At 49.7% G+C, this 562,666-nt stretch overlaps 18 protein-coding genes, 2 long non-coding RNA genes and 1 pseudogene across 80 annotated transcripts in view; 10 read left to right on the top strand and 11 right to left on the bottom strand.

Moving 5' to 3' along the window:
- The window catches only part of DOCK6 (dedicator of cytokinesis 6), a 54,863-nt gene extending 49,519 nt beyond the window's left edge, over nucleotides 1–5,344 (top strand). For 4 of the 6 annotated variants that reach the window (XM_084781588.1, XM_084781587.1, XM_084781586.1 and 1 more), the window contains 9 exons: nucleotides 437–568; nucleotides 658–672; nucleotides 2,235–2,360; nucleotides 2,449–2,538; nucleotides 2,761–2,997; nucleotides 3,463–3,606; nucleotides 3,710–3,816; nucleotides 4,395–4,556; nucleotides 5,089–5,344. In XM_084781588.1, coding sequence (XP_084637714.1) covers nucleotides 437–568; nucleotides 658–672; nucleotides 2,235–2,360; nucleotides 2,449–2,538; nucleotides 2,761–2,997; nucleotides 3,463–3,606; nucleotides 3,710–3,816; nucleotides 4,395–4,556; nucleotides 5,089–5,131 — 1,056 coding nt within the window. In that variant the 3' untranslated portion in view covers nucleotides 5,132–5,344. Of the gene's footprint in view, nucleotides 1–436; nucleotides 569–657; nucleotides 673–2,229; nucleotides 2,361–2,448; nucleotides 2,539–2,760; nucleotides 2,998–3,462; nucleotides 3,607–3,706; nucleotides 3,817–4,394; nucleotides 4,557–5,088 lie in introns of those variants that run through there. The other 2 variants (XM_084781589.1, XM_084781590.1) reach the window with 2 other exon arrangements.
- Nucleotides 5,345–7,069: 1,725 nt separating this feature from the next.
- Nucleotides 7,070–38,630, top strand: KANK2 (KN motif and ankyrin repeat domains 2). Of its 4 annotated transcripts, none has more exons than XM_084784163.1 (13): nucleotides 7,070–7,368; nucleotides 8,985–9,124; nucleotides 10,013–10,127; nucleotides 10,435–11,658; nucleotides 23,886–24,059; nucleotides 24,150–24,252; nucleotides 24,683–24,919; nucleotides 28,254–28,341; nucleotides 29,279–29,498; nucleotides 31,708–31,850; nucleotides 35,340–35,540; nucleotides 35,618–35,707; nucleotides 36,575–38,630. In XM_084784163.1, the coding sequence occupies exons 3-13, from the start codon at nucleotides 10,091–10,093 to the stop codon at nucleotides 36,626–36,628; spliced, it is 2,571 nt and encodes an 856-aa protein (XP_084640289.1). In that variant the 5' UTR covers nucleotides 7,070–7,368; nucleotides 8,985–9,124; nucleotides 10,013–10,090; the 3' UTR covers nucleotides 36,629–38,630. The 4 variants fall into 4 exon arrangements, with proteins under 4 accessions (XP_084640289.1, XP_084640291.1, XP_084640290.1 ...); XM_084784165.1 differs by having other exon boundaries at nucleotides 10,002–10,127; XM_084784164.1 differs by having other exon boundaries at nucleotides 8,887–9,124.
- Nucleotides 38,631–45,895: 7,265 nt separating this feature from the next.
- SPC24 (SPC24 component of NDC80 kinetochore complex) lies at nucleotides 45,896–51,651 on the top strand. Its single transcript, XM_084782594.1, has 5 exons — nucleotides 45,896–46,251; nucleotides 48,900–49,044; nucleotides 49,582–49,686; nucleotides 49,777–49,853; nucleotides 51,494–51,651. The coding sequence occupies exons 1-5, from the start codon at nucleotides 46,047–46,049 to the stop codon at nucleotides 51,598–51,600; spliced, it is 639 nt and encodes a 212-aa protein (XP_084638720.1). The 5' UTR covers nucleotides 45,896–46,046; the 3' UTR covers nucleotides 51,601–51,651.
- A 6,750-nt stretch (nucleotides 51,652–58,401) lies between these two features.
- Nucleotides 58,402–84,482, bottom strand: LDLR (low density lipoprotein receptor). Of its 2 annotated transcripts, none has more exons than XM_084784166.1 (18): nucleotides 84,190–84,482; nucleotides 77,604–77,726; nucleotides 77,108–77,230; nucleotides 76,037–76,414; nucleotides 74,482–74,604; nucleotides 72,361–72,483; nucleotides 71,698–71,817; nucleotides 70,630–70,755; nucleotides 70,088–70,259; nucleotides 69,751–69,975; nucleotides 67,711–67,829; nucleotides 67,252–67,391; nucleotides 66,208–66,349; nucleotides 65,855–66,007; nucleotides 63,643–63,804; nucleotides 63,102–63,179; nucleotides 61,695–61,852; nucleotides 58,402–60,589 (listed from the first exon to the last, which is right to left on the bottom strand). In XM_084784166.1, exons 1-18 carry the CDS (start codon nucleotides 84,254–84,256, stop codon nucleotides 60,554–60,556), a joined length of 2,568 nt encoding a protein of 855 aa, XP_084640292.1. In that variant the 5' UTR covers nucleotides 84,257–84,482; the 3' UTR covers nucleotides 58,402–60,553. The 2 variants fall into 2 exon arrangements, with proteins under 2 accessions (XP_084640292.1, XP_084640293.1); XM_084784167.1 differs by having other exon boundaries at nucleotides 77,604–77,723.
- Nucleotides 84,483–103,079: 18,597 nt separating this feature from the next.
- Nucleotides 103,080–196,006, bottom strand: SMARCA4 (SWI/SNF related BAF chromatin remodeling complex subunit ATPase 4). Of its 7 annotated transcripts, none has more exons than XM_084784135.1 (35): nucleotides 195,770–196,006; nucleotides 175,493–175,741; nucleotides 173,889–174,021; nucleotides 172,880–173,284; nucleotides 172,543–172,641; nucleotides 170,955–171,213; nucleotides 169,341–169,467; nucleotides 168,681–168,854; nucleotides 166,957–167,130; nucleotides 164,771–164,938; nucleotides 164,614–164,664; nucleotides 159,891–160,021; nucleotides 159,696–159,753; nucleotides 151,429–151,550; nucleotides 147,653–147,803; nucleotides 145,281–145,444; nucleotides 141,150–141,216; nucleotides 140,114–140,224; nucleotides 138,595–138,837; nucleotides 136,544–136,657; nucleotides 135,910–136,017; nucleotides 134,973–135,059; nucleotides 133,537–133,583; nucleotides 132,066–132,232; nucleotides 130,122–130,285; nucleotides 127,671–127,898; nucleotides 127,300–127,398; nucleotides 126,951–127,028; nucleotides 125,949–126,166; nucleotides 118,409–118,672; nucleotides 106,891–106,996; nucleotides 106,672–106,773; nucleotides 105,849–105,981; nucleotides 105,602–105,744; nucleotides 103,080–103,521 (listed from the first exon to the last, which is right to left on the bottom strand). In XM_084784135.1, the coding sequence occupies exons 2-35, from the start codon at nucleotides 175,712–175,714 to the stop codon at nucleotides 103,489–103,491; spliced, it is 4,950 nt and encodes a 1,649-aa protein (XP_084640261.1). In that variant the 5' UTR covers nucleotides 175,715–175,741; nucleotides 195,770–196,006; the 3' UTR covers nucleotides 103,080–103,488. The 7 variants fall into 7 exon arrangements, with proteins under 7 accessions (XP_084640261.1, XP_084640259.1, XP_084640260.1 ...); XM_084784133.1 differs by having other exon boundaries at nucleotides 106,891–106,999; nucleotides 195,770–196,005; XM_084784134.1 differs by having other exon boundaries at nucleotides 106,891–106,999; nucleotides 175,493–175,738; nucleotides 195,770–196,005.
- Nucleotides 196,007–215,125: 19,119 nt separating this feature from the next.
- On the bottom strand, nucleotides 215,126–220,532 carry TIMM29 (translocase of inner mitochondrial membrane 29). 3 transcript variants are annotated; one of them, XR_014779671.1, is made up of 3 exons: nucleotides 220,401–220,532; nucleotides 218,618–220,321; nucleotides 215,126–218,438 (listed from the first exon to the last, which is right to left on the bottom strand). XR_014779671.1 is itself a non-coding variant. In XM_084784179.1 (2 exons), the coding sequence occupies exons 1-2, from the start codon at nucleotides 220,510–220,512 to the stop codon at nucleotides 219,633–219,635; spliced, it is 801 nt and encodes a 266-aa protein (XP_084640305.1). In that variant the 5' UTR covers nucleotides 220,513–220,532; the 3' UTR covers nucleotides 215,126–219,632. The 3 variants fall into 3 exon arrangements, 1 of the variants encoding a protein (XP_084640305.1); XR_014779672.1 differs by having other exon boundaries at nucleotides 215,126–216,623; nucleotides 219,572–220,321; XM_084784179.1 differs by having other exon boundaries at nucleotides 215,126–220,321.
- On the top strand, nucleotides 220,316–225,135 carry YIPF2 (Yip1 domain family member 2). 3 transcript variants are annotated; one of them, XM_084784175.1, is made up of 10 exons: nucleotides 220,316–220,524; nucleotides 220,812–220,944; nucleotides 221,224–221,381; nucleotides 221,462–221,542; nucleotides 222,126–222,213; nucleotides 223,322–223,438; nucleotides 223,516–223,682; nucleotides 223,770–223,952; nucleotides 224,039–224,169; nucleotides 224,250–225,135. In XM_084784175.1, exons 2-9 carry the CDS (start codon nucleotides 220,914–220,916, stop codon nucleotides 224,150–224,152), a joined length of 939 nt encoding a protein of 312 aa, XP_084640301.1. In that variant the 5' UTR covers nucleotides 220,316–220,524; nucleotides 220,812–220,913; the 3' UTR covers nucleotides 224,153–224,169; nucleotides 224,250–225,135. The 3 variants fall into 3 exon arrangements, with proteins under 3 accessions (XP_084640301.1, XP_084640302.1, XP_084640300.1); XM_084784176.1 differs by lacking the exon at nucleotides 220,316–220,524 and adding an exon at nucleotides 220,553–220,736; XM_084784174.1 differs by lacking the exon at nucleotides 220,316–220,524 and having other exon boundaries at nucleotides 220,553–220,944.
- CARM1 (coactivator associated arginine methyltransferase 1) lies at nucleotides 224,340–271,879 on the bottom strand. 2 transcript variants are annotated; one of them, XM_084784168.1, is made up of 16 exons: nucleotides 271,585–271,877; nucleotides 243,485–243,610; nucleotides 240,680–240,786; nucleotides 239,729–239,833; nucleotides 235,752–235,862; nucleotides 234,715–234,892; nucleotides 232,169–232,259; nucleotides 231,884–231,965; nucleotides 227,560–227,645; nucleotides 227,284–227,373; nucleotides 226,789–226,926; nucleotides 226,606–226,695; nucleotides 226,422–226,534; nucleotides 226,240–226,317; nucleotides 225,898–225,966; nucleotides 224,340–225,768 (listed from the first exon to the last, which is right to left on the bottom strand). In XM_084784168.1, the coding sequence occupies exons 1-16, from the start codon at nucleotides 271,805–271,807 to the stop codon at nucleotides 225,629–225,631; spliced, it is 1,827 nt and encodes a 608-aa protein (XP_084640294.1). In that variant the 5' UTR covers nucleotides 271,808–271,877; the 3' UTR covers nucleotides 224,340–225,628. The 2 variants fall into 2 exon arrangements, with proteins under 2 accessions (XP_084640294.1, XP_084640295.1); XM_084784169.1 differs by lacking the exon at nucleotides 225,898–225,966 and having other exon boundaries at nucleotides 271,585–271,879.
- A 58-nt stretch (nucleotides 271,880–271,937) lies between these two features.
- Nucleotides 271,938–279,934, top strand: LOC311598793. Its single transcript, XR_014779673.1, has 3 exons — nucleotides 271,938–272,869; nucleotides 277,424–279,093; nucleotides 279,266–279,934. It is a non-coding gene; the product is annotated as an uncharacterized lncRNA (long non-coding RNA).
- On the bottom strand, nucleotides 273,646–310,287 carry LOC311598791 (protein HIDE1). Of its 5 annotated transcripts, none has more exons than XM_084784180.1 (8): nucleotides 310,163–310,287; nucleotides 292,947–293,034; nucleotides 289,062–289,382; nucleotides 284,275–284,382; nucleotides 279,951–279,978; nucleotides 279,374–279,417; nucleotides 278,343–278,380; nucleotides 273,646–274,321 (listed from the first exon to the last, which is right to left on the bottom strand). In XM_084784180.1, the coding sequence occupies exons 2-8, from the start codon at nucleotides 292,975–292,977 to the stop codon at nucleotides 274,190–274,192; spliced, it is 702 nt and encodes a 233-aa protein (XP_084640306.1). In that variant the 5' UTR covers nucleotides 292,978–293,034; nucleotides 310,163–310,287; the 3' UTR covers nucleotides 273,646–274,189. The 5 variants fall into 5 exon arrangements, with proteins under 5 accessions (XP_084640306.1, XP_084640307.1, XP_084640309.1 ...); XM_084784181.1 differs by having other exon boundaries at nucleotides 284,290–284,382; XM_084784183.1 differs by lacking the exon at nucleotides 278,343–278,380.
- On the top strand, nucleotides 309,390–312,082 carry TMED1 (transmembrane p24 trafficking protein 1). The gene is made up of 4 exons (XM_084784185.1): nucleotides 309,390–309,619; nucleotides 310,174–310,271; nucleotides 310,413–310,596; nucleotides 311,213–312,082. The coding sequence occupies exons 1-4, from the start codon at nucleotides 309,437–309,439 to the stop codon at nucleotides 311,429–311,431; spliced, it is 684 nt and encodes a 227-aa protein (XP_084640311.1). The 5' UTR covers nucleotides 309,390–309,436; the 3' UTR covers nucleotides 311,432–312,082.
- On the bottom strand, nucleotides 311,840–400,832 carry DNM2 (dynamin 2). Of its 9 annotated transcripts, none has more exons than XM_084784158.1 (21): nucleotides 400,486–400,832; nucleotides 362,943–363,016; nucleotides 352,310–352,459; nucleotides 351,210–351,413; nucleotides 348,620–348,718; nucleotides 346,033–346,193; nucleotides 343,979–344,121; nucleotides 342,105–342,240; nucleotides 340,577–340,644; nucleotides 339,912–340,050; nucleotides 337,330–337,416; nucleotides 333,286–333,356; nucleotides 329,698–329,749; nucleotides 328,861–328,872; nucleotides 325,236–325,349; nucleotides 320,848–320,957; nucleotides 319,683–319,794; nucleotides 316,586–316,750; nucleotides 314,852–315,084; nucleotides 313,924–314,175; nucleotides 311,840–312,218 (listed from the first exon to the last, which is right to left on the bottom strand). In XM_084784158.1, exons 1-21 carry the CDS (start codon nucleotides 400,644–400,646, stop codon nucleotides 312,179–312,181), a joined length of 2,583 nt encoding a protein of 860 aa, XP_084640284.1. In that variant the 5' UTR covers nucleotides 400,647–400,832; the 3' UTR covers nucleotides 311,840–312,178. The 9 variants fall into 9 exon arrangements, with proteins under 9 accessions (XP_084640284.1, XP_084640285.1, XP_084640286.1 ...); XM_084784153.1 differs by lacking the exon at nucleotides 311,840–312,218 and adding an exon at nucleotides 312,507–313,342; XM_084784155.1 differs by lacking the exon at nucleotides 311,840–312,218 and adding an exon at nucleotides 312,507–313,339.
- On the top strand, nucleotides 334,118–334,879 carry LOC311598794. The gene is made up of 2 exons (XR_014779674.1): nucleotides 334,118–334,206; nucleotides 334,335–334,879. It is a non-coding gene; the product is annotated as an uncharacterized lncRNA (long non-coding RNA).
- Nucleotides 400,833–405,557: 4,725 nt separating the features above from the next.
- Nucleotides 405,558–414,216, bottom strand: QTRT1 (queuine tRNA-ribosyltransferase catalytic subunit 1). 4 transcript variants are annotated; one of them, XM_084784171.1, is made up of 9 exons: nucleotides 413,940–414,214; nucleotides 413,709–413,777; nucleotides 413,482–413,575; nucleotides 409,128–409,322; nucleotides 406,922–407,060; nucleotides 406,521–406,596; nucleotides 406,272–406,381; nucleotides 406,107–406,194; nucleotides 405,558–405,788 (listed from the first exon to the last, which is right to left on the bottom strand). In XM_084784171.1, exons 1-9 carry the CDS (start codon nucleotides 414,180–414,182, stop codon nucleotides 405,636–405,638), a joined length of 1,167 nt encoding a protein of 388 aa, XP_084640297.1. In that variant the 5' UTR covers nucleotides 414,183–414,214; the 3' UTR covers nucleotides 405,558–405,635. The 4 variants fall into 4 exon arrangements, with proteins under 4 accessions (XP_084640297.1, XP_084640296.1, XP_084640298.1 ...); XM_084784170.1 differs by having other exon boundaries at nucleotides 413,482–413,620; nucleotides 413,940–414,213; XM_084784172.1 differs by having other exon boundaries at nucleotides 413,482–413,620; nucleotides 414,042–414,213.
- A 6,947-nt stretch (nucleotides 414,217–421,163) lies between these two features.
- On the bottom strand, nucleotides 421,164–461,396 carry ILF3 (interleukin enhancer binding factor 3). Of its 13 annotated transcripts, none has more exons than XM_084784140.1 (21): nucleotides 461,132–461,395; nucleotides 439,847–439,944; nucleotides 439,497–439,535; nucleotides 438,883–439,112; nucleotides 438,267–438,444; nucleotides 435,455–435,602; nucleotides 434,125–434,216; nucleotides 433,639–433,734; nucleotides 432,973–433,084; nucleotides 432,449–432,546; nucleotides 431,783–431,894; nucleotides 431,587–431,697; nucleotides 429,456–429,655; nucleotides 428,966–429,133; nucleotides 427,420–427,557; nucleotides 427,094–427,270; nucleotides 426,844–427,000; nucleotides 426,679–426,732; nucleotides 423,204–423,569; nucleotides 422,486–422,614; nucleotides 421,164–421,862 (listed from the first exon to the last, which is right to left on the bottom strand). In XM_084784140.1, exons 2-21 carry the CDS (start codon nucleotides 439,847–439,849, stop codon nucleotides 421,726–421,728), a joined length of 2,745 nt encoding a protein of 914 aa, XP_084640266.1. In that variant the 5' UTR covers nucleotides 439,850–439,944; nucleotides 461,132–461,395; the 3' UTR covers nucleotides 421,164–421,725. The 13 variants fall into 13 exon arrangements, with proteins under 13 accessions (XP_084640266.1, XP_084640276.1, XP_084640272.1 ...); XM_084784150.1 differs by having other exon boundaries at nucleotides 423,315–423,569; XM_084784146.1 differs by having other exon boundaries at nucleotides 427,420–427,545; nucleotides 461,132–461,390.
- Nucleotides 461,397–471,668: 10,272 nt separating this feature from the next.
- SLC44A2 (solute carrier family 44 member 2 (CTL2 blood group)) lies at nucleotides 471,669–506,305 on the bottom strand. 6 transcript variants are annotated; one of them, XM_084783182.1, is made up of 23 exons: nucleotides 506,186–506,305; nucleotides 489,213–489,261; nucleotides 486,205–486,278; nucleotides 485,997–486,081; nucleotides 485,731–485,815; nucleotides 485,503–485,613; nucleotides 485,349–485,409; nucleotides 485,139–485,262; nucleotides 484,958–485,041; nucleotides 484,755–484,867; nucleotides 482,325–482,456; nucleotides 481,689–481,788; nucleotides 481,514–481,606; nucleotides 480,915–480,999; nucleotides 479,721–479,983; nucleotides 479,543–479,637; nucleotides 478,691–478,794; nucleotides 478,348–478,421; nucleotides 478,105–478,175; nucleotides 477,878–477,966; nucleotides 474,084–474,168; nucleotides 473,532–473,700; nucleotides 471,669–472,971 (listed from the first exon to the last, which is right to left on the bottom strand). In XM_084783182.1, the coding sequence occupies exons 1-22, from the start codon at nucleotides 506,214–506,216 to the stop codon at nucleotides 473,579–473,581; spliced, it is 2,130 nt and encodes a 709-aa protein (XP_084639308.1). In that variant the 5' UTR covers nucleotides 506,217–506,305; the 3' UTR covers nucleotides 471,669–472,971; nucleotides 473,532–473,578. The 6 variants fall into 6 exon arrangements, with proteins under 6 accessions (XP_084639308.1, XP_084639307.1, XP_084639311.1 ...); XM_084783181.1 differs by lacking the exon at nucleotides 506,186–506,305 and adding an exon at nucleotides 489,759–489,905; XM_084783185.1 differs by lacking the exon at nucleotides 506,186–506,305 and adding an exon at nucleotides 489,683–489,899.
- A 2,797-nt stretch (nucleotides 506,306–509,102) lies between these two features.
- LOC311598690 (dolichyl-diphosphooligosaccharide--protein glycosyltransferase subunit TMEM258-like) lies at nucleotides 509,103–509,443 on the bottom strand (annotated as a pseudogene). The gene has a single exon. The product of its transcript is annotated as a dolichyl-diphosphooligosaccharide--protein glycosyltransferase subunit TMEM258-like (transcript).
- Nucleotides 509,444–516,295: 6,852 nt separating this feature from the next.
- AP1M2 (adaptor related protein complex 1 subunit mu 2) lies at nucleotides 516,296–532,144 on the top strand. Of its 4 annotated transcripts, none has more exons than XM_084784132.1 (12): nucleotides 516,296–516,452; nucleotides 519,744–519,900; nucleotides 520,116–520,183; nucleotides 522,861–522,991; nucleotides 523,069–523,216; nucleotides 523,309–523,435; nucleotides 525,579–525,721; nucleotides 525,818–525,889; nucleotides 527,918–528,076; nucleotides 528,927–529,052; nucleotides 530,722–530,797; nucleotides 531,731–532,144. In XM_084784132.1, the coding sequence occupies exons 1-12, from the start codon at nucleotides 516,411–516,413 to the stop codon at nucleotides 531,751–531,753; spliced, it is 1,272 nt and encodes a 423-aa protein (XP_084640258.1). In that variant the 5' UTR covers nucleotides 516,296–516,410; the 3' UTR covers nucleotides 531,754–532,144. The 4 variants fall into 4 exon arrangements, with proteins under 4 accessions (XP_084640258.1, XP_084640257.1, XP_084640256.1 ...); XM_084784131.1 differs by having other exon boundaries at nucleotides 525,573–525,721; XM_084784130.1 differs by lacking the exon at nucleotides 531,731–532,144 and having other exon boundaries at nucleotides 530,722–530,904.
- A 3,952-nt stretch (nucleotides 532,145–536,096) lies between these two features.
- Nucleotides 536,097–538,990, top strand: CDKN2D (cyclin dependent kinase inhibitor 2D). 2 transcript variants are annotated; one of them, XM_084784128.1, is made up of 3 exons: nucleotides 536,097–536,225; nucleotides 536,499–536,655; nucleotides 538,016–538,990. In XM_084784128.1, the coding sequence occupies exons 2-3, from the start codon at nucleotides 536,515–536,517 to the stop codon at nucleotides 538,373–538,375; spliced, it is 501 nt and encodes a 166-aa protein (XP_084640254.1). In that variant the 5' UTR covers nucleotides 536,097–536,225; nucleotides 536,499–536,514; the 3' UTR covers nucleotides 538,376–538,990. The 2 variants fall into 2 exon arrangements, with proteins under 2 accessions (XP_084640254.1, XP_084640253.1); XM_084784127.1 differs by lacking the exon at nucleotides 536,097–536,225 and having other exon boundaries at nucleotides 536,236–536,655.
- A 413-nt stretch (nucleotides 538,991–539,403) lies between these two features.
- KRI1 (KRI1 homolog) lies at nucleotides 539,404–552,486 on the top strand. 3 transcript variants are annotated; one of them, XM_084784123.1, is made up of 20 exons: nucleotides 539,404–539,550; nucleotides 539,652–539,728; nucleotides 540,741–540,846; nucleotides 541,351–541,425; nucleotides 541,749–541,863; nucleotides 543,239–543,293; nucleotides 543,371–543,420; nucleotides 543,569–543,665; nucleotides 543,754–543,825; nucleotides 544,640–544,758; nucleotides 545,429–545,555; nucleotides 545,660–545,755; nucleotides 546,527–546,697; nucleotides 549,402–549,477; nucleotides 549,555–549,643; nucleotides 549,862–549,988; nucleotides 550,068–550,198; nucleotides 550,498–550,562; nucleotides 550,629–550,727; nucleotides 551,707–552,486. In XM_084784123.1, exons 1-20 carry the CDS (start codon nucleotides 539,457–539,459, stop codon nucleotides 552,026–552,028), a joined length of 2,163 nt encoding a protein of 720 aa, XP_084640249.1. In that variant the 5' UTR covers nucleotides 539,404–539,456; the 3' UTR covers nucleotides 552,029–552,486. The 3 variants fall into 3 exon arrangements, with proteins under 3 accessions (XP_084640249.1, XP_084640248.1, XP_084640250.1); XM_084784122.1 differs by having other exon boundaries at nucleotides 543,748–543,825; XM_084784124.1 differs by lacking the exon at nucleotides 541,351–541,425 and having other exon boundaries at nucleotides 543,748–543,825.
- ATG4D (autophagy related 4D cysteine peptidase) lies at nucleotides 552,158–561,593 on the bottom strand. Of its 2 annotated transcripts, none has more exons than XM_084784126.1 (10): nucleotides 561,179–561,593; nucleotides 560,142–560,225; nucleotides 559,884–560,057; nucleotides 558,710–558,986; nucleotides 558,569–558,633; nucleotides 556,402–556,532; nucleotides 553,374–553,452; nucleotides 553,215–553,291; nucleotides 553,017–553,109; nucleotides 552,158–552,694 (listed from the first exon to the last, which is right to left on the bottom strand). In XM_084784126.1, exons 1-10 carry the CDS (start codon nucleotides 561,411–561,413, stop codon nucleotides 552,512–552,514), a joined length of 1,398 nt encoding a protein of 465 aa, XP_084640252.1. In that variant the 5' UTR covers nucleotides 561,414–561,593; the 3' UTR covers nucleotides 552,158–552,511. The 2 variants fall into 2 exon arrangements, with proteins under 2 accessions (XP_084640252.1, XP_084640251.1); XM_084784125.1 differs by having other exon boundaries at nucleotides 553,017–553,136; nucleotides 561,179–561,592.
- Between the last annotated feature and the right edge of the window lie 1,073 nt (nucleotides 561,594–562,666).

Genomic DNA, 562,666 nt, shown 5'->3' with positions numbered 1-562,666 from the left:
AGCAGGACCCCTGGGGCCAGGCTCGTTTTTTTTTGTTGTTGTTTGTTTTGTTTTTTTCCAAGACAAGGTTTCTCTGTGTTAGCCTTGGCTGTTCTGGAGTAGCTTTGTAAACCAGGCTGGCCTCGAACTCACAGCAATCTGCCTCCCAAGTGCTGGGATTAAAGGCATGCGCCACCAGGCCCAGGCCTTTTCCACAGTTCCACCAGGAAGAGCTAGTATGTATGGAGGCCATAGCTCTTAGGCCTTGGTAAATGTTTGTGAGAAGATGTGAAGACCACAGTGCCACATGACCCGTGCCACATGACCCCCACCCCTCACCCCCCAGCAGGAAGGCGTGTCCTTTCTGGAGTAGGGGTTGTCAGGGTAATGGGAAGTGGTGGGGGAGGGGCAGCCTGGGGTATTGTGAATCTTTTACCTCACTTCTCCTATTCCCCAGGGTGGTCTGTATGAAGCAGTGAACGAAGTCTACAAAAACCTCATCCCCATCCTTGAAGCCCACCGAGACTACAAGAAGCTGGCTGCTGTGCACGGCAAACTGCAAGAGGCCTTCACCAAGATTATGCACCAGGTGGGCCCAGGCTGCCCCAACCCAGGATAGGCTCTTAGCAGGCCCTTCCTTGGCCTGGCTCTGCTCATCTTCCTCCTCTTTTCCCGCAGAGCTCCGGCTGGGAGGTGAGTCGGAGGTGAACAGTGGTCAACGAACACTAGGGGGCAGCAGAACAGCATGACACCCCTCCACAGGGGCCTGGGCTCAGTGGGTGATGACTCACAGCCCCCTACTTACTCCCTCCCTCCCTCCCTCCAAATGCTCCCCCACCCCCACCCCAACAATCTCAAGGGCAGCCTGTGAGTCACCCAGCTGGGAACTCTCCAGAGACACCCCTCCCTCTGGTAGGGCCAGCTCAGTCACCACCAGGGATGGGGGTAGAGAGGGAGGGGGGCTATCTCTTTCCCAGTCTGTCGCATTCCTTTCCTCCACCCCTCACCATCTCTGTGTTAGGGTTCCCTGGCTCGCTCTCCATCCCAGTGTTCCCAACTCCCAGCTCTGCCCAGGACAACTACTCATCTCTTGTTAAGATCTTACCCTTACCCCCCTCCCCCCCCCAATCCCTCTTCCTTGCTATTTATAGGCATCTCTCAGTTGAGGGAGAATTTTCTGGCCAAAGATGGCAGGAACCCAGAGCCCTAGCAGGCTGGGTGGGGGCAAGCAGGGTGGGTAGGTCCCCGCCTTCCCTGTGTCCTCGATCTCCCTCTCTAGATGATGCTCACAGGGTGGGATTACTGGGACCCTGGGAGGGCTAACTCTGACCTCTGGTCTCTCCGATGACTGTGTCTCTCTGTCCACCACCCCTCCACTCCTGTTTCTGGCCCTCACTGTGTCTGCCCCGCCCTGTCTGGACCGGCCTTGGTGAGTGATTTTGGAGTGATCCCACTTCCTCCCCCATCGGTTGGGGGATGGTTTTTTGGGGCTAGGGACAGAGAGAAGAATGTTCAGGACAGGGGGCAGCCCAGAATGTTTCTTAGTCACTCAGTTACTAGGGCACCTGCTGGGCCTGGGTCCCATGGGTACTGGGTGAGGCTGTGAGCAACACAGCCCTAACCTAGTATTGGAATGCTGCTGCTGAACTAATGGAGGCCACAGAAACTCAAGTTTATGTTAAACAGCGAAGTTGACCACGAAGACTGGTGATGCTCAGAAGGCTCAGACAGGAGGCTAGAAGTCAAGAATAGCCTGGGCAACTTATTAAAACTGTCTCAGCCAGGCATGGTGGCACAGGCCTTTGAACCCAGCACTCAGGAGGCAGAGGCAGGCAGATCTCCACATTGGAGGCCAGCCTAGTCTACATAGTGAGTTCCAGGTCAGCAGGGGTATGTAGAGAGAGAGAGAGACCCTGTCCCAAATAAAAATAATAATTATTTCTAAGTAAAACAAAGAAAATGGCTGAGGGCTTAGCTCGGCCACAGAGTCCCAAGCTAGAATCTTCCAGCCGTGGAGTTTTCACCTCATATGTGGGTAACTCTGGGTTCAGTCATCAACACAAAAAGATGGTGACCCACATCTGTGACCTGAGTCGCCGGGCATGTTTGCCTGTTTCACTGTGTCTGCAGTCCCCAGATAGGCTCCTGAGATTCTCAGGGTCCCCCCCTCCTCTGCACCCCACCCTGAATGTGTCTGGGGTGGAGGACATCTGCAGAGATGCCTCCCTGCCAACCCCACTGGTCTCTCAGCCCAGCGTGTATTTGGGACGTATTTCCGAGTGGGCTTCTACGGTGCCCGATTTGGTGACCTGGATGAACAAGAGTTCGTGTACAAGGAACCGTCGATCACAAAGCTGGCAGAGATCTCACACAGGCTGGAGGCACGTCCTGGCGCTGGGCGGTGGGACAGGCCGTGGGCTCCAACGTGGGCTGCCCCAGCGGGACCCTGAGTCAACCCCATGTCTCTAGGAGTTCTATGCGGAGAGGTTTGGGGACGATGTGGTTGAGATCATCAAAGATTCTAACCCAGTGGACAAGTCCAAGCTGGACCCACAGAAGGTGGGTCCTCAGACCGTTCCCGCAAGATTCTATATTGAGACGTATACAAATACTGTTTGCGGGGCGGGCCAAGTCCTGTTTCTTGGGGGATTCCTATGAAGGGAGATTTGGGATTCTTGATCCAAATCCTTGAAGCCCAGAGGGAGCAGGGCCTCTGCCTGGAGCTGAGGTGTCAGGTAGGCCCTAGGCTACCTCCAGGCTCATACCTGCCCGGTGCCCCAGGCCTACATCCAGATAACCTATGTGGAGCCGCATTTTGACACTTACGAGCTCAAGGACCGAGTGACCTACTTCGACCGCAACTACGGCCTGCGGGCCTTCCTCTTCTGCACGCCCTTTACGCCCGACGGGCGTGCACACGGGGAGCTGGTGGAACAGCACAAACGAAAGACGCTGCTGAGCACCGAGCATGCCTTTCCCTACATCAAGACACGCATCCGAGTGTGCCACCGTGAGGAGGTGGGACCCCAGGCCTGGGGAGGAGAAGTTGGGGAGGCTTCAGACCCAGGAAGGGCGGTTTGGGGACTCAAGGTCCAGCCAAGAGATTTGGAGAGGAAAAGGCAAAAAACCCCCACAACAGTGCATTTCAGGGACCCTAGATTCAGGAAAGGGGTCAGAGAGCATGAGGACACCAGGCTGCAGCCTCCAGACTGCAACCCACTACCACCAGGCCTGACAAGGTGTGGAAACCTCCACCATACGGTCCCTAGACTCAAGGGCAAATAGCAAGTGAACCAGACCAGAAGCCCCAACGGAGTCAAGACCCATGCAGGGCACCAGAAATCCCCCAGCAGTGTTCATAGCCTGGGGTCCTTCCATTCCACAATCTCACCTACTTCGGGCTGGCTTGGAGCAGGACATTGCAGACCCCAGCAGGTACACCCACTCATGCAGGCACATGTACCCATAATGTACACCCCACAGACGGTGCTGACACCAGTTGAGGTGGCCATTGAGGACATGCAGAAGAAGACACGGGAGCTGGCGTTTGCCACCGAGCAGGACCCTCCAGATGCCAAGATGCTGCAGATGGTTCTGCAGGGCTCTGTGGGACCCACTGTGAACCAGGCAAGGCAGCCATTTCTGGCGCAGGGGAGGGGGGGGCGGGGTGCCGGCTACCACAGGCCTCCAGGTGCCATTCAGGACCCTCATGAATCTTCCCACCCAGTAGGGTCCCTTGGAAGTGGCCCAGGTATTTTTGTCAGAGATCCCAGAAGATCCCAAGCTTTTCCGACATCACAACAAACTACGCCTCTGCTTCAAGGATTTCTGCAAAAAGTAACTGGCTATTATAAAACCCTGCCAGCCTGACTCCCTGCTCTACCCAGCCTGACTCCCTGCTCTACTCAGCCTGACTCCTTGCTCTACCCAGCCTGACTCCCTCCTCTACCCAGCCTGACTCCCTGCTCTACCCAGCCTGACTCCCTGCTCTACCCAGCCTGACTCCCTGCTCTACCCAGCCTGACTCCCTGCTCTACCCAGCCTGACTCCCTGCTCTACCCAGCCTGACTCCCTGCTCTACCCAGCCTGGCTCCCTGCTCTACCCAGCCTGGCTCCCTGCTCTACCCAGCCTGACTCCCTGCTCTACCCAGCCTGACTCCCTGCTCTACCCAGCCTGACTCCCTGCTCTACCCAGCCTGGCTCCCTGCTCTACCCAGCCTGACTCCTTGCTCTACCCAGCCTGGCTCCCTGCTCTACCAGCCCTGATCCCCCGGTTAAATGAACAGGCCCCATCGTGGGCCTTTGTATGACTGTCGCCACACTCCTCACACATGCACATCTAAGGATTCCCTAGCCTCTGTTGGTTGTTGCTCTCTTGAGTGCCAGCCCTGAGTAGCCTCCTCTTGACCCTTCAGGTGTGAGGACGCACTAAGAAAGAACAAGGCTCTGATTGGACCAGACCAGAAGGAGTACCACCGGGAATTGGAACGCCACTACAGCCGCCTCCGGGAGGCTCTGCAGCCTCTGCTTACCCAGCGCCTGCCCCAGCTGCTGGCACCAAGTTCTACCAGCCTCAGGTGCCCATTATGGGGGCTGTCACACACATACACACGTATACACGCACCCTGTTTTTCTATTACAACATTTGATTTAGTGGCGTGGGGCGTGTAAGTGTCACAGTGCATGTGTGGCGGTCAGAGTACAAATTACAGCAGTCAGTTTTCGTCCACTGCATGGGTAGCAAGTGCCTTGACCCAGTAAATGATTGTGTGCGCTCTCTCTCTCTCTCTCTCTCTCTCTCTCTCTCTCTCTCTCTCTCTCTCTCTCCCTCTCCCTCCCTCTCTCTCTCTCTCCCTCTCCCTCTCTCTCTCTCTGTCACACACACACACACACACACACACACACACACACACACACACACACGGGGCGGGGGGGGGGGGAGCATGCAAAAATGTGATTTATTTAAAAGAAAAAAAATCTTCTGATCAGATCCAGATAGCTAGGAGAGTCTACACGGGTTTTTGGAGGAGCTGCACGATGACAGATGAAGTTGGGGACACTGTGGACCTGGGGGTCCTGTGGCCCTGCTAACCTGCCTTCTGCCCCCAGGAACTCCCTGAACAGATCGAGTTTCCGGAAGGCTGACCTCTGACCCCGACAAGGCTGAACGTTGTACCCAGAAGACTAGTGCCTACACCTCCGCTGTCTGTGCCTTTCTGGAGTCGTTCCTGCCCCTTCCTCCATGGGGTGACCACAAGTCCTTGGAGCTGGGTCCTCTGTCCCTCTGTCTGCACTGATGGATCCTAAGTTCTGTTTTGTTTTGTTTGTTTGTTTGTTTTTAATTTAAAATGAGTTTTATATGCAACCTGTGTGGTGTGATGACATAGTTCCTTCCCTTGGGGAGCTGACATTTGGTTGGAAAAGTGCACACACACACACACACACACATATGCACACACACTGCAACAAGTCCATAGGAAAGAGTGCTCTCTGTGTGTTCAAGTGTGTGCATGTGACGAGGGTTTGCAGGCACAAGCGTATGATGCATATGTATACCTCAGTCTCTCCACAGTTTTTTGTTTCGTTTGTTTGTATTTTAAGACAGGGTTTCTCTGTGTAGCCTTGGCTGTCCTGGACACGCCTTGTAGACCAGGCTGGCCCTCGAACAGAGATCTGCCTGCCTCTGTCTCCTGAGTGCTGGGATTACAGGTGTGAGCCACTGTGCCTGGCTCCTCTCCGCATTTTGTTTTGTATTTACTTTGCTTCTCAGGCAGCTCTGGAACTCTGTGTAGGTCACACTGGCCTTGAACTTACAAAGATTGAGCTACCTCTCTGCCTTTGCCTCCTGAGTGCCGGGATTAAAGTGGTGTACCACTACGCTCGGCTTCCCTTCACCTTACTTTTACTTTATTTTTAGTTACATTTATTTATTTATACATTTGTGTCTGTATTTATGGGTGCATGCGTGCTTCAGCACACATGTGGAGGTCAGAGGCCCATTTGTAGAACTCAGTTCTCCCCTTGCACCTGGGACCCCAGGGCTTGCCTTCAGGCTGTCCATTGGGTCTGGTGTAAGTGACCACCTTTACTTGGGAGCCCTCTCCTTGCTCCCACACTCACTGTTGAGACAGGTCTCTCACTGAAGCTGGAGTTCACAGGCCAGGAAGCCCCAGAGATCTGCCCAACTCCCAGAATTGGGATTACAGATAAATTTTTGGGCCCGACTCTTGCATGGATACTGGAATTCACACTCAGGTCCTGGTGCTTTCTGAGGCAAGCCCTTCCCCCACAGAGACACCGTCCTAGCACCGGTAGTGATATCCATGAAGTACCAGGCCGAGTGCAAAGCCTTGTGGCTTCCAAGAAGGTCGTTTCTTTTTTTATTTTAATTTTGTCCATTGTTTGTTTGTTTTTAGAGACAGGGTCTCTCTGTGTAGTTTTGTCTGTCCTAGACTTGCTTTGTAGACCAGGCCGGCCTCAAACTCAGAGATCCACCTGCCTCTGCCTCCCAAGTGCTGGGATTACAGGCGTGCGCCACCACACCTGGCCCTGCCCTTTGTTTTTTGATACAGCCTCTTGTAGCCCAGAATCACTGTAGCAGAAGGTGGCCTCGAACACCTGATCACCGTGGGTCCTCAGGTTTGATGTGCCGGGACTACAGGTGCGCACTACCACTGCCAGAATGGCTTTAGAAAGTTCTGAGCAAACAAAAGTAGTTCATCTCTGGGCTGGGGTTGTAGTTTGGCGGCAGTGTTTTTCTAGCTCGCAAGGAGTCCTGGGTTGCATCCCCCAACCCAAAACCAATAAACCGTGCCCTGTGACTTCTGGCGGCCCGTGAATAGTGTGAGGGGCATTTTCTGAACACAGGTAGGGCACATGACTGGCCCCATTTTATTGATGAGGAAACTGAGGCCGAGCTCCATAGCAGATAGACGAGGTGGGGTAGGAGATTGGGCTGCAATCTCCGAGTTTGCACCCGGCCTGCAGCTGGATGGCTTCCAGCCCCGGGCGGCCAACGGGGGAGGGGTGACCTCCAGTCGCCGCCACCGCAACCGCCCTGGAGCCGGGCGGCAGTCAGCTCCGCCCCCTGCAGCGCCCAGCTGCAAAGGGCGGGCACCAGGCTTGGGGAAAGTGGGGACCCTGTCCCGAGGGCTGGTGGCCAGGGACCGACTGAGCGCCCCTAGGACGTGCGTAGGCAGCAGCCAGAGCGCGTGCACTCCTGCGACCACCCCTCAACTTCTCCCCAGCCCCCGCGGCAGAGGCGCCCGAGAGGCTGGAGGGGCGTGGTCTTCTGCTGGGGGCGTGGCTACCGCGCTGGCCGGACTGGGTAGCGGCGGCTGAGGCGGAGCGCGCAGGACGCCTGGGACAGCGAAGGCTGGATCGCGCCAGGCGAGTGGAACCAAGGGCTGGTCGGGGTGGCGTGGGGTCTGGGCTACTCTAGGGGGACTATCGGGATTTCTAATCCACCTCCAAGCAGAGGCTACAGCTCACTCCTCTCTCTGAGCTAGTCCCTCCCAAGTCTCACAATCTGCGTCCAAACTTTCCAAACCGGAGCGTCTGGGTCCCCGCGCTCCTGTCCCCTCCCCAGCCATGACCTGGGCCCTGCTTCTCTTGTCTCTACCCCACCTCCATCTCTTTCTCCTTCTCTGCCTCTCCCCCTCTGCTCTGGCTCTCTCGTCTATCTCTGTCCCCTTCCCTGCCCTGGTCCCCCTTCTCGCAGCTCCTGGTGGCCGGGCCCAGCCCCTCAGCGGCGGGAAGGCATCCGGGCGTCCGACCGAGCTGGGCCTGGCTGCTGGGCGGGTGTGCGGATCAGCAGATGTTTGCCATTAGCCCGGGACCCCGCAGGCCCCGCCCCCTCCCCGGCGGGCCCTCCTCACCCTCAACTTTGGGGGCGGAGAGAGAGAGAGGCAGGAAAACCCCCAGATCCACCCAGGCTGTTGGGGAGGTGCACTCTAGGGAGACCCTGTGGCCCTTCGCTGAAAACTCCCACCTGTTGATTCCTCCAGTCCCCTTCGCCTCCCCCATCCAGGGATCTTGTAGGGAGAGAAAGGTCTTCTCCCAACCCCGCCAGCCACCGAGTCACCAGAGTGCGGTCACATGACTGGAGACCCTTAAACCTCAACCCCTCAGTCGCTACATCTGGGGAATGAGATGTGTAGAGTCGAGGGTGTGCCTTGGGCGAATCTGCCCCCGCTTAGGTTAACAACTTGTCCATGAAACTTGACCCTGGGCAAGTTTCACACTCAATGGTAAACTTGAGTGAAGGCTAGCCTCCCGGGGTTGTCATGGCAATTGAAGGGTTGGTGTTATCACCTACAATGGTGAAGGATACCTGCAGTCTCAACACTTAGGAGGCTTAGGCTGGACGGTAATGAGTTTGAGGCCAGCCTGGGCTGTATAGCAAGATACTCATATCTCTCTCTCTCTCTCTCTCTCTCTCTCTCTCTCTCTCTCTCTCTCTCTCTCTCTCTCTCTCTCTCCCTCTCTCCCTCTCTCCCTCTCTCTCTTCGAGACACGGTTTCTCTGTGCAGCACTGGTTGGCTGTAACTCACTCTGTAGACCAAGCTGGCCTCAAACTCACAGAGATCTCCCTGCCTCTACTTCCCAAGTGCTGGGATTAAAGACATGAAACCTGGGTTCTATCCCTGGCACATATAACTGGCTGTGGTGGTGCCAGCCGCAGTGCCAGCCCTTGGAAGGTGGAGGCAAGTAGATCAGTATTCCAAGGTCAGGCCCAGCCACATAGTGGGTTTGAGGCCAGCCTGGGCTACATGAGACTCTGTCTCAAACAATGAAACAATCCGGAAGGCAAACTGGTGTTATAACTGTTCATTTTTACTCATTGCACCTCAGTGCCCTTATCCCAGGCTATCCCAATTCTGCTTCCTACCTCTATGTGTCTCTTAGATCCCCAGAAAATATTCTGGACCAACTTCCTGTTACGGGACCGATTCTCCAGGCAGATGCAGAGCCAATTTTAACTACAATTGGTAACTGCATTCCAGGTGTTGAAGCCAGCAAAGCAAGAGACTCGGAGAGACCGACTGGAGGGACAGAGCTGTGGAGGGAGACCTAACAAGAGAGCCTAGGCTTGCTTTCATGCCCCTTGCCTTCAGCAGGTGCCCCAGCTGCTCAGTCCTCCCAGGTATCCACTGCGCTGCTGGCATCCACAGCCTAGAGTGGTCCACCCTGGAGGATGACATGGCTGGAGGTGTCTGCAGCAAGGTGGCTGGAGGGCAGACAGAAGAAAGAACTGACTCACCCTGGCTAGCCACCAGGGCTGAAGTGGTGTCAGCAAGTGGTCTTGATTGTCACCCCCACCACCATGTCCTACCCCCCACCCCCTCTCCCCCCACCCCGCCCACAGCCTGTAGACACCCTCTTTACTTCCACCTCTGACTTCCCAGTCCTCCACCCCGCTCTTTCCCTACTGCAACCCCCCCCCCCAAATCCGGACACATCCTGAGGGGGCAGGAAGTTCTATGTAGCCAGGCAGTGAAACTGTTTATTTTTAGAGAAAATTGTTTCCATAAAGAGGAAGGCTTCTTAGAACTTGTCTCCCTACCACTTTCCCAGCCCTCCACGAGAGGCCTGGCTCTCTGCTTTGGGGTTGATGGGGGGGGTCCCACCTTCCATGATCTCTCTCTGGCCCGCTTGTGCGATCCCCGCTGGAGCGTCCCTGTTAGCATCTGAGCCCTCCACCCATCCTTACCCTGCCCTCACTGTGCACTTTCAAAGCTGGGCAAAGGGGAGGGGGCACAGGAAGGGTGGGTCCCCCTGCCCCGGGGGCCATGTGGAGGCTGTGGGAACAGCTGGAGCCTGTCCAGGGCTGGACAGATGTGCACGCAGGCAGGGAGGTTTGGTTTCTTTGTTCTAGGAGTTTCTACTCTCAGGCAAGGGTAGGGAGGGGAGGTTGAGTGTTCAAGTATATGAGGGGGGTGCCTGACCTGTGTGGGGCCATCTGTGGGGGCGGGGTGGCCTCATCTCTATCCTTCTCCCTGAAGACTGTTCCTGACTGTCAGCCTCTCTGCAGGTCAGCCTCAGCTTGTGCTGCAGGCTGAGTGACTCACAGTTCCCTGAGTGACACCTGAGGAGCCACAGCAGAGAGAGGATGGCCCAGGTCCTGCATGTGCCTGCCCCATTCCCAGGTGAGGGGCAGGTGGGAGGGTGGGGGAAGGGAGAGGGTGCGACCCTGGAGGGCTTGAATGGGGAGGACACTCTGTGACAGTCCTGGGGGAAGAGACAGCCCTAATGTGACAATCTGCTAGGGAGGACTGCCCTAGTGTGAGGAAGGACAGCTCTGTCAGTGGCGTCAGTGGGTGACAGAGCCAGACAAGACCTCATTGATCTACTTGGGCTTCCAGCTCTAGCAGAAGCCAACTGTGTCCCTGGGCCATCTGCTGGGCAGAGAGGGTCCCAGCAGTACTTTAAGGCCTTGGCTTTTCCCCGCTCCAGGAACTCCTGGCCAAGCCTCCTCTGCGGCCTTCCCCAGCAGGGAACCGGACCCACCGTACTCAGTGGAAACGCCCTATGGCTACCGCCTGGACCTGGACTTTCTTAAGTACGTGGATGACATTGAGAAGGGACACACACTGCGCAGGGTGGCTGTGCAGCGCCGACCACGCCTGGGTTCCCTGCCACGGGGCCCAGGCTCCTGGTGGACGTCCACAGAGTCGCTGTGCTCTGATGCCAGTGGGGACAGCCGGCACTCGGCCTACTCCTACTGTGGCCGCGGCTTCTACCCACAGTACGGAGCCTTGGAGACCCGTGGCGGCTCCAACCCACGTGTGGAGCGCACCCTGCTGGATGCCCGGCGCCGGCTGGAGGACCAGGCGGCCGCCCCGTCAGGTGGCCTGGGATCCCTGACACCCAGCGCAGCGGGCTCCACCAGCTCCCTGGCGGGCGTGGGCCTACTGCCCCCCACACCTCGCAGCTCCGGCCTGTCCACCCCGGTGCCACCCAGCACTGGCCACCTGGCCCACGTGCGTGAGCAGATGGCAGGGGCCCTGCGCAAGCTGCGCCAGCTGGAGGAGCAGGTCAAGCTGATCCCGGTGCTCCAGGTCAAGCTGTCGGTGCTCCAGGAGGAGAAGAGACAGCTCACAGTGCAGCTCAAGAGCCAGAAGTTTCTAGGCCACCCCTCAGGGACACGGAGCAGGGGCGAGCTCTGCCTGGACCTTCCGGAGCCCCATGACGACCCTGCTGGCTTAGAGACCCGCTCGGTGGGCACCTGGGTCCGGGAGCGGGACTTGGGCATCCCAGATGGTGAAGCCGCCCTGGTGGCTAAAGTGGCCGTGTTGGAGACCCAGCTCAAAAAAGCGCTGCAGGAGCTGCAGGCGGCTCAGACCCAGCAGGCCGACCTCCAGCCCCAGGCCTGGCCACCACCAGACACCCAGGTTCCTGTGGACCCCGTGCGTGTGGTGGAGGGTCCCCGGGAAGTGGAGGTAGCAGCCAGCACAGCAGCTGGGACCCCTGCACAGCGAGCCCAGAGTCTGGAACCCTACAGAGCAGGTCTGAAGGCCCTGGCCACATCTGGGGGGACAGAGAACACCCTCGTGTTCCGCAGCCATGAGGTGGTGGAGACCATGTGTCCGCATCCCACAGCTACGGCCAGCAACGTGCATACCGCCAAGAAGATCAGTATTACAGAACGGAGTAGCGTTGGTGCAGCCAGGATGGCAGGTGAGTGACTGTGGTCACGGGAGTCCTGGTAGGGCCCTTCCTTCATCCTCAGCCAAACAAGTGGCTCCCACATATCAAAGTGGGGGGCATTCCATGGTGGGCCTCAGAGCTGTAGGTATTGGGCAGAAAAGTTTGGTGTCTTGGGGCCTGAGGAGAGGGCACAATTGGTAAAGTGCTTGCTGTATGTGAGGCCCGAATTCTGATACCCAGCACCCATGTTCAGAAAAAAGCCCATGCCCACTTGTAATCCCATTGTGGGGAGGCAGGGAGATAATGGGGCCAGCTGGACTAGGTGACTTGGTGAGCTCCAGCCTGTGAGAGACCTTGTCTGAGACAAGACGGGCCCAGCAAGATGGCTGTCGTTCCTGCCAATCCAGGTGACCTGCATTCTATCCCTGGAGTCGACATGGTGGGAAAGCAGAACTGACCTTTGACCTTTGACCTCCACAGGTGTGCTGTGGCACATGTGTGCCCTGGCCACATAAGAAGGTAAACAGTGCCTGAAGAACAATGCCATCTGTTTGCCTCTGGCCTAAACATACACGCACAGACAACATAATACACTCACGTGCATGCACACACACTCACACACATACATGCACAAAGAAATTGAGCATCTAGCGTATTGCCTTGTTGTGTTGATGGTTAAATAATCCAGAGCACTTGAGTTGTTTGGAGGTTGTTGTTGGTTTCATAGCAAAGTCCCTGAGTTGAATTAAGAAACGGCAGGAATCAGTGTTAGGCCGTGTACCCCCTAGACAGAGTGTGTTGTTTGTGGACAGCGTCAGGCATAGCTGGATCCAGGTCAGGAGTCACGCGGCGTCTCTCTAACTCATGGTTCTGTGGGACCTTGAAGTGATGAAGGAATCTGGAGCTGAGGTGTGCTCTCTCCGCTTAGTTCACATAACACCAGATAAAAACCCCAGGAGTAGCCAGCTCTCAGTGGCAGAACCAACCCAGCCCGCGTAGCTCTCACTGCCTGGCCTTGAGCCCTGAGCGCGAAGGAGACCCTCCCAAGCCCAGTGGCCTTCGGAAGAGGAAGGGGTGCACCCGGAGGAAGTGCCGAGTCCTCGTGCCAGGAAGGGCTGTGTATAGATCACCAGCTGCCCAGAAGCTGCCGGAATGATTCATAAGATTAGTGACAGCTGTTCTGCCTTGGCACAGGCCACGGGGTGCCAGCTGCTGTGCTAAGTGTCTCACCAAGTGGGGCTGAGGAAGATGGGCCAGCAGCCAGGTACCCGTGGTCCCATCACTGTGTCACCCCCTGCTGAGTGGCTCCACCTCCCTGGGCCTCCATTTTCCTCCCTGTGACATGCTCTAATACAGATACACCCTTCCAGAACCCTAGGAGTGAATGCATACAGTAAGTGCTCAAGCAGTGCTTCCTGCTGCCTTTGATGACAGTCATGGGGTTGGCTGGTTTTACTTGTGGTTGGTTGGTTTGGGACTTTTCTTTTGTTTCCCTTCTGGGGTATTGAGACCGTCTTGCTGTGGTGTACATTCCAGCCCCGAGCCCTTCCCTTCCGTTTCCATCTCTTTCTCTCCCTTCCCTCTCTCCCTGTCCCCTCCCATGTCCCCTCCTGAGTGCTGCGTATGTGGTATAAAGATACCTCGCCTGCAGGAGGCAGAGGCAGGCGGATCGCTGTGAGTTCGAGGCCGGCCTGGTCTACAAAGTGAGTCCAGGATAGCCAAGGCTACACAGAGAAACCCTGTCTGGAAAATCAAAAAAAAAAAAAAAAAAAAAGATACCTTGCCTGGCCTTGAACTCTCGATCCTCCCGCCTCAGCCCACTGAGTAGTTGGAATTACAGGGCATTTATTTATTCCATGCCCAACTTCAACTCTGCTTATAGCTGGGGAAACTGAGGCTTAGGGCAAGGAACCGCTGTGCCAGGGTTTGCACCCAGGGCCCATGGAACCCCACATCTCACCCCCAGGTTCCAGGGTCAAATTAGTGGAAGCACTGCTGACACCAAGGGGCACAGGCTGCAGGGCGAGGGCCCAGCTGTGTTTTCTTGCCTCCCTGCTGTTCCTGGCCAGCTACGGAAACCACCCCTCTGTTCTGTGTCCGTCCAAACACCCAGCCCTGAGGTTCTGGCCCCTGGCCAGGGGCCCGCCCAGCCCAGCCTTGGAATCTTTGAGAGGCACCCTCCATTCCAGACGTGCCTCCTAGGGCAGTCATGGGGCCTCATGCTCACAGGACATTTAGACAACACTATGTTCACTGCCACCCCGAAAGTGGAAACTGCCACCCTGAAAGTCCTCCCTCATGTCTGACTGCACTCCCTCTTGCTGCAGCGAGCTTACATCTTGCCCTCACTTAGATGGAGCTGAAGTGTGTTGGTTTGTTTCATCTTGTTCAACAGATGTTTAGTGCTTAGTCTCACAGGCACTGGGGACACAGCAGGAGAGCAGACTTAGAAATGTCCCTTTAAATGGCTCAATAGGTAAAGGTGCTTGCCACCAAGTCTGAGTTTGATCTCCGACCCACATTTTGTTTGTTTGTTTGGTTGGTTGGTTGGTTTGGTTCAGCTTTTGGTTTCTTGAGACAGGGTTTCTCTGTTAAGCCTTGGCTGTTCTAGATTTGTAGACCAGGCTGGCCTCAAACTCACAGAGATCTGCCTGTCTCTGCCTCCCTGAGAGCTGGGACTACAGGTATGTGCTACCATGTCCAGCTTGTTTGGGTTTTGAGATAGGGTATGACTATGTAACCCTGGTTAGCTTGGAGCCATGGAGACCAGGCTAGCCTCCAGTTCACCAAGATCTACCTTCCTCTGCCTCCCGAGTGCTGGGATTGAAGGCATGTACCACTGTGCCTGACCCAGACACCCACATAGTGGAAAGAACCAACCACATACACACAAGTTGTCCTCTGACCCCCACACATGCACTAAGCCATGGCACACACCCTCCCCTGCCAACTAAGTAAATAAATACATAAATAAGTGTAATTTTTTTTTAAGAGACAGGGTCTAATTATGTAGGCTAGGCTACTCTCAAATTCACAGAGATCCACCTGCCTCTGACTCTGGGGTGTTGGCATTAAAGATATGCACACCAGCATGCCAAGAAATAAATGTAATTAAAAAAAAAAACCTGCAGAAAATATGCAAGAGACCGCAATAAACAAGTAAAGTAAAAAAAAGTATCCACGTGAGAAATACGTGTTCAGATCAAAAATGAGAGAAACAGGACCTGGTTCAGTGGTGCCTGTGACTAGAATCTCCCAGTGAGGGGCTGGGGCGTGGCTCGTGGTACAAGCCCTGCCTAGAATCCCCCAGTGAGGGGCTGGGGCGTGGCTCGTGGTAGACCAGTTGTCTCTGTGAGGCCCTGGGTTCTGGCCCTAGTAGCCTCGCTCAGTGTGTGCAGTGGATGCTCCCAGCTAGCTCTAGGCCCTGTGGCATCTTTTGACTGGATATATCAGATGTGGTAGCACAAGTTTATAAGCCCAGCACGCAGGAAGCGGAAACAGGGGCATCACCTCAGCTTCAAGGCCAGCCTGGGCTATAGAGTGAGTCTCGACAAATGGCAACATCAGATGTGACAGGGAAAGATACAGCCTTGTGGGCAAAGAAGCAATAAGAGGCACCTGGCCAGGGCACAGCAGGATCGAAGGCCCTGGGATCAAGGACTTGGAGTGGTGAAATCTAGAATAATCTAGAAGGTGGAGGACAAAGAGTTGAGGTGTTGAGGGAATCTAAGCATCTGAGGGCAAGTGCCACAGACTCTGCTCTGGTGACTCGGTGTTCGTTTGCTGGGCTTGGTAAGACGGATGATCAGTCATGGTGGACTCTGGAGGAAGAGGTGAGGGTGACCTCTTTAGCATCTAGTTGGGCCTGTGTTTCTCAGCAGAGCAGGAGTTTGCTTTTTCCAGCTGCAGAGTTGGGGAAGCTGCCTCCACACAGACACATATACCCAGGCTTGAGAGAGGTAGGCAGGATGGACCCCACTGACACTACCCCACTCACCCAACAGTCTGCTATGAGCAGCCCTGTTGTGGTTTGACAGGCATCCCTGGGCTGGGGAGATGGCTCCGCTGCTACAGTGACCAGAACTGGATCCCCAGAACCCGTAGGAAAAATTCGTGGCAGCATACACTTACAACATTAATGCTGGAGAGACCAAGATGAGTGCATCCTGGAGCCTCGCTTGCCAGCCTAGTCTATTCTGCAAAGCCCCGCACAGTGAGAGATCTTGTCTTAAATAAACAATCAAAACCTACAAAAAACAAGGGCCGCATATAGAGGCAGTTCAATGGTTAGCGCTTGCTGTTCTCACATTACAGAGGACCTGAGTTTGGTCCCCGCGCGCACGCGCTCTCTCTCTCTCTCTCTCTCTCTCTCTCTCTCTCTCTTTCTCTCTCACACACACACACACACACACACACACACACACACACACACACACACACACAACATTAGTGCTTACCTTTAATCCCAGCGTTTAGGAGGCAGAGGCAGGCAGATCTCCAAGTCGGAGGCTAGCCTGGTCTACAGAGTGAGCTCCTGAGGCCCCGACTCAAGCAACAAGAAAGTGATTATAGTGTGTTTGTAGAAGGGTTGGGAAATGTAGAAAAATCTAGAATCCCAGAATCCACCTACTCCACCCAGGTGCAGCTGCTGTCTAGGTTGTTTTGTTCTGTTGTGTTTTTCAGGTTTCTCTGTGCAGTCCTGGCTGTCCTGGACTTGCTTTTGTAGACCAGGCTGGCCTCGAACTCACAGTGATCCACCTGCCTCTGCCTCTAAGAGTGCTGGGATTACAGGTGTGTGCCACCATGCTCGGCTTTAGCTTTTTAGATTTTTGTTTGCCTGTTTGTTGTTGTTGTTGGTGGTTGTTGCTGCTGTTGAAATAGAGTCCCAGTCGGTAATCCAGGCTGGCCTGGCCCCCACGGCCATGCTTACAGCCTCAGCTTCTCTGAGTGTTGGGGCTGCAGGGGTGTGGAACCAGGCAGAGCTCCTGCCTTTGGCTTCCGTGCCTTTCGTTTTATTTGATGCTGGGGATGGAACGCAGGCCTCACACATGCTAGGCAAGCGCTCTGCCTTGGGCCATGCTCCAGCCCTACTTTTGAAAAAAAAATCTTTTTTCCGAGACAGGGTTTCTCTGTGTAAACTTGGTTGGTCTGGACTTTCTTTGTAGACCAGGCTGGCCTCGAACTCACAGCGATCCGCCTGCCTCTGCCTCCCAAGTGCTGAGATTAAAGGCGTGCGCCACCACGCCCGGCCCACTTCTGAATTTTTTTAATTTTTAGTTTAATGTATTTATTTACTTACTTAGAGACAGTGTCTCAGGTAGCCCAGGATGACCTTGAACTCCCGATTTCCAAGCTTCTACCCTTTGAGTGCTGGGATTACAGGGGCAAGCGCCAGGCCTGGTTTACGGGGTTCTGGGAAGTGGTACTTGGACGTGCTCAGCACACGTTCTACCACTGCACCCTTGGTTCTGTTTTCGTGCTGTAGGAGTGTGAATTTGAGGCAGTTCTGTTTTGTAGCCCAGGCTGCTCTTGTCTCCTGCCTCAGTCTCTGGGTCTGGCTTGCCAGAGCTGGGATCTCAGACTTGAGCCACCACAGCCAGCCTGAATTTTTCCAGTGCATAAAAGAAAAGTATGTTTTTAATAACTGGCACCACAAAGCTGGTGGAAAGTATTGTTTTGCTTGGTTTTATTTATTGTTTCAGCTGTGGTTGAACCCAGGGCCTCGTACGTCCTGGACAAGCAGTCTGCTGCTGGGCTAAGCCCGCACCCCTGTACTTCTCATATTTTTCTTTTGATTTTCCCAGCCACATAAATATGTAAAGGCTACTGAGCATGGTTGTACAGGTCTGTAGTTCCTGCACTTGGAAGATTGAGGCAGGAGGATTGCTGTGAGTTCTAGGGCTACATAGCAAGATGTCATCCCGATAAAGGAGGAAAGGGAAAGAAAGAAGGAAAGGAAAAGAAAGAAAAATTTAAAGTATAAATAGGGCTGGGAGGCCAGGTGTGGTGGTGCACGCCTTTAATTCCAGTACTCAGGAGGCAGAGGCAGGTGGATCGCTGTGAGTTCGAGGCCAGCCTGGACTACAAAGCGAGTCTAGGACAGCCAAGGATACACAGAGAAACCCTGTCTCGAAAAACCAAAAAAAAAACCAAAACAAAACAAAACAAAAATAGGCTGGGAACACACTGGCTGGGAGAGTGCTTGTTGAACATGCGTGAAGCTCTGAATGTTGTCCCCAACGTCACATAGACCGGGGGGGGGGGGGGGGGGGGGTGTTGGGTGACTATCGTCACCCCGCTGGGGAGGTGGGGGCAGGAGGATCAAGAGTTAAAGGGTGAAAAAAAAGTGGAGCAGTGATAACGCACACCTCTAACCCCAGCACTAGGGAGGCAGAAGCAGGCGGACCTCTGAGTTCAAGGCCAGCCTGGTCTACAGAGTGAGCGCCAGGACAGCCAAGGCCACACAGAGAAACCCTATTTCAGAGGGAGAGAAAAAAGGAAGGAAGGAAGTTCCTTTGCTCTGTTTTAAGACAAACTTAAAGGGCAGGCTGGGATACATAAGACCCTGTCTCAAAAATATAAATAAAATAGAAATGAGGGCTGGAGAGATGGATCAGAAGCTAACAGGACCTCCTCCTCTTCCAGAGGACCTGTTTAGTTCCCAGCACCCGTGTCAGGCAGTTCATAACCACGTGTAACTCTGGCGCCCTTGGAGCCTCCCCAGGCACCTGTATGTACACAGACACATGCACTTTTGATTTAAAAATAAAAATAAATCTTAGGAAACATATACACATAGCTGTCCAACTGCACTGTTTACATAGTCTTTTGGGGGGGGGGTTGGCTTTGTTTTTTGTTTTTTGGTAGGTTTGTTTGTTTTGTTTTGTTGGTTTTGTTTTTGGTTTTTCAAGACAGGGTCTCTCTGTGTAGCCTTGGCTGTCCTGGACTCACTTTGTAGACCAGGCTGGCCTCGAACTCACGTCGATCCACCTGCCTCTGCCTCCCGAGTGCTGGGATTACAGGCGTGCACCACCACACCCGGCCACTCCTGACCTTTCTTCATGTGCCACCCCAGTGCTGGGGTCACAGATGTTCACCGTCATGCTTGGCCAACATACCTTATGTCCTTTTGAGTTACTCACGGACGTACTTATTTATTGTGGGTATGTGTACGTGCACGCACACGGGTGGATGTCTGAGCAGGCTTGGGGAGTCATCTGCCTCCTGTGGCATAGGTCCCAGCAATCAGACTTAGCATCTACTTAGCAGCAAGCTCCTTTATTAGCTGAGCCATCTCAGCAGCTCAGTGTTTTGCGTTTTGAAGATGATGTTTCTCTGTGCTACCCTGGCTGGCTACCAAGTAATCCTCCTGCCTCACCCTCCCCATTCCCTCGGTCCTCAGGCATGCACCACCACCCCAGGCCTTCTGATCCTCTTTAATGACACTGCTGCACCCACCTTCGGCAGCTTATTCAGATATTTCGTGTCCTTGAAAAACATGCCCTGTGCCTGCCTGATTTCCTTAAATGGTCTTGTTTTTCCGAAAAACAAGATTCTCTCTCTGTTTCTTGTTTTTTCCACTTTAGTTTTTTTCCTTCCAATGCTGGGATGGGGCTGTGGACATCCTGCAAGCCAGGCGGGTGCCACGCTGCTACACGCCTGTTCCTTTTTCATTTTCATTATTTTATAGCATCTATTGACTTTGTGGGGAGTGGTGCCTGTGCCGCAGTTTATGTGTGTGGAGGTTCGAGGGCAATTTGGGGGCATCTGTTTTGTTCTTCTGCATTGTGGGTCCTGGGGACCAAACCTCGGGTCATTAGGCTTGGCAGTAAGCACGTCTATTGGCTGGTCCATCTTGCCAGCCTTCCTCTGACTGTTGGTTGGTTTTGTTTTGTTTTGTTTTTTTGAGACAGGGTTTCTCTGTGTAGCCTTGGCTATCATTTTATAGACCAGGGTGGCCTTGAACTCACAAGTGATCCGCGCCTGCTTCTGCCTCTCTGAGTGCTGGAATTATAGGTGTGCGCCACCACACCCAGCACGTCTGGCCTTTTTAAAATTTTTTTATTTTTTATATGCATTGATGTGTAGCCTGCATGTATGTCTGTGTGAGGGTATCAGCTCTTGGAGTTACAGATAGGTATTAGCTGCAATGTGGGTGCTGGAACTCAGGACCTCTGGAAGAGCAGACAGTGCTCTTAACCGCTGAGCCATCTCTCCAGCCCATTTCTACAAGGACTCTGGGAATCCGAATTTAGGCTGCTAGGTCTTGTGGCAAACCTTCTGAGTCTTCACACCACCTAGGTGACAGAGACAACAGGCCTGGAGAGGGGTGTGTGTGTGTGTGTGTGTGTGTGTGTGTGTGTGTGTGTGTGTTCGTGTGTGCTATGTCTAAGGTTTATTACTATTCCTGTTCTTATTCTTAATCTTAAAATGGATGACATGTTTGGGGGGTAGGGCAAGAATTTGCCACAAGCCGGGCAGTGGTGGTGCACACCTTTAATCCCAGCGCTTGGGAGGCAGAGGCAGGTGGATCGCTGTGAGTTTGAGGCCAGCCTGGTCTAAAAAGTGAGTCCAGGACAGCCAAGGCTACACAGAGAAACCCTGTCTCAAAAAACAAAAAAGTATGTTGCCACAGAAGGTATGTCCATGTCTGACACCAGTCCTCACTGCCTTTTTTGAAGCAAGGTTTCTGTCTTGCTGCTAGTTCCCCAGGCTAGCCCAAGGGCTTCCGAAGATTCTTCTGTGTGCCTCCCATTTCAGGCTTCCACTACTGTGTGCAGCTTACACATAAGTCCACAGATGAGCTCAGGTTCTCAGGGCGAGCTCCCTTACCCACAGAGCTCTCCCCGGCCCCAGCACTTTAAATCCGGAGCTCTCAGTCAGGCCTAGCGGTGCCTGCCTGCCGTCCTAGCACTCAGGACTAAGGCAGGACGGTCCCCAGCACAGGGCCAGCCTGGGCTATAGAGAGAGACCCCAAAACCACAGAGAGAGCCTGAGGATGTAGTTCAGTTGGTAGAGCCTAGGCTCAGAACGCAGGTAGTTGTGGGTTCTATCCCAGAACTGGGGAGGTTAAGGGAGTGAGTTCAAGGCTAGCCTGGGCCACATGAGACCCTCCTTGTCTTTAAAAAGACAGTATGCAAGCCAGAGGCACAACTCAGATAAGAACACTTAGCTGGGCATGGTGGTGCACACCTGTAATCCCAGCACTGGGGAGGCAGGCAGAAGGGGATCGATGTGAGTTTGAGAGTTCGACGCCAGCCTGGTCTACAAAGCGAGTCCAGGATAGCCAAGGCCACACAGAGAAACCCTGTCTCAAAAAATCAAAACAAAACAAAAAAATCCTGCACTATTATACACAACTGGGGGGTTCCATCCCCAGTCCCACAAAAACAGTAATAATAAGTAAATGAAAGAAAAAAATTAAATGAGAAAGTTTCACACACCCAGCACTGGCTGGCTCACACCGTGAATTCAATTCTGTGTCATCTGGGGTCGCCATACCCTGGGCTATACTACTTTTGGACACATTTATACCCGAGTGTCTCACCCCACCCAGTCCTGTCCACACTCAGCCCGTGTGGAGAATGTACTTAAGTTCCTTGCAGAACTTGAGTAGCGCCCAGGAACTTCAGGAAGCAGTGAATTGCTTATGTTAGAGGAAAAAGAACAAAACAAGTTACTGGTGGTAGCTCCTAGCACTTGGAAAACTGGGGCTGGCCATCTCTGAGTTTGAGGCCAGCCTAGTCTACATATGGGGTTTCAGGCCAGCCACGAGTACATAAAGAGACCCTCTGTCCAAAAACAAAACATTGATATTTTTGGTTGTTTGTTTAAATGGCCATTAAAGAGAGCAGCCATTCTTTGGCCCTTAGCGGGTGCTGTACCCACAGCAGGAAGCACATGCCGTAAGGAAGGAGGGACAGGACACAAAGCTACAACAGGATGAGGAGCAGCAGAGGCAGCAAGATGAAGTGGAAATTGCACTGTGAGCCCACACTTGAGGCTTGGGTACTGCACGTCCTTGGAGACTGGGCCCAAGGCATCACTTGTGTCAGCGGGATGGCACACACCTTTGGTTTCAACACGCAGGAGACAGAGGCAGGCTGCTGGCTCTGATTTTGATCCCAGCCCAGTCTACATAGTGAGTTCTAGACCAGGCGAAGTTACACAGTGAGACCCTGTCTGAAAAAACAAAGGCTGGAGAGCTGGGTGGGCAGTTAAGAGCACTGGCTGCTCTTCCAGAGGCCCAGGTTCAATTCCCAGCTCCCACATGGTGGCTCACACCGTCTGTAACGCCTGTTCCAAAGGAACTGATTAGTATTCTCTTTCACGCAGGCACCAGCATGCACATGGTGCATAGACATACATGCAGACAAAACACAGGCACGCGCACAAATCCTTAAAACCTAGACTAGCCGGCTAGGCTAGGTGGCACACACCTTTAATCCCAGCACTCGGGAGGCAGAGGCAGGCGGATCTCTATGAGTTCGAGACCAGCCTGGTCTACAAAGGGAGTTCGAGGACAGCCAGGGCTACAAAGAGAAACCCTGTATCAAAACAAAACAAACTTGTACACTAAGTTATACGTGAAGTAAAAGTGCTCTCTTACATGTGTGTGGGCCTGAGGGGACAGGGCAGTGCTCGTTCACACAAGTCCGGCTAGCAGCCTTGTACAGCAAACACCTTTATCCACCTTGTTGGTAAAGCCATCTTGATGGCTCCCATTGGCCACTCCAGGAGCAGGAAGCGTATTTACAGTGATCTGCAGTTGATCCATCGTCAGAACTTTTTTCTTTTTAATTGAGACAGGGTCTTGCTGTGTAGCTTTGGCTGGCCTGGAGCTTGCTGTATAGACCTGCTTGGTGTCATATGCTATAGGCTTAGAGTGTGAGGGACTGAGTCTGCAGCCAGGACCGTGAGGCCACCGCCTGACAGCACTAAGCCATGGTATGTTGTGCAGCTCATTTGACGACATTTTCAGCAAGTGGCTGGGCCTCAGTTTCCTCCCTCTGTAATCAGAGCCCTTCACGGGGTGAGTTTGGAGGACTAGCTTGTCAGTCGGCAGGACTGTGTGGCACCCGGCCATCGTGAGTCTCCGGTGGTTTGAGGAGTTGGTTGATGTACTACTCTGGGAGTCAGGATGCCCCTGGTGGTCCCAGAGGCATCTAACATGGCCTCCCACAGGCCTGGGATTGACCAGATAGGCCAGGCAGGCTCAGCCAAGCCCGGCTCTAGGATGACGGGTGACAAGTGCATCGCCGTGTACTGCTTATCTGTGTGGGTTCTGGAGTCAGCTCAGGCCCCACACTCCAAGCTAGCTGTCCCAAGTAAGCCATCTCCCTTAACCTTTGTGTCAGTTCTTTCTCTTGTTTTGTTTGTCGAGACAAGGTCTCAAGGTGAAGTCCTGGCTGTCCTGGACTCACTTTGTAGACCAGGCTGGCCTCAAACTCACAGAGATCCACCTGCCTCCCCCAAATGCTGGGATCAAAGGCCTGAGCCACCAATGCCCAGCTATGGCCAAAACTTTGAAATTTGCATGTATTTATTTGGTGGGTGAGGTGTGTTGTTGTGTGGGGGTTCTAGGACGACTGGGGAGCTGGTTCTCTCCTTCCACCGTGTAGCTCCATGGCCTGTCCCTTGTTTCTGTGTCTGTGTGTGTGTGCGTGTGTGTCTGTGTGCGTGCATGTGTGTCTGTGTCTGTGCATGCATGCATGCGTGCCTGTGTGTCTGTGTCTTTGTGCTTAAATATTTATTGCTATTTATGTGAAAGGGGTGGCCACAAAGGCCAGAAAAAGGCATCTGATCCCCAGGAGCTGAGGTGTCAGGCTGTGGTGAGGCACCTGGCACGGACACTGGGAACACTGGGAACGGAGTTCGGGTCCTCTGAAGAGCAGTGCGTGCTCTTAACATGTGTTCAGCCGTCTCTCCCACCACCGTCCAAGCCTCAGTTTTTCACTTTGTTTTTTGAGACTGATCTCACTCTCTAACCCAGACTGTCCTCCAGGTTGTAGTAATCCTCCTGCCTCTGTTCCTGAGGCCTGGAATTGCAGGTATATTCCACCACCACACCTGGCTTTTGTGGTGCTGGGAATGGAGCTCTAAGCAAGCGCACTACCGTCCAGCCCAGCATTGTCTGTGCGTTTTGGAGACAAGATCTCACTCTGTAGCTAGTCCTCCTGCCTCTACCTACCCTAGAACAATAAGCCTGGACCTCTGCACCAGGCTCTCCTCCGATGCCTTATCTCTTGTCACACCAGGTGTTCCACAGTCTCCTGCAGGGCCTTGCTCTTCCGGTCCACACCTGCCTGCAGCCTGCACCACGCAGCCTGAGAACCAGGCAGTTGCCCGGGACACCGCTGCCCCAGACACCGCTGCCCAGGAGCCCACCAGGCCAGCCGCGTCGGGAGACTCGCAGGTGGCCGAGGAAGCAGGTAAACAGACATGGACAAGGGAGACTGGCCCCTGGTCATCCAGAGTGGGCTCCGAGTCACGCGGCACTCACCCTGCGCCATCTCTTTTAGGCGGAGTCTCTGTAGAAACGCAGTCCCCCACAAAGAGGAAAGAGGACCCTGCAGACCCTGAGGTTCACCAGAGGAATCTTCAGTTTGTGGGAGTCAATGGCGGGTGAGTGGATCTCCGGCCCTTCCCACTGTGACACTGCAGACTGGGGACAGGGGGCCTGAGCTTGCTGTGCTGCCGAGAGCCCCTCTCAGATAGGCCCGTCGCTGTTGATTCAAGTCAAAGCATAAGGGATATAGGGTTGGGAGACTGAGGCAAAACGATAGGTGCATCTGGCTGGGACCTGCCACCTGTGCCCCAGAAGAGCACTGCAGGTGCAGCGAGTGGGGCAGTGGAGGCTTTACACTTGCAGTGTGGAAATGGGGGACCGTGGGCCCTCGAATCCCCCAGTGAGGGGCTGGGGTGTGGATTTCAGATACCTACTTGCTTAGCGTGCCACTTGCCCTGCGTCATCCCCAGTGCAGAATGTGGAGGAACAGAGGACCACAGAGGCACTCTCCAGTTCCCATCAGTGTCCTCCCCTGTCCCTCCTTAGGTATGAGTCCTCCTCGGAAGATTCCAGCACAGCAGAAAACTCCGAACACGAGAGCACAGAGAACGAAGGCCCCGAGCCACCGGCAAGGGTTCCGAGCACAGCCGAGTGCCCGCAGCTCAGGCCTCCAGGGACTGCCGTGGCCAAGACCAGTGTGAAGGAGTGCCAGCTCTCCCAGGAGTCCCAGCGTGTGCCTGCAGCTGAGGCGGCAGCAGGGCCCAACCCAGAGGAGGAAGTTCGGTCAGTTCTCTGGGTGGGATGGCTTCCGGTGAAGGGTGGTTGACCTGCTGATGCTGATGCTGATGCTGATGCCTATGCTTATGTTGCTGCTGCTGCCTGGGACCTAACCCTCTAGGCCTCCTATCAGTCACTTACGCTCTAGTCAGACAGGAAGTCCTTGGTTCGGAGCATCTCACCTCACCTTCTGAAGGTTTTCCTTCCTTTTTCAGACAGGCTCTTGCTGGGCTTGGTGGGGCACACCTTTACAGTGCTCGGGAGGCAGAGGCAGGCGGATCTCTGAGTTCGAGGCCAGCCTGGTCTACAAAGTGAGTCCAGGACAGCTGAGGCTACACAGAGAAACCTTGTCTCAAAAACAAACCAACAACAACAACAACAAAAAGAGAGACAGGCTCTCACTTTGTAGCCTTGGCAGGCCTGGAACTCACTAAGTGGACCTGGCTAGCCTCAGACTCAGAGATCTGCCCACCTCTGCCTCATGCATACAGGTCATGTGTGTTCACATGTTTGTGGATGCATGTGGGTGTGTACATGGGAAGGCTCTCGGTCAGTGTTTTTCATTTGTTTGTTTAGCTTTTAGTTTTTCGTGGGTGTGTGTACTGTATGCATGTGTTTGCACATGAGACCATGTTTTTGTGTCTGTGGTGTGGTGCATGTGTTTGTGTAGGTATATGTGCACATATGTGTGCACATGGGGGGGGGGATCAGAACTGACATTCAGTGTCTTCATTCATCACTCTCCACCATATCTTTTATATATATATATATTTTTTTTATTTAATCTATGTACATTGGTGTGAGGGTGTCAGATCTTGGAGTTACAGACAGTTGTGAGTTGCCGTATGGTTGCTGGGAATTGAACCCGGGTCCTTCGGAAGAGCAGGCAGTGCTCTTAACCACTGAGCCAGCTCTCCAGCCCCCTCCACTGTATCTATTGAGTCAGTCTCTCCCTGACCCCAGCTGACTGTGCAACAGTGTAGCCGGATGGCTGCTTCTACAGCCCGCCTGTGTCTCCCGTGTGCTAGGGTTGCAGCTCCCTGCCACACTCACCTACCCGGAATTTCCGAGGGTTCCTGCCCTCACACCACCACCGCAAGTCCTTTTCCACTGAGCCATCCTCCCAACCCCCTCCCTTTTTTATTTTGAGATGAGGTCTCATTAAGTTGCCCTGGCTAACCTGGAGCTCACTCTGTAGCTCAGGCTACCTTGAATTTGCAGTCCTACCGCCTCCAGTTCCGGAATGTTAGGATTACAAACACATGTAACCAGCCTAGTTTAGGGGGTGCTGGGGCTGGAACCCAGGGCCTTGTTGGGCACTCTAACAGTCTAACCTCATCCCCATCTCCAGTCCACTCCTTGTACTTTCTATGTAGAGTTGCTAATTTGCCCAGGCTAGCCCTGAACCTTCAGTCGCCTTGCCTCCACCTCCATGGAGCTGGGATTCCCAGTCAAGTCCACCAGCCCTGACAGTGAACTTGTCCTAGTGAGCTTGAAGCGAGCACGGAACACAGGAAAACCATGTCTCTACAAATGGGGAGCGCGTCAGGGCGATGGCTCACCAGTTAGAAGCATTAGCTGTGCTTCCAGAGGACCTGGGTTCGATTCTCAGCACCCACATGTGCTGTGAGACAGAACTTTTCCAGGGGAGACACAACACTCGACCCCAGATAGGGACCCCACGACAGACCAAAGCACAGATACCACCAAAGTCCAACTTGGTGAGTTCTGTTGGGGTTACTTACAGGAATCTGGGTGAGGGGTTCCTCACAGGAGCAGAAGTGACTCACAGACAGCTGCACCACCAAAGCCCACCCAGCATGGGTGACCGCTCACAAAGCTGGGAAGCTGGAGCTCACTGCACAGCCTGCGGGCAGCTCAGCAGGGTGGACAGTGTCGTTTCCAAGGGACTCTGGTCTAAACCTCTTCCAGGCAGCTTTGGCTGGTTTCTGCTCCTCCAGGCAGCTGGACTGGCCTGAGTCTTCTTTGCAGGTCAGTTTCCAATCCTCTGAGAAGATTATGAGCTCTTACTGCTGACTGGCAGGAAGAGGCCAGGTGAATCTGGTCAGTTTCAGGGACTTCCTGAAGCCATTCTGAGCCATTTACCTTCCTGCTTTAGGAGTTTCCTGCAGGGTGGAATGTTTCAGTCTTGGGGAAAACTGTTAAACAACAGTGTGACAGCCAACAATCCCCTGTAACTCCAGTTCCAGGGAATCTAACACCCTCTCTGGCCTCTTCCAACAGGGGACATACAGTGCACAGACATACACACATGCAGGCAAAACCCCATACACATAAAATAAAAACGAATAAATCTTTTTAAAAATAAATATTTTTTTTTAGTTTATAATCTGATAATAACATTTCTCCTTTCTTTTTCCTCCTTTTAAACCCTCCCATATACACCATTCTGTTCTCTTTCAAATTCATGGCCTCTTATTTTTTCACTGTTACTTCATGCATATATGTATATGAATTATAATCCTAAATATAAACTGTTCAGTCTGTATGATGCTACCTATATGCATATTTTCAGGGTTGACCTTTAATCTCAGAAAAACCTTGTTTTGAAAAACAAAACAAAACCAAAAAGTAAATAAAGTAGCTTGAGAGATAGCTTAACAGTTAAGAGCAGTGGCTACAGCCGGGCAGTGGTGGCGCACGCCTTTAATCCCAGCACTCGGGAGGCAGAGGCAGGCGGATCGTTGTGAGTTCGAGGCCAGCCTGGTCTACAAAGTGAGTCCAGGACAGCCAAGGCTACACAGAGAAACCCTGTCTCGAAAAACATCAAAAAAAAAAAAAAAAAAAAAGAGCAGTGGCTACTCTTCCAGAGGACCCAGGTTCAATTCCCAACACCCACATAGTAGCTCACAACTGTCCATTAGTTCCAGGGCATGTGACACCACAGGCAAAAGACCAATACACATTGAAAGAGATTTTTTTTCTTTTTTTGGTTTTTTGAGACTGGGTTTCTCTGTGTAACGGCTCTAGCTGTCCTAGAACTCACTCTGTAGACCAGGCTGGCCTTGAACTCACAGAGGTCCCCCTACCTCTGCCTCCCAAGTTCTGGGATTAAAGCCGCCACCGCTGGCGAAAATAAGATTTTTTTTTTTAATGCCGGGTAGTGATGATGCACACCTTTAATCCCAAAACTCAGGAGGCAGAGGCAGGCAGATCTCTGAGTTCGAGGCCAGCCTGGTCTACAGATGAATTCCGAGACAGTCAGAGCTACAAACAGAAACCCTGTCTCAAAAACAAAATAAAATAAAAAGCTGAAAAATAGTAAGTAACTTTTTAGAAAGCAAAGTAATGTAAGCTCGCTCCTCTTTGTTCCCGGCAGGATGGATCTGAGCCCCGACCTCATCTCAGCCTGCCTGGCCCTGGAGAAGTACTTGGAGAATCCCAACGCCCTCACGGAGCGAGAACTGGTACAGAGGGTCCCAAGGGTGGCTCTCCATTCTCACCCCCCCCCAGGGTCTCTCTGCGCCTACTTAGTGAGGCTCCAGTCACCCAGGGGCTTAGTAGTGGGTGGGGCCTGAGTCCTAGGATTGGAGGTGGAGCCTGCTGTTGCCTGGCTTCAGCTTCATATTTTGGGATGTTCCTGAGATGCCATACTTTTACTTTAGAGGCCGTCTCTAACTGTCTTAGAGTCTATGGAGCAAGTGTGCACTGCATCCCAAGGGAGTCAGGGTCTCCACTGTGGCTCGGCCAAGGGCAGTAGCGTTTTGTTGGTTTTTTCAAGACAGGGTCTCTCTGTGTAGCCTTGGCTGTCCTGGACTCACTTTGTAGACCAGGCTGGCCTCGAACTCACAGCGATCCTCCTGCCTCTGCCTCCCAAGTGCTGGGATTAAAGGCGTGCGCCACCACGCCCAGTGCGTTTTGTTTTCATCTTTCTCCTTGTGAGGTCTCATGTAGCACAGGCTGTCCTTGAAATACATTTGTGGTTGAGGATGACCCTGAACTCCTGACCCTCGTACCTCCAGCTCCCAAGTGCAACGACGACAGGCCTGCACCACCTCACTGGATTTCCTTGTGTTTTGAGACAGGGTCTCGCTATAGAGCTGTAACCTGGCTGTCCTGAAGCTGCTATGTAGATCAGGCTGGCCTCTAACTCACAGAGATCCTCCTGCCTCTGCCTCATGTTTTTGTTTTCAGACAAGTTCTCAGTATGTCACCCCGTTTGGCCTTGAACTCTAGATTGTCCTTTCTTGGGCTCCCAAGCAGACAAGTGCCACCTCGCCCGATCAGAGGAGCCACTGTGTCTGCTGCGGGCTGGGGCGTCACACTTCTGTTCTAGGATCTTTGTGCAGAAAGGGATGGGTGTGTCTCTCTCCTCACTCCCCGCTCTTCGCCGTCTCTACCCAGAAAGTGGCTTACACCACGGTGCTTCAGGAATGGCTACGCCTGGCCTGCCGCAGCGACGCACACCCTGAGCTCGTGCGGCGCCACCTGGTCACCTTCAGGGCCATGTCTGCCCGGCTGCTGGACTATGTGGTCAACATCGCCGACAGCAATGGGAACACGGCACTGCACTACTCCGTGTCACACGGCAACTTCCCTGTGGTGCGACAGTTGCTGGACAGTGGTGAGCCTCCAGGCAGGACCAGCCTGGTGGGGGAGAGGTGCCTTCGCAGTCTGATGGGGGAGGCAATACACCTTCTAAGTGGGGTGTGGGAGAATGTGCTGTTCATTGACAGATGAAGGAGGCTTTGCCCTCCCAGTCAGATGGAGGGCGCTCTGTCTCCTAGTCTGATGGAGGAGTGTAGCCCACCCAGTCTGATGGATCAGGCCCTTACAATGTGCTAGGAAGGCTCAGCTCAGTCTTCTCCTTGGCGGTTTAATGAATTCAGACCTGGTACCTGTGTGATGGACACTCTGTTTCCAAAGCCCTTGTGTGAGGGACGGCTGTGGCCTCTGGGCAGGGGCTTGGACGGTAGACAGGGTAGTCAGCCAGGCAAGAAGAAACCTGTCTTTCCTGGTGATGGAGAAGACCAGAAGCTCCCAGTGTCTGAGGGAGGCAGCGCCCATGGACTGACAGGGGCACGAGTGGACCAGCTGGAAGCCGCTGCTCCTGTTCTCAGTGACATCAGCCAGGGATCCCAGGGCTGGGAGAGGAGGCACAAGCTCCACCTTCTTAGACCCCTCACCTTCTGGTCAACAGTATGACTATAGCAGATGGGACTCCCCATTTGTGAGTAGAGACCAGTCTGGGGGGGCTTAGTTGTAAAGTGCTGTCCATGCAAACATGAGGTTCTGTTTTACCTTCATGAAAAGCTGTGTGTGGGTGCAGGTGCCTGTGACCCCAGCACTGGGAAGGAAGACACGGGAGGATCCCTGGGGCTCCTTGGCAAGCTCCAGGAAAAAGAGAGAGACTGCCTGTAAAAAGAAAGAAAAGAGGGCTAGAGAGATGGCTCGGTAGCTAAGAGCACTGTCTGCTCTTCTGAAGGACCTGGGCTCAATTCCCAGCACCCACATGGCAGCTCACAGCTGTTTGTAATTCCAGTTCAAAGGGATCTGACACCCCCATACCGATGCACGTAAAATAAAATTAAGTTATTTTTTTAAAAAGAAAGAAAATGAAAAGAGTGGTAGCTGGAGAAACGGCTCAGTGGATAGTGTTTTTCCTGCCAGCATGACTGTAGTTCAGGCTTCCAACATTCAAGTTTAAAAGAAAAAATAATTTAAAAATGTAGGCGTGGAGGTATGTGCCTATAGCCCTTGGGACTGAGGCAGGGTGGAGACAGGGAGAGTCCCTGGATTTGCTGGCTGCCAGCTACAGTTCAGTGCCAGACCTTACCTCAAACATGAGATGATTAAGGAAGACGCCTGACACTGACCTTGGCCTCCACATATACCCACATAAGTTTCTTAAGAAGGTGGGGGCATCAACATGGCTCAGTGGGGAAGGACACTTGTTGCCAAGGCTGATGACCTGAGTTTGACCCCTGGACCCACACGGTGGAGGGAGAGAACCAGCTGCTGCAGTCTCTCCTCTGACCTCCACAGGATGCCATGGCGGCTACCCCCACCCCAACTAAAGCTAAATGGATGTAAAATGGTTCAGTGGTTAAAAGTGGGTACCACTCTGACGGAGGACCCAGCACCCACATCACGCAGCTCACAACTGTCTGTAACTCTACTGTGACACCCGCTTCAGGACTCCAGGGCACTGGTACTCTTGTGCACACATGTGTGCGCATATACAACACAAAGTTAGAACACAATAAATCTCTTTTTAAATAATTTTGAAAGATTTATTTATGTATTATGTATACAATGTTCTGTCTGCAAGTATGTCTGCAGGCCAGAAGAGGGCGCCAGATCTCATCTAGGTGGTTGTGAGCCACCATGTGGTTGCTGGGAATAGGACTCAGGACCTTTGGAAGAGCAGTCAGTGTGCTCTTAACCTCTGAGCCATCTCTCAGCCCCTAAAACAGAGTTTCTCTGTTATCTTGGCTGTCCTGGACTCGCTTTGTAGACCAGGCTGGCCTCAAACTCACAGCAATCTGCCTGCCTGTGCCTCCTGAGTGCTGGGATTAAAGGTGTGCGCCACCGTGCTCTGCAAAAATAATATTTTTAAGAACAAGCAAACAAAACAAACCCAAACCCAGGCGGTGCCTGACTTCTGAAGACACTCTCCGGTCTCCACGGTGCACGAACGCATACACAGAGACCTACTAAGCTGTGCCTACACAGAGGGAGGGGCGTGATCCCCAGCGCTCAGTGTGGTGTGCCAGGCTTCAGTCTGATCGCAGAGGCTCACCTCTACCCCGTCGCTCCCCCTCCCCGCACAGGTGTCTGTCAGGTGGACAAGCTGAACCGTGCTGGCTACAGCCCCATCATGCTTACTGCGCTGGCCACCCTGAAGACCCAGGATGACATTGAGACCATCCTACAGCTCTTCCGGCTTGGGGACGTCAACGCAAAAGCCAGCCAGGTACGCGGCTGTGATGTACCTTATTTGCCTAAATTATTTCCTAGTTGGGGACCTTGTGCCGTGGTGCAAGTGAGGAGGCCAGGGGACACTTTCTGAGACTCTGTTCACTCTCACTGTCATCTGGGCCCATGGACAGGTTTGGTGGCAAGTGCCTTGACCCAGTGAGTCCCCTCACTTGCCGCTCCCTAACCTCCTTTATTAACTCTGGGCTCTGAGCCAAGCCAGGTCATGATTATGTCCATGGGAACAGCCACCACTCTGCAGACAAGTGTTGAGACTCAGAGCAGCAGGATTGATTATTCAAGGCTCAAAGCAAGGAGTTGACCTCTGAACCTGAGTGGTTCAGCCTCAGAGCAAGCTCTGGATAGCTGGTGGATGATGCATTTACTCGTGCGTGCCTGCATACATGTGCGGTGTGTGTTGGGTGTCTGTGTGTCTTTGTAGGCTTTTTAAGACATGTCTCTCAATGGGCGTAGTGACACACACCTTCAATCCCAGCACTCGGGAGGCAGAGGCAGGCAGATTGCTGTGAGTTCGAGGCCAGCCTGATCTACTAAGTGAGTCCAGGACAGGCAAAGCTACACAGAGAAACCCTGTCTTAAAAAGACAACGTCTCTCACTAAATCTAGGGGTCGCCTAGACTGGCTATATAGGACCCTCCTGCCTCTGCCTCCTCAGTGTTACAATCACAAGCTACACTGAGCCTGATGATACATGGGTTTTTTTTCTTGGGGTGGCAGACTGTTTACCTACTTACCTACAAGGTATCTCTACCTCCCTTTTTGAGACAGTGTCTTCACAGTGTACCCCAGGCTGGCCTGCAACTCACAGAGATCCACCTGCTTCTGATTTCCGAGTGCTGGCATTAAAGGTGTGAACCGTCCTGCCTGGCCCCTTGGTTGGTTTGATTTCTCAAAATAAGGTTTCTCTGTGTAGCCCTGGCTGTCCTGGATCTCACTCTGTTGACCCAGCTACCCTTAAACTCAGAAATATGTGCCTCTGCCTCCTGGGTGCTGGGATTAAAGGCACACACCATCACCCAGCATATTTATTTATTTTTGAGACAAGGTCCCACTGTGTATACCAGGCTAGCCTTGGACAACATGCTATATACACCAGGCTGTCCTTAAAATTGCCTCTGCCAGCCAGGCGTGTTGGCACACGCCTGTAATCCCAGCACTCAGGAGACAGAGGCAGGAGGATCATTGTGAGTTCAAGGCAGGCCTGGTCTACGAAGAGAGTCCAGGACAGTCAGGGCTACACAGAGAAACCCTGTCTCATAAAACCAAAACCAAAACCAAGCAAACAAACCTGCCTCTGCCACCAAGTGCTGGGACTATAGGCACAAGCCACCACATTCTGCTAAGCTTTATTATTTATTACTCTTAGAAGACTAAGGGTTGGACTGGGGAGATGGCTCAGAGGTTAAGAGCACTGTCTACTCTTCCAAAGGCCCTGAGTTCAAATCTCAGCAACCACATGGTGGCTCACGACCATCTATAGTGAGATCTGGCGCCCTCTTCTGGTATTCAGGTGTACATGCAGGCAAAACACTGTATACATAATAGATAAATAAATCTTTAAAAAAAAAAAGACTCTAAGGGTTAAACCTGAGGCCCCCACATATGCTAGGTAAGTGCCTTAGCACTGAGTTACAGCCACAGGGCCCGCCTCTCTCTTTTGTTTGTTTGTTTATTTTGTTTTGTTTGAGACAGGGTTTCTCTGTGTAGACCAGGCTAGTCTCAAACTCACAGAGTTCTGCCTTCTTCTGCTTCCCTGAGTGTTGGGGTTACAAACATGTGCTATCTCGCCCAGAGTTCCTCTTCTTTTTTTATTTTTATATTTTTGTAAGATTTACTTATTTTTGCTGGGCGGCGGTGGCACACGCCTTTAATCCCAGCACTCGGGAGGCAGCAGCAGGCAGATCATTGTGAGTTCGAGGCCAGCCTGGTCTACAAAGTGAGTCCAGGACAGCCAACACTACACAGAGAGACCCTATCTCAGGGGGAAAAAAATGTACTTATTTTTGTTTGTTTGCTTGTTTTGGTTTTATTTAGCTCTGGCTGGCCTGGAACTTGTTATGTAGACCAGGCTGTCCTGGAATTCACAGAGATCCTCCTGCCTCTACCTCCTGAATGCAGGGATTAAAGGCATGTACCATGCTGGGTATGTTTTGCCTGCTTATATGTGTACTCTATTTGTGTTTGGAGGTCAATTAGGGCATCTGATTCCCTTCAGCTGAGCTACAGTGACTGAAAGCCAGCAACCGAACCTCTGCAGTGCTTTTTTTTTTTTCTCCTTGTTTTTCGAGACAGGGTCTCTCTGTGTTAGCCAGGGTCTCTCTATGTAAAAGCCCCTGGCTGTCCTGAAACTCACTTTGTAGACCAGGCTGGCCTCAGACTCACCACAATCCACCTGCCTCTGCCTCCCGAGTGCTGGGATTAAAGGCATGCGCCACCACGCCCAGCATCGCAGGGTCACTGAATACATGTAATCTGAAGCAGGATCCCACTGAGTTAAGCTGGTCTGAACTGTCCCAGCCGACCTTGAACAGGAGACTAGTGGTTCCAGGCCCCAGGCTCTTCTCCTTCCCTCCCCCACTTCCCCTACTCTCTCTTGTGTCTACAGAGATGGCACATGCCTATAATGTCTTAGGAGACAAAGAGTAATATCAGGGGCCAACGTCATCTTTAGCCATAACAAATTCTGCAACAGCCAGGGCTAAGTGAGCCCTGTGTAATAATAGGTAAACTACTACTACTACTGATGATGATGGTGATGATGATGATGATGATGATGATGAAGGAAACCTTGTACCCATTAGTACACTCTCTCTCCCAGGGCCCTGCTGGCTCTGGGCATGTCCTGTAAATCAAGTTAAAACAGTTCTCCAACTGTGAATCGGTGTATCCAGGAAGCCTCTTATCAATCAGGGGACTGAGACAGAAGGGTCACAGGTTCCTGTCCATCCTGGGGGCTCTGCAGTGAGACTCTGTTACCCAGAACACACACACCATCTATAATGTTTTTGTGTGTGTCTGGCTATATACTCAAAGTTTTTACAAGTTAGAGTGTCAGTATTCTAAACAATGTTCCTTTTCATGGCTGAGTAGTATTCTGCCGTATATCTTGATGTGGTTGGTTTTATCTACTTACCCACTGGTGATCATCCATTTTTAACTGTTTATTTGGGTATAACTAGTATATAGAAATGTATACAGATTTTAGTTGGGTATGCTTTTGTTTCTTTTATTTATTTTGGCTACGTTTCCCATAAGTTGACGCCTGTGAGTTGGGAACTCATAGTAGGTGACCACACAGGAGGACAGGGCTAGGAAAGCACTTCTGAGGAAGCCCAGTTTATGCTGAGATCTGGGGGAAGAGAAGGAGCCAGGGGAAGGAGGGGCCAACCCAGTCAGTGTCCAAGCACTTGGGACCAAGGGTATGCTGTCAACCACCACTATACTGTAGCCCTGTCTGTTGTCTCAGGCAGGACAAACGGCCCTGATGCTGGCCGTGAGCCATGGGCGGGTGGATGTGGTGAAAGCACTGCTGGACTGCGAGGCGGATGTCAACATTCAGGATGAGGATGGCTCCACAGCCTTAATGTGTGCCTGTGAGCATGGGCACAAGGAGATCACTGGGCTCCTGCTGGCAGTGCCTAACTGTGACATCTCCCTCACCGACCGAGTGAGTTGCCCACCCAGGTGCTCCCCAGGGCGGGTGGGTGGCCCCCAGGGCATCTCCTCAGCCGCGGTGCTTTGCAGGACGGGAGCACAGCCCTGATGGTGGCCCTGGATGCAGGGCAGAGCGAGATTGCATCCATGCTGTACTCACGCATGAACATCAAATGCTCGGTGAGTCCAGATCCCTGCACAGGAGGGCGGGGCTGGGAGGAGCTCTGGGGTAGGTAGCCCTGCCTGTCATCCAGGGGTGGGGAGACAGAGGGAGGGAGGAGGAGGAGGTAGGAAGGTTCCCCCATCTATGGAGTTGAGTTCTAAAAGCCAGATTGGGCAGCTAAGGAGACTTATTCTCAAAATGGAAAGAAAAAGGAAGGCCGGGCCTCAGGATAGAGCCTCTGCCTAGAGTCCCCCAGTCAGGGCAAGACAGCATACTGTCTTGAACCCTTTGCGTTAATATTTGGTTGTCTAAAACAATATATTGGGTTTTGTTTGCTTTTTCAAGATAAATATATTTGGCTGGGTATGGTGGCACAAGCCTTTAATCCCAGCACTCAGGAGGCAGAGGCAAGCCGATCACTGTGAGTTCGAGGCCAGCCTGGTCTACAAAGTGAGTCCAGGACAGCCAGGACTACACAGAGAGACCCTGTCTTGAAAAACCAAAAAAAAAAAAAAAAAAAAAAAAGATAAGTTTATTTGATTCTATTATGATCCTCCTGCAGCTGGGTGGTGAGTTTGAGGCAAGCCAGGTCTGCATATGCAACTATACATACGCACAAATATATATATAATGAGGAGAAGTGAGTGGGCCACTGCCTCAGTTTACTCGGTGGCTGGGGTCACATGACAGACTTTCCCAAGCCCCTCCAATCCTCGAGCTTCTGCCCGCCTTCCCATGCCTTCTCTGCAAGGACAGGTGACAGTGCATCACTGTGTCTGGTGCCGTGGAAGGCAGGGCCTGCCCTTCCTTTGCATCCGCAGCAAACCTCCTCGGGCGGGGGGATTTGAAAGTATTCTAAGAAAGAATCCTGCCTCTCATTACAGTTCGCGCCCATGTCAGACTCCGAGAGTCCAGCTTCGTCTTCAGCTGAAGAGTAAACACGATGAGGGCCCCGTGAGTCCCCAAGGACCCACCAGCCACACGGCAAACCGCCCCTCCCCCACCCCTGGTCCCTCTCTGCCCTGAGCTTCTTCAGCCCCCTCTCCGTGGCAGACCCCCTCCACCGTCCCTGGGGGAGCCCTGACATCTCCCAGACTCCAGCACCCCTGGGTTCAAAGCCAGAAAGCCAAGCTGCAGTCTCCTCCCCAGTTGGCGCCAGTTGCTGCCGCCCGCGCGTGTGGGTTTCTTATGGCGAGCATGGAGAACAATCAGCCGGCAGTTCCGGGAGGAGTGGGGGCAAGAGGGGAAATACTGTGTTCTTGAGTCATTGTTAGGGGAAGGGAGGGGCCAGAATATTCCAGTTGCTAAATTCGAATGTCACTGGAATGTTACAGTCTCCTTTGTCCTGACGTCACTACAGCAGGTCTCCACAAAGCCCGCTTCATGTCCTTTGTCGCCCCGGTTCATTGTCTGGTGTATAATGGGGTTTTGTCCACTGACCTCCACCTCCTCCAGACAGCTTTCTTGGGGGGCTGGGGGACCTCTTATGATTGCTCTCATTCTTGAGCTGCTCCCTGCGAAAAGCAGTGTTTTCATTTGTTTTGTTTTTTTTTCCTTTCACTGTCTGTGTCACCCACCACACACACACAAATACACACACACACACACACACTCAAGTCAGGGGGCTCATGGCCCTGCAGCTGGTGGGTCCTGTGACTTGGAAATGACCAACTTAAAAGGAGAAATGGTGCAGACCGACCCATTCCCCATAGGGAGGCCTAGGGACAAGGGACCGTTCCTAGAAAAACAGACAAAAGAGAAAAAGGCCATTTTAGAGTGGCTCCCAGCATCTGATCCCAGAACCGCCCTCCTCCGTGGAGAGTAAACAGAGGATGTGATACTGACCTAGCACAGGCCAGCACCAGAGCCCATGTGTTCCCCATTAAGAGCTGGCTGGCCTCAGACCACTCCCAGAAGTAGCTTAAAGTGACAGGCTTTACTGAAACCCAAAGGGCCAGTCGAGGAGTTTTATGTTTGTGTGTTTGTTTTTAATGCCCCGGAGCTCCTGCTGGTGACAGGGCGCAGACAGGCTTCCCTCTTCGGGGTTTGGTTTGTTTGTTTGTTTGTTTTTTCTGTTTCCAGAATCTCAGCTTTTTGTTGTTGTTCGTTTGTTTCTCTTGTCTTTCCCCTTGTTCCTTTTCTTTGTATTTAAAAAAAAAAAAAAAGGCAAAAGGGAACAACTTGTAAATGTGCTTCCTAGTCAGGAAGGACTCTCAAGTCTCCCTGTCTCACCCCAGTCAGAGTTGGACCCGCTGGGCCTCGGAGCCAAACCCCAGCAGGGCAGAGTTGGGGCTCACGAAGTAAGGAAAGTGCTGGCTTCTTTTCTAGACAAGTAGGTGTCTTGGCTTGCTGGAGTCTTATTATTGAAGGGGTTTGTTTAAGGTATAGAGGCTTGGTTGGCAGGAGAACATAGGATGGATGGACGGACAGACGGATGGATGGATGGACGGATGGATGCACGCATGCATTGGTGGGTGGCTGAGTGTGTGGACGAGTGATGGATAAGTAGCTAGGCAGCCGGTAGATGCATGTCAGGGTGGAGTCTTCGCACGTGTAAAGGACAGAGAACCAAGCTGCAGGGCAGTTGCTGGTGTCTGAGGGATGCGCACAGCCTAAGGCACCTCTGAAAGGCCATGCTCTGAGCTGAGCCTGAGTCCAGCCTTACAGCTGCCCAGGGAGTTTATTTTAAGGTTCTGGAAGCATCAGCTATGACCCCCTCAGAAGAGCCCCTGTGTGTTTCTGCCATTGCTTCTCTCTGCTTGGGGGCCACCAGGGCCAGACACTTGTCCGGCTCTCTTTTCTCGTGTATACTCAAGAGTTTCACTCCACTTTGTGACCACGGTACGCCCATGAAGACAGTGTGACACACGGAAATGAAGTATTCTTTTCTTGTAATCATGTTTTAGAAAGTAAAAGGACTTAATAAAGCTACAAACCATGCAGATGCCTTCGGTCTGTTTGTTTTCTGTTGTTGTTTTTGTTTTGGCTAGCCTTGAATTTCTGACCCTTCGTCTCCTCTTCTCACCTGGTGTGTTAATGGTGGCGGTGTAACCCAGTGTGGTATTCAGGTGAGGCTAAGGGAACCATATTCCCAGGCCTGCATTGTTTCGTCTCTTGCAGTACTTTGTATGTTGCAGCACTGGTGACTGATAGAACTGAGCCTTGTGCACACCAGGCAAGTGCTGTGCCACGGACCACACGCAGCTCATCTGTCTGTATTTTTAAATTTTATTATTTATTTTTCTTATTTAATGAGCACTGATTTGTGTTTTGCCTGGATGTGCATCTGTGCAAGGGTGTCAGATCCCCTAGAACTGGAGTTACAGACAGTTGTGAGCTGCCACATGGGTGTCGGGAATTTTTGAGGGGGAGGGGGTTTTTAGACAGGGTCTCTCTGTGTAACCTTGGCTCACTTTGTAGACTAGGCTGGCCTCAAACTCACAGGGATCCGCCTGCCTCTGCCTCCCGAGTGCTGGGAATTCACGCCTGCCTGCGGCCAATGTTCTTAACCACTGAACCACCTCTCTAGCCCTTATTTTGTATTCTTTAAGCTTTTAAAAACAGACCAGGCCGGGCGGTGGTGGCTCACACCTTTAATTCCAGCACTTGGGAGGCAGAGGCAGGTGGATCGCTGTGAGTTCGAGGCCAGCCTGGTCTACAAAGGGAGTCCAGGACAGCCAAGGCTACTCAGAGACACCCTGTCTCAAGAAGCAAAATGGAAAAATAAATAAATAAATAAAGGCCAGAACTTCTGGAGCCATGGCTCAGCAGCTAAGAGCATATATTCTGCCCTTCCAAAGGACCCAGGTGTCCTTCCCAGCACTCGTGTCTGGCAGATCAGGCAGGTGGCTCACAGTCCCTCTATCTCCAGCTCCAAGAGCGCCTATGACCTTTGTCGACTCTACATGCATGTGCGCAGATATACATGATCAAAAATAAGTAACTCTTTTAAAAATAATACGATAAGATGGACGCAGTGGTAAACTCTGTAATCCCAGCACACAGGAAAGCGAGGCAGGTGAATCTCTGGGAGTTTGAACCTACCTAGCCTGGTCTACAAAGTGAGCCCAGGACATCCAAGGCTACACAGAGAAGCCCTATCTAGAAAAACCAGGGTGGGGAGGGAAGGGCTGGAGAGATGGCTCAGAGGTCAATAGCACTGGCTCTTCTTCCAAAGGTCCTGAGACCAGGCTGCGTGACCAACCTGGTCTACAAAGTGAGTCCAGGACAGCCAAGGATACACTGAAAAATCCTGTCTCAAAAAACAAACAAACAAAACTAAGGTTTAAAAAAAATCTGAAGTTCAGAACATTTGTTCCCACACAGGTGTTGTGATGTGGTGGTGTTGATGGTGATGTTTCATTTTGTTTTTGAGGCAGGGTCTCGGGTGACCCACTCTGCCCCAAACTTACTACACAGCCGAGGAAAACCGTGAGCACCTGATCATCCCTGCATCTCCCAAATCCTGGGATGACAGGCAGGCATCACCACACCAGGTTTGTCCCTTCTGCCAGCTGCCAGGCGTGCTCCTGTGTCAGCTTCTGTTTTCTCCTAGTTTTAGCTCACACCTTTGTGCAACAATTGTGTGCACACGCGGACAGCGCTGTGCGGCTGGCAGGAAGCCTCTCAGCCCCACTGTCCTGGCTTCCCCAGGCAGCGAGGATTTCTGCCAGCTCCACCAATTTCTGGGGATGAAGCTGGGGCCCTGTGATCTTAACCACTGAGCCATCGTCGATATCTGTTACTTTAAGCAGGGTCTCCTGTGTAATCCAGACTGGCCTGGAACTACTAACCCGCCTGCCTCAGCCTCACGTGTGGGAATTACAGGACATCATCATCCACCAGACCAGGATCCCTGCTTCATGCTGATTATTACTTGGTTTATCATTTGTTGTTTGTTATTGTTGTTATTCAAGACAGGATTTCTGTGTAGTCCTGGCTGTCCTGGAACTCACTCAGTAGACCAGGCTGGCCCCCAACACAAAGAGATCCGCTTGCCTCTGCTGGCTTGAACTAAAGGCGTGGGCCACCACTCCCAGCATTAATTTCTGATTTTGTTTGTTTGTTTGTTTATATGTTGTGTGAAGGTATGTGGGTAGGGTACAAAGGAGGGGATGGAGGGGTCCTGCTTGGTCCCTTCACTCCCTTGGGAGATGCTCTATCCCTGAACCTAAGAGTTATTTAAGCTGGCAGCCAACAAGACCTAGTGAAACTTTACTATGGTGCTGGAGTGACAGGCGTTACAGACACTGGTGCAACCATGTCCAGCTCCTTTCTAGGTACTGGAGATTTGAACTCAGGTCCTTGTGCTTGCACAGCAAGCCCTAAGCCGTGGAGCCTTCACCAAAGCCCTATGCGTTTTTTTAAAGACAGTTTTAGGTGGCTGGGGATGTCCTCAAACTGGGACTACAGGTCTGCACCACCACACAATTTGTTAAAATCTTCTAAGATTGATTTACTTTATTTTCTGTGTCTTTTGCCTGTGCACCACATGTGTGCCTGGTGTCAGAAGGGGGCAGCAGATCCCCCTGGAATTGGAGTTACAGGCATTTGGGAGCTGGGAACCGAACCCAGGTCCTCCTGAGGAACAACCAAGGCCCTTAACCACTGAGCCATCTCTCTAGTCCATTTTTATTTAATTAAAAAAAAAAATTTTTTTTTTTGGTTTTTTGAGACAGGGTTTCTCTGTGTAGCCTTGGCTGTCCTGGACTCGCTTTGTAGACCAGGCTGGCCTCGAACTCACAGCGCTCCGCCTGCCTCTGCCTCCCGGAGTGCTGGGATTAAAGGCGCGCGCCACCACGCCCGGCTAATTTTTTTAATTTTTGAGACAGGGTTTCTCTGTGTAGTCTTGGCTGTCCTAGACTCCCCTTTGTAGACCAGGATGGCCTCGAATTCACAGAGATCCCCTTGCCTCTGCCTCCTGAGTACGGGGATTAAAGGTGTGCGCCACCACCACCCAGCTAGCCCATAAACAATTTTTGAGATGGAAAAATTCACATATACATAATTGGGTAAAATTGACCTATCATTAAGTTGACCATTGCATTTTTTCCTTTGGCGTTGAGAGCGGCACACAGAGCCTCACACAAGCTAAACATGGGCTCTGCCTTGAGCCCCAGTTCCATCACCCTCAGCATTTTGAAGTGCCTAGTTCAGCGGTGTTTAGCTCATCCACTCTTGTGTAATCATCTCCAAACTTTCATCTTGCAAAACCGAGACTCTGTCCCCATAGAGCACTAGCCCCATCCCCTAGTCTCAGCCACTGACCTCCAGTGAGTTTAGTATGTGTCACGCCTGCGTAGAGGTTGGCTCGGGGGCTCATTTGCTGCACTGGTGTTTCTTTTTCTTTCTTTCTTTTTTAAAGATTTATTTATTTATTATGTATACAGTGCTCTGCCTGCGTGTAAACGTGCAGGCCAGAAGAGAGCATCAGATCACATTATAAATGGCTGTGAGCCACCATATGGTTGCTGGGAATTGAACTCAGGACCTTTGGAAGAGCAGACAGTGCTCTTAACCTCTGAGCCATCTCTCCAGCCCCCCCCCCTTTTTGTTTTTTTGTTTTTTTGGGTTTTGTTTTTTTGTTTGGTTTTTCAAGACAGAGTCTCTCTGTGTAGCCTTGGCTCTCCTGGTCTCTCTTTGTAGACCAGGCTGGCCTAGAACTCACAGTGATCCACCTGCCTCTGCCTCCCTAGTCCTGGGATTAAAGGCCTGTGCCACCATGCCTGGCACACTGGTGTTTCTTTCAATCACTTCTCTCTCCCTTGTATCTTGAGACATGGTCTCCTAAAGGGCCTGAAGCTTGCTGTTTCTATAAACAGGATTAGCAAACAGCACAGAAGCTGCTCCCTCACCCTCACCTCTGGCATTGGGGGTGCAGATCCATGCTTCTTGCCTTGGGTTTTTGTTTGTTTGTTGGGTTTGTTGTTATTGTTGTTTTTGGTTTTGGTTTGGTTTTTCAAAACAGGGTTTCTCTGTTTAGTCCTGGCTGTTCTGGAACTTGCTTTGTAGACCAGGCTAGCCTCGAACTCACAGCTACCCACCTGCTTCTGCTTCCAGAATTCTGGGATTAAAGGTTTGCGTCACCACACTCAGTTTCTTGCCTGGATTATTAGTTGATTGATTGAGACAGAGTCTCGGCTGTCTTAGCTCAGGCTAGCCTCAAACTCAAAGAATTCTTCCTGCCTCTGACACCCCTTTTCCCCACATGCTGGGATTAAAGGAGAGTGCTTTATCTCAAGTCCCCTCTACTTCACTCCGTGCAGTGCTGGGGACTTGAAGTCGGGTCCTCCTGTTTGTCCCGCATACACTTTATCTACTGAACCCCCTCCTTAGACCTTGTATAGTTGCTGTTGTTTTTTTAAAGATTCTTTTATATGTGTGTGTGTGTGTGTGTGTGTGTGTGTGTGTGTGTGTGTGTGTGTGTCTGTATTTCCACTGAGGCCAGAAGAGGGCCCAGGGGGATCCCTGGGAGGTGGAGTTAGAAGTGTTTGTGAATTCCTAGGATTTGGAGCCCCAGGCCTCATGATTGAGCTAAAGGGCTCTTAACCACTCAGCCATCTCTCCAGCCCTTTGTTCTGCTCTGTTGGTTTGTTTGTTTGTTTGTTTTTCTGAGATAGGTCTCACTGTGTAGCCCTGCCTGGCCTCAAACTCTCAATGTAACCCTGGCTGGCCTTGAACTCACGGAGTTCTGCCTTCCTGGGCTTCCTAGCTGAGACTAAATAAAGGTGTGCGGGGCTGGAGAGATGGCTCAGAGGTTAAGAGCACTATACCAAAGTTTTTGAGTTCAGTTTACAGCAACCACATGGTGGCTCACAACCTTCTGGTTTGTGTGTGTGTGTGTGTGTGTGTGTGTTTCTGTTTTTTTGAGACAGGGTCTCTCTGTGTAGCCTTCGCTGTCCTAGACTTGGTTTGTAGACCAGGTTGGCTTCAAACTCAAAGGGATCCGCCTGCCTCTGCCTCCCGAGTGCTGGGATTAAAGGTGTGTGTGCCACCCACTCCTGGCTTGCTCACAACCTTCTACAATGAGATCTGGTGCGCTCTTATGACGTGTGGGCAGAGCATTGTATGCATAATAAATAAGTGTATCTTTAAAGGTGTGCCACCAAGGCTGGCCCTTTACTCTGGCTTTTGTTTTGATTGCTTTTGAGAGGGGGCTCTTATGTACCTCAGGCTAACACTGGTAGTATTGTTTAGCCAAGGATGACCCTGAACTCCTAACACCTTTGCCTCTGCCTCCCAAGTGTTGGGATTGCAACCCTGTCTGTGCCACCATCCCCAAACCGTGCAGTACTGGGGATAGAACCCAGGGCTTCCTGCATGCCAGGCCAGCTCTCTCCAAACCACCCGACACCCCCAGCCCTATTTTGTTTTGAGACAGGATCTCATGTAACCAGCGTTGGCTTCCACTCACTTCACAGCTGAGGCCTATCTTGAGAGCTGAGGGCTGGGGTTACAGGCAGCACTGCGCCTGCGCCTGATCTTACTCAGCGCTGGGGAAGGAGCCCACCGCTCCCCGCCTCCCTGCGTGCTAGGCACCGAGGGCCTGCATTTCTATTTTTGCTAAGACACCTGCACTCCTCTCCAGCTCGGGCGGCGACATTTTGCAGACTCAGCAGGGCCTGCCCATCTGTCCCCAGTAATCAGCACTTTACTTTCTAGGTCTTTTGAGGTATGTGCCTCTTTTGGCTGGGAGCTCTGGCCATGGCTGTGAGGTGGCACAGGCTTTGCTCTTCGATGGGAGGCCGGTGGCACTTTTGGCCAGGGGCATTTGTGTCTGCCAGGTCCTCTTGCTCAGTCCCAGTTGTTATCTCCTGGCCCTCCCCTGCTGATAAGAACAGGCTATCTTTAGCCCCAGGGTTTAGAAAGATCTGGTAGGAACCTGCCAAGGTCACTGGCTCACGTTGCACTGCTGGAAACTGAACCCTGGGTCCCCACCCCCAAAGCCTTAACCCCGGTCACCTGTGTGCTCGGAAATGGTTCCCCCACTGACCCAAGGTCTGGGCAGCCTTTCTTTCAACCCTGCACTGTTACGCAATTTACTGAGTTAGGTCCAGAAAAAGGTGGGTTGACCTGATAGTCACACAGCTGCCATGTGGAGATGCAGCGTTCTCTAGTGTGACAGCTCAGGGGTGCAGCTCACATCAGGATAATCAGATTGCCTACTGCCCTTCCTGCACCACCACCCCTTTCATTTTCACTTTCTTTTTTATTGCTTCAGATTTTTTATATTTCTCTTTATTATTAGTGTGGGGTGCATGCAACTTATGGAAGTCGGTGCATGTGTCTCGGGGGTTCACTTTGTAGTTCAGGCTGGTCTGGAACTCACACTGCACTGGAGGCTGGAATCCCATGACTGACGAGCCCACTTCCTTAGCTTCCGGGGTCCTGGGATGATGGCAGGGATGACCCACCATGCCCAGCTTCAGGCTTCCTTGCTCTTCCTGTTGTTGGGACAGGGCCTCTGCCTGTTGTTGCCCAGGCTGGCCTGGAAGTCACCCCAATCGTCTTGTGCCCACCACCTGAGTGCTAGGATACGTCCTAGCTCCTCCTTAAACGTTTTATTTGCCTTCTGAGACAAGGTCTCCTTATATAGTCCTAGCTGTTCTGGAGCTCGATTTGTAGACCAGGCTAGCCTCAAACTCAAAGATCTGCCAGCCTTTGCCTCCTGGGTGCTGGGGTTAAGAGCACTGGCTGCTCTTCTAGAGGACCCAGGTTCAATTCCCAGCAGCCACATGGCAGCTCACAACTGTCTGTAACTCAAGTTTCAGTGGATCCGGCTCCCTCACACGGATATTCATGTACACCAAATGCCAAATGTGCAGAAAAGTGCACACAAACCGCACCAGGCCCCTATTTAAACACAAGAGTCAGTAGTGGGCTCGAGGGCAGCCAGGCCTACGCAGTCAAGTCTCAACAGCCCACTCCCCACCCCATGCCCCCCTAAAAAAAAAAGAGAAACTAATAAAACCCATTTTTATGTATAGCTCATATATTTCTAAGGTAAACTCAAACAAGCAAAAATAATAAGTGATCCGCTGCTTCGCCCCTAGAGCCTAGCCTGCGACCAACAGGTGCAAACCATTCAAAGGTCCTGCCGCTTTCAAGTCTACGCATGCGCACAGTGGAAGAATTGACGCACGCGTACGAGACCAAACGCAACGCGGACTGTCCACCCAGGACACGCCCTCCCCATGATGATTGGTCATCACACATGAGTGACAGAAGAGATTTCGCGCAGGCTCTCCACAAAATGGCGGCTCATTCCGACTCGCGCTCTCCCCCCTCGCTGGTTGCAGAAGACAGACGTAGGAACCACCCAATGAGACCTAGCCGCCCTGGGAAGGGGGCGGGACCATGAAGAGACAAATTTGCGCGGGTTCGGACTCGGCGCGGCCAGTCATGGAGGCGTTCCGCGACATGGAGGATGTGAGCTACTGGCTGCTGAGCCTGCTGGGGGCCAACCGCACCGAGACGCAGCAGCGGAAGCTGCTCGGGCGTCACGAGCAGATGGTGGAGCGGCTGCTGGAGACGCAGGACGGCGCGGACCAGCAGCTTCGGGGTGAGGGCGGGGCCCTGGGGCCTCAGTTTCCCCACCTGACAATAGTTATCGCCCAGAGATGAGTGTCGGAGCTCACGGTATCTGGCTCTGCATGAACTCTGCGTGACTTGATCTTACTCCGTAGCTCAGGCTGGCTTGGAGGTCATTACGACCCCATCCCCTCTGCTCCCTACTCTCGAGGGGCTCCGGAGTGGGTGCCGTCACCCCCTGAGCCTCGGCCATGACAGTGGATGTCACCTAGAGCCTTAGAAGTAAGTATAGGAGATGGCAGGGCCTGACTCTGTCCTTTCCAAGACTCAGTCTCCCTCCTCCCCCTCGAGACGGGGGACTGTCCTGGACTCGCTTTGTAGACCAGACTGGCCTCAAACTCACAGTGCTCCGCCTGCCTCTGCCTCCTGAGTGCTGGGATTACAGACGTGCGCCACCACGCCCGGCCTGGCTGGGACTTTTTTAAAAGTTCATGTCTTCCCAGTAGATTGTTCTGAACAGAGCCTGCTGTGAGCTGGGCCCTGGGTGACTGCAGGGGACAAGCCCCTAGGGAGGTTGGCCTCCAACTGGGGAAGAGACAGGATAAACGTTTTATTGTGCAGCTATGGGCTGAGGTGACAAATCCATTCTGTCATTAGGAGTGGTGACATGGACAGGAGTATGGAGGGCTTTCTGCAAAGATAGTGGTACGGGTTTTTAAATATTTTATTATGTATACAATGTTCTGTCTGCATATACACCTGCAGGCCAGCAGACGGCATCAGATCATATTATAAATGGTTGTGAGCCACCATGTGGTTGCTGGGAATTGAACTCAGGACCTTTGGAAGAGCAGGCACTGAGCCGTCTCTCCAGCCCATGGTAAGGGTTTTAAAACGAAACATGTACTTTCTGAAGAAGATGGCGCACTCCTGTAGTCCCAGCACTCAGGAGGCAGAGGCCAGCCTGGTCTACAAAGTGAGTCTAGGACAGCCAAGGCTACACAGAGAGACCCTGTCTCGAAAAACAAAAAAGAAACAATATGATAATAAAGATTAAAATAAAGTAAGCTTTTGAAAGCCAAAGCAGGAGAGGCCCAATGGCTGTGGTGTTTCACTGGCCTGACGTACACGAAGCTCTGTGTTCCATGCCCAGACCAGCACTGAACAGGCATGGCAGTCCGGGCCTGTCAAGCCAGTGTTCCAGAGACGAGCAGGAGGGTCAGGAGCCTAAGCCTGTTAGGAAGTCAAAGGCAGCCTGATGTATACAAGACCCTGTGTCAAAAGACCAAAAATAAAACAAGAAAGTGCTAGGACTCCAGCTCGGAGAGAACACACATGACTGCATGACACCTTGGGAGCAAACAGTTGTAAAGAGGTCAGATATCTGAGAGCCGCCAAGATGGCTCAGTGGGTAAGGACACAGGCTGCCAAGCCTGGCGTCTGAGTTTGATCTCTAGGAGCCAGGTGGTGACGGAAGAATGACCCCACCATATTGTCCTCCCACCTCCATACACGAGCATGATTTTTTTTTCTTTTGAATGAGTCATTGGTGGCTTGAATGTGTAATCCTTTTTTTCTTTCTTCCTTCCTTTTTTTTTTTTCCTGGTTTTTTGAGGCAGGATTACTCTGTGTAGCCTTGGCTGTCCTGGACTCCTTTGTAGACCAGGCTGGCCACAAACTTACAAGGATCAGCCTGCCTCTGCCTCCCTAGTGCTGGGATTAAAGGTGTGCGCCACCACGCCCAGCCACATTTACTCTCAAAAACCTGATTGGAGCAGGATGGTTGCTGAGAATTCAAGGCCCGCCCGCCTCAGTTACATCAAGTATCTGGCTGCTGTCGGCTACGGAGCGACCCCTCATCAGCCTCACCCAGGTTCCCCCACACACACACAAGCTTTGTTTTGTTTGTCTTATGCTGTACTAGGTAGGAGAGTGCTTGCCTAGCATGGGTGAGGCCCTGAATTCAAACCCAGAACCATAAAGTAATTAAAATTAAGTAACTCAATGGCCATATGTTATGACCTGTAGAGCAGCTGGGGAGGATAAGACCGAAGGGATCTTTGAGCCCAGGAGTTTGTGGTCCACCTGGCATCATGGTGAGACCTTCATCCCATCACTCAACGCTCCCTCCCTCATAGAGGGGAAAGTACGTAAGAGAGGCTGGTAAGGAGCTGTGCACCAACCCTCCCAGCGTTTGGGAGGTAAGAGGCCAGCTTGAGGTACATGCGACTGTTCCCCAAACTGGATACAAAGTGCTGGCCTGGCTTCCAATCCCAGCACCATACAAGATGGATATGGTGGACTGCTTTGGGGAGTCACCTATGTCCCTCTACCCAGTGGGTCCCAGGGATAGGACTCAGTTCATCAGGCCTGTTGGCGTCTCAGCTGGCTGTTATTTTCTGTTTTGGCATAGGGTCCCTAAGTTTAACCCAAGCCATCGTAGAACTCCGCATCTTTCTGCTTCTGCCTCCTGGGTAATGGATTACGGGTGCTGCACAGTGCCATCCTCAGTATTGCGCGTTCTGGCAAAGCAGGCACGCAGCCTGGATTCTGGAAGGTGTTCAGAGGCTGCCGCAGACGGGGAGCGCGGCTCCGACTGGGCAGTGGCACATGGCACCTCTTCAGAGTCTTCCTGGGCAAAGGACAGAATGAAGGGCACCTGCTTCTGTCCCACTGCAGAGACCCTGGCGGTGGAGGAGGAAGCAGCTCGGAGCCTTCTTGAATTAAAGGAGTGCACACGCTTAGGAGGCACGGAGCTACAGCAGCTGGAAGTCGAGATCCAGAAGGCCAGTCAGGAGGATGCCTGTCTGCAGGCCAGGCTCTCATATCCTTAACTTTCCAGCAGCCTCCCTCAGCGTGCCCTTGGATTGTGTTAGGAGGCAGCTCAGTGCTAGTGCCCATGCCTAGAATCCCCCAGTGAGGGGCTGGGGTATGGTTCAGTGGTAGAGGCCCTGCCTAGAATACCCCAGTGAGGGGCTGGGGTGTTATTCAGTGGTAGAGCCCCTGCCTAGAGTCCCCCAATGAGGGACTGGGGTGTGGTTCAGTGGTAGAGCACCTGCCTAGAATCCCCCAGTGAGAGGCTAGGGGTGTGGCTGAGTGGTAGAGCCCCTGCCTAGAATCCCCCAGTGAGGGCCTGGGGTGTGGCTCAGTGCTAGAGCCCCTGCCTAGAATCCCACAGTGAGGGCCCAGGATATACTCCGATAGAGCTTGCCTGCATGTGTTGAATCTTGGGTTTCATCTCTAATACCGAAGGACAAAAATAGGAAGAAAATACTTGAACACTTAGTGCTCTGGCCTGGTGCTGTGTAGTGAGATGACTGTCCTTAGTCCCTCCTCAGCCGTGGCCTTAACTGACTTGCACTCAGCTCACCACAGAGCTGCAGGAGCTCAGGGAGATGGAGGCAGATCTCCAGCGACAGGAGAGAGACGTGGATGAGGACACCACCATCACCATCCCCTCTGCAGTGTAAGTTCTGCAGGCTGGGCCTGGAGCTCCACCCTGTGGCGTGGCTGACTTGAAGGTTGTGGTAACCGTCTTCTCTCCCCTCCTGTCTAGGTACGTGGCTCAGCTCTATCACCGAATTAGTCACATAGAATGGGATTATGAGTGCGAGCCAGGCATGGTCAAGGGCAGTATCCTTTGGAACCGCGTTGGGGTAGAGTGAAGAGCTGGGAAAAACATCCTCACAAGCTAGAAAGCCCGCCAGGCGCTCAGAGAACAGAAGCAGGCGGATGTCACTGGAGTTAAAGGCCAGCCTGGTTGACAGTGGGTTCCGGAGCAGCTGGGGCTGCACAGAGAAACCCTGTCTCAAAAACAAAACAACAACAACAACAACAAAAAAACACAAGGGCTGGAGAGATGGCTCAGAGACTTAAGAGCACTGTCTGCTGTTCCAAAGGTTATGAGTTCAATTCCCAGCAACCACATGTTGGCTCACAAACATGTATGATGAATCTGGTGCCCTCTTCTGGCAAGCAAGTATGCATGCAGACAGAATACTGTATACATAATAAGTAAATAAATAAATCTCTTTTTTTTAATGATTTTTTTCTTTATTTATTATGTATACAGTGTTTTGCCTGCATGTACGCTTGTATGCCAGAAGACATTACCGGCTCTCATTATAGGTGAGTGTGAGCCACCATGTGGTTGCTCGGAATTGAACTCAGGACCTTTGGAAAAGCAGCCAGTGCTCTTAACCACTGAGCCATCTCTCCAGCCCATAAATAAATCTTTTTAAAAAACAAAACAAAAACAAGCCAGCCATGGTGGCACACACCTTTAATCCAAGCACTCGGAAGGCAGAGGCAGGTGGATTTCTGTGAGTTCTAGGCTAGCCTGGTCTACAAAGTGAGTCCAGGACAGCCAAGTCTACACAGAGAAACCTGCCTCAGAAAAAAAAAAAAGGAAAGAAACCGTAAACACAGGTTCCAGCAAGGCCTCTTCTGGGGATGTGCTCCAAACAGTGGAAAGGGGGCCGTGAAGCCAGTGACTGTCATGTCCACTCGTGTCAGGTGGCCCCACCCTGTCATCCAAATGGAGACTGCAACAAGTAAAGAAAATGCGGTTTCTCTGGGCACTAGAATAGTATTCAGCTTTTGAGAGGGGAGGAGTAGACGGGAGATACACATGTGGTAGAATGTTTGCTTAGTGTTCCGCCCCCGGTAATGAGGTGACCCGGAACCTACTTGTAATCCAGACTCAACGCAAATCCTTGGCGAACCTCCCACTTCTGTCTCCGCAGTGCTGGGATTGTAGGTGTGTACCATCACAGCTATCAAAACTATCATTTCTAATTAAAAAGAAGTTAAGGAGGGGCTGGAGAGATGGATCAGAGGTTAAGAGCACTGCCTGCTCTTCCAAAGGTCCTGAGTTCAATTCCCAGCAACCGCATGGTGTCTCACAGCCATCTATAATGAAATCTGGTGCATCCAGGTGAAACACTATATATGAAATAAATAAATCTTTTTAAAAAGAAAGAAATGAAGGAATTGGCAGGGTGGGTCAGTGAGTAGGGCACATGCCAGGGAGCCCGATGACTCCACAGGGGCACCATGGCGTGTCTGCACCCACACACCCACAGAAATAATAAACATGAAAAGGAGTTAGCCTGGGGTAATGCCAGCACTTGGGAAGCTGAGGCAGGAGGAATCACCACAGCAAGCTTAGTGACTGGACTATGAGAGTCCATTTCAAAACAACAGAATTTGAACAAAACCCCTGTCCCGGGACCTGGGAGGACCTGTATCCTTTCCTTTCATCATGCCCTCAGTCCACCACGGCCCCACTGTGGCCCATCCCATCCACTTGGACAGTGCGCAGCTCTCACAGAAGTTCATCAGCGACTACCTCTGGAGCCTGGTGGACACCACGTGGTAGCCTTAGCCTCACACAAGTGTCCTCTAATATTAAACATCCTTATGTAAATGAGGTCGTTGAGTTGTCTGCTTGTTTTAAGACTGTGTTAAAGCAAGACAGTTGTTTGCCTGCCTGTGTGTGTGTGAGCTGTGTGTTCTGGTGGAGGTTAGAAGAAGGCATCGGGGCTGGAGAGATGGTGCAGTGATTAGGAGCGCTGTCTGTTCTTCCAAATGGACCGGGGTTCAATTCCCAGCACCCACATGGCAGCTCACAACTGTCTAATTCCAGTTCCAGGTGACCTCACACCAAGGCACATAAGATAAAAATATTTTAAAAAATAAAAAGAAGAAGAAGGCATCAAATCCCCTGAGACTAGAGTTGTGGGTGGCTGTAAGCTGCCATGGGGGTGCTGGGAACCAAACCCAGGTCCTCTGCAGGCGCTGCCAGGAAGTGCTCTTAACTGTCGAGCCAGCCGGCTCATCTCTCCAGTCCCTTAGCTACAATTTGTAAATGTTGCGTGTGCAAAATGGTGTGTGTGCAAGTATGAGAACAACTTGCTGGAGTTGGTTATTTCCTTCCATTCCATATTTTTTGTTTTGTTTTAAAGATTTATTTTTACATGTAAGAGTACTCTATCCACATGTACACCTGTGTACAAAAAGAGGGCGTCAGATCATGTAGATGGTTGTGAGTCACCATGTGATTGCTGGGAATTGAACTTGGAACCTCTGCAAGACCAAACAGTGCTCTTACTGCTGAGCCATCTCTCCAGCCCCCCCCCCCCATTTTATTTTTAACAGTGTGTCTGTATGGTTATGTTCATGGGTATGCTTGGTGCCTGAGGAGGCCAGAGTTAGCAAATCTTCAAACTGGAGCTGCAGGTCTTTGTGAGCCGCCATGTGGGTGCTAAAAGCCAAATTCTGGTCCTCTGCAAGAGCAGTCAGTACTATACAGTCTCTCCATGTTGCCAGCTAAAAAACAGCCTAGTACAGACTCTGAGAGGAGTTATATATGAGCCCAAAACAGGAGGCTGGGCTTTTTTGAGACTTGGTATTGTTTGACTGTTCATCACTTCAAGATGCTCCTAGAGAGAACCGCTCCAGGGAAGGCTTCAAGGCTTCAGGCTCCGGCTGAGGCTCTGGGTCCCGGTTGCTCCAGGTTCCAGCAGCAACCTTGGTGGAATTGCTGGTCTGCTGAAATCCTACTGACTGCACCAGGGGAATCGCTCCCAGGAACTGATAGCCAGAGGGGTTCGTTCTTGTTTTCTTTAATCTCCTTTCCCTCTTGTTTAGGCTAGTCGGGTTGTAAGGGAGGGACATGCATTTAATAAGTTCATAATAAAGTATAATTGTTAAGAAAATGGAGCCTACACCTCCAGCCCCTCCCACCTTATTTTTTTCGGGGGGGGGGGGTGAGGCTTGAACTCCAAGGACTTTCCATCTCCACCTCCCCAGAACTGAGTTTACATGCAGCTGCCACACTGTTTTAGGGTTTCAGGTCCTCACGCTTAAGATTCTGGAGAATTTCGGGGACTGATGGCTCAGAGGCACTGGCTGCTCTTCCAAAGGTCCTGAGTTCAATTCCCAGCAACCACATGCCGGCTCATAACCATCTATAATGAGATCTGGTGCCCTCTTCTGGCCAGCAGACAACACTACATAATAAATAATAAAATCTTTTTTTAAAAAATGATTCTGGAGGATTCTTGGCTTGTGCTCACCTCCCGAGCCACATACAGAGCCAGGTCACCCCACCTAACCTTGTGACAGCCAGCCATATGGTTTAGCTTTTGGGGACCCTCAGCACCATCCCTGACCCCCACTCACTGGATTCCAGTAGTGTCCCAAGAACAGGAAGTGTCTGAGCCATGGCTTTGTGTCCCTGGGGGAAGGTTACACAGTCTGCAGAACTTGCATTAGTCCCACGTTGCTGGCTGAGTCAACTGCTGTGGTCTTGTCTTTCCATACCAGGGTGAGGCAGGATATAGGACAGAACTCACGCTGCCCAGGCTGGTTGTGCATGCTGACCTGCAGACCCTGGTGCCTTGTTGAAAGCAGCCATGGGGGTCAAGGCCACCAAGCGGCCAAGCTAGGGAGATGGCTCATGGGTAAAGTCTAATGGCCTGAGTTCAAATCCCTAAGGCCTATATCTGCCTCCACCTCAACAGTTAGCACCAGCTGCTCTTCCAGGGGACCTGGGTTCAACTCCCAGCACTCATGAGGTGGCTCACAAATGTCTGTAACTCCAATTCAGGGTGTTAAATGCCTTCTGATCTTAGGCACTAGGCACCCACATAGTGGACAGACATTCACGCAAGCAAAACATTCTTAAAATACATACACAATCCACAAGCAAGTTCTGGCCCCTGTGGAAATGAACTGCCTTGCTTTGTCCTGGAAAGGCAAGAGCCTGCCTGCTCAGACCTAACACTTTGGGAGCAGGAGGATCCGCACCCATCTCCCCTCACTGCAGGAGCAACAGGGGCTGACTCCAGGGAGCCAGTGAGTGAGGACTGTGGCCAAGGGCCCTGGAGAGGCCCTAGCTCTCTGCATGCCTAGGCTCTGAGTCATTGCCCAGCACTGGCTGGCTGCCCAGGACATCCTGGGGCCAGGCCACAGCCTCCTGCCCAAACTCCTGCCCCCAGCCTGGCGTGTTCCTTGTAAGCCACTCTCATTTTCAATTCCAGCCATGATGAGAAGCCACATTGAAGTCACTACAAATGGAGTCTCTGACAGAACAGGCTTTGCCCCAGTGCCATTCCTAGTCCAATTTACAGATGAGGGAAACTGAGGCACCATTCCATCTGGCCATTTCCCTCAAGTCCTGAGACATTAATTGTATGAAGTTCAGGGGTTGAACCATTCACCTGGGCTCCGCTGCCAGCCAATGGGCGGTGGCGCCTCCAGCTAGGTGCCCCGTGAGGTGCCATTCTTCCCCTGAGGTGTCGCCAGGGTGGAGTGGTTGGTCAGGACAGTGGAGAGAGCACCCAGCCCCTGTCTCTAGTCTTTCTGCTCTCCCTGTGTCTGTGGTCAGCTGGGGCTAGAGCTGTTTGCACTAGGCAGGCTCACTAAGCCGAAGGACACGGAGGCCTAGGAAGTGAGCAGATGGTTAGATTTAAACCAGGGCAGCCAAGTTTGAAAACTGTCTCCTCGGGATTCGAGAGCTAGGTTGGTGGGGCACATGAGCACACACCTTCACCTGTGGCCTGCTCTGTTGTGGGGGTAGCCTACTGTCACCTTGGCCTCAGGACCTCCTAGTAAAGCCCTTTCTGCTGTGTATCATCTGTGGAGGGGGTGCATGTGGAGGTCAGGGGTCAGTTCTCAACCTTTACAAGGATTCCAAGGGTCAAAGTGAGATCACCAGGCTTGTATGGCAAGCATCCTTACCCCGGAGCCATGGCTTTGGAGGTGCTGGGATAGCCCAAGTATATGCTAGACACGCACTAAACCACCTGCCATGACAGCCCGGCCCACTGCTGGCTGAAAGCCTTGCCTGGCGGTTCTGTAGCAGTCGGACTTTCTTCAAATACTTTTAAGTGGAGGAGCTAGAAGTCGACCTAGCTGCACGGTATCTGGGGAGTGAAACTAAACCCAGGTGGCGGGTTTCTCCCAGGTCTCACACCTAGAAGGTGTCTGAACTTGGGGTGGGGGTGAGGAGACTTAATCTCCAGCTAGGAGTGAGCTCGTCATACCTGGTGACAGTGGGCTGAGGGGGATGAGATGCCGGGAGAGGTAGGGCTCCGAAGGGCCCCCGGAGGGATCTGGCCATTGAGCACAGGGGTCCAGTTGGAGAGTTGGCGTATGACACAGCCTAACAGATCTGGAGGAATGGAGCTAGGCGGGAAGAGAACCTCAGAAGGCGCCTTGATCAAACTGGGCCTGCAGTCCACAGCATAGGAGGGAAGAGTTTCACATCACCAGTGGCTTGTCCCAAGGACTGATGTAATTAAGCCCCACGTTTCTCCCCACAGGGAGAGAGAGGAAGGAAGGAAGAGAGGGAAGGAGGGAGGGAGGGAGGGAGGGAGGGAGGAAGGAGTTCCTCCTCCAGGGCAGGAAGCACTGGCCTGCAGGGGAGTCAGACAAGACACAGGAAGTCTAGGGCAACTTTCCCTACGCGGGCTAAGTGGGAGCGTTGCGTCTGAGACGGAGACCACAGTGGGGAGGTGGCCTAGCACTGGAGCTGGAGAATGCTGGCGGCCGAGTGAGGCACCCCCACCCTCCCCCACTGCCTCCCTCCTGCTGGTTTGGGCTCACTCGGTTTTAGGCTCCAAGCTGGCTCACCACAGACAGCTGTGGTTTAAGATACTGTGAGCCTGGGGGCTGGTGGTCAGCAGGGACCAGCAGTTGGTGTGTCGGAAGTCAGCCTCTGCCTGGCATTCCTCTTGTTCTGCACAGAACTGAGTCCACAGAGACAGGCAGGCCGGCAAGGCCACTGCCGCTTGCCCGCCCTGGGGTGGGTAGCTATGGCATATGTTGGAGCACACATCCAGGTCTGTCATTGGTCCTAGAAGACAGAAAACCAGATAAACAGAACCCTGTCCCCAAGGGCCGCCCATTCTTTTTTTTTTTTGTTTTTGTTTTTGTTTTTGTTTTTCGAGACAGGGTTTCTCTGTGTAGCCTTGGCCATCCTGGACTCACTTTGTAGACCAGGCTGGCCTCGAGCTCACAGCGATCCGCCTGCCTCTGCCTCCCGAGTGCTGGGATCAAAGGCGTGCGCCACCACCGCCCGGCTAGGCCGCCCATTCTTGTCAGGCAAACACTCTAGCACTGAGTTAAACACCAGTAAGGGGGTTGCTTTTGAGACAGATTCATGGACCCCAGGCTAGCCTCAACTACCTACCTCCCCAGTGTAGGATGATTTTGCTGGGCCTTGAAAAAAAAAATTATTTTTTTTTTTTAAAAAGCTGAAACCAAAGATCAGAAAGTCCTTTGTGCAGCAGGGTGGTGGCGGTAAACACTTTTAATCCCAGGACCCAGGGAGCCAGAGGCAGGCAGACCTCTGTGAGTTCAAGGCCAGCCTGGTCTATGGAAAGTTAGGACAGCTGGAGCCACACAGGGAAACCCTGTCTTGAGAAGGAGGGAAAAAGGAAGAAAGAGAAGTCAGCCCATCACCTTCCATGCATGATGCCCCTTGGCAGCCCCATTCGTACCCTGTAGTCTGTTCAGTGCCAGACATGCAAGCTTCCGTTATCCTGCTTGTCACATGACTCACTGAAGGCCTGTGCAGTTACAGGCTTCCCAGGCACCGCTCTGCTCAGTTTTCTCCCCCAGAGGCGGTTTGGCTCTCTCCCAAAACAAAATGCGGAAGGAAGGACGGAAGTGCCACCCTGTGGATGCAGAGGGCACGGCAGGCTCGGGCAGAAAGTGGGATTACAAAACTCTGCACAAGGTCACACAGAAAATTGCAACAGAGCCAGGGTCTGGCCCGAGGTGTGTCCCCCACCACTCTTTCCCAGACTCTCTCTCTGCAAGTTTCTCAACAATGCGCCTCAGGAGTGGGAGATGGGTTGATGTCCTTTTCCTCCTCCATCTGCTCCAGCAATGTTTCCTCAAGGGGTTTCCTTGCAGCAGCTCATTCCTACAGCCAGCTCCAATAACCCCTCAGCCCCCCATGGCTCTCCACCACCCCTAGACCCCCAACACTTCATCCCCACCCCTTCCATCTCCCCCCAGGGCTCTTTTTGTTCCTTTTGTAATTGTTTTTTTCGAGACAGGGTTTCTCTGTGTAGCCTTGGCTGTCCTGGACTCGCTTTGTAGACCAGGCTGGCCTCGAACTCACAGAGATCTGCCTGCCTCTGCTGGGATTAAAGGCGTGCGCCACCACGCCTGTCCGCCCCCCCCCCCGCCCCCCCAGGCCTTCAGTTGCACATCGCTGAGTGGCCTCAGGGTTCCCAGTTCTTTATAATTCTTTCCTTTTAAAACGTTTAATTTAAGCCGGGTGTGGTGGCGCACGCCTTTAATCCCAGCACTCGGGAGGCAGAGGCAGGCGGATCGCTGTGGGTTCAAGGCCAGCCTGGTCTACAAAAGTGAGTCCAGGACAGCCTAAGATACATAGAGAAACCCCGTCTTGAAAAACAAAAACAAAACAAAACAAAAAAAAGTTTAATTTTGGGGGCTGGAGAGATGGCTCAGAGGTTAAGAGCACTGGCTGCTCTTCCAAAGGTCGTGAGTTCAATTCTCAGCAACCACAGGATGGCTCACAACCATCTATAATGAGATCTGATGCCTTCTTCCGGTCCGCAGATGTACATGCAGGCAGAACATTGTATACACAATAAATAAATCTTTAAAAAATAAAATGTTTAGTTTTAGCCAGGCATGGTGGCACATAATCTCAGCACTCGGAGAGAGGGCAGTGGTGGTGGTGGTGGTGGGGAGAATGCACAGTCTAACCCCTGATTAACAAATGGAGGTTCTCTGAACACTTATAACCTCAACTCTAAGCAAAACAGAGATGGGCTGGACCTTGGTGGTACCAGACATAGCTGATGAAGCCCCAGTTCAGGGAGAGACCTTGCCTCAAAGGAAGAATTGTTGTTTCAGGACACCTGATGCCCTCTTCCAGCCTCCACACATGGCAGCGGCACACCTGCGCACACACATGCACAGAGACACATACATGAAAAACAAAAAACAAAAAAACCAAATGTGTTTAGCCAAAAGTGATCTTTGTACAAGCCTGAGGACCTGAGTTCAAGTTCTTGAACCTGGGCAAGTGCAGAGAAATGACTTGACAAATCTGTCCTCTGAGTCTTGAGCTGTGTGTGCCCCTGCATGCCACACCTCACACACCCGCACACAAAATGATGACAGAGTCTTCAAAAAAAAAAAAAAAAAAGAATTTAATGCATCACAGTAAGACATTTTCAGCCTATAAAAACATCTGGACAGTGGTTTCAAAGCAGTTCCCACACCTAAAGCAACACACACAGGCCTGAGAAGAGTCCATTCAAAGTCTTTGTACACAGAGCATCCCAGAGTATCACCCCAGCTTAAGCTGGAGAAATGTCACCGACAAGTGCAGCAATCAGGATTTGCAAAAATAAATAGATTTAATACATATATGTGATAACCTTGAGCAAATATACAGTGAAAACAGAACCAGGCGCTACAGGCACAGGCTCCTTTACAGTGTCCTAGCAGGCTGGGCAATATGTCCTCATGTCCTGAACAGTAGGGCCTTCCAGGTGAATCTGTGCAGGAATCCAAGAGAGGCCACCACTGTCATCTTGAGTTACCCATGTGACAAATTTGTGGCAATTTATAAGTATTATTCTGAGTTCCCCCAAATAACCTACATTATAGGGTTTCTTTTGGTTTTTAGATACACAGATCTCACTGTGTATCCCTAGCTGGCCTGGAACTCACTATGTAGCCCAGGCTGGATTGGAACTCAGAGATTTGCCTGCCTCTGCTTCTTAAATTACGGTATTAAAGGCATGCATCACCATACCTGGCTGATTATGGACTGAAAAACTGTGCAAGTTTCCTTTTTTTTTTTTTGGTTTTTCAAGACAGGGTTTCTCTGTGTATCCTTGGCTGTCCTGGACTCGCTTTGTAGACCAGGCTGGCCTCCAACTCACAGTGATTCCCCTGCCTCTGCCTCCCAAGTGCTGGGATTAAAGGCATGCACCACCACTGCCCAGCTAAGTTTCCTTTTTTTTTTTTTTTTTTTTTTTTTTGCCCCTTTCTTTCCCATTTTTCCTTTCTGAAATAGTGTTTTCATGTGTACCCCAGGCTGGCATCCAATTCCTGGCGACCACCTGCTTCAAGCTCCCCAGTGCTGGGATGACAGGTGGGTTACCACCACACCCAGCAAAGCCAGGGAAAGCTCTGAGAGACACATGCTCAGTCACTGCTAACATCAGAGGAGCTGAGCAGCTGAACAGATCCTGATGTCAAACCACCAGGCAGAGGTTTAAAGTAAACAAACAAACAAACAAACAAACAAACAGAGGCCCTGAGTTCCAGCCAGCACTGAAAAGGACAATGGCTTCGAGATGCTCAGAGCCTCGTCCATCTGACGTCTTCCTCCTTCCCTGGGAATTGTCTTCCGTAGGCAAGGACACCAGCCCCCTGTGGCCCGAGGTGCCATCCCATCATACCGCCAACACAGTGCCACCTAACAACAAACGTGGAACACGCAGGTGCCCAACTCTGAACTGGAAAAGTGCAAAGAGAGAAATGAAGTGCAGGTCCCATGCCCCACGCGGGCAGTTGCGGGGCCGGGTGTGGGACTAAGGTCTTGATGGTCACTCCCCAGCAGCAGGATGCTCAGACAGCAAAGGCCTCGACGCCAGAGCAGGGCAAACGGACAAGCAGGCACTTCATAGATATTAGGAGGTTGGCGGCTCAGGCTTGTCCCTGCAGGGACGGGTGACGTTTTTTTGGCAAAGGCATGAGCAGGAATCAGTCACTGGCAGCTGCTGGCCCCAAGACCCAGGAAGATCAGTACCGAATGTCACAAGTCACTTTCCTGGCTTCTGCAGGGCTTGAAAAGACCTGATGGGTTGGGCGGGGAAGGTTCGCAGGGCGGAGGTAAACGAATGTGTCCTGAGTTTAGGGATTGGCTGTGGGACCTGGGTCCCTGTCACTAGCACCTGCTGTGGCACGTTTGGAACAGCAGGCTTCTCTCCACCCGGGTCCCTTCCTCCCCAGTGTCAGGGAAGAAGACAAGACCGCCTCTTTGCCTTCCAAGGAAAGAAAGATGGAGGGGAAAAAAAAACCCAGGCAGATGTCCGGTCTTGAGCACAGCCAGGAGCCTTTTCTGCCCCCCAGACAATAAATATATAAAACAGAACCTGGGGCAGGCAGGCTGCTGAGCTTGGCCCCTAGCCCAGCTTTGCTCTTATCTTGCTTTGAGCAACGCAGAGGCCACTGAGGCAGCAGGCCCAGTCCTGGACAGGGAGGTGTGGAGAAAGTGTCCTGACTGCCCTGGGCAGCAACGGATCCGCAGAGATGGCTCTCGAAGCTATTCATGCCACGTCATCCTCCAGGCTCACCATCTGTCTCTGTCAGCAAACCGTAAACACAGGAAACAATCAGTATCACAGGGCTACACACGGCCAACTCCACAGCCCAGGAGTCCCTCTCCGGGCGCCTGCCTGGGCACGCCGCGCTCACGTGGAGCAGAGGTCCTGCCTCAGGCCAGCAGTGTCCTTTTCTCTCACTTCCAGGCTCTCTGATCTTGCCTCATGTTTCTTTTTCTTTCTTAGAATTATTTGTGTATGGGGGCTGGAGAGATGGCTCAGAGGTTAAGAGCACTGACTGCTCTTCCAAAGGTCATGAGTTCAATTCCCAGCAACCACATGTTGGCTCACAACCATCTATAATGAGATTTGTATACATAATAAATAAATTAAAAAAAAATTATTTGTGTATGGGGCTGGAGAGATGGCTCAGCGGTTAAGAGCATTGACTGTTCTTCTAAAGGACCCGGGTTCAATTCCCCGCACCCACATGGCAGCTCACAACTGTCTGTAACTCCAAGATATGACACCCTCACACAGACATACATGCAGGCAAAACACCAATACACATACAATAAAAATAAATACATTTAAAAAAGAATTATTTGTGTGTGTGTGAGTGTATATGTGTGTGTATGAGTGTGTGTGTGTGTGTGTGTATGGGTGTTTTATATGCATGAAAGTCTGTGCATCACACGTGTGCCTGGTGCCTGTGAAGGCCAGGTGTCAGATCTGACTACAGATGATTTTGAGCCACCATGTGGTTGCTGAGCCGCCATGTGGTTGCTGGGAATTGAACCCAGGTCCTCTAGAAGAACAGCCAGTGCTCTTAACCACTGAGCCATCTCTCCGGCCCCCACCCAGGCTTCTAAAACACATGCCCAATCTTATCACAGAGCAAGGGACTGACCCCTCCCCACACTACCCAACCCCCACTTGGGGGGAGCCTGACACCATCTCCTTCCCCAGCCCCGCACAGGATGGGACATGGAGTCACACATGCTGGGAAGGGTCTGCCTGTGGGCCACACCCCAGCCCCGCCGAGCTGTGCACGCCCCTGATTTCGGCTTCTTCTCCTCCACCCCATCTAACGTCTGTCCTTCAGCTTGTCTGGTGCCCCCTTTCTCCCACAACAGGGCACACTCACTGAGGGGTAGGTATAGCCGTCCTGGCTTCGGCAAATGTGGAGCTCGTCTTCCGTGGTCTTCTGGTACACAGGGTTGTCAAAGTTTATGCTGTTGATATTCCTCAGCCGCCAGTTCCTCCACAGCAGGATGGCCCCAAAGACAAGGAGAATGACCAGCCCTGTGGGGAGAGCGGGTTCAGTTGCGGGTGCAGAGGTCCTATGCCAGTCAGCCAGCAGGCATTCCCATCCTGGCCTTTATGTGACGGCGATGTGTTCGGAATGTAAAATTATTTTCACCCATCATACAAATAAAGAAATAGGGCTGGAGAGATGGCTCAGGGGTTAAGAGCACTGGCTGCTCTTCCAGAGGTCCTGAGTTCAATTCCCAGCAACCACATGGTGGCTCGCAACCACATGGTGGCTCGCAACCATCTATAATGTGATCTGATGCCCTCTTCTGGCCTGCAGGTGTACATGCAGGCAGAGCACTGTATCCATAATAATAGGTAAATAAATCTTAGAAAGAAAGAATGAAAGGAAAGAAAAGAAAGAAAAAAAGAAACAGTGGGGGGGAGGAGACAGCACTCAACCTGTGAGCGAGCACCTCAGAGGGATGAGGCAGGGGGATGCTGACTTCTAAACCAGCCTGGGCTTCTGTAGCCTGACCCCCATTATATCTTTTGAGTTTCTCTTTCAACTTTGCTTTGTTTTTTTTTGTTTTTTGAGACAAGATCTCACTGGGTAGCGCTGGCTGTCCTGGAACTTTCTGTTCCAGGCTAACCTCAAACTCAGAGATCCTCCTGCCTCTGCCTCCTGAGTGCTGGGATTACAGGCATATGTGCACTACTGTGATTTTTATTTTTACACAGAATCACAATTCCCTCACCCTCTTTCTTTTCTATTTTACTTATTTATTTATTTATTTATTTATTTATTTATTTATTTATTTATTTATTTATTTATTTTTAAGGTTTTTCGAGACAGGGTTTCTCTGTGTAGCCTTGTCTGTCCTTGACTCGCTTTTGTAGACCAGGCTGGCCTCGAAGTCACAGCGATCCACCTGCCTCTGCCTTCCAAGTGCTGGGATTAAAAGCATGCACCACCATGCCCAGCTCTTTTTTATTTTTTCAAGACAGAAACCCACTGTGTACCCCTTTGCCAGTCTAGAAGTCTGGAAGTAGACCAGGCTGGCCTCAGACAAACTCACAGGGGCCTGCCGGTGAGGTTAAAGTTGTGTACCAACTACCACAGAGCAGGGACACTCAACCTTCAGTGTAATGGATGAAGTCAGACGGGGGCAGTGGTTAAGAAGCGAGCAGGGACACCCCTCGGGCAGGGGCGTTCCATTCGGGTCACAAAGGTGAAGCGGCCCAGCAGGCTAAGCGTGAAGTCCCAGGCACCGACGTCAGCAGTGCAGGCAGCACTTACCAATGGGGAGGATGATGGACAGGATGCCCACACCCTGCGGCTGCTCCTCGTTCCCTCTGCCGGCCATGTCACCCTGGACTGAGGTAAGAAAAAGAAACAAAGTGAGGCGGCTCAACAGGTCAGAAGGAGACACACAAGTCAGAGTCGAGAGGACACCAGGAGGCAGGCAAGGAGAGTGCCTGAAATGTCTGTCACCCTCTTCAAGTTCAGGGGAACCTGCAGATGTGATCAAGGCTCACGTAAGTCACAGGGACTTAATCCCTAGCACCGCTGACCTCCAGGGACCACAGGGGGACAGTTCCAGAATCCCTAGAGATGCCAAACACTGTCACAAAACCTGCGCTCACATAGACACTTATTATAGTGGGGCCAGCGAGAGGGTTCACTTGTGGCCGAGCTTGCTACTCTGAGCTGATTCCAAGACCCACATAGCGGAAGGAGAGGACAGATTGTCTCAAGTTGTGCTTTGACCACACGGGCATGGCGGCATGGGCCCCAACCCCGTCAAATACATCAGGTGAAGGCCGCGCCTGTCCTTTACCTTGGCGAGACATTGTCACTGACTCCACAGTGCTGAGCGCCGGGACATCCACAGAAGTGCTGGAAGCTGACTGATCCTCATGCTTCGGCGGCCTGGTGGCTGCTGCGGTGACCACAGGCCTGATGGCAGATGTCCCCTGGGTGGTCAGTACAGGAGTGGCTTCTGGTGGGATAATAAACATATCTTGAGTGCCACGAGCCGGGGTGCCATTCATAACTCTGCTCCACGTGGAAAGCAGGTCACCAAGTCCCACGGGCACCAGGAAGTACATGAAAACAAGCCGGATGAGTAGCTGAGGGTTATTCCAGGAAGACCTCAAGCTTGGCATCCTCCTGCCTCAGCCTCCAGGGTACTGCACCCTGCCTAGCCTGTTCTTATAATAGAATCTGCAAATGCTGAGGGCGCTTCAGTCCTTGAGATGGTGAGAGTGACCCCAATATCTACATGTTGAAAACTCAACTACCAAATTTTACTGATGATAAAGATTTCTCCCTCCCTCCCTCCCTCTCCCTCCCTCCCTCCCTCCCTTTCTCTCTCTCTCTCTCTCTCTCTCTCTCTTTCTCTCTCTCTCTCTCGGGTTTTCAAGACAGGGTTTCTCTATATTCTTGGCTGTCCTAGACTCACTTTGTAGACCATGCTGGCCTCAAACTCACAGAGATCTGCCTGCCTCTGCCTCCCGAGTGCTGGGATTATAGACCTGTTCCACCACCACCCGGCTGATAAAGATTTTTTTTTTTTAAGTTTGTTTTTTTTACTTGTTTTTGAGACAAAGGTCTCACCGTATAGCCCCGGCTGTCTAGAACTCCCTATATAGACCAGGCTGGGCTCAAACTCAAGAGATCCACTTGCTTCTGCCTCCTGAGTGTTGAGGTCAAAGTTCACATTCAAGTCAGATGACAACCTGGGAGCCAGTTCTCCCCTTCCACCAATTAGGTTCTGAGGGACCAAATGTAGGTAAGCACCACTGTTCAGTGAGCTATCTCGATGGCCCCTCCTGGTGCTGATATTTAGAGACTCTTACTCACATAAGAGTCAATGAGGCGAGCCGGTTGGTGGTGGCACACACCTTTAACCGCAGCACTTGGGAGGATCTCTGAGTTTGAGGCCAGCCTGGTCTGCAGAGCAAGTTCCAGCACAGCCAAGGCTACACAGAGGAACCCTGTCTTGAAAAGCAAAACAAGAGGCTGGAGAGATGGCTCAGAGGTTAAGAGCACTGGCTGCTCTTCCAGAGGTCCTGAGTTCAATTCCCAGCAACCACATGGTGGCTCACAACCATCTATAATGTGATCTGGTGCCCTCTTCTGGCCTGCAGGTGTACATGCAGGCAGAGCACTGTATAAATAATAATAAGTAAATCTTTTTTTTTTTTAAACAAAAAGAGTAGATGAGGGTGGGGTCCCGTGATAATGCAGACCAATGGCATGAAAAGAGAGAAGTCTGGGAGTGTGGCTGTGGGCAGAGTGCTTGCTCAGCACGTCCTATGTCCTATGTCCTGGGGTCCGTCACAGCAACGCGCAAACCAGGGACAGCAGACAGATCTGCAAATCTAGCACCGAGGAGGATCAGAAATGCCAAGATCTTCCTCAGGCTCAATAGTGTTTGAGACCAGCCTGGGCTGCATGAGACCCTGTTTTGGAAAGAACAGAGAGGGCAGAGCCTGCAAGATGACTCAGTGAGTAACGGTGCTTGCCACTAAGCCTGATAACCCACACAGCAGAAAGAGAGCGCTGACCGCCCACTAACTGCCCTCTAACTGCCGCGCACACTGTGACGCTTGCCCTCTTACCAAAAAAATTTTGTCCTTTAAATAAATAAGTAACTAAAATGAGAGCATTTGCTTTGTGTCAACGTGTGATGCCCTCCCCCATGTCAGCAGGAAAAAAGAAGGTCCCTACCAGATGCTACAACCATGCTCTGAGACTTTATCCAAAACCAGCAGCCACACAAACTTCTACGCTTTATAAATTATCCAGCCTCAGGCAGTCTGTTTTAGCAACAGAAAATAGAGACTACTCCGAATTGAGCCTTTCTCAGATGATATCAGAGAAAGGGGGCCCTTCTCACCGGATACCCTGGCCTGAAGTCAAGACTACTTCCACACAGCTTAGCGACAACCAGAGCGGCCCTCAGTCAAAGTGTTCCCCAGAAAGCTGTGATGCCAGCCAGCTTCTACAGGCTCACTGGGTACAGCTTCAGGGACTTGTGCCCTTACCTGTGAGGCAGCTCCTCATGTCCTTGGCCAGCAGCATGCCATCAGGGCAGGCACAGGTGAATTTGGGGGAGTGGGAGTTGATCTGTGGGGCTGGCAGGCACAGGTACTGGCAGCCGCCATTGGGCAGTGCTGTTCTCTCACACCAGTTGACCCCTGGGAGGAAGAAGAGAAAAGTTCATATAGAATAAATCGATATCATCAGACATAAGGGCAAAGTCTAGACAGATTCTAGAGCAATGGTTAAACATTTTGTGATTGGCATAGGGAGGGTCCACCTTCAAATGAGCCAGAAGGTTCTAGAAAATTCTGGGGCAATGGCAGAGAAGCTTGTCTGAGTGCAGGACAGGGCTCACCTCTAGGCTGTGTGACGTTGTGGAATAGGACAATGTCCTCTGGGGACAAGAGGTTTTCAGCCACCAGATTAACATCTGAACCCGTGAGGCGATTGGCACTGAAAATGGCTTCATTGATGACATCCGTCCAAAACACTCTGTCCTACAAGGTGACACATGCGGAAGATGAGCAAGCCCATTGTCACAGAAGCAGAACCTACATCCCTATCCACCTTCCCCAGGTCTCTGGGGTCCTTCAAGCATAGCCAATGCTGGGCGTGGTAGAAAGTCTTTACCTCATAAATGTAGTGAAATCTGCATAGACTCTCCCATCCTAACCATTTTCTGTGTGTGTGTTGTATGCATGTGTTCATGTGTGTAGGGTGCATGTGGAGGCCACACGTTGATGTCAGGTGTCTCTCTCAGCCATTTTCTACCTTATTATTAAATTTTATTTATTTACTTACTTACGTGTGTGTGTGTGTGCGTGTGCGCACGCGCGCGTGTGTTCAAAATTTTTCAAGATAAGGTTTCTCTGTGTAGCCTTGGCTGCCCTAGACTCGCTTTTGTAGACCAGGTTGGCCTTGAACTCACAGTGATCCGCCTGTCTCTGCCTCCCACGTGCTGGGATTAAAGGCGTGCGCCACTGTGCCCGGCTATTATAATTTTTTAAGACAGATTTTCTTTGTATAACAGCCCTGGCTGTCCTAACACTAGTTCTGCAGACCAAGCTGGCTTCCCGGAGTGCTGGGATTAAAGGTGCCTGGCTTTTCCACCTTCATAATTGAGACAGAGTCTCTCACTGAACCTGGAGCTCACAGAGTTGCCTACACTGGCTGGTTGGTGAGCAACAGACATCTTCCTGTTTCTTTATGAACTCTGGGTTCCATTTGTAGCACCACAAAAAAAAAAAAAAAAAAAAAAACCAGCTCCAGGAAGCAGCTCCAATTCTAATAACCCCTCTCCAGATCGCTAGACAAGAGCTGATGCCCAAAGCTGTCCTGGCTTGAATGCATGGCCCAAACCTATGGTTGGACCAAACTCCCTCCCATTCCCAGGGTTTACCTCATAGATGGCCAAAGAGAAGGGGTGGGCCAGCCACTTTTCATCCTCCAAAATCGTCTTCCGGTTGCCCCCATTGACGTCGATGCTGGATATGGAGTGGAGTTTGGAATCGACCCAATAGAGGCGGCCACTGAGGAGATCTGAAGTGCACAGACCGACAAGGAAATGCAAAGGAGAGGTCAAGTGAGAGAGTAAGATCATTCAATCTGCCTCAACATTCCAGGGTGTTCTAGAAGATTCTAAAATGTTCCAGAAAGTCCCAGAACTTGCCAGAAATTTTTCAGGGCAGTAGAATCAGGGTAAAAGGTTCCTCTTTGGGGGAATGCCTCTACCCATATAGGAACCTGATGGCCACACTGTGGCTTTTGCCTCAACCCAGTAACCCTTGCAGCTGCATGGGCAAGGGTGATGGCAATGACATAATCTCTTCACTGTGCCCAGCCCCAGCAGGCATTATACCTAGTGTGATGCCATTTGGCCACTGGATGTCCTCAGTCACCAGCGAGTAGATGTCGACACCATTCAGGCCCCCTTTCTTGATCTTGGCAGGTGTCCCCCAGTCTGTCCAGTACATGAAGCTGGGAAAGACAACAGTGGAGACTGTTGCAGGAGACTGTCTGACTAAGGCAGGCTCTCACTAACAGCACAAGAGTCGGCTAAGCAGTTCTCACACCGGCCTCCTTGTACGTGAGCAGTGGGGCTTGAACGCGGGTGCTCCCACTTGCAAGGCACACACTTCACAGACTGAGACACCTTCCCTTCAGCCTGCCACCCTGCCACCAACGCCATCTGCAGGGTTCTCCTGGTCAAGGGTTATCACCCCGCGGTGGTTGGTCCCTCTCTAAAAGGGTGGCCTTATCCCGGGTGTGGTAGTGCACAGCAGGAACACCAGCCCCTTCAGAGGACGGTGCCGCAGCATGGAAAGTGCAGGGTATGCCTGAAGCCCAGACACTGTGAAACTATTCCTGCGTGGACACGGATGTGGCCGGACAAGGACAGAACACACTCGGCGGAGGTGGGTGGGGGTGGGGCGTGCATCTGTGTGTTGGGCCCTGACAGACCAGTCGGCAGTGAGTTCGTGTAAGCCTGCCTGACGTCCTTGGGCAGGGGAAGAGTTGTACTCCTATCCCTGAGTGTACTAGGCACTAACTTAAAGGAGGGACTCTGTATTTTGTTGTACACATGTGCGTGACATATGTACAGGAAAAGAGCAATCTCAGAAACGCTGTCCATGGGGCCAGCAAAGGTGCCTGCTGCCAAGCCTGACGACCAAAGTTCAATCTCTGGGACTTACGATGGAGGCCTCAGAAAACTGACTGCTGAAGGCTGTCCTTTGACAAGCCTAGCCTGGCCTGGGAGATTTGGGTACAAAATGACAGAGTTAGCCCAGTGTGTGTTTCTCTCTTTCTTGTACTGGGCGTGGAGCCCTGAAACCCAGAGCCTCCTGTATTCAAGGAAGGTTTCCATACTGTGCCACATCCCCAGCCTAGGTCACAGTTTGTTATGTCGTTGGCTTCCAGCCCATTTTAAACTTCTGACCCTCCTGCCTGTCACAGGGGTCCACGACACCATGCATGCTATATGTGGTCCCGAGGCAGAACCCAGGGCTTCCTGTATGGTACCTAAGCCCTCTACCACATGAACTACAGCCCTGGCAGCTTTAATTCATTCAACATTTATTTATTCATTGCAGGAACACATATATGTACGCACTCAGGCAACATTTTGAGGGAGTTGGTTCTCTCTTTCTACTGTATGTGTCCCTGGGATTAAATTCAAGTTGTTAAGCTCGAAGGCAAATGTCTTTACCCACTGAGCCAGGTTTGGTTTTGTTTCTTTTTAACATTTTATTTTGCCAGGCAGTGATGATGCACATCTTTAATCCCAGCACTTGGGAGGCAGAGATAGGTAGATCGCTGTGAGTTGGAGCCCAGCCTGAACTACAAAGCAAATCCAGCACAGCTAGTGCTGCACAGAGAAACCTTGTCTCAAAAACAAACCAACAAAGGATCTTTTGGGGGTTGGAGAGATAGCTCAGAGATTAAGAGCACTGTCTGTTCTTCCAAAGGTCCTGAGTTCAATTCCCAGCAACCACATGGTGGTTCACAACCATCTATAATGAGATCTGGTGCCCTCTTCTGGCAGGTAGGCACATATGTGAGCAGGATATGTATAAATAATAAATAAATAAATATTTCTTTTAATGATTTTTTTGTGGGGGTCTCAACCTCCTCAGTGCTGGGATTTCAGATTTGAGCCACAGTACTGAGCCCATCCTGGTCTACAGAGCCAAGTTTCAGGATAGGCAGGGAGAAAACCCTATCTCAAAATTCAAGCAAGCCAACAAGTAAACAAACAGAACAGACTTCCCCCTGATCTTTCCTGGGCAATCCACAGCATCCACTTGACTGTCTTCCTGCAGCTCGGGCGCCATCTTACTCAGGCACCACACCCTCCCCTGTTTGTCCTATCTGCACCCTCGGCTCTCAGGACACTCACCCATGCACAGGGTCCACCACAATGGCTCTGGGCCGAGACCCATGCTCTTGGAACAGCGTCTTCCTCTTCACACCCTTGGTGTCAGCCACAGAAACACTGCCTGGGACTGAGTCCGTCCAGTAGATGTTGCCGTGGATCCAGTCCACCGCCAGCCCATCCGGAGCGTGCAGGTCCCCACTGATGATGGCGTCATAGGACATGCTAGGGGCTTGGTCCAACAGGGCGCTGAGTGAGGCAGAAGAAAAGGACTTCATTAGAGCCTGGACTCCGGGGGGGTGGGGGGGGCGGGTCTCACTAGGGGACAGGGCTGTGACAGGATGATGGGGCTGCCACTCACCTGTAGATCTTTCTTTGGGACAGGTCTGACCAGTAGACTCTATTGTTGGCCACCTCCGTGTCCAGGGCCACCACATTCTTCAGGTTGGGGATGAGGCTGGTGTACTCTGTGCGGTCCAGGGTCATCCTCCGCACCTCATGGCGGTTAGTGAAGAGCAGATAAGCTACAGAGCCTGGAAAGCCACACAGGGCAGGGAGGGAATGGAGCTCAGGGTTTCTCCTGTGCCGAGGCTCGAACTCTACCTCCCAAGCCCCAGCCCCTGGAATCCATCTCTCTAGTCAGAGTAACTGGAGAGGTGAAGGTCCCTGGCCGTGCTCTGTACCCTTCTCCTCATCCTCCCACTCCGTCCAGGTGTGAAACAGGAAGGACAGAGTCCCCAAGCCTCAGCTGGTGACTCCCAGAAAGGCCCCGCAGCCCCAGGTCCCCGCTGTACTACTGCTCCCGTACCAGCCGGCACCCTCGAGAGCTACCACCCCCAGCTAGCACACGGCTTAAACAGTTCCCAGCCCCAAAGAGGAGCCCCTCAGCTTCCCAGTGCTCACCCACGGCCTTGCACACCCTGGTGTGGGGGTCCATGTGGAAACCGGCCCGGCACTCGCACTTGTAGCTGCCCTGCAGGTTCACGCACAGCTGGCTGCAGGTGTCCGGCTCCAGACACTCATCAATATCTGTGTGTTGAGAGAGAGGGGGTTTTTTGTTTTGTTTTGTTTTTGTTGTTGTTCTTTTGTTGTTTTGATGGAGGAACCATGTCTTTGGAGGTACAGAACTAAAATCAAAACCTGTACCCTCCAGCCTCTGGAGGGTGTCACCCTTAGCAGGACCCTGATCCGCTAATGACACATTTGCCTCCAGTGTTACATAACTGTGGAATTAATTCATCCACCCATCTTTCCTTTGCTTTATTTTCCTCCTTTTTTGGGGTGTGTGTGTGGATTTTCTGTTATTTATCATTAGTGTTTGTACCTCCCGCAGGCCCACAACTCGCTATGGAGACCACCCTGCCCTTGCACTCAGAAACCTGCCTCCCTCTGCCTCTCAAGCCCTGGGATTCAAGGACTCTTCTGTTTCTGTTGTTATTTTCTTAGACATCTCACATAGCCCAGGCTGGCCTCGAACTTGCTACAAAGAAGGTGACCTTGAACTTCTGATGCTATTGCTGTCACATCCACCACGCTAGGTTTACTATGTGCTTACTGCATATGAGGTAATTGTTTTAGCAACCAAGCCCCAGCTCTAGTATAGTGTTCTGCCTGCATGTACACCTGCAGGCCAGAAGAGGGCACCAGATCTCATTGTGGATGGTTATGAGCCACCACGTAGTTGCTGGGAATTGAACTCATGACCCTTGCAAGAACAGACAGTGCTCTTAACCTCTGAGCCATCTCTCCAGCCCTGAACCTTGACTCTTGATGACGGTCCCAAAAGGCAGGACTGCCAATGATCCCCACACTCCTTAGCTGTCATGTCAGCACCCCCTCGAACCCAAGAGCCCTAGGAAGCAAGGATCACACTCCCACCCACTGAGCACATGGGGGGAACCAAAGCACAGTGCTCAAGGGGAAAAGGCACGTGTGGCTCAGAGGCACAGCCTGGATGCGCTGCACACCCACCTTCACACCTGTGCTGGTCCACCAGCCGGAAGCCGCTGGGACACAAGCACTCATAGCCAATCTTGAGGTCCTTGCAGACGTGGGAACAGCCACCATTGTTGTCCAAGCACTCGTTGGTCTCTGCACAGGGTGGAGAAAACAGACTGGCTATTCAGTCCGCCCCCTTGGACTTGCCCGTGGAAACACCATGCCATTGCATTATCTTTGCAAAAAGCTTTTAAGAGAATGCGTATTTATTAGTTTTAATCATGCGTCGGTGTGTCTACATATAAATGCAGATGTCCTCAGAAGCCAGAGGCACTGGGGTCTGGTAGATGGATCCCCTGTAGCTGGAGTTACAGGCGATTGGGGGTCACCTGGCTTAGGCGCTGGGAACTGAACTTGGGTCCTCTGTGAGAGCAATATGTGCTCTTAACTGCTGAGCGATCTCCTGAGCCCAAGAACATGGTTAACACAAGGGCTCGGGTCCTCCTCCCCTAGCACCTCCCCCCCTCTTGCTGTTTTCCCCCAGAGACAAAGCTCTATCAGCTTCTATGATGCATACTGAGCCTTTTGGATGAGGTGAGGGTGCTGGCTGGGCTCATGACCCCACAGTGATTACATGTTGACGCTATGCCTGGCTCCCCCAAAACACAACAATCTGCCCGGTTTCCCAACACTTACTGCAGTCCTTGACGGGCTCATCTGACCAGTCTCGGCAGTCCCGGGCAAAGTTGCACACCTTGTCCAAGGTGATGCACTCACCGCTGTGGCACTTGAACTTGTCGGGCCCATCGCACTGTGTCACTGAAAAGGTAAAGAGAATAGTCAGGAGGGCATGAGCTACAGGAGCTTGCCTGTTCTCTATAACGTGATAGTTCAGAGCTGAGGGCGTGGCTCAGTAGTACAATCCCTGCCTAGAATCCCCCAGTGAGGGGCTGGGGGCGTGGCTCAGTGGTACAAGCCCTGCCTAGAATCCCCCAGTGAGGGACTGGGGGCGTGGCTCAGTGGTACAAGCCCTGCCTAGAATCCCCCAGTGAGGGGCTGGGGGCGTGGCTCAGTGGTACAAGCCCTGTCTAGAATCCCCCAGTGAGGGGCTGGGGGCGTGGCTTAGTGGTACAAGCCCTGCCTAGAATCCCCCAGTGAGGGGCTGGGGGCGCGGCTCAGTGGTACAAGCCCTGTCTAGAATCCCCCAGTGAGGGGCTGGGGGCGTGGCTTAGTGGTACAAGCCCTGCTTAGAATCCCCCCAGTGAGGGGCAGGGGCATGGCTCAGGGCAGCCCTGCCAGAAGTCTCACTATGTAGCCTCGATGGCCTGCGACTTCCTCTTGCAGTCCAGGACACTGGAATTTCTGAAGACCCTCCTGCACCAGCCTCCCAAACACTGAGATTACAGGGCTGTCGCCCCTACCCCATGCATGCAATAAAGAGTTTCGTGGTGGTGTGTTTTTTTCTCCTTTCCATGCTAGAGGTGGAGGCCAGGACCCAGCAGGCAGACAAGTGCTTGGTCAAGTGCCACGCCCCTGGCCGAGTGGGTGCTGGGAGCTGGGCAGACAGACAGGAAGTTAATATTTAATGGGAACAGAGTTTGTTTCAACTCTGCAGGGTCTAATAAGTCTTGGAGAGAGAGTACAGTGACCGCTGCGGAGATGTGTGAATTTGGGGAATAATTGGGTTTCTGAGATGGAGGTCTCACTACTTGGTTCAGGCTGGCCTCGGCCCTCCCGATTGCTGGGATTATAGCCTGTACCGCCACGCCCTGCATCATCATGCCCTGCACTGGCTGGGTAGTTAAAAGGTAACAAAAAAAAGTAACACAGCAAAAAAAAGTGAGAGCTGTTCTTAAACTCAGTGTGCTAGCAAGGCTGGCCTTGACCTCCTGCCTTTCTACCTCCCAGGTGCTGGGACAGAGGCCTGTACACACCAGTGCATGTGCTGCATCACGCATGGGAGGCAAGCCCTGTCCCAGCGGCTCAGCCCTAAGACCATGGTCATATTAAGTGTAATCTTCAAAGTTGCATGTCAGTGAGGTGGAAAGAGTGCTCCCAGGCCAGGCGACCTAGCTTGATCTCAAGTCACACGTGGCCAAGGAGAGAAGTGATTCTCATCAGCCCTGGAATGTTCTTTTCATGGAATCGGATTGCGTATGCCACTAGGGTCTCAAGGACAGAGTAGCTTTTCCTTGGCATGTGGCTCACTTGGTAGAATACTTATGTAACAAGCATGAAGTTTTGGGTTTGAAACTGAGCAGAGCAGTGCCCGCCTGTGATTCCAGCACTTGGGAGGCGGAGGGCAAGAAGACAAAGACTTCAAGGCCAGCCTCAGCTACACAGGGAGTTTGAGACCAGCCTGGCCGCGCTAGAACCTGTCTCAGAAATAAGTAAATCACAGTAGTGAAGCCAAGGGTCCCATTCCGCAGCCCAGCCAAGTGATGGGAGGTCAGACGGCTCAAGGAACTTTCTCAAGAAAACACAGTGAAGGCCGGGTGTGGTGGCGCACACCTTTAATCCCAGCCCTTGGGAGGCAGAGGCAGATGAAACGCTGTGCGTTTGAGGCCAGCCTGGTCTACAAAGTGAGTCCAGGACAGGCAGGGCTACACAGAGAAACCCTGTCTCGAAAAAAGGAAAACAAAGAAAAAACAAACAAAACAAAACAACCACGCCTCCTAGGGACCTGATCTCACGCACCCCGCTCCAGCCCCCCCCCCTCGCTCCGCTCCCCGGCCCAGCCGTACTCCAGCTTTGTAGGGATGCTTACTAACACCAGGCACCGCGGGCAGGAACAGCACACGGTGCAGAGGCACTCACCGTTGATGCAGCCGAGCTCGTCGCTCATGTCCTTGCAGTCATGCTCGAGGTTGCATTGGCGGCTACCGTGAATGCAGGTGCCATCCGCACACTGGAATTCATCAGGCCGGCAGGTGACTGCCACTGGAGAGGACAGGGTGATGTGGTCACGAGAGGCACCAACCAGAGGACCTGCTCTGCGTAACTGCAGCCCCAGGGCTGGCAAGGTGGCTCGGCAAGTTAAAAGGGACTGCCACCACGCCCAAAGACCCGAGCTCAATCCCTAGGCTCTCAGAGATGAAAACTGACTCTCAGAGTTTGTCCTCTGACCTCCACCTGTGCGCGCGCGCGCGCGCGCGCGCGCACACACACACACACACACACACACACCCATCATACACACTAATGATTTAGTTTTGAAGTAAATCCCCCAGGGGATTAAACCCTGAGCCTCACGCCTGTTAGATGTGGTGGTTTGAATAAGAGTGCCCCGCCCCCAGTCATATGTTTAAATACTTGGCCATGTTGGAGGAGCAGGCTCTGAGGCTTCAAGAGTCTCACCCTTCCCAGTTGCCCCCCCCCCCTCCCTGTCTCCTGTTGTGCGTCAGATGTAAGCTCTCAGCCACTGCTCCAGGACCATGCCTGCTAACCTGTTGCCATGCTTCCTGCCATGATGGTACGGACTCACACTCTGAAACTGTGAGTCCCAATAAACTCTTTCTTCTATAAGCTGCCTTGGTCCCTGCTCACAGCAACAGATAACTAAGTCACTTAGTTAGGTGCCTTACCACTGAGCCACACACCTGGCCCTTTTAAAAAGTCAGGGTTTGAAAGAATGAAAAAATGTTTTTTTTTAACCCATCTTTGGTTGATTTTTTTTTTTAAAAACTCGCTTTGAAAATTAAAAAAAAAGGGGGGAGAGGGGAGGCTGGAGAGACGGCTCAGTGGTCAAGAGCACTGTCTGCTCTTCCAAAGGACCGGGGTTCAATTCCCAGCCACCACATGGCAGCTCACAACTCTCTGTAATTCCAGTTCCAATGGCTCTGACACCCTCACGCTAAAATAAAATTTAAAAACATTTTTTAAAATTTTGCTTTGATTTTTTTGAGACGGTCTCTCTATAAGACTTTGGCTTTCCTAGAATTTATATAGACCAGAACTCACAGATAACCACTTGCTTCTAAGGGCATGTGCCACCATACCCAGCTCTTATCTTTGGTTGAATTTTAAAATTTAATTACACAGTATGTATGCAGTATATGTTCTGGTATACTCTGGCTCCTCCTTATTCCCTAAACTTGGAGCTAAACTGACACCGGCAAGCCCCGGGGGTTCCCCTGTCTCCACACCCCCACAGCACTGCAGTTACAGGCCTAAGCACGGCTGTGGTGCTGGAGATTTGGCCAGGACTTCATGCTCTGGCAGGAGGTGCTCTTACCCTCCCGGCCAGCCCCTTACCCAAAATAAATCAGCTTGCTTTCTGGGAGGTCTGGTATTGCTAAGCTCTAAAAGCACCTCACAAGCGGCCTGAGGAACACATCTCTCCTGCCCGGAGCGGGGTGGGGGGGGAGCTTACCACAGTGTTCCTCATCTGACTTGTCCTTGCAGTCGGTACCACCATCACACACCCAGCTGCGATGGATGCACTCGCCGCTGCCACAGTGGAACTCCAGGGAGGAGCAGGGGCTGTTAGATGAGGCAGTGTCTCGGCCCTCGCAGTTCTGGGGCCACTCGTCCGAGCCGTCCTCACAGTCCCCATCCCCGTCACAGGTCCACAGGCTGGGGATGCAGGTGGAGGAGTTGCAGCGGAAATGAGCCGGACCGCACGTGGTGGCCGGGCAGTGGGCCTCGTCAGAGCCGTCCAGGCAGTCTTGGTCTTGGTCACACACGAACTGCTGGGAGATGCACTTGCCATCCTGGCAGCGGAACTCGTCCTGGGAGCAAGTCTTGGGGGCTGTGGGGTGCACAAGGAGGACAGGGCCCTGTCATGGCGTGACCCCACACCGCCGCGCACCAGCCCATCCACCCATAGGACGCTCGTGCTTAAAAGGACCACAGCTCACTTAGCCGGGCCCTGGAGCGCCATGGTGGGAGCAGGCAAGGACCCAGGAAACCACAACAGACCCTTCTCTGCCTCGGTTTCCTCACTCACATGGTCAAGTATCAAGACAGCTCTGTACCACTGGGCCGCACCCAAGCCCCTGACTAGGGTATTCTAGGCAGGGGTAGAGCCACATCTTAGCGCTTTAGCCGCTGTGGTCAATAGCCTACCGTGCTAAATGTATAATTTGCACTCTGTTAAGGGCATGTAGGTATGGGGAACACACTGTATATGTATATAATACTCAGGGTTCAGCACTCTCGTGTCCTACAACCCACTGTGCCAGGTGTGGTGGCGCACGCCTGTAATCCCAGCACTCGGGAGGCAGAGGCAGGCGGATCGCTGTGAGTTCCAGGCCAGCCTAATCTAAAAAATAAGTCCAAGACAGCCAAAGCTACATAGAGAAACCTTGTCTCTGGGGAAAAAAATAAAAAAAATAATAGATCTGGGCTGGAGAGATGGCTTAGAGGTTAAGAGCGCTGTCTGCTCTTCCAAAGGTCCTGAGTTCAATCCCCACCCCAATCCAGGGGTCGAGGCAGCACTCACCACAGCCTTGTTCGTCCGAGCCGTTCTCACAGTCTGTCTGTCCGTCACATCTCCAGGAGTTAGGAACGCATCGGCTGACGCGGCCCCCACAGCTGAATTCATTGGCTTGACAGGTGACAGACACTGGGGAAGAAAGAGGAGCAGTCACTCAGAAGCAACACCCCAGCCCCTTAAGGTCATTTCCTGCAGCACTGTAGTGGAACAGGGCTGCGACTGCGAGCCGCGGCCCGAGGTCAGGTGTGGGATATGAAACACTTTTGGACATTTGGACCAGGGTTGGTCAACCTGAGGCATCTTCAAACTCATGATCAAACCCACTATTCCTGGGCTGCTCAGGGACACTGGGTGTTGGCACAGCAGGAGAGCCCCTGGCCTAGAACTGCCCCAGGGGAGGGTTAGGGACTTGGTTCAGTGGAGGAGCCTCTGCCTAGAATGCGCACGCAAAGCCACGGGTTCCATCCCTAGTAGCACCGACAAGTCCAGGGAGGGAGCTTACTGCACGTCTCCTCGGCCTCATCAGAGCCATCCGGACACTCAGGGCTGCCGTCGCAGACCCACTTGCTGGCAATGCACTTCCCGTCCCTGCACTGGAACTCGTTCCTGCTGCAGGCGTCTTCTGCTGTGACAGGAAAGAGGAAGGAAGGGTGTCTTAGCAGCAGGCAAAGCTGGCCACACGACATCCTGCTACAACAGCAGATGCGACAGAAATGCCAGCCACCAACTTCTGGAGAATTTACCCAGCACAGCCGGGGGCGTGGTGGCGCACGCCTTTAATCCCAGCACTTGGGAGGCAGAGGCAGGCGAATTGCTGTGAGTTTGAGGCCAGCCTGGTCTACAAAGCGAATCCAGGACAGTCAAGGCTAACACAGAGAAACCCTGTCTTGAAAAACCAAAAAAGAAAGGACCTCGAGAGAAAACAAATACACTCTGCTACTGGGACATAGCAACAAATGACTCCTAATGATATTCTCGCATATTGATAAATCAGTGCCCCACTCAACCATCACCAGAAAAGCTTCCGCCTACACTAGACACAAACACAGAGACTCACACCTAGACAGCGTGCCGAGAGTGAGAGACTGGGAACATTCAGTACTAAATAGGACCAAACCTGTCCCCTCAGGGCTCAGGGAACCCTCCAGATGAGGAGGCGGGACTCCAATAAAACAAGGCCTTCTAGGGGCTGGAGAGATGGCTCAGTGGTTAAGAGCACTGCCTGCTCTTCCAAAGGACCTGGGTTCAATTCCCAGCACCCACATGGCAGCTCACAACTGTCAGTAACTACAAGATCTGACACCCCTACACCAACGCACATAAATTAAAATTAAATAAAATATTAAAACAAAAAACCAAGGCCTTCTAGACACAACAGGACCGATGCACACGTGAGCTCAGAGACGGCTGGTAGCGTGCACAGAGGCTACACACGGCCAAGCCAGTGGGGGGTGGGGGGTGGGGTGTCCCAGAGCTGAGGTGAACTGAACCTGAGACCCCATCCTTAACCCTCTTACAAGGGAAAAGTTAGTTTTCTCCTATGGAGTGCAACTGAGGGCAGGGACCACACTTCCAAGGACAGGCCCCCACAGCAGTTCAACCAATAGGATGAGCTCAGTGGTGTGCTTGGAGATTTTTATCACATTTCCTTTGGGACTTTCTTTTTCCTTCCTTCCTTCCTTCCCCCCCACCCCCCACAACCTTACTGGCCTTTTGTTTGTATTAAATACAACCATTAAATGGTTTCCAATTATGTGTTTTTATAGATTTTTCGTGGATGAGTTAAGTGTCTTGAGTATGTGTTTCTCTTGGTTTTTATCCCGTTTGTTTGTTTTGTTTTATCTTCGTTTGATTTTTTTAAAAAACTTGTTTGTTTTCTAAAGAGAGAAAGAAGTCAGGAAATTGGGGAGACAGGGAGGGTCTGGGAGACGTGGGGGCAGAAGACCATGATCAGGAATATACTGCATGGAAACTTTATCTGCCATAGAAAAAAAGAAAAGAAAAAAATTAAAGTTTGGGTCACCATGCCTGGCTATGTTTTTTTATTTTTATTTTTTATTTTTTGTCTTTCAAGACAGGGGTTCTTTGTGTAGCTTTCGCTGTCCTAGACTCGCTTTGTAGACCAGACTGGCCTCGAACTAACAACAATCCACCTGCCTCTGCCTCCGGGAGTGCTGGGACTAAAGGCGTGCGCCACCACGCCGGGCTTAATTTTTATTTATTTAAAAATTTTCTGTTTTGGTTTTGTCTTTGGATTTGGTTGTTTTGAGGCAGGGCTTCTCTGTGTAGCCTTGGCTGTCCCGGAACTTGCTCTGTACACCAGGCTGGCCTCGAACTCAGAGATCTGCCAGTCTCTGCCTCCCGAGTGCTGGGATTTAAGGCGTGTGCCACCACCACCGCCCAGCTTCATGAACCTGAAGCTTCACCGACTGAAACCCCACACCCCAGCAGTCACTCCCGTACGATGGTAAGATGTTCACCGATGCCTCTCAAGGCCCAGCCCCTGCTCAGCTACATTTTAATTCTTTCTCTCTCTTTTTTTTCTCCTTGAACAGTGCACCAGCACACTCTATATAATGCTCCACTGCGCAGCTGCTGCCCCGAGCAGGTGACTCATCAGCCCGGATCTGGTCTGCAAAGGAAATGACTCAACGGCTTCTCTCTAACAGCTGTGGGTGGCGAGCAAGGGAACTGGAGTTCTGGGAGTGGCTGGGTCATGACGAAGGGGAAGTTCAGAGGGAAGCTGGCAGGAAAAAGCTGAGGCGTGAGTGTGTCACCCCATCAGGCTACGCAGGCCTGATGACACGTCATTAATCCATACTCTCACTTGAACAGCATACAAATAAGCATGTGGGTGTGGAAGTACCAGCCACGCCCAAAAGCCCTCCTTGCTGCAATGCACAAAGCTGGGGTGCCATCCCCAGCACTACGTGAATGAGGTGAGCTGGTACAAGCCTGCCAAGCCTGTCTTTCAGGACGTGGGTGGAGGCAGGAGGATCACCACCTTTGAAGGCAGCCAGGGTTACATAGCATGATCTTGTCTCAAGAACAAAACCAGGCCGGCCGGTGGTGGCGCACGCCTTTAATCCCAGCGCTCGGGAGGCAGAGGCAGGCGGATCGCTGTGAGTTTGAGGCCAGCCTGGTCTAATCCAAGACAGCCAAGGCTACACAGAGAGACCCTGTCTCAAAAACAAACAAACAAACAAACATTTCATAAGGTTTGGGGGTTCACATCTGTTATCCCAGGGACCCCTTGGCAGAGAGGCAAGATGTCTATTGCAAGTGTGGGTACAGCCTAGGCTAATGGCACCTTCAAGCCTTGCCTGGATTCACAAGGAGATCTTGTCTCAAACAAACAAACAAACAAACAAACAGAACAAGGCCAGCAAGCCGGACGTGGCGGGTAAAGGACTTGCTACCAGACTCACGGGATAGAAGGAGGGATCCTATTCTGCGTTACACGCCTTTAATCCCAGCACTCGGGAGGCAGAGGCAGGTGGATCTCTGTGAGTTCGAGGCCAGCCTGAGCTACATGGTAAATTCCAGGGCAGCCAGGGATACAGACAAATAAAACCAAGTAAAAGGTCATTGTTCTGTATAGCATACACTAAAAAAAGGACAGGCCAATCTAGTCAACGCGCTCACAGCCCTGCGGCCTTGGCCTTCAGATCGTGAACGTCACGAATGACAAACCATGAACAAGGCCACAGAAACCGAAAAGGGGAATTACTGAGCTCCATTTGTTTCCCACACACAAATAAGGTGGTCACTGCTTTCGAAGCTTTCTTCCCCCCCCCCCACTCCTCCCTCTCCCTCTCTCTCTCTCTCTCTCTCTCTCTCTCTCTCTCTCTCTCTCTCTCTCTCTCTCCAAAGCCTCAAATAGCTCAGACCACTGTCTATTTTCTTTCCCAAACTGAGGACAGATAACATGCAAAGAATCCTTTAATCCCAGCAGGACGCAGAGGCAATCGGATCGCTGTGAGTTCGAGGCCAGCCTAGTCTACATACACAGCGAGTTCCAGAACAGCCAGGGAAATACAGAGAAAAGCTGTCTCAACCCCCTCCCCTCAAAAAATATAAGAAACCAAAATAAAGGAGGTGAAAGTGCTGTCAGTGAAAGCATTTGCCTAAAACACAGGGCACTTTGGGCTCCACCCCAGTAACAAGGAGGAAGCAGCCAGGTGGGTTAACTTTCACCTGTAATCCCTGCATTTTGGGATGCTGAGACAGTGAGTTCAAGACCAGCCTGGGCTACATGGTGACTTCTATGCTTGTGTAACAATGTTTCCTAAGCATCAATTTTACTACTTCAAGGTTCTGCATGGAGATGGCTCAGGTGGGGAGGAGGCTGAGGGGTGAAGACCCCCCCACCCCCACCCTCGCCGCCAAGCCTAGGGAGAGTTCCATCTGGGACAACAGTCCCCCAACAAGTCTACAGCTTGTTGCTTAATTCCACTCTCTTAGCAACCAAAGCTGATTTGCTCCACATACCCAGAGGGTGCAGATGCTGCCGGTACTTAATGCCACACCGAGGCTCGGCCAAAGAGCCAAGCAACAGAAGCGGCTGGAGTGTTATCTGGTTGAGGCAGAGAGATAAAGAGTAGATGACCCGAAGCCAGGAGCATCACCTTCCAGGAGTGCAATCTCAGGAGTGCTGGCTCAGGTGTGCGGCTCCCGCGCTCAGGAGTCAGAGCTGAGCTGTGCAGCGAGACCCTACTTTTGTTTGGTTTGTTTTTCCAGACAGGCCTCGGCTGTCTTTGTAGACCAGGCTGGCCTCGAACTCACAGAGATCCGCATGCTTCTGCCTCCCTGAGTGCTGGGATTAAAGGTGTGTGCCACCATGCCCGGCTATGAAACCCTACTTTAAAAAAACAAAGAAGAAAAAGGAAAAAAAAAAAAAAAGGCTGGTGTAGATCGACTGCCACAAGTTCAAGGCTGGCCTGGACTAGATAGTGAATTTCAGGACAGCCTGGGTTACAGAGTGAGATACTGTCTCCAATCCAACTTGACCCAGTCTCGTACCAATCTTATTCAGCAAGAAATCAAATCAATGCAGCCACGGCATGGTCCCTGTGCTTGCAAAACTGCACTTTCTCTGTGTTTGGCCAAGGGTATGATACATTTGACACCCCATGGAATAGCTTCCTCAGGCTTCTCCTCCTAATGCTGTGAGCCCTGTCTCTCACAGAGGCCAGAGCTCACCTTAAGGCCAGGGGTGCTCCCAACGCTGGCGCCTCACATCTGCTGTTTGGAAGTGTCCTGGGAATTCCAACTCACACTTGCACTTCAAGCCCACCACCAGCCCCACCCCGCAGATCTGCAGCCTGAAGAGGTGTGTACTGTAAACCGCATTCTTTGTGTTTGTTTCTAGAGACAGGGTTTCTCGGTGTAGCCTTGGCTGTCCTGGGCTCGCTTTGTAGGCCAGGTTGGTCTTGAACTCACGGTAACCTGCCTGCCTCTGCCTCCTTGAGTGCTGGGATTATAAGCCTGTGCCACCGCCGCCCAGCTGGATCGTCCTGTTAAAGCACCGAAGCCAGAGCAAATTGTAGTCACCACTATGAACTAAGTGACATAAGATGCCCGGAGTCTGGGGACGTAAGCACAGCGGCTCTTCAGCCTTCTTGTGAGATGGAAAACTTTAGGTTTTGCTCAAGACTTCATATGATGAATTTTTTCTTAAGGCAATGATGCGTTTGTGAAATACAACTTATCGGGGCATCTGGCGTTGTTGGTAATCATAACTGGATGGTTGAGTGTTTGCCTCAACGTTTACCTGGCACGGGCTCACTGTATAGCCCAGGCTGGCCTGAAACTCACAGGTGCACACCTGCTTCAAGATGCCCAGCTCAGTCTTCCCTCCTCACCACCCGCAGCTGATTAACAGAAACATCTTCCAAGCTCCTGCTGGCTGACTCAGGACCTGAGCTAGTTCTGCGCTTGTCAAGGACAATTTCAAATGTCCTTGTGCCGGTTGGGCTAACACCAAGAACAGCAGTCACCAGACTAGGGCTGGATTCTGCCTGCCTCACATGCATGGCCCTGGGTTCTGTCCTGGGGACCTCCAAACCCAGGCATGGTGGCACAAGCCTGTCACCCCAACACTCCTGAGGTGAAGGAAGGAAGATTTCAGGACTTATAGGCCAGCCTGAGACCCAGTCTATCAATTAAGGGAGAGGTGGATGCTGGGAATATAGTTTACTTGTCCCAGTGTTTAATGCCCAGTACTGCAAAGTTGGGTGGAGCCAGTGACCTGATTATACGCTGTCTAGCCTCCTGTCCAAATTCCAACACCTCTCCTAAAATGAAAGTCCACTCTGTGGGGCAGCCCAATCCAACGCTTTCAGAGAGCCCTGGCCGGGTCCCTGGCCAGTCTTGGCTGATGATCTCGGCTACCGAGATCTGGGTGGTCAGAGGCACACGTATGAAGTTGACCAGGAAAGTGTGGACAGGGTGGGGACTGAAGCCTCACAACGCAGGGAACATGGGGTGCGGGGTTGGGGTGGGGGTGTCCTGGCCCGCCCAGATGTGCAGCCCCACCCAGGAGGCTCATGCAAGCTACGCCCCTGCACCTCATCCTCGGCCCACCATTGGACGAGGGGAGTGGCTCGAGGGTCGCCTGTTCCAGCTGCACCCAATAGAAGCTCGGAGGTGCGGTGGGAGGTGGGGCTGGGGCGGAGCTTTCGGGCATGCGGCCGCAGCAGCAGAGATCGGGTGCAGCAGTGGGGACCCCCAAGTCCTGTACCGAGAACCAAGGACCCCAAAGTTGGGCCACTGGGCCTAGGCCTCCCCAGTCCCTAAGACGAATGGTGGGAGCCCTCCTCTTGGACTCCCCCACACATCGCTCTGACAAAACACCCCTGACTTGGGAAAGCTCCTAGCCGGTTCCCCTAAACCCACTCTGACTCCCTACAACTCTGGCACCCCCTTACCAGAACAGCTCCCTTCAGCCACTTGGGAAGGACCTCACTGTAAGTCCTCACGAGTGATTCTACTTCAGTATTTTTCTCCCCCAAACAAAACCACCCGGGGCTCCCCGAGTTTAGGGGAGCTGGCCCTGACCCCGCGCGGGCTCCTGGAGCAAACCTTACCTGCAATCCCAGCGGCAGCCAGGAGCAGGGCGATGGCCCAGCGCAGCGCCAGATTCGCGGTGCTCATCCTCAGCCTGTGCGTCGCGTCTCCACTCGGATCACAGACCCCACAGTGTCCCCGCTACAGACAGGATCACGGGCCTCTCGGTGTCTCGGCTGCAAACCCGGGGTCGCGGACCCCGTCCTGGGTGCAAAGCTACACTGCACTCAGCCGGCCGGTGACTACACGCGGGCAGCCAGAGTCATTCCCAGCACTTGAGGCGAGGTTTCCAGGCGGGGGGGAGGAGTCTGCAGTGGGGTGATTTTCAAAAGTCTTCACCTCACAGCTCGGGGAGGAGCTTCGAACGGCCGATGTGACATCGCACTTAACCCCTGAAGCACCGGCTGCTCCACAGTAGCAAAGTTCCTCCCTGAGAATCCCACCCCACACCCAGGACAACCCACGTCCCTCCACACCCGGGGTCACCATTTGACGCTTTCCTTTCCACCTCCAAAGAAAACAGAAGTATGAGAAGCCCCCCCAGACCGCCCAACATTTGCTCTCTCTTTTTCTAGGAACTTGTGACCCAAGTACAGTTGCAGGGTTTAGACAGCGCCCAGCGCTCAGCGAGGACTGTAAATAAAATCAAGGAGAAATGCTACTGAAACTTGACTTGCCGGTGGGCGAGTTGGCTCAGAGGGGTGGAGGCGCTTACAGCCTGAAAAACCTGGCTTTGATCCCTGGGACCCACATACTGGAAGGAAAGAGCACCAACTCCAGCAAACTGTCCCCTAACTTCCCCATGCACCCCTCTCTTCACTAATTAATTAATTAGAAAAAAAAGAAACATTACCTGGTTTGGGGGTAGGAATCAGGAATTGGGATAACTATTTATGAAAGCACTCCATAACAGGATGTGGTGGCACAGTAACCAGGAAGCAGGCAGGCAGATCTCTCTGGCAGTGAGGTCCAGCCTGGTCTATACAGCAGGTTCCAGACTAGCCTGGACTCCATAGAGAGAGACCCTGTTTCAAAAGTTAAAGTTTAAATTCTTTAAATAATCCATCTCAAGATCAAGGGGGCTCATTAGCTTTCTTTCTTTTTTTAAATTATTTATTTATTTTCATTTTATGTGCATTGATGTTCTGCCTGCATGTATGTCTATGTGCGGGTGTCAGATCTTAGAGTTACAGACGGTTGTAAGCTGCCATGTGGGGTGCTGGGAATTGAACCCTGGTCCTCTGGAAGAACAGTCAGTGCTCTTAACCACTGAGCCATCTCTCCAGCCCCTTCATTACAATCTTTCTATGTTGAGGGAAATATCGACTTGTCCTTTTCCCATTTTCAGGCACGCAGCTCCTGGCACCACTTGATTATCCCTTTAGAAGAAGGAATTGAACGCACAGATGAACTTCTCTTCCCTCATGTGCCTCCCTGCCCCGCCCCCTGCCCCCCTGCCTCCCCACCCCCCCACCCCCACACTGGATGCCTATACTATACAGGCTGCCACAGGGAAGCCTTGAAGAATCAAAGGCTCTTGGGATTTGCATAAAGGGTCCCTGTGGGACTGAGTGTGTGGTCCAGCTGCAGAATGCTTATCTCTAAGGGATGGATGAGGTCTCAGATTCCATACCTAACTCCCAGCAAAAGAACAAAAGGAAGCTAGGGATTTAGCTTAGTGTGTGCAGCCAAGCCTCACGAAGTGAGTTCAAACCCAAGGACCCACATGGGAGGAGCAATCATCTCTTTCCTGGGACCTGCACATCTGTGCACAGTAATAAAAACATTAATAGATGAAGCAAAGAACTGTAAGGAGAACAGGACAGGCTGGGCCTGGTTGGCACAGTGCTTTGGTGGGTTTTGTCCCCAGCATCACATGATCCAGGCCTGTGGTCACAAGTCTGTGGTCTCAGCATTCTGGAGACAGAGGCAGCTTGATAGATACATAGATACAGCTACATAGACAGCTGAAGACAGAAGCCAAAAAGATGTGACAGGCTTATTCTGTGAGCCGATTTCTCTCCTTTTTTAAGGTTTTGAGACAGAATCTCTCTCTCCTCTCTCTCCTCTCTCTGGCTGTAGGCCAGGCTGGCCTTGAACTCAGAGGTCTGCCTGCCTCTCAGAAGCCTGTGCCACCCTCAGACCAGTTGAATTTTTCCTTTGTCTTTTTTTCTCTTGACTTTTTAGGGCACTTGTGTGCGTGCCTGAGAGGGTATGGAGGCCAGAGTTCGTCAAGTGTCCTCTTCAGTTGCTATCCACCGAATTAAAAACAATGTTATTGTAGTCTGTGCACGCACACACATGTGCACATGCCATTGTGACAGGACAGCCTGGAATACCTCTCTTGGCAACAGGAGATCACTATGAATAACCAACTCCTGGGTCAGCGAGGGCCTCGGCCTCCTGAGTACCTGGGACTGGATGATTCCTTTATCCCCCCCACTGGGCCTCTGTTAGAGTCACAGGGAAGGAACGTCCTCCGAGACATCAAGTTGTGTGCTGATCTTACCTGGGGGATCTTTCACAAGCTCTGAGAGTCTCCTCTGCAGGCCTCTGACCCCCAGGTCCTGCCTGGCCAGTTTTCCCAGGTCAACACCTGCCTGCAACACCTGCAAGCCTCTACTTGTCCCTGCTCTTGGATAATGGCCTCAGGTCATGAGGAGCTGAGTCAGGCTGTACTGGGCAACAGCCATAAAGAGTGGCTTAACCCAGCCTGACCGTTCACCTACAGAGACAATAGAATAAGCCCAGAGACTGACCAACCCAGTCAAAATAGCTGTAACTTCCTAGTGGCTGTGTGTGTGTGTGTGTGTGTGTGTGTGTGTGTGTGTGGGTGTGGTGTGTGTGTCTGTGTGTGTGTGTGTGGTGTGTGTGTGTGTGTGGTGTGTGTGTGTGTGTGGTGTGTGTGTGTGTGGTGTGTGTGTGGTGTGTGTGTGTGTGTGGTGTGTGTGGGTGTGTGTGTGGTGTGTGTGTGTGTGTGTGTGTGGTGTGTGTGTGTGTCTGTGTGTGTGTGTGGTGTGTGTGTGTGTCTGTGTGTGTGTGTGGTGTGTGTGTGTGTGTGGTATGTGTGTGTGTGGTGTGTGTGTGTGGTGTGTGTGTGTGTGTGTGTGGTGTGTGTGTGTGTCTGTGTGTGTGTGTGGTGTGTGTGTGTGGTGTGTGTGTGTGTGTGTGTGTGTGTGTGGTGTGTGTGTGTGGTGTGTGTGTGTGTGTGTGGTGTGTGTGTGTGTGGTGTGTGTGTGTGTGGTGTGTGTGTGTGTGTGTGGTGTGTGTGTGTGTGGTGTGTGTGTGTGTGTGGTGTGTGTGTGTGTGTGTGTGTGTGTGTGGTGTGTGTGTGTGTGTGTGTGGTGTGTGTGTGTGGTGTGTGTGTGTGTGTGTGGTGTGTGTGTGTGTGTGTGTGTGTGTGTGGTGTGTGTGTGTGTGGTGTGTGTGTGTGTGTGGTGTGTGTGTGTGGTGTGTGTGTGTGTGTGGTATGTGTGTGTGTGGTGTGTGTGTGTGGTGTGTGTGTGTGTGTGGTGTGTGTGTGTGTGGTGTGTGTGTGTGTGGTGTGTGTGTGTGTGTGTGGTGTGTGTGTGTGTGGTGTGTGTGTGTGTGTGGTGTGTGTGTGTGTGTGTGTGTGTGTGGTGTGTGTGTGTGTGTGTGTGGTGTGTGTGTGTGGTGTGTGTGTGTGTGTGTGGTGTGTGTGTGTGTGTGTGTGTGTGTGTGGTGTGTGTGTGTGTGGTGTGTGTGTGTGTGTGTGGTGTGTGTGTGTGGTGTGTGTGTGTGTGTGTGTGTGTGTGTGTGGTGTGTGTGTGTGTGGGGTGTGTGTGTGTGTGTGTGTGTGTGCGCGTGCACGCGCACGCGCGCAGAATTCCACACCAAGTGTCGTCTTTGATGTGTGTCCTCCTTATCTTTACAGCTGGTATGGACCCGGCCACTCTGCTGGGATAAACTCACTGGCCAGCTGGCAAGCTGAAGGAATGAGCGCCCTGTGGCCCCGCAGAGCCTGGCTCTTTCCCTGGGTGCTGTGGTCAGCTCGGGTCCTCAGGCTTGCTGGCTGGACACAAGCTAGAGAGGAAGGAGTATACGTTGAGAGAAGGAGAAGGCCTTCTAAAGACCCGGCTGTAGGCGCTTTCTTTTCTTTTCTTTCTTTCTTTCTTTCTCTTTCTTTTTTTTTTTTGGAGACAAGATCTCTCTGTGTAGCCTTGGCTGTCCTGGAGTCACTTTGTAGACTAGGCTGGCCTCGAACTCACAGCGATCAGCCTGCCTCTACCTCCCGAGTGCTGGGATTACAGGCCACCACGCCTGGCTGTAGGCGCTTTCTTAATTAGCAGCTGATGGAGGCGGGTCCAGCCCAGCCCACTGTGGGTGGTGCTGGTGGTCCTGGGTTCTATAAGAAAGCTGGCTGAGTGCCAGGAGGACCAAGGCAGTGAGCAGCACCCCTCCCTCACGTCCCCATCAGCTCCTGCCTGAGTTCCCACCCAGTCTGAGTTCCTGCCTTGGTCCCTCGGTTAGGATTCTGCCTACCTGTGATGTCTTTGCGTACCTGCCATGGGGGCGTGGCCTTGCCCAGGATAAAAAGGACAGACCTGCCTTACCCCTCCCTCTCTTCCCCCCCCTCTTCCTCTGTCTCTGTCTCTATCCTTTAACCCCAGCACTCAGAGGCAGAGGCAGGTGAATCGCTGTGAGTTCAAGGCAAGCCTGGTCTACAAAGCGAGTCCAGGACAACCAGGGCTACACAGAGAAACCCAGTCTCAAAAAAACCACACACACACACACACACACACACACACACACACACACACACACACACACACAATTAGTCCAGATGGTCTGTGACTGGGGATATGTAAGCCGGAGAAACCCTTTCCTCCCAACGTTGTCTTTGTTCATGGTGTTTCATCACATTAATAGAAACTCCTGCTAAGACAAATTTATCCTTCTCAGGTCTCTGGTCGGTTTGCAGATCAGTTTAAGAACAAAAACCAAGGCTTCAGCTGCCTTCTGAGAGGAGTGTAAAGTTTATGTAAGTTATGAGGATCTAAGAAAGTGTTTGAGGATCTAAGGATGTGTTTAAAGGTTGGTAAATGCAAACCATGAAGGCTGCAGGTGATGCTAACGTATCTGAGATTTACCCCTCTTCGTAAACTTAAATTCTTGTAAACTTCTGGGAAATACACTCGAATCCACGGGTCAAAGGACTCCAGATAAGCCTTGTCAATTAACAGCCTGTTCCCGTTCCTGCCCAGCCCTGGGTGTGGGATCTATTCTCCTCTCTCTAGTTTTGGGGTTTTGGGGCTCCCCTGACCTCAAGTGATCTCAAATGCATACCTAAACTTTTTGGTTTTTTTTTTTTTTTTCAAGACAGGGGCTCTCTCTGTAGCCTTGGCTATCCTGGACTCGCTTTGTAGACCAGGCTGGCCTCTGCCTCCCGCCTAAACTTTTTTATTTCACTCTCCCTAAACTCCTTCACTTTATCTTCTGCCCCTAACATGTGTCTATCCCAGCATCCTGCTGGGTCCAGTGCTGCCTCAGGAGCTGCGTTCAGAACGCAGGTGCACCAGCCGGGCCTGCACTTCCCTAGTCATAGATAGTCTCACAGATCCTGGACAGCAAGTACAACAGCCTGTTTTTCCCAGACCTGGCCAACATTTCAGCCCTTTTGTTCCGCCTCGCCCCACCCCCAGTGTCAGCAGGAAGAAGTCATACAGGAAGATGCTGTCCCTTATTCATTATCAACAAAAGGCTGAGATGTTGGGTTTCAGACCATAGGAAAGTGGGCTTGGCCTCCCAGGTTCTCCCAGCATCCCTTGGTCCCCACCTGCTGCAGGGCGTGGCCGGGATAGGCAACACTCTACCCTGAACTTTGCAGCCCCGGGGCAGGGCCTTCCCTTTACTATATAATACTGACATTTTGGTCCTCACTGCTCTCCTCTCTCTTTCTGTGACTCTCCTCCTCCCCTTCTCCTCTCTCTCTCCCTCTCCATCCCCCCTCCCTCCTTCCTTCCCCCTGCTTGGCAGCTGAGAGCTGCTCCCAAAAAAACCTTCATTTATATACTATGACTTCACCTTGCAAATTACCTCATTCCAGCATTTCAATCACTCAGGACTTTTATTTTTTAATTTTATTTTTATTTATTTATTTTGGTGGTGTTGTTCCCTTGTTTGTTTTCTGATTTTTTGAAACACAGTCTGTATGTCAGCAGGCCAGCCTGGAACTCATAGCAATTCCCCTGCCTCTGCCCCTAGAAGTGCTAGAAATAAAGGCTTGTGCCACCATGCCTGGTCCAAGATTTTGATTTATAAGACAGGGATTTACAGCTGGGCGTAGTGGTGCACGACTTTAATCCCAGCACTCTGGAGGCAGAGGCAGGTGGATAGCTGTGAGTTCGAGGACTACAAATCTTTTAAATAAATAAACAAATAAATACTGTTTCAGCATTTATTATTCTTTCAAGTATGTTCTGTGGAGGAAGAGTGGGGCTTGGCGACTTCTATGACCTCAGGCATAGGGAAGAGAACAAAGTTTTCTGCAGCCTGAGGAAACAAGAAACAAAAGCCTGCCAAGGTGGCACTTGTCTTTAATCCCATCACTCAGGGAGGAAGAAGCAGGCGGATCTCTGTGAGCTTGGGGCCAGCCTGGTCTACAAAGTGAATCCAGACTAGCCTGAGCTATCACATAGAGAAACCTTATCTTGGAAAAAAAAAAAACTGGGCCCTGGTGGCCTACACCTATAATCCCAACAGAGACAGGCAGATGGCTGTGAGTTTGAGATGAGCCTGAGCTACAAATTGAGTCCAGGACATCCAAGGCTACACAGAGAAACCCTGTCTCAGGGGAAAGAAGAAGAAGAAGGAGAAGAAGAAGAAGAAGAATAAGAAGAAGAAGGAGGAGGTGGAGGAGGAGGAGAAGGAGAAGAAACCACAACAAATAAGAAACCAAAACGAAAACCAGGCCGGACATCATGGTGGCGCACACCTTTAGTCCCAGCACTCAGGAGGCAGAGGCAGGAGGATCCCTGTGAGTTCGAGGCCAGCCTGGTCTACAGAGTGAGTCCAGGACAGCCAAGGCTACAAAGAGAAACCCTGTATCGAAAAAAACAAAACAAAATAAATTTTAAAAAAGTATTTTTTCACAATACCTTTGCATGAGCAGGTTCGGGAAAGGTTTGCTTTCTCAGTATCTACTCTGAACAGCATCTGAACTTGTTTGTACAAGTTCATGCCCACTACAAATACCAAGTGATGAGTAGTTTATGGTTACTGTTGTGTGTGAGTAAACAAACGTCACAGCACTGTGGTCAGAGGGCAACTTTATGCAGTTGGTTCTCTTCTTCCACCTTTACATGGGTTCCAGGGATAAACTGTCAACCACTGTGGAACCCAGACATACAGCAGGCTGCAAGCTGATGAGCCTGTGGAACACACACACACACACACACACACATACACACACACACACACAGCAGGCTGTAAGCTGATGAGCCTGTGGAACACACACACACACACACACACACACACACAGCAGGCTGTAAGCTGATGAGCCTGTGGAACACACACACACACACACACACACACACACACAGCAGGCTGTAAGCTGATGAGGCCTGTGGAACACACACACACACGCACACACACACACACACACACACAGCAGGCTGTAAGCTGATGAGGCCTGTGGAACACACACACACACACACACACACACACACACACACACACACACAGCAGGCTGCAAGCTGATGAGCCTGTGGAACACACACACACACACACACACACACACACACACAGTAGGCTGTAAGCTGATGAGGCCTGTGGAACACACACACACACACACACACACACACACACACACACACACAGTAGGCTGTAAGCTGATGAGGCCTGTGGAACACACACACACACACACACACACACACACACACACAGTAGGCTGTAAGCTGATGAGGCCTGTGGAACACACACACACGCACACACACACACACACACACACACACACACAGCAGACTGCAAGCTGATGAGCCTGTGGAACACACACACACACACACACACACACACACACACACACACACACTGGATGATTCAGAGCTGTGCAAGGCCACAGAGTCCTGACTTTCTTTGCATTCCTGTCTCTGTGAAGATAAGACCATTTTCCCCTCAGGGTACAGGGGAGGGGAGAGAACCCCTCTGGTGACCTGTGAGGCCAGAGAGCTTTTGCTCAGCAGCACTGGCGGGAGAGGTGAGGGGGTGCTCTCCCTGGAACTTAAGGGTGGAGGGCCGGGTTCATTCTGAGGGGATACAGGCCACCGTGGCAGGAGGCGAGAGACCGACAGCCATCTGCACAGGCTACTGGGGAAGGGCGCGTGTGGGTGCCCGGGAGCCATGCTGCCTAGAGGGTCAGGAGGATGTCAGCCTGTGTAGTTCTATACAGGGCTGTCTATGGCCACATGTGGCCAACATGACTGATTCGTAAGCTGCTCAAGCCACCTGGTTGTCCTTGGCTTTGTGTTTCCCCTTCATAAGAACATGGCAGCTGAGAATCCAAGGCGCCACAGCCTGAGCCATTTGGTCAACCCTGCTAAGCCTGAAAATCACAGGAATTCAAGGAGAATAAGCCTCGATTGCCAGTGTGTCAGGGCCTCATCTCTCGCTGTGCATAAGAGAGCCTGGATGATCCCTCTGCCAGCAGCTCAGTTCTCCTGGATTGCACACCGGAACTGTAGTATGAAGTCATACGGGGTGGGTGGTCATCCACTCTGTTCAGGGTGCCTGCTGCCATGGAGCCAACTTTGACTATTTTTTCAGAAAATATATGAGCCGGGCATGGTGGCACACACCTTTAATCCCAGCACTCAAGAGGCAGAGGCAGGCGAATTAATGCAAGTTTGAGGCCAGCCTGGTCTACAAAGTGAGTGTAGGACAGCCCAGGCTACACAGAGAAACCCTATCTTGAAAAACATAACAAAACAACAACAACAAAAGGATTCTTAGGGAGTTGGAAGGTATTTCATTTTAGAATAAGGTTCTAAATTTGCTGGTGCCAATTTAAAGGGGGAAATCTTGTCTACATTGTTTTAAAAATCATCTTATTTGTAACCAAGATTGTTTTTGAGGGAGACTATAGCTAAACAAAAAAAAAAAAAAAAAAAAAAAAAAGATGGCTTATACGTCTCAGACAAGGATTTAGTTTTCATCTCAGGAAGCTGTTGTTTTTTTCCCCCCATTGAGCTGTTTGTACACCTTTCTCTTGATCATTAAGCTCCTGGAACGTAGAGAGGAAAGCCTCTCTTCCCCAGTACAGTCACTGAGCTCATAGCTGGGGGCAGAGGCATTCATGCCTGATGAGGAAGTTGCTATTTTTTTCTTAGCTGTAAATACCGATTTGGGGAATTTGGAGTAAGCAGCCTTACTTTACACTGCTTGTCTGTGTGTACTAAGTCATGGGGTTGTTTGGAAACTCAGCTGTACCAAAAGCTTCATGGGTCGCCTCCAATAATGCACCAAACCTCTCCGTGCTGAGAGAGCAGCTTCAGGTTCACCCGCCCACATGGCTGCATTAAGGATGGATGCTGAGTGTTCATACACAGTAAAAGTGCTCATTACCACTGAAAATATCATTACCACCATAACCACACTTGTTTTTTTTGTTTGTTTGGTTGGTTTTTTTTTCTTTTTTTCTTTTTTTCTTTTTTCTTTTTGGTTTTCGAGACAAGGTTTCTCTGTGTAGCCTTGGCTGTCCTAGACTCACTTTGTAGACCAGGCTGGCCTCGAACTCGCAGTGATCCACCTGCCTCTGCCTCCCAAGTGCTGGGATTAAAGGCGTGCACCACCACACCCAGCTCATAACCACACTTGTTAACACACTCATTAGCACTGTTATTATCATCCTCATCACCACAATCATGACCATCCCCACCACCATTATTGCCGCCACCACCATCATGACCTTCACCATTACCACTGTCATCACCACCGTTATTTCATCCTTACTTTCACAATCATTACCATCACCACTACCATTATTAATCATCTTCACCACAACAGTCATTACCATCGTCATCATCACCACCACGTCACCATCGTCATTACTACCATCAACACCACCATTATCATGTTCACCACCACAATCATGAGCACCATCATTGTCACCACCACCACCACCACAACAATCGTGACCATCATCATCACCACCATCATCATTACTACCATCCACCCCATCATTATCACCATCCTCACCACCACAGTCATGACCATCATGACCACCATCATCACCATTATGACTGTCATCATCACCACCATCATCATTACTACCATCAACACCATCATTATCACTATCCTCACCGCCACAATCATGACCATCATCATCATTTTTTTAGCAATTCCTCTGTCAGTATTTATTTATCTCTAAGAATATATGCATATTGGTATTATTCTTCTAAGTCAACACAGCAAGAGCCACAGGCATTATACCATGATTGAACCTAAACATGATATTTTCTTTGTTTATATATTAGTAAAAGCCTTTTGTGTTTTGAAGGTCCAATTCAAACTCTTTTTTTTTATTAATTAATTCATATTACGTCTCAATGGTTATCCCCTCCCTTGTATCCTCCCATTCCTCCCTCCCGCTTTCCCCCTACTCCCCTCCCCTATGTCTGTGACTGAGGGGGACCTCCTCCCCCTGTATATGCTCATAGGGTATCAAGTCTCTTCTTGGTCATCACCATTTTGATTGTCATCATCACCACCATCATGTTGCTAATATCATCACTACCACAGTCACCATTATCGTTGCTACAATCACCACTACCATCATCATCATCACCACCATCTTTTTCATCCCTATCATCATCAATATCTCTGTCAATAGCTTTGTGGTTTGTTTCCATGAGCGTCTGTTTTGTGAAGGCAGAAATACCCTTCAGCAAGTGTACCTCATTGGACTTATCACCTCCCATAGGCCACATTTTCTAAGAACCTATCTGGACATTAGGTTTCCACATCTGCATTTTGAGAAGATGCAATCATAGCAGAGCTGGTTCAAGAATTCCTAAGAGGTGTTGTCAAGAAAAATGCTTTAAGTTATTTTGCTTTAATCTTTTTTCCCATTTTTTATTAATTTATTCTTGTTACATCTCAATGGTTATCCCATCCCTTGCATCCTTCCATTTGCTTTAATCTTTTTAACATCAATTTGTAAGATATCATCTTTTTTTTTTTTTTTTTTTTTTTGGTTTTTAGAGACAAGGTTTCTCTGTGTAGCCTTGGCTGTCCTGGACTTGCTTTGTAGACCAGGCTGGCCTCGAACTCACAGTGATCCACCTGCCTCTGCCTCCCGAGTGCTGGGATTAAAGGTATGCACCACCACACCTGGCTCCTATAATTTAACTTCTAATGTTGTGGAGGAAGATACAGTTTTGAAGATATAGAGATGCTGTTTCACGGTGTCAGCAAAATCACAGCAGCTGTTGCAAAGTTCTTTCTTGATTTCTAACCAGAGGGAATTTTCTGTTTTTTCTTTTTTTTTTTTTTACTGTATTATATTTTTTAAAAAGATTGGGAGAAGGACCAGTCAGATACAAAACCTGGAAGGGTCAGTAAATTCTATCATTCTGGAAAGGACTGCAGAGTTGGCTGTACAAATAGAGAATTTGCCAGTAGAGGTTGAAGCATTTGGAAAACAAAAAGCACCGTCGATAAAGGGCAAACACCTGGTAACTGAGAGCCAGTGTTTCCCACAATTGCTGCCTGACCCTGCTCCACATGTCAGGTGTTCTGAGCACCAGCATGCGGAAGGGGGCAGAGAGAAACGGGAAGCTGGAGAGGCTGTAAAGATTCTAGAGGAACGGGAAAGCAGACAGGCCGAAAGGGCCTTGGAGACAAGTGCTGCGACACCATCAGCTTTTCCAGTCTGTGCAACATATCCCTGCTAATGATGGAGGTGAGGCTTATGATGAGATGGCATGGCGTCCAGGAGATATGCTAGATTTAAAACATTTTAAAGAGGTTATTGTATGGTATGGAATGCATTCATCTTTTGTTAAACAAATGTTAAGTAACTGGGCTACACAGCATAGACTTACTCACCAAGATTGGTGTCAGCTGCGTTAGAAGCTGCTCAACATTTATCATGGTGGAGAAATGAAGCCACAAGAACAGAACAACAAAATATAACAAGGGGGATAAATGTTGTTAAAGATCAATTACTTGGTGAAGAGGTTTATGGTGACTTAAGAGAACAAACCCAATCTGAAGATGTAGTAATTAAACAATGTTGTGCTAGAGCCTTAAGAGCTTAGAACATGGTTGAGGAGCCTGGGAAAACAACCACTTCATTTACTAAGGTATTTCAAGGCCCTGGAGAAGCCTTCACAGAATTCTTACAGAGATTGGATTCAGCTCCAGATAGAGCCATATGAGATCCTGAGCCAGACAGGCATTTGAAACTGATTATGGCATATGGGAATGCAAATACTGAATGTAAGAAAGCAATTAGAGAGCCGGGCATGGTGGCACATGCCTTTAATCCCAGCACTTGGGAGGCAAAGGCAGGTGGATCACTATGAGGCCAGCCTGGTCGACAAAGTGAGTCCAGGATAGCCAAGGCTACCTAGAGAAATTCTGTCTTGAAAAACCAAAAACCAAAACCAAAACCAAAACCAAAAACACCAAACCAAAACAAAACAAAACAAAAAAACCATTGGTCTAAGGATTCTCAATCCAAGAGAGACATATGAGTCAATCTCTTGCCATTGGGAAACAAAAAGAGGACCCTGTTAGTTGGAGGCCTGCCAGCAAACAATAGGAGCCATCTTTCTTTGGTCAGCCAGGAGGCAACAAACTTGCAGGAAAACAAAGACTAGGTATCAACGATTTAATGCATGCTACTTGCACTTTGGGTCTGACCTCAGATAAATCTCCTACACTATCCCCACAGGTTGGATGTTACAAAATAACCATTGGTGTTTACGGTCTTTTACCTTCAGGGACAGTAGAAATAATCTTGGGAAGAAGTGGATTAACTTCTCAAGGCTTTATTATGCATCCTGGTATTATAGATGAGGATTGTAAGGAAGAAATTAAAATCACGGCATGTGTAAAGAAGGAGATGCAAATTAATGCAGGGGATAGAATTGCTCAGCCGTTACTAGTTCCTTACATCAAGGGAAAAGTCACTCCATTACAAAGAACAGGTGCATTTGGGAGTACTGGAAGATCTGTATTCTGGCAAACAATGGTTAATGATCTGAGATCTAAATTACTGGTACAAATGAATGGTGTTGAAACAGAAAGTTTGGTGGATACAGAAGCAGACGTCATGATCCTTTCTCAAAAGTACTGGAATCCAGATTGGCCACTTCAGAAGGTTAATACACAATTTAAGGAATTGGTAGATTATCTCAAATAAGACAAAGTGTACAGTGGATTAAGTGTGTGGAACCAGAAGAGCAGACAGGGAAGATGAGACCCTATATGGGTGACATAGTCATAAATTTATGGGGAAGGGATCTTTTCACAGAACTTCAAAGGTATTAAGTTTCCAAATTTATAAAAAGGACCACTGCTGATATACCAACAGCCTTGCCCCTAAAATGGATATCAAACAGACCTGTGTGGCAAGAGCAGTGGCCCATAACAAAAGAAAAATTACAGGCACTTCAACAGCTGGTACAAGAGCAGCTGGAGGCTCACCATATAGAAGAGTCTACCAGCCCATGGAATTTCCTGTGTTTGTTGTAAAAAAAGAAATCAGGAAAATGGATGGTAACGGATTTAAGAGCAGTAAATAGAGTAATTCAACCAATGGTTCCTTTACAGCCTGGAACTCCTTTACCTTCTTTGTTACCTGCATCATGGCCTATAATAGTAATTGACTTAAAAGATTGTTTTGTCAAGGCTGGGCATGGTGGTGCATGGGAGGCAGATGTAGGCGGATCGCTGTGAGTTTGAGACCAGCCTGGTCTACAAAGTGAGTCAAGGATAGCCAAGGACAGCTAACACAGAGAGACCCTGTATCGAAAAAACCAAAACCAAAACAATTCAAAAAGATTGTTTTTTCACAATACTTTGCATGAGCAGGATAGGGAAAGGTTTGCTTTCTCAGTACCTACTCTGAACAGTAGTAGTGGTCCAAAGAAGAGATCCTATTGGTTTTCTTTTTTTCTTTTTCTTTTTTGGTTTTTCGAGACAAGGTTTCTCTATGTAGCCTTGGCTGTCCTGGACTCGCTTTGTAGACCAGGCTGGCCTAGAACTCACAGCAATCCACCTGCCTCTGCCTCCTGAGTGCTGGGATTAAAGGCGTGCGCCACCACACCTAGCCAGTTGCAAACTGTTAATGATTTGCAAAAATTTATGGTAAATATGAACTGCCTGAGGCCTACACTTGGATTAGCTACTTATGAGTTAAGTAACTTGTTTTAACCATTACAAGGGGATTCAGATTTAAACAGTCTGAGGTGTCTAACAGTTGAAGAAGAAAAGGAGTTCATTTTGGTAGAACAAAAACCACAAGATGCATATGTGGATAGAATTGATCCTAAGCTTGATTGTATTTTGGTAATTTTGCCTTCAACTCATTTTCCTACTGGGCTCATTCTGCAAAGGGAAGATAAAATCATGGAATGGATTTTCCTAGCACATAAAGTAAAAAATTAAAGATATACATAGAAAAATTTTCTGAATTAATTATAAAAGGTAGAATAAGACTGATTATATAATTTCACACTTATTGGAAATAATAGCAATCGTGGGAATACCTACACAAATTAAGACTGACAATGCTCCTGCATATATATCCAGTAAAATGCAGAAATTTAAGCCGGGTGTGGTGGCGCATGCCTTTAATCCCAGCACTCGGGAGGCAGAGGTGGGGCGGGGGGAATCGCTGTGAGTTCGAGGCCAGCCTGGTCTACAAAGTGAGTCCAGGACAGCCAAGGCTAACACAGAGAGACCCTGTCTCAAAAAGCCAAAAAACCAAAAAAAAAAAAAAAATGCAGAAATTTTTGTGTATTATAATATAAAGCATATTACTGGCATACCACATAATCCTACAGGACAAGCAGTTGTAGAAAGAGCTAATCATACATTAAAAGAGATGCTTATTAAACAAAAAGGAAGGGTAAAGACCCCCAGGGACAGATTAAATATTGCTTTGTTGACTTTAAATTTTCTTCATGTTGGTGAAAAAGGGACAACAGGACTTGAGAGACACTGGGTTATAGAAAAAACCGAGGAACTAGGACAATCAAGATACTGCAAAGATCTGTTGACAATGGAATGGAAACCTGCAATAGTTTTGAGATGTGGATGTGGTTATTTCTGCTCCACAGGAAAGTCTGTCAGATATTTTGGGCTGGCAGGCTAAAGACTGGATGCCTGAACAATAGCAAAAACCCTGTGACTGTCCAGGCAGTCAGCTCTCTCTGTCCTGTCTGTGGTTTTGGAAATTGTTTGCCTGCACTTCCTACATGTTATTTCCTTCTTAAGTCTCTGATGGAGTTGAAGATTAGATAACCATAGTATCACTATATGCTTTAGTTTAAGAGCTAAAAACATAGGGACTGGAGAGATAAGTCAGTGGTGAAGAGAATTGTCTGTTCTTCCAGAAGTCCTGAGTTGAATTCCCAGCAACCACATGGTGGCTCACAGCCATCTATAGTGAGATCTGACTCCCTCTTCTGGCTTGCAGGTGTACATGCAGGCAGAGTACTGTATACATAATAAATACATTTAAAATAAATAAATACTAAAAAAAAAGAGCTAAAACATGTTTAGAGGTTGATAAAGGTAAATTATAATAAAATGATTTAGGAAAACTTTGGACACTATGACAGGACTCAGTAGGACAGGACAGACAGTGGAATAATTTCTCCAAGATTAATACAAATGGACTGGTCCTTGTAAATGTAACTTTTCCTGGATAATTCTCATAATTATTTTCATTGTATACAGTTTATTATTTTTTTAATAGAAAGGGGGATATGTAGTGGGGGTACATATTTTTGTTTTGATTCCAAGTGTGGGATGGGGAATGGACTTGTGAGAGAAGAGGTGACATTTATCCACTAGAAGATGAACCACCTCGTGCGGGGGTTTTTACCAGATGAAACACATCTTTGTACATGTGTTTCTGAGAGGAGATATTATATATGAGCCCAAAACTGGAGGCAGGGCTTTTTAGGTCTAGGTATTCTTTGGCTGTTCATCGCTCCCACTTCGAGATGCTCCTAGAAAGAACTGCTCCAGAGAACAGTTCTGGGCTTTGGGTCTGGCTGCTGCTCCAGGTTCCAGTAGCACCTTCGGTTGAATTGCTGGTCTGCTAAAATTCTGCCAGCTATGCCAGGGGAATTGTTCCCAGGAACTGAGTTTTAAAAGGTCTACTTCTCCTGTTCCCATTAACCTCTTTTCTCTCCTATCTAGGGTAGGTGGGTTGGAAGGGAGGTGTAAGGATTAAAGAACCTCAAATAAGCCAGGCGTGGTGGTGCACACCTTCAATCCTAGCACTCGAGAGGCAGAGGCAGGCGGATCACTGTGAGTTTAAAGCCGGCCTGGTCTACAAAAGCAAGTCCAGGACACACAGAAACTCTGTCTCGAAAAACCTAAAAACAAACAAACAAACCCAAAACAAAAACAAAAAATACCTGGAATAAAGTAGGTTTGGAAAAGGTCAAAGCCTACAGAGATCAGAGGATAACTTGTGGGAATCAATTTTTTTTCCCACCATATGGGTCCTGGAGACTGATCTCAGATGGTCAAAGTTGGCAGCAGGCTCCTTTACCTGCTTGAGCCATCTTGCCAGCCCTATATTTTGTCTTCGAGACAGGGTCTCACTATGTAGTTCTGGCTGGCTTGGAATTTACTCTGTAGACCAGGCTGGCCTCAAACTAACAGAGATGCCTCCTGCGGGCTGGGATTGAAGGCATGCTCTATTAGTTCAGAAAACAACTGAACTCTGGTAGGGAACTTTAAGCAAAAATTTTGGTGTATGTGTGTATGTGTGCTGGTGCCCGTGGAGATCAGAGAACAACTTTGTGGAATGCTAGCGTGGAGCCTAGGTCCTCACACAGGAAAGCTGAGTGCTCCACACACTAGATGCCAGACCCACTGTCTGTGGCACTTCTGAGGCTCAACTTTTTCTCAGTGCTGAAACCTGCCTGGATAAGGAAGGGGGGTGAAACTGGAGCCCTCTGGCAACAGCTCGTGGTGTGCCTCTTTGTATCACCATATGGCTTTCCTGCTCTTAGGTTAGGCTTCCTGTGTGACCCACAGCTATTCCTAAGACAGTGCCACCTTCCAGATCCCAGGCTTGGATCTTATAGTCTTGGAGAAGTGGCGCCACCTGTGGCCCCTGTGAAACGGACAGAATCCCTTAGGCTCTGCAATCTGCAAGGCTCAGGCACCGAGCGAGGCCAGCAGTGAGAAGGGGAAAGGCCACCTTAGGCCAGGAGGGGTGGTGCCAAAAGGGGCCGTCACCACCCTCAGGCAAAGGGCAGCTTGGGACTGGGCAGCAACCTTGACCTGTCACATGGTCATGGCCATGTCCCTATGACACCTGGCGGAGGACATGACACTGAATCCAAAGTGTGTGTGGTGCCTGTATTGGGTCGTTTCACTTTCTTCTAAATCCAGTCCTAGCTTCTTGCCTCTCAGATGAGCAAGGGCGCAGGTCCTCACAAAACGGCTCTTGTGTAGTCCATAGCTCAGAACAGTCATGTGTACGGTTACAACAAAAGGGAGAGACCCCTCATCGCTCTGTGAACAGTTGGAATATGGCCTAAGTAGCTGGGACCATGGCAGCACTTCAGGCCACAAGGTAGATGATGTGTGGGTGAAAGAGACATAGGAGCTGGTTTCTGACATTGACGTAGCAGCTCCAGACCTTTTTAATTTTAATTTTTTAAGGCAGGGTTTCTCTGTGTAGCCTTGGCTGTTCTGGACTCACTTTGTAGACCAGGCTGGCCTCGAACTCACAGAGATCCGCCTGCCTCTGCCTCCTGAATGCTGGGATTAAAGGTGTGCACTACCATGCCCGGCTACTTTTTCTTTTTTGAGACACACTGGCAAAGAATTTGGTTCCCAGGACCGAAACTCCAGCTCCAGGACATACAATACTCCTCTCACCTTAATGGGCTCTAGAAATGTGCATGATGCGGTACACATATATACATACATGCAGACACACACACATAAAATGCTTAATAAATTTTTTAGAAGATTTTATTTTATGTATGAGTACTCCATCAGAAGAGGGCATCAGACTCCAGGATAGGTGGTCCCAAGTCACCATGTGGTTGCTGGAGATTGAACTCAGAACCCCTGGAAGAGCAGACAGTGCCCTTATCTGCTGAGCAATCTCTCCAGTGCCCCATCTAATAATTTTTAAAAAAGAATTATTTTTGTGTATGTGTATGTACAGGTTCCTATGTTAAGGTATGTGCATGGAAGTCAGAGGGCAATCCTGGGCGTGGGTGCTGGCTCATGTGAGGCAGGGTCTTGTCTGTCACTGCCCTGGTGTGCTAGTTGGAGGCTGGGGCTCTCTGTGCCTCCACCTTAGCGCACAGGGCTGCTGGAGAACACTGGAGCCTGGCCTGTGGTGACTTTGTGCTGCAGGTATTTTCATCCTGGCCCAAATGATGGCCCACCCCATGTGGATGTCTATATGAGCAGCACGTGTATACATATTCAGCGTGTACATAGGCACGTGGGGGCCAGAGGTGGATGTTGGCATCTTTGACTGCTTCTCACCGTGTACACTGAGGTGGAGGCTCTCACTGATCTGGCTTGCCTGGCGTGTGTGAGTTGGTGGGGATGCAAACCCAACCTATATCACTGGCATGACCAGGACTTTGCCTAAGAGCTAGGCCCAGTTCCTAAAAGTCTTTTTTCTCTGAGGCCCCAGATCCTACTGACAGCAAGGAGTAAAGGAGACCAGTGGTGGTTTGTCATTGGTTTAATTTATTACTGTCTGACTCCAGTGACACTGACATACCCGCGGGGCCTGTGAGCCTCCCGGAGAGTCGGCCCTGTCCAGTAAGATACAGTACGAGGAGTGGACGGCACGCGCATGCATCCACGCTGAGCTACAGTGACTGGGGCCTGGGGAGGTGGGTGGTGCTCCCAAGAGGTCCCCTCTCTAGACAGTTAATGCTGGTAGAGACTCGAGGCCAAGCCAGGCCAGGGCTGACAGACAGGCCTCTTCTTCTCTGCCTAAAAGTGTGGAAGATTGCATGTGTACAGTTCTCCAAGTCCGAAACTACATCTGGTGCTACCCATCACGCTAAGGGCTACTCCATCTCGGCTGGGACGCGTGTGCGTCTCGGGGTCAGGACTCAGCAATTTCTGCTTCAGTCTTCCTCACTACCACTTCCTGAGCGGTCCTGGAGGAAAAGAAGACAGGTGTGAGTGGCTGCTGCCTGGGCACTGTCGCGAGTCTATGGTGGCTCCAATGCTGGGGAAGGGCCTATGGATCTTGGATCCCAAGAAACAAATCATCTTGATACAGCAAAAAGAAAACACATCAAAACAAGGCCCCTGCCCTGCCTGCTGTATGGAAAAAACAAACCAAACCAAACCAGGGTTTGGGGGTGTGAAGGACATGTTACCATGGAACCCGCTAAGAGGCAGCTGGCTCATGACAGCCATTCAGAGGATGAACATACGTTCTGTTTTCTGACTGCCGTTTTGGCATTTGTCTACCAGAGCTCAGACTGGTCTCAAACTTGCTATGCAACCAACGGTGGCCACCAGCTCCTGACCGTCCTGCCTCTACCTCCCAAGTCCTGGAATCACAGGTGTGTAGCACTATGCCTGCAGCCATTGTTTTATTAAGATCTATTAACAGGGCTGGAGGAACGGCTCATGGTTAAGAGAACTGACTGCTCGTGCAGAGAACCCGAATTCAGTTCCCAGCACCCACACGGCGGCTCACAACGTGCTGCAACTCTAGTCCAGGGGGTCCAATGCCCTCGTAGCCTCTATGGTCACCGGCAAACATATGAGACACATGCATGCATGCAGGCAGCATGTCTACATACAGAACCAACAGATACATCTAACATAAATAAACAACACTTAAAAAAAAATCAGGGTTTTTATGTAGCCCTGGCTGGCCTGGGGCTCAGAGAGCCATCTGCCTCTGTCTCTTGATGACTGTGAATAAAGGTGTGCACGAGCACATCTGGCTTACTGTATTTCTAATTATATAGTGCTGAGGTATGTGTGTGTGTGTGCGTGAGTGTGAGTGCCCATGGGGCTCAGAGGCCTGGGATACCTTGGTGCTTGAGTTACAGGCAGTTATGAGCTGCCAATGTGAGAGCTGGGAATTGAACTCTGGTCTTCCACAAGGACAATAGTGCTCTTAAACACTGAGCCGTCTCTCTAGCCCCTCCCATTATATATATACACATTACATTTTAGAGACAGGGCTTCTCTTTGTAACAGCCCTGGCTGGCCTCAAACTCACAGCGATCCACCTGTCTCTGTCTTCCCGAGTGTTGAGCTTGAAGGCGTGTGCCACCATGCCTGGACCATGTTAATTTTTTAAAATTATTTTTATGGGGGCTGGAGAGATGGCTCAGAGATTAAGAGCACTGACTGTTCCTCCAGAGGTCGTGAGTTCAATTCCCAGCAACCACATGGTGGCTCACAACCATCTATAATGTGATCTAATATCCTCTTCTGCAGTGCAGGCATACATGCAGGCAGAGCATTGTATATACAATAAATAAATAAATAAATCTTTTAAAAAAGTATTTTTATGTATATGAATATTTTGCCTGATGTGTGTTTGCGTAGCATGTGTGCCTGGTGGCTACAGAAGCCGTAGGAGGGGACTGGAATTATAGATATTTATGAGTCTCCACACCTGTGCTAGGAATAGAACCTGACTTCTCTTGAAGAGCAGTCAGTGCCATTAACCCCTGAGCCACCTCTCTAGCCCTATTTATTTACCCATCCACCCACCCACCATTTTCCAGACAGTGTTTTTCTGTGTAGCCCTGGCTGTCCTGGATCTCACTCTGTAGACTAGGCTAGCCTTGAACTTAAAGAGATCTCCCTGCTTGTCTCCCAAGTGTTGGAATTAAAGCTGTCTTTATGTGTCCCATATAAGCCAACCTGTGTCCCATGGCAACACAGAGCAAGACGGTTTGCAGTGTGGTACCTGTCTAGTGGCCCTGGTAATCACAGTGCTCCTGGCTCCCCTCAGACACAGATCGGTCCTGTCCTGTGTAGCTGCTCTGTGGATGGCACCAGGAGCCCAAAGCTTCCTGCTCGGGAGCCTGGGTGCTAGCAGAACTAAGCATGCTACTGCTGCCTGGGCCACAGACTGGTCTGAAGTGTACATGAGCTGGCTAGCTTACACAAGGCTGAGGCTCGGTTTACCCCTCCGCAGAGTGGCCTGGCCTTGGGACTGGCTGGGCTGAGGTATGGCCTAGCTAAGAGCTGCAGTGGCCTTACCTCTTCCTGTTCCTCCTCACTGTCATCATCGCTCACGACTGGCTTGGCCCGGGATCCCCTGCTTGGCCGCCTCCGGCCCCCCTTGAGTCGGTCCTGGGCCTTCTCCTTGCGGCCCAGCTTAATTTTTACCTTGACAGAGCGGGCTGTGGGACAGTAAGAATGTGAACTGTTAAGTGAGGCCCAAGCTGGCTTGCATCTCGGGTCATTGGGAGCGGCTGCAGCATCTCTGTCCCTTTCTCGTACTCACACTCAGACTCAGAGCCTTCCTCCTCGCCCTCCTCCTCCTCCTCGCTTTCCTCGCCTTCACTGTCGTCCTCCTTCTCAATTTTCTGTCGCACACTGGTGAAGACAGACTGCAGGACGATGGAGTCCTCGTAGATCTGCAAGGACACGGGGCTCATGTGGCTCTCTACCAAAGCCTTGCTGCTCAGCAAGACCATCCCACAACCCTTCCCTGGATGACAAAATGCACTAACGAGAGGGGGAGTTTTGTGTGTTGGCCACAGCTTCTCCCTTATTGAGCATACTTTTCATGGCCCTGATGTCTACAAAGATGAACGGTGTTAGAAACACACAATCCTGTTGGCATGGAGTTTCCTTGATCTAACAAACTAAAACCCAGAAATGAGTGCACTCTGCGGAGCCTTACAAGAAAGTCTATACAGAACTAAAGACAAAAGTGCTGCATGGGCTAGAGAGGTGGCTCAGGTTTAAGAGCACCGCTGCTTTTGCGTGGACCCCGGCTCTATTCCCAGCACCCACTTTGTGAAGCTCACAACTACTTGTAACGTTCAGGGGATCCAATTCCTTCTTCTGCCTCTGCAGGTACCAGTCACACATATAGTGCACAGACACCTTGCAGACAAAATGGTCATACATAGAAGATACAAATAAATCGCAAGGCAGACACCCTTGCTGGTAGGCAGCTGTGTGTGTCCCCTTATACTACTAGGGAAGGAGACACTGCCGTCAGCAATAGTGTAGCAGCTCAAATTGTGCAAGTCAAACCAACACAAGCCCATCAGCTGGAGAGGGCGAGCAGGTGGGATGACGGGCGTGTGGGTGCTCACCAGGGAACCCTCGAGGTTGAACGTCTGCGCATTCTGGCACAGCAGCATCACATCCTTCTCCAGGTCGTTGAGGCTGCGGTACTTGTGGTTACGGATGCGTTCCTGTGGGGAGGGAGGGAGGCCTGACTCTGGGCACCTATGACCTCCAGCACACCACGCTGCCACTGCTTGGCTGACCCAGTTGTCCTCCCACACCCCAGATGCATTGGCATCGCGCACCTTGATCTTCTTGAAGTCCACAGGTTTTCGGATAAGCTCATAGTACTCAGGAAGCTCCTTGCGCGAGGGAAGCTGGATGAACACCTCACTGAGCTGACGTCCACTACTGCTGCAAGGGGACATGGCGTGTGTCATTCCCGGGATTAGTCCATCACCCCAGAAAGACAAAGTACCACCACAGGAGGATAGGATGGGAATGTAAAGGCCTGGTAGCTTTCATCTTCTCACAAGCGGCTCACTATGCAGACTAGGCTAGGCTCAAACCCAGAGACCAGTCTGTGTCTGTCCTATTGCTGGGACTGAAGGAGAACATCCCATTATGTTAGGTCTTCTGACTGTTAGAACATTCCTGATAGACAATCAGGTCCACTGGCAGGACGTGTGGAGAGTCTGGTAACATCCCCAAGCCCAGGCCTGGAAGGAGCACCCCACTGCTGCCGCTCTCAGGGCACCCACCTGGACCATTCTCCTCCCCATCAACAGTCTCATTCTAGCCCAGGCTGGCCTTGAACTCACAGAGATCCACCTGCCTTTGCCTCCCAAGTGCTGGGATCAAAGGTGTGTGCCACCATGCCTGGCCCCTCCCCTACTTTCTATACTACGCAAGCCACACTTGCTTGAACACGAAAAGCCTGACAGGTACCTTCTTGAGGCCACAATCCTCACAAACATCTCTCCTGTGGGTGGCACTGAGAATATTTGGCACAAACCTCAGAGTGTCCTAGGCTCCTCCAAAGGGACCGCTGCTGCTTCCTACAAGGATGGAATGTGGTTTGGGACCACCTGGCAGCTGCCATGGCTCCTGCTCACCTTAGTGGCCCTGTGGCAAGCAGTGTACTAAGCAGGCTTTGCATTTACAAGGAGCAAGTGGGGCCAAGACCACCAGCAGAACAAGGGAGCCAGGCTTCCCAGGCTCTCTGCGTGGCTGGCGCAAGAGGCCAGGACTCACCGGTCCCGGGGTCCTGTGGTCACCTGACTCACAGCTGCCCAGCCCCTCCGCGTTCCCAAGAGGCAGGACAAGCCAGTGAGCAGGGTAGAGGAAGCCACGCCCACTGGGGCCAGGAAGCTGGGATGTGTAGGCAGGAGGGGGTCCTCGCGGCACTGAGATCTACCACCACCTCGCCAGCACCCTTGACCTCCTGATTATTGTTCTTCTCTTTCACATAGCGCAGGCTGGCCTCCAACTTGAAGTGTAGGACCTCCAACTTCACTATGTCTCTTCTTTTAAAATTTTCAAGACAGGGTTTCTCTGTGTAACCTTGGCTGTCCTGAACTCAATTTGTAGCCCAGGCTGGCCCACAACTCACAGAGATCCACCTGCCTCTGCTTCCCATGCTGTTCTGGTCAGGGCTCACACACAGCACCTGGCACCAGAGCTCAAAGCCCTTTCATCCTGTGATGAACAGCTGAGGCTGCTGGATGAAAGCTGCATTTGAACTGAAAATTCTGCTTTGAGCAAGTTAAGCCGCACAGCTCACCAGGCAAGCAGACACTTGCTTTTGTGCAGCAGACCCACATGGTTACAACATGCTCTGGTGCTACCTGCCACTATGTCTGCACACAGGGCAGGTAGTTATTGGGTGGATGCTGGCCATCCATTATAACCCAGTTTGGAAGGCTCACAGTTGTGATCAGTCATGAGACTTTCTTCCCAGAAAAATAACAAGGTACATGTCCTGAGGGCCTGAGGAACAACAGCAGCACCAGTGAGGATACAGAAAGGCCTACACAGTCCCCTTCCCTTTTCACAACATGAGTGGAGACCCTAGGACTGTGCACAGGCAAGGCACTCAGGCTGTAAGGACTACTTGGACAGTCACCAGCATAACACTTTGGGGCTAAAACTTTACAACTATGATGCTCTATCACGCAGGCACCATCCAAATTGCCAGTGAGAGCTGCACATCACAGCTTTTCACATACTTGAGTAGCCTCCCAAACTCTTCCCAGCTGCCCACTGACACCAGCACGGAATGCCAGTCCCCAGGAAAGCACACCACCTACCTTCCCTTGATGCAGTGTAACATCCTAGACTCCTGGCCCAGAGTGCTCCTAACTCCACCCACAGACTGCTTGTGACACTGGTGTTGAACCAGCCTTGCTCATACTAACCAATTCTCAGTCACTGTACTACAGGCCATGGTCCTGCCATCCCTGTGTCCTGGAGTTGCTCTGGGTGATGGGATTAGCTGAGCTTAGTCTCATCAAGGGCTCTGTGGCCTGCCCATATCTGTTCTGTTTACACTGATGTGGCCTCACAGTGACATCAGTGGGGCTGTGTCCACTAATATACACTTTTGGTTCTACTCATTCACGTGTGTAGGAAGACCTCTGTGGACCCTAGGCCAGCTTGGTCAACATCATAGAGAGAACCTGTCTTAAAAGAAAAGAAAAGAAAAGAAAGAAAGAAAGAAAGAAAGAAGAAAAAAAAGTGGGCCCCATTGGTGCACATCTTTAATCCTGGCACTCCGGAAGCAGTGGCAGGTGGATCTGAGCTCCATGCTAGAGCTGACAGAGTGTTCCAGGACAACCAGGGCCATATAGAGAAAAAGAAAGGAAAACACAACACAACCAAAAACCCAGCAGCCGTGGACACTCAGGTACAGGTGTCTGGCTCCCTGGAACAATGTGATGGCTGCTTTTGTCACCATGGCCATGGATCGGGTTGGCTGGTGGGCGTGATGGTGGAGGGCTGTCTTGATTGTAGTCACTGAGTGGCTGGGCCTTCCTACTGGGCAGTGAGCACTCATTTGAGCTCTGCTCTCGACTGTGGATGTGATGTGACTAGTTGGCATAAATTCTTGTTGCCTTGACTTTCCTCCTTGACAAACTGCAACTTGGAATTGTGAGCTAAAAGCCCCTTTCTTCCTTAAACTGTATCTTCAGAGTATTTTATCATAACAAAAGAAACAAAACCAGGGCAGCCCCATACTGGGAAAGGAACCCTCCTGGGCACTGAGTTGGCAGCAGATGGATGGCCCTGGGCTATGGTGTCCACTACAGCGCTTTTCCTTTCTTAGCCATTCTGGCATCTGCTATGATCTGTGTTTCTGGGTGCACAGCGAAGCTGAACACCATCCTGAAGGCTGCTAGCACCCTGCAGTCCTTTCCAGTCACTGCCGGAACCTCGCTTTGCTCATGCATTTGACACACTTGTTACAAACACTTGTGTGGTATGTGGCTCATTTGGTTCTCTTCATGGTGTCCTGGGATGAACAGACCGGAAGTCACTTACAGGGCTTACCGTCCTGTTGGTTGGGTAGAGCTATGTGTACCTTGAAAACGCCCACCACTATTCACATCATTAGGTTAGAATTGATCACCCTGACAACTGTTCTCAGCATTCGCACCCTGTCCTGCCTGCTTGCTTGCTGTCTCCCCACCCACAGAAAGCCACGAGTACAACTACTGTTCACAACCTACTAGCATGGGAACAAAGTCTGTCAAGATGGGCACAAAGGAAGAATGATGTGCAGAGAGGAGGCTGAGGACTACACTGTTCCTTGCACACCACCTCATCCCAGGAAGGTCCATGGCAGAGCTCCCTGCAGACACCGCTTCTGTGGGATGAGGGAAATGGAACCGGAAACCTCCAGGGTCTGCTAGGAGAGCCCCGCTACCAACCCAGGAGTGAGGACACAAGTGAGGGCCGTGGTCATGGTTTCCCAGTTGGGGACAAAGCCACTACCGCTGCTCTGCCTCTTCATGCCAACTCCTAGAGCAGAGACTGCCTCTATTTCACTCCCTGTCCTCTTTCATCATGACAGAAAGGGACACAATCTAAAGTCCGGGGTTCAGTTACTGAGGCCCTACCAGGGAGGACCCTGAATTGGTTTATGGGCCCTCTTGGGAGCCAGCAGCCTGGGTGGGGCTCTTGATTGTGTTGCCACCATATGGACAGAGCCTTCCTCCACACCAGCTCAGCTGTTCAAAAACAGCTACTGTCAAGTCTTTTCTTCTCGATTTTTCTTGTTAATTTTTAAATTTATTGTATTTGAGTACTTTATCATCAGATCACATTATAGATGGCTGTGAGACACCATACAGTTGCTGGGAATTGATTACTCAGGACCTCTGAGAGAGCAGACAGTGCTCTTAACTACTGAGCGATCTCTCCAGCCCCTTCTTTTCAGTTTTTCAAGGACAAGGTTCTTTGTGTGGCCCTGGTTGTCCTGGAACTCTCTCTATAGACCAAGCTGGCTCCGAATTCTGAGCTCCACCTACCTTTGCCTCCCAAAGGCATGCACCACCACCGCCAACAAATCACCAAGTCTTTTAAAGACAGAGTCTCTCACGTGTCCCAGACTAGTCTTTTTTATTCATTTAATTTTTTTTTTTTAAATTTATGTGCATTGGTGTGAGGGTGTCAGGTCTTGGAGTTACAGACAGCTGTGAGCTGCCATGTGGGTGCTGGGAATTGAACCCGGGTCCTTTGGAAGAGCAGGCAGTGCTCTTAACCACTGAGCCATCTCTCCAGCACCCCTAGACTAGTCTTGAATTCACTTCCGCCTCCACTCCCTGAATGCTGGAGGTTATGAGTGTGCACTTCCACAGTTCTGGGATGGAACAGCCTAGTTTTAGAAACAAAGATTTTATTACGGTCTCATGCTAGTCAGCAATGGAATCTAAGCCTAAAGTTTAAGAAACCAGGAAGAGGCAGTTAGTAGTGGCCCACGCCTTTAATCCTAGCACTTGGGGGGCAGAGGTAGGTAGATCGCTGTAAGTTCAAGGCCAGCCTGGTCTACAAAGAGTCCAGGGCAGCCAAGGCTACACAGAGGAAATCTGTCTCAAAAAAACAAAAAAGAAGCCTGGAAGACCTGTGGAGCCCAGTGTTGTACAGGACACAACTTCAAAACCTCCATTTGGTGAAGACATCCTGACTATGGCACTAGTGGAACAGGTGACCACAGGTCCATAGATGCCAAGAAATCATCTCGGGACTAGGAAGCAGATGCAAATGGAGAGCAGGCTGACTGAGGCTGGAGGAAGATGAGGGGGGCCCAGGGTCTGTCTGCAGTACTGGGAGACAGTAGCCCACACTGAATTTGTCAGCATTCCATCTGTTACTGTAGTAGCAATCTCCGTGTCAAACGATGCCTCAATTCTTTTTGAGGCATCAGGAACCTGGAAGCCTAGTCGTGGTCCAGCAGAACAAACGAGACGGGGAGTGGGGTAACTGGGTGCAGAGATCATGCCACAGAGGGGTGGCCTACACACCACATGCAAAGACTCAGCAAGCCGGACCTGGGGCCCTCTGTTGAATGGAACATAGGCTGCTGCTGACTCCAGGGGGACAGCGAGCAGGAGAGCAAAGGATCTAGGCATTCCAGACGCAATCCAGCACCTCTCAGTCCTGCCTGCTTGCCTGTGAGCTATAATCAGCCTGTGAGCCTGATTACCAGTCTCATTATCACTGCCTGCTTTCCTCCGAGTGTAAATGTTTGGCCCAGGGCATGGAGCACAAGATGAAATCTGCTTTATAACCCCAACAGATGGAGCTCACGGCCTTAGGTGGATAGACAAGGAAGTAGGCCAAGGCTTCCCCAACTGAGTTGCAGAGTGAGCTCTGCCTGTGGCCTGGCCTGGGGCTCACCTGGCCACCTTCTGGCCAAAGCCTGCTGCAGCTTCTGGTCCAGGTGCTACGCTAAGCAGATGGTCTTGGCCAAAGACCTGGAACTAGCAGGCAGCATACCCAGATGGAATGTGCTACACCCTTTCTGGCTATGGTAAGGCCAGATGCCATTCAAAGGCTGAGAGGCTGCAAAGCCTTGGGGCTAACTTATTTGTCCCATCTTCCCTGAGGACTGAGACACCACAAATTTAATGTCTGCCACAGCTGTGTTGGACCCCCGTTCCATGCGTCCCCCGTCCCCCCCCCCCCCACCCAGCACAGCCTCTCTCCTCTGAAAAAATATCTGCTTTCTGCCTCTCTACATCAAATAGGAGCTAGAAGGCAGCATGGCCCACTGAGAATTCCCAGGTAGTGCTGGTAATCCCTGGTTTAGTTCTGGGCCTGAAACTTTACAGCATTCATCTTTACTTTCCATAGGCCTGACGTCTCAGTCTCATTTCTCCATTTGGAAGCTGAGGTAAAGGGATAAAGTAGAATTCTAAGATCTACAACTTTCAACCTTCCAAAAACCGAGAAGATGGGGCCAGATATGCTCAGCCTAGGAGAGTGGGTATGAGCCCACCACCTTGGAGTGTCAATGCAGACACCATAATCCCCCTTTGTGCTCCAACCCACAGTGTACAGCTTGTGGGACAAACACGTCTCCATGGCCTCAGCACCAGAGTGAATACAGTCGACATAGCAGCAAGGATACTGGGAGGTCTGCAGCCTGGGGACAGCTGAGGGGTCCAAGGTGCTTGCTTCACTGGGCCAGCTGGCCAAGGTGGCAGTGGTGCCCTCTAGTGCTCTGAAAGCTGCCCCTATCCACTTGAAAGGGTCATCTTGGTGCTCTTGCTTTTCCAGGACAGGTATACTCCATCCATGTTTTGATTTCAAAGAAAATTTGCCTATTTTCCACTTCATTTCGGCAACAGGGTGTTTGGTTTGTGTGTGACAGTGCTGGGGGCACTGCTCAGCCCTGCATGTACCAGACACAGCTTTGCCCTGGTCTGGCAGCTGTGACATGGACAGAGGACTGAGACTGCAGGAGAGCAGTTCTGCTACAGGCAGCCCCTTACCCTTACACATTTCTGTCCTGAGACACCTGCACGCAGTGAGTGCCAGGACAGCCAGCGCTACACAGCCTTATGGGTATGAGTGTGTGGGGAAGAAGCACTGTGGTAACTCATGGTTACCTCAGCCTGCTGCACATCCGAGTAGATGGCTTAGGACTCGCTTTGTAATCCAGCCTGGCCTCGAACTCACAGAGATCCACCTGCTTCTGCCTGAGTGCCTGTCTCTGCTTCTCCAGTGCTGGGATTGCATGTGTGTGCCACCATACCTGGCTGTGATTGCCTAAACTCGAGGCCAGCTTAGACTACAAAGCAAGTGCTTACTTAAAAAACAACAAAAGGTTCAAATGTTTTTCTTGAATATTCCATTTGATGCTTCAGACTGCTGGCTGCTTTTGCAGAGGACCCAGGTGTAAAATTACTAACACCCACGTAGCAATTCACAATCACCTATAAATCCCCGTTCTAGGGATCCTATACACTCTTCTGGTTTCTGTCACAAGGCACACACCTGGTACATAGACATACACACAGGCAAAAACATACATTAAAAGAAAAAAAGTTTGATGCTTGCCAAGGCTACACAGTGAGCTCCTGTCTAAAATGAAAAACAAAAACAAAGTTTGATGCTACAATGTTATTTTCCCCATGTTCTCTCTAGTATAGCCAGTTACAGGGTAAGTGACATTGATTGGGCTTGATTTGTGAATACTGCCTGCCAGCGAGAAGCCAGTGCTGGCTCAGAACCTTCTGGATGACAGCTATGTCATAAAGAAGCTGTGGCCTCTACCCTTGGGTGCTGCAAGATGACCTCTTAGCTCTTAAAATGCCATTCTGGGCAAGGGGTAGGGCTGTGATTCACCTTGGTGACTCTGGTTCAGGCTGACCAGTAGAGGTGGTGGATCCATACGTCAGCCATGTAGGTGGCCAATTATGAACACACAAGCAAGTCCCAAACAAACCCCTGGGTGCCCAGCATCCCTGGCTATGTCACATCTGCAGGGAAACTGCCAATATATCTGATGCCACCAGGGAGGGAAGGACACTGGAGATGCTGCTTCAGAAACTGCAAGTAGAAGTCTCCTCAAAACTGTTGCTACTGAGGACAAGGTAGAGTTGCTCCATGACCTTCCATCAGCTGGCAGAAATGTGGATGTCCTGTTAGCTACTTCCCTTCTACCAGGATGAAGCCAGGCTTTCCCTAAGCTCACAACGTGCTGTCTCACAGCTTAGCTTGCCTTCCTATTAGCAAATGTAGTTAAGTGTTGGAAACATGCACAAAGTGAGTCGATGTTGTACCTCAACAGCGTTCTTTAAATTCTCTAACAAATGAGGTATGTATCTCACCATAAAAATGAGCCAAAGCTGCCTTTCCTCAGGTGACATGTGACTGTGGCCATCAGCATCCTATGCTAGGGTGCGTCTCATGAAAGCAGAGCTAACAACCCCCACCCCAACAGAAGGATCCTGTGACAATCCTTCCCTCTGGAGTCTGGGCTCCATGATACTGTCAACTCTAGGTGTGAGGCCACTCAGAATCCAGGCATCAAGCCCCATGACATCTTGACCCCAGGGTCAGATACAAGTACAGTCACTGCCCCCACTAGGTATTCAGCATCAGGTCTCACTTTTGCTACATAAAAGGAGTCTGGGCCCTCAAAAGAGCCATCCTGACAAAGCAACTCTGAGAGAGCCTTCACCTTACTAACTGGACTATCATCACATCTTCTGTGCCTGGAGACTGTTCTGTTCTACTGCCGGATGATCACCTGTTACTTCATGGATGCTTCCTTCACATGAGGTGAAGGAAACATTTTTAGGAGGGCACAGAATTTATGAATGACAAACTGGTTCCTCTGAAGGTCTTGGCACTTGGTTTAACTTGGTGGAAGTTAACAAACAAGTCTTTCACACATGCTGCTCTAGATATACTAAAGTAGCCCAGGGACGTAAGCACACTGTCCGCGCCCTTACTTTTAGTAGGCAGACGTCTAGAAATGAAGTTCAACACTCTTAGCTGCCCAGAGTCCCTCTCAGGCTCCAGGTGGAGGGACTGCTACTCACTGCCCAGCACCAGGGGTCAGGTTTGAACTTTATCCACAATGGAGTACACGGGTCTGCAGGCGAAGGCCTCTAGGTGGCAGCAGTATCTGATCTGTGTCCAGAGCTCTCAGAGGAGGTTACAGCTGCCAAAGAGGTTGCAGCATCCCTGCTGCAATGGACATGGGCTCTTGAGACAGAACAACTAGCACTGAGAGGAAAACGCATGCTGAGCTCAGTGAAAGAAGAGGCTGAGTTACTTCTTGACCTTGCCATCAACTGCCAAAACTCTGGATATCTTGGAAGGGACAACCTCTTGGTTTTTTTAATTAAAAAATGTTTAATTTAACTTTAGGATTTTTGTTTGCTTGCTTTGTTTGTCTTGAGACTGGGTCTCTCTTTGTAGAACAGGCTGGTCTCAAACTCACAGAGGTCTACATGTCTTTGACTCCCAAGTACTGCTGCGCCTGGTGGCACACACCTGTAATCCCAGCACTCAGGAGGCAGAGGCAGATGGATCTCTGTGAGTTCGAGGCCAGCCTGGTCTACAAGTGAGTCCAGGACAGCCAAGGCTGCAGAGAAACCTGCCTTGGGGGTGGGTTGGGGAAAAGCATCCCAAAGTGCTGGGACTAAAGGTGTGTTCCTGCAATGGCTCAATAGTTTTTTTAAAATTGCTTATGGCCGGGCTGGAGAGATGGCTCAGAGGTCTGAGTACTGGCTGCTCCTCCAAAGGTCCTGAGTTCAATTCCCAGCAACCACATGGTGGCTCATGACCATCTATAATGAGATCTGGTGCTCTCTTATGGCATGCAGGCACACGTGCAGACAGAACATTGTATACATAACAAATAAATAAATCCTGAAAAAAAAGTTTTAAACATTACTTATGGTATGTATATATGGAAGCCTGTGCCACATGCACACACATTGAGGTCAGAGAACAGTTTGTCATTCCTTGTCTACCACATGGGTCCCAGGTATCAAATTCAGGCTATTGGGTGTGGCGGTAAGTGCCACCCACTAAATCATCTTGCTGGCACTTATTTTTCTTGTTTTCTGAGACAGGTTTTCACTGTGTAGTTCAGGCTGGCCTCAAACTTGTAACCATTCCCCAACCCCTACTCCAGGGCTGAGTGCCAGGAAACGGAAGTCACGGTGGTTTTAGTGTGCACTTCCTGATGTTAGGATGTACACAGGAACCCTGGTACACCTTCCCATGGTGACTGGGACACAAAGAAATCCTTTCCAGAGGCATGTCCTCATACCTCTTGTCCAAGTTCATATCAACTCATCTTCTCACAGTCTGGCAAGGACCTATACTAGTCAGGTCCTGACATCAGTCAGGAGATCATGTTGCGGTGAACCAATTTTCTCAACTCTAGTTTCTCAGCCATTAATGATAGATGGCCTCTGTGTCCCACTGAAGGGACGAACCAAGAATGGAAGGTCATTGATTTTTTTACACATACCATTATCTAAAACAAGTATTCAAACATTACTCTCTCTACACAGTAGTTCTACATTTACTTTCTGTGTGGAACCTGCCAATAGGTAAAGGCAGCAAACTGGAGTTTTTAAACCACCCCCACTACATCTTCAGATCTAGCTGGGGCATCTGTGCTAGGATGTACATGTGGAGTCAAAGACCAACCTGTTGGAGTTGGTTCTCTCCTTCCACCAAGTGGGCCCTGGGGATCTAATTCAGGCAGGCAACTCCGCCCGCTGAGATAGCTCACCATCCAATTTGCGCTCATTGATTTAGGTGCCACAGCCGCTCCTCAACTGTTTTACTTCCTGACTCTTCCCAAACGAGGCGTGAAAACCTACAACTTGCTAACTTTCTCTGGATGACAAAATCCTTTTATAGGGGTTGGAGAGATGGCTCAGAGGTTAAGAGCACTGTCTGTTCTTCCAAAGGTCATGAGTTCAATTCCCAGCAATCACATGGTAGTTCACAACTATCTATAATGAGATCTGGTGCCCTCTTCTGGCCTGCAGGAGTATGTGCAGGCAGAACACTGTATACTAAATAAATAAACAAATCTTTTTTTAAAAAAAATTCTTTTATAATTTGCTTCCTGAGTCACAGAATACTGTCATCATAAAAAAATTCCATTAAGGGGCTCACACTGGTCAGTGTGTGTTAGAAAGGTAAGTTAAGACACCAAGCAATGAAAAGAGGAGCAAATCCCAAGCTTCAAGCTTCCCACATCTGCTAGTCAAGGCCTGCATGGGAACCCCAACCACTCACAGAACAGCAGCACAGTGTGATGCCGGCTTCGGCCATAGCCAAAAATATGCACTGCCTCATGTCTGGCCAAATCTCATCAGACACTCCACTCCAAGAGTGGAACCTGGCAAAACCAAGGCTCATAAACTCAACATCTAAATGACCCTTAACACAGGGAGAGGGAGAACTACCACGCTGCCAGACACACACCTGGAAAAAGAGGCTGTACATGGTCCACATCGCTACAATCCTAGAACCCATCATGATACCAGCGGTTGCACCTGCTGCTGCTACGACTTCAGGGTGTGCCCTTCCAGACCGCCCTGTCTCAGGCAGAGCAACTGTCACATGCCACTCTGCTGACATCCACACGCCTGCTTCTCCATCCTGCCATCTGCTCTTTTCCTGTCATGGTGGAGATACTTGTGTGTCTCCCTGCTTCAGATCACAACCCCTCTGAGGGCAGGTACCAAAAACCAGGCCCTCAGTGTCGCTGAGCACCAGGAACCTGTGCTTCCTTCACACGCATGCCCGAGGCAGCCCGCCACCACTGCCTCAGCTTACCTGTCCTTGTACTTGATGACAGCATCCACAATCTTCTTCATCTTCTTGGTGAGGTTAGGTGGGTTTGGGGACAGCTTCTCAGCAGGTGGCCGCCCACGCTTCTTCTGCTTCTTGCTCTCCTCGTCCTTGTCACGGCTGCGGGTGCTGGTGGTCGGGGTGGAGGAGCCGGCCTCACTGTCCCGCTTGCGCTTGCGGGAGGATTTCTTCTGCCGGACTTCCTCTTCGATCTCCTCCAGCGTGCCCTCCTCGATGGCCTTCAGGGTCAATAGTGGTAAAATAGGACAGCCAGCACCCAGGTCGACAAAGAGAGGCCGCGATGCACGCTCCTGGGGCCCGGCTAGGGAGGGAGGAGGCCCCCACACTGACATCTTTCCAGCATGGCTGGCTTAGGGCACAACATCTACTGGGAACCCCAACTTGTTTCCAGAAGGTAGGAAAGGCCTGTGCTCCTCCACCCAGTGCCCATCAAAAGACCACAAATAATCATAAATGGGCCAGGCAAAAGCCTAGCTACACGATACAAACACCAGGAAGACCTTGCTCAAGGTTCTGTCACCATCTAGTTTCATTTGTAGAAACATTTCATTATGGATTGCTGCTGTGTGTGTGTGCTGTATACACATGAGTACGGCAGTGCCATTGGGGATGGAGGTCAGAGGACAAGCTGTGGGGAGTTGGTTCTCTTCCTATCATGTGGGCTCTAGGGACTGAATTCAGAGGTCAGGTTAGTGGCCACCTCTCTAACACCCCATCTACTTTTCAAAACTGTGACAAGCTGTTTTAGCTGTTGGACAGTACAGAGTGCAGTGGCATCAAGCACCCACAGTGGCTAGCAGCCACCACTCTCAGAATCCTTACTCAGGCCAGTCTGTGCAGCTCACACAGCTCAGGCCTCCTGTGTTATGTGCACAGCTCGGGCCACCTTTACTACTATTATTACAGACACAATGTTCATGCAGCCCAGGTAGATCTTCAACAGTTGATGCCCCTGCTTCAACGCCCCTAGTGCTGAGTAAGACATGTGTCATCATGTCCAGCTTTCCTGTCCACTTCTTCCTTTTCTCATTCTTCCTTTGTGGTGCTGAGGATGGGATTCAGGGCTCGGTCCCAGCTAAGCAGTATCCTGATGTACAGTCTGTCTGTTCGGTCTTTCAGTGCACTAGCTGCAGTAATTCCAACCAGTTCTTGGACACCTTAAGCCTGTCTTTTTTATTTTTCCTTCCTTTTTTTTTTTTTCCTTTTTTAAAGATTTATTTAAAAAAAAAAAAAAAAAGATTTATTTTAGCCGAGTGTGGTGGCACACGCCTTTAATCCCAGCACTAAGGAAGCAGGAGGCAGAGGCAGGCAAATCTCTGAGTTTGAGGACAGCCTGGTTTACAATGCAAGTCCAGGACTGCCAAGGCTACACAGAGAAACCCTATCTCAAAAAACAAAAAAAGATTTATTTTATGGGGGCTAGAGAGGTGCCACATGGCAGCTCACAGTGGTTTTAGGGGACCCGACACTCTCAACACAGATATATATGCAGGCAAACCACAAATCCACATAAAATGAAATAAAATAAAATAAAAAATTTTTTTTCAAGACAGGATCTCTCTGTGTAGCCTTGGCTGTCCTAGACTCGCTTTGTAGACCAGGCTGGCCTCAAACTCACAGTGATCCAGCTGCCTCTGCCTCCTGAGTGCACCACCACACCTGGCTAAAAGAAAATATTTTCTAAAAGATTATTTACTGCCCTCTCTGTCTCTCTGTCTCTCTCTCTCTGTGTGTGTGTGTGTGTGTGTGTGTGTGTGTGTGTGTGTGTGAGAGAGAGAGAGAGAGAGAGAGAGAGAGAGAGAGAGAGAGAGAGAGAGAGAGAGATATCCCATGGAGCCCAAACCGGAATCAAATTCCCTGGAGCTGGAATTAACGGTAGCTGTGATATGGATGCTGGGAACTAACTGAAAGAGCTATAGTGCCTGACGCTGAGCCACGTCTTCAGCCACCTCATGCTGCAGTGCTGTGGGTGAGGCCTAAGACCTCACACAGGTTTGCCAAGGCCCCGGCCCTGAGCTACACCTTTCTATTGCTGCTTGGGCTGAGGGGAGACTGGCAGCAGACTTTCCTTAAATCATCTTCCTCAGGGTACAGCTACTGAGGTGAAGGACATACGAAGTAAGAATAGTTAGCTTTCAAAAGAATCTTTTTAGGTGACCTTGGGACCAGGGGAGGAGTTTGGATCCAAAAGACCTAGCAGTTCACTGTTTTACACCTAAGGCTCCAGACAGTCATACAACACAGTATGGTCTGGCCAAACATACGAAGTGACGACTGAGCTTCAAGCTGAAGCAGAGGGGAAAAGCATCTAGACCAAGAAAGCAGAGGAGACACAACAGAGGAGACACAACAGTGGGCTTCGCTGCATATACAGGAATGAGCAACTGTTCCCCAAATTCATGTCTACCCAGAATGTCAGAAATCGTGTACAGAAATGAGGTCCTTGCAATCAGCTAAGTATTTCACTTGACAGGGAGTAGTAGTGACTGAATCGTGGCCCTTAAGCATGCTAGCCTAGCACTGAGAAGCAGCCCTAGCTCTCTCTTTATTAATTACATGCATGTGTGGGCCTCAGATCTCCTGGAGCTGGAGATACAGCTGGTTGTAGGCCACCTGATGTGGATGCTGGCAACTGAACTGGGGTCCTCTGTATGAGCAGTACATGCCCTCCATTATCTTTGTGTGTGTGTGTGTGTATTGGGGGTGGGGGTAGGGCACAGAGATCAGATAGAGGTAGCCACAAACCAAGAGTTGCTAAAGCTACAGACTGAGAGAGCCAAGGATATTTTTCATAGGCCCCGAGGGAACATGACCTTGTCAGAATTTGCCTTCAGTGTCCCGGTTCTCCAACAGTGAGAGAATGTCTCAGAACTATGTTGAGTGCACAATTATGGTACTTTATTAGAGCGGCTCTAGAAAGTGAATACTGGGGTCAGGCCTGGGCAGTGGACAGATGACCTGGAAGATCTAGGACACAGGATTTTTTGAGACAGGTTCTCCAATAATATAGGGCAGTCTTCAATTTTGATCCTCCTACCTCTACCTTCCAGGTGCTAAGGTGACAGGCATGTGTCACCATACCTGACTTTATTTGTTTTTTGGGGTTTTTTTTGTTTTTTGTTTCTGTTTTTGCTTTTGTTTTTTCGAGACAGGGTTTCTCTGTGTAGCCTTGGCTGTCCTGGACTTGCTTTGTAGACCAGGCTGGCCTCGAACTCACAGCGATCTACCCACCCCTGCCTCCGGAGTGCTGGGATTAAAGGTGTGCGCTACCACGGCCAGCCATATCTGACTTTATAAACTGCAAATTTATTATAACATACGATTTGCTCATTGTGAAAAATATTCTCTTCAATAAACACTGCCAGGACAGCTGGATATGCACACAGTGTTCAAATTGGACCTCATTTTTTCATATTACATAAAAACTCAACACAAATTACAGAACTTAATGTAGGAAATAAAAGTTTGAGGGCTGGGAGCTATCTCAGTGGGAAAGTGTCTGTTGTGCAGCCGAGGCCCTGAGTTAGATCCCTAGCATTCCACATAAAGGCTAGGAATGGTGGCATGCATCTTTAGCCTGGTATGTGTGGGGTATGCAGGGACAGGCTGTGCTTCAGTTTAATGTCCAGCCAGTTTAGCCAATAGAAAACACCAGAACACCAGAGAGAGGATGGCTCTGCAGTTGAAAGCCCTTGCTGCTCTTCCGGAAGAGGCTCACAACCATCTATCTCTAACTCCAGGTTCAAGAGATCTGACGCCCTCTTCTGGCCTCTACAGGCATAGACACACATGCAGACAAACTATCCATATACACAAAAGTAAATAAACCTCTAGAGAAAAAATACCAAGAGGCACAAATTTTCTAAGTGTTCTTCTTCTTCTTTTTTAAGTGTTTTGCCTGCATACACATCTGTCCAGTATATGTGTGCCTGGTGCCAGAGGTGGTGAGCTTCCACATGGGTGCTAGGAATTGAACCCAGGTCCTCTGCAACAACAAGTGCTCTTAACCATTGAGCCAACTCTCCAGCCCCAGAAGTGTTCTTTTCTTAAAAGAAATAAAACTACAAAACTCTCAAAACAAAAGGCAAAAGTCAGGCCTGGTGGTATGCACCGATAATCCCAGCACCTGGGAGACTGAGGCAGGAGGATCACCATGAGCATGAAGACTCACGGAGTATATAACAACACCTAGGCCAGCTGGGGTTGAAACAGGAGATTCTATCCCACAAAGTATAAGGAAAAACCGAACCGAAAACAAGGCTAAATCTTTGTTACCTTGAATTTGGCATTTTGAATTTTAAATATATGTGAAAGCATAAACAAGAAGGGTAAATAGCACCAGCAAGATGGCTCACAAGAGCTTGCCTCCAAGCCCCAGATCACGTGATGGAAGAGAACAGACTCCTGTAAGTCCTGTCTTCCGTAAGTGCCATGGCCATGTGTGTGCCTGCACTTACACCGTATACATACACAATAATAACAATAATAACTTAAAAACATTCATGATTCCAAGGATATCAAGAAGGTAAAAGGGGAAGGGCAGGAGAGACGGCACAGGGCTAAGAGCTTATACTGTTTTTGCAGAGAGTCCGAGTTGAATTCCCAGCACCATGTCAGGTGGCTCACAATCTCCATCTCCTCCCCTGGAGCCCTATCTTCAGGGGATCAGATCCCCTCTTCTAGGCTCAATAGTTTGTGAGCGTGTACAAACACACCCAGATAAAAATGAAATGAATATTAAGAAAAATGAAAAGGAGATGAAAAAGAAACAGAGAAGAGAAATCAATTGCTAGGTGCATCTATGACAAGAGACTTAAAAGACCGATAAGGAGCCAGGCCTGGAGGTGCATGCCTTCAATCCTAGCACCTGGGAGGCAGAGGCAGGTGGATCTCTGTGAGTTCAAGGCCAGCCTGGTCTACAAACCAAGTTGAGTACAGTCAAGGCTACACAGGGAAACCCTGTCTTGAAAAACAAAAAACACAAAGCAAACAAAAGACCTATTGGGGCTGGAGAGAAGGCCCAGTCATCAAGCTGAGGACCTGATTTTTGTCCCCAGGACCCACACAATAAAAGGTCAGACTTGCCCGCTATCAAATTGTCCTTTACCCGCCACACATGTCGTGGCTTGGGTGGACCCCTCCCTACCACCATATACACAAATGCACACACACACCTCAAATAAACGAACAGAACATAAAGAGAAAGGGTAGGCACTGCTGTGTATGTCTATAACTCCAGCTACTCAGGAGGTTGAAGCAGGAGGATTTTTTTGAGCCATGATTTGGAAATCAGAATGGGCAACATGGTAAGAGTATTTTCTCAGAGGGGCAAGAGACACGAATAAATAGATAAGCTTCTATAGAAGATACAGGCATGGGCAAGAAGCATACAAAACATACAACCAAGGCAAGAGATGACAGGTGTTAGTGAGAGTGTGGCACATGTGTGACTGGCCATTTGTTCTATTGATACTATTCCCAGGTACACCCAAGTGACGGCAAGACAGGGCTGGAGAGATGGCTCAGAGGTTAAGAGCACTGTCTGCTCTTCCAAAGGTCCTGAGTTCAATTCCCAGCAACCACATGGTGGCTCACAACTATTTACAATGAGATCTGGTGCCCTCTTCTGGCATGCAGGCAGAGCACTGTATGCATAATAAACAAACAAACAAACACATTTTTAAAACAAAAAAAGACACACACACACACACACACACACACACAGAGACAGGCACACCACATATCATCCAAACAATCCCTAAAAGGAAGCAAGCCAAACATTCACCAACTGGGCGATGGGTAACACAAGGCAGCCTGCACAGGATACAGCACTAAAGTGCTATGCTCATAACAGTTACATAATTTGAAGCATGGTGCTTGCCTGTAAGAGGAGCACTTGGTAGGGTGAGGAAGACACAGGAAGATGAGTGCAAGGCCAGCCTGGGCTACACAAAACACCAAAGTACATCCATCGGTCCATTATAAATATGTTAAGCAGTGCGCATTGGCAGCACACACACTAAGACTGGCATAGAGAAGGCTAGTATGGCCCCTGCCAAAGATAACACAAGTTTGTCAAGTTTCCATGTTTAAAAACAAAAAAACCCACCAAGTGCACTGTGCTTGCCATGGCGAGGCAAACAAAGGAAAGGAATGAAGCAAGCAGAAAGAGCGGGGGTTTCTGAGATGATGCGGCCTCTCTAATGCTAACAGGAATACTGCCTGACTCTAGCAACGCCCATCGAAAGGTGCAACGTGTGGCCCATAAATCAAAAATCCATGCACAAAACTTAGCAGTTGCATGGGGCAGCACTGGTGCACTCCTTTAATCCCAGCACTTGGGTGGCAGAGGCAGGCGGATCTCTGAGCTCAAGGCCAGCCTGGTCTACAGAGGGAGTTCCAGGACAGCCAGGGTTGCAGAGAGAAACCCTGACTTGAAAGGAAAAACCAAACGAAAAAAATCTCCCACCAATCCTCATCCAAAAAACCCAAAACAAAACCCAAAACTCAAAAACAGAAACACCTCCCCCAAATTTAGCTGACTTCAATTTAAAGCCTCCTAGTGCTGTGTGCAAATGTGAAATGGATGAAAACTCCTTTAGGAGTGATGGCATTACTACAGAAAGGACCATCTTCCTGGGGTCCCTGTCCTAGTTTTGGAGGATTCTAGGAGTGCATAAGCCCTCCCAAGGTTTGTTTGGCTTCTTGGCAGGTTCTTTTCTTTGACAGGGGCTTGCTATGTAACCCAGGTTGTCCTTCAACTCTAGGTAATCCTCTTGCCTCAAGCTCAGGATTATAGGCCCGAGCCACCACACTGCTTCCCTGGCATGCTGTCTAGATGAGGCTCTTCTGAGCTTCCAGGAGGACCCAGAGCTGCCTGGGCACACAGCAGAGCAACATGGATCACCCCTGGACTGCCACCTGCCTCCTCCTAATAGCTGCTCTGGACTGTGCAGACAACATGTCCTCAGGGCTAGACTGCGAGTCACCAACACCAATGCTGGCCTTGATAGCAGACACTGCTCTGCTATGACCTCACGCATCATCTGCAGCTATTGCTTGGTCGGACAACTACTACGTATCAAATACTGTGGTCCTCCCATCTGTGTGCCTGGGGCAGTCAGCTCAGCAGCAGGCAAGGATTGAAACCTCAACCTTCTCCACAGCCAGCCTAGGAGCCCAGCTCCTGGCCTCCTCCAGGGTAACTTGCTATTCATTCATTAGGGTCTCTCATCAGTCAACCTCATAGAGAGGTGAGTATCCATACTTAGAGAGCCCACAAGAGCTGATAGCAAGCTAGCTGATGCAGGGTGACAGCATGGCTCCTTGTGGCACCTATACAGGAAGGAACTTAAAGTCCCTAGGTGCTATTGGAAACCATGCAGAGGTCAATGCAGCCAACAATGTAGGAAGGTATCAGCTTGGGATGACCCAAGAAGGTCGGCCTTTGCTCCCAGCCCTGCCTGGCATGGCCTGCGGCGCACAGCCCTCTCAGGCATGTACCTTGAGCCACTGTTTCTCTGTCAGTGAGTCGCTGTAGTCCACCTCCTTGCGGTGGCGGGAACCACGGCCAAACATCTTTTCCTCTTCTTCTTCGCATGTCAGCCGCTCCACCTCAGCATCGTCCTTGATGATCCAGGATGGGAGTTCATCTTCTTCCATCAGGCGTGGCTTCCGCTTAGGGTTGCGGGCCTCTTCACGCCGGCGGTCCAAGTCCATGCGCTAAGATGTAGGGTGGTGGGCAGAGAGCAGAGAGTCAGCACAGTAGTAACAGCCCCCGGAGTGGGCCTCACAGGGACCAGCTCACTCACAGCCTGTGGGGACACTAGGTGCTGAAAAATTAGCCAACAGTGCTTCATTTAGGGACTGCCTCAGCCTGGCTGCTACAGCAGATCTTGGTTCTAACCAAGTCAGATCAGGTTCTAACTTGGATTCCTTTTTTTTTTTTCTCTCTCTCAAAGATTTATTTATTACGTACACAGTGTTCAGCCTATATGTATGTCTGCAGGCCAGTAGAGGGCACCAGATCCCATTATAGATGGTTATTAGCCAGCATGTAGTTGCTGGAAATTGAACTCAGGACCTTTGGAAGGGCAACCAGTGCTCTTAACCTCTGAGCCATCTCTCCAGGCCCTTGGATTACAAGTATGTTCACAGCATGGCTTTGGAGGAAGACACAGGACTACTGAATTCGGATGGCACTGAAAGAATTCCATCTAAACTTCATACATGCACTTGGTAATATGGGGAAATCTATGGCCTAAATAGCCACTCTGTCCTGCAATGTCTGCTCAAGTCCTTTATAAAGGGGGAAGCCTTGTGCAAGCAGCCTACAGAATCCAAGGGTCACATACAGAAATGGCAGTGGGTGTCCCTCACTATCCCTCTAACACGAGGGGTCCGCTGAAGGCATAAGGAAGCCATGTGAGGAGGAACGGCAGCTCCAACAGCCACGGGGACCCCACTATCATCACTCAGTCTGTGTGGTCCCAGTCCAGGTGCTCACCATGAAGAGGTCAAATTCCTCTTCATGACGGGCGATCATCTGGTTGACAGTCTCATCATCAGGCACCTCATCTTCCTCCTACAAGATTGCAAAGCTTTAGTCTGACTGTGGTGGGGCCAGGCTGGGTGGTGGCCAGGCTCGGAGGCGAGCGGTGGCATCCGTCCGTCCGTAGGAGATGAGCTGATGAGCTGGAGGTCCCAGGCTGGCTGCGGTGGAGGAGCCCACGCGTCAGCAAGAGGCACACATACACACACGCACTCGCACGCTCGGTGGGGTCAGGCCCTTGCTGGCCAGTCTCAGCAGGAAGCCGAGAATTGAGTGGGCGTGGAGACTGAACTACCCCTCTCACCTTTAGAGGTGGCTCCTCCAAGTCGGGGTTGACGCCCGCTGGCGGAGGGGCAGTGTGGGCGAAGCTGGCACTGCCGCTGCCCGTGCTGCAGTGTCTGCTCTGTGGATAAACACAGGACTTCAGTCTCCAGAGCTGTCAATGCGGCGTCTGTCACCAGCAGATTCGAAAAAAACCCACTTCAAAGGGAAAGCAAGTGCGCATCCTCTTTCTGCTCAGCCCACACTCCCTTTACTCCAAAGGGACGCAAAAAATAAAAATAAAAAACCAAAAAACCAAAAACAAAAAACAAGAGTGCAAAAAAGGTACAAAACCGAAAACGAAAGCCTCATGCATCCACCACTCACGCTGGGCCACACCGGCGCCATGCTCACCTCATCCTGCTCCTCATGCTCCAGGATGGCCTGCAGGAAGGCACGCCGCTCATGGCTGGACGACTTCTGGTCAAACATGCCTGCCTGGATCACCTTCTGGTCCACATTGAGCTTGTATTTGGCAGCAGCCAGAATCTTCTCCTCCACACTGTTGACGGTGCACAAGCGGAGCACACGCACCTCATTCTGCTGCCCAATGCGATGGGCACGATCCTGAGCTTGCAGGTCCTTGGGAGAGTAGGCAGGTCAGTCTGGTGAGTTCTAGACATCATGACTAACCCTGGCCTGAGGCGTCATGAGCCAGGAACCAAATAATGGGACCTGGGACCTCTCCCTAGGGGCATGGAGGGGCCACAGCAGCTGTCTACTTTCCTAGGACCCAGCAAATACTCTTTCCCCCCACCCTGCAAAAACATTCCATTAAGTCTAAGTTTAAGGGTGTGTGCACACGCATGTACATATAATGTACCCACCGAGCACAGAGGAGGGTACCAGAGAACCCTGAGTTGGAGATGCTGTGAGGGACCTGACACAGATGTTGGGAACAAACCTCAGGTGCTCTGGAAGTATATGCTTCTAAGTGCTAAGCCACCTCTCAAGGTCCTGGATTTTTTTTTTTTTTTTTTTTTTTTTTTTTAGGTTAACTCCTAGGGCAACACTCTGAGCAGCCCTTGCCATAGCTCCGAAGCATGGCCCTGTCACAGCTGTGGGCTCTGGCACTTCTGGCTAGAGCCAAACTGTTATGAGCCTCAAATCTTATTATGCTGATTCGATACACAGGGCCTTTGCTCTCTCAGCTTTGGTATAGACTGAGTAGATTGGGTGTGAGGAGGACAGTCTAGGGACTAGGGTATTCAGCTCCTGACAGTGTGGCAGTCAGGCTGCCAATATGATTTCTGTCATTTCTAGAGAGTGAGACTGCCTGAAATTCTCTTTGGGCCAGGAGCTCTGAGGGCAGGTTGAATGTCCATAATGTTCCTCAATTTGTGACTCATACTTGATCATAAGAACAGAAGGGAATTGTTTGACAATTGGCCCCCAGGTACAACAGGGTGCTTGCTGACAAGGGTGGCACTGGTGATGTGCCCCTGGCAGGCCTACAGTGGTCCGCTTGACTACTGTTATTACCTGCCCATCTCTTAGGAAATGGCCCATCTGTAGCATATTGGCAGAAACTACACTGACACTCATCCCAGGAATGACACAGTGACCGCCTAGGCCATTTACCCATCAAATGGCTAATTTCTACTAGGTCTGCCAGGCTGGGGCAGGGACATGCCAGAGATTATCAGTGTGAGTGGTCAGCTACACACAAAGCGGCCAGCACCCAAATACAATGCCTCAATCCTGTGGCAACCACTTGTTTTCAGAGCTGATCTGACTAGAGCAGTGGTCCACAACCTTCCCAATGCTGCAACCCTTTAATACAGTTCCTCATGTTGTGGTGACCCCAACCATAAAATTAGTTTTGTTGCTACTTCATAATTGTAACTTCTCTACTGTTATGAATCGTAATGCAGATATTTGTACTTTCTGGTTATCTTAGATGACCTCCAAAGGGGTCCTGACTCACAGGTTGAGAACTGCTGGACTAGAGGGTTCTTGTAAAAGCTTCTCAAGAGGGACAAAGTTCCCTGGGGCTAATGGTCACTGAATAAATAGAAAAAATAGACACCTGCCCATGAGGCTAGAGGGAAAATGTCTTGGAGCTGCCAGATTCTGTGACACCTTGCAGCAGAGGCCGCAAATAGCTTTCTTTACATGTGCCCTCTGAATGGCTAAATGGGACAGGAACGTACCAGTACAGGACAACTGCATCACCAATGTGTCTGCCTGGCGGGTACAGCATGATGATGGGAGGAGAGACACCAGTTCACCTTGTATGTGCATGTGCATTACAGACTAAACAGAGGGCAACTTTGCTACTCATCTTCCAACTGTTACATGTACAAATCAGCACACCCTGACATCTTCTGGCAGGGGGCTTCATGGCAATGTGTTTAAGGAAGAGGAAGAGGTAACGAACAGAGCACAGAGCCTGCCCAGATCCGGCTTTACTAAGTGGGACTGTGTGGCTGCAGGACAGGGCCATGACAAGTAATCACCATTACTGTACACTAGCATGGTTCCTACTTTTTTCTCAGCTATACAATCCAAGAACTGTGTAGTTACTGTAATGTTAAGGATGAAGCCGGTAGCCTTACGTAGGCTAGACAAGGGCTCTATCCCTCAGCTGGGTACTACCCGTATGTACCTAGGAATAAAAATATGATCGCTGGAGGGTGTGAGGTCACTTCCCCTTTGAAAAGCAGGAGGGAAACCTGCATGGTTGCTCCTGGACCACTGTGGACCAGTGAATGTACTTTCCACGGCTCCAGGCTAGGAAGAGCATCCAGGAGGTAGTGGACACTAAGGCAGGAGCTATCCCCTCTCCTCTGCCAGTGCCTTTACCTGATGGGGATTCCAGTCACTGTCAAAGATGATCACAGTGTCAGCTGACTGCAGGTTGAGGCCCAGCCCCCCAGCACGGGTACTGAGCAGGAAAATGAAGTACTCAGAGCCAGGCTCATTAAAGGTTTTCAACAGCATGCCCCGGTCTTCTGCTTTTGTGGTTCCTGATAGGCACAGGAGAAGAGGGTCAGGAGGGTGACCTCGGGTGGGAGATCCAAAGGAGCTTAATGCCAGGGCATCAGAGATGGTGTTGCAGGGCATGAGAGCCACAGCTATCAGCGGTCCTCTACAGAGTATAAGGGCCAATCAGAAGGGACTTGGAGGTGTAGCATGCTGTTACTGAATGCCACCATGCCCATCTCAGGAGATTAAGAATGGGGGGAAGGCACTACCAGCTGTGTCCTGTATGACATAAGCCACTGGAAGAGGAAGATGACGGCAGGCTCCTGGGTTGTCATCTCCAGGTATAATGCCTCCTGACTCTTGTTCACTCTGCCCTGGATTAGGATGGATACCATGTGGCTGACAAGGGTGATGCTGTACCCTGACAAGGTACATAGTACCTCAGCATTAGTGGCTTAGTGTGGTAGGATGAGCTACTAGCCACAGGGTAGGCTCACTCTTGACCCTCCTGCAGTAAGCTGGATGTCTTAGAGAAAAATCCATGCATAAAAGCTGTGCCCACTGCAGTCTTCCTTGGGCTTCTAGCTCACTGAGGACTAATAGGCTTGCATATCTCATACTTGCCACTCAGGGCAGAAAGTACCCTGCCTTGTGACATTTCATCATGTTCCTGACCGTCCCCTGCTTCTTGAGCAGCTAGGCTTCCAGTGGCCTTACCACTAAATGCATGTCACAGCTGAGACCCAACAAATAAAAGTCCTCAGCCTCCTTTTTGGGTAGACAGGAACCAGCAGAAAGAAGGACCTGGTGCTCACAAGGGCAAGAGGGGGCAGGTGAAGAGGCCCAGCTACCTGGCCATCAGTAGTGTCTGGCCAGCATTGAGATGTGTGAACACATAATAGGATGCTGGCTCAGCAAAGGTGGTTCTGGAGCATTCTAAGGAGGCGCTGGGGTCAGACGGGTGAGTGGGAGTTTTGGTCAGCAAGTTACAGATCATACAAATGGGACAAAAAGATGGCATAATCAAGCCCAGGTTGGTAGACTCTGAAACCATCTCTCTCTAAGAGACAGTATAAAAGGTCCAGTGGATAGGGAGAGGAGGCATGAGGAGGACAGAGGTCTAGAGCATGCCATCCTAGCTCCTGAGCCCAATAAAGGCTCTGCAAGGAAAACAGAAAGCTGCTAAATCTTGTTGGCCGTGAGGTCCCCAAATCTATCTTCCCAGAATGACAGTGTGGGGAACTTCAGGACCTCCCAGACTATGTGCTCTGTTAACAATAGGAGCCTCTTCTTCCCTGAAGAGTCTCGTAGAGAGCAGGGAAGGTGGAAAGACACTCTGTGGCAGCTGGTACACAGAGCCTCTTGGGCAGCGCCTAAGTTTGCCTGCAAGCAGGCCATGATTCCAATGCAACTGGGCATCATTCAGCTGTGGGCCAGGCCTGTGAGAGGCCACGCAGAACAGTTCCGGGAAAGGCAGCTGGCCTGGAGTTGGACGAAAGCTGGTGTCTCTGTTGCCAACACTGAGCAGTAGTACAGCCAGCCTATCTAAGGATGAGGCCAAGAGCATGCACCTGGGTGCATTTGTACTGGAGCCAGAGAACTCTCATTTTAGCAGTGCTCTTCTGTTCACACACCTGTGACACGACACACAACCCAGCACTGTGGTGAAGATTCCAGCAAACAGGAGGCTAACACCTTCAGGCCTTGCTCCCTGCTCCAAGCAGCTAGGACGGTGTCAGACGCAGTGCATACACACTTGCCCTCAAGCCCACATAGGCAGGTCAGGGATGAGTCTCTCAAGCAAAACTGTCTTCCACTCACCATCAAGCCTGAGGTATTTGAAGCCACGGTATGCAAAGTAGTCTTCCATGATGGTCATGAGGGAGGTCATCTGGCAGAAGAGTAGCACTTTATGGTTCGTTGCACGGAGTTTGGGTAGAATTCTATCAAGAAGCTCAAATTTCCCTGAGGCACGGTACAGGTCCAGTCTAGGGCATGGAGGAAGAGGACAGAATGCTCAGACACTCCCCTGTGTGCTCATGGAGGAGATATGTACTGCTTCCAGGCTGCCGGCTGCCTCACAAAGTGGCTTCTCAAGCAGACCCACTCACAGCTACAGCTAATCTCAGGTCACTCTTAGTCAGGGTACATTACCAGCGATCACGTATGGACCTGTCACTTCAGCAGGTCACAAGGAGAATAAAGTGAGTGCGATTAGACATGATGCCTAGTGGGCTGGGGAGTTGGCTCAGGACTAAAGCATTTGTCCTGTAAGCCTCCTGACCTGAGTTCAGTCCCTAGAACCTATGTAAAGGGAGAAAGAGAAATGGCTCACAGAGGAACAATGCCGAGAAGGTGGGTCTGCTACCATCTGGTTAGAACAGCTCACACTAGGAAGTGGACTCTAGCCTAGAGGATCCCGGACTTTCTCATTTCCTCTCGCTTTAGGCCTGTGGAAACAGGCTGTGTGGCAGGGGCAATGGGACAGAGCAGGAACCTGAGATGCACTAAAAGCCATGTGACATAAATACATACAGGTCCACAGGGCTTTCTGAAGCTAAGCCTGGTGGTGCACACCTGTAATCCTAGCCACAGCAGAAAAGCTAAGACCAAAACCAGTGCAGAGGCCCTACCTCAAAATCAAGGGGGCTGGGCATGCACATAACAGTGAAGCACTTGCCTCGTATGGCAGGGCCCTGGGCCCAATCCCAAACACAGCAGAAAACACCACTGCCCTCCCAATCACACGAGGGCCTGAAAATATGTCTCGACCTCAAGAATGTCTGTGAAAAGGTTCTTGTGATATTCTAGAGCTGGCATACGAGGCCAACACCATGGACTTATAGAAGTGTGGTCTGGAACTTATAGAAGTGTGTGATCTATAGGTATCACACACCTATGGTCCAAGGCTTGGAAGGCTGAGGAAAAAGGACTCCAACGCTTTCAGGAGGGAGATGATTAGCCATCCTGGGCTATACAGTTATATAAAAGCCTAGCCCACACATTAAGACCATGTCCCAACAACCCAAAGGAAAGAAGTAGAGCCTGTGCTTGAAGCTGTAGGCAATGTGCTTACAGGGTATCACATGTATTTCTGGAGAGTGGGTAAATGTAGGATCAGGTATTACAGAAGCTGTCTAGGGTTACACTGTGGGTAGCAGAGCCATGGACTGAAAGCCAGTCTGCCTCAGATACTAGACAAATATTAACCACAGCAACAAAGCCACTGAACAAGATTATAAACCCCTCCTGGCAGGCTGCTGCCCATGCCCAGAACTGGGAAGCTTCTCACCCTTGCACGATGCCGCCGGTGAACCCCAAATGCTCAGAAAAGGACTCCTGCAATAGGACAAGAGATGGATCAGTGCCAAGGCAGGAAGGGGCTGCCCAGTCAAGCCCATGGTCCAGGCTGCTACTGCAGAGGACTGAGAATTCACACTTCGGTCAGCTGTGACCTGCAGTGACACAGAGCCTAGATATGGGTGTTGAGCTTGGCCTCAGTGCACCAATGACAACCCTTGTGTTTTTCCTGTGAAGCATGAGAAGAAGGCTACGTGATACTTAGGCCCCAATGTGAGCACCTCAGACCACCCTGAATGCAACTCCAAGGCAGCAAGAGGTCTAGAGTGACCCAGAATACTGTGCACCGACAATAGGGACTTGCGTGCTTCTCAGGAGCAAGAGTCCAAATGTTCCAAAACCACAGCTACTCGTGATGACTGTGGGCCGTGGCCACAGACCTGACTAATGTCCATGGCAGCTCTTCACAACCTGGGGGTGGAAAGCCCTGCCAGGGAGATGGGTGACCTCAGAAGTGGGAACATTTCCCAAGGGAGAAATCCCACAAACCACAGAAAACACTTAAGAGAGTCTCCTCATCAAAGAGCTTTAGAGACTGTCATTTTCAGTCCCATGATGGGTTTGCTAAGCACCTGTTGGACTGGGCACACCCAACGCCAGAGCACGTGCTTACAGGCATGGCCCTGGGGTAGGTCTCTATCAGTGCAGATGTACACACACACACACAAGCTAAGACCCAGCAAAGGGAACATTCAATGGGTAGTGAGGATATCTTATGCCTTTTTTTGTTTGGTTGTTTATTTTGAGACAGGGTTTCTGTCCAGGCTGAGCTAGAACTCGTTGTGTAGACCGGGCTGGCCTTTAACTCAGAGATCCACCTGCCTCTTGCCTCATGAGGGTACCATGTCTGACTGCCTTTCTTGTTTTGTTTGAGACAAGGTCTTGCTACATAGTCCTGGACTCACTTTGTGGACCAGGCTGGCCTTGAACTCACAGTGATCCCCACCTGCCTATGCCTCCCGAGTGCTGAGATTAAAGGCGTGCGCCCAGCCTATTCTTAAGAACTATCCTAAGGACCGAGGAGACAGATGCCTTTGTCCTTCACGCCCTGCTGTACAATCATGAGGACCTGAGTTTGGATCCCTGGCACTAGGTAGAAGTCAGGCTTGGTGGCTGATGTGCACGACCCCAGAGCTGTGGAGCGGAGAAAATCAGATCTGTGGAGCTCATCAGACATCTTGTTTATCCAATTAATGAACTGTAAGTTCAGTGAAAGACACTATCTCAAAACCTAGGTGGAGACTAGTAGAGGAAGAGACTTGACACCAACCACTGGCCTCTTCATGCGTATACACATATGCCCACAGACATCAGGGATAAGCAGACCAGCTCTGCCTCCAAGAGCCAGGTCACTGGGTGTGGCCTTACCTCAATGTGCTGGAACATGTAGGGGTGGTTGCAGATCTTGCGAAGCTGCATGATAGTGTTCATCAGCGTCTTGGTGCCACCTTTGCCCTGCAGAGGCACATGACATAGTCCAAAATGGGGTCCTGCCTTTGGGGCAAGATGGATGTGGCAGGGGATTGGGCAGGGTGGTAGGGAGAAGGGCCCAGAGCAAGATGTTGGTTATCTTTGTGACAGGGCCACTGGGAAGGAGAAGGCAGTGCTGTGTGATGACTCTCAGAAGTCCTAAGAGACTACCCGGCACACAGGATAAATGGAAGAAATGTGGCAAACAACTGATGGCAAGCACGGGCACTCTGTACAGCTACCATGGGAAAGGGAGGGTGATCCGTGTCAGGAAGGGAAGCTAGGAGACAGTACCTCAACGCACAGGTAAGAAAGGGGCTGGAAAATAGCCTGAGAGAACAGCAAAGGCACACTTAAGGCTATGGCTTGGGGGGACTGAAGGGATTGGTGTTTCTCTAGGGAACAAGGCCAATCCTGCTTAGAGGAGGAGGAGGAGAACACTCTGAGGGCTGGCCTGCCCCCTCACTCTTTCCAATGTCAGCATGGCCCCAGTAACACAAGAAGGGCCCAGAAGCCTTGACACTGAGGCAGCTCTTTACTTGCTGGGTAAGTGGAGCTCCCCAGTAATATTCCAACTCTGGATCAGTTAGCATGTTAGCATGGATCAGTTGTCATGAGGAAGGCCGTTATCTCAAACATGGGGAACTTCAGATAGCAGCCCAGTAAGCATCCCCAAAGACAACTAGCATTATAGCTGTAGCTGTTTGAATGCCTGAGGGCTCGGGCCAGGTGAGGCTTCCTGGGCAGAGTGCTCAATGCTCGGAATCCCATGGAGTTCTTGACCTCCCCTCCGCTCCTTAGACAATCAGGATGGAAACAGGGACTTGGAACAAACCTTCTTGTCCTTCTCAGAGCCGTCAGTCAACAGCACACCTTTGGCCTGCATGTGACGGTAAAGCACACGCTGCAGGGCTGACATGTCGCATTTGATGACATATTCTACCTGTGGAGCAAAGAGTACTCTCAGGCCACACACTCTCAGACTGAGCAGCCTGTGCCACCAACTGGAGCCTTGTGGCCAGCACTTTCCTTAGCACATGGGATCTGAGGAGAGAGCCATGAAACTAGGGAGATCTGGGATGAAGAGAAGATACGGGGGATTCTGGGCCAAAATGGGTAAGTTGCTCATATTCTGGAGGGCTCTCCATAGCTTGCCAGAAAACAAAGGATGAGGTGAGCCAGAAAGGCAAGCCAAGTGTGGCTACATGGGGCAGACAGCCCATACCACTGGGAATGCTCAGTAGACCTATCCTGAGCTGTGGCCGCTATCTGTGGACAAGAGTCAGGGCAGGGACACAGCAAACATGAATGAGACAGGGCTCAGTTCTGACACCCTGGCCCTGGCTTTGCTGCAGAGGTGTCAGTCACCACTGCAAGCCTGGGGAACCAGGTGAGGGAAAGACCACCCCACCACACCCACCCTGGAAACAGCCCGTTAAGTGGCACCTGCAGCTTCTTCCAACACACACCTTCTCAGGGAGCTGGGCTTCAACTTCTTTTTTGAGTCGCCGTAGCAGGAAGGGCCGCAGTACCTTGTGTAGGCGACGGATGATGAGGATGGTCTCCTCCTCATTCAGGTCCACCTGGGAGCCAGACAGTAAAGTCACAATAGTGAAAAATCTGCTGCCTTCCATGTACTTTATACAATGCCTAAGAGCCAGGTGCCATGCTCGCCCAAGAACACACACGACAGTTGGCTGCTGGGTCTCCCCAAGGAGTTACCAACTTGTTTACAGCATTAGCTGACTGAAGCCAGCCAACTTAGAGGGCGCTATAAGCAAGTCTGACCAGTGCCAAAGGCTGCTCTGACATCAGGGACCACAGCTTCCTCTCTCAGCCTGAAAAACAGTACTGCCTAAGAAACACTGCTTATCTAGGTTGCCACTCTTCAACTAAGACCCTACGTTGCTTAACATTTAAAATGTTTTTCATTTACTTGCCACAGTTGGCTCTTGATTCCACGCTGTGGTCCTGGGACTCATCAGGATTGGTGGCAAGTGCTTAGTTGCTGAGCTATCTTGTTAGCCAGGGCTCCATTTTTAAAAATTAATTAATTAATTAATTAATTAATTAATTCCATGCAGGTTTCTCTGTATGTGTAACCTTGGCTGTCTTGAACTTGTTCTGTAGACCAGGCTGGCCCCGAACTCAGAGATCTGCCACCCTCTACATCACCAAGCCAGGCTCCTAGGGCTCATTTTAAATAAAAACCAGGGGCTGGAGAGATGGCTCAGCCGTTAGAGAGCACTGTCTGCTCTTCCAGAGGTCCTGAGTTCAATTTCCAGCAACCAAATGGTGGCTCACAACCATCTATGGTATGATCTGATGCCTTCTTCTGGACTGCACATGTATATGCAGGCAGAGCACTGTATACATAATAATAAATAAATATTTGGGAAAAAATAAATGAAAACCAGAAAGGAGAGGCAACTACGATAGTATTGGCCGGTGCTTTTCTGTTGCTGTCTGGCCACCCATTTTAGAGCTTCAGCCCCATGAGAGAGAAGCACAACTCTGGCTTTGGGCCTTGGTCTGGGAGAGGAGCCTCAGAAGAGTCTCCTTCTTTCCCTCTCACAAGGGCTGCTGCCTCAGCATGCCTCTAGAGAGGAGGGAAACTTGTGGATGTAAGCAAGAGATGCCTTCTAAGGCCTGAGGAGGCATAAAGGGGAACAAATGGCAGCAGTCATCAGCCTCTGGCTTCTGCCCAGGCTAGTGGTTTAACCTTTTCACAAGGCATATCATGCCTTCCAAACAATCAACACCAGTGCTGTGGGCTAGAAGCTCAGATAAGGACAGGTCTTCACCAGGAAGACCTGCCCTCCCACTGTATGGACAACGTGGCCGGTGGACTCAGTCCCACAGATGTCCTTTTTTTTTAGTTTCATGGGCATTAGTGTTTTGCCTACATGTACATCTGTGAGGGTATCGGAGCCTCTAGAATTGGGGCTGCCATGTAGGTGCTAGGAGCTGAACTCACATCCCCTGGAAGAGCCACTGAGCCATCTCCAGCCTCCCTCCACAGATGTCATTTGTTTTTGTTTTTGTTTTGGCTGTTCTGGACTTGCCTTATAGACCAGGCTGGCCTCGAACTCACAGCAATCTGCCTGCCTCTGCCTCCCAAGTGCTGGAATTAAAGGTATGCACTACCACATCCGGCTTGTTTTTGAGTTCAAGGACAGCCTGGCCAAGACAGCCAAGGCTACACAGAGAAACCCTGTCTTGAAAAACAGAGATTCACCTGCATCTGCTTCCACGGGATTGCTGGGATTACTGGGATTACAGGAATGCGCCACTGTGCCCGGCTCTCCATAGATATCTTAACTAAACCTTCTGAGCTCCCTGGGACCCTCCTTGTGGGTCCCCACTGAGACAGCTAGTTTCTGCCTTGCTAGGGGCCTGGTAGCTGCTTGCTATGACAGCATGCTGCTGTGTGGCCACTGGGCACACACACGGTCAGTCTCAGGGTGGCCGAGTCTGGGATGGCTCCTTAGCAGCCACTTTCCACCCCAGGTGAGCTCACCTTCTCTCCAGTCATGGCAAAGGGTGCATTGAACCACTGTTCGAAGGTGCTGCAGCTCTTGAAAATGGTGGGCAGCAGGAAGTTAAGGAGTGCCCAGAGCTCAGGTAGCTTGTTCTGCAGCGGTGTGCCTGTGAGAAGCAGGCGCCGAGGGGCTACGTAGTGTGTGTTAAGGACCTGAGTCAGTTTGCAGTGGTGGTTCTTCATGCGGTGGCCTTCGTCCACTATCATATACTTCCATCGTATCTGCAAGAGGAGGAGGAGAGGGAGGTCATGGGGCTGCCAAGTGACCAGCATGTCTAGCCGAAAGCTACAGACACAGACTCTCCAACACATGAAGTGGAGACACATGGGTGAGAAGCTGAGCCTGGGCTGTGCTGTCAGGGGAACAGAGTAAAATGTTCTCTGGCTTTCCAAACAATGACAGGAAATAGAGCTCAGCACCTTACTCCCCCAAAATGGGCGGGGGAGGCTTTCTGAATGTGGCTTCCAGGTAAGGGCAGTACCTGGCCTTTCCTCCCAGAGTCTGTCAGTGACTCCACGCCCCAAGGACAGGGCTAAACAATGTGAGACTTCAGGTAGGAACCCCAGGAAAATTCCAGCTAGGTCTCCCATGACCACGACATCTATCTCTCACAACAAGCCTGTACTAAGTGAAGATACAGAAGCTCGGCATTTATGTCAGTGCGAATCTCTGCCCAGCAAGCAAGGGTGCTTTCAGGGCCTCATGCGTGGCTTGAAGTGGATTTGGTACACTGTAAGGTGGTGCCCTGTGGACAGCCTGAATGAAAGGCTGCACTGGGATCTTGGTATCCTCACCTGTCAGCCTAGGGACCTGCAGTGTGTCTACACATGACTACTATGCAGGAAAATGTGGCTATGGGTAGAGGACTCCATCCCCAAATGAGCTCCTGAACTAACACTCTCTGCTGGAATAAGGGGCCCAGCCTAGCCCCTCAGCTTACATCCCAGTGCAACCTAGGAAAACAGCTTGGGCAGATAAGAGATTGGGTGTCTTCATGCCACTTACAGCTCCCAGTGTCAGACAAGGCTGCAGCGTGCCTGGGCAGGGGCCCCATTCCAGCCCAGCACCCTAAGATACCCCCACCACAGTGCTTACCCTCAATCACTTCCCCAAGAGTGCACCAGAACCCATAGTCAGTGTTATGGGAGGCCCAATAGGACCACAACGGTAGCCTGGTCTCAGCCTGAGAGGTCAGTCAAGAAGGCCAGGAGGCACTGTGAAGAAGTTTCTCTTCACGGAGGTCATATGAGATGGGTAAGCGGCCCTTGTCCAGGTCCTACTGGGAATGCTGACCTGAACTAGGGCCCACTCAGGATGCTAAGGGAAGCAGGGCATGGCCTCCCTACACAAGTGCACAGCAACTGTGTTCTGCTGTATAAATGCAGATAAAGCACTGAGGGATCACTTGCAAGGAGCTATGACATAGGTATGACATCAGTCATCAGGAGTTTGACAGCCTGAGCCCTAGACCTGCTGTTCTACGAGAGGACACATTACCTTGGCCAGGATGTGTTTGTCTTTGATGATATACTCATAGGTGGTCAGCAGGACATTGAACTTCCCACTGCGAAGCTGGGGCACGAAAGCTCGCCTGGCCGCTGGAGAGCCCTGCAGAGACAGGGTGCAAACAGTTTTGACTTCTGAATAGTATTCCTGAAGAAGCAAACTGGTTCTTGCCAGAGGCACCCTGCGACGGTGCTGGGCAAGGCTGCTGGCTTGCTCTGACCCTGCCATGTAAAACATCAGTTTCAGGGGAGGAGTGGACATATGACACCCTGGGAAAGTGTGTTGCCTGTCCCACCATTAGCCACATTCCTGGTGACTGAGCAAGTCCTCTTTTCATTGGTGTGAAACTTAGGCCCCTCACTTGGAAGCTAAGGCCACTCCTTTATCTGGTAACAGGCACCATCATCACCTTGGTTGGCCTCCTCCCCACAGCTTGGTCTTTCCTCACTTCTAGTCCCCAGTCTCCTCCATGACACATCAAGCTCTTGCACACAGCAGCGCCCTTACACCACAGGCACAGGATAAAGAGCCTGAGGCAGAAGTAAACAGAGCGATGCATGGGTGGTGCCTTTCTATCTCAGTTCTGATGCCCACACCTGAGGGCGACAGGTCCCTTCCCAGTGCACTTGCACAACCCTGGCTAGGTATCCAGGACACGCAGCATCATACCATGCCCATGATCTATGTTCATTTTAGCCTCAACAGAAATGAATTTTAAACCAGAGATGAGCTGAAGACAATCCTCCAGGGAACTCACCCACATCTGTTATGTATCCTAATAATATATTGTTGGAACCATGTTCCACAAATGGAGCATGTGATTTTGACTTTAAAAAAGTTTTTATGTCTCAAAATAAGAAACCACCCGTTCTGCAGTCCCACTACAACCACATGTGTATCGCCTGAGCACCAGGCCTGGGAGCCCTGTCCGGACACACACTGGCTTCTCTCTTTGTGCTTCTCCACCCTCCTTACTTAAGCGCGTGCCTCCTAACGAGTTGGAGGAGACCTCTTCAGCCTGTCATACCTTGTAGGAAACCTTCACCACCGAGGGGGCCCACTTGTCAAATTCATACGCCCAGTTTGACAGCGTCCTGAAGGGAAAGGAAGAGAGAGTCAAGTTCTGCTATGCTAGGCAAGAGTGAAGCCAACAGGCCTGGTCTTTAGAACTGCCATAGTAAACTTTGTGTCCCACAGGAGCTTTGTGCACAGGAGTCAGGAGAGGTAGGGATGGCACCCTGTTCCAGGTGGGAAGAACTTACACACACAAAGATATGGTGCCGGTACAACTGGCCCAGGACAGAGCCAGGAGTAGGCCTCAGGCAGCCAGCCCAGTGGGGTGCACGGGCTTCAGTGATTGTGGCTGGCCTCCCAATGCCAGGGATGGTGGTCTAGCACATGGGATACAGGAGACATGGTGGTCCTGTGACCACTTTAGACTGAAAATGGAAGCTACAGATGACGCTGAGCCAGAAGGAGAACGTGGAGTGGGGGTGGGGAGCAGAGTCCAGGAGCACAGGGGAGAGCCTTCCCCCTTGGGAGAATCCTGGGAGGGGACGCAGGGGAAAGAACTGGCTGAGTAGTTCAAGATAGAGCCTGCTCCCCACTTTCGCTTTTCTTCCCAGAAATTCCATTGCTAGGCTTAAGCGTCCCATCTAATGACAGTTCAAGTCGCTGGCATCCTACTGACAAAGGGTTAACCTAGCTGAAATATGCTACTCAGGGTCCTTTACTCTGCCAGCCTTCTAGCAACCCAGGTGAGGTAATAGAGAGAGCTCGTAGTCACTTTGCAGCCACAAGGGAAGTAGCCTGCGGACAGCTGACACCAAGTAAGAGTGAATGACAAGAACACTTAGAGGTGGTGGCGCACACCTTTAATCCCAGCACTCAGGAGGCAGAGGCAGGTGGATCTCTGAGTTCGAGGCCAGCCTGGTCTACAAAGGGAGAGTTCCAGGACAGCCAGGGCTACACAGAGAAATCAGTCTTGTAAAACCAAAAGGAAAAGAAAAAGAACAGAACATTTCAGGAACCTGGATGCTGGCAGCACTGGGAGGTGCTGGGCCAACCTTCTGCCCAGCTATGAGGCTGTCCTTAGGAAGTGGCAGCCAGACCCTTGTGGCTGAGCTATTCTGGTCTCCTGCAGAGCACGATGGAAGAAAAGGAGAGGCAGGAAGAGAGGGAAGGCTGCAGCCAGCACGTCACGGGCAGGTACAAGAATACAAGGCCGCAAAGCACTCCCGTGGGAGCAGCGCTGCGGCCGACAGAAAGGGACAGCTGGGTACTGAACACCGAGGCGCTCCTCAGGGCACAGGGAGTGTTTCTAGCCCGGGGGAGTGGGATCAACAGCATCAACAGAGCCTGGACAGGAATCACGTGGAAAGGCTGCAGGCCAGGCCAGGTCACACCCACTGAGGAGGTAGCAAGGAGCTCCCTAACCACAGCAGTGGAGTGCTGTGGAGGGTGGAATGAGAACAGTCCCATAGGCTCGTATATTTGAGTATTTGGACTCAACAGCTGGAACTGTTTGGGAAGAACTAGGAGGTGTAGTCTGTTGGAAGAGGCGTGTCCTTACACATGTTACACACTTACACACCTAGAGATGTGAGCTTTGAAACCTCACATTATTTCCAGTGTCTCTCTCTGCCTTGTGCTTGTGCATTAGTATGTGAGTTCTCAGGTGTTGCTGCCACCGTGGACTCTAACCTTCTGAAATCCTAAGCCAAATAACATGCTTTCTTGTGTAAGCTGCCTTGTCACAGCAACAGTAAAGTAACGAAGACAGGCTCTCAGTATAAGCAGTGAGCTTCAGACAAAGCAGGCAGCCTGCAGCACCACCCTGCAGCGGGAATCAGTTGCTTACTGCAACTGGCAGAGGCTGCTTCTGAGGACACCACCAGGAGACAAACAGCGAGACGAGAAGAGGCCAGAGGTACCCGATCTCCTACACCTATAGTTAGAGGCAGTTCTAAGTAGTCTCATTTAGGGGTTGGGAACTGAACTCTGGTCCTCTGAAGAGCAGCGAGCACTATTAACTCCTGAGCCATCTCTCTATCCCCTTCTCTGTGTTTCTTGAAACAGGGTCTCACTTTATATTCCAGCTAAGCTTGCAACATCATGCAGCCCAGTTGACCTCAAACTTGTAAAAATCCTCCTGCCTCAGTCTCATGAGTACACAGCATGGTCTCTAGCATTGTGCTCCTTAGGGAAGGAGCTGGCCCAGAACTGGGGCAGGAAATGGCAAGAGGAGTCAGGGGAAATCAGCTGGGACACAAAAGCAAGAAGCGCTCTAGCTTAGGCTGGACCTGTGGGAGGGACAGGGATGGCAGCTAAGAGGGGCCAAGTCAGAACAACTGGAAAAACAAACAAACAAAAGACCAGTGTTAACGCATAGGCTAAGACATAAAACAACCACCCATATTCTCACTAATAGTAAACGGGATGTCAAAGGGGAAGAGCTCCAGATGCTGCCTGCAGCACCCACCTACAAGAGAGCTCCACAAACACTTGCCTAGCATTGTAAAACCCTGGCTCCATACCCAGCCCCTCAAAAAAAAAAAAAAAAAAAAAAAAAAAGGATCTCAGGAAGTGGAGGCAGCTAGGATACATAGTGAGTCTGTCTTAAGACATAAATGACAGTAAAAATATGTCAAAAACAAAGTATGGAAATATGGAGGCCCACGACAGCATAAAGGAGCCTAGACAGAGTAAAGAGCGCATGAGCGAAGCTAATGGAAGTGACTGAGATTAGAGTGCTGGCTCCCCAACTGTGACCAGACGTTAGGAACAAAGGATGGATCAAAAGGAAACTGAGAAGTGACTGGGCCTCTCAGTGACTCTGTGGCTGTTATCATCCACCAACAGAACAAAGGAATGAGATCTCATGTATGGTATTAAGCAAACGAGAGAAAGAGAGAGCTCTTCCTAGTGGCACAACGACAGTGAGCGTATGGAGAAGGAGCCATGGAGGCACAGTCATGTTTGGAACAATCACTACAGGCAGGGCCCGTACCCTGGCGTGGCTGTGATGTCTGCAGTACCAGAAGAAATGGGCATCAGCTAGAGCCTGGTGGCCACCACTAAACAATCCAAGCCAGGCATTGTGGTGCACACCTTTAATCCCAGTACTCACAGGCAGAGGCAGCATGTCTCTGTGAGTTAAGAGGCCAGCCTGGTCTACAAAGCAAATTCCAGGGTTGTATTGACCACTTCCACCTCCACTCTGACCCCTAGAAAAGGAAGTCCTCAGTTTACAGGTTTTTGTTGACACATTGAGTAGGTGGACCACAACCCCCAGAGACTTTAGACAAACCTTAACCCAGGGACAAACTTCTTGCCTAGGTCTGAAACGTGACAAGATTTTAAAGAACTAAAATTGAGACTAATGGCTCTGATTGAACATAGAGTGAGATCAGGGACTGCACTCTAAGATGAGGCCTAGTCACACACAGGGACAATAGGAACAGTCCAAGCCCTAGGCCAGGGACTGATTCGGGACCAGAAGTGTAACCTAGGCTAGGCCAATGAGAGCCGGTCCTAGGGAGGATTGAGGCAGATGAACTGTTTTTGGAAGACAACAGATTTCCAGACCTGCTGAAACCAAGAGGACACTGGAAGCAAGAAGTGGTGAGTGGGAGACTGTGGGATGACTGATACATGCAAGCGTGGGCTCCTGTGCTGTGTACGCCAAGCTGGGATATGTACCCGAGGGTGCTGGGCCCTGTGCAGGGTACAGTGAGTACAAGAGAGTACAACAGTTTTTGCTTAACAGAGACCAAAGCAGCCCTGCCAATCCCCCAGTAGGAGCAAGGGGTCACAAAAGAAGTCCCTAAGAGCTGAGCCATGAAATATGGGTGGGCTCCACATACCTGCCTCTCAAAACTAGAGGCAAATGGCAATAGACTGATGTGGTCTCCCAAACAGGCACTGAAGCCCTGATACTCAGAAACTCAGACATGACAGCTGTGTCTCGTCCTGATCTGTACTTAAGAAACAACCATGTACAACAGACAGACAGAAAGTAGCCACAATGTGAAAACTGTGTGAACACAGATGGAAGGTGGCCAACCCTGTGCCATGCTCTAGCCATCCACTGCCGCCCTGCAGGACAAAGAAACCCATGCTGCAACCAGGCTGCGAATGGAGTTGGGCTCATACATACGAGAGAGGCACGATGATGAGGAAGGGCCCATTGATGCGCTTGTGCTCCATGAGGTATGTGATGAGCGCGATGGTTTGGATAGTCTTCCCCAGCCCCATCTCATCAGCCAGGATGCCATTCAGGTTGTTGTTATAAAGGGACACCAGCCACTCCAAGCCCTTGATCTGAAAGGGCAGAAATGTAAGGGCCAAGTTGACATGACAAATGTGCTACCTGTGGCTACCCTACAAGGTACTCTGCCCTGGACTAGTCAATTTTCCTGGTGTGCTCACCCCCAGCCATACTTGCTGTGAAATCACAGGGGACTGTGCCAAGAATGACTATATATATTTTTGCTGTGTTTATTTTTTTAATGAAAGCCATCTAACAGCATTACTGTCAACTGACAATAATGTAAGAACTATCAAAAGCACAGGACTAAATGTTTCATGCCGTGTTTCCAGCAGAAAACATCATTAAAGTGCTGCTGCCTTCTCCATGTCCAATTCCTCCATCACTGCTAGCTGGAGCACGATGAGGTGGAGTCACAGTCCCTTGGCAGCATGATCCACCCCAGGCGTTCTTGCCTTTGTGGTGGGACTGAATCTCTAGTGCAGCATGGACCTGCACTCATCCAAACCACTACCCCAACCCCCACTGCTTATCAGCTGCTGCGGAGGCATGCCTGAATCCCAAGTTCTTTTACAGGCATCTCAAGATGAGGTTGGTGGCCTCACTATTACATTCTGGCCCTGACCAAAATATAATATGGTGGAAATCACAGAGACCACACGATGAGATGCCACCTCAGAAATTGACCTATTTATGACTAAATAGGTTTTAATTATTTTAGATTTATTTATTTAATAATTTTATGTGTATGAGTATTTGCCTGCATGTGTGCCTGGTGCCTGTGGAGGACAGAAGAGGGCATTAGATCCCAAGACTGGGCTTAGAGATGTGAGCCACCATATGGGTCCTGGGAATCAAACCCAGGTCCTCTGCAAGAGCAACAGCTGCTCTTCACCAAATGAGCCATCTCTCTCCCTCTTTAAATATCTGAGACAGGCTTCAGTACGTGGATTAGGAGATAAAGAAGAGCTTGTAAGATGCTCAAGTGTGGGCCAAGGAGACCTCAAAGGCTCATAAGTGTGGGCATATGTCACCTAAAACACCTATGCCTTTAATGTGTGTGATGTACAGACCACAGATGCATGTACATATGTATGTGGAGGCCAGATGCTGTTTGTCCGTGTTCCTTGATCACTACCAACTTCCTCAATATCTACTGAGGCAGGGTCTCTCACTGAAGCCAGAACTGTATACACTAGAAAGTCACTCTAGCCAGCTTGCCCTGGAATGCCATGTCCACCTCTCAAGTGGGGGGATTACCGGAAGCCACATTACCTGCTTTCATGTCAGTTCTAGGGATCTGAATCCTGATCCTCACTTAAGACAGGGTTTCTCTGTGCAGCCCTGATTTTCCTGGAACTCTGTAGACCAGGCTGGCCTCTGATTCAGAGATCCGCCTGCCTCTGCCTCCTAAGTGCTGGGATTACAGGCCTGCACTACGGCTGCTCTGCACTTTTTTAATTGAGGGTTTTCCAAAGCAGGTTAGCTGAATATGATACAAGGAAAGAAAGCCTGCACATTTTCTTTAACATTGTAACGGCCTGTGGAAAGTTCTAGTGACTGCTGGCTTGCCTCTGAAAGATGCACGGGCATATAATCTCAGAGTTCTCCTAGGGAACATGGCAAGAGCAGGTCACAACCAAACAAAAACAGGGAGCCATGATTTTTGGATGGATTGAGGATGGCTCACTTTTGGACCTCAGAGATGAGACAGGACTAACAGACATGGAAAAAAAATTAATTCCCAGCTAGCTGAAAACAGTTAAGAGCCATGGTCTCTTCACTCTCACAGAAAACCCTCCCACACGAAGGGCCATCCCTCTATGCCCAGAAGAAAATCCTGTTCAAAGCTCCAGGTAGCTTTGGGATTGAGTCGAGGTGAAGAGCATCCATGGGAGGCCCATGTCTGCTCTCTGAGATAGAAGTCCTCCATGCATACAACGCTCTCCTACCTGGCACCTGGAGGCTCACTGAAGTTTTAATACCTCTGGCAGCTAACCTACTTGACACAGATGCCATAGATGAGAAAACTATCTGGCTGTAGTAGTATACACTTTAGTTAGGCAGAGGCAGATGAATCTCTGTTGGTTGGAGGCCAGTTTGGGCTACATAGTGAGTTCCAAGCCATCCTAGAATGCACAGTAAGACCCTGTCTTAGAGGAAACAAAACCAGATGGGAAAATTGTGGCTCTTCAGGAAAAGTGAGTGTTGCCTAAGTCCAACCACCAGCCACCCAGCCTCCCTGCTGCCTATTGCCTTACCTGGTACTGCTTGAGGACGCCGTTGACCATGAGGGCTGACTGCTTGTCTACTCTCTCTGTGACTGCATGGGCCACAGCATAGTAGGACTGCAGGCCACGAGCAAGGGCCTGGGACACACCGTACTCGTCATCCACATCTTGCTTGGCATTCCTGGAGGGAGCACATGCTGTGTGAGGACAAGGCTCCCATCTATGACAACGTACTACACTAGCTCGAATTAGCCACATCTGCCTGTGACTTAAGGATTAACCAGCAAGGCTCAGAGGTGGGAACTACATTGCAGCTAGCAGCTGATCCCACCCCAAGAAGGACGAGATGATTGTTCCTGAGATGACGTAGGTCCCAAGCCCACCAATAAGGGCTCAAGTGGGTTCTGCCATTCCCCATAACAGAATGCATTTGTGGTAAAGGAGCAGCCGCTCACCTAGCACACTGAGCTGCACACAAACCAGGACTGTCTGTAACTGGATGCTTCCGGGACCCAACCTAAGCTCACTTTGATGCTGCAGTTTGAGATGATCTTTATCTTCTGGAGACACTGGCTCAATATGAAGCCCTGGCTGGTCTTGAATTTGCATTCTCCTGATTAAGCCTCCTATTTCAGGACCTGGTTCAAGACCTTTTCCTTCATTTTAACTTTCTGAGGCTTAAAAAAACACATTTATTTGTGTACATGTAGGAGTGTACACATGGTATTACAGACACGAAGAAGTCAAAGTTGTCTTCTCCTTGTTCCATGTGGGTTTTGGGGGGACCAATTCAGCTTGACATCAAACACCATTACCACCAACAGAGCCATCTCACTGGGCTCGCTCGCTCTCTTTCTCTCAACAGGGTCTCCTTACTGTAGCCATGGCTGGCCTGAATGTTTAAACCATGCTCACCTTGACTCCTGCCTCTAACTCCTGAGTGTTGGCATTCCTGAATCAGTAGATAATTCTTTTTCCTTTTAAGGATTTGATTTTTAGTTATGTGTGTATGTGGCAGAGGGGTACTGTGCTCATGAGTAAAGGTACCCTCAACGGCCAAAGGTGTGGTGCTGGATGCCCTGGAGCTTGAGTTATAGTTGTGAACTATTCAACACTGGCACTGGGAACAAAACTCAGGTCCTCTGCAATAGCGTTACGAGCTTTAAATTGCTGAGCCATCTCTCTGGTCCCTCTTTCTTTTGTGAGACAAGGTTTCTCTGTGTAGCTCTGGCTGTCCTGAAACTCGCTCTGTAGACCAGGCTGGCATTAAACTCAGAGATCTGCCTGTCTCTGCCTCCTGAGTGCTGAAATTAAAGGCGTGCGACATCACTGCCTAGCAAAGCCCTCTTAGTCTAACAATTATATATTTAATGTATATGGGAGGTACATGTGTGTGTTACCTAACATATGGGTCAGGGAATTAGAACTACGGTAGCTAAGGCCTGGCAGTGCCTTTACCAGAGGAGACGCCTCAATGGCCCCTTTTTTTCCCCCTGTTTAAGAAGTGTGGCACTTACATTTGTGTAGTTCAAGATTTGAAATCAGCTTGGGGTATAGTATGAAATCCCATCTCAAAATTAGAAAAAAAAACTTTTTAAAAGTCAGGCATTGTGGTACATGCTTTTGATTTCCAGCACTCAGGAGGCAGGGGCAAGTGGATCTGTGTGTGTGTTCCAGGCCAGCCTAGTGAACATACTGAGTTCAAGGCTAAGTAGTTACACAGTGAAATGCTACCTACAAAATCCATGAAAGAGTCACAGTAAGGTCTTTGTTTTCTTACTTAATGAGTGCTTTTCAACTGTGCTTATGTTTGTGTAAGTGTGTACACATGTGTCTCGCAGTGTATAAGGAGGCCTAAGTCTCTCAGTCACTCTCAACTCTCTCACTTGACTCCAAAGCTCACCAATATGGCTGGCCCACCTAGCCAGTGTGCTCTGGGGATCCCAGCTCTCTGGCTTCCATGAAGTGGAATTCCAGGCAGACCATGGTGTCAACCCAGCATTTATGAAGCTACTTGGAATCCACACTCTGGTGTTTGTGTTTGCTGCCTTAGATTGAGCATTTTCACTATTAAGCCACCCATGTCCCAACCTCTAGAAGGGAGGTTCTTCTCACAAATTGCTCCTAAATTTTAAAGTAGAGGTTGAACATTTCTTTTCTTTCTTGCAAATTTCTCCTTTTTTTAATGGATATCTGCCTGTACGTATGTAATGTATATACACTGTGTGTCTGTCTGGTACCCATGGAATCCTCTGGAGCTGGAGTTACAGATGGTTGAAGTTATCATGTGGGTGCTGGGAACTGAATCCAGGGCCTCTGCAAAGGCAGCAAGTGCTCTTAACTACTGAACCACCTTCCTAGCCCCAAAGGTTAAACATTTCTTTTCTCCCCAATCTGCTCCCCTGCCCCCCCCCCCTTTTGAGACAGGGTTTCTTTGTGTAGCCCTGGCTGTCATGGAACACACTCTGCTGACCAAGATGGCCTTGGATTGCTGGGATTTAAGGTATGGGCCACCAGCTGGGCAGTGGTGGTGCACACCTCTAATTCTAGCACTCAGAAGGCAGAGGCAGGTGAATCTTTGTGAGTTCGACCCAGCTTGGTCTACATAGTGTGTTTGAGGACAGCCAAAGCTACACAGAAACACCCAAAAAAGAAGGGGGATGGGAGGCAGATAAAGGGGGGAAGGATGAAGAGGGAGAGGAGGAGGAGAAGGGAGGGAAGGAAGAGGAAGAGAGGAGGGGCCACCACCTGGATGAACATTTCTTATCTGAAAAATTTTTAAATTTATTCAGATTACAACTCAATTGTTATCCCATCTCTTTTCTGAAAAAAAAATTTTTTTTTGGGGGGGGGAGGTTTTCGAGACAGGGTCTCTCTGTGTAGTCTTGGCTGTCCTGGACTCACTTTGTAGACCAGGCTGTCCTTGAACTCACAGCGATCTGCCTGCCTCTGCCTCCCGAGTGCTGGGATTAAAGGCGCCACCACGCCTGGCTTGAAATTCTTATGTGTTTAAGATTTTGGAGTTTTCCAGTTGGTGGAGTATCTATAGAGACCTTAATTTCACAATTCCCAAGGAGAAAATAAAAAGTATTATAAAAACTGGAACATTTGGAATTTGAACGTTTCAGATTTTGGATTTTCAGACTGGAGTAATGCAGTCTTCATTTTGTTTCTCTATCATGTTCCCCATCAACTTCTCACCACAAAGATCAAATCAGCACATTAATTTTTAACTGTGCTTCCAAGAGCAGAATGTAAGAGGAGCCTGCATGCCCAGCACCAGGAGCAAGCAGAGACCAGAGCAGAATGTGTGGCCATCACACTGCTGCACAAGGTGGCAGCAGCTCTCTACATCTGCACACACAGGGCCAGCCTCCGACAGATGCTTGGTGAGAAGTGATACACACCATAGTGCCTGGATGTATGTGTGCAATCAAAACAAAAAGGGAAAGAAAGTGCAGCTAATCTCTCTGGAAGTCGGCACAGGTTTCTTAGAGGAAACAGCAGGAGCCTGCTGTGAACAAGGGTAATGAGTAGGTCTGTGTTCTCACCCAACTGTATTTCACAAGCTTATGATGACCAAGGATCATTTTCTACAGCAAAGCACCACAGAGACAAATGGAATCCGTAGGAGATAATGTGGCCCTTCAGTGGCTGCTGGCAAGACTGGAGGAATGCCACCAAGGGAGAGGATAATCAACTGTGAGGCCAAGCACAATGAAAAGGGGAAAGCTGGGACTCTGGCCACTTGTTCTGCTGCCACTTTATAGAGAGCTTGCAGTTGGAGACACATGAGGACCTCTTACTCAATAATGTGTCGAGCATCCACCTCAGAGACGTCATCGCTGTCTGGGTCTGGAATCTTCTTCTTCTCCTCCACAGGCAGTGTGGGGGGCTGTGCAGGTTGGGGCTGTTCCTCTTCCTCCTCCTACCAAGAGAGGGGACATGTCACCTTGGTTCTCTGGGAGCTGCTGAGCTCCCAGAGGGAAGAGATGCTCTTTTAGTTTTTCTCCCTCTCAGTGCAGTAGTGTCTGCCTCTTACTGTCCTTCCCTTTGACCTTTAGTTTTCCTAACAGATTTGCAAGAGTATCTTGGGTCATCTCTACAACTGCTACCATCCAAAGAAGCCTCCACATCTTCACGCTCTACTAACTTGGGCAGTTTCCAGTTTCACACCTGTCTTCTCTAAATATTCTTGTGCTTTACCTCAAGTTCTTCCTCATCTGAAAACAAAAGGCATCTTAGCTTACACAGCCTCTGAAGTACTTGTAAGGTCATTGAATGCTTTTGCTTTAAAGGGCCTCCCTGCATTTATTGAGCAGGTGACACTGCAGATCATGTTCAACAAATACACAGTAATGCCTGTTCTACTATATGAACCATACAGGTCCACAGTAGAGTCTTCAATTATCACAGAATTGTTAGAGAGATTTTAAAATGCTGTGTGTGGCTGCCACATGCCTCTAACACCACCTAATCAGAAACTTGAGTAATGCAGATTATAGTTTGAGTTATCTGGGCAATGTAGTTGGATCTTGTCTCAAATTAAAATGAACAACCAGGGCCGTAACACATTGCTAAAGTACTAGCCTAGTGTGTGGCAAGGTTCAATCCCAATGGAACAAAATGTATATTTTTTTTCATAACTAATCAAACTGACAAGGCTGGAGAAGTGGCTCAGAGGTTAAGAGCACTGGCTGTTCTTCCAAAGGTCCTGAGTTCAATTTCCAGCAATCACATGATGACTCACAACCATCTATAATGAGATCTGGTGCCCTCTTCTGGCCTGCAGGTGTACATGCAGGCAAAACACTGTATGTATAATAAAAAAGTCTTAAAAACTCTGACAGTTTTCCTCATACCATGCAGCACAACGTCACACGGGAACAAGGAGGTCACTCTCACCAGCAAATGCAGAAGAGCAGCAGCCATCTAACAAGTCCCAGCACGGCTCAAATTAGCAGGTGTGGGACAAACAGCCAATTAAGGAGGAAAAGAGATTCCCTTCCCAGAAGACACAAAGTGAAAAAATAGGGGCTGGGCTTAATGGCGCACACCTGGGATCCCAGTACTCAGGTGGCAGAGGCAGGCAGATCCCTGTGAGTTCAAGGCCAGCCTGGTCTACAAAGAGAGTTCCAGGACAGCCAAGGCTTTTACAAAGAGAAACCCTCAAAAACAAAACAAAAAAAGAAGGAACGAAGGAAGAAAAGGAAAGAAAAAGAAAAAACTATTCAAGCTCCAAGAGTTAGGCAGGGCATAGCTTTTCATCTTGGAAATGCTGCTAACTTCTGGAGAAAGTAGGGCAAAAGATTGCAGCTTATTTATTTGGGGCACTGCAATCTCGCCACCCACAGTAGTCTGAAGTCTGCTGTGCTAGGGAGCCACGGAGGCGAACAAGGCTGACAGTTCCTATAACCAGTCTGGTAGAAATAAAGATATTCTATAAATAAATAAATAAATAAATAAATAGCCACTTGTGTCAATCTATCAGAGTACTGAAACAATAGACTCCAAAAAAACCCAACCGACCAACCAACCAAACAAAACAAAAGCAAAAACAAAAAAAGAACCTCCCCAGAATCTCATGCTGGGAGACACAGCACAAGTCACAACATGACAGGTACTGATGGATGTACACAACGCTGGGCCTCTATTTAAACTCTGACCTCACCCTGCAGACAGATCTGAGGGGGTTGTTGGTTCTCTTGTCCCCCTTCTGAATGTGGCCAGACCTAACCCCTGGGGCACAGATTGTGACCCCAAGTTTGAGAGTATTTCTACGATTTGGCAGCAGTGGTGACCCTGCCCACCTCAGGGCCAAAACCGTTGCAGTCAATCTCAGCCAGGGTGCGGGTACAAGCTGCTGCTACTACTAGGAGAGATGTGCATGTGACTGGAGGAAAGACGGCGGGGCCCTGGGAAGGCACTACCTTAGGCAGACACCGAAACAGCCTTCATCTGGAAGGCACTCCCTTGTACAAAGAGCCATGACAGGACACAAACGGCTCACTGGCTTGGTTGTTTGCACACAATTTCTGCCACATTGCTACAGGATCAATCACTTATAAGTGGCAGAGAAATAGGGCCTTTTCATAGGGAGTTAGGAAATGAATTAGAAAAATAAAGTTAGCCCAGCCAAAAATGGCAGCACCACCATGAAGAAAACACGAGCTCCCAGATGGACTGTCTATTCCACAGGCATCTGGCATTGCACTGGCTAGTTTTTGTCAACCTGACACCAACTAGAGTCCCGTGGAAGAAGGGAATCTCAACTGAGGTGATATCAGATTGGCCCGTGGCCATGTCTGTGGGTATTTTCCTTGATTGCTGATTGCTGTGGGTGCTTAGCCACTGTGCGCCATGCCACCCTGGAAGCAAGCCAGTCACAGAGCTCTTCTATGATTCTGCTTCAGTCCTCCTGCGCTCCCACCCTGAATTCCCTCAGTGGGAAGTGTGGGTTGTGGTCTGGGAGTTGTAATATCAAATAAACCCTTTCCTTCCCAACTGGCTTTTTAGGTCATGGTGTTTGCTGCAGCAACAAGAAACCTTACTAAGACAGCTACCACGGTCCTGGAAGGGGAAGGGGTCATAATTCTTCAAAAGAGCTAACTGGGAGATCTCTGAGCCAGTCTGGTCTACACAGCAAGTTCCAAGCCAGCCACGGCTACATAGTGAGACGACCCTATCTCAAAAAGCAAACAAACAAGAAAATAAAACTGTGTGTGTGTATGTGCGTGCGCATGTGTGCAGCAAAGAGTAAGAAAATAAAGAAGAAAAAACAAAACAAAACAAAAAACCAAAGGCGTTCAGCTGTTCCCGCTTCTTCACAGACGTGGAGGAATTCCAAACACAAGTGTCTCTCTCTAGTGTGTGTGCAAAGCTGTTGGAGGAGTCAGGTTTCTGCTCAAGTCAATGAACACGGAATCACAAAGGACAACCAGATTATCCACTTCCCACTGTGACAAAAACCAAAGTAATTCAGACAAGCTGGATACACAGCAAGAAGGATAAATATCAAGATAGCTTTGATTGCAGTCCAATAAAAAGCCAATGACAGAGAGATAATCTACAAAGCAAAAGAGACAAACAAAACTATCAGGTAACAAAGAAGAAAAGCAAGGCAACAGGTGGCTGAATTCTCCTCTGAAACAAGAGGAGGCGGCTAACAGGAGGCTCAAAAAGGCCTGAGTAGTTAAGAGCATACACCATTGCCCCTGCAGAAGAACCAAGTTCAGTTCCCAGCCCCATGTCGGGCAGCTCACAACTGCCTGTAGCTTAAGCTCCAGGGGATGTGCTGTCCTCTTTTGGTCTCGGCACGTGCACTCACGACTGCACAGAGAAATGAACAAGCACACAGAGAAACAAATATAAGGAAGTAAAGAGGCCAACTAAGAGTAGACACACATGCTCAGATGGCTGAAGGAACAGAAGGACAAAGAGGAGCTGTCAATGAAGAATGACACATTCAACTAAACTGTCCTTCCAAAATACAAAAACACCCCAGAAAATAGCCTAAATAGCCCTATTACAACTTTCTAAGAAGGCTGAGGTGTGGTTCAGCAGTAGAGCACCTGCCTATATGCATAAAGACCTGGGGCCAATGCTGGATGCAAAAAAGAACCAACCAAACAACTACTACCACACACACAAAATCTTTAGACACAAAAGGACATGCTAGCAGATAATTTAAATCCACGGAGAAAACAGCACCTGAACAGACTATAGGTACATTTCAAAGGTTAAGATTGCCTCCTGCACTTGTCATGCAAACACCTGAAACTCCAGGTCTAAGAAACCTGATTCCCTCTTCTGGCCTCTGCATGCACACGCACACATACACTCACACAGACACACAACACAAATAAAACAAATTCCAAAATAGTAAAAGACTCTAAAAATAAAAACTATAAAAATATTTTCACTTATTCCTTCTATACTAACATCTTCCAAAGGGCTGAGAATGCATAATGCATTAATTTCAAGAATATTGTGCTCAATTCTGAGCACTCACTAAGTTGAGACAGGAAGATCATGGGTTCATAACCATGCGGAGGGTCACATCTCCTGGAGCTGGACCATTACGACCCTATCTGAAAAATCCAATGGAGCTGGCAACAGTGGCTCACATCTCTAACTCCAGCACTCGGGAAGGTAGAGGCAGGTAGATCTCTTGAGTTCAAGGACAGCCTCGTCTACAGAGTAAGTTCCAGGACAGTGAGAGCTATACAGAGAAATGCTATCTTGAGAAAACAAACAAAAAAGTGGGGGTGGGTGTGGGTGGGAAATAATGAGCCAGGTGCAGTGGCGCACACCTATAATCCCAGCACTGGGGAGGCAGAGGCAGGCGGATCTCTGAGTTCAAGACCAGCTTGGTCTACAGAGAGTCCAGGACAGCTAGGGCTCTGTGTAACACGGAAACTCTGTATCAAAAAACCATAAATCAACCATGCCCCCTCCCCAAAGAAAAAAAAACAGGAAAGGAAGGAAGAAAAAAGTTACGCTGGTCACGCACACCTAAAGCACAGCACTCAGTAGGCTGTGGCCAGAGGACAGCCATGAGCTCAAGGCAGCTGGACACAGAGCAAACTGCCTCAAATGCTCACCTCCACACACACCTTCACACAAAGAAAAGAAATAAAAATGAGGAAGAAATAAAGCTAATAACCAATAGCACACTGGTTTTGCAAATGCTATTCCACAAGCCTACAACTCAAGTATTATGTCTGGAGCCTATGGCATGAGGCCTGACTCCTGAAAGCTGTCCTCTGATTCCCACATGCACAGGGCACATGCCTACCCTCACCCACACACATCATACACACCTGATAATAAATTGTAAATGCAGTTTTAAAGAATATTTCAGATTAGGTGACAACAAAAACAAAATATTGGGATTCTGGGTCCAGCTTCTCAGCCATTGGACAAGTCTGCCCTTTTGAGTGCTGTGTTATGTATGTATATTTCTGCTTTCAATAAAACTTGCCTGAGTGTCAAAAAAAATATTAATATAAAATACTGGCTGGAGCTAGGGCTCAGCAGTATAGAGTACTTCCATAGATTATGTGAAGCCCTATTTCAATACCAGGATCAAAAATGGACACTGGAGGAGGCAGAGGCAGGTGGATCTCTGAGTTCAAGATCAGCCTGGGCTACAAAGCTAGTTCTTAGATAAGTGAGAGCTACATAATAAATGGACATTTTCTCAAAAATACCAAAACAAAACAATCAACTAACCAAACTCATTAAAATTTTTGAGACACACAACAAAGCTTATCTTGCAATGTACAGGCCTAGGTTTTGGAAATGAGGGAAGAGTTAAAAAGTAACATTTATAGGCCAGGTGTGGTGGCACAGGCCTTTAATCCCAGCACTCAAGGAGGCAGAGGTAAGCCAATTGATGTGAGTTTGAGGCCAGTCTGGTCTACAAAGTGAGTCCAGGACAGTCAAAGCTACACAGAAAAACCCTGTTTGGACGCCCCTCCCCCCAAAAAAAAGGTAACATTTATGAAGCCAGATGTCACAGCATGTAGCTCGGGAGGCTGAAGCAGGGAGATTTAAGAGTTTGAGGCCATCTTGGCCTAACACTTCAAGGCAAGCCTGGGTTATACATAGTTAGAGAAAAATCTTAAAACCAAACTTTACAAGATGTAGCCAAGGGGAAATAGTGCTAAACATATAGGTTTAGGGGCTGGAGAAAAGACTTATCCGTTAAGAGCACATGTTGTTCTTCCAAAGATGTGAATACAAACCCAGCACCCATGTCAGAAGTGCATAACTACTGGCAACTACAGTTTCAGGATATCCAATGCCCTTTTCTGGCCCTGCTGATAGCAACAGACAACACACACACACACACACACACACACACACACACACACACACACACAGAGTTTAAAACCAAAACCATATAGGTTTAAACATTGTTTATAAACAAAAGCCTCACACCAATAATTTAAGCCTAGATCAATCAACAAAGTGAGAAAAATTACTCAAGTACCAAAATCAGGAATGCAGGAGTCATCACCCTACAGAATGATAAGGTAGTAGGAAACCATTAAACACGATGTTGGGAGTTAGAGAGACAGCTGGGTGAGTAAAGCACTTGCACACACATGTGAGGACCTGAGTTCCATCCCTAGAACCTACATAAAGCCAGGTGCAACCCTGGCTGTATGTCTGTGATCCCAGTGTTCCGTGGTGAGACGGTAGGAGGAGACAGAAGAATCCCTAAGCTTACAGGCCAGCTCGCCAGGAGTACACGGCAGTAAACAAGACACCAGGCTCAAGACAGAGGTGAAGATGGACATCTCAGGCTGTCCTGACTTCTACACATGCACTGTTGCGTGTGTGCCTACACTTACACAAGTAACACACACACACACACAATCTTCATATACAGAAAAAGAGAAACCAAGCATACTGAGAGAAGATATTTAGAAATCATACACTGGGTCAGAGCCATCTGTCTAGAATAAGTAAGGACTGAGAGCTCATTAAGATGGCAGCCCAATTAAGACCAGTCAAGACTTGAACAGACTTCCATTAAGGAAGATGGATGGATGGTTCATATGAAGATGCTTAACATCACTACTTACTAAGGTAACACAAATGAAAACCAAATGAGATGCCACCACACACCCACTAAAATGGCCATAAGTAAAAGGACAGACAATACCAAGTGTTGGTGAGGACGTGAAGAAACTGGAACCCGTGAAATGATACAGCCACTTTCAAGAACAGTTGGGCAGTCTCTTAGAAAGTAAACATAAACTTACCACGTGACCCAGCAATTCCACGCCTAGGCATCTACCCAAGAGAAATGAAAACATATGTCCACACAAAACACGTTTGCAACATTTTTCATCATAGTAAAAACGGAAATACCCAACCAATGGGTGGATGGGTAAATAAAATGTAGTATATTCACACAATGGAACACAACACAGCAATAAAAAGAACAATTTCTTGGTACACACAACACATGAATGAACCTCAGTAACATGCTACACACACATCGATGCTCCAACTCCATTTGCAGCACATGTCCACAAATGGCTCCTCTAGAGGGATGGAAAGCAGAGTGGTGAGCTGGGTGTGGGGAACACTGCTGTAATCCCAGTACTCGGGAGACTGAAGTCAGAGGATGAGTTTGGAGCTAGCCCTGGCTATACAAGGAGTCTCATCCAACAAGACAAAGATAGTTCGGTAGCTTCCTGGGGGTAAAGGTAGGGACAGCAGATAGGCATAGACAGCTTAAGGGTTGCTTTCTGGTTGACTAAGACATTGTTACATTGGTGTGATAGGCTAATCCACAGTTCCATATGTTAACTAAGAAACAAATGCACTTTTCAGTTTATGTAAATTAGACCTCAATAAGCTGTTTAAATTAGAACAAAATGTTCTCTGCAGGGCATGGTAGTACACACCTATAACTCTAGCACTTAGAAAGGCAGGAGGAATCCATGTCTGAGTTTCAAGACCCTATCTAAAATAAACAAAATATACATCTAACACTGGGGACGCTTAGGTAGACTCCAGCGGACAAAGAAACCACAAGTCCTCTTTCTAACAACTCAACTTAACAGAGAAAGGCTGGAGTCCATGCTGTACCATTCATTGGCCTAATGCTGTGAGGAGGAGGGAAACACATGGCCCAGGGAGAAAAGGGTGAGGACAGGAGCCATCAAGAAGCATGAACTAGAGAACACCGGGTGGCTGCCACATATACGGGCGGACGGGCACGCACAAACGCACGCACGCACGCACGCACAACTGTTGAATCCAGCACTGATGAAGAATGCAGAGAAGCAGCAGAGAATTCAGAGGAGTGAGGCTGAGCTTGAAATGTGGCCAGTGCAACCAAAGAAATGACCCAAACTAGACTGTCCTGAATGCAAACAGCCCACAAGCCAGCAAAGCCCTGAAGCAGCATCTCTGGGCAAGCCCAGGGCCTTGGCCGCCCTGCCATACCACACCCGGCCAGCACACAGGGCACAAGGGGTACAGCCCACTGGGTGATGGGCACAAACAAGGTGCAAAGCTCAATGACAGGAAAGATAAAGCGGCCTCTTACCTCCTCCTCCTCTTCGGATCCACTCTCTTCACTATCTGACCTGGGAGCTACTTCATACCTAGGAGAAACAGCAGTATTTGGACGCAGCTCTCCCTGCAAGCAGCAGTTTTACTTTCTCTAGAACCTGGCCTGACTCCCAAATGCAAGTACCATCGCCCCAGCTGCCAAGTCCCATGAAGGAGGCATCCAACTCACCCTGGGTTCATCTCAAGCCAGGCTTCCAGCTGCCCGGCTTTTGGGGCATCTGTGCCCGTGAGGATCTTGCCACTCTCCACATGGATCACCTTCACAGGGAGGTCGCTCATCTGGCTGGTCTCATCCAGAGGCTGAAAGAGAGAGACTGTCATGAACAAGACTCCCCAACTCTCACCCTGGGACCCAAATGTAGAGATCACAAGATAGAGGCTGGTTTGAATTATACAGTCTCAGAAAACAAAGAGAGAAGAAGAGATGTAGCAGATTACTTTAGAAAGGTTAAAAGGGCTGAGGCTTGATACTTCCTCTACCCTACAATTTGAATGAAGCTGCTCTGGGGCGAGTTTCGGTTTGTTTTTTAACTTTTTAGATTTTGCTTGTATGTATTTCTGTTTACCATGTAAAAGTGCTGGTGCCTCCAGAGGTATACCAGAAGAGGGCCTCAGATCCCCTGGAACATGAGTCACAGATAATTGGGTGCTGCCATGTGGGTGCTCAGAATTAAACCCAGTCCTCTGCAAGACCAGCCAGTGCTCTTAACTGCTAAGTCATCTCTATTTTTCACACCCACACAGCCATGACTGAAAAACGTAGCTGAGGCTGGGAATAAGCACCGAGTGGTGCTGGCACCATAAACATAGAAAAGTAAATGCTACAGTGCTGACTCAGCAAGACTGCTACGTTGAGTCTCCCATGCGGCTAGGAAAAGTGGCTCAATGGCTCACACATATAACCTGTGTGGTATGGAGACTTAGGCAAGAAGCTGAAACAGATGGGTTGCCAGCCTGAGCTAGACATTAAGACTTTGTTTTGGGCTAGAGAGATGACTCAGAGGTTAAGAGCACTGGCTGCTCTTCCAGAGGTCCTGAGTTCAATTCCCAGCAAACACATGGTGGCTCACAACCTCTATGATGTCATCTGGTGCCGTCTTCTGGCCTGCAGGTACAAGTGCATGCAGAACATTGTATACAATAAATAAATCTTAAAAAAACATGGTCTCAAACAATAAAAATAGAACAAGACACTATAACCACCCCCCCCCACACACACACATAGTAGCTTTGTGCTGTAATATGCTGGCCCATATTCTTTTACACTAATTCAAGAGACCATTTGTGCTGGCTGATGTTTTGTCAATACAACAGAACCTCTCCAAGCTGCTTCTGGTTCTGGTATTTGATCACAGCAACTGACCCTAGGCCAACATCTTAAATGAACACTGTGGAATGGCCGTTTCTAACATAGCCACAGCTGTCTACTTCTCTGAGACCAGCCTACAGAGACAACCATGCTACTGTTATGGCCTTCCTGAAATGCTTGGGAGGGAAGTACTTGCCTCAGAGAAGAGGACTAAGACAAGGCCCCTAGGGCCATAATGAAGGTGAGACTGATGGTGCCTACGGGTTAGCTTAGCTCAGCTGTACAACACGAGCTGTACAGTGTGCAAAGCTCCAGCTTCCATTCCTGACAGCCAGTTTGGCATGGCTTCTCCCTTTCCCTGCCATAAGAACATAGACAGTAAGGTAGGATGGCTCTAAAACTCAGGAGGAGAGTCTTCTTCCAGGAACCCACCACACCAGCACCTTAATTTTGCTGGTCCATCTCCAGAACAGTATGGAATGCTGTCCAGGCCCCAGTCAGAAAGCCTGACTTAGCTAGCTACCGCAGCCTGAGCTGAGCAGGACATCAAAGTATAAGGGGCACGATATACTCATAACAATGGACAAGGTGAGAGACACGCGGGAGGACTTGGGTATCAAGAGTTAAACACACGTATGACTTAGGCATGCAGCATGCCTGTTATCCTAGCAATCTGGGGGCTGAGAAATGCAGATCTAGGTTCAGGACCAGCTTTGGCTACACAGTAAGTTCAAGGCCAACCTGAACGTAACAACAAGAGCCTATATTAAAAACAACAGCCAAGCTGGGTAGTGGTGGCGCACGCCTTTAATCCCAGCCTTTAGGAGGCAGAAGCAGACATTTTTGTTAGCTTGAGGCCTGATTAGTCTATAAAATGAGTTCCATCCAGGCCAGGCACAGTTATTCAATTAATTATTGTCTTAATTAAGTAACATTTTAAAATTTAAAAAGTCAAGGATGTGTAGCCCATCCACACCTGTACTGTCATAATTCTGGAGTGAAAGACAAGATCAAAAATTCAAGGTCACCTTTGGGCGAACAGACTGCAAGGTAGCCTGGACTGTATGAGACCCAGTCTCAAAAGAATAGAACAGGGGGCTGAGGAGACGGCGTGTCAGCACAGTGCTTGCCTTACAGGCATCAACACCAGAGGATGAGCCCGGAATGAACAGCAAAAGCACGTGAAGTGGCACCCTGGTGATGCCAGCTCTGGGAGGCTGGCAAGCAAGTCTAGACAAATTGCTTAGTTCTAGGTCAGCGGGAAACCCTGTCTCAAAGGAAGTGTAAAGCTTCTTAGGACAACACTCAAAGCTGCCTTTTAACCTACCCATGCACACACACCTGTATATGTGCATAAAACAGAAAAACCAAAAGAATCCAAAAACAAAGCCAGGCGTGATGGCGCACACCTTTAATCCCAGCACTTGGGAGGCAGAGGCAGGCAGATCTTTTTGAGTTCCAGGCCAGCTTGGTCTACAAAGTGCATCCAGCACAGCCAAGGCAAGATAACACAGAGCAACCCTGTCTCAAAACCATCCCCCCACCCGCCAAAAACACAGAAATCAAAAAACGAACATCACGCAGACGGTCTCTATCTTTCTAATAGCTTCTAAAGAAAATACCTGAAATTAGCCTGACATCACCAGTCCAAAAGTGCAAATACAGTGAAACCAAAAGTTCTTATACTGCAGCCTCACAGAGAGCTTGCCCAAACACCCAGGAATGGAAAGCATCAAAATGTCTGGGCAGCGGCTCAAGACAAGCACTAGGGCAGCACTTCTTAGCGGAGGGGTTGAAGAATCCTTTCACAGGGTCCATAGGAAAACATAGCTTTTACATCACAATTCATCACACTACCAAATTACAGTTATGGAGTAGAAAGGAAATCATTTTATGGTTGGAGTCACCCCAACACAAAGAACTGTAATAAAGGGTTGCAGCATTAGAAAGGATCCTGGATTGTTAAGCACACAGGGTTGTCCCTTCAAGGGAAGAAACGAAGGCTGAAGCAAACACTCTTTTTACCCTGGTGACCTTTTGCACTGTCTTGGGACTAGAGACTTTTCCAGCATCAAGCCCTCCCCGAAACCCTTACTGTAAATTTGTTTTCAGTCAATCCCATCTTTAAGGACCTTATAAACAGTGTGATGTAGTCCATCCCATCTGTCCTCTGGGAGATTTATGGCACACTTTGTTGTGCATGGGGGACTGAGTTAATTACCACCAGAATAGCTGTTACCAGACTGTGTTGTACTTAAACACATGTTAAATAAACCACTTGGGTTAGACTCCTCATGTTTAAACCAATACTAGTTACTGAGTTGTGTTGAGCCAAACTGCCTTCTTGCCACACACAGCTCGTACCTCTGCTGGCTGTGAAGGTCTTAGAGAGCCCTGCTTATCTGCATGGGCCTAGTGCACTTGCCTAGAAAGGATTTTGAGTTTTTCCACCAAACATATGCCTTTCACGTTAAGTGGAGAGTAGCAACTTCTCAGGGGGCTTTACAAAGAACAAGATATGACCTGACTTGAAAAGACACCAGGCTAGGTAGGAACTAGCAGAGAGCTTGAGACTGCAAAGAGAACACCCAGGAGAGGCAACACCCCAGTTGGAAAGCCAGGCGTGGTGGTGCATACCTTCAATCCTAGCACTCCAGAAGCAGAAGCAGAGGCAGGTGGAACGCTGAGAGTTCAAGGACAGCCTGGTCTATAAAGAGAGTCTAGAACAGCCAAGTTACACAGAGAAACCCTGTCACAAAAAACAAAAAATAAAATATTAAAAAATTGGGAGCTGGAGAGATGGTTCAGTGGTTAAGAACACTAGCCATTCTTCCAAAGAACGAGGGTTCAATTCCCAGTACCCACATGGCAGTTCACAACTGTCTGTAATTTCAGTTCCAGAGGATCTGACACCATCACATAGACCTACACGGAGGCAGAACACCAATGTACATAAAATAAAATAAAAAACAGAAACAAAAAAACTTCAAATCATGCTCCTCAACCACAGATCTAAAATCAGAGGCTGACGTCTAGCTGAGAGACTTCCTAACAGGAGCACTGGACAAGTACTCAGAATGATGTTCTATGTGTTCTAGAACTAGACAAATATATAAATCAATAATTGGCTGAGACCACTGATTTTAGAAATATAGACAGAAGGGAAGCTGGGTCAGAGATAAACATATCTGAGTGCAACACCACATCCCTGCAGCCAAAACTGCCTAGGAAATGCCTGATGTACATTTGACCGCGCGCGCGCGCGCGCGCGCACACACACACACACACACTCTTATGTTTAAAAAGTGGAAGGAGCCTCAGCATAGTGCTCACACCTGTAATCCCAGAACGGGAGGTGGAAGCAAGACAATCAGAAGTTCAAAGTTAGCTCTGGACCAGCCAAATGACTCAGTGGGTAAGGTGCTTGACACAAAGGCCCATAAATTCCATCCCAAGAACTCACAAGGAGAAAACCTAACCACTGGCTCCCACTAAATAAATAAAACGTTTTTTAAAAGAAACAAAATGAGAGAGACAAAAGAGCACAGAGCTAGCATTTCTGTAGGAAAGCCTCCCTTCTCACCTCACCATCTGGTCCAATGGCCGGTGTCTGTCCTTCAGCATTTTCTGCCTTCTGCAAATAAAGAGACACTGTCAGCTTGATCCTATAGGCCCAGGGCACTAAGCATACAGCCAAGCTAACTCCGAGGGGTGCCTGTGCCTACTTAGGCCCAGCGAACCTTCTTTTTCTTTTTCTTCTTCTTTTCCTTGGCAACCTGGGCAGCTTTGTGCTGTCGCACCAGCTCTGTGAGGTTGGCCACATACTCGTCTGTCTGCTGCAGGAGGTAGGCCAGGCGCTTGTCCTTCTTCTGGTCAATGAGCTTGCGGTATCCCTCCTCATCTTCAGCCTGAAAAACCAAGGCAGGACGGAATATAGGCTTGTAGGGGTGCACACCTGAAGACTGCAGAAGCTCAGTTATGAGTGCCACTATAGCCCCCCCATCCCCACCCCCGACCTCATGCTGAACCTTAAGAGAACTGCTAGCAACACAGATCTTTATAGAGGAATGTTAATTCAGAACATGGCTGTTCTGGCAAGAGATCACATCCAAAGACCTTCTAGGTCTGTGTGACCCAGCTGGAATACAAGCATGCCTTTTATTTAACCCAGCAGACAGAGGCAAACAGATCTGAGTTAGTTCAAGGCCAGCACAGTATAGAGAAAGCTTCAGGTAAATAGAGAAGCTTAGGTATAGGCGTAGTGGTACACGCCTTTAATCCCAAACGAAGGTAAAGTTTGTAGAAGGAAGCACCCATGTGTAAAAGTGATCTCTAATTGAGTGGCAGAAAAGGTGACAAATCAGAGATCTGACAGATTAGGATCCGCCCAGTTCTCATGAGAAGAAAGAGGAAAGGGAGGTAGTTTTACCAGGACAGTAATAGAGACGGGTTGCAGAGAGAGGACTCAGGTGAAGACAGAACCAGCCAGAAAATGAGAAGAACAGAAGATTAGAACAGATTGCTGCGTTAGTTTGAGGTCAAATAGAGCAATTCCAGGCTAAGGGAGAAGCCAGATTAAATAAGTCAGCTGGGAGAAGAGTTTGAGCCAGAACAGCTGAGTTGAACCAGTCAGCCCAGAGCTCAGAAAGAACAAGTAAGGGTGAGCTTATTAAGCATAAGTCTCAGAGGCTAAAACATTCTAGGCCTAGATTAGATTGTACAGAGGCTAGAAGCTCCCAGGACTCTGCCTAGGTTATCAGAAGGAGGCAGTAAGCCTCCGAGACAACAACTGAAACAGGAAAATAAAAGACACTTTTACTGGTCTGTGAGCCACTCACAGAAGGCATAAGTGAATTTCAGCTGCGTAGTTATGGCTCACACCTTTTAGTCCCAGAACTCAGGGAGGCAGAGGCAGGCAGATCTCTGTGAGTTTAAGACCAGCCTACAGAGCGAGTTCCTGGAAAGCCAAGGCTACACAGAGAAACCCTGACTTGAAAAAAACACCAAACAAAAGCAATAAGTAATTATAAGTGAGTTCTAGACTCCCTCTCTAAAAAGTACCTTTCGAAGCGGGGTGTGGCAGTGCACGCTTGTAATCCTAGCACTCGGGGAGGCAGAGGCAGAGGCAGAGGCAGGTGGGATCTCTGTGAGTTCGAGGCCAGCCTAGTCTACAAAGCAAGTCCAGGACAGCCAAGGCAAGATTATACAGAGAAACCCTGTCTCGAAAAACCAAAGCCAAATAAAAACCACACCATAAATCCCAACCGTCCTCCTGATTTGGGCCCTATCTCCAGGAACCTCAGCCTTGGCCCCTTTGTGAACAAATGAGAGCTGGAGCTGGTGATGTACTTACTACGCCTGTAATCCCAGCAGTTGGGAGGCAGCAGCAGGAGATTCTCAGAGTCAAGCACAGCACGAGGTAGCTGGACTTTTGCTACGTTGTGAGTTCTGTTTCCCACTCATTATCACCTACCCTCCCTTTCACCCCCTATTACTAGACAGGACAGAAAGGAGGATAGAGCAGAGAGAGAGACACTTAGAGATCCTTGAATCTAATTTCTTTTTTGCTACTTTGTGAGTCTATTTTTCCCCGCCCTTTATCCTCCCTGGTTTCACAGCCATCACTAGATAGGAGAAAATGAAAGAAGAAAGGAGGGGAGGGGAGGGGAGCACTGAATCTAATTTCTCTTGTTTATTTTTTGACTGCAAAGAAACTACAACCGCCGGGCATGGTGGCGCACGCCTTTAATCCCAGCACTCCGGAAGCCGAGGCTCAGAAATCTGCCCCCCAAATCCACGGGGCTCTTCCTTCAGCTCCACTTCTAAGCCAAGGCACAGAACATGTAGGTAATCCTGCAGTGAGTAACCCGGCATTTGCCATACCCAGGGCACGCCAGGGACCAAGAACAGGAAAAGTGGTGTGTACCATAAGCCTCCGCATTCGCTCCTTCTCAATGCGCTCGTTTTCTTTCTTCTGCTCCCGCTCGGTGTTGGCATGGTAGGTGGCCACGGCCTTGGTAAGTTTCTGGAGTTTGCCTGTGACTGATCTGTGGTACTCCCTGAAGTCCTTGGCATGCTGCAGGATGCTGTTGAGGTACTCCTGCAGAAAGACATGGCGGTGGCTATGAAGCTTGAAGCATGAAGACAAACAGCATCTAGAATGGGCTCAGCGGCAGAGCACTTCCCGAGCAGCCATGGCGCTCTGCTTCCTTCGCTAGCACCTCAAGGACAAAGAAGTACTGATCACATAAGGGCCACTGTGTCAGCTCACTATGTAGCCCTAGCTACCCTGGAATTCACTATGTGGACCAGAAGAGCTTTAGACCCAAGAGAGCCATCTGCCTCTGCCTCCTGGGTGCTGGGATTAAAGGTGTGCGCCACTGTACCTGCCTCAAATCAATCTCTTGCCAGAGGCAAACTGACCCCTTGCCCGCATGCTTCCATGCTCCATCTGGAAATGAGGATGGGGTAGTGGGCAAAGCAAGCCACAGGGCACATGGTGGCTCTTGCAAGGAACCTGGGTTCAACCCCCAGCATCCACATGGTGGCTAACCACCATTTGTATCACCAATTTCAGGGAATATAATGTTCTCCTCTTCTGACCTCCTTGGGTACCAGGCATGCAAGCAATGCACATATATACAAGTAAAGTAAATATGCATGAATCTAATCAAATGCATCTTTTAAAAATTTACTTATTTTTATTTTATGCACATTAGTGTTTTGACTGCATGTTTGTCTGTGTGAGGGTATCAGATCCCTTAGAACAGGAGTTACAGTTGTTAGCTGCCACGTGGGTGCTGGGAACTGAACCTGGGTCCTTTGGAAGAGCAGTCAGCGCTCTTAATCACTGAGCTATCTATTCAGCACCCAAACAAATAAATCTTAAAAAAAAAAGAAAGAAAGAAAGAAAGAAAGAAAGAAAAATACACAACAGGCCGGGCATGGTGATGCACGCCTTTAATCCCAGCACTCAGGAGGCAGAGGCAGGTGGATCAATGTGAGTTTGAGGCCAGCCTGGTCTACACAGGACAGCCAAGGATACACAGAGAAACCCTGTCTCGAAACCTCCCCACACACCCCCAAAAGCAAGCAAACAAACAAAAAAAACCCCCCAAAAACAAAAAAAACCCACAGCAAAACAAATGAGCAGATGGATTCATTTACAAGCCCACTTGACTATAGATTTTCATTTCCTTGATGAACATTGTAAAAACCGAAATCATTCAGTCTTTCGTGGCTCCCCCTGCTCAAAGCAAAAGCCCAAACACTCCACACCCCAGGGTCCTCATTCACCCTCTCGTGTGGCCTTGCCTCACTTTGCCAACCACCCCATCCTCACTTCCAGATGAAACACGGGAGCCATGTTCCAGCCCCAGCACCACTGCCCCTCAGCAGCATGGTACCCTCACTCAAGTCTCTCCACTCTGCCTCCCCTCATGGAACTATCATTTAAGCCCCGTCTGCCTGAGGTGGCTCCTTCTTGAAGGGCGGCTACTCCTTTTTCCCCAGCTCTTGCTTCTTGGCTGCCCAATGTGATCACTGCTCATCTTCTCTTAGTATCTGGCCTAAGTCCCGGCACCCTGCTGCGCCCAGGGTATTGTCTGGCTGAGCCCCAGGGAAACTGAGCAGCCTGCAAGGCAAACGCACCTGGTGCTTCTGGCGGCGCTTGCGCTCCTGTTCAATCTTCTGCTGCTTCTCCAGCTTCTCGGTGATGCGAGCCTCCCGCAGTGACTGCCGCTTGCTGCGCTTGTAGGCCTTGGCGTTGAGGGCCGTCTCGAGGGCTGTGTCTCTGCGCATGCACACCACCACCTCCTGGCGCAGCTTTAGGGTGAAAAGTGAGACACCGGCATTAGGCATGATGGGCTCCTGAGGTCTGTGGTGATACTCATAAGGGATGACCACATGCAGGGCAGACCATTACTGCAGCAAGCCGCCTGGAATGCGCAGGACATTAGGCGGCACTACAGGTGGGGCAAGCAAAGAGCAGCACATGAAAGATGGACTTTTCTACAGCCACTCATACAGTTCCTGAAGGGATGTATAAAAGCACAGTACTCTCAGGAAGAGGCTCACCAGGCCTCCTGCCTTTCAGCTGACAACTGCAACCGCAGGAGCCCATACCTGTATATGCACAGCCAGGTCTTGCCACGGTGTGGACCATGAAAGTGAACTTAACTCTCCTGGGGTCCTGCTTACCCCAACCATGCAGGGATCCCAGATGACATCCCTCAAAGCACTCTCAGAACCCAGCATCCAGCATCCCCACTGGCAGAAAGGGTGAGCCCACAGGGAGGCAGTGAGACCCACCTGCCTCTGGAAGTTCAGCAACCTAAGGGCCTTGAGTTCAATGGTTGCTTTGGTTCGCAGGTCCCCAGCTAGGGACCCAGGGAGGTTTTCAAGTTCCTGAATTCGGTGTGCAATGCGAGCCTGCAGCCTGGGCAAAGACAGGAAAAAAACAGATGGTGAGGACTGTTTGTCTGCAAAAAGTCACCTGGTCCCTGTTGTTAAAGCTAGAGCTATAAAGAACCAGCCCCCCAAAGGAGGCAGACCCAGCACAGCTGCAAGAGAGGGAACACTTCAGAAAAGACTCCAGTTACAACACAGAACAAAGACAAGCAGCCTCAGAGTGCTCTTGCGAACAGGCCTGCTGAGACTACAGCAAGCCCACGATTTGATAGTAACTGTCATCCTAAGTTTTTATTGTCTTTGCCACACCTTGACTCACCTGGAAGAGGAAACCAAAACTGCAAAACTGCCTTGATCAGATGGCCTGCCCAAAGTGGCAGCATGATCCCCTACCAGCACCCCACCCCTGGCAAACAGGGTTTTTCTGGGTAGCCCTGGCTATCCTTGAACTCACAGAGATCCACCCACCTCTGCCTCCTAAGAGTTGGGATCAAAGGCGTGCCCCACCGTGCCCTGCCCTAGCAGCATGATTCTCAGAAAGGTGGGTCTGAACTATGTAAGAAAGCTATCTGCACATGAGCTGGAGGACAGGCCAGTAAGCAATGCTCCTCCACAGTCTCTGCTTCAGGTCCTGCTTGAGTTCCTGCAGTAATGAACTGTTAGCTGGAAACCTATGGTGAAATAAACCCTTTCCTCTCCAAGTCGCTCTGTTCAGTCTTTTATCACAGCAACAGAAAAGCAAACTAGGGGCTGGAGAGATGGCTCAGAGGTTAAGAGCACTGACTGTTCTTCCAAAGGTCCTGGAAGGCATCTATAGCCATCTATAAAGTGATCTGGTGCCCTCTTCTGGCCTGCAGGTATACGTGCAGATAGAGCACTGTATATGTAATAATAAATCTTAGAGAGAGAGAGAGAGAGAGAGAGAGAGAGAGAGAGAGAGAGAGAGAAAGAAAGGAGAGAACGAGCAAACTAGAACTGTGACTTGGCTAGGTGCTCATCCCGTGTGGGCAACGAGAATTGGGCTGTGGCATCATACAGCAGCACTGCTTCAGCATGAGACACGGGGCTGTGCAAATCTACACAGCCCCTGGGTATCAGTGCTCTGTCTACAAGTTAAGAAGATATATTCTTCCCGGAAACCCTATGTGGTTAAGTTCTCTACTGTATCTTCCTACGCTTACTTATGGAGCACCTACTCTGGACCAGGGCAGTTTCTCATATGGAGTCTTAGCAGTGAGTAGGGTCCACAGTAGCTGTCTGCTCTCCTGGGGCTCCCAGCCCCATTACAAGACTGACTATAAAGGGATAAAGCAGTGAGCGCTGGCAGCAATGCCAGAGCACCAAGTGCAGGGCAGAAAGGGAGCTGGACCAGCACCTCAGCAGTGAGGCCTGGTGGCCAGAAGATGCGCCACAGCCTGTGCAAAGGCTCTGGTCAGGAACCAGCCTAAGGAAGGTGGGAGAGCATTCCCTTGTACCTGGCCATCAACACTGGCAGCGCAGCACTTGGGTGCTCACCTGTACTCCCGCTCCTGTAGGATCTCCACAGGGTCCAGGCCCCGGGGCTTCTGGATGGGGGTGATGCGGCTCTGCTTCTGGTGCAACGGCACCAATGGAGCAGGCTGGGCTGGCTGCCCTGGGGACTGTGTTTGTGGTGGCATTACAGGTGAGGCAGCAGGTGGGACAGCAGGAGGCGCAGGTGAAGGGCGGCCTGTTGGTTGTGGGGGAATCAGCTTCTGTGGGGTGCTTGTGGGGGCAGCAGCATTGGCCATGGGTCCTGGAGAGGCAAGTGGAATATGCTGCTTGACCTCTGGGCCCACAGAACTGCCCTTCCTGCCCTCCACGTCTCACCCTCCAGCTCAGTTCTCCCACAGCTTAGCCCTATAACCATCCAGGGTTTGGTCCTTCTGTGACTGGCTTCACAGCAACAGTGTCTTTCCTTTACAGCAGTACACCCGTCTCCTTTAGCACATTCATCTCTGCCATTTCAATTACCCTTGGTCAGTGGCAGTCTAAAAATATTAAGTGGAATATTCTAGGAACAAACGACTACTAAGTTTCAACTATGTGCTGTTCTGAAGAGCTACACTCTAATCTACTTCTGCGTTGTTAACCGCTTCCTACAGCAACACCACAAGGGCAAGCTCGGTGCACACTGCCTGGTCGTTTTCCTGCTGCTTACTCTATCTTGACTGAGTTGTTTTATCATCAGCTTTTTGTTTGTTTGGTTGGTTGATTTTTTTGAGACAGGGTTTCTCCCTGTTAGCCTTGGCTGTCCTGGCCTCATTTTGTAGACCAGGCTGGCCTCAAACTCAGAGCAATCCAACTGCCTCTGCCTCCTGAGTGCTGGGATTAAAGGCATGTACCACCACACCTGGCTCTTATCATCAGCTCTTGTTAGTTTGTTTGATGAATGACTATTCATCACAGGCAGAGTGTGAAGAAAGCACACAGTATACATGGGGTTTGCTGTTATCTGCATGTTAGTTATCCACTGGGGGTCTTGAAGAGATTCTCTCTCAGATGAAGGAAATGACTCTATTCCATGTCCAAAGAAAGCAGATTTCAATATGCAATGATCCACCTCAGGTCCCAAAAGGACAGGCAGGATTCACCATCCCAACCCAAATGTAGACCTTGAAATATCCAGTCACCTCTGAGAAGACAGGGCCATGGCCACCAGAGTGAGCAGAGTTGACAGGATACTGTACTGTTTTGCCCCTTCTCTCCCTCCACTAGGGGTGTCCTCTAGAGAGGAAAACCATGCTGGACATGCCCCTCCCCCAAGCTCAGAAGCACCTTATGCTGAGCAACCTTGACTGTGGTCACAGCTATAGGCAGCCATCTCCTTGAGTGCCACAGTAGACACCAGCCCCTACCTTCCTCCATTGCTGACCAGAGTAAGGAGACTGCAGGACAACCCCCCCTCCCCCCCGCAGGACAAGGAGGATAGGAGTACTCTGCAGACTCCAGCTAAACCCCAGAGAAGTCCACAGAAAAGCCCAAGGGTTCTGGGGTGGAAAACTGTAGCTCATTATTTGGGGTCCAGCATAGCTCAGGCTTGCAACAGGAGGTAGGGCATGCCACTAATAGAAGAGACACTTACCTTCAGGCCATGGCTTCGGAGGCCCTCCCGGGGGTTGACCAGGCATCCCAGGGGGCACACCTGAGGGTCCTGGGGGAGGCATGTTGGGCCCACCCATACCTACGTTCAAGAAAACAAAGTACCATAAATGCCACTATGTTCAAACCTGACGGTCTACACTAATGTCAGCGCAGGGAGCACACCCACCCTCCACAATAAGGCGAGAGAGATGGAAAACTGTCAATTTATCTAGACATAACCCCACCCATGTAGGTACCACTAGCTGGGAGCCAGGGCTGCCTACCACTATCACCCACTGAGCATCTTCCCACTCCAGGGACAGAGACGTGGGCCTTACCATGGGGCCTACTGTAATTTGGAGGGGCTGGTCCTGGACCTGGGCCAGGGCCAGGTCCGGGGCCAGGGCCAGGTCCTGTGGCAGACACTGAGGGTGGAGGTAGTGTTGGCATCTGCTGCTGCATTCCAGGCATCGGACGCTTGCCTTGCACGGCCATCTGCAGGTGGTCGGGCAATGGTTGACCCCTGGCCAACATCTTGTAGGCCATTATCTGAGCTCTGAGTTGATGCAGCTGATTCTGGTTAAATGGGGTTGGGCCTCGGTTTTGCTGCCCCAAGGCCTGGGGGTCAGAACCATCTAGTGGGGCCCCTCCTGGCCCAGAGGACATCTGGGGGCCTGAAGATGGGCCGCTGGCTGGGACAGGACTGGAGGCATGTTCAGAGCCGCCCAGGGGTGAGGGGTAACCTGCAGAGAAAGACTAGTTCAGTGGTCACTCAATGGTATGCTTCTATGACGGCCAAAACACATCCATACCACCTAGCATCCCCAGACAGGTAACTAGGCAACATCTTCTGAGTCAAACGTGGCTGTGTGCTTGGGTACACTTTTGAGTACATGAGACAGATAATTAATGCAAAAGGTGAGACCTGCAAACCAGACTCCACCAGGCTACTTCCCGACTGTCATTGCTGTGAGACCCTAGGACCTTGCTTACTGGCCCTGGTGACAGCGAAGACTCCACAGGTCATCTACTATATCAACCATCCCCATGTAGAAAAGCCCACTTGCCTAAAGCAGGGTCCTAAGGCACCACTGGAGTTGCTAGCTTCAGGCCCCACCAGGCTAAGCCCTGACCTCAAACAGCATCCTCATCAACCAGCTATCTTTGTTCACTCTTGGAGGACTGCTCCAAGATAAGAGGGCTGTGCAGATCACTAGCCATACCTCACCAGGGAGGCCTCCCCACAGCTCAGCTGTCCTAGCTGTCCTTGAAATCCCCACTAAGGAAAGCAGATTCTAGGATCCAGCCACATGAACAACATGAGACAGAAAGTGACCCTGACTGTACCTTGGGAATGCTGGTCCATGGGACTAGGCGGAGGTCCCATGCCTGTGTGGGCCCCTGAGCGCATGCCCATCCCTTTCATCTGGTTGTATCGTGGGTCATCAGGCATGCCCTTCTCGTGCATAGACTCCATCGGCTGTGAGGTGTACAAGGATACAGGTCAGGCAAGGACAAGAGGCGGCTAAGCAAAGAACCATGAGGAAGACCACACAGAGATCCGCCCAAAGCTAGTTCTGAGGCACAGTCACCACAGCTTCTGGATGTGAAGACAAGAGACACAAAATCACGCTCCTGGAGAAGGTGACTACTTAGGCAGTGGAGACATGGAATTGTCTCGTGAGCCAGTGAGAACCCACAAGGAAAGGACTCGTGCCGCGCATCTCAGCACAAACGCCCTTATCCCTTGCACCCTGTGCCAAAAGGACTGGATGCATACGTTATCCTTGAAGACTATAAATCAAACGGACATGCCAAAAGGTCTGCACATAAGAGACTGAGCAACAGTGAGATGCCCTACTGTTCTCAATGCTTCAGCAGCTGCCAGCTTAGAACAGGCTATGGCAGCACTGTCCCACCACTGAGGCAGAGCAGTGTTAGCAGGCTGCTGGTACGCATAGAGTAGGCTGACACACGCAGCCCTTGGGAGGAATGCCTACCAGGGCAATAGCAAGAGTGGCTGTTGAGAGACACCACCTGGTTATCAAGCATCCTACTCTAAGGCCAACATGTGATGAAGCCGAGTGACCAAAGCCACTGTGCAGTACAGCTGTAACACAGGAAGCTGAGACAGGGACATAGGGACAGATTCCTATGGGGGTACAGGCGTGTGCAGGCTCCCCAGGACTGTTCATGCCGATTAACAGCTCGTCTCCAGCAGAGAAGGAGCTCTGTGTAGTTGAGGTGCTGTCAGCCAGGACTCCAGTAGCCAACAGGGTTCTAGACACATGCTAAGTGTCCAACAGGCACTTGTCCGAGGTGGTAGAATGTGTGAGCCATGCTAGGAGAAGGAAAATAGGTAGAGGGGCTGCAGCTGGCACACTAGAGGAGTCTCTAAACCAGAAGGTAGGCTCACTATGTAACCCACAGCTTCCTGCGTAGAAGGAAAATGGCCAAGACAAATGCTATACTAAGATGGCACAACAGTAAAGAACCAGGGAGCCAGAAAAGGGGACATCTTGGAAGCAGAGCCCAGCTGATGTACAAGGACTACCCAGACAGGGATGAGACAGGCATGTGAGGGCCTTCCTCATTTGTGGGTGGGGAACACAACCCAAACCTGGAAGCCTGCAGGGCAAGGTCAGGAGCAGACTGAATACCCCCCCACTACTTCAAGGAGGCAGGCCACCAGCACAGCCAGAGAAGGATTTGGAGGGATTTGGGAATTCCTTTATTAACAAAAGAAAGCTTTGGCACACCATTCCCAAACAAGGAGTGTGGGAAGGCTGCTCAGCCTCCTGGCTCAGGCCAACAGCCTTTGTTCAAAGCAGTACATCTTAGGGTGGGAATCTGAACCAAGCCAAGTCACCTCCACAAAGACCTCTCCCCTCTAGCGTAGGTAGGCAAAGCCTCAGGAGTGGAGCAGGGGAGTGAGGGCACAGGATGCCTACCTTGTGCATCTGGTGCATGTTGTCCTGGGGGTATCCTCCAGGCCCCTGGGTGGGCATGGGGTGTCCTGCTGAAGGAGGTCCTGGGCTGGGCCCCATCATGCTGTGGGCAGAACCTGGTGAGGGCCCAGGGCTAGGGCCCAGCATCGCACCAGGTGAAGGACCAGGGCCAGGGGAAGGGCCAGGCCGAGGGGTCCCACCAAGGGGTGGGTCTGGAGTGGACATCTTCACAGCTCAGGCAATGGTCTCCTGCTGGAAAAGAAATCCTGATCATCCTGAGATCTGGGACATGGGTTCAGTTAGGTCAAGAACAGCAAAGAAGGGCCCAAAGGGCAGTCAGATTCACCCAGGCCACAACACCCCATTCCCTGTATGTAGGGCCTACCCCAAACCTCTGCTCCAAACCCTTCTTCTATTATTTTTGGAGAAAACAATATTATCTCAGGAAGAGAAAACAGATAGAAAGCAGGGCATGATGGTGCAGGTCCACCACCCCAGCAAGAGGGAGACAGAGACTCTCTTAACTTGAATTCAGCCTGGTCTATACAATAAGTTCCAGGCCAGCCAGGGCTGCAAAGCGAGACCTTGCTGGAGAAAGAGAAAAAAAAGTTTTGGGCTCAGCGTGGGGGCACACACCTGTAAACCCTGCACTTGGGAAGCAGAGGCAGGCAGATCTTTGTGAGTTTAAGGCCGACCTGGTCTATGGAGTGAGTCCAGGATAGCCATGGCTACACAGAGAAACCCTATCTCTAAAAAACAAAAACAAACCAAGAAAAAAAGTTTTGGGTATTGCCCTAGCTTTGTCTAATATCACACGGCAGCTAAAGTAACAGACTGTTGAAACTGACCTTCTGAGTGAGGAGGCTACACTGATGTGGTCAGAGAGAGAATGCCCCCCTTAACTTCAACATCAGCTAGGCCCTAGGGGACTGTGGGACACCTCTCAAAGTGTCCTTTAACTGTGGGGACTCATCTGTTCTCTTGTTCATGAAGGTCACAGAGACAAACAGACAGGATCCAGACCACAAAGAAGGTCAACACGGAGGGAAAATTCCCTCCATACTTCCGAGCACAGGCACAGTCAGGGCCTGACTCGTCCTCACAGAGATAACAATTGGTAAAAGGAAGGCTGGAGGAGCCGGAAGTTCTCCTCAGGGCCCATGACCCTTGAGGAGCAGGCCTTTAACTGGCCTTTTCAGTACAAAGAGAAAATGAGTTCAGGCATGATGGCACACATTTTTAATCCCAGCAGTGGGAAGCAGAGGCAGGTGGATCTCTGTGAGCTTGAGGCCAGCCTGATCTACCCAGAGTTCCAGACCAGCTAGGGTGCCACAGTGATCCTGTATCAAAAACCAAACAAACAGAAGATCAACAAAAAGAAGAAGCAAAGAGAAGAAAGAACAAGAGAAAAATGCTGCCCAGATATAAGACTTCAAACTTTGGGTCACTGAAGAACCTGCCTACAGCACCAAGAGTTGGCTAGTATTTTAACCTAAAAGTTAGATGATGGAAGTCATCTGGGAGGAACATCACACGGTTCTAGATCCTCCACCTGAAAGCCTATCTTGAGTTCATCACTCTAGTGACCACCTTAGGGACCACAGGAAAACCAGGAGCCAGTGGATGGTGAGGCTACTGTGGGCCGATCAAGAGAATCTAATGGGGAGCAGGAGAGATGGCTCAGAAGTTTAGAACACTACTTTCTCCTGCAGAAGACTGGAGTTTGATTCCCAACACCAGAGTGGTACCTCCTAACCATCCCTAGCCAAGTTCCGGGCGATCTGAGACACCCTCTTCTGACTTCCTTGTGCACCAGACATGCCTAGGATACACATACATAAATGCAGGCAGGCAGAACACTCATTTACATAAGTCTCTGCCTGGCTCCTTCTAGTTCCTGTCTGGCATAATAACACTATCACTCTTGCCTTTTGTTCTTCTCCAGGCACCAGGCAAGAACTTCTTTCCTCCCTACACCTGGCTGTTCTTACAGAACTGCACTACCAGTGCACCTCTGAGGTCTTGGAAGCAGGCCCACTGCCGAGGCACCCTGACAGTTGAATTGAAGTTTGTGAGGATCTAATGAGCCTCCCTCAACATCTAGAAACTAGTTAGGGTAAATGATGCTCTCATACCTAAGATGCTTTTCTGAAGACAAACAGCACCTTGAACTTGCTGCTCTGTGAAGCAGGCTTCTTGATGAACTGTAAGCCCTGTAACTCTGTATCAGAAGAACTGTAGTAATAAATCTGAGCCTCGCCCTACAAACTGTACATAAGGGCGCAGTTGCCTTTGAGTTTTCTGCTTCAGTCCTTCTGGCTTTAATCAGCATTTGGCCAACCTCTCTCATCCATTCCCAACTACCTTATTCACCTGGAAGGCGTCAGATGGGTTATCACCCAATTTCGTAACAGCAGTTAGGGTTACTTCTTCAAAAGGAGAATAGCATGAAAACAGGAGATAAAAATTGGCCAGGCAATTTAGGATAAAAAGGCCACAAATAAAGTAACTAATTTTGCCTGGCGTGGTGGCACACACCTTTAATCCCAGCAGAGGCAGAGGCAAGCGGATCGCTGTGAGTTCAAGGTCAGCCTGGTCTACAAAGCAAGTCCAGGACAGCCAAGGCTACACAGAGACCTGTCTCGAAAAAACAAAACATAAAATAAAGTAACTAATTTCTCTCTTTGCTAAAAGCCATAAATGTCTTTGAGCCCCTTCAAGCCTCTTCTTTGCCAGACCAGAAATGCCACAAGTATTTTAGGTGCCCTGATCTCTGCCTTTGCTCCTCAATGACTGGAGGGACACCTCCTGGAGTAGAGGGGTGCTAGAATAACAGTAGAGGCCTGTTAAGAGAAACTCTCTCACGCTGGGCGCAGTGGCGCACGCCTTTAATCCCAGCACTTGGGAGGCAGAGGCAGGTGGATTGCTGTGAGTTTGAGGCCAGCCTGGTCTACAAAGCGAGTCCAGGACAGCCAAGGCTACACAGAGAAACCCTGTCTCGAAAAACCAAAAAAAAAAAGAGAAACTCCCTCAAGAAGCTGATCAAAGACCTGGAGAGACACTGCGCCCTTACTAGCACTGGCTGTGCTTCCAAAGGACTTGGGCTCAGTTCCCAGCCCACATGCTGGCTCACAAGCCTCTGTAACTCTAGTTGCAGGGATCTGACGCCCTCTTCCATCTTCCGCGGCACCACATACATGGTGCATGAAGGACAAACAGTCATACACACAAAATAATAATTCAAAACTCCTGGTCAAGGGACTACCCTTAGGAAGACTTCAGAAAGTCATATCTCACTGAGTGTAGGAAAAGAATCCATAATGAAACAGGTGATGTTCTGAGAGACTGTCTTTTCCTACAAACAGATTTAATGACTATGCGCCTGCTTTTCTTCACGCCCTGTCTCCCCAGTCCCTGTGCACTAAACCAAGTAGACTAAGAGGTTAAGCTCAGCCACAGAGGAACAGCCAAACCCCTCTTGTGCTAGGAAATAAATGACAAGAGGCCATCTTGGCCATATGTGTTTGCTAGCCCAGTTGGAAGCCTGGCACATCCTTTTCATAAAGAAGAAACTGCCTGCTTGGGTTATTTCACTTTGTGTGAGACTGAGATTATTCTCTTTTTTCCCTAAGATTTATTTTTTATTAATATGTATACAGTTCTCTACCTGCAGGCCAGAAGAGGGCATCAGATCACTTTATAGATGGCTGTGAGAAAGAACAGTCAGTGCTCTTAACCTCTGAGCCATCTCTCTAGCCCCCAAGATTATTCTTTTACAAGGTGGAAGCAGGGGATCTGAAGTTCAAGGTCAGCCAGGCATGGTGGCACAGAGGCAGATCTCTGAGTTCGAGGCAAGCCTGGTCTACAAAGGAAGACCAGGACAGCCAGGGCTGTTCCCAGAGAAACCCTGTCTCCAGGGTGAAGGGGGGGGAGGAAGGAAGTTCAAGGTCATCCTTGGCTATACAGTCAACTCCAGGTTCATCCTGGGCTACACTGTCTCAAAAACAAAAATAAGCATCCTGTGGTGGCTCCTACCTTTAATCTTAGCACTGAGAAGGCAAATAAGCCTTCAAAGAATTCAAAGCCAGCCTGGTCTACTTAGAGAGTTTTAAAACAGCCGGGGCTATAAAGAGACCCTGTCTCAACGAAGGAAGGAAGGAGAGAAAGAGAAAAGGAGGAGAGAAAGCTCAATCAATCAACTGGATCACAGTGTACGCTGAGAGGATGGGACACGGACGAGGCCTATACTTTTCCACGCCATCTTTCTGATCACAATACAGGGGCTGAGGGGTAGAGAGTGTTACTCTGCCCTTCAAACCTCTTAAGGCTTGCTGACCTGACTTAACAAGAGAAGAGGAAGACTAAGACTCAGACACGAAACTCTGCTCCGTAAGTTCAACAGAAGTAAACTGTTAGCAATGATACACATAGCCTTTCCAGAGACGGCCATGCGTGAAGATGCTGTGAAAAATGAATTTAGAGGGATAGGAGAGATGGCTCAGAGGTTAAGAACACTGACTGCTCTTCTAAACTTCCTAAGTTCAACTCCCAGGAACCACATGGTGGCTCACAACCATCTATGAGATCTGATGCCCTCTTCTGTCGTGCAAGTATACATGCAGGCAGAACACTGTATACATAATAAATAAATAAATCTTTTTTAAAAAATGAATTTAGGGCTGGGAGCAGCTCAATGGGTAAAGTACCTGTCATATGAACATCAGAACCCAAGTTTCAATCCTTAGCACTCATGGCAAAGCTGTACACAACAGTGCCCACCTGTAACCCTGGAATGAGGGCAGGATCTGAGGGACTTTGCTGGCTGGTCAGTCTAGCTGGATCACAGGGTCTGAATTCTGTGAGAGACCCAGTCTCAAAGAATAAGGTGAAGGAAAACACTATCCTCAGCCTCTACAAGCATACGCAAATACATACACTAAGAGTATATACATGTACTAAAAGAAGAAATAAATGTATTAACATTTTAAAGATAAAATTCAGGGCTAGGCGTGGTATTGTACACCCGAAATTCCACTACTCAAGATAGATGGGACATAAAGCTAAAGCAAGCAAAAGCTTATCTCAAAAGTGGGGGTTAGGGTGAGGGGGGCAGGTGGTAGTGGTGCATGCCTTTAATCCTAGCACTCGGGAGGCAGAGGCAGGTGGATGTGAATTTGAGTCCAGCCTAATCTACAAAGTGAGTTCCAGGACAGCCAAAGCTACAAACAGAGAAACTCTGTCTCAAGAAAACAAAAAGAAAAAATTTAAAGACTTTTAATCTGGCGGGGTGTGGTGGCACTCGGGAGGCAGAGGCAGACGGATCACTGTGAGTTGGAGGCCAGCCTGGTCTACAAAGTGAGTCCAGGACAGCCAGGGCTACACAAAGAAACCCTGTCTCAGAAAAAGAAAAAAAAAAAAAAAAGACTTTTAATCTGAAAGGAGGATATAATTTTCTAGATAGATTAAAAGTCTACATTGCTTCTGGGGCTGGAGAGATGGCTCAGCGGTTAAGGCACTGTCTGCACTTCCAAAGAAACAAGGTTCAATTCCCAGCACCCACATGGCAGCTCACACCTGTCTGTAACTCCAGTTCCAGGGGATACAATAAATATCTTCTGGCCTCTACAAGCACCAGTCAGGAAAGCGGTACGAAGATATACCATGCAGGCAAAACACTTAGAAACATTTTCTTTTTTAAAGTCTAAACTGCTTCAATTCAGTTTTAAAGCTAATCAGAAGAAAAAGCAGAGCAGGCAAGGCAGTGGTGGCACAGGCCTTTAATCCCAGCACTGAGGAACCAGGCAGAACTCTCTGAATTCAAGGCCAGCCTGGTCTACATAGTAAGTTCCAGGACAGCCAGGGCTACAGAGAGAAACCCTGTGTCAAAAAAACAAAACCAAGGGCTGGAGATGGCTCGGAGGTTAAGGGCACTGGCTGCTCTTCCAGAGGTCCTGAGTTCAATTCCCAGCAACCACATGGTGGCTCACAACCATCTAGAATGTGATCTGGTGCCCTCTTCTGGCATGCAGGGGTACATGCAGGCAGGACACTGTATAAATAATAATAAATAAATCTTAAAACAAAAACCAAAAAACCAAAAGCAAAAACAAAAAAGTAAGGTATCCTCTAGATGGCTGCGGACAGAGCAGACGTTGACAGCCCTCACCATGGCCCTAGCTACTAAGAAGGCGAAAGCCGGAGGACAGACAGTTTAAGGGCAGCTTGAGAAAAACAGAAGACCAGCAGAGGCGGCCACTCGCTCTCCTGCTCACCAAGCCCCACCTGCCAGCTCCCTTTCCCCCCAGTCAGCTTGTGACCACTGGAAGTCCAGCTCCCTGAAGTGCTAGAGCACCGTGTGGCTGAAGGTGGGTTAAATGTCACTCTCACTATCCAGCTGCCTATGCACAGAAAAGAAGGTGGCAGTAGCACCAGAGAGAAAGGAAAACCTGAGCCGGAGCCGGGCGTGGTGGCGCACGCCTCTAATCCCAGCACTCGGGAGGCAGAGGCAGGCAGATCTCTGTGAGTCCGAGGCCAGCCTGGTCTATAAAGTGAGTCCAGGACAGCCAAGGCTACACAGAGAGACCTTGTTTCGAAAAACAAAAACAAGTAAATAAATAAATTAAATTAAATTTAAAAGGTGGTTGCAAAATAAAGGAAATAAGACAGAGTTCAAGGGCTGAGGTCCAGGTGGCAGGGGATATGCTCCCCAAGTCAACTAAGGGGGCAATCACCATTGCCGGCTCTCCAAAATCCATCAAGTGTGACAAACGCCCAGGGCCCTCCATCCCCTGACAAGGATGTACCATCCCAAGCCCGTGAGTTCTCTTGACATTTTTGCAGGCCTCTACCGTCCAAAGACAGTATGCCATTCCACAGCCATATCTGACCACGCCACACCAGTTGGCAATGCAACAGTCTCATTTTTTCATGACCTCATGGCAACACAGAATTCACTGCAGGTTTGGGTGTACAAGCTCAAACTCCTTCTCAGGAACTTACCATTCCAAAAGATTTGATTGGCTACATAATTGGGTATCCAGGCACCAAAATCCATGAGACCCAAAAGATCTGGGGTGCAGATCAAAAATTTGAACTTAGGGGCTGGAGAGATGGCTCAAAGGTTAAGAGCACTGGCCGTTCTTCCTCCAAAGGTCCCGAGTTCAACTCCAAACAACCACACAGCTGCTGGGGAATGCATCTATAATGAGATCTGGTGCCCTCTTCTGGTACATATGTAGGCAGAATACTGTATAAGTGATAAATAAATCTTTAAAAAAAAAGATTTGAACTTGGTGGAAAGATCTGCTGACAGGATGTTACCATCACTGGATCTGGGGCCAGCATTAGCCCAGCCCAGTATCTAATCAATCACAAGTTTTCCTAGGGGACAGGTGGCACGGGGAGCAGCAGGTACAACAGCGCAGACTCATCCTTGATCCCATTCTGCTGTTCACCACCAACCTGTGATCCATCCGTGTGGTTTCTAAGCAGTCAGGGATTCCAGAGTTTAAGCCATCTGTAAATTTTTAGTTTCTACACACCTTACCATCCACTCATGATTTTGGCTTGTTTTTATCAGGGTCTCTCTGTGGAGTCCTGGAAATATGTAAAGCAGGCTAGCCTTGAACTCGGTGAGATCCGCCTTCCTTGACTCCCAAGTACTGGGATTAAAGGCACGTGTCACAGCCCGCCCACTCATTCTCTAATTAAAGCAGTTTAACTCCTTTCCCTGTTCAGCTGTTACGCTGATCTCCATATTTAGTTTATAAACTTCTCCCCTTTTTTCCTTTTTTTTGGGGGGGCTCATAAAATTTTTATTTGTCAAGAAAATGTAAAACTGAAAGATTTCAGTTTACTTCTGAAATATTCCAGTTTATAAACTGAAATAAGCGTTTCAGTTTATGTAATGTAAGGAATTTTTCAAAAAATAAAATAGATAGATTGGAGCTTTAAAAACAAAACAAAGTGGTAGTGGTGCATGCCTTTACTCCCAGCACTTGAGAGGCAGGTGGATCTCTGTGAGTTCAAGGACAGCCTGGTCTACAGAGGTTGTTCTAGGACAGCCAAGGCCACACAAAAAATCCATGTCTCAAAAACAAAACAAAACATTCTGAAAACTAGAAACCTAAGGACCAACAAACAAAGCTATAGGTGCTACCTAATGAGCATTACTCCTGGGGGCTCCCCCATTCCCTAGGCAGCCAGAGAAGCAAGGCAGAGCTGAGGCAAACATGCAAGCAGGACCAGGAAACTCTAGTTCACCATCTCCTTACAAGGCCAAGCCTAGTACAGGCCTGTTGGGGGACATTGTGTGACGGTGTGCTCTGAAAATTCAATTGTTGAGTGGATAGTGGAACTAGAGAGAGAGACAGAGACAGAGACAGAGAGACAGAGATTGAGACTCTGGGAGAAGAAAGGAAAAGTGGAGATTCACTAACGACACAGGTGAATGGACGAATGAACAGACATGAATGGAGCCGAGAGGTACAGCTAGCCACGAGTCAGGACATAGTGCCAGGATTATTCGGGGTCTGCTCTGCTAAAAGGCCCAAGCTTTAAAACATTAAAAAGCCTCCGTGTCATTATTTATACCGCTGGCAAGTCTGAAAGTCCAGCCATCCAAGCCAACTTCCCCTTTGTCAATGAGCTGAGAGTAAGGCCATTTGACTGCTATGGCCTCTGCTCCACGGTACCCTGAACTGACTTCATTCTGGTTTGGGTTTGTTGGTGGTGGTTGGCTGGCTGGCTGGGTTCTTGGTTGGTAACTCTGTCAGTGTGAATTAAGGGCAGCAAAATCTAGAGATCTAGCCTGGGATCTTAGTGAGTTGTAGAACAGCCAGGGCTGTTACACAGAGAAACCCTATCTTGGGGGGGGGGGTGTGAGAGGGAGTAAACAAGCAAGCAAACAAAAAACCCATGAGGCATTTAAAAAAGAGAGACTCTATTTTGGCTTATGGTTCTAAAGGACTAGGAGTCCACCATGTCCACGTGGACAACAAGTGGCAGGCATGGCAGCAGGAACAGAGAGCTGTGAGATCATGGCTTCAAGGCAAGCACAAAGCAGAGAAAGGATGGCAAGGCTCTCCACTCCTGAGTCCCTACGACCCGATCTACCTCCTCTAGCAAGGCCCATCTAACCTTCCCAGACAGCCCTGGGGCCCAGGTGCTCACATGCTTGAGATTATGGGGAACCATGATCATTTAAACCCCCACGGGAAGTACAAGAGGCTCTTGAAAGTGTCACTTGGGGGCTAGAGAGATGGTTCCATGGTGAAGAACACTTGCTCTTCAAGGAAGCCAGAGTTCAGTTCCCAACACACACACACACACACACACACACACGCACACGCACACGCACACGCACACGCACACACACACACTGTCCTACAACTCCTGTTCTAGGGGATCTGACACCCTCCTGGCCTCCTAGGGTACGTCTATACATCCACATACATACAAGTAAAAATCAATTTAAGAAGAGAAACACGCTTGCTCCTCTAGCTGCTACCTCTGAAACATCAAGCTGCAGGAAAGCCAGAAAGTGTGCAGGGCCACCATCAGCCAAGCAACCTACAAACCCTGAGAAGGAACAAGGGAGCTCCACAGACAACAGAAAGTAAAATATTGCAGTAAGGCAGCCTGCTTCAGTAAGGAAACAATACAGGGCTGGGAAGGTGGCTCACTTCCTCTGAAAGAAAGCATGCTGGCTGAGTTCCAGCACCCATGTAACTACTAAGTGGTTGTGCCTGCCAAGCAAAGGGGCTAGCCCAACCAGTGCATTCTGGTTTCAAAAGCTCAAAATACAAGATAGGCAGAAATTAAGGAAGATGTCCAATGTCAACCCCGGGTCATCACACCCGCCCTTGCACAAACATATCCAAGAATATATACACACACATGTAAACAATAAATAAGAGCCGGGTGTGATGGCACACGCCTTTAATCCCAGTACTCAGGAGGCAGAGGCAGGTGGATCTCTGTGATTTCAGAGACCAGCCTGGTCTACAAAGAGAGTTAGTTCCAGGACAGCCAAGGCTAACACAGAGAAATCCTGTCTCGAAAACAAAAGCAAAAACAAAACAAACAAACAAAAAGTTAGGGGCTGGAGAGGATAGCTGAATGATTATAAATACTTGCTTTTGGTTTGTTTTTCGAGACGGTTTCTTTGTGTAATTGCCTTGGCTGGCCTCAAACTCACAGTGATTCTCCTGCCTCTGCCTCCTGAGGCTGGGATTAAGAAAAGAAATTGTGTATAGTATCTGGGATCTTGCTTCCTTTCTGTTTTCATTCATGTGAAAGCCACTTAAGATCTCAGCATCATGGGCCCTGAGAGAGTCAGTTTGGTCTCATCCTCAGGGGGTTCTCCTTGAATGCAACAGTGATTGAAGGGCTACAAGGCTACAAGGACAGAGCACAGACTGTTAGCACTCTGCTTCAGTCTGTCTACCTGTGATGTCACTGCTTACCTGGCATAGGGGCGTGGCCCTGCCCAGGGCCATATAGAAGTCAGAGTCTCAGTCTCTCTGTCTCTCTCTCCCTCCCTCTCCCTCTCTCCCCTCCTTACTCTCCCTGTCTCTGTCTCTCTCTGGGGTGCCCCTTACCCTTTTCCTTCTTCCCTCATGCTCATTTAATAAACTCTACAACATAGTACCTGCTGCTGCCTGGTACCTTATTATACCTTATTACCTCAGATCTTACTACATTATTAATCATAACAGACACTTAGCATCTTTGCCCCCAGGATTGGCTTTCCACCACAGGCTAGCCTGTGCCCACTCCCCCACATCTGCAGGAACCCCAGCAGTTGCACAAACCAGTCCTGTCCATATCCTTTCTCTTGTTGAAGGTTGGGTGGTTCCACCCACTAGGCCTTTCCCAAGCTCCCACCAGCCAGCTGTATACAGGAGTAATGCAGGTGGGAGAGAAGTCCCTATCAGGGACACAGAAGACTGTGGATGACAGAGCAGCAGGGAGCACCAAGACAATGCCTACTGAGGTGACTGACAGGGACGTAAACAGCAGTGGTTACCATTGGCATTGCACATGCCCACCTGGATCCAGATTCAAACCCAAGGACACAGTGCAATTCTGACAGTTTTAGGACACGTAAGAGACACATCAGATGTCCCTGATCCACACCTGCCACTGTCACAGGTGATGCAGCAACTGTCAAGCAGCCACCTGTTTCCTGAACCAGTGAGGCATAACTCAGCTGGCAAAACAACTTAAAACTGACAAAGAGCCACTACTGTTAAAAATGGGCACTGCTACTTGTTTTTCTGTTGTTGGATCTGAGGATTTTGTTGGTTTGTGTTTTTGAGGTACAGTCTCCTTTGTAGCCCTAACTGGAACTATATAGATCAGACTGGCCTCAAGGTCATCTACCTCTGCCTATCTTTGGCTCTGAGTACTGGGATTAAAGGCATGCCCCACCACACCCAGTGAAACCCTGCACTTTTGATCCTCCTCCACCCCCAAGTGCTGGGGTCACAGACAGGCACCACCATGCTGGTTTATGCAGCGCTTGGGATGGAACGCAGGATTTCAAATACGCCAGGCAAGCATTTTACAAACCAAGCTACACTCCCAGCAATTTTACTGCATTGACTGAACACATGCAACAAAAGCCAAACTGTTAGCTTGAGAGCATAGTGGCACACAACTATAACCCAAGCACATGAGAGGGTGAGGCAAAAGGACAAACATCAAGGCTAACATGAGCTTCATTTGAGTACCAGGCCAGCTAGACTACATAATAAGACCTAAACAGTCCCCACCACATCCCCAAAAGAGTCAGGCATAGTATCCCACAGCTGTCATCCCAGCACTTGGGAGGTACAGGCTGGTGTTCAGGGTCATTCTCAGGCACATAATGAGTTTGAGGCTAGCCTATGTTGTATGAGTCCATCTCACAAACTCTAGAAACCAGCTTGGGGTGCACAGGACAGGAAGGGGTCAGGGCTGAACTGTGTCTGCGAATATCTACTTGTTTATTTCTGAATACAGCACCTTCCTGATGGGAAGCAAAGGGAAGCCAATAAGGGCCCTCCTTTCATGCAGCTGTGGGAACATCAACCCCAGACTAAGCCAAATACTTGGCCCTTCCCTAATTCACATGCCTCCCAACTCCACATAGAGACTCCACAGCAGCAGCTGCAGCTACACATATAACACCAAAATCACTAGTTGCCTTAAGCAGCTTAATACTTCCGCTGAGAGATGGCATCAGTAAGTTCTCTTGGCCTTGACTGGCAGGTCCTTGACATATCTTAGATAATACTGCTATTTTCACGCATAGCGTTTACACATTCCCTCTGGTGGATAGATATTATTTATTTTTAATTTTTTAAAAATTATTTTTACATACATTGGTGTGTAGTACAACTTACTGAACCCAGAATCAAATATGCTAAGCAAATGCTCCACCACTGAGCCACATTACCAACCCATTTATTTATTTATTTATTTTTTAGGGTCTCAAGAGATGGTTCAGGGCTTATTGCTCTCACAGAGGACAACAGTTCAACCCCCAGCATCCATGCAGGGCAGTTCACAGCACCTGTAACTGCAGACCCAGCCAGAGGACCCAACCTCATGTCCTCTTCTGGCTCCACAGGCACCTGCACTCACATGCATACACACACACATAGAGAAACGTAATTTGTAAAATATTATTATTTTTAACCATGGATTTCTGTGTGTCTGTGTAGTGGGTATGTGCACATACGTGCAAGTGTCCAAGAAAGGCAAATATACAAGACCTTCCTGGAGCTGGAGTTACAGGTGGTTGCGGACACGCAACGTGGGTGCTGAGAACCAGCCTTGGCTCCTATGAAAGAACAGTGCACACTCTGCAGCAGAGGCCTCCATTTATGCTTGTGTTTATGGATGAATGACTGAACTCTAGGACGTTCTGATAAGTAACAGTGAAAATACCAAGCAGTGGAGCACACCTATATTCCCAGCGCAGGGCTCTGTGAGTTCCAAGTCAGCCTGGTCTACAGAGTAAGTTTCAGGGCAGCCAGAAATACACAGAGATTTGAATTTTTGTTTTTGAAAAACAAACAAGCATTGCAGGGCATTCCAGAACTTGGGAGGCAGAAGCAGGCAGATCACTGTGAGTTCGAGGCCAGCCTGGTCAATAAAGTTAGTCCAGGACGGCCAAGACAACACAGAGAAACCCTGTCTTGAAAAACAAAACAAAAAACAAAAATTAAGACAAAGCAAGGTGGCTCAGGAGGTTAAGGGCTAATCTTATGTCAACTTGACACAAAAACTAGAGTTATCTGAAAGGAGAGAACCTCAGTTGAGAAACACCTCCATAAGATCTGGCTGAAAGGCAATTTTCTTAATTACTAATGATGAAAAGGGTCCAGCCCACTGTAGGTGGGGCCATCCGTGGACCAGTGGTCCTGGGTTCTATAAGAAAGCAGGTTGAGCTGGGATGTGGTGGCGCCTTTAATCCCAGCAGTTGGGAGGCAGAGGCAGGCGGATCACTGTGAGTTTGAGGCCAGCCTGGTCTACAAAGAGAGTGCAGGACAGCCAAGGCTACACAGAGAAACCCTGTTTTAAAAAACAACAACCAAAAACAACAACAACAAAAAAGCCAATATGCCAGCCATTTTTGCTTATTGTCTTTGCTGACATCCCTGTCTGCAAAATCAGTGTATTACAAAATGTCTCACTTGTAGTGTTTTACTTTGACAGAGTGAGGCTGTTTCCTACAATGGGAAGGTAGGCAATGATGCCCTCTTCTCCCTTTTGCATGCGCACACACAAAACAAACTGGCAAAATTTAATATACCCTAGAGAAATTGACAACCAATAAACAAAACAAACAAAATTCTTGCTGGAACTACAAATGGACTGTAAGGTGTTTGTTTGTTTGCTTTTGTTGGTTTTTTAGACAGGGTTTCTGTGTGTAACCCTGGCTGTCCTAAAACTCACTCTGTAGATCAAGCTGGCCTCAAACTCACAGTGATCGCCTGCCTCTGGCTCCACAGGGCTGGAATGAGAGGTGTGTGCCACCCCTGCCTGGCTGGACTGTTACTGTTTTAAAAGTGTTCAACATGAGGGCTAGGAAGATGGTTCAGGGGTTAAGAACCCTTGTGGAGGCTGAGTTCAGTTCCCAGTACACATATGTGGTGGCCACAACGTCCAGACACTCTAGATCCTAGGGACATGGTGCCTTCTTCTGCCCTCTAAGTGCTCTCTCTCACTCTCTTACTAAAACCTTTTATAAATAATAATACATGGAGGCTGGAGAGATGGCTCAGCTGTTAAGAATATTGACTGCTCTTTCAGAAGACATGGGTTCAATTCCCAGCATCCATGAGGCAGTTTACAATTGTCTGTAAGTCCAGTTCCAGGCACCCGACACCCTCATGCAGACATACATGCAATGCAGGCAAAACACCAATGTATGTAAAAATAATTTTAAAAAAATTAAAAATAAATAATATCTATCCACCAGACTGATAGGGTAGATTGTATAAATGATACTAGGCAAAGATGGGTTTGTTTTGTTTTGTTTTGTCTTGTTCCACTGTTTCTTTGTGGTACTGAAGCTGGGAAGGGAGCCAGAGTCAGCAGGCTAAGAAGTTACTCTGTCACTGCACTATGTCCCCAGCCCGTGCCTACTGTGTAGTCTCTGTAATAATTCTACAATTGGGCATCACTACTGCTCCCTTTGCAAGTAAGAAGCTGGGTGTTCGCTGAAAAGCAGGGCCCTGCCTACTCCCCACTAAGCCTCTCGCCCCTGCAGAGCCTGTTGTGGACACTCAATGCAGAGCTGTTCACTAGAGTTCTTTTTTCCCCCTTGGTTTTTTGTTTTTTTTTTTTTTTTAAGATTTATTTATTATATATAGAATGTTCTGCCTGCATGTACACCTGCAGGCCAGAAGAGGGCATCAGATCACAACATAGATGGTTGTTAGCCACCATGTGGTTGCTGGGAATTGAACTCATGAACTCTGGAAAAGGAATCAGTGCTCTTAACCTCTGAGCCATCTCTCCAGGCCCCTTCCTCCTTGTTTAAGACAGAGTTTTTGCTATGTAGCTCCTGGGGACTGGCACTCATTATGTAGCTCAGGCTAACCCCAAGCTCTCAACAATCCTGTCTCTGAGTGCCGGATTATAGGCATAAGCAACCACTGCCAGCTTGTTGAAAGAGGAAGGAGTTACTGGGTTACTTCCTGTGCTACTCCAGTGGGTATCACTCATGATAGGCTGTGTGTGTGTGTGTGTGTGTGTGTGTGTGTGTGTGTGTGTGTTGGGGGGGATTGCTGTTTTTGTTTGGTTTGAGATAGTCTCTCTGTGTAGTCCTGGAACTCAACTAGGCTAGCCTCAAATTCGGAGATCCACCTGTGTCTGCCTCCCCGGTGCTGGAATTAAAGGTGTGCAACACGACACCCAGTTCATTATAGGTTGTTAAGGACATACTCTATGCTATGCTAAACCCAATGACTGGGACCAAAAATGGCTGACACACCTCTGTATTCCAGGTAATGCCATCCTCACTTCTCTGTCAAAACCAAAAACTAACCCAGGCACTGTCATCAGACCCCTGGGTGAAGACTAGTCCTTTGAACTTTGGTGCCTTCACTGGAAGATGACTTCAACACACACAGACACACACACACACACACACAATACCTACCCCCTCTGCCTTCCCACATCCAACAAAAGCTAAAGCATGAACTGCTCTAGGACTGCCTCTCAATGAGAGGCTGCAAACAGCACTGGAAGTGTGCAAATAGTCTGCAGATGGCTGGGTGCTGCTCAAGGACAAGAAAAGCCACTGATCACCTCCACCGCAGCTCCAAGATGGCACGCTTCCACCTGTGCATTCACAAACCTGCAAAACAACACTTCCTGCAGCACTAGGCTACACACCAGGTAACCTTAGGGCATGGTGATGAATACTTACTTTCCTAATGATATGTTCATTGACCTTTTTTCCTTTTCTTTCTTCTTTGAAACTGGGTCTCACCATGTATCCTTGGCTGGCCTGGAATGCCTTATAGACCAGGCTGGCTTTGAACTCAGAAATCAATCTGCCTCTGTCTATCAAGTGTTTTGATCAAGTGTTAGCATTAAAGGTGCGTACCACCACTCCTGGCTCCATCTTGCATTGATTTTTAAAGAGAATATGCAAGGTATAACCAATATAGCAAACACATAGTTTCTGGGATACTGGATGAGTCTGAATTTTTTAGTTAGTTAAGGTTAATGATATAGTTTAGTGATAGGCAATGCAGGAGTGAGGGAAGCTCTAGGTCCATCCTCAGCACTACACAGAGACTAGAGTTAACTGGGCATGCTAGTGCATGTGTGCCTTTAATCCTAGCACTTGGGGGGCAGAGGCACCCTGGTCTATGAAGCAAGCTCCAGGACAGCCAGGGCTGTTATACAGAGAAACCCTGCCCCCCAAAAAATTAATTAAACAGGTGTTACAGGCTTGTTATCTTAACCCCCATAGGCATAAAGATATGGGCCAGGCATAGTGGCAGTGTGGAGAGGCAGAAGCAGGCAGATCTCTGTGACTTCCAGGCCAGCCAGGGCTATACAGTGAGACCCTGTCTCAAAAAGGGAGGTAGGAGGACTAGAAAGATGGATCAGCCCTGATCCCAAGTTTGGCTCCTAGCATCCACATGGCTGTTGTTGTTGTTGTTGTTTGATTTTCCAGACAAAGGTGTCTTGGTGTAGCCCTGGCTGGCCTGGAACTCTGAAGACCAGGCTGGCCTCAAACTCAGTGACACACCTGCCTCTGCCACCTGCACCAAGTCCTAGCAGCCATACAGCATCTTACAACCTTCTGTAAACCAGACACAGGAGTGCACGCCCGTAATCCCCGAACTCGGCAGGCAGAAGCAAGTGGTGGATCTCTGTGAGTTCAAGGCCAGCCTGGTCCACAAACCAAATCCAGGACAGCCAAGGCTAGACAGAGAAACCCTGTCTCTGGAAAAACAAAAACAATCAATCAAACAAACAAACAAACAAAAAAGGCCTAGGCCAGTAGACGGCTTAGCTTAGCAAGAAAAGGCACTTGCTGCCAAGTCTAATGACCTGAATTTAACTCACAGGATGCACATGACAGAAGGAAAAGACTTAGTCCTGCAAGAAGGATTCGGAGTACACATCACAGTAAATAAATTCACGAAAAAAAAATTATTTTAAAGAATTCATGGGCGAGTCCTGGTGACACGCACCTTTAATACCAGCACAGAAAGGCATAAGCAGGGGGCTTTTCACGAGTTCCAGGCCAGCCAAAGCAACATAAGGAACTATCTCTAAAACAAAAACAAAAAAATGGCCGTGGTGGCACATGCCTTTAATACCAGCACTACGAGGCAGAGGGATTGCTCTGAGTTCGAGGCCAACCTGGTCTACAAAGTGAGTCTAGGACAGCCAAGGCTACACAGAGAGATCCTGTCTCGAAAAACCAAACAACAACAAAACAAAGTTCATGACTCAAAAGTGGTGTTTGTGGCATAAAATCCACATAATGTGGAAGGCGTGAACCATCTCCACAGAACTGTCCCCTGACCTCTACGAGCACGGTGGCACACTCTTATCCCCCTCCCCACACACGGCTCACAGATGTAATAACTGTTTTTTAAGTCTGAGGCAAGTCTGAGCAACAAATCAAGCCCCTACCGCAAATTAAAGTAAACGAGAATAGGAGTGTAGACTGTTGTTCAGTCACACAAGCAGGAGGCAGCGAGAGCCTGGGCCTGGCGCCCCCACCCCCACTGAGCACCTCCGCTAACAAGGCCACACATCTTAGCCCTCCCGCCATCTTTGAAACATGTGCCCCTCTGGGGGTATTCTCACTGAGACCACCACACCTGTCAGGTGTGAACTCTGTGGTCTCCAGCACCACAAAATCAGAATATTAACTTTAACAAGCAGGGTCCATGCCAGGGGGCAGTCACTTACACCTTTAATCCTAGCACTCGGGATGCAGAGGCAGGCAGATGGAGGCCAGCCTGGGCTACACAGAGAAACCATGTCTGGAAAAACAAAAAAAGTAACAACAAAACAAATAATGTCCCCTACAGTTTAGTTCGCAGATTGCCATGTTATTTGGTTCAACGCTGTTTCTCAGGTGAGAGCCGGGACTCTAGGGCTGCCTATGAACTAGTGAGCTCTGAAGAATTAGGACCCTTGGCAGCGAGAAGGCTCAGCAGGTAAAAGCGTTTGCTGTCATACGGTGACCTAGACTTTAATCCCTAGGACACACGATAGGAGAAAATACACTGCTCAGAGTAGCCCGCTGGCCTCCACACATACCACACATTAAACAATACTGGTTTCAAGTTCAAAAAGGAACTAACACCTTTCACCACCTCCCCCAAACTATCAGACTAGGACCACAGACTCCATCACTTTTGAAGCAGTGACATCTGGGGCTAGGGGAGCTACAGCCTGGAAAGCTCAAAGCTAACCAAAAGCAACCAGTGTTTACTGTTTTCATCATCCCTCTCGAGGACCCTCCTCTTGTCCCTCTAGCCTGCCTCCAACTGCAAAGCCGCCACCAGACAGGGCAGCAGTGGTGATGGCACTGCTCCACTCCCAGCATATGGAGGTTGGGGAAACACACTCTTCCCTCATTTTGAAGGAAGGTTCCTCCCCCAGGGCCGACTCCCAGACTTAAGCCCATCACTGCTCACTTTACAACCATTCTGTCCCTCCATAGGATAGGTGGTAAGGGTTAAATAGCAGACCAAAGAGTTAGGTATATATACACGTATATATGTATACACGTGTATATATCTCACATTGTCTATCAAGCACAAAGCCCTGGGTTCCAGGCTGGACAACACCCAAAATGAACTAACAAAAACAAAACCCAAAACAAACAAACAAACAAAAAAAAACCCACATTCATAAAAATAAAAGATAAAAATAATGCTTACTGGGTAAGTGGCTGAGTGGCAGAACACTTGCCTTTCAAGCACAGGGTCAATTTTAATCAATGCCACAAAAATTAAACACACTTAGCCAGGTGTGGTGGTGCACCTCTTTAATCCCAGCATTTCGGAGAGGCAGGTAGGTAGATCTCTGAGTTTGAGGCCAGGCTGTCTACAAAGCAAGTCCAGGACAGCCAAGGCTACGAAGAGAAACCCTTTCCTGAGGGGGTAAAAAATGAGGAATTCAAGGCCAGCCTGGGCTACGGAAGGACTTGGAGTTCAGCCTTGGTTGTAAGAGGTCCTGTCTCCAAACTCAGAATGGTGGTGGTGATGATGATGATGATGATGGTGGTGGTGGAATTATTTGCCCTGTTTTTCCCAATCCTATCTGTGAAATTAAGTCCCTTGTACAAAGGAGAAAAAACAAGGGGTTCCGATAGATAAGGCGACTTTGCCTAAGGCCACACAGCTAGATGACAGCCGGCCCTGGGCATACAACTCAAAACCAGTCTGTCAACTCAAACCAAAAACTTGTTTCCATTCCTGAGAAGCAGCTAGTAGTCAACAGAGGTGAAGGGGATCAAGTCGATGCCTTCGATGTTTTAAAATAAAAAGCCCGATCTGGATATGTGGGAAAGGGCCGAGGGACTGAAAACAAAAACAATGCCGCCGTGGACAAACCTTCCCAACCACCTCTGACTTTTTAGGTAAACATATCAAAGTCACCTCCTACATAGAACGGAAGACATTCTTTATTTTCCTTAAAAATCTGCAATAATAAAATTTCTCTCTCTTTCGCGCTCTCTCTCTCTCTCTCTCTCTCTCTCTCTCACACACACACACACACACACACACACACACACAGTGAGGTCTAGGGACCGACGAGGATTCATAACTGGGTCCCAGCCACACTGGACATCAATGTCCGAGGTAAAATGCAGCTCCCCCGACGCGCGACCATACAGCATGAGGGTCGCACCCGTTACAAATCAGCCCAGAAAAGCCCACGACACCGAGCCATTGTTGAAAGTTGGGGTACAGAAATTAAAGTGGGGAATCTGGAGCTCTGGAACGCGTGAGGGAGGGAGCTTTGTCCCCAAGATCCTACGAGAACGCGCGCGCGGCCTCCACGCGGCCCAGGGCCACCCGCCTCGCGGGCCACGGAGCTGGGAAGCGGCCGCGGTCTCGCTGCACCGCGCCCTGGAGCCGCGCGCGAGGCTTCTTGACCCTCAGGCGCCGCCGTACCTCGACCCCGCTCTGGTCGCCCAGCTGCCCCCTCCCCCCTCCCGGCACCTCGGCTTCATTCAAACCGTCTTCCCCCCAAGCCCCGGGCGCCTCATTCCGCCCGGGAGGCTCGGTTCCTTACCCGGAGGGACCGGCGCCGTAGCCTTCCTGGCGCCGCCCCCAACCCTCCACGAGGGGTCAGGGACAGAGTGGGCGTCTCGCTTCTCCTCACGAAACAAAGAAGCCGTCGCCGCCGCTGCCAGGCGAGTGGGAAAGCCTCGTGCGCGTGCCCGCCCGGCTTCGGCAGGCCGCCCCCCCCAGCACACACGCAGCCCGCGCGCCCGCGCTGCGCGCCCCCGCCTCCCTTTCTACCCAATCCGCCTCCGCTGCTTCCGCTGCCCGCCGGGCCTCGTGCGCGCGCCTGCCCACCCTTCCGCTCCCCGTGCGCATGCGCCGGGCGCACGCGCACCGGCCCTTTGAGGGAGAAGAGAAGGTGGGCGGGCCCAAAGGCCGCACGGGCTCCGGGTGCACCGCCCGCGTGGGGATCTGCGCAAGCGCACACCTGTGGCCGAGGCACGGAACTGGGGCCCCAAACTGAGGAGCATGCGCAGAGGGATTGCCACTGCGGCGACGCTTAGAGGTTGGGGGAGGGAGCCATGACGAGAGATAGTAGTGATGAAAGCGAAGCCCTCAGGCTCGGAAATGAGCCCCTAGGGCGGAAAGTGAAATCGAGAGGCCATAAGACTGTCCAAGAACGGGGCAGAGCCCATGCGAAGCCAAGGACGAGCCTGGGAAACGCTTTGATCCCGGCGCTGGCGAGGCCCTGCCTGCTCTGCAAGGCTCGCCCTGGCCACGTTTCCTGCAGAACCTGCTAATGCCCATTAATTAGCCTTCCAAATATTCCTTGAGCTGCTGTCAGCTCCTAGCCTCCCCCTGGTTCACAATCCATGGGTCGCAGGATGAATAAGTGAAACGTGCAACAGCCAGCCAGGGTCACAGTTTTCCTTAGAGTTGCGAGGGAAGCCATTAGCTATGGAGGAAGAGGGCAGATTTCTTTAGATCACATTATGGTTGTGAGCCACCATGTAGTTGCTGGGAATTGAACTCAGGACCTTTAGAAGAGCGGTCAGTGCCCTTAACCTTTGAGCCATCTCTCCAGCCCAAGGATCCAAATTCTGTTCCCAGCACCTCAGGGGCTTTACTCATGCAGCCAGGGTAACTCAGGGTCCTCCACCCCCTTCTCCTCAGTGCTAGGTGTTAAATATGCGCCACACAACACACATGGTTTAAGATTTATTGAAGAACCACGGGGAGAGAAGGAAAGGGGGGAGCGCCCCAGGGGACAGAGAGAAAGACAGAGGGAGAGAGAGTAAGAGAACAACGGATGTCAGTTTGTACTTTTTATCTTGGGCCCCTGGGGTGGGGGGTGGGGGGGCAGCAGGTGATGATGTCAGAAGTCGCTGTGCCACCTGGAGGCAGGCTTGTGAAGCTAACACTAGGATTACAGACATCTTGTGCAGCTCACACACTAGAATTGTGTTTTTGTCATTTCCTCGTTTTGTGGGGTTTGTTTTGTTTTGTTTTCAAGACAGAGTCTCTCTGTGTTGCCTTGGATGGCCTGGCTTGTGATGTAGATCAGGCTGTCCTCAAACTCATAGAGATTTACCCACCTTTGTCTCCAGAGTGCTGGGATTAAAGGCGTGCACCACAGCCGGGCGTGGTGGCGCACGCCTTTAATCCCAGCACTCGGGAGGCAGAGGCAGGTGGATCGCTGTGAGTTAAAGGCCAGCCTGGTTACAAAGCGGGTCCAGGACAGCCAAGGCTACACAGAGAAACCCTGTCTCGAAAAACCAAAATAATAATAATAATAATAATAATAATAATAATAATAATAATAATAATAATAATAATAATAATGTGTACCACTACTGCCTGGCTAGGTTTCTTTTTAAGTGTCATCTGTGGGCTGGGAGTATAGTTCCCTCTCGTAGTGCATGCCCAGCATGTATGAACCCTGGTGCCATCACCAACACTGAGCTAAGTTTGGTGTTACATGCCTGTTGTCTCAGGAATAAAGATGCAAAGGCGCGGAGATCACTAGTGCAAAGTCATCCTCAGATACAGAGCGAATGTGAGGCCAGCCTGGCCTGTGTGAGATTGCTTAAAAAGGTAAGCTAGAAAGAAAAAAAAAATTGGGTCTTTTGGGGCTGGAGAGATGGCTCAGTGGTTAAGAGCACTGCCTGCTCTTCCAAAGGTCCTGAGTTCAATTCCCAGCAACCACATGGTGGCTTAAAACCATATGTAATGTGATATGGTGCCCTCTTCTGGCTTGCAGGAACACTGTATACATAATAATAAATAAATACATCTTTTTAAAAAAACAAAATTGGGTCTTTTCCATTCCCAGATAGATACCCACCAGGACAACCATAGTCAAGAGTCCAAATACACGCTAAAGCTGGACTGAGTATAAGCCAGACATCACTGTTGGCAGACAATATCCTAGGCCCCACATCAGGCCTTGCATTCTCCACCTGTAAAACGAAGCAGAATTTTTTACCGGGAATCCTCAGGAGCAGACACACTGGCAGCTTTCTAACTAAACCTTATTGTTGAGTAAGTGGACAAGAGGTGTCTGGACCTCTGTATTGTCCTGGTAAGATTTTATCGTCAACTTTACACAACCTAGAGTCACCACGGAAAGCTGGACATGGTGGCTCACACCTTTAATTCGAGCACAGAGGCAGAGGCAGGTGGGTCTCTGTGAGTTCAAGGCCATCCTGGTCTACAAAGCAAATCTAGGATATCCAAGACTACACAGAGAAACAGTGTCTCCAAAAACCAAAATAATCATCATCATCATCATCATTATCACCATGGAAAAGGGAATCTCAGTTGAAGAAGTACACACATTGGACTGGACTGTGACCATGGCCATCTGTGAAGGATTGCCTTGACTAATGACTGGTATTGGAGGGCCAGCCCACTATGGGCAGCACAATCCCTATACAGATGGGCCTAGGCTGTGTAAGAAAGCTACCTGATCTGGGCAGCAGTGACAGGCAGTGCTGGCACATGCCTTGAATCCCAGAACTCAGGAGGCAGAGGCAGGTGGATTGCTGTGAGTTTGAGGCCAGCCTGGCCTACTAAGTGAGTCCAGGACAGCCAGGGCTACACAGAGAAACCCTGTCTTAAAATAAAAAAGGGGGGGGGGCTGGACAGATGGTCCAGTGGTTAAGAGCACAGCCTGCTCTTCCAAAGGTCCTAAGTTCAATTCCAAGCAACCACATGGTTGAACACAACCATCTGTAATATGATCTGATGTCCTCTTCCAGCCTACAGGTGTACATGCAGGCAAAGCACTGTACACATAATAAATAAATAAATAAATCTTTAAAAAAGAAAGAAACTCTGAAAGTTGCTTTGGTCTATCATACACAAAAGTAATAAAAACACTGTTTCCCAATTGCTATTTGCAGGTCAAATGATGTGACAATTGGGTTCATCACAAAAAGAGGGGGAGAGCATTTGCTGACCTTGAAGAATATGGTAACTGCACAGGGAGACAGAAAACAAAGTAGATCACTGAGGGACAGGGAGGCAGCAGGAAGGTTTCTCATTTGTGAAACTCGCTGATTTATTTAGCTGCATTTGTCGGGTTATTAAAACTTATAACATTAGCTCAAAGTTTACAGAATTGAAAAAAATTCATTTGAGATACCTATTGGTTTTTGCATCTTGGGAGTAAAGAGAATGTACATGTGATCTGTGGTTATCTGTTGAGGGACTATGTCTTAAGTCACCTACCACCACCACCTCCCAAAACTGGGCATTTGGACTTGAAGGTGGATGATGTCCTTGTATTTAAAATGCATTAAATGCCATATTAAGTAAAAAAACAAAAAACAAAAAACAACAAAAAAGCCCCACTGTTTCCTTTTTCATTCAATTTTTTAAAATGTCTTGTTTTATGTGTGAATGCTCTATCTGCATATACACATGTATGACAGAAGAGGGGGTCAGATTCCAGTATAGATGGCTGTAAGCCACCATGTGGTTGCTGGGAATTGAACTCAGGACCTCTGGAAGAGTAGACAGTGCTCTTATCTGCTGCGGCATCTCTCCAGCCCTTCATTCAATTAAAATAAAATTTTTTTAAATTTTATTATCTATACAGTATTCTGCCTGCATGTATGCCTGCATGCCAGAAGAGGGCACCAGATCACAAGATAGATTGTTGTGAGCCACCATGTGGGAATTGAACTCAGGACCTCTGTGTTCTTTTGTTTGTTTGTTGGTTGGTTGGTTGGTTTTTCGAGATAGGGTTACTCTGTGCAGCCTTGGCTGTCCTAGACTCACTTTGTAGACCAGGCTGGCCTTGAACTCACAGCAATCCACCTGCCCCTGACTCCTGAGTGCTGGGATTAAAGGCGTGTACCACCACACTCAGCTGCAATTTTTAAAATATACTTTATTACGTGTGTGTGTGTGTGTGTGTGTGTGTGTGTGTGTGTGTGTGTGTGTGTGTATGAGAGGGCCATGGTGCTCATGTGTACCTGCAGAGATCAGAGGAAAACTTGCAGAAACCAGTTTTCTGTTTCTCACTCTGTCCAGGCTGACCTTGTGAGTACTGGAATTGCAGTGCCCTCCACCACCGGATGGAAGCTTTTATGCACTCCCACCCTCGTGGTGAGCACACCCCGGAGCAAGGCACGATGGAACCTGCTGGCAAATACCACCTGCTCTTCTTCTCTCCTTGGCCACTTCTGCCTCTCCTTGTACATTCTTCTTCCTTTCTTTAGATAGCCTCGTTCTGGTTTTAGGGGGGAATGCATGTTTGGTGGGGTGCACAAGAAGAGATCAGGGGATAATTTGAGGGAGTCTATACTTTTCCTTCCACTGTGTTCCACCATCTAGGAATCCAAATCAGGTCATAAGGTTTGGTGGCAAGCACTTCTTGCCCCACACCCATTTTTGTTTGTTTGTTTGTTTGTTTGAGATGGAGCCCTGTGTAGCCCAGACTAGCCTTGAACAACTAGCTAAAAATGACCACCAATTTCTGACCCTCTAAGTGCTGAGATTATAGGTGCACAGCACCACTCCTAGTTTATTCAGCGCTGGGGAGTCACTACACCCCCCGGCCTCTGGCACCAGGGTAAAGCCTAATGGGCCGGGCCTGTGAGACCGGGTTAAACAGGTTATGCAACCTTGAGCTAGTACAACCAGAAACCACCCTCCCCAAAGCCTCTGACAGGGCTGGAGAGATGGGTCGGGTGGTTAAGAGCAATGGCTACTTGTCTTCCAGGGGTGCTGAGTTCAATTACCAGCACCCACAGTTGTTGGGGTAATATCTTTGTACACTGTGTATTCAAATGCTAATTTCTGTGCCAACACAAGTCTGGAAGGCATTTTGAAACAGAGATCATTTGTAAACCAGTCTAGACTCTCAGCAAAACTGACTAAGGAGCTATGCTCAAGGCCCAACAAAAAACATGAACCATTTGTTTCCTGTTCACCAAAAGGGATTATTCTAAAAGACAGCAAGAAAATTCAAGGTCTGATAAAACAAAATAGAGCTACTGAAGACTTAGAAAACCCATTTAATGGAGATAATAATGCCCCTAGAGATAAAATAAAAGGTACTGAAGATACTAAAAACAAATATTTTGGCAAACTACTATTAATGATAAGAGACCAAAATTAAAATTACAATTAAATGGCATTGAGATAGCGCAGATGTCAGTATAATTTCCCAAGAATCCTGGCATCCAATTTGGCCACTTCAAAAGGTATCTACACAGATCCTAGGAATTGGAACATTATCTCAAATAAGACAAAGTGTCATATGGCTTAAATGTACAGGGATAGAGGGTCAAACAGGAAAATTAAGGCTATATGTGGCTGATATGGCCATAAATTTATGGGGAAGAGATCTGTTACAACAATGGAAAACCCAGGTTAACATCTCTCCAATTTCAGAAACAAGATAGAAAACAGGTGATGCTCTTGATAAAAAATTTAAAACTAAGCCGGGCGTGGTGTCACATGCCTTTAATCCCAGCACTCTGGAAGCAGAGGCAGGCGGATCGCTGTGAGTTCAAGGCCAGCCTGGTCTACAAAGTGAGTCCAGGACAGCCAAGGCTACAGAAAGAAACCCTGTCTCAAAAAACCAAAAATAGAAAATTGAAGCTATAAAAAGGGATTATTAAATACAGCTACAGTCTGTCCAGGCTGTCCATAAACAAGATACAATGGGATGACTTTTCTAAAGTATATTGGAGCCGGGTGGTGGTGGCCCACGCCTTTAATCCCAGCACTCCGGAGGCAGAGGCAGGTGGATCGCTGTGAGTTCGAGGCCAGCCTGGTCTACAAAGCGAGTCCAGGACAGCCAAGCCTACACAGAGAAACCCTGTCTCGGAAAAAAACAAAAAACAAAAAACAAAAAACAAACAAACAAAAAACAACAACAAAAAGTATATTGGGAAACCACTGCTGAAAAAACACCTACAGCCTTGCCACTAAAGTGATTGACTGACCAATCTATGTGGATTGAACAACGGTCTATGGTCTATGACTAAAGACAAATTACAGACACTAGAAAAGTTAGTCTAGAGCCGGGCGTGGTGTCACAGGCCTTTAATCCCAGCATTCGGGAGGCAGAGGCAGGCGGATGGCTATGAGTTCGAGGCCAGCCTGGTCTACAGAGCGAGTCCAGAACAGCCAAAGTTACACAGAGAAACCCTGTCTCAAAAAACCAAAAAAAGAAAAATAAAAAAAAAAAAAGAAAAAGTTAGTCCAAGAACAACTGGAGGCTCAACACATGGAAGAGTCTAACAGCTCTTGGAATTCTCCTGTATTTGTCATCAAAAAGAAATCTGGGAAATGGAGGATGTTAACAGATCTCAGAGCAACTAATAAAATTATTCAGCCACTGGGAATTTTACAATCTGGAATCCCATTGCCTTCCTTGTTACCTAGGGAATGGCCTATTACTGCTTTTTCATGATTTTTTACATAAACATGATAGAGAGGTTTGCCTTCTCAGTACCTACTTTTAACAGAAGCTGCCCAATAAAGAGATATCATTGTAAAGTTTTACCACAAGGAATGTTAAACAGTCCTACCTTGTTCAATATTTTGTACAACAGCCATTAGAGATAATTTGCAAGAAATTTCCTCAATCCATAATCTACCATTATATGGATGATATCTTATTGGCTGATTCCGATGCAAGTATATTAGAACAGATTTTTGATGAAATAAATAAAACCTTGCTTGGTTGGGGATTACAGATTTCCCCCCACCCCAGAAAAAAATACAAAGAGGGAATTCTGTTGATTACCTAGGATGAAAAATAGGCCTACAGAAAATTAGATCACAGAAAGTACAAATCAGGAGAGATCAATTAAGAACTCTTAATGATTTTTAAAAATTGCTGGGAGATACTAACTGGCTTCGGCCTACAATAGGTTTAACTACACAAGAACTAAGTAATTTATTTCAAACCCTACAAGGTGATAAGGACTTGAATAGCTTAAGAAAGCTATCATCTGGAGCTGAAAAGGAAGTGGCTCTGGTTGAAAGTAAATTACAAGATTCATATATTGACTGCATTGATCCAAAGAAGGCATGTATTTTAGTTATCTTGCCTTCTGCTCATTCTCCCACAGGAATTCTTATGCAAAGGGAAGATTGTATCTTAGAATGGATATTTTTACCACACAAAGTAAAAAATTAAAAACCTATATAGAAAAGGTTTCTGAATTGATTGTAAAAGGAAAAAATGAGACTTTGCCAGTCAGCTGGAATAGATCCGGCTGAGATGGTGGTACCTTTTATTAATGCTGAGATTGCCTCATTATGGGCTGACAATGAACATTGGCAGAGGCCTTGTAGTGATTCTTTGGGAAAAATTAACAGATACCCCCAAAGCAAGCAATTTTAATTTCTAAAAAGAACTAATTGGATTCTTCCTCATATAGTAAAGAGGATTCCAATTTCTGGTGCTCCTACATTTTACACTGATGCCAATAAGTCAAAAAGAGCAGGCTATACATCAGAAAATATAAGTAAGGTAATTGAGAGTCCTTATGATTCAACTTAAAAATCAGAATTATATGCAATTCTGCTGGTGTTATCAGAGTTTGAAGACTCTCTTAATATAGTTACTGACTCTCAGTATGCTGAAAGAGTTGTGCTGAATATAGAAACAGCTGACCTAATTCAGGATGGTCCTGAATTAACTTCACTATTTATTCAATTACAACAAATGATCAGAAATAGAAACCATCCATTGTATATAACTCATATAAGATCTCACACGGGTCTACCAGGACCTACAGCACAAGGTAATGATGAGATTGATCAACTATTGATCGGAAGTGTGTTAGAATCATCAGAGTTTCATTAAAAAAACAAAACACCATGTTAACAGCAAAGGTTTAAAAAAGGAATTTTCAATCACTTGGCAACAGGCCAAGGAAATTGTGAAAAAATGTCCTACTTGTTCTATATATAACCAAACTCCATTACCTACAGGAAGTAACCCTAGGGGTAATCAAAGAAATGAAATTTGACAAATGAATGTATTTGATATTATAGAGTTTGGAAAACTGAAGTATGTGCAGCATACTATAGACACATATTCAGGATTTCAGTGGGCAATGGCTGTAAGTTCTGGAAAGGCTGATTCTATTATTACCCATTTATTAGAAGTCATGGCAATTATGTGTGTACCTAAACAAATTAAAACTGATTTTAATTAAAATTAAAAATGCCTCATCTTATGTCTCTAATAAAATGAAACATTTTTAAATGTATTATAAGATAAAACATGTTACAGGTATACCACATAATCTTACAGGACAAGCAGTCATTGAAAGATCCAATCGTACTCTAAAAGAAATGCTCATCAAACAAAAAAGGGTGGCCCATGAAAGTCTTCATTTACCAGGAAAGTGGGACAGAGGGGAGGACATCCTATTGGGAATTTAGGCAAGAGAAGCATGGGAGAATGGGGAAATAGAAGGATCCAGAGGGTCCTAGAAACCTACAAGAAGAATATTATGATGGGCAGATCTGGACCCAGGGGTCCTGCTCAAATTATGACACCAGCCAAGGACAATATGTGCGGTAAAAATTGAACCCCGACCCAGATCTAGCCAATGGACAGGACATTCTCCACAGTTGAGTGGAGAGTGGGGACTGACTTTCACATGAACTCTGGTGCCCCATATTTGACCATGTCCCCTGGATGGGGAGGCCTGGTGGTACTCAGAGGAAGGGTAGCAGGCTACCAAGAAGAGACTTGATACCCTATGAGCATATACAGGGGGAGGAGGTCCCCCTCAGTCACAGACATAGGGGAGGGGAATAAGGGGAAAATGGGAGGGAGGGAAGAATGGGAGGATACAAGGGATGGGATAACTATTGAGATGTAAAATGAATGAATTAATATAAATAAATAAATAAAGGAAAAAACAAAAACAAAAAAGGATATCAAAGACCCCAAGAGACAGATTAAATAATGCCGTATTGACTTTGAATTTCTTGAATGTTAATGAACAAAACATGATAGCTGCAGAGAGACATTGGATTTTAGAAAAATCTGCCAAATTAGATCAGCCTATTTCAAGGACATCCTGACCTCAGAATGGAGAACAGGAAATGTGTTATGATGGGGTAGGTTTTGCATATGTTCCTACAGGAAAGGAAAATTTGTGGGTTCCATCAAAAATGATAAAAATTATGCCGGACGGTGGTGGTGCACGCCTTTAATCCCAGCGCTCGGGAGGCAGAGGCAGGTGGATCGCTGTGAGTTTGAGGCCAGCCTGGTCTACAAAGTGAGTCCAGAACAGTCAAGGCTACACAAAGAAACCTTGTCTTGAAAAACCAAAAAAAAGAAAAAAATTAGATATGACAGAGAAAGACCCCCTGAAATCGTACATACAACCTTGATCCTAACACCATGAAGACTAAGACAGACAGATCTCTGTAAGCTGTACACCAGGCTGGTCTCCATAGGGTGTGACCCCTTTGCTGATAAGTTATTTGCAAAAACAGCCTAGGATTTAAACCAACAATTTTTTCATTAACAGACATGCAAACTGCATGCCTCCCACGTCGAAAAGCCTTTGTTTGCTGAGTTAAAGTGTCACTGCTCTGGCAGCTAGCGTATCCCTATAAATGTGAGCTACTTTCAAGGGGAACAGGTGGCAGTCACACCACATGCAAGAAGATACTGAGGACTTACAGGTGACAAAGTACATGTCACCCTAGTTAGATCCCCAAAACTCAAAGGCTAAAGTTCATATACCTAAAAGGGTAACATTAATGCCTCTTCGTTTGCTCAGGGCAAGCGGCTTGTCTCTAAAATGGTATACATTTTCTCAGGAGACAGGTAGCAGCCTAGCCTATCCATCAGGCACCAGAGAGCCTAGAGAAGGACATTTAGTTTAAAAGGCGGAAGTGTCCATTCCCTAGGGAGAGAAGGCATGAGACAAAAACACCTGGAACAAATGTAAGAACCCAGGCACAAGACGCCTAGGGTATGTATAAACTCTAAAATGGGAGCTTATGTAAGTGTGAAAACCCAGGTACAAGACGCCTAGGGTATGTATAAACTCTAAAATGGGAGTTTATGTAAATGTAAAAAACCCAGGTACGAGATGCCTAGGGTATGCATAAACTCTAAAATGGGAGTTTATGTAATTGTGAAAACCCAGGTACAAGATGCCTAGGGTGTGCATAAACTCTAAAATGGAAGTTTATATAAGTGTGAAAACCCAGTACAAGACGCCTAGGGTGTGCATAAACTCTAAAATGGAAGTTTATGTAAATGTGAAAACCCAGGTACAAGATGTGTAGGGTATGCATAAGTTTATTTAAGGCTTAATGCCTCTTCTTTTGCTCAGGGCAACTGGCTTGTCTCTAAAACAGGATACATTTTCTCAGGAGACAGGTAGCAGCCTATCCTATCCATCAGGTGCCATAGAGCCTAGAGAAGGACATTTAGACCTACACAATCTTGTTTTGGTTTCTTTCTTTTCTTTTCTTTCTTTTTTTCTTTTTCTTTTCTTTTCTTTCTTTTTTTTTTTTTTTTTTTTTTTTTTTTTTTTTTTTGGTTTTTCGAGACAGGGTTTCTCTGTGTAGCCTTGGCCATCCTGGACTCACTTTGTAGACCAGGCTGGCCTCGAACTCACAGCGATCCGCCTGCCTCTGCCTCCCGAGTGCTGGGATTAAAGGCGTGCGCCACCACGCCTGGCCCAAAATGTCCTTATTTTTTGCCGCAGACAGATTCTGCCTGAAATGGGCAAGCTTGGATGCAGGTGGAGTTGACAGCCTAACTCTGCCAAGACAGGGTAGGCAAGTCCTCAGTAGTCCCTGCTTCACAAATATGTCTGTCAGATATATTGGGTCAGAAGGCTGAAGATGATGCTTCAATGTGTTAGAAAGTTTTGGGTGACTGTTCAGGCAGCGAGGTGTCTCTGTTATTTTTTTCATTTTGAAAGCTGCTAACCTGCATTTCCTATTTACTCAGCTAATTAATTTTATTCATTCTCAAGTCTCTGATGGGTTTGAAGACAGCAAAACATTATGAGTATAACATGAATATAATGATTGTTTTGTGCTTCTTGCGTGTGTATATTGTATATTGATGTAATAATATAAACGTATAGGTAAAAGGTTTTTTTTTTTAAATTAGGCTAAAAAGGGGAATTGTGGAGGAATGTCGTGAATGGATGTAACAACTGTCAATAAAGCGCTGTTTAGCCAATAAGCTGGGCAGAAGGACATGAAGTGGAAGGCGGGGCTTCCTGGAGAGAGGGTGGAGTAAGGATGGACAGTTGAGAAGGCATCTTAGGCTGAAGCAATACATTTTTAATGTAACAGTCCTACAGCGCTGCTCCATAAGTGTGGCCTCATCTTTCCAGTATGCCTGCCACTGTAATTGGGGACCCGGCTCTAAGATGGCAGTCATTAAATCTCTCCAATCTTTTGGAATTATGCAATTCTGTGTGGCCCAGTTATTAAGTATCTGTTTAACATACGGTGAGTGTAAACCATAGCTGCTTATTGCCTCCTTAAACTCTCTTAATTCTTGTGCCTCTATGGTTGCCAATCAAAACCCTGATAACCTTGTGGATTTTCCACATATCCTAGTAGTTCCCTTATGAAGGCTGGGAACATCTTTTGGTTTTTTTAACAAATAATGACTGTCTTGTAGTCTTGTTACAAAGTTGTGTTGTATGTCCTGGCCTTTTTTCTTCAGTTTTTATCCCAATATTATTATTATTATTATTATTATTATTATTATTATTATTATTAGTAGTAGTAGTAGTTATAAGCCTTTCTAAGTTCTCTTCTAAGGTTTCATATTTTTCATTTTGCTGTGTCTACCATACCCTAATATTTTCCTTAGTCCAATCTATAAATTTTTGTAATTTTTTCTAAAGCCTTTTCCTTTCTCTCAGTATTATTATTGTTAGTTATAAGTCTTTCTAACTTCTCCTCTAAGGTTTGTTTCCAAATTTCATGTTTTTCATTTTACTTTGTCTCAGATAACCTAGCATTTTCCTCAGTCCAATCTATACATTTAAAAAAACAGATTTATTTTATTATGTATACAGTGCTTCACCTGCATGGATGCCAGTACATCAAAAGAGGATATTAGGTCACAGTATAGATGGTTGTGAGCCACTTATTTGGTTGCTGATAATTACACTCAGGACCTCTAGAAGAGCAGACAGCACTCTTAACCTCTGAGCCATCTCTCTAGCCCCCAATCTATAAATTTTTGTCATTTTTTTCTCTAAAGGCTTTTCTTTTGAAGAATTATAGAAACCTAGAATGATTAAAATAAAAATAGTAGTCATAATCAGTAGCATGATTTCTCTATTTGTATCACAGCATCATTTAAAAGAGCATTTAACAAAGCCCAAAAACTTTGTGTTACTGTGTCTTCTTTAAGCCACCAAGTTATAACAGTCTCTATTTTATTACTTGGGTTTTCTCTTTGGGAGCTATCCCCCCTACATCCACCCCCCCCAAACTATAACAAAGCATGCTTTTTCTTTTCTTTTCTTTTCTTTTTTTTTCTTTTTTTTTTTTTCCGAGACAGGGTCTCTCTGTGTAGCCTTGGCTGTCCTGGACTCATTTTGTAGACCAGGCTGGCCTCGAACTCACAGTGATCAACCTGCCTCTGCCTCCCGAGTGCTGGGACTAAAGGCCTGAGCCACCACGCCTGGGCTCAGCATGCTTTTTCTTTTTCTTTTTTTAAGACAGGGTTTCTCTGTGTAGCCTTGGATGTCCCGGACTCATTCTGTAGACCAAGCTGGCCTCAAATTCACAGCAATCTACCTGCCTCTGCCTCCCAAGTGCTAGAATTAAAGGCATGGGCCACCACTGCCCGGCTAAACTATGCTTTTTCTTTAAAAAAAAATTTTTTTTAAATTTAACCTATGTGTGCTGGTGTGAGGGTGTCAGATCTTGGAGTCAAAGACAGTTGTAAGCTGCCATGCAGGTGCTGGGAATTGAACTCGGGTCCTTTGGAAGAGCAGGCAGTGCTCTTAACCACTGAGCCATCTCTCCAGCCCCTAAACTATGCTTTTTCAATGGTGTGGATACACTAAATTCGTTAGGTGCCAATTTATTACAATAAAATGTATCTGTTTGGCCTAGGAAGCTAATAACTGACACAAAGCCACTGAAACGTAATTCAAAACTGCTAGCACTGTTTGAGTTTTTTGTTTTGTTTTTGGGTTTTTTGTTTTTTGTTTTTCCAAGACAGGGTTTCTCTGTGTAGCCTTGGCTGTCCTGGACTCACGTTGTAGACCAGGCTGGCCTCGAACTCACAGTGATCTGCCTGCCTCTGCCTCCCGAGTGCTGGGATTAAAGGTGTGTGCTATCACGCCCAGCTGGTTTGGGTTTTTTGTTTGTTTGTTTGTTTTTCGAGACAGGGTTTCTCTGTGTAACTGCCCTGACTGGATTGGACTGGCTTTATAGACCAGGTTGAACTCACACAGATCTACCTGCCTCTGTCTTCTGAGTGCTAGGATTAAAAACATGTAAGCCACAGGGTGTGGCACCTGTAATCCCAGCACTTGGGGAAGGCAGTGGCACGCGTATCTCTGAGTTTGAGGCCAGCCTGGTTTAGAAAGCAAGTCCAGGACAGCCAGGGCTGTTACACAGAGAAACCCTGTCTCGAAAAACAATGATTCAAAAAAGTGAGCCACCTTGCCCAGCTGGGATTTTGTTTTTGTGTTAGTATTTTGTTTTCAAGCCAGGCTCTCAGCATCTCAGGCTGGCCTAGAATGCACTGATCTTGAACTGATTCTCCTGTCTCCACCTCTCAGATTACAGGTATGAGTCACTACCGCGTCTGGAATTCCATGTGCTGGAGATGAACATACGCTGGGCAAACATTCTCTCAGCTGAGCCACATCCCCACCGAAATTCTGTTTTGGTTTGGTTTGCTTTTTATATACCAAAGAAGCTAGTCTACCTTAACCCCCCTCATCCCAGGGGATGTTTTTTCCTGCTCAGCCTTGGCCAGGGTTAATCACAGAAGCAGCTCCAGCTGGGCAGGTCTCTTCCAGGGAGAGAGAAGGCTCTGGCGCCCCCTGGTGTTCATTAGCTCAAAACGTACACACCCCAAAGTGCCCTCTTCTGCTAGGGAGTGAACAATGTCTTTCTGCAAGCTATGTAAGGTGCAGGTAATAGGATATGGAGTAGTGGGAAAAGCACTTGCTGTTCTAATATAAAGACCCAATTTGACCTCTTGGGCCCTGTGAAAAGCTGGACTGCACAGGCTGTAGTCCCAGTACTGGGGGCAGGGGGAGTGGGTGCACAGGTTTGCTAATCCTGTAGCCTTGGCTGCCCTGGACTCACTTTGTAGACCAGGCTGGCCTCAAACTCACAGTGATCTGCCTGCCTCTGCCTCCCGAGTGCTGGGATTAAAGGCGTGTGCTACTACGCCCAACTGGTTTGGCTTTTTTGTTTGTTTTTGGAGACGGGGTTTCTTTGTGGAACTGCCCTGGCTGGCAGTTTCTTTGTTTTTCAAGACAGGGTTTCTCTGTGTAGCCCTGGCTATCCTGGACTCACTTTGTCAGGCTGGCCTTGAACTCACAGTGATCTGACAGCCTTTGCTGGTGTACCACCAGCCCAGGGATTAGTGGGCAGCCCATCTAATTTAGAAAGTGCGCTACAAACTGCCTACAGCCAGACCTTCTGGAGGCATATTGTCAACTGAGGTCCAGTCCTCTCAGATGATGCTAGCCCCTGTCAAGGTGACATAAGACCTTCCAAGTATGGTGACCTTCCAACTGACAAGCAAGACAGCTGTGCAGCTAGGTGGCTCCTGAGAACTGGCTTACACAGTGTGGCTCACACTCCAGGGAGGACAAAGTGGAACTACAGAATGTCTTTATTCTACTCTGAATGCTGTATATTTTATGCTATTTTTCTTTCTCTTTTATTTATTTATTTATTTATTTTTTCTTGGTTTTTTGAGACAAGGTCTGTGTTAGCCTTGGCTGTCCTGGACTCGCTTTGTAGACCAGGCTGGCCTCGAACTCACAGCGATCCGCTTGCCTCTGTCTCCCGAGTGCTGGGATTAAAGGCATGCGCCACCACGCCCAGCCCTTTTTTTTTTTTTTTTTTGAGACAGAGTTTCTCTGTGTAGCCTGGGCTATCCTGGACTTGCTTTGTAGACCAGGCTGGCCTCGAACTCACAGTGATCCGCCTGCCTCTGCCTCCCAAGTGCTGGGATTAAAGGCATGCGCCACCACGCCCAGCCCTTTTTTTTTTTTTTTTTGAGACAGAGTTTCTCTGTGTAGCCTGGGCTATCCTGGACTCGCTTTGTAGACCAGGCTGGCCTCGAACTCACAGCGATCCGCCTGCCTCTGCCTCTCGAGTGCTGGGATTAAAGGCGTGCGCTACCACACCCGGCCTTCTTTTTGTTTTTTTGAGATAGGTTTTCTCTGTACAGTCTTGGTTGGTCTGAACTCTCTTTGTAGACCACGCTGGCTTCGAACTCACAGAGATATGCCTACCTCTGCCTCTGAGCGCTGGGATTAAAGGCGGGTGCTACTACCTCCCAGCCCCCCAGTCCCCTTACCCCTCCCACCTCCCCAGCATTCAGGAGGCAGAGGCAGGAGGATCTCTGTGAGTTTTAGGCCAGCTTAACAGCGTGTACCACCACACCTGGCTGGCTCACTTTGTTTTGCTTTGTTTTTCGAGACAGGGTTTCTCTGTGTAGCTTTGGCTGTCCTGGAGTCTCTGCCTCCAGAGTGCTGGGATTAAAGGCATGTGCCGCCATGCCCAGCTTCAAACAAGACTTCTCAAACTGAATGGCCTTCCCCTTCCCTTCTACTTCCTATACATCTCTCTATCCGTCTTCCTGACTCCCTCTTATTGTGTTTTTTTTCTTTTTTTCTTTTTCTTTTTTGGTTTTATGAGACAAGGTTTCTCTGTGTAGCCTTGACTATCCTAGACTCACTTTGTAGACCAGGTTGGCCTCGAACTCACAGCGATCCGCCTGCCTCTGCCTCCCAAGGGCTGGGATTAAAGGCGCCCAGTTATGGTTTTTTTTTCCTTAATAATCCCATGTTCACTTCCTGTCCACTGATTGCTCTGCCTCTTGACCTATGGTTAACCTTATTTAATCTCATTTACAACATTCAAGCAGAAAGCTCTTGGGTCAAAGATGTGTGTAAAGGCTGAGCCACATCACAACTAGAAACAGGCTTTTCCAGCAAATAATACAATCTCGGGCTTTATAGTGTCATCAAATACTGTGCAGCCCGCTAGAAAGACAGATTCATATTTGAACATGTACTGCTCTTGCAGAGGGCCACACCAGGTGGCTCGCAGACACCTGCAAATGTTACTCCAGGAGTCTAGCATCTGATGCCCTCTTCAAATATAACTTCCTTTGTGCCATGTGCATATACATGGCACACACATTTTAAATTTTAAAATATTTATTTTAATATAGTAGTGAGGGGCTGGAGAGATAGCTTAGGGGTTAAGAGCACTATCTGCTCTTCCAGAGGTTCCAAGTTCAATTCCCAACAACCACACAGTGGCTCACCACCATCTGTAATGTGATCTGATGCCCTCTTCTGGCATGCAGGTATACATGCAGACAGAACACTGTAAACATAATATTTAAAAAAATTGTAGTGAGCTGGGCATGGTGGCACACACCTTTAATCCCAGCACTTGGGAGCCAAAGGCAGGTGGATCTCTGTGAGTTCAATGCCAGCTTGGTCTACAAAGGAAGTCTGGTTGTTATACAGAGAAACTGTGTCTCAAAAAATTTTTTTAAAAAGAAAGAAAAAGAATTATAGTGAAGCTGGGCACAGTAGTGCAGGCAGAGGCGGGAAGTACCACATACAGCAAAGCTCCAACCCTCGGACACTTGTTAACCATCAGGCTAATCCTCACCAGAGCAGTCCACGGGTCAATAGTCCCGTTCCTCCTCTCAGGGTGCATGACAAGTATTTCCTGTTTCTCTTTTTCACTTAAGATAGTTTTTGAGCCAGGCGTGGTGGCAAAAGCCTTTGATCCCAGCACTCGCGAGGCAGAGGCAGGCCAATTGCTGTGAGTTCGAGGCCAGTCTGGTCTACAAAGTGAGCCTAGGACAGCCAAGGCTACACAGAGAAACCCTGTCTCCAAATAAATAAAATAAACCTTCCAACAGTTATGGGTGTATATCTACTCAGACACGTCATGGTCTGAGTGGAGGTCAGAGAGGATAACTGTGGATTCAGTTCTCTCCTCCCACCTTTGTTGTTGTGAATTTTTGTGTTTTCTTCCAGACAGGGTTCCTTTGTATAGCCCTGAATGTCCTGGAACTAGCTCTGTAGACCAGTCTGGCCTAAAACTCAGAGATCCACCTGCTTCTACCTCCCAAGTGCTGGGATTAAAGGCGTGCACCACCACTGCACAGCTCCTCCCACTTTAAAAAATATGTATATTGCCAGGCGCGGTGGTGCACGCCTTTAATCCCAGCACTCGGGAGGCAGAGGCTGGCAGATCGCTGTGAGTTCGAAGCCAGCCTGGTCTACAAAGTGAGTCCAGGACAGCCAAGGCTACACAGAGAGACTCTGTCTTGAAAAACAAAAACAAAACAAAACAAAAAATTTCTGCTACCAGACTGGAAGCTGGGGACCTGTGCATGCCAGGCAAGTGCTCCCACAGCCATTATCAGCGTCTCACAGGGTCTTGTTCCATAGCTCAGGCAGCCTCTACTCTGTGATGCGCCTCCTGCCTCAGCCTCTTCAGGGCTGGGATAACATGTAAGCCACCATGCACATCACCCCCGAGGTGTCTTCTTGGAGTCCAGGCTGTCTATAGAACAGGTGTCCTCATGCTTGCCTCTTTTGCCAATCAGGTTAGACACAGGCTCCAGGAATGGGTGTGGCACCAACTTCTGCCACCACATGCCATTCCTGGATGTCAGTAAATGAAGCGGTTCTTTCTCTGTGCCTCACAGAACAGGAGCCATCTGGGGCTACACGAGCCATTCCCGCGAGGGTCAGCCAGGCCTGGACGAAGCAGATGAACTGTGAACTGAGCCTCTGGTGCCCTCTGCCTGGCTAAGAACAGCAGGAACATGGTGGTGGCCAATCCCTGGCCTGGCCAGCAAGGATTATGGTTTCTCTCAAGAAGGCAGCTGAACAAGTGTGGAGTGAGCAGCCCTGGATCTGATGTGCAACCCAAGGATCTAGAAAAATGGCAGAACCACCTGCTCCCGCACCATCAATTTTGCTTCATTGTCGTGACAACCTCATCTGGCATCATGGACCATGAAGGAGCGTGATGAAAACATAAAGGAGGGAAAATCCCAGGATTCTTGTTCTAGAGATGTAAAACATAAGTAAAAAGCCTCCGTGGACTGCGGGAAACAATATTCAGGCAGGATAAGCGCGTTTGCTGCTCGTGCAGAGGCTGGGTTTGATTCCCATCCCTCACTCACTGTGACTGCAGGCCACCCAATGCCCTCTCCTGACCTCGCTGGCGACCTGTGCATACATGCAGGCAAAATGTTCCTACACATAATTCTTAAAAAATATTTTAAGACAGGGTAGGTAGTAAAGTGGCTCATTGTGTAATGGTGCTTGGCACTAAGCCTGACCTAACGACCTGATTTCAACTCCTAGGACCCACATGATGGAGCAAAAAGTGGACGGCCACAAGCTATTTTTTTTAGATTCACATGTCCCTGACCCCCAAGTGCCTATGTACAGATACAGACAAGTATACATATGTACAAGAAAAATTGTAATAAAATATAAAAAAATTTTTTTTTTGAGACAGGGTTTCTCTGTGCACCCTGGCTGTCCTGGACTCACTTTGTAGACCAGGCTGGCGTCCAACTCACTTGATTCACCTGCCTCTGCCTCCCAAGTGTTGGGATTAAAGGCGTGCATCACCAACACACGGCCTTAGTTTGGATTTTTATGGCTGTGAGAAAACACCATGACCAAAGGGATCTTGGGATGGAAATAGTTTATTTCAGTGTACAGTTTCAATGTACAGTACATTGTCAAAGAAGTCGGGGCTAGAACGAAGGCAGGGCAGGAACCCGGCAACAGACCCTGAAGCAGACGCCATGGAGGAGTGCTGGTTACTTGCTTGCTCCTCAGGCCTTTTTTACCCCCGAGACAGGGTTTCTCTGTGTAGCCTTGGCTGTCCTGGACTCGATTTGTAGACCAGGCTGGCCTTTAACTCAGAGATCCACCTGCCTCTGCCTCCAGAGTGTTGGGATTAAAGGTGTGCGTCAACACGTCCAGCTTTTATAGTTCCTGCCCGGCCCCCCTTACTACTAATCAGGCCCAATGAGACGGCTCAGTGGCAAAAGGGCTCTAGGACAATAAATACTTCCATACATGTCACCTGCTGTCAGTGGGTCTTTAAGCCCTCCCAACATTGCCTAAGGTATTAGTGAGGGTTCTCTAGAACAGAACTTATAAGCTATTCTAATAAATCCCCTTTATAAAGGGGATTTATTTATATGTATTCTAATATAATCCCCTTTAAATATAAATTCTCTTTACACACACACACACACACACACACACACACACACACACACACACCATTCTAATAAATCTCCTTTCCACCTCAAGGATCCAGATTACAAATAGGTCTTCCCATTTCAAATTATTTAAGGAAAACAAAAATCTCTCACAGATGTAGCCAGCACCTTAGGCTTAAGTTCATTCCAGATATAGTCAAGTTGAAAGTCTGTGCACAGCACCTGCCTGCCATCCCAGCACTCAGGAGGCAGAGACAAAGTAGTCAAGGTCATCTTTGGCTACACACCAAGTCCTGGACCAACCAGGGATACAGATTTGTTGTCTCAAGACAACAGAAGAGCAGGGTTAGGATTTTGGACAGAGTTGTAGGTAAGGACTAGAAGTTAGATTTTTTTTTTCCAGTTATGTGTGCTGTATATGTTGTGTAGGAGTGCTGAGCAAGTATGCCACATTGAAGGTCAGAGGAAAACTCAGGTTCTCAGGCTTGAGGAGAAAGCACTTTTACTTGCTCAATCATTTGCTGGTAAGCCTTAAAGTGGGAAGAGCACTGGCTGCTCTTGCAGAGGACCTGGTTCAGTTCCCAGCACCCACATGGCAGCTCACAAGCAGACACAGGGGAGCTGATGATTTCTTCTGACTTCTGTGAGCACTGCACTTATACATATACATAAAACAAACCTTAAAAAATTGTGTATCACCATGTGTGGTGGCGCACGCCTTTAATCCCAGCATTTGGGAGGCAGAGACAGGAGGATTGCTGTGACTTCAAGGCCAGCCTGGTCTACAAAGTGAGTCTAGGATAGCCAAGGCTACACAGAGAAACCCTGTCTCAAAAACAAAACAAAACAACAACAACAAAGAAAAACTGTGTACCATCTGGAAGGGCAGGCACATTGTGTCTCGGATGCTTGTGGAGGTCAGAGGACAACTTCTGGGGATCAGTTTTCTTTTCTTAAATAATAAAAAAAAAGATTTATTTATTAAGAATATATTTATTAAGTCGGGCGTGGTGGCGGGCGCCTTTAATCCCAGAACTCGGGAGGCAGAGGCAGGTGGATCGCTGTGAGTTCCAGGCCAGCCTGGTCTACAAAGCGAGTCCAGGACAGCCAAGGCTACAGAGAAACCCTGTCTCGAAAAACAAAACAAAACAAAAAAACCCAAAAATATATTTATTGTTTTGCCTGCATGTACATGTGAATGCCAGAAGAGGGCACCAGATCTCATTATAGATGGTTGTGAGCCACCATGGACCTCTGGACCATGTAGACCAGATAGGAATGGAACTCAAGAGATCTGCCTGCCTCTGCTGCCTTACTGTTGGGATTAAAGGGCGTGTCGCCATGCTCTGGAACTGGAATGAATGGATGGTTGAGAGGCAGCCACCATGTGAACATTGGGAACTAATCCCATGTCCTCTGCAACAGCCAATGTTCTGGACCCCTGAGCCATTTCTCCAGGCCCTGCACACAGGGTTTACTTATGGAAGTATTTATTGCCTTCTAACATCATCAGCTGGCCAGCAGACTTGGATTTAAAGCCACCATAGGGCAGATGCGGTGGCAACACCTTTAATCCTACCACCCAGGAAGCAAGGACAGAGAGAGTTCTTGAGTTCTAGGAGAGCTGAGTGTCCAAAGAGAAACCCTGTCTCAAAATACCAACCAACCAAAACAACTTTCAGTCTCTCTGATAATGAATGAAAGAGGCAAAACATACAAACACACAGCACTAGGACTGGGGTAGCCCAGTGGACAGCACACACTTAGTCTGTGTGAGGCCCTGTCACCATAGACAAATCTATGACAAAGATGACTATTTGAGTCCCCGCTTTCGCTGACTAGCCACAGACCATCTGATACAGTCTTGCTTTCCTAATATTTTAGCTTGGAAGGTAATGACTAGACACTTGCCAGGTCCAACCTATGTGCCCACCCTGGTTCCTTTCCACAGAACTGTTCCCAGGGTCCCTGAAGTGTCCTGACAGATGACTGCACGTAAGCTCTGGGACAGAACACCCTCTAGCCTTCCACCATGCTTGCAATTGCTGCCATACATATATATGGTAAAATCTGTTAGCCTCTGTACCCATCTCCTGCAAGGACAGTAACATACAATGTTACTAGTTAAGACAAGTTAGGCCAAAGGTCAACCACTACATAAGGTTATCAAACAAACCAAACCTAAGAGGACTGAGTGTACAATGCTTACTCTTATGTACAAGACCCTGGATTTAATGTCTAGCACATAACAGAAGTACCCATACAACAGAAACATTTCACGGGCCACTTGGGAAGTGCAGGCAAGAGGATCATTCAGTCATCCTTTGCTACACAGGGAGTTTGAGGTTGTGAGACCACTTCTCAGAAATAAACAAAAACCCCAAAAACCAAAACATAAAAAAAAGAAAAAGAAAAAAGAAAAGAAAACAACAAAATTTGAGAGGTAGCCTGGCGTGGTGAACATCTTTAATCCCAGTTCTTGGGCGGCAGAGGCAGGCAGATACTGAGTTCGAGGCCAGCCTGGTCTATGAAGCGAGTCCAGAACAGCCAGCCTGTCTTGAAAAACCAAAAATAAAAAATAAAAAATAAAAAAAAAATAAAAAAAATTGAGAAGCAGATAGATCTCTGAGTTTAAGGCAAGACTGTTCTTCATAGCCAGTTCCAGGTAAGCCAGCGTAACACAGGAAGACCTTGTCTCAAAGAACAAACTAAAATACAAACAAAACCCAAAACGTATACATTTCAGCTCCAAATGAAAAAGAAAAATCTAGCCGGGCATGGTGGCGCACGCCTTTAATCCCAGCACTTGGGAGGCAGAGGCAGGCGGATCACTGTGAGTTCGAGGCCAGCCTGGTCTACAAAGAGAGTCCAGGACAGCCAAGGCCACACAGAGAAACCCTGTCTCGAGAAAAAAAAAAAAGAAAAGAAAAAAAAAAAAAGAAAAACTTGAGGTTAGGCACACTGGCGCATGACTATAGTCCCAATCTTAGAAGGGCGTCTGGAAGGACCTTTTTTGGTTTTGGTTTTTTGAGACAGGGTTTTTCTGTATAGCCTTGGCTGTTCTGGACTCCCCTTGTAGACCAGGCTGGCCTCAAACTCAAGAGATCTGCCTGCCTCTGCTTCCTGAGTGTTGGGGGGGGGGGAGGAGATCATTTTTTAAATGTTATGTGCATGAATGTTTTGTTTGTATGTATGTCTGTCCACATGCCTGCTAGTATCCGTGGGACACAGAAGAGTACTGATTCCTTTCATTGGAGTTACAGATTATTTTGAGTCCCTGTATGGCTGCTGATAATTGAAGTAAGAGTCAGTACTCTTAAATACTGAGCCGTCCTTCAAGCTCCCAAAGCAATCACTTTTGCCCATGAATGCTAGACTAGCCTGTGCAACACAGCCAGACCTTCCTGAAAAAAATACACACACCCCAAACAAACAAACAAACAAAACCGGTCTGAGGATCTTGGGGGTCACTGGCATTCAGGATATCTTTGTCGCTCCATGACCAGGACTTATGCATGGGCAAGGTATACTGTAGTGTCCTGGAGCTCCATGAAGCAGGAGGCAGGGCCAATCTGGGCATATGAGAGTTCTATTCTCAAAACCCAACCAAATAAAAACCCAAAAGCTCATTCTTGTTGTGTCTGCAGGGCTGGAAACGGAAGCCGGGAACCCGGACATGCTCAGCAAGTCCTCTACCCTTCAGATACATGCCCAGCTACAACAGCTACACAGTATAGGCTCCTTATTAGTAGTTCTGGCGCTGATAACCATAACAAGGTCACAATCTTCAGCTCTTCTCTATCTTCAAGACCCGTAAGGCTCCCATTAGCTTCGGCTAACGGGACAGACACACCGAGAAGGGCTTCCCACAAAATCACATTTGAGTGTGTTTATCCCTACCCATTTCACCAACTGCACCATCAGTTTGTTTGAGCCTGGACGCCCGGGAGCTCCTTGGGCTTCATCTGGAAACCTCGGGCTGCACCAGTGAATCGGCCTCGCTCAACGCCAGCCTATCCTTTTTCTCCTTCTGCAGCACCTGCTCCTCCCACAGCGCCTGGTCCACCTGATCGTCCGTGAGCACAACCGGCTTGTACTTCTCCTGGAACAGCCGCTCATTGGCCTCGGAGTGCAGCTGGTGGGGCGCGAGGACGCGGAGGTGAGCAGGCAGGTGGAGGAACTCGTCGTCGTTGATGTCGCAATCACGCATGCGGCTCTCCAGGATCCACCAGCGGCCCACGAACCCCACATCAAGGACCCGTCCGGGGAAGTCGACCCAGCGTGGCTGCAGGTGGCGGCAGCGGGCCTGGTAGAGGCTGGCCTGGGCGTCGAAGGGCGCCTCGTAAACCAGCGAGAAGAAGCCCAGGTTCACGTGGCGCAGCCGCCCGCGGCCCCTCAGCCACAGCAGGCGCTGCAAGAACGCTTCCGAGTGGCGGTTGCGCGTGGCCGGCGCCAGCAGCAAAAGAGACCCCGAGGCGTCGAGCAAGGCCTCCTCGAAGGCCGCCTCGCTGGGCGCCCGCGCGCAGCACGCCGCGGCACCGGCCAGCATGCCCACGTACACGGCCGCCCGGCCCGGCCGAGCTCGCGCCGCAGCCGCCGCGTCTCTGCACGCCTCGGCGTAATCCCGAAGCAGCGCGCGGGCCCAGGTGCCTGGAGGGGAAGAAGCGCTGCGGTGACACTGATTCAGCCACTCGGGTCACCCACTCTGCCTCCTCCTGCCACTACTCACCCAGTCGAGCCCAAACCCCTGGCTTTGCCGCCACCGCTACAGCACCGCTCGCCTCTCCTCCCACGTCGCTGCGCCCACGGGACCAGAATCTCTTTAGAGCCGCTGTCGCCATCCTTTCCCTGCGGTCCGTTGACCGAGTGGAAATGACATAGGGTGGGAACGAAAAGGTCTGGAGGGTAGTTTCTGCGCAGTCGCAGGATACCGGAAGTAGTTGCTCTCTGGAAGACCATCGGAAACGGACTGGCGCCGGATGTTGCCGTTGCGTCGAGAAGGGTGGGCTCTGACGGGTGGGCGGGCAACGCGCAAGCGCACGGAGGACGGGCCACGCCAGCTTAGGTAGCCTCAGGTGAGGAGGGCGGGGTGCAACGGCAGGGCTCCGGCTTGGAGCTCAAGACTCACTCGGTGTGGTAGGCTCCAGACAGGAATCGAGACGGAAGCTTCAGTTTCGGGGAGCGCTGTGGGACTGATCCTGTTCGTCCACAGAGAGAGATGCGGTGACGCTTCTAAAGAATCATGGCAGCGGCTGACGATCTGGCCTTCCACGGTGAGTGGGGCCCGGAAGTGGTCTGAGCTCCCACTCCTGCCCTAGGCCTGTTCCTCGGGCAGCTGGGACCCGGAACTCAGAGGCACATGGGGGCCTCCAAGTCTGCTCAAGACCTAAACCCCATTCTAGTACACGAACAGACCTCCCTATATACCAAACCTGAAGAAACCCAGCCTCCAGAGGAAGGATGGTGAGGCAACCACGCCCCAGCTGAACAACAGTGGCCCCCAAATAATTTTCGAACTCCAAACACCCGTGCCCTATATTCCCTCTCCGTAGAGTTCCAGGAAGCCACAAATCTTCTGGCAGAGACCCCAGATGCAGCCACCACTAGCCAAAGTGATAAGTTGACCTCACGGGAGCACGTGGCTGTGGTTGTGGGAGCAGGTGTTGGCTATGGAGCTGAAGAGGAGGAGGAAGAGGGCGACAAGACATCAGTGAGTCTTCTAGCCCCCCATGCCCCGCCTCTGGCCTTACCCTGGCTGAGCAGGCGGTTCTGAAAGTCTGTGCCTTGTAGCTTCTACAGGAAGAAAAGCCGCAGCCCAGATTCTGGACATTTGACTACTATCAGAGCTTTTTTGATGTGGACACCTCCCAGGTGAGGCCTGGGACACTGGTGGAAAGGGCTTGGCGTTGCTTAGGGTTCAGCCACTGTACTTGGGGCACTGACTGCATGGGGTGGGTGTGCTGGGCCTGGATGGCAAAAGCTAAGGTTACAAAGTAGATGGAGATGAGTTTGTCTGTCTTAAAGCCAGTGTTTGCCAGCCAGGTCTTGTACTCCTAGGTTTAGTGATCCTCTTGCTCAGCCTCCTATGTAACTAGGGGCACAGCTGGCACCACTAGGCCTGGATGCAAGCTCTGAAGTCTGGGTTTTGGCTTGAGGCAGTGGGGAGTCATGGACAAATGAGTGGAGTGAGCAGATATGCATGTGGACCGCAGGCCAGCCTGACATAAACCAGGTCTACTACTGAGAGGACATTCTGGAGAAGCTGCTAAGCTGGGGCAGGCCGAAAGCCCACCTTCAGAGTAGTGACATGTTCAGCAGGAGCCACAGATACCCATGGACAGCCTAAACGGGGCAGCCGAGCTTGTTGACATAGGATGTGATGGCAAGGTAGTCCACAGGTGATGCCTCTCAGGATGCCAGGATTCTCATTCTGGACCCTGGCTCTGCTCTCCAGGTCTTGGACCGGATCAAAGGCTCGCTGCTGCCCCACCCTGGCCACAACTTTGTGAGGCACCATCTTAGAAATCGGCCTGACCTATACGGTAAATGCGGGTGTATGTTTGAATATGGAGTATTAAGTCAATATGGGACTGTGCCAGGCCCTGAGGAGAGCACTCACTCATGAGGAGACAGGAAGCAAAAGGTGAACTCAGAGTGAGAGGGAAGTCAGGAAGGCCCCCGAGTAGGGTAGGCATTGGTGGAGAGAGGCTAAGAGGCCCCAGAAAGCATCTTAGCCCCATGGTGGAATCAGTCACTAGAGCGGAAGGAGGCCATGGGTAGGTGATGAGTACAGAGGTCCCAACCATTGTGTGCTGAGAAGGGATGTTGCTCAAGTATTTTTAGGATTATCTCTGGCACTGGAACCTAAAGGTGGAAGCCAGCAAGAGCAGGCAGTGGACAGACCAGGGTGGCTTTCTAGGCAGTCCACCAACAGTTGCCATGACTGGAGAGGAGCAGGCATAAGAAGCAGATCAAGCCAGGTGTGAGGGCACACTCCTTTAATTCCAGCACTTGGGAGGCAGAGGCAGGCAGATCTCTGAGTTCAAGGCCAGCCTGGTCTACAAAGTAAGTCCAGGACACCCAAGACTACACAGAGAAACTCTGTCTTCAAAAACAAAAACAAAAGCATATCAAGTGTGTAGAAGCCTAGAAGCCCAGATTCAAAACATAAGCATGCAATTCAGGGAGTGGACACCTATAGATGGCATGCACAGGTCTGAACAAGATCCTGATGTCCACAGTGGAGAAGCACCAAGCTTTTGTTTGTAGACAGGGTTTCTCCGTTTAGCCCTGGCTGTCCTTGAACTCACAGAGCGCTGGGATTAAAGGCAAGCACCACCACTGCCTGGTCACCAAACCTCTTGTTTTTGTTTGTTTTCAAGACAGGGTTTTTCTGCATAGGCTGGGCTGGGATTAAAGGGGTGCACTACCACGCCCAGTCCCAAGCCTATTCTTATACCCATAGAGAACTTTTGTCTCAGGAGAGAAAAAAGCCAAATGATTGAGGCATTTGAAAGATGCCCAGAAAGATAGGATGAGCCCAGAGGCAGCCTTTGTCAGCAATGGCCTGAGGTTTTACTACATTTGATATAGGACTTAGCCACCTTTCTCAGGAGCAATTGACCTGGGGTTCCATGTCTCCCATTGCAGGCCCCTTCTGGATCTGTGCTACTCTGGCCTTCGTCCTGGCGGTTACTGGCAACCTCACCTTGGTGCTAGCACAGAGACGGGACCCCTCCATTCACTACAGCCCCCAGTTCCACAAGGGTAAGCAGGGTGGGTGGACCCAGCTCCTGGTTCTCAGGTCCCAAGGCATGCAGTGACCGCCCACATTGCATCCCTAGTGACTGTAGCAGGAATCACCATCTACTGCTATGCGTGGCTAGTTCCATTGGCGCTGTGGGGCTTCCTCCGGTGGCGCCAGGGCACGAGGGAACGCATGGGGCTATACACCTTCCTGGAGACTGTTTGTGTCTATGGCTATTCACTCTTTGTCTTCATCCCCACTGTGGTGAGTATGGTTTGGCCCTGGGGACTGGTGGAACTGCATGGCCCATCCTGTATGGTCACCAGCTATATAACTAACTTGTCATACTAGGTACTGTGGCTTATACCAGTGCAGTGGCTGCAGTGGCTCTTTGGAGCCCTGGCCCTGGCCCTGTCAACTGCTGGGCTGCTGTTCACGCTGTGGCCTGTTGTCCGAGAGGACACAAGGCTGGTGGCTGCGGCACTGTTGTCTGCTGTGGTGCTGCTTCACGCCCTCTTGGCTCTAGGCTGTAAGGTAGGTTCTAGGTGGTCCTCAGCAGGGCTGTGGAGTGAAGTTTGCTCCCACCAGCCACACATTCACCCTGAGGTCTCTCTCTGCAGCTGTACTTCTTCCAGCCACTGCCTCTTCAAGACCATGTGGTACCAGCACCCCAAGCCACACCTCTATCTCCCAAAGACCTGCTTTCCACCCCAGCCCGGCCCTTGACAACCTAGGAAGGCCAGGTCCACAGGTGAGGGACAACTTACTGTTCCTGCTGAGGGTGCCCCCTCTTCCCCCCGGGGACCATTCCTAGGAATCTTTCTTTTTCAGGCCAAGTGCAAGGGGGATCCTCCCTGTCCTGCCCTCTCTGTGAAGACTGGAGGATTTGGATCCTGAAGACCACCCTGCTATTCTGCAGGCTTTTCTTACAAAGCAAACACTTTTATTTTCTATGCAAAGGTGATCCAGAGAATTTATATAAAGGTGGGGAGGGGCAGCCGAGCAGGGAGTATTACTGATAGACAGGAGAGAGCCCCGTTTCCCAGCTGCTTGTGGGTCCTGTTTCCCTGACAGGTCAGGAGGGTGGCACAGAGCAGCTCCAGCCATTGCCAGGGGTACCTGGGGTGGGCATCGACCAAGCCTGAGATCTGGCCACTGAGGTGGGGACTCTAGGGAAGGGAACAGGGGAGAAATTGCCTGTGCTTAGTCACCTTTCCTTACTTGTTTGCTTTTCCTTTCTGTCTGGAGTGAGATGTCCCTGCCAGACCCCTTCCCAGAGAGGAGGAAGTGGAGTATGAATGTAGGGGAAACACACACACAGGCCTATGTTAGCCATCACTGAGAGGATGCCTTCCTTCCTTCTGTGACAGATCTTTGAGTTTTCTGTCTGCCCCAGTGGTTTGGGGCAATTTTCTCTCTGGGATACCTGTTACAGCTTTTGGTGGAGGGACCTCCAAGGCTCAGGGCAGGACAGTAGCAGAAAGCAGGGGCTAGGCCTTTGGACAGCTGGGTAGTTTGTACATTCAAGTGTGAGGTGAACCCTTTGGTGGGAGGGGGCTACGCCCGCCCTGAAGGCTCGGCAGGGCCACCCCTCACCTAGAACCTCTGGACCTAGGGGCAGGGGCTGCTGGCTGGGCCCGGCCAGCCGGGTTTCTCAGAGGGTCTGTGGGTTGACACTGGTTCTTTTCGTAAAAAAATAAAATTAAAAAAAGCAGCATGTCACGCCCATGGTGACCATGTGGCCTGGTAGTTGAAGGAGAGGTCCAGCTGGCTATGCTGCCATCCCAGGTGAGGAGCAGGCACAAGGACGGGTTGGGGGTGGATGCTGCCAGGTCTGTGGTGGCAGCTGCTGGCCTCCTCCTGCCTGGTCAGGTGCAGCTGTACGGGTTGGGGTGGAGGGCTTGCCTCTTCCAGCAGATGTCAAAGCCAGGTCAGAGTAGAGAGGACAGAACAGGATGAGGGCAGCCCCGACAGGACCTCATGTAAATATGGCAGCAACACGCGCTCGGGGCCAGAGGGTGGGCTGGGGGTACTTCAGGGCAGCGGCGACATCGTGTACAAAAGTGTCCAAGTTCCCATAGCAAAGAGGGCTGTGACTAGGTGTTCACACTTCTCCAGAACAAAGGGGACAGCCACCGGCTGTGCCGGGCGTGGACTTCATTTGGTTTCCTGGTGCTGTCAGTGCGCAGTGGTGTCGCAGCTGGAGGCACCTAACTCCCATAGTGCATGGTGTTGGTCGGGATGGACATGGGCGAGGCCATGGAGATGGCGGGGCCACCCATGGTGAACTGGTTGTTGACTGCATAGTGGGCACTGGAGCCACTGCCGCCTCCCTGGGCACCTGAGGAGCCTGTGGGGCAGGTCATGGGCACTGAGGAGCTAGAATGACTCCTGAGCCTGCCTGGCCCCCACTGGTAGCTTGTGCGTGTGCGCAGGCCAGGCGGGACGTCCCCCGCCCACGGCCCCGCTACCCTGTTACCTTGGACAATGCCTGTGCTCATTATGGAGCCCATCCGAGAGTGGGTGTGATTGACAATCCCTGTGTTGGCTGCGCAGCGACAGGGAGGAAAGAAGGAGGGAGGGAGACGTCACCGCCCCCAGCCTGCCCGGCCCACTCGACTTTCATGGTTGGTGTGGGAAGGGCAGATGGAGTGATGATAGGTCAAGGCAGAGAGGCACACAGGGCTAGAGTCCCCAGGAAGAGGAAGAGGTGACCATGACAGCGACAGTGGTGGCAGAGGACCAAGCACTGGCTATTGAACTGGCCACTGGCACATCCCAGTCCTCCCTTGCCATGCCAAGGACCCCAGGGGACACTCACCTAAGGGAATCAGGTTGTTGTGACCCACACTAGAGCCGCCAGCAATAACACTGCTCAGGTCGTAGGCAGTAGGCATTCCTAAGCAGAAAGTGGGTGTCAGGGGTGGGGCATGCTTTGGGGATCTGGGGTCCAGGCTGCCACCAAGGGCTCCCCGCCATGTGTGGAAATAGCATCAGACTCACCGGCCACAGCCACTCCACTGCTGAGATTGTAGGTGCTTCCTGTGTTCCACATATTCTCCGATGGAGACGTGTAGTGTGAGCCAGGCGGGGGCGATGGGGTTGTACCTGTGTATCTATGGCAGAGATTCACTGTGGGCAGGGCTGTGGGGCTCCTGGTCCCCTCCCCCGACTAGAACCCTGCTACCTGAAGAAGGGGTTCTTTAGGTCCAGCAGGTTACTGGATTTGGAGCCTGTCTGGTCCACCTGGGCCACAATACTGATGTCATAGCTCTGTCTGGGGGAATAGAAAGGGTGGCTGTGAGGCACCTGGGCTGGCAGACCCCTGTGCCACTGCCCTATTCAGCCCTTGGTGGGCAGCAGGGAGCACCTTTTGTTGGCAATGAGCAGACATGTCCCTGAGAGCGTGTCCCCGGCCTTGGCAAACAACGGTGACTGGAAGAGGCACCGGACCTGGTACCAGTGGGTCAGGGGCTCTGTTGGGGCTGTGGATAGCCACACGGTCATTCTGTCAAGAAGAGATGGGTACACTTCACTGGGTTGGCCACCACCACTTGTGCCACTACCCCACATACCCAAGGTCCTTTCCTGGGTCTTAGTGCTAAGACTGGCTGGACTCCAGGCAGGCACAGACAAATATGTGCATAGCCAACCCATGGCCATATGGTGCCTATTCCCCCTGACATCCATGTACCGAGACAAACACACATAAGGGACAGGCACTCAGGGTAGCTGCTTTTGAAATGACAACTACATCCCTCCCCCGTGGTTCTCCCTGGGTTTTGGATGGAAAGAACAACCTAAGGACTTATGACATAGGCCTAGAGGCCATGGCTGCAAGGATCCCCAGCAGTGCCATACTTACATGGAGCCAATGAAAGCAACATCGAACCAGAAGGCCAAGCCATGGACCAGCCCTGAATGCAGCATGTGGAATTTGAATGGGATTTCTATCCTGCAAGGCAAAGGGCATGGGCTACTGTAGAAGCCCAACCTGACTGGGAGGAGACTGGGAGGGGTAGCCAGAGGACAGCAGCTGGCCATGAGTGGCCAGCGAATGATGGTACATGACAGGAGAGTGGGGATGGGGGGATATGGCAGCTTGTGGGGTACGTAGCAGTGCCCAGGGGATGAACAGTACCTGTGCAAATCACCTTCTTTGGCTTCTAAGAAGTTCACTGTGTACTTGACAGATTTGGCCATCAGGATCCGGATGTCAAATGTGTCCTGTAAGATGACAGGTGTGACCCAGCTTGTGCTACAAATGCCAAGGAAGAAGGGGAAAGCCTCAATGCCCTTCCTCCATCCCCCAACCTGGCAAGGGCAGTAACCTATTCTAGCTTGCTAAAACCAGCTTGCTCTTCTCAGACATCTTAGGTACAACACCAGGAACAGCAACTAGTCTACACCCCTCAAAATATTACAGAGTCAGGTGGATCTCTTCAAGTTTGAAGCCAGCCTGGTCTACATAGTGAGTTCTAGGCCAACCAGAGCTACAAAGTTAGACCCTGTCTCAACACCCAGGGCTATACAAAGAAATCCTGCCTCAAAAACAAAAACCAAACCAAATCCAACCAAAAAAGCATAGTCTTGGCAATTTTCTGAGTTTAACACATTTATGTGGATGAGTAATATGCGGAGTGTCTCGTCTAATCCATGGTTGTTGTTCCATAGATAACTGAGTACATAAAGAATGAAGGAGGAAGCTCAAGAGGCTGGCTGGAAGTGCTAGAGAGATGGCTCAGTGTTAAAAGCACTGCTAATTATTCCAGAGGACCAGGCTCAATTCCTAGCACCAATGTGGCAGGTCATAGCTTCTGTAATTCCAGTTTCAGGGGAACTCTTCTGCCCTTCCTGGACTCTAGGCACAACAGTGGTACAGGCAAAATACCATACATATAAAAAGGTTCTGGAGGTGACTCAGGTCCTCAAGCTTCTATAGAAAGCACTGTCTTGTTCTTGCTGCGCACACTGGGAATCCCCAGTGCTCAGGAGACTCATCAAGAGTATGAGGCCAGGCTGGGGAGAAGGCTTAGAGGTTAAGAGCACTGGCTGAGCCAGGTGTGGTGGCACCTGCCTTTAGTCCCAGCACTCTGGAGGCTGAGGCAGGTGGATCTTGAGTTTGAGGCCAGCCAGGGCTACACAAGAGAACCCGTCTTAAAATAAAACAAAACCCAAGCAATTGTATATATGTTGTTTTCGATGGACAAACCTTAACTAGTGATGTCATATACAGATTTAAAGTAGAACAGAAAAAGACACAACCAGAAGAAAGTGTCCTTGCACTATTATTAGCTAAAAAGAGACTTTAAAGCAAACAATAATATAAAGATTTCATAATGACAAAAGGATTAATCCAACAGGATGTTAAAATAATTCTAGACTTGTATGTATTTACTACAATTTTTAAGTATATAAAGGAAAGTAAGGCTGAAATGGAAAAAGAATGGGAAAAATACCCCAATCTAATTAATGGGGGTTAAAAATACCCCACTATTTAGTAAGTGGGGGAAAAAATTCAAGTAAGTTACACATAAGGGAAAAGGAGAATCAGCTGCAAGGTCAGGCATGGGGGTGTGCACACTTTAATCCCAGCATGTAGGAACATCTTTATGATCTCAAGGACAACTGAGGTCTTCATAGTGAGACCAGCCTTAAGGAAAGTAATGAGACAAGACCAAGATGATTAAAAAATACAACCTAGCCAGGTGTGGCGGTGCATTGATGTGAGTTTGAGGTCAGCCTGGTCTACAAAGTGAGTCCAGGACAGCCAAGGCTACACAGAGAAACCCTGTCTAGAAAACAAAACAAAACAAAACAAAACCCAAAAACCAAAACAAACCAAAAACCCAAGAAAATTAAATATAATAACAACACACACACACACACACACTGTGTGGACATAATCGACATGGACATAAGGCTGCACTAACTTGACATACATCTTTTCTTTTTCTTGTTTTTTAAGACAGGATCTCACTATGTAGTTGTGCTGCCCTGGAATTCACTGTGCTTGATTTGAATGAGACTCACCTGCCTCTGCTGGCCAAGTACTGGGATTAAAGGTGTGCACCACCAAACCCCAGCTGACAACCATTTTTTGAGACTGCACATCAGACTTCAAGCAGGTCTCAACTGTCCAAGGTCTGACAGTATTAGTGCATGTTCTTTGATAACAGACAAAGGAAGGCACAGTAGTATACCAATTATGCTATATTGAGGGAAAGTTTTAAAATACACATCTGATTGCCAGGCATGGTGGCACACACCTATAGTCCCAGAAATCAGGAGGCAGAGACAGGTGGATCACTGAGTTCATGGCCAGCCTGGTCTACAAAGCTAAGTCTATACAGAGAAACCCTGCCTTGAAAAAAAAAATACTGAGGGGATAACAATCAGGATGTAATATGAATAAATAATAAAAAATAAAAATCAGAATGGAGCACAGAAAAAAATGCATCTGTAAGCAAACATTTGAGTGTTCAACTTTCTAAAATTCTTACTGTTTTGTGTGTATGGGTGTTTTTCCTGCATGTGTAACTATATACTACATGCCTGTCTGGTAACCTTGGAGAACAGAAAAAGAAGTGAGATCCCCTAGAATTGGAGTCACAGTCCTTGTGAGCCACCACATGGCACTAGGAATTAAACCTGGGTCACCTAGAAGAACAGCCAGTGCTCTTATCCAGAGCCACCTCTCCAACCCCTCAGGTTAGGCTTTTGAATGAGCCAATGCTCCTACAGGGAAGGGTTCTGTGCCACCAGCTCTTTCCTTTCTGTTCATTATTTGTTCTTGATCAAGCAGAGCTCTGAGTTCCAGGGCAGCCAGGGTACATGTTGAGAGCCTGTCTGAAATAAAGTTTAAGTTTTTTTTTTTAAAGAAATATTTATTCATTTAATGTCTGTTTAATAAAAATTTAATTTTATTAGATATACTTACGTATATGAGTAAGTGGATTCCCTAGAATTGGAGTTTTGGATGGATGGAAGCCACCACAAGGGTGTTGGGAACTAAACCTAGATCTTCTGCATAAGCAGAAAGTGCTCTGAACTCCTAATCATCTCTCTAGCCACCCATCCCCCCCCCCTTTTTTGTTTTTTGAGACAGGGTTTCTCTGTGTAGCCTTGGCTGTCCTAGGCTCACTCTGTAGACCACGCTGGCCTGAAATTTACAGCGATCCATCTGCCTCTGCCTTCTGAGTGCTGGGATTAAAGGCGTGCGCACCACCACTCTTCTCTGGGCAGCTCCCAGTTTCTTGACTTTTATTTTTTGTGTGTTTTCTCTGCATGTTCGTACATGGTGTGCATGCAATGCCTGTGGAGGCCAGGAGAGAGTATCTGATCCTCTGGAGCTGGAGCTGCCACATGGGGGCTGGGAATGAAGCCTGTCTTCTGCAAGACCCACTAGTGCTCTTCACTGTTTTCTTTCTTCTCTTTGTACACCAGGCTGGCCTCAAACTCACAGAGATCCACCTACCTCTGCCTCCTGAGTGCTGGGATTAACGGCGTGCGCCACCAACTCCTGGCTACTTTTTTCTTTTTTCAGAGCCAAGGACCGAACCTAGGGCCTACCATTGAGCTAAATCCCCAACCTCTACTTTTTTCTTTAAATCAAAACAAATTTATGGGTCTCGAGATAGCTCAGTGGTTAAGAGCACTGGTGGCTCTCTCTCAGAGGACTTGGGTTCAATTCCCAGCATCTACAAGGCACAGGAGATCCAACATCCTCTCGTGGCCTCTGTAGCGCACAGGAATAAATGCAGGCAACCTACTCATTTTTTTAAAAAAAAAAAATTTCATTTACTTATGTGTGTGGATGTTTTATCTGGACACCACATATCTGGTGTCCCGTTATGGATCCTCATGACATGGTTATGAGCTACCACATGGGTGTGGGAAATTGAGCCCAGGTCTTCTGGAAGAGTAGCTGGTGTGCCCTTCACCCAGTGGGAGATCTCTCTCCCAACCACAATCGCCCCCCCTCCTTAATCGCATTTCTCTGTGTGTTCACTTGAGTGCAGGTGTCCTCAGAGGCCCTTGGAGTTGGAGTTAAAGGCCACTGTGAGCCATGTGATGTGGGTGCTAGGAACCAAACTCAGGTCCTCTGCAAGAGCAGCAGGTGCTTGTGCTTGCTGGGCCATCTCTTCATTCCTGTTTCTTTTACTTTTTAGCTTGTTTTTATGAGGAAGATCCCAGGCCAGCTTGGATCTCCTGATCCCATGCCTCCACCTGCATGGGGTTACAGGCCTGGGCCACACTGCCTACTTGATTCCTGACACTGAACCATGGCTCTATGTATTATTCAGTCAAAGGACTTTGCTACAAAGCCATCTTGCTGGTGCATGTGCTTTGCAGAGGAAGTGAGGGCTGAGAAAAGCAGAGGTGTCTAGACTCCAGAGCTTGTACGAGGCCCCAGTGAGGCCCAAGCCTCTGGAGTCCAGCAGTGCTCTGTACACATTACTCACCACCACAGGTTGCCGGAAGTACTCATCCACAGCGGCGCCTCTGAGGGCTGACAGGTCCACTCCATGGAAGGATGGCTGGTACCTATGGAAATCCCAAACCCCCCCGCAAGGTCACCAGCAGTAAGAGAGGCAGGTGGAATCACCTGCTTTCTTTCCTAGCTGGCCTTTGTCTAGCCCATGTCCTTTAGCTCCTACTGAAGAAAAACGAGGGCCCACCCGAGGACTGGGTTCATCTCCGAGCAGACAGGCCCCATGGCCTGGCCAGGACACCCAGGGCACACTCACCAGAAGTTGGCCTTGGTGAACTGCTCCATGTAGAGCTGTTCATCGGTGAAGGGTGCGAGGTGGACGTCACCAATGGTGGGGAACATGTTTCCTGGGAGTGGGGAAGGAGTAGGGAGGAGTGCTGTTGTCAGGGCAGCACCTCCTGCAATGCTGGGTAGAATGTCCAGACATCTCCAATCATGGACTTTCACCCACCGCCCACCCATCCATGCATGCATGCATACATGCTACAGCATGAAGCACCATTTATCCATGGCTTCTAGAAGTGTGTGAACTGTAGCATAGCCTGAATACAAACCAAGATGGCTTACTGCTTTGTTTTGTGGTGCTAGGGATGGAACTTGGTGACTCTGAGTTTAAATCTCTGACATAATTTTTTTGTTGTTGTTATAGTGTTTTGTTTGGGGGTTTTGGGGAAGGGGCAGAAAGAAGAGAGGAGAAAGTCTTATCTAGCCCAGGCAGGCCTTAAACTCCAGACTCAGCCTCTACCCAAGTGTTGGAATTACAGGTAAACATTTGTACACTATAACCCTAGATTGCTTGTCTTTTTGAGATGGGGTCTTGCAGTCTCAGGCTCCCAGATGCTGGGATCTTACATATGTGACATGGTATTTAGCCTAAGTATGATAGGTTAGGGGCTTTGTTCAAGATTTTCCTATGTAGAGCCAAGGCACCCAGATCAGTTAACTAGGGTCAGTTCATCTACTACCAGTTCACACTCTCATCAGCATACTTGCTCTCACCACACTGACCTTCATCCGTCTCAGTAAGTGAGTGGGCCTATCCCTGTGTCCCAGTGCTAACACTGGGAAGCAAGAAGGCACCCTACTAGAGCCTCTTGGTGTCCAGCATGCCTGGACAGGGTGAGAGAAAACCCTAGGCTGTTTAGGGGTTTGGTTTTATCAAATACCAGGCTTAGCATGTGAATGAGATAGAAGTAGAGGGTCCTCCTCTAGAGTCATAAGCAAGCAAAAGGGACTAAGCTGGCAGCAGGAAGAAGCAGGTAAGGGAAGGCTGAGACTGCACAGGATCAATGCATGGTCTAGAGATGTAGGCCTCCCTCCAGCTCTTCATGGAGTTGGGGAGGTCCTGAGGCACCCCTCACAATTTATACTAGGTTAAAGTGCTCAACTGTGACCAAAGGGACAACAAAGGCAGGTGGGACATCATGTAAGGAATCCATTTCTGGCCCTGACTTCCAAAAGGCTGCCTTTAATCTTCACAGAGGCTTCTAAGGGGTTGAAAGCCACCTCACAGGTAGGTAGTCTCCAACCTGACCCCTGCCTGGCCTCACACAAGGGTCAGCTACTTCTACCCCACAGACTTAGCCATCAGCCATACCAGAGGTGAGGCAGGAAGACCAGGGGTAGCTGGGGAAGCCTGGAGTTCCACACTTACACACATGGTAGAAACTGAGCCAATGCCGGCTCCAAGGCAGAGGAGTCATAGGAGACACACATTCACCAAGGCCGCCAGCCTGGCTGCTAATTTCTACCCCAGGCTACTGCTAGACCAGGGTCCCTGAGCTCCTACATACACATCCGCACCTGAAAAGAACTGTTCACGTACAGACATATTCTTAGAGCTCATCAGACAAATTTCTGCACTGCTGTGTTCAGAGTGGAGTGCAGAGCCTAACATGGACTGACAGTGTAAACCAGACATATGGGCAGGAAATGACACATATCCATATGCCCTCATATACCTACACGCATAGCACACATCCATTGCCCTTACACACACATCTTCAGTGCACACCTACCTGCCTCTTTACCCTCAGATCCCATACCTTCATATATACATCTACACACATAATTATCCGGACTCTAACGTGTAAATACGTATCTTTAAACACCTATAAACCATCACACACCCCACTCCCTCAAATATGCACACACATATCTACCCATAGACCCTCACCATCCACAACTCCTCACACAAGAATACCTTTACACAAGGCATATCCACAAGCCCATGCACACACCTTCATGTGAATACCAGAGACAGTATAGTATGTACATCCTCATCTATACACCTGTATATATTCCATACATCGTAATACATATATAGGAATTGTATCCTTAGGCATGTACACATTCCTACCTGTCCAACATCCTAGGTCTTAAGATAGCAGGCTTGTCACACTGCCCTGGGCAAGGTTTCTTAATTTGAGCAATAACAACCCTTGGGAGAGCACCAGTGACAGACCTGAGTTCCAGCCCATCCCTGGACTCCCATCTCTGCCCTATTATGGGTGGCTCTATGGCAAGCATACACGAGAGGTGCCAGATATTTTCTATGGGTTTACAGTGGGCCTGTCAATGCCTAGTGGAGTGAGTGGTTTCTTGTTTGGGGGTCTGGAACTTCAGAGCCAGAGCCAGCAGGTAGGGTTGAGGTAGGAAGCAGGGGAAAACCCTTACTCTGTACCAAGATCACTGAGAGATGAGCAGGACACAGAGCCACCTATGGGCTGCTGATAGCAGTGGGGGCTTGCCCCGTGGGCCAATGGCTCCACCCTTCAGTGTTCCTGAGCATGGGACACTCACCGCTGGGCTTCAGGTACTTTTTGGCATGGAGGTAGCTCTCAAGCATGCGTTCGTTGAAGAGCATGTAGCCCATGGGCTCTGAGATGATAATGTCTACTTGCTCAGGCAATGAGACCTCCTCTACTTTGCCGGGGATGACCACGATGCGGTCTGTCAGGTTGTTACTCTTCACCAGGACCTGTAAGGGGTGGGAGAAGGCTCCCTGTGCTTGCTTGGCATAGGCCCTTGTCAGGCCCTCAGCTCATGAATGGCCTCTGATCATACCTGGTGTGAGTCACCCCCTCTGCCTTACCTGTGGACATCCTAACTATGGGGGAAAAACTCCTGAGCCCCCGAGGTCCAGCTTTCTTAGGAGCCAGTGTCCTTGCTGCTGGGGGTAGTGCTCACCCCCAGAGCTGGAGCCTAATCCTGGCAAACTTCTTTCACACACAGTGGGCCTGATAGAAGGAGCTGCAGTAAGGCTCATAGTCCCTGGGAACACCAGGAGCAGCTGGCAGTGCCCCGTTTGTGTGAGATGTAGGCTGTGAGAAGGGGAGCCAAGCTCATGCATGTATCCATACAACAGTCTCGAGGAACCTAGGAGACTCTCTTTGTCTGGTAAAGGACCTGAGCAGTAGGGAGCTGGGGATATGGGAAGAAAGCAGTGTCCGTTCCTTTGCAGCTTTTCAATTCTGAACTTAAAAATTAAAGTTTTTTCCATGAACAAAAAGGGGGAGGGGGAGGGGGAGTGGCAAGGAGATGATGAAACAAAATCCTGTTGTCCGCTGCACAGGATGTATGGTGCTCCAGCAGCTAGTACTCAGGACAGCTGAGGTGTATGACCCAGAATCCCCACCAGGGGCTGTCTTTACCACTCCGCCCCAGAGGCATGAGAGTTCATCCTGAAGATGCTTGGTTAGTCACTGTGGCTTTGCCTCCACAGGTCGAGTGCCCAACCCTAGCCCTACCGTACCTGTGACCACTTGCCTCTAGAGACAAAGAACAGCAGTGATGAAGGGCATGAGAAGGAAGGGCTTAGGCCCCAGCAGGACACTGACCTCGGCATGCTGAGCCATGGTGCTGGCCTCCACCGCGTAAATTTTCCTGGCTCCAGCTTGAGCAGCAAAAAATGACAGGATCCCAGAGCCACAGCCCACGTCGAGAACAATCTGAGGAGATGGTGTGCATATGAGGCTACAGATAGCTAACCAGCACACACTGGCCGTCACACACAGTAAGTAGCAGCAGAATTACTATGTGTCAACAAAAGGTGTTTCCAGGGGGCGGAGAAATGGTCACTCTTCCAGAAAACCCAGGTCCAATTCCTGGCGCTCACACTGCAACTCCAGATCCAGGAGATCTGATGCCCTCTTCTGGCTGTACAGGCACTGCATGCACATGGTTACACACATACACATAGTAAAATAAACACACATAATAAAAATAAATCGTAAATGGGTAAGGGCACTTGCTGCCAGATCCAACAATTTGAGCTCCACACTCTGGGACCCACATGGTGCGAAGAGAAAACCAGCTCCTGCCAGCTATCTTCTGATCTCTACATATACATTCTCAAACAAAAATAAATGTAATTTGAGAAAAAAATGTTTTCATTACTATAAAGAAAAATCAGAAAACAAAACAAAAGGCATTCTTGTATAATTCCAAGTGCCTATAATGCCAGCACTGAGAAGGCTGGGGCAGGAGAACCATGAGTTCAAGGCTAGCCTGAATTACATATTAAAACATGGCTGAGCCAGGCGTGGTGGCACACGCCTTTAATCCCAGCACTCGGGAGGCAGAGGCAGGCGGATCACTGTGAGTTCGAGGCCAGCCTGGTCTACAAAGTGAGTCCAGGACAGCCAGGGCTACACAGAGAAACCCTGTCTCGAAAAACAAACAAACAAACAAAAACAAAAACATGGCTGATTTGGGAAGCACAGAGAGGTGAAGGCCAAAGAAGTGCTGGAGGAAACGTCCACGGTGCCAGAGTGTCACTGTCCTTGCCCACCTACCTGCTTGAAGCAGAGACACAGAGCTGGTATAGGTAAGCCAGGCAGGTAGGTCCTCATTTTCAGGAGCTGCCCCATACAGGCTTGGGGTCAACATGGAGATAAAGCCATAGGACAGGGGCTGGAGAGATGGCTCAGGGGTTAAGAACACGGGCTGCCTTTCTAAAGGTCCTGAGTTCAATTTCCAGCAACCACATGGTGGCTCACAACCATCTATAATGTGATCTGGTGCCCTCTTCTGGTGTGCAGGCACACATGAGGCATAATACTATATAAATAATAAATAAATAAATCTTTAAAGCCGCGGGCCAGGCTTCTAGGAAGAAGAGCCTGGGTTTGTTGCTCAGTCCCAACCCTACAGGTGGTTGGAGCATCTGGGGCACAGGCCTTGGGGTAGTGTGGGGTGTGGGCTTCTGCAGGCAGCATGTCTTGTGCTAATGCTACCTCTAATCTACCAAAGCAGCCTTGGCTGGGGCAGGTGAGTGGTCCAAACCTGAGGACCAGCTGAGATGTGGCAGGTGTTTGGCAGAGGCTTCATGTGTGGAGTTGCTTCCACCTGAACAGAATAAGGACAGATATTTCTGGTGGTATGTGAGGACTTTCTAAGGAGAAATGGCCTGAGAGCAGCGTCAGCACTGCTGCTAGGACCTTGGGTCTTTTTGTTTTGTTTTATTTTCCGAGACAGGTTTCTCTGTGTATCCTTTGCTGTCCTGGACTCACTTTGTAGACCAGGCTGGCCTCGAACTCACAGCGATCGCCTGCCTCTGCCTCCCGAGTGCTGGGATTAAAGGCGTGGCCACCACTGCCCAGCAGAACCTTCGGTCTTAAACTCTGGATAAAAGTGGAATTGGGCCCAGCCGGGAGAGCTAGAATGTCACCAAAAGAACGCGTGCTTTGACGGCCCCAAGCCCTGGCTCAGACAAAGGACGCTGTGGTGGCTGAGTGAACTTAGCCAGGAGGCCTGAGAATGGTGCACTAATAGAACTCCTCAAGGGCCTAGAGGCCCTGGATGATGTAAATCCACAAAGAGGATGTCCTCCCCCGACCCCACACAAACACATGCTGACCAGTTATAGGGGTTCACACCCATGCTCTCAGTCCCCTAAATGGGACATGGTGCTGAATGTCTGTAATTCAAGCACTTGGCAAGTAGAAAGAGAGTTCACGGCAAGTCTGAGCCACCTCACACAACCCTGTCTCAATTTGCCCCTCTCCACCATACAAAAAGAGAGAGATTAAAGGACCTTAGAGATGTGCTTCCATTCACAATGGGACCACATCCTTATGAAGCAAAACTGCATTCAATCCACCTGCCTACCAAACATCTCAGCTTTGCATGGCTAGAGAGACACATGTTCAAAACACCCATACAGCCACAGTGAGGCCAAATCAAGTCACAGAAAGCCTACTTCATAACCAAGAGCTGACTACCTCACACAATTTACTGCAGAGACCAGAAAGATTGTACATACACTGGGAAAAGCAGCAGCTCTGACACCCATGTTGTTTTGAGTTTCACATAGCCCAGGACGGCCTTGCCCTCCTAACTTCCTCCTGCTTCAGCCCCTCAAGTGCTGGGACTATAGGTAAGCACCACTAACTTGGGCTGAATAGCAGTGAAAATATGGGGAGTGAGGTGGTATTGGGGGAATGTCCAGGCATGGTGCAGCAGGCTCCCAGGAGGCTGAGGTAGGAAGACTGAGTTTAAATGCAGATTGGACAACACAGTAGGGCAACTGTCTTCAACAACCTCCTGCTCTCTCCTCACCACACCAACACACAAAAACCACTTCAGAAGGGTCCCACCCTACTTTGTGCTTGGAAGAGGGGTGCTAAAAAGGTCAAGACATGTGGACAGGCCTTGCTCCATTTTCTCACCAAGCCAATTAGCATGCCATCAACAATGGTGGCAGAAAAGGCCTGGAGTCTGCATTCAGACAGATGGGTAGAAGCAGTGAGGCCACTCTCCTTCCACACCGTTCCCAGTGTCTTCATCCCATCCTTTGGAATTCTGTGATAAGCCAGCAAGCACATTTCCCTCAACTCTGTGAGCTGCTTGGGTAAATAGCTATTGGGGGCACCCCAATACAGAGCCACTTGTCAGAAGACTTGGGAGAGGCAGCTGGGGCTGGCCCTGGACATCTCAAGTTGAGAGATGGGGCTCTGTAGGGTTGGAGTGCCCAGTCTATGGACTCTGCCCTTGCTCTAGGTAAATGAAATGGATGAGAGAAGGCTAAGCTGGGGTCCACTACTACTGCAGAGCTCAATTACTCCCCAAAGGAGCCATCAGTGTGACTAGGAGAGGGGAGTGGCTTCATGATTCTAAGCTTGTTTTTCCCGTTCCCTTTTCTAGAGAAGGACTCGCTGTGTAGCCCTGGCTGATTTTCAATTTAGAGATATACCTGCCTCTGCCTAGATCAAAGGTGCATGCTGCCACACCCAGGGTTTTATAACACACACATCCAAACATCAACTTGCCTAGCTAAAGCTGCTTTATTTTTCTGCAATGCTAATGAAAGTCAAAGTCTTCTTCATGCTCCCAATTCTACAGTTAATGTCCTCCTTGGCAACATCTCCTGAGTGCTGGGATTCGAGCTAGGGTCCATGTAAAACTTCTATTTATCTAGTATAGCACAATTTAGCTAAGGCAGAAAACAGTATGGCCAAAGACATGTTAGAATAGGTAAAAGTATTCTCTATAGGAAAGTGAAGAATGAACATAATTTTAACTAAAAGAAAATGAAACTGGGTGGTGGCAGCTTACACATTTAATCCCAGGACTTGGGAGGCAAAGGCAGGTCTATGAGTTCAAGGTCAGCGTCGTCTACAGATCGAGTTCCAAGACCACCAAGACTACACAGAGAAACCCTGTCTTGAAAACCAGACCAAAACAAACAATAACAACAAAAGGAGGGCTGACTCAAAGGAGGTAACAGGACTGGGAGGGAGGCAAGGGTGGCCCTGCCCAACCTCTCAAGCACCCTGCAGCCTCTGTTCAGCATGCTTCCTGTACTGATGGTTACCTTGTCCTTGAAGTCAGTGTGGTTCTGCAGAATTGCACGTTGGTAGGTGCCTGTCCGCACATAGTCCTGCATCATGTTCTGCTGCTGGGACAGGTAGCCATAAAACTGGAACAGAAACGCACTAATAGTACATGGCCCATGGCAGGACAGACCGCCACAGCCCTGGCCACCCTAAGATGGAGGGAAGGCCTGACAGCATGACCCTCTCTTAGGAGGTCATGAACTCTGCCAGCCTGAACCCAAATGACAAGAGCCAGCAGTTCCACAAGTGGGAGCAAGGGCTTGAGGACCAGTCTCTAAGAGGAACACTTTCACTGCCATCATGACTGAAGGACACAACTAAATGCCACCTGGACTGGAGGTCACCCAAGAAGTCACAAAAATTGTCATGGGTGGTGGTTCTAACATCTGGGGGCCAACTGTCCCATCTTAGGGCCCCAAATAAGAAGAGGAATGGATGGAACAAAACCCTAGAGCTCAGAGCGCCAGGCAGGTGATGTGCGGTGTCTCTCTGTAAGACAACAGGCGATCAGGAGGCAGCATGGCACCTGGCAGGGCCACAGGCTTGGGCATCAGGCAGACCTGGCTTTCCCATCGTGGCTCTGTTGCATAAGAGCTGTGTGACTTGGAGCAAAGTCACTTAACCTCTCTGAGCCTCAGTTTTCTCATCTGTAAAATGGGGACAATAACAGTTGTTGGGAAATTCCAAGTGTTTCTGAGCATGTAAGAATGCCTTACACTCATCAAGGGCTGAGGACATGGCTACAGTTCAGTCATTACTCTAAACACCTGGGGACTTGGGCTTCACAGATGAGGAAACTGAGGCCTAGCAGGTGGTGGACACTGCGGAGACTACGCAGCTAATAAGGGACAGAGCCAGGATAAGCACCCATGTGGGCCTAGCCTGTGCTGCATGACTTCCTGTCTGGTCCAGGGTAGGTGCCAACTCACCTGGAAGTACTGCACAGCTGACGATTCCTCTGTCCGCTCACTGAACACAGAGCGCTCCAGCGTGTGGCCCCGGCAGGTTTTCAGGATGTTGTAGAAAGAACAGAAATCTGGAAAGGGGGAGCCAGATCACTGGGAGGCCAGTGCTATGGCCCTCCACGAGAGTCCATTGGGTCTGGGCATTTGCTCTTCCCACCTGGCATTCCTGACTTGTCTACCTTGAACACATGGAACCTGGTGACCTTTTTCCCCCCAATACAATGTTCCAACTGAGACGGAAAAAGAAGAGCTGCCACTCAGACTGACATGAGGGCATGACTGCAGGTGGCATCTGGTGAGGACAAGCCTGGGCTTCCTCCCAGGCAACATGCAGGAGGCGTGGGGAGGTATAGGGTACCAGCCCTATATCCACCTGGAGCTCAGAGTAGCATAGCCTCTGGGTTTAGCGCTGGACACAAGGGACACCACCTCAGTGCTGAAGACAGCAGGAGAGTCCTGTGGACCCAGAACAGCATACGGAGAAGCTGTTTACCACCGTTCCCCAGCACAGTGCTATGAGGTTATTTGAATTGATTCATACAGAATTGCTCAGAAGGCAGGGAGCAGAGAGGGACTCAGCAGCTCCACCCCTAGCTGAGGAACTATAAATAGTTGAGGGCTGCTGGGGAGGAAAAATCAGTTTTCTCTAAGAGTATATATGTGGTCTCTATTCAAGTGGATGGCCACGTACATGGACAGCACAAACTGGACTGGGTGGGTTATCTATATTGAAGGGGGAGGAGGGAAGGGAGGAGGTGGCAGGAGGGAGGAGTTAAGGTGAATATGTAACAATACATGGTAGGAATGTGTGAAAATCTCAAAGAATAAAAATACATTGTTAAGACCGGGTGTGGTGGCGCACGCCTGTAATTCCAACACTTGGGAGGCAGAGGCTGTGGATCATTGTGAGTTCGAGGCCAGCCTGGTCTACAAAGTGAGTCCAGTACATCCAGGGCTACACAGGGAAACTCTGTCTCAAAAAAACAAAAATAAAATAATAATAATTTAAAAAGATTCCGTCTCAAGGCAAAAAGGACCGACAGCAGGTCTTCTCGCCTCCACACGAGCACCATGCACACAAATTAAGCAAATCACCAATGAATCTGGATCCCAGCTGTCATCTGCTCCATTAGCAATAGATGCTAAGACGGCCCTGAAGTGGCTGAAGTGGCCCTGAGTGAAGCGTCCATGAGCTACAGTGCCTGTGCAGGCAGAACTGTGAGTGTTCATTTAGCTCAACTAAGCCACTGTGTAAACTCTGTGTCCAACAAAAACACTTCCTTCGAAGAGACAGACATGGCTAGCCTTGAATTTGTTATGAAGGTAAGGATGGCCTTGAACTCCTGGACTTCAGGAGTAGAGACCTCATGGGTGCTAGGACTGCAGGCCTGTGCTGGCTGGAGATGGAGCTAGAACTTCAAGCATGTCAGGCAAGGGCTTAGTCTAGTCCCTCAAATTTAAAACAATTCTCAGCTTTTTGGGACAGTATCTCACAGAGCCCAGGCTCCTTTTTAGATGAGGCTGACCTTGTGTTCCAGATACTTTTGCCTCTGCTCCCTAAGTGTTAGGGTTACAAGGAAGGGGAGGGGAGGGGAAAGGAAATGGCAGGGAGGTCAGAAGATGCTTGTGTAGGAGGTGACAAGGTAACAGCTCTACTATAGGCACAGGTGACCGCCTGCTGAGAGAGTGACGTGCTCTGGGGAAGCCAGCACCCCTCCCCTGCACCAGCCACCAGGTTCACCCAAGCACTCATTCCACGGACCTGTAACAGGACAGTTACAGGCCTGGCCATTGCTTCTAAAACCCAAAGCCTCCAGCTTTGCTCGCCTGGGTTTCCATAAAGCCCTCCTCAGCAACCTCAGGTGTCCCTCTTAAGCCTGATGAGAGTCCTGCTCAGGGTCCCTAGCAGCTGCTCTAAGGAGAGTGAAGCCTCTATTAACCTCCAGGCCCCATCTCACTCCTCCCCCAGGGTCCAAGCACAGCCTACTAAGGGCTAGCCACAGTTGGGAAAGCTGGCCTCAGGCCTGACCCAACCAGCTCTGTAGGATGGCCCTTCTGGAGGAAAGGACAAAGTTCTTAGACACAGAGGATCCACAGCAGCCACCGAGGAGCAAGGGCAGGGGCAGGGCATCTGTTTAACAAGACTACATCCTACTGAGCACATGTCTTTTCATATGGCTGGTTTTTTCCTTCCTCTTTTTTTGGAGCAAGAATCTTGCTATGCTGGCTGCTCAGGCTCATTTCAAACTCTTGTACTCAAGCAATCCTCATATCCTAGCCTTCTGAAAAGCTAAGACAACAAATATATGCCACCATACCTAGTTATAACTATAACTTTTGTTTGTTTGTTTGTTTTGGTTTTGAGACAGGGTTTCACTGTGTAGCCTTGGCTGTCCTGGACTCACAGAGATCAGGCTGCCTCTGCCTCCTGAGAGCTGGTGTGCGCCATCATGCCCGGCTTTAACTTTATAACTTCTTTAGGCAGAGATTCTTCTTTCTGCCTCAGCCTCCTCTGCAATATGCTAGTGCTGTGTGTGTGTGTGTGTGTGTGTGTGTGTGTGTGTGTGTGTGTGTGTGTGTCCTCTCTTTGTCTCTCCATCCTGGAGCTCTCAAGAGGCAAGGTTGGCTGGCCAGTGAGTTGCAGGGATCCAGCTGTCTCCATCTGGTGCCGAGGGCTGAGCTTAGGTCCTCATGCTTGTGTGGCAAGCCCTTCTATTAACTGACCATCTCCCCGTCTCCTGGGCTCTACCATGGAGCCAGAACACATACCATGAGGTGTGGCGAACTGGATGAGGACGCTGTTGCAGCCCAGCGTGATGATGAAGGACTGCCTGCCCACACGGCTGCACTCTGTTTCTCGGGACACGGAGCATTTGAACACACATACATCTTCATCTGCAAGAGAGGAGGATGCTGGCATGAGTGACGGTGCCCTGGTGATTGCCTTGTTTTAGCTGTGTCCCTGCCTCCCCCATCCTTTTAGCACCTCTAAATCCTTCTGGGGTGCCTCATAACCACTTTGAAGTGCTGTGGGGTACTGTGCCTGCTTATGTCTCAGTAAAGAGGAAGAGGTATGGGCCAACTGCACTGCAGGGACAGCCAGGGTCCTTAGGAGCTCAGTGTCTAGGAGGTAAAGAGAAGCATGTTCCCAGGGGAAGAGCTGAGCCCCAGAGACACCCTGTCCACGTATGAACTAAGACAGGTAGGGAGAACATAGGTAGGGTCACCCTTAGGAAGACACCGACAATTAAAGGCTAATGAAGGGGTTGGGACTCTGGAGTCTTGCTGCCAAAGAAAGGGGCATTCGTTCAGGTCCTTTAGAGTCACATGGGGTCAGTGGCATTTACAGCGATCAGACCGTTTTGTGCTCGCCCCTTGATCTCAGGTGCAATGTCTGTGTTCTTGGGCATGGGAGCCATGCAACCTAGACTTCTGTGCCACCTATAGCTCCTCAGTAAGATACAGCAAGCCATGTGGCCTTTTCAGAATGGTGTCTCTCATATTTCATGAGGCTGGTGATGGTGCAGGGACCCAGCAGGCTACTGTGTATGCTCACTTACATGGCCCAGCACCCAGGAAGCACTACATGCTGATCACAAGCATGCTTTCTGGTCATTAACTCAACAAGAGTCTAGTACACTGAAGAATGAAGCCAGTATCCCCAGGAAAAGGATTGTTTGATCTGCCAGTGCTGTGTTATCCCATGGCACTTGTGTAGTACTGTTTTTATTTTAATTTTTTTTCATTTTATTACTGGGGTGTGTGTGTGTGTGTGTGTGTGCGCGCGCGCGTGTGTGTGTGTGTGTGCGCATGTTGGCAAGCATGAGGACAACCTTCAGAAGTTAGTTATTCCTTCCACCATGGAGTCTGGGAAACAAATTCAGGTTGCCAAGCTTGTGCAGGAACATTTCCCCTCGCTGAGCCATCTCCACAGGCCCTCTGTAGTAATGTTGACCTTAACTCATAAAGAGATGATAGATACCAGCAGATACAGGAAGTGGACCAGCCTGCAAGATAACTGGCCAGGTCTCCTCAAATGGTCAATATCAGGTAAGAGAACTGCTGACAACTATTCTAGAGTGAAGGAGATACAGGAAAGACAGCTATGAAGTGCCCAGGGGACCCAGGCCTGGATCCATTACACCAGATGGATGGTGTAAAATGAGACACCGGTTCTTTGAGTGCCCAAGAATACTGCTCCTATTCCTTTTTGAGACAGGGTCTCAAGTAGCCCAAGCTAACCTGTAACCCTATGCAGCTGAGGATAACCTTGAACTCTGGCCTCTCACCCAACCAAGTGCAGGCTCATAGGTATGCACCTGTGCCCTGGTTTCTGTGGTGCTGGGACAGAGCCCAGGCCTTTGTGCATGTCTACCACCTGAGCTACAGCTGCAGCATCAGGACGAAAGTGCAGCAGTGAGCTCGCTCGCTGGGCCCATGGGACTATTCTCACATGGCTCACCAAGTAAGTGGTGAAACAGAAGAAAGGCTGGTGAAAATGTAGCTGAAGACATATTTCCAAGCACCCCGAGTAGCCAAAATTAGGTGGGAAAGGAAAAACAAAAAAAACCTCACAAAAATTCAGTAATCAAACTTTAGTCTTCACAAAGCATCAGATAAACCATCAGAATAGAGCCGGAGCCTAGAAGTAAGCCCTGACGTCATGGGTCAGTAGACTTCCACAAAGGTGCCAATGGAGAGACAAGAATATCCAGTAAAGGACCACTGACACAGCTGGCCACTCACCCAGAACACTATGCAACTAGATCCTTTCTTGTTTTGTTTTGTTTTTTCGAGACAGGGTTTCTCTGTGTAGCCTTGGCTGTCCTAGACTCACTTTGTAGACCAGGCTGGCCTCGAACTCACGTCAATCTGCCTGCCTCTGCCTCCCAAGTGTTGGGATTAAAGCCACCATGCCCAGCTTTTTGTTTGTTTGTTTGCAACTAGATCTAGAACTCATACCATAAAGAGCTAACTGAAATGATTCTGACCCAAACCAAGGTTTGAAGTAGACAATTCTTGGGTTGTGAGTGTCCTGTTCCTCAGTGGGTAATGGCACTGGCTACCAAGCTTGACTACCTGAGTTTAGTCCCTGGGAGCCATATGATGGAAGGAGAGAACTGACGTTTACATGTGTACACACACAAATAAATGGATTTTTGAAATGTAATAAAAAACTTATAGAGCTCTTAAAAGGAAACACAGGGGTTTCCTTTATTTAACAACTGATTCTTAGCTATGAAACTAAGAGTACTAAAAGTATAGATTGTAACTTTAAAAAAATTATAATTTGCCAGGTGCCATGGCACACACCTTAATGCTAGTACTTAGGTGGACTGATGTGATTCAAGGCCAGCCTGGTCTACAGAGCAAGTCCAGGACAGCCAAGGCTACATAGTGAAACCCTGTCCCAAAAAAAAGAAAAACAAAAACATTATAATTTTAAAATTATAAGTTTGGGGGGAAGCTGAAGCATGCCCACTTAGATCTAGACATATAGGACCAGCGTGGGCAATGTAACAAGATCCTAGCTCAAAAACAAAACAAACAAAATGACCCAGGTACATGTTTGTCCCTCAGAACTCTAGAACCTGTAATGAGGACGATTTTTAATTCTAGGCCAGCCTGAGCTATACAGTGAGACACTGACCTTGGGCTAGAGAGATGGCTCAGTGGTTAAGAGACACTGAACTTAAAAAAAAAAAAAAGTGGCAGAACACTTAGCTGGCAAGCACAGGGCCCTGGAGTCTATCACAGCAATAAACAAAACAAAGATGAAAACAAAGAACCCCAACAACTCCCTATCAGATGTCACTTCTCATAGTGTCTACAAAATGTCTACAACTTAAACAGCAGTGACATGAAGCAAGCAGAACATCTGTAGAGGTGATGTAGCCAAGTGAGCACACTGATCGCCCACACAGCAAGTCCACCCAACAAAGCACAGCAGGCAAGGCTTCAGATAAATGTTTGTATGCAAACAGGTGTGGTGGTTGTCATAAGCCGTGACTCAGTCGGGAGGCTGAGGCCAAGAGACTTCACTGAATCTTAGCTGAACTGGACAACAGCAAGATTGCAAAAAATAAGAAAAGAACATGCTGGGGCCAGGGCACAGTTGGCAGAGTGCTTGCCTGGAATGCAGGAAGCCCTAGACCCTATCTCCAGCACAGCACACCCTACATAAAGCAGCAGGGGTGGTGCACAGCTATCAAAAAGCCTTTGCGAAGTGGAGGTAGGAGGCTCAGGGTTAGAACAAAATACACACACGTACAGAGTCAGAGACAGACAGAGGACCATTTAGTCCCAATAGTCACTAGACACAACTCAGATTCCACCAACTGATAAATGATAAACAAAATCAAGACCTGCTACAGCCTGGGAAACTACCAGAAATACTAATGTGTCATAAGGAGGGGCAGCCACAACGGCTGTGCAATAAATACTGCATTCGATGGAATAGCCAGAAGAGTAAACCCAAGGTGGCTGAGACAGACTTTCAGTTGCCAGGGCTCTAAGAAGGCAGTGGGGGAGCAAGAGCTTCCTGGTGTGGGGTTTCCTTTGGGGTGATGACAGGGTTCTGGAGATATCTAAAGGTCACAGTTACATAACACCAAATAAGCTCCATGCCATTGAATTGTACTTTTAAATGGTTTGTGTTAGTTTGTGGGACTGTCACTTCAATAGAGAAAAGAGAAAAATGATCCCTACCTGACAGTACAGTGCAAGAGGCCTGCAGTACTCACAGGGGCCCTGGCTTCCCTGCCATTCTGTCTAGCCCAGAGAAGACTCCAGGAAGGGACTACGCCCTCCTGGGACAGAAGATAAAGGTGATCATTGGGGCCAGGTTCGGATGATGATAAGGCCCTGGAGTGCCTGTTTACCCAGTTGCCCTATGTGCCTCTCTGCAACCTGGCCCCAGGCAGACAACCACAGTACCTGTAGTGGGTGGCAACAGGACAGGGCTGGGGCCAGGGCTCCCGGGCTGAGGGAGTCAGACAGCACAGATAAAGTAGTCAGCATTTCTCTGGTCATCGCAGCGAGTCCCTCAGGCCTTTCTCCCGAGCACAGGAAGCACCAGGAACCTTTCTGACATACCCATGCAAACCAACAACCCAGCTACACCACAGTTCCCTGTTTTTCAAAATCCTGCATTAGGAGCTTGGAGCACAAACTTAGCTGTGAAGAATTTGCCTGGCATAGGGAAGTCCTGGGTTTCATTTATCTCTAGCACCACAAAAATAAACCAAAAGTAGACAGAGCCGGCCGTGGTGGTGCACGCCTTAATCCCAGCACTCAGGAGGCAGAGGCAGGTGGATCACTGTGAGTTCAAGGCCAGCCTGAGCTTGGTCTGCCATGTGAGTCCAGGCCTGCTAGGCTACACAAAGAAACCCTGTCTCGAAAAAAAACAAAAGCAAAATAAAAAACCAAAGCACACACATACACAAAAGCAAACAACAAAATGTTCCTTTGGCAGAAGCCCCCACCCACCCCCCTTTTTTGCAGTGCCCTTCCTCCCCATGGCACATTCAACCCGCTAGACCCAAAGGCAAGGCTCTGGGCCTTTGCACATACTGGCCTTCCCATCTCCTAACCACTTTCCACAGATGGGCCCAGCGCGATCTCTGGCTCCGTAGAGAAGACATCCCATACCATAAGGACAGAGCTGCAGAGCAAGGCTCCTCTAAAGAGCATCTGAGCCTGGATGAGGCAGTAGCATTAAAGTGTCCCTACAACCTCAGGCCTGCTACTGTCCCTGGCCATGTCACTGCAGCCATTGGTGAGGGAGCTACAGCAGGAGCTTGCCCTCAAGACCCCAAGACTCAGAAAATCTCCAGCGTACAATCTGTAACACACCCACCCAGCCTTCTCCATGAGGCTATAAGCATGTGGAGCAGAAAGAAATACAGGCTGGAACAACACAAGAGAGGGCTCAGGCGGTGGTTCACTGCTGTTAAAGTCACCACTTGGGAGTCTAAGACAGGACTGAGGTGAGTTCAAGGTCAGCCTGGGCTGCATAAATGAGTTCCAGGCTATCACGGACCATAGAGTGAGACACTATCTCAAGAAACTTTTTTTTTCCCTTAAAATAGAGGAGGCTGGGCATGGTAGTGCATGCCTTTAGACCTCAGCACTCAGGACGTGGGAGTAAATGGATCTCTGAATTTGAGGCTAGCCTGGTAGACACAGGGAATTCCAGGGTAGCCAGGGCTACATAGACCATCTCTCAAAAAACAAAAACAAAACATATACACAAAAAACAACAGGGAGGAAGGAGTGGTGAGATGGTTTAATGGTAAGAACATTTGATGCAAAAGCATAAGGACCCACAGAGCATGGTGGCGCATGCCTTTAATCCCAGCAAGCAGATCTCTGTGAGTTCAAGGCCAGCCTGGTCTACAGAGAGTTCCAGGACAGCCAGACAGAGAAATCCTGTCTGGAAAACAAAACAAAACAAATGCATAAGGCCCTGAGTTATAACCCTCAGCACCAATGTGAAAGTCAGGTATGGCCACAAGCATGCCTCTAAACCTAGCCGGCCAGATTCAGTATCAAGGAAATAAGGTGGGGTGATAGAGCAGGACACCCCGTGTTGCTCTGGTCTCCATGTAGGTACACGCCTATGTACGCACATGTAACTGACACACACTCCTGGAGGGTTGAGCTGCGTTGCCGGCTCACATGAGTCACACTCAGGCCAGAGTTATGGCTCCTTTCTTCAGAGCTCCCAAGAGGGAATGCAGGCTCTGGGGTGGTAACATTACTCCTTGCCTGGGTGGGTTCTCTAATGGGTGTCAAACAGAGCACAAAGAATGGACCCTCCACTGACAGGCTGGAACTATGCTGAGGACACCAATCTAGGCTACCAAAGCCTGATCATTTTAAGTCCTGTGGCCAAGGAATGAGAGTCTAGAGTGACAAGGGACAGCTGTATAGGGCAAGTGGGGGAACAAACAGATTCCCCACGGTAAAAAGACCTTCAAGACAGCTTGTGCTGCTCTCTAAAAAGAAATCCCTCATTTATTCATATAATAAGTTCCCAATTTCCACCATGAGACAGCCACCTAACACTTTACAAAGACCCCTCATTTCCTCAATATGTCACCAATTCAATCAGAGAAGGCTAAGAATCTTATGTAAGGTTGCACAGTAAAATGGACCCCGGTGACTGTCTTCAGAGCTACTGCTCCTGACCAGTGTGCTAGGACTTAAGAGCATCCTGGAGTGACCACATTTCCCTAAAGCAGAGCCAGATAATGACTATCAGCTAGTTTAGGAGTGAAACCGAGTGGTAAGACTCTTGCTAAGCATGTGCTCAGCCCAGGACCTTATCCCCAGCACTGTTATTAAAAAAAGAAATGAGAGACATTTTTTTGTAAGATTTTTTTTGTCAGCCAGGTGTGGTAGCGCATGCCTTTAATCCCAGCACTTGGGAGGCAGAGACAGGTGGATCCCTAAATTCCAGGCCAGCCTTGTCTACAGAGCGAGTCCAGGACAGCCAGAGCTCAAAAACAAAACAAAACCAACCCAACAACAACAACAACAACAAAAGATGACCTGTAGTAGACTTCAAGAAGTAAGCCAAGGGGGCTGTAGAGATGGCTCAGAGGTTAAGAGCACTGGCTGCCCTTCCAAAGGTCCTGAGTTCAATTCCCAGCAACCACATGGTGGCTCACAGCCACCTATAATGTGATCTGATGCCCTCTTGTTGCCTGCAGGTGTACATGCAGGCAGAGCACTGTATACATAATAAATAAATAAATATTAAAAAAAAAAGAAGTAAGCCAATAACCATGGCTATGTCAATACAACTTTATTGACAAACCCAGGCAGAAGGCCGGGTTTACTTCACAGGACTGTCATGCCTAGAATTACAGACATGTTTTAGAATAACAGGTAGTGTTAAGCTCTCTTTCTACTCACTTCCTCATTTGCTCACCAGACATGGGTAATGAGGACATCTACTTCCCATCACAGACACAAGGGACTCATGGCACTAAGCTATGCAAGTCAGGATATGCACCAAACCCAGCCTGGCTAGGAAACTGGGGAAACCCCTCAGTGAACAGTGAACAGTGGTTCTCAGCCATCCTAATGCTGTGACCCTTTAATGCAGTTCATGCTGTAGTGACCCCAACCATAAGATTAATGTCATTGCGACTTCATAACTTTGCTACTGTTATGAATTGTAATGTAAATATTTTTTGGGGGGATACAGGTTTGCCAAGGGGGTTACAGCCCACAGGTTGAGAACCACTGCTGTTGGAGGAGGGCTGCCAAGCTGAAAGGCGGGATGATACCTAGGCAGGCATACAGTTCCAGAACCTAGAGGCTCCCACAGCCACAAGCAGCACCAAGAAAATCCTTCAGCTAGGAAGCATGGAAGGGAACTGGGTGGATGTGGATGAGTGGGGGATGCAAGCTATCCCGTCCCCGCCTGCCAGAGAACACCTCTAATACCTAGCCCTGCTGCCTTCCCCAGGACAGCAGTATCTAGGGGACCCTAAGGTCCAGGAGCCCCTGACCAGATCCCAGGGGACATCACAAGCAGCTGTAACTTTCTGGTCTACCCAACTAGCCATGCACTTTTGGGGGGGGGGTTCAAGACAGGGTTTCTCTGTGTAGCCCTGGCTGTCCTGGATTCGCTTTGTAGACCAGGCTGGCCTCGAACTCACATTGATCCGCCTGCCTCTGCCTCCCAAGTGCTGGGATTGAAGGCGTGCGCCACCATACCCAGCAGTCATGCACTTCTAACTCAGCCCAATTGCTGGGCTTTTCTTTGCTTAATATCATGCCCACTGTGCACACTCAGGAAGCAGAGGTCAGGGGATCATTTGAGCTCCTAAGTTCAAAACCAACTAACCTGGATGGCATAGTGAGACCTTTCTCAAAACAAACGTGCCAGGTGCAGGGGCTCACACCTAGTACCTAGCATTTGGGAAGCTAAAGAGCACCTTGGAGAATCACCTTGAGTTTGAAGCCAACATGGGATATGTGAGTTCAGGTCAGCCTGAACTACAGAGGGAGACTACCCCCCCCCAAACAACAACAACAACAACAACATGGGCTGGGATATGACTCAGTGGTTAAAAGCATTAACCAGCCTGAGTTCCATCCCTAGAACTTTTCATGTGATAAAAAGCCAGGTGGATGGTCTGCATCTGTAATCCCAGCATTCCTGCAGGGAGATAGCTGGCAGAGATAGGAGAATCACCCAGAAGTTCACAAGCCAGCTTACAGTATATATGGACCGAAACAATACTTTAACAAGGAATAAGGTCAGAACATTGGCCCTGCCCATACCTATGGCTGGAGATCTTCCCATTAGTGGTCCCCAGCCCCTGTCTAGGAAGCAATAAGGCAAGCAGGAATTCCTTGATGCCCAAGGCTGTCATGCTAGGTCAGTGAGAACAGCAGGAGTGGGCATGACCTGAAGCAAAGCTCTTCTCCAGTAAACTTTCTATCTGCACACATTGAGGGAAGGGCAACAGGGTGATGCTAAAAAGTAGCTAATTCTGCAGGTGAGACAAAGGAGAACAGCACCTCACACCTTTGATTTCCCAGCAGGAGGCCATTGCCGCCTCCAGTGGAGGAGCAACTAGAGCTGCCCATCTTGGACACTTGCTGGGAGGCACACATGTGGGCCAAGTATGAAGTCTTTCCTTAAATCACCTAACACTGCCAAGTACAACAGGGCTCTTCACTTTCACTCTTTCAGAAGAGCCATTCCACAGTGACAGGAGGCCTGGGGGAAAAGAAACCCCCTCCTGGGGTTGTAGACTCCACAGCCCCCTACCAGCTTGTCCCCAAGATGAAGATGAAACCCTGAGAGGACTCAGCCAGTGCACCAAGCACAGACACAGGGTCCAGCTGTGAATAAATGGACTAGGTCTTGTTTCACATGCTGAGAGGCAGTGGAGGCGGGAGGCAGCCGGTGAATGAGTGCTGGAAGGGAGGGAGACAGGCTGATCACAGGGATGGTGGTCTAAGTTGTATTACAAACAGCCCTGTCCCTCTCCCTCCTCCAGCCCCTACTGTAACTTTGCCTTCAAACCACTGGCCACCAAAGGTTTCTCCTCTGTTTTATGGGGCTAGGAGAGCCCTGCGGGGCTACCCAGCTGGGAAAGGGCTAAAGTGACCTCTCATCTAGGAGGACCATGGCCAGCTGTAACCCTAGGTCTTGGTTCGCAGGGGAAGAAGACTGACAACCCCCAGAGAAAGCCAGGCAGCCTATGGAGGGGTGAAAGCAAGCTGCTCACAGTGTATCTGTGAAACAGGTGCAGAGGGAACGCCCTCCTCTGCTGTGTGACAGAAAAGAAAGTGGCTATCATCACTGCTTAATACACAAGTAGCCATGATGGCTGTCATCAGTGTAGGTCACCTACTGTCAGCTAGATATTCCTGTAAAACCTAAAGCAGATGATCTCAGAGAGGCTAGGAAGCAGCTGTGACCACAGTCTGCCTGCTCTGGGGCATCTGAGGACTATGAGGTCACCCTGGGCTCTTCTGTCCTTGCCAGGTGAAACAATGACTCTCTTCTCAGGCCTCTAGACCAGAGAACTTCCTTTGCCTTCCTTATCCTACACAGCTCTACTTGCAAACTCGCACAGAGACATCCTCAGATACAGTATAAGAAAGTCCCAAGCACCACAAAAGCTAATACTAGATGAATGAACAAGTGAAGGGCCAGCTAAAAGGAGGATGTTCTGACCTGTGGTAGTGCATGCCTTTAATCCCAGCACTGCAAGGTAGAAGAAGGTGGATCTCTGAGTTTGAGGCCAATCTGGTCTAAATGTCAAGAGTTGAGAGGTCCAGGACAGACAGAGATACACAGAGAGACTAAACCTGGGCTGAGGTGATGAGTCAAGTCAGTACAGTATCTGTCATGAAAGCCTAAAGACCTGAGTTCAAAACCTGGAACCCACCAGATGGTGGTGGCGCATGAGGCAGAGGCAGATGAATTACTGTGAGTTCAAGGCCAGCCTGGTCTATAGAGTGAGTCCAGGGCAGCCAAGGCCACACAGTGAAACCTTGTCTTGAAAAACAAAACAAGCCAAAAACCAAACAAACAGCTGGGTGGTGGCAGCGCATGCCTTTAATCCCAGCACTTGGGAGGCAGAGGCAAGCAGATCGCTGTGATTCCGAGGCCAGTTTCATCTACAAAGGAGTCCAGGATAGTTAAGGCTACACAGAGAAACTCTGTCTCGAAAAACCAAAAACCAAACCAACACAAAACAAAACCCCAAAAAATAAAATAATAAAAAAAAGAGAGAGAGAGAGAGAGAGAGAGAGAGAGAGAGAGAGAGAGAGAGAGAGAGAAGCCAAGCCAAACCAAACCGAAAAAAACTAGAACCCAAATTTTAAAACAACTACAGTGGGCCAGGCTAACACTCTCAATCCCAGCACTAATCCCAGCAGAGGCAAGCAGATCTCTGAGTTCTAGACCAGCCTGGTCTATACAGTGAGTCTAGGACAGCCAAGGCTACATGGAGAAACCAAAGGGGGCTAGACAAATGCTTGGCAGTTAAGAACACTGCCTGAGCCAGGTGCAGTGGCACATGAGCAGAGGCAGAGGCAGGGGGATTGCTGTTGAGTTTGAGGCCAGCCTGGTCTCAAAGTGAGTCCAGGACAGCCAAGGCTACAACAGAGAAACCCTGTCTCAGGGGAAGAAAAAAAAAGGGGGGGGGGGAGAACCTGTCTGTTCTTCCAGAAGATTAGAGTTCAGTTCTTAGCATGCACATGGCAGCTCATACTGGCTATAACTCCAGTTCCTGGGTATCTGACATCTTCTTGTGGCCTCCATGGGCACTGCATACATGTGGTATATAACATACACAGGCAAAATACTCACACATATAAAATAAAAGTAACTCTTTTTAGAAAAAAAAAAAATAGGGCCTGAAGAGATAGCTCAGATGTTAAGAGCACTTGCTGCTCTTCCAGAAGACCTGCATTCAATTCCCAACATGGCAGCTCACAGCTGTCTATATAACTCCAGTTCCCGGGGCTCCAATACCCTCATACAGGCATACATGCAGGCAAAACACCAATGCATGTAAAATAAAAACAAACAAATCATTAAAAAGAAGAAGAAAGGGATGGAGAGATGGCTCAGAGGTTAAGAGCACTGTCTGTTCTTCTAAAGGTCCTCAGTTCAAGTTCCAGCAACCACATGCTGGCTCACAACCATCTTTAACAAGATCTGCTGCCTTCTTTAAAATCTTTTTAAAAAAGAAAACTGGTGTGGTAGTACACATTTGCAATCCCAGTGCAAGGGAGGCAGATTCAGTCAGTAAAGAGGTTTTGGGGAAAAAAAATGAAATGACAAAGCTGTCCTCTGACCTCCATATTCACACCACAGCATAGATTACCTAAACCCACAACACCGGTTTGCAAACACAATGATTACTAATACTTTCTTTTAAAAGATGTATTTTTTTTAAAAAACTATTTACTTATACAGTATTCTCCTTGTATGTGAGCCAGGAGGCCAGAAGATGGCATCAGATCACATTATAGATGGTTGTGAGCAACCATATGGTTGTTGGGAATTGAACTCAGGACCTCTGAAAGAACAGACAGTGCTCTTAACTGCTAAACCATCTTGCCAGCCCCAATGATTACTAATACTTGTTTTTTTTTTCTTTTTGTTTTTTTGAGACAGGGTTTCTCTGTGTAGCCTTAGCTGTCCTGGACTCGCTTTGTAGACCAGGCTGGCCTCGAACTCAGAGCGATCCACCTGCCTATGCCTCACAAGTGCTGGGATTAAAGGTGTGTGCCACCACGCCTGGTTTACTAATACTTTTTAACCTGAAGAAGAACATCACTGGAGGTCACACTCTGGCCTCCATACGCACATGGGGAAGACAAACATATGTACATATGCACACATGCACCAAGCCACATGCAATGTAGGGTGTTTTGTTTTTTTAAAAAAGGGGCAAGAATGGAGGGAGTAGGAGGGAAACAATTCCAATAAACACTTGTGGCTGCCCCAGGAAGGGAATACTTTTCACACCTATGCACACAGGGCAGTGAACACTGATCCAGCTTGACCAGGGCAGAGTTCCCAGAGGAGTGTACATGACAGAAGAGACAAGGGAAATGGGACATTGGTGCGCCTGTGTCCCTCCCTGAATGACTGACCCAAGGAAGGTCACAGTGCACAGGGAAGATTGGTCTGGCTTTTCATGACACACCCTCCTGAGTTGGTAGAATTTCTACCCTGTACACAGAAGATAACTATAGTGTTGGCTGCTGTAAGGCCTGACTCTGGACCTGGACGCACTGGGGAGATCAAGGGGCGCAGGGCAGCTCTGCTCCTCTATGCATGGCTCCTCTAGAGCCAACAGCACGCACTCCCCTCTCCCCAGTGGGTAAGATGGAGGTGGACTGAGCTGTACCAGTCAGGTTGCCCCAGGCAGCCTAGGCTGCATTCCAAGCAGCTGTCATCTGGAAAAGTGCCCCACCTCCTTTATGGCCAAAGGCCAGACTAGCTCTGGAGTCAGTCAGAGCAAACTTAAGCTTTAATTGTCTAGAAAAATCAAACCACTCTTGACCCAGTGTGTTGTCATGAGGATGGACACACCCTGTGCCTATGGGAGAACTGCAGGGTAGGGTTAACACAAAGAACCCAGCTCAGCACAGTGGCAGAGACAATGAGTGGAGAGGAAGGCCCCAGAGAAATTCTAGGCAAAACAAAAGAAAACATAGCATAGGTGTGCCTTCACCCCCTCACTGCATTTTGCAGCTCATCCATCAAATGCTGACTTCTAGACCTAGCTTACCTGGAAGGCTCTTATAGCCAAAGAGCTGACATACGAATCAGTTCTACTTTTTCGTTTTGTTTTGTTTTTCAAGATAGGGTTTCTCTGTGTAGCTTTGGCTGTCCTGGACTTACTTTGTAGACTATTCTAGCCTCAAACTCACACCCATCCACCTGCCTCTGCCTCCCGAATGCTGGTATTAAAGGTGTGCGCCACCACGCCTTTAGGTATGACGTGGAGATGGTGCATAAGGCTTTGAACATACTGACTGGGCAAGGTGCTCTACTGCCAAGCCATGCCCAGTTCCTCACTTGGGAGTTGGGGGTGGTGAGAGTCTAAGCAGCAGCATTATCACTGAGCCATGGCCAAGTCCCTGAAGGAATTTAGGTGGGTCTCTGCTGTTGGTTTTCAGCCATTTCAATAGCTGACTCCAGCATTAACATATGGTGACCCCAGCATTAACATATGGTGACCCCAGTGGTACCTGTAACACTCGGCAGGTATTACACCACAGCACCCATGAAGTCTTTAGTGGACAAGACACTTCCAGAGGCCTAAAGGCTAGGGTAGGATGAAGCATGTGGGAGAGCAGTAGGAAGGACCTCAGGGACCTCAGGGCTAAGGGTGGCTGCTGAGAGATTAAACTGCCAGAAGCAGGAGGCTACACAACCCACCTCAGAGAAGCGGGAGTCAGGTAGGGAACAGTAGTTGTTACTAACTGTAGGCCAGGTCCTGTGGCTGCAGGGCAACCAGAAAGGCCTCCATTAGGCCCTTGAGGACTCCAGGAGCAGAGGATGTTTGGGTTAGAAGGGCTACATCCCACCCAGGCTCAAAGGCTGCCTCTCCAGATATGACTCCAAATGTCGTGCAGGCTAGAGGGAAGCCACTGCTGCCTGTAGTGCCAGTGAAACACAGCAGTGCAGCCAAGACAGGCGCTTTGCTTGAGGAACTCTGGAACAGTCTGCCTTGGCCAGTCAGTGACACGTAACAAGGATGGGGATCTCTAAGTAACTGTGTCACCAGAACCTAAGGAGTGAAAGGAAGTGAGAAGAAGAGCAGCTTAAGAGCTGCAGGTCTGCTGGCTAAACGCAGGCTATGGGGACCAAACAGCTGGCATCCACTTTTTGCATGTGTGAAAACAAGGAGAGCTGCATCTACTGGGGCTCCGCATCTACTGGGGCTCCTTGGGAGGACACGCCAACCTTCAAGGATGTTCAGATCGTGAAAGACAATCAGAAGGGACTGAGGAAATGGTTCAGTGGGTAAAACTGTTTGTGGATAAAGTGCAAGAGGACTGAATTCAAATTCTTAGTGCCTATGTAAGAGCTGGACATGACCATGAATGCCTGTAACCCCAACACTGGCAAGCAGAGATAGGTGAATCCCAGCTGCCTGCAGACTAGCCACATGACAGTGACAGACCGTGTCTCAAAAAATAATGTGTAGCGCATTAGAGGAAGTCTCTTGATGTTCCTCCTCCTCTGGAATCTATGTGCTCGTGGGCACACACATTGGAACACACACACACACCACACGGTCAGTGGAACTGGGGAGCTGGTTAAGTGAGTAAAGCATGAGCCATACAAGTCAGAGGACCTGGGTATGAATCTCCAGAACTCATGTAAAGCTGGACACAAATGTAATCCCCGGTAGCCCACAGGCCGGCTAGCCTCTGGCATATAACTGCAAATAAGAGATCCTGCCTCAAACAAGGTGGAAAGTGGGGACCAACACCCAAAACAGTTATCTGACTGCTCCCACACACACTCCAATATGTACACAGTTTAAAACAAGAAAAAAGAAAAAAAGCTGGGCAGTACTTGGGAAGCAGAGACAAGCAGATCTCTGTGAGTTCAAGGTTAGCCTGGTCTACAGATCAAGTTCCAGGACAGGCAAGAGAAACTCTGTCTTGAAAAACCAAAAAGAAAAGAGAAAATACACACAAAAAAGCAGTCAATGGACTTCATCCAGGCATGCTGGCTGCACTTAACATTAGCTAGGGCCTGGGTGCATTGATAGGAAGGGCACAGCATGTGCAACCTGTCAACCCACCTACAGACTCAGGCACAGCCTCGAGGGTGGAGAGTAGCGAGGTGTTCCTCAAGGGCATATGACAGAAACCTAAAAGTTCCAGAAAGACCCTCCATCTTCCTTTCATTCCCCTCCTGGGTCTGGAAGCATCCCCACCCCCACCCGACCTGCTACCCCATGTGTCTTTATTTATTTCCTGCCTTTTTTGCTAGCACTCATCTACTAGGGGCCTCTGGACAGCATCCCTCAGGCTCCTCCAATCTGTGCTGATGGGCATGCACCCAGTGAAAAAGAACCCCATCTTGGGGAACAGCCAACAGTACTAAACAGCTCTAATATAATATCTTGCCAAAATATGGGTAATGAATGGCTTTAAGGAGGTAGACAAAAATATGGGTATGGGGAGGGGGCTCTCAGGCTGAGTGCAAGGAATATAGCCTGGAAAACCAGTGTGAACTTATTTCTAATGGGTATCCTGGAAGGTGACAAGCTCACTGTAGGGACAGGTTCGTAGGCCGATCCTGGGTTACACAGATGCTGGGTGGCCACCACTGTCAAATCCAACTCCACAACTTCAGGCTGTTGATTCAACAGGCAAAAAATAAAATAAAATAAATAAATAAATAAATAAATAAATAAATGAACACACAGAAAAAGGTCTCTCAGTCAGGCGGTGGTGGCCACACCTTTAATCCTAGCACTGGGGAGGCAGAGGCAGGCAGATCTCTGTGAGTTCGAGGCTAGCCTGGTCTACAAAGTGAGTCCAGGACAGCCAGGAATACAAGAGAAACTCTGTCTTGGTGGTGGTGGGTGGTGTCTCTCAGAACCTCCAGGCTCTGCCTCTTCAGGTCTCAATTTCCTTCATGAAGCTGCTCATGGGGGCAGGGTTTGGTGGCACACACCTCTGATCCTAACAAGAAGCTGCGCAAGATTGCTACAAGTTCAGGGTCAGCATGGGTTAGCTACAAAGTGAGGCTCTGCCTCAAAACAGGCTCTGGGGAGATGGCTCAGTGAGTAAAGCACTTGCCATGGAGGAACTAAGGGTCCCAAGGCTCCAAGTAAATGCTGGATAGGCATTACACGCATCTGTAATCCCAGTCCTGGGAGGTGGAGACACGATTCCTGGGATCAGTGACCTCTGGCACAAGGAAGGGACTGGCCTCAGTAAATAAAGTGGAAAGTGATTAGAAGATTCCCATGGTGGGCTGGAGAGATGGCTCGAGGTTAAGAGCACTGTTTGCTCTTCCAAAGGTCCTGAGTTCAATTCCTAGCAACCACATGGTGGCTCACAACCATCTATAATGAGATCCGGTGCCCTCTTCTGGCCTGCAGGTGTACATGCAAATAGAACACTGTGAATATTTTTTTTAAAAAAGGGCTCCCATGGTCCATCCAGGGCCAACCTCTGGATTCCACACACGTGTACTCACATGCACACACACACCACACACACACAAGGGGTCAGAGATGTGGCTCAGTTGGTAAAGTGCTTGCCTAGCATACACGATACCCTCCCTGGGTTCTAGCTCCAGCACCGAAAGAACTGGGGTGGTGGCTCATACCTGTAAGCCCAGTACTCAAGAGGCAGAGGAAGAGATGGGAGGATCAGCAACTCAAAGTTATCCTTGGTTACACAGTACATTTAAGGCCAGCCTAAGCCACATTAGATCCTGTCTCAAAAACAAAACAGAACAAAACCCTCTTGGCTTCAAGGAACAGGACAGATATCAGTGTTCAGTGAGCAAGCCTGGAAGGATGCTGAGGGCCCCATATTGCTATTTCCAGGACCTTAGATCCTGAAGCTACCCAAGCAGCTTTTTATTTTAATTTTGTTTGTTTGTTTATTCATTCATTTGTTTGTTTTTTTCAGGTTCTTGAGACAAAGTTTCTCTGTGTAGTCCTAGCTGTCCTGGAACTCACTCTGTAGACCAGACTGGCCTAGAACTCAGATATCCACCTATGTCTCCCAAGTGCTGGGATTAAAGGTGTGTGCACCACCATGCTTGGCCTTATTTTTTTTTTAATATTTTACTTATTTTTATATTATGTGTCTGCATCTTTTGCCTACATGTATGGCTATGAAATAGCTGTGTGCTTGGTGCCTCTAGAAGGCCAGAAGCAAGCACCAGGTCCCTTGGAACTAAAGTTACAAACAGGTATGAGCTACCATAGGAATTGTACCCAGGTCCTCTGGAAGAGAAGCCAGTGCTCTTAATCACTGAGCCGCCCCTCCATGGCCACTGCTGCTGTCCCCTCCCCGCCCCCCAGCAATTTTGTTTGTTTGTTTGGGGGTTTTATTTCTTTTTTTCTTCTTTTCTTTTCTTTCTTTCTTTTTCTTTTTTTTTTTTTTTTTTTTAGGTTTTTCCAAGACAGGGTCTCTCTGTGTAGCCTGGGCTGTCCTGGACTCTCTTTGTAGACCAGGCTGGCTTTCAAACACACAGGGATCTGCCTGCCTCTGACTCCTGCCCCAGCAGTTCTTAAAGGTGACATATGAGCAAGTTCTAGGGCAAACAGCACAGCTGGCTGCAGTGGACACATATCCCTTTGGGGCCATGTGTTAGGTTTATGACCATTATTTACTATCTGTACTACCTAGAGCCTCAAAACCCATTATTAATGGAGGATTTAAGAACTGATTCATGGGGCTGGGCGTGGTGGCGTGCGCCTTTAATCCCAGCACTCCGGAGGCAGAGGCAGGCGGATCTCTGAGTTTGAGGCCAGCCTGGTCTACAAAGCAAGTCCAGGCTACACAGATAAACCCTGTCTTGAAAAACCAACAACAACAACAAAAAACAACCAACCAACAAACAAACAAAAAACCTGAACTCATTCATGCCAGACAGTGGTGGTGGCAGTGGTGGCCACCTTTAATCCCAGTGCTCAGGGAGGCAGAGGCAGGTGGATCCCTGTGAGTTCAAACACAACCTGGTCTACAAAGTAGGTCCAGGATAGCCAAGGCTACACAGAGAAACCCTGTCTTGAAGAGAAAAACAAAAACAAAACACAACAACAACAACAACAACAACAACAAAAACCTCATTCACTTAGCCAAGGTCACAAGGTCAAGGCTCTACTACACAGGTCCTCAGCAGCTTCTGGCCCAGAGGCTGGCCAGAGAGGAGAGCACTGCCTAGCCTGCCATGACAGGAGCCCCAGGAGAGAAGACTGAGCGTCTGAGGCAGTGCGGCCCACTCCAGAGTGCCTTCTTGTCCTCCATTCTCCTGATGTCCCAGCCCCTGGCTAGCCTAGCCTTTCCTCTTAGCTGCCATCCTCCTCCATTGCCTCTCAGGCCGTTCCTGGCAGGGACAGAGGGAGGGACAGGTCCTTTGCTGGCATTTGTCTGCCTTAAAGACAGGCGTCCACTAGATGGGAGCTTGCATGTGGCTTTACAGGACTGTGAGTCTGGATACAGAAGTCCACCCTGGCCAAAGCCACCTTCAGCCAGCTGGCTGTCCCCAACAAGATGCTGACATTCAGAGAGTTTTAGATAATGGCCCAGTTCTGCACTTTACTCTGAGAGGACAAAGGGACAGCGATGTGAGCCCTCCTGTACCCCACTTCTCCATGCAGGTCTCTCTTACAACAAAGCTCCTGCCCTCCCTGCTGCCCTTGGCCTTGGCCCAACCTAGCTCACTCCTAATGCAGGTCTGTGGAGACACCTGGGCCACACTCTAATACTTGACACTCTTGTCAGCTTGCCCTCATAACAATCCTCTGAGAAAGATGTGAAAATCCAATTTTACAGAAGAAGAAGCTGCAGCACAGCAAAAGAAATGGTAAGGACAGTGACCAGGAAAAACCTAACAGTGAGGCCTGAGTTCCACTGTGCCATGGGCTTACTCCAAGCAACTGTAAAGCTCCTCTTCCAGAGACCAGCGACCAGCCTCCCTCCAATTTTAGAAAGGGATTCCTGAGTAAGTTCCAACCTCTGAAGAACAAGCAAGGTTGAATTTGCTTGTTTGTTGCAGTGCTGGGGACAGGAGCCAGGACCTCCAGCATGCCAGACAGGCGCCTGACCCCTCAGCTCCAGCCCCACCCAGGCCAGACATACAAGCTTAAGTGATAACCAACTTAGCAAGTATGGGATCTGGGTATTACCTCAGATGTCTTCAGACCCACGAGATGCCCAGAGTAGTGACTTTCACTAGTGGAAAGCAGGGGCACTCTCAGGCACATGTCCTCCTTGGGATAATGAATGAAATATGAACTACACCAATGTGGCCACACCTCTACAAACTCCACCATCACCCTGACCTCTAGAAACTCATGCCTGCTCACTGGGACTCCATGGTAGGCTCTGGGGCTGCTGACCTCTCTTGCATTTCAATTTTTCTCCCATTCTTCATGCATGAGCCCAAATCAGGCCTGGTCAGCCCTTTCTCATTCATGAATTCTTCTCAAAGTCGGCTAGAGGGTCTGCCCAAGAGCTCACGGGAGCAGCAAGCCCAGCTACAGGGATGATGCAGATGAGACTGAGCTAGACACTCTGGACAAATTCTTAAATGTCTCCACACCAGCCCTGAGAAGCACAGCTGTCACCCATCTCTATAGGTGGGAGGACAAGTGAAACTCATAGGACGGCCTAAGGTCACAGCCACTGACTTTTGACCTCACACCCCAGCAAACTGGATTCAGTCTTGGAACCCCACAGGCTGGGAGTACAGCTCAGCTGTATAGCACCTGCCTACACCTGTAAGTACAAGGCCCTGAGTGCTACCCCTCAGCACTGCAATAAATACACACAAAATTTTGAGGGGCTCTGCAAAGGCCAGGTTCAGAGACCTGGGCAATCTCAACTCCCCACACAGCACAGCTGGCCATACCCTTCCACTCACCCCATCCCCTCAGAGTATTGTTCCCTGGGTTCTCCAGCAGACTCTGGGGATACAGTGGATGCTCTCGGCAGGAACTGTAGCTGCTAGAGGGTCTCCTGAGCTGCCCCCATCTGTTAAAGCAAGCTGATCCCTTGTGGAGTCATATCCTGTCTGCTCCCCTGGTCTAGGTACCCATGTGGAAGCCTACAGTCAGTGCTTGCTATTCACTATCTCACCAGGTTCTGAGGCCATGGGTGTGTCTGAAGCACAGGATGCAAGTCACATGTTCTATCCTCCAGCTGTCTCCATGACATACTCAGGCAAGCTTAAGTACATCTGTGTGGAGAAATGTGTGACTGACTACATGAGTTGAATATGTAAAGATTATAAAGAGTCCCACAGGGCAGCTCAAGGAAAATTCTATAAACATATAAGTCAGGTTCACAGAACACTGTCCAATGACAAGAAAACCAAATTACATTATCCATGCTCAAATCACACCTGAGACTGTGGGTCTCAACCCCTTTGGGGTCACATTTCAGATATTTATAATTCATAACAGAAGCAAGATTATAGTTATGAGGTAGCCATGAAATAATTTTATGGTTGGGGTCACATCATGAGGAACTATATGAAAGGATTGCAGCATCAAGATTGTGAAGATTTGGGTCTAGGCAAGGGCTGGAGGGCAGAAACCAAACTCAGCTATTGGCAGAGAGCTCAAACTCAGCTGCCTAACGGGAAGGGCTGCACCTAATGAGAAAATATTATGTACACATAGGAAAGGACACCTGAGTTCAAAAAGCTGCTCTATGGGACGTACCATATAGGCAAGGTTGGGGTGGTTGTAAAGAGAAGAAAGGCATCACACCTTAGCTGACTCAAAAAGCCTGTGGACCAGGACTGACATTCAGAACAGCTGTTCAGAAGCACACAGTCAGACCTTGATATGAAATCTTCCCAGAAATAAATAAGGTGGGGAGGGGTGCTGGAGACATGGCTAACCACTTGGAGCACTGGCTGCTCCTGCAGAGGACCTGGGATCAATTCACAACACACAGATGACTCACAACCTCCTATGACTACAGTTCCAAAAGACCCAACACCCTCTTTTTACCTCTACCAGTACCAGACACTGATATGGAGCACATACATACAAATGCAGACAAAATACTCATAAAGTAAAAAATAAATCTAAACAAAAATTTTACATTTATTGGGAGGGTGGGGTCACCACTATGTGCCAGACACTTGTGGGAGTCAGTTTTCTCCTTCCATCCAGCCTTGATTTGCTTTACCTCCACTATATGAGTCCATTTATTAGTGCAGTAATAAATTTGAAAGTCTTAATCAAAAACTCCTTTGTACATTTATTTACGTACAGGAATGTTTTGCCTGCATGTATGTATGTATGTGCCTGGCTCCTATGGAGGTCAGGATGTCTGCGAGTCACTATATGGGATCTGGGAATCAAACCTGCAAGAGCAGCAAGTGCTATTCATGGCTAAGCCAACTCTCCAGCACCTGTAAAACATTTCAGGGGGGAAGAAATGGTAAGCTGGGCGTGGTGGCGCACGCCTTTAATCCCAGCCCTCAGGAAGCAGAGGCAGGCGGATCTCTGTAAGTTTGAGGCTAGCCTGGTCTACAAAGGGAATCCAGACCAACCAAGGCTACACAGAGAAACCCTGTCTCCAAAGACTCCAGCTATTAAGGAGGCAGAGGCAGAAAACTCTTGAATTAAAAACTAACTTGAACTACCAGTGAAGAGGGCAGAAATGAGACTCGGCAGCAGAGCACTATCCTAGATGGGCCCCATCCCCAGTACCACAGGTATTTTTCCTTTTGAAAAAAGAATAAAGAAAATTAGTGTTTGCCTGGACTTGGGTTTTGAGGGCAGGTTACTATGACCTCAGGGGATCTAACCTTTTACATTGATTTTTAGATGTACTTATTTTATGTGTTTGGGTGTTTTCCCTGCATGTATATACCATGTATATGCCCACGGAGGTCAGAAGAGGGTGCTGGCTCCCTTAGAACTGGGATTTCAGGTGGTTATGAGTCACTATGTAGGTGCTGGCTCCTCTGGAAGAGCAACAAGCGCTCTTAACCACTGAGCCATTTCTCCAATACTCCACCCTCCATCCTCACCAAATTTGAGAGAGTTTTTCACTGCATACAGGCTGGCTTCCAATTTCAGGCAATCTTCCTGCCTCAGCACTAGGATTTCAGAGCTGAGCTATCACACCCAGCTTCAATAGGCTTTGTAAAGACACACAGAGGGCCCGTGTCACCCAGAAAGTATAGCTTTGTTTTATTTAGTTAAAGTCTGACCCATGGGGACACATGAAAATCTAAAAAGATTTCTGGGTTGTCCCAAGCCTAGCTGAGGCCACATTCCTCACTGGAGGACTCCTCCTGTTTGATTCATTTTTCTTCCTTCCTTCCTTTCTTTTTTTGGGGGGAGGGGGAGACGAAATTTCTCCATGTAGCCCTGGCTATATTGGAAAGCAATCTATAGACAAGGTTGGCCTCTACCTCCCAATAGCTGTGATTAATGGTGTGTGCTGCCACTACTGGCTCTTTTTCTTTTCTTGAAAGGTCTCAGGTAGCCTAGGCTGGCCTTAAATTTAACATGTAACTGACCTTGAACTTTGAATTCAACATGTCAGGTGAGTTTAAACTTCTGGTCCATTTTCTGGGCTTCCACACACATGTTTATACAGTGCTAGGGATGGAACCCAAAGCTTTGTACATGCTAGCCAAGCACTGAGCCTTACTCCAGCCACATGCTGCCTCACTCTTTCACCCCAGGGTTTACAACCTTTTGCTGTTGAAGAACCACAAGTAAACATTACAGGTTGTTTTGGGGTTTGTTTTGTTTTTGTTTTTTTGAGACAGGGTTTCTCTATGTAGCCTTGGTTGTTCTGGAACCTGTTCTATAGACCAGGCTGGTCTCAAACACCGAGGTCCATTTGCCACTGCTTCCCAAATGCGGAGATTAAAGGCATGTGCCAACACCAGCAGCCAATACTACAGGTTTTATAGGACAAGATGGTCTTGGCTGACTATTCTTTGGGGACTAGTGATTTTTTTTTCCTACCCCTACACAGTATAAATGCTTCTAGCTCTGACTGTATAAAAATAGGCCATAGGCTCCATTTTGCTAACAGGCCAGGTTTACTCTGTTCTTTCCCTGACTGGCCCCAAGCTCAAGCGCTTGAGTTGGGCAACAGGAGCTCATACAGAGCCTGGTATAAAGTACAAAATAAATGACATCAGACATAAGCAATGTGCAGGTGACAGAAGATGATTATTTCTGGTATTACTAATGTTTCAACTACATCCTATTTTGACAATAAAGCAGACTAATGCCTGGGCTCATAACAAATGCTCAGGAGATGGCAGAGGGAAGTCACAATGACCCCTGGTCCTGTGACTGCACAGCCTAGCTGTATCTTAAGTCTGACTTTGAACTCACTATGTAACCTAGACTGGCCTTGAATGCCAGATCCTTCTAGTTCAGTCTCCCCAGTGCTGGGATTACAGGTGTGCAGCAGCATGCCTCCTTGATACAGGGGTTATGTAAGGTTGTTTGTTTGTTTTTAATTTATTTAATTTTATGTGCATTGGTGTGAGGGTGTCAGATCCCTTGGAACTGGAGTTACACAGACAGTTGTGAGCTGCCAAGTGGCTGCTGGAAATTTAACCTGGGTCCTTTGGAAGAGCAGACAGTGCTTTTAACCACTGAGCTATCTCTTCAGCCCACAAACCTTTTTTATACATGTTAGACAGACACTACCAACTGAGTGACAGCCCAACCCCAACACAGGGTTTTCTTCAGCCTTTTCCACAGCCTTTTCTTATCAGACAGGGTCTGTTCAAGACATCCCTTCCTAAGAAATTGAGGAGCATGCAGGACATCATCCAAACTCATTGTTGCTGCTCGAGACAGAAAAGTGACTGGAGCATCTCTAGATGGGCAGGAACAAGTCAGCCCTGCTCTCCCCCAGCCAGCTCAGGCTGGGCTTTTCTGAGAAGCAGCCTCCTTCCAGGGCTGGCAGCCTGTATTCCTGTAGAGGCTATGCCAACACTTCCTCAAGGCCGGGGAAAACCCATGCCAGGGAGAGTGGCCTGGTTTCGGTAGCTGCCTGCCATGTGTCCAACCTCATGGATAACAGCCAGAGTGACTTTAAATGACTAGGAGAGTTGGGGAGGGTAACCACTCTGCAGAGAGACCAGAATGATGCCTCTGAGCTAGCTGCCACATTTCCCAATGAAAGGCAGAGCTGCAGAGAAACAGAAGCCCAGGAACCTCTCTCCCACCATGGGGTACAAAGATAAAGGGGCATCCTAGAAAACCAGCTCCTCCCTATGCTGCCCTGATGATATGGCTGGGGCTGAGGCTGGGTGGGTAGATGCTTCCTGCAATACACGAAGCCCTGGTTCCAAGCTCAGCACTGCACAAACCAACATGGGGCTGCTTATCTGTAATCCCAGCCCCGGAGAGAGTCAAAAGGATTAGGAATTCCTGGTCATCAGCTACATTGTAAATTTAAAGTCAGATGGCAACATAAAACTTTGTCTCAAAATACTAGTAACTATAATAATACAAAGTAAGACATCTGTAAAAATGTTGTTGGGTGTGGATATGATCTAAATACATTGTATTCATATGTGAAATTACCAAAGAACGTATAATTTAGAAATGCACTGTTGACAAACACTTGCTACAAATCCATCCTCTGGACAGCCCACCAGAAGGACCCCAGGTTATGGGCAGAGAAGTGCTGCTGCAGGAAAGGAAAGGCTGTAAGGGTGACCAGTACATGTCAGATTCTGAGTTCAGTTCAGGGCTCTTAAGTGGCCCACAGAGATCTCTATACATCTGAGATATCAAAAGGTTCTTTCAGGTGTTTTGACAAACTCTCCTTACAGCCCATGCACAAATTCAGATCCTAGGGTCTGGAAACACAGATGTCTGGAAGCACGCAGCCTCATAATGACAGAAGGCAGTCAGCCAAAGCACTGGGGCCCAAGAAGTCTCTATATGACATCATCTCAATTTAAAAAAAAAAAAAAAAACAACCCAAGTACAAGAAGACGGAAGGAAGGAAAAAAAACAAACAAACAAGTGCATGAAGATAAATGAGAAGCCAAAGAAGTGAGGGGTGTTTGGAGTTTGGCTACACAAAGCCAAACAGTACCTGGAGCCACAGGAACCTGTAAGAAGGGAAGCCATCTTCCCTCTGGAGACACCTAGAGAGAAAGTGGCCTTGGACACACCTTGATTTCAGAGTTGTGGCCAGGAAATGAGAATTATCCCAACTGCTCTAAGCCACCAAACTAGTGGTCATTTGTGACAGAGACCCCTGGGAATCAACACACGAAGTTTAGCTGGCCTTCAGAACCCATGTTTAACCACACCCAAAAGCCAGGCATGGCGGGACTCGTCTATAATCCCAGCAGGAGGGAAGCAGAAGTAGCATGATGTTTAAGGCCACTTTAGGCTATATAGCAAGTGCAAGGCCAGCTTGGAAAACATAAGATTGTCTCAAAATCGGCTCAATGGCTAAGGGCACTTGCTGATCCCCAGGACCCACATAGTGGAGAGAACCAACTCCTACAATGTGTCCTCTAATCTGCACATGCTCACTGTGGCACCAACTCCCACACACAAATAAATGTAATAAAAGATGGAGGACTCCTCACTCCAATGTCACTTTAGCCTAGAGCAGTGGTTCTCAACCTGTGGGTCAAAACCCCTTTAAAGTCCTGCATATCAGATATTTTACATTACAATTTGCAACAGTACCAAAATTACAGTTGAAAGTAGCAATGAAATTTTACGGTTGGGGTCACCACAACATTAGGAACTGTATTAAGGGGTTGCAACATTAGGAAGGTTGAGAACCACTGGCCTAGAGGTGAAAATTCTTTCTGGCTCCAAGAATATACATGGGACAGAGGATCTTAAGAAACATGAACTTGCGGCTGGGCGTGGTAGCACATGCCTTTAATCCCGAAAACACTCAGGAAGCAGAGGTGGGTGGATCTCTGTGAGTTTGAAGCCAGCCTGGTCTATAAAGTGAGTCCAGGACAGCCAGGGCTACACAGTTTAGAAACCCTGTCTCGAAAAACAAAAACAAAGAAAAACATGAATTTTCTCTTCAACATTATTTCATCTATGCATGCACCGTGTGTACATATAGATATGCATATAGACATGCATATACATATACATATGTATATGTACATAGTTCTGTATAACTTTCAACATTGTCATGATTTGGGGCAGAAGAGAATCAGACTCTCAAGCAGCACAGGATGGCTTGAATTTCTGCCCCTCTTTCATCCACCTCACATGTGCTGGGATTACACTCTCTTCTCTGAGGACAAGATCTCACTTTGTAGCCAAGCTGCTCTTAAACTGAGCTCCTCCACTTAGGCACGGTAACACACACCTTTAATCCCAGCACTTGGGAGATAAAGGAAGACGGGTCTCTATGAGGCCAGCCTGGTCTCCAGGACAGCCAGCACTACACAGAACGGCCCTGGGACAAAACCACTAAAACACTGACCTTCTCTTGCTTGGGTCTCCCAATTGCTGCGATACAGGCCTGGTTTTTTTGGGTTCTGGTAGTGCTGGGGATCTAACTGGAGACCTCAAGCATGTGTTCTACCTGAGCTATATCCCAATCCATGAATATCTTTTTTATTTATTTACTTTTATTTCACCGCTGCGAACAGAACCCACATCCTCACCCATGCTGAGGCCCCAGTCCACTTGGGTAATTCTAAGAAAACAAGAGCATAAACTGTAAAGACTTCTGTTATAAAGTAAGCTTCTGATAGAGGAAAGCTGAGTGTTAGGAATTATGTGGGAACTAACAATTCTGTAAAGAAAGTCTAAAAACAAGTATTTTTGTCAAGTTCATTAAACGACCCAAGCCACCCAGAACTTTGTCCTAGTGACTGAGACAGCATTTGCCCATGTTGCTCGAATTGCTTTGGCCTACCAGGAGTTGGGCCCACAGGCTTGTACCAGGACACTTTTCAGGGTACCAGTACTCTGGCTTGCCAAACACAGTGGCTTGCTTAGGGGCCTGGGGTCCTTCCTTTACCAGCCCTAAGCTCCCAATCTATGAAACTGCCCCTTTCTCTTATGTGATCAGGTAGACCCAGCTCTGCCCAAGTCCTTGTGGGTACCCCACTCTTGGGCACCAGACACACTTCCTTTCTCCAGTGTTTTCAAAGTCAAGGCCAAGAGAGGAGAGTCCATTTGAACAGGCTGCTACACACATTTCCTTTCCCAACACCCCATTACCAGGGAGGGGAAAAAAATTCCCATAGGCCAAAACCGATCCAGTCTTCTTTGGTGGCCTCTTAAGAGCATCAGTGAACAAAACCCTGGGAGACAAAGACCAATGAAACAGAATAGCAAAATGCCACCGAGGAATCCGCCAGAGGAAAGAGTAACCAGAGAAAGAATACAAGGTGGAACTACAAAGCTTGAGGGGGGAGGGGGGCTCGCTTCAGAAACACACTACTGAGCCCCCTTATTTCCCTCACTGAAACGTCAGTTTTTGAAGCAGTTTCTGATAATGTCACCAGCTTCTCACGTCCTTAAAAAAAAAAAAAAAGACAGGAGGCGCGTGAGGGAGGTGGTGTGCTACCTCTTGACTTCTAAAGCCGACCAACGGCAAGCCAGCCTTTCCCTCTTCCACGTTTCCATGGGGGATGGGGACTCTCTGGGAGGGTTCTGTCCCCCCAGTTCTAAAGTTTACCCATCGAAGTGGGTGGGTAGGGGACCCCAAATCTCAAATCCTCCTCCACAAGGGCGGCACCCAGTCTTCCTGGGGCTCCAATACTGAAAGCCACTTTTCAAATGTGTGTGTGTAGGATGTCCCCCTAAAACGAGATCCACAAACCACACCCGCTGAAAGCCCTCCCAATCGCTCCCTCACTCCAGTCCACTCCGCATCCCTCCAGAATCCTCGGGGGCCCACACTTCCTGCCACGCGCCCCCCTCCCCCGCTGCAAATCTCAGGCCCGCGACTCAGTTTCCCGCGCCCCTTCTTCGGGCTCCTCTGTCCCCGTGCACACCCTCTCTGCCACCTCGCCCGCCGGCTGCCGGAGCCGCGTGCACAAGCTCGGCCCAAGTCGTCGTCGTCGCCGTCCCCCCCCCCCGCCCACCCCCTCCCCGGGAGCCCGCGCTGCCGGCCTCGTGCGCCGCCGTCCCCAGGGTGTCCCCAGCACTCACGGCTGTAGAGGGCGATGCCCGCCGCGTCTGGTCCGGCGCGCACCTCAAGACGCAGCGCCTGCTGCTCCGCGTGCCTCTGGATCTCGCCGTTCGCGTCGCCGATGGTGAGGAGGCGGGCGCCGGGGAACACCGACACTGTCGCGCAGGGCCCCGCGCCACCCGGGCCCGCCACCCCCGCGCTCCCCGCACCCGGCCCCACCGCCGTCGCTGCCGCCGCTGCCATCTTAGGTCCGGCTCCAGGCCCCGCTGCCACCACCGCCGCACCCGGGCCCAGGCCGCCGCCGCCGCCGCCGCCGCCGCGCAGGCCGAGGCCGAGGCCGAGCCTGGCAGCGCGCCGCCTGCCGGCCACGCGCCGCCTCGCCGCCGCCGCCGCCGCCACGGGCCGGCTCGGTGGCGCAGCGCCCCCTGCCGGCGCCTGAGGGAGCCCGGCGAGCGCGAGCACGACGGGGGTGGGGCCGGCCCCACCCCGCGGGAACGGTCGCTGCTTTGTGAGGTGGCTTAGCCGCCCCGGCACGCCGGCTGAGGGAAGCCTACGTCGGGAGGCGGTGCTTGGCGCGATGGCCCGCCCCTAAGGGTGCTAAGCCCCGCCCCAAGACCGCGCTACGTGAACAGCTGCGCTTTGTGCCCCGGCTCAGCAGCTCTGGAAGATGGGCAGGGCGTACGTCAGGAGGCGGGGCTTGGCCGCTCAGACACGCCCCCGGGTGGATCGGGTGCCCCGCCCCTTCCCCACCCCCACCCCCCCCCACCCCGGCTGCGGCGTCGCGTGAACAACAGCGCTTTGTACCACCAAGAGCCACTGTGTGCGTCCGGAGGCCGTGCTCGGCACTCGGACACGCCTCTGGGAGCCAGACCCCGCCCCTAGGCCGGCAGCACGCGAACGACCACGCTTTGTGCCATAGTCCGGTAGCTCAAGAAAGATGGAGGAAGAGGGGCATGATCGAGAACTCAGAAGAAATGTTCCCTCGAGGGTTGGGCTCCACCCCTAGGCCGCCGTACTGAGAACGACCATGCTTGGGGAAAGGCGTTCGTCAGGAAGAGGTCCCTATGTACTTCTGGAGGAAGGCTGGCTCCGCCCCCAGGGGGGCCGCCTAGTAGCCAAATGAAGGCGCTCTAAGTCAAGGGGCGGTGCTCTGCTCCATGGACCCGCCCCCGGGAAGGTCGGGCCCCTTGTGGGTAAGACACTGCACTGACCTCTCCTGGCCCTGGTGAATGACGAGGACCTTTTCCAAACCCAGCAGTTCGGCCACGCCCCCAAGGTAAGGTTCCGCCCCCCCCTACGTTTCAGGTAAGCTGCGCCTTGTTCCCATCCCACTGGTAGGACCCTGTGGTGACTGGCTTGGACAGGCTTGCAGACACACCCTTAGCTTCGCCCCCGCCCCGTGTTGCTCCAGTGTAAAGGCACTTTGGCATTACCATGAATATTCAGTTTTTGAGGAAATTCTGCAGTTTCTCTACTAGGACCTCTCCCCAGTTCAACAGTGCGAACTGCTGTTCACTTTTGCTTGGCCTCTACCCTAATTCACTTATCCTCTCCTGGGCCATTCCTGAACCTCCAAACATTTCTCGTACTTCACACTGGCGGAAGCACAAAGGTATGGTACCTCCAACAAGTCCAGTTCACCTCCCTCCCCACTCCCCAGCCATGCAATCCGAGGCTTAAAGATTACCTGAGGCCTTTAGGGTCACTTTAACAGGAGCTGTGATACCAGCAGGACTCACAAAACACCCAACCGTTTCCCAAATTTGCATCTAATGGTGCAAACCCATAATCTCAGAAAGAGGAGATTGTGATTTCAAAGCCTGCTTGAGCTACAAAGTGAAACTCTGTCATTAAAAAACATACACCCTGGGCTGGAGAGATGTCTCAGCGGTTAAGAGCACTGACTGCTCTTCCAGAGGTCCTGAGTTCAATTCCCAGCAACCACATGGTGGCTCACAACCATCTGTAATGTGATTCGATGCCCTCCTCTGGCTGCAGGTGTACATGCAGGCAGAGCACTGTATATATAATTAATTAATTAGTTAATTAATTAATTAATTAAAAAAACATACACCATGCCAGGAAGTGGTGACACTAGCCTTTAATCCCAGCACTCTGAAGGCAGAGGCAGGTGGAACTCCATGAGTTTGAGGCCAGCCTGTTGTACATAGTGAGTTCCAGGACAGCCAGCACTACATAACGAGACCCTATTTAGAAACAACAAAGAGAAAATACACACACACACACACACACACACACACACACACACACACACACACACGCTAAGCAACCCAGCTGGGGAAGCACAGGAGGGGGGTACAGAGTTACAGAGTGTAGAGATCTCTTATGCCCAGCTGGGTGCCCATTTCCCTGGTGATCTGGCCAATCTGGGAGTCTACAGAGCGGCTTCTGGCTTTCTGTCCAGCCTCCAGGCTGATTTCCGGGCTAATTTTCTTGTCTTCTGTGAGGAAGGTCACAACACCAGGAGTCTCCTTCCTTGGGCCATTCCATCCCTGGCTTGACTGCCCCCCGGCTACTGCGAAGTCTCTGGACAGGTGTCCTGCTTCTGCACCTGGGGGCAGCGGCGGGGCTGGAGCTGGACAAAGGGTCCCTCATTCTTCAGCCTCACTGGCAGGCCCGGAAAGTGCTGAACTCGGGGGGCTCCGGAGAGGATGATGTAGAGGTGGGTCTCTTTCGGGGCCCTGAGTTGCTAGGATGCGCATCCAGGGTTGCCACCAAGTCTTCCTGAGTCATTTTCTTTGTTCGTGGAAGAAAACAAAAAACAAAAACAAAACTGTGTGATTTGGGGTGTAGGGGTCTGGGAGTTCCCCTACCCCTACCCCAAGTTCTCAGGTACTGTGGGCCTCCGCTAGGTAAGAGGCTGACCTCTCTGGAGAGCCAGTGCAGGCCCATTCTAAGAAGTTGGACTCCCGTTTCTTGCGCGTGACTCTCACTCCACCAGATCTGGTAACTTCAGATTTTGTAAGGAGTGCCACATAAATCCTAGGCCTGACCCTTTTCTGATAAGGAGCTTTAACAAGCACAGGGAATTCCTGGAAGTACCCCACCCTATGCTGAGATCTTAGCCTCTAGCAAATGACCTTTAATCTTACCTACAAGTCATCCCCTCACACATAGGACATTGAAGTACAGCCCCCACCCCTTAGCCTTAGCAAATGAGACACAGTCACCCTCAGAGCCCCTCCCCACTGCCCAAGGTTCATAAATAAAGGCTGGTTGGCTTGCTGGGGGTTGCTTGTACTCTCTCGCTCGCCGTTCCTCCATCGTCGCCTTCTAAGGATCCATTTGTGGAGGCGGGTGCCGGGCACTGGAGGCCCTGTGGTCGGGCAGCGGCAATGGTAGAACTGCCTTTGTAGCTGCTGGTGGGGGGCCTGCTCCACCAGTGCCCAAATCTTGGTGCTGAGCCCAGTGAGTTCTCTCTAGACCTGCCTGTCAGTGTGTGTCAGACATCTTCCTACCTCCCCTGCTGTAGCGTGGTGTGCCCCTGCTGCCTCTTCTCTGCAGAGGAGGGAGGCCTTGAAGCTAGGCCTCAAACTCCACTCCCATCCCTTCCTAGCAGCCTGACCTCGCTTGAGTGACAACCTCCTTTGCCTCAGCTTCAGATGATAGTATCCAACTGCTAGGGACACTGTGAGGCTTGAAAAGGACATGTACATGAAGTTGCTGGTGCCTGAAAAGCTAGCTCACCTTTGTACCCACCCCTGTCAGGGCTCCTAAAACCTTCAAAAACTGGATCCAGTTAGTGAGGAAGGCTGAGATGTACTCAGAGCTTTGGTCATCTCTGAACAGTGACCCCAGTAAGATCCCTGTGCAGCCATGGGGTCTTTGTGAAAAGTAAACACATGAAGGCGTGCCTTTAATCCCAGTCTCAAAAAAAAAAAAAAAAAAAAGAAAAGAAAAGAAAAAAGAAAATGAAAGAAAAGAAAAGAAGGCCCAGTGGTGGTGGCACTCGCCTTTAATCCCAGCACTCGGGAGGCAGAGGCAGATGGATGGCTGTGAGAGGCCAGCCTGGTCTACAGAGTTAGTCCAGGTTAGCCAAGGCTACACAAAGAAACCCTGTATCAAAAAAAGAAAAAAAGGGGGGGGGGACCTCTTCCTCCCCTTAGGGCTTTCCAGACTGTTCCGTGTCAGGCCCTGAGAGGGCAGGCAGTGAAGAGGTACCTGGCTACTTTGTAGTCATTTCTACCACATAAAGCTTTCTTTTTTGGAAGATTTTATTTATTGTTATTGTATGGATGTGAGTACTTTCCAAAATCTTTTTTTGTTTGTTTGTTTGTTTCATTTTGTGTTGTTTGTTGTTGTTATTTCTTTTCCCCTGAAACAAGGTTTCTCCATGTAGCCCTGGCTGTCCTGGACTCACTTTGTAGACCAGGCTGGCCTCGAACTCACAGAGATCCTCCCGCCTCTACCTCTCAAGTGCTAGGATTAATGGTATGTGCCACCATGCCTGGCTCTTTCCAGAACCTTTAAGTGCAGCTTATGGGGACAGCTAGGGATTTCCTGGAACTAGACATAGAGTTCCAGGCTAGCCAGGGCTACCTAGTGAGACCGTTTCTGAAGGAGAAAAAAAGAAAAGGAAAGGAAAAACTAAGACCAAAAGCAAGAGGTGAGACATTTGCACACCCATGTTCACAAAAGCCAAAAGGTAGGAGAATTGCACGTGTCCATCAATAAACACAAATCAGCAAAATGTGGTATATCACACTCTGGAATAATATTCACCCTTGAAGATGAAGAAAATTCAGAGACAAGGGCTGGAGAGATGGCTCAGAGGTTAAAAGCAGCTTCTGCTGGCTGCTCTTCCAAAGGTCCTGAGTTCAATTCCCAGCCAACCACATGGTGGCTCACAACCATCCATAATGAGATCTGATGCCCTCTTCTGGCCTGCAGGAAGAGTGCTGTATACATAATAAATAAATAAATATATTTTTAAAAAATAAATGAAAATTCAGAGACAAGTTTCATAGGATGAAACAAAGACTATACTATCTGAGGTGGGACCAGCCACTCTCAAAAGTAGAAATATGCTTTTGTTCATATGGGATTAGGCAAATCAAGAAAGGCAGGAAATAGGGCTGAGCCCAAGATGGGGGAGTGTGTGTGTGTGTGTGTGTGTGTGTGTGTGTGTGTGTGTTATACTGCTCTGGGGCTGTGGGAGGAATGACTACATACTGAGACCCTGTCTCAAACAAAAGCAAGGAAAGCATGTGACCTGAACCGGATATGGTGGTAATCCCTGCACCTGGGAGGTGGCTGCAAGATGATCAAGTATTCAGGGCCATTCTCAGCAACATAGACAGACCAGCCTGTCTGGAAGTAACAATATCCAAATCTAACAGCAACAGCAATAAAAAGAAGCCTTAGGGGCTGCACAGTCCTGGCTGGCCCAGGTAAGACAAAGCTGCAGCAGCTCACATGCCTCAGCCTCCCAAGCGTTGGGATCATAAGCATTGGCCAGCACGCTTAACCTTCTGGGTTTATCTGGACAGTTCAGGATTAATCAAGAGCTGAAACCACAACAGATGTAACAGGCCCGTGCGAACCTCTCTCTCACCATCTCCCCCCCCTCCCCTGTTTTTGTGTGTGGTGCCCAGTAGGGAACAGCGCTTCAAACACATTAGGCTCTCACCTACCAATGCAGTTGTGGCTCCAGCTTTGTACTTTGTTTTGTTTTGTTGGCTTTTTGAGATATTATTTCCCTGTGTAGCCCTGGGTATCCTGGAACTTACTCTGTAGACCAGGGCTAGCTTCAAACTCAGGATCCACCCGTCACTGCCTCCCAGGTGCTGGGATTAAAGGCACGTCCCACTATGCCCTCCTCACTGCTTTCTTTTCTAGGACAGGAAGACTCAGACTGGTGAGGTGGCTCAGCAGCTCACGGCACTTGCTGCAAAACCTGATGGCCTCGGTCGGATTCCTGGAGCTCACATGGAAGGAGAGAACCAACTCCAGCAAGTTGACCTGTGACTTCCACGTGTATGCTGTGGCAACCCCACAAACACACGATAAGTAAAATGGGGGCTAGGGGCGGAGACAGGGATTCTGCAAGCTAGGTTGACCTGTAATTCATTATGTAGCCCAAGCTAGTCCTCCAACCCTTCTCCCACCACCTCCCAAGTGCTGGGACTTTACAAGTGTGAACACTACACTGACTTAACAATAAGGAGAAATAATAGCTGGGCATAGTGGTGCAGGCCTGTCATCCCAGCACTTGGGAGGCAGAGGCAGGCAGATCTCTGTGAGTTCAAGGATAGCCTGGTCTACACAGAGACTCTGTCTATTTAAAAAAAAAAAAAAAAGACAAGCCGGGTGTGGTGGCACAAAAAAAAAAAAAAGACAAGCCTGGCATGGTGGCGCACACCTGTAATCCCAACATTCGGGAGGCAGAGGCTGGTGGAACACTGTGAGTTTGAGGCCAGCCTCATCTACAGAGTGAGTCCAGGACAGCCAAGGCTACACAGAGAAACCCTGTCTCAAAAAAAAAAAAAAAAAAAAAAAAAGACCATAAGGAGGAGACTAGAGCATATTAGAGTGTCACAAGGTTCCACAGAGGCCCCTGAAAAGTCACTCCAAACTTTCACCATTCTTAAGGGTGTAACCCTTCCCAGTGACAATACAGCCCCAACCCCAGGCTTATGGGCAAGGGCCTAGTTCTATGACTCTAGGTGGATCCGAGTCCTCAAGCTCAGGGTCAGAGGTCTCCCAGTGACACAGCTCCCTGTCCCCTCTCAGCGGGCTGGTCACCAGAGCTACTCACCGTGGAGATGGCAAACAAAGAGTTATCAAAGGACAAGTCTGAAACAGAGAGAGCAAACTCAGCAGGGTTGGGTCCACTGCCCGCACCCACCCGGGCCTTGCCCACCATCTCACTGCCCAGAGTCACCTCTGCAAAAGGAGTTGGGGTTCGTGGCCCAGCAGCCCCTCCAGATTCTTGTCAGTCACTCTACAGGGTGAGTTGTGGACATTAAAAGGCAAGAGTACAGGTCTCCCCATGTGGAACAGGCTGGGAGCCAGTGAGATGGCCCAGTGGGTAAAGGTGTTTGCAGCCAAAATTGTCACCTTAGAGTTAATCCCCAGGACCCACTTTGATAGAAGGAAAAAACTGACTCCTGCAAGTTGTCATCCAACCACACATGCACATCACATACAAGTAAAATAGATATGCAAGCTGGATGTGGTGGTGCACACCTGCAATCCCAGCACTCAGGAGGCAGAGGCAGGTGGATCTCTGTGAGTTCTAGGCCAGCCTGGTCTACAAAAGTAAGTCCAAGATAGCCAGGGCTATTACACAAAGAAACCCTGCCTCAGGGGGAAAAATACACACATACACACACACACACACACACACACACACACACGGCTGGTGTGGAAGTACAGTATAGAGCCTGTCTGAGGAATCGGTTTCCTGGAGGGGGTGGCACAGAGAGAGTGTTCTAGGCCGTGGGTAGAGCCAGTGTAGAGACTAGAGACAAAAACAAAGTGAAAGCGAGCAGAAAGAATGGGGACAAGTGCCGGGCGTGGTGGCGCACGCCTTTAATCCCAGCACTCGGGAGGCAGAGGCAGGCTGATCACTGTGAGTTCGAGGCCAGCCTGGTCTACAAAGAGAGTCCAGGACAGCCAAGGCTACACAGAGAAACCTGGTCTCACAAAACCAAAAAAAAAAAAAAAGAATGGGGACAGTGTTTGGACCCCAAGAGCAGCACAAGGCCACAGAAAGGTCCAGGTAGCAACAGAATTCTTACTTCACCCAGGGAAGAAGCATCATTGGGCATAAGTGACATAACGGACCTGTGTTGGTGACATTGATCTGAGCCCAGCAGGATTCACGCTCCCTGCAAAGGGATCCAGAAGAAAAGATGATGCCCATGAAGTAGAACACTTGTTCTAGAACATCCCCTAGCAAGACTTGACCTGATATGGCTTGCTTCTTCCCCTTGCACAGCCCCTGCCCACAGCAAATACCTGCACACTGAAGGTGCTCATACCCCCTTTCCAGAGCCATCACCTGGGTGGCCACTCTCTGGCTGTTAGGAGCCAGGGACACCTCCAGGCAAAGTCTAACATTGCACATTCCCACTGAGAGTCCTGAAAAAATGCCACTGCAGCTATCTAGATTTCTGGGACAGTATTGTGGGAGCCAGCAGGGAGCTTTGGGCCTCAGTTTTACATCTGAAAAAATGGGTATCATCTGGACTACTAGGAGGAAGCAGTACCCATAGGTTTTAGAGCATCCTACTACACAGCAATGCTCAGTAAATAATCCATGTTCCATACATTGATCAGCCCTCCCACCAGGGGGCACTGTGGGGAACGATGCATTTGCCCAGCTAGTAAAGTGCTCAAAGATCACCTGGCAGGGTCTCACCTCTGCTTCTGTAAGTTTCTGACTTTAGCTGGAAGAAAGATGGACAGGCATTGGTTAGATTGTTCTGGATCTGATAACAGCCGAGAAATGTTGACACCCGTGAAATCAAAAGTTCCCTTGACCCCTGTGGGACCAGCCTTGCCTCATCCATGTAGAACTTCCACTGAGTACAAAAGCTGCTATAAACAGATCTCTCTCAGTTCTTTCTTTTCTAGGCAGAGTTTCACACTGTAGCCTGGGTGTTCTGGAACTCACCATGTAGACAAGCCTGTAGGTAGTGATCTGCCTTCTGAATACAGGGATTAAAGGCATGTGCCAACATACCCACCTTTGAAGGAGAGATAAACATGTTTTTTGTTATGATCCCAAGAGTGGGATGAGGAACGGGCTTGTGAGAGAACAGGTGATGTTAATCCCCTAGAAGATGAACCACCTCGTGTGGGAGCTTGATCATTGCCAGCTGAAAAACATCCGTGGACAGATTCTGGGAGGGCTTTTTGAAAGACTTGGCATAGTTTTGGCTGTTCATCGCTCCACTTCAGGACGCTCCTAGAGAGAACCGCTCGAGGGAGGCTTCAGGGCTCCTGGCTCTGGCTGAGGCTCCAGGTTCTAGCAGACGTCCTGCTGACTATGCCAGGAGAATCGTTCCTCGGAACTGACATCCTTAAGGTTTCATTATTGTGTTCTTTAATCTCCTTTTCCTATTGTTTGGGTTAGTCAGGTTATAAGTGAAGTACTCTTGGTTAATAAGATCATAATAAAGTATAATTGTTAAGAAAATTGAGCCTACACACCTTCTCTCAGTTCTTTGTTTCGTTTTGTTTTGTTTCTCTCGGTTTCTCTCAGGCTCGCCTGAACTCACTAGACACCCGAGGCTGGCTGAGTCCTCCTACGTCTGCCTCCTCCATGCTGGAATCATGGGTGTGCGCCATCTGTTTCTTTGAGGCAACAGGCAGCTCAGGTTGGTCTCTAACCCACAGTCCTCCTCAGCAGCCTTTAGAGTTCCGGCATTACAGGTGTGGGTGACCATTTCACCCAAATGTGTTTTGTGTTTTCTTTTGTTTGGGGACATGTATTTACTCTGTGTATGCATGTTTTGTAAGGGTATGCGTGCACACACCATATGTAGAGGCTAGGGAAAGTCGTGTGGAGTCAGCTGTTCTACCATATGAGCCCAGGAGTGGAACTCAGGTACTCGTGCTTGGCAGGAGCATCTTTGTCTGCTGATTAATCTTGCTGGCCCTTATTTTTGTGTTCGATTTATGAGAAATGTATGTTCACTTAAAAAACAGAAACTTGAGGGGCTGGAGAGATGGCTCAGCGGTTGAGAGCACTTGCTGCTCTTCCAGAGGTCCTGAGTTCAATTCCCAGCAACCACATGGTGGCTCACAACCATCTATAATACGATCTGGTGCCCTCTTGTGATGTGCGTGAAGACAGTGTACTCATATACATAAAATAAATAAATCTTAAAAAAATAAATCTTTAAAAACAAAAACAAAGCCGGGCATGGTGGTGCACGCCTTTAATCCCAGCACTCAGGAGGCAGAGGCAGGCGGATCGCTGTGAGTTGGAGGCCAGCCTGGTCTACAAAAGTGAGTCCAGGACAGCCTAGGATACATAGAGAAACCCTGTCTCGGAAAAAAAAAAAAGCAAAAAACAAAAACCTGAAGCATGGTACTCACTGCTGTAATCTGAGCAAACTGAAGCAGAGGCAGGAGACTTGTCTACACTTCAAGGCCAGCCTGATCTACATAGGAAGTGGGGTCTCCAGACCAGCCTGGGCTGTGTAGTGAAATCCTGTCTCTATAAAGCCGGATCCAAACAAAGCCTTCAAAATTGTGTAAACATATAAAAATCATTTTTCTAAAAAACTATGAATTTTTCTGACAATTTCCATCACAAGCCTGTAGTTGTAGCATTAGAGATGTGGAGGCAGGAGGATCATGAGTTCAAGACCGCCTTTAGCTACACAGTAAGGTTGAGGCCAGCCTGGGCTACGTGAGGCCAGCCTGGGCTATGTGAGACCTGTCAAAATCAGGGGGCAGAAGGGGGCTGTCAGTGAAATGGCTAGTTAAAAACACTTGCTGTCAAGCTTGATGTCCTGGATTGGATCTTGGGGACCCACATGGTGGAAGAAGAGAACTGAATCCTGCACAAACATCCCCCATAATAATAAAGTCATCTTTTGGCTTTGGGGGTTTTTCGTTTTGTTTGTTGGTTGGTTGCTTGTTTTTTCGAGACAAGGTTTCTCTGTGTTAGCCTTGCCTGTCCTAGACTCACGTTGTAGACCAGGCTGGCCTCCAACTCACAGTGATCCGCCTGCCTCTGCCTCCCAAATGCTGGGATTAAAGGTGTGTGTCACTGTCGCCCAGCTCTAAAGTCAACTTTTAAAAGGAGTTTCCACTGTTGCTGAGAATGAGGCTGGAGCGAACAGAGAGCCACCACCTAAGTGTAGAGGTTAGGCCAGTGGTTCTCAACCTCTGTCTCCAAACATTTTTACATTATGATTCATAACAGGAACAATATATTTCTGAAGTAACAATGAAAATAATTTTATGGCTGGAGGTCAATACAACATAAACTATATTAAAGGGCCACAATATTAGGAAGGTTTAGAACCACTGGTTTAGAGAATGAAAGTTCTGGAAACAGATGAAGGGAATGGCCAAACACAAATCAGAATGAATATACTTCTGTTCCTGAGGCAGCATTTCATGTAGCCCAGGCTAGCCTGGAACTTGCTATGCAGTGAGGCTGACATTGAATTCTTGGTCCTCTGACTTGGGCTAGTAATTGCTGGCGTAACAGCACCTGCTCTGCCTTTTGTGCAAGAGACTTGAACCTCCACAGAACTTGATGCCTGGTGGTGGGGGCAGAGGTGTAGAAACAGTCTAGTTCCCCTTGAGTACCCAAGGACCCCATATGTCAGTGTCACCTCACTTGTGTTGGTGCCCCACCCCTAACTGCTGAGTTCTGGGGAAAGAATTCTCCAAATCAACTGTCTCTGTGCCCCTAAAAAAATAGATGACAAAGCCGGGCGGTAGTGGCGCACGCCCTTAATCTCAGCACTTGGGAGGCAGAAGCAGGTGGATCGCTGTGAGTTGGAGGCCAGCCTGGTCTACAAAGTGAGTCCAGGACAGTCAAGGCTACACAGAGAAATCTTGTCTCGGAAAGAAAAAACAAAACAAAACAAAAAAACACAAAAACAAAAAATGACAAAGCCAGCCCTGGTGAGGTAGGGGGTGGTGCGTGGTTAGGAGCCTGGCTGGTTTCCAGGCCGCAGGCTCAGAGCCAGCATCACTGTGTAGGAGGCACAGGGGCCATGTGCTCCCAGATCAGCACCAGGGGAAGCTGGAATGTTACATACACAGGGTTGGTCCTTCAAAGGAAGGGATGTTATCAGCCCAGAAGGCTGGCGGCAGAGGTGGCTAATAGCCTGGTGACCTTTGTGACATCTGTGTGACACCCCAAGATCCTTCTCGTGCATGAACTTGTTTTTCTCTGTCAATCTATAGAGCCCATCTTTTTTGGAAGGTGTCACGTGTTCTTTACAGAGTTCCCATGTCATGTTGTAAGATGTATTGTGCACATGGGATTGCACCAGGGATGCACCAGGAAAGTTTTCACCAAACTGTGTTGTGCTTTCTAGATATAAAATAAACTAGTCAGGGTCAGACTCTAGGAGTTTGAGCCAACACCAGCTACTTAGTCATGCTAACCTGAACTGCCTTGTACCCCGCCCCCCAAAGATCATTACTGGCCATGGTGGTTGCAGACACCCCCACACTCCATCCCCCCAAACACATGGTGGCTCACAACCATCTGTAATTCCAATTCGAGGGCATTTGATGCCCTGTTTTGGCCCCTGGGGTCTCTGTGAGCATGTGGTGTGTAAATATGCATGCAGGCAAAGCACCCATAGACATAAAATAAAAAATAAAGGGAAAGTTTAAATAAAACAGTTGTCCCTATGAAATTGTAGCACTTGGGAGGCTGGGGCAGAAGGATTTCAAGTTCCAGCCACACACACACACATAGCCCAGAAAAGGAAAGAAAACGCCAGCGAATGGACAGGAGTTCTACATCAGCCTCAATGACACGACTGCGAGAGGGGGAAAGAGGAGAGGGAGTGGAAGGGAGCTGGGTGTGGTGGCAATGCCTGCGTGCCAAGCGTAGAAACAGTAGATCTCTGTGATTCCCAGACCAGCCTGAGGAACATAGTGGGCTTCAGGGCAGCCAGGGCTACATAGTGAGACCCTGCCTCTAAAAATATAAGAGAAAGATGAAGAGCAGTTCAGAGCTGCCAGCTGGCCGTGCTTACTTGGTGCCCCATTACCTTTCCTGACCACCACAGCGACGGCCACCAGCCCTGCGAGGAGTAGGACAGCTCCAGCCAGGCTCAGGGAGAGCGCCAAGATCCAGGTGGGGACTAGGAAGAAGGAAGACAAGGGGGCAGGTGAAGGGGCTGCGAGGGCACGGGAGGGGGACAGCCGGGGGTGCCTTTCCGAAGGCCACGGTCACCCAGGAGACACTTGAGCCAAGCGCCTTGGGTGTGGTGGGCCTGGGACCTTAACAAGTCTGGCACATAGGCAGTTAGCAGACAGTGAGGACTTCTGCTGGGCTAGTAAGAAAGCTTATTCCATCTGGGGAGGTAATCCCATCCCAAACCAGACTACTAAACTCCCAGAAAGCTGAGGAGGATGAATGTGAGTTCCAGGCCATCGTGAGCTAGAGAATTCAATGCCAGTATAAAATACAGAATGACCTACCTACACACCTACACACACACACACACACACACACACACACACACACACACACACACGCACACACGCACACACGCACACACACGAGAAAGGAGCTATAGTTCAAGATAGAAACCTTGACTAATAGCCAAGCACTGTGGTGCACGCCTTTAGTCTCGGCACTCAGGGAGGCAGAGGCCGGTGGATCTCGCTGGAGTTTGAGGCCAGCCTGGTTCACAGAGTGAGTTTGAGAACAGCTGGAGCTGTACCAGAAACCCTGTCTCAAAAAACCAAACCAAAACCAAACCAAGCCGGGCATGGTGGCGCACACCTTTAATCCAAGCACTCGGGAGGTAGAAGGAGGCAGATCTCCGTGAGTTCAAGGCCAGCCTGGTCCACAAAGAGAGTCCAAAACAGCCAAGGGTACACAGAGAAACCCTGTGTCAAAAAATAAAAACAAAACAAAAACAAAAAAGACATGTTTACATCCACGACACTAGTCATTTAAACTTCTTATTACATTTGTTTAGTGTCACACACACATACAAGCACCACAGTATGTGCATGGAGGTCAGAGAATAACTGTGGCAGTCTACAAGGAGAGTTCCAGAACAGCCAAGGCTACATGAGAAACTTTGTCTCGAAAAACAAACCAAAACAAACCAAAAAAATATTGAAGCTGGCATAGTGGTGCAAATGTCAGACACATAATCCCAACACATGGGAAGCTGAGGCAGGAGAATTGCTATGACTTTAATGCCAAGACTCAAGAGCTAGACCTTACCTAAAGAAAGAAAGACATGAGCCGGGCGTGGTGGCGCACACCTTTAATCCCAGCACTCGGGAAGCAGAGACAGGAGGGCATGTGAGTTCAAGGCCAGCCTGGTCTACAAAGCAAGTTCAAGACAGCCAGGGCTACACAGAGAAACCCTGTCTTGAAAAAAAAAAAACCCAAAAAACAAAAAAACAAAAAAAAAGAAAAGAAAAAAAAGGGAATCAGTGGGAGGGGACAGAGAGGGTGACAGGTGCATATGAACAAAATATATACACGCATCATGACAATGTCATAATGAAACCCATTGTTGTGTATAGTTAAAACATGCTAAGGAAAACACTGTTTTTTATTTTTTTTCCTTTTTAAAAAAATATTTATTATTTATACAGTGGTCTACATGTATATCTACAGGGCAGAAGAGGGCATCAGGTTACATTATAGATGGTTGTGAGCCACCATGTGGTTGTTTGTGCCACCACCACCTGGCTGAAAACATTTTAAAATATGTAAAGCTAGGTGTGGTGGCCCATGCCTTTAGGCCCAGAGAACATTTTTTAAATTATTGATGAAGTAGGGACCAGCCCATTGTGGTGTTGCCATCCCTGGCTTGTGGTCCTGGGTTTTATAAGAAAGCAGGCTGAGCTCTCTCTCTCTCTCTCTCTCTCTCTCTCTCTCTCTCTCTCTCTCTCTCTCTCTCTCTCTCTCTCTTTCTCTCGGGTACCCCTTTGCCCTTTCCTTCTCCCCCCATGTCTCCGGAGACGGTTTCTGTATCCCCTTATTAAACCTCTTAAGTGGAAAAAAAAAAAAGCAGGCTGAGAAAGTCATGAGGAGCAAGCCAGTGAGCAGCACCCCTCCATGGCCTCTGCATCAGCTCCTGCCTCCAGGTTCCTGCCCGACTTGAGCTCCTGTCCTGACTCCCTTCAGAGATGGACTACAGTGTGGAAGTGTAAGCTGAATAAACCCTTTCCTCTCCACCTTGCTTTTGGTCATAGTGTTTTGTCACAGCAATAGAAACCCTGGGTTAGTGCTTAAAGGCACTTGCCACCAAACTTGACAACCTGAATTTAAGTCCCACATGGTGGAAGGAGAGAACAGATTCTCACAGGTTGTCCTCTGATCTCCACACATGCACACATGCGCGTGCACACACACACACACACACACACACACACACACACACACACACACACACACACCCACCAGGGGTTTTGGGATCTTTGGGGGGAGGGGGTTGATTTTTTGCTGTTGTTGCTTTAAAATTGGAGGCTAGAGAGATGCCTCAGTGGTTAAGAGCACTGGCTGCTTTTCCAGAGGACCCAGGTTCAATTCCCAGCACCCACATTGCAGCCCGCAACCATCTGCAAAGCCAGATCCAAGGGATAAGACCCTTCTTTTGGGCCAGGTGTGGTGGCACACGCCTTTAATCCCAGCACTTGGGAGGCAGAGGCAGGCGGATCGCTGTGAGTTCGAGGCCAGCCTGGACTACAGAGTGAGTCCAGGACAGTCAAGGCTACACAGAGAAACCCTGTCTCGAAAAAACCAAAAAAAAAAAAAAAGGAAAAGACCCTTCTTCTGGCCTCTTTGGGCATTGCATACATGAGACAAAGACAATATATGCAGGCGAGAAACCCATACACATTACATAAATAAATAAGCAAACAAATATGTCCATTACTAATTTTTTTTCGTGCATGCAGTGCCTGTGATGGCCAGAAGAGGGCAATGAATCTCCCGCAGTTGGAGTTACAGGTGATTGTGAGCAGCCAGCCATATAGGTCCTGGGAACTGAAGCCCGGCCCTCTGAAAGCATCGTCACTGCTCCTAACTGCCAAGCCATCGCTCCAACCCCTCCATGTTGTGTTTTTGAAACCAAGTCTTGTTCTATGGCCCAGGGTGGCCTGCGCCTTGTTCTGTAGGTCATGCTATACTCAAACTCCCTGTGTAGCCCAGGCTGGCCTCAAGTTTTCAGAATCCTCTTGCCTTAGCCTGTGTCCAGCTGCTAAGCCATGTTGAATGGGTTTTTGTTGGTTGGTTGGTTGTTTTTTGTTTTTTCGAGACAGGGTCTCTCTGTATAGCCTTGGTTGTCCTGGACTCGCTTTGTTGACCAGGCTGGCCTTGAACTCACAGCCTTTAATCCTAACACTCAGAAGGAAGAGGCTGACAGATCTCTGGTCTACAGAGCAAGTTCTAGGACAGCCAGCACTACACAGGGAAACTATTTCAAAAAAAGTAGTCAATGGCATCCACCCTGGCTATACAATGGGCTCTGACGGCTACCTAGAAGTCCTCTCTCAGCACAGGCGTCCTATGGCAGCATGGCACACACACGTCCTCGTCCCAGCACTAGGAAGGTAAGAGCAGAAGGACCCGAAGCTCAAAGTCGGTCACCCACAGCCACATGGGGAGCTGGAGGCCAGCCCGCACCTTCTGTTTGTTTATTGAACTAGAGTAGCCCAGATTGGCCTCCAACTCATGGTAATCCTCCTGCCTCAGTCTTCAGATTGCTGGGATTACAGACTGCCACATGTCTGACCTTGTCTCCTCCCTCCCTCCACATCTCTCTCTGGTTTTTCGAGACAGGGTTTCTCTGTGTAGCCCTGGCTGTCCTGGAACTTGCTCTGCAGATTACACTGGCCTCAAACTCACAGAGATGCTCCTACCTCGGCCTTAAAGGTGTGCACCACCACTGCCTGGCTGACCTTGCTTTTTACAAATAATTTTGTAATTATATTTTTGTGGCAGGGTTGGGGGGAGGCGGTGCATATATGTCACTTCATGTGGGTAGAGTGGAGGTCAGAGGACCAAAAAACAAAAACAAAAACAAAAGTCAATGACATCCACCCTGGCTATACAGTGGGCTAAGGAGTGGTCCTTCCTTCCATGCAAAATCTAAGAGGTGAGCTGGCCATGGTGGCGCACACTTTTAATCCCAGAACTTGGGAGGCAGAGGCAGGTGGATAACTGTGAGTTCAAGGCCAGCCTAGTCTACAAAGTGAGTCTAGGACAGCCAAGGCTACACAGAGAAAACCTGTCTTAAACAACAACAACAACAAAAAAAAAATCTAAGGGGTGAACTCGAGCCAAGCTGTCAGGCATGGCAATAAGCCGCCCTAGGACACACACTTCGCCTTCTGCTCTTGTCTGTTGAGGGCTTGGGTCCTCACTGACTACACAGAGACTAAGCAGGCTCTTTCCAGTCAGCTCACCCCAGGCCCATTGGCCCATCCCCGGGGCTCCAGACCCATAAGGCAAACCCGTCCATTTCTCTGGGAAAGAGCACAAAGACAAGGTCTCACAGGCTTGGTCAGATGAACAGCTGGTGTCTGCTGTGGCCCACTGTTCCCTAGAACGCCTCCCTGCCATGCTTGTGCGCATGTTCATCCTTAATCACTAAGCTTCTGCCCTTTGGGAACTGTGCAGATTCAGCCCCAGAGCCTTTGCACACCTGTTTGCCCACTCTAAGTCCTGAGTTTACCAGGTGGCTGCTTCTCTTCCTTAGATCAGTCGACTTCTCTGTAGACTTGAACTTGCTACAGAACATCCCAGGGAAGGTGAAGGCAGCATGCCCAAGGCTCTGCGGGGTCTTACCTGGGAAGGAGATCTGTACCGGCTGGCTGAGGTCTGACATCTGGGGCTGGCTGTGTTCACCCATCACGCCATATTGACAGTGGAAGTTGCCCCCAGCAGCCTTAGCGCCATCACCACCGCCACCACCAGTCACATTGAATGTTACACCAGGCCTGTCTGAGGGGGCCTGCAGGAGCTGCACCACCTCTCTCCCTCGGTACAGGGTGAAATTGGCCCCTAGGAAGTCCTCTGGGGCTGTACACGAGATGTAGATGGGATCATCTTGGCTGCTTGGGTAGGGGGGCACCAGGAAGATGGACGGTGCAGGGATGGCCAAGGAGCCTGTAACGAAGAATGCCAGCTTGAGATGGCTCTGTGCTCTTGGGATCAGATCACCTACTCTCCAGTGTCCGAGTGCATGTGTGTATGTTCCTGCGTGTGCACACCTGTGTATGCTGGGGAGCAAACCATCCTGACCTCTGAGAAGCTGCGCCTCCAGGCCCCGAGCCATGATGTTTGCGTCAGGACACTGCTGGCCCCTAACACTCACCATGGTATAGAAGATTGGGTGCTGGGCACGTGTGAGTGTCATTGTTTAAATCGTCTCATCGGCAGTGGTGGGGATTATTATACAACAACACAATGTTGCTCACTCAACATTACCATGCATCAGGCTCTGCAGTGGTTGCCAGGGACAAGGCAATATTAGTCTATAGAAAGGAATAGAAACTGGGGCTGGAGAGCCAGCTCAGTGGGTAAAAGCATCCACGTGTTTCTTGGCATCCACGTGTCAGCTCACAATTCAGTCTGCATCTCAGATCCAAAGGGGTTTGATGCCCTCTTCTGGCCTCCACAGGGACCAGGCATGTACATAGTGCCCAGACATGCATGTAGGCAAATCACCCACACAGAATAAATAAAATGAGGGGAGAAAGGAAATAAATAGAAGTGCTGACCTCAGGAAAGTACAAGAGGAGTGTGGGGTAATGGAGAAGGCTACTTGTCAACTGGGGTGACCTCAGAGGACTTCCCAGAAGAGGTGACAGATAAGCTGGGCCATGCTGGTGGAGAAGGACCACTGTTCAGCCTGAGGAAATGCTGTGGGAAGAAGCCCAGAAGCTGGATGGGGCACACAGAGGAGCTGGGGGGGGGATGTGACTGAGTGGTAAAGCCCTGCCTAGAATCCCCCAGTGAGGGGCTGGGGTGTGGCTCAGTGGTAGAGCCCCTGCCCAGAATCCCCAGTGAGGGGCTGGGGTGTGGTTCAGTGCTAGTGCCCCTGCCCAGAATCCCCCAGTGAGGGGCTGGGGTGTGGCTCAGTGGTAGAACCCCTGCCCAGAATCCCCCAGTGAGGGGCTGGGGTGTGGTTCAGTGCTAGTGCTCCTGCCCAGAATCCCCCAGTGAGGGGCTGGGGTGTGGCTCAGTGGTAGAGCCCCTGCCCAGAATCCCCCAGTGAGGGGCTGAGGTGTGGTTCAGTGGTAGAGCCCTGCCTAGAATCCCCCAGTGAGGGGCTGGGGTGTGGCTCAGTGGTAGAGCCCCTGCCCAGAATCCCCAGTGAGGGGCTGGGGTGTGGCTCAGTGCTAGTGCCCCTGCCCAGAATCCCCCAGTGAGGGGCTGGGGTGTGGCTCAGTGGTAGAACCCCTGCCCAGAATCCCCCAGTGAGGGGCTGGGGTGTGGTTCAGTGGTGGAGCCCCTGCCTAGAATCCCCCAGTGAGAGGCTGGGGTGTGGCTCAGTGGTGGAGCCCCTGCCTAGAATCCCCCAGTGAGGGGCTGGGGTGTGGCTGAGTGGTAGAGCCCTGCCTAGAATCACCCAGTGAGGGGCTGAGGTATGGCTGAGTGGTAGAGCCCCTGCCTAAAATCCCCCAGGGAGGGGCTGAGATATGACTGAGTGGTAGAGCCCCTGCCTAGAATCCCCCAGTGAGGGGCTGGTGTGTGGCTCAGTGATAGAGCCTCTGCCCAGAATCCCCCAGTGACAGGCTAGGGGCAGTAGAGCTTCTACCAAGCATGTGTGAAGCCCTGGATTTATCTACAAGACCAGAAAAGAAAAAGAAAGTCCAGGAGGTGAGCTTATGTTGTTTGGTGAAGGGTGAGTAAGGAGAGTCAGAGTAAGACAGGAGCATGGAGGAATTTGTCCTGGTGCTGCCTAAAGGGTGAGGGTGGAGTGGGTCTTCCTGTAGGAAGCAGCCTCTGGTGAGACCAGTCTGTTGCTTAACTGCCACAACTTCCTGACCAGAAGGTCAGAGGTAATCTATTTTGTCTTTTTTAAATGTATTTTATGAGCCTGGCTTGGTGGCACATGCCTTTAATCCCAGCACCCAGGAGGCAGAAGCAGGCAGATTTTTGTGTGTTTGGGGCCAGCCTGGTCTACAAAGAGAGTTACAGGACAGCCAGGGATTTTACATAGAGAAACCCTACCTCGAAGAAACAAAACAAAACAAAAAAGCTAGGCAGGGGTGGCGCATGCCTTTAGTCCCAGCACTTGGGAGACAGAGGCAGGAGGATTTCTGTGAGTTCTCGGGCAGCCTGGCTTACAAAGAGAGTCCAGGACAGCCAAGGGCTATTACATAGAGAAACCCTGTCTCAAAAAGCCTTTAAAAAAATTTTAGGGCCGGGCAGTGGTGGCACATGCCTTTAATCCCAGCACTCAGGAGGCAGAGGCAGGCGGATTGCTGTGAGTTCGTGGCCAGCGTAGTCTACAAAGTGAGTCTAGGACAGTCAAGGCTACATAGAGAAACCCTGTCTCAAAAAAAGAAAAAATAGAAAAAAATTATTTTATGTGTATGGGTGATAGCTGGGTGGTGGTGGTGTACACCTTTAATCCCAGCACTCAGGAGGCAGAGGCAGGTGGATCGCTGTGAGTTCGAGGCCAGCCTGGTCTAGAAAGCGAGTCCAGGAAATAAAAGTGCAAGAAGCAAACCAAACCAAACCAACCAAACAAACAAACAAAAACCCAAAGCGAGTCCAGGACAATCAAGGCTACACAGAGAAACCCTGTCTTGAAAAACCAAAAAAAAAAAAAAAAAAAAAATTTTATGTGTGTGGGTAATTAGCCTGCCTGTATACCTGGGCACTATCTGGTACCTGTAGAGGCCAAAAAAAAGGTGTTAAATCCCTGTGGAGCTGAGTTAAAGTTGTGTTCTACCATGTGGGTGCTGAGAATTGAACCCAGGTTCTTTGGGAAAGCAGCCAGTGCTCTTAACTAACTACTGAGCCAGCTCTCTAGTTCCTTGTTTCATCAATTTTCAAAAAATTAAATGTATTCATTCACTGTGTGTGTGTGGTGTGTGTGTGTGTGTGTGTGTGTGTGTGTGTGTGTGTGTGGTGTGTGTGTGTGTGTGTGTGTGTGTGTGTGTGTGTGGTGTGTATGTGTGGTGTGTGTGTGTGTGTGTGTGTGTGTGTGTGTGTGTGTGTGTGTGTAAATCAGAGGACAACTTACAGGAGATGGATCTCCTCTTCCTCCGTGAGAGTGCCAGGGATAAAACTTAGGTCATCAGGCTTGGCAGCAAGTGCCTTGACCCCTGAGCCAAGTCACCAGCCTCTCTTTAAAGAAGTACACACACAGAACCAATCCACCCCGGGCAGGAACTCCACCCCAGTGTGTGCCCCTGCCTAGCCCTGAGCAGGGCGCCTTCAGTCGACCCTCCACAGAGCTGTGCGCTACCGTCTCCTATAGTACAACTCTCTAAGTCTTGTCCTCTGATTGCCACAGGCCTGGAGGCCCACGGGGCTGAGTCAGGGGCGGTGGTGCTGCTGGAGGGATGATCCTGCTACAGAACCTGCCTCTCAGGGCCTGAGAAGGCTCAGATGAAAAGGCTGGCAGTCCCACTGTGCTTTCTGCCGCACTGGGGAGCAAGGCGGACAGGGATTGGGGCAGCTGGATGCTTCCCCAGGGGCAAGCTTCAGACTCACCAGATGCAAACAGCAGAATGGTCCAAGGCATCTCTCCTCCAGTGTAGGGCTGGGAAAGCGGGCTCAGGCCACAGGGATCTGGGGCGCCCTGCCAGCCAGAGACCACAGTGGAGAAAGGAGAAGCGAGGGTTGGTTGGTTGTACGGTTTCCTCAGTGGCAGGAAGTTACACACAGGCTTGGGCACCAAAAGAGACTTTCTCCTGTCCCCACCCCTTCCCCAAACACACAGCCGGCTACCCCATCAGTGCTCAGCCGCCCCCCTGGCTACAGTTCTGTACACTGCAAGGGGGAAATGTTTGTTTGCTTCCTTCCTCCAACCCTAAGAGGGAAGCCTCTACCCAAGACACAAAACAAGCGGCAAAACAAAATGATGTGGTGGCATCCAGGGGGCAAGGCTCAACCTGAGTGTCTCAGGCAAGATCCCAGTACTGTGATGGCTCAGCTGCTCTGGAGAGATGAGAGTAGTGGATACTAATTAGATGGCAGAACTTGGAAGAGCAAATGCAACAGTGTAGTCAAGGGGCCCGGCTCCCCGCCTAAGAATGCTTGCCCCGAACCCCCCAGTGAGAGGCTGCAGCATGGCAAGGTGGAAGAGAAAGCTAGCTGTCAGCAGCTGCATGCCAAGCGCTTTGCAGCATTGGAAAAAGGCCTCGAAGCTTCCTCAGAGAGTTGAAGGAACAACAGATGGAGAAAATGGAAAAGATGGCTGGGTAAATTCCTGTACAGTTTATACATTTTGAAATTAATGATATATGTTTTATTTGGTTTCCCAGTCAATCCTGAACTGTGCCTGCAAGTCTACACCAAGGTGTAAACTTTGGTCAGTGTGGTGTTTTAAGAGAGAATATCTCCATAGGCTATGGCATTTGAAAAGGACAGTTGGCATTAGTTGGGGGGCCCACGAGGCACGGCCTTGCTGGAGGAAATGCACTACTTGTGGCAGGCTCTGAGAATTCAAACTGCTGCCATTCCCAGTTTTTTGTTGTTGTTGTTGTTGTTTTGTTTTCAGAGACAGGGTTTCTCTGTGTAGCCTTGGCTGTCCTAGACTCACTTTGTAGACCAGGCTGGCCTGGAACTCCCAGCTATCTGCCTCTGCCTCCCAAGTGCTGGAATTAAAGGCGTGCACCCCCTTATTTATTTATTTATTTATTTATTTATTTATTTATTTATTATGTATATACAATGGTCTGCTTTGTATATAGCTGGGAATTGAACTCAGGACCTTTGGAGGAGCAGTCAGTCAGAGCTCTTAACCTCTGAGCCATCTCTCCAGCCCCTGCCGTTCCCAGTTTGCTGTTGGCTTCCTCTTTGTGATTCAAGACATCTTGCTCCCAGCTGCTGTTCTAGGCACCACACGAGCTGCCTCCACTCCACCATCATGGACTCTACCTCTGGAGCCATAAGCTCAACCCTTTCTATCGGTTGTCTCGATAGTGGTATTTTATCACAGCAACAGAGAAGTGACTGGTGAAGCCGACCCTGGGCAGGAGAGCTGGGTCAGTGGGTAAGGCCTCTAGCTGTTCCCCCAAAGGACCTAGGTTTGATTCCCAGCACCCACATGGCAGCCCACACGCTGGTTTCAGAGGATCCACTGCTGTCTTCTGGATCCTTGGGCACTACAAACAGGTTGTACATACAAGCAAAACACCCATAAACAAATAGACCTGAGAAGGTAGCGTGTCTCGGGCTGGAGACATGGCTCAGCCATTAAAGACTCACAACCAAAACTACAGAAAGCACATCTCAGACTCAGTTCAAGGGCAGCCTGGGCCGCACAGTGAGGCTCCCCCCCCTTTTGAAATTTGTTCTCTGTGTGTCTGGATGTCCCGCTGAGACTTTGTCTCAGAACAACTAAAAACAACTTGCCAGGTATAATGGCACATGCCTTTAACCCAGGACTTGAAAGGCAGAGGCAGGCAGATCTCCGTGAGTTTGAGGCTAACCTGGTCTACAAAGAGAGTTCCAGGACAGCCAAAAAGAAACTCCCATCTTGAACCCTTCCCCCACCCCCAAAAAGAAAAGATTAACAAAGGTCAATTATAAAAAAAAATAATTAAGAGCCAGGCGTGGTGGTGCACGCCTTTAATCCCAGCATTCAGGAGGGAGGCAGAGGCAGGAGAATCGCTGTGAGTTCAAGGCCAGCCTGGTCTGCAAAGTGAGTCCAGGGCAACCAGGGTGACACAGAGAAATCTTGTCTCAAAAAACAAAAAACAAAACCCAAATCCCTTAGAACTGGAGTTACAGTTATGAGCCACAGTGTGGGTGCCACTGTAAGACTGTCAGAGCTCCTGACGCTGAGCCAACTCTCTTGCCCCACAATAAACAAAATTGAACAACAACAACAAAGAGAGGGTTTATCTGCCATTCCAAATACCCGCAGTCTGTTTCTTTTTCTTTCTTTCTTTTTTTTTGTGTGTGTGGTGTGTGTGTATGTGTGTGTGTGTGGTGTGTGAGTCAAAAATTTATCACCTAGGCCTTTAATCCCAGGACTCGGGAGGCAGAGGCAGGTGGATTGCTGTGAGTCCAAGGCCAGCCTGGATTACAAAGGAAGTCCAGGACAGCCAAGGCTACACAAAGAAACTCTGTCTCAAAAAAGCAAAAAAGAAAAAATTTGAATTTACCCATTTCTTGCATTGAAACCCTCCTCAGCTGGAAAGTCCTTAACCACTCTACAACTGCAACCGCAACCAACCACTTTCTGTGGCTTCCCCTCTCAATTGATTTCACAGAGGCCTACCCAACCCCCCAGTTTCTTGTGGTCATCAACCTTAATGAGGGTGACCTGGTGCTCAGCACACAGTGCCTCCACCAGCTGGCCATGCGTGGGCTCATCGCAGTTGGATGCCAGCACAGCAAGATGGGTCTGGCCTTGTCTAAGGCTTTGGCAGCTTCGCCTATGCCACCTGCTAGGCCATCGTGGATGAGGGCGGCCTTCAGAACCACTTGTAGAGCAGTCTTGACGTCAGTTACACCTCCAGCAGCAATGCCTTCCAAGGCCATGGTGGAGGATTACTGGTAAGGCTGAATCTTGAAGGAACCTGAGCCTCTGCCTCTGGGCAACTCAGAGACCAGCAGGGGGGAAAGTTGCAGTTTGCTTTTTCAAAAAAAAAAAATTGCCGGAAGTTGGGCTTGATGCTGCATGCCTTTAATCCCAGCACTCTGGAGGCAGAGGCAGGAGGATCTCTGAGTTCAAGGCCAGCCTGGTCTACAGAGCAAGTTCTAGGACAGCCAGAGCTACAAAGAAACCCTTACATTTGACATTTGTGTGTGTGTATGCGCGTGTGTGCGTGCGTGCGTGTGTGTGTGTGTGTGTGTGTGTGTGTGTGTGTGTGTGTGTATGTGTGTGCAATCACATGGACCTGAGGGTATTCATAAAACATGATTAAAAATTAGGGTGTGGTGGTCTGTGCTTATAAACTCAGTTCTGCAGGGAAAAGGAGCCAGGTGGGTTCCGTAGGGCTTGTTCGTCAGGCAGCTCAGCCTACTTCCTAAACTCCAAGCCAATGAGAGACCCCAACTCACAAAAGCATGGGGCATGGTCCTTACAGAATGACATTCGGGGTTGCGCCCTGTCTTTCTCATGCATGTGCACACATGTGAACTCATGCCTTTCCCAACTCCACAAAGCTGTGTGTGACAGGTGTTATGGGCTGGGTAGAGGGTAGCTAACATGCTACAGGGTCGGAGGGCTATTGCTGTCCCCAATATCCCTGAGAGGAACCAGCCATGGGTGTTAGTTGAAGATGCTGTCATGGCAGACTTTGGCAGAAGCCAGGGGCGACGACTAATCTCAATCACCAATTTGACTGGATTGACCAAATGTCAAGGTCCTCTAGTGCCATCACTCAAGAAACTGAGGCAAAAGGATAGTTCTCAGATGGCCTGAGCTAAGTATCAAGACCCCACACAAACAGAAGCCCCAACTAGGTGTGGTGAGGGATGTCCCTAAGCGCAGCCCTTGGGAAGTGGAGACAGGAGGCTTGCAGCACAAGACCCATCCTTGCTTACACAGGGACTTGAGAAAAGCCTGGGATACATTAGACTCTGCCTCAAACGGAACACAGGTGACCAAACAGCAGCACTTAATGCTTTCAGACACTTGCGAACAGATGTCTTCCTGCCCCTTAGAAGACAGCGCAATTGCGAAATGGTGAAAGGCAGTGGGTGAGCCCTACAGGGCAAGCCACTGGGGACATGCCTGACTCCTTCCTGTCACCTTGCTCTTTGCTTCCTAGTCACCATTGTGTGAGTGCCCTACACGGCCAGGCTCTTTGAGCAATGGAGTGAGATCTCCGGTTCTATGAGCCTAGACAAACGCTCCCTTGAGGTGACAGGCACTTCAGAGCATGGGGGGGGGGGGTTGGTGAGTTACAACCACGCTAGGGAAGATACGCCTAGTCCCCTCTGTGCCGCCTCAGATGATCTTGAGGGAAGCCACTGTAGGTGAGGGACGTGGAAGCCATGCTGCTCCTTCTTACATCGGTCATCAGCCTCTCGGGACTCAGAGCTCTGCAGGAGTGGGAAGAGCAAACAGACTGCTCTGCTCAGGGGACAGTGACAGGATCCAAACCAGCTAAGGAGGGAGCTGGTAAAATCCCCCTGGTAACAGGATTTTAGATTGGGTTAGCCATGTGGAAAGACCCACCCTAAATGTGGGTGGTGCCATTCCCTGGCCTGGGGTTCTAGACAAAATAAAAGAGAGAAAGAGGCCAGGCAATGGTGGCACACGCCTTTAATCCCAGCAATCGGGAGGCAGAGGCAGGGGGATCTCTGTGAGTTCGACACCAGCATGGTCTACAAAGCAAGTCCAGGACAGCCAAGGCTACAGAGAGAAAGCCTGTCTCAGAAAACCGCGGCGGGGGGTGGGGTGGGGGTGGGGCGCAGAAACTGAGCAGCAGTGTTCATCTCTCCCTGCTGCCTGACTGGACGCAGAGTGGCCAGACACCATGTCCTCTTCACCACGACACACAGTAACCCCTTGAAATGTGAACTCAGACCTGGGCATGCCATTAACTCCAGCACTCAGGATGCAGAGGCAGGCAGATCTCTGCGAGTTCGAGACCAGCCAGCACTACATAAATAGACTTTGCCTCAAAACAACAACAAACTAGGGCTGGAGAGATGGCTCAGTGGTTGAGAGCACTGGCTGCTCTCACAGGGAGCCTGAGTTCAATTCCCAGCAACCACATGATGACTCACAGCCATCTATCATGAGATCTGGCGCTTAGGTTTGGTTCTGCATTTCCCCACCATGGTCCCTTTCTTCCCTTTGAATGGTAATATATATTCTGTACCATCATAGGTTGGAAGTATGAAATGTGATTTTTTTATCTTACGAGGGATTACAGTTAAGAGAAGAGAGTTGGAGTTTGAATGTATAAAGTCTTTGTAAAAGTCCTACCTTGCTGGGCATGGTGACACACGCCTTTAATCCCAGCACTCGGGAGGAAGAGGCAGGTGCATTGCTGTGAGTTCGAGGCCAGCCTGGTCTATATATCAAGTCCAGGACAGCCACAGCTACACAGAGAAACTGTCTCAAGAACCCCTCAAAAGAAAGAAAAACAAGCCGGGTGTGGTGGTGCACGCTTTTAATCCCAGCACTCGGGAGGCAGAGACGGGAAGATCGCTGTGAGTTTGAGGCCAGCCTGGTCTACAAAGTGAGTCCAGGACAGCCAAGGCTACACAGAGAAACCCTGTCTCGAAAAACCAAAAACAAAAAACAAAAAAAAAGAAAGAAAGAAAAACAAAAAACAAAACAAACAAACAAATAACAAAAAGTTCTACTTTTATTTCATGTGTGTTGGTATTTTGCCTGCATGTATGTGCATCACATGCATGAAGTGTGTGCTGGAGGACGCCAGAATTCCCTGGAACTGGAGTTGCAGACAGTTGTTAGCTTCCATGCTGCTGCTGGGAATGGAAGCTGGGTCCTCTGCAAGAGCAGCCAGTGCTCTTAACTGCTGAGGCATCTCCCTAGCCCCCTTAAACAGTCTGGGGACTGTGATAGACTGTGGGGACTTCTGTAGTTGGACTGAAAGCTTTTCTGCATTACGTTATGGGTGCAGCCCTAAGGGGGCCAGAGAGCGGATGAGGGTTTGAATGGGATGGCCCCTGAGGCTCATATTGCATGCGTGGTCCTGAGTCGGTGGACGTGTTTGTTTGGGAAGGTCTTGCCTGGGCAGGTCCTGGGGTGCTGCCCCTCTGCCTTGCCTTTGCTCTCTTCCATGGACTCCAACCCTCTCCGACACTGTAGCCTTTCTTGTATGAATCGTCCTGGTCATGATATTTTATCAGAGCAACAGAAAAGTAGGAAATACAACTCCTTTCACCATTGTGATCCCACCTTTCTGTTTATTGATTGATTTCCTTCCCCCTTTACTTACTTTCTGGGTTTTGTTTTGCTTTGTTTTTGTTTTTGTTTTTGCTCTTTGGTTTGTTTTTTGTTTCTCTGCGTAGCCCTGGCTGTCCTGGACTTGCTTTATAGACCAGGCTAGCCTCGAACTCACAGCAATACACCTGTCTCTGCCTCCTGAGTGCTGGGATTAAAGGCATGCGCCACCGCGCCCGGCTTTTGCTTTGTTTTTTGAGACAGAGTCTCACTATGCAGACCAGGCTGGTCTCAAATTCAGAGATCTGCCTACCTCTGTCCCCCAAGTCCGGGATTATGGCCAAGTGCTACCATGACCCGCCTTATTCCTATAGCTTATATTTCATGACTTTATGTGTAATGACATTTAGTCCGCATGCATGGACGTGCACCTCCTACATGTGGTGCCCAAAGATTCAGAAGAGTGTCTTGGATCCCCTGGGACTACAGTTGGTAGGGAGTCTCCATGTGGATGCTGAGAACAGTCCCCAGGACCTCTGAAAGAGCGGCCACCAAGCCGCCTCTCCAGGCCCATGGTTGTACCTCTCACTTTTGTGATGTCCCGCTGTCACTGTGGTGGTTCGTGTTGGTTTGAATTGTACACCTGAATTTTCTTAAAGATTTATTTATTTAGAGGCAGGCAGATCTCTGTGAGTTCGAGGCCAGCCTGGTCTACAAAGTGAGTCTAGGACAGCTAAGGCTACACAGAGAAACCTTATCTCGGGGGGGGGGGGGGGGAGAAAAGAAAAGAGATTTATTTATTTATTTTTTTTTAATGTATATAGTTCACTACCTGCACTCCAGAAGAGGGCACCAGATCACATTATAGATGGCTGTGAGCCACCATGTGGTTGCTGGGAATTGAACTCAGGATCTTTGGAAGAGCAGCCAGTGCTCTTGACCGCTGAGCCATCTCAAGACAGGGTTTCTCTATATAGCCCTGGCTGTCCTACAACTTGCTCTCGTATACCACAATTTGCTCTTGTAGACCAGGCTGGCCTTGAACTCAGAGATCTGCCTGTCTCTGTCTCCCAAGCGCTGGGTATTTTCGGATTTGCTTTCAGTGTTATTTAGGAAGTAAATGTTGAGTTACGGTAAACTTGTAACTTTTAGAGGAATTACCAGTGTCTGCCTCCTTTCCCATTAGTGGCCGACATGCTGCTTCCCGTTAGCACCAGGCCACTGGCATTTAGCTTCTGTTTTATTTTCACTGTGGAAGTGGCCTCTCATGGTTTTCACGTTTAGTTCCCTAATGACTCCTGAGTGAGCATAGTTTCCTGTGTTTGTTAGTTTTTTTCAGACGGAGTGTGGAGCAGCCTGAGGCTGGCCTCAAACCAGCTCTGCAGGGACTTCTCAGCCATACAGTGCCTGGCCTCAGCAGTTGTTACAGTGGGAGACCCCCCAACCCTGTACACAGAACCCTGGCAGCGAAACCACGCAGCCGCCTGCCTGAGATGGAGCCTGGCCCCTTGAATCACATCCTTTGTTTCTGCCTTTTAGGAGTAGAACTTCCTTCTTTCAGAGTTGGAAGTTTCCTGGCCGGGGGTCATGCCCTGAGAGCACCTTTTCCTCCATTCCATGGCCGACCAGGCCTCTCCCACCTTAACCTCCTCGACTCAGCTCAGTCCTTGGCTGTGGTGTCCTCCTCCTCTGCACATTTACTGTTCCTTTCTGCCCCTTTGTTCTTTCTCGTCACAGACCTGAATGAACTGTTTACTAACAGCCGTGTGATGGGATCAGTATTAGGCTGTCTTGAAATCTCTCCCACCAAAGATGTTAGTCTGCTGCTTTTCAGCTTAGCCTCAGGCAAGTTTGTGGGACCAGGGTAGAAAGCAGCCACATTTTTTGGGGGCCAGAACCATCACTAGTCTAGTCGCTAGTATTTTCCCCTCAAACCTCTTGAGCTGGGCCTCCACAGTCCACACAGCTCTCAGTCCTGCTGTCCTCCAAGCTCCTACTGGGAAGGTTCAGGAAACTCTCCTCACAGCATTCAGCTAATTCCCAAAGTCTTTCCAGTGCTCAAAACAGTAAAACAAAAAGCCACCGACATGGTCGGCTCTGCACAGCAATAACCACTCCCCAGTGGCAACTTCTGTATTAGTTACTTTTTTATTACTGTGATAAAATGCCACAACCAGGGCAGCCTATAAAACAAAGCCGGTCACTGGGCTTGCAGTCCCAGCCATCTACGACAGAGTTCAATTCTGCTGTATGCAAATGAAAATGGAAAGTGATGCTTGGTGAAGGAAACTGGATGCAAGGTAGGCATCACATGATTGCATGATTTTTTTTCCTGAAACAGGGTCTCTCTGTGTAGCCCTGGCTGTCCTGGACTCTCTTTGTAGACCAGGCTGGCCTTGAACTCACAGTGATCCACCTGTCTCTGCCTCCCGAGAGCGGGGATTAAAGGTGTGTGCTACTGCTTCCGGGCCTTTTCTCCTTCTTTCCTTGGTTCTCTTTTTAAAAAAGGGGGTGGTGGTGCTGGTGAGATGACTTTTGAGATGAAGCCACTTGCCACCAAGCCTGACGACCTGAACTGGACCCCAGAACACACCTGGTTGAAGGAGAAAGACAGCTCCTGCAAGTCGTTCTGTCCTGTCCACAGCGGTGGTGCGGCACAGCCACACTCACTCAGGCAGGAGATGAATCAAAACACAGGGTTTCTGTGTAGCCTTGGCTGTCCTAGACTTGATTTGTAGGCCAGGCTGGCCTTGAAATCGCAGAGATCCGCCTAATTCTGCCTCTCCGAGTGCTGGATTACCTGTGTGTACCACCACCACCCCAGCAGCAATTGACCCTTGAGATAGCTTCCGGGTTAGGGATGGGGAGGGGGGCTGAAGTCCACTTCTGTTTCTCAGCATTAGGATCCCATCCAGCTCGAACCTGTGCATGTTGCTGCAGTCTCCGTGAGTTCACATGTGCATTAGTCCTGTTGTGTTTAAAGGGCCTTGTTTCATTGGTGTCCTCCATGCCCTCTGGCGCTTACACTTTTTTTTCCCCTTTTCTTTTCTTTTTGGTTTTTCAAGACAGAGTTTCTCTGTGTGTAGCCTTGCCTGTCCTAGACTCGCTTTGTAGACCAGGCCGGCCTCAAACTCACAGCGATTCACCTGCCTCTACCTCCCGAGTGCTGGGATTAAAGGCGTGCGCCACCACGCCTATCCTGGCTCTTACACCCTTTTTGCCTCCTCCTTCACGAAGTTCCCTGAGCCCTGAGGGGAGGAATTTGATGGAGACATCCCATTTAGGACTGAGTGTTCCAAGGTTTCTTAGTCTTTGCACACTTTCCAGTTGTGGGTTGCTGTACATGTTCCCTTCTTTGGCAGGAGGAAGGTCCTCTACTGTAGGCTGAAGAAGACACTGAGTGATCTACCTGTATAGAAGGATGCGATTGGGACTCAGTTTACGGCTCCATGCTGTTAACAGGAGAGTAGTGTTTGGTTTTCCCCTAGGCCCGTGGCCTATTCAGTCTGAAGTTCTTGGCCACTCGAGCAGTGACAGGTATGGGCTCCATCTCGTGGAGTGGGCCTTAAATCCAATCATAGAGTGGTTGGTTACTCCCACAAATTGTGCCATGATTGCCCCAGCATAGCTCGCAGTGAGAAGTCACCACTGTAGATCTAAGGGGCTGTAGCTGAGCTGGTGTTCCCCTTTCTCCTTTCATAGCATGCAGCGTACCATGAACTGCAGTCAATAGGGGTGCAGCCTCTAGGTAGGCACCGGCACGTCCTCCGTGTTCGGTGAGATGTGCGTGGTCTTCAGGCCCTGACCATCTGTTTGTGAGGAGCATCCAATAGCCGTGGAAATAGCTTAAGCTGTGTGGGCATTTCCACGGGGCTGCCTCTGGCCGACAAGGCAATCAGATGTATGTATATAGTTTAAGAAGTTTCTACTGGAGTAGGTTTCTGTATGAGCCCTTAAATGGCCCTGTAGTGTTAGCCCCCCCCATTCTGCTCCCACCCTTCCCACCTTCGCCCCTCCCCCTCTCCACTTAACCCTCCACTTCCAGTGTCTCCTCTCTCCATAACTGTGTATTTTATTTCTATTTCCCCCTCCTTGAAAGATGCTCTCCTTCCACTTAGTCCCTTACTCTACAGATACAGATAACCTCTATGGGTATACAGCTGTAGCATGCTCACGGAAGGCTTATAAGCTAGCAGCCACACATAGGAGAATCCACACCATACTTATCCTTCCGGTCTGGTTGCTTTAACCTTCACTTCCATCCATTTACCTGTGAATTGCAGGATTTCATTTTTTTTAAATAGCTGAGTGCTATTTTTGCTGTGTAAATGTACCACACTTTGATTATCTACTTATCTGTTGATAAGTACACCAGGGTTGCTTTCAACTTCTGCCAAAGAAACTGTAGGGCAGCAATGAACATGGATGAGCAAGTGCCCTTTCTTTTTCTTTTTTCTTTTTTTTTAACTTGAGACAGGGTTTCTCTGTGTAGCCCTGGCTGCCCTGGAACTCGCTCCCTGCCCTATAGACCAGGCTGGCCTCAAACTCAGAGATGTGTCTTCCTCTGCCTCCTGCATGCTGGGATTAAAAGCGAGAGCCACCGCCGCCTAGCAAGCAAGCGTCTCCTTTTGGTGTATGCCCAAGGCAGGTGCAGCTGGGTCTTGAGGTGCATCTAGTCCCTTATTCCCAGATTCCTGAGGATGCACACTGATTTCCATAACAGCTGTACTAGTGTGCACTCCCATCAGCAAAGAACAACTGTTTCCTTTCCCCACATCCTCATCAGCATAAATTGTTGTGTATGTTATTGAACTTGGCCATTCTGATTGGTGTAAGGTGATGTCTTTTTTATGCCCCGCCCCCCTAAGACAGAGTTTCTCTGTGTAGCCTTGGTTGGCCCAGACTTGCTTTTGATTTATTTATTTATTTATTTATTTATTTATTTATTTATTTTTGGTTGAGACAAGGTTTCTCTGTGTAGCCTTGGCTGTCCTGGACTCACTTTGTAGACCAGGCTGGCCTTGGACTCAGAGTGATCCACTGCCTCTGCCTCCCTAAGTGCTGGGATTACAGGCATGTGACAGGTGTGTGCCACCATGACTGGCTTGTAAAATGAAATTTTGTGGTTGTTTTGGTTTGGTTTTTCAAAACAGGATTTTTCTTCGTAGCCCCAGTTGCCCTAGACTCGCTTTATAGACCAGGCTAGTCATGAACTCACAGCAATCCTCCTGCCTCTGCCTTCCTGGGTGCTGGGATCATAGGAATACCTCACCACAATCAGCTTCTAAGATGGAATCTTTTAAAAAAAGATTTATTTATTATTTGTATACAGTATTCTGCCTGCATGTGGAGGGAACCAGATCTCATTACAGATGGTTGTGAGCCACCATGAGGTTGCTGGGAATTGAACTCAGGACCTATGGATGAGCAGACAGTGCTCTTAACCTCTGACCCATCTCTCTAGCACCTAAGATGGAATCTTGAAATAGGTTTGATTTGCATTTCCCTGATGACTAAAGATGTGGAACATTTCCTTAAGTGTTTCTCAGCCATTTGTGTTTTATCTTTTGTTTGTTTGTTTGTTTTTCGAGACAAGGTTTCTCTGTGTAGCCTTGGCCGTCCTGGACTCACCTTGTAGACCAGGCTGGCCTCGAACTCTACAGAGATCCGCCTGCCTCTGCCTCCCAAGTGCTGGGATTAAAGGCGTGCGCCACCACACCCGGCTTGTGTTTTATCTTTTAGGAGCTCTGATAAGCTCTGTACCAGGTTGGCCTCGAACTCACATCAATCTACCTGCCTCTGCCTCCCAAGTGCTGGGATTAAATGTATGCACCACTATGCCCAGCTCTCTGTACCCCATTTTAAATTGGGGTCATTTATTTTCTTGATGCAACTTTTTAGTTCTTTATATATTTTAGATATTAATCCTCTATCAGATGTAATTGTAAAGACATTTTCCCTTTCCATAGGCTGCCTCTTTTTCTGATTGACAGGGTGTCCTTTGCTTTACAGAAGCTTTTCAGTTTCATGAGGTTCCATTTATCCTAGAGCCTGCACTAATGGTGTTCTGTTCAGAAGGTCTTTCCCTGTGCCATCGGTTCCAAGCCTATCCCCTACTTTCTATATGGTTTAGTGTTATCTGGCCTCATGCTAAGGTCCTTGATCCATTTGGAGTTGAGACTGTGCAGAGGAGTACATATAGGAGTCTTTTTGCTTTTTTTTCTAAATGGAGTCAGTCAGATTGATGAGCATCATTTGTTGAAGATGCTGTCTTTCCCCCCAGTGTATACGTCTGGCTTCTTTGTAAAAAATCATGTATCCATAGGTGTATACCTGAGTCTTCAATTAGATTCCACTGATCAATGTATCTGTTTTATGCCAACACCATGCTGGGTTTTTGTTGTTGTTTTGTTTTGTTTCTAGATAAGTTTTTTGTTTTGTTTTGTTTTGTTTTTGTATAACAGACCTGGTATCTTGGACTTGCTTTGTAGACTAGGCTGGCCTCGAACTCACAGTGATCCACCTGCCTCTGCCTTCCGAGTGCTGGGATTACAGGTGTGTGCTACCATGCCCAGGTTGATGTATTCTTGGACTTTGTATTTAATTGAGTATTTCTGCGTCATTGTTCATAAGGGGACGTGGTCTATAATTCTCTTTCTTTGTTGAGTCTTCATATGGTTTAGTATCTGGGAAACTGGAGCTCCATAGAAAGAATTAGGCAATGTTCCTTTTGTTTCTACTTTGTGGAATAATTGAAGGAATATTGGCATTAATTCTTCTTTGAAAGTCTGGTAGAATTCTGCGCTGAATCCATCTTTCTTTTTTTCTTTCTCTCTTTCTTTCTTTCTTTCTTTTTTTTTCTTTCTTTCTTTCTTTTTTTTTTTTTAGACAGGGTTTCTCTGTGTAACAGTCCTGGCTATCCTGGACTCATTTTTGTAGACCAGGCTGGCCTCGAACTCACAGCGATCTGCCTGCCTCTGCCTCCTGAATGCTGCGATTAAAGGCGTAGTTGGGACACTTTTAATTACTGCTTCTATTTCACTAGAGATTATAGGTCTGTGTCTTAGGGTCACTGTTGCTGTTAAGAGACACCATGACCATGACAATACTTGTTGTTGTGTAAGAGTTATTTATGGGGCTGGAGAGATGGCTCAGAGGTTAAGAGCACTGGCTGTTCTTCCAAAGGTCCTGAGTTCAAGTCCTAGGAACCATATGCTGGCTCACAACCATCTATAATGTGATTTGGTGCCCTCTTCTGGCCTGCTGGCTCACATGCAGGCAAAATACTGTATACATAATAATTAGTAAAGATTTATTTACATATTTTATGTATATGGGTACTTTGTCTGCATGTACATCCACATACCAGAAGATGGCACCAGGCAGCTGGGAGCTGCCATGTGGGTGTCGAGAATTGAACTCAGGACCTCCAGAAGAGTAGTGACTGATCTTAATCACTAAGCTATCTTTCCAGCCCAAATCAACTTTTTTTTCTTTTTAAAGATTGGTTTGCTTTTATTTTATTTTTTAAAGATTTATTTGTTATTATGTATACAGTATTCTGCCTGCATATACACCTGTACGCCAGAAGAGGGCATCATATCACATTATGGATGGTTGTGAGCCACCATGTGGTTGCTGGGACTTGAACTCAGGACCTTTTGGAAGAGCAGGCAGTGCTCTTAACCTCTGAGCCATCTCTACAGCCCGGTTTGCTTTTATTTTATGTATAAGTTTCTTATGCGTATAAGTGCCGCTTGTGTGCTTGGAAAATGTGTTAGAAGAGGAGACAGGATCCTCTGGAACTGGGGTTACCTACTACTGTGAGCCTTCCTGTGGGTGCAGGTCCTCTGGAAGAGCTTTAGTAGTTTGGAAGAATATAGATTGTTTTCCTTTGAGACAGGGTTTCTCTGTGTAGTCTTGGCTGCTCTGGAACTCACTCTGTAGACCAGGCTGGCCTCGAACTCACAGCAATCTGCCTGCTTCTGCCTCCTGAGTGCTGGGATTAAAGGTGTGCTGTGCACCACCACGCCCAGCACAGATTGTTAAAGTATGTTAAAGATTGAGATTTGAATCAGGCATCTTTGCCCTAAGGCCTGCACTCCTGACCTTGGCTGTGGGTGTTTAGACTCTCCTAATTTATTTCCGTTACTGTGAAGAAATATCCTGATCAAAAGAAACTTAGGCGACAAAGGGTTAATATAGTTCACAATTCCAAGTTGCAGTTTGTCAGAGCAACAGGAACTTCAGCCAGACAGTCACATCACATTCATAGTCACAAACAGACCTATGCTCACTACAACACAGTTCCGGACCCAAATGCAGGGAACTTCCCACAGAGGGCCTGTCTCAGCCAACGCCAGGAGAAGTGCTTCTCAGCCGATTGCGTCAAATTAACTACCATACTGTCCTTCCTGACCCAGGGTCACATCACTGACTTTTGGGGTTTGTTGGTGTATGTGTATTCTTTTGTGATCGGAGTTGAATCTAGGACCTTGCTTATGTAAATAGTCTGCCACCAAGCTATTTCCCCCTTAAAAAAAACAGAAAAGTATTAAGAAATAAGGTTTCCTCTGTGTAGCCCTGGCTAGCCTGCCTGGACCTCACTATGCAGGCTGGCCTCAAACTCACGTGGTTCACTTTCCTCCCTCCTGAATGCTGGGGTTAAAGGCATGCAGTTTCTTCTTATTATATTGTATTTTGTGTGTGTTTCAGTTTTATTTCTATTGCTGTGATAAAATCCATGGCCAAAATCTACTTGGGAAGGAAGCAGTGTGCTTAGCTTGCATGTCCCCATCAAAATGACCACTGGGGGTTCAGGGCAGGGACTGTGGGATGAAACTGCTTATGGGCTGGTAAGAGCTACTTTTGTCCTATAGTTCAGACACCCCTGGCCAGGGACAGCATCATCTACTGGGCTTGGCCTTCCCGCATCAATTAACAATGAAGAAAATGCCCACAAGACAGTTGCTCAAGTGAGATTCAGTTTTGCCAGATTTGTTGTGTCAAATATAGATAAATAGATTGCCTTCTTAAAAAATACAAGATAAGCCGGGCGTGGTGGTGAACACCTTTAATCCCAGCACTCAGGAGAGGAACGTGGATCGCTGTGTGAGTTCGAGGCCAGCCCAGTCTACAAAGTGAGTCCAGGACAGCCAAGGCTACACAGAGAAACCCTGTCTGGGGGGGGGGGGGAGGAGGGTGTGTGTGAAAAAAAAAAGATAGGGTCTTTGTGTGTGTGTGTGTGTGTGTGGTAGGGGTTGGGGCGGGGGAGGGGAGGGTTTCTCTGTGCAGCTTTGCCTGTTCTGGAACTCACTGTGTAGACCCGGCTGGCTGGAAGTCACGGAGATACACCCGGCTCTGCCTCCCTTAGAGACAGGGTCTTTATTCTCTATCCCATGCTGGTCTGAAACTAAGTAGCCCAGGGCGGCCTAGAACTCTTGCCAAGTCCTGCCGCAGCCTTCCAAGTCACAGCACGTGTCAGCACAGATGTATTTGGACCTGTTGGCCCTAAGGTTTGAGACGCACTGGTTGCAGGGTGGTGTTCTATACACTACCTAACAAACATTCCATCACACCCACCTTAAGACACCAAAACCCTTATAAAGTTGATGGTATAAAGTGTAGAGAAAAATCAGGGGCCAGCACTGAGTCTGGGGAGTTCATTTTCAGTGAACTAGCCTCGACAGAACCCCAATATTAGCTTACCAGCACTGGCCGGCCTCCTGTAGAGCTTAGCCTCACTATATGAATGAAAGTCGCGAACAAGACCCAACACAGACTCCGCCACAGGCCGGCCCCGCCTACAACTGAGGAACCAATGGAGGGGGCCGTAGGAGGACTCCCAAACCTCCCCGCTTAGTCAGCCTAATTTTTGCCTGTTTAAAAAAAAAGCTTCACTATCTCAGACCTGTTATCCTCCACCAAATCCAGTGGCTAATAGCAGCCACAAAGAAGTTTCAGGAGATTCACAGCAGCGTTAAGTGTGTTTTCTAGGAGATTAGGCATTCACCCGGGCAGCTCGCCTGTCTGGGGCCCTTCACGCGGCAATCCGCGGCTTTAGGGGCGAACAGAAGCTTCAGCCAATGAGCTTTGCCGAAATGAGCGGTGGGCGGGACCAGTTCTTAAAGGACCCACACCCCGTCAGTAGAGGGTGACCCGGATGATGGCGGCCGGCGCGGCTAAAGCCCTGGCCCTCTGGCTACTACTGTCAGCAGTAGGAGTGGGGGAGGCGGGGCCGCCGCCCATCCAGGATGGCGAATTCACATTCTTGCTTCCCGCCGGGAGGAAGCAGTGTTTCTACCAGTCCGCGCCGGCCAATGCTAGTCTGGAGACCGAGTACCAAGTGAGAGGGTCCCGGGCTCGGGGCGGCGGACCCGGGAGGGGGCGTGGTCAACAGGCGGGAGGGGCGGGGAGTGGCCAGAATGCTTATAGCCTTGCTGAGAAGGGGCGTGCTCGGCTCCTAGTTCTCTTAGTTGTGTTTAGGCAGAGCCCTGGGGGCTAACTAAAAGTTCCGCGCTCAGGTAGATGGTCACTTTGGACTGCCCTGGGGGGCTGCGGGGTGGCCGGACAGACCTCACCTGAAGGCGTCTTAGGGACCGGGAAGGGACGCTGCCCCTGCTCTGATAGGCCCTTGGGATAAGCCAACGGCCAGAGTTTCCTAACTCTATGGTAGTAGAGAACGGACTTCTGCAAGTTGTCCTCTGATCTCCACAGCGGCTCCTCCTCTATCCCAAATACGTGGTTTTTTTGTTTTTTGCTGTTAATTGTTTTTTTAAAAGAGATAGGTTCCTGGTGGTCTTACACGAGCCATTCCTGATTTGGTTCGACTCAGGCCTTTTTGGGGAAGATACGCCTGGCTCAAACCTACCCATTCCCACACTCTTACCTGCTCTTCAGGTGATCGGAGGTGCAGGGCTGGATGTGGACTTCACCTTGGAGAGCCCTCAGGGTGTGCTGTTGGTCAGCGAGTCTCGAAAGGCTGATGGGGTGCACACGTGAGTGAAGTCCTGCCCTGTCTTGGTTCAGTTACAGCCCTCCGGCTCCCCAGTGGCCTCAGGTTACCATCCTACTGGCTCCACAGCCCAGCTGGCTGGTCACTCCAGGGTCACGTCTGTGTTTCTCATCTGTCTGCCCAGGGTGGAGCCTACTGAGGCCGGGGACTACAGGCTATGCTTTGACAATTCCTTCAGTACGATCTCAGAGAAGCTGGTGTTCTTCGAGCTCATCTTTGACAGCTTCCAAGATGATGAGGAAGTAGAAGGTTGGGCTGAGGCTGTGGAGCCGGAAGAGATGCTTGATGTCAAAATGGAAGACATCAAGGTGAGTTGGATGTGGTGATGTATGCTTATAATCCGAGCCCTCAGGAGGCTGAGGCAGGATTCGAAAGAGTTCAAGACCAACCAGGCTACATAGCAAGATCCCATCTTACGAAACCAAAAGAAAGGGCTGGGGATAAGCCGGTTGGCAGAGCACTTGCCCAGGACACTCCAACCCTTGGGCTCCCATACCCAGCATTGCATAAGCTGGGTGTGGGTTGTTCAGGGAGGCAAGAGGCCTGCAAGTTCAAGGTCATCCTTGGCTTGTACAGAAAGACCAGCCTCTAACTGGTGAAGCAGCTCAGCAGGCAAAGGCAGTTGCCACCAAGCCTGAGGACCTGGCACCCACATGGTAGGAGGAGAGAACTGACTTGCTGCAAGCTGTCCTCTGACCTCCACGTAGCATGTGTACCCTCTGCCCTCTTAAAAAGAAAAAGGAAAGGTCGTGCCCAAAGACAAGTGAGAAACACCAAAGGGAGACAAGGAAACAGATGCTGGCCTTCTAGGGGAGGTCCTGAGACCAGAGGTAAATGAGGTGCTGATGCTCACAGAGCCGGGAGGTGGGGGAGTGAGGATTCTGACGGAAGTAGCCTGACCCCTTTCTCTCGGTGCCCCTGCAGGAATCCATAGAGACCATGAGGACCCGGCTAGAACGGAGCATCCAGATGCTGACTCTCTTACGAGCCTTTGAGGCTCGTGACCGTAATCTTCAAGAAGATAACCTGGAGCGGGTCAACTTCTGGTCAGCCGCCAACGTGGCTGTGCTGCTGCTGGTGGCCGTCCTGCAGGTCTGCACACTCAAGCGCTTCTTCCACGACAAGCGCCCTGTCCCCACGTAGCCCCTGCCACAGAGGGTGAAGGAAACAGCAGAGGGCCGCAGGCATGTGAGACTCTGAGGAGACATGCATGGGTGGGTCCTGAGCAGTGGCCCTACACGTCTCCCTGAATGAGCAGGGAGTGCCAATGGCTTGAAGACCCTTTGGAAGGGGGACGCTCAGTAATAGTGCCTGTTTCTTGGCAGCTAGAAATGTTGGTCACTTCAGTGTGGGGATATGTGGCCCTTGGATGCCCTGGTTTTCTCCTCAAATCGTGCCTTAGCTTCAGTCTTCCAGCCAACAGGATGGGGTGGGGCCGTGTGGCTACCCTTGGCCTTTCCCAGCTGGATAACCTCTATCCCCAGTGTCTCGCTTTGCTCCTGGTGGTAAGCCTACTTCACTAGGGTCCGGGAAGGAGACACATCTGCAGAGTTCTTGCCAGGACAGTCAGTTTTATTTGACAGGAAGGAGCCCTGGTCCCTTTGTCCAGAAGGAAGCCAGCTAGTTGAGGGTCTGGTAAGAGGACTCCAGGAGAGGACCCCTTCTTTCTCTCTGAGTGCAGGACCTCACACAGGGCTGAGGTGCAGCCATGCCACCGCCTGCCTACTAGCCTCAAGGAACAAAGGGCATCTGTCCTGGGCACTGCAGTCAATAAATTATGGTCAGAAAAGTTAATGGTGCCTGGTGACTGGGGCTCAGGGACATCAGCTTGGGACAGACCTAGCCCCAAGCCAGGGGCAGCCAGGAAGGGGGAGGGCACTCCCACGAAGCTCAGAAGAAAGGTCGGGCAGGAGCCGATGGAGGTGGTCGCCTGGCATGAAAGAAAAAGATCATAAAGCAAAGTTGAATCGTGTCCCCTTTAGAGCTAGCCGGGGACCTGGAAGTGGGCCTGGCCACAGTGCCGCTCAGCAGTGGCTAGAATTCTGTTCGCTGTGAGCACTGTGTAGGGCTTGGTGGTGATGGGGACAAGAGTATTTGTTCTCATCTCTGAAATGTTTACCGAGGGTCTGGAACAGACGACAGAAGACTCAGGAGAGTGAGTGACGTGTGGGCAGCCCCCTGACGGGGTGGACAGACACAAAAGGCCCACACACACAGCCACCAGAGGGGCTTCCCTTTATTTTAGTTTATTAATATGATATACAGAGGCAGGCACTTAACAGTGGTCAGACCAAGCAGTGGGAGCAGGATCTGCGCAGAGGCACTCAGGGCCCACCCACCCTTTGGGGGATGTCTGGTTGGGAGCCAAGAGGCCCCTGATGTCTCCACAATTCATATAGCCCAAATTGCTCTGGGGCTGAGGAGAGTGAGGCACTCCAGGCCCGAGGAAGGCACAAAGGCACCTCTGGCTGTCAAGACTGGGCTCAGGTTGTGTGGTTAATATGGCCAAAGACATATATAATATATATATATATATATACATATACAACTTGAGCCAGGTGGGTGGCCAGCACTGGGCCTATTGGGCCTGGCTCACTCCTGAGGAGCCCTTAGGAAAAGGTGGACAGTTCCTGTACCCCAAGAAAGAATAGGCGTACAGTCTGTGTGGAGAAGCCCCTGATAGAGTTCTCCTACACCAACCTGGACCTTTCTTTCTAGATGGTCCCCAGAATGCAGTTCCCACTCTGCTAACCAGAGATCCTCCTTGTCCCAAAGTGCAAAGGCCCCACCTGCTGCTGTCTGGGACTCCTCCCCAACCTCTCCCCTCACTGTCACGTCCACCAGAACTAGGGAGCAAAGGGTAGGTACGGGCTGCCCACAGGGAGCCTGGTCCCAGCATGGGGGGCAGTTGCAGGGCCCAGACCACCAAAGCTCTCCTGCACTGTGGGTGCACGAGGTCCCCACAGAACTTTGCCCCCTGCAGCCTAGTCGAGCAGGGAAGGCTCGGCTGGGCGGATAATGGTGGGCCGGCTGGGCGCAGCGGGCGCTCTTCTGCTGCAAAGAGAGTAAAGACATGGGGAGGTGGAGGGTAGTGAGGCCAGAAGCAGGATGAGAGCGAGGGCCCAGCCCTTCCAGCCCACCCCAGGGTGCTCCCAAGAGTTGGGGCACCAGCAGAGAGCATGTCAAATCCAGATTGTTTTCCTAGGGTTCCCTGTCACTAGCTTGCTTGGGTATTATAGGCAAGTTGCCTGACTTGGGAGAAGCTGGTCCTCTCCTTCACCATGAGCATCCTGTGGACCAGACTCATCAGGCATGGTAGTAAGTGCTTTTACCAGAGGCATCATCTAACCTGCTTCCCTGCTCTTGAGGTATTGGAGCCTTCAGCAGGGTAGACAGTGGTGAGCTGCCCAGGGCTAGGGGCACATGTGACCTGTTTAGGAGCCCTGGCATCAGGTAATCCACTACTCTGTGGCACTGGCTAAACAGGTTGGCCCCTTGGGGCTCAGTTTCCCAGCACACAGGCAGGAATGCGTGTGCTATTCAATGTCCTTTTGGGGCTACAATGGAAGTCGTCAGAAGGGGTGAGGGTCAAAGTCAGCACAAAGGGACCCTAAGATGCAGGCTGTGGGCCTTACCTGGGCACTCCTGGGGGAATACCAGGGGGAATCCGTGCTGGCCGAGATGGTATCTGAGGTGGTGCCGAGAAGGGGTCGTTGTTGGCAAACACGCTCTGTGGTCCAGGCCGGGATGGGATGGGGGGCGCTGAGAAGGAGGCTGCAGCCCCCACAGGCACAGGAATCAGGGGAGGCCCAGGTGTGGGACCCCGCACTGCTGGTGGCCGGCCTGGTGGGTGTACGCTGGACGCAGGTCGGCGCTGTGGAGTGGGGCTATGGAGGAAGGAAAGGCTGTAGCCTGGGAGAAGGCTACTGTGCACACCCTCTTCAAGACACTGAGATGGGTAGAGGCACCGGGAACCCAGCAACCAGAGCCACAGTAGCCCATGCTGCTGGGGACAAGGCTGCAAACCTCCTGGGCCCTGGCCCCACTGTGTGACTTATGCCTGCCCTGTTCTCCACTGGATCTGGGGACCTGAATCTTCCTTGGACTGGGTGCTGCCCTTTCTTGAGGGCTCCAGTGTCTTGCGGTCTCAGTGGGTCCCTAGACTGACAGTCCCTTGATTGTTCTTTTGGTGCTTAAATGTCTCTGGCCCATGCTCCCCATCTTGAGGCCAATGGAGTCCTAGGGTCTATGGGCTAGAGGGCCCTGTTTGCTTTCTAAAACTTTCCCTGTACCCCTCTCTATGCTCTGGGAGCCTGACCTCTATGGCAGCTGTCCCCTGGACTTCACCCATGGATGAAAGGGCTAGTGGGGACTTATGGTTTGTGAGGCTCTCTCCTCCAGGAATTTGACTCAGAGTGGTACTTGGAAGTCATGGCTTCCCTGTGGTTTTAGGCAGAGCAGTGTTTAGTCCTACGTGCCATTCAGAGTTAAACCCTTGGCCCTGCCCATCTCCCAATGGGACTAGGGAACAGGAAAGGTGGAGCTTGTATGGGCCCTTCAGACCTGTGGCCACTGGTGTTCTGGATCCAAGTGTCATCGACAGGCGGGGGCACCGGCGTGGAGACAGTACTGGTACTGATGTCCCCAATGATGTTGAGTGCTTCCTTGAGTGCATGGTACATGCGTAGCATATCGTCCCTGCGCTGAGCCTGCTCAGCAGACTCTTCCATGAGGCTGCTCTGGTCCGCTGATGAGTACAGGTAGGCCAGCAGCTCATGGTGGATGAAGGCCTTGGTCTGCGGACAATGGTGAGAGAGGTCAGACTCTATGCTACCCAATAACTCAGAAGCCTAATGTGATTGGAAGAGCATCCATCACAGGCTGAGTGAGGGTCAAGTCTAGACACAGAGCCTCTGCCTAAAATCAATCCCCCAGTCAGAAGCAGGGGCACAACTCAGCTTAGAGCCCTGCCTGGAATCCTCCCAGTGAGGGTCTGGGCATGGAAGTCATTCTAGTTCCCCCTAGTGGGGCTGGGGAGTGGCTCAGTGGTAGACCCCTGCCTAGAATCCCCTAGTGAAGGGGCAGAGGTGCAGCTCAGTAGTCCAGTACTTGCCTAGCATGCACCATGCCCTGGGTTCAAGCCTCAACATCACAAAACCCAACCAACAAAAAACAAAGCAAAAAGCCACCTAAACAAACCAACTTGTTCTAACTTCACAGGGCTTTTTGTTTTGTTTTGTTTTGCTTTCTGAGACAGGGTTTCTCTGTATAACAGCCCTGGCTGTCCTGGAACTAGCTCTGTAGTCCAGGCTGGCCTTGAACTCAAGGAGATCTGCCTGCTTTGCCTTCCAAGTGCTGGGATTAAAGGCGAGCACCGCCACCACCACCTGGCCTTTACAGGGCTTTTTAAAATTAGGTTTGGAGCCAGGTGTGGTAGCGCACGCCTGTAATCCTAGCACTCAGGGAGGCAGGGGCAGGTGGATCTCTGAGTTCAAGACCAGTCTGGTCTACAAAGTAAGTACAGGACAGCCAAGGCTACACAGAAAAATCTTGCCTTGAAATAAGGCTCCAGCAAAATAAGGGCTGGAGAGATGGCTCAGCAATTAAGAACAATGTCTGCTCTTCCAGAGGTCCTGAGTTCAATTCTGGCCAACCACATGGTGGATCATAGCCATCAATAATGAGATCTGGTGCCCCCTTCTGGCATGCAGGTGTACACACAGGCAGAATACTGTATATATAATAATTTAAAAAGAAAAACCAAAATAAAATAAATAAATAAAATTAGGTTTGTTTTAGTGGGGCGTGGAGGTGGCGCACATGCCTTTAGTCTTTAGTCCTAGCCCTCAGGAGGCAGAGGCAGGCAGATCTCTTTGAGTTTCAGGCCAATCGGGTATACAAAGTGAATTCCAGGACAGCCAGGGCTAGAGAAACCCTGTCTTGAAAAAAGCAATTAAACAAAACAAACCCAAACAAAAAGGTTTGTTTTAAAATTAATATTACTACTGTGTGCATGTGTGGCTGTGTGGGTCAGGGTGTACATGTCTGAGGAGCTCTGAGAAGTGAGTTCCACGGATCAAACCCAGGAGGATTGTAGGGTTAAGTGCCTTCACCTCCTGAGCCACCTCACCTGCCTAGGGTTTGGGTTCTTCGACAGGGTCTCACTTAGACTGGCTATGTATCTGAGGATGATGGGGAACTTCTGATCCTCCTGCCTCTGCGGTCTGGTGCTGGGTCTGAATCCCCACCCACTGGGCTTCTGCTAGGAGTCTGGGTGACTTGGAACCTGCCACTCACATTGTTGATCATGAGGTGCATGATGGTCTTTGGCATGAGGTCTCGGATGGACTTGTTGATGATGGCCACGTAGGAGTCCACCAGGTTGCGGATGGTCTCCACCTGCCGTTCCAGCTGTGGGTCCATGGAGAAGGTGTTCTCTTGTGCTCCATCCTCATTCTCTGCCTGCAGGGGACACAGGGGGTGAGGGTACACTGTGGTTGGACAGCTGTGGTGAGTCCTGACTCTTGGAACTACGAGCCTATCCTGTTGACAGTCACCCGCTGGAGTGGGTTCCTGACACCTTGTTACACCATGTGCTCTGGGCTGGGGTATCACTGTTAGTCATGCTGGACTCTTCCCAGGGGACGGGAACACAGTGCCCCGTTGGGTGTCCAGGATCTGTCACCCCAAGAACAGAAGGAAAAAGGAAAACAAGGCAGAATCCTAAGACCACCTGCCTTCTAAGCCATGGATTCTGCTGTAGAACTTTCTGGAAACAGATGAAAAATTGTGCCCAATCTGCTTTGAGGGTCTTCACTAGGGTGGTGTTAAGAGTTTGAATATGGGATGTCCCAAGGGCTCAGGAGTTGGTCCCTTGGGCCCCAGCTGGTGGCGCTGTATTTTTTTTTTCTTTGATTTTTCGAGACAGGGTTTCTCTGTGTAACCTTGGCTGTCCTGGATTCCCTTTGTAGACCAGGCTGGCCTAGAACTCACAGAGATCCACCTGCTTCTGCTGCCCTGAGTGATGGGATTACATGAGTGTGCTACCACGCCTGGCTTGTATTTTTTTCTTAAGAGCTATTTTTACAGGGTTGAAAAGAGGGTTCACAGGTTAAGAGCACTGGCTGTTCTTCCAAAGGTCCTGATTTTAATTTCTGGCAGCCACATGGTGGCTCATAACCATCTATACTAGGATATGATGCCCTCTTCTGGCACGAAGGTGCACATGCAGATAGAGCACCCATACTTTAAAAAAATAAGTCACCATGGTGGTGCACACCTTTAATCCCAGCACTGTGGAGGCAGAGGCAGGAGGATCTCTGTGAGTTTGAGGCCAGCCTAGTCTACAAATTTTGTCCAGGACAGCCAGGGTTCTGTTACACAGAGAAACAACAACAAAAAACAAAAGCAAAATATTTTTATTTATGTGTATATGGTATGTATATGCCATGTGTGCAGGTATCCACAGCAGTCAGAAGAGGGTGTCAGATCCCCCATAACTGGAGTTACAGATGCCCGTGAGCTGCCATGTGTGTGCTAGGTAGGGACTGAACTTGGGTCCTCTGCTCTTCCAAAGCAGGTCTCCTTAGCTCAGGAGGTCTGGCTTAGCTGGAGGAAGTAGGCCACTAGGGTGTACCCACATGCGTTCCCCTTTGCTTCCTGCCCATGGGTCTGATACAACAGCCATGAGAGATAGCCTAAGCACATGGGCCAAGCAGCTACAGGCTGAGTCCTCTAAAACTGGGGGCCGAACTGAATGCCTCTTTCCCTTGGCTGTGTATCAGGTATCTACTAATCTTTGTTAGTGTGCATGTATGTAGCCATGTGTATGTGTACTTGAGGACCATCTTTACAAGCTTCCTTGACTTCATCTTTACTACCTCAACATTTCATTTATGCAATTATGTGTGTATGTATGTATGTATGTATGTATGTATGTATGTATCTATCTATCTATCTATCTATCTATCTATCTATCTATCATCTACCTATATGACAGGTTCACTCTATGTAGCTCTGACTGTCTTAGAGATAACTATGTAGGCAAGGCTGATCTCAAACTAAGATTAAAGGTGCACACCAATAAGCCAGGACCTGTTTTGAAGTTTTTTCTTTTTAATCTTATTTTATTTTTTAGTTTTTTGAGACAGGGTTTATCTGTGTAGCCTTGGCTATCCTAGACAGAGTGCTGGGGTTAAAGGCATGTGCCACCACACCCAGCTTTATTTCTTATTTAATTAAATAAATTAATTAATTTTTTATTTTTTGGCTTTTCAAGACAGAGGTTTCTCTGTGTAGCCTTAGCTGTCCTGGTCTCACTTTGTAGACCAGACCAGGCTGGTCTCGAACTCATTGCCCTCAAGTGCAGGGATTAAAGGTGTGTGCCACCCCACCCAGCTCTGTTTTTACATTTTAAAATTATATTTTATACCAGCTGTGGTAGTCCAAAGCCTTTAATTCTAGCAGTCAGGAGGCAGAGTGTAAGTTGTGAGTGTAAGTACATAGTGGGTTGTGGGCCAGCCAAGTCACATAGCCACCTTACAAACAAAACAAAACACATTTGTGTTTTGTACATATATGTAATTGTGTGAATACATGTATGCCATGGCCCAAGTGTGGAGGCCAGAAAAGAACTTGTGGGAATTGGTTCTCTTTCTACCAAGTAGGTCTTGGGGATCAAAGTCACATCATCAGGCATGGTAGCAAGCACCTCCAGTCCTGTTAGCCCTCTTGCTGGCCAGCTTTTGGAGGCAGGGACTCTCAACTCAGTCTGCAGCTCACTTAGTTTTCTAGGCTGCTTGGTCAGTGGGCTTCAGGGATCCGCACTCCTGTTTTCACACCAAGTGTGTTCACTATGCAAGGCTAGGGTTACAGGCACACTGTCTGTACCTGGCTTTTTTGCTAGGGTTCTGGGGATGCAAACTAAAGCCCTCACGCACAGCAGGAACTCCATTGTCTGAGCTATTTCCCTCACCTCTTTCTATTTTCCTGACTGATGGCCTGTTTTTGACACAGGGTTTCAGTGTGTTGTTGGCTGGCCAAGAACTGACTATGAAGATGAGATTTACTCTGGGACAAGGCCTCTCGCTAGGACCTGGGGACCACTTAGTGCCACCACTGGCTGGCTGCTGAGCTCTGGGGCCCTCCTAGCAGAGAACAAGTGTGCTTCACTACCCCTGGCTGCAGCCTGTGTGAGTTCTAGGGTCAGCCCCGGCCCTCATGCTCGTGTGGCGGCACCTTCCTACCAAGCCATTTCCACAGCCCTGGGCAGGAGCTTTTACCATAGCAAAGAAAAGCTGGCTGACACTAGTGACCCAGAAATGAACGGTCTCTTCTCCCAGGCGGGGTCAGCTTAGCACCTGGTGTCACACAGGCAGGGAAGGTGGCTCCTCACCTGGTCCTTCTCTGGGTAGACCCCAGCTCGCAGGAACGAAGCCTTCCAGCTGTCCACATCTTCCTGGGAGTCACAAGCCAGCTCGATCTGTCGGAGGTCCTTGTAGACATTCCTGCAGTGGGTGGTAGAAGGGGACCCGGGTGGTCACTAAGAGCACGAGCTTTGGAGGCTCTCTGCCTGATCTAGGCTAAAGGGATTCCAGTTTGTTAAAGGGTTTCTAGGTGTGTCTGCCGGGTATACTGTAGCACCAAGTACCATATATACATACACACACTACCATCAGATCAAGAGTACCTGGCACAGAAGTGTTGATAGCTTACTACTCATTTATTTATAGCAGGGTCTTGCCACACAGCGAAAGTCAGCCTCAAACTTCGAACTTCCTGCCTCAGCCTCCTGTGTGCTGGAATTAGAGGTGTGTGCCACCATGCCCGACTTCCCAGCCTGGTATTTGGGTTCACTCATTTCTCTCTGTGACAGTTGGCTTTAACTCTCAACTTGACACAACCTGGGATTCCCTGGGGAGAGTCCCCACAGGGATCGTGTGCAATCATTCTGTCTGTGAACTGGCTTAAGTTAACTGATGCAGGAGCCTCAGCGCAGCATGAGTGGCACCATGCACTCCGGCTCTTCCTTGGGAACTCTAAGCAAGGATTCTTCAATGGGGATTTTAGGCAGGTTCTCTACCACTGAGCTTCATCTCCTGGTGGCCATACATGAGGAGTGAGGCCAGGGCAAGTCAGCAAGTCAGCTGTGAGTATGTGCGTGTGTGCATGTGTATGCAGAGGCTTGAGGTGCACACCAGGTGCCTTCCTCACTTTCTGTGTACCTCACTCGCTGCTGCACTGGCCTGACGCTTGCAGATGTGGCTAGCTAGCTGGCGGGTCAGTGACCACCGGGGGTCCTCCTGTTTCTACCTGCTCGGCAGCATGGCAAGTCTTCTTCTTGTAGGTGTGTGTGGGAGGGTGGGACTGAGGTCCTCATGCTATTTCATCCACTTTCACCTGCACCCATGGTGCTCTCTGCCCTTACCCCCACTACACAGAAACACCCTGGGAGTGTTTTCAATTTCACTCCCTTTCTAGAATATGGGATCCTGGGGCAGGGACTCAAGAGTGAGGGCTCAGAGTTCTGTGGAAGGCTGTGAAGATGGCAGGCTCCTCACCTCTGCTCTGTGTTGAAGATGGCGAACACGTGCTTGTTGGACATGAAGCCCTTCTCTACATCGCGGATTTTGAGGTTGTCCAGCGGCAGCATGTACTTCTTCTCTTTCTCCTGAGGAGAGAGCGCAGAGGCTCACCTGGGCTGCCAGGGCAGAGCCAGCAAAACCCCGACAGCTAGTGCCAGCCAACACCTGGCACTTGGTGTGCTGAGAGCTGTTACCCCCTTGTTCACGTGAATGTTCCCTCAAACTCCAGGTCTCCTACCCCTGAACTTTTGTATGTTCAAGGCCTCTGTCCAGAACGCTCCCATCCCAACACCCTATCCTGTCCCCTGCTGGCCTTCCTAAACAGAAGGTACCTCAGGCTGACCCTCATCCTACCCTACTACAGACACTGTGCCTGATGACCTAGATGACTGCCTGTCACCCTGCTGATCCAGCAGTTCCCAGACAGAAAGCCTGCCATCTTGTTTTTCATTCAGAGAACACCTATGCCATGGGTGCTCAGCCCTAACCTCATGTGTAATGTGACCACTCGGCATGCTCAGGTGGTCCTCCCCACTATCTGGTTCACACCACCGAATTATGGTGACAATGTACTCACAGGGAGGGGGACTAAAGCACACAAGGCCATTGCAGACGCCACAACTGGGAAGCTGATTTCCCGGGCGCCAATGGCACACAGTGTCAGTGGCTTTGTGCATGCCAGGCAGTCCTCTTTTTTTCTTGAAACTCCAATCTGCCTCAGCCTCCCAAGTAGCTGCAATGATAGGCCTGTGCCACTTGGTCTGTTATGTCTGCTCAGAGTAGGAAGCTGTCTGCCTAGGGGCACAGAGCAGGGCCATTGTGAAACCTAAGTATGGCTGTAGACAAAGAGTCAGCTCTCTGGGGATTCTCCGCACCGTATAGACTTTTATTTTATTTTTTTAAAAACAAAATCTCAAGCGGGAAGAGTTGGCTCAGTGGTTAAGAGCACTGTCTGCTCTTCCAAAGGTCCTGGGTTCAATTCCCAGTACCCACATGGCAGCTCACAACTGTCTGTAGCTCCAAGATCTGACACCCTCACGCCAATGAACATAAATAAAAATTAAATAAAAAAATATTTAAAAAAAATCTCATATATCCCAGGCTAGCATCCAATTCCCTATACAGCTGAAGATGATCTTGAATTTCTGGTCCTCCTGCATCTGCCTGACAAGTTCTGTAATGAATTAACAGGCTGCCCACGAATCACACCCAGTTATGCAGTACTGGGATGGAACCCGGGGCTCTGTGCATGCCAGGCAAAAGCTCTAACAACCGCGGCCTAGACTCCGTCCCTCACCTGGACATTTTCTCTGTTTTTGCAGTGTACACATATGTTGGGGGAGGGGGGGACATCCATTTCCTTGAGACAGGGTCTCTCATTAACCCTGGAGCCAGGCTGGTGGCCAGTGAGCCCTAGCCATCCTCCAAATCTGCCCATTACACTGCTGGGGTTACAGGCACCCACAGCCTTTTCACGGGTGTTGGGGATGTGAACTCAGGTCCCATGATGCAGTGTAAGTCCTCCTGCCCACAGTGCTATCTCCCCAGGTGTAACCTACACATCTTTCATGACTCTTCCGGATGGTTCTGGGCACTGCACTATCACAAAGCCCTAGAAAGAAGCCTTCTGGAATATCTCCTCTGAATTCATCAGCAGTGATAGTTCTGAACAGGAGAGTAGGGCCAGCCCAAGCACTGTGAGTGCCCTCTGCATTAGACACGGCTGCCTTTCTAGGCTGTGTGCCATGGGACATGCTGCTGCTTCTCTCTATGCCCCTGTCCCCCCTGCTGAGGAGGGGGGAGACTCAGCCTTGGGGAGGGTGGCACAGCTGGGGCTGAAGCTTTCCTCTTATTGCTCTCACTGGCTTCCGGTCAGCCTCACCGGGTCTCACTGCCTGAGTGGAGCACAGATGGAGAGGCTGTGGTTGTGGAGGGTGAAACGCTGGCACTTACACGTTACATGCTGAGAGCCCCAACCAGAAAGAGCGGCCCTCAAGTCTGTCTGGTTATAAAAAACAAAGCTGCAGGGCTGGAGAGATGGCTCAGAGGTTAGGAGCACTGTCTATTTTTCCAAGGGTCTTGAGTTCAAATCCCAGCAACCACATGGTGACTCACAACCACCCATGAGATCTGGTGCCCTCTTCTGACATGCCGGTACACATGAGGGCAGAACAATGTATAAATAAATAAATAAATCTTGAAAAGAAAGAAAGAAAGAAACAAACAAACAAAGCTGGAAATTTGGGAGGGGGTCCTTAAAGGAGCTTCTGTTTCCTGAGAGGGGAGGTTCCCAGAAGGAACTCTATGGCCTGCACTCTATGGTGTCATGAGACAGGAAGCTTCCAGCCAGCAGGCCTGGGCCAAGTAACTGAGTCACAGACATTCAGGCTTGCCACATCTGGAACTGTTTATATGTGATTCTGCCCAGGATTGGGCAGCTGCTGTCTCACTCATGCGTACGAACAGGCGCATGCGCTTGCTCTCAGAGTGCACAATTACACAGGGACCTCCTTCTGCAGCATGGGCCACTGACCGAAACCCTCCTCCAGCCTGCTTTCAGATTTCCTGAAAACTCCAACTTTCTCCAGATGTGAGCCAGTCATCCTGGCCTTGCCACGTCAGAAGAGCCCAGGGTGCATGGATGAATGGAGGATCCTGGGAGAATCAGAGGGTCCCAGCCTGCATGGTGACCACTCTGAGGGACACAACAGCCATCCCCGCCATCCCAGTGTTCAGACTACCTGTTCAGGAGGCTATAATATGTACAGTAGTCTGCACATTGGTTAGGCTGGGCTTGGGCCGGCAGCAGCAGTGAACAGACCACCTAAGGTGAGTGCTTCTCCATGCTGCTGCCTCCATTGGGTAGAGACACCCAGGGAATATTCTAGAAGGAGGAGGAGGGTGGGGAGGGTAGCCCCAGGACTGAGAGAGCCCTGGGGTTGGGGAGGGATATCCTCAGCTGAACTAGGCCTTTCTCTTTGCTTTCAATTGGCACTGTTTCCTACTTGTTTATTTCTAAAATAAAGAGAAAGAGCCTTATGGTCTTTATTGAAGGCTTGCTTACAAAAGTGGTCTGGTTCTCAGAGATGGCTGCTACCTGTGATGCTGAGGGCCCCTTCCACGGCCCTTAAAGGTGTCAGGGTCCCCATTGCCCTTCATGCTCAGCCTGCTTCATCTTTGGCACATACAGACTCTTTTCATTACTCTTGCTGGTGGGATAGCCCTATTACAGGGCTTGTCTACAGTGAGGCCCAAATGCTTGCTTTCTGTCCCCAGATGAGGAGCAAATGGAACAGTCTTTCCCAATACAAAGGAGAGAATCTCTCCCGTGCCCCCATCTCTTTGGAGACAGGGTTTTTCTGTGTAGCTCTGGCTGTCCTAGACTCGCTTTGTAGACCAGGCTGGCCTTGAACTCAGTGATCTACCTGCCTCTGCCTAGGATTAAAGGCACGAGCCACCACATCCAGCCAGGGAAAGAAGCTCTTAACTTGTCTGCTAGGCCCAGCGCTGGGTCTCTTTGCAATGGCCTACCCATCACAGGACCCCGGAAACAAACAAACACACACACACACACACACACACACACACACACACACACACACATGCTGGGAATCTGGCCCTGTGCAAGGCCTGGGACTAGGATGCCCCCTCAGCTCCCATACAATGGTAGGGAACTCAGGCCAGGGTCCATTCTTCAGTTTTATATAGTCTAAGCTGCCCATGAGCTAGCTCTACGTACTGCAAGATGGCCAGGAGCTCCTGAGTGCTGGCATCACAGGCATGTACCACCATGCCTTGCTTATATGATGCCAAGTAGGGATAGAACCTAAGGCTTCACCTATGCTAAACTACACCACCACACCCCATTTCTTCATTATTTGTGTGTAGGTGTAAGGACATTTGTGTGTGTAGTTGCATACACATGTATGTGCATGTGAAGGCCAGAGAACCACTTCGGGTGTCATTTCTCAGGTGCCACCTTCTGGCTTTTTGAGACAGGCCTCCCATTTGCCTGGTACTTCAATCAAGGGGGAAGCCTAGCTGGCCAGCAGCTGTGTGTGCCTTGCCTTTTGGGAACATGAGCACACAGGTTCTGGGATTAGAATCAGGTCTCCTGCACTTTACCAGTTGAGACCCTTGTTTGAGATGGGCACTTCTGTGTAACCTAGACAGGTCTGGAACTTACCACATAGCCCAGGCTGCCTATATTTCCCCCTGGTGCTGAGATCCCAGCATGTCACCATGCCTGACTCTAACTTTCTCAAGTGACTGAGGGAATGAATGAGTGCTGGCCAGGGGGGATTGGTTTGGGGATCACCTTCCTCTCCTATCTCACCAGGCCACCCGTGTGCCCGACAGCTTACCTCCTCATCCTTGTACCAAGACAGTGACTCAGCTGTCAGCACGAACCAGTACTCCTTGGAGCCACCCTTCATCAAGCTGATGTTGTTGATGGTCAGCCAGCCCCTGCGGATCACCTGGTGGGGAGGACTCGGCTTAGCAGGGCGGACAGCCCTGTGCCCCACCCACTTCCTCCCCCCTGCAGGAGAGAAGCCTGGTGTGTGGCAGGAATACCTCCACCCCAAGCTAGGATCCTAGCTCCATGTCGACCCAAGCATTCGCAGCTGGGGATCAGACAGGGAGCCAGAGCACATGTGGGGATGGATGGAGATACAATCAGACAGATCTCTAGCCCAAGGATGAGCTGACCCCTATAGCTGAGTCCCTCTGTGGTTACAGTGAGTGACGTGGCTTGCAAGGGGCTTAGGCCAGGAGGCTGGGGCTAGGGGTAGGACACTAAGGAACTGCTCTTCTTTGGGTCAGACAAGGTAAGCAGAAACACCTCACTGGAGGACCCACAGCATGTGATAGCTGTCACTTCTTTCATGGGACTGACCCAAAAAGGTAGCTCATTCACATAAGCGCTTCTGTGAGTAGGTGACCAGTGTTATGGAGACATTTCCACCCAGAGGGCTGGGGACAAAGAGAGAGCCCAGAGGACCACTTCAGAGACCCTGAAGGGGGCAACAGAGTGGGACTGTGTTTCAGCTAGCTAGAAGCCCAGTGAGTGCACTTTTCTTTTTTTAAGTATTTATTTATTTTTATGTTATGTGCATTGGTGTTTTGACTGCATGTATGTCTGTGTGACGGTGTCAGATCCCCTAGAACAGGAGTTACAGACAGTTGTGAGCTGCCATGTGGGTGCTGGGAATGGAACCTGGGTCCTGTAGAAGAGCAGTCAATGTTCTTAACCTCTGAGCATGCATGACAACTCACTGTCTAGACTGGGAGACACTCCATGGAAAGGGCTTGTTGGACCATAGCTGCCATCTGAGTAAGGGACAGAAGCCAGGTCAGCCTGGGGACTCACCTGACTGTTAGGCGCGGGCAGACTGGGGGGGGGGTCACGTTTTCATATTCTCATGATCCCTGGGACATGGAGGCACATGGAGACCTGAGCCCCCCACCCCCTGACCTGGGGACTCTGGGGACAGCAGGAAGCAGGCAGAGGTGGCAACAGGGACGCCTGGGACTAAGACAGCAACAGATGGCTAGGCTGCAGAGAATGTGCTGTCGACAGCTGTGGACAGCTGAGGAGGTCGGTGTTGGGTCCCCAGAGAGGATGGGGCAGAAGAACCCAAACCAGGATCTCCCGGGCCCAGGCTGGGACATGGATTTGAGGTCTCCTTGTCCTGTTTGGCTCCAGAACTGGCAAACCTAAGCAGGGCCCTTGTCTACCTACTCTGCTATATAGCAGGTGCACGTGGGCTCCAAGCTACAGGCCATGAGGGCCATAGCAGCCTCTGAAGGTTCAGGAGTCCCTGCAGCCCACGAAAGACCCTTCTCGGGTCAGGAACAACATGAGCTGCTACTTGACACCCCTCATGAAAGCCGAGGGTACAGATTTCCCCCTCCCTGGGATGTCAAGAGACCTTCAGGCCCCTAGAGATGCCTGGAGCCCAGGGAGGGCATGAAATCCATGTAAACACTGACTCATACAGACTCATTCCAAAATGGTCTGGGCTCAGCTCTGGAGGTTTTCAGCATTCAGAAACACCCCTGATCCCAGGCTACCTAGGCTGGCTGGTGAGGTTGGTAAGGCTGACTAATTCTGGGAGATCACCCAGCCTGAGGTGAGTGGGATCCTGTGGCTGTGTTCTGTCCTGCCAGAGATGGGTGGAAGGTTCCTTTCAGTTAAGTCTTAGCCCGGTAGCCTAAGAGCTTATTGGGCTTTGACTCAGTCACCTCATGTCAACCAAGGGAGAGAAACTTGGGCCCAAGCTGCCACTGTACCCCAAGAAGAGTAATCCCACATGGTGGGGTCTCTGTACTATTGTGTAACAGCTCTCACTCTGTCCCACCAAGCTGCCTCCACTATGGCACATGGGCTGACAAGAGGCCCCAAGGCACCCTTCCCGTCCAGCCCCCTGCCTATGTGGACACCCCAGTGCAGTCTGATACGACATCCCTGCCCTCTGAGTATAGACACAGATTGATCCTAGGGAAGAGTAAAGAATGTGCCTCCTTATCTCCAAGGCAGACTGTGAGAACCTAGGGTCACAGCCTCAGGGACGTGGGGTGAGGAGGTGTGGCAACAGGAAAGGCAGCTAGGGTTTCCATTTCTGGGGTGCACAGTGACAGGCATGCAGGCACACAGAAGAGAGAGGGCCCATCCCAGTGGCTTGGGCAGCAAGCGGCAGCAAGGTGAGCTCAGCAGGAGCCATGATGGTGAAGATCACTTGGAAAAGCAAGTATGTCTTGGGTACCCATAGGCTATGACCAGCCATGCACATGGCTTTGTGGCCAGGAGCAGCAGCCATCTGGGCAGGACCTGCTGGGCTGGCTCCAAGCCTGAGGCTGACCTAGTCCCAGGCCTGCCCTAACCCTGGCCCATCAAACTCCTGCCACCAGCACAGACCTGGCTCCACCTTTGCAAAGGCTCCAAACACCAAGAATATCTCTGCAGAGGACTGTGGTGGCAGCAGAAGAATATTCTGGAGAAAGGGGCCTGCCAGGCCTAGGGGCCAAGCTGCTTGCAAGGAGCACCTCCACCTAGACTCAGCTTTCAGCGGGGGTGGGGTGGGGTGGGGCTCGTACCCCTCTGACGACGCAGGTCCCAGCCCGTGTGAAGGAAGATGAGTTACCCACAGTTAGGATGGCAAATACGATACACACCAGCTGATGGTTGGGAGCTGCCCAGGACTATGGCAACAGTTCTGAGCAGCAGAAAAAGGTCCTGGAATCAATCAGAGATGTCTGTCCTGGGCAGTGGATAAGAAAAGTGGGAGAGTGGAACTGAACATCCACACTAATCATCCTATCTGTCATGGGGCAACCTGATTATTCATGCCCATCGTAAGGGGTAGGATATCACACGGAAAATTTTAAGGAAAAAAAAAAAAACTAGTCAACCACAACAGATACAGAATGGGGAGTTGATGGCCTGCATATTAAGAATGCCATGATAGATTAGCAATGTCTGCCCTAGGCTCACTGTGGAGGAAAAAATCACAGGACAGAGTGAGGCATCATTTAGTAATAATGTCTGCCACAGGCATAGAAACACAACTTTCTCCATGTGGTAACACATGATCTGGTCAGTCAGTGGTGTCTACATAGAAGGGAGGAAGGGTAAGGGCAGGCATCAGCAAGAATGAACTCCAGCAGGACCTGAGCACAAGCTTCCATCTCCAGGAAGCTGAGGGGGACGGAGGCAATGTGTGAAGAGCGTATGTGCCATCTCTGAACTACAGGACTCCAGGAAAACCTGCTAGGAACCAGCAAGAGGGGTGTGCCTCCCAGAAAGGGGCAATCAGGTTAGTATTTTTTTTAAGAGCAACAGATACCCAGGACAAGAGGTCCTGTGACAGCAGTGACATGTGGCTCCCAGGTTAGTTCAAGTTTTAGTTTTTTGAGTAGAGGGTGAAGGGCAGGCCTCCTTTACTACTAAGTTCTCTAAGTTAGCTACCACACTAAGCAGGTACTTACCAAGATCTCTCCCTTTGAGAATGTAAAGTTAGGGTTGTGGGTCAATCAAAGAAGAATAGGAGGAGGAATGGAAGGGACGTGAAGGGACGGAGAAAAAGCAGGAAAAAGCACAAAGACAAGAGAAAGAAGAGCAGAGGAATAAAAAACAGCAAAAGAAAAAAATTACATGCTATTAATTATATTCACGGTGTTAATATTTAATTCATTATCTTCTTCAAAACAAAAAAAGCAACAACTTATGTACTACCTATGGCAAGCACAAAAGAAACTCAAAATCATGCATTTGTTACATTTCTCCCCAATCTGGCTCTAAATCGTGCAAGATACAACAGCACAGCACCCCACCCTCACCCAAGCCTGACATGGGAAGGGAATTGGGGGACAGTGGCAGAAACTGGATAGAAAAAAAAGCTCAACTAGACATATAACACTGCATTTATGAATCCATTCATAAATATGCAACGCCTCGGAAGCTGAGGTAGGATGTAAAGGAGGCCTGGGGGTGCTCCCGGTGCGGGGTACGGAATCAAACCACCTCCATCTTCCCTGAGCTGCCTGTGGCCCCTCCCATGGCTTCTCCTACACCTTGGGGTGATTGTTACACATCCCCTGCTTTGAGGGTCAAGCTCTAACTGTCACCTTAGATGTCAAATGAGACCTTAGGGTGTTTGGGATTTGCCCCTAGGCCCTGTGGAAGCCATGGTCCTAACAGCTATGTAGCCCAGAGGCTGGCAGAACGAGTGGCCTGGTACTAAGGTGTCAGTTCCCAAATCACAGGGTGTAACGGGCTCAGTGTGCTCTTGTCCTCAGGAGTGACAGCTGAGGCTGGGGAGCTACCTGATTGGGTATGGCCCTCTTCTTGTTCAGCTGCGTGCTCCTCTGCTGGGCACTGTAACAGAAGCAGAGAAGACACATTCAGATGAGATGTGGGAGGAGGTGAAGAGGCCCTGGGGGCCCAGGCTGGGGTTCTCTCCCTAGGGGCCCACAGACCCGCTAAGGGCAGAGACAAGGACATGGCCCTACAAGCGGAGAACAGCCAGAGCACAGGATACAAGAGCAACACGTCTGACTGACCCTGGCTTCTAGAGCCTGCTCCCAGCCACTCTGGAAGCACCAGCCATGGCCCACAAGCCACTGGAAGTCAGAGCTTCAAAGAAGAAGTGCAAGAAGCAAGGGAATGGGACAGGGAGCTGGTTCCAGGGACCGGAACACACCACCCCTGGGCCTTCTCTGTTCTCTTCCCACCCCTGAGCCTTCAGCAGCCTGGAAGTGGCTCTCATGGCCAGCCCTCCTAGTTCTGGGCGTAGGGCTGGCTAGAGGAACCCGACTCAAGCCAGAGCCCACCCAAGCCCATTGCGGGAGGTTTCTGCATGTCTCCTCAACAGCCACACTCCCCACCCTCACCGTTTCAAGGGGGATGCAGCAGACCAAAACAAGGCCTCATGCATGCTGGGCTAGCTCTTCCTGACAGAACCATAGCAATTCTAGCTCCCACCCAATTCCCTCCCCCCAGCTATGTAACCCTGGCTGTTCTGGATCTTACCATGTAGACAAAGTTGGCCAGTATCTCATAAGAGATCCGCCTACCTCAACCACCCAAGTGCTGGGATTGTGCACTATCAGCTTTATAATCTGCTTTGAGATAGGGCCTCAAATAGCTCAGGCTGGCCTCAAGCTCTATCTATGTGTAGCCCAGGATAACCTTAACTCCTGATCCTATTTCCTTCAGCGACTGAGTGCCTCCATACCTGGCTTATGAGGTGCTGGGGATGGAATGCAGGGCTTTGTGTATGCCACGCCAGGCAAGCACTCTGCACCCAGTGCCTCTAGGCAGGCCACTCCATCTCCCTGAAGCTACTTACCGCTGTGTCACTGGTTTTCATGTATGCTCTGTTGTAACAATTCCACAGCCACCTGAAAACAACTGTGACCTCCCATTTCTCTATTATATTCTCTTCTTTTAAAAAAGCGTGTGGGTGTCTGCATGAGTTTATGGGCATCACGTAAGTGCAGGTATGCCTGGAGGCCAGCGGGCACTGGGATCCCTGGAGTGGCAGGTGGTTGTGAGGCACCTGATGCGGGCCCTCTGCAGAAGCAGCCAGTGCACTTAACTACTTTGTCTCCAGCCTCATTTTACTGCTCTAGCGGGGAGCTGCAGAAGGACGCTAGTAACAACACAGCTTGGCTTCATTACTCACTGGCTGCTCTGAGGTTCTGCCTATAGTTCAAACCATCCGAGTCTCAACTGGGAGTTATGTGAGAATTCAGATCAGTAACCCCAGCAAGTGGAAGCTACGGCTGGAGGAGCATGAGTCTGAGCCTAGCCTGGGCTACCTAATGAGTTCAAGTGGCCTACACAAGGACAGTGGTCAGCTGCTAGACAAGCAGTGTATTGGAGGACATGGGCACTTTACTCTAGATGGGTAAGGGCTCCAAACCTAAGAACTGATGTAGAATTCCACGCAGCATTGTCCCAGGGCTTGCTATATTTATTTATAGCAATAGGGAGAGTCTCCTTTGGTCTTGGCTGGCTTCTAACTCAGATGTACAGCTGAGGATGACATTCAACCAATCATCCTGCCTCCACTTCCCTTGGGGTGGGATGACAGGTGTGTGCTATCGTGTCCCCTTGATTTGGTGCGAGACTTCATGCATGCTAAGCAAGTGATCTATCAACCACACCACATCCCTCTTAGGGCTTTTCCTTTGCCTCCTGTCTGTCATGATCCATAATGAAAGAGGTAAGACTAAGCTAAGCCATCACTTACAGTACAGTGACAAGGGCCCAGATGTGCTACATCAGTGTTTTGTGGCTCCCTCAAACAGCAGCATGGTGATGCCTATCCTTGGCCCTAACCAGTGACTTTGGGGACCTCAGCAGGGAACCTAAATTCTTCTCCTCAGGCTACAGGGTCCTCCTGGCAAGGGCGTGGCCATCAGTTACTGTTTCTATCCTGTCTTATTGGCTGGTGGTCCTGCCTCTTGGTCCAGTTGTCTGTAGTCCCCTGCCTGACACTGTTGTCATGACTTCTTTGGGGAGTTTCATCCCTCATGCTTTTTGCTACTGTCCTCAATTACCCACTCACGCCCCGGTCTGTGTGCCCTTCATGGGCAGGCACTATGGTGTCTTACCCATTGTCCTCTTCACAAGGCAAGGCCTGGCTGGGCCCCTGGCTGAGAGAGTGGCTGATGTAATTCAGGGGCTTCTGGAACATCCCCCACAGGACTGAGGCTCCCCAAGGAGGGTACCCCGGGTCACACACCAGGAAAAAAGGCACACAGCAGGCAATACCCACCCTGTGACCAGCTCCTCAGTATAGTAACAGCTGGGTAAGTGGGAAGGCCCCGGAATCCAGAGAGAAAGAAGTGGAGTGGTCAAAGGAAAAACAGGAGAGATTGTGAGAAGGAACTGTGGATCAAGTGTGAGAAGCAGAGACACTGAGGTGAGGAGACTGGCAGCAACCACTCGGGGTCACTCCACTGTCCATGCATGGCTGGGAGAGCAGGATGTAAAGAGGCTGCCTTCCCCAGCCCCTAGCTGCAGACCGCCCCAGGGGAGAAGTGACCCACTAGGACCCTGTGCTCCTGTGCTCAGGGAGGGGCTTCTGATCGCTCATCTGCCGGTGTCCCCGAGAACAGATGCTTTATCAGCTCTGTCCAGAGCACCAACACGCAGAGGGCCTGGTGCCCAGCAGGCCTCCTCGCAGGATGTCTCCAGAACCCAAAGGTCAGGCCGCACAGCTACCCTTTGGACTTTCAGGAGCCCTGAGCAGACAGTGTCCTGTCTGTCTTTGCAGGCAGACCTGGCCTAGATCGTTAACTGCTCCACCAGAGAGTCTGGCATGAAAGTACACAAAGAAGACGGCTTCTGGTGTGTGGCAGTGTCCTAGTACCACAGCTAAGAGGACCTGCACGAGCTACCTGAACACCCCAGTGGCACCTGAGCGCTGACGGTTGACCCAGGACCAGATAGCACACTTGGCTTATGTGGTCTAACCCAGGGCCTCGTGCATGTTACAAGTGTGCTGACAATGGAGACACACCCCCAGCCCAAGGTTCTGGTTTTGAGTCTATAATGTAGATGTGGAAGGCAGAGCACGTGAGGTATCGTAACTGTGGAAACACCAGGGCTGGGACATATGTTGGCCCATGAAAAGCTCTGAGAAGTCTTGCAGGATGTAAACCCGGCTAGCCTCCCACTTCCCTGAGAATGACCACAAAACAAACACTTTGTCCCTGAGATGTCCATAGACAGCATGCTGGGTGAGGACATTGTGACTGAAGTCACAATTAGCCCAGAAAAGCATCAAAGCACACCCAAATGGCTCTCCCTTTGCCCAGCATCCCCACCAGGCAGGCAGATACTCGGGTCTTGGTGCTGAGGGTGGGGATAGGTGCTGCCCCGCGACACTGCTGTATACGTACTTGGCAAATCCAATGAAGTCTTCATGGTTTGTGTTGATGTAGGACTGCTCAATGTCGATCAGAAGAAGAATCTACAGGGAAGTAGTGTGGCTGTGAGTAAGAGAGTCTACAGAACAGATAGGAAGGCAACGAGCATAGTGCTCTATGTACACACACAGAGCAGAGGGCAGCAGGTACACTTGCTGCACACACACACACACACACACACACACACACACACACACAGAGCAGAGGGCAACAGGTACACTTGCTGCACACACACACACACACACACACACACACACACACAGAGCAGAGGGCAACAGGTACACTTGCTGCACACACACACACACACACACACACACACACACACACACAGAGCAGAGGGCAACAGGTACACTTGCTGCACACACACACACACACACACACACACACACACACACACACACACAGAGCAGAGGGCAGCAGGCACACTTGCTGCACACACACACACACAGAGCAGAGGGCAGCAGGCACACTTGCTGCACACACACACACACACAGCAGAGGGTGGCAGGCACACTTGCTGCACACACACACACACACACACAGAGCAGAGGGCAGCAGGTACACTTGCTGCACACACATACACACAAACACAGCAGAGGGCAGCAGGCACACTTGCTGCACACACATACACACACACACACACAGCAGAGGGCAGCAGGCACACTTGTGCACGCACATACACACACACACACAGCAGAGGGCAGCAGGCACACTTCCTGCACGCACATACACACACACACACAGCAGAGGGCAGCAGGCACACTTGTGTACGCACATACACACACACACACAGCAGAGGGCACATACACACAAACACAGCAGAGGGCAGCAGGCACACTTGCTGCACACACATACACATACACACACACACACACACACAGCAGAGGGCAGCAGGCACACTTGTGCACGCGTGCACGCACGCACGCACACAGCACATCCCAGAGGACAGCAGCCACATTTGCTGCAATCCCACAGCTCTCCCAGAAAGAAGCTCAGCAGGAAGGCTGAGTCACCAGGACAAGGGTAGATCTGCTGGTGTAGAGTCCCATAGGAAGCTTGGGCTAAGAGGACAGTACCTGGCAGCCCAGTGTGGTGGTCATGGGTACAGCCTTGAGGGCTGATCACCAGGACTTGTGTCCTCCTTTGGCCACTGACTTGCCTGTGACCTGGGGCCTAATGTTAGTAAGTTATGGAAGTAGATTTGGGTTCATTCTCTTCTTTCTTTTTCTCTTTTATTGGTACTGCTGGGGCTTGAGGTCAGGACTTATACATAGTATGCAAGCGCTCCACCAATTCATATGACTTCAGATTAGCCTTTGGGATCTCGTTAGTGCTACTTTCAAACTGAAGCATAAGCATGCATGCAAGCACACCCACATGAAAATATGTATATATATTGCATTGAACAAAGAAACAAACAGCCAGGTGTGGTGGCGCACGCCTTTAGTCCCAGGACTCAGGGAGGCGCAGGTGGGTCTCTGTGAGTTTGAGGCCAGCCTGGTCTATAAGACCAAGACAGCCAAGGCTACACAGAGAAACCTTGTCTAAAACAAAAACAAAAACAAAACAAACAAACAACAAAAACAAAACAAAACAAAAAACCAAAACCTACACAAACATTCACAGCTGCATTCTGAGTTCAAGCCAGCATGGGTGATGTGTGGCTCTGTTTTCCTTTTCTTTCCGAGACAGGGTCTCATTATGTATGTATTCCTGGCTGCCCTGTCTTTGCCTTCCAAGTGCTGGGATTAAACACAAAAGATATGCATTACCAAGCCTGGCTCATATGTGGCTCTGTTTACAAGCATATTAATGTAAAATTAAAAGTATGGCTGAGAGCTGGAGAGAGGGCTCAGTGGTTATAAGCATCTGTGCTTCCAAAGGACCCAGGTTCAGTTCAAGCTCCCACATGTGGCTCACACCTGTCAATAACTTTGGTTCCAGGGGAAATGATGCCCTCTTCTGGCCTCCACAGGACCTGACATCAATGTAGTACACATATATTACATGAAGACAAAATAGCCATTACCATATTTATTAATTTTTTTTCTATGTGGCCCTGTCTACACTGGAAGGTGCTCTATAGATCACTTGTTTCTGACTCGGAGATCCACCTACCTCTGCCTCCTGAGTACTGGGATTAAATTCATATACCACTATGCCCAGCTAGTAAATCTTAAAAAAGAAAAGAAAAAGTCGGGCAGGAGCTTTGGTCGAGTGGTGCGTGCAGATGGAGCTCAGCACCACACACACTAAAAGCTTAGTCACATTCGTAGGTGCTTCTGCATGTGTGCACCTGGGAAGGTTGCACTCTCCAAGCTAGCAGAGAAAGACACCTTCAGCTAGTCCATTGCCAGCCCCGTGACTGCCCTGTCTGCTGGTATTCGTCTGGTCCTAGTTTGCACAGGCTTAGGTTGCTCCATGAACAACATTGACTCAGGCAGCTTTCTACCCTAGTTCCCTTTAAGACCAGGCCAGGCTGTCTGGGCAGAGAAGCTTGGGTTCTTCAGAAGGTGTCCAGGGGTCTCAGGCCAGACACTCCCTGGCCAGTGTGCGTCTACGTCCTCAGTAATAAGCAAGACCTAGGAGGTTTTTGGGGGAGGGCTGGGTGCTGCATGCAGAGTCCCTGAAGCTGGCTCTGTAAGGCCTGAGCACTGTCACCCCACAGCTCTGATCTGAAGCCTGGAAGTGTCCACAGCAGGGCAGCATGCATGCTACAGCCTCAGGAGCGGGGCTGGAACCCCAGATGCTGTGTGCTGGAAGCGCTCTGCCCGTGTTTTATCTCAAGTCAGGCTTACTATGTAACCCAGTCTGTCTGGCCTGGAACTCTTCCTCATCCTGCTTCATCAACCTGTACTGTGATGACAGGCCTGCACACCAAAGCGCATCTCCCAGGCCAGGGGAGCCATGGGGTCACAGACAACAAGAGGCCCAGCGCTAAATGAAAACTCAGGACAAAGGAGCCAATTTCTTCACCATCAATGGTAAAGGTATGGCCAGGGAACTCTCACCACAGGAACAAGCAGACGCAATGCAAATACTTACAGTAGTTTAGATTTAAGCACCTGTAATCAGGCCCCATAATTGGATTTATTTATTTTACTTTATATACATGAGACCTGCATGTATGTCTGTTCACAATGTGCATGCCTAGTACTTGCAACATTAGAAGTTAGTATGGGATCCCCTGGAATTGGAGTTATGGGTGAGTGTGAGCTAATATGTGAGCACTGGGAACAAAACCCAGGGGTGCTAACCACAGAGCCACTGAGGCATCTCTCTAGCCCCACCCCTTAAAGGACTAATGAAAGCCCAGGGTATGGAAGGGGACAGCTGAGGGGGCTGCAAGGCTGCAGCTACTCCTCCAGAGACCCCCAGTACTCCTCCAGCAGGTAAGGGCAGCCCTAGAAAGGTACAGTATATTTACAGTAGAAAATGTCCCAGCAACGAGAAAGCCAACCAGTGCCACCACAGGTCACCCATGGACCCTACACATTGGGCCAGGGCTGGACAGAAATCAGAGTCACATGGTGTCTCCCCAGAGCACTGTGGGGAAGGGCCCTGGGTCTTTAGAAAAAGAACCAAGACTTAGCCACATCACAGAACAATCTAATCTGTGGCTGCATAAAGACATTGCTACAACCTGAACAACCGTGGTGGAAGACTGCTGCTCAACACATGCCAGGGAGGCCAGGATAGAGGCCGGGCAATGGGGATGGTGGAGTCATGGCCCCAGGCCTCAGAAGCATCTTTGGGGCTGCTGAGATGGCTCAGCAGGTGAAGATGCGTGCTTTGGAAACCTGGTGACCTAAGTTTTATCCCAGAACTTCTACATAAAGAAAGGAGAGAACCAACTCCTTAGAGATGCCTCTGGCCGCCACATGCATGCTGAGGAAAATACACTTGGAATAAATAATTGTAATTAAAAAACAAACAGGCAAAAACCTCACAGAACGAAACTCTCTATATTTGCTAGACATGAACTGAGGAAAAGAAAACAGTGAACCGGTACGATACCTGGTCCTTGGTTCTCCCTTCTCGTTCTCGGATGTAGGTCGTGACAATTCGCTCTGTCTCCTCTCGCAACCGGGGGTAGGAACTGAGCTGGGGGGCAAGTAGAAGAAGGGCTGAGCTGACAAGGTCTTCATAGTCAGACCAGAGAGAAACATAAACTGAGCGCAAGGATGAGACAGAGGGAAAGAAACGAGGGGCCACGAGGTCCCCACTCTGCTCTTGCCTCCCAGCTGCAGGAGCTGGGACACAGGGGCAGGCCAATCAGAAGCATGTGGAGTGAGGAAGGGGAGAGGGTGCCATGCATGCTGAGAGCCGGTTTGCAGAGCCAGCAATCAGAGGTGGAAAGTGGTAGAGAAAGTGAGTGACATGCTTTTGCCACCCAGGTGCCAGACATCCCCCTCCCGCCCAGGACTAGGTGAAGGCAGGACAAACGCTCTCACTGAGCGTTCAAATGAGCATGGTGCCCTGCTCCTGGATAACAGGGGCAGCATCTGGGTCATCGAGCTCAGGGAACCCTTTGCTGGAACCTGTACCCTGATCATTGGGAATTTGGCCCCCTCCTTTTTATCCAGGTGACCTGAGCCACACATTTTGGGGAGCCACACCTTCCCCAGTGGGGAGAGATGCTACTAAATGCACCCGTTCACAGGGACACACCATGGACACGGTAGTGACAAAGGATGAGAACTAGCAGTGGGAACTGTTTACAGTGTGCTCAGACATGTCCTCTGACATCGGACCCCAAAACTGACAAGGTGGGACGTGTGTGTGGTACACCTCCCCCATTCAGTCTACCATCCAGAGTTTGAGATGGCAGTTAGGATGGGTATGGGTGACCACTGTGCCCAGCAGGGATCCCCTCAAGGCAGGATTGCCCAGATGCTCAGGGCTAACACCAATGAAGAAATGATGAGGTGGGAACTGATGAGGGACAGGAGGACCAAGACCTGTTACCTTCTCAGCACACTTTTTAATGACCGTGGCTAGCTCCGACACCACCAGGTCAACACACTTCAAACTTGGCTCTTTGAGTTTTACAAGCTGTTTTTTCACGATGGCTTCAAAGGCCATGTCGGGGGTGAAGAGCCCCGTCCTGGGTCATGCGGAGGAGGGCGGGACGAGGTTGAGAGACACCCAGGGGTAGTGCAGGCCACACGCACAAATGCACACATAGAACGGGGGATGAAGAGAGAGAAAGAGAAGAAACGAGAATGAGCTGATTAGTGCATGCGCAGAAAAGCCTGCGCCCACATCTCTCTTGGAAGCTGCTGGGGATCAGCAAGGCCTGGGAGAGAACAGGCTGGCCTACAGCTCGAGGCTAAGTGCTACAGGACACTGTCATAGGTATATGAGGAGATCTCAAATCCTCGCATCTGTGACAATGGCCCCTAGGATGATAACCAGCAGCCACTCAGAGTTTTGGTTTTTGAAATGGTCTTGTAGCACAGGTAAGCCTCCAACTTAGCACAGGACTGAGGATGACCTTGAACTTCTTTTTTTTTTTTTTTTTTTTTTGAGACAGGGTCTCTCTGTGTAGCCTTGGCTGTCCTGGACTCACTTTGTAGACCAGGCCGGCCTCGACCTCACAGCAATCCGCCTGCCTCTGCCTCCCAAGTGGACCTTGAACTTCTGATCTTCCTACTTCCAACTCCTGAGTTCTGGGATCAAAGGTATGAGCCACCACATCTGATCTATATGATGCTAAGGATGGAACCCCGAGCTTCGTGCAAGCCAGGCAAGCACCCTACAAACTCACCCTAACCCCAGCCCTTGCTTGGCTGGTCTTTTTTTTTTTTTTTTGCTCTGTTTCCAACTGGAGAAGCTGAGGAAGCAAATATTCCAGTAGAACAGGCAGCTTAAGCAGAAGTTCTTTGCCACTTCAGAGAGCTGGGAATGTCAAGGTCGTACAAGCAGACGCCCCCCCACCCCTTCCTTCCCTCAAGCTTCCAGCTGCTTGGCCGGAGCGTGCTGTCCTAGGACATAGCCCTCCTCCCAGAGGAGCCTGGTGGGTTGGGCTAAATGGAGACAGTGGCCCAAGAGGAGTGGGCCATAGGTCTTCATGACCAGGGAGACTGAGCATGGATTTACCTGGGATGGGGTGGGATAAACAAGGGCAGCATAGGGTGCAGCGAAAGCCAGAAGGGCCACTGTGGAGCCCAAGGAGCTCTGTGAAGTGGGCACTGAGCTCATTACGCCACCAGGGTCTATGTTCTTTCCAGTGCCGTGGGGACAGAGAAGTGACCCTCTCTAGAGTAGCCAGGCATTTGTCATTTGTTGAAGGGGACAAGGGAGCTTCAGAGGCTTTGGCCTCCAACAGCTGAAGTGGGGAGCCCTGATCTGCTTCCCTAGCAAGCAGCAAAGCAACACAGCCAGATGACACCCCATTCCACCATATGCATGCTGGGCTTGGTATCAGGGTCCCAGGAGGCCTGTCACCAGTCTAGCTGGTTTAAGAAGCCCAGCGCCCCCCACCCCCTCCTGAGTGGGTCCAGACTGACACATTCCCATGCCTGCAGGGTGTGTGGAAATGAGGTAGCCTGGGGCCTGATACCAAGCCTGTGGCGCCATGTCCGCGGATGCGGTACCTTGCTGGTGCACTGCCTAACTGTACTGATTAGCTCCTGGATAACCAAGTCCACGCATTTCAGACAGGGCTCTTTCAGCTTGACCACCTGCTTTTTCACAATGGCCTCGAACGCCAAGTCCGGCGTGAAGAGCCCAGTTCTAAAAACATCCAGACCCAGTGGGTAAGCGGGAGAGATAAGTCAGAGAGAAACAAAGGGCGTGGTCAGCCACTTTCTAAGCATGGCTAGGTCCCAGACAAGGAAGACTATCCCACCTCAGCTGGGGGCAGGAGTTACCTGAGAGTCCCGACTGAGGAGCCCTCAGGGGAACCCAAGGATCTTGGGTTGCTAGAGAATGGGGTAGACTTCACTGATTGCAATTAAGGAGGGGACCCCAAGAGGACCCACGATGATAAAGTTCCTTTGAAACCTTTCCACCCAACTGTTTCCACCCAACCTCTGGTCACTACAGACTGCACAGGGAATAAGGTCACACAAAGCTGTGTATTTATTATCCCAGGGGACACAAGTAGCCAAAAGACCCAGGACAGCCACAGAGCCAAAACACACACTGTACGTCCTGGAAGACTAAGATGTTTATACAGTACTGAGGACTACCCATGGACCTTCTAAAGGCCTCACTACCAGGAAGAGGAAGGGAACATGGGACTTCCCCTGGAACTTGCCTGACTCCATGGATGTTCTTAATAGCGTAGCTGATCTCTCGCCGTAGATCTTTCTCATCAAACTCCATCTGAGAAGAAACAAGCCAAACACATGGAGTGAAGTCTCAGGGTCTCCTCAGAGCATAGGCAGATTCTGAGATGGCTGCTTCTATTCATGACTACACTTCACAAAGCAGCTCAAAATGAAAACAACTGAGGGTCATAAAGATGGCTCAGTAAGTAAGAGTGCCTGCCACTGAGCCTGAGGACCTGAGTGCATCTAGGTATACTGCAGCCGTCTAGGGCTGTAGAGATGGCTCAGCAGTTAAGAGAACTGCCTGCTGCTGCAAAGGACCCAGGTTCAGGTCCCCAGCCCCCACACAGTGGCTCACAACTGTCCCCAACTTCAGTTCCATGGGATTTGGTGCCCTCTTGTGGCCACTGGGGGCAATTAGGCACATACGCTTAGGCAAAATACTAATAAACATAAACTCTTTCTAGTCAGCAGGCCTGGCCTAATGGTTACATTTCAGGCAAGTGGAGATCCCGTCTCAGAAAATAAAGCCAGAGCAGGGCTGCTGCCCTGCTGGCTGAGTGCTTACCAGCCATGCATGAAGCCCTGGGCTCCACCACAACTCAGAATAAACTGGATATGCTGATGCACACCTGTACTCCTAGCACAGAAGAGCCAGGTCACGATCATGCTGGACTACATAGAGAATTTGAGGCCAACTTAGGTTACAATGAGACCTTGCCTTAAAAAAAAGCGAGTAGTAGCAGGTGTATGCTTGTGTAGGTGTGCATGGAGGCAGAGGCAAGCCGACTTCTAGGTCTGAGGTCACCCTGGTCTACAGAACGATTTCCAGGAGAACTAGGACTACACAGAGAAACTCTGTCTTGAAAAACAAACAAACAAACAAACAAAAAAGTGAGTGGGAACTGAAAAATGACCCTGGAGGTTGTTTTCTTATCTCCACACTGGCACGCACACCTATGAATGTGAGACAGCCACTGCCTCTAAGGACAAGGACACAAATACATAGCTAGAGTTACTTGTTTGTTTGACTGTTTCAGATTTTGATATAGAGTCTTATATAGGCCATGTAGTTTCAAGCTCAGTCTCTTCGTGCCTCAGCTTACAGAAGTCTGGAATTACTGGTACAAGGCCAGCATCATGCATCATTTTAAAAGTTACATTTGTATGTTATATGTGCAGGTGTGTAGCAGGGCCTGCGTTTCACGGAATGTGCCTGGAGGTCAAGCTCAGGTAGTTAGGCTGAGCAGAAGGTGCCTTCACCTACTGGGCTGTCCTGCTGGCCCTCAGGTACCGTAATTCCCCCATCAGTGGAAGAAACATGGATTTTCCTACTGTTCTGCCCAGAGCTTCTAAGCTGTAAGATCTGGGAAGACAGAGACCATGGGGACATGTCCTTCAGGCCAAGTCGGCTGGCAGCCGCATCCAGCATGATGCAGGAGCTCATGACATCGTGGTTTGGATGGAAGTTTAAGGCCAAGGCAGAGAGCAAGCCTGAGGTGTCTGAGCACCTACCTTTACCAGCTCAAAGGGAAAGCGCTCATGGAAGATACGGTTGATGCGGGCTCCCCCAGACAGCTCCAGTGTGTCTACTTGATCTCCAGAGCCTTCTATTCGCTTCTCAAAGTCCACTCCGAACTGCTGAACCATCCTTTGAGGACAGAAAGGACAAATGGTCAAGAGGTTTCTGTAGAACCCTGCAATTATATGAATTGTGGTAGCCTACGTTTTAAAAAAGGTTTAGGTTACATTTACTGGGGGACGGCATGCCACAATGTATGAGTAGGGTCAGAAGGCACTCATGGGAGTCAATTCTTTCCTTCTCTCATGTGGGTCTTTCTTGGGGTAGAACTTAGGGCATCAGTCTTGGCAGCCATCTTGCTAGCCCTGTGGCTAATTTTCTTGTCCCTCATGGTTTGTTGTTTCTGAAGACAGGGTCTTGCTGTGTAACCCCAGCTGGCCTTGAAGTAAGGACCCTTTTGCCTAGGCCTCCAATGTGCTCCTAGTACAACTTTGTATGCCACCCTGTTTGGCCATTTTTCTTTCCTTTTAAATATCCCTGTTTAACAGCCAATGTATGCATGTTTTTTAAAATGAGCAAAACAGCACAGCTCCTTCAAGCAGCTTGACACCATTCTCGAGGACTCTATAGATCCATTATTCCTCCCTATCTAGATGGAATTTTGAGGTCCCAGCTATGCAGCCCCTCCCCAGGGCTCAACCTGATTCATTGCACAGGTGAGTGTCAAGACAGCTGCTCCAGACAGGCAGGGGAGCACCTGTAGTTTCTGCTACCTCTCTACATGGCTGCATAGGAGCTCCGCCGTGGACCAGCTGGGAAATCTCGATTAAGGGTACTGGACTGTGAGCCGTAGTTTGCATATAAGCAGAACAGGATAACAGGCTAAGCACTGGAGAGCCTGAAAACCACAACAGTTTACGTAACCACAAAAAAGAAGAACAAATGCCACCCTTGGACCGCCACGCTCTGAGCTGTAAGATGTGCAACTGCAAATGATTCACTTCAGGTTCCTGACATGACAGCTTGCTTTGTAAACTGAGGCTGGCCTGGAGCTCAAGCAACCCTCTGCTGAAGTGTGTGCCATGCCACCACACCCAGATGATCACAATGTATTTCTCTCCTATTCATCAGACAGAGAGAGTCTCTTGTGCCGTCACTGTCTTCCTAAATGCCTCTCTACCCTACTGACCGAGCTGCCGCCTCCCCAACCACAGGGGGCGCTACAGGTGCGTGTGACATGCTTACTGGATGCTGGAGAGGTCACTTTACCAATTGAGCTACCTTCCCAGGCCCTGGCTTCAGATAATTTTTATTTTTAAATATTTATTTTCATTTATGTGTATATGTGTCTGGGTGTCCTGGGTATAGAAGAGGTGCTACAGTTCAAGGTGGCTGGTAAGCTGCCGAGTAGGAGCTGGGAACTGAACTCAGGGTCTCTGCAACAGCAGCAAGTTAGTGTCTGGGCCCCTGTGTGCCGCAGCGCATATGTGGAGGTCAGAGGACAAATTCCAGAAGTGGACTCTGCCCTTCCACCACATCCATTCTAGGGCTGACACTCTAGCCATCACACTTGGAGGTCGCTCTTTCACTTGCTAGCCTACCTTCTCAGCTCAGGAACTTTCCATTTATCTTGCTGCCTCCACCTCCCGAGGCAGAGATAATGGCCTCAAATAGCACGCCCTACCCAGATGTATGCAACAGGGCACAGCCAACACAAAATGGTAACGCATTCCAACATTGTGCTTGTAATGCAAGTGCATGGCCTCATGTTCAACTAGCAACCTCAGGGGCTGCATAGGGCAGGGCCTGAACAGAGAGCAGAATGAATTGGCCAGGCAATGGAGTGTGGCTAGAAGTGGGTACACACTGCAGCAGGGCTTTGGTCTTGCGTGTGGGGTCATCAGGCCGGAAATTCTTGTACTCTTCCACTTCCTTCTCCAAGGATAGCAGTTGGCTCTGCAGCTTGCTGCGCAGGGTGGGCAGTGACTCCCGGATGTGGTTGGTCAGTTGCTGTAGGGGAAAGGAAAGGGTCATACAGGGCAGCCCATGCCTGGAGGTCAGGAAAGAATACAACTCACCCTCACCCCAGACTACCTTGGGTGCAATCCAAAGAGAGCCACAAACCTACAGACAAAAGCATTAGGACAGGGACAGAAGCGAGAACCAGAACAGTGAGCCTGCAGGCAGATGTCAGGTGACATGTGGGGCTGTGGATGGAGGGACCAGTACGTAGGCCTGGGATGGCCCTGCCTGCTCTAGGACCCAACAGTGCACCTGAGAAGTACGGGGTGGGTGGGTGGGGCACATCTGGAAGGAGACAGGAGAGAGAGGAGGGGACAGAGTAAGAGCAGTAAGAGCAGGTGGATTCACATCAACAGAGAAGAGAAAGTTCCTGAAGGCACCAATGCTAGAGGAGAGGAATGGAAGAGACTCCTGCCTGTGGTGAGTTCAAAGCCCTCAGGAGCCAGGGGCCCTAACCCTGTTGTGCAAACCTTGGTCCTACAGGTCTCACAAGGCAGGCTGGATGCTTACAGCTCTGTGGACCTTTTAGAATTACAGTTTCATGGTGCCCATTGTCTCCTTCTACCTTTATATGAGTTTGGGTAACTGAAATCAGGTCTCAGGCTTGAATAGCAGGTGCTGAACCTGCTGAGTCACCTGTGGACAATAACCCTGAGCCCATAAATGGAGGGGCAGGAATAACCACTGCCCCACAGAGTACACCTTCACACAAGGGGGCCAGCCAGGATATACACCTTCTGGTTCTCAAGCAGCCCCAAGCCCTGTGGAGGGTTTTCCTTCCTGTCTCTCATGCTCTGCCAAGGCCCAATGGCTTCTGGCTTTAGGTCTCTTCCTGCAAGACACACTGGCCAGTCCCTGCCCCACTTGCTGTAGGGCTACTGCTCTGAGTTCATCTTGCAGTGATCCCCAGCTGCAGCTAACATTTGACTAGGAATTTATCTGATGGCTCATTTAACAGCTGGCCTCCCACAGGACCTTCCCTAAGGACAGTGGCCCCTGCACACAGTGCCAGCCCATGAAATAATGGAGGGATTTTGCTGTTGTTTTTTGATTCAAGGAAACTCTTACTTATCCCAGACTATGTAGCTGAGGATGACCTTGAGTTTCTGATCTCCTGAGTGCTAGGATTACAGATGTACAACCACACTGGATTTATGTGGTGCTGGAGATGGAGCCCAGGCTTCCCACATGTGAGGCTGGCACTCTACTGCTGAGCAACACTCCCAGCCCCTCCCTGGACGATTCTAGACAGGTGTTCTACCATTGAGCCACACCCTCACACCCTCACTGGGGGATTCTAGTGCTCTACCATCGAGCCACACTCACACCCTCACTGGGGGATTCTAAGCTGGTGCTCTGCTCCTGCCTGCACTTTCTAGTTTTCTTACTGTTTCATCACTGTGAGAAATGAGGCATGAGGCACGTGGCAGACACTGGATACTGTTTCCTCTGACACAGGTATGTGCCCTGTGCGGGATACTCATGGCCCCACTGACTCCTACCCTAGGAAATACAAGGGGCAAGCACACTACCTTGATGGGCAAGAGGAGGGTGGTGTGGAAAAGCTGGGCTAAGACTCCTTGCCCCGAGGCTGGGCATTTAGATCCCAGCTGTCCAGACTGCAGTGCCTTCCCACTTAGCTGCAGCCACCAGTCTTAAAGGACCCGGTTCCAACCTCAGGACTGTCTTTAGACTTCTGGACACGTGAGTAAGTTAATTACTGCAGGGGCATTTAAACCACCAGTGACACTAACAGATTAAAATAGGCACAGTACCAGTTTACGACTCATCCAGTCCTTAGGATGGGAGTAACAAGATGGACTGACGGCTTTGCTACTTGCTGGAGCCTGAGAATGGCACACGTCTAGGTCTGCACTGTTGTACAATAGTAGGCTGTACCTGATTCAAGGTCTTCTGCAAGTGTGGGGTACCCATGCGGTCAGCCATGTGCCTGTAGGCCGGGTGCGAGAGAAAGAACTTCCTCTCAGCTGCCAGGGCGGCCCGGATGTCCTTTTTGCCCTCGATGTCTTTCTGGCTGCGGTTAACCACACCAATGTAGCCTAAAGAGAGAAAGCCAAGGTACGCATGACGCCAGGAAGGACGCAGTGCTGGGGCTTCCAGTGTTGGCCTGGCTCAGGTGGGCCAGGTGGAGGTTAGAAGAAGATTGGCCCCATAAATCACTCACAGAATGGTACTGACACTCCACTAAGGATGTCTATATAATTGAAGGTAGCTGGGGAAAGCAACTTAAAATATGGGAGAAGGCAAACTTTAAGGGCTGAAGTTGCAGCTCTGCAGAGACAGCCCTGCTGTGCAGTATGTACACAGCCCTGGCTTCTGGGACTGGCAGGGAAGACAGCTGTGCAGTTAGGGCTTCCTGCTTGTGCCGGGCGGTGTTTGTTGCTAACACAGACTGGAGTTGTGTGGAAGAGGAGCCTAAGTGAGGAGCTGCCTCCGTCAGATTGGCCAGTAGGCATTTTCTTCATTATTGAGTGATGTAGGAACATCCAGCTCACTGCAAAGAGGGTCACTACTGGACTGGACCCTGGATGTATAGGACTAGCCAGGCATAGTGGTGCACGCCTTTAATCCCAGCACTAGGGAGGCAGAGGCAGGCGGATCGCTGTGAGTTAAAGGCCAGCCTGGTCTATAAAGAGTCCAGGACAGCCAGGGCCGCACAGAGAAACCCTGTCTTGGGGGAAAGGAAGGAAAGAAGAAAGAAAAAAAGAAAGAAAGAAAAAAAAAAGAAAAGAAAGCAAGCTGAAGTTAGGTATGGTGATACATATCTTTAATCCCAGGACTCATGAGGCAGAGGCAGGCAGATCTCTGTGAGTTCAAGGCCATCGTGGTCTACAGAGTGAGCCAAGGCTACACAAAGAATGGCTATCTCAAAAAGCCAAAACAAACAAACAAAACAAAACCAACCAAAAAAACCAAAAACCAAACCAAAACCCCATACCACCACCACCACCACCAACAACAACAACAACAAAAAACCTCACTACAGCCAGCAAAATGGCTTGGCAGTAAAATAGCTAGGCAAGCCTGGTGACCTGCGTTTGACCTCCCAGAATTGACATGAACAGAGCACTGACTCTAAAAAGTTGTCTCTGACCTCCATATCTGAGCTGCTGCACCCGCCCCAAACATCATGCATAAACCCACACTCACATGCAAATAATAAAGTAAAACCAACTACAGTCGGGCTTGGTTGCCCATGTCTGAGAAGTCTGAAAGAGGAGGATCTCAAGTTGAAGGCGGCCTTAGGTTATGTGGTGATCACCACTGGGCATATACAGTCTTTAAAAACAAGACATGTATACAAATAGTTTCAAAAACTAAAAAAAAAAAAAAAAGAAAGAAAAGAAAAGAGAAAAAAGGAAAAAAAAAAGCATGTATAGGCAATGCAGAATCCCAGCTGAGGCAGATGCAAGAGGTTTAGGTCCGGCCTGTCTCAAACGACAAACAAACAAAACACCACATAAATAAAAGATGTGGTGCTCAGGGCAAGGAACACAGCAGGTGAAGACAGAGGTCACAAGGGTCCCTCCAGGGGTCTGAGTCTGCAGAGGAGGGGGGAAAGGCCTAGTGGGAGAACCCTTCTGCTTGTCGTAAGGTTTTCTGTGGTGCTGCAGACCAACCAGGGCCTTATGCATACAAGGCACATACATGTGCCTTGCACTAGTGGGCTCCAGTGGGAGGGACTCTGAAGTCATACGGGAGAAAAGTGAGGTCACAAGATGAAAGGACAGCACTCATGAGTGAAGAGGCTGAGACAGATGACACTCTTGGGGAGACAGGAGGCCAGGTGACCGGGCCATCAAGGTGAAAGAGACGGATGAGGTGCTCAAGTCCAAAGGGATGGTAGTGCCTGTGGGTGCTGAGCTCCCCCTTGGTCTAAGAGGGGGACCCAAAGTGTCTGGCAGCACTCACAGCTGGTGGAGGGGACAGAGGCAGAGGCGTCGCTCCCTCTGTAGTCCTAGCATTTCACCCCTCATCCTTCATGGGCCAGGGAGGCACTTCTCAGCCCCCACTTTTTGCAGCAAAAACGTTTTCAAAAATGGAGGTTGGGGGGCTGGAGAGGTGGCTCAGTGGTTAAGAGCACTGGATGCCCTTTCAAAGGACAGAGAAACCCTGTCTCAGAAAGAAAGAAAGACAGACAGAAAGAAAGGAAGGAAGAAAGAAGGAAGGAAAGAAAGAAAGAAAAAAGAAGGAAGGAAAGAAAGAAAGAAAGAAAAAAGAAGGAAGAAAAGAAAAGAAAGAAAAGAAAAGAAACAAGGTCTCATGCAGCCCTGACAGAGAACTTGCTATGTAGCTGAAGATGACCTGGAATTTCTGATGCTCTGTTTCCACTTGAGAATGCTGGGATTATAGCATGCACCAAGACTGGCTGCCAGAAAACAGCTGTAATTCAGAACCATTGTGTCCAGATGATACTCTCAAAACAAATACCCATGCTCTCACAGCCCACCCCAGCCCTGCATACCTCTTCTCAAGGGTAAGAGCTTGTTTTCCAAGACATCCCTCGCATCTGTGCCTTCATCCATCAGGTCCAGCTTGGTGATGACACCAATGGTCCGGAGGCCTGAAAGAGCCCAGAGGTCAGAGGTCAGAGGGGTGATGAGGGAGGGCCCTGGAGCCCTCTGACAGGCCATGAGACAAAGGACAAGCCACACTAGGAAGAGAAATGAGCGGGGAAGGGCCTGAGGCATGGGCTCCAATGAAAATGTCTGTTGACGAGAAAAGATACAGTGAGGATAAGGAGCAGCTACCTGGGCAATGGGGCCTCCCCACAGAAAAACACACTATCACTACAGTGTAAAGTAGGGCTGGCACACCGGCTTGACCTATTATCCCAACACTTGGGAGGCAGAGGCAGACAGAATCTGATATTAAGACTACCTTGGTCTGCCTGGTGTGGTGGCACATGCCTTTAATCCCAGCACTCTGGAAGGCAGAGGCAGGCAGATGCTGTGAGTTTGAGGCCAGTCTGGTTTAAAAAACAAGTCCAGCAGCTGGGCGTGGTGGCGCACGCCTTTAATCTCAGCACTCGGGAGGCAGAGGCAGGCAGATCACTGTGAGTTCAAGGCCAGCCTGGTCTACAAAGTGAGTCCAGGATAGCCAAGGCTACACAGAGAAACCCTGTCTCGAAAAAACAAAAACAAACAAACAAACAAACAAAAAAACAAAACAAGTCCAGGATAGCCCAGGCTACACAGAGAAACCGTCTCGAAAAGCCAAGGGAAAAAAAAAAATAAGGAAAGAAATTCGTTTACGCATAAGAAAGACTCTGTAAGCAGTGTGGCCAGGGCTGTCTACATGGGAGAGGGGAGCTTTGTGGGCTCTTGACTTTTCTATGATGACTTTTCTGTAAAAACCGTGAGTACTTTCAAAGGCTATAAAAAGAAAAATTATAAAACAAAAACAAAAACTAAAGGAGGCCAGTGTGCACATAATGGTGCCTCTCTGTAGTGATGTGCACACTGCACTGCTCTGTCATGGTCACGTCCATTCTGCGTGTGGACAGTAGATGACATGACCGGCTGGAGGAGGAGGAGGAGGGCTGCACAGCCCTGTACTCTTCCCTCCCAGAGCCCCACCCCTCAACCTCTAAGGCTGTGCGTGTCCTTCTCTACCTTCCCAGGTTTGGTTTCCTTTTTTATTTAAGAGAGGCTCTCATGTAGCCCAGGCTGGCCTCTCAACTCCTATGCAGCAGATAACGAGCATGAACTTCACCGTGGAGTTCTAGGGTTATGGTGCAGCTCCACACCAGGGTCATGCAGTGCTGGTCCATGGTTGGCAAGCACACTGCCAGCTGAGCCATATACCAGGCCCAGATGTTCACGTCTCACCATAGGGCTGAACACTGTGGACAGATGTGTCTGGAATTATAACTGCGTCCTGGGAGGCCTACTGCTAAAGACAGGGTCTTAGTGATTTATATTTGCTATGGCTTTTTATTTTATTAGATCAACTTAGTAAAAAATTTTTAAAAAAATATTTATTTATTACATATCCAGTGCTCTGCCTGCAGGCACATCTGCAGGCCAGAGGAGGGCATCAGATCACATTATAGAAGGTTGTGAACCACCATGTGGTTGCTGGGAATTGAACTCAGGATCTCTAGAAGAGCAGTCAGTGCTCTTAACCGCTAAGCCATCTCTCCAGCCCACAACTTAGTAATTTTTATGTGTATGGTTGTGTCCCACATGCATACTTGGTATCTGCAGACGTCTGAAGAGGGTGTCAGATCTCCTGGAACTAAAGCCACAGATTGCTGTGAGCCATCATGTGGGTGCTGGGAACCGCGTCCATGTCCTCTGCAAGAGCAGTAAGTGCTCTTTTATTTATTTTTTTAGACAAGGTTTCACTAAGTAGCCTTGGCTGGACTTGAACTCACATCTACCTCTGCCTATCATGTCCTAGAATCAAAGGCCAGTACCACCACACCCAGCAGAAAGTGCTCTTAACAGAAGAGCCCTCAGATCAAACCCAGATTGTCATTCATGCTGGGCATCTCTGACCTATACCCTTAGCCCCTCACTGGAGTAATATCTGCAGACTAATATTTGAATTTTAAATGTCCCTCAAAAGCTCATGTGCTAAGGTGTCTGTAGGGTAGAGCAACTGGGAGGTGGTGGTGGTGCCTTTATGAAGTGAAGTCTGCTTGAAACCTACACTGCAGTCACATGGAGCCCCACACGCGTAGGTCCCTTGTCCCGTCTGCTCCCCACATGCACAGTGAAGTGCTGTCTTCTCACAGGTCCAACAGCAACAAACCAGCAACCACAACAGAACCTTAAATAAACCTCTGCGCTCTTTAAAAGAGGATGACTATGTCAGGGTGTTGGCTGTAGTGATGGAAAACTGACTCTACAGCTGGCAGAGGAGACCCCACCAGTACTCAAGGAAGAGCGAATGTCTAGCTATTTTTAAGTGTCACAGGGGCTGCCCACCACAAAAGGGATGCTGAATCTCAGGAGGCCTCTTTCTAACAAAGCCCTGTGACAGAAAGCACAACAGGGAGGAGACTAAGTGCTACTAAAAAGAGAAGGTTCCCTAGAGCTGGGGGTCACCTTGGGGGTCCACTTCCTTGGCCAGCTTGAGGGCATCCGAGTTGGCCAAGTCCATGTTGGCAGGTGTGACGGCAAGAATGAGGCTGCTCTCTCGGCTGATAAACTGCAGGATCATGTCCTTGATCTGATACTCAATGTCTGGTGGCTGGTCCCCCACTGGCACCTTAGTGATGCCCGGGAGGTCGATGAGGGTCAAGTTCAACACTGAGGGGAAAAACAAGAGGCAAAGGTGGTCAGAGCTTAGGAAAGGGTTTAGAGAATACACACAGCCCAGGCTGTAGACACCCAACAGACATCAGCAAGCTCCCAAGGCGAGTCACATCTCAGGACCACTCCTAACAGTCCTACTAGAACAGACTTCTGTGTATACTTTCTGCGTTTGTTCGTTGGGGCCCTCATGGTCACATGCACGTGGAGGTCAGAGGTCATGCAGGTGTCTTCCACATTGTTCTCTACCATATTTATTCTTTGTAAAATTTAATATGTGTGTGTGGGTGTATGGGTATTCCAAGGTGCATATGTAGAGGTCAGAGAATCCTTAGTAGTCAGTTCTCAAACAGGTGGGTCCTGGGAACTGAACCTGGTCATCAGGCTTGCCAGCCTGTGCTTTTGCTAGCCGAACTATACTGCTGGCTCCTATACCTAATCTTTTGAGAATGGGTCTCCCCACTGAGCTTACAACTACCAACACAGCGACATTCAGTGGCTCCCCAGCACCAGCTTTTGTAAGTTTAGCTGAGGTTGGCATCAAACACTGTCTTTATGTCTTAGGCTACGCTAGGATTAGGTGTGCACACCATCATGCCTGACTCTTTTTATTTTAAATGTGGTCCTGGGGATTGACTTCATATATGCTATATAAGTGCCTGACCACTGAGCCCCAGCCTCAGCTCTAACTTTTTTTTGCTGTTTGAGATGGGGGTCTTACTATGTCCCTTGACCTTCATCTCCCCAGAGCTTGGATTACAAGTACGTGCAGTGCCCATGCCTATTCCTGCCCACCACATCCAAGTCTTCCTCGTCCATAATGCTTTTCCCAGATGCTTGGGAAGTGGGAAGATCCTCAGAATAGGAAGAGTGTACCCCGCCAAGCTCCCTACCATGTGGTGAATAGACCCGCAGGTTGATGGGCACTGGGGAGATGCCTTTGTTGGTCCCTGTGACCCGGTCGGTCTCCGCTTCAATCTCCTGCCGGACTTCATCAAAGTCTGTAAACTTTTTAGACTTGCAGTGCAAAAACTCCGCATATTCTAACACGGGAAAGCAGATGGTCAAGGTGAGAAAGGGAAGGCAGGATACATAAGAACATAAGAACATGCAGCACCAGGAACAAATAAATTCACTTCCATTCCTACAGCAACCTGAGGAACACAGCACTCATTATTGGTTTGGTTTCTATTTTGAGACAGTCTCACTATGCAGTTCTGGCCTTGAGCTCAGATATTCGTCTATCTTTGCTAGGATTAAAAGTGTGGCTGGGTACAGTGGTGCACGTCTGTAGTCCCAGCACTCGGGAGCCAGAAACAGGCAAACAGCTGTGAGTTCGAGGCCAGCCTGGTCTACAAAGCGAGTCCAGACAGCCAGGGCTACACAGAGAAACCCTGTCTTGAAAAAAACAAAAACAAAAAACAAAATAAAAGTGCACATCACAGCTGGGCGTGGTGGTGCACGCCTTTAATCCCAGCACTCGGGAGGCAGAGGCAGGTGGATCGCTGTGAGTTCGAGGCCAGCCTGGTCTACAAAGTAAGTCCAGGATGGCCAAGGCTATACAGAGAAACCCTGTCTCGAAAAACCATTAAAAAAAAAAAGTGTACATCACCAAGTCCGGCTCATTCTTCTTTTAAAATTCTGTTTCATGCATATGTGCACCCACACATGTGGTGGTCAGACATCAGCCTCAGATGCCCTTCCTCTACTGCTGTCCACGTTACTTTTGGAGACAGTGACGTGAATGGGTCTAACTGGGCTAGACTGGCTGGGCATGAAACTACAGTGATCCTTCCATCTCTACCACCCCAGCACTGGGGTTACAAGTGTGCACCCTAACACTTGACCTTTTACAAGGATACTGAGAACCAAACTCAGATCCTCATACTTTGTGGCAAGCCCTCTACTGACAGACTGTTTTACTTTGGATAAAGGGATTTGGTCCCAGGCTGATCTGGAGCTCAGTGTGTGGTCCGGGTAGACTGATTGTTGAAATCCCATTGCCTCTGCCTCCCAACCTGGGAAGAGCTGGGTATTTCCGCAAGCACCTATAACCCTGGTTATAGGCAGAGGAAGAATAACGAGATACAGGAGAAGCTGTCTGACCACAATCAAAAGGACAGGTGTCTGTGTTTGGACTGCAGGGATGAGCTGCCATGGGATCTACATGCTTGAGTTTGCAAAGTAAAAGGCTGGGGAGGTGCCATCTCTTGTCTCAAAGGTTGCAAGAACAAACTCCAGTTGACACTGTGAGGCAGCAAGGGCCCCTTCGGGGGGAAGAGCCAGGATCAACACTGTGTAGAGCATCTGAGAATAAAAAGTAATCAAAATCACAGGCAAATTGCCTCAAAGAAGAGCAGGCACGGGGAGCTTGGAACCAGAAAGAGAAAGAACCTCCACAATAGAGCTGGACCCCAGCACTGCATGTGGGGGACGGGACCCCAGCACTGCATATGGGGGATGGGACCCCAGCACTGCATGAGGCAGTGTGGTGGCAAAGGCCCAGATCCAGGTTTGTGGAGGCAGAGGGATTAGGAATCCAAGACCAGCCTGGGCTACATGAGATCCTGTCTCAAAAACAAAAAAGCGCAAAGCACGGGGCTAGAGATGACTCAGAAATTTGTTGTGCAAACAAGGATGGAAACGGGATCCCTACACCAACCAGGCATCCCCACAAGTGCCTGTAAGCCCTAGCCCCAAAGGGCATGGACAGTAAGAGGCTCACTGGGGCTTGCTAGCTTCCAACCTAGCAAACACAAAATATGCCCAGCATGGGGGTGCACACCTTTAATCCCAGCATGCAGGAGGCAGAGGCAAGGATTTCTGAGTTCAGGTAGGCCAAGGTTATACCGTCTCAAACAAATAAACAAAAATAAGACCCAGAGGCCCTGCCTCAAAGGAATAAGTAGAAAGGGAGGAAGAGGAGACCTGACATCCTCCCTGCTCTAGCCTCTGCAACATACAGGTGCACATCAGCACACATGTGCATGCGTGTACACACACACACACACACACACACACACACACACACACACACACACCTCAATGCCCATTTCAGACATGGATTCTGAGGCCCAGGGAGGACCTGGAAGTTGATGTAAGCTCAGTGGTGCAGCAGGCACTGGATAGGCCAGACCACTTAGCGGTAGTGGCTCTTAAAACCAGTGACCTCAGCAGGACCAGGTGTGTGTCTAATGCAGGTGCTGGGCCAGTGAGGGTGTGGAAAGGAAGCTGTAGAACTCCCTCTTACCCCAACACACACAGTCAGCTGACCCATTTCCCAAGGGCAGCTGTGCTCTGGCCTTCTAGGGGACAAGCAGAAACATTCTCCCTGCAGCTGCCACTAAAAATGGATCAGTCGCCCAACCCCCACAGAACCTAGTTCTCTTCTGGATCAAGGCTGTAGGAGAACGAGGGCCAGGGCCAGTCTGGCTCCTCCCCTTCTCCCACTCCCTGCACGGCTTCCCTGCTTGTCACCTTTCCATCTAGGCCTCCCTTACCATCTGCATGATGTCTGTGGGGCCGGAACCTGCTGGTAGAGCAGCAGTACCCAAGCACCCAGTGTTTGCTGCAGTTGTTGGCTTAATTGGCCCTGGAGGACCCTACCTGGGCCTCACCAACCTTGATCAGCAGAACAGACATCCCAACCAAAGAATGGCAGCCAGCATCTCTGCCATTTAGGGAGTGGAGAACCCCAAGATGCAGCGTGGAAAAGAACTGGGGTGGAGAGCTCTGTCATCTCCCTGTCTTACCCCATGAGAGAATCCAGAGAGATGCCGTACATATAAGCCACACAACACCTTTGGCAGGTCCTAACATAAATGCCTGCTTTACGCTCATTGGGGCAGCCCATGCCTGCAGGAATAGTCAGTAGCCAAAGGCAGTTAGAGGCCAGCCTGGGCTACACAGCAAAACCTAGCCTTGAAAAGAACCTCTCAAGGGTGAGGTCTCAGTCAGTGAAGTGCTCGCCATGCAAGCCTGAGAACCTGCATTTGATTCACAGAACTCACAGAAGTACACAGGTGTGCTAGTGCATGCTTGTAACCCAGGTGCTGGGAAGGCAGAGAGAGCTCACTGGCCAGGCAGCTAGACCCAGGCAGAGAGAAAGACTGCAAATGTTACAAATGTTAAATCAAAGCATGCTGGATGCCTTAAGGTGGAGTTGCTTGCCAATTGGTCATCAGTAGCCCAGCCACGCCTCTAACTCCCTGGTGACAAAGCCAGTGCCTCTGGTCCCTGGGCCAACACTCCAGCACTCTGACAGCCACACATCCATTGGCAGCAGAGTGGACTCTCCTTGGCCCTGTCCTACACAGTGAACCACACAGGCTCTCCCCGGGGCTCTCTCAGCTGGCTACACAGAGTCAGCCCAGGGCCTGGTGCACAGCAGGGTAAGGAAAAAAAGCAAAGGTGGGTCTGGGTCAGCACTCATGCTGCTACCCTGGTGGGCCACCAGCCTTTTTGCCAACGGCTTCCCAAGGGCAGCCTCTCTGTGTGCCTAGGAGATGAGCTGGGAAAGGCATTTCTAAATAGCTTCTACCTGGCAACAAGGATGTGACTATAGACTTGAGTCACTACACTATCCAGCACCTGGTCCTGCTGTTTCCTTTTTTCTTTCAAGATGCATTTATTTATTATGTATACAGTGTTCTGACTGCCTACATGTATGCCTACATGCCCGAAGAGGGTTGTTGAAGTTATTTTTATAAAACAATGTTTGTTTTTCTTCGCTTCTTTCTTATCTCTGCTATCACACAAATAATTGAGGCTCTTATAACACAAGGCTTCAAACACAGTCTGAGCAGCTCAAGTCTGTTCTTAACCTTCTATGCTAGCCTGTCTTACTCCCAGCAGACATCCCAGCAACACTTGCACTTTGTAGCTTTCCTGGCCCTCCTTGGACCTCTCCTTTAGCTCAAATTCCCTAACTCCTCCTCCCCTGGCTGGCAGGAAGTCCAGCCCTATTCTCTGCCCTGCTCATCAATTGGCTGTAAATTGCTTTGAGTGACATAATAGGGGTACAACTGGGGACCTCTGAAGCGCAACCAGTGCTCTTAACCTCTGGGCCACCCCTCCAGCCCTCTGGTTCTGCACTGGAAGATGGAAGCAGGCGGATTGAGACTTATCCACAGCTTGGCAAAGAGCAAAGCCATGGTGGCCGACTCCTGATGTCTACGCCCCTGAATCTGCCTTCTTTAGACTTTTAGCATTGGCATGCATGTCTGAACAAGAACCCCTGGGGGCTCAAGCACATGTTGGAGACCCCTAGACACACCCAACAACCAAACAGGAGCTGTCAACCTGGAGGATTTACACGGATGGAATAGGTTAGGCAGTTAAATTCCAGTCTTGAACAAACCAACAGGGAACTGGAGAGTTGGCTCAACAGTCAAGAGTGAGTTCTGTGTGTGCGCACAGGGAAACCCTGTCTTGAAAAACCAAAAACCAAAACCAACAACAACAACAACAACAAAAAATAAAACTCAATTTTGTAAAGAACCTTTTGATTCTAGCACCACATAAACCCGGTGTGGTGGCACATTCCTGTAACCCCAGCACTAGGATCAGGAGTTCAAGGTCACCTTCAGCTACCTAGTGAGTTTGAGGATAGGCTACAGGACATTTTGCCTCAAAATAAAACAATGTTAAGCAGTGGTGCACACCTTTAATCCCAGCCCTTGGGAGGTGGAGGCAGGTAGATCGCTATGAGTTCAAGGCCAGCCTAGTCTACAGAGTGAGTTCCAGAACAGTCAAGGCTACACAGTGAAACTGTATGGAAAAACCAAAATTAAATAAGTAAATAAATAGCTTTTAAAAAGAAAGAAAAGGGCTGGAGAGATGGCTCAGAGGTTAAGAGCACTGTCTGCTCTCCCAAGGTCCTAAGTTCAATTCCCAACAACCACATGGTGGGCTCACAACCATCTATAATGAGATCTGGTGCCCTCCTCTGACATGCAGGCAGAATATTGAATAAATAATAAATAAATGTTTTTTAAAAAGAGAAAGAGGGGCTGGAGAGATGGCTCAGTTGTTAAGAGCACTGGCTGCTCTTCCAGGTCCTGAGTTCAATTCCTAGCACCCACAACATAGTGGCTCATAGCCATCTATACTGGGATCTGATGCCCTCTTCTGGTGTGCATGATCATATACATAAAATAAATTAACTGAGAGAGAGAGAGAGAGAGAGAGAGAGAGAGAGAGAGAGAGAGAGAGAGAGAGAGAGAGAGAGACAGGGCAAAAAACCCCAGAGGATTTGTGGATGCAGGACTTTTCAGAGCCTTAGACAGGAACATGGGCACACAACATCCGAACTGTTCGGATCCGAGACAAGTAGAGACTGTATCCTTGTCTGAGATACCCTATACTGAGGTGAGCACACGGAGGCAGTCATCCAGACTAGCCCATGACTTTAGCCACACCTGCTTTAGGCACAGTTTTTTTCTTAGACCCAGAAACATCCTAAAGTATGGTTTTTTTCTGTTACAGGCCTCAATCTTCCAGGCCCTGTACAAATGGAAGACCAAGGTTTAGAAAAGGGCTGTCATGGCCAAGCAGCCTAGGGGAGGAGGCACCCAGTAAGAAATGGGGCAGAGCTCCACTCACTTCCTAGCCCTCAGCCCATGGCGATGGCACACTGATGAGGGACACAGGCCCAGAGGCATCAGGCAAGTGTGGTCAGCAGGCTATTTTGGCATCCCCCTGCCTCACTGTACTTGCTATACCAGTGGGGAAGACACAGAGCCAGACATGGCAAGGCACGCCTGTAATCCCAGCACATAGGAGGTAAGCCAAGAGGAACAGGAGTTCCAGGCTAGTTTCAGATATAAGCAAATTCAAGGCCAGCCTGGGCTCCATATGAGACTTGGTCTCAAACAAAACTCAAGAAAGCCCAGTTTTGTCTAACAAGTGACCCTGTAGAACATGGTGAGGGCCAGAGGTGAGAACACAGGAACTTGAGGGGGAGCAAGGAGGCATGGCTGGCTCTGGTGGGGCCTAGCCGTGTCCTACATCTCTTTTTTGGCCCAGTAATCACCAAGCAAGGTCACCGTGAAGGATGGGGCTGGGAGGGAAGCTGCACGGCCAGAGCTCAGCGGGATGATTCTGGGTGAGGGCAGGGTTCATCCATGGGCCACTAAGCTTCCTGGTGCATGTGGTCTTAGGTAATCTTTAAACAGCACCAGTCATGGCTCAGCAGACTAGCCTGAACAAGAAGCCACAAAGTGTCTGAAGGGAAGGACTGGGTGGGTCTCACAAGCTGCATCTTCAGTCCGCCTCAGAGGTAAGGAAGGACAGCTGTCCAAATCCCTTGCTCTGCAGCACGGGTCCCAGCTCTAGTATAAGGAACGTGTAATCTCTAGGGCTCACCTCTACCTCTCCAGCTTCTCCCCTCCACTCACAGCTCTGCACGCACTACTGCTGTGACCTAGAATGTGCTCCCAGAGGCCTGGCCCAAGGGTAGATCTGATGCCTGAGTTGATCTCTAAACAGCACAGATAATTCTCTTCAGCCAGATGAGTGTGGTGAATGCATGTCTGAGGCATCTCCTAGGCCAGGAATGGGAAATGGGGCAGCATGGTGACAACACAACACACCCTGATGGAAAGACAATGGCTACCTCTCCAATGTCCCATCAAGGCCTTGTATAGTATGGGCATCGGCCTAAAACCAGGAGACTGGCAATGCACCATTAAGCAAAGGGTCAGGGGCACTCAAGCTTAGAGGACACAGGACGGAACACTCCTGAGAGTCCCATCTCCACAACTGTCACCCTGCCCCAGGCAGCCACGCCTCCTTCCATGTGACCCACTTGACACTAGTCTAAGGTCCCCTCTTGCCATAGCTACATAGGTCTTGTCAAATCCCCAAGATTAGCTCCAACAAGGATCTAAGGTGTAGACCTCCTATGCATCCTCAGGAAAGAAGTGGGGAAGTTTGAGCTTCCCCCAAGGTCAGGAACTGATTTGACCTTTTAAGCAGGTCAGATATAAGCAAGTGTCCCCAGCTCAATGGTTCCTTTCATGGAACTCATGACCTACCCAGACCCAGAACACCTCAGGCATCCAGTAGACTTTGGCAGTCCAGGAGTCTCCACAAATACCACAAATACCAAGTACCAGGACCCCCAGTTCCCTGCACATGCCAGCCAGGCCTCAGGGTGTATTGTTCCAGCTACTTAGGTGGCTGCAAACGGAGGATCAAAAGTTCACAGCCTGCCTGGAGTCCAGTGAGGTCAAAGCCTGCAAAATGAGACTCTGTCTCAAAAGAAGTGAAAAAACAACCAGGTGTGATGGCGCACACCTTTAATCCCAGCACTCAGGAGGCAGAGGCAGGCAGATCTGTGTGAGTTCAAAGCCATCTTGGTCTACAAAGTGAGTCTAGGACAGCCAGGGAAACCCTGTTTCGAAACCTGGCCCCCTCCCCCCCAAAAAAGAAGTGAAAAACAACCAGGTGTGATAGCGCATGCTTTAATCCCAGCACTTGGGAGACAGAGGCAGGCAGATCTCTGTGAGTTCCAGGCAAGCCCAGTCTACAAAGCAAGTCCAGGACAGCCAAAGCTACACAAAGAGAAATCTTGTCTTGAACATAAAAACAAACAAACGAACAAACCCAACCAGTGAAAAAAATGTAACTGAAGAGACTGAGGCTGTAGCTCAATAGTGCTCACCTAGTTTGCATAAGGTCCTGGGTTCCATCCCCAATACTCCATAAACCAAGCAGGGTGGTGCGTACTATCACCCCAGCACCTAGTAGGTCAAGATCATCCCAGATACAAGGAGACTGGCCTGAACAAATATAGATAGATAGATAGATAGATAGATAGACAGATAGATAGATAGATAGAAAGAAGGTAGGTAAGTAGGTAGACAGATAGGTAGGCAGGCAGACAGCAGGCAGGCAGGCCAGCTCAGGATGTAGAGCACTTGCCTAGCACATGCAAAGCCTGAGGAGTGCTCCCAGTACTGGGAAAATGTAAAGTAACTGCTAGAAGCAGTTCCAAGGCTAGTTCCTGAGAGGGGCTGAAAGGTGTTACCCTTCCTGTACTTTCCCCAGCATCTTTTCATTGGGAGCACAGGGTAAAATTCAGTCTCTGGACCAACTTTAGATAAAATGTAAGCGCTCAGTGGACCACTGATGGTGGCAGCCTATATGACAAAAGCAGCCACCTTCTGAAGTAGGGGTCAACTGATCCCAACAAACTGTCCTCAGACAATCTGGCAACCGCAAGCATAAAACCACAGTAAATGGACCAGAGAGATGACTCAGCAGGTCAAGACACTTGCCACCAATCCTGACAACCAGAGCCAGATCCCAGGGACCCACAGGGTACCAGGAGAAGATCAACTCAATGCAAAGTTGTATTTGACTTCCACACACAAGGCACTGAGGGGGCGCGCGCGCACACACACACAAATATAAAAAATAGGGCTAGAGAGGTGAATCAACAGTTAAGAGCATACACTGCTCTTACAGGATCCAGGCTTGGTTTCTAGGGCCCAAGTAGGGGGCCTCAGGAGCACCTGAGCTCCAGGAGATCTGGTGGCTTCAGACCTCTGTTTGCACCTGCACACACACGCACATGCCCCCACACAAATACATGCATACACATAGTTTAACTAATAAAATAAGGGGCTAGAGAGATGGCTCAGAGGCTAAGAGCATTGGGTTTGATTCCCAGCACCCATCCAGTGCTCGCAGAGCCTGTAATTCCTGTTCCAGGGATCTGAGGCCCTCTTCTGACTTCCACAGAGACCAGGCAGACACATGGTGAACAGATATACATGTAAGCAAAACATTCATACAAATAAAATTAAAAATGTAAAAATTTTCAAAAATAAACAAAACTACAGTAAAGTCGAGCACTATCACCCTAGCACTCAGGCTCAAAAGAGCTGGAGGCCAGCCTGGGTGCCAGCTGTCCGGACAGGCTAGCAATGCTGCAGGTCCACAGAGGGCACTGCTCACTAAGGGCTGCAGGTCCACAGAGGGCCCTGCTCACTAAGGGCTGCAGGTCCACAGAGGGCACTGCTCACTAAGGGCTGCAGGTCCACAGAGGGCACTGCTCACTAAGGGCTGCAGGTCCACAGAGGGCACTGCTCACTAAGGGCTGCAGTTCCACAGAGGGCCCTGCTCACTAAGTGCTGCAGGTCCACAGAGGGCCCTGCTCACTAAGGGCTGCAGGTCCACAGAGGGCCCTGCTCACTAAGGGCTGGCTCAGGGCTGACTGGTGTTTCCATTATCTCCACCCTGCAGGCATGGTGCCCACAAAGGGAAGCCAGTCCAGAACCCAGGTAGGCTTCCCCAGGGTGGCCAGGGACCAGAAGCAGCAACAATGCAGGATGGTATCTCATGAAATAGTGCAAAATAAGCGGGGGGTTGGGGGTTGGGGGTGGGGGTAAAAGGGAGGGGGTAGGGTGGCGGTGGCAGCACATGTCCTCAATCCCAGCACTCAGGAGGCAGAGGCATGTGGATCTCTGTGAGTTCAAGGCCAGCCTGGTCTACAGAGCAAGTTCCAGGCCAGCCAAGGCTACACAGAGAAACCCTGTCTCAAAAAAAAAAAAAAAAAAAAAAAAAAAGAAAGCACACATATACATAAAATAAGTAAACAAATGACAAACAGAAAACAGAGAATATGGCCTGGACCTCAAATACCAGGCACAGTGGTTCTGCTCTATGACCCTACAGGAAATACAAGGTTGGTTGACATGCAAGACTTTGGTGCTACACAGAGAAACCCTGTCCTGAAATAAAAACAAAAACAAAAGCAAAAACAAAAAACCCTCATATAAAATTCTCTTCTAATAATTATTTATAATTTCAATGTATGTATATACAAAATATAGAGCCAGATTTTTACATTATTACATTTAATAATAGTTATGGCTTGAAATTTTGAGTATTTTAATAATATAAATGTTTTGGTTAATTAATTATTAACAAAATTTTAGTCATTTTTATTCTTCAAAATAAATAAAGTGGAAAAAAAAGGTTCAAAAGTGACTCTGGGCACCTGGTAGCTTGGCCCTCCTTGGGACTCGGGGCTGCAGAAGGTGTCCGTGGGGCTGTTTACTAGCTTCCCTGTACACGTGGGACCTGTGATCCAAACCCACACAACCCAGCTCTGACTCCTCCTTAGGGACACCTTGCTGCATTAAGTGTGTCACTGTAGGGGCAGTTTCCAAGTCTCCTCCTCGAACCACATCCGTGTCTACACCGGGATATGGCCTCCACATTGTACATGCTGGTTGTTGTTGCTTGGAGATGGTCATCCTGAACTCTATGTAGCACAGGATGACTTTGAGCTCCCGATCTTTCTGCCTCTACCTCCCTGGTGCTGGGATTACAGGTGTGTACCAACCACCATACCAGGTTCATACAAAGGTTGGGGGAGGTGGAACCAGGGCTTCCCACATTCGAGCAAGCTGTCTGCGAACTAGCCTGCCTTAGCATTCCTTACTTTATTCACTTATTTAAATTTTATTTTTAACTTTTCTTGGCTTTTGTTTTTGAAATTACTATTTCTCATACCTGTTTTGGAAAAGATGAGTTGCAGAATGAGAGGCCTCCGGGTGACAATTCCTGATCCACGTGGAAGGAAGTCCCTGGGAGAAGAAAAAGCAGTTCAAGTGACTCACCGTCTTGCTAGTGAGGCAGGAAGTGTGACCACAGGCAGTGAGCAACTGTCTCGTGCAAGCTTTAGCAATCGCACCAACCCCAGCTGGATCCCGGGGAGCCCTCAGGTTATGGAGGTTCTGAGGGAACCTACTAAGGTGGAAGACACAGGGCTTCCTGCACAGTGTTCTGGAGCTCTAGCTCTCCCACTAGGCCTTCCTCCTACTGTATTCAGACAATCATGCCATGGTAAACAGAGGCACAGGAAAGACTGGGAGATGGGGATCAAGTTTGTGCTGGTTTGAATAGGTTTGGCACCCACAAACCCATGTGTTTCAATGCTTGGCCTATGGGAAGTGGCACTATTGGGAGGTGTGGCCTTGTAGGGGTGTAGGGGTGTCACTGTAGGGGTGGACTTTGAGGTCTCCTAGTGCTCAAGCTCCACCCAGTGTGGACGAGCCTGCTCCTGGCTGCCTGTGGATCAAGATGTGGAACTCAGGTGGGCGCAGTGGTATCCACCTGTAATCCCAGTTCTCTGGGAGGCAGGTAGATCGCTGTGAGTTTGAGGCCAGCCTGGTCTACAAAGTGAGTCCAGGACAACCAAGGCTACACAGAGAGACTCTGTCTTAAAACAAAACAAAGAAAATGATGTAGAACTCTAGGCTCCTCCAGCACCATGTCTGCCTGCACGCTGCCATGCTTCCCGCCATACCTACAATGGACTACACCTCTGAGCTGTCAGCCAGCCCCAGTGACATGCTGTCCTTTATGAGAGCTGCCTTGGTCTGGTGTCTCTTCACAGCAGTGGGAACCCTAAGACAAAGTTCAAGGCCAACCTGAGCTAAAACAGACAAACAACTACCAGTCACCCCAGTACCCTGAAAGCGGAGACAGGCCAGACAAGACTGCATAACAAGATACTGTCTCAAAATAAAACAAGGGCTGAGGGTGTGGCTCAGTTGGCAGAGTGCTTACCGAGCACCACAAGGCACTGGGCTGGACTTTCAGCACAGAAGAAACGGGCATGGTGGCTAATGCCTGTACCAGCACACGGGGAGGCAGAAGACTCCTGAGTTAGGTCAACAGCAGCACTGCACCTGGCTGACCAGTAGTTATTTCTGTGTGGTCTGCCTAGTTTGGTGTAGAAATGAGTACAGCTGCTAGGTGGCGGTGGTGGTAAATGCCAGGACTGGGGGTGCAGAGGCAGGCTGAGCTCTGTGAGCTCAAGGCCAGCCTGCTGTACAGAGCAAGTAGGGCTACACAGAGAAACCCTGTCTCAAAAAACAAACAAAAACAAAAAACAAGAAACGAAGAAGGCCGGGCATGGTGACACACTTTTAATCCCAGCAGTCGGGAGGCAGAGGCAGGTGGATGGCTGTAAGCCTTGTCTACAAAGCGAGTCCAGGACAACCAAGGCAAACACAGAGAGACCCTGTCTTGAAAAACAAACAAACAAACCAACCCAAAAAGCAAAAATAAATAAATAAATAAAAAGAAGAAGAAAGAAAGAAAGAAGGAAGAAAAAAGGAAGCAAAGAGAGAAGGAAGGCCAGCAGGCAAAAAAGCAGTGAGTGCAGCTGTCCTGGAGACCCCATGCACACCATCTCTGGCATGCGTCCCAGGCTAGAAGCTGGCTCATAGATGGACTTGACCCTGAACAGGCTAAGCTGGTCCTTTGTGATAGGGATCAGGGCAGAGGGAGGGTTTTCCTTGGACAGGCAGGGAAACACATGACGAAAACTTTCTAGGGAGGTACAAATCAGCTTCAGTGCTGATCTGTCCAGTGATCAGCAGTGTTTTATTTTTTTAAGTTATCAGAACTATCAGGGTGTGTATTTACGATGTATGCTTAACTATATCTCTCGGGGAAGGTCACTAGCAGGGCATTGGAGGCAGGAGGATTGTAAGTTCATGATCAGACTCAGCTATATAGGAAGCCCAAGGCTATGAGACCATCTGGAAAAACAAAGCAACTCAGATCTAAAGAATTTGCAAGGGTTGGGAGAGATGGCTCAGTGGTTAAGGGGACTGACTCCTCTTCCAGAAGACCCAGGTTCAAATCCCAGCACCCACAACCCACATGGCAGCTGACAACTGTCTATAACTCCAAGACCTGACATTTTCACATAGACGTGCATGCAGGCAAAACACCAATGCATATAAAATAAAGATAAATTAATTATTTTTAAATTTCAATTATTCTTTAAAAAAAAATAGGGCTGGAGAGATGGCTCAGAGGTTAAGAGCACTGACTGCTATTCTAGAGGTCCTGAGTTCAATTCCCAGCAACCATATGGTGGCTCACAACCATCTATAATGTGATCTGATGCCCTCTTCTGGCCTGCGCTTGCAAGCAGAGTGCTGTATACATAATAATAAATAAATCTTTAATAATAATAATAATAATAATAAAAAATAATTTGCCAAGTGATAGAGGACGGCAACGCCCTTGTATAGTGTTTGTGAAGCCCCAGGTTCAATCCTTTACAGAACACAAAAAGACCGCAGGCTGAGTGCCTTCCAGAGACGCACGTGACAATTCTGAGGGAACTCAGCAGCAGAAGAATCAGCATTTGGAGGTGAGCCTTGGCTACAACACAGGTGCTAGGTCAGCCTGCACTACATCAACAACACAGCACCTGCCTAGCATGGGCAGCTAATGGCCCCATCCCCAGCACTGCAGCAGAAAGAACTAAAGACAGGGCAAAAGTGACTGCCCGCAAGGCTGATGACTGAGCTTATTGTCCAGCACTGAGATGGTGGGAAGAAAGAGCCAACGTACAAGTGGCCCTCTCACCTCCACACATGCACTAGGACAGGCACAGGTGCACACACAGATGCACATATGCACACACACAGTACGGAAACAAAGTGTAACCTGTTAAGTGTTTTCACAGAGGAAGTTAAACAAAAGCTTTACAACTCAGCAAGAGGGAGCCAGTCAATGCTGACAGCCATCCAGAGGCTTGGGCTGCCAGACACATAAAAGAAAAAGAGCCTTTTTTCTTCTCACAAGGAACTTCCGCCTGGGTGGACCAAGTAAAGAGGATTTGTTTTGATATTAAAGAAAACACAAATGAACTACAATAGAGCCCACGGCACTGGGGACCATCGGGAGGGGTCACCACATGACCCCAAACATTGTTGACTCTGTCACGGGGTGCTGATTTCAAAGGGTCTGTGTATTCAAGGCCATACCTAGCTACACAGTGAGTTATGGGGTTATCAAAGACCCTGTCTCCAAAATCAATTCATTAATCTAGGTAACTACATCCATAGGTGCTGTGGAACAGTCACTACCGTGTGATGAGTGAGAAGCAGAGCACTTGACATGGATTCACCACTCAACAGGGATGAGATCCTGCCAGATGGCTCAGATGCCTTCATCTCACAGAGCTGAGTGAAGTGCAGAGACTGAGACCTGCCTGAGGCTGCAAAGCATCAGCAAAGCCAGCAACTTAGGCTGAACCACATGAGGTCCACCTGAAGACTTTGGCCAACAGGACCCAGAACTGCAGCTCCTACCCTACAATGCAGCCTCTCAGCGGGGGATTCTTGTCACTGACCCACCACCCAACCCCCACCTCCAAGACCAGTAATCACTAGGATGTGTCACAGTGACTTTACAGTGAGTGCAGCTGAGGTGATGGACACCCTGAGGACAATGGTGATGCCCCAGACATCACCAGCTTTTGTGCCAGACAAGGGACACAGAGAGTTTCAAATGATGATACTGTGATGCCCAGGACAAGCTCCAGTTCTCACAAGAAAAGGCTGGAGCCTTGGTGACCAACATAGAGGGCAGCAAAGGAGACCAAGGAGGGAGAAGCTGAACAGGAGGCAACCAGTCCCGCCCAGCCCAGACCTGATGTAGTGCTGCTTCCTCGAGCTCGGGGACTGAGTGCACAGCGCCTAAGACACCCGCTTAAATCTCTCAGGGGTAAAGGCATTTGCTGCCTAATCTGAAGAGCTGAGTTCCATTCCTGGGTTTCACCTGGTACAAAGTTGTTCTCCAGTCTCCATTTTCATGCCGTGCCAAGCTACATTCCCCCCCCCCACCCCTCAATAAATGATAAATTAATACATAAATGTGCTTTAGGTCCCCCCTTTTTAAAAGGTGTCTGAAGCTGGGCATGGTGGTAGGAGACAGAGGCAGCAAATCTCTGAGTTTGAGGCCAGCCTGCCTGGTCTACAAAGTAAGTTCCAGAAAGCTTCAGAGAGACCCTATCTGAAAAACACACAAACACACAAACAAACAAACAAAAAAGTGTCTGGCGTTGGAGGCTCAGTGTGGTTAGTCACTGACTGCTCTTCCTGAGGACCCAAGTTCAGTTCCTGGCACCTGTCATGGTGGCTCATAGCTGTCTCTAACTCAGGGGATCAACTACCTGGGTTCTGACTTCAAACAGGCACATAGGTTGTATATGAACAGACACACATGCAGTCAAAACACTCATACACATAAACATAATATTTTTTTTTTCGAGACAGGGTTTCTCTGTGTAGCCTTGGCTGTCCTGGACTTGATTTGTAGACCAGGCTGGCCTCAAACTCAGAGAGATCTGTCTGTCTACATAAGCATAATTTTTATGTGTGTCCTGGGCAGAGGAGCGAGTCAGCCACTGCAGCCTCCTACGCAGCTCTCTGAACTGGAATGGAAATGACCTCCAGCTTCACTATGGCTCCGCCCCCCCCCACCCCACCCCACCGACCTCCCACAGGCATGAGGACCTTTCTTTGCTGTTGCTATGACATCCCAGTTTCCCTCTTAGCCAGTTCTGTGCTATGTGACCCTCACCCTCAGGTCTGGCTTTCCTGGCTAGTAAAACTCTGCCAACTGTTGGCAACAAATACATGGGGGATGGGGAGGACTCTGGCTCAAAGAGAACTCCCTATACAACAACTCCATACAGAAGCACAGGATCAGTTCCTCAGGACGGGGTCCACTCTTCTGTGTCTCCAGGCCAGGCACAAGGACAGCACATGGCAGATGGTCAGTTAAGTGTGTAAAGTGTTACATTATTTCTCATTCCCAGACAGAGCTGCTCCCTTCTGTTTCCTTCCTTTCTTTTTCTCTCTTTCAGCACAGTGACTCATGTAGCTCAGGCTGTCCTCAAACTCTATGCCGCAAAGGATGGTCTTGAATTCTTCATCTTCCTGTTTCTACCTCTCAAGTGCTAGGATTACAGGTGTGCACCATGCCTGGTTTATGTGGTGCTGACGGACCACAAGATTTTATGTATGCTTAGACCAACACACACACACACACACACACACACACACACACACACACACACACACATCTAAACACAGACCTCCAGAAAGCTCCCCTACAAAAGTCCTGTACCCACTCACAACTGGACCAATCCGGTCTATTCTCCAGAATATCTAGGTCCCCCAGCGGCCCTCTGAACCCTTGGCTTCACAGGGGTTGTTCCTTCTGCCAGGAAACACCTCCCTGGGGAACTGCTCACCTAGAAATCGTCAGAGGTTTTATCTTGAGCCTCTCCTTCCTTCCTGATTACACATCCCTCCCCAACTCCTGCCAGCTCAGCCTCAGGAAAGACAGGAAGTTGGTCCTGTAACAGATCAGCGCTCCTGCACAAGTCTGGTCAACAGCAACCTGAGCAGAGCCTTACAAAGAGCAGCTAGAAGGCAATGCATGTCAAGCAGACAGAAGGCACATGAGCTCTTGGGTCAGATGTCTCTCTGGGCAGTGGCTCCGCTGCTTATGGGATAGAAGGGCATGCCTTGGCCACAGGACTAGGGACAGGGACCACTGTGCTTCTCCCTCTCGGAACCTGTAGGGTTCTAAGCATTTGGGCTCCATGGAAGATGAAAAAGGCTCCTGGGAGGGGACACAGAACAAGTAGCACAATGGATGATTCAGAAGCCAGGTTTGTTTACTTTTTTTCTGTGCAGAGAACCGAGCTTCACCATGAGAGTGAAGGGGGGAGGGGGAACAGCCATGTGAACCAGCCTGCAGGGGAGGGGACCAAACACAAGCAGAAAAGGATGAGTCAGCCAGGAACCATCACTTACGTGACCTGTCTTCTGGCAGGATGTAGGTAAAGGTCCTGGGTGGAGACCCTTCCGCATCACCTTTATTCCCAAGACCTCAGAGCCTGAAGCTGCTACACTAGAGGTCATCCCTGAGCAGCTCACCTTCTATCCTTCAGCATGATTAGGGCCTGGGGGATCTCTCTCAGGGCTTTCACCTTTCTCAGTTGGAAGACTTCAGCTATGGCCACTAAGCTCTGCATGACCCCTCCCTGCTCACAAAGACCTCCATGTTCCCCAGTCACAGGCCAGTCCCATTTCTACATGCTTCGCTGGCCTGGGGCTGGCGTCCTGCAGCACTCCCAGCTCTGGCTGATGATTCCCACCTAAGCTGCTTCCTCCCTACCTCGCCATCTGTCCCTGCTGCTTCCTCCCAGCAGCAGCTACACCATGGCAGGATTCTATGTTGGACTTGGCGCTCTCCCTGCAGTCTCCCGCAACCAGCCACCCAGAACTGGGCACACAACAGGTACTACATCAGGGTGGGATGTAGGACTGACGAGGAGACAGAAGCTCAGGTGGAGATAGTGGCACCCTGGCACCTGCTTGGCCTTGTGAGCTTAGGCCTGGTCCTGCTTACCTCCCAGCTTCCACCCAGCAGTCCCTCCCTAGCCAGGAATCCAGCAGGACCCAGATCCGTCCCGCCCTTGGCACTCAGGCCTAGTGTCACCTGCCTGTGATCACATCTGAGGGCCACCTTGGGCGGGGAACAAGAGCAGGAAATAGCCACAGTGACTTATGTGGTGGTGGCTGTGGCGCTGGGACTCTTCAAGACCCAGATGTAATCCAGATCTTGGATTACTTCTAGAATCTTCCTGGACAATCTGGTGAGTCAGGCCACCTCTTGCTGCCTCAGCTTCCTCATTGGTTAAGTAGGCACAATAACACCTGCCCCAGAGGTAGTATCCCAAAATACAGCATTCCTGGGGCTAGGGAGTCGGTTTGGTCAGTAAAGTGTCCACACACACAACCTTGATGAAGAACCCCAGTATGGATCCCAGCACCCACACAAAGCCAAGAAGTGGCGCACACCTGCAATCTCAACACTTCAGGGGGGGCGGGTGGAGAGAAAGATCCCTGGGGCTCATGGGGTTCTGGGGCAGCCAGCCCGGACAGAATTGATAAACACCAGGCTCAGTAAAAGACCCCAGTCTTAAGAAATATGGTGGAAAACATTACTACAGCAAGAGATACCCAACAGTGATTTCTGGCATGCACACCCACACCACACCCACACAGGTGACAGCACCCATCCTAGACAAGGTGTAACCTGGAACCACTCCTCTGCTCATAACCTTCAGGGGCTCCCAATGTTCCCCAAGGGCCTCAGAGGCCCTGTGTTCACTCAACAATCACCCCACTCCTTCAGTTTCTCCCTCTAGCTGGATTGACAGTGAAGGACCCACAGAGAAGCCCGGCATGTTCCTCCTGCCTCGGGGCCTTTGTTCACCCTCACACGGTGACCTTTCTTAAGATAAGTCCGGTTCCTCTGTACACTGAGGGCTCAGCTGAGATGTCCCTTCCTCAGAGAGGCCTAGCTGCTCCCTGGTAAGCCAACACCCACCCTGAACCACCTGTTTTTTCCTCACAGAGGCATCCTCACCAGTCTGCACTTTCTGGTTCATCTACTTATCAAGTGATCCGCTCCAGCCGGAACACGAGCACCTCCAGGGAAGGTAGGACATGGGTGTCACTCTCTGAGGGGCCCTGCACCCATCCCACAGCCAGGGACCAGTCACTGCCTACATGAGTTAACAGGACAGATACCAACCCCTGTCCAAGAGAGAGACACTAATGACCCGAGTGTCCGCCCAGCAGGGAATGGGCTAAATCAGCTTTGGCATCTGGGCCAGGTGTCTTCCAGAGTGTGGAGCATAGAGCAGAAGCCCACTCCATATTTAGGAAACGTTTTGTTTGAGATTTGTTTTCTTTATTTGAGGTAGAATCTCGTGTAGCCCAGGATGGCTCTAAAGCCTCTCTGTAGCTGAGTATGACCCTGAACTCCTGATCCTCCTGCCTGTACAGGTGCTGGGGTCCCAGGTGTGTTGCACTACATCTGGCTTACAGATGGAGTCCAGGGATTTGTGCATGCCAGCTAAACATTCTCACTACTAAGCCTCAGCCCCACTCAGGGGCTTTCGCCTGCTTGTATCTTTCTGCAGAAACATCTGGCTTGATGGCGGGCACAGTATCTGCTTCCCTGGGTGTGGTAGCAGCATGTGATCCCAGTACTCCCTGGTGGTAGGTGAATCTGGAATTCAGGGGCATCCTCAGCTACACAGTATGCTCGAAGCCAGTCTGGGCTCCATGAGACCCTGGCTTAGAGAGAAAACTCAGAGTGGCTGTACATGTATGAAATTTCTTGCACGCAGGAGGCAAGATTACTGCTAAAAACAAACCTGGGCTCTATGAGACTTTGTCTCAAAGCAAAACATAACAAAACAAAAAGCTATGTTTTAGTCTCCAAGGTGATGTGAATTCCAGGTGTTTGCAGTTCATTTGTAACTTTATAACAGGCAAATATTTAACCTGCCACCATCCAGCTATATGGACGACAGGGAAGCAGGTTGAACTGTGGAACCATGGATCTCAACCCCACCCTTCGAGGGCCTTTGATGTCTCAGAATTGCTAACACAGGGGTTCTGTCCACGTCCTGCCCTGCCGTGTGTCAGTTAAGTGACCTTGGCAGAGGACTCTTTCCGGTCCTGGGCCAGGTGCTATGCTGTGTATAACCAGGGTGAGGTGGGGATCGAGAGAGCGCCTGCCACCCCTATGGCAGCTGCTGTGTGTTAGATGGCTGGCTACATGTGGCTTCCGGCTCCACGGGCCCAACTGTTCCCTAGGGATGAAGGAAAGCCGGAGCCTCTAGTCTACAAGAACATTCCCACCAACCTCACAGGCTCATCCTTTTTTCAGACCCCTGCTCTGACTGCCCATGACCCACATAGTGTCCCTGGATCTGAAGTCACCTGTCAGCTCCACAAGCACAGGAAGATTGTCAGTTGTGTTTAGTACCATGGCCTAGTAGTGGCTGCCACTCAGTGGGCAGTGTGCTTGCCTGAGTTCATCTCCAGGACGGCATAAAATAGATATGGCAGCACATACTTTTCATCCCAGCACTCAGGAGATTGAGGCAGGAAGAGTAGAGTCATCCTTGGCTACATAGTGAATTTAAGGCCAGCCTGGGTTACATAAAACCATTCAAAACAAAACAAAACAAAAAACCCAACCACACCTGTTAATACATGGCCTATGCAGAGCACACACATCCCACAGAAGCTGGGCTGACTGCGGACGAGGGAATCTTGCTGTGCTTCCATGGGGCTCTTCCTGTCCCCATTTGGTTTTATGGTTGTTTAAAGATCTAATCAACCCTGACTGGTGAAGCACTGACCTAAGCTGCTACAATCCTGCCCTTAGCTTCTAAGCGCCATCTGCTTGTCCCCAGCACAACTGGAAACCAGGATGAAAAGGAACCAGTGAACCCTGAACCACTGCAGCTTCCTCCTGGCACCAACTAAGAATGAGGGCTGCCACCACAGGCAGAGTCTGCAGCCTGACAGTTCAGCCACAGCCACACCATGTGTGACCATTGTGGCCAGCACAAGGACATCACTGTCCCACTCTCTCCATCTGCAAAAGAGGCCCTCACACTTGGACATGCCCTGAGGCTACCAGGAGGAGCAGACAGGGAAGCTGGGTGTCTGACACATGCAGGGTGCTGCCACAAAGGCAATGGTGTTGTGGGGGGATGTCAACCTCCAGAACCACCACAAGAAGCCCTGTGAGGACTTCAGCATTGCCTTTCCTGTCAGGTGAGGCAACACAATCCTAACCCCACTTCCTCCTCAACAGTTACCTGCTTCCTTCACAGCACTCACACACACCTGGTGACCCGCAGGCTCTGTCAGGAGAATGACAATTAGAAACAACTAGAAGCCCATGTAAGAAGGTGACTGGAGATGTGGCGGGAAAGAGTCAAGGAATACTGTGTGATGTGTAAAAGGATGGGCAGCGGAATTAGGTACTTCAATAGGTGTGATAGTCAACACCCTACTTTTTCTTTTTTGCCTGAGTGTGGGTACTGTGCACTATGTGCATCTGTTTGGGAGCATGTGTATGTGTGTGAGCACATGGACTCAAGGCTCATGTCAGTGTCTTCCTCCATTGTTCTTCACCTTACTTCCTGAGGCAGTGTCTCTCATAAACTCAGAGCCTGTAGTTCAGCTGGTCTAGCTAGTCAGCTTCCTCCAGGGACTTCCTGTCTTTGTCCCGCCCCTCCACCCCCCCCAGGGAAGCAAATGATTACATCTACCCAGCCTTTTCTTGTTTTTTCTTTTTCTTTTTCTTTTCTTTTTTCTTTTTTGTTTTTTGAGACAGGGTTTCTCTGTGTTGCCTTGGCTATACTGGACAGGCTGGCCTCGAACTCACAGAGATCCACCTGCCTCTACCTCCTGATTGCTGGGATCACACATGTGTGCCACTACCGCACACTTTATTTATTTTTTTTAAGGGAACAAATGAGGTTGTGCAGGTTGGCACACATCTTTTATGCTCAGGAAGCATAGGCAGGTGGACCTCTGTGAGTTCAAGGCCAGTGGTCAACACAGTCAGGTTCCAGGCCAGCCAGGGTGATGTAGTGAGACCCTGTACCAGAGGGGGGGGGGAAGCGAATGAGAGATGAGTAAGGAAATGAAAAATATTTAGAGTGAATACTACCAAAAAGCAACAAGGTAGGAACTTGGACCCAAATCCACCCAGCAGCAGCAAGCCCCACTCTCTGGGGGTTTGTTTGTCTACTTTTCCTTCACGATGGGCCAGAACTCAGGGTCTCTCACACTCTAACTCTTGCTTGCCCACTCAGCCATCTTCCCAATCCTCCAGTGCACAAAGAACATCCTCCAAAAGAGACTGCACGCTCAGCCATGGCAGAGAACCTCACAGACTCGGGGAAGGGAAGTATGTTCCCTAACTTCAGCAGAAAGCTAAGTCAGAAGTTAAGACAGAGGGGTTGGGAAAATGCCAGTCAATGTATGTGGCCATCAGCCACTGTGTGCCTGCAGTCTACTCAAAGCTCAAGGGCACAATGCCCCCGGGTCCCCTCCCCAGCACCACGTAACCCAGGCATGGGGGTGCACAGCTGTAATCCCAGCACTAGGGAGTAAGAGACAGGAGACACAGGAGTTCAAGACCATTTTTAGATATCAACGAATTTCAGGCCAACCTCTTTTTTAAAAAAATGTCGGGCGGGGCAGGGGAGAGGAAAGAACCAAGACTTCCCAAGGAATAAATGGAATAAATGTAGGAACATGACAACTACCCAAAAGGAATAAAAAGGAAGAGGGGCTGTTGAGACGGCTGAGCAGGTGAAGGTGCTTGCTGTGCTAGGCTTGATCCCTAGAACCATGTAAAGATGGAGAGCGTTCACTCCAGTGTTGCCCTCTCACCTCCCTGTGCACATTCCTACACATCACACACACACACACACACACACACACACACACACACACACACACACTTTCTTTCTTTCTTTTTTTCTTTTCCTTTTGAGTCAGTATCTCACTCTATAGCCCTAGTTAGCCTGGAAGTTTCTCTGTAGACCAGGCTCATTTTGAACTCACAGAGCAGAGCTGGGTAGTGGCGCCCGCCTTTAATCCCAGGGCTCAGGAGGCAGAGGCAGGCGGATTTGGAGTTTAAGGCCAGCCTGAACTCAGAGAGGGAAAAAAAGATGTGCACCATTACAGCCAGCTTAAGATTTGCTTATCTTTATCGTATGTGTATGAGTGTTTGCATGTATACAGTGCACCATATGTATGCTATGCAGTGCCCTCTGAGGCCAGATGAGAGTGTCAGATCCCCTGGAACTGGAGTTACAGAGGATTGTGAGCTGCCATGTGGGAGCTCCACAAGAACAAGTGTCATTAGCCTTCTCTCCAGTCCCCTGAACTATTATTCTAAAAGGCTAATAGAACACTACAGAAGAAATTGAAAACCTTGAGGGGAATGGGGCAAAATTTAAAAAACCTAAATGACTGAAAGTGGTAAGTCTCTGGAGACTTAAGGGAATAAAGAGCCTGAATTAGTCTTCAAAAACTTCCCCCAAAAAAGCCCAGAGCCAACAACTTCGTGGTGATTCTAAGAAACACTAAAAAAGGAACAAGCAGCAATTCTTCTGAGATTCTTCCAAAGAATGGACTGGGCACGTCCGAGCTCACTCTGCAAGGCCAGCATTCTCCTTGCTACTCAGGAAGTCAGACGGAAGCATCAGAGGTTCCCTCCTCAGACTGTTGGGGTAACTAACCACAGGAGGCCCACTCTACAGGAAGAAACTTGTGCCCAGCTCTGCAAAGGCCACAGGCTCCAGGATTTGGGGGAGAACTTACTACAGGTTTTTGTTGTTGTTTTGGGGTTTTGTTTTGTTTTTAAATAGGGTCTTTCTATATAGTCCTGGCACTTGACTTGTAGACCAGGCTCGTCATGAACTCAGATATCCCATCTTCTGTTTCCTGAGGGCTGGGAGTAAAGGTGTGCTCCACCATGCCCAGCTGAACTTAGTACTGTTGTTTAACTGTCAAACTAGATTCTAACTGCTTACATCTTTAACTTTGGGTTAGCGCTGCTCTCAGCCTCCATCAGAAAAGCTGGTCTCTGCAGTGGGCAGCATGCATGCGGAGATGCACAGCTGGTCAGGATGGAGAATGAGTGTAGGGTGCTCAGACCACACCTGAATAGGATAGCTATATCAATACCTCCAAGCTCAAGAGACATTTGGAATCAGGAACAGAAAGATGCTAAGAAGCCAGGCTTATGTTTCTAATCCCAGCCAGCACTCAGGAGGCAGAGACAGGTAGATCTTTGTGGGTTTGAGGCCTATATAGGGAATTCTAGAACAGCCAAATCTACATAGAGACTGCCTCAAGAAAGCAAAAGCAAGACAGGTATAGTAGTACATGCCTTTAATCTGATCTACAGAACAAGTTCCAGGACACGCAGGAAACACAGAGAAAGCCTGCCTTGAAAAACGAAAATAAATAAATAAATAGCAAATAAAATTAAGATTACAAGACCCAGAGGACTTGGAGTGCTCAGAAAAGAAATCTTCCTGACAGGATATAGCCATAGCTACCTGTTTAACCCCTGCACAGGATTCAGCCTGCCACATTTCATTATGCATAGAGGAGGGGGCTTTTGAGGCTTCACCCCTCCCTGAGGGACTACAGGCAGTGAAAGAGTTCTGGGAGGCGGGGTCGTGTGCAGTAAATACCCTAACACATACACACTCATCCCTTGGCAAGCAACCATAGTTTAATCAGAGGTGGGGGAGAGTGTGGGTAAAGACTGCTTCGGCTACTTTTCTTTTTTTCCCTCTGAAACAGGGTCTCGCTACTTGCCTCTGGCTATCCTGTAATTCATTCATGTAGATCAAGCTGGATCTTCCTACCTCTGCCTCTGGAGTGCTGGAATTAAAGGCATGTAACAGCACGAGAAAGACAATTCACAGGCCGGGAGGTGGTCTTTAATCCCAGCACTTGGGAGGCAGAGGCAGGCAGGCCTCTGTGAATTTGAGGCCAGCCTGGTCTACAGAATGAATTCCAGGGCAGCTAGAACTGTTACACAGAGAAATCCTGTCTCAGAAAAAAGAAAGAAAGAAAGAAAGAAAGAAAGAAAGAAAGAAAGAAAGAAAGAAAGAAAAGCAGGCAACTTATAAAACAAAGCATTTAATCTGGGGTTCATGGCTCCAGAAGGTGAGTCCATGACCACCATGGCAGGGAGCATGGCAGCAGGCAGGCAGCCAGAGCGCTGTAGTAGTACATCTGTGGGCTGAGAGTTTACATCCGGTCTACAGACAAGAGCAGAGACTGAGAACTAACTGAGAATGCTAAGGGCTTTTGAAACCTCACAGCCTACCCCTCATGTTTCAAGCAAGAAGGTGAGTATGTGTAGTTAGTATAATAAAGTTGAGCCTTATTGTGCTAAGGGTCATCCTAGGCCTGTCTCCCCGAGATTGCTCACTGTGTGACTTATCTTAGACACTCAGCTCAGGTCCGGTCTCTAACTGAAGTCTCTGATTCGAGGGTTAGGATGCTGGAGGAGACTCCCAGCCACAGGACAGATCAAGGTGGCGTTGCTCCAAATGTGCAGAGTAGAGCATTGCTCTTAGTCTCGGTTTATATACTGTGCAGTGGGTGTCATGGGGTTCTAGGACGATGTGTGGTTAGCCTGAATGAGTGATGTCACTGAGTTCTGGTTATCAGGTACAGCCCTTGGGTGTAGTGGGGATCCTAAGCTAATTTGACATGTCTAAACGGCATTTTTTTTAACTATGCTCATTACACCCAGTGACCCACCTCTTCCAACAAAGCCATACCTCCTAATCCTTGCCAAACTGTTCTACCAACTGGGGACCAAGTATTTAAGAATATGAGCTGGGCAGCAGTGGTGGCAGGTGCTTGGAAGGCAGAAGCAGGTGCATCTCTGTGAGTTCGAGGCGGCCAGCCCGCTCTACAAAGTGAGTTGAGGACATCCAGGGTTGTTACACAAAGAAACCCTGTGTGTGTAGGGTGCTCCCCTGTAATACCAGTGCTTAGAAGGCTGAGGCAGGACAGTCAGTCACAAGTGTGTGGCTAACCTGGGCTATACAGCCAGAACTTACCTCAAAAACAAAATATGAAAAAGGCTTGTGAGGCCCCTATTCACAGCGTAAGGAGGCTGCTAAGGGGGAAAGGGTCATTATGCTATAGTGACATGGACACTATTAGGTTGTCCATGCCCCAGTGAATGGCCCCTCACACCCATGCATATGTAGGCAGTACTAACTGGACACAGGAAGTGTGGTGGGGAATGTGCTACAGCATTACAGGGAAATTAGAGGAAGTGTGTGTAACTGCAATCAGAAGACGTTATATGGCCTGGCATGGTGTCACACTCCTTTAATTCCATCACTGAGCCTAGGGCAAAGGCAGAGGCATCTGTGAGTTTGAGGCCACCAGGTCTAAACACTGAGTTTCAGGCCAACAGGGCTATACAATGACACACACTCTCAAAAAAAAAAAAAAAAAGCCAGGCGTGGTGGCACACGCCTTTAATCCCAGCACTTAGAAGGCAGAGGCAGGAGGATCATGTGAACTCTGAGGCCAGCCTGGTCTACAAAGTGAGTCTAGGACAGCCAAGGCTACAGAAAGATCTTGTCCCGAAAAACCAAGACAAATAAATAAATAAATAAATAAAACATTTAAGGGCTAGCACCGTGGCTCAGTTGATAGAATGCAAGAAGCCCTGGTTCTACTTCCGGCACAAGATGAGCAGGTGCAGTGGCAATACTAACCCCCCAGCACTGAGAGCGCAATACTAACCCCCCAGCACTGAGAGCGCAATACTAACCCCCAGCACTGAGAGCGCAATACTAACCCCCCAGCACTGAGAGCACAATACTAACCCCCCAGCACTGAGAGCGCAATACTAACCCCCCAGCACTGAGAGCGCAATACTAACCCCCCAGCACCGAGAGCGCAATACTAACCCCCCAGCACTAAGAGCACAATACTAACCCCCCAGCACTGAGAGCGCAATACTAACCCCCCAGCACTGAGAGCACAATACTAACCCCCCAGCACTGAGAGCGCAATACTAACCCCCCAGCACTGAGAGCACAATACTAACCCCCCAGCACTGAGAGCTCAATACTAACCCCCCAGCACCGAGAGCGCAATACTAACCCCCCAGCACTGAGAGCACAATACTAACCCCCCAGCACTGAGAGCGCAATACTAACCCCCCAGCACTGAGAGCGCAATACTAACCCCCCAGCACCGAGAGCGCAATACTAACCCCCCAGCACTAAGAGCACAATACTAACCCCCCAGCACTGAGAGCGCAATACTAACCCCCCAGCACTGAGAGCGCAATACTAACCCCCCAGCACTGAGAGCACAATACTAACCCCCCAGCACTGAGAGCACAATACTAACCCCCCAGCACTGAGAGCTCAATACTAACCCCCCAGCACCGAGAGCGCAATACTAACCCCCCAGCACTGAGAGCACAATACTAACCCCCCAGCACTCAGAGCACAATACTAACCCCCCAGCACTGAGAGCACAATACTAACCCCCCAGCACTGAGAGCGCAATACTAACCCCCCAGCACTGAGAGCTCAATACTAACCCCCCAGCACCGAGAGCGCAATACTAACCCCCCAGCACTGAGAGCACAATACTAACTCCCCAGCACTGAGAGCGCAATACTAACCCCCCAGCACTGAGAGCACAATACTAACCCCCCAGCACTGAGAGCACAATACTAACCCCCCAGCACTGAGAGCACAATACTAACCCCCCAGCACTGAGAGCGCAATACTAACCCCCCAGCACCGAGAGCTCAATACTAACCCCCCAGCACCGAGAGCGCAATACTAACCCCCCAGCACTGAGAGCACAATACTAACCCCCCAGCACCGAGAGCGCAATACTAACCCCCCAGCACCGAGAGCGCAATACTAACCCCCCAGCACTGAGAGCACAATACTAACCCCCCAGCACTGAGAGCTCAATACTAACCCCCCAGCACTGAGAGCGCAAGGCCAGGTTGGACTATATGATGAGATCCTGTCTCAAAAACCAAAAACGAGGCCTGAGGGTAGAGCTCAGTGCCAGAGCGCTTGCCTAACACGCATGAAAGTCAATTTCCAATACCAAAAAAGAAATTAAGTAAGCAAATAAAATAAATAAAGGCCCTGGGCCTTGATACAGCACGGAGGAATGGTGGGCTCTTGAAAGCACTAAGGGAGAAGACCAAGGAGCCATTCCTGGGAGGCCACACCGACACAGCAGAGACACTTCGCACTTTCACCTAACGCAGCAGCCAAGCAGCTTGGTTATGAGATGAGCCAAGTTGGCCAAGCACAGGGCACCAGTGATGTGTACTGTGCACACGGGGCACGAGTGGTGTGTGCTGTGCACACGGGGCACGAGTGATGGGAAGTACACACGGGGCACGAGTGATGGGAAGTACACACGGGGCACGAGTGATGGGAAGTACACACGGGGCACGAGTGATGGGAAGAACACACGGGGCACGAGTGATGGGAAGAACACACGGGGCACGAGTGATGGGAAGAACACACGGGGCACGAGTGATGGGAAGAACACACGGGGCACGAGTGATGGGAAGAACACACGGGGCAGGAGTGATGGGAAGTACACACGGGGCAGGAGTGATGGGAAGAACACACGGGGCACGAGTGATGGGAAGAACACACGGGGCACGAGTGATGGGAAGTACACACGGGGCACAAGTGATGGGAAGAACACACGGGGCACGAGTGATGGGAAGTACACACGGGGCACGAGTGATGGGAAGAACACACGGGGCACGAGTGATGGGAAGTACACACGGGGCACGAGTGATGGGAAGTACACACGGGGCACGAGTGATGGGAAGAACACACGGGGCACGAGTGATGGGAAGAACACACAGGGCACGAGTGATGGGAAGAACACACGGGGCACGAGTGATGGGAAGAACACACGGGGCACGAGTGATGGGAAGAACACACGGGGCACGAGTGATGGGAAGAACACACGGGGCACGAGTGATGGGAAGTACACACGGGACACGAGTGATGGGAAGAACACACGGGGCACGAGTGATGGGAAGAACACACGGGGCACGAGTGATGGGAAGTACACACGGGGCACGAGTGATGGGAAGTACACACGGGGCACGAGTGATGGGAAGAACACACGGGGCACGAGTGATGGGAAGAACACACGGGGCACGAGTGATGGGAAGAACACACGGGGCACGAGTGATGGGAAGAACACACGGGGCACGAGTGATGGGAAGAACACACGGGGCACGAGTGATGGGAAGAACACACGGGGCACGAGTGATGGGAAGAACACACGGGACACGAGTGATGGGAAGAACACACAGGGCACGAGTGATGGGAAGTACACACGGGACACGAGTGATGGGAAGAACACACGGGGCACGAGTGATGGGAAGTACACACGGGGCACGAGTGATGGGAAGAACACACGGGGCACGAGTGATGGGAAGTACACACGGGACACGAGTGATGGGAAGAACACACGGGGCACGAGTGATGGGAAGTACACACGGGGCACGAGTGATGGGAAGAACACACGGGGCACGAGTGATGGGAAGAACACACAGGGCACGAGTGATGGGAAGAACACACAGGGCACGAGTGATGGGAAGAACACACGGGGCACGAGTGATGGGAAGAACACACGGGGCACGAGTGATGGGAAGAACACACGGGGCACGAGTGATGGGAAGTACACACGGGACACGAGTGATGGGAAGAACACACGGGGCACGAGTGATGGGAAGAACACACGGGGCACGAGTGATGGGAAGTACACACGGGGCACGAGTGATGGGAAGAACACACGGGGCACGAGTGATGGGAAGAACACACGGGACACGAGTGATGGGAAGTACACACGGGGCACGAGTGATGGGAAGAACACACGGGGCACGAGTGATGGGAAGTACACACGGGGCACGAGTGATGGGAAGAACACACGGGGCACGAGTGATGGGAAGAACACACGGGACACGAGTGATGGGAAGAACACACGGGGCACGAGTGATGGGAAGAACACACGGGGCACGAGTGATGGGAAGAACACACGGGGCACGAGTGATGGGAAGTACACACGGGGCACGAGTGATGGGAAGAACACACGGGGCACGAGTGATGGGAAGAACACACGGGGCACGAGTGATGGGAAGAACACACGGGGCACGAGTGATGGGAAGTACACACGGGGCACGAGTGATGGGAAGAACACACGGGGCACGAGTGATGGGAAGTACAAACGGGGCACGAGTGATGGGAAGAACACACGGGGCACGAGTGATGGGAAGTACACACGGGGCACGAGTGATGGGAAGAACACACGGGGCACGAGTGATGGGAAGAACACACGGGGCACGAGTGATGGGAAGTACACACGGGGCACGAGTGCTGGGAAGAACACACGGGACACGAGTGATGGGAAGAACACACGGGGCACGAGTGATGGGAAGTACACACGGGGCACGAGTGATGGGAAGTACACACGGGGCACGAGTGATGGGAAGAACACACGGGGCACGAGTGATGGGAAGAACACACGGGGCACGAGTGATGGGAAGTACACACGGGACACGAGTGATGGGAAGAACACACGGGGCACGAGTGATGGGAAGTACACACGGGGCACGAGTGATGGGAAGTACACACGGGGCACGAGTGATGGGAAGTACACACGGGGCACGAGTGATGGGAAGAACACACGGGGCACGAGTGATGGGAAGAACACACGGGGCACGAGTGATGGGAAGAACACACGGGGCACGAGTGATGGGAAGAACACACGGGGCACGAGTGATGGGAAGTACACACGGGGCACGAGTGATGGGAAGAACACACGGGGCACGAGTGATGGGAAGAACACACGGGGCACGAGTGATGGGAAGAACACACGGGGCACGAGTGATGGGAAGAACACACGGGACACGAGTGATGGGAAGTACACACGGGACACGAGTGATGGGAAGAACACACGGGGCACGAGTGATGGGAAGAACACACGGGGCACGAGTGATGGGAAGTACACACGGGGCACGAGTGATGGGAAGAACACACGGGGCACGAGTGATGGGAAGAACACACGGGACACGAGTGATGGGAAGTACACACGGGGCACGAGTGATGGGAAGAACACACGGGACACGAGTGATGGGAAGAACACACGGGGCACGAGTGATGGGAAGAACACACGGGGCACGAGTGATGGGAAGAACACACGGGGCACGAGTGATGGGAAGTACACACGGGGCACGAGTGATGGGAAGAACACACGAGACACGAGTGATGGGAAGTACACACGGGGCACGAGTGATGGGAAGAACACACGGGACACGAGTGATGGGAAGTACACACGGGGCACGAGTGATGGGAAGAACACACGGGACACGAGTGATGGGAAGAACACACGGGGCACGAGTGATGGGAAGAACACACGGGGCACGAGTGATGGGAAGAACACACGGGGCACGAGTGATGGGAAGTACACACGGGGCACGAGTGATGGGAAGAACACACGGGGCACGAGTGATGGGAAGAACACACGGGGCACGAGTGATGGGAAGTACACACGGGGCACGAGTGATGGGAAGAACACACGGGACACGAGTGATGGGAAGTACACACGGGGCACGAGTGATGGGAAGAACACACGGGACACGAGTGATGGGAAGTACACACGGGGCACGAGTGATGGGAAGAACACACGGGACACGAGTGATGGGAAGAACACACGGGGCACGAGTGATGGGAAGAACACACGGGGCACGAGTGATGGGAAGAACACACGGGGCACGAGTGATGGGAAGTACACACGGGGCACGAGTGCTGGGAAGAACACACGGGACACGAGTGATGGGAAGAACACACAGGGCACGAGTGATGGGTAGTACACATGGGGCACGAGTGATGGGAAGAACACACAGGGCTCACAGCACTTGCAGGCTGGTGTCAGTTGGAGTTCACCATGAAGGGGGTGACCCCATCTCAGATGGAAGAACTATCATCTCTCTTATCTATGGCTCCTACTTTCTTTGTGACAGGGTCTCACACGATAGCCCAGGTTGAACTCTTGGCAATGCTCCTGCCTCAGTAGCCCTGCTCAAGTTCGTCCTCAAGGCAGAAGCATGCATTCTTTTGTAGCTGTTTGGCAGGGGATGGGAAAGCTGGTTTCTGCCTCGGGCTTAACTGGCTTCCCAGAAAGTGCATCACGGGCCTTGTGATCCGCTGGTTTAAGTGGCTGCTGGGGTTTTGTGGATTAAACTGTGAAACTCTTCCCACTGATTTCAGGACATTTCAATCTTCCCCACACTCTATGTCCAACAAGCACTTATTTCCTTGCCACCTCCTGTGACCACGTCCTAGCTGTCTCTGGGAACTAGCCTGTTCTGGAATGTTCCTCCATGTGGATTCATGTGGCTTTTGTCCCTGGTTTCTTTCATATCTTTCTATTATGTTTTTGGAGGCTTTTTGTTATTTGTTTTTACTGTATACAATACTGTGTTCTGGAAGGGCATTTCCATATGTGCGTATTAGATGTTGATTACTTCCCTGCCCCTCCTCCCCTTAGTCTTCACGCCTCTAAACTTATATTAGCTTGGTTTTCACGACACACACACACACACACACACACACACACACACGACTTTATGTCTCTGTATAAACTCTAGGACCATGGCTGGAGCTAAGCTTGAGCTGGCACTTGACTAGCATATAGGAGCCCTGGGTTTCACCTCAGCACCCCAAAAAGCAGATGTGGCATTTAAAAATGTTTATATTACTTTAAAGATTCATTGACAATGAGACAGGTTAACTCCTGACAACACGTAGCCCACCTCACAGAGGATGATGAGCATCAAAGAACCTCCTTATGGAGATGGCTTCAAATGTGACAAACAAGCCACTGGGCAAAATATCCTCATTTCTACCACAGACAGAATTTTGCCTAAAATAGGGCAAGCTTGGATGCAGGCAGAGTAGATGGCCAAACTCTGCCAAGACAGGGTAAGCAAGTCCTCAATAGTTCCTGCCTCACAAATATGTCTGTCAGATATATTGGGCCAGAAGGCTGAAGATGATGCTCCAACGTTATAGAGAGGATTAGGTCATCCAGCACTGGAGAAGTAGAGAAGAAAGATCAGAACTTTAAGGTCAGCCTCCTCTATGACTGGGGCCTGCCTAGGCAACATGGGACAAAGTATCAAAACCCCCACTGCAGCCAATACTAAGATCAGCAGGAAGGCCTTGGCTGTGCTTACCTTAGCCAATCCTCATTTGCCTGTCCTGAAGCTTTGTAGCTTACAGTCCTGAGCTAGAGCCCTGGTGTCTTTTTGTTGTGTATGGCACTGAGCGTGCTGGTTTGGCCCAGCTGGGTGGGGCCCAGGTCACAGTGTGACAAAGGACTCATCTGTCTCCTTTGCTGAATGACTCTTAGTGACTAAAGCATAGGTGGATGTAAAAAAGTGACACATGGAGATGGGCCAGGAACCTGCAAGGCAGGGGCACATCCGGGAAGAGGAAACTTTAGGTCAAACAAACAAGGAGTATAAACACTTCCAAAAGAAATTACAGGTGTGGGCCGGGTATGGTGGCACACGCCTTTAATCCCAGCACTCGGGAAGCAGAGGCAGAGGCAGGTGGATCACTGTGAGTTAGAGGCCAGCATGGTCTACAAAGTGAGTCTAGGACAGCCAAGGCTACACTGAAAAACCCTGTCTCGGGAGATAGATAGATAGATAGATAGATAGATAGATAGATAGATAGATAGATAAATAAATAACAGGTGAAAATAAAATAAATTAAAATTAATTTTTAAAAAAGAAATGACAGGTATAGCTAGGTGTAATCCCAGCACCCGGGAGGCAGAGGCAAGTAGATCTCTGTGAGTTCAAGGCCAGCCTAATGTACAAAGTTTATCCAGGACAGCCAAGGCTACACAAAGAAATTCTGCCTCAAAAAACTAAACCAAAACCAAGAAATTGCAGGTGGACAAAATGACAAGGTGGTGACATGATAGCAGAGGGTCTTGGGATTGCCCTGGGCTCCAGGGACATTTCTGTGGAAACAGGAAGGAGGCAGTAAGTGAGCTGCAGAGCTGCCTGAGGGACAAACCGTGATTAGGGAGTGCAGACAGCATTCAAAAAGATCCTAGTGGAGGAGGAAAAAAAAAAAAAAAGATCCTGGTGGAGGAACATCAAGGCCCAGTGGGGCTGAAAACAGAATAAAGAAGGGGTCTGTAAGATGGCTCTGCAGGTAAAGGGGCTTGCTGCCAAGTCTGAAGACCTGACTTCAATACCTGGAATACACAGAGGAAAGAGAGAACCAAAGCTTGCAAGTTGTCCTTTGACCAACACGAGTGAGCGCGCGCGCGCGCGCGCGCGCGCGCGCGCACACACACACACACACACACACACACACACACACACCCCTCTCAAGTTTTTAATGGCTGGATGTGTTGTCACATGTCTTTAAACCCCAATAATTGGAAGGCAGAGACATGTGGATCTCTGTGAGGAGTTTGAGAACAGCCTGGTCTACATAGCAAGCTCCAGAACAGCCAGAGCTACATAACAAACACCCAGTCTCACAACAAAACAAAACAAATAAACAAAATAAATGAAGACTTGACACTATTAGAAGGATCTGACCAGGCGGTGGTGGCGCACGCCTGTAATCCCAGCACTTGGGAGGCAGAGGCAGGCGGATCTCAGAGTTTGAGGCCAGCCTGGTCTACAGAAAGAATTCCAGGATAAGCAGGGCTACACAGAAAAACCCTGTCTTGAAAAACAAACAAGCAAACAAACAAAAAACAATTCCATCTATAGTGAGCAAATATGGATATTTTCAGAGTGGCTATTTCCTGGCAATACACTTCACCCATTTCCAGCATTCCTGGCACCAGTGCTTGGCACAGGCCTGCTCCACCATATGTCCCAGCGCTTGGGGGCAGGCTCCTTCCATGGGGGTGGAGTAGTCAAATGGACAAGAGTGAGGCAGCAGGCCATGCAGGCCAGTGCTGGACAGCTGGCAGAACAGGACAGCAATCAAAACTAACAGGAGGCTAGGGTGCAGAGATAGGAGAGTCCCCATTAGGGGCCACCTGGCCTGTCATCAGCAGCACTAAACAGGAGACCCAGTCTCAAATAAGGTGAAGGCCAGAACCTATACCTGGAACTACCCCCCTGACACCCACATCCACAAACACATGTCCACATAAGCATAAAAATGAATTTAAAAAGTCCATGCAGCTGGGCGGTGGTGGCGCACACCTTTAATCCTAGCACTTGGGAGGCAGAGGCAGGTGGATTGCTGTGAGTTTGAGGCCAGCCTGGTCCACAAAGTGAGTGCAGGGCAGTCAAGGCTACAGAGAGATCCTGTCTGGAAAAAACAACAAAAAAAAGTCCATGCCCTCACTGGGGCTGGGGCTCACTTGATCAAGTATGACACTTGCCTGACACACACAGTCCTAAGCTCTGTCCTCAGCACCATGGACTAGGTGTGGGATGCAAGCTTGTCATGCTAGCACCTGGGAGGTAGAGGCAGGATCATCAGGAGTCCAAGGTCATCTTCGCATACAAAGCCTGAAGCCAACCTGGACAGGATGTTGTTTCAACTAATCAGAACAAACACCAAACAACATGTCTTTGCAAACAGAAACAACCTTTCTTATCTCTTTTCCTTTATTTAATTTATTTATTTAGGTGCAATAGATGGCATCCTGGTCTACGCTTGACTAGGACTCCATCACTAAGCCATAGCCTTAACCTTTTATTTTGTTTGGTAGAAATCCACAACAAGCCGGGCATTGGTGGCTCACGCCTTTAAACCCAGCACTTGGAAGGCAGAGAGGCAGGCGAATCACTGTGAGTTCAGGCTAGCCTGGTCTACAAAGCCCGAGTCCCAAACAGTCAAGGCTACACAGAGAAACCCTGTCTTAAAAAAACAAAACAAAACCAAAAAAAAAGAAAGAAAGAAATCCACAACATAACTGGAGTTAGGGGCCCACACCTTTCATCCCAGTACTTGGAGGCTGATGTTTAAGGTCAACCTGGTCTATACAGTGAGTTTCAGGACTGCCAGAGTTGCTTAGTGAGTCTTTGTCTAAGATAGGTGGACAGACAGACAGACAGATAGATCAATCCACAAGCTGACTATGCACCACTGATGTAGAAGAGGCTTAAGTTCCAGGTCAGTGTGAGAAACAAGGTAAGAATTCTCAAAACAATAAACCAACAGAAAGAAAATTAATGTTTAAAGGGCCTAGAACATCCAAAACAATTGAGAAAAAGAACAAAGAGTACTCACAGTGCCTGATTTCAACACTGAGCAGAGAACTGCAGTCATAAACAGATGTGGCTTGGGCAGATGTGGGAACCACTGGGCATCCAGCAGTGTCCAAAACAGACCATGCCCATCTGACAAAGGCCATCCAATGCAACAGAAAACTGCACAATGCTTTGCAAAAAAATACCAAAAACAACTCTCGACTTTCACTTTCTAGTCTATATAAAATGCAACAGACAGCTAGGAAATGGCCTTCAACAATAGCGTGCCTATTTAGGATCCCCCAATGAGGGGTTGGAGGTGTGGCACAGTAGGACCCCTGCCTACAGCTGTTCCCCTCTGCTCCTTAATTAGGGGCTGGAAACCTGACTCAGCAGGAGGGCACTTGCCTGGAATCCATCACTGAGAAACTAGGGGTATTATTTAATGGTGAAATTCCTGCCTAGAAACCCCTCAGTGATAAAGTGGTAGAGCCCCTGCCTAGCATCCCCATGGTGTGGAGCTGGGGGAGTGGCTCAGTGGTAGAGGCCATGAGTTACACATCCCCAGCCCTGCCAAAAATCAAAATTAAGGCAGGAAAGATGGCTCAGCAGGCAAAGCACTTACATGCAAACTTGAGGACCAAAGTCCAGATCTCTGGTACCAACACACTGCCAAGCAGATGTAGCTCCTGCCTGTAATGCCAGTGTTTGTGGGGGAGAGACAGGAAATCCTAGAACACGCCAGCTAGCCAGATTAGCAGATGTAGACAAGCTCTGTTTAAGTGAAAGACCTTTCCACAACACTCAAGGGAGACACATGACAGCAAGCCCTGCCCTCCACACACAAGCACCCACACATACATGTAAATTCACACATGCACATAAAACCTTTAGGGCCTTGATACTTACAAAAGACAGAATATGGGAAAATAAAACCAGTGACTTCCAAGTAGGGAAGTGTGGCAGATGCCATGCTCACCAGAAGACCTCAGCCCTTTCTCCTCTTGCTGACTGACATCATGAAGCCCTACTGGATGGATAAAGGGGAACTAAGTAGTGTTCTTAACCAAAATGAAGGAACTCACCGGTCAACTGTGAGGAAAAAGCCAGATAAGCTAGAAGTTACTGTTGCTCATGCTCTATCAAAACCCAAGGTCATGAGAAACTAGAAAAGACTGAGAGCCTAGAAGCAGCTAGACATGTAATCCTGTGTCAGGACAGTGACAGGCTGATGGCAGCCATGTGACAGGTGGCTTCCATCAGCAGTGACAGTGACAGTCTCAACAGAGTCTCTAGGCTGCGGGAGTCAGACATGAGCAACCTGCCCCGTACCTCTTTACATTGCATTATATTGATTTGTTTCTGTGCTTGGAGGTGGGACTGCTACGGACCTTGTTAGAGGAGAACTTGTGAAGTCTGTTCTCCTTCCAGTATACAGTCCCAGGAACCCAGCTCAGGCCATCAGGCTTGGCCACACGCACCTTTCCCAGGCTGAGCCACCTGGCCGGCCCCTCTCTATCCTTCCTCCTCCTCCTCTTCTGCTTTTGGTTTTTCGAGGCAGGGTTTCTCTGCGCAGCCTTGGCTGGCCTCAAAATCACAGGGATCACCTGCCTCTGCCTCCCGAGTGCTAGGACTAAAGGTGTGTGCTCCCACCACCCAGCCTTCTGTCCTGGCTTTACAAGGCTTCTGTAGCCAGTCACCACAGCGCACACCTTTACTCCTACCACTCAGGAGGCAGAGGCAGGCAGACCTCCGAGTTTGGAGCCAGCCTGGTCTACACTGGGAAAAACTGCCTCCAAGAACCAAAATAAATACATAAATAACTCTAATGTAATCTTAAAGCTTAAGTCTGTGGTAAAGCCCTAGAAGCTATGTCAAGTACCATAAAATTTTTTTTTAAATTGAAATCTGGTGTGATTGCACATGCCTATACTCCTAGCACTCAGGAGGTGGGAGCGGGAAGATCAAGCTACAAAGAAAGATCTTGTCTCAAACAAAGAAACAAAAACAAAAAACAAACCAGGCATGAAGCCCTACATAAACCACATAAACCAGGAATTGTGGTGTATACCTGTCATCCAAGCATGGATTATATGAAACTGTCAAACATTTTTTTTTTTAAACCTAGGCATGATTGCAGTTGTACAGGCCTACAATCCCAGCACTCAAGACTGAAGTAAGTTGTGGGGAAGGGAAGACCTGGTGTCTGTGACCTCAGCATAGGTAGGAGAGGGCAGGAAACACACAAGCAAAAGCCTCAGCTATGCATTTAACTCAGCTCAGGTCAGCAACATGGCCTGAGACCTCAAGAAACCTTCAAAAGATAAAAAGACTGTCTTCATCCTACACCACGGCAAAGCCCAGCTAAGCACCTCCCTAGAAAACAACTTATGCTCAACTCCTTGACAGTCTGTGCTAGACAGTGTCCCCTGGCAGTGCCACCAAGGCAGAAGCTGCAGAAGCCAGGCTTCCGCTTGGTTGAGGAGGAAGTAAGCATTGCAAAATGACAGCAACAGAGACCTACCCACAAGAGACAGCTGAGTGCAGACTCCAGACACTGGTCACGGTCTCCTAGCCTTGATCTCTGCCTGGCTTCACAGGGTAGCCACGGAAATCTTAGCAAACACGCAGTCCCTCTCAACACAGCGGCACACACGCGCAGTGCCAGGACTAATGGTGGATGCAGAAGGATCCAGCCTTCCCACTGGCAGGTTCCCTTCAGTTGGGGCTGCTGGGGGTAGGTATTTCAGGCCAAAAAGTTACCATCCTCTAGAACAGTTCTCAACCTGTGGGTTACAACCCATTTGGGAGGCCAAAAGACCCTTTCACAGGAATCACATATCAGATACTTGCATAACAGTTATTTACATTATAATTTATAACAGTAGCAAATTTACATTTATGAAGTAGCAATGAAAATAATTTTATGGCTGGGGGTCATCTTAGGAAGGTTGAGAAAGAAATATTGTTCTAGGAAGACTTCATCTACCAGTGCAGAAGACAGAAAGAAGTACCAGAGCCTGGACAGACAGAGCTGTGTACTGAGGCCACCTCTGGGGCTTTCAGTGGGGCTGGCCTGGCTGTGCCAGGGTGTGTCACTGGGCAAGCAGTGTCACACTAGGACAATGCCTGCCTGCTCTATAGCCCTGCACGTCTGGAGACATGTATTAAGGGCAGTCTCTGGGGTGCCTCCTTCTTCACCAGGCAATGGGGATGTTCCTAGATAGTGTTGCTTCCATACCTGTGGACCACAGACTCGACCGTTAGCATTTCCATAATAGCAAAACAAAACAAACAAACAAAAAAAAACAACCAAGCAGAGGGCCCAGGTGTAGTGACATCGCCTGTAATTCCAGCAACTGAGGCAAGAGCACTGCAACCTGAGCTGCATAGCAAAACTCTATGTCAATAAAACAAACTGTAGAGGCACCTCCATGAATAAAGCACTTGCTGGCCAAACTTGAATTCAATTTCCAAAACTGAGGGAAAAGCCTGGGCATGGCAGTATATGCCTGTAACCCTAATTCTGGAGGAGGGAGAAGGGCACAGACAGAACTGTACCTTGGCACCTGGAAAGTTTGCCAAAGCCTTTATCCCAGCTTAGGAAGAAGGCTGGAAAAGTCTAAGTTAGGGGGATCTATAGGCAAGCAAGCCTCACGGTAAGGCCCATGAGGGAAGGCCAAGGGGCTGCTTTCCTAATACCCACTCCAAACCCAGCATCATGGACAGTTCTTCGCCAAGGAGTTTTTACTGGGTGAGAGGGATCACACACAGGCTGCCAGGTAGGTAAGGCATATGGTATGAAGTCTGTAGCTAACCGCCCATTAAGGGTGCTTCTCTCTCTCTCTCCTTTCTTTCTTTTTCTTTTTTTCCTTTCTTTCTTTTTGGTTTTTTTGGGGTTTTTTGTTTGTTTGTTTTTGTTTTTGTTTTTTTGACACAAGAGTTTCTCTGTGTTATCTTGGCTGGCCTGGACTTACTTTGTAGACCAAGCTGGCCTCAAACTCACTGAGATCTGCCTGTCTCTGCCTCTGCCTCCCAAGTGCTGGAATTAAAGGCATGTGCCACCATGCCCAGCCACTACTGTCTCTCAATAGCATGATCACCTCAACTTCCCAGTGCTGGCCCAGCCCACCTCCACTCAACACACTACGGTGGTCAGGCTGCTCCAAGCTGCAACTGGAAACTACCATGGAAAGATTTCTAAGAGGTGTCCCTGCTCAATGGTTAAGTGCTTGCTACACAAGAGAGCCAGAGTTTGGATCCCTAGAACCACATAATGCTAAGTGAGTGTGGCAGCCCTTGCAATCCCAGCCTAGACAGACAAGACATTGGATCAATGCCCAGAACGAACTGGCTAGCTAGACTAGCTGTATCAGTGAGCTCTGGGTTTGATTGAAAATCCCTGCCACAGTGGATGCAGTGGGGAATTTACAACATCAACCTCAGGCCTCCTTGTGCACTCATTCTCACACATGCAAACACGCATATACACACATGCATACCACATACATCTAAAAAAATGAAAAGTTATTTTTGTGGACTTTGTTGTTAAACTATCTTTTCCTTTGGTTTGTCTGGGTTTGGTTGTTTTGTTTTGGTTTTGTTGTTGTTGTTTTGAGACAGGGAAGCCTTGGCTGTCCTGGACTCACACTGTAGACCAGGCTGGCCTGAAACTCACAGGGATCTGTGTTTGGACTAAAGGCATGTGCCACCATGCCTGGGTGGCTTGTCCGGGTTGTTTAAGACAGGTCTCCTGTGGCTCAGTCTGGCCTCCACTTGGCTGGGGAGAAGAGGCTATCCATGAACTTCTCTCCTCCTGCACCTCTCAGTGCTGAGACTACAGCAGCTTTTCTTGTTGTTATTGCTTTGGGTTTGCTTGTTTGTTTGTTTGTTTCCTGAGATAGGGTTTCACTCTGTAGGCCAGCCTAGCCTTGAATTTATGGTAATCCTCCAGCCTCAACCTTTCAAATGCTGGGATTACAGGGGTGAGCTATCACACTCAGCTTGGAAAACTAGTTGTTAACAACACAAACAAGGTGATCAGAGTTATCCAGGGTGGAGATAAGAGTCCGCCTGGGAACAGCAGGCTGACTCCACTGTGGAAGAGGTGCCCGATAGGACAGACTCCAGTGGCGGCCCGCATGAAGCTGGAAGAAGGGCAGGCTCCCACCAGTTCCTACTCTGCTCTGTCCTGAGTCCCATGTACCCCAGGCTATGCTAAATCTGCACAGGCAATCAGCTAACAGGTGTGTACAGGAGACGTGCCTGCCGTTCCCTGTCTCCAACTCAACTGAGGGGCAGCCACATGACAGCAGGCACTAAAACCAATCTCTCACTTCTGACTCCAAACTATCTATCTCCATACTGCTCATTCTTCCAGACTGTTCCTTGTTCGTGTACCTGCTCACCCATTTTCTTTTTAGTTGGGTCCAGGTCCCCGACAAGTCTCCAGCACCTGGCCCATTAGGCCCAACTTAAGGCTGGACAGTTAGGACACACACCTTACAACCTAAAAGGACCCTGGCCTTCATGACAAGCATTACTCTCCCTCTCTAGTCTCAGTTTCCCCACCTGTAGCTGAAGGTAGTAAAACAAGCAGCAACTGTCTCCCATGGGCTGGAGCGGGCCTCAGCTGGTGGAGTGGTTCAGGTGCTAGCATGCAGCAAGCCCTGGGTTCCATCCCAGCAAGGAAGAAACCAGAATGATGGCACATATCTGGAATTCCAGCAAATGGATACAGGAAGACTGGGAGTTCAAGGTCATCCTCAGATACTTGGGAAATTCCAGGCCAGCTTGGGCTACATGTGTGTCTTAAAAGAAACAAGAGAAGGATATGACTCAACACACATGAGCACATATTGCTCTTGCAGGGGGCTAGGGTTGAATTCTCAGTACCACATGGCAGTCCACACTGTCGGCAACTGAAGCTCCAGAGGGCCAACTCCCTCTGGCATTCAGGGGCAACACAGCTGTATGGTGCACATAAACTCATGTAAGCACACATGCATACACATAAAAAATAAGAACAAAGCAGATGTTAAAATAAAGAGAAACAGTAAGAAACAAAGACTAGAGGTAGAAGAAAGCAAGGGGAGGGGAGTTAGGATGGGTGGCACACACCTTTAATCTCAGCACTCAGGGAGCAGAGGCAGGCAGATCTCAGGGAGGCCAGCCTGGTCTACAAAGTGAGTTCACAGAGAAGCTGTCTTCAAAAACAAACAAATAAATATAAATAAGAGAAAGTGCTCGCCTATCCTCTGGCTAAAGCTGAGGGTGGCCCCACAGAAACCCCAGAATCACCGGGAAGCAGGAGTCTTTCTTGGTGCATCATCTGGCTCAGGAGGCACAACAGTGTCTTCCATTTGCTCAGCTTGCAGAGAGGCCATGAAGTAGCTCATTACTGACTGTATTTTCTCCAAAAGCGTTGACACTTTAATAAGGGCCTAATTACAGCCAGCACTTGGCCCCTCCCCTGTAAATTAGGGTTCAGCAGATGCCCAAGTTTCTCCCAGCAACCAAGGAGCCTGTCATTTCACCATTTGTATTCTAACCTGGCACAGCCTAGACCAGCTGCAACTCTGGGCAAATCCAAGTGTGAGGAGAGGAATGGGGTTCTCCCTTCGGTGACCAGCTATTACCCAGCTCTGGGAAATGCTCTCTGCTGAGTACAGTGTGGTGGTTCAGGCCTGCCACTGCAGCACTGGGAAAAGGGGGCCAAGGAATCACAAGCTTGGGGCCAGGCCGGGTTACATAGCAAAGACACTGTGTATTAAAAACAGAAGAAAAGCCAGGCGCAGTGGCACACACCAGTAATCCCAGCACTCGGGAGGCAGAGGGAGGCAAATCACCCTGAGTTTGAGGTCAGCCTAATCTACAGATTGAGTTCCTGGACAGCCAGGGCTACACAGAGAAACCTTGTCTCAAAAAAACAAAGAGATGGCTCAGTGGATAGAGACAGCTGCTGGCACACCTGGTGACCTGGGTTGGAGCTATGGGACCCACAAATAAGAAGGAGAGAAACAACTCCTGCAAGCTGTCCTCCGACCTCCACATGCACTGTGCCACACACAGATCCACCCAACGTCAACCTCTGATCTCCACAGCACATGAACACATGCACAAGTACCTGTACACACAGCCACCAGTGCCTACTGATGTGAGGAAAATGGGACCAGGCCCTGAATGGAATGGAAAACTGTCAATCAGGAGAGCAGAGCACTCTCAGCTACCCAAGCATCCAGTTAGTGACAGGGACAGGGCCTCCTGGCCACTTTCTCTCCCTGTTTCCTGCTGTCCAGGAAAAAGGAGGCCTGTGCAAAGCCCCACACAAACTCTTTTTAAACCTCATCTTTCAGTTCTAGCTTCCCGGCACCCTGGCTATTTCCACATCCTGGGATGCTTTTTCCAGCCTTTAGGACACCTCTCCCAGCTTCAGGCAGTCCCCTGTCCCAAGTCAAGAGTCAGCTGACTCCCCTGATAGTAGTAATCCTCACTTACTTGCTCTACTTCCCCCAGCACTGTTATCCCTCACACCAGCGCTTTTATCTAGTCTCTGCTGAAGGTTATTTGGCTCAAGGCCATATCCCTAGGCACATGGGACAGTTGTGCTAAGCACTGGGAAACACTGTCCAATGAGCACTCATTCAGCCTAAGGAAGAGCTATTGCTATCACAACCCACCAACTATTTATTTACTTAGGCAGGGTTTCCCTAGAGAGCCCAGACTAGCAAGCTTCCTGCCTCAGCCTGAGTGCTGGGGTTCTGGGCCTGAACCTGGAACTCCTGCTCTTTCTGCCTCCATGCCCCAGGTTTCTGTAATGCTGGGGGGTGGAATCTGGGGCTCCATTCATCCTAAGCACTATACCAACTGAGTGACAGCTTAAGTCTCTGTTTGTTTTTCTTTTTAATTTTTTGTTTTGTTTTTCCAAGACAAAGATTCTCTGTATAGTCTGGCTGTCCTGGACTCACTTTGTAGACCAGGCTGGCCTCAAACTCACATTGATGCACCTGCCTCTGCCTCCTGAGTGCTGGGATTAAAGGCGTGAGCCACCATACCTGGCCTAAAAAAACCCTATTATTTCAAACATTTTATTTATCCTCTTTGGGTCTGTGTCTATGCATGCATAAACCACACAGAAATTGCTTCTTTGCTTCTACCATTGGGTTTTGGGGATCAAACCTAGGTCATAAGCTTGGTGGCAAACCCTTTACCCATTGAGTCATCCTTGTCAGCCTGTTTGTAGGTCTTTTGTTTTGTTTTTCGAGACAGGGTTTCTCTGTGTAGCCTTGGCTGTCCTGGACCTGCTTTGTAGACCAGGCTGGCCTCGAACTCACAGCGATCCACCTGCCTCTGCCTCCCAAGTGCTGGGATTAAAGGCGTGCGCCACCACGCCCAGCTTCTGTTTGTACGTCTTACAGAGGTAGGATTCAGTCTCTTGCCAAAGGCCTCAGTGACATGCACAAGATGACTCCATAAGGTAGCAGGTCAAATACTCAACTGGAATGGTAGCCCCACTTCTTACTGAGGTAACAGACACTGAAAAGCAATCCACTCACAGGAAGGAGCCCAGCCTCAGCTTTCCAGCTGGAGCCCCAACTTTCTGGGCTCCTGTCCAAATGGGGGAAAAGGGGATGGGGGGGGGGGGGGGAATCCAGCTAGCCTCTCTCTGCCAGCCCCTCAGCTAAATAGCAAAGGTTAGGTAGGAACCAAGTGCTCCTGAGATCCACAAAACTATGGCTAGTGTACAAAGCTGGCCGGCCAAAGGTTTCAAATGCAAAAGCTTCCTAGAGTAGGAGCAGCCTTGGGTAGAGGACCCAGCAAGCTACCCATTAAGTCAGCTCACCCCCGCATGAGAGTCTTGGTCTTACTAATTTTTAACTTCTGGGAGCCTTAGCACATGATAGCAGGCACTCTACCACTGCCTTGTACTGCCCAAACTACATACAGCCCCATCTTACAGCAGAGAAAGATGAGAGGCTGCCTGGCTCACCACCATGCACAAAACTCTGGGTTCCATCCCCAGCACTACATAAACGCAAACCTGGTGGTGCACACCTGCTATGGCGGACCGCAGGAGGCGGAGGCGGAAGATCAGGAGTTCTAGGTTATCCTCAGCTACACAGTCATTTCAAAGCCAGCCGAGAATACATGAGTCCTGGGGTGGGGGATGGGGGTGGGGGTTGTTTGGTGTTAGGGAGCTAAGTTACTGCACGAGAATGAAGACCCAATCCTTGGCAAGCATGTAAAGAGCCAGGCATCATAATGCACACTTGCCATGCCAGCAGTGTGAAGCCTCAGACAGATCTAGCCCCTGGGTCTAGCTGGCCAGTCAGTCTAGACGAATCAGCAAGCTCTAAGTTCCAGTCAGAGACCACATCTAAAAAACAAAAATTAGAGCGGGTGCAGTGGCGCACGCCTTTAATCCCACCACTCGGGAGGCAGAGGCACGTGGATCTCTGAATTTGAGGCCAGCCTGGTCTACAAAGTGAGTCCAGGACAGCCAAGGCTACATAGAGAAACCCTGTCTCAGAAAACCAACAACAACTACAAAAACAAAAAAAAACATAAAGTAGATGGCTCCTAAGAAACCATGTGTGAGGCTGACCTCTGACCTCCATACACTCATTTGCAGACATGTGTACACAGACACACACAAAGGATACTGGGCCCAGAATGCCCAATCTACTTGGCTAAAGTCACACACACAGCCAGTCATGGTAGATCCATGCTTGGGGCCTCAGGCCTCCACACCATTATCGTTACTCTCTAGAATCTTCTGGGTATTTTCTGGCTCTGTAGAAATCTGGACTTCATGTGAGACCTGTTACACACATTTCAAGCCCTTAACCCCCAGGGCAAGCAATCTGCATGCAAGCCCCTGCAGGGGGCTGGCCCAACTGGGACATCCTAGAGTACAGCAGTGTTCTTAGAAAAATCCACGGCAGCACTGACAGGAAGCAGGCCGAGCTGTCCCCAGGTGCTGGGCTGGCCAGAGCCCTTGGCACACTCTCTCCTTTGCTCCTGGGTGCCAGCCAGATACCCACTGGACATTCAAGAACAGCAGAAGAAGGAAACACTCCCAGTTCTGACTCTATTTAGTCAAGTTCACAGCAGGAAATAGAGAGTAGCTCTGAGTGGGTCTCACCCAAAAGGGCCCCTCTAGGCTGCGCAGGCATGTTACTGCACTCTAGAACAAAAAGATTAATGCCAGACATAGTAGTGCATGCCTGTGATCCCGGCACTTGGAACATGGAAGCAGAAAGAGATTGCTACCATTTTGGGGCCAACCTGTGCTACACAGCAAGTTCCGCGTCAGACTAGACTACAATACGAGACTGTTTCAAAAAAAGTTTTAAAAAACCAGGAACGGTGCTATACACCTGTAATCTCAGCACGCAGGAGGAAGAAGCAGGTGGATCCCTGTGCATTCAAGGCCAGCCTTGTCTACATTGTGAGAATCTATCTAAAAAATTAATTAGCAGTCAGGCTGTGGTGGCGCACACCTTTAATCTCAGCCCTCAGGAGGCAAAAGCAGGTACACCTCTGTGAGTTTGAGGCCAGCCTGGACTACAAAGGGCTTCAGGACAGCCAAGGCTCTGTTACACAGAGATACACTATCTTAAAAATCTAAAAACCAAAAATAAATAAATATGTACCCATATACATAAAAAAATTAATTCAGTACCTAAAAGCCACAGTCATAGAAAGGTCTGAGGCAGTCAAAGAGAACATAAATGGTAATAATATTTGTTATCAGTTTGGTGCTGGGGACTGGCCTCAGGGCCTTCCTCATGCTAGGCAAGTGCTCTGTCTGAGCTACACTGACAGCCAGCCCTCTTGTGGCTTTTTTTTTTTTTTTTTTTGAGACAAGGACTAACAATGGAGCCCAGGGTGACCTCAAACTCAAGCAATCTCCTGCCTCAGACTCTGGGGCACCTAAGATCACAGGTGCACCTAATTCAGCCTAAAGCAATACTCTTAACATCCCAGTTCCTGCACCCTTGCCTCAATCCTTACGTTGTTTGAGACAAGGTCTCACTATGTAGTAGACCTGGCTGCCCTAGAACCCTCTATGTAGAGTAAGATAACCTCAAATTCAGAGATGCTCCTGCCTCCATGATGTGTGTGTGTGTGTGTGTGTGTTCCAATGCTAGGGTGAGGCAGAGGAAGGTAGGTCACTGGAGCTCACTGGCCAGCCACGCTAGCCTATGAGTGAGCTTTCAGGCTCAGTGTGAGAGCAGGTCTCACAAATTTAGGATGGAAGGTCACTGATATGGCTCAGCGGATAAAGGGGCTTGCCATATAAGCCTGATGACTTGAGTTTGATCCCCAGGACCCACATGAATGTAGAGGGACCTCACAAAGATGATGTGCTCTGACTTCCCCAAGTGCACCGTGGCACACACTGGAACACACACACTGGGACACACACACATGATAATGTCCACAATAAAGCAAATGTTATCACTTGGGCACACGACGTAGCATGTACATGGAACACTTCCTGGAATGGAGAAGTGGTGCTGTGTAAGAGGCAGAGGGGGAGGGGACAGGAGTAAATCAACATCCCTCCTTCACTCACTTCCTGGATTCTAGAAACAGCTGCAAGTGGAATTTGCCCACTGGACAGATGGAACAAGCTGAGGCTCCCAGAGCTGTCTGGAGGGCATTCCAAGCGGGAAGCTTTAGCTGAAGAGCTAGCTAGTAGGGCCAGGAAAAAAGCCTGAGGAATGTTTCTTCCCAAGTCTCCCACTTTCTGTCACTCAGAAAGGCTGGGACAGGCAGGGCTGCCTGGGTGGTAAAGAACCGCAGGGTGGACAGACTAATGGATGGATTCACTTGGAAGACAGGAGCCAGTCAGCCCAAGAGACCGAGATAACAGAGGCCCCTGAAGTTCAAGCACTCAGATAGCAGAGGTCAACTCGGGTAGGCAATGGGCACAGATGGGCACTTGCACACAAGAGGTCACCCTAAACAGCTAGCCAGACAACAGTGGACTTGTGGATGGGTCTAGACAGATGGGGCAACCAAATGGTCCTGGTCGGACGCCTGTCCAGAACGGATAAACTGCTAACCAGACAGTTGAGAAGGCTCTGGATAAACACTCGGCCAGAAGACCCTAGGGGTCATCTTCCATGGCTAGCTGGGTGGCAAATGCTATCTTCAGCAGCACACATACCAAGATATTCAGGTAGCAAGAGAAAAGAGGAGGGGATCTATCCTGGATCACAGGCAAAAGCAATTGTCAGAGCTCCCCCAGCAATAGCCAGGACTAGATGCACCAAGAGGAAGAGGTGTCTGCATTGACTGTCTTGCCCAAACCTCACCATCACCGACCAGTCCCCGGCCTGGGTCTGCATCTCCAAGTCCCTGCGGAAAGCCATGGAGACTCTTGCCACAGACCTTCCCCACTGCCACCGGTCCTGCGGCGTCCGCGAGCCACAGTTCCGCCATTCCCCGCCCGCCCTCCGCGCCCTAGGCCGCCGCCCGCCCTCCCCGCCGGAGCCCCAGAACCGCCGCCGGCGCGCTCGCTCACCGGCCCACGAAGTTCTCGAGCACCGAACTCTTGCCGGCGCTCTGGCCGCCCACCACGGCGATCTGCGGCAGGTCCAGGTGGCAGCTCTGGCCGATGGAGCTGAAGGCGTCCTGCAGCTTGTTAACCAGCGGGATGAGCTCTTCCATCCCGCGGTTGCCCATGGTGCCTGCCTCCGCCCCGCGGCACCCCGGCTACGACTCGCGGCTCCGAGGCGTCTGTAGTCGTTGCTTCCTCCTGCTCGGCTCTGCTAGCCCGCCCGGGCTCCCCTTCGCCGCGACGCCCGCTCCCGGCTCGGCCTCACAGTCGCCGCCTCATCCGGTTCTCAGGCGACACCCGACCCGAGCGACCTCCCTTCCCGGCCTCCGGGGCAGAGCCCGTAGCCCCAATGCTGCTTCCAATTGGTCAAGAACACTGCCACTCAAGAACACGAGCCAATAAAAAAGGCACGAGGAAGGGCTAACCTCACTAGTTCATTGGGTGATGAAACTGTCATTCTTATGTGAAAGCCAATAGAAGTGGAAAGCAGGTTGTCAGGACGGGGAGGCGGGGTCTCGCCGGGGCCTCCGCTCACTAGGTTGATTCAGGTTGGCTTATTGGTCGCAGGAAACGCCAGCCTGCCAATGGTGTAAACGAATCGATCCTTAAAACATTTGATTGTCATTTTACACTAGTTAGTTCCGTAAAAAATTCTCATTGGTTGATATAAATATCACTTCCCTCCTCCAACCAATAAGAGAAAAGAGAGCCGCAATCTTTTTGTGCAGTTTCTGTACCAAATGCTGGCTACAAATTCTCAGTGATCCTCCTGCCTCAGCCTCCTTCCTGCTAGGGTTACACGATACTAGCTTCCCAGTCCCGATTCTCATCGACAACTGTGTCATAGAAATTCTCCCCAGGTTTCCTGGTATTTGTTGCCAATTTATGATATTATTTTTAAGCAGAGTGCTACAGTACTCAGGGAAGCACACCTTGTGACAGGGTTCAGTGATTGTCAAAGCTGCGTTTCTAGGCTGTAGTGAAAACTTGTGTTTTAGAAAGCATCGCAGGCCGGGCGTGGTGGCGCACGCCTTTAATCCCAGCACTTGGGAGGCAGAGGCAGGCGGATCGCTGTGAGTTCGAGACCAGCCTGGTCTACAAAGAGCGTCTAGGACAGCCAAGGCTACACAGAGAGACCCTGTCTCGAAAAACCACACACACACACACACACACACACACACTGAGTTTGGTTTCCAGTACCAGCCTGACTAAGTACTTCCAGTTCTAGAAATCTGACATCCTCTTTTGACCTCCACTAGGATCAGACACAAGCATGATGCACGTGCCTACATGCAGGGAAAATCAACCATGTACATAAAAAAGTAATTTATGTAAATAATCTTAAATTTTACATAAAAAAAAAACATTTAAGTTTTTAGAGACTTATTTCTATACGTGCCTGGTACCCACAGAAGTCAGGAAGCATCAGATCCCCTACACTGGAACCCTGGATGGTGGAGAACCACGGCGTAGGTGCTGGGAACCAAACAACAACCGTTTCCTACCTGCTGAGCTACTCAAGCCCAAACTTTACTTTTACCTGTGTGGTGTTGGTGTTTCACCTACATGTATGTTTTCTTCACCACACTAGTGCAGGACCCAAGACTAGAAGAGGGTATCAGATACCCCGCAAACTGGAGTTACAGTTGTAAGCTGCCGTGTGGGGGCTGAGAATTGAACGCTGGTCCTCTGCCAGAACAGGTGCTCTAAACTGCGGAGCCCCCTTCTTCTCTTTTCATTATGTATGTTTATGCTGCATGTGTGATAGGCATATGAGACAGGAAGAGGGCATGAGATCCCTAAGCAAGAGTTAGAGCAGCTGTCAGCCACCTGACTGTGGGTACTGGAGTCACCTCCAGGCCTCGTTTGTTTTTTTTCCTCACCTGTGTGCCTGCAGTACACTGCCTGTGTGTGTGCACGTGGAAGTCAGAGTGTCACATTAGGCATTGCCATCTCTCACGGAGCCTGGAGCTGGTCAGTTCAGCTGGGCCGGCTGCTGACTCACCCTCTCAGAGCTCGAATTACACATGCTCACCACCATGCTTGGGTCTTCTTCCTGGGTTCCCCATCCACCCATCCCCAGGGACCAATATTCCAGTTGTTCCCGTTTCTTCAACTTTACTATATCCTAGATTTTTTTTTTTAAGATGTATTTTTATTTATTATGTATACAGTGTTCTGTATGCATGTAGACCTGCAAGCCAGAAGAGGGCACCAGATCTCATTATAGATGGTTGTGAGCCACCATGTGGTTGCTGGGAACTGAACTGGGGGCCTTTGGAAGAGCAGGCAGTGCTCTTAACCTCCGAGCCATCTCTCCAGCCCTAGATCTTTTCTTAAAATATGGAACACTTCATGAATTTGCGTGTCTTCCTTGCACAGGGGCCATGCTAATCTCTGTATGTTCTAATTTTAGTATACGGGTTGCAGAAGTGAGCACTATCCCAGATCGTTTTCACTGCCCCAGTGCAATCTGAGGACCCACTCCCCAGTGCACGAATGGAAGGACTCTATTTTGCAGGCAACATTGGGGGATCTGGGAAGTGCGTCTTGGGGAGGGAGGAATGGCAGCGTTTGCTTTCAATGGCGCCTCATTGGCTATGGTTGGCCCTGAGTTTAGATCTACCTGTAACTCTGAAGTGTGCCGGGACCACAGGTAGGAGCCATCACACCTGGCTTATTAGAAACAAGGAGCTCTTTGATGTGCCAGGGTCCCCTACATATTTGTTTCCTTTTGGGGGGGGATTTTGCTTGTTGACTTGAGACAAAGTCTGTATGGCTCAGGCTAACTGTTATGTACTATGTATCCCAAGCTGGCCTGCAACTCCCAATCCTCCCGAATTTAGGGATTACAGCCATGTACCACCACGCCGGGCCGGCACTGTTAATCAGTAGTGATTTGGTGCCTCTGTGTACAAATGTGCTTGAGTGGGGAGCCCAGTGAATAGGCTGGAGCAACGGACACTCTGGAAAGCAGCTGACAGGAGGTGGCACAGGGGTCATGCTGACGCTTCGAGAGAAGATGACAGCGGGAGACCCTTACCAAAAAAGAAAAGATAAAGAAAGAAACTCAGGGCATTAAAGCCCACCCTCTTTGCCTTATTGGCCCAAGGAATGAAGTGATATTTGTATGAGCCAAAGGGAAATTTTAGGGAGCTAGAAGCCGGACAAGGAATTGTCTAAGGAACACGCTTTAACCCCAGGTTCCAAACACATGGGGTTACAGTTGGCAGACATGGCGTTGCAGACGTCATCAGGACTGGAGGAACGCGGAGACGCACACGAATCGTCCACACTGTGAGCTGGCTGAGTGTCATATGGAGACTATAAGAAAAAAGCATATGGGGGCTGGAGAGATGGCTCAGAGGTTAAGAGCACGGTCTGTTCTTTCACAGGTCCTAAGATCAATTTCCAGCAATCACATGGTGGCTCCCAACCATCTATAGTGAGATCTGGTGCCCTCTTCTGGTGTGCAGGCACACATGGGGGCAGAATACTGTATAAATAATAAATAAATCAAATCTTTTTTTTTTTTTTTTTTTTTTTGGTTTTTCGAGACAGGGTTTCTCTATGTAGCCTTGGCCATCCTGGACTCACTTTGTAGACCAGGCTGGCCTCGAACTCACAGCAATCCACCTGCCTCTGCCTCCCGAGTGCTGGGATTAAAGGCATGCGCCACCACGCCCGGCCAAATCTTTTTTAAAAAAAGAAAAAGTATAGGGTTGGGGTGTGACTCAAATGGAAACAGCGCTTCTCTAGGATGCCTTGGGATCCATCCCTAGCATGTGAGCCAGGTATCCAACAGGATGAGAGTCAAGGTCATTCTAAAAAATATAACAAGTTTGGGGCTGGAGAGATAGCTCAGAGGTTAAGGGCACTGACTGTTCTTCCAGAGGTCCTGAGTTCAATTCCCAGCAACCACATGGTGGCTCATAGACATCTATAATGTGATCTGATGCCCTCTTCTGGCATGCAGGTGTACATGCAGGCAGGGCACTGTATACATACTAATAAATAAATGTTTTTAAAAATATATCTATAGATATAGATATAAAACAAACTTGAGGCTAGCCTGGGCCACCAGAGACCCTCTCTCAAAATAAATAAATAAATAAATAAATAAATAAATAAATAAATAAATGTAAAATGGGCTTGGCAGTGGTGGCACATGCCTTTAATCACTCAGGAAGGCAGAGGCAGGTGGATCTCTGTGAGTCCAAGACAGCCAAGGCTACTCAGAGAAACCTGTCTCAAAAACAAAACAAAACAAAAAAGTCAAATGGTATCTGGAGGATGGCTCATGTCTTAGATCCCAGGCCTGGGGAGGAAGAGACAGGCATAGCTCTGTGAGTTCAGGATGAACCTGGTTTACAGTAAGAGTTGGAGGCTTAGCTGGGACAAGCTAAAGAGCAGACAGTGGCAGAGGAGCTAGAACAGAGATGAGGGGTAGAGCGGATGTCAAGTGTGAAAGGCCTGGAGTTTGGTCCCTGTCACCTGTCATGGTGTGGTCATCTGACAATTCACATCTGTTATCAACAAGAGTGTGGAGAGCTATATGAGGAGCCAAGCTTGTGCCTCCAGGCTTAAGTCTAGAGCAGAAAGGCAAGCTGCACTCCCTATTGGTGACCTTGGGCAAAGTTACTCCCCCTGCCTGGGCCAGCTATTGAAATGGCAACCAGGGGAGAATAATGTCTTCCAGGGTAGCTGGGAGCTCCTGACCTCAAGAGCCCTAGTCTGCGATTACAGACGAAACAGGCGGGCTGTGCCCAGTGGTTCCCAGCTACCATGCTGCTGCTGTGGTTACTTTTTTCAAAATTTGTTCTGAGAAAGGGTCTTCCTCTCTTCCCCAGGCTGACTATGAAAACCAAGCTGGCAGCTCTCCTCCAACTCCTGCCTTTCCAGAGCTGGGAGCACTCAGGGCCGATCACAGGACCCACCCCACTCCCTGCTACTTCTTACTGAGAAGCGAGATATACCGAGACGCCCCAGACAGGCCACCGCCCCAAGAAGACACAAGATCTTAGAGGAAAACAAAATCAGTAACAAAATCTTCTTTAAAAAAAAAGAATCCTTCAGTAGACCCCATACCCCAGCGTCCCTCCCCAGCAACCAGGTTATGTGAATGTGATTCCCACAGAGGCCAGAGCTTCCACGGCCCAGGCAGGACAGAGGCTGTGGTCACCATACATGGTGCGCATGAAGTTTCGCACGAACTCAGGAAAGCGCTGCTCCAAGATGCTGCTTCGCAGGTCAGTCAGGAGCTGCAGCTGAAGGGCAGGGACACTGGTATCAGCTTGGGTGTGGGCCACCAGCAGTCCCAGCAGCACCCCAAGGTACTACTTGTCCTGCCCCGTCACCATCCGCCCCTCCCCGCCCCCCCCCCCGCCCCAGCCCTGATGCCCCGCCCCCAACCCACTCCAACCCACTCACACCCTGATGCCCCGCCCCCAACCCACTCCAACCCACCCACACCCTGATGCCCCGCCCCAATCCACTCCAACCCACCCACACCCTGATGCCCCGCCCCCAACCCACTCCAACCCACCCACACCCTGATGCCCCGCCCCACACCCAGCCCAGGCCACCTGATAGGCAATGTTGTGCACAGTGAGGTGGTGCAGAGCTGCAGTGTTGTCACTGTGCAGGAGGGCGTGCAGGAAGGCTCGGCTATGCCTGTGGGTTACATAGTAGGTGGCTTACACACAGCCAGACACCTCTGCCCTCTCCAGTCCCCAACTTCCATGACCTACTTCCGACAGGTGGGACAGGGACACTCAGGATTTATGGGACTGAAATCTTTGGCATACTGCTGCTTCTTCAACTGCAGGTTCCCAGTGGGAACAAGGGCGGAGCCAAAGCGCTGGGGACAAGGAAGATCACATCACAACTGCAGGTTCCCAGTGGGCACAAGGGCGGAGCCAAAACACTGGGGGCAAGGATGGTCAAGATCACGAGGGGCAAGGGCTCCCAGCCCCTCCCGCTCCCTGCCCGGGCCTCACCGCTGTCCTCGTGGGGAATACACAGTCGAACATGTCACATCCAAGGGCCACACAGACCACCAAGTCAGTGGCATAGCTGGGGTGCAGCCATGAGAGGGAGAGGAGCAGAGAGTCAGCCTGAAAAGCGGGTTTGCCATGTCCCCTTCATCCCATGTGGACCTCTGATGACAGCCAAGTGTTCTCGTTTGGTCTGTTTTTGTATTGGGACTGTATTTCACATAGACCAGGCTAGCCCCGTACTCCCTACATAGCTGAGGATGCCCCCCAAACATTGCTGTGACCACTTCACTAGCTCCCCAGCAGTCTTTCCAAAAGGACCCACCAAAAGGGAATGGGGACCCCAGAGTCTGTTCCCCACAGCAGGGCTCAGGGTTCATCCTCCTCTGCCCCAACATACATACCCAACCCCCATCAGGTAGCGTGGCTTGTCCTTGGGCAGCATGGAGGTGCTCAATGCCACCATCTTCCAGAACTGTGCCTTGCTCTCTCCCCCACTCAGCCCTCCAATGGCGAAGCCAGGCACATCCCTCTTGGTCATTTCTGAAAGGACAGATGGCCCCAGTTTAAGAGGGTTTAAGATTTTGTGACAAAAGGTTAGAGTACTCCTTTTCCTTCCGTACAGCATAATTTGTCATAAAACAAGGCCACTCAGGAGGCTGAGGCTGGAGCATCAAGAGTTTGGCACCACCTTGGGCTACACAGTGAGTCCCAGACCAGCCTGGGTTACAGAAAAAGACAGGAAGAGGGTAGGGAAGCAATGGCTCAGTGGCTAGCTGCTCTCAGGGGAAGCAGGCTCAGATCTTAGCACCCACATGGCTTACAACACCTGTGATTCCTGTCCCAGGCCATCCACCCCCTCTTCTGGCCTTCTTGGCCTCTGCATACATGTGGTATACATACATGCAGGAAAACATTCATACACATAAAGTAAAAATAACTTTTGGGAGGCACAGTGGCACATGCCTTTCATTCCAGGGCAGCCAGAGCTGCTACAAGAGATCCTGTCTCAAAAATTAAATAGTTAATTTCAAAAGTTGTAAGAAACAGAGCCATAGCCAGGTGTGGTGGCGCACATCTGTGATCCCAGCACTCAGGGGCAGAGGCAGGTGGAGCTCTGGGTGTTCAAGGCCAGCCTGGTCTACAGAGTGAGTTCCAGGACAGCAAGAACTACACACAGAAATCCTGTCTCAGAGAAAGAAAAAGAGGGAGAAGGAGAGGGAGAAAAAGGAGGAGGAAGTGGAGGAAGGAAGGAGGAGGAGGAAAAACAACAAAAGAGAGGAATCTGTACCAGTTTCATCTTTATAGTCTCAAGGACTAGGATTATCAGTAGTTCAGATGTAGTAAACCCATTTTGGGCCCGGGGTGTAGCTCAGTGGTAGAGTGTTTGCCTAGCAGAGACTAGGCACTGGGTTCTATCACCAGAAAACATCCCCACAGAACAAATCCATTTTCCAATTATAGACTTTTTTTTTAAAGATGTATTTTTTTTTATTATGTATACAATGCACATTAGATCACATTATAGATGGCTATGACCCACCATGTGGTTGCTAGGAATTGAACTCAGGACCTCTGGAAGAGCAGTCAGTGCTCTTACCGCTGAGCCATCCCTCCGGCCCCTCCAATTATAGACTTTTCAATTCCAATGGGGGTTACCACCTAAAAGCCCTGCCACCCTTTGTCCTGACAGCCAGGTTCCTACAAGGAAGGGAAGGAAGGAAGGAAGCACAGGAAAATCCTTCTGTGTAGGGCGCTGCTGGGGACCTTGGCTGCCAGTGCACCGTCATCTATGGGTCCCAGGGATGGCAGTCTTGAGGATTGGCTGCGAGCTTCTTTATCCACTCAGGCAGCTCAGCGACCCGAGGCCCACACTCGCATGGCTGAAATCTACAGAGTCAGATTCGTTTCAGACTCCCACCACTTTTTAGAAACAAGGATCCAAAGCCAAAGTATGAATCCATCCCAGGAATCCCAGCACTCAGCAGCCTGAGGTGGGAGACTCAGGAATCCAAGGCCACCCTGAGCTACACAAGAACCAGCCTCACAAACACGGGAGGGGCTGTGACTAACATGTAAACGGCAGTCACCTGAGTGTGCTGAGGCATGCGGGGATCTTAGCAGTCACAAGTGGAGGTGGGGAGGATCAAAAGTATAAGACCATCCGCTGCTACGGAGGGAAGCCCAGGCCAGCCTAGGCGACATGAAAGCCTGTCATAAGTCAATGTAATATTTCAGTACATTTGTGAAATGAGCCAGCAAGATGGGGAAGGTAGTGGGTGCCAGGCCAGATGAATGGAGTCCCAGAACCCACACACATGGTGGGAGGAGAGAACTGACTCCCACAAGTTGTCCTCTGACTTCCATAATCAGAGAGAGAGAGAGAGAGAGAGAGAGAGAGAGAGAGAGAGAATTAGAAATTCTCATTAGAGAATTAGAATTAGAGTCCTAGCCCCAGTATTTGCATTTTCTAGCCCCACCCTACTAGGCGCTGCCTCAGGCCTTTGTCCCGAGCCACGTGCCAACTTGCACCTTTGCCAGTTAATGGCTATGGCCAGAGCATCATCCTGTGCCTGGACCAGCCCCACCCCTGCCAGTGCCTGACTCTACCTTTTAGGCAAGTGGTGCGGAGATCAGCATTCAGTCCGCCCTGGATGATGGCAAAGAGGTTCTGCTTGTCCTGATGCTGGTGGGCTGCGATGCACCTGTCCAGCCAGCGGACTGACCTGTGCATGGCCTCCTCCACTCGAGGGCCTGTCACCGTGCTGCTCACCACGTCGTCCAGCTGCATAATGATGTCCGAGCCTGAGGGTGACAGAACATACTGGTGAGGGACAGTGCACAGAGGACCCTCCTAGGTACCACCACCTCGAGGCTGTTCTCCAGTCCCCAGTCCTCCTGCCTCTACCCACACTGTGCCAAGCTTTACAAGGGACTATTGAAATTATGCTTCTGGAATCTGGGGCTATGGCTCAGGGAGTGCAGGACTGCAGAGTGGGTGTGGTGGCTCACGTGATTCCAGAATACTGATTGCTCTTGCAGAGAAGCTGGTTCAGTTCCCAGAACCCACTTGGCAGCTCACAGCCAGTGTCAGGGAATCTGATACCTCCTCCTCCTCCTTCTTCTAAGATTTATTAATTTATTATGCACACAGTGCACATTAGATCTCATTATAGATGGTTGGGAGCCACCATGTGGTTGCTGGGAATTGAACTCAGGACCCTTGGTTGGAAGAGCAGTAGGTGCTCTTAACCACGGAGCCATCTCTCCAGCCCCATGATGGCCTCCTCTAACCTCCATGTACACAGACATACATGCAGGCAAAAACACTTACATATATAAGACAAATAAAATAAAATACCCAACAAAAATAAATAAAATCTTTAAAAGTGTATTTTTAGAAAAACAGAGGCCAGGCGTGGTGGCGCACGCCTTTAATCCCAGCACTTGGGAGGCAGAGGCAAGCGGATCGATGTGAGTTTGAGGCCAGCCTGGTCTACAAAGCAAGTCCAGGGCAGCCAAGGCTACACAGAGAGACCCTGTCTCAAAAAAAAAAAAAAGAAAAGAAAAGAAAAACAGAATTCTCGGGGCAGTACACGTCTTTAATCCCAGCACTCAGAAGGCATAGGCAGGCGGATCTGAGTTCAAGGCCAGCATGGTCTACAGAGTGAGTTCCAGAACAGCCAGGAAGAGAGAGAGAGAGAGAGAGAGAGAGAGAGAGAGAGAGAGGGAGGAGGAGGATAGAATTTCTGTTTCAGACAAAATGGAAGCAAGGACAAGCACCAAGGCTGACCTCTGTGTCCTATGTTTGCCCTGTGGCACAAGAGCACACACCAAGATACAAGTAAACCATGGCACCTTCAGCATATTGCTCCCTGCTGACAATTATGAAACCCAAAAAAGTTTACAAAATCAGAGGTTTGGGGACCTGAGCATAGAACTGGCTTGGCATTGTGTGAGGACCTGGATTACGCCCCCAGGTGAGATAGACAAACTATCTCAGCCTAAAGCCATCTGAGAGGAAAGCCCCAGTTAGGGGATTCGTGGCCATATCTGTGAGAGACTGTCTTGGCTCATGATGGAATGTGAGAGGCCCCACCCTCCGAGAACAGTAGTCTCTAAGCAAATAAAGGAGCTCACTTTGGGCTGAGGGTTGGGCTCTGTGGTTAGGAGCACTCACTGTGGCTGGAGAGATGGCTCAGAGGTTAAGAGCACTGGCTACTCTTCTGAAGGTCCTGAGTTCAATTCCCTGCAGCCACATGGTGGTTCACAACCATCTATAATGGGAACTGGTGCCCTCTTCTGGCCCGCAGGTGTACATGCAGGCAGAAAACATAATAAATAAATAAATATATAATTCATTTTTTAAAGAAAGAAAAAAAAAAGAGCACTCACTGTTCTTTCAAAGGACCCACATTTGGTTCCCAGCACCCAGGTAAGTCAATACTGTCAGTAACTTCAGGTCTAGCAAATCTGGTCCCTCTGGCCTCCTGAGGCACTTCCACTCACATACACATTCTAACAGATAACGTAAAATAATAACAATAGATCTGAGGAGTTGCTGAAATAGGTCAGCATCCACTGTTCTTCTGAAGGTCCTGAGTTCAGTTCCCAGCACCCACCTGGCAGCTCACAACTGCCTGATGCTTTCTCCTGGTGTGCAGATGTACACGTATGTAGACAAAGTACCCATATATACAAATACATATTTTTTAAAATAGTAAAAATAAATCTGTAAACAAAATAGCTAGCCAAGCATTAGCCTGCATGCAAGCTAGTGAGCCGTGCCCCTCTACGGCTTCTGCTCCAGGAGCTTGCATTAACTTCCCGCAATGAGCAGCTGTGACCTGAAAGGCCAAGCCCGATAAAAATAAACCCTTTCCTCTTTGACTTGCTTTGGTCATACTGTGTTATCACAGGGACAGAAAGAAACTAAAACACAGACAGAGGGCTTCTGATCAAAAGCAGACCCACTGGGAAGAAGTCAAGGCCAGGCTGGGCAACCAAGTTACACTGCTTCTTAACAAATAAAAACAAAAGCAAAGCCGGGTGTGGCTGAGAATGCCTATAACCCTGGCTGGAAACAAGAGGGTCATGAGGTTCAGTGCAGCCAGCCAGCACAGCAGAGAGGGAGCCTGTGTCTAAAAGAAAGATACAGGGCCATGGCTCAATGGTAGAGCTCCAGCCTAGAACCCCCCAGGGAAGAGTTAGGGTATGGCTCAACAGCAGATCCTCAGCCTTGAACACCTTCACTGAGGTACTGTAACATGAAATAAGCCCCTCCCAGCCCAAGTTGTCAGGCATTATCATAGCAATAGAAAGCCAGCTGGCAGGCGTGGTGGTGCACGCCTTTAACTAAAAAACAACAACAACAACAAAGAAAGCTAGTGAAGCCAGGGGTGGGAGGGGTGGGGGTGGGTGGGAGGGGTGGGGGGGGTGGGGGGGGGGTGGCGCACGCCTTTAATCCCAGCACTTGGGAGGCAGAGGCAAGTGGATCGCTGTGAGTTCGAGGCCAGCCTGGACAACAAAGTGAATCCAGGACAGTCAAGGCTAACTACACAGAGAAACCCTGTCTCGAAAAACAAACCAAAAAAAAAAATTAAAAAAAGAAAGAAAGCTAGTGAAGCATTCCAAAGGAACAGCCTTGTCCTGTCAGAGACCACGCCTAGCACCTGAGAGACCCTGGTTTCCATCCCAGCACCACACACAACCCCCACCTCCCCACCTTCCTACTTCTATGTGCACAAGTGGGAGGAGTCAGAGTTCTGTGGGAGGAGTCACAGTTCACATTCTGAGGCTCCAGCATCTCTTACAACGTAAACTGTTCTGGGCTGTAGATGCAGCTCAGTGAGCAGAGTGCTTGTGCACTTACGTGCCAAAGGCCCTGGGTCTCAGTATAAAAATGGGCATGACGGCACTGGGCTATAATCCCACCACTCCGGAGGAGGAGGAGGAGGATCAGGACTCAAAGTCAACCTCAGTTCAAGAGGGAATGAGTTCTAAGTCAGCCTAGACTCTGCAGGACTCTGTCTCAAAAATAAAATAAAATAAGCTATATGGATGGAAATAAGAGGGCCAAAGAGGGCTGGAGCGATGGCACAGTGGTTAAGAGCGCCACCTGCTCTTCTCTTGTTGCCATCATTATTTCATTAAATCCAATTAGTTACAAAGAACAGAAACAGCTAGGTGTGGTGACACCCATCTTTAACCCCAGCACCCTGGAAGCAGAGGCAGGTATAGCTCTCTCTGTGAGACCTAGTCTACCAGTCTACAAGGCAAGTTACGGACCAGCCAAGGCTACATAGTGAGACCCTGTCCAAAATAATACTAAATACACAACAACATACATACATATACACATATAAAAGAAAAAGAAACCAACAAATAATAAAGAGAAAACTCCATATCTAGCACTGTGCTTACACTACTGACATCACTTCTTACACTTTTTTTTTTTTTTGTCTCCAGAGTCAGGAGATCCAAACAGATTCTTTTTTTTTTTTTTAAGATTTATTTATTATTATGTATACGGAGCTCTGTCTGCATGTACACCTGCAGGCCAGAGGAGGGCATCAGATCACATTATAGATGGTTGTGAGCCACCATGTGGTTGCTGGGAATTGAACTCAGGACCTCTGGAAGTGCTCTTAACCGCTGAGCCATCTCTCCAGCCCCTCCAAAAAGATTCTTATTGTGAGGCCAAGGAGGCCTGGAAATCGCAACAATCTTCCTGCTAGGCAGACTCGACATGCATATGTTTTCTTCTGTTCTATTTGCTGTGCTGGGGATCTAGAGCTCTAATAAACTGAGGCACATGGCCAGCACAGGACCTATTCTTTATTCATATTTTAGTTGTGTGAGTAAATCCAAATTTTAGGCATCCCAAACCACACGCAGCGCCTGAGGCCCTGTCTGTCAAAAGCTACAGACAAGTTGAAGGCACTGTGACCCAGGGTTCTCTTACCCAGAGCGTTCTGGATTTCCACGGACCTCTCTGGGCTCAGAAGTGTCTCTTCTCCATCGTATGGCGAGCGGAAGCGGACGCCCTCCTCCGTCACCTCGGACAGGGAGAAGAGGGACACCATCTGGAAGCCGCCACTATCCTGGGGAGACCCCGCCCCGAAGCTGTCAGATGTTGATTGGGGACCTCTCACTCCCACGCGGCGCCCGAGGGCGGCAACCCCAACTCACCGTCAGCAGATTGTGCGGCCAATTCATGAAGCCGTGAAGACCTTGGGCTTTCTGGATCAGCTCCGGACCCTGACATGCGGGAAGAACGTGCCGAGTTAGGCGATAGCCCGCAACTCTATCGCCAGGCCTGGGTGAGCCGGACCGCGGGCAGCATTAGTCCGCTGACTTTTTCCGAGGCGTGTCTCCGCCTGGCTGCCCTCTCGCCGCCCTCCCCCGATCGAATCCACCCACCGGCCTCAGCCCCAGATGGTAGGTGTTGCCCAAGCATATGCGGCAGCCCAGCGAGTCCAGTTGCTCCGCCGTGATACCCTTCATGGTGGCCTGTGTACCCACAGGCATGAACACAGGGGTGGCCACAGTTCCATGCGGTAGCCGCAGCTCACCCGCCCGGGCTCTGGAGCGACTGCACTCAGCCACCAGACGCAAGATTCTTGGATAGGACTCGCGCGAGCTTGGGGCTCCTACTGCCGCCATTTTCACTGCCGGAACCACGTGGGCTGAAACCACAGTGGGCAGCGCCATGTTGCCCTGAATCACGTGACCTGGGAACGCTAGGGAACCATGACAACTGATGCCTACACCCTCTTTCTTGGGTGCGCTACATCCAGAACCCTTTTGCTCGTTCTCTCTCTCTCTCTCTCTGTCATATATATATTTTTTTATTGGGGGGGGGGTTCTGTGTTAGCCTTGGCTGTCCTGGAATTGCTTTGTAGACCAGGCTGGCCTTGGACTCACAGCGATCAGTCTGCCTCTGCCTCCCGGGATTAAAGACGTGTGCTACCACGTCCGGCTCTATAATGAAGACCGTTTAAAGTCCAGTGCCATGGCTCGCCAAAAAGCCGAGTGAAGATACATGACGCTCCAAGCCAATGACCTGAGTCTCTGAGACCTGATTCCTGCAAATTCTCATGGGCAGACACACTGTAAATGTAAAACACACCAAGGCCTGTACCCCCCCTTCTCTCTCCTGTGTAGCCTTGGGCTGTCTTAGATTCGCTTTGTAGACCAGGCTGGCCACGAACTCACAGCAATCCGCCTGCCTCTGCCTCCTTGAGTGTTGGGATTACAGGCTTGCACCACTGCAGCCTGCAAAGCACGTTTTTCTACTGTATAAAATACAGCAGCCCAAGCCAGGTGTGGTGGTGCAGTGCATGCCTTTAATCCCAGCACTTGAGAGGCAGAGGCAGGTGCATGGCTGTGAGTTCCAGGCCAGCCTGGTCTACAAAGCGAGTCTAGGATGGCCAAGAGAACATAGAGAAACCCTGTCTGGAAAAACCAAAATAAATAAAAAATACAGCAACCCAATATGATTGATGACTCACGAGGAATCCCAATGTTAGACTCTGACCTGACGGGGAGAGTCTATTCCAAGAGGTCCCAAAGGAGAGACTAGGAGGCTCGGTGGATGCAAAAGCAAGAGGTTTATTGATCAGACTCAACGGGTTGGCCTGCACCCGAGGGAGAGGCAACCCCCAGTTTCAAAAGCAGAGGGTTTTTATATGCTTTCAAAGCAGCAGATTACATTGAGCATTGGTAACAGTTCTATGACTGGCTAACTTGGTTGACCTTTAAAATGACTGGACACCTAGGAGAAGAGGGAAGTTGGTGCCTATTTTGGAAGGGGCACTTTCCTTGTTGGCAGGTGTTCAAGACCCTTAATGTGCTGTGGTTTTACCAGGAATTGTTTTGTTGCCCAAGTTCCAGGTAGGGTGGGGCACAGTAGAACTTTACAGTTCAAACTGACTGTATGAGCATGGAGCATGGAGTAACTAGGCTGACAATATGAAGTAACCTAGGTCTACCTAGGTAGAATAGATCGACACTGCACAATCAGTTTCCTGCCATACTGGAGAACCAATCTCAAAACAAAACGAAGATTGCGCCGGGCCTGTTACACTCCTTTGATACTAACAAGGTGATGGGAGACACAAGTGGAGCTCACTGAGTTCAAGGCTAGGCCTGGCCTATAGAGCAAGCTCCATGGCAGCTAGGACTACGTGTGTAGCTGCCTCAAAAACAAAGGGCTTGTCATGGTGGTGTGCACTTTTAATCCCAGCACTTGGGAGGCAGAGGCAGGCTGATCGCTGTGAGTTCAAGGCCAGCCTGGTCTACAAGGTGAGTCCAGGACAGCCAAGGCTACACAGAGAAACCCTGTCTCAGGGAAGGGGCAGGGGGGAGCGAGCTCCTGCTGAGGACCTGGGATTCCCAGCACACACAACCACCTCTAACTCCAGTTCCAAGAAATCCAACCTCCTTACTACCGCCACCCCTACCACCAGGCAGGTAGGTGAAGAAGCACATACATTCAGGCAAAACACTTGAACGCACAAGATAGTTCTTTACATTTTTAAGTAAAATAAGAGCTTCCTGAAGGCATGGTACAACTCCCAGCACACATCCACACATCCACCCAGAGTCTTAAGGGAGGTTGTATTTCTGTGTTTTCGTACATGTAGTCCCTAACACTAGCGTCTGTCAGTCTGTGTTCACTCCCTCAGTCTAAGAGCAGAAGAGAAACAGGACCCAGCATGTGGTAAGGTGTTCAATACACACTCATTTTTTCACCAAAGGGATTTTAGCATTACAAAAAGTAACCTAAAACCCAGAAGCCCTTCCCTCACCATAACTTTATTCATTGTGTGGGGCATGTGCTCCTTCCCCCAATACCAGCCCTTTACCTGATAGAGTTACTATCCATATAAAGCTTATCTGTCACCTGACGGCAGAGGGCGCCATTGTCCCATAACAATTCCCAGTGGACTGGCATGTGGAATCTGTTGTCCTGGGCAGGGCTGCTGGATAGAATCTTAGAGCCACTTACCTTGTGATAAAGGATAAAGGATTCCAGTTTCCAGAGGGGGGATGGGGGTGGGGGTGTTTAAGACCAGGTGCCTCAAAACACCAAAGCTATGGTGTCACTTGGTGACACTGTACTTGCCCAGGATAGTCAAGGCCCTTGTATCGTGAGCAAAGGCCAAAGGAAGGCTAGTGTCGTGGGCTGTTCCTTCCCTCTTTAATCCCTCCAGTCACTGAACCTGAAGCTAGGCTAGCAGCCAGCAAGCCACAGGGACCTTCATCTCCACACCCCCACCCCCACCCCCACCAGTGCTGGTGTTACAGGCCACACTTTTAGCTATTTATGTGTGGGTGTAAATGTGGGCATGCTTGCCACAGCATCCATGTGGAGGTCAGAGGACAACTTATAGGGCCTGTTCTCATGTGGGTCCCAGGAAGTCAAATTTAGGTTATCATGCACTAATCCAGCTATCAAAAATAAAAACAAAAAAGCCGGGCATAGTGGCACACATCTTTAATCCCAGCACTCAGGAAGCAGAGGCAGGTCGATCTCTGTGAGTTCAAGGCCAGCCTGGTCTACAAAGCAAGTCCAGGACAGCTAAGGCTACACAGAGACCCTGCCTCGAAAAATCAAAAATAAAACAAACAAAACCTTATGTGCATGCTTTACCTGCATGAACATCTGTGTACTGAATGCATGTTCTGCCCATTGCAACTGGAGTTACAACTATACGTCACCATGTGGATACTGGGTTGTTTTTGTTAATTTTTGTTTTGTTTTCATGTAGCCTTGGCTGGCCTGGACTCACTTTGTAGATCCACCTGCCTCTGCATGCGCCACCACACCAGGCTTGTCTTGGCTATTTCCTGAAACAAGCTCTCATAGTTTATGCTGACCTGAAATTCATAATGTAGCTGAGGCTGATCCTCCTGCCTTCACTTTTTTGCTGGCCTCAAAGTCAAGATATGTGCCTGTCTCTGCCTCCCAAGCGCTGAAATGAAAGGTATGTACCACCCCATTACTGCCTGCCTTTGCAGGTTACCACCACACCTGACAGTTTTTGTTTTGAGACAGGGTTTCACTCTGGAGACTATGTAGTCCTGAAACTGTGTAGTCCAGGCTGCCCTCTCAGCAATTTCCCTGCCCCAGCCTCCAGGGTTGGGATTATAGGTATAAGCCACTGCAGCTGGTTTCAATGTTCAACTTTATTGACAAGGTTTCTTTTTTGGTTTTTCGAGACAGGGTTTCTCCGTGTATATTTGGCTGTCCTGGTCTCACTCTGTAGACCAGGCTGGCCTCCGCCTCCCGAGTAAAAATGGCATTTTGTAACCTATGCTGGCCTCAAGTGAACTCACTCTTTAGCCTCCAGTGGTCCAGAAGCACAGAAGCAAGGACTGAGCCTGGCAGAAGTCTGCAGCTTGAGTAAGACCTGAAATGCCAGGCCATGTGATTCTAACTCTCATCCTGAGAGCAATGGAATCGGGTCACTCGAGGGTCTAAAGCGGGAAGACGTGTGTGACTGCACTTCAGTTCTTTTGAGCAAGGTCAGTTACAATGGAAGACAAGATTTCCAGCCAGGAGGTGCTAAACTTCTAGAGTGTTCTGAAATTGAAAGACTTTTGGACTTGAGACGTGGAGTGGTTTAAAAACTATTACCTCTGAAGTCAGAGGCAGGCCTCTGATAGGAGAGAGCCAGGACCCCCTTCTGTGAGTCAGAATCCTCCGAGCTATGGCAATTAAGATTCCTTGAGCAAGGCTTCTCCATCATTCAAGAAATGGCGTCAAAGTCCAGCTGCTGCTACATCTAGGCTTTGTAGATAGTCGTTGGACACCTACCCTAGCTGGTTAAACAAGTTTAGCAGATCTAGAGACTCCCCAGCGCCCACCCAAACCAATCTGGTCCTCAGGCCACCATTTTACTGTTGGTCCTGAAACCCTCCTTTTACATTTCTGAAGGTTCTCAGCTTCTCTGTACCCAGAATTCTGTCTAATCACCCTGTGTCTTGTTTATACTCCAGACCTCTGCTCCCTCATGCCTAATCCCAGTTTGGCGGCGGTCCATAGACAGCCAGGGAAAGAAAAAAAAAAAAAAAAAAAAAAAAAAAACAACAACAACAACCAAAAACCCACCCTGGATAAGTGAGGGCAGTCTTAGAGCACAGGTCACCAGTGGCTAGACAGAATCCAAGTGCAGGAATATCTCGCAGGCAGTTTCCGCACATAACACCCCATTCCCCACTCTATTCCCTTCAGGATTTCCTAGGTAACTCCTGGACTTGCCCTCTCTGGGAACCCAGCCAGCTTTCTCACTGAGCCCTCTGGCTTCTGGAGTAGTCAGTGCTTTCTCAGCCCCGCCTCCTGTGCAGCAGCTTCTCCAATCGCCAGGCAACAGTCGTGGCGCTGTCCCTTGTGCTGAAGTGAGTTACAAGAGAGTTAGGCATCCCCAGCTTTCCAGCTGGTGGCATTATGTCATTACTGCTCCTCCCTTGCCCACCTACCCCACGACAAAGGTTGCATCCTTCCTGCTATGGCATCTGCCTTCTATCCTTTCCCTTCCATCTCTCTAGCCACTCCGCTGTTGAAGCGACCTGGTACTTGCTGTATGGAGCGCTCTTTCCAGTCTCTGTGCCAGCCCACTAGTCACACTTCACCTAACACTTCAGCCCATGCCCAACCCTGTATTGCTGGCCTGCTCCTCTGCCTAGCATACTCATCCCTCACCTCCGACCCTCACCCATCTAACTCCACCTACCGCAGCATGCCTTGCTTGAGAAGACTTCCTTGATATCACGCTGGGCCCATGAGCCCTGGAAGCTCAAGTCTATAAAAAGCAGTGAGCGACACGCAGCATAGAGCCTGAACGTATCAGTAAACCATAAGGTAAGCAAGAAAGCATGAACCCCATGTGGTGGCATGTGTGTACTAACTATCCCAGTACTCAAGAGGCAGACAGGACCAGCACAAGTTCCAAGGCCAGGCAGGGAAACTTAGTGAGACCCTGTTTATAAACACACACACAAAATCGGTTTATTCTGGGAAGGGTGGAGTAAACCCTGCAACCAAACCTCCATGGTGACTCACCTTGTCTCCAGGTCTCAGGAGGTCAAGGGCACTGTTAGGCTTGGCCTCATATCCAGAAGACACAGCATTATGGTCAGCCTTTGGACAGAGGCCATCAAAGGGATGGTAAACTGGCATGAGACTAGCCACAAGCCAGTGAGATGAGCCAGGGGCACTGCTCAAATAGGTAGAAGCCCAGGGTCTACATCCCTCCCCATTAGCAGAAGTGGCCTTCTTTCACCACCTGAGAGGCTCTCCCCTCTGACAAGAGCTAACATTTAAGCAGCTTATACCTGGAACTCCTATGCTTACACACCAAGAACCTTGTCATATCAGAGGAAAACTGGCTACCTGCCCCTTCCTGCTGAGACTCCTGGTAACCTTTGAAGACAGATGACATGAGACACCATGCAAAGCAATCTGGAGAATAGCACCCAAGGGGTGTGTCCATCATAAACCAGCCCTGGTCTGCTTACTACTACTGAGTGGGGAAAGAAGAGCAGCTCCTAAACCAGCTTTCAGAGGCTGGAGGGCAACTGCTAGGAAGGCCTCCCATCAGGCTATGAATAGGTGAAGGCCAGCAGCAGGTCTCCTCTATGTCCGGCGCCCTAGGTTGATGAGCTTGGACATACGCAGGGGTAGGCATGTGTAATCCCTTGCTGTCGGCTGACTGTCCACTGACAAACTCCAGAGTGGTAGGCAGGTGCCATCACCCAGAGCTGCTGGAGAGGAGAGCCAGTGTGGCTGAGGCAGTGGTTGCTGTCCTGGTCTTCAGAGGAGTTCTAAAGGTCCTGTGCTTCAGGACTCCTCCCTCAGCCCATTTATTACCGCACCTAAGGCACCCTTGTGGCCCTTTCTTGTATGAGAAAAGATCTGTCTTCCTTGGCTGACCTTCTGCATTGAGGCAGGAATCTGGATCTTCTGAATAACCTGTCATTTGTGTGGGAAGCCAACTGACAACCGTGCTTAGGTTGGCAGCAGTGTGGATGGCTGACAAGGTGTGTTGAGGTGACTGGGTTCCTCCCAGCAGTGGTAGGAGTCTGGGTATCCTCTAGACCCTCTGCAGGCAGGGTCACAGGTGAGAAGGCCTTCCCTGGCGTGCCATGAGCAGCACGCAACGTATCCCAAGGCACTCTCCAGGCAACAGTGGCTTCTAGTAGCACCCCTCCCCAAAGCGTAGACCTTCACCAGCAGGGCAAAAGCCCTCTGACCATGATAACCACAGTCCTTTGGGAACTCAGGAGGTCCCAGCCCCAAATCTCACATTTTACACACCTCCAGACAGGACCATATCCAGCCAGCCCTCCTGTGTGGTTTTCCAACTGAGTTACACGGTCTCCTCTGCCATAATGTGAGATTACACTTAAAACCACATCAAACCTGGATGGGTAACTCCAAACACTCGGGAAGCTGAGGCAGGAGAAGTGCTGCAAGTTTGAGATCAGCTGGAGCCACAACAGGTCAGCAAGTACTTGGAGCTCAGATGCCATACAAAAAGAGAAGGCCTATAGCTGGACTGTCTAGTAACTGGGGTCTTCTGTGACCTGCTCCCCACCCCACTGCTTGGCTGGGGATCAGACACCCAGGCCTGAGACAGGCACTGTTTTGTTTTTCTTTTATTTATCTACATTCAGTGGAATTCAAATGTACTGCCTGAATGATCCAGACATACAAAAAAAAAAACCAAAAAAACAAAACAAAACAAAAACAAAAAACATTCTTTCCCACTGTTTTTCAAAATAAAATTTTCACTTATAAAACTGAAACACTAAAGCATTAAAATAAAGAAAGCTCATTTAACTCACTTCACAAAAAGCATTAACAGATGACATATCCCTTCTGCAACTGTTTAAGGAGACCCGATGGAACTCACACCGGTCATAAACAGACAGAGGGATACCGCACGGCAAAAACTCGGAACACTACTCAGACAAGGTGTAATGGTAACTAACAAACCACTGAAGACACGGAGTCCCAAACACAGCTAAATAGGGGTCACGGCACGGGTCCCAGGGACCACCACACCTCACAGCGTGGCAACGTCAGCAACGTGGACGGGTGGACACTGTGCCAGTGGACATGGCAACCGGTGATGTGCAGACTCAATCTCCCAAGACAAGTTGGAGGCAGAGGTGCAGAAGGTTAGAGCAGCCTGGGTCTTTATCTGTACTGGTAGTTCATGCTGTGCTCTGTGTTCCGACTGTAGCCACCCTGTGAGGACTGGTAGGAGCTGGCAGGGCCGCTGTAGCTCTGGCTGGACCCAGGGGAGCTGTAGTTCGACTGTGATGAGTAGCCTCCTGCAAGATGAAAGTGGCTTAGACGACAGAGGCCTGGACAACAGTTACACAGAACCGTAACCCAGGGTGGCAGCTCCTGCTTTGTCATACAGGCCCAACACTCACTGCTACCCCAAGAGGTGGGACAACTTTGCCTCTAGGGGCTAATGACAAGTGTTGACTTACTGACCCGAGAGGAAGCCCCACAGCTCAGTTGACTCCCCTCTGACACAGATGGCTCTTTAAAGTTGGTGCCAACATTTAGGAGTTGGGTAACTATGAGCCAGGTGGTGGTGGTGCACACCTTTAGTCCCAGCACTCGGGAGGCAGAGGCAGGCAGATCTCTGTAAGTTCAAGACTAGCCTGGTCTACAGAACTAATTCTAAGACAGCCAAGCCTACACAAACCCTGTGTGTGTGTGTATGTGTGTGTGTGTGCGTGAGGGGGGTGGAGGACAGCAACTTGAGGTCTCTGACTTCTGATGAGTGAGCAGTAGCTGTGGGCCAGAGCCCAGGCTTCCTGGGCTCCAAGGGAAGCCACCAGCAGCTGCCAGTATAGCCTCACTCATGGTGCATTCCTGTCAAGTTCTGTGACTTTAAAAGCTCCCACCCCATCCCACACTGGCCCTTGCTGTTGGGGCCCACCTTGTTTGCCTTGGTATGAAGAGCTGCCCCCAGAACCTCCGCCGTAACCCCCATGTGAGCCTGTGTTGTAGGATGACCCACTGGAGCCATAGCTGTTCCCTCCACTTCGGCCTCCACTACCACTGTAGTCTGAGGGAAAGAAATTAGTGTGATTAGGGCCTGAACCAAGGATAACTGAGATAAGCAAGGGGCCTTGGTGGCAAGACCTGTCAAGTCACCCTGCCCTTGGTCAGGCTTATCACTTACTCTCAAGTCCACCTGTCTTACCTTCCCACCTATCTCTTCTCCCCTAAGACACAATGCCTTTACCTCACCTCAGCCCACAGCTTATTTAGTCCCCAATCCTTCTCATGGCTGCTGTTCTGTCACAAGGACAAATTTATATCCACTTAACCCAACTGGGCAACAGTGTACATATAATGTCTTGAGGCCTGTGCATGAGCCTGGCTCATGGCGGACTAGATAGAACAGAGCCCTTGAGTCCTAGGAGCCAGCCTTGCAATTTCCACTCTGGTACCCAGGCACAAGCTGGAGGGCAGAGGCCTTAGCCAGAGATGGAGACCAGGAAGGGACTTATGGCCCAAGGTGATGCTTCTAGGTTTCTCCCTACACTCACCCTCCCAGAGCCAAGACTATCTGGCAGTACCTCACAGTTCCTGGCTAGATCTAGGCTTATGGCCATCCCCAACCAGGCAGTGGACACTGGAGGCCAACTCACTGAATTTGCTGTCGTAGCTGTAGTCAGAGCCCCCACCACCACCAGGGGAACTGTAGGAGTTGGAGTAGGAGGAGTAGCTGCCCTGCCCATGGCCGTAGCCTTTCTGCTTGCCCTGTGGGGTGCCGTAGCTGCTGTACTGGCTCTGGTTGTAGGGTTGCTGCTGGCCCTGGTGGGACTGGTAGCCCGAGCTGTAGGAGGGTTTCTGCTGGCCCCCGTGCAACGGCTTCTTCCCAGCATGTTTCGGAGGCACTGGTGAGTTGTAGCTGTCTCCTTGGTAGTAGGAGCTGTAGCTGGCCGAGCCACCACCTCCCCCGCTGCCTCCACCACCGGCATTCCCAGAATGCCCTCCATTGCTGTAGAACTGACCTAAACAGGGAAGCAGCAGATTAGATGGACGGTCCCAGGGTGAGGGCTGGGAGGGGAGGAAGGGAGCAGTCGTGGGCCCTGAAGGCTGGCCCGCAGCCTACTGCTCAGAGCAGCGAGGAACAGATTGGAGCACGAGGCTCTGCTGGTTGAGGCAGCCTGGCTTAAGCCAGCCCAGCCTTCAGCTCCACTCACCCTCAGCTGATGACAAGGGGTCTTTGCCAAGCAGCAGCACGACAGCAGCTTTGCAGATGTCAACATTACAATGAGATGGGCTCCGAGCGTGGATGACATTCAGGACTAGCTGACGGCTACCCAGATGTCCCCAACGGTGACAGGAAAAGCAAAGCACCCAGAAGCAGTGAGCCACCCCCTTTCCCCTCCGTGCAGGAAATAAGCTCAATAGGCACAAGCCTTAGGACCCCATGAGGATTCCTTGCTATAACCACTATGGTTCTTCAAAGACAAAGTGCTCTTAAGACAGCGATTTTAGGCTCAATCATTTGCCCAGCCTCCTTCCTGAGTGTGAAAAACAAGACTGAGGACAGAGTGGGTCCCTAGCCTCATGAGAAGGCAGCACAGGCTGAGGCTGAGATAAAATATCTGGATGGGGCCTCCGTGGCAGGTCTGATGAGCTAGTACTCCATAGTAGTGGCTACAGTCTCAGGCCCCCACTCCTGACCACTGGGTGTGTCAACATGCTCCCTATTGGAGACCTGGATGGAGTGACATGGGAAGGGCTGGGCTGGGCCAAGGCATCACTTCTGCCCTATTAAAGAAGGGAGTTCCCACTACCAGGAACTCCAGAACATTTCCCAGTGCTCAACAGGGGCCCTGGAGTTCTCAAGAGCAGGTTAGCCCAGTGAAACCCATCAAGCCTAAGACAGGTAGATGGGATACTCCCCAAGTTAGAAACTAAGGGCAGAGCCACACCTCCCCTCCACCCACTGGCAGATGCACACCTCACCCTCATTCTGATGCTCTCCCCAGCACAAGTACCAGGAGAGGCAATGCCCCTGTGCAAGCCTTTTTAGGACAGGTCTCTCCCACCCCCCATCACAAAGCCACAACACTGCAGAGGAGGAAGTGTTCCACAATGCAAGAAAGCAAACAACACATGGAGGCTCAGTGAGGATGCTGGGAAGCCCAGGACTCTAGAGATCATGCCCTACCACCCCACCCCACCCCACCCCAGCACCTCCTCTAGGCCCCTGCCCTGGCTTCCCCAGGCTCCTATGCTGAGCGATTGAGCTGCCTGCCTGAAGCCGGGCATGAATGAAGACGCCAGGACGGAGGCTCATTACTTTAACATGTATTCATTTTAAAAAATAATAATAATAGTAATAAGGAAGGGTAGGTTTTCAACGTCATTCAGAACTGTTTCCTGGTATAAAAAGACATAATTTGCAAACGTAACTTTCTAAAAAATAAAAATAAAATACATCATGCAAAGTCTTAGAAAGTTTCACTGACTTTTCAAACCTCGGGGAACAAATCACACGGTAACCATTTTGAGCACTTTTTGCCTGAATAAACGTCAAATCTTGCAAGTCAAGGCAGGGGCAGATCTGCAGTGCAGACTGAAGAGCAGAAGCCTAACTACAGCATCACAAGGCTCCCCACCCAAAAGAAGGAGTCTTGTGCTTCCAACATGGGAACAAATTCCTAGGCACCTAGAGCCATGCCCGGCAGTGTAGACCCTTGGTGGGGCCAAAGCCGGCTCTTTGCTTGTGTGTGTGTGTGTTGGGGGGGGGGGTAGGGGTTGGAATCTGTCTCTTTATGTGATAGAGGGCATGTGTTAGGATCTTCCAGCTCTGTTTTAAAGCCCCATTATGAAAAAGAAACCAAACCCAAACCCAGGAGCCCACGCACTGATGCTCCGATCAGGACTTGCAAAACTTCACGTTATTCTCTCCTTTCAAGCCTGTCTTGTTTCTCACACAGGTAACGGAAGCACAGTTTTGATGCCTTTGCAAGTTCACTCTCTTAACTAAAGCAGCCACAGAACCCTGCCACCCCAAGGACCCAGCAGAGCATTTACGAAAGGTGGGAGAGGCCCTGCTCTACGCAGCACACAAGGCCTGGCCATCCCAGAGGTTTACATGCTCGTTAAAAAAGAAAGAGAAGTCAGCTGCTCTAGACTCAGATGTGCTGAAACAGTTTTCATCACTGCCAAAGGCATCAACCAGATGTGAAAATTGTGAAAAGGTTAAAAACGCATACAAAACCTGCTGTAAATTAAGACAAAGGTAGATGAAAACGCGCCATTATCTGTCTCTTTAAGTAAAAGAGTGCTTTCCATAAAAAGCAAAGATAGGCTTTTGCCTTGATGCTGAACAACGCTGGCTCTAGAATTCTGTGCAAGGCCGCACACATACACACACAAAAATCTCTGAGAAAAGTGTTTTTCCACTTAGTGTGAACTTCGAAATGACCAAGTTCAAAGGCAAATTCATGATAGAAACTGCCATTGTCTTAAGTCTGCAGGCTAACAGTTTCAGACAGGCTGCGGTGGAAAGCCACGGTTGAGAACCCCAGTGAAGCACAGGGACACAGCACGGACACTTTGGGTTTTGGAGTTGGAGGAAATTGGAGTAAAAAGTTGATTTTGTGTCAATACTTTTAGACGCTCTATGAAGCCCCAAAATCATGATAGCCGTAGCAGTCTGTGAAAAAGTCACCTACAAAAGGGGGAGACAGAGCAGAGAGAAGAAATTAGAATTCTTTTGAAAAAGGGCACAGAGCGCCACATTTGAAATTCAGGTTTTAGATTTCTCTGCTCATGTGACCCCCCAATGAAGGCTCCTTCTCAAGACAAGAGCAGTGCACGGGCAGGAAGGCGCATTCTCAAAGACTGGTGCTTAAAGCAGAGAAATTTAAAAAGCCGACTTCAAAGCAACTTGGGTGGTACACGAGGGTGTATTAGCATTAAAATTGTCAAGGACATACTTTGGGGACAGGGGCTTGATGGCCAGCTAACCTAATCACCGCAAAAAGGTGCGGCCGGTGGCCCGGAACCTCAGAGATGCTGAGGCCAGCACCCTACCCTAACTCAGACCCAGACTATACTGCCGCAGCGTCCCAAGTGCAGACAGAGAGAGTGCACACTTACTGTAGCCTGCTGTGGCCGAATTGCTGCCATACCCATAGCTTCCATACCCAGCACCTGCAAGAGAGCAGACAAGTTACAGGATAGAGATTCATCCGTCCTGTGCCCTGAGAGGCACACAGTCATCCCTGGTGTATGCCAGTGGGTGACTCGGAAAGGAACCCTCACCAGCATTCATGTAGCCTCCTCCATGGTTGGCACCACCAAATCCTCGCCCCCGGCCTCGTCCCCGAATGTTGCCTCCTCGGCCCCGGCCTCGAAGGTTGGGAGGAGGGGGCACTTCATTATGCATGGGGCCTCCCATGCCAAAGCCAGGGTTGTGTGGCTGAAAAGAGAGTGCACAGAGGTGAGGTTCACTCCACCCTCAGAGCTACCACATTCCTATCCAATGCCAGAAGAGTCAAAGGTCAATCCTCACCTTGGCAGCAAATTTGGGTCCACCTCGGACAGGAACAGGGGTTCTTTTCTTCTTGTTAGCTTCAAGAGCAAGGGGGGTATCAGGGAAAAGCTTTTCTAAAGCAGCAAGAGCAGCATACGCCTTTGCCACCTTTTTGTTTGAGCCAGCACCTTGAAATTTCTGTCCATCCACCTCAACCTGTGGAAACAGTATGAGGGCTAAGCTAAGCCAGAACCCCCTCCAGAGTGAGGGCCTAGCTCAAAGCCTTTTTGCAGAGGCCCAGACCTCCCCCTGAGCACTTCTTTCCCAGGAAGCTCACAGTTGCCTCTAGCCACCTCTTTACTCACCTCCATAACAAATCGCTTGTCGTGGCTGCCCCCTGTCTCAGAAATGAGCTCATATTTGAGGCCACGCCTCTTCTCATTAAGCTCCATAACTGGGTTCTTGCCGTGCTTAGTCAATATCGGCCCCTGCTGTTTGACGCCCTCAGGGAAAGCACACAGAAAACCCACTAAATTAGATTTGGGCACTCCACCACCCAGAAGCAAAACAGCTGCTGAGACAAGCCCTCCACTTGAACTCCTAACTGGATCTAAACCTGCCTGTTGTGTGTATATGGCAGCTAACAGTTCACAATCACCTCCACCCATGCCATTCTGGTTCCCTGCGTCCCTTGCTATAAGATCTGGCAGATGAACCAATCTATTGACACTGCAAAACACTACTATATAGTAAGTTCACACACTAGACTAGCAAGACAGCTCAGTGGGTAAAGCTGCATACCACCACGCCTGATGATCCAAATTCAATCTCTGGAACCCACACAGTAGAAAACAGACTTTTAGAAGTTATGACCAGCTGGGCGTGGTAGTGCATGCCTTTAATCCCAGCACTTATGAGGCAGAGGCAGGCAACTCGCTGTGAGTTCGAGGCCAGCCTGGTCTACAAAGTGAGTCCAAGACAGCCAAGGCAACACAGAGAAACCCTGTCTCAAAAAACTTAAAGAAAACAAAACAACAACAAAAAACAAACCCAAAACAAAAAAGAAGTTATGACCACTATGGCTAGAGAGATGGCTCAGAGGTTAAGGGCACTGACTGCTCCTCCAGAGGTCCTGAGTTCAATTCCCAGCAACCACATGGTGGATCACAACCATCTGATCTGATGCCCTCTTCTGGCCTGCAGGTGTACATGCAGGTAAACCACTGTATACATAATAATAAATTAATTAATAAAAAAAAGTTATGACCACTAAACGTGCTATGGGTGCTTAGGTCCTCATGTATTTTAATGAATATAAAAAAATAGAAGTAGCCTGGCATAGTGGTGCACACCTTTAATCCCAGCACTTGGGAGGCAGAGGCAAGCGGTTCACCATGAGTTCGAGGCCAGCATGGTCAACAAAGAGAGTCCATGACAGCCAGGTTACACAGAGAAACCTTGTCTCCCAAAAAAAAAAAAAAAGCCACAGGGTTGGCTTATTATATTAAAAAGAGAAAAAAAGGGTTCAGGGGCTAGAGAGATGGCTCAGTGGTTAAAAGCACTGACTATTCTCTCAGGGGACCCATAGTCAGTTTCCAGCACCCAGATGGTGGCTCACCACCTTTTGTAAATCTAGTTCAAAGTGAGGGCACTGCACACATGTGTTGCACAGACAAAAAATACACACACATAAAAAGATAAAATGATGGGGGGAAAAGTTTAAGCCTGAGAACCATGTACCTCAGTTATGAAACAAAAAACTGTAAAACAATCTCAGAATGTGTGAAGTGATTTCAGGATTTCATAATGGTCACAGGTTAGACATGTCTGGCTCTGTTCTGCATGTGAAAACTAGTGACTACCTGCTCTCTCCTGGCAACAGGTTATTCCTAGCACCCACCACAGGCTCACCTCAGTAGTACCATCTGAGGGAAAGACAGAACTGGGGTTGGAGACAGCTTCCACCACAGGAGGTGGAGCCACTACTGCTGGCTTCCCATCAGACTCCTCAGCAGAGTCCTCGCCCTTGCTGGAGTCTCTGCCTTCGGCACCTGTTGGCAAACCCATGTCCTGTAACACCTGTGAAAAGATAGACCCAGGGCTCAGGTGAGGAAGACGTACAGGGAACCACCCGCACAGGTCCTTCCTTCTCCATACGCAGAGCATCCTACATAACTTGCAGCATAATCCCAGCTACTTCCAAAGGTTTTTTCCCCTTTCAGTTCCTCAGATTATCTCTGAAAGTATGACAGGTGTGACTTGTCCAACGATCAAAAACCTAACTCTTTTTTTTTTTTTAAACAAGTTTACACCCTTTCTGAGATGCATGCTGTCAGCCTGCAAAGATCGAGGCCAACGTGGGCAACGCATTCTCTGGTAGGAAAGGAGTGCCTGCACTTACCTTTACAGCCACATGCAGCTTGGCAGTCTTTTTAGATGGCCCCGAGGCCTCGAAGGTACTGCCATCTACCTCCACAGCCATGGTGAAGATGGGAGCATGAACAGGGCCTGTCTGGGAGATTAGCTTGTACTGCAGCCCTGGCTTCAACTGGTTCAGCCTCATCAGGGCATTCATAGCTTGGGGAGGTTCGGCCTTCTCCTCTAAGAAAAGAACAAGGCAACAAGCCAAGATAAAACTGCAGTACCTAGAAAAGGCGAAGCCTGGAGACTGCTACAGACCTCTGCACGTGGCCAGTCCTGAGCCTCTCCTGCAGCCAGCGGAGACACAACTCATCATGAAACCATCTCTCTGCATCTGTGCCAGTCACTAGTTTGGGGGGAAGAGGAGTACTGAAAAAGGCTCCCTCCCACTCTCTATCTCAGTCATAGCAGTTCTCTCACCTTAGTTTCATGGGTGCTGGATTTACAGATGAGGTGGCCAGACCCAGATATTAATTTTTTTACAATACTTAAATATCAAGGGCAGCCTGGTTTACACAGCCAAACCAAGGACAACTAGAGCCACATAACAGAGAACATGTCTCCAAAAATGAGTGAATGGATGAATGGGCTGGCAAGATGCCTAAGAGGCCAAAGAACCTAGTGCTATGAACGGCTGCGAGTTCAGATACTGAGAATTCACAGGGAGCCAAATGGGACATCCCATCTGTGACCTCTGCACTCCCATGGCTAGACAGGAGATAGAATCCCCAGGAAGAATATGGGGCAGTTAGCCTGGCCTACTCAGCAGTGAGCAACAATTGATACCTTGTTTAAAACAGGGTGGAAGGGCTGGAGAGATGGCTCAGTGATTAAGAGCACTAACTGCTCTTCCAGAGGACCCAGGTTAAATTCCCAGCAGCCACATGGCAGCTACAACTGCCTGTAACTCCTGTTCCAGGGGATCTGACACCCTCACACAGACATAAATGTAGTCAAACTCCAATGTATATAAAAAATTAATTTTAAAAGAAGGTGGAGGTCAAAGATAGACACCCAAGGGTGTCCTCTAACCTTCATAAGAACACCATGACACATGCAAAATCACGCCCACACAATTTTTTTTAATATACGCAAATTTAAAAATAAACTTTCGCCCGGCGGTGGTGGCGCACGCCTTTAAATCCTGCCCTCAGGCGGCAGAGGCAGGCAGATCGCTGTGAATTTGAGGCTAGCCTGGTCTACAAAGGAAGTCCAGGACAGCCAAGGTTAACACTGAGAAACCCTGTCTCGAAAAACCAAAACCAAACAAACAAAAAAGCCAACAACAACAATAGTAAATAAAATAAAAATAAATAAACTTTCCTCAACACTCCGGAGGCAGAAGCAGGTGGATCACTGTGAGTTCAAGGCCAGCCTGGTCTATATAAAGTGAGTCTAGGACAGCCAAGGCTACACAGAGAAACCCTGTCTCAAAACAACAACAGAACTAAATAAAACTAACAAATAAACAAAAAATTAAAAATAAACGTTCGGGGCTGGAGAGATGGCTCAGCAGTTAAGAGCACTGTCTGTTCTTCCAAGAGTCCCGAGTTCAATTCCCAACAACCACATAGTGGCTCACAACCATTTATAATGAGATCTGGTGTCCTCCTCTGATGTGCAAGTGTATAAAGAGGCAGAACACTGTGTATGTAATAAATAAATATTTAAAAATAAATAAATAAATAAATAAACTTTTGCTGGGTGTGAAGGCACACGCCTTTAATCCCAGCAGTTGGGAGGCAGAGGCAGGTGGATCACTATGAGTTCGAGGCCAGCCTGGTCTACACAGTGAGTCTAGGATAGCCAAGGCTAAACAAGAGAAACTGTCTCAAAAAACCAAAAAAATAAATAAAATAAACTTTTAAAGCTGGGTGTGGTAGTGCACACCTTTAATCCCAGCACTCAGGAGGCAGGTGGATCAGCGGATAGCTGTGAGTTCGAGACCAGCCTAGTCTACAGAGAGAAAGCCAGGACACACAGGACTGCACAGAAAACCCCAGCCTTGAAAAAACAGAAACAAAACAAAACAGCACACTCATCACTTCCAGTTGCACAGTAACTGGGCACACAGATGCGGAGTGGCACCAGCAACCAGGACACATGTGTACCTTTTTTCTGGATCTTCTTTTTCTTTTTGCTAGGAGACTTCTCCTCTCCATCTTCTTCCATGGGGCGTTTCATGGGTGTGATGGCATAGGTGGTGCTGGGGGGGATTTGAACTGAAAGGAGACCAAGTGGAAGCCGCTGAGACATGCAAAGAGCACTCTGGAGAGAGTCCTGTCATTAATGCCCGCGTGTCCTTACCAGTGTAGTCCACTGGGTTCTCGTTCTTTGGTTTCTTGGGCATTTTGGAAGGCAGGGGGTCCATCCCCAGGACTTTATGGAGTTGACCAAAGGCAGCGAGCCGCAGAGCATGCTAGAAAAGGGGAAGAGGAGTCTGACTCGGCTGCCTCATGCCACAGTGACCATATGTGTGCTCACTAATGTCTTCTGAGATGGGGCAGGAGCTGAGGGGCTGCTAATACTCTCCCTTAGGTCAGCAAGGGGTCCCCTGACAGCCAGGCCAGGGCCTGACAGCTCTGGCCTAGCCTTGCTGTGGGGGAAGGCCAGCCTGTGACCACCCCCCTCAAGTTGAGTACAGGAGACCCCAACCTGGGGGCTGGTTGCCACATGGAGCCAGGTGGTAGACCCACAGGGGAAGAACCCCACTGCAAAGCTGTTGCCTACTGCCCTTGATGTGCCAACATGGCAGGCGAGCAGGGTGGGAGGCAGACAATAGTCACATGTGGCGCCAGAACAAAGAAGAAGCCCAGATTGGAGCACCCTGTATCAGAGACACCATGCCTTTGCCTTGGCCCCCAACCTGAGCCTATGATCCAGGGGCTGCCCTTCAAAAGCCCAGTAATGGAACTGGGAGCCAGTGAGTGCAGACTGGGTAAGGGCTCATGTTGGCAATGGCGACGACTATACCTGCGCACTCTGTGTGATATCTTCCCGTTGCTGTCTGTCTAGATGCCCAATAGCATCAGTGGCTTCTTTTTCACAAGGGTCATAAATGCCAGAACCATCTGAAGGCAGGAAACAAGGAAGATATGCAGAGGATTATCCCTTGTCATCTCATAAGAGTTGCTGGCTGAGGGAACCAGGTGTGTTACCCCCCGCAACCCATCCACACCCAGCTCTGGAAAACACACCGAGCTCGGTGACCCACTTGGCATCCAGCCCTTGACAGAAATAAATCATGTGTCTCAGAGCAAGAAAGTCATGTGGGAGTGGGTTACCACCGGCCCCGGGTCCGCCCTCTGATTCATGGATGCGGACCCGGCACAGGGCTGGATATGATGGTGCAAGAGGGTAGTCACGTGCTTTGGCCCTAGCAGGGAGACATGGAACTGCTGTAACCCTAACCCAGTCAGTGGACCAGTGAGGCAGTGGCTATAAGGCTTTCATCCCTGTTCTTTTCCCTGTCCCTTGAAAAATCACAAGGCCCCAACCTGGCATTACGATGCCGGATGCCAGGCACTCCAACACTCTCCGCAGGGCTTCGCCAGCACCCATTGGCCTATTGGCAGTACCGATGGACTTCTCACAGAGCAGCTCCAAAGGCTAAAAAGCAAGAGGTACAATGAGCTTCTAGCTGCAGGAGATGACACCCCTGGCAGTCCTATTGCTGGGTGAGAAAAGTTAGGGACCCGGAGAATCAAAGTGAGCCAGCCAGTAAGGTGAAAGCCCAACACCAAACATTAGGCAGGGGCTGCTGGAATTTCACTGAGGCATGCAGGGGCCAAGAGGCAACACTGAGGTCCTAAGTGGGTAATTATGCTTAAATTATAACCACTCTCGAAAGGACGGTCTTAATAGTGGGCTGTTAAGAAACAGGCAGCTGGCAAAACAGGCCTCAGGCCCTTGTTAGCAAACTATTTAAGACCATCTGCACACCTATCCTTTATGATGAGTACAGCAGACAGCCCAGCCAGCTCCCACCTCCTCTCTGAACTATGCTCCCTCACAGAAGGTCCTAGTCTTGCTTTCACCCCAACCCAAGGTCTGATCGATCCCATGATCCATGGTCAACAGCCATGAAGCTACATGAAGGCCACACTCTGAGAGGGCCTTCCTCGGCAAACACTACCCTTACCCCTAGTCAAAAGGTGTCTTACCCATCCTCTGAGGGGACCCCAGGTGGGCACTCGGGTACACAAGTCCCTTAGGACACGGATGACAATAACACATGACTTCAGCCCATTGGCTCTGGCCTAGAGGAAGAAAGTGCAGGCTCTTCATACTTGGGGCACCACAGAGGACACCAGGCAAACATGACAACATGATTCTCAGGGTGCTACTTTGCCAAGGGTAAACAGTTGCAGAGTGCACAACCACCAAGTGTGTGGCCAGCATCGAGCTCCCTGCATATGTGGAAGCTGGTTACTCTTACTGCAAAGCAGCCCACTGCTCAGAATGAGCCTCCTCAGGGTTGTCAAGTCAAATTGATTTAGGTACGCTCCTTTAGCAGCTGCACACTGCAGGTGCTAACAAGACCGGCCAGGCTATAATCAATGTTATGGACTCTTCATGGTCAAAATTAGCCATGTTGTAAAACTTAGGCATTCTCTACTGAAATACAAAAAGAAGAACAAAATGCAAACCTGGAACCACTTGGCGTGTCGGAGGGACGCCAAGGCAGCAAGGCATTTCTGCCTGTCCAGAACGTCCGGGGGGTCGTTGACTGATAGCGTTTCTATTCATGGATGGAATAAGAAGACAAGGCACAGTTTGACCAAGGGGTTCTGTCAGGTGCAAAGGGGATGTGGCAGCTTCCTAAAGGGCAGTTGAGTCTCCCACAATCTTAATTTGTGTCCACCCTGGACAAGGGAAGGAGAGGCTAAAATGCCATCAGCTCTGCTCTGAGAGGAAGTCAGAAAAATCAGGAGGCCCTCTCCAAAATTTTAAACCACAGAAACAAAAAACAAAATCAAAAAGAAAAGTTACTCTAAAAGGAATAATTGATGGGGAAGGGAAAAGATAGGCTAACCCTATCTTCTAGTAGACCCATTCCCTTGCTTCCTCCCCATAATTAGCTAGGCTGGAATTTATAATAGGAAAAACAAAAAGGTAGGGGGAGCAGAAATGAACTCCCTCTCTGCGTCTCACAAACAGGCATCCACCTGTAGTACAGGGGACCACTTCCGCCCACCAGGCGGGACTGCCCTAGCCCCAGGCCTTGACAGAGAGAGTCCTGTTGGTCAAAGGTCCAGAGTCCCTAAGTGGATAAGCTAAGAGGGCTTTGCTCACTGGCATCAGATAGGTGTGCCTAAGGGAAATCAACAAGTCAGCCTCGACTGTGGTATAACTAGGCTGTCGTTTGGCTCTGCCAGCTATCAAGGATTTGGAAAAGGCCTGACTGCAGGCCCAGGAGGGACTGAGGGAGACCTCTGAATTGTGGATGAAGCATCAGCCTAGAATCTGAAGTGCAAAGACTAGACTGGAGAAGACAGCGCCAATGGTTTGAAACCTTATCCAAAACTCTGTTGCTGCTCCTGGACTCTCCAAAGCTCATAGAGTGCCACAGGCAGAGACCAAACCAACAGCCAGGCTGTGCCACAGAGCCAGCCGACCACTACTATGTGCCATTCAGACAGAAGTCATCTCGTTGCTAAGCACTGCAACACTGACAATTCCCGGGACACACTTTTTTTTTCAAGAGGGAAACAAGTTTAACAAGGTTTCAAGGTCATTCAAGGAGTGCAAGAAACAAAATGGTGCACTCCCTATATGCAAAGTGCTACTCACTTTTAGTGCCACTGTTGGGTCAAACTCCCAAGAACACAAGGCCAAGGGGAGACATGAATTTAGAGTAAAGGCAGTCAGAGCTACGCTGACACCCTCTAATCAAGCACTTTAAAACTGAATAGCACATTTGAGCGTGAGGGACCACCAAGTCTGAAATGTTCTGCTGGCATCTCTCAGCCTCCCTACCTCCAGCTAATACTTTCTCCATTTCTTCTCTGACAACAGGGGAGGTCAGATGGATGGTCAAGGACAAGGGGGGCTCTTTTGTGTTTTGTATCACAATAGCAGCATCATCCACAGACTGGAGTACTTCATATTTGTCTTCTGTTACAGTCTGGAGGAGGGAAAAAAAGGTAGCTTTCAAAACATTTTCTCTGCAAGGCAATCAACAAGTCTCACAAAGTCTGTCGTGTCTCAGACTATGAATGCTAAAAGGACCTCCACCTACTCTATCTCAACTTCCCTTGGCTGGCCAGGTCTTTGGGCCTCTAACCCTGTAAGTAGTCAAAGAAGTTATTTGCACCAGGAGTGCTAAGTGTAAAGGCAATCAGGCACAGTGGCTCATACCTGTAATACCAGCACTTAAGAGACTGGGGCAGAATGATGAGGTTTACAGCTGACAAGAGCCACAGAACAACACACTATCTCAAGGGAAGGGAGTGAAAGAACCTAGTGCAGCGGCACTAGTAGACCGAAGCCAGAGGATCACTTGAGCCCAGGAGGTTAGGGCCAGCCTGGACAGCATAGTGACACCAACAATAATGAATCTAAATTTAAAAGCAAACCAAAGAATACAATTCAAGCCTGAGCAATCAGGGTACATGCCAGAAATCCCAGCACTCAGAAGGGGCAAGGAGACAATACAAGTTTGAGGCCAACCTGGTCTACATAGTAAGTTCAAGGCAAGACACAGCTACACAGTAAAAATCAGAGTAAAAAATAAATAAATGCAACAGCTAGCCAGCCAGGGAGGTGCATGTCTATCATTCCAGCAATCAGGATGCTGAGTTCAAGACCGACTTGAGGTAACAACAGGAGAATCTACCTAAAACAAAACAAAAACATTTTCTTTCTCATTTTCCTTCTTGCCATGTGGATCTCCCCTCCTCAGGCTCAGTGCTAGCTCAAGACTAATTTTCAATAAGGACCTAACATGCCCACACTTAAGGCTGCAGAACGAAGAACATGCCACAGACACTGTATGGGAAGGCCAGCGCCCATGACTGACGGGGATCCTCAGCCTGAACAAGCTCAATGCTGGGAGAACAATCTGCAGACAACATGAAGAGAAGCACATGCACTGCTCCAGCCTGTAGCCTGGACATGGGAGCTGTGCCTCCTGCAGAGCACGTCTACAGGGTGCTCAACAGTCCAACCTGAACTTCTTTATAAGCTACTTTATGCTAACTGGAAAACATTGTTTCCTTAACTGTTTTTGTTAAAAGAAGTAAAGTGCATATACTGCAGAAAGGACATGTGCCCTGGAAATTGATGTGCAGATTTCTCAACCTCTGCATGGTTCGCCCTCTAGACCAGATAATTCTTGCTGAGGAAGCTGTTCTGTACCATACATGGTGTTCAAAGCATCCCTGGCAACCACTCACTAGGGGAAGGAGTCCTTACTTCCCCCTGTCTCCAGATGGCCAAAAGTCCTCAGGGAGAGTGGAGATGGCAGCTGTCAAGAAGCACTGATGACATAAGCACAGACTTTGTGTATCCATCCAAGTAGGCGAACTCACTAAGCACACTATACGCACATGTTGCAAAGCAGCCACATCCATTACTATCCCTGAAGAACAGTTCGTTCTTTCAAAGCATTCACCAATGCTGCGTGAGTAATAGTAATGAAATTATAGCTATGAGAAACCATCTGAGGGTTAGAGCTTCAGCAGCTTCAGGTCCTCTCAGTTCTAACCTTGTGCACTTGCTCCTGAGATCTCAGTTCACACTACTGTCCTGAGCATGCACCCAACATATTATAGTATGTTTACTGGCATACAAATATATTTTTCTTTGCAAAGTAGCAACACTTAAAACCAATTTTGAATTTGTTTGTTATCTTCTCATTAAATCCATGAGGCCGTGTCTGGAAATGCAGAATACGGCAGCAAAGAAGCTCTTTGTCTCTGGCTGCCCCCACAGGGCCCCTGTTATCAGCTTCTCAGCTCCCAAATGTCACATCACCCCTATCACTCAGACAAGTGTGAGGCCAGCCACTGCAACTGGACATGGAGACCCACTCCTATAATCCTAGCATTCTGGCAGGAGGAGGATAGAGATATCAAGGCCAGCCTGGGCTGCATAAGGCTTTGTCTCAGAAGTCAGGGAAAAGAGGGTGGACCAAAATGGACAGATTCTCAAAGAAAGTGAAGGAAGGAAACACACATATATCTACCGTGGCGTCTGGCTTAGTAATATTAAATAAATATGAAAGAGTATTACTTGTGCATTACTTTAGTACTATAAAAAACGACTTAGAGTTTTTTGGTTTGTTTTTGTTGAGTCAGGGTCTTACTCTATAGCCCAGGCTGGACTTGAATACTCCATAATCTTCCTGACTCAACCTCCTAAATGTTGGGATTACAGGTATGAGCCACCACGACCACACTGTTATCACTCCTCCCCCACCCCCTCTCTCAACTCTACCTTTGACCACCAGCTGCAGCCAGGTGAATGGAGTTTTAAGTATGTCCAGGTCTAACCCAGGGAGAGTTAACTCCCTTCCTTCCTCCATTCCACACAGCCCAGGCTTCACATATGAGAGCACGAGGCTTTCGCTACTAGCAACCTGGGCACCACTATCCACAGCGGATGATTTCCCATGGATCCTCCTTGGCTCTGTAATGTGCTGCCTATTATCAAGGTGAACACGTGACAGGTACAAGGAGCCTGCTCCCTTGGCACATGGCACAAATGGGCCCTCCCTTCCTCTAACCACCTCTTCTCCGTAACTGCTAGAACCCCCTCTGGCATAATGGTGGCAGTGGTGGTGACTCACAGTGAGCTGGATGGCCAGGTTGTCAGCCACCTTGTCCAGAAGGGCAGTTGTGGGCTTCTCCTTACAGAGCAGAACCAGCTCCAGATCCAAGTCCCCCTTGAGCAGAAGACCCTTGGCTACCAGGCCGACCCGCATCACGCCCCTCAGGGTCCTAGTCATGTGTTCCGCCTTCTGTTCCCTGAGAGATAGACAAAAGTCGGGCTCAATGGGAAGCCGACCTAGCCAGAAGCCAGAGAGGCTGGCACTTCTTGGAAGAAATGCTAGCTTAGCTGTACCACATGGTGACACAGACCTGTAATCCCAGCACTCAGAAGGCTGAGGCAGAAGGACCTCTGTGATTTTGGTACTACCTTGGGCTACAAAATAAGTTGAAGGCCAGCACAGGCTATCCAGTGAGATCCTGTCACAAAAAAACCACTAGAAAAGCCAGGCAAGATAGAGGCAGGCAGCATCAGGAATTCAAGGGCAGGCTTGGCTACATAGTGAGGTGGCAAGTGTGGGTGACATAAGACCCTTCCTGAAAAGACCTGAGCCCTCCTCAACAAACATATGGGGGGGAGGGGGGGGAAGAGACAGACAGACAGAGAGAGAGAGACAGAGAGAAACTGAGACTTACCCAGCCCCTTCTTTGCTGTCATCATCTGGAGGTGTGTCCATATTTTCTGCCTCAGCAAGTTCACTGCTGCCCTTCTCCTGCTCATCGATCCAGTCAGAGACAGCCTTGAGGGCTCGCTCAGTGTGGGACACCATGTTCTGTACAGCCTCCAGTTCCTCTTGTGTTGGGTACACTGAAGAGTGCTTTGCCATCACATGGCGGTCATCATTCACAAAAATTCTCATGGGACGCTGGAAATGCGAAAACTACGCTAAAAATGATGCAAGGACAGCCAGCAGCCCACCCCTCACCACTCAGTACCATTCCAACCTTCAGAAAAGAAAGACTATGGGAACATGACCCAGGCCCTGAGAGGAGACTCTCCACACAGCAACAACAATGGGGCACTTTACGTATCGCTATACTACAGTAGTCCCCCCTTATCCGCGGGGTGCACATTCCAGGACCCCAGTAGATGCATTAAACCGCGGATAGCACCAAAACCAATACGGTCCGGGTTTGACCTCTACGCACACAGGTACGGTAGTTTAATTGGTCAATCGGGCACAGGAAGGGCTTAGACAGGACGGAATGTGAATGTGGTCTCTCTCCAAGTAGCTGATCGTCCTACTCACCCTTCTTCTTCTTGTGATGAAGTGATGATGATACAATGCCTACGTGATGAGATGAAGTGAGGTGAATGACGCAGGCATCAGGACGGTGTACAATTTAAAACTTAGCAAATTTTTCTTTCTGGAAATTTCCACTTAGTATTTTCAGACCGCGGTGGACCGCAGGTAACTGAAACCGCGGGAATTGAGAACACGGCTAAGGGGGGACTACTGTATTCACATGGTGACACGTAATTACTTTAGAGAACTCCAAATGTCTAAGATAAAATAATAACAGCATCAAATGCTTTGGGATCATGCTACGGGCATAAGTGAAGAAAAAGTGTCTATGAGCAAAGAAAAAACTGTCTTACCATTTTTCCTTCCTTTTTTCTTGTAGTGTCTGGAAATCAGCCTTGGCTTATCTTTTCAAATTGTGACAGTTCCTTCGTGTTAGCAACACTTCAACTATCTACAAGATCAGAAAACCTTTTTAGTTTTCAATACCACACAGATGGATGGTCTCTGAAGCTCAGTACTTGGTAGCAGGGATGAAGTTGCCCGCTCACAAAGCGCCTGCTCAGAGCAGGCCACACCTGCCTTCCCAGGTAGCCAAGCCAAACAACTCACTCAATTTCCCTTGATAACAAAAATAACAGGCTTCCAGATGATGGATCGCAATTTAGCCACATACTGAGGGGTTTCTGTGTTCCTGTAGTCCCTGCCTCATTTCTCCCTGTATGGCGTGGGGGTGGGGGTGGGGGATGGCACAGTCCAAGTGGGGGCAGGTGGTGGTCAGGGTTTTCTTTTCTTTTTTTTTTTGAGACAGGGTCTCTCTGTGTAGCCTTGGCCGTCCTGGACTCACTTTGTAGACCTTGAACTCACAGCAATCCGTCTGCCTCTGCCTCCCAAGTGCTGGGATTAAAGGCGTGCACCACCACACCTGGCCGGTCAGGGTTTTCTTAGCTCAGGTTGGCCCCAAACTTCAAATCCTTCTGTTTCCACCTCTAAACATGTTCTACATGTTTAGGAACAAAAACATGTACCACTAAGCCTAGCTTGGACTCTTTTTAAAGATTTATTTATTATGTATACAGATCTCATTATAGATGGTTGTGAGCCAACATGTGGTTGCTGGGATTTGAACTCATGACCTTTGAAAGAGCAGTCAGTGCTCCTAACCTCTGAGCCATCTCTCCAGCCCCTAGCTTGGACTCTTGCAGTTCTGGAACCAAACAGGGGCTCATATGCTCTGTCACTGGCTGTGCCTCTGAATCCTAAAGTGTCAATTTTGCAAGTGTGTGTGGTATATGCATATAATTGGATACACATGGAGAACAGAGAAAGCATTGGATAACCTGGTCTATAATTTCCCACTTTATCCCCTTGCAACAGGGCATCTCACCAAACCTACAGCAAGGTTGACACCCAAAAAACTCCAGGGATCCTCATCTCTGTCTCACCCATAGCACTAAGATTGCATCTTGCATGAGGCCATGTCCAGTTTTTTACAAGGACATTGGGAATTCTTTTTTGCTTTGTTTTTGTTTTTCAAGACAGGATTTCTCTGTGTACCTCTGGCTGCCCTTGATCTCAGACCTACCTTCCTCTGCCTCCCAAGTACTGGGATTAAAGGCATGTACCACCACTGCCTGGCAAACACTGGGAATTCTAACTCAGGTCTTCCTGCATGCACAGCAAGCGTTCTCCCCGCCCCCAAGACAGAGTTTCTCTGTAGCCTTGGCTGTCCTGGACTCACTCTGTAGACCAGGGTGCCCTCGAACTCAAAGCAATCTGCCTGCCTCTGCCTCCCAGTGCTGGGATTAAAGGCGTGCGCCACCACGCCCTGCTTGCAGCACACATTCTTATTTATCTATCAGGCCGGCTCCCAAATCCCAGGGCTGGCTTTTCAAGGCAGGATCTTCTATAGCTCAGGTTGGCCTCTATCTCTAACTTCCAAATGCTAGATTACAGGCACATTTGTCACAGAAATGAAGCTTTTAGTTTGTAGTTCTGGACTCAAGCTCAGGGCTCATATAAGGTAGGCACATGCTCCTTTCACTGGCAGTACTACAACAGTAAAGCATGCTGGGCTTTATGGATAAACTAGAGAGGTTGCTCAGGAGTAGAGCATGTGTTTAACACACTGCAGGCGATTCCAGCACTAAAACTTAAGACCTAATATGAGTTGGGAATGGCAGCACACATTATGTAATACAGACAGAGGAAAGGCTGTTCAAGGGCAAAATGACTATACAGCATCCTTGTCTCAGAGCAAAACAAGAGTTGGCGGCAGGGCGGTAGTAGCGGACACCTTTAATCCCAGCACTAAGGAGGCAGAGGCAGCTGGATTGCTGTGAGTTTGAGGCCAGCTGGTCTACAAAGGGAGTCCAGGACAGCCAAAGCTACACAGAGAATCCCTGTCTGGGTAAGGGGGAAAAAAGATGTTGTGGGTAGAAACATTCATCAAAATATGAGTGCTACTCCCAGCATGGGGTGAGGACCAAGGTAAAAAGAGTGCTGTGAGATGGAACCTAGACTGGGTCCAGGCCAGCCAATGACACGAAAGAAAGAGGGGGAAAGTAAAGAAATAAATTGAAAGAAAACCGTTAGACTTAGTGGCACACATCTTTAATCCCAGCACTCAGGGGCACAAAGAGGGAGGTCGCTGAGTTCGAGACCAGCCTGGTCTACAGAGCAAGTTTCAGGACAGCCAGGGTTACACAGAGAAACCCTGTCTCAAAAGAAAGAAAAAAAAGGGGGGGGGGGGAGGTGAGTAAACAAAACAAAACAAAACACCCTGTGCTTGTTAGGCATGATAGTACTCCCTGTGGTCCCTGCACTCAGGAAGCAGAGGTAAGGAGTGCAAAAGTGAAGGCCAGCCTAGGCCACACAGGAAAACCCTAGCTCAATAAACAGACAGGGCAGGAGACGGATTAGTGGATAAGAGAACTTGCTAATAAAGCATGAACACCTGAAGCTGAATCTCCAACACTCACGTGGGAAAGCCTGCAACCCCAAACTGTGTAGGTCAGAGACAGGATGAGTGGCTGAAGCTTTCTGCTCGAAGCATAGCCCTAGATTCAGTGAGAGCGAGCGCCTGCTTAAGGACGAAGGTAGAATGATAAGAGCAAGACACACACACACACACACACACACACACACACACACACACACACACACACACATACACACACACACACAATCTTCCTCTGGCTCCTGTTCCCTTCCACATACATTATCACACACAAAAGAAATCAAACACACACACAGGCACACATACAAGCCACAATATCAACAAATAAGCAGTCCCAGTGCTGAAAGTAAGTGATTACTGAGTGCTTGGACCTAAACGGAGCATCTATTAACTGGCTCCAAGGCCCAGGAAACATCACAGAAGAGAGGGCAGAGAGAATGCCTCTGAAGGATGTCGCTGGAGTGCCATGAAAGCATGTTTTCTGGATATGACCTGGCCACTGCACTCATGACCTAGCAGTAGCTGGGGCTAACTGCACAAGACCTACACTACTTACGGCATGTCAATATTTTAGCATAGATGAAGGAGGGGATTATGTGACACGCCCCCCCCCAAAGCTGGGGAACTTCTAGTAGTTAATAGTTGCTGAGGGAGAGGGAGTCATTTTCTTCAGTGCTGCAGCCATTGCTAAGTTGCCCGTCCTCCAGTTGGAACTCCACCACCATCAACACTACACACACTTACACAAGCAGCCCTAATAAAGGCAATGGACAACCAGCCAACCAACCATAAAACCTGCCAGGCAGTGGCAGTGCACCCCTTGGGAGATCTACAGAGCAAGTTCCAGAACAGCCGAAGCTACTCAGAGAAGCCCTATTTTGAAAAACCAAAAATCAAACCAAAACAAATAAAAAGCCTAGTCCAGCCTCCATCTCACAGTACTCCTTCTGCCTTGGTCCTCACCCAGTGCTGGGAATAACACCCATATTTTGATGAACATTTCTACCTACAACATCTTTGTTGTTGTTGTTTTTTCGAGACGTTTCTCTGTGTAGCACTGGTTGTCCTGAACTCACTCTGTAGACCAGGCTGGCCTCGAACTCACAGCAATCCACCTGCCTCTGTCTCCTGAGCACTGGGAGTGCATGCTGAGTGCATACGCCACCACACTCAGCCATCTTTTTGTTTTGTTTTTCGAGAAAGGCTTTCTCTGTGTAGCTTTGACTGTACAGAACTGCAGGGGGGAAATTTTTTTTTTTTAATTTTTTTAGCAGGATGGGTCAGGGGGTAAGGGTACAAAAACCAATTCCTCCTGCAAACCATCCGCTGAACCTCCTCAGGTATGGCATGTGCCCCCACCCCTGCAATAAAAAAAGTAAGAGATAAAGGAACATTTGCAAAACCCAAGAGGTTGAAACAGGTGCACCAAGTACATAACCCCATGGACTTAACTTTGGAAAAGCTAAGATACTCAAATGTGCAACTCAAGTCTTCAGGGTTAAAGTTGCTACATACACATCAACTCTCTAAGCAACATGCAAACTACAACCTATCCAAGTCCTGCACCCTACACACAGGCTGTCTAGGGTGCCCACCAGTCTATAGCTAAGGCCTCCCCAGCACCAGTATGCTCATAAAACCTGAGGCCTTCGAGCCACACTAGTTACAAGACAGACTGTAGGCTCTACCCTCAATAGACATGAGCTGAAAGGACAAACTGCCAAGACAAGCCAAAGACTGTCCCAAAGGGCTTCAGAACTGCCTAGCAATCAACACTCCCAACTTAGAAAGTTAAACTAACACCAGAGTGGTAGTTGAGAGTACTGCAGAAGTGGCTACAGAAAAGAGAAGCAAGGCTTCATAGCAGAACAGTAAGGGAAAGGGAGGACAGAAGTGGAAGATGATGAGAGAGAACAAGCCTAGGCTGTAACTGCTTCTAAGCAGCCATAGATGGGAAGGACCACAGCCCAGGGACTTTGGAGTTGTCTGCCTGGCCTTCAACTTATTCCTGTAGCACAAAAGGGCTCATGAACAACATTTCAAAAGCTAAGCAAAAGTCAGCCTATGTAAACCACAAAGCCCAAAATGGTAGTAGCTCTTACTCCTAGTAGTGTTCCTATCACCAGCTGATGCAGGTTGTTCCCATGTAAAGGAAGAGACTGGAACTCAATTATACATGGCTTCATTGCTAAAGAATGCCTATGCACAGCTATAATTTCAGCACTTGGGCGATAGAGGCAGGATCGGGATTAGAACCCTTTTACAGGCCAGCCTAGGTTAAGGGAAAATAATATCTCAAAAGCCAAATACTTGAGAGCTGAAGCGGCAGCTTTATGGCTAAGATGGCTTCTCTTGTAGAGGACTGGGGTTCAACCCCTAGTACCCATACCGAGTGGCTTACACCTTCCTGTAACTCCAGCTCAAAGGATCTATTATCTTCTGGACTCCACAGACACTACTACCCTCCTACTTACCCACACAGCAACACACACACACACACAACAAAACTTCTTTTAGGTTTTTTGTTTTTTGTTTTTTTTGTTTTTTTTTTTTTTGGTTTTTTGAGACAGGGTTTCTCTGTGTAGCCTTGGCTGTCCTGGACTCGCTTTGTAGACCAGGCTGGCCTTGAACTCAGTGATCCACCTGCCTCTGCCTCCGAGTGCTGGGATTAAAGGCGTGCGCCACCACGCCCGGCTCAAAACTTCTTTTTAAAGTTATGCTGCTGGGTGGTGGTGGAGCACACCTTCAATCCCAGCACTCCGGGAGGCAGTGCTCCGCCACCACTCCCAGCTCACTAGTTTTTATTTATTTGGTGTCTTTGATGGAACTGGGTGGAGGTGGGCACATATGCATGCCACGATGTGCCTGTGTTGATCAAGTTTACAAGAGTTGGTTCTTTCCTTCCACCATGTGGGCCCTGAGATAAACTCAGGTCCATCAGGTGTGGCAAGATGTGTTCTACACATTGGGCCATCACACCAGCCCCACTAGTTTATGTTTACTGCATAATAAACTCGCTAATGGCGAGTAACTAAAAACAAATCCAAAGAGCTGACAACCAACCAAAGCCTGGATTCTGCCAGGCACAAGAAATACCCAGGGCTAAAGAGTCAGACATCAGCTGTAGCTAGATGCCACCCCAACTCCACGTACATTATTATCAATCAAGTCAAATCTTTGTCAAATCTGATGAATCATGATCATGAATTGTCTATATGAAGTGCATTTAAGCAGGCTGGAGGGGGGCACTGGCAGTTAAGAATAAACGCTATTCTTCCAGAAAACCCCAGTTCAATTCCCAGCACTTTCATGGTGGCTCACAACCTTCTGCAGTTCCAGTTCTGGGGGAATTTACCTTCTTCTGGCCTACTCAGGCAGCAGCAAACACAATCTTGATGCCCAGACATACATGAGGCAAACACTTGTACACATTAAATAAATAAAAATGTTTACTTGTGTATGTTTATGACTATCAGTATGCAAGGCACAGCAGATAAAGTCCATGGTCCACCTCTTCTTTTAAGAGGGTGCCTCTCACTGGCCTGGAGTTCCCTAAGTAAATTTGGCTTGCTATCCAGCAAGCCCCAGGAATCTTCCTGTCCCGACGTCTCAGAACTGGATTATAAGCAAGTGGCACTATACTTGGCTTTTTTTGGTTGGTTGATTGGTTGGTTTTTTTTTTTTTTTTTTTTTGAGACAGGGTTTCTCTGTGTAGGCCTAGTTGTTCTGGAACTTGATTTGTAGACCAGGCTGGCCTAACACTCACAGAGATCTGCCTGCCTCTGCCTCCAGAGTGCTGGAGAAAAAAGCTTGTGTATAAGTGTTTTGCCTCATGTCTGTATCTGCATCATGTAAATGCCTGGTGACCAAAGAGGTCAAAACAGGGCATCAGATCCCCTAGAATTAGAATTGTAGGTGGTTGTGAACAGCCATGTGGGTTATAGGAAGCAAACCCAGGACCTCTCCAAAAGCTACAAGCACTCTAAACCACTGAGCTATCCCTTCAGCCCCCAAACTGGCTTTAAAAAAAAAAATTGTTCTGGAGACTAAAGTCGGTTTCTCCTTACTGGAACTTTACAGTCTCTCCAGGCCCCAGAGCCATATTTATTTATTTATACAAGTATTTATCGTGCATATTTCCTATGTCAGGACTGGGTCAGATGATGCAGACTATCCCCTGTTCCTAGGGCTTTGACTACCTAGTGCACTAAAAGGAGAAAAACCTCCCTTTCCTGCACATGCCACATGGCCCTAGAACAAAGGATTCACCCCCAACAGAGTCTCTGGACTCTCAGCTGGGCTCTGCTGTGAGAGCAGGCCCTTTACCCAGGGCTACAGGGGCTACAGCTCTTCCTTTGTTAAGGGGTTTATTGAGCAGGTGCAATGACTCAGCCCTGTAACCCAGCTCTTGGGAAATTGAGACATAAGGACAGCTACAAGTCCAAGTCCAGCCACAGCCATGGAGCCCTGTGTAAAAGCCAAGTAGGCACCGCGTATGAGGCTCGACAGGCACACACTTTCCATATGAAGCCCTGAGTTCCATCCCCAACACCACATGAATGTGACATGCTGTCACACACCTTTAATTCCAGCACTTAGGAGGAGGCAGAAAGTCAGCCTAGGTTATATGAGACTTTGTCCAAAAATACAACAAAACCAAAACCTGAATGTTAGGACATGTATAGGAAAGCTTGGCTTTCCTTTTTCTTTTTCTTTTCTTTTCTTTAACCTGGCTCAGGGACACAGAGGGGATTGGGGCTAGAGTGCATGCAAAGTTCAAAATCACTACATGGCATATTCAAGAACGGTGGGTCACTTCAAAAAGACACAGAACTGGACTGGAGAGATGGTGCAGCAGCCAAGAGCGACTGCTGCTCCCGTGCAGAAGCTGAGTGCTGTATTCCAACTGGAGCATACAGACTCGCATCAGGTGGCTCATACTGACCACAAACCCAGCTCCAGGAGATCCAACATCCTCTTCTGGCCTCCTCACATTCCTGCATACATGTAGCATACACTCTCACAGACACAAACCACACATAAATAGAATTTAGACACAGAGCTGTAGGCCCTGAATGTTGACACAAGTCTGCAATGTAACCAAGCTAAGCCTGACAACCTGAGTTCAGTTCACTGGACTACATAAGTGCAAAGAGCAGAGTCATCCTCAAGTTGTCCTCTGATCAGCACACATGGCCCCTGCTACACTACACTCACATCCTTTCATCAACAGACGAACAATAATCCATGGATTTTTTTTTTAGATTATTTATTTATTATGTATACAGTGTTCCATCTGTCTGTGTGTCTACATACCAAAAGAGGGCACCAGATCTCATAGATGGTGTGAGCCACCATGTGGCTGCTGGGAACTGAACTCAGGACCATTAGAAGAGCAGCCGGTGCTCTTAACCTCTGAGCCATCTTTCCAGACCAATATATGGATTTTAAAAATGAAAACAAAACAAAAACAAAAACAAATGAAAGCTGGGTATGGTGGCGCATACCTTTAATCCCAGCACTTGAGAGGCAGAGGCAGAGGCAGGCGGATGGCTTTGAGTTCGAAGCCAGCCTGGTCTACAAAGTGAGTCCAGGACAGCCAAGGATACATAGAGAAATCCTGTCAAGGGTGGGGGGGAAGGAATCAAATTAAGTCTTCTATCTAAGCCTTATGAGGGAAAAAAGAATCTGTTTGCAGGTTAGGGCCAAGGAGGCTTCTAAAGTGAGCAAACGGTGTGAGTTCGAGGCCAGCCTGGTCTACAAAGCATCATAAAGACTGAAAAATGGAGGTGGTGGTGGAGATAGCTCACTAGACTACATGTGCTTGCCATGCAAGTATGAGGATCTAAGTTTGGATTCCATCAGTCAAGATGCTGAGCATGGCTGCACCCACCTATAAATTCCAGTGCTATAGGAGGTTAAGGCAGGAAGAGGATCTCGGGACTTGCTGGATGCCAGCCTACCTCCAAGTTTAGAGAGAAGCCCTTTTCCGGGGAAATAAGGTGGAGAGTTGACTGACAGGACACTTGATATCCTCATCTGCCCTCTGCATCCACACACAAGGCATGCGCACACACATACACTGCACTCATATACATGCACAAAATAAATTATCTGGGAAGATGGCTCAGTGAGTCAAGTGCTTGCTCTGAATGCACGAGGACTGAGTGTGGGTCCTCAGCATGGGAGTGCTGGTCGGTAACCACAGCACTGAAGGAAGACAGGCAAATTCCTGATATTGGCTAGTAGTTCTCTGTCTAGCAGAAAGAACAAACTCCAAACACACACAGGCGCGCGCACATACACATACACGCACACACACACACTCCCTAAGAAAATAAAAATGGGAGAATTCAAATGACTGAGGGATGGACAGAACCTACAGATGGTTATAGTGTAAGACTCCATAGAGACATCTGTGTGCAACCTCAGCTGTGCTTGCTTGCTTGGACAGAAAATTTTTTGCTGAACCTGTTTGGTCTGTTGGAACATTTTTACATACAAGTTACAAAACCACACATAAAGGGGATTCAAGGCCAGGTGTTGTGGCAGTCACCTTTAATTCCAGCACTGGGGAGGCAGAGGCAGTCGGATCTCTGTAAGTTTGACGCTAGCCTGGTCTACAAGTGAGTCCAGGATAGCCAGGACTGCTACACAGAGAAACCCTGTCTCAAAAAACAAAACAAAAATAATGATGATAAAATAAAAGGGATTCAGCACTGCCACATATAAACCTAAAAGTGCACAAAGATAATAAAAAGAGGAAAACAATTCACTACACTGTATTCTAAATGATTTTTAGGTACAAGAAGATAGTTGGTCCAGCTGGTTGAGGGGCTCAACAAAAACACTATGGAAGCTATAAGCAGGAGAATGCCAGAATAGCAGCCTTGGAGGTGGCCCTGGGTTCCCACCCCAGCACTGCATAAATTGGGTGTGGTGGCACCAGTTGTAATCCCAACACATAAGAAGTACAGAGTTCAAGGCCAGCCTTGAATACACAGTTGAGACTCTGTGGGAAGGAAAGAGGGAAAAAGAGAAAAGGGAAGGGAAGGGGAAAAAACAAAAATAAAACAACTTCCTCTAACCACCAGGAATCAAAATAGTCATTGGGTGCAGCATCAAGGACAGCAGCAGCCCAGTATCCTGTCTTCTCACAAATATCCAGACAACTTCTGATCATCACCATCAGTACTGAGGAAAGACATGCCTTGGCAACAGCAACTGCTAACTTAGTCTCCGACGCCACCAATAAGCCCAACAAGTTGACTTGGAGAGTCCACCAGGCTGCCAATGACCACATGTGGCCACCTGCACTGCACTCTCCCTGGGCCCTCTCCCTGATTCAGGTAGACAAAACAAACAAAAGGACTAATCAATTATCTCTAACAATGCCAGAGCTAAGCTGCTGGGCAGATCCATCAAGTAAATCTCGCCGTCTCTGTGAGCCCATTATCTACATCTCACGAACTCACTAGCAGCCCTCCCAGGAGCAGAGGGACTTCCTAACTGAAAGATTCTTAGGTAGAAACAAAACTGGCAGGAGGCCCACAGCTCCTGCCACATCATTCAACACAAAATCCACACCTATCTCCCAAGCACCAGGACACCAACCAGGCATGGAGAGTAAGAACTTCCAAGAGAGGCAAGGTGGGGAGTGGGGGTGGAATGCCTGTCATCCCAGCACCCAGGGAGGCCGAGGTAGGCAGATCACTTTGAGTTCCAGGCCAGCCTGGTCTACAAAGCAAGTCTGGACAGCTAAAGCTGCACAGAGAAACCCTATCTTGAAAAATCAAAAACTAGAGCTGGAGAAATGGCCCAGTAGTTAAGAGCACTGACCACTCTTTCAGAGGCCCTGAGTTCAATTCCCAGCAACCACATGGTGGCTCACAACCATCTATAATGTGATCTGATGCTCTCTTCTGTCTGTATACAGGAAGACAGAGCACTGTATACATAATAAATAAATAAATAAATTTTAAAAGAAAAAGAAAAGAAATAAAAACCAAAAAGCAAAACAACAACAAAAAAACACTTCCAAGTGATCAGGGACAAGGACAAGTTCTTGAAAGCAGGGTTGCCAAATCTATACTACCAAGTTTCCATTTTTCCACCTCTAATTACATACAAGGTAATATTTGCAACACTCTGCCAAACAAATCAGAGCTGGATGGTGGTAGCATAGGTAGGTGGATCTCTGTGAAAGGGAGGCTAGCCTGGTCTACAGAGTGACTTCAAGACAGCCAGGGCCACACACAGAGAAACCCTGTCTCAAAAAACTGAAAAGAAGCCAGCACCAGTGGCTCATGCCTTTTTATCTCAGCACTCGGGAGGCAGAGGCAGGAGGATTGCTGTGAGTTCGAGGCCAGCCTGGTCTACAAACTGAGTCCAGGACAGCCAAGGCTACAGAGAAATACTGGGGGGATGGGTGGGTTGGATCTCAATCCCAATTTTGTCAAGAGGCTCTTGTTCTGTCTGCACCAGTTTCTTTTTTTCTTTTCTTTTTTTTTTTTAAGATTTATTATTTATTATGTATACAGTGCTCTGCCTCCATGTTCACCTGCATGCCAGAAGAGGGCGTTAGATCTCACTATAGATAGTTGTGAGCCACATGTGGTTGCTGGGAATTGAACTCAGGACATCTGGAAGAATAACCAGTGCTCTTACTCACTGAGCCATCTCTCCAGACCCCCTGCACGAGTTTCTACAGCCATCAAAGACTAACAACAATGAAGGTCTGCCCCTTTCAGGGTCTTCCCTCTATTTCTGTTAAGACATCCTTCATGAGCTGGCTGTGAAGCAGGTCTATCAGTTTAAGATCAGCATAAGGTGCAGGAGACTTTGTCTCAAAAAGATATTATTGCTCTTAAAGAAGACCAGAGTTCAGTTCCCAGCATCCACACTGATCAGCTCACAACCCTCTGTAACTCTAGTGACAACGGAAATCTGTCAGGTGTGGTGGCAAAAGCCTTTTAATCCTGGCATTTAGGAGGCAAAGGCAAGTGAATTTCTGAGACTAGCCAGATCTACATAAGGAGTTCCAGACTAACTAGAATTACATAGTGAGACAAGACAAGAAAAGTAGTAGAAGGAGGAGGTGGTGGAGGAGGGTGAGCTGGGAGCATAGCTCAATGGTAGAAAGCTTTGCCTACCATATACCATGCACTCAATCCATAGTACTGCCAAAATAAACAAGAAAAAACAAAAACAAAAAACTCAAGAGACTAGATATATAGCTTAGTGGCTAAGAATATTTACTGTTCTCTCAGAGGACCAGGGTTCAATTCCTGGCACCCACATGCAGCTCACAACAATCTGTTCCAGGGGGTCAAGACACCTTCTTCTTTAAAAAAAAAAAAAAAAAAAAAGTCACCCTATTCTGCCCTTCTCAAAGCACTGCACACATACATGCAGACAGAATACACACATAGAATCCACCCTCCACCAAGACAAGGTTTCTCTTATAGTCATGGCTGTCCTGGATTCACTTTGTAGACCAGGCTGGCCTCGAACTCACAGAGATCCTCCTGCCTCTACCTCACAAGTGCTGGGATTACAGGCATGCACCACCACACCAGCAGAAATTTATTTTTACAGAAAGAAAACCCAAATATGAAAGGAAACAGCGAGCCAGGTTCTACAAAACGAGTCCATGACAGCCTAAAACCACAAAGAAAAACCCTGTCTCAAAAAAAAAAACAAAACAAAAAACAAAAAACAAAAACCCACAAAAAACAGGAGAAAGAAAACAAGGAAGGAAGGAAGGAAAGAAGGAAAAGGAGCTGGGGAAAGGGCTCAGTGACAAAGTGCTGTACAGACATGAGAACCAGCTTGGAGTTTCAGATTGTACACTAAGGTCCTGTAATCTTATCACTTGGGAGGCAAAGGATTCCATGAGCAAACAGGCTAGCTAGATTAGCAGATTCTGTTCTGAATTCAACTGAGAAGCCCTGCCTCAGTAAAATGGAGCAAGCATGGAAGACACCTGATTTCAACCTTTTTCCTCCATACACTTTATACACATATGCATGAGCACCTACATACAACATGCAAACACAAGGCGAAGAGGGGGAAGAGGGTGGGATCTTGCTGTGTTGCCTAGGCTGGGCCAACAATGAACACAAGAGATCCTCCAGTCCTTAACCTCCCAAGTAGCCAGGAGGACAGATGCCTGTCCAGTGTGGTAAATGAAACTTCATTCTGAAATAACTGCAGCTGCACATGTAGCTCTAAGAAGCCAGACAAACACACAATACCCTCCTTCCACAGCAACAGCTTGCAAAGCCAGAGCACAATAGCCTGACTATGACTCTGACACTAATACAGTGGAGTCAAAGAACACTTGCCCAGGGCATAAGGATCCCACCTGTAACCCAATTCCAATCACCATGTTAAGAATGTCAGGGTGAGAGCATAGCTCAGTGGTAAAGCCTAGTAAGAGGCCCTGGTTCAAACCCAGTCAGCACAGAAAGGGAATTGTAGGGCTGGGCTGAGGGCTCAGTGGGTAAGAGCACTTTTCTAGGCCAACACCAGAGAGCTTGAATCCCTAGCAATGGCCAGGCATGAGGGCAGAAACAGGCAGAGTTCATGTGTTTGATGCCCAGTCAGTCTAGTGGAAATGGCCAGCTCTAGATTTAGTGAGACCCTGTCTCGAGAAAATAAGGCAAGCCAGGCGTGGTGGTGCACGCCTTTAATCCCAGCACTCAGGAGGCAGAGGCAGGTGGATTGCTGTGAGTTCAAGGCCAGCCTGGTCTATAAAGTGAGTCCAGGACAGCCAAGGCTACACAGAGAAACCTTGTCTCAAAACAAAACAAAAACAAAAAAAGAAAGAAAAAAAGGTAAAAAAAGTGATACACCAAGGATATGCAATGGCGCTTGTGGGCACATACACAGGTGCACACATAAGCATACACATCACACAGAGAAAAGTGAAGCCACCATAAAATGCGTGAACTCCACTCCTTTCTCCCCTGGCAGGGCCACAGCCTTATGTTTCATCCAGATTAAGATGGGCATGGTGCTATGCACTTGCATTCACAATACCACCTGAGGCTGAGACAGGAGGACTCACAACCAAATCCTCACAATGAGGCCGTCTCAAAACACAAAGTTCAAGTAGACTTTGCTGTACTGCTGCTACACAGCATTCCTGGGGATGGTAGTGTGTTGTTTAATCAGAAGGAAGAACACATGGGCCCAGGCCCCAACAACACTACAAAAGATTGGAATAGTAATGGTTTTTCCTTTTTCTTATTCATAGAGATATGCCAGCTAGGCGTTTTTTTCACCGTATGTATGTTATATACATTAATTCCTCTAGAACCTAATGGTGCACACCTTTAATCCAGAAGAGGTAGAGGCAGTTTGATCTCTGAGCTCAAGGCCAGCCTGGTCTGCAGAATTCCAAGGCAGCCAGGGCTACAAAGTGAAACCCTGTGTCAATTACAAAAAAAAAAAAAAAAAAAAAAAGGGGGGGGTGGGGGGGTGGGGGTGCTTACCTTTAATCCCAGCATGGGGAGGGGGGGTTGCCCAGCAGAGAAGAGGTGGCTCTCTCTGAGTTTGAGACCAGCCTGATCTACAGAGTAGTAGGAAGGAGGAGGAGGAGGAAGAGGAAAGAAGAACAACTAATGCTAGGTGGTGTGGAGGATGTGGTGGTGGTGGTAGCAGAAGATGAGTGCCACATGTATGCAGGTGCCAGCAGAGGCCAGGAGAAGGTGTTGGGTCTTATGGAGCTTGACTTTCAGGTAACTAAGTCTCCAGGCCTGGGTGCTGGGAAGCAAAATAATAGCCCTCTGAAAGAGCAAAAAGTGTTCAACTACTAAGATCCTGGTTTTTGTTGATGTTTTGTTTGTTAGTTTTTTCCAGACAGGGTCTCTCTGTGTAGCCCTGGCTGTCCTGGACTCTCTTTGTAGACCAGGCTGGCCTCGAACTCACAGAAATCTGCCTGCCTCTGCCTCCCAAGTGCTGGGAATAAAGGTGTGCGCCATCACGCCACATTCTAAGCACCCATTTTCTTTTCTTTTTTGGACGGGGACATGGACATGGACAGTCTATGTATTCCTAGCTGGCCTAGAACTCACTGAACCAGGCTGATCACCAAGATGCACTTGCCTGTGCTTCCTCCATGCTAGGATTAAAGGTATCCCTATGCCTAGTCACTTGTTTTGAGACTTGTAACTCTTATTCACCTGTTTCAGTTGTTGTCTCAGAGGCTTACTGCCTCCTTCTGCTAACCTAGGCCTAGTCATGGAAGATTCTAGCCTCTGTACAATCTAATTTAGGCCTATAATGTTTCAGCCTCTAAGAGTTAATGCTTAATAAGCTCACCCTTAGTTGTTCTTTCTGAGCTCTGGGCTGACTGGTTCAACTCAGCTGTTCCAACTCAAACTCTTCTCCCAGCTGACGTATCTGGCTTCTCTCTCAGCCCGGAATTGCTCTGCTTTGTTTCATACTAACTCAACAATCTGCTCTAATCTTCTGGCTTATTTTCTGGCTCGTTTCATCTTCACCTGAAAACAAAACAAACACAAACACACACTCTCTCTCACTCACTCTCTCTCTCTCTCTCTCTCTCTCTCTCTCTCTCTCTCTCTGCAACCCATCTATTACTGTGCTGGTTTAAAAAACAACAACAACAACAACAAAAAACCCTGCCTCTTCTCTCTGAAAAACTGCTTCTTAAGTAGCTTCCTTTTCCTCCCTCTTCTCATAAGAGTTGAGCATACTCTACTCTGTCAAATCTTCTCTTAATTCATCACCTTTTCTGCCACTCACTTTCAAACATGGGTGCTTCCTTCTACAACCAAACTTCATCTTCATTTGGGATAAAAGGCATGTATCACCACCATGCACAGATCTAAGCTTTTCTTTACCTGATACTTGTTGTATACCAGGTTGGCCTTCAACGCAGATCAGTTTGCTGGATCACACAGATCTAGAGGTTCTTTGGATGTGATCTCTTGCCAGAATAGGTATGAAATGAATCAACATTCCTCTACAAAGACTTTGTCACTTGGTAAACCAGACTAACTTCAAACTTGACACCTTCCTGTCTCAGCCTCCATCCCATTGGCTTTATGGATTTCCGTCGTCACCAGCATTTGGAAGGTAGAAGTGAAGCATCAGCAGGTCAAGGCCAGCCTGGGCTACATGAGATCTTTGCCTTATAAAGGTTTGATTTATTTTTTTTTTAAGATTTATTTATTTTATGTATATGAGTACACTGTCTTCATGCACACCAGAAGAGGACACCAGACTGCATTACAGACGGTTGTGAGCCACCATGTTGATTGCTGAGAGTTGAACTCAGGATCTCCAGAAGAACAGTCAGTGCTCTTTCTTAACCACTGAGCCATCTCTCCAGCCCTAGTTTGATTTTTAACAGCAGAAAAAAATGAGTAAACAACAAACTCAAGCAAACACAACAAAAATAATTCCAGCTCCCTCCCCACGGCACACACACCCACGAGTTGTGCAGCTATGGTCAGGCATCCTGCAGTACCTTTGAGAACACTGCAAGGCTGTACAAATCCCTGTGTGCAGAGATTGAGCAGCTCATTTCTCCAAAGCTGGCACCTACACTCTTGTGCCATTTAAAATGGGTCAAATTATATGCTCCCTCCAATTCCCAGGCTCACACCATCCTTTGCTGCAGCCTCCTGAGACTACAGGCCTCGTCTTCTGGCTTAGTCTTTTCAAATAAAATTATGAATGAAGAGCAAGAATGACCCTTCAAAAACTCCCATACAGTACACCCAGAAGCAAATCTAACTAATAACATTTCAATCTTTTAAAACCACACACCAAGACCAGGCAGTGGTGACACATGAGTTTAATCCCAGCACTCAGATCACTTTTGAGTTGGAGGCCACCTTAGCCCAGGACAGCCAAGGCTACAAAGAGAGAACCCGTCTTCAAGAAAACAAAAGGGCTGGAGAGTTGGCTCAGTGGTTAAGAGCCCTGTCTACTCTCCCAAAGGCCCCAGGTTCAATTCCTAGCACCCACATGGCAGCTCACAACTGTCTGTAACTCCAAGATCTGACACCCTCACACCAATGCACATAAATTAAAACTAAATTTTAAAAAAAGGAAAACAAACACCCACACACAAGGTAAACATGGTAGCCAGAGCTAGAAGTCCCAGCATTTGGGAGGTAGAGGAGGAACATCAGGAGTTCAGGGCCATTTTGAGCTCATGAGACCATCTACACACACACACACACACACACACACACACACACACGCATACAATGAGATGAAACCAAGTGTGAGCAGTCATAGGCAAGCAACAGCAGAGCAAGCAACCGGCAAAACTGATGACCCCCTCCCCCCCACCTAAGTGCTGAGCCAACCAGACCTCACGAAGATGAAATGACAGCTGTGCAGCATGCTTGAGAACCCAGTCATCCACTCCAAAAATGCCAGTGGAACCATTTCATACTAACCACCTAGGGTCATACACAATAGCATACCCTAATGACAGGGCACAAAATTAAATAACCCTTGGTGCTTAGATGTGGTTCAGAAAACAAAACCCTTAAAAGTCAAGCATAATGGCTGATGACTTTATTCATACTTAGGAGAATGAGGCAGGAGGACTACTGTGAGTTAAAGTTCAGCCTAACATACCATTTTAAACAAAAAAAAAGATGTTCTCTGGGTGAGATGGGCATATGCCTTTCATGCCAACAGCTCTGGGAAAGGCGAGGCATGGGGATCTCTGAGCTCTTGAGTTGAGGCCAGTCTAGTCTACACAGTGTGTTCCAGGCTGGAAATACACAGTGAGACCCTGTTTCAAGAGAGGGAGGAAGGGAGGCAGGGTGGTTAAGAGCATATTGTGCCCTTGTAGAGAATCTACAGTCAGTTTCCAAAACCCATGTAACTCCAGCTCCAGAGGACTCCAACATCATCTTCTGGCCTCTGACAGCACCTGCACTCACATGCATGCATGCACACACACATTCAAAAGTAAAATCTTTTAAAGAAAATCTGGGTGTGGTGGCCCACACCTTTAATTCCAGGTCAGCCTGATCTACACAAAAAGTTCCAGGACAGCCACAGCTATGTCAAAGAAACAGAAAGAAAGAAAAGGTGGCACAAACCCAACCCTCAGCAGGCAAGTTAAGTTCACAGACATCACAGGCCAGCCAAGACTGCATAGTGAGACCCTGACTCAATAAAGCGGGCAGAGCCAGGTGGTGGCGGCACACATCTTTAATCTCAGCAGGGGCAGATGGATCTCTGTGAGTTCGAGGCCAACCTGGTCTACAAAGAAAGTTCCAGGACAACCAAGGTTACACAGAGAAACCCTGTCTCAGAAAACAAAGAAAGGGTGCAGTTGGTGGGGAGGTGGGGAGACCTTGGGGTTAAGAACTCATACTGCTCTTGCAGAGGACTCATGTGATTCCCAACACCCACAATGGGCGGTGGGTGGCTCACAGCTAACTGCTTATGACTTCAGCTGTAGGGCAATCCAACAAATATCTCGGGCCTCCTTGGCCGCCTGTACTTACCTGCACACACCCACACAGAGACACATAAGTAAAACATTTTTCAATGTAAAGAAAAAAAGCCTTGGAAAATAAATAATAATAAGGAATACACCCTTAACCCTAGCACTCAGGAGGCAGAGGCAAGCAATCTCTTGAGTTTGAGATCAGCCCAGTCTACAAAATCAGTTCCAGGATAGCCAGGACTACACAGAGAAACCCTATCTCAAAGAACCAAAATAAGTAATAATTGAACAATTTTTCAAACTAGTTAAAGGACTACAATCATAACTAGTAGTTTAGAATGTGTTGCACAAGTCCTTGGGTACCATCTCCCAACAACCAGACACATACACAAGTGGCAAGAGAGAAAACAAACTACTACCCTAGTTTTTTCTTTTAACTTTGTTTTGTTTTTCGAGACAGGGTTTCTCTGTGTAGCCTTGGCTGTCCTTGACTCACTCTGTAGACCAGGCTGGTCTCGAACTCACAGAGATCCACCTGCCTCTGCCTCCCGAGTGCTGGGATTAAAGGCATGCACCACCATGCCTGGCTTCTTTTAACTTTTTATTCTTGTTTATTGTGTGTGTGGTGAGGAACACCTTTTTTGAGTTGTCATTTCATGTGGGTTCTGGGGACAGAACTAAGTTGTCAAGCTTGGTGGCAAGTACCTTTACTCACTGAACCATCTTGCCTGCCCTCAGCTATATTCTCAGTATCTTCATTAGAAACAAGAGTTTCAACTAGACATCCACAAAACATTAAAAAGAAGAGAAGCTAGGGACTGGAGACGGCTCATGTGCTTGCAGAGAAGGATTCAATTCCCAGAATCCACATGGTGGTTCACAACCATCCATAAGTCTAATTTCATGTGATCCAATGCCCTTTTCTGATCTCCTCAGGTACGAGGCACAGACATGTGGTGCTGACATACATGCAGGCAAAACATCTATATGCATAGAAGAAAAAGCAGTGACTTCAAAGTGTCCAACTTTCCACTGCTATAAATACATCACCTAAGAATGTCTGGTAAAAATTATCAAGGGCTGCCGGGTGTGATGGAACAAGCCTTTAATCCCAGAACTCAGGAGGCAGAGGCAGGAGGATCACTGTGAGTTCGAGGCTAGCCTGGGCTACAAAGCAAGTCGGGACAGCCAAGGCTATGCTACGGAGAAACCTTGTCTTGGAGAGGGGAAAAAAAAAAAGAAAGAAAAAGAAAAACTCGAGGACCTAACATACCCAAACTATTAAGTACTTAGAAAACTCAGTGCCGATGAGGCTCCCCCACCCCTCCCTTCCCTACTGTTGCAGCACTTGCTAGCGAAGCAGGGAGGTGAGGCAGCCACCGCAGCTTCAGACGCAGCTGCAGCAACACTCTCAAGTCCAGCTCATCCTCCAGAGGCTACTCACTACCCTCTCCCTCTTCATTCTTTGTGGAAACTCAGGTCAAGCCTCTTTCTGCTCAAATTCTAAACCCCTGCAAATAGTAAATAAATCTTTCCCAAGTTCAAGACCAGCCTGGGCTACATAGACACAACTTCAAAACAGAAGGGGGAAAAAAGAGCAAAACCTTACCAAGTATTCTTGTCAATGACCAGAAGAACGTGAGAGAAACAAGAAAACAGCGCACACAGAGTACTCACAGTAACTAGAGCCTAGAAAACAATACTAAAAGGAGCCAAAGTAACTTGCCTACAGCCATCCACCAAGTTCCATCAGAAAAACTGAAAACAATAGGGCACTTTTCGGCTCCTGTAGGAGAGGAATCCCAAGCTGGTCCAAACTCAGCGGATAGAGACTGATATCCGCTGCCAATGCCAGCCTAGCACTGATCACCAGCCTCCAATCGGGACTGCAGCCTTCCAGCCAATCCCCAAGGCCTGCAGATTCCATTCACAGGCTGGGTGACTGCAGTAGCTATCCCCGAGGCCACACTCAAAAGTGGTACAACTCTACTCAAACAACAGAGGATCCCACCTACAGAACCCTGCGAGGAAGACCCTGGACAGGTCCTAAACTTGAACCGTAACTTTGGATGGCACTTCTTTTCCTGTGTACACGGTATCCTCACACTGAACACTTGAAATAGAACAGAACTTTGAACCAGGCAGATACATTCACAATACTCGAATCCCAAAAGCAAGGCATACCACAGAAACTAAGGCCTCTTACCTGATCCACCACGTGTCCTAAACAGCAACTTAGCAGCAGTTTTACTAAGAGATGGCTTACTCTTTCCCTGCTTGGATCCTTGCGAGGGGAAGAGGGAGGGACGGGGAGGGGGAATTAAACAGACCGTTATACACCCCAAGTAGCGTATCTGAATCGTGAATTCCCATCACTCAACTACTTAAACAAATCAAAGAAAATTTAAAGCACGCACGAAACATGCCTCCAACATCACAGCATACCACCGTTTTGGGGGCTGGAGCCTCAACCTGGGAAATACCATCAATGAAAACCATCTGGCCTGAAAGGTCGGGAAACCCAAACGGTCTTAAGTTTCGGTGTTGATTTGAAAGAAACCTACAAATCCAGGCTTTGAGAATCCGATGAAACCCATAAATGCTTCGCTCAACGATGGTCTAGGGAAGGGGTTTTCAGGTCCGTGTTCAGAACAAAGAGGAGATACTTCCCGCCTTGGGACTAGGATGAACCTGGCATGCTCTTATAAGCCAAGGATGGAGCTGAACAAAGAGGTAAGGCAGGTGAAGGAGGGAGACCGTTCCTTCTGCGCTCGCCAGGATGCTCTGGCTATGAGGGGGTGTGTGTTCCAACACGTGCGCGCGTGCGCGGGGCCGAAGCAACAGACAAAAAGCTCGGCCTGGGGAAAAGTGAGCAGCCCGGGGACAAGGGGAATACTACAGTGCGTGCGCACCCCCCCGAGAGCTGAGCCCAGGCCTGGGCCGAGGGGGCCATGAAGGGGGGAGAATGGATGCGCGCGCACAGGGGCACTGCCGCCGCCATTTTGTTTCATAGGCACAATGGGGGAGAGTAACGGCCAAGCGCGGGAGCGAGGCCGGAGGCGGAGGAAGGAGCGAGACGCCTAGGGGTGGACGATCAGAGCGGAGGGGAGGGTAGGCGGACTGGCAACAGCCCTGTCACTCGCGTCCCCACAGCCCAGCCTGCGCTGACAAGTGGGAGGACGGGCGGGGGGGAGGGGCGGAGGCGGGAGACGCCACATTGCCGCTTACCTTGTCGGCGCTCCGGTCCCTCGGCTTCAGCCGCCGCCGCCCTCCTGCCACCAGCCTTGCGGAGTCTTCACAACCGCCCCCCTCAATTTAAAAAAAGAAAGCCACGCGGTTTTCGCCGGGGCTGCTCCAGTCCCAACTGCAATGGCGAGAAGAGGAGGAGGAGGAGCCGGGGACCGGGGGCGAGCGGGCCGGCGGGCGCGCGCCGGGGAGGTGCAGGGCCACGTGACTGGTAGAGCCCCGCCCCTGCGTCACGTGGGCGAGCGACGTGGGCCCAACCCCCAGTGGGCGGGTGGAACGAAGTGTGCGGAGGTGGGCGGAGGAGGGGGGGGGGGAAAAGGGCCACATCACGTGACCTCGACATAGTGGCAGCGCCTACTTGCGTGACGTTAGTGCCGAGCCGCTGCTCAAGTTTGGTGAGTCACATGATAGTGGCTGCCCCTGCTTTTTTGTCACGTGACAGGGACTTTTGTTGTTGTTTCTGGGCCCCTTTTTCCCTATTGGTAGACCTGTGTCACCTGACGAGATTCCCATCTGGTTCCTTTCTCCTAACCCCCCCTCCCCTCCGCCCCCCGTGGCGGTTTTTCCGAGCGACCGTTATCACGTGACGCAATGGAGCAGGGGCGTGCCCTTGGGACGGCTTCCGGTCCCCCGCGTGCGCATGCGCCGTGTTGCGCGACGCTGCCGCCGTTCGTTGGCGGAAACCCGGCTGGAAGACCGGCGTGTGCGGTTGTCGCACTGATGCTTGGTCCTGGTCTAACCAGCGGGTAGGGCAAGGGGCGAAGACACACGTTGTCACGCTACTGAGCCACCTCACCGGCCTGCGTTTTTTGTATTTTTGAACTAAGCGCTGTGTTACCCAGGATGACTTTGAATTTGATGTTTCTACCTCCGCCTCAGCTGGATTACAAGGCCCTGTCGCCAGGCCTACTGGGGCTTAAATAGATTGCCTCGGTGTTAAGAGTGCTTAGCATTAGGAGGCTAAAAGAACAAAGCTCTCAAAACCCGGCTCCCCTCCCTTTTTAGAGCAGTTGTATATCTACAGGGATCTATTGTTGTTACCTAAAAACACAAGTTGGCATCCATCTTTTTCCTTCTTAACTCGGTTATTAGATTTTAGAGTCCTGTCTGACAAAAAGTCTGAAATTAAGGAAAAATTTATAAGTGAATCAATTTGTAGGAGGCCGACCTAAGATGCTTCAGACACAGGAGGGAACACGTTCTAAATGACATGTCTGTTCTAATAGCGCCACCAAGTGGCGGGCATGGTTAGTGAGGTTTTCCTGAGGTTGGTTTGCAAATGGATTTTTAAAAATCTCTTTATATTTTATGTACATTGATGTTCTGCCTGCATGGATGAATGCATGTCTGGATAAGCGTGTCAGATTCCCTGGAACCGGAATTATAGCCAGTTGTGAGCTGCCATGTGGGTGCTGAAATTTTAATCTGGCTCCTTAGAATGAAACCTGGGTCCTTTGGAAGAACAGCCAGTGCTCTTAACCTCTGAGCCATCTCTCCAGCCCCCAGTGTTTTTTTTATGTGTATGTGCATGTGTGTATGAGTGTGTTTTTTAATATGTATGTGCATGTATGTCTGCATCACCTCCTGATGCTCAGTGACGTCAGAAGAACAAAGGAGGTGTTGACTCTTCTGCAATGGTTGTGAGCCTCCATGTAGGTGCTGAGGATCAACGCGGGTCCTCTGCAGCAGCAGAAAGTGCTCTTAACTTCTGAGCCACCTCACCAGCACCTGAAGACAGACGTTTTTTCTCTCTGTCTTTCTCAGTATCTGTCTTTGTCTTTGTGTGTGTGAGAGAGACAGACAGAGACAGAGAGACCACACACAATGTGTGAAGGACAGAAACATTCCCTGAGTTGGGTATCTCCTTTTATCTTTATGTAAGATCCCAGGAGTGAGTACAGGCTGCTTATCTGCACCCATGGAAAAAACTGACCCTAGCCAGGTGTGGTGGTGCACACCTTTAATCCTAGCACTTGGAAGTCAGAGGCAGAGGCAGGTGGATCGCAGTGAGTTCGAGGCCAGCCTGGTCCATAAAGCAAGTCCAGGGCAGCCAAGATAACTCAGAGAAACCCTGTCTGGAAAAACTTTAAAAAAAAAAAAAAAGTACATCTTTAGCCGGTTGTAGACATGCCTTCAATGTCAGCACTCAGGAGGCTACATAATGAGACCCAGTCTAAAAGCAAGAGCAACAGCACTTTGTGGTTTCAGCAGTTAAGAGCACATGATGCCTTTTATTTCTCCCCCCCCCTGCTGCCCCCACTGCCCCTCCCAGCCCCTCCCCACATCTTAATGGGGCCGCAGAGGCCGCAGTGGTTGCTGCCACTCTCCTAGCTTCGCCATGCTGCCCAAAGATGACAAGAAGAAGAAGAAAGAAGCTGGAAAGTCGGCCAAAAAAGACAAAGACCCAGTAAATAAGTCTGATGGCCAAAAAGAAGAAGTGGTCCAAAGGCAAAGTTTGAGACAGGCTCAACAATCTAGTCCTGTTTGACAAAGCCACATACGACAAACTCTGTAAGGAAGTCCCAACTATAAGCTTATTACTCCAGATGAGGTCTCTGAGAGACTGAAGATTCGGGGCCCAAGTATTTTACACAAGAAACACAAAGGGTGGAGATGCCCCAGCTGCTGGTGAAGATGCATAAGCAGGTTAAATCAGCTGTACATTTGGGAAAATCAAACTTTATTAAATCAAAAAAATAGAAATAAAAGAGCACACGACACACTTTTTTTTTCATCCAGCACCAGAGACCCTAACCTGGGCCTCCTGAGAGCTACAGCCGGGCATTAACAGGGACCAGGGCAGAAAAGAGTAACTGTGAGACAGTGACTTGGTGACTTTAAGCACTGCTGTGCTGCTTACTGACAGCCATACTTCACTTCCACCTGGAGCAGACTGGCCTGGAGAGACAGCTGAACCAGACAATGGGCCATTGCCCTAAACAGCCTGTTACATAGGCTGTGCTGAAATCTCCCTTGCTTACCTGTGGTCTGAGAGTCTAAGATAAGGATGCAGCCAACCAGTAGTGGTCCATGCCCTTAATCCCAGCCGGGTGGATCTCTCAAGGTCAGAGACAGAAACAGATAGACAGAGACAAAGAGAATACAAATTGGCTCCAGCATTAAAACCTTTCAGGTTGCTCTCTTGCCTTCTCTTGTTTCTGTCTGTCTGTCTATCTCTCTTTCTTACCCCTTAGGGCACCTCTCCTCCTTTCCTGCTTTCTCACTCTTCTACAATAAACTTCTCCATATTTAAAAAATAAAAAGCCAGGCGTGGTGGCGCACGCCTTTAATCCCAGTACTCGGGAGGCAGAGGCAGGTGGATCGCTGTGAATTTGAGGCCAGCCTGGTCTACAAAGTGAGTCCAGGACAAAGAAACTCTGTCTTGAAAAACAAACAAAAAAAAATAGCTCTGGTTCAATAATGACATCTCTGGAGAAACAGACAAATTCAGACTTTAAAATGGCAATGTTGATCGCTGTGAGTTCGAGGCCAGCCTGGTCTACAAAGTGAGTCCAGGACAGCCAAGGCTACACAGAGAGACTCTGTCTCGGGAAAAAAAAAAAAAAAAAAAAAAGGCAATGTTGAACTTCTGAATGAATGTGAATGATTGCACTGGGCCCACAGCCTATTTGTGGCTAAAGTATCCAGCTGAGTCCCCACCTGCAGTTCCACTGAAGTCTCATTTAAACCTGCAGTCCCCTGCAGCAACAGGAGCTGACCAGGCATGGGGATACAGCAAGGCACATATAAACATGGTCTGCACAGTCCAGAAGGAAGACCCACACAGTCCTGCATGTCTGTTATGCTGAGGACAGCAAGGAAACCCCACTGGCCTCCCCAAAGCATGAAATGTGGTCTATGATGCTGCCTCCTGAGGGGCTCGATCAGTTGTCAGTACCACAAGGCAGGCAGGAAGGTAGTTGCAGGACCCCCTGCTCCTGTTCATCAGCAGCATGCTCATCACCACTGAGGAAGATGCCAGGCTCACCACTCACCCAAGAAGACACAGCAATGTCACCAGGACCTAAACCTAGCCACACAATTGCCTGAAAAGAAGGGCAAGCCTCTCCACGATTGTAGAGAAATTATAAAAAGCAGTTCTTGGCCAGGCATGGTGGCACACGCCTTTAATCCCAGCACTCGGGAGGCAGAGGCAGGTGGATTGCTGTGAGTTCGAGGATAGCCTGGTCTACAAAATGAGTCCAGGACAGCCAAGACTACACAGAGAAGCCTTGTTTCAAAAAACAAAAACAAACAAACAAAACAAAAAGGCATTTCCTTCTTGCAACTAGTCTTAAAGGATAAAATGTTCCCCAATTTGGAAATGAAATTTTTTACTGATGAGAGCTGAAGACTAGAACATGTGGTAGCCCCTAATAGCAAGAGACTCAAAGTAGGCCAGTTGTGGTGACGCACACCTTTAATCCTAGCACGCAGGAGGCAGAGGCAGGTGGATTGCTGTGAGTTCAAGGCCAGCCTGGTCTTCAAAGTGAGTCCAGGACAGCCAGGGCTATTACACAGAGAAACACTGTCTCGAAAACACACACACACACACACACACACACACACACACACACACACACACACACACACACAAAAACAAAACACAATAACAAAAAGAGACTCAAAGCAGCTATATATGGAAAAGGGGAACTGCTGACCCCAGGAGACAAAAAAATTAAAACAGACACCAAATCCTCCAGCTCCTAGAAGCTGCCTGCCCCAATCTCTCTCTCTCTCTCTCTCTCTCTCTCTCTCTCTCTCTCTCTCTCTCTCTCTCTCTCTCTCTCTCTCTCTCTCTCACATACACACACACACACACCCTGGGCTGTGGCAGTAGCACTCAGCCAAGCTCACACAAGGAGCCAAGGTCTAGTCCATGAAGACACAGCTCTGTAGGAGAATAATTCCAGAGACGACAGCTCCCAACCTCATCTGGCAAGCTCACAAAACACCCAGCTGAAAAGACTTCCCTACAAGAATTGTTTTGAAAATGCTTGGTGGTCCTGAGGTTGCCAACACTGACCCAACAAGCTAGCAAAGCCTGTGTGTGTGTGCAGTGTGCTCGACTATCCCAAGCAAAGAGTCAAGGCCCACTCTGACACAAACAGGGTCCTCCCTATTTGAACAGCTGAAAGAGGCCTTGACTGATATTCCATGATCAGAGAGCCTAAGTGCTCACTAGTTGCGGCGTGCGGATTTGAGCTGAGTTAAAGCTTTTCCTACCACGTAGAGAATTAACTTGGAACTTGCACCAACAGTGCCCACCTTCCATCTTCAAGCCAAATTGAGAGACTAATAGGACTTTAAATATAGCACCTGGCTGGGCTTGGTGGCACACGCCTTTTATCCTAGCACTCAGGGAGGCAGAAGCAGGCAGATCGCTATGAGTTTGAGGCCAGTCTGGTCTGTAAAGAGAGTCCAGGACAGCAAGGGCTCTGGTATTTCAAAAAACAAAAACAAAAAACAGGCTAGAGAGATGGCTCAGTGGTTAAAAGCACTGACTCATCTTCCTGAGGTCCTGAGTTAAATTCCCAGCAACCACCTGGTGTCTGACAACCATCTATAATATAACCTGATGCTCTCTTCTGCCTTGCAGATCTACATGTAGACCACTGTATAAATAATAAATAAATAAATAAACAGGCTGGAAAGATGGCTCAGAGGTTAAGAGCACTGACTGCTTTTCCAGAGGTCCTGAGTTCAATTCCCAGCAACCACATGGTGGCTCACAACCATCTACAATGGGATCAGTGTCCTCATATACATTAAATGAATAAATACATAAATCTTTTTATTTGGGGGGGAGTTTGGAGACAGGGTTTCAATGTATAGCCTTGGCTGTCCTGGACTCACTTTGTAGACCAGGCTGGCCTCGAATACACAGCAATCCACGTGCCTCTGCCTCTCCAGTGTGCCACCACGCCCGGCCCAATAAATAAATCTTAAAATAAAACAGCACCAACCAAACACTGCCAAGAAGCAGACCTCCCTGGGCCAGAATTCTGCCACTTTTGCTGTTTAGGGTACATTTTGAGAGCATGTTTGGCCACACCCACCTCTAGGAGTTCTTGAAAGTTTTGGATGGCACTCACAAAAATTGCCCACTCTGCACTCAGGTGTACAAAGCGAATCCAGGACAGCCAAGGCTAACACGGAGAAACTCTGTCTTGAAAAACCAAAAATAAATAAATAAATAAAATTGCCCACTCCCTGCACTGTTAATGTTCCTAGTGTCAGCCATGGATAGATCACACTCATGCCAAAGCTGCTGTGGACTCCAGCCAGGAGTGAACCAAGAGAGTCAGGCCAGATTAGTGTCTGAAACCAACCATCTGTGAATGACCTCGGTCAGAGTGGGGATGACAGCTTCTACTACTCTGCCTCCCATGTCCCATGGCCTTCCATCTCCTGCAGATGCACAGCCACGCAGTCCCCCAGGCCTCTTGGATCCGGTCATATAGTTTGGAGAGCAAACTGCAATTCCTAGAACCCATCAATATGACCAACTGCACCCTGCACTGCTTGGTCTTATCTCCTTCATGTGCTACTTGGGAATAGGCCAACCAAGGTTCATCCCTAACACCTCATCAGGCTGCGATGGAACAGCCCACACTAGCAGGCTGATACCTTTTAGAGATGGCCCCAGCTAGTGATAGCCTGCAGATAAGTGGCCAGAAGTTGTTGTTGTTGTTGTTGTTGTTATTATTATTATTATTATTATTATTATTATTATTATTATTATTTTAGGTTTTTTGAGACAGGGTTTCTCTGTGTAGCCTTGGCTGTCTTGGTCTCACTTTGTAGACCAGGCTGGCCTCAAACTTATGGTGATCCACCTGCCTCTGCCTCCCAAATGCTGCGATTAAAGAGGTACACCACCACACGAGGCCAGAAATTATCTTAAATAATGGTGCCTCATGCCTTTAATCCCAGCACTCTGAGGCAGAGGCAGGTGGATTGCTATGAGTTCGAGGCTAGCCTGGTCTACATAGTAAGTTCCAGGATAGCCAGGGCTATTACACCAAAACATCCTGTCTTTTAAAAAAAAAACGAGTGAACTTTGCCGATAAAAGGGGCCTGAGAGGGAGCTTCCACCAAGGGAGGAGCTAAGCTATAAAGGGCCTTACAGGGGAAAGCCTAGGGAAAATAATATGGACTCCTGCTCTTTGGGGACATTTGCAGACTGGGATTCTTGGCCTCGGCCTCAGGGCTTAGATGTGCTTTCAGGAAGCAAGGACCAGAAGTACTTACATCCCTTAGATTCAAGAAATAAGAAAACTCTTGTACTGTTGGAGTACAAGAACTGCCACACAAACCACTGGGGCACCAATTTCAGGGAGACACTGATGGCTTATTGAGTTGGACAGACACCCCAAGACAAGGCTGGCTGCAATCAGGGCCACAGAAAGGACTCGAGAGCCTAACTGTGACACCAGCCTGTTTCTTTTTCCTTAAAAAAAAAATTTATTTTTTTATTATGTATACAGTATTCTGCCTGCATGCCAGAAAAGGGCACCAGATCTCATTATATTATATTGTTATTATATTATATTATATTTAGTTTTATTTTATTTTGTTTTTTTGAGACAGGGATTCTCTGTGTAGCCTTGGCTGTCCTGGACTCACAGAGATCTGCTTGCCTCTGCCTCCCGAGTGCTGGGATTAAAGGCGTGCACCACCATCACCCGGCTTATATTTTATTTTTATGTAAAAAATTTTGGGGTGGGGTTAGAGAGATGGCTGAGCTGGTAAGAGCACTGACTGCTCTTCCAGAGGTCCTGAGTTCAATTCCCAGCAACCACATGGTGGCTCACAACCATCTTTACTAGGATCTGATACTCTCTTCTGGCATGCAGGCATACATATAGATAGAACACTCTTACATAAAATAAATAAATAAATAATTTTTTTCGTTTTTTATATAAATAAAATCTTACATTTTTTTCAAGAGAGAGTTTCTCTGTGTAATAGCTTTGGCTGTCCTGGAATTGCTTTGTAGACCAGGCTGGCCTCGAATTCACATCGATCCGCCTGCCTCTTCCTCCCAAGTACTGGAATTAAAGACATGCGCCCCCACGCCTGGCTTCAGATCTCATTATAGATGATTGTGAGCCACCATGTGGCTTCTGAGAATTGAACTCAGGACCTTTGGAAAAACAGACAGTGCTCTTAACTTTTGAGCCATCTCTCCAACACAACCAGACTGGTTTTGGACTCAAATCTGTCCTTCTCTGTCTTCAGAGTATGAAACCAAAACAGCAACAATACACTTTGTAAGTTAAAGGTTCTGTTTGTAAAACAAAATTAAAGAATAAATTATTCCCAGGAGTGGTGGCACACACCTTTAATCCTAGCACCAAGGTGGACAGCAGCAGGCAGATTGCTGTGTATTCCATGCCAGCCTGGTCTACAAAGCAAGTCCAGGAAAGCCAAGGCTACACAGGGAAACTGTCTCGAAAAACCAACCAACTAACCAACCAAACAAACAAATAAAAAACAAAGCCACAATACCCTGCTATGTTCCTTTCTCCCAAAACATTAGGCAACTGGAACATCACCAAGCCTATATCCTAGCCAATCAGCTTAAAATGCTTTCTCTAGCCACCTGGATACAAGGTACTCTGAACGAAATCAATTCTTCTTGTGTTTAGCTAATCCAAAATGATGAAATGCTGCCCTCCCCAGCTTCCCACCTGGGTACTTGGTTATGGTTTTTCTTACACAATGCCAGCCTTAGAAACAGGCTGGTGGCTGGGCGGTGGTGGCGCACGCCTGTAATCCCAGCACTCGGGAAGCAGAGGCAGGCGGATCGCTGTGAGTTCAAGGCCAGCCTGGTCTACAGAGTTAGTCCAGGACAGCCAAGGCTACAACAGAGAGACCTTGTCTCGAAAAACAAAACAAACAAACAAACAAAAGAAACAGGCTGGTGTTTCTAAAGTGATGGCTCAATGCTTACCATACATTCTGTTTTTGTTTATTTCCTAGTTAGTACCCACACGATGGCCCACAAAGCCCTGGTTTTACCCCCAGCACCAGGCAAACCCAGTGCAAAGTCACAGGTCTGATATCCCACTGCTGGATAGATGGAGGCAAGAGAGGCAGAAGGTCAAGGTTATTTTCGGCTACATATTGAGTCAGAAGCCATCCTGGGCTACATGAGACACTGTCTCAAAAAAAGAAAAATGATGGGGCTTGGATGTGACTAAGTGCCAGTACACTTGGCTGGTATGAGTGAAGGTTCTGTTTAATACAATACTTTGTACCAATAAGGAGAGAGACAGGGTGTGGTTGGGGGGGGGGGTGTCGATAGATTGAGATTTTTCCAGGAGCAAAAGAATTGGCAAAGGACAATAACAAAATCAGGCACCAGGGGGCAGCAGTACACCTGCAGTCTGGCTGGCAGGGAGACCGACAAGAAGATAGAACCACTCTGAAGTGAAGCTGGTTTAGCAACTGCAGTTGCCACCAAACCTGGGGACCTGAATTCCGTCCCCGGGAGACATGTGCACGCACACATGGTGGCTCACAGTTCCAGGGGATATGACACCTTCTTGCCTCTGCATACAACAAATATGCACTTGGTACACAGACATCATACATAAGACACCCATACACATAAAATAGGTTTCTAAAGGGTTTGTTTTTTAGATTTGTTATGTATACAGTGTTCTGCCTGCATGTACATCTGCAGGCCAGAAGAGGGCATCAGATCACATTACACATGGTTGTGAGCCACCACGTAGTTGCTGGGAATTGACCTTTGGAGAACAGGCAGTGCTCTTAACCACTGAGCCATCTCTCCAGTTCTAAAGTTTTTTTGTTTTTGGTGTGTGTGCGTGTGCGCACACTAGTGTTTTACTTGGATGTATGTCTGTATGAGAGTGTCAGGTCTCCTGGAACTGGAGTTACAGGCAGTTGTGAGCTGCCACGTAGGTGCTGGGAATTGAACACAGATCCTCTGGAAGAACAGCCAGTGCTCTTAACCTTTGAGATCTCTCTCCAGGCCTAGATTTTTAAATTAAAAATACTTAAAAAAAAAAAAAAAAGGCCAGGTGTGGTGGCGCACGTCTTTAATCCCAGCACTCGGGAGGCAGAGGCAGGCGGATCTCTGAGTTCGAGGCCAGCCTGGTCTACAAAGTGAGTCCAGGACAGCCAAGGCCACACAGAGAAACCCTATCTCAAAAAACCCAAAAAATAAAAAATAAACAAAATTACTTGTTTGTGTCTGCATGTGGATCTGTGCATGTGAGTGTGGGTGTCCAAGGAGGCCAGTGGTATCAGATTCCCTGAAGCCCACGTTACTGGAGGCTCTGCATTGCCTGACAAGGATGCTGATACTCAGCCTGGGTCCTCTGTAAGAGCAGAATGCACACAGAGCCCCTGAGCCATCTCTCCAGATCCATCTTTCTCTTTTTCCATTTTTTTTTTGGGGGGGGGGGTTCAGAGATGCCCAAGCACTAAAGCGCTCACTCCCAGCAGCCTCCCACATTCCCACTATAAACACACCAAGTCAGGATCTGTACAAGAGGCACTTTATTAAAATGTTGGAATGCAGTTACGTAAGCATAGAACTGGGCATACAAGAGAAGAGTGGGGTGGGATGGCACGCACAAGGCAGGCACAGGAAACCACAGATCCTAGGCTGGCAGCCTGTTTTCAAGGTCCTGGTATGTTACTGGTAGGCAAAGTAGGGGTGAGGGGAGGGTCTTAACATATGGCAGGAGAAGTGAGCCAGTTCAAGAAGTTTGGCAAAAAGATTCTCTAGAGTGTCAGGTGAAAGAACAAGATATGCCTAGTTAGCCTGGAGTACATAACACACCCACACCTCACCCCTGAAACCATCCCTTGGGTGAACTTAAGTTTCTTTCCTCTTACAAAGACAGCAGTGTGGAGCACTGGCAGAGAGGGGCTGGGAGGGAGGCGGGCCCTCTCATCCATTCCCCAGCTTGGACGGGAAGCCTCAAGTTTTCCACTAAGAGGCCATCAGCCAAAGCCACTCTGTGGGACCTCAGCACAGAGGCCCGCTCCTCCCCGCTCCTCCCAGCTCCTCCCAGCCGCTCCCAGCCACTACCTTCTCACTCCTTCTCCAGGGCTCTTTATCCACCGGTTCTGCGTGCACACTCCTTCCTGCGACCCCAGCCACCCCAGGCTGGAGGTGGGGTGACAAATGAAGGCACTCTTGGTGGCTCCATCCAGCTGTGGAGCCCGATGGGATAAAAGCTGTGTGTCTAGGTTAAAAAAGTAGAAGTGAGAATGTATCTGATGGCCCTCGGGCTGAGTCGGCCACCGGGATCCACCTCTGGCCTCACTGGAGCAGGCAGGGAGCTTGGAGCCGGGTTCACTGAGCCCACTGGCAGAGGCCCTCTCATCCAGTCTTCTCCTCTTGGCTGGAGCGGGTACAGAAGTCCAAAAAGCTTGCTTCAGTACTCGACTTCAAGTAACTTCACCATATTGGCACCATGTGAGCCAGCGAGGACGGGAGAGACCCACTCTGTCCCATCTTCCAGGGCCGCACTGAGAAACTCCCAAGCGCCCTTTGGCATAGAGAAGAGATGCCCCAACTCTTCTAGGTCCCTGGAAATGGGGACTCAGGGAAGGTGGCAGAGAGGCAGTGATGTGACTTTAGGCAAGTCCGAGGAGCTGGGGATTCTGACCCAGGCGCAGAGCAAGCTCCCAGTCGAAGCTTCCTGAGAGGGGCGGGAGGCAGATGCCTTAGGATTCTGCTACCTTCTTGTTGGTTTTATTCAAGAGTTTCTTGAGAGTGGAAGACATGAAGTAAGGCCTCTCAGCTGAACCGTCATTTCTCTCCAGATCCTCCACTGTGGATAGAGCCCCAAAGCACGGGAAATGAGAGGGAGGCAGCTGGCAGGGGTCAGGATGGGGCACAGGGAAGGGAACAGAGGGCCAGAGAGAAGCCTGGGGGGGGGGGGGGTTAGAAAGCAACACACAGGAGAGCAGGGCATGGTAGCACAGGCCTGTTACCCAAGGGACGTAGACGCTGAGACAGAGCAACGCCAGGCTCAAGGCCTGCTCTCACTACAGTAAGTCCAAGGCCAGCCTGGGCAACTGAGTGAGCCGTTGTCCCCAAATAAAAAGTAAACAAGACTAGGGGCATAGTTCAGGCATAGAGCCCCTGTCTAGAACCCCCAGTGAGGGGCCAAGAGGTGTGGCTCAGTGACTGAGCCTCAGCCTAGAACGCCCCAGTGAGAGGCTGGGAGTGTGGCTCAGTGACTGAGCCTCAGCCTAGAACGCCCCAGTGAGAGGCTGGGAGGGTGGCTCAGTGGTTTACCGACTGCCTAGGCTTGGAAAAGAGAGGGGTAGGGAAGCACTGCAGGAGCCCCACATTCCCAGTCAAAGAAGCGCCATCACATGCACAAACCGGGTCTCCAGAGGCCCCCTGGCCAGCTTGCCAGTCTCCCTCACTCTCTACTCCTCAACTTCCTCCTGCTTGCCCGCCTGCAGACTCCCCTTCAATAGGATGTCTCTCAGCTCGGGCGACATGAAGTAGGGTCGCTCATGAGAGCCGTCATTCCTCTCAAGGTCCTCACCTGGGCCCCCCAGGAACCAGCAGGGGGTGGGAAATGGGGTGGTCAGGAAAGGAGAGGGGGGCAGGAAAGGGAGGCAGAGGAATAACAGAAAAGAAGCCAGCAGGCATAGGGAGAAGAAAAGAGGGAAGAAAAAAAGAAAAAGACACGTGGAGACCAGAGTTAGTGGCAGCCATGGACCCCTTTCTAATCCCCAACAAAGCCAGAAACCCCAAAGCCAGACACCCAGGGGACAGAGGGCTCCAGATCATGTTAGTGTTCAGCATGGTGAAGGGGCCAAGAAGGTGGGACACGCAGGACCCGGGAACTCTGGGGTGAGGGCGGCTTTGTGTTTCCACTGGAGGGAGTCAGGGCCCCTGGTGTGCTGAGATAAAGGGGTCACTCACAGAAACAGAGGAACAGCGTGTCCACACACATGCCGTAGACGCTGAAGAAGCCATGTGCAATCAAATAGGAGCCAATGATCACTGTCTATTAAAAAGAGGACATTTTGTTCTTCCCCAGCTCCAATGCAGAACAACCCCACCACTCTGCCCCACTTCCCCCAGGCTAAGAAACAGCTCACTCCCACGAGCAGGCAATCCTCCTGCCTCATCTTTAAAGCACTTCTTTTTTTCTTTACTCATAAAAAACAAAACAAAACAAAACAAAACAATAACCTATGGCTGAGCATGGGAGTACACCTTTAATCCCAGCACTTGTGAGTTCGAGGCCAGCCTGGTCTACAAAGCGAATCTGGACTAGCCAAGGCTACATAGGGAAACCCTGTCTCGAAAAAACAAAAAATAACAATGAAAAAAGACTTAGGTGTGTTTTTGCTTTGCCTGCATGTTTGTTTGTGTACCAGGTATGTATGCGCGAGATCAATGACCATCAGACGTCAGATACCCTGGGACTGAAGTTAAGGATGGTTGTGAACCCACATCTTCTACAAGAGCAACAAGTACTCTTAACTGTTGAGCTACCTCTCCAGGCCCCCAGAACATTTATTCTGCAGCTGCTAGGTGTGGTGGTGCACACCTTTTAGAAGGCAGAGGCAGGCCGACCTCTATGAGCTCAGGACCACCCTGGTCTACAGAGTTCCAAGCCAGCCAGGATTGCATAGTGAGAAAAGTCACACAGCTGGGTCCCATTTGGTAGCTGGTGTGTGTGTGAAGGCCAAGTCACTATCTGATGTCCTCTCTCCCCTCCTTAGTTTAAATGTTTGTCTTAATATATAATATATAATATAATATATGTATGTATGTATGTATGTATGTATGTATGTATGTATGTATGTATGTATAGCATTTCATGGCATGCGAGCACGCACAGCGCGCTGTGGGGTCAGAGGGAAACTTGGGGGAGTCACTCTCTTCACCTTGCTCGACCTTCACTTTGGTCGCTTGTGCATGTATATTCTGTAGCCCAGGCTGGCATGAACTTATCATGTCCCTTGCTGCCATCGCATTCAGTCCAGTTTGCCCTCTTTGGAATAGAATTGCGGGGGCGGGGGGTGAGGCAGTCTCACACATCTCAGGCTGGCCTCAAAACACTAAGTAGCCAAGATGGCCCTGAACTCCTGAGCATCCTGCCTCTACCTCCCAAATGCTGGGCCTGACAGGCCTGACCTTCCACCTTAGCTAGGAGAAACCACTCAGCTACATTCCTTCCAACCTCAGGGCCTATGTCCAGGCTGTTCACCTTATAGCCTGCCCACCAACAGCAAATTGTCAGGTCCATGTCACCCGGAAGCAATGTCTAATATCTAGACTGTCCTAGCACTGTCCATGCCCCGAGGCGTTATCCAGTGCACTGGGGCGTGACGGACTTGGAGCCCACATTCCACGGGGCCAGGGGGCACATGCCTATAATCTCAGCACTTTGGAGACTCAAGTGCAAGGAGACCCTGAACCTGAGGCCAGCCTGCGGTGCACAGCAAGTTCCAGCACCGCCTGGGATATGCAAGAGACGGCTGGTGGAGCAAGTAGCTGCTGTGCAAGGCCGAGGACCTGAGTTCGGATCCCCAGCACCTATCCAGACGTCAGATGAGTGTGCTGGACCACCTATAACCCCAGCACTCAAGAGTGATGACAACAGATCCCCAGGGCCAGCTGGCTTACCACACTAGGCAGAACCAGTGAGCCTTGCCTGGGTCCAACAGGACACCTTATCAGCAAATAACAGAGAGCCACCCAGGAGTTCACCATGAACCTAACCTCAGGCCTCTATATGCACATATATACATGCCTTCATGTGTATGAACAGGCATGCACACATGCAAAACGAATCTGAGTTGGGCACCTGAGTTGCTCATCTTCTAACCTGCAGAAAGGAACTAATGTAGACGTCTGGGACCCTGGGCTCTGGGGACCTTATCCTCGGTTGCTGTCTTGACTCTCCACACAAGCCGCAGCAGTCTCCTCACTGCTCTGGTAGAGCTAGACCCCTGTGGCTCTGCTATTCCCTCTGCCCAGATAGTCTATGCTTTTTTTCTCCCCTAAAGGTTTTTTTGTTTTGTTTTGAGACAGGGTCTCTCTGTGTAGCCGTGGCTGTCCTGGACTCACTTTGTAGACCAGGCTGGCCTCAAACTCACAGAGATCTGCCTGCTTCTGCCTCCCGAGTGCTGAGATTAAAGGTGCACGCCACCACATCCAGCTTTCTCTTCTCTTTATTGATAGGGTCTTCTGTAGCTGTAGCTGGCCCTGAATTCACTATGTAGCTAAGGCTGACCTTGAATTTTGGATTCTTCCTCCTGTACTTCTCTAGTGTTGGGATGACAGAGGTGTGCCACCAGTATCATGATTGGATAATAATGCCCCTACACAATTGGAAGGTCTGGCCTGGGGTGACAATTTGGCTGTAATTCTAGGGTTTGGGAGGCAAAAAGATCAAAAGCTCTCTGCCAGCCTCAGCAGATCTTTGTAAGATCCAGGCCAGCCAGGGTGACACAGGGGGGCCCTGTCTCAGTCAAGGAAAAAAGGCAAGGAGGGGAGTGCTGGGGAGCTGGCTCAGCAGACAGGAACATTGGCTGCTTTCCCAGAGGGCCACACAGCAGCTCCCAACCATCCGTCATTGCAAGTTCTGAGGATTCCATGCTCTCTTTTGACAACCATGGCTATCAGGCACACATATGCTACACAGACATACATGAAGTCGAAACACCAATACACATAAGATAAAAGTAAATAAATCTTGAAATTAGGCCGGGCATAGTGGCTCGCACCTGTAGACCCGGCACTCAGGGAGGCAGAGGCAGGAGGCGAGTCCAGGCTAACCAAGGCTACACAGAGAAACCCTGTCTCGAAAAACCAAAAAAGAGCCCGGTATGGTGGCGCACGCCTTTAATCCCAGCACTTGGGAAGCAGAGGCAGACAGATCGCTGTGAGTTCGAGGCCAGCCTGGTCTACAAAGAGAGTCCAGGACAGATAAGGCTACACAGAGAAACCCTGTCTCAAAAAAACCAAAAAAAAAAAAAAAAAAAAAAAAAGGGAAAAGGAAAAGAAAAACCAAAAAATAAGAAAAAAATTGAAGTTATAGCACTCCAGAGGCTGAGGCAGGCAGATTTCTATGAGTTCGAGGCCAGCCTGGTCTACATAGCCAGCTCTAGGACAGCCAAGGCTACACAGAGAAAGTCTGTCTCCAAAGAAAAAACAAAACAAAACCTAAGTGAATAGGAAAATGAAAGTTTTCTATAATAGTAGTAAGAGTTGGTTTGTAAAGCAAACAAATTAAAAATTAAAAAAAAAAATAATAGTAAGAGCAATAGTAAGACATCATCATCATCATCGCTGACAAGATGTCTTAGTGGATGAAGGGACTTACCACCAAACCAGATGACACGAGTCAAGCTCTGAAACATATGGTTGGAGAAGAGAACTGACTCCCACAAGTGGTTCTCTGATGTCCCACAAGTGCATCCTCCCCACACAAACAAAATAAACAAATGCTAACAACAATAACCCTAATGCCTTTTTTTTTTTTTTTTTTTTTTTTGGTTTTTCGAGACAGGGTTTCTAACCCTAGTACCTCTTAAGGAAAGTTCCTCCATCCCTGTGCGTATGCGTATGTGTATGCGGCAGGTTCTCGGTAAATACTTAGGACTGAATTACCAATGACTGTGCCACCTATGACTTTCACCCGAATTCCACCTCCCCCCCTACTTCAACGCAGACCTTGATCTGTCCCCAAAGGTCCTCACCAGTATCGGGACCCAGTAGTAATTGAGAGGTGGGGCCGTATCTTGCACGATTCTGATCCGGTGGGTGAAGAAGAAAAAGGCCAGGATGCCTGGGGTGGGATGAAGCGAGACGGTTGGGTCCCCAGGGAGGACTCAGCAAAAGATGACCCGAGTGTGACAGCAGTTTACAGGGCACTCCCAACAGGCTCCCACATGCCAGCAGGGGCAGGCTCGGTGGCGCCACTCACCCACACTACCCACAATCAGAAGTTTGCCCAACAGGAAGAGGAAGTCTGTAACTTTGTCCAGGACGGCAACCCTGTCGGGGAGATTGAAGGGACAAGTGTGATCGTGGGCTCAGAGCCTGGGAGGGGAGGCCGAGTAGGCGGAAGGCGGGTTGACACAGGGGGCTATAGGGCAGGAGGGAGGCTGGGAAAGAAGGTAAGATGGGGCAGGGAGAGAGGCTGGGGGTTACAGGTGAGTCCCTTAACCTGATAATATTTCTCATAAGCAGGAAGAAGGCATTCTTGGCCGAGGTGCAGAAGTTGGTGCCGTAGATGGCAATCTGGAGTGAAGAGAAGGAGGTTTGACGGCCTCGGGATGGACGCGGGGGGGGGGGGAGGGGGGGGGAGATCCTCTCACAGGCTGGCCATGGGGGATCCTCCCACGGATGGGGAGGGGCGGTGGCGAGGAGGCCCTCAGGACCGCCAAGGGGGATCCTCCCACAGGGTGGCCGTGGGAGGTGGGGCGTGGAATGGATGCGGTAGCTCCTCCCTCCAGGCGGCTGGCACTCAGCCCCCGCACTCAGCCCCCGCACTCAGTCCCGCCACGTACCATGATGTAGGCGTTCCTATTCAGGAATTTGATAAACTTCTCGAGGCACCAGAAGCAGCACTTGAGACAGACCATGAGGAACTTGGCAAACTTGTTCTGCGCAGCTGAAAGAGAAGGGAAGCTTTGTGAGGATGGCAGGAGACTGGCCTGGTTTGGACGAGATGCCTCAAAGTCCCACGAGACAGCTAAGGATTACAAGTCTGATGGTTGCCTCAACTACTAGGCCAACCTGGACAGTTTAGCAAAACTGCCCCAGAATAAGTAAATCAATCAGTCCAGGTGTTAACCCACAAAAGTAATCTCCAAAGATCAGGAGGTAAAGTCAATCCTTGGCTGTTTAGTGAGTTGGATGCCAGCCTTTTAAACAAAAACAGCTGGGGGTGGTGATGTACACCTTCAATCCAAGCGCTCAAAATCAGAGGCAGGTGGGTCTGAGTTCTAGGTCAGTCTGGTTTACTTATCAGAGTCTGAGGCCAGCCAGGACTACACAGTAAAAAGCTGTCTCAAACCCCAAGCCAAAACCTCTTAGCCCAGCCTTTGCTAGCCAGAGTCAGTGGCCCACCGTGCTTCCTGGACCTGCCCCTGAACAGTAAGAGCTCTTTGGCACTGTTCGGGCTTTCTCCGGATGTCCTAGAACTTGCTCTGTAGCCCAGGCTGGCCTGGAACTCTCCAGAGATCCACTTGCCTCTGCCTCCGCCTCTGGAGTGCTGGATTAAAGGCTCGAGGCCTGGCTTCCGGCTCATGTAACTGCTCCTCTGTCTCCTAGCTCCACCCCTTCCACAAACAGAAATCCAGCAGAGGCTTAGCTCTAGCCCCACCAGGCCCTCGCCAAAGCTACAGGGAGGGCAGCACCTTTTAGACGTTGGTCCAGGTACTCCAGGATCACTCGGATGATCTGCACGATGGCCAGGATGAGGGAGCCAAAGGCTATGGACCCGGTGTGGTACCTCGAATCAACAGGAGGAATCAGTGGCCCAGCCAGATGAGGTTTCTGCATCCCTTCCCTTCCCACCCCAACACGCCTCTTTACCTGAGCGCTCGGCCAAAAGCAGAAAAGAGGGGGAAGGCAGGCATGTCGTCAGGTTTTTGCATAGCCCAGTAATAGGAGGCAAAGGCTCCGGCCAGTGTCACCTGGCCCAGTGCCAGCACGAAGTTGGCCAGCCAGAAGAACATGAATGCATTGAAGATCTGCAGGCCCAGCAGGGAACGGTGGTAGGCCGACTCGCCACCATAGAAGGCAAACTGGCAGCGGCCGTTGGGGCACAGGCGGCTCTCATTTGCTGTGGGGAAGGTCTGAGGAAGAGGTAAGGAGCCACAGGGTCAGCTGAGAGCAGGCTGAGGTTGGACCAAGAGCAGGTCCTAGAAGCAAAAGTACCCATTATGAAAGTGCCGAGAAAGGTCTTGGGGGGCCTGGGGAGATGGCTCAGTAGGTAAAGAACTAAGAATGAGTTAAGCAGGGCCGAGTGTGGTGGCGCATGCCTTTAATCCTAGCACTTGGGAGGCAGAGGCAGGTGGATCTCTGTGAGTTCGAGGCCAGCCTGGTCTACAAATCGAGTCCAGGATAGGTAAGGCTACACAGAGAAACACTGTCTCAAAAAGAAAAAAAAAAAAAGAATGAGTCAAGCCTTTATCACGTCCATAAATGTTAGGTGTGGCCGTGTGCTAGCCTGCAGCCCTAGTGTGGTAAGGAGTGGAGGTACCAGTTTAGCTCCTGATTTGGTGAGAGATACTGACTGGAAGGAAGAAGGCTGAGAAATACTGAGCAGGGTACCTCCACAAACACACATGCACACAGACACACAGACACAGAGGCATCAGAAGGTAAGAAAAAGGTAGAGGGACAAAAAAATGACATCATATTTGGAAAAGATACAGAGTTCAGCATGCAAGGTTGGGGACAGCCCAAACTTTCCCTGAAAAACTACCAAATCGAGGCTGGAGAGATGGTTCAGTGGTTAAGAGTACTGACTGCTCTTCCAGAGGACCCAGGTTCAATTCCCAGCACCCACATGGCAGCTCACACCTGTCTGTAACTCATGTGCTCTAACACCCTCCCACAGACATACATGCAAGCAAAATACCTATACACATAAAATAAATAAATGTTAAAAAAAAAAAAACTACCAAATTGGGCGATGGCTTGAAAGCCCCACCCTGCTCAGCCCAAGATATACAGCAAATGCAAGAATTATCTTCAAGGGGAGGTTCCCAGGGCACCGCCTACCTCTGGGTTGCAGGTGTTCCTCAAAAGCGGGCAGGATGTGTCATCAAAAATCTTGTAAACAGCTTCGTTAGAAGTGGACAGGAAGCTGACGGCTCATTAAGGAAACTGAAATCTAGGACTGAGAAGCCAAGGAGCTGGGGGGATTCAGGAGTGGGAACTCACCCTTGGAGCCCCAAGACTTGGGAGGCTGAGGTAGGAGGGTCCTGTGCATTGGAAGCTAGCCTGGGCTACAGAGTGAGTTCCAGAAAAGCCTAAACCAAAGAGTAAGGCTCTCTCTCTCTGAAAGTCGCAAGAATGGGTCAGGGAGATGGCTCGCTCATCTGATAAAGGTGCTTGCCACTAAGCCTAGTGACCTGAATTGGATACAGAGAGAAAACCGTCTCCTGCAAATTGTCTTTTGACCTCTGAATACTGCCTCCCTTCCCCTTAAATAAATTAAATGTAATATAAAATTATAAGATAAAGAGAGCCATGGGAGTGGGGGTGTCTCTTAGGAAAGGACCACACCATCACCATGGTACAGCCCTACCCTGAGCTGCCGGGCATTCTAGGGCCAGTTGTCCCTGGGGACCACAGGCTGCTGAGTGCGTGATGGATACACAGCAGTGCTGGCCCAGTAGGCAATGCAGAGACACAAGAGGAAGAAAGTCACCAGCGGGTAGATCACGGAACATATGACATGTCCCACAGCCCTGGGGAGAAGCAGAGACAGTGTCAGAGCCAAATGCCCTAGGCTGAGACCCCAGGCACATCCCTGGCTCTCCAAGGCTCCACCTGCTGGCTTCTTTGATGAGGGCTATGGCGATCAGTATCCTCTTACGAAGAAAGATGAGTAACAGGATGATGACCACTTCCAGGATGCTTAGAATGATCACTGTAGAGAAGGGCAGGCAGCTATCAGGATGGCTCATCAGGTTAAAAACAATTGCAGCCAACCCCGATGATCTTAGTTCAATTCCCAGAACCCACAGGTGGGGGGGGCAGAGACCTGATTATTCAGTTTTCCCTAACTGCCACACAGGAGGGTTTTGGCCTAGACGCCTCTCCCAACAAGGAAATATAATATATAATTTTTGGCTGTTTTTTTTTTCCCAAGACAGGGTTCCTCTATGGTGGTTCCTCTATGTAGCCTTGGCTGTCCTGGACTCACTCTGTAGACCAGGCTGGCCTTGATCTCACAGCGATCTACCTACCTCTGCCTCCCAAGTGTTGGGATTAAAGGCATGTGCCACCACGCCCAGCTTAATTTTTAAAAGTTAAAAGTCATAAGAAATAAAATTGATTTAAAAATAAATAAGATAACAATGAAATGATTTCTCTAAGAGCTAGAGTAAGCTGTTTGGAAGTCCCACCTCAATCCCTCCAGGGTTTCCCATAATACAAGCATGGGGGGAGGGTGCCCCAACTCACTGAAAGCCATCCATGTCTGCCGCAAGTGCAGGTACACTCGGAGGTCCGTCTGGAAGCCAAGATCCAGCAGGGAGATGTCAGAGCCTGCCTCTCCCCTCAGTCTCGAGTACTCCAGGTAGCAGTGAAATATGCCTGTATGGAGCCACAAGCCCAGACAGTAATTTTCTTTTTTTTTTTTAAAGATTTATTTATTTATTACATATACAGTATTCTGCCTGCATGTACACCTGTACACCAGAAGAGGAAACCAGATCTCACATAGATGGTCGTAAGCCAGCATGTGGTTGCTGGGAATTGAACTCAGGACCTCTGGAAGAGCCAACAGTGCTCTTAACCTCTGAGCCATCTCTCCAGCCCAGACAGTAATTTTCTTGCTTGTTGCCTGAGACAAAGCACTACGCTATGTAGCCCTGGCAGGCCTGGAACTTGCTATATAGACCGAGCTCGTGACCTATAATAAATGATTGAAAGAATAAATGGGTATTAAGATGCCGCCTGCCTGGTGACACCCTGCAGCCAACCAGGTATGGTTCACACCCCTTGAAAGCCAGTACTTGGGGAGGCAAAAAAAGGGCAGACCTCTACAGAGCCAGTCCCCAGAGAGCCAGGACTCTACCCTGAGGCAACAAAAATCAAGTGACCTAAATGGCCAACAACCGCCCAAACCAGGAGTACCACGAACATTTTTCTTTTTGTTTGTTTGGTTTTGTTTATTGAGACAGGGCTTCTCTGTGTTTCTCCAGGACAGGAGTCTCTGTCCTGCACTTACCCTGTAGACCAGGCTGGCCTCGAACTCACAGAGATCCTCTTGCCACTGCCCGCCGATTGCTGGGATTAAAGGTGTGTACCACCATGCCTAGCTTTCTTTTTGTTTTTTGAGACGGGATTTGGCAGGATCCATATTCAAAGTTATGATCCTCCTGACCACGCCTCCCTTGGCTGAAGACGACAGGCACCACCATGCTAGCACAAATATTCTGGCATCTGGATCCTCAGATTAAGGTTCTAAGCATTTATCCTTTCAGGAAGTTTAAAAGGAATGAAATCAGAATAAGGGCCAGCAATGACTCAGTGGGTAGAGGCACCTGCTGCCAAGCCTGCTGCCCGAGTTCATCCCTGGTACCCACAGTAAAAGGACAGAAACCATTGACTCCTATGTACACACACACATGCGTGCACACAGACACACATAATAAATGAACATAATATAAAAATACAAAAGAGGCTGGGCGGTGGCAGCACATGCCTTTAATCCCAGCACCCTGTGAGTTTGAGGCCAGCCTGGTCTACAAAGCGAGTTCCAGACAGCCAAGGCTACACAGAGAAGCCCTGTCTCGGAAACAAAACAAAACAGCACAGAAGAAAACTTAGTCAGAGCATGAGCTGCTGGCTTGCACGACAGGCCTCCCCTGACAGACACTATCCTCAAATCACTACCTTCTCATTTAGTCCCCTACCAGGAGACACCAACTGTCCCCATAGACGGCGGAAATCATTATGCTTAGGGAGACTCAGTCATGTGCCCCGCACAGAGGTAGGAAGCAGCAAAACAGGGATTCAAACCAGAGCACCACAGTACAGAAGCTTACTCCTGGACTAAGCAGGTGTCTTCAGAATGTCTTTTGTTGTTGATTGAAATGCCAAGTCGAAGCCGGGCGTGGTGGCGTACGCCTTTAATCCCAGCACTCGGGAGGCAGAGGCAGGCGGATCGCTGTGAGTTCAAGGCCAGCCTGGTCTACAAAAGTGAGTCCAGGATAGCCTAAGATACATAGAGAAACCCTGTCTTGAAAAACAACAACAACAAAAAAAAAAAAAAAAAAAAAAAAAGAAATGCCAAGTCGATACAGCCAGTAAAGTGGTAGCTCACGCCTGTAATCTCAGCACTTGGGAGGCAGGTGCATCTCTGTGAGTTCGAGGCCAGCCTGGTCTACAAAGTGAGTCCAGGTCAGCCAGGGCTACACAGAGAAACACTGTCTCAAAAAACCAACAAAGCCAAACCAAAGAAGCCGGACCCTGGTTCTCCAAATACAGAAGCAAAATGTTTTCCTTTTCTCTCCTTTTGTGGTAGAGGGAATGGCGTCAGGGCCTTTCATGTGCTAGTATTGTGACACCAAGCCAGAACCCAGGCCCCTCACTGGGGGAGTCTACCAGGGAGCCACAGCCCCTCACTGGTGGGCTACAGGAAGTACCTGAGTCCTTAGCGCAGCCCCAGGGAGTTGGATTTCACCCATCTGCTCATGATGAGCTCTGGCTGCCTCAACCTGCCTCCAGCGAGAGTGTAAACATCTTCATAAACGTGCCAGTTAAACAGTGAAGAACATTTGAGGGCTTAGGGTGACATTTTTGATAAGCTGTCACCAGGGCAACAGGCAATGGCACTTTGCAGACCTCAGGCAGGGAAGAGTAGGAGGAAGGGGGAGCCGCACGCACCATAGCCAAGTACCAGGATCACCATGACAATCATCACCCAGACCATAATGCCTGCCAGGAATCTCAGCAGGACGACGAACAGGAGACTCAGGACCATGGCAATGACCAAACCTCTGGGGGACAAGACAGGGCGTGAGTGACACGATCCTTTGGCTCACAGATGTCATAGCCAGGGGACAGCCACCACCTTCCTTCCAACTCACATGATGATCCAGTACCAGGATACAGTGTAATCTTCAAATATCCGCATGGCCAGCTGCCGGGCCTCTAGAATCTTGTTGGCCTCCCTAGGGGTGGAAGAGACTCAAGTCATACCCGGAGAAGGCCAGCTCCAGTCCCTCCCAGGAAAGCCAGGCGCCATACACCAGAGGGCTGCCTTCTCACTTGGCACCCGTCACCAGTTCTGTGATGTTTTTCCTGGTGCCGTGGCCATCCTCATACGTGGTCTCATTGCCCACCATCACGACCCCTTTGCTGGCATGGATGGCTGGGAAGCACCGCTGGGCCACTGTGGGACCGGAAGACACCTGTCAGGCTGAGTCTTTGCAGATCCCCCAGTCTGCCCCCGGCCCTCCCGAGATCCCCAATACCCACAAGGTTTGCTGGGGATGATAACCGCTGGACATTCACCGTCCCGGAGCACCTCAGCCACGCCCTGCAGACAGAAACGGGAGGAAGTGATTCTCAGAGCAGGACACCCTCCTCCTGTGTCCCCTACCTGCGCCACCTAAGGGGTCTTTCTGCTCACTTTATTGTTCTGGAAGCCAGGCACGCAGAACTGCTTGTAATAGTCGAAATCAGGAGAGTTCCGTGCTTTCAGAAAAGTGAGGTAGCGGTCCGGACACTGCTGCACGCAGATCTGGGTGCGGGGGAGGAAGGAGCCGTGGAGTCGGGACCCTGAGACCCCGTCCCACGTGATGCTCAGGAGGAGAGGGCGGTGGGAAGCTGCTCCCGGGGGAGGAGTGGAGCATGTTACCTGAGGGGTGGGACACTGAAATTCCAGCAGGACCAGGGGGCTCGCACACTTGACGATGTTGAAGTAAAACAAGAACGGCTTGTTTCTGGGGTGAGAGGAGGGGGGAACAGAGTTGGTCAAGACTGGCTCAAAGGCGAAGGCCCTGGACGCCAAGCCTGCCTCCCTGAGCTCCGCCCCTGGGAAATCACATGGTGGAAGAAAACAGAGTCTCTGACCCCACAGGGTGTGGTTGCTGAAGAGCAATGCACGCAAATAAATAAACTCACGCATTTTTTGTTCCTTTCTGCCCACAGAACTCGCCCCGGCTATCAGTGGGGTAGATCACTTTCCGAGGGTCTCCGTGGGTCCAGGCTGCGGGGAGAGAGAGACCCAGAGATATACAGGCTTTGTCACTTCTCCGCCACAGCAGCGCCGGGTCCCCAGAGGCTGTGTTAACCCTTCCCACAGGGGATTTCTCTCCCATCCTACACTTACCTATGATGCCCACAGCCACATAGCCCACAACGGCCAGGAAGAGGAACACGCAGCAAATGACATCTGTGCACCCCCTGAGGAGCAGAGCAGCAATGTGCATGTGACACACACAACACACACACACACACATTTTACTTTTTTTTTTTTTTTTTTTGAGACAGGGTTTCTCTGTGTAGCCTTGGCTGCCCTGGACTCACTTTGTAGACCAGGCTGGCCTCCAACTCACAGAGATCCATCTGCCTCTGCCTCCCGAGTGCTGGGATTAAAGGCATGCGCCACCACTGCCCGGGCACACACCCCTTTTTATGAGTAATCTGAAATGTGGACCAAGGATCACATGCTTTTCCCCCTTTTTTGAAAAGAGGCGTCACCAGGTAGCCTTGGCTGACCTAAAACATGCTATGTAGACCAGGATGGCCTCGAACTCTGAGATCCATCTACCTCTGCCTCTTGAGTGCTGGGATTAGAGGTACATCCCACCACACCTGGTCTATGTGCATTAAAAAAAAATTTTTTTTAAACTGGGTATTTGAGGCCAGCCTGGTCTACAAAGTGAGACCAGGACAGTCAAGGCTATACAGAGAAACCCTGTCTCAAAAAACAAACAAACTAACAAACAAACAAACCAATAAATAAGACATACAGACTGACAGAAAGAATGTAAGTGGTGGGCTAGAGAGATGGCTCAGAGGTTAAGGGTACTGACTGCTTTTCCAAAGGTCATGAGCTCAATTCCCAGCAACCACATATTGGCTCACAACCATCTATAATGAGATCTGTGTACATAATAAATAAATAAATCTTTTTTTTTTTTTGAAAAAAAGAATGTAAGTGGCTAAAGTAGGGCTGGTCAAGGGGGCACACAGCTTTAATCCCAACTCTAAGTGGCACAGGCCTCTAATCCCAGCGCTCAGGGGAGCAGATCTCTGTGAGTTCAAGGCCAACCTGGTCTACAAAGCGAGTCCAGGACAGCCAAGGCTACACAGAGAAACCCAGTCTTGGGGGGAAAAAAAGGCCACAGGCGATGGTGTTGTCATGTGCTCATTCATCAGATAGGACAAAAAGTTGTCATGTGCTCATTCATCAGATAGGCAAGAATTTGAGAGTTTGGTCTCAAGAAACCAAAAAAAAAAAAAAAAAAAAAAAAAAAAGGCAGTGAAGCCAGTTGTGCTGGTACATGCCCTTAATCCCAGCACTCTGGAGGCAGAGGCAGGTGGATCACTGTGAGTTTGAGGCCAACCTGGCCTACAAAGCAAATCCAGGACAGTCAAGGCTACACAGAGAAACCCTGTCTCAAAAAAAAAAAGAAAGAAAGAAAGAAAGAAAAAAGAAAAGAACAACCAAAAAAAATTCAAAACCAAAACAAAACAAAAGCCAAAACATCAAACCAAACCAAAAAGCATTGAGTCTGATCCCAGCGTACACCTGGAGACCCACAACCTTCTATAACTGCAGTCCAATGGGATCCAACCCCCTGGCCTCCCTGGATACCAGCCAGACATCCACATAGACAACACACATAAATGTGGGCAAAATATCCCTAGTTCCAAGGGCTCTGAAACCCTCTCTCAGCCTTCATGTGGCGCACATACACACATGCAGACAAAATATTCATACACATAAGAGTAAATTAAAAAAAAAAAAACTTTAGGGCTGGAGAGATAGCTCAGAGGTTAAGAGCACTGACTGCTGCTCTTCCAAAGGCCCTGAGTTCAATTCCCAGCAACCACATGGTGACTCACAATCATCTATAATGAGATCTCATGCCCTCTTCTGGTGTGCAGGTGTACATGCAAGCAGAACACTGTATACATGATAATAAATAAATAAATCATTAAAAAAAAACTTTAAGGGGCTGGAGAGATGGCGTAGAGGTTAAGAGCACCACCTGCTCTTCCAGTGGACCTGAGTTAAATTCCCAGCAACCACGTGGTGGCTCACAACCATCTATAATGAGATTTGGTGCCCTCTTCTGGCCTCCAGGTATAAAGCAGTTATATACATTAAATAAATAAATAAAATATTTTTTAAAAACTTTAAGTAAAAATGTAGCAGTATAAGCCTTTAACCTATGAGTCTTATTTTAAATAATACTTTTATTAATAATTTGACAATTCCATTTAATATATGATTATAGTAATTCCACCCCTCCCCCAGGACTTTAACATTTGATCCTCTTGCCTCGCAAGTAGCTGGGATCACAGGACTGGGAAATCACGTCCAGCTCAAAATAAAATGTACAAGGATCATGCAGAGGCAGGTGGATCTCTGTGAGTTCGAGCCTAACCTGGTCTACATAGAGAGTTCCAAGACACACCTGCCTAAAAAAACAAAACAAAACAAAAGCCCCACAAACTAAACAAACAAAAAAACAGGGGTAGGGACCAGGTGTGATGGTGCATGCTTTTAATCCCAGCACTCGGGAGGCAGAGGCAGGCAGATTGCTGTAAATTTGAGGCAGCCAGGACAGCCAAGGCTAACACAGAGAGACCCTATCTTGAAAAAACAAGAACGAAATCAAACAAAAAACAGGGGTAGGAATGTCAGCCAGTGGTATCTCCCTTGTTTAGTACTGAGGCAGAGGGAGGGAGGGCAGCAGGGTGACAGATCAACACATGGGGGCGAGCGGGTTAGAAAAGGAGTCATGTATGCTGCACAGTACATGCCTAGTGTGTGTGAGGCTCAACTCCATTCCAGACTCTACTAGGAGGAGTCTAGGATTTTAAGGAAACTAGCTTTGTTTGTTTGTTTGTTTTTCGAGACAGGGTTTCTCTGTGCAGCCTTGGCTATCCTAGACTCACTTTGTAGACCAGGCTGGCCTGGAACTCACAACTATCCGCCTGCCTGTGCCTCCCCGAGTGCTGGGATTAAAGGCAGGAAACTAGCTTTTGAATCACACTGCAACCAACAATGGTTTATCCTGCTTTGCTGGAGAACACACTTTGGGACACAGACATCTCCCTGTCTCCCCATCTTTCCCCTTGTCCCCAGGAAGGAAGTACTCCTACCTGTTGTAAATGGGTCCTTTGAAGGTAGGGTCATATTTCTGAGGCGTCCCTGAAAGTCAAGAGCAGTAAGATGGGTGAAAAAAAAATGACATAACCGAAGAAATTGGAAACTCAGGTTCCCTCTAAGCCTTAAGGGGCTCGGATTTGTACCTGCATCCTACCTGCAGGGGACTACACCCAAGCTCCGAGGTCATCAGAGAGCCTAGCAAAAACCATTGTCCCTGGGGGTGGCCAGCTGATGCATCAGCCTGCTATCATCCAGGGGAAATGCCTGGAAATGCTTACAAGGACCAGATCAAAGAACACCAAATCATCTGTTGAGAGGTCCAAGTGTTCTTAGGGATGTATGGCGACCAGGTCCTCGGTAGAGGAGAGTGGACCGGTGTCTGAGGCAGCTGTAGGAACCACTGGGGTGATGGGAGCGAACATGGGACAAAAGGGTACTGCGGTTTGAGTGCAATTCCTCCTACCTCCCTTTTGCAGCCTTCCCTGACAGTCCAGGGTCCCCGCTGCTGTCCCCGGGGTGCACAAGGAGAGCTCGCATACCATGCTTGCCGTAGTAATGCTGCGAATCCTTCCCCATTTCTGCGGCGCAGCCCCGACGGCGCCGTGGCTGGTTCCCGCGCCCTCCCGGACACAGCCGCCACCCGCAGCAGCTGCTCCGAGCCGAGTGGCAGGCGGGACGGCCCAAACCGGTCAAACAAGCCCCAGCCAGAGAACCAAGGGGAGGGACCGAACCAGAGGGCAGGACCGGGTGGGGCCTCAGCTGCTCCTGTCACTCACTAGCAGGCCAGATTTAGTCCTCCCTGCCCCCCACCTTCACCCAGCCCCAACCCAGGAGCCTGTGGTGGCTCCGCGGGGCTCTGGCCTCGTCCACCCACGAGGCAACGCATCCTGGGACACTTCTCAACGCTAAAATGTCACCGGGACTACTCCACCCGCAAGACAGAAACTGAGGCACCGGGAGAAGAAAAAAACAAAAAAACAAAAACAAAAACAACCAGGCAGACACTAAAGATAAAACATTTGGGCTAAAAACTCAAATGCATGAAATGGGGGTCGACTGGCCATTTATTTGTTGGTTTGTTTGTTTGAGAAAGTCTTAGATAGCTTAGGCTGTCATGCAACTCGCTGTTCAGCCAATTATAACCTTGAACTGCTCATCCTTATGTCTCCACCTCCCCAATGCTGAGATCAAATCGGCCGGAAGAGGGCACGGATTCCCTGGAACTGCAGTTGCAGACTGTTGTGAATCACAGCACCATGTGGGCTCTGGAAACTCGAAACCCAAGACAGGTCCTTTAATATTTTTTTTTTCTTATTCTTTTTTCTCTGTGTAGACCAGGCTGGCCTCGAACTCACAAGGATCCTCCTGCCTCTGCCTCCCCAAGTGCTGGGATTACAGGTGTGCGCCATCACACCAGGCTGATTGATTTTGATACAGGGTCTCTCTATGTAACCTTGACTAGCCTCTGACTCTCAAGGATCTACCTGCTTCAGCCGCCGGAGTGCTGCCCGGGATGAAAAGCACATGCCATCATGGCTGACTTTACTACTGGGGGGAGGGGGACATCTGCACATATCTATAGGTACCCTAAGAGGTCAGCCTCTCCAATCTAGTCAAAACAAGAGAAATCGTGCTAGAGCAGATGTGAGATCAAGTTCAAGACCAGTCTGAGAGACAGAGTGATGCGGGTCTCAGAACAACAGCAACAGGCAATATTAGTCCTGGCCTCTGAGAGAGACCAGGCACAGGACGCCAGGGGTAAGCAGCTGGCATGAGGGCTTAAGGTTGCCAAAGTCAAACTGTCATGTGTTCAGCCAATGCAGGGGTCAACAGCAAGTGTCCGTATGGCGCATACGGTTGGAGTTAGCAGTACACAGTTGTCATGGAGGCATATACACACAAATTTATATATAGTATACATTTCCATAAGAGTATTTAATCCAACCGGAAGTATCCTGAAAAAGCAAGGTATACAGTTGGTATAATGTGGACACCACCATAGGTGTATGCTATGAGGGCATACAGCGTTCATGGTAAGAGTCACTGTCTGTACCCCTGTCTCACACACTCAAACCAACCTCTAAACCACAGGGGGGCACAGCACAGTGGTACAGCCCGTGAAGGGCTGGGGGTGTGGCTCAGTGGTCCAGCTCATGGCCTAACAAGTAGAAGGCATGGAGTTCTATCTGAACGCCCTCACACTAAAAATACTAATACCTGCAGCTGCCGCCTCAGAGTCTAGCTCACCCGGCTGGACTCTGCACTCTAATCAGTTGTCCTTAGAGAAAGGCCACCTCCCCTCCTCTGGCTCACTGTAAGGAAGCCTTGGGTGACCCCTAAACCACAGGCTTCAGCAAACAGGCGAGGCTAAAAGCTCCAAGCCACGGCTGAGGCTGACCAGAACTCCCAAAGAAACCCTGTGTTTCTGGAAGCCCCCAGGAGCCCTCACACCAGCTGGTCACACCTCAGGTAGATTTAGCAGTGGACAGAGTAGATTGGTCCCAGGCAACAAGCTGCTTCTGTTACCAGTCAGAGACAGCCTTAGAGACAGTCCAAGCGGTCGCCCCTCCCGCCACAGGCTCAACGGCAACCCCCGAAATGGCTCCCTCACATGGGCTCACATGGACCCAATGTCACCTCATTCAAACCTGTCTCTCCACCTGACCCAGCAGGGTGGTGAGGGCTCCCTCCATGCTGCGCTCAAATGAAAGGAGTCTTGTTCCATGTCCAGTTGCTTTGTTTGAGACAGAGTACTTAGTAGACTGATTGATTTATTGATTTCCTTCTTTCTTTCTATTTATTTATACAGCATTTTGCCTGTATATGAGCCTGCAGGCCAGAAGAGGGCACCAGATCTCATTGTAGATGGTTGTGAGGCACCATGTGGTTGGCGGGAATTGAACTCAGGACCTTTGGAAGAACAGCCAATGCCCTTAACCTCTGAGCCAGCTCTCCAGGCCTAGACTGATTTTTTTAAAGCCCTAGGTTCGATCGCCAGCAACCTAAATGAGCATTTCTCCTCAATCCTCATCACCTGAAAAGGTGAGGCAGGCAGACTGACTGCCTTGAGTTGAGGCCACCCTGGGGTACATAGCTAAACCCTGACTGATTAAAAGAAAAAAAGAAAAAAATTAAATCCTTGGGACTGGAGAGATGGCTCAGTGTTTAAGAGCACTTGCTATTCTTCCAGAGGATTTTGGGTCCGAGCACCCACAGGACAGCTTCGCCTGTGCCTCTAGTTCCAGAAGTGTAAGGGGCGGCCACACCCGATAATGACAGCGACCTTTACCACCTGAGACGGAAACTGTTACTGCTCCCGTGCAAGCGCAGACATAAGCCCTCTCAATGCACCCCTCCCAACTGTGGGCATGCTAATGGGGCATGCTAATGAGGCATGCTAATGAGGCATCCAAATGTAACCAATGAGACATTGACACGCCACGTACAGACAGTATTTAAACGGCGTGCTCACAGGCATTCGGGGTCTTTCGCTTCAGCTTCAAGGATGCTCACAATAAATCGCGATTGAGAAGGATCTTGGTGTCTGAGTCGTTCCTGCCGGCGGGAGGGCGCGACACAGATGAGACGCCCTCTTCCTACCTCTGAGGGCACCAGGCAGGAACATGGCAAACATGCATACATGCAGGCACTCACACACACACACGCACACACAGAAGTAAAGAAATATTCTTAAAACGTAGTTATTTGTTTGTTGGTTTGGAGGAGAGGTTTCAAGACATGGTTTCTTCGTGTAGCCTTGGCTCTCTGGGAAGCTCTGTATAGCAGGCTAGAACGCACGAGATCCGCCTGCCTCTGCCTCCCGAGTGTGTGCCGGGATTGAAGGCGCGCGCCACCACTGCCTGTGGTGAGCAGGCTACTGTGGCACACAGTTTTAGTCCCAACACTCTAGAGGAAGAGGCAAGTGGACCTCTATGAGTTCCCTAGTTTACATAGCAAATTTCAAGCCAAACAGTGAGACGCTGCCAAAAATAAATAAATAAATAAATATATAAAGAAATAATTTTTTAAAAAAATCAAGCCTTATATGTAAGTGGAAGAAAATAAATTTAGGGGCTGGAGAGATGGCTCAGTGGTTAAGAGCACTGTCTGCTCTTTCAGAGGTCCTGAGTTCAATTCCCAGCAACCGCATGGTGGCTCACAACCATCAATAATGAGATTTTGTGAACAGTCACGTAGGCAGAACATTGTGTACATAATAAAATAAGTAAAAAAAAAAAAAAAAAAGAAAGAAAGAAAGAAAGAAAGAAAATAAATTTAACCTTGCTCTGACTCAGAGGAGGACAAATTCCACAAGAATTAATCATGCAAATATATAAATCCTCAAACTATTAGAAGCATGAAGAAACTTTAGGAATCTCTGTCTCTGACAGGAAGGCTGGTAGGGCAAGTGGGAAGCAAGATAACAGAGTATTAGATGTTTCCAGCGTCAACAGAAAGGCCTGGATGAGGAGAAGAGCCACAAGCGGCCAGTTACCGCTGACACCTTTAACCCACCTTACAGAAGGAACCCATCCCTGCCGGGTCTCCTAAAATGTCCACCCCCAATTTAGATTTCATGGGCAAGTGGGAGGTGCCACTGAGAGCGATTGGGCACAGACTTGTGTAGGGAGAAGAAAGTGTCTGTGGCCTAGCAGCTCACAGCTCTCTCAGTTACAGAAAGACGGAACTTGGATTAACCTTAAGGCGGAAGTTAGAATATAGAGATGGCCTGGAAGATAGAGGGACTTGCTGCTGAGGCTGATGATGTCAGTGGCATCCCCAGGCTCCACACATTGAAGGCACCCCCATGTGCCTGCCTTGGAGTGAGCATACCTGCCCGAGGCCTCCCCCCCCCACCCCCACCCCCACCCCCCCCCCCCCCCCCCCGCCACATAATAGATAATAGTGTAATTTTATTTAAGTGTACACAAGGCACCGGAATGGGCTTGGCTCGAGCCTGCCCAGCCTCTAGCCTGGGGAAAAAAAAGGGGGGGGGGCATTCCTGTCAGTCTGATGAGTTCCAGCAGCTCTCATTAAGCTGAGCTGGGTGGGGAAGCTGAGAACTCTTCTGATCAGGGATGGAGGCTGATCCAAGCCCTGCGGGACGGGAAAGGGCTGTAACCACAAAACCAGCTGATATGAACAGAAACTCGAGTGTGAGATCGGTGAGGGCAAGTGTCTGAAGCACCTGCCAAGGAGGCGCGAAGCCAGCTCCTCTCCACTCCCAGGGCTGCATAAATAAACAGTTGCTCCTCATCTCAACCCTTGAGAAATGGAGGTAGGGGAATCAGAAGTTTAAGGTCCCTGGCTGGGGTTACAGCTACATGGCTAAGAACACTTGATAGGCAAGCAGGGACCCAAGTTGGAATTCCAAGATTCCATGGCGCTCAACTGGCAGTGGTGGCGCACACCTTTAATCCCAGCACTTGGGAGGCAGAGGCAGGCAGATTGCTGTGAGTTCGAGGCCAGCCTGGTCTACAAAGTGAGTTCAGGACAGCCAAAATAACAGAGAAACTCTGTCTCAGAAAAAAAAAAAACAAAAACAAAACAAAAAAACCATTCCATCCTGCTGGGAGGCAGACGATGCAGCTTCAAGAACTCACTGAAATTGACCAGATTCACCAGGCCCTCCCCTGCAGAGTAAACAATAAAAGCTGAGAGTCCCTCTCTGAGGAGATGAGGCTGAAATGAGCTGTAAGAAGACTCCCAGGGCCCAGGGTGGTGGCGCACGCCTATAATCCCAGCACTTGGGAGGCAGAGGCTGGCGGATCACTATGAGTTCCGGGCTAGCCTGGTCTACAAAGTGAGTCTAGGACAGCCAAGGCTACACAGAGAAACTTTGTCTTGAAAAACAAACAACAAACGAAAAAGACTCCCAGAGGAGAAAAACTACAAAAGACTCTGAGACAAAAAAGAGGCGCCTAGAAGAGCCATAGACCAGCTATGACACCTGGAGAGGCCATGGGCCTGCCTGCAGGCGGTGCAGTGACCTTCCGGTTCCCAGCTTTGGCCTCAGTCACTCACTCATGCTGAGGTGGGCTTTGGTGATGCAACTCTCTTTGAGTCACTTCTGCTTTAACACCTCGCCCATATTGCTGTAAACAACCCCAGTAAAGTTGGGTTTTCGTGGTAGTGGTATCTTTGGTCTGATGTGGGCTCCCTATCTGGGGTCAGTAGACAAGTGTGTTTCATTTCCCCAGGAAATGTTGTCATACAGTGGGCATAAACCGGGCATGGTGGCGCAAACCTTTAATCTCAGTGAGTTCCAAGACAGCCAGGGCTACACAGAGAAACCCTGCCTAAAAAAACAAAAACAAAAAAACAAAATAAAACAAAAAAGAAAAGAAAAAGATAGAAAGTAATAGAGGAAGACAGGCGCTCTCCTCTCATTTGCTCACACCATACACACACACACACACACACACACACACACACACTATACACACACACACACACACACACACACATACCATACACACACACACACACCATACACACATACACACACCATACACACACACACACACACCATACACACACACACACACACCATACACACACACACACCACACACACACACACACACCACACACACACACACACACACCACACACACACACACACCACACACACACACCACACACACACACACACCACACACACACACCATACACACACACACACACACACACCACACACACACACACCATACACACACACACACACACACACACACCACACACACACATAAAACAATGTATCTAGGCCACCTCTGGCGTGATGGCCCCGAGGAGAATTCTTGCGGGTTGTTGTACTCTGCCTTACATTTGAAACTAAAGGCACAAATGTGCACACACAATAAAGAAATCTTTTTTAAACTGGGTGTGGTGGCGCACACCTTTAATCCCAGCACTCCGGAGGCAGAGGCAGGTGGATCGATGTGAGTTTGAGGCTAGCCTAGGACAGCCAAGGCTACACAGAGAAACCCTGTCTCAAAAAACAAAAAAGACAAAAAAAACAAACAAACAAAAAAAGAGGTAAACTGAGGCTACCTGTTTAATTCACACTGCTGGTGAGTGACATGGCACAGTCTGGAGTGAGAGCAAAGCCCTCTCCTGTCTAATCCGGCACTTTCTCTGGTAGGTTCCGAGGTGGAGGCTGGAACCAAGTCTGTGCCCTCTGCCGCGCTAATGCCCACTGGGAGGTATTAGGACAGGGACTAGATACAGACAGTGGGGCCTGTGGGAGGGGACTAGGAAAAGGGAGGCTCACCTCAGGGTTGAGCTCTAGGGACTTTGTCAGGGAGCTGAGTCTGGTGGCATAAGCCTGTCATCTTGTCACCAGAGAGGTGGAGGAGAGAGGATGACAAGCTCGGGCACAGAAAGAGTACAGGTCATTGTCTTCACACACACACACACACACACACACACACACACACACACACACACACACACACACACACACACACACACACGGAGATGCCACGTGACCACCTGCCTCAGCTCCAGCTGCCTCACCCTCCCCACCTGTTGTTAAAAAGTCAGCCTTGGGCCAGGTGGTGGTGGCGCGCGTCTTTAATCCCAACACGTGGGAGGCAGAAGCAGGCGGATTGCTGTGAGTTCGAGGCCAGCCTGGTCTACAAATCGAGTCCAGGGAAGCTAAGGCTACACAGAGAAACCCTGTCTCGAAAACACAAAAACAAAAAACCAACAACACCAACAAGTCAGCCTCGGAGCATGACTCAGCAGTAGACCCTAGACTCCACCCTGGAAGGGGCTGGGGGCACGTGACGGCTGTTCTGTGATGCTTGTCCAGTGGACTACAATCTGGAACTAAATACCCAAAACTGGAGGGCACACCTGTGTGGGATTTATGCTTAATTTGAAGTAGAAAGATCCACTTCTAATTCATGTCTTGGATGTAGGAAAAGACACCTTTAACCCCTACCTTTCATTCAGAGCTAATCTGGGCCACGCCTTCTGCTGGAAGCCTATGGAAGGACATGGAAGGAGGCAGCTTTTGCTCTTTGCCTGCTTGCCCTCGCCACGCTTGCTCTTCCATTCCTTCGCTGGCATCAGAGCCTGCTTGGGGACTCCAGCATATACTGCAGAGCAGCTGACACATGCAGCCTGTGGCCTGAGCAACTGCTGGATTCTTGGTCACAGCCAACCATTGTTGGATTGTAAGATTAGCTGACTAAAGCTTGTGAATCACTCTAATAAATCTCTTTTAATCTACACACACACACATACACACAATATATATATGCATTGGGGGGGGGGACTCATTCTTTAAGTTCCATTACTCTAGAACCTGGACAATCCTGAGTAATACAGCCTCTGTAAGATCTGGCTGTAGAGCATTTTTTTGTTTTTTTTTTTTTTTTTTTTGTTTTTTTCAAGACAGAAACATTTTCTCTGTGTAGTCTTGGCTGTCCTGGAACACACTCTCTCTCTCTGCCCCCCCCCCCCCTCTCTCTGTTGACCAGGCTGGCACTGAACTCACAGAGACCCAATTGCCTCTGCCTCCCAGATTGCTAGGATAGGATGCTAGGAATAAAGGTTTGGGCAGCACATCCAGCTAAGGGCATTTTCTTAATTAGTGACTGATGGGGGAAGGCCCAGCCCATTGTGGGTAGGGACATGCCTGGGCTGGTGGGCCTGGATTTTATAAGAAATCAGGCTGAGCAAAGTCAGTAAGGAACACCCCTTCACGGCCTCTGCTTCAGCGCCTCACTCCAAGCTCCTGCCTGGTTTGAGTTCCTGCCTTGGTTTTCTTCAGTGGACTGTGATTCAAGACATGTAAACCCAAAGTGAGTCCAAGACAGTCAAGGCTACACAGAGGAAACCCTGTTTCAGAAGAGAAAAAAAGGGCATATAAACCAAAAAACCCTTCCCTCCCCAAGCTGCTTTTGGTCACTGTGTTTCATCACAGCAATGGTAACCCTAAGACAATCCCCAAGTGAGGTATGGAGTGTGGCTCAGTGGAGAACTCCTACCTAGTAGAATCCCCCAGTGAGGGGCTGAAGGTGCAGCTCTAAGGAAGAGCATTTGTTTTCCCTGGCAGTGGCCCTGGGTTCCATCCCTAGGGCCAACAAAACCGTAAACTATAGCTCGCTGACTCTCAACCCTGGGCCTCAGATTTTTTTTTTTTCCCCTAGCAAGAAAATCATCACCAGCCAAAGCCCTGTGACCCTGGATCAAACCGAAAGCTAACTCATTTTGTATAATTTATGTAGTCTACCGCATGGTGTTGAGAGCAAAAGAAACCAACCAGACCAAGACCCAGGGAAAGGCAGCGGTGGGGGTGGTGGGGAAGGGAAGGCCTGCCAAGCTGGGAGCACAGGGAACATCTACCCAAGCACAGTGTGTGTGGGAGATAAGGGGACCAACACAGGCAGTCAGTCTGTCATGAAGCTTTGCCAGGACATCAAGTGGCACCCAGCCCCCACAACTTCCAAACACTGGCTCTGTCAACAGCTCCAGTGTCCTAGGCCTTGCCCACAAGTCTGGGCCTGGACAAGAAAATGGAGATCTTGGCTGCTCAGTGTCCATGCAGTGAAGAGCTGGAGAGAGCTAGCCCTGGTGGCTGATGCCTGAAATTCCAACACTCAGGTAATGGAGGCAGGAGGAGGATGAAGTTCAGACCATTTGAAGCTGCAGAGTGAATTCTAGACCAACCTGAGCTTACCTTGAAAATAAATTAATAAGCCAAACCAGGTGTGGTGGCGCACGCCTTTAATCTCAGCACTCGGGAGGCAGAGGCAGGCCCATCGCTGTGAGTTCGAGGCCAGCCTGGTCTACAAAGCGAGTCCAGGACAGCCAAGGCTAACACAGAGAGACATTGTCTCGAAAAATCAAGAAATCAAACAAATGAAAATAAATTAATAAATTAGATTAAATAACTCATAAATTCATTAAAAGCTGGACATAAAGGTGCACACCTTTAATCCCAGCATTTGGGAGGGAGAGGCCGGAGGGTCACTGAGTTCAGTGAGTTCGAAGCCAGCCTAGTTACATATTGAATACTGGACACCTAGGGTTAAGTAGAGAGACCCTATTTCAGAAAAATGAATGAATGACCTTTAATCCCAACACACAGGAGGCAGAGGCAGGCGGATCTCAGTGAGTTCAAGGCCAGCCTGGTCTACAAATCGAGTCTACCACACCCAAGGCTACACAGAGAAACCCTGTATTGAAAAACCTAAAAAAATTAAAATGAATGAATGAATGAGTGAATGAATGAATAAAAAAGCTCACGGAAGCCAGGAGTGGTGGCGCACGCCTTTAATCCCAGCACTCGGGAGGCAGAGGCAGGCAGATCGCTGTGAGTTCGAGGCCAACCTGGACTACAAAGTGAGTCCAGGGCAGTCAAGGCTACACAGAGAAACCCTGTCTCGAAAAGCAAAAAAAAAAAAAAGCTCACGGTATCACGGGTAGAGTGCTGGCTTTGCATGAGGAAACTTGAGAAACCCAGGACCTTCCCAAACATCACATCAACCTGGCAGGGTGGTGCCTGCCTGTCACCCCATCCTCCATCACCCATCCCCTAGAAGGTGAAGGGAAGTGGGTCAGGAGTTCAAACGGCTAAATTGTTTGAGGGCAGCCTGGGCTACTAGACACCATGTCTAAAGCCTACAGACACTTCAGTTCAGATTTAAAAAAAAGAAAAAGGTCAGAAAGGGGCGGGGGTGGGGGTGGGGTGGCAGGAGATGAAGCAAGCACCCTTAAACCCTTACCCTCACTTCCTCTCCCAGGTTCTAACTTATTTCCCCTTTCTCTCTGTCCAGATGTGCAGTCTACAGACCCAGCACACCCGCAGCCCTCTGTCTCCCATGTGTGTGGTGCTGGGATGAAGCAGAGGAATGTCACCCTGTCTTACGTTGAGCCTCACCCCCACGCCTGCTCCAGTCTCCCACACTATTTCCTCTTGGCTCATTCACAGGGTAACAAAACTGCACATTGTTCCTCCCCAGCAAAGCTACAAAGTGTGTTTTAAACGTTCGTAACTAGACCTATTCACTTTAGTTCACGTGAGTGTCTTGCCTGCCTGGCTAGCTTTTCACAGTGAGCATGCGTGTTGGTTGGTGCCAGCAGAGGTCGGAAGAGAAGCAGGTCCCCTTGGGACTGAAGTTAATGATGGTTGTGAGTCACCACCTAAGTGCTGGGCAAGGAAGGGTCCTCTGTGAGAGCAGCCAGTGCTCTAACCACGGAATCATCTCTCCAGTCTGACCACCCTGGATTACACTGAACAGTGGCTGCTCTTGCAGAAGACCCTTTCCTGGCACCATACGGTGGCTCACACCCATCTGTGACTCTAGTTCCAGGGGACCCAGCACTCTTTATGGACCTCTGTGGGCACTAACATCCCCCCCCCATGGTGCGGGCATACATACAGGCCAAACACCCGTACACATAAAGCTGAAAATCATAAATCAAGAGGCATAAATGTGGGAGAGTCCTGGGAAAAGCATGAGAGCACCCCCTGCCACCACACAAAAGCTGGGGGTTAAAAACAAAACAGAAACTGTACCAGGCGTAGGGACAGACACTGTCTCAGAAGACAAGTAAAAGCACCTGCCGCCAAGCCAGGTGCCCTCAGTAACATCCTCAAGATTCACAACGTTAGCCGGGCCTGGTGGCGCACGCCTTTAATCCCAGCACTCGGAAGGCAGAGGCAGGAGGATTGCTGTGAGTTCGAAGCCGTCCTGGTCTACAAAGTGAGTCCAGGACAGGCAAGGCTACACAGAGAAACTCTGTCTCGGAAAAACCTAAAAGAAAAGAAAGAAAGAAAAACCAAAACCAAAACCAAAGAAACAAAAAACCCACAAGAGTGAAGAGCAATAGAAGAAAACACCAGATGTCAACCACATGGTCTCCACATATGTACATGAGTGCACACACCCACACATACACACACACACACACACACACACACACACACACACACACAAAATGTATATATGGAGGCAAAATGTATATATGGAGGAGGGGGCTCACAAGACCCTGCCCCTCTCTGTGAATTGACCGGCAGTAACTGTGGATGGGGAGGGAGAGATGTTTACTCAGTGGTGTGACCACTGGTGAGGAGTCCACAGCCCCTGTAAACAGCCCCTCACCCACGCTCTGTAAGCAACCCCACCACTCACTGGGTAACACACACATACATTAAAAAAAAAAAAAAAGACATGAAAGTAAAAGAGGGATTGGTTGGAAAGAGAAAGGGGTCAGCAGGAGTGGGCCAGGATGAGAGGGGGTGGTGGGCGAGTGTGATCTCATGTCATCATGTGTTATAAAAATATTATAATGGAGCCAGGTACAGTGGTGCACGCCTTTGATCCCAGCACTCAGGAGGCAGAGCCAGGCGGATCTCTGTGAGTTCGAGGCCAGCCTGGTCTACAAACTGAATCCAGGACAGCCAAGGCTACACAGGGAAACCCTGTCTTGAGAAAAACTAACAAATAATAACGGAGCTGGCTGGATGGCTCAATAGTTAAGAGCACTGGATGGGGCTGGCCGTCCTGGAACTCACTGTGTAGACCAGGCTGGCCTCAAGCTCACAGAGATCAGCTTGCTTCTGCCTCTCAGTGCTGGAACTAAAGATGTGTACCACCACACCCAGCTTTTATTTATTTTTATACGTGTGTACCTGTGTGGTGTGTGTGTGCCTGGGTTTATGTGTACCATGTGCTTGGAGGAGGATGTGAAATCCCATAGAGCTGAAGTTACAGGTAGTTGTGATCTGCAATTTGGGTTTGAGAACAAAACTCAAGTCCTTTGCTAGAGCAGTAAGGACTCTTTTTTTGTTTTGCTTTCTTTTGGTTTTGTTTTTGTTTTTTTTCGAGACAGGGTCTCTCTGTGTTGCCTTGGCTGTCCTGGACTCACTTTGAAGACCAGGCTGGCCTAGAACTCAGCGATTCGCCTGCCTCTGCCTCCCGACTGCTGGAATTAAAGGCGTGCGCCACCACTGTTGGACAGGACTCTTTGTTGTTTTTTTTTTTTTAAGATTTATTTTGTTTATTACACATGCAGTATTCTGCCTGCATGTGTGCCTGCCCACCAGAAGAGAGCATCAGATCTCACTATAGATGGTTATGAGCCACCATGCAGTTGCTGGGAATTGAACTCAGGACCTCTGGAAGGATAGACAGTGTTCTGTTTTTCGAGACCGGGCTTCTCTGTGTAGCCTTGGCTGTCCTGGACTCACTTTGTGGACCAGGCTGGCCTCAAACTCACAGAGATCTGCCTACCTCTGCCTCCCAAGTGCTGGGATTAAAGGTGTGCCCACCACTGCTTGACAGCAGTAAGAACTGTTAATTTACTGAGCCTCTATCTTGGCCTTTAAATTATTGTTGTTGTTATTATTATTATTATTACTATTATTATTATTTTGAGAGATGCTCTCATGTATTTTTTTTTTTGAGAGATGCTCTCATGTAGCCTAGGCAGGCCTCAAACTCACATGAATTCTAATCTTTCTGCCTCCAGCTTCTGACAGCTGGGAAGACAGGCTTATGTACCACGACATCTGGATTATGAGGTGCTGGGGATAGAGCCTGGAGACCCATGTATGCCTGGCAAGCTCCAGGCCAACAGCTACAATCCCCAGCGAAGAAGTCTGCTTGTTAGCCAAGCTTCACTATATGTTTCCCTGCTTTGGGTTCTAGAATCTTCTCTTACTCATACCAAGGCTGGGCTGGGAAGAAGCTCATGCCAGGGGCTGGGTCCTGAGCCATTTCCCTTTTCTGTGGAGCTGCCACCTTCTTCCAGAATTATGGTATCTACTGGGAAAGGCACTTCCTGTCCTGCCTGGTCCTGCCCAACTCTGTTTCCTGTGTAGGTTTGCCTGTCCATTAATTCAGGGAAAAGCCACACCCTTCATGCCACCAGCCACAGGGTCACCTGAGCACACAAGGACTTCCCACTTATCCTTAATAATGCATGTCCAGCTAGCATGGTGGCACAAATCCGTCACCTCTGCACTTGGCAGGCAGGCGGATCTCTGAGTTCATGGCCAGCCTGGTCTACAGAGCAAGTTCCAGGACAGCCAGGGCCACACAGAGAAAGAAACCCTGTCTCAACAGGCAAAATAAAACAAAAACCTCAGAACCTTGATTTAAAGCTGGGTCTGTCTGAAGCCACCCCCTGAAGCCATCACCATTGGTCACAGTGACAACTGGGATGCCACTAACCATGGGATTAGCCATTATGCCCAAGAGAAAGCTGACACTGAGCTGCAGCCCTGCGGTGGAGAGCTTATCCAACACACAGGGAACCCTGAGTTGCCGGAACTGCACACACAACATCGTGTGCTCAACTATAACCAGAGGACCAGCCACTCAGCTACGCAGTGGATTTAGAGAGGCAACTTAAACTATTTTGCGGGAATGTTACAGGGATGCCTTCACAGTCCAGGGTTTTCATTTTGGTGAGGTGGGCTAACTGACAGGCAGAACAAGATCCTTCCTATAATAAGGCATGACAGCCTGTAATCCCAGCTACTTGCAAGGGCTGAGGCACAAAGATGAGAAAATAAAGATGAAGGCTGTCTGGGCTTCACCGGTAGGAACCTGCCTCACAAATTGGCATGCCTGAGGCTCTAGGTTCAATCCTCAGTATCCATAAGGGAGGAAGGAAGGGAAGGATGGAGAGAGGCAGGAAGGGAAAAAGGAAAGAAGAAGAAGGAGAAGAAGAAGAAGAAGAAGAGGAGGAGGAGGAGGAGGAAGAGGAAAAGGGCGAGTGTGGTGGCGCACACTTTTAATCCCAGCACTCAGGGAGGAAGAGACAGGCGGATCGCTGTGAGTTCAAGGCCAGCCTGGTCTTCAAAGCGAGTCCACGACAGCCAAGGCTACACAGAGAAACCCTGTCTCAAAAAAAAGCAAAACAAAACAAAAGAAGAAGAAAAAAAGAGAGAGAGGAGAGCACTGGCAAGCAGTCAAGCAGGGTGATCCACCTGGAGGCGGTGAGGTGGCTTTGGCTGCAGAAGCCGGGCGGAGCCTCCTTCACAGGCTCCCGAGTAGAGGGAAATACTAAGCTGTTCCTTCTGCCTGGAACACGTTTGTCTCAAGTCATCTCAGGCAGCCTTCGCTTCTTAAAATAGACCCTGGTGGCTGTGCCACACACACCATCCTGTCCGTTGCTCTACAACCTTAACAGCCTACAATTACATGTTCATCCTTCTGTTCAACTCACGCGGTCTAAGCCTTTCGCTGCTTTGGTGGACTGTTGTGTTCCCAGTCAGAACTTTGTCTGTGAAAGGTTTGTTACATTTCCCGGGGGCCTGAAATTGAGGGCTGAGCGGCAGAATGGGATCTAAACCCAGACATTGGCTGAACATGCTTGAGGCCTCGGCTTCCAGTCCCTGCAGGCCGCTGAGCGTGCCTGTTGCCTTGAGTTCCAGTCTCAGCGACTGCAAAGCCTCCCAGAGGCTCTGAGTTGCAACCCCCACCACACACACACACACACACACACCTGTGCCTTCTGAGCATCACCTGGATTCCAATTCTCGTTAAACAAGATCCTAACTTTCAACCCCATTGTTTACTGTCTGTTCATTCCCAAAGCCCTAAATTCCATCCCATCACAACATAGGGCTCCCCGCTACACCCCCCCCCCCACACACACATACACACACAAAAAAACCCAGTACCACCCTTTGGCCAAATTCAAGCCTGGGCAAATCACATCCTTGCTCACTCTGCCCTACTCTTCCTCCAAACAGACTTCATGACCAAAGATCTCAGGTGCGATACCCAAGCTCGCTCAGGCTCCCAGCCTACGATTCCCGCAGCAGAGACAGCCAGCCACACCCAAGAGCTGCACAGCACAGCGACCTCAGAGCCTGGGGCTTCAGGCTAGGAGGCTCCCTGGTGGTCTGGAGCTGGCAACTTCAGGCGCCCCGGGAGGTCCCTGGGGCGCTAAGTTATGCTTTAAACTGGGGAGGGCGGGTCCCAACTTCTCCCTTCTGTCCATTTCTTGTTCCTGAGGGCCCCTGGACACGAGAAGGGTGCCTCAGTGAGAGACTACTATCTTTTAAAGTTATTTTCGAATCATTTCCGGCCCCCTCCCCAAGACTCTATATAAAGTCTAGCAGTTTCCAGGAAGTTCTTGTCACACTGAGTGGGATATCAGTGGGAAGAATAGAGCCCCTCTGTCTTAGTCTCAGCCATGCCACTTAAGGCTTGTGACAGATTTGAGCCCAGGGAACCCAAAATAGATAAGAGGAAGGAGGCTCAGAGTTCAAGACCTGGTTCATGGGAACTCCGACTCGGGTGGAGTGAGAAAGCCGCATCCTGGCCCCAGCCCCAGCTCCAAGTGGCTGAAGGCTCCCTCAGACCTCACAGAGGTCTCCTGGACCCCTTAAATATACAGGCATCTGCAACAATCTGCTAGGCAGGGAAAGTTTCTGAATTGTTCCCCACTTATCCCCCTCATCAAAAGCACCCTCGTTTCTGTCCTTCCTTGACCCGGTGGGTACCAGGTCCATCCAAACCTTGCCTCAGTTTCCCCATCTAGCATCAAAGCTTGAGGTCGCTACTTCTGGATGTAAGTGGCGGAGATGTGGAGGACACTGGGGTCTTGAGGAGACAGGACGTGGGAGGTGGTCCGGGCCTTGTTCTTATCTCCTGTCCCCCAAGCTACAGTCGCCACGCATCCCCTCCCCCCCCCCCCCCCCCGCCCACCATCTAATCCTTCTAGATAACGGGACCTCCAGGGGAGGAGCATGCGCCGTAAGTTCCGGCCCATCTCTCAGGAGGAACAGAGTAAGCTTGAGGAGAGCAACCTGGGCTAGGGCCAAGCGCTCCGGCTGAGCAGCGCGGGATGCAGAGGCCTGAGGGCGCAGAAAGAAGGGCTTCCGTCCTGGCTGCAGCCACGAGTGTTTTAAGGCTCTCAGATGTCGCCTTTCCTCAAAACCCCTTCCTTCCCAAGTCAGCACAGGCCACCTCCAAGCCCGAGGCGACTCCTACCATAGGCTCCGTCCTTCCGATCGTCCTCCATGGCCGCAACCAGAGGGAAACCGAGTCCGAAGCCAGAGCGACCCCAACCCAGGCGGGCGGGAGACACAGCGCTGTAGGCCCCGCCCTGCCCCGCCTGACCCCGCCCCCAGCGCACAAGCCAATGGCAGCCCCGAGCCTTAGGGGCGTGGCCAGGGCCGCGAGTGGGGCGGGGTGGGGGTGGGGGGCCGGCGGCCACCTTCTAGTTTCCAGTCAGCTGTGGACTCCTCTCTGCGAACAGGTCGTGGGTTGTATCTGCTTGTCAGTTGTTCTTTTGTTTTTATTTTTTGGGGGGGGAGAGGGATTGTTTGTTTGGTTTTTGGGTTTTTTTGGTTTGTTTCGAAACAGGGTCTCTCAGTGCTAACCTTGGGCTGTCCCTGGACTCACTTTGTAGACCAGGCTGGCCTCGAACTCACAGCGATCCGCCTGCCTCTGCCTCCTGAGTGCTGGGATCAAAGGTGTGCGTCACTACGCCTGGCGGGTTTGTTTGTTCTGTAAAGGCGTGTGCCACTACTGCCTGGCAAGTCGCTCTTTGTCCCAGGTACTGAACACTGACTGTGAGCTAGCAGCGGGCTGAGGAAAACTTGTTGTCATGTGCTCATTCATCGGATAGGCAAGAATTTGAGACTTTGGTCTTGAGAAACAAACAAATAATAATAATAATAATAACAAAAATTTCAAAAGGCAGTGAAGCAGGCGATGGTGGCGCACGCCTTTAATCCCAGCACTCGGAGGCAGAGGCAGGCGGATCTCCGTGAATTTGAGGCCATCCTGGACTACAGAGCGAGTTCCGGGACAGCCGGAGCTGTTACACAGAGAAACCCTGTCTCAAAAAAACAAAAACAAAAACAAAACAAACAAAACAAAAACAAAAACTTAAAAATCTAAAAACAAGCAATAAGAAGGCGAAGAGCAACACTGGAGGACACCCTAAGTTGACCTCCAGGCTCTATACAAAAGCACAAATTCTTACACACACACATACAAAATCAATGAAGCCCCTTGGTTGGTAGGTACTAAAGTTACAACGTGAAACCACTTCACATATTCAAAACTAACAGAGAGCAGGCTGAGACAAGAAGTGTCATTTCCAGGAAGCCAGAGCTGCATAGTGAGGCCCATCTTTTTTGTTGTTGTTGTTCTTTTTTTTTTTTTTTTTTTTTTCCATAGTCTTTTTGAGACAGGGTTTCTTTTTGTAACCCTGGCTGTTCTGGAACTCCATCTGTAGACTAGATTGGCCTTGAACTAAGAGATCTGCCTACCCCTGCCTCTGTCTTCAGAGTGCTGGAATTAAAGGCACGTGCCACCACTGCCCAGCTGTGAGGCCCAATTTAAAAAATTGTACCCAGGGTTAATGACACACACCTATAATCCCAGCACTTGGGAGGTAAAAGAAGGAAGAGGCTAGTTCAAGGCTAGCCTCGGCTACATAGAGAGTTTGAGGCTAGCTGGGGAACATGAGACCCTGTCTCAGTAAACAAAAATAATTTTATTTGGTCAGTGGAAGTTTGAAATATTGACATACAGGATCTAAAATAAGTTCTAGAATAAAAAAGAATAACGGGGCTGGAGAGATGGCTCAGAGGTTAAGAGCGCTGCCTGCTCTTCCAGAGGTCCTGAGTTCAATTCCCAGCAACCACAAGGTGGCTCACAACCATCGATAATGAGATCTGATGCCCTCTTCTGGCCTGCAGGAAGAGTACTGTATACATAATAAATAAATATTTAAAAAAATAAATAAATAAAAATAAATGAATAATTAATTAATTAATAATGGAAGCAGATGGATTTCTGTGACTTCCGAGGCCAGGCTGGCCTTCAGAGTAAGTTCCAGAACAGCTAGGGCCACACAGAGAAACCCTGTCTCAAAAGGCAAAAAAAAAGAAGAAGAAAAAAATGATTAATGTGGGGGCTGGAGACACAGCTCAGCGGTTAAGAACACTGGCTGCTCTTCTAGAGGGACCAGGGTCCTATTCCCAGCACCCACAGGGCAACTCAGAGCTGTCTGTAACTCCAGTTCCAGGGAATCTGCCATCCTCATGCAGACACACGTGCAGTCAAAACACAATGCACATGAAATCAAAATCAAAATCAAAATCAAAAGAGGCCGGGCGGTGGTGGCGCACGCCTTTAATCCCAGCACTCGAGAGGCAGAGGCAGGCGGCTCACTGTGAGTTCGAGGCCAGCCTGGTCTACAAAGTGAGTCCAGGACAGCCAAGGCTACACAGAGAAACCCTGTCTTGAAAAACCAAAAAGAAAAAAAAGAAAAAAAAAAAGGAAAGAAAACCCAAAAATAAATAAATAATAATAACAAAAGAATGATCAGCAGCTGCCTTTGCAGGTCACAGGGCCTGGTGGGGCATCCAGGTGGCAGGAAACTGAACTGCGGTTTATTGTGTGGGGACTTGACTTCTGCTTCTTCTTACACATACTACATTAAAGAATGGAAACTCAGTTGGGCGGTGGCGGCGCACGCCTTTAATCTTAGTGCTTGGGAAACAGAGGCAGGTGGATCGCTGTGAATTTGAGGCCGGCCTGGTCTACAAAGTTTGTCCAGGACAGGCAAGACTACACAGAGACCCTGTCTCGAAAACAAAAACAAAAACAAAAATCCAAACAAACATGTAATATAGTCAGTAAATGTAACAGCGTCCTTTTGGGGCCAGTAGTATTGTGTAGAACAAAGTCACTGGCTTAAGTTTTCTCCTGGAATATTGTCATTCCTCGTCCTGTGGTGGTCTGGTTTCTTGCTTAGGATGAGGCCCCTGTGCTAGGCAAGGCTGCTGGTCTCACCTGAGGAGATGGAGATGAGTTTTCCATTGGCTGTTACAGTTAGCTATTTTATTTTATTATTTTATTTTTCATTTATTTATTTTGTCATACTTCTGCCTTTATTGTAAACAGCAGGCAGGACACGTGTAGCAATGGTTAAAAAAAAATTAATTTACAAAAGCAGAGACTTGGTGAGCTTCCTGGTGGGCACCCTTGGGGACTCACACATAGATGCCGACCCAGAGCAGGAGGAACAGGACTCCAAAGCCCATGAAGTGTGAGGCCACCAAGGAGAAAGGAGCTCTTTGTAGATGTCACATGTGTCCGTGGTGGAGGTGACCTCGTAAACAAAGAACCAGGCTGCAAAGAACGTGCCGATGGCCAGAAGCATCACAGGCAGGTGTGGGAAGACAGGCAGCTTCACCAGGTGGTACACCTACTCATGGCCTCAAGCTCCATTTTGCCCCGCACAGGATAAACCAGGGGTCAGCCACCGCAAGACAGTTAGTTAGTTATTTCATTTATTTAATTTAGTCAAATTACATCTCAATTGTGATCCCTTCCCTTGTTCCTCCCTCCCTCCCTCTTTCACCCTACTCCCCTCCCTTAGGTCTGTGACAGAAGGGGACCTCCTCCCCAACCATATGGTCACAGCCTATGAAGTCTCATCCTGGTAGCCTGCTTATCCTTTCTCTGAGTGCCACCACAGGCCTCCCCACCACAGGGAAGTGGTCAAATATGGGGCACCACAGTTCATGTCTGAGTCAGTCCCTGCTCTCCACACAACTGTGGAGAATGTCCTGGCCATCGCAGTTAGCTACTTTAGAATGAATTTGCTGGAACCAGATGGCAGTGGACACTCAGGAGTTTCCAAAAGCCCATGATGGCACCAAAAGTGTTAACGCCCTTTGCCAAGCTGCCGTGCTAAGCATGGCTAAGGATTCGGGTAGATGCCCAAACCTGCTGGAAGGCAGGTCTGGAGAGTCACGGGCCGTGGAGTGGGCTTCAGCGGCTGCCGAGGCATTTCTGCTGTCACGGCCCTGGGTGTCAGCAGTGATTCTGTCCCAGAAAACAATCATGAGGAGTTTGAGGGTGAGTTTGACTAGCTGGAGCTAGGGGTGCCAGGACACTTAATCTACATGTAACAACAGCCCTGTCGTAAGAAGAAAAAGCAGTACTTAATTATCCTATGGGTGGAGGAGAATCTCCAGGTACAGTTAAAAGGTCATTGGTAGAAAGCCAAGACACCAAAGCACCAAAACATCTTATTAGCATAGGTTGAGTATTTCCAGGAATCCCCAGGTGCTTGATGAACAGGATTTTTAATTTTTTTTTTTTTTAAATCAGGAAAGGGTCAGGCCTGTAATCGTTTTTTTGTTTTTTGTTTTTGGGTTTTTTTTTTTTTTTGGTTGTTGTTGTTGTTTTTAGACAGTGTTTCCCTTGTAGATCCAGCTGGCCTTGAACTCACAGAGACCCACCTGCCTCTGCCTCCCAAACGCTGGGAATAAAGGCGTGCGCCACCACCACATGGCTGTTTTTTAATTTTTTTAAAAGATGTATTTATTTTATGTATATGACTACACTGTCTTCATGCACACCAGAAGAGGGCATCAGATCTCATTATAGATGGTTGTGAGCCACCATGTAGTTGCTGGGAATTGAACTCAGGACCTTTGGAAGAGCAACAAATGCTCTTAACTGCTAAGCCATCATCTCTCCAGCCCCAGGCATGTAATCTTTCCCAAGGGCTAGGTGAGGCTCCTTAGGGGATCTAGAGTCCCCCAGATCAGAGGAAGAGAGGACCCTGATGAGAAAGGGAGTCCATTGTTGTTGGGTTCTTTTTATTTTTGTTTTGGTTTGTTTTGGTTTCTCAAGACAAGGTTTCTCTGTGTAGCCTTGAGTCCATCGTCTGGAAATGCCAGACTTCAACCTTTAAAAGCAGGCTTCCAGCCGGGCGTGGTGGCGCACGCCTTTAATCCCAGCACTCGGGAGGCAGAGGCAGGCGGATCGCTGTGAGTTCGAGGCCAGCCTGGTCTACAAAGCGAGTCTAGGATAGCCAAGGCTACACAGAGAAACCTTGTCTCAAAAAACCAAAAAAAAAAAAAAAAAAAAAAAAAAAAAAAAAAAAGCAGGCTTCCAGGCTGGAGAGATGGCTTAGAAGTTAGGAGCACCGGCTGCTCTTCTAAAGGACCTGAGTTCAATTCCCAGCAACTACATGGTGGCTATTATGAGATCTGGTGCCCTCTTCTGGCCTGCAGGTGTACATACAAGCAGAACACTGTATAGATAAACTAAAAAATAAATGTAAAAACCAGGGTTCCATAGGATGTCTCCTCTAGATAGGGCATCTCTATCTCCAGACTCTTCACTTGTCTGGTGCTCTCTGGGATGCTCCTCTGGTTGGGTGGATTGGAGCTGGAGCCATCTGTGACTTCACTCATCTTCTGGAAAAATACAAGCACAGCCTCAAGCTGGTATTAGGAATTAGGCCATTTTCATTAATTAGTTTGCGGATCTTTCCACTTAACATGTATTTTAAGTTATGTTTCGGTCACATTGTGTCTGGGCATCAGGAGAAGCATTATCCTCTATAGTGAAAATATATAAAGTTAGCATGGGCTAGACCTCAGTGCCTCCCACACTACTACTCCTGCAGAGGACCCAGGTTTGGTTCCAAGCACCCACATGGGTTGGCTTACAAGTGCCTATAACTCTGGCTCCTTTGGATCCAAGGCTCCCCTGGCCTCCCCAGGCTCCCACACATACTTGGTAGACACACAAATAAATTAATAGCTCCTTTTCAGAGTGGAAGAAAACTGGGAGTGGTGTTAATATTATTTTTTTATCTTATGTGTATGAGCAGTCGTCTGAATGTCTGTCTGTGCATGCTTCCTTCCTGTGGAGCCAGGTGAGGGCATCAGATACCCCAGAACTGGAATTACAGATGGTTGAAAGCCAACCTGTGGATGTTCAGAATTGAGCCCAAGTCCTCTGGAAAAGCCCTGATTTCTGAGCCACGTCTCCAGTCATAAAAGCTGACTCATATAGAGCCACGTAGAGCTGCCTCAGAGTCAGGAGGGGTACAGGTTTTTATATGAAGCCTTTATAACAACTTTCCAGTGTGGGGAAAGCACTCGGAGATTAAGCAATTCCCCTGTCAGTGGGCATGGGGAGGAACAGGGACTTGAACCCCAGGAAGTGGGACTGTGAAGACCTCACCCTCTCCAAAACTGTACTGCCAGCCTCCTGGGGCACCATTTTGGACAAAAATATACTTAAGTCCTTCAGTCCCGTATGGCATTGGGGGTGGGGCGGGTGAGGAGGAACGGAGTTGGAGGCCAGCCTGGTCTACAAAGGGGAGTTCAGGACTCGAAAAACAAAAAACAAACAAAACAAAACAAAAAGTCTTAAAATAGGAGCGAAGGAGGTGGGCTCAATTGGTAAAGAAAGGAGCTTGCAGCCAAGCCCAGTGGCCAGGGCTTGATCCCGAGACCTCCCTAGTGGGAGGAGAGAACCAGGTCCTTCAAGCTGCCCTCTGATGGCCACAGCTGTACCCTGGCTCAGGTGCCGTGGCCCTCCTTAACACCCACAGAAATAAATAAGTAAATAAATGGAAAAAATTGTAAGTGCTTTAAAATAGATACTAAATTACACCGTCCTAGTATAGAGTGGCAGGTTGTCTTTCCAGTACTCAGAAGGTGGAAACAGGCTACATCAAGAGTTCAAGGCCAGTCTCGGGTGCGTGAGACCCTATCTTAAGAACATCAACAACCCGGGAGGTGGTGCACACCTCTAATCCCAGCACTCAGGAGGGCAGAGGCAAGTGGATCTCTATGAGTTTAAGGCCAGCCTGGCCTACAGAATGAGCTCCAAGACGGTCAGGGCTACACAGAGAAACCCTGCCTCAAAAAAACCCAACCCAAACAAACAAACAAAATCAATAAAACTCACTGTTACAAGCCAATTGTAAAAGGGGTCAGCTGGGCATAGGAAAGCCCAGAGGAGGGCCCTGCCCTGGACACAAAGTGGAAAGTCAAAGGGACCTCTCCACAGAGAACGAATGACACAACGAAAATAAGATAAGCTGGGTGCGCTGGCACACACCTGTAATCCCAGCACTCAGGGAGGCAGAGACAAGTGGATCACTGTGAGTTCGAGGCCAGCCTGGTCTACAAAGTGAGTCCAGGACAGCCAAGGCCATACAAAGGAACCCTGTCTCAAGAAAAAAAAAAAAAGAAGAAAAGAAAAGAAAACAAAATGGTGCGAATTTTGCAATGAGGGGTAAGTGGCAGGAAGTGAAGTCACGAAGTCTAGGACCCTTGTGGACTACAACTCTGTCCAGCAGGAATCTGACTGTGCTGGGTAGGAGCTACAGGCATAAGAGGGGATTGGATAGAGTTGTTTTTGGGTTTTTTGTTTTCTTTTTTTTTTTTTTTTTAAGAATAAGGAAAGGGGAAAGAGGCTGATAAGTAGAAGCTGGGCAGGGCTTGGGGGGGCCGCAGAGAGACAAGGACAAGGTATTTAGGACAACTTGGGACACAGCCACCATCTCTGGGTGATGGTGGTGGCAACTGAGCCAGAGTGGGCTGGACTAGGCCAGGCTGGGCTGGGTTGGCTGAAACAAGACAGAGCGAGTCTGTTCTCAGGCGCCCCCTGAGGCTCTCGGTCTCATGAATATTTTAGCTAAATAGGCCTTGAGTTTCAGATTCCAGGCGGCTGGGCCCAGCCTTCTGGGTCCCGCTCACCGTGTGAGTGCATCTCAGGCCCCAGGGGACAGTTGCTGGTTTTGTACATTGCACTTTCGAGCTGGGAGGCCTGAGGCCAACTTCAGACGTCCTCCCTCCTCAGGAGGCATCCCCCAACCCTATGCCCACAAACCCCAAACCCACCCTGCCTTTTGTTTTGTTTTGCTTTTAGTCAGGGTGACAGTACGTAGCCCTGGCTGGCCTGGAACTCACTGTAGAGATCTCTCTGCCTCTGTCAGCACCATGCTGAGATTAAAAGCTTGTGCCACCAACTTGGTTCCATAGCTTGTTTTATTTTTTGAGGTGTGTGTGTGTGTGTGTGTGTGTGTGTGTGTGTGTGTGTGTGTATAGCCCCAGAGATCTGCCTCTAGTAACGGTAAGGTGAGCCCAGCTGCCCTCCACCAGCTGATGATCAGGAAGGGTCCCTCTCTTGTGAGCAGAGACAACCTAAAAGTTTAGGGCTGGCTGGAGCTCAGAGGTAGAGCATGTGCCTAGCATGTAAGAAACCCTGGGTTCTACCCCCAGCACCAAACCTGGGTATGATTGTGCATTGCTGTGACTCCCCCAGCACTGAGGCAGGAGGATTATGCTTTCCAGGCTGTCTTGGGCTATATAATACCACTAATAAACAGTTGGACGACTTTAGCTTCTTGGAGTTAAACTGCAGTCTCCCTATCTGTCAATGGAAGAATCCAGCAACTGTCCATTTCTCTCAAAGGGCTATCCAGAAGATGAGGCTGGAGCCTCGCTGGGAGAACTCTTGCCTAGCATACACAAAGCCCTGGGTTCCCACCATGGCACCACACCAGCAGCCTGTGGTAGGGTACGTACGTCTTCGTGGCACTTAGAAGGTAGGGAGGCCTGGGCAGGAGTTCAAGGCTTGCCTATATAGGAAGGACCTGGGCTAGATGGGTCTTTGAAAAAAAGGTGTATGTGGCGTTATCTGCAGGATTTCTTCTTGGAAGAAGACATTTACCGAAAGCCTAAAGATGGTGCAGCTATTAAGGAAGGTGAAGTGGAAGAGTTGGGAATTTACAGTTAGCCTGAGCCTGTGCTATACGTGGAGGCTCCCAACAACAATATTTTAAGGGCTTGGAGTGTAAGCAGTGGTAGGTACTGTGCTTGCCTGGCACCCGCCTAGGTATGCGGTCCACTCCCCAGGACTGTAAAACACTAGAACAGACTCCTGGCTTAATAACCCGGCTGTGCTGCCTTAGACTGTGCTCGGCATCCTCCTGGGTGCCCTGCCTCTGCCTTAGGACAGTTCCCGCAGATTTTCATAGCTGCTCTCTGACGGAATCATCTGGACTCCTGATAAAGGTCTGAGGTGGCAATGGGGCCCAAGCGGGCTTGTGTCGCCCCCTGGCGGCCATTCAGGAATCGTTTCTTCCAAAGCAGAAGACCACACAGCAGGCTCCGCTGAGGTTTGGAGTTTTTTTTTTTTTTCTTTTTGTTTTTGTTTTTTTCCCCACCACACTCCGCAAAAAACGGTATTCCAGCAATGGGAAGGTAGAGACAGATGACCTTGAGTTTAAGGCTAGTCTAGGCTATTAAAAAAATAAATAGAGCTAGAAAACAAGAAACAAGCTGGGCGTGATGGCACACGCCTTTAGTCCCAGCACCCAGGAGGCAGAGACAGACGGATCTCTGTGAATTCATGGCCAGCTTGGTCTACAAAGTGCGTCCCTGGATAGTCAGGGCTGTTACATAGAGAAACCCTGTCTGGAAAACCAAAGGGGGGCGGGGAGAAGAAAGAAAAGAAAAGCCTCCTGACTGTAGTCTCAGTCTGAACAGCATGAGTTCCAGAACATCCTTGTTTATTTTACCTTTCTTATAGAATTAATTAAAAAAAGAAAACAGCAAACAGGCCTAGCATGGTGGTGCCTTTAATCCCAGCAGACGGCAGAAGCAAATGGATTCGAGGCCAGCTTGGTTTACAGGACACGGTCCAGGATAGCCAGGGCTACACAGAGAAACCTTGTTTCGAAAATAACCACAATAATAATTAAACAAATGTATAGTGTGAGCGAGAGGGACTAACATTACTGACCATCTAGTGGCGGGCAGTGGGTCACGAACAGAAACAGGGCAAAGCCCTGTTGATGCTGGTGTGTGTGGGTGAGGGAACAAGCTACATAGATGCCGATGCCCTCACCGGTGCATGGATGGACGCTTGGGTGGGTGGATACGTGTATGTATGGGTGGGTTGATGGATGTTGATGTGAATGTTTGTATGTATGTGGAAGGGGGTGATAGAGGCATGGATGGATGAGTGGGGGCGGCGGATGGATGCTTACATGGGCGAGCAGAAGAGAGGAAGAACGAATGGATCCACGTATGCATGGCAAGCGATTGGGGCAGGTGGGCGAGAAGCATCAATGGATAAATGTCCTGGGGTCTCACCAGGTATTTTGATCGCCAAAAAGAACTTGAAACAGAGCAGCTATTACACCTTACGTTCTGCCTTTCCCTGCTCCTGAAGCAGCCTTTGACGTTTCAGTCCTCCACGCTGCACACCTGGCCGGCCTCCCCTTTAAGACGCGCTCACCTGGCGGCCTCCCCTTTAAGACGCGCTCACCTGGCGGCTCACCTGGGCGAAGGCGCTTCCGCAGGAAGAAGGAAGCAGCGCTGCCGCCGCCTCTGCCGCTCGCACCCACCTCCCAACTTCTCGGGCCGCCACCATGTCGGCCTCGGCAGTCTTCATCCTGGACGTCAAGGGCAAGGTGAGAGGCAGGGGGCGAGGGATCGAGAGACGGCGGGCGAGGCCGCGGGCCCAGGGCGCAGGACCCGGACGGAGCTGGGGACCCGCCCTCTCCAGCCCAAGTCTGTGGCGAGGGGCTTCGCCTTTCTGAGCCTCAGTTTCCGTGTAGATAAAATAGGAATAAGAAAGATCCCCCAGCATATGAGCGCCCTGAAGCAGTGAGCACAGCCCTTTTGCAAAGCCCGAAACTCAATAAAGGCGCAAAGTGTAGCTATCTGGCGTCGGAGGCCGTCACTCTACCCTTGCAACCTGCCTGTCCCATCTCCTGTGACAATCACAGCGGTAGAGATGAAAACGGGAGCCCTGTAATATAATGACAGGACTGGCCATGTGCCGCAGTCGTGAGCCTGCTGGCCTAGCACACGGACCTAAGTTAGGTCCCAGAGCACTGCATAAACAACCACAGTTCCAGAAGAATCAGGAGATCCAGGGAGTTTGAGTTGGGCCTGGGCTACACGACACCCTACCTCAAAACCAAACAGGCTCAAGGAGTCCAGGCACTGGCTGCCGAAGCTTGTTGTCTTGCGCTAAAGCCCCAAACCCAAGTCAAGAGGAAAGGAGACATGCCACAACCCTCTGCCCTCTGACCGCATACACGCCAGCCGTGGACCCGCGCTTTCACACAGTGTGCACACATAGAAAATAGCAGTGCATGTAAAAACAAGCAAAGAATGAGGACAAGGGACCAGGTGTAGTACCGTTTGTGCACCTGACATCCTAGCTACTCTGGAAACTGAGGCACGGGGGATTGAGAATTTGAGATAAGCTCAGGAGCTCAAGGCCAGCCTGGGCTACCAAAGCCAGACGAAACAAGGACATAAAATAACCTTGAACAAGAACAGCTCCAGAGGGGCGGTCCGGTTCTACTTGTCTGGTTTTTGTGGACCTAGTTAAAAACCTCCACTTCCTCAGTCTGGAAAAAGGCGACCCAGACGCCCGCCTCCAGGCTGAGGAGGGCACGGAATTCTTCAGCAAAGGTCCCTCCTCCACCTGGTCCTCTTCATCCTGGACTACCGCTAAGTTACATGCTCATCCTCATCCTCTTCCTACTTAGGAGTTACATTTATTTAATTGTTTTGTGTGTGTGAGGATCTGTTATGTCCTTCTTCCCCCCCGGGGGGCAGTTGGAGGATGGACCTCAGGCTTTCAGGCTTGGTGGCAAAGCCCTTCAACCAGGGGGCTCTCTCACAATCTCCTCTCTACTTTTTATTTTGAAATGGCATCTGGTGGAGCTACCCAGGCCTGCTTCAAATTCACTCTGCAGCTTAGCTAGGCTTCGAACCGCCATCCGCCTGTGTCAACCTCTCTCCTACCTGGAGTGGCAGGCCCTTGGTAAGACCAGGCCCAGCACATGCAGTCTTTTTCTCTTTTTCTTTTTTTTTTTCTTTTTAGGTTTTTTGAGACAGGGTTTCTCTGTGCAGCCTTGGCTGTAATAGACTCACTTTGTAGACCAGGCTGGCCTCGAACTCACAGCGATTCTGCCTGACTCTGCCTCCCAAGTGCTGGAATTAAAGGGGTGCACCACTGCGCCTTGCCTAGCACATTCAGTCTTTTTTCTTTTTTTTTTTAAAGATGTATTTATTATGTATACAGTATGCATCAGATCACATTATAGATGGTTGTGAGCCACCATGTGGTTTTGGGAATTGAACTCAGGACCTTTGGAAGAGCAGTCAGTGCTCTTAACCACTGAGCCACCTCTCCAGCCCCCAGCACATTCAGTCTTATTGACCAGGCTTAGATTCACTTTTGCAGTACTGTGGATGAAACCAAGGACTTCATGCATGGTGGGCTAGCACTCTATGGTGACACTGTAGCCCACCGTCCTTTTTCTTTCTTTCTTCTCTCTCTCTCTTTTTCTTGGTTTTGTTTTTCGAGACAGGGTTTCTCTGTGTGGCCTTGGCTGTTCTGGACTTGCTTTGTAGACCAGGCTGGCCTGGGACGCACAGGGATCCGCCTGCCTTTGCCTCCCAAGTGCTGGGATTAAAGGTGTGCGCTACCATGCCAGGCTTCTTATTCCTCTTTTTTTTATTTTTTATTTATTTTTTTATTTTAGCAGAATCTCATGCAGTCTAGGGTGGCTTTGACTTACTCTGTAGCTGAGGGTAGCCTTGCACTTCCCATCCTCCTGCCTCCACCTCCCAAGCCCATCCGCAGCATAACACTCATTAGTAGGAAGTTGATGGGGTTCGCTATGCACCCAGGATACTTTCAGCTGTGGTATGGAGTTTCCAAGGAACAGGCATGGAAACTGAGGCGTACAGAGCTAGAGTCTAAGCCAGGCCCTTCAGATAAGAAGCCTGGTGGGAATTAGACCCAGAGTGTGACATGGTGGCAAACACCTGTCATCCCAGCACTGTAGAAACTGAGGCAGGGGGATTGAGAATTTGAGATAAGCTGGGGGTGCCTTAGAAAAAGTGTCTAAATTAATAAATAAGAAAAGGAGGGCTGGAGAATGGCTCAGAGGTTAAGAGCACTGTCTGAGCTGGGAGGTGGTGGCGCACGCCTTTAATCCCAGCACTCGGGAGGCAGAGGCGGGCGGATCTCTGTGAGTTCGAGGCCAGCCTGGTCTACAAAGTGAGTCCAGGACAGCCAAGGCTACACAGAGAAACCTTGTCTCAAGAAAAAAAAAAAAAAAGCACTGTCTGTTCTTCCAGAGGTCCTGAGTTCAATCCCAGCAGCCACATGGTGTCTCACAACCATCTATAACGAGATCTGGTGCCCTCTTCTGGTGTGCAGACATACATGCAGGCAGAACACTGTATAAATAAATAATTCTTTTCTTTTTCTTTTTTCTTTTTTTTTTTGAGACAGGGTTTCTCTGTGTAACCTTGGCTGTCCTGGACCCACTTTGTAGACCAGGCTGGCCTGGAACTCACAGTGATCCACCTGCCTCTGCCTCCTGAGTGCTTGGATTATAGGCATGCGCCACCATGCCCAGCTAATAAATAATTCTTAAAGAAAAGGAAAGACGGGCTGGGATGTCGTTTGTTTGGTGGAGGGTGTGTAGCTGTAGGTCTAGCACGAGTTAAGCAGGAGGGTCAGGAGTTCAAGGTCACCCTCTGTTGAATGTGTATTCAAGGCCTGCCTAAGCTACACAAGGTACTGTCTCACCATCCCCTCCATGAACCAAAAAGGAGACCAGTGCATATGGGAAAAAAGAGTTAGAGAGAACTGAACTAGACACCCTAAGGTCCCTCTAGACCCTAGGTCCGGGTCCTGGTGGTGACAGAATCCTCTCTATCTTCCTTAGCCTCTTATCAGCCGGAACTACAAAGGTGACGTGCCCATGACGGAGATTGACCACTTTATGCCACTGCTTATGCAGCGCGAGGAGGAGGGTGTGCTGGCCCCGCTGCTGAGCCACGGCCGAGTGCACTTCCTGTGGATCAAACACAGCAACCTCTACTGCATCCGCCGCAGGCTGCTCGGGGGATCTGCCGAGATCTCCATCCAGAGGGCAGTGCCTTGAGAGCAGAGTTTGCATGGGACTTGCACCCTGACTCAGGTTGTGCATGGAGAAAGGGCTAAGAGAAACAGGGGGTGAGGGCGGGGGCAGGTGATAGCACGGGACATGTGACACCCCTCCCTGCATGGAGCTTTTTCCTTAACGTTACTGTCCCAGTGGTGGCCACCACGCTGAAGAATGCCAATGCTTCTCTGGTGTACTCCTTTCTGTACAAGACGGTGGAGGTAAGTCCTGGCCTCCCATTGGCTAGCTGCTCTGTCCGTCGGCTTGTGCTTGCCCCTGTCAGGTGCTGTCCTCTGACCATGCCCGTCATAGCCGCCTCACTCTTCTCTCACCCAGGTCTGAGCCACAGGGCCATGGGTTCTAATCCCACTCCTCCGCTGTGTGACCTTCAGGAAATCCCTTGTGTCGGTGTCTGTGAACCTGACGGGGTACAGTTATAATGGGAGGGGAAGAAAAAGAGCGGAAAAGGGGACCTTGGAGCTGAAGTAATACAGAGCAAGTGTCCCCAGCAGAAGACAGGGTAACCCAAAAGGCCCCTAGGTGGGAATCCAGTGGAGGCTACGGGGTTTGAGCAGAACAAGGTTCAAATGTGGGGTGAGTGTGTTTTCCCCTCCCAGGAGATGCAGGATTAGCATCCATGTGCTTGGCACTGGATGAGTTCCAGGTACTGGATGTGTTTCAGATGTCAGAGTCTTTGCATATGTGTTGTGAGGTATTCTGGGGCTAGGGCTAAAGATGTTAAGTATTTGTACTTGTGTTTCATGTATACGTATATACCTTATATCAATGGCTCTTCCCCCCTCACGCCAAGACAGGGTCTCTCTATGTAGCCTTGGCTGTCCTGGACTCACATTGTAGACCAGGCTGGCCACAAACTCACATCAGTCAGCCTGCCTCTGCCTCCTGAGTGCTGGGATTAAAGGCATGTGCCACCACTGCCTGGCTATATCAGTGGTTCTTTTTTTGTTTGTTTGTTTTTGTTTTTGTTTGATTGAGACAGGGCTTCTCTGTGTAGCCTTGGCTGTCCTAGACTCACTTTGTAGACCAGGCTGTCCTTGAACTCACAGCTATCCACCTGCCTCTGCCTCCCGAGTGCTGGGCTTAAGTGTGTGCCACCATGCCCAGCCCCCCCCTTTTTCTTTTAAAGATTTATTTATTGATGTAATTTATACATATGAGTGCTCTGTCTGCATGTACACTTGCATGACAGAAGAGAGCATCAGATCCCTTTATAGGTGGTCATGAGTCATCATGTGATTGCTGGGAATTGAACTCAGGACCTCTGGAAGAGCAGCCAATGCTCTTAACAACTGAGCCATCTCTTGAGTCCCACATGTTGTGGTTTGTTTTGTTTTGTTTGTTGAGATATGGTCTAGTCTCTCTCAATTAATTCTACCTGTCCTAGAACTCACATTGGGGGATTAGGTTGTCCTTAAACTCACCAAGACCCACTTGTGTCTGCCTCCTGAGTGCTTGGATTAAAGATGTGAGTCCTCAATTTGGCCTTCACACTTACTTTTTTGTTTGTTTGTTTGCTGTTTTTTGAGACAGGGTTTTTCTGTGTAGCCTTGGCTGTCCTGGACTCACTTTGTAGACCAGGCTGGCCTTGAACTCACAGAGATCCACCTGCCTCTGCCTCCCAAGTGCTAGGATTAAAGGTGTGTACTGCCACTGGCACCACCACCACCACCTGGCTCATTTTATTTTTTAAAGGGAGAGCAAGGTGGATCAGATCTCTCATCCTAATCTTTGAAGGCTACAGCAAGAAGATTGGCCAAGAAGTTCATGGCCAGCCTAAGCTCCACAGACAGACCCTGTCTCAAAAACCAGTCTGGAGTATGGTGGTGTTTTTAAACAAAATCCCAAAAGTTCAATTTTACCAATACTCAGGAGCCAGATTCTGGGGTAGACGCATGCTAGCTCAGAGAGGCAGAGAAAGCACCCGGCTCCACTTCCTGTTCAGCCCACTTGCCAGAAGGAAAAACGCCCCTTTTCCACATTGTCTTAAAAAACCCTTCAAACTGAGCGTCCCTCTTACCTACTTTCTGTGGGTCTCTCTACAGGTCCTCCAGGCTTACTCTCGCTCTCTCTGGGTTTTTTCCCATGTTCACTCCCTGTACACTGGTTGCCTGCTCTGCCTCTTGACCTATGGTTGATTTTAATTAATCCTGTATACGGAAAGCTCTTGCATTAAAGGTGTGTGCTAGGGGTGAGCCACACCACAACTGGAAACAGGTTTCTTCAATATATAATCTCAGGGTTCACATTGTGATCAAATATCCTCCACCAGTAAGGCTCCTTAGTAAAGCCCCTGCCCAGAATCCCCCAGTGAGGAGCTAGGGTGTGGCTCAGTGGTAGAGCCCCTGCCTAGAATTCCCCAGTGAGGAGCTAGGGTGTGGCTCAGTGGTAGAGCCCCTGCCTAGAATTCCCCAGTGAGGGGCCGGGGTGTGGCTCAGTGGTGGAGCCCCTGCCAAGAATCCCCCAGTGAGGGCCTGGGGTGTGGCTCAGTGGTAGAGCCCCTGCCAAGAATCCCCCAGTGAGGGGCTGGGGTTTGGCTCAGTGGTAGAGTCCTGATCTATTACAAACGAGGTGCTTGTTTCCTCCAACTCCAGAAAAGCCATTTTACTCTCCCTCTGGCTGTCTTTCCAGTTCCTTCGAGGTAAAGGTTTATATTGCTCTTTTCCCTCCTCCCCACCAGACATCCCATGACCTGTCTCTTTTCCCCATTAAATTGCAGAGAGAGAGAGAGAGAGAGAGAGAGAGAGAGAGAGAGAGAGAGAGAGAGAGTGAGAGAGAGTCTTTGCAGCTGAGGCACAGAGTAGGCAGTCATAATTGCTTACTAGACGGCTGAGTGTGTTCCCAGCTGATGTGATGTCTGTCCCTGGGACCTGTGCCCAGGTCTTCTGCGAGTACTTTAAGGAGCTGGAGGAGGAGAGCATCCGAGACAACTTTGTCATTGTGTACGAACTGCTGGACGAGCTCATGGACTTCGGCTTCCCGCAGACCACGGACAGCAAGATCCTGCAGGAGTGAGTGGGGGCGGGGGGGGAAGTGCAGGGATGGCGTCCCTGCCTGCAGCTGCAGGCCCTCACTGCTCTTCCCACAGGTACATCACACAACAGAGCAACAAACTGGAGACGGGCAAGTCTCGAGTGCCACCCACGGTCACTAACGCCGTGTCCTGGCGCTCCGAGGGCATCAAGTACAAGAAGAACGAGGTCTTCATTGATGTCATAGAGTCTGTTAACCTTCTGGTGAGCGCCCTGCCTCATGTTCTGGGGGCAGCAGAGGGGTCTCCGTACCTGTTGACACCCCATATTGGGACACCCTCCCCCTCCCTTTGCAGGTCAATGCTAATGGGAGTGTCTTGCTCAGCGAGATTGTGGGAACCATCAAGCTGAAGGTGTTTCTGTCTGGGATGCCAGAGCTGCGGCTGGGCCTCAATGACCGAGTGCTCTTTGAGCTTACTGGCCGTAAGATTGGGGGCACCCCTTTCCTGGGGATGGGCTGGGAAGCAACCAGAGGCCTCCCAGACTACAGCCAGTTGTGAGATAAGTGTTCCCATGCCTTGCATCTTAGCAGCAAAGTTCACCTAGAAAATGCTTTCTTTGTTAATGAGAGCTGGCAGCAGACCAAGCCCTGATATTCTAGTGGGAGGAGCTAGGCTAATAATGGTTAAGCCTCTCAAAAGAGGCAGTCCATGCCTGTAATCTCAGCATTCTGGAGGCTGAGGTGAGAAGGTCAGGAGTTCAAGGGTGTCTTCTTCTTAGGTTAGTGGGGTGTTTTGAGAGGTGGGCAGAGACGAATGGCTCAGTGGGATTCTGAGGGGCCAGCCCAGTCTAGTCAGCACATTTCAGGCCAAGGGAGAAATGCTCTTAGAAAAGACAGAAAAAAAAAAAAAAGCAAACAAAAAATAAGGTGGATGACATCTGCGATTGTTCTCCGTTGTCCGTGTACAGTTGTGCACATATATGCAAATGTACATACACACAGTAACATAAAACCACACTCAGGAGGCAGAGGCAGGTGGATTGCTGTGAGAGGCTAGCCTGGTCTACAAAGCAAGTCCAGGATAGCTAAGGCTACGCAGAGAAACCCTGTCTCAAAAACAAACAAACAAACAAACAAACAAACAAACAAAACAAAAGACATACCCACAGCAATGTGTTAAAAATAAAAGGGTTGGCTGGGCGTGGTGGCGCACGCCTTTAATCCCAGTACTCAGGAGGCAGAGGCAGGTGGATCGCTGTGAGGTTGAGGCCAGCCTGGTCTACAAAGCAAGTCCAGGACAGCCTAGCCAAGCACAGAGAAACCCTGTCTCAAAAAACCAAAAGCAAGCAAACAAACAAATAGATAAAAGGGCTGTGTCCTGGTTGCTAAAGACACCTGTTAGCAAGCCTGATGGCCTGAGCTCAAGCCCCAGGACCCACATGGGGACCTAGAGAGAGCTGACTTCTATAAATTGTCCTCTGACCACATGCACAGTGACAAGCATACCCCACCTTCCAGGTAAATAAAGAAATGTTATAATAATTTAGAGAAGTTAGGCAGTGACTACCGTCTGGTTTCCACATGGACACATGTACACATGAGCCCATATAGTGCATGCATGCACACAAGTATACTCACAAGACATACATGCACACAAAGGGAAAATTAGGGCCTGGAAAGGTAGCCTGGTGGCTCGGGGGCATTTCCTCCTCCTGCAGAGGACCTGAGTTCAATTCCCAGCATCTACAGTAGGTGGTTCACAAGCATTCACAGCCCCAGCTCCAGGAAATCTGACAACATCTACTGGCCTCTGAGGACCAGTGCAGGCATGCATGGATAGTCACCCAAACACACAAACCTCCATCTAATTAAAAATACTAAAATTTGTGCTGGCCATGGTGACTCATGTGTTTAATCCCAGCTCTTGGAAAGCAGAAGCAGGCAGATCTCTGTGAGTTGGAAGCTAGCCTAATCTACACGTGGAATTCTAAGACAGACAAGGCTATGTTAGAGAGACTCTGTTTCAAAAATCAAAAATTAAAAAAAAAAAAAAACCAGGGGGCTGGAGAGATGGCTCAGCTGTTGAGAGCACTGCCTGCACTCCCACAGGTCCTGAGTTCAATTTCCAGCAACCAAATGGTGGCTCACAATCATCTATAGTGAGATCTGGTTCCTGCATCTGGTGTACAGGTGTGCATGCAAGCAGAACACTGTACACATGATAATAAATAAATACATCTTTGAAACAAAAACAAACAAAAATATCCAGCCAGGCATGGTGGTGCATGCCCTTAATCCCAGCTCTCAGGGAGGCAGAGGCAGGCTGATTGCCTGGTCTACAAAGGGAGTCCAGGACAGCCAAGGCTACACAGAGAAACCCTGTCTCAAAGGAGGGGGCGGGGACTGCTAAAAGTTTTAGAATAAGAATCTCCAAACACAATGATGAAATTAGAACACAGAAGCTTAGGGTTGGGAGGCCGACTGTGGGCTGGTGTTTCGGTTCCCTATGACCGCTCAGCCCAGGTTCTAGATTTCCTTCTCTGCAGACCAGGAGAAGGGAGTGGCCAGTAGGGATGGTGGGCCAGGGCCCCAGGGTCACTCTGCTTGCTCCACTCCGAGTTTCAGGCAGCAAGAACAAGTCTGTGGAGCTGGAAGATGTCAAATTCCACCAGTGTGTGAGGCTTTCACGCTTTGACAATGACCGTACCATCTCCTTCATACCTCCGGATGGGGACTTTGAACTCATGTCCTATCGACTCAGCACCCAGGTGAGCCATGGCCCAGCCCAACACAAAGGGGGCGTATGCAGTGGACTGAGGACTGATGTCAGAATCTGTGAAAACTCCCTTCTCTTCTGCCTGCAGGTCAAACCCCTGATCTGGATTGAGTCAGTCATTGAGAAATTCTCTCACAGCCGAGTGGAGATCATGGTTAAGGTATGCACAGGGGAAGGCTTTGTCAGTGCAGGTTCTGTAGCGCCTCTGACCAGCCGGGCTCCTGACTGGGTATTCAGGATTTCTGTCTGTTTGGTTTTTGTTTTTCGAGATAGGGTTTCTCTGTGTAGCCTTGGCTGTCCTGGACTCACTTTGTAGACCAGGCTAGCCTCAAACTCACAGTGATCCGCCTGCCTCTGCCTCTTCAGTGCTGGGATTAAAGGTGTGCGCCACCGCCCCCGGCCCTCCTGTTTGTTTTTAACTCTTCTTTTTTCCTTAATTTTGTGTGTGTGCGTGTTTTGCCTACTTGTTTGTCTGATGTACAAGAGTTGCCTGCTTAGTATCCACAGAGCCAGAAGATGATGCCCCGGACCTGGAGTCATGGTGGTTGTAAGCTGCCATGTGGGTGCTGAGAGCCAAACTGGCACCCCTGGAAGAGCAGCCAGTGTTCTTCACCACTGAGCCATCTCTCCAGATTTTTTTTTTTTTCTTTTTGGTTTTTCGAGACAAGGTCTCTCTGTGTAGACTGGGCTGTCCTGGACTCACTTTGTAGACCAAACTGGCCTCGAACTCACAGCGATCCGCCTGCCTCTGCCTCCTGAGTGCTGGGATTAAAGGCGTGCGCCACCACGCCCGGCCAGATTTTTTTTTTTCCAAGAAAGAGTTTCTCTGTGTCACCCTGGATGCCCTGCACTCACTTTGTAGACTATACTGGCCTCGAACTCACAGAGATCCGCCTGCCTCTGCCTCCAAAGTGCTGGGATTAAAGGCATGTGCTACCACACCTGGCTCTTTTTTTTTAAAAGATTTATTTATTTATTATGTATTCAGTGCTCTGCCTGCCTGTACACCTCCAGGAGAAAAGAGGTAATCAGATCATATTATAGATGGTTGTAAACCACTATGTGGTTGCTGGGAATTGAACTCAGGACCTTTGGAAGAGTAGTCAGTGCTCTTAACCTCCTAGTCGTCTCTCCAGCTGCCAATTTTTTTTTTAAAGCGAAATCTCACTATATAACTCTGACTGAACTCTCTGTATAGACCAGGAAGGCCTCAAATTCAAAGATCCACCTGCCTCTGCCTTCCGAGTGCTGGGATTAAAGTTGTCTGCCAACACGCCCAGCTAAAAACAAATCTTAAGGGACTGAAGAGCTGCTCAGTAGTTAAGAGCACTGGCTTCTCTCCCAGGGACCAGTCAGATTTATTCCCAGCTTCATATGGCATCTTATGACGATCTTTAACTCCAGTTCTAGGGGATAGGGCACCCTTCGGGGGATATGTGAGTTCGAGGCCAGCCTGGTCTACAAAGCGAGTCCAAGACAGCCAAGGCTGTACAGAGAAACCTTGTCTTGGAAAAAAACAAACAAACAAACAAACAAAAAACCCCAAACCAAACCAACCAACCAAACAAAAAGATTTGTTTTTAGCAGGAATTGGTGGAATGTGCCTTTAATCCCAGCACTCAGGGATGCAAAGGAAAGCAGATCTCTGAGAGTTTGAGGCTAGCCTGGTCTACAAAGCAAGTGTAGGACAGCCAAGGCTACACAGAGAAACCCTGTCTCAAAACAAACATCCCAAAAACAGAAAACCAAAAACAACAACAAAAAACTCACAGAGATCAGCTTGCCTCTGTTTCACAAGCGGGTTAATTCCTTTATTGGAATTAAAGGCTGGTACTACCACACCCAGCCACATTTTAATTTTATTTGTTTCATGTGTGTGTATATGGGCAAGCCCATGGCATGGAGGTAAGAGGACATTTTATAGGAGTCTCTTTCTACCACGTGTGTCCCAGGGATGGAACTCAGGTTCTCAACCTCAGCGGCAAGTGCTTTTACCTGCTGCGCCATCTCACTAGGGCCTCCTGTGTGCTGGACAGTCACTCTGCCACCAGAGTGAAAATTTTGCCCAGGCTGGCTTTGAACTTTACATCCTCCTGCTGCAGTCTCCAGAGTAGCTGGGATCACAGGCGTCTGCCACTAAGGCTTGCCCAGGAGTGAAGTCTTTTTGCCTCCTACTCTCTCCTGGCAGGCCAAGGGTCAGTTTAAGAAGCAATCGGTGGCCAATGGCGTGGAAATCTCTGTGCCGGTCCCTAGTGATGCAGATTCCCCACGCTTCAAGACCAGTGTGGGCAGTGCCAAGTATGTGCCCGAGAAGAATGTTGTCATTTGGAGTATCAAGTCCTTCCCTGTGAGCACTGGGCAGGCTGGGACCTCGGTGGGGGTGGGGATGGGGGTAGGGGTGGGGGTGGGGCCTGCCTCCGCCACATGAGGGCCAGGGGATGATGAAGGGGGAAGCCAAGCTGTCTATTTCCAGATTGGCTTTTTTTTTTTTGGTTTTGGTTTTGGTTTTTCGAGACAGGGTTTCTCTGTATAACAGCTCTGGCTGTCCTGGACTCACTTTGTAGACCAGGATAGCCTCGAACTCAGAGAGATCTGCGTGCCTCTGCCTCCTGAGTATTGGGATTAAAGGCATATGCCTGGCTAATGTACATTCCTTTTTTGTTGTTGTTGTTGTTGTTGTTTTTTTTTTTGGCTGTCCTAGACTTGCTTTGTAGACCAGGCTGGTCTTGGACTCACGGTGATCCGCCTGCCTCTGCCTCCCAAGTGCTGGGATTAAAGGCATGCGCCACCACCGCCCAGCAATATAATGTACATTCTTTTTGTTGTTGGTTTTTAGACAGGGTCTCACTGTGTAGCCATGGCTGTCCTGAAACTCACTATGTAGATTGGACTGGTCTTGAACTGGTCTTGAAACCTACCAGCCTCTGCCTCCCAGGTGCCGGGAGTCACATTGTCCGATTATGACCCACGTTCTCCACATTCTTGGAGCACTGCTGGCTTTGTATGTGTTTCTGTCTGTCTGTCTGTTTCCTCCAGACAGAGGGACAAGAGTTAGCCCTCTTCCCTTGCTTGTGCTAGCGCAGGGTTTTCCTACGGGTGACTTTGAAGTCTGTGCAGTGAACATTGTGTGCACATTGAGGGGGATCTGAGAAACAGGGGGACCACCCAGAGAGTCTGATGCCTCTGTGTGTTCACAGGGGGGCAAGGAGTACTTGATGCGTGCCCACTTTGGCCTCCCCAGCGTGGAAACTGAGGAGGTGGAGGGCCGGCCGCCCATCGGGGTCAAGTTTGAGATCCCGTACTTCACTGTTTCCGGCATCCAGGTGAGGAGCAAGGGTAGGGAGCGTCCCTACTCTCGCTCTCTGGGCTTTAGTCATCGCTCCTCTCACATCTCACTCATCTAGCTTTTGTTTATATGTGTCAGCGTCTTCCTACCTGCATGTGTGTCTGTGTACCGTGAGCGTGCAGTACCTGTAGAGGCCAGAAGAGGGTGTCAGATCCCCTAGGACTGGAGTTACAGGAGGGTGTGGTCCACCATGTGAGTGCGGGGACTCTAACCCAGGTCCTCTGCAAGCACAGCCAGAGCTCCTAACCACTGAGCCATCTCTCTGGCTCTGTCTTAGTCAGGGTGTCTGTTGCTGGGACAAAACGCCATCAAAAAGCAACCTGGGGAGGGAAGGGTTTATGTGGCTCCCACTTCCATCACTGGAGGAAGTCAGGACAGGAACTCAAGCAGGGCAGGAACCTGGAGGCAGGAACTGATGTAGAGGCCATGGAGAGATGCTGCTTACTGCCTTGTTTTTCATGGCTTGCTCAGCCTAATTTCTTTCTTTCTTTTGTTTAAATATTTATTTATTTATGTATACAATGTTTTGCCTACATGTATACTTGCATGACAAAAGAGGGCACCAAATCTCTTTACAGATGGTTGTGAACCACCATGTGGTTGCTGGGAACTGAACTCAGGACCTCTGGAAGAGCAGCCTCTGAGCTATCTCTCCAGCCCTCAGCCTAATTTCTTATAGAACCCAAGACTACCAGCCCAGGAATGGCACTACCCACAGTGGGCTGGGCCCTCCCCCATTGGTCACTAATTGAGATAATGCCTTACAGCTAGACCTCGCGGAGGCATTTTGTCAACTGAGGCTCCTTCCTCTCCAATGACTCTAACTTGTGTCAAGTTGACACACAAAACCAGCCAGTACAAAGCCCCCTTTTTTGTTTTGCTTTTGAGACAGAGTCTCACTGTTGCCAGGCTGACCTGGAACTTACTCTGTGGACCAGGCTGGCTTTGAACTCATAGAGACCTGCTTGCCTCTGCTTCCCAAGTGCTGAGGTTGGAGGTGTGCACTACCCCAACAGACATTTTTATTTTCTTTGTAACCCAAGCTAGCCAAGGACTCACTTCTGAATCCAGGCTGGCCTTAAGTTTTATGACATCCTTCTGTCTAGACCACCAAGTGCTGGGATGAAGGTCATGTGTCCTCATGCGTGGTCTTCGATTTCTTCTTTGTCTTCAACCTGGGATTGCTGCCTCTCCTGTTCTCAGGCTGGGCCTTCCTCTCTGCGCCTCTCACGGCCTCATCCGCCATCCTCCAGCTGAGTCACTAGTCCCCTGTCCTCCCACACCTGCGCAGTACTCTTTATTTTCTTCTCAGCCTGGTTCCAACTCTGTCCTGTGTCTTCCCTTCTGTACGCCTTTCCCTTACTGGCCTGGATCACCTTTACCCGTGCCGTGTTCAGAGACTCCCAGTTTGTACCTTAAAGTGTACCCTGGATGTTCTCTGGACATAAGCCCTCACCTTTCCTTCTGCCTCTACTTTCTCCATAGTCCCGCCCACCCCCACACTGGGGACTGAACCCAGGCACTAGCACATGCTAGGCAGGGGCCCTGAGTCATATACCCCAGCTCCTCACAGGGGATTCTAGAAGGAAGCTCTACTGCTTAGCCACATTCCTAATCCTTGACCACTCCTTTTTTTCTTCTTCCAGGTCCGTTACATGAAGATCATCGAGAAAAGTGGATACCAGGCCCTGCCCTGGGTCCGCTACATCACTCAGAGTGGTGGTAAGGTGGCCGGGCTCTCTGGGACAGTGCAGTTAAGGAGACAGAGGGCATGGGGACTGATGACTTTGCTGCTGTGCACAGGACAGTTCTAAAGTGTAATGTGTCTAGCACCAAGGCTGTCCTTTTTTTTTTTTTTTTTTTTTTTTTGGTTTTTCGAGACAGGGTTTCTCTGTGTAGCCTTGACTCCAAGGCTGTCCTTTACAATATGTTTTTAAGAGCCGGGCGTGGTGGCGCACGCCTTTAATCCCAGCACTCGGGAGGCAGAGGCAGGCAGATCTCTGTGAGTTCGAGGCCAGCCTGGTCTACAAAGAGAGTCCAGGACAGCCAAGACTACACAGAGAAACCCTATCTCGAAAAGCCAAAACAAAAACAAAAACAAAAAAAACAATGTTTTTAAAATGGTGTAGCTGGGCAGGGTGTGGTGGTGCACACCTTTAATCCCAGCACTCGGAAGGCAGAGGCAGGCAGATTAATGTGAGTTCAAGGCCAGCCTGGTCTACAAAGTGAGTCCAGGACAGACAGGGCTACACAGAGAAACCCTGTGGGGGGCAGGGTAGCTGGTCTGCTCCAGGCTGTGCTGCCTCGATACAGGCATGCTGACCAGGTGGAGGGAGGGGTTAGGTTTTGGGTTTGGGTTTGGGTTTTGGGGGGTTTTGTTTCTTTGTTTGTTTGTTTGTTTTTTGGTGATAGTAGGGCTAGACTCCGGGGCTTTACATGTGAGAGGGAGTGTCTACCATCTGGAATTCTAGGCGGGGCTTCTACTTTAGAACCATGTCCCAACCCTGGAAGCCCCCCTAAGCATTGTGAAGTATTTTCAGGGGTGATTTTGTGTGTTGGGACTCAGGATCGATTTTGTGGGTATTGGAGGACTATCTTTCAATCCCCTCTCTCAATTCCCAGATGGTCCCCACTTATTTTTTTTTTCCCCTGCAGATTATCAACTTCGTACCAGCTAGAAGAGAGAAGTGGGGATTTGAACATGAGGCTACCCTCTCCCCAGATCCCAGCTGCAGACTGTGGATTGTGTGTGCGTGCGTGCGCGCGCGCGCGTGTGTTTATGCTCATCCTGAGTTAGGGCACTGATTTAACACATTCTTACTGCCAGCACCCAACCCTCTTTACCTCTCAGCTGTCTAGGGTGGCTCTTCCACCCGGAGTTTATATGAAGAAATATCAGAGGGCTATGCACTACTCCCATCCCCCATCCCTCCCCCCACCCCCACCGTGAGTGCCTTCTTCAAGGACCTGCCTTGGGCAGATGTAGGGCCCATCTTTTATAGCTGCTGAGCCGAAGCCCTGCTGGCCCTCCATTTGAGTTTTAGGTGTCATTAAAATAAGTCTAACAGCTGTGAATGTCGTTCTTGTCTGGGGACTGGGTGCTTGGGTGGGAGTGTGCATTAATTACTTGGTAATTTCTTCTACCCTGGTTCCTCTGCACCCTTCCCTCATTCCCTGTCACTCTCTGATCCCCTCTGTAGCCACAGAGGTTGCCGTAAAAATCTGACAGTACATCATGCCCTGCTTAGGCCTAGGGCTTTGATTTTTTTGTTTTTCTTTTTTTCTTTTTTTTTTTTTTTCCGAGACAGGGTTTCTCTGTGTAGCCCTGGCTGTCCAGGACTTGCTTTGTAGACCAGGCTGGCCTTGAACTCACAGCGATCCGCCTGCCTCTGCCTCTTAAGTGCTGGGATTACAGGTGTGCACCACTGTGCCCGGCATTTTTTTTTTTTTTAAGATGTCATCTGGTCATCTTCTAACTTCCAGCACTCTTTTTCTTGCGTCTGCCTCCACATGTGGGTGGATCACAGGCACGAGGCCCCATGACCCACTGTTTTCTCTGGTTCTGTTTTTGTTTTTATTTATTTATTTATTTATTTTTGAGACAGGGTTTCTTTATGTAGCCTTGACTATCCTGGACTTGTCTTGTAGATCATGCTAGCCTCGAACTCAAAGCGACACATCTGCCTCTGCCTACCTGAGGGTTGTTTTTATTTTCAAGAGAAGGTCTCACTTTTTTTTTGTTGTTGTTGTTGTTGTTTTTTCGAGACAGGGTCTCTCTGTAGCCTTGGCTGTCCTGGACTCACTTTGTAGACCAGGCTGGCCTCGAATTCACAGAGACCCGCCCGCCTCTGCCTCCCGAGTGCTGGTCTCACTTTTTTAAAACTCAAGATGAGCATATTGGAAGTTAGAGATCAGATGGAAGATTTTTTTATTGATAAAGACTTCATAAAACACAAGCATGAGTAGTTTCTAGGTTCTATATAACGTATAATTTCTTTATCTTGATGCTAATATTATTTTCATTAATAAAGTTTAGAATATTAAAAAAAGAGAGAGAGAGAGAGAGAAGGTCTCTTGTAATTGAGGCAGGTTTCAGACTTGCCCAGTAGCAATGAAGCCTCCGCTGCCAAGAGCTGGGGTTACTGACATCCCCAAATTTTTCCGGCTTCAGGAAAATATTTTAATTATCTTTTTTTGTGTGTGTGTACCTATGTGCGGGTGTGCACAGGTCTGTGTGGGTACCTGCAAAGGCCAGAGGCCTCAGGTCTTCCTAGAGCTGCCAGCTGTAAGCTGCCTGGTGTGGGTGCTGGGAACCAACCTTGAGTCCTGTGGAAGAAGAGCAGTATGTCTTTTGATAGTCTGTCTTCTGTCCTGTTTTTCTGGTTTTTTAGACAGATCCTTACTATGTAGCCTTGCTGTCCTGGAACTTACAATGTAGACCAGGCTGGCCTTGAACTCAGAGATCCACTTGCCTCTGCCTTCTGAATGCTATAAGTAAAAATGTCTACCACCACATTTGGCAATATTTTGAGAGTTTTTGGAAACTGGCTATCTATTCCAGTCTGGGCAGCAATTTAATTCTTCTGCCCCAAATTCCTGAGTGCCAAGGATTACAGGGTTAAAAGGCCTTCCTTTATCACCTGCCTATCACAGTATTTACTTCTCTGAAAACAATGCAACCACATCTTCTAGCCTAGTCTGTGGGTGTCTGTGGGTTCCATTGGCCACCTCAGGAGCTTCTTATCAGACAACAGGGCAGCTTTCTGTTCAGCGAGGTCTAACCTGACCTAGGTCATGATTGTTTTCTCACCAACTACAGTGTCTACATTTAGTCTGTTGGGGGTGGGGCAAGGGGTTGTTTTTGTTTTCTAGACAAGATTTCTCTATGTAGCCCGGCTGTGTTGGAACTCACTCTGTAGGCCAGAATTGCACTTAATTCAAAGATTCGCTTGTCTGTCTCCTGAGTGCTAGGATTAAAGGAGTGCACCACTACCTCCCAGCATGCTTTAGTCTATTTTTGTGTGTGGTGCTTACTGCTGTCCAAATTAAGCCAGACATGGTGGCATAGGCCTGTAATCCCAGCACTCAAGGAGAGGCAGGATGATCAGAATTTGAGGCCAGGCTAGGCTACAAGAGACCTTGTCTGAATAAAAAATGTTAGAGAGCTGTGGCTGTAGCTCAGGTAGTAGAGTGATTTTATAGCATCCATGAAGTTCCTGGTTGCATTGCCCCGCACTGCATGGACTGTGTCTATAATAGTACTTGGGAGCCGGGAGTGGTGGTGTATGCCTGTAATCCCAGTACTTATGGGTGTCTGTGAGTTGGAGGACAGCCTGGTCTACAGAGTGAGTCCAGAACAGCCCGGGGTATTATGTGGAGAAACCTTGTCTCAAAAAACAAAAACAAAACAAAACCAAAAAAATACTTGCCAGTGGGACTCAGGGGGCTCAGATCTCATCCTTAGCTACATATGGAACTGGAGGCCAGCCTGGGCCTTTTTTTGTTTTTGTTTTTTCAAGACAGTGTTTCTCTGTGTAGTCTTGGCTGTCCTGGACTCACTTTGTAGACCAGGCTGGCCTTGAACTCACAGCGATCCACCTGCCTCTGCCTCCCAACTGCTGGGATTAAAGATGTGCGCCACCACTGTCTGGCTTTTAAAAAAAAAAATTTTTTTTTTTTTTTAAAACATCAAGGGGCTGGAGAGATGGCTCATCAATTAAGAGCGTTGGCTGCTTGCTCTTCCAAAGAAAGGACCTGGGTTTACTTCCCAGCACCCACACACCAACTCACAACTATCTGTGGCTACAGTTCTAGGAAATCCACTTGCACAGGCATACATTCAGGCAGAGTACCAATGCACATAAACATTAGAAAAATAATTTACCAGATTAATGGTGCACGTCATTAATCCCATGCACTCTGGAGGCAGAGGCATGTAATCCTCTGTGAGTTCAAGGGCAGCCTGGGCTACATAGTAAGACTCTGTCTTGAAAAAAAACTTAAAAGAAAATTATGTGGCTGGGTGATGGTGAATATGTGGGTGTTTGGTAGTCTTTGTGTGCACCATGTTGGTTCAGGTACCCTCAGAGGTCAGAAGAGAGTGCTGGATTGCTGGAGTTGGAGTTACAGGTGGCTGAAGCTGTCACCTAGAGGAACCCTTCACACTCTACAAGAGCAGCAAATGCTCACAGCCACTGAGCCGTGTTTCTGGCGCTAAGAGCATTTTTGTTTTTGTTTTTTCTGAGACAGGGTTTCTCTGTTTAGCCTTGACTATCCTGGACTCTCTTTGTAGACCAGGCTGGCCTCGACTCACAACGATCCGCCTGCCTCCCAAGTGCTGGGATTAAAGGTGTGCGCCACCACCGCCTGGATCTAAGAGCGTTTTTTTGTTTTGTTTTGTTTTTTTGTTTTTGACAGGGGGTAAAAATTGGAGGCACAGACCCGCAGTAGCAGGTGGATCTTTGAGTTTGAGTCCAGACAGATCTACACAGTGAGTTCCTGGCCCAGCCAAGACCCTATCTCAAAAATTTATAACAACAACAAAAAAATGTGTTGGAAGGCGGGCATTTTACCGCCAGAAGCCAAGCCAGTCCTTTAACACAGCCGATGAACGAATGAACCAAGTTCCCAGTCGCACTGTAAGAGCTTAGTAGGACTTCCGTGGTCCATGAATGCATAGAGAGTTCCAGTTCTGGGAGTTTCCAGTCCTGCCTCCCTTCCTCTCGGAGGCGCTAAAGACCCAGGACCAGCCCGCTCCAGCCTGTCTCCAACCTCTCGCTGGGTCAGTTAAACGCTCCTCTCCCTTTCCCGCCTGCCCGCCTGTGGGGTTTGAAAAACCAAAAACCCTGCGATGGCGGGCAGCCCCACCGGTTGCCGCTCGCGGACCAATCAGCACCCTCACCCCTCCTGTGGGCCGGACAAACCTCCCCAGAGACGTGTACTGATTGGCTGAGATTCCAGGTGGGCGGGACTTCGGGAGGTCGGGCGCTGGGCAAAGCGGCTCGGGCTACTCTGTAGCGAGTTTGTAAGAAAACAAGGGCGTTCTGGGCGGGGCCTGAGGCGGGCTTGTTTCGCCCGCTGGTCCCCGATTCCAGTGGCCCTGGTTGCGCGACTCAGAGCGGACCCCGCCCGCGCAAGAGGAGGAGGGAGGGTGAGTCTGGGGAGACCCGGCCCAAGGGGCGGGCGCCCAAGGGCTGGGCGGGGTTCCCCGCTGCCTGTCCCCGGTGACAGGGGGAGGAGCTGGCTGCGAGAGCGAGGGTCTTGCTGGCCGAGGGTGCAGGGTCTGCGGCCGGGGAATAGCCGTAGAGTAGGCCCCGGTGACGCCGCAGTCCCTAGGGGACGGAAGCCCTAGTGTTGGGATCCCGTGCTTGCCGGTTCCCCAGCCCTGACCTGGACTGGGCTTGGGGCTGGGTGGGTTTCACAGACCACCCGTGTCCACTATGCTCCTGGAAGAAGTCTGCGTAGGCGACCGGCTGAGTGGCGCAGCGGCCCGTGGCGACGTGCAAGAGGTGCGCCGCCTCCTGCACCGGGAGCTGGTGCATCCTGACGCCTTGAACCGCTTTGGCAAGACGGCCTTGCAGGTGAGGCCTGGCTGGCCCCCGGCCCCCACACCTCCATCCCTCCTAGATTCCTGGCCCGGGTTGGTGATCCCCCTGAGGACTAATCCTTGTTTGCACCAATGTCGGGTGGGTGGTGAGGGTGGCATAGGGGGAGGGGATGGCTTTTCAGCTCCAAAGAATTCCTTGTCTAGAAGCCTGGAAGATTCCGTTTCTCCGCAGTCCTTTATTCCGTGGGTGGATTGGGGTTCTTTTCATACCAGACCTTGAGGACAGATCACGTTTCTTGAGGCTTCTTAAAAGACTTGACATCTCAGGAAGGTGGCATATCTTCTCAGGGGAGATAGCCAAGTTTTTGTCTTTTTGGAGGAGTCCCCTTGAAGGGTCTCTGAGTATTTGCCGCGGGGGGTGAGGGGGGGGCGGGGTGGTGTCCTCATTTCTGCGGATGGTGTGGATTTTCTTTTCTTTTTTTTTCTTCTGGGTGCCCCGCTGTAAAACGATTCTCTATTGCCTGAAGGCCCTATAATTTGGGGTGGCATTTGTAGGAGTCCCATCCTCTCATGCCCACTCATACATCCTGAAGATCATCATGCCCGTGTCTCAGGAAGTTATTCCTGGACAAAAGAGATCCAAGTTCGCTAGAACATCTCCTTCCTCAAAAATCATAAGTAGTTCCCAGAGTGTGGGGTGGCATTGTTGGAGGGGTTTCACAGCCCCAGCTGTCTCCCATATGGGAGTGCTCTGCCCCAGGGGGATGCCCTTGGACCTGGAGCGTGTCCATTCCTTCCCGCTTTCGCTTTCCTGGTTCCCTGGTTCCCTTCTTTTTGCTTCTCTTTCTTCTTCATTTAATTTTTTCCCCCGCTGAGACAAGGTCTCACTCTGTATGCCAGACTGGCCTTAAATTTGAGACTGTTCACCTTGGCCTCTGAGGTGCTGGGATTACAGGAGTGGGTCACTACGCCTGGCTCCTTGAGGTTTTCAGGAGAGTCTCTTTTGTAGTTAGGGTCTTTTTGTCTTGCCAAGAGAGCTTCAGGCTGTGTGAGTGGTGGCAGTGGTGGCTCAGGCCTCCTCTAATCCCAGCACTCAGGAGGCGGAAGCAGGTGGATCTCAGAGTTCGAGGCCAGCCTGGTTTACAGAGGGAGTTCTAGGACATTCAGAAAGAAACTCCGTTGGGGGTGGGGGTGGGGGTAGGGAGAGAGCGCTAGCCTACATTTTGGTTGTGGGGTCCTTATTTCCAAAGAACCTGTTTTTCGGGGTCCAGTCAGCTCCCTTGAGGCCTCTCTCTTTCCTAGGGTGTCCCTGTTCACTAAAGAACCCCTTCTCTGGCACTCTGGGTTTCTGGTAGACTGTTCCTCTTCCTGACCTTCTGCTCCCCACCCCACAGGTCATGATGTTTGGAAGTCCAGCGGTTGCTCTGGAACTTCTGAAGCAAGGTGCTAGCCCCAATGTCCAGGATGCCTCTGGTACCAGTCCAGTGCATGATGCAGCTCGCACTGGGTTCTTGGACACCCTGAAGGTCCTGGTGGAGCATGGTGCCGACGTCAACGCCCTGGACAGCACCGGGTCACTCCCCATCCATCTGGCCATACGAGAGGGCCATAGCTCCGTGGTCAGCTTCCTGGCTCCTGAATCAGATCTCCATCACAGGGACGCTGCGGGTCTCACTCCCCTGGAGCTGGCTCGGCAGAGAGGGGCTCACCATCTCGCGGACATCCTCCAGAGGCACATGGTGATCCCAATGTGACCCCACGGCCACAGACTTCAGCCAAGGAGCCTCACTGGGTTACTTGTCAACCAAGGAGGAGAGAAACTTTCTCTTTTCACTCCCAGCCATTGATGAAGGGAGTGGGAGGAGGAGCGGTCTGTGGTTTACTGGTGTTGATTTCTTGAGTGTGTGTGTTTGGGGGATGTTTCTCGTTTGTTTTTCTCACCCCTTTGGTGTGTTGGACAGAGAAGGGCCTCCTACAGGCAACAGCCACCTAAAAAGAAAAAAAACAAAAAAAACGGTTCAGTTTCCTCTGCACCCAGGCTGCACAGACGACCTCAGGGCAGAGGTTTAAAGCCCTAGCCTCAGAGTGAGGTCATCACCTCCTGGGCTCCTGGAAGCTGGTGACCTTGGCAGGCTGTGCTCAGAGATCCCTGAAGTGTGAGGCAGCTACTTTAGGCATGAGAGGGGGGAGGGGGAAAACATTTCCAATCAATTACAAGGATAGCATGAGTTCATTTTTTTCCTTGGAAGTTTGTTTTCCAGTCTGTTGTACAGAGTTTGAATATATGTATTTATTGCTTTATGGAAAGAGATTGTTTTGTGTGATTATTTAATGTTTTGGCTCATTAAACTAAGCCTTAGGCATGACGACGTCGAGGGTGACTTCTGATTTGGGAGTCTGGGATGGGGTATTCTAAGTTCCAGCACATGGGTAGGATGAGACCGGTTGGCGTGGTTGTAAGTTGTGGCGTAAAGGGGCAACACTGATCATTCCCAGGGCGTCAGGGTGACTGGGCTGGGTGGGGCAGCGGTCGGGTGCTGTCGGAACGGAAGGGAGGCAGGAAACCGCGAGTGGAGAAAGGGGCCCCCTCATGTCAGCTGGGTGCCGGGTGGAGTAGGGTGGGCGGTCGCTCACGGCGTTTCCCCGCAGAGGCTTGTCCCTGTGGGTGTGGCCTGCTGAGCAAAAGGGCCACAAGATCCCGGAAGGGTAGGGGTGGAGCAAGGCGCGTCGGTAACGGGTCCGCTCCTTTAAGGATGCCCTGGGTGGGCGTGCCCGAGGGAGATCCTGCCCCGGAGGGGGCGTTTCCGCGCATGCGCGCTAGGCCACACAGCCGCCATGCCGGAACCGCGCGGTTCTGCGTCCCTGAAGGTGAACGCAGCGTTTGCTGCGCGCTACAGCCGTTACCGCGAGCGTGAGGAACTGCAGAGACGTGAGTGGGGGGCGCCTGCGCAGGCCGTGGTGTGGGGGTACTTGGGGGGGAGGGTGCAGCTGGTGATGGTGGCTGTGGGAAACCTCATGTGTACTCCACAGTGAAGGATCGCTATGGGAATCTGGACGGCGGCGGCGACTCCAGCAGCTCTGAGTCTGACTCGAGCGATGAGCATGTGGTGAGCTTTCGTGACCAGGCCTCGCGTCCTACCCAGATGTACACGGGGGACTTTCCTTAACTCGGCTGGGTTGTGAGGGAGCCTTCAAGACCCGCCCCTATCCTTTGAGTGACAGTCAGTGCCCTCCCCAACCCAGGGATCCGAAATACACCCTCCCTTGTAGAAGAGGTCCCAAGCCTCCCACCCACTGAGCTCTCACTTGGATGCACAGGGTTGCCTTACCATAGGGGGTGCTCCTCCTAACCCCTTGAGTGACAGCCCCTTCCTAGTGGTCACTAAATCTAACTACTCTCCTAACGGACCCGCAAGCCTCCCACAGCACCCCCAAACTGGATACACAGTTTGACCCTAACTCCAAATGGCCCGATAGACACCTCCTAATCCCTACATCCCAACCCCTTGAGTACGGAGCAGCACTCTCCTTACACCTAGAGAATTGCTAAATCCTCCCTACCTCCCCCAAAAGGACAGAGCACCTTACCGTAATCACACCAGGCCCTGTGGGAACACCCAGGCCCTGCACCGTAAGCCCTGGTGACAAGCAGCATCCTGCCTATGTCTAGGAGACACCAAATCCTCAATACTTTCCAGATGTGGCATCAGTTCCCAGAGAGACTCTTCCCCCAACCCTGTAGAGCCTATGACACCTTCCCCAGCCCTGGGTGACAGGCATTGCCCTCCCCATCCCTAGGGCTTGTCATATCCCCTCTACTTTAACTAAACGTTATCCTCCATCACCATCCTGTGTAGAGGTCCAACCCTTCTGTCTCCTAGGAACCACCTTTCCCATTTCCTAAAACCCACAGCAGCTCCAGTCTTGGCCCCTTCCCCACTGTTCCTTTACCCTGTCAAGTACCTGCCTCTGTCTGGCTGAGCCTGCTCTCTTCATCTGGACTCTTTGTCCTTCCTCCCCTCCACCAGTCCTCGGGGTCGCTGTCCCTGCTGCACCCTGCCCTCCTCACAGTGTCCACCTTCCTCCTGATGTCATTCCTACTTCCCTTTCCTACTCTAGGAATTTGACCCCCAGCAGGAGAGAGACTTTTACAGGACTCTGTCTTTGTTGAAGAAGAAGGACCCCCGAATTTACCAGAAGGATGCTACCTTCTACCAGAGAGCAGGTGTGGCGGGGGCTGCTTCTCTAAGTACCTTAGAGTTGATGGAATTGAATTGTTGAATGAGTTGTTAACCTTCCTGAGTTTCCTGAGTGTCATGCGGAACCCGAGTGGCGGCATACAGCGCCCACAATCCTAGCACTCAGGCCTCAGGCCAGGCTGAGCTACATAATGAGATCCTTGCCAAAAAAGAACAAAAACCAAAAGGAAGCCAGGCAGTGGTGGTGCACGCCTTTAATCCCAGCACTCTGGAGGTAGGCGGATCTCTGAGTTCAGGGCCATCCTGGTTTATAGAGTGGATTCCAGGACAGCTATAGTGAGACCCTGTCCCTGTCCCCATCCCACCACCACCACCAGAAAAAAGGAAGAATGAAAGAACAAAAAAGACCCAAAGTACATGGGTGCCATCTGAGGCCCAGCACATGCAGGGTGAGCTCTGGCATTAGCATGCACTGAAAGTCGAAAGTGCCAGGTCAGACATGCTTTTTAATTTGTGTGGTAGTTTCTCAGGGAACCGCGACCAGCCTCTATCTTACTGTGTAACCAAGGGTGTGATGGATCTTCTGGTCCCCTGCTGGGTTACAGGTGTGTGTCACATAACTGGGACTGAACAGCCTGGGCTCGCTGGGCAAACACCATCACTGCTGCTGAATCTGCACCTGAGGTTTTTGTTTGGTTGATGGTTTATTCCTTTTGTACATAGTGGGTTTTGGTATAGCCTGGGCTACATCATACTCTGTCCCTGGAAAAATAAAATCAGGGAATAAAGATGATTTACTATTTTACTGTTGGAAGTTGCTGGCAAGGATTTAGAACTTCTGTGTGCTCCTAGCCCTGCCCCATGGGAGTCTCTGCAGGAGCAAGAGGGAAGTTGTAGGCAACAACAGGTATTTTCTCCCTGCTTGCAGCCGACACGTCATCTTCAGAGAGCGAGGAGGAAACAGCTGCCTCAGGGAAGCAGAAGAAAGTGCAGCCCATGTACTTGAAGGACTATGAGAGGAAGGTCATCTTGGAGAAAAAAGGGTAAGGAGGGGCTTCCACCCCGTCAGCCTCCAGCTCCCTGAAGACCAAGAGAGTGTCTCAGAGTGTGTGCTTGTTTCCAAGACAGGGCTTCTCTGAGGCTTTGGCTGTCCTAGAACTCACTCTGTAGACCATGCTGGCCTTGAACTCACAGAGATCCACCTGCCTCTGCCTCCCAAGTGCTGGGATTAAAGGCGTGCACCACAACACCTAGCTCATATTTCTTTTAAATACTTTATTTTATTTTTTTATTTTACTTTAAGACTTATTGTTGTGTATACTTGCACACCTGTAGGCCAGAAGAGAGCATTAAATCACATGCTGGGAATTGAACTCAGGACCTCCGGAAGAGCAGCCAGTGCTCTTAACCTCTGACCCATCTCTCCAGCCCTTTATTTTATGTGCATTGGTGTTTGCCTGCATGTGTCTGTGTGAGGGTGTTCATATAGACAGTTATGAACTGCTGCATGGGTGCTAAGAATTGAACCTAGGTCCTCTGAAGAGCACCCAGTGCTCTTAACCCCTAAGCCATCTCTCCAGCCCCGCATAAATATTCTTTTAAAAAGGGTGGGGTGGGGAGTGGCATAGGCCTCAGTGGGCTACTTTGTAGTGTGGGTACCTATTGGTTTGCTCCCCAGCAGTGTTAAAAAACAAACTAACTAACAAAATGAAAAGAGGAAACATATTGTGAAATAGAAATACCTTTAAAATTAAAGAGTTGTAGTCAGACTTAGGAGTGTATACCTAACCCCAGGAGTCCAGAGACAGGAACATGGTTGTCATGCGTTTGAGGTCAGACTGCTTCAGATAACAAGTTCCAGGCCAGATAGAAGTGCATGCTGACACCCTGTCTTCAGGGGTGGGATGCTCAGTGGGTAAGAACGCTTGCCACTAAAGCAAGAGGACGTGACTGCGAATGTTGAATGCTGGGCACGGCCAAGCACTTCGCTGTGACTCCAGAAGGATTACAGGAGCTTGGTGGACCAAGACTAGCTGCAACAGTGAGCGGCGAGAAAGGCTGGCCCAAAATAATACAGTGGCGGAGGGCTGGCCATGGTGGCGCACTCTGAAAGTAGAGGCCGGTGGATGTCTGTGAGTTCAGGCCCACCCTGCTGTACATAGTGAGTTCCAGGACACTCTACCTAGTGGCCCTCTCTTGTTTTGTTTTTTCCTATTGTTTTTGACACCTCTGGCCTTTGCAGCCATGTGCATGTAATGCATGTACACATTACACGCATACACACATATAAAAACAATTTCATTGAGAAAAATAAATACTAGACATTAATGCCCAATAATCCCATTTAAAAGACAAGACATGTGGGTTGAGCCACTGGGTCAGCATGGTATTCTAATGTCTCCATTGTTTTCTGTACAGCAAATATGTTGACGAGGACAACTCTGATGGGGAGGCCTTTGACCACAGGCTCAAGGTGGGTGGAACAGTGGCTGGCTCAGGGCATGAGGGCCGGGATCCGTTCTGGGGCCCACATCAATCCCTCCTCTGCAGGAAATATCAACAAAGAGTTACGTAGAAGAACAGAAACAGCTGAAGGAAAGGTGAGCTTGGGCTTGGGTTGGTGGCTACAGGGACAGGAAGTAAGGTGGGGACAGAACAGCAGCTGCGGTGCCAGCAGTGTCCACGCCACTGTGTCTCTCTGAGTGTCTCCATGTACCAGTGCTGAGGTCTGTCCCATGGTGTGTGCAGCTTCCGAGCTTTCGTGGAGGACAGCAGCGATGAGGACAGTGCTGGGGAAGGTGGCTCTGGGTTGCTGCAGAAGCACGCTAACAGCGGGGAAGAAAAGGTCAGTGCCTGGGGCCCGCTGGGTGCGGGGTCTGGAGATGGTTCCTGGGCTTCTGAGGGCCTTGAGTGCTGCCCTTCCCCAGGCGCAGGAGGAGGTGGACTACCTGGAGTGGCTGAAGGGGCAGAAGGAGATTCAGAGCTCCGAGTCGTTAAAAGAACTGGTAAGTCCCCCAGGGCCAACTGCCTGCCGCAGCTTTGTCTTGCCTTGTGCTTTCTGCTTCCCTGTACCCAAGGACACCAGAGGCACTGGGGTGTAGTGGAGGCCTGCTTACAGTCCCCCAGTGAGAGGTTTTTTGGGGGTGTTGCTCAATGGTATAGCATATGCTTAGAGTCCCCCAGTGAGGGGTTTTTGGGGGCGTTGCTCAATGGTATAGCATATGCTTACAGTCCCCCAGTAAGGGGTGTTTTTGGGGTGTTGCTCAGTGGTATAGCATATGCTTACAGTGCCTCAGTGAGGGGTTGGTCTTAGCTTGGGGTGGTGCTTACCTAGCACGCACAGGGACCTGGATTCCATCCCAGCACCAAAAACCACAGGCAATTTTAGGTTTTCAATTTCTCAGTGAATAAAATGAGGCCAGCCAGCATGGTGGCCACGCCTTTAATCCCAGCACTCGGGAGGCAGAGGCAGGCAGGATTGCTGTGAGTTTGAGGCCAGCCTGGTCTACAAAGTGAGTCCAGGACAGGCAAGGCTACACAGAGAGACCCTGTGTATAAAAACCAAAAAAAGAAAGGGGGAAAAAAAAAAGGTTAACCCAGGCCAGGTGTGGTTGCTCACATCTATAATCTCAGTACTCAAGAGGCTGAGACAGGATTGTAGCTAGTGCCAAGTCAGCTTGGGCTACACAGCATGACATTATCTCAAAAAGGAAAAAGGCATAAAGTGGTAGTAATGTACCCACTCTAGGTTAGCCGTGGAATTTCAGATCTTTAGATCTACCCCAGGACACTGAGCTGTGTCACCCTCTCTTCCCATAGACACACCTCAAGGAGTACTGGAACAACCCAGAACTGGACGAGGGGGAACAGTTCCTGAAGGATTATATCCTCAACAAACGCTACGAAGAAGAGGAGGAGGAGGAGGAAGAGGAGGATGGGTGAGGACCACTTCCTTTTTCTAGAGTGTGCCTCAGTTTATTTTCCAGGATCCAGGCTAGGCAACCAAGGGCACTGTGAGCTTGGGATTTTAAAAAATAATTATTATTTCTAATTTTTTTTTGACAGGGTTTCTCTGTGTAGCCTTGGCTGTCCTGGACTCGCTTTGTAGATCAGGCTGGCCTCGAACTCACAGCGATCTGCCTGCCTCTGCCTCCCGAGTGCTGGGATTAAAGGCGTGCGCCACCACTGCCCAGCCTTTTCTTTTTTAAAAGATTTATTTTATGTAATGAGTGCTCTATCTGCATGTACACCTGCAGGCCAGAAGAGGGCATCAGATCTCATTATAGATGGTTATGAGCCACCACGTAGCTGCCAAGAATTGAACTCAGGACCTCTGGAAGAGCAGACAGTGCTCTTAATCACTGAGCCATCTCTCCAGTCCCTATTTCTAATTTCTTAATTACATTTATTTATTTGCAGAGATGGGACAGCATATCATAGACAGGCAGCAAACTGTGGGAGTCCGTTCTCTCCTTCTACCATGTAGACCCATAGACTGCCGCGCCATCTCACCAGCACCCGTTGTATACAGAGTTCTTGTGGGGATAAAATGTCATGTCTTAGCAGGCTCACTGGTGCCTCTGAGCCTAACTCTGTGGTGTCCTTCAGGGTTCCAGGCCCCCCAGTCCAGCTGGCAGTGGATGACTCCTCAGATGAAGGGGAGCTGTTCCTGAAGAAGCAGGAAGACTTTGAACACAAGTACAACTTCCGCTTCGAGGAGCCTGACTCAGCCTCAGTGTGTGCCCAGGCCTGGGTCAGGGAGGACATGGCTGCCCAGGGTCCAGCCCTTCAACCCCATACCATCCCTGAGGTCCCTGTGGCCTCCTCTCCTGCCCACAGGTCAAGACATACCCTCGTAGCATCGCATCATCTGTGCGCCGCAAGGATGAGCGCCGGAAGGAGAAGAGGGAAGAGACTAGGGAGCGGAAGAAGAGGGTGAGTGTGGCTGGGTGCAGCAGTCACGCCAGTGATCCCGAGCCCTCCTGAGAATTTTGAGCCTGTGGGAGGTAGGTAGTGAGTTCAAGGCCAAGCTGGGGAACAGTTACACCATCTCCACAGAAGAAAATAAAAAGCAGCTGGTGTGGGCCTTTAATCCTAGCACTCGGGAGGCAGAGGCAGGTGGATCGCTGTGAGTTCGAGGCCAGCCTGGTCTACAGAGTGAGTCCAGGACAGCCAGGGCTACACAGAGAAACCTTGTCTCTAAAAATCAGAGGGAGGGAAAAAAAAAAAGTAGCTGGTGGCACACACCTTTACAGGAGGCGGAGGCAGGAGGATCTCTTGAGTTCTGGGCCAGCCTGGGCTACAAAGACCCTATGTAAAAATAAAATAAAATAAAGAGTAAAATGAGCTGGCATGGTGGTATGTTCCTATATCGACAGCACAGGTCACTACTACTTCAAGCCTCATCTACATAAAGAGTTGTAGGCCATCTTGAGCTACATAGTGAGGCTGTCTCAAAGACAAAATACAGGCTGCAGCTCCGCAGGTGGAGCACTGGCCTAGTGCACAAAGCGCTGGCGTTCCTCAAAGCAATGACGGGGTCATTGAAGGAAGCAGGCAAAGCAGACCGTGCCGGTCCCCTGTCCTGTATCCCCAGAGCTCAGGAGGGTCTGTAGGTGACGGTCAGCCTGAGACCCTGTCCCACCAGGGAGGCCCTGCTTGCAAGGCTCTGTCATCACCAGTGCTGAGCCGCTCTCCCACCCACAGGAGAAGGCCAGGAAGCAGGAGGAGCTGAAACAGTTAAAGAACCTAAAGAGGAAGGAGATTCTGGCCAAGCTGGAGAAGCTGAGGCAGGTCACTGGCAACGACACCCTGGGCCTTGAGGAGCGGGACCTGGAGGATGACTTCGACCCTGCCCAGCACGACCAGCTCATGCAGGTATGACTGCTCAGAAACATGTCTGTGGGACCAGAGGCCACCTCTTAGCTGTGTGGCCTCAGAAATGGCTTGACCTTTGTGGCACCTTTTTCTTTGCCTTCAATGTGAACTTAGTGGAGAGCTGCCTTGGGCTAAGGCAAAGGTGGGTGGGAGGGATGGACGTGAAAGGACAGAAGGATAAGTGCCCAGGAACAGTGGGTTATATTCAGAGGCAAGGGCACTGGGACAGGAGGGTCATTCAAGGCCTGCCTAGGTACACAGTGGGGTGGAGGGCAGCATTTGGATACATTGTAAGATCCCCAGGAAAGGGGGCATGTGAAGGGATGGGGTGTGGCCCACCTACAATCCCCCAGTGAGGGGCTAGGGGTGTGGCCGTTGTCCTGTACCTATCTAGCTTTGCAGTTTAGCCTCTGCCAGAAAAATGAGAACCCACCCCCCATCCAGTGGAACCCAGCCAAGCTAATGAATAGCTCAGGTTAACACACAGCAGTTTCGACAGTCACTCACTGCTGCTCAGGAGAGGGTTCCAGACAGACACCACCACATACAGCTGCTCCAGAAGATGATCACAACCCATAGGCCTGGCATTGTGATGCAAAGACGATGAGATAACGGGCATCCTCAACCACACAGTCCTAAGATAGCCTGGGCTGAGGGACTGCCGCAGAAGAGGGGCAGGGGTGGCAAGTAGTTCGTCTTGGTGCATATGTCTTTGCACTCCATAAGGTTGAGTCACTGCTGTACTACCAGGGATGTCTTTTAAAAAGGTTTTTAATTATACAGTGTTTTCCCTGCATGTACACCTGCACACCAGAACAGGGCACCAGATCTCATTATAGATGGTTGTGAGCCACCATGTTGTTGCTGGAAATTGAACCCAGGACCTTTGGAAGAGCAGGCAGTGCTCTTAACCTCTGAGCCATCTTTCCAGCCCAGGAATGTCTTAATTTTTTTCTGAGGAAAAGTCTTGCCATGTGTCCAGGCTGGTGTCAATCTTCGCACCTGCCTCTCCTCAGGAACTGCAGTTACAGGTGTGCACCACCTGCCTCCTTCTCAGGAACTGCAGTTACAGGTGTGCACCACCATGCCTAGCTTGGATCTTGTATTTATCTATTTACTATAAATGTGTTTTGATGTGTATGTGTTGGGGTATCACATGTTCCATGGCATGTATGTGGAGGGTATCTTAGTGAGACTGGCTCTCTAGCCACTGTTGGGGTTCCACGAAAGTGCCTCTATCTGCTGAGCCATCTTACTTTCCCTGGGTTTGTTTTTGGTCATGTGTAGTTTTGATGAGACTGGGATAGAGCCACACAACCCAGGGCCGAGCATATGCAAGCATACACATGCCCTGAGACTGAGCCTTAGTCCTTAAGCTCAGCTTTTGAGCCGTTAACATTTGTTATACTGGGAGGACACAGCAGCATGTTTTGGAAAAAGGTGTTGAGAAACGTATAAAAAAAAAACAAAACCAAAAATGGAGAGCACTGTGACAGCCCTAAATAGCCCATAGCCAAATGTGGAAGTCATGGAAGGAGGCTCAAGGGCGCAGTGTGTGGGGAGTGGAAGGAATCGCACGGCGGGGCTGTCTGCGTTCTTAGTGTTTAAGGTGCTTTTCAGGCCTTAGCCTTGTTTTCTCAATAGAGGAGCAGTTACTGTTGCTCATGGTGACTGTAAGAATCTCAGCAAGAAGATGCCTAGCATATAGAGGGTGCTTAATAAATGCACAGATGGGCCTAGAAAGACATATGGCTCAGCCTTTAAAAGTACTAGCTCTCCTTCCAGAAACCAAGGTTCGATTCCCATCACCCACATGGCAGCTCACAGCTGTCTAACTGTAGTCCTAGGGGGTCTGCTGCCCTCTTCTGGCCTCCAGGAACGCCAGGCGTGCATGTGCCCTTCTTGCCACTAGAGAAAGGCATAGTCCCAGCCTCCTTGTACTGGAGAGCTGACATATATCTGACATCCCTGCACAGACTCAGGATCAGGGTAGTGATGGAGACATGTGGCCTTGGCTTCCCTGGACTAGGATCACAGTGTGGCCCCAGATGTGGACTGTAGTGTGACAGATGGTGTCAGGGCTGTGTGTACGGGGACAGGACCCTAGTATCTGAGCTCCAGCCTCATTCTGTAGCCCTGACTGGCCTGGTCCTCATGATCTTCTGGGCTCAGCCTGTCACAAGTGATGGCAGCTCAGCTGAGTCCTGACTAGTGCATGGGTCACAAGTGATGGCAGGGTCTGAGTCCTGCAGAGCTGTAACTGGCTGTGTGAAGCAAATGCAGCCTAGACATCAGGCTGCGGCGGGTGTGTGGAGGTTCCCAGAACACAGATCCTTTCAAGGAGGTAGGTCATGGAAGGCTTGGGAGCCGGAGTGTTGGGTGTATTGGCATGGGTTTATAATCCCAGCACTTGGAAATTTGAGGCAGAAGGGTTGCCAACCTGGGCTACAAGACTGTGTCTCATATAAGCAAAAACTATCATTTACCTGTAATCACTGCACTTAGGGGCGGGGGTAAAGGCAAGTGGATCACAATGCCAAGGCTAGCCTCTGCTACATAGCTTGAGGCCAGCCTGGCCTACGTGGAACCCTGTCTCATACAACTGAACAGTATGGTTGTTGAGTCATGCTGGCATTGGCATGGGGAGCTGAGCTCCTGTAGGTGTGCAGCTCCTGCTGCCCCTTAGGCTCGCCTTCCCTTGCAGAAATGCTTTGGAGACGCCTTCTACGGCACTGCGGAGGAAGAGAAGCCACAGTTTGAGGAGGAGGAAGGGCTGGAAGGTGCGTGTCCTTCAAAGCTGGGGGGGTCTCGGGTTTGCGGCCCGGGTGCTGGTCTCACTTTGCCTCTGTGGAACCAGATGACTGGAACTGGGACACATGGGGCGGACCTGAGCAGGACGGCGCCTGGAGCCAGCAGGAGCTGCACTGTGAGGACCCTGACTTTAACGTGAGTGCGAGTCTCAAGTAGGGTGCAGTTGGCAGAGCAAAAGCTTTCCATGAATAAAAGCCTCTGTTCTGAGAGGGGGCGCTCAAGGCTTGCTGCACGGCACATTGGAGGCCAGCATGGGCTGTGAGACCTTAAGAACAATGAGTGTCCCCGCAGGGGTTCTGGAGGCTCCAGAGGCATTTAGGGCTGGCCTGATCTGACCTAGATCTTCTTGATAGATGGACGCTGACTATGACCCCAGCCAACCTCGGAAGAAGCTTCGGGAGGCCCCAGTCTCAGGCAAAAAGAAGCGCAAGTCTCCGTTTGCAGCTGCAGTGGGGCAGGAGAAGCCCTTGTTTGACCCTGGTGAGGCACAGGGCGTGCTGGGCAGCGTGGCTCACAGGGCCTTGCACGTGCATCCCCTGACCGTCCAGCTTCCGTGCAGGGGACAAGACTTTTGAGGAGTACCTAGATGAGTACTACCGGCTGGACTACGAGGATATCATCGACGACCTGCCCTGTCGCTTCAAGTACCGCACTGTGGTGCCCTGCGACTTCGGGCTTAGCACAGAGGAGGTTGGGACCCGGGTGGCAGGGAAAGTAGAGGGAGGCCCACAGAAAGGGAGGAGGTGGGACAGTGCTGATGTCGGCCAGCGCTCGAGAGGCTGAGGGAGAGGGGCGCCGTGGATTCCTCGCTAGCCTGAACTATACGGTGGAAATAGAAAATCAAGCCAGCATGGTGGTACAGGCAGGAGCCCCTGCCTCAAAAACAAGACTAACTCACTTGTTCACCGCCCTCCTGACATCCTGCTAAGTGACAGAGGCTCAGAGGCAGACCCCGGGACCTCACAGCAGCCATCTTCCTTCCTATGCAGATCCTTGCAGCCGATGACAAGGAGCTGAACCGGTGGTGTTCCCTGAAGAAGACCTGCATGTACAGGTGACAGCAGGGCGGCAGGGGAGGGGAGGCAGTTGGGACAGCTTGTAGAATACCTCTGATGCACAGGTCGGAGCAGGAGGAGATGCAGGAGAAGCGAGTGTACAGCCAGAAGGCCCAGAACTTGGGGAAGAAGAGGCAGATCTTCAAGTCTCTGTGCCAGGAAGAGTAAGCACTGGGCCCTGGGGAGGGCGGCAGCTCACCTGGCTGACACCAGCTGTGTAAACTTTAGGCGGTCACTGTCCCTCTGGCAAAGACTGAGTTGTGTATGAAATACTCAGCATAAGAACGGGAGGAACTGTACACAGTGGCGCGTACCTGGCCCCATACCTGGCACTGGGGAGGCATGGCAGGGTTCCTGAGCTTGATGCATTTGAACCTATCCTGGGCTCCAAAGCAACAGCCTGTCATTATGGGCTGTGAAGATTATGTTTACTTAAGACTGGGTCTGAGCCAGGTGTGGTGGCACCTGCCTTTAATCCCAGCACTCAGGAAGCAGAGGCAGGCAGATCTCTGTGAGTTTGAGGCCAGCCTAATCTGCAAAGTGAGTCCAGCAATCCGCTAGCCACTGCCTCCCGAGTGCTGGGATTAAAGGCTTGCGCCTCCACGCCCGGCTCCGAAATAAATTCTTATAAGCAACCCCTAGGCTTGTTAGATGTCTCAAGGACAGTTGTCATCCGGTAGAGTATAGGCCTAGACTCTAAGAAGCTGACTGACATAAATGGCTTCAGCTACTGCAGCTGATCTGTAGCTGTCATATTTATGAGGCCATCCAGGTTCCATGAGACCGTCTTAACAACAGTACTGGGGCTGAGTGGGCAGAGTACTCATCTGGCAGGGATAAAGCCCTGGCTTCTATCCCAGTGCTGTATAAACCTGACAGAGTTCTGAGTTCAAGGCCAGCATGGTCTACAGTGAGTTTCAGTACATCTAGGGCTACATAGTAAGACCATCAACATCCCACCCCATCCCTGTTTTAAAAAACAAAACAAAACAGATCAGAAGTTAAAGGTCATCCTTGGGTACACAGTTTAAGGCTAGCCTGGGCTACATGAGCCGCTCTTCAAACAAGAAGAGCAAAAAGGGGGAGAAATCATCGCCTGTTCTGAACAGCAGGCTGACCTAAGCTTTGACTTCCCACCTCTAGGTTGGAAATGCCCACAGAGGCCACAGGGAAATCACAGGGCAAGGCTGGTCCACAAGCTCAGCTGCCCACGCTGGATGGAACCTACGGGAAGAGGCTCCAGTCTGAGAACCCAGTAGCCAAGGAAGAGGAATTGGCACACACAGCCTGCCCAGAGAAGCCAGTCTCCCAGAGGCACAAGAAGAAGGCCAGGCTGCTGGGTCCCACAGTGACACTTGGAGGTCACAAGTTCAGCCGACAGAGATTGCAGGCCTTTGGTCTCAACCCCAAAAGGCTGCACTTCCGCCAGTTGGGTCGCCAAAGGAAGAAACAGAGCCGCCCCTGAGAGCCATCTCTACAATTAAGCTGTTGACTACAGCCCTCCTGCCACCCTATGGCTGCCTCTTCTTGGCATGGAAACGGCCACCAGAGCTGTCTTCCCCAAGGACAACCTGAGATGTCAAGCACCCCCAGCCATGTTCAAGTCTGCATCTTTATCAGCCTCCACCCAGCAGCCAGCTGGTTCTCCCAAGACAGGGGCTTTGGGACCAGTGAGTTCAGTGATCAGTGCAGGCTACAGAACTTGAATCAGGCCCTGAGTGAGTGAGTGCCCTGGAGCCCACTCTCCATCCCTGGCTCCTGAGGAGGGGTGGGGGCAGCTAAAGGGCACAGCCCCAACCTGGAGGCTTAGAAAGGGCTGCACTGTGCTGGGAAGGATGGGGGACATGAGGACAGGGGTCCAGCACCACCACCAGAGTTCCAGGTCCTGTACTGGACGTGACATAAATAAAAAAATAAATAGTCTGGCATCTTTCCCCATCCCTTCCCACTATAAAAACACAAAGTCCTCGGAGCTTGGCCGCTTGGCCTTGAGGAGGCGTCCTGTGCTGGGCAGCCGCAGTGTGGGCTGGGAGAGCTGGGTGCAGAGGGCATCCATGCTGTGGTCCTGAGCGTGGCCCTCAGCCACAGTGAACATGGGGTATCTTTCCATGGCTGAGGAGGAGCTGAGGATCTGCAGGAGGATGGAAGGAACAGTCTCAATTCAGGATGGTCCATAACCAACGACAGCTGTTGAACAATGCATGCCTGACTAATTGGCCTACACTGTGAACAGCTGTCCTGGAACTTCATGAGCTCCCAGATGGCTGCGCACCCCCCACCCCCACAAGCAGCGGCTGAAGCTTTTCAGGCACACTCCATTCTGCTCTCATCTATTCTGCTGAGGTCCTTGTGTTACTGTCCCAGGACTGTGGGTGGAACCCTGTGTCCATCTGCCACACAGGAGGCAGGGACACTGCCACTAAGACACACATATCCCCATGATTAGAACTCACCCTCATCAGCTCCGAGCAGAGCGTCTCAAACTCCTTCCTGTTCCCAGCATAGAACCCCACGGTGCAGCTGGGGTCCATCTTGGCAAAGGCCATCTTGCGGGGCGAAGTGCAGTGAAAGGACTGCGCAGATAAGAGAGGTTTGAGGGACCCCAATTTTGTGCCCATATATGCAGCCCCCGTCCAAAGCCATCAGCTCACCTCCAGGGGGAAGTCGGCCTGGCTGACGTCCACTGTGGGCTGACAGTAGTGGGGATCCAGATAGAGCAGGAAGTCATCTGGGGTGAGGGGCAAATGTAAACTGGGGTGGGCAAGAGGAAGGTGGAGGGTTTTGATCCAGGAAACGGGGCTGTAGCTTACCCTGGTAACCAATGAAGTACAGTGAATGCCGGGGCTTGCCCCCCATGATGCCCAGGCAGAGTTCTAAGCGCAGGAGCTCCTGGAGAGAGGAGAGCATGCAGTGAGTCAGGAGCCCAGCAAGTGGAGCAAGCCATCAAGCAAGCCAGCCCAGCCTGACAGTGCTGACATTCTAGAGCGGAAACAGCCTTAGCTCCCAGGTGTGAAGGCCTCACGGAAAGGAGGCTACGTAACTTCTTAGAAGATTTAAAAAATTGTTTTCAGAATATTTTTCAGATTTATTATTTATACAGTATTCTGCCCGTTTGTGTGTCTGCACTCCAGAAGAGGGCAGAATTGAACTCAGGACCTTTGGAAGAACAGACAGTGCTCTTAACCTCTGAGCCATCTCTCCAGCCTCCTCTTATAATAAGATTGTTTTTGTTTGTTGCCTTGTTGGTTTGGCTTTTTGTTTTGTTTTTCGAGACAGGGTTTCTCTGTGTAGCCTTGACTGTCCTGGACTCACTTTGTAGACCAGGCTGGCCTTGAACTCACAATGATCCGCCTGCCTCTGCCTCCCGAGTGCTGGGATTAAAGGTGTGTGCCACCTCACCCAGCTTGTTTTTTTTTTTTTTTTTTTGGTTTTTCGAGACAGGGTTTCTCTGTGTAGCCTTGGCTGTCCTGGACTCGCTTTGTAGACCAGGCTGGCCTCGAACTCACAGCGATCCGCCTGCCTCTGCCTCCCGAGTGCTGGGATTAAAGGCGTGCGCCACCACGCCCGGCTTCACCCAGCTTGTTTTATTTATGTATTTTTTTAAAGATAATTTTATTTACATTGGTGTTCTGCTTCCATATATGTCTGTGAGGATATCAAATCCCGTAGAAGTGGAATTACAGTTGTAAACTGCCATGTGGGTGCTAGGATTTGAACCCAGGTCCTTTGGAAGAACAGTGTTCTTTACCACTGAGCCATCTTTGCAGCCCCACAAGATTATTATTTTAATCTTTTGTTTTTCTGAGAGGGTCTCAATATGTAGACTTGGGTATCTGGAACTCTTTGTTTAGACCAAGCTGGCCTCAAACTCAGAAATCCGCCTGCCTCTTCCAAGTGCTGGGATTAACAAGTGAGCCCATGTGCCTGTGTTTCTGTGTGTGGGTACGTGCACCTGAGTGCAGTACTGGATGGCACTGTCATCTCCCTGACTGCAGCTACAGGCAGTGGGAGCCCTGGTGTATGCTATGAACCCAACTCCGGTCCTTCCTAAGAGCATGTTCCCTCGAAGCCACCGAGCCAACTCTGTAACCCAGTGGTTCTCAGCCTTCCTAAGGCTGCAGCTCTTTAACAGTGATTCATGCTGTATGACTCCCAGCTATGAAGCTGTTTTCATTGCTACTTCATAACTGTAATTTTGCTACTATTATGAACTGTAAATACCTGTGTTTTCTAATGGTCTTGGGCAACCCCTGCAAAAGAGTCATTTGATCCCTAAAGGGGTCATGATCCACAGGCTGAGCAGCTGTTCTACCCACTTTTTACCTTTTTGTTTTTGTTTTCAAGACAAGGTCTCACTATGTAAAGCAGGCTGGCCTTGAACTACAGATCTATCTGCCTGCCTGTCTCCCAGCTTTTTTCCCTTTAAAGACAGACTCTCATGTAGCCAAGACTTGCCTTAACTTCTGATCGTCCTGTCTCCACTGTCTCCAACTGCTAGCTACCGTGCAAGGAGTTTATCAAGAGGATGGACATGCCTGAGTCAGTCTCCCTCCAGGGTTACGGGAGTGTGCCTCCACACCCAGATTTATTAATTTTATTTGGTGCTGGGGATAGAAGCCTGACCTTGCACATGCTAAGAAAAAAGTGCTCTGACATAACTCCACAAACCTACTACCCAGCCAGGACGGCCTCAAGGGGAGACGTCTCAGTGAGGACCTAGCAGGGATGATGGTGTGGGGAGGCTTCCATGAGGGCAGAAGATAAAGGCTTGAGCAGGAGTTTTCTGCAAACGCCACACTGGCCAGTGTCGTTGGGGTTGAATAGAGGGGGCAGTGGGATGAAGGTAACACACGGCAAAGGGTCTTAGGCTTACAGGGAGAACTTGAATTTTCATCTGAGTGCAAACATGCCAGGGGTTTTCTGCCTGAGCCTGTCATGCTGTCCCCTTTCCCGGCCACTTTTGTCTTCTAGAAGGTCCTCCTGCCTCAGCCTCCCAAATGCTTGGACGGGATGATAGATCTGTTTTGTTTTGTTTTGCTTTTAAGATTTATTTATTATGTATACAGTGCTCTGTCTGCATTAGGCCTGCATGCCAGAAGAGGGCACCAGATCTCATTGTAGATGGCTGTGAGCCACTATATGGTTGCTGGGAATTGAATTCAACCTCTAGAAGAGCAGACAGTGCCCTTAACCACTGAGCCATTTTTCCAGCCCGAAAGATCTGTGTTTAATAAGAAAATACATTAAAGTGCTGGGTGCTGGCTGGCATGGAGCTCTTCCACCTTGAGCTCCTTCCCTAGCCTTCCAGAACATTCCAGCTTGTTCTTAGAACGTCCATTCTACCCAACATAATCAGAATTTTGGCTCATTTCTCTGGGTTTGAACTCCAGGCACCATGATAATGAATGGATCTGTGGCAGCTGTGTCACAGTTGGCAGTGCTGAGTATGAGGATCTATGTTCAATCCCAGGACCTATGTCAAAAAGCATGGTAGCGTGTGCCTGTAATTGCCTCATAAAACCAGGTGGGGGCCGGGGAGACAGCTCAGGAGTAAGAGCACTTGCTCATTGAGCTTGAGGACAGGAGCTCAGAACATCAGCACTTTTGGAAAAACCTGGGCATGGTCACACATGCCTGGAACCTGGGGGCAGGAATGGGGTCACTGGGGACTGCTGGCTGCTACCCAGCTCCAGGGCTAGAGACCCTGTCACAGGAATGAAGTAGAGAGTGACAGAGAAGGCACTTTGTGTCTTCTCACTTCCAAGTGTGCACACCTATACACATACACTTCAGTGTGGAGGGCCCCCAGACATAAGTGCCCCCCCACGAGGAGCTTACCTTCACACAGGGCACATACACGGGGTTAAGGGTCTCGCCACCCAGTCGTACAGGCACCAGGATGACCACAGACTTCCACTCCGCTGTGGGATCAGGCCAGGACACCAGGCGCGCCACATCTGCCTTGTATACTGCAGGAACAGGGCAGCAGATGACCTTTCTACCCAGCCATCTAGCCCCAGGAGCACACCATCACCCCTGCAACTCTTGGTGAACAATGCTGCCTCAGCAGAGAATGGCTTTCTTGTGCACTGAGTCCTAGACAGTCGGCATGTGCAGGCAACTGGAAGCTATCCCATAAGCAGAGAGGGAGGGGGAGGGCCTGAGGAGCTGGTGTGTCCTACAGGACTCTGCAGACGGATGACTATGAGGCCTAATAAGCCTGCCTGCACCTCTGATGGACTGAGATTACAGGTGTGCGCTGCCAACCTGGGTTTGTAAGAGTTCAGCATGAACCCTAAGGCTCTATGCGTGCCAGGGAATTGCTCTCTGCCATCTGAGCTACAATCCCAATAACCGATTCTGAGCAGCCACCAGGATGCCCCACTTTAAAACTGTTTATGATGCTGGGGATCAATTTCAGAGCCTGTGTGTCAATGTAACCCATTTACCATTTAATTACATTTCCCATCCCAATGAAGCCCCTGTGCGCACCCACATAGGGCATATTCACATGTGTGTATGGGTGCACATGCCTATGTGAGGACTCGAGGTAAGAGGGCCAACTTGAATATCGTCCTCAGGAACACCCTATCTTGTTTTGAGATAGGTTCTCTCACTGGCCTGAGGCTCAGGAGTTAGCTTAGCTGGCTGCCAGAGAGCCCACAGATCACCTGTATGCACCCGCTATCTTGCCTGAGCTCTGGTGATGGAACTTGAAAGACAACTGAGCTGTCCTCACACTCCATAAGAGCACACCAGCCACCCCTTTTTTTGTTTTGTTTTTCAAGACAGGGTTTCTTTGTGTAGCCTTGGCTGTCCTGGACTCACTTTGTAGACCAGGTTGGCCTCGAACTCACAAAGATCCACTTGCCTCTACCTCCCAGAGTGCTAGGATTATAGGCATGTGCCACCGTGCTAACTAGCCCCCCCCCCCTTTTTTTTTTTTTTTTTTTTGAGATAGGGTCTTACTATGCAGCTCTGGCTGTTCTGGAACTCTCAAAGATCTGACTGCCTCTGCCTCAAATGTTAGGATTAAAGGGTATACCACCACACTCAGATCAAAAAGGCCTCTTGTGAACTGCAATGCTCTACAGGCTCATGGGGGAAGATCTAAAGTTCAAGGAAGGGCATTCTCATAATTCTTACATAGTGGCTTTGAGGCCAGCATGGGCTACAAGAGAGACTAACTCAACATAAACAAAGCTATATTAATATAATCAGCTGACCTGGAAGAAAGCGATAGCTAACATCTGTACAACCCGCTGTGGGCACTTTTTTATTAACTTATTTGTATGTGTCACGTGTGGCTCAGGTCTCTCCTTCAGCCAGGTGGGTTCAGGAAAGCTGGTCTACTTCAGCAGGCTTGGTGGTAAGACCCTTCACCGGCTGAGGCTTCATCTGTCTGGCCCTTTTATAAGAAGCACACTTATTGTTATGTGTCTGTGTGTAAATCTGATGGAGGTGTACACGCCACAGCACACAACTGGAGGTGAGAGGCCAACTTTGTCATTAGCTGCAGGGTTTGCCTGAGCTGGCAGGCTTCTGCAGTAAGCACCGTCACTCACTGAGCCATCCTGCGGCCCCATATGTTTCTGGATCTCTGAGTCACTGAATCTTCTGCTGCCTTATGAGCCTGAGGAGACCAGATCTACCAATCTATCAGAACAGTTTGTACAGTTAAAAGTGAGCAGGGCTGTGGGACGGTCCAGCAAGTCCAGGCACCTGCTGCCGCTCAGGATGCGCTCTAGAGCTCCTCCAGGCTGTGTGCACCCTGGACAGGCCACAAATAAATGTAGTTTTGTTCTTTAAGTGAGGCTTGAGTGAAGAAGAGTCTCCTCTCTTGGATCTCTCATTCTGACTTTCTAGGTTCTGCAGGGAGGCAGGAGACGGAACCCTGACTACACCTCCACAGGACGTGCTTAGAATCTACACCCAAGTATCCCTCTGCCCCAAAACTTGCATCATCCTTGAGGAATCAGGGCCTTGAGCTTGTTCCCAGCCTCACCTGTGCAGTCCTGAGAGACGTACACCACCAGGCGGGTGACCTCTGAGCAGCTCTCCACAGCTTTCCTGGGGGCAGTAAGCAGACAGGCATGAGTTCGAGCGGGTCACCAGCAGTTCCCATCGCCCCTGCAGTGGGTCTCACCTGAGTATGTGTGCCACCACAGACGGCCCATACCAGTCTCCCGCCTTCTTGCCAGAGCTCTGCCCAAGCTCCACTAGCCGATGTAGACCAAAGGGGGCCCGAGGATGATCGGCAAACCAGGAAACAATCCGCCGATGCCAATGTTCCTGCTCCATCTCTAGTGTACCCTGGGTCCAGCGTGGGGACACATGATGACCAGGCCTTCGGTAGTGACTGGGAGAGGCTGGTCCTGGCATCTCAGAGGGAGCCAGTCCTGTGCCCTCCACCCACCTCCAGTCTGCAGAAAAAATGAAATTTGTAGCTAAACATGTAGTGTGTTTGGGGCACAACTTTCCAACTTCTTCATATTTGACTCATACTTCTAATACTCATGTGAATTCCAAATTGACTTTTTCCCCCCCTTGGTTGAGACAGGGTCTCTCTATGTAACCCTGGCTGTTCTGGACTCACTCAGTAAACCAGGCTGGCCTCGAACTCACAGAGATTTGCCTGCCTCTGTCTCCCAAGTGCTGAGATTCATTTCTTTTTAAATAAAGTTTATTTTTATGTGCAGGAGTGTTTTGCCTAGTATTCAAAGATTCCAGAAGGGGGTGTGAGATTCCCCAGGACTGTAGTTACCTATGGTTGTGAGGTTAGGGTGCTGGGAATCAAACCTGAGTCCTCTGCAAGAGCAGCAAGTGATCTTAACAGTTGAGCCATCTCTCTAACCCATTTGTTTATTTGTTTCTTTTTCTTTTTCAAGACAGAGTTTCTCTGTGTAACAGCCTTGGCTGTCCTGGCACCCACTTTGTAGCCAGGTTGCATTCAAACTCACAGAGATCTGTCTGCCTTTGCTTCCCAAGTGCTAGGATTAAAGTCATGGTGGCAAATGATGCCTCCTTAATTATTTAATTTTTGAGACAGTTCTTGTGTAGACCAGGGAAATAATCTGCTTTTGTGGTTTTGTTTTTTGAGACAGAGTTTCTCTGTGTGTAGCCCTGGCTGTCCTGGAATCATTCTGTAGACAAGGCTGGCCTTGAACTCAGAGAGATCTGTCTGCCTCTGCTCCTTGATCTTCCCACCACCCGGTCAGGGAAATAATCTTAAATTTCTATCCCTCCTACCCCAACACACTTGCTAGGTTTCAGGCAGGCACCACTTAAGTTCTTGTTACACACACACACACACACCTCACCTCTAGGCAGAAAATGCAGGAGCAGGCCCTGGGCTAGCAGCATCTGACCGCTTCGTAACATACATCCCCAGCCACAGTCTGAGGTCAGGCTGCCCCCAGCTAGCGGTGGGAAGTCCCGGCGATATGTGAGCCATAGTCGAGACACAAAGTCCCTTTGAAACCGCTGGATGTCACCTACGAGAACCAATTAGTCAGCCGGGCAACCCAGGAGAACCCTAGGAGACTTCCTTTACCCTGGTCCCAGATTTGACATCTCACCCTCTCCCTCGAAATGGTAGCGTCGCCCACAGAGGTGAACACAGGAGATCTTGCTGAAGCTGGTCCGGCTTTTAACGGCCCAACCTGGGGAGACATGGGGTGGTTCCCAGCAACTTGAAGCACTCAAGGATCAGCAATGGGGCTCCACTCCCAGTGGCGCAATGAGCCAGATCCCAGCTGGGACCTCAGGGGCAGCTGTGAAAACTCCATGCCACATCGGTCTAAACATAGGCGGAACGCAGTTACATCTTCATAAGGATCCACTATCAACTCAGGGAGTCAGAGCCATTCTCTTCTGACTGTTGGTTTTCATTGGAACACGTTCAAAGCACATTTTCTGTGTGTGTGCGCCTGCGTATGTATGTGGACAAGCACCATAACTTGGGTCTGGAGGGTAGCTAATTTGCAGAAGTCAGTTCTCTCCAGCATGTGGGTGTGGATGGAGCTGAAGTCGTTAGGCATGGTGGCAAATGCCTTTAACTACTGAGACATTTTCCCATTGACTGATTTAGTACGCACTGGCATCTTGCCTGCATGTACGTTTGTGTGAGAAAGCCGGATCCGCTGGAACTGGAGTTACAGACCGCTGTGAGCTGCCTTGTGGGTGCTGGGAATTAAACCCAGGACTCTTAACTGCTGAACCATCTCTTCAGCTCCCCCTTTTTTCCCGATTTCATGAGGAACTCAAATCAGCCTGGAATTCACTACATAGCCTAAAACTCTTGGTCATCCTCCTGCCTCAGCCTCCCAAGTGCTGGGATCACAGGTTTGACTCCTACTAGCTCTGTTCTAACTATTGCACCTAGGGCAGTTAACAGACAGCAGGAAAAGCAAAGGAATCTGGCCAAGGTCAAACAGGTGCAGTGGGTGGGGCTTGAGAACCATTTCCCAGCTAACCTGCCCCAGGTCCAGGACTGGGCAGGGCGGAGGACATGCGAGTGACCCGCTGGGTGGGATCATCCGCAGTTCAGGCTTAGGCTTTAGTTTGCTTCTCTCTGACCCCTCGGACGCCCATGACCTCTGCACCCCCTCCTCACCATACTTGACGTTGTTCCAGGCTGTCAGGAACTTGGCTTTGAACTTGTCCACCTCGTCAGGCTCGGCGGGGTCCGTCCCAGACGAACCGAGAGCTGCCACCCCTGACCCGGAAGGTCCCAGGCTGTTGGAATTCGGGATCCGGGTTTGTCCCCTCGGCCGGCGACAATCGGGCCGGCGCGAGTCCTCCGGGCTCCCGCTGCGGTATTGCGCCGCGGCCGGCGACACGGAGTTCATGGACGCGCCGGGCAAAAAGGACGCAGGTGTCCCCCGAGGTCGGAGGAACTGCGAACGCTGGAGCGCAGCCCCGCGGCCAGAACGACACTACTTCGTACCCGGAGCCAGGCTCTCCGGCCGGGCTCCGGACGCAGCGGGTAACCGGGCTTCCACAGCCGGCGCCATCTTGGCGGCCCAAAGCGCCCGGATACGAGTGGGCGTGGTCATAGAGCAAGCCACGCCCTCGCACTTTTCACCTCCTTGGGTCTCACCACACCCACCTTATCTCACCGCGCAGGCGCAGGCGAGCCACTGACAGCTCTTATCCGAAACAGCTTTGTCTGAGCTCCGGGAGGTCACTCCCATTGCTATTTTCTGAAGCCTTGCAGACCCTCGCTCTAGGTGAGATATAAAGCTGCGGACACCGGACTTTTTCCCTCTCCAGAGCGTTGATTCCGCTCCTGGCCGCTCAAATTACACTGCAGCGGAGGTTATATCTTCTGGGTTCGACACCTGGGGTTTGCCATGTCTCAGGAGGACACGAATTCTCACAACTGGAGTCTCTTCCATCCTGAGGGTTGAGAAGATCCAACTCAGGTTACCAGGCTTGACAGCTAGCGCCTTTATGCGCTGAGCCAAATGAAGGCCCTTTCCCAGTATTTTGAGACAAGGTCTCACTTAGACCTCTCTGGCCTGGGGAGAGCAAGTTCTGAGTATTCAAGCCACTAATAGACATGAGGAGCCTGGCCGGGCAGAGAACGCACTATGTAGCCTAGGCTGGCCTCGAACCCTGGGCTGTACTTCTGCCTCAGCCTCCCAAGTGCTGGGAGGCTCACAACTGAATTGCTGGGGATGCAGCTGAGTTGGTAGAGGGCCTGGCATGCAGGAGGGCCTACGGTCCATCTCTAGAAACCCATAAACTGGGTGTACTAGTGCATGCAATCCGGCGCTTAGCGGGAGCAGACGCTCTTCTACTGTGCAGAGAGTTTGAGGTCAGCCTGAGCTTCCCGAGAACAAAGGAGTTTATCAACCCAGACCAGATGTCACCCTGGGGTGTGACCTCTATTCTTGGCCCCAGTGTCCTTCAGGTCATGATTCTCTGTGCCTCAGTTGCCTCCTGTGCAAAATTTGAAGGCATATCTGTAAGACTATGAAAGAAAAATAATTTTGGGTTTTTAAAAAAGATTTATTTATTTATTATGTATACAGTGTTGTGTCTGCATGCACACCTGCAGGCCAGAAGAGGGCATCAGATCACATTATAGATGGTTGTG

This window comes from Acomys minous, assembly GCF_964271855.1.
Source record: "Acomys minous genome assembly, chromosome: 5".
NCBI classification, from domain to species: domain Eukaryota; kingdom Metazoa; phylum Chordata; class Mammalia; order Rodentia; family Muridae; genus Acomys; species Acomys minous.
The sequence above is the reverse complement of the archived record's forward strand: the minus strand, read 5'-3'. Positions and strand labels throughout refer to the sequence as shown.

Excerpts from the sequence above, each read along its gene's own strand:
- SMARCA4 (XM_084784133.1), bottom strand. The coding sequence starts at position 175,714 with ATGTCCACTCCAGACCCACCCCTTGGTGGGACCCCTCGGCCTGGCCCT. Across the intron at positions 145,445-147,652 it reads GCGTCCTCAAGCAGTACCAG|ATCAAGGGCTTGGAGTGGCT; the intron begins GTAAGGCAATAG and ends CTGCCCTTTCAG. Across the intron at positions 103,522-105,601 it reads GTGAGGAGGAACAGGAAGAG|GACCGCTCAGGAAGTGGTAG; the intron begins GTAAGGCCACTG and ends CTTTTCCTCCAG.
- ATG4D (XM_084784125.1), bottom strand. The coding sequence starts at position 561,413 with ATGAACTCCGTGTCGCCGGCCGCGGCGCAATACCGCAGCGGGAGCCCG. Across the intron at positions 560,058-560,141 it reads CTACCATTTCGAGGGAGAGG|GTGACATCCAGCGGTTTCAA; the intron begins GTGAGATGTCAA and ends TGGTTCTCGTAG. Across the intron at positions 558,987-559,883 it reads CCTGCATTTTCTGCCTAGAG|ACTGGAGGTGGGTGGAGGGC; the intron begins GTGAGGTGTGTG and ends TTTTTTCTGCAG.
- LOC311598791 (XM_084784180.1), bottom strand. The coding sequence starts at position 292,977 with ATGCCTTGGACCATTCTGCTGTTTGCATCTG. Across the intron at positions 279,979-284,274 it reads GAAAGGTAATGGGGCACCAA|CTAAAGTCAGAAACTTACAG; the intron begins GTAAGCACGGCC and ends TCTTTCTTCCAG. Across the intron at positions 278,381-279,373 it reads GATCAATGTCACCAACACAG|ACTTGTCCTTTGATAACTCT; the intron begins GTCCGTTATGTC and ends TCTCTGTTTCAG.
- ILF3 (XM_084784140.1), bottom strand. Across the intron at positions 427,271-427,419 it reads ACAAGCGATTTGTTATGGAG|GTTGAGGTGGATGGACAGAA; the intron begins GTGAGTAAAGAG and ends CTGTTTCCACAG. Across the intron at positions 426,733-426,843 it reads AGGAGGCTACATGAATGCTG|GTGCTGGGTATGGAAGCTAT; the intron begins GTGAGGGTTCCT and ends GCTCTCTTGCAG.
- CDKN2D (XM_084784128.1), top strand. The coding sequence starts at position 536,515 with ATGCTCCTGGAAGAAGTCTGCGTAGGCGACCGGCTGAGTGGCGCAGCG. Across the intron at positions 536,656-538,015 it reads TTGGCAAGACGGCCTTGCAG|GTCATGATGTTTGGAAGTCC; the intron begins GTGAGGCCTGGC and ends CCCACCCCACAG.
- AP1M2 (XM_084784129.1), top strand. The coding sequence starts at position 516,411 with ATGTCGGCCTCGGCAGTCTTCATCCTGGACGTCAAGGGCAAG. Across the intron at positions 523,436-525,572 it reads GCTCTTTGAGCTTACTGGCC|TTTCAGGCAGCAAGAACAAG; the intron begins GTAAGATTGGGG and ends CTCCACTCCGAG. Across the intron at positions 525,890-527,917 it reads GAGTGGAGATCATGGTTAAG|GCCAAGGGTCAGTTTAAGAA; the intron begins GTATGCACAGGG and ends CTCTCCTGGCAG.
- TMED1 (XM_084784185.1), top strand. The coding sequence starts at position 309,437 with ATGATGGCGGCCGGCGCGGCTAAAGCCCTGGCCCTCTGGCTACTACTG. Across the intron at positions 309,620-310,173 it reads GTCTGGAGACCGAGTACCAA|GTGATCGGAGGTGCAGGGCT; the intron begins GTGAGAGGGTCC and ends CCTGCTCTTCAG. Across the intron at positions 310,272-310,412 it reads AAGGCTGATGGGGTGCACAC|GGTGGAGCCTACTGAGGCCG; the intron begins GTGAGTGAAGTC and ends CTGTCTGCCCAG.
- LDLR (XM_084784166.1), bottom strand. The coding sequence starts at position 84,256 with ATGAGCACCGCGAATCTGGCGCTGCGCTGGGCCATCGCCCTGCTCCTG. Across the intron at positions 77,231-77,603 it reads TGAGGCCGAGGAGACGTGCA|TGTCTGTCACCTGTCAAGCC; the intron begins GTAAGCTCCCTC and ends TTTCTTCCCCAG. Across the intron at positions 66,008-66,207 it reads CAACGTCACACAGCCTAGAG|GGGTCAACTGGTGTGAGAGA; the intron begins GTGAGCCCTGTC and ends TCTTCCTCCCAG.
- TIMM29 (XM_084784179.1), bottom strand. The coding sequence starts at position 220,512 with ATGGCGACAGCGGCTCTAAAGAGATTCTGGTCCCGTGGGCGCAGCGAC. Across the intron at positions 220,322-220,400 it reads AGGGGTTTGGGCTCGACTGG|GCACCTGGGCCCGCGCGCTG; the intron begins GTGAGTAGTGGC and ends CTTCCCCTCCAG.
- DNM2 (XM_084784153.1), bottom strand. The coding sequence starts at position 400,646 with ATGGGCAACCGCGGGATGGAAGAGCTCATCCCGCTGGTTAACAAGCTG. Across the intron at positions 352,460-362,942 it reads ACTCATCTTTTCCAAAACAG|AATATGCGGAGTTTTTGCAC; the intron begins GTATGAGAAATA and ends TTCCCGTGTTAG. Across the intron at positions 315,085-316,585 it reads TGCACCTCATGATCAACAAT|ACCAAGGCCTTCATCCACCA; the intron begins GTGAGTGGCAGG and ends CATTGTCCGCAG.
- YIPF2 (XM_084784175.1), top strand. The coding sequence starts at position 220,914 with ATGGCAGCGGCTGACGATCTGGCCTTCCACG. Across the intron at positions 223,439-223,515 it reads CAGCCCCCAGTTCCACAAGG|TGACTGTAGCAGGAATCACC; the intron begins GTAAGCAGGGTG and ends TTGCATCCCTAG. Across the intron at positions 223,683-223,769 it reads TTGTCTTCATCCCCACTGTG|GTACTGTGGCTTATACCAGT; the intron begins GTGAGTATGGTT and ends TTGTCATACTAG.
- SLC44A2 (XM_084783185.1), bottom strand. The coding sequence starts at position 489,761 with ATGGTATGCGAGCTCTCCTTGTGCACCCCGGGGACAGCAGCGGGGACC. Across the intron at positions 485,614-485,730 it reads TTCAGTGTCCCACCCCTCAG|ATCTGCGTGCAGCAGTGTCC; the intron begins GTAACATGCTCC and ends CCCCGCACCCAG. Across the intron at positions 478,795-479,542 it reads CCTGGACCAACGTCTAAAAG|CTGCGCAGAACAAGTTTGCC; the intron begins GTGCTGCCCTCC and ends CTTCTCTTTCAG.
- KANK2 (XM_084784163.1), top strand. The coding sequence starts at position 10,091 with ATGGCCCAGGTCCTGCATGTGCCTGCCCCATTCCCAG. Across the intron at positions 24,253-24,682 it reads TTTGTGGGAGTCAATGGCGG|GTATGAGTCCTCCTCGGAAG; the intron begins GTGAGTGGATCT and ends GTCCCTCCTTAG. Across the intron at positions 28,342-29,278 it reads CCCTCACGGAGCGAGAACTG|AAAGTGGCTTACACCACGGT; the intron begins GTACAGAGGGTC and ends GTCTCTACCCAG.
- KRI1 (XM_084784122.1), top strand. The coding sequence starts at position 539,457 with ATGCCGGAACCGCGCGGTTCTGCGTCCCTGAAGGTGAACGCAGCGTTT. Across the intron at positions 539,551-539,651 it reads GCGTGAGGAACTGCAGAGAC|TGAAGGATCGCTATGGGAAT; the intron begins GTGAGTGGGGGG and ends TGTACTCCACAG. Across the intron at positions 550,563-550,628 it reads AAGAAGACCTGCATGTACAG|GTCGGAGCAGGAGGAGATGC; the intron begins GTGACAGCAGGG and ends TCTGATGCACAG.
- QTRT1 (XM_084784170.1), bottom strand. The coding sequence starts at position 414,182 with ATGGCGGCAGTAGGAGCCCCAAGCTCGCGCGAGTCCTATCCAAGAATC. Across the intron at positions 406,597-406,921 it reads CGCTACCTGATGGGGGTTGG|CTATGCCACTGACTTGGTGG; the intron begins GTATGTATGTTG and ends GCTGCACCCCAG. Across the intron at positions 405,789-406,106 it reads TGCACAACATTGCCTATCAG|CTGCAGCTCCTGACTGACCT; the intron begins GTGGCCTGGGCT and ends CCTGCCCTTCAG.
- CARM1 (XM_084784168.1), bottom strand. The coding sequence starts at position 271,807 with ATGGCAGCGGCGGCAGCGACGGCGGTGGGGCCGGGTGCGGGGAGCGCG. Across the intron at positions 227,646-231,883 it reads ACTTCCGGCAACCTGTGGTG|GACACATTTGACATCCGGAT; the intron begins GTGAGTAATGTG and ends GTCATCTTACAG. Across the intron at positions 226,696-226,788 it reads CTGCTCATTGCCAACAAAAG|ACAGAGCTATGACATCAGTA; the intron begins GTGCTCCCTGCT and ends CTATTCCCCCAG.
- SPC24 (XM_084782594.1), top strand. The coding sequence starts at position 46,047 with ATGAAGAGACAAATTTGCGCGGGTTCGGACTCGGCGCGGCCAGTCATG. Across the intron at positions 49,687-49,776 it reads ATCACCATCCCCTCTGCAGT|GTACGTGGCTCAGCTCTATC; the intron begins GTAAGTTCTGCA and ends CCTCCTGTCTAG. Across the intron at positions 49,854-51,493 it reads GCCAGGCATGGTCAAGGGCA|TCCACCACGGCCCCACTGTG; the intron begins GTATCCTTTGGA and ends TCATGCCCTCAG.